The sequence below is a fragment of the Manis pentadactyla genome, chromosome Y (assembly GCF_030020395.1).
Source record: "Manis pentadactyla isolate mManPen7 chromosome Y, mManPen7.hap1, whole genome shotgun sequence".
In the NCBI taxonomy this organism is placed as follows: domain Eukaryota; kingdom Metazoa; phylum Chordata; class Mammalia; order Pholidota; family Manidae; genus Manis; species Manis pentadactyla.
In genome coordinates, this window is record NC_080039.1 from 32,414,087 (window position 1) to 32,878,790 (window position 464,704).

Here is a 464,704-nt window from a genome sequence, read left to right on the forward strand (position 1 = left end):
GTGGCCACGGGGGATGTGCCCACAGGCCGAGGAAGCCTTGGGCATGGAGGTGAGCATAGGATGGGCAAAAGCAGCCTCCTAGGAATCGGGAGCATCCCCTGGGGCCACGTGGAGTGCCTTTGTTTACCAACGGTGACATTTTTCTGCCCAGATTCACTGAAAACTTTGTATTCCTGTGTAATCGATTGGAAGCCGCTGCCCCTAGAGATGCCTGGCTGGCCAGCCCTCGGCCACCTCCCAGCAGTCCCAGTGGCAAATGCCAGCACAGGGCCGCAGGCCGGATGGCTGCACTGGTGCCAAGTATGCCAGAGGTGAGTCCCCAGGGACAGGAGCAAATGGGCTGTGGCCGGGGTGGAGCGGGATGTTTGGGGTCACCGTCCGCAGGTGACGAGAGCTTCTGACCTGGACGAGATGTGCCTGGCTCTGCGCTGGGCATGTGCTACATGCCCTGAACTCTGCATTTTAAAATGCCTCCTTTCATGTTACATGAACCTTACCTCCATACACAGAAAATATTAGCAATGCCACCTAATTCCCAAATACGAGCAGAGGCATACATCACATTCCATTGTAGGGAGGTACACCTGAATGGTTCTTGCCCGTGGCAGGAGGTTTCTGTCTTTATTTGCAGTGTAAATTATCCCTGTGATTTTCAAACAAAAAGTAAGCAAAATGATGGTGGCACTGAAGGAATGTACTGGTGTTGGTCTTGTGCAAGAAATACCAGAGAAGGTGGCTTAGTCTGGGCTCCCCGTGGGGATGGCCTAGCATGTCACAGGGGACACCAGGTCAAAGCTGGCCCCGAGCCTCTGTCCACTCCGTGGCCTGAGGCTGCGTGGCCACTGCTCCCCCATGTGGCCTTCCGTCTGCCCTCCACTGTGCACTCCAAGAGCAGGGATTGCGGGCTCTGGCCCCAGAGACCAGGCGTCAAGCGTACGAGAAAAACGGGATTTTGGCCATCAGCTCCGCTTGCGTGAGCAACACCATAGGGTGCACAGCTGTTCAGGGCCGGGGGGGACGCTGTGGCAGAGACTCAAAACCCAGCGACTATGTTTAGTATTGTTCCTCTGGGGAGATGTTTTCACACACATGTGTCTTGAGAACATGACTTTGTCCTAAATTGGAGAACTTTGATGCATTCCAGCCATTTATGGAACATGCCATTTCAGGGGAGAGATGGCTGTGGGTGACAGAAATTGAGCCTTCTCTGTGTGTTACGTGTGGGGTGCGCCCATCTTTCCCCTGCCTCAGCTTTCTGACTCAAAGTCACAACTGGGCCACTTTGTGGCTTTGGGGAAGATGGGGTTCGTTATATAGACGTGTTGTGAAAATTCCAAAGTGTGTGTGTGTGTGTGTGTGTGTGTGTATAAAAGCATCAGATAACTAAGGCAACTGTATTCCCTGAGATAATTCAGTGCAATTGATAGGAAAAAGCCCCTTACCATGTGTGTAGCAATCCCTGGAGTGACGGGAAGCATTCTAGAGTAGGATGAGGAAACGAACTGCTTCTGTAAGATGCGTGGTGGAAAGCTCTGATCTACAGATAATGCAGTAGAGGAATGTGGAAAAGCCAGGACTACGAATGAGAAAATGTAGCATTAAGAGATAAATGGTGAATGAGGAGAGTAAGTGGAGACAGTAGGCGGACGTTCATGAGGCCCGGGGAAGCGGGTGGAGAAAGAGTAAGGCGAGGGCATGAAGCCAGGACACAGGCGCTGTGCTAACTCAGACGCCACGCCAGGCCGTAAGCTGGGGCCGCTGGAGCAAAGGCAGTTACGAGCATGTGGCCGTCTGTGCAGTGACTTGGGCTGGAGAAGCAGACACGGAGCTAGAACTGCGTGCAATCCGGCCTCACTGCATAGGATTTCGCCTTACCGACCGCACATGCACGGCCGTGCCCTCCGTTTACCAGTCTTTTGGAAGGAGTCATTCTTACTTACTTTTTTATTTTGTGATTCCCATTGTAGAAATAATAAAGAGCAGTTACTACCCTGGACCTCCAGTTTCCCCCAGAAGGTAACATCTTCCCAAAGTCCAGTTTCATCACCAGGAAATTCACATTGAATATCATCCTGGAGCTTATTTAGATTCTACTGCTGTTACATGAATGTATGTGTGTATATGTAGTTCTGTGTGATTTTATCACACATGTACATGCCATTGTGTTTTAAGCAGAACATCTGAAAGGCACACAATTACTTAAATTACTTTTAAGGAAGTATTATTTATTTTTGCATGTTTCCTCTAAGGCTGAATGCCATTTGTTTTATGCTGATTTTAAGTTCAGTGATATAGAAATGACCACCTCAACCTGCATTTCATACTGTCCTGAATTCCAGTTAGTGAATTGTCTTCATAAAGCGGTGGCCTGTCTAGTAAGTCTGCACAGAAAAATCTGTCTTGTCCAATGTATTGAATTTATGTGTAAGTAAAATCTATGGATTTGAAAAGTCATTTCACAGTTACAAGAGTAATTCGTGTGCCTGTTTATGGTCCAGAAGTCGATGTGAGGGATTAAAAAAGAAGGTACCAGTAAAATTCATCATTATTTGGAAAGTAACACATTGCCCAAAGTAGGAAAGAGATTGAAATTTCAGATTCATGTAACACTTCAAGATTGAGTTTTGAAAAATCTCCTCTGATAATCAGCATGACCCTTGGTCAGCCGCTCTGACAACTGGCTGCCCATTAGCATCCCCGGGGGAGCTCTGAAGAACACCAGTGTCTTCTGGCACCTTGAGGTCTGCAGTGAAGTGTGCACGTCAGGCCTGTGTTAACGTGTCCCCAGGGAGTTCTGATACACGCTCAGTGCTGAGACCCACTCCGTAGCCTGGGAGGAGACACCAAATGGTACATGTGATAAACATTCCTGCCTGCAGAGCTGAAGAAGTAAAAAGTCCCAGGGAAGCATCACCTTTTGATTGCACTCAGTTGTTTTTTTTCCTTTTATGCTTTATGCTTGACTAAATTACACATAAAACTTTAGTTACAGATACAATACCCATGCAAAGACATTTATGTGTAGCTGGATGTAGGTCTACATATAAGTTGACATCTCCCATTTGGTCTTGTTTTGTCTGTCCCTGGGCATTTATCTTGGGAAATAGTAATAAAACACAGAGGTAATCAGTGGTGTTAGTAGAAATGACACTTTTGTGTGGCCTTGAGAAACAACTTTCAGACAGGCAGCTTCTAGGGACTGAGAGGTCATCAGACAGACAGTCAGAATCGATTGTGTTGTCCTTCCTTACAGCACCAGGTTCTGTGTGACCCGAAACTGATCTGACTGACCTTTTCATCTCAGGTATCTCTTCCGTCATCTCAATAGCCCATCAAGTGCAACTGGGTTCATTACGAATAACGGAGACCATCCCTCGTTCCTTTATGGGGCTGACTGCTGGGCCTCACCCCAGGTCGATCATAAGGCCCTCCTTGTAGTTTATGAGACGAACGGCATACAGTGCTAACCCCTAGCGCTAACACATCCTGAATCCCGGGTAATTGTCAGGCACCAGGCGAAGGGTGTTCTTTGCACCAGGTCATTCATTTCTCTCACCGTCCTATGGGGCTGGCAGCACCTTAAAGCTGAGAAGACTGAGGCACAAGTTGTTTAAGTCAGGGTCTGATGAAATAAGGCCACCAATATCCTTGCAGGACCACCACCCTGCCAGCCTGTCCGCCATCACCTGAGGTGACAAAACGTACTACAGAGTCGGTAAGTAAGCGCATGATTTTACCTGTGTGGGTGTAATACTAGGTACGCAGGTGTGAAATGCATATGCTGCTACATATATGTATGTGTACATGTCAATGTGACTTGATGTGTAGGAGGGATTGGTTTGTTCGTTTGCTCAATCCTGTTGTGTATTTGCTCTTGAGTCACACCTGACCGATCCCATCAGCATCTTGACAGCGGGAGGTTTTAGTGCCTCTGAATGGATCCTAGCCAGCAGCAGAGGGGGAACCACTGCCTTGCAGAGCCAGGCGAAGTCTCAGCACTGTTGGAAGGCTTCTGCACTTTGCCTTCCACCTAAGTTTCCTCAAAATGTGTCTCGAGTTGGCGACTGGCGTGGGTACTAATGAATATGGGTCATCTCGAAATTCTTTTGCAAAATCTCCTCATTCTCTTCTCCCTCCGCTACCCAAATTGTACAGGAGACATTCTAATTGTTTTATGACTTTGCACAGAAAATTATACTTTTCAGTTTCTGAGGAAATTTGGGACAGTTCAGGAGACATCCGTTTAAAGCCTTTGTCAGAGACTTGAGTGGGAGTGCCTGTATTCGTGCGGTCATCGGTTTTGTTCACGATGACTCACTGCCCTGGGGTTGGCAAATAGTTGCATTGTTTCCCTGGCCATTCGTTTCCTGTCCCATCGCCAGTCAGGTGGTACACTCAGTGTCTAGGTGGGAGGTTTTAAGAAAATTAAAAAGGCCCCTTGTGTAGGTTTGCTGCCTGTGGTTCTGGTTTGGACTCTCACACACATGGGAAGGTCACTGCATGTGGCTCAAGCCCACGTTTCTGAGTGCTCAATATCTGCCAGGTTAAATTAGACTGTGAAGTTGGAGACATAGTCCTCTGGGCATTTTACATGGGCAACTGTTGCTCAATATTTTAAAATTACATTTGTATGGATATAAGTGATTATTGAATCAAGTACGTCAAATGTTTCATGGAGATATCATTATTTTTTTTAATTTGAAAAAGGATTATTGACTGAGGACTGGATTGAAGACTCAGTATTTCGGTTTGTCCCCACGGGGACAATTATAGCTTTCTCCAAAGATGGTAAATCTTAAACCATACAGTGGTTTAAGGTTTACCAATGAGTGTATTTACTAGAATGCTGTTCGCAAATAAACGGCAGTGTTGACTAGACCTCTGTAGTCACGGTAGAGAGAACGGCTGATAAAAGATGCTCCAGTATCGCCCAGCCAGGAATGCAAAACATTTCGGTGCCTTATCACCAAATTCTCTTAACAGCACTTCCTTCCTCCAAAAGGGACACTGGCTCCAGGCTGGGAAGGACGTGCCAGCGAGGCGTCCTTCCCTCCCTCCCGGCTGCCCCCATCGGGCTGGCCCTTGCTGTTTCCCCAGACATCCCAGAGTGGTACCAAAGCAAAGCCTGGCCAAATTCTGGTCCCACAGCCTTGCAGGCAGAGGCTGGCCCTGCACCGCCTTCCAAGCACAGGCAGGAGTGCTGCACCTCCGTGTGGACAGAGGCGACTTTGTGCCTCCATCCCTGCGGCTTGCAGGCGCTGCTCTGTAGTTCGGGGGAGGCCTGAAGCCAAACATGGGTGATCATGCGGTCGCGGGCACCCCGGCCCCTGGAAAAAATGCGGAAGGAAACACTGCAGGGAGTCCCCTGGGAAGGCAGAATGCACTTCCTGCAGGGCTGGGCATGGCCAGGAGGCCAACAGCAAGCCGTTGCCCAGCACGAGGTCAGCTTAAGCGGACATGCGTGTCTGAGCCCCCGAAGGGGTGTCTTATGCAGGTGGATGGCCAACCCCACAACGTCTCTGGAGGGCTTTTAAAGAGACGAACCTCTTGCATGAATGTTGTACTGCCTTAAGAATTGGCCTTTTGTTGGGGGATTGTCCGCATGCCTCTCCCGGCACAGAACATGGAGGACTTGGCTGAGGGAGTCCTCCTGGTGTGTGTCCAGGTCCAGAAGCAAGGAGCTCGCCTTGCAGCTGGGAGGGAGCCTTCCAGTCAGATCTGGCATAAAGGACGAGTCTGTCTGCATCCATAAATAAGGTTTGGTCCACTGGGGTGCCCAGACGGGTCGGCCACGCTGCTCAGCGATGAGCCGTTAACTGGGGCTGGGAGTGGGACCCAGAAGAGGGATCATCTGGGGACCGCGGAGCCGGATTCCATCCTGAGGCCCTCGGCCCGCTCGGGAAGGCTGACCGGGATCTGCACGCAAAGCACCCAGCCCCCGGGCCACCTGGGCTGAGTCTGAACGTGCTGCTTGGAGTCCAATCCTGTAATTATTCCCCACGGACATTGTCTTCTTGAGAAAACCAAAGTGTGTGTCACCATTCATATCTACACTCATCTGACATTGGATGGACTCCCTGTTGCATAAAAATTGTTCTCAATATCACTCACTGTCTTCCAGAAATTTCTATATAGCAAATGGAACTGCAGAAGAACACTTGGAGTTATTTTTCTCTCTTTCTGTCTCTCTGTCACTCCAGGTAAACTGGTAGTGGACATGCCATAAACTATTCAAACACAGCCAGTGTCCTGGATGCAATTGGCTCAGAGAACCTCACAAAGGGAGGCCGATTCTGGGCCATCCCTTTTCTTGCTTTCTCCAGCTCCTCGGCCAACCCGCAGGCATGGCCCGAGGCTCCTCTTTCCAGCTTCAAAGCCTGCACAGAAGGCCTCCGCCCGCCGCATTATCCATCTTCTTTTCTGCCTTTTTGGAGCCTTGTGAATACATGGGGCCCATCCAAAGGACCCAGGGTAATTTCCCTGTTGGAAACTCAGCTGATGAGCAACTTTAATGCTCTCTGCAGTTTTAATTCCCCATCGCTATGTAAGATGTTCCCAGAATGAAACAGTCTCGCAGTAGACGTTCAATATGCAAAGTTCCCATTTCTGCTCCCTGCCCTCTCAGCTACCCAGAGGAACACGCCGCTGACATATTCATGAGTATCCTTGTATCTTTCCCTGTATGCATTTACAGAGTGGCCTTTTTCATACAAATCCAAATTGTATGTATTATTCCTCATCTACGAATATGTCTTACTGATCTTTTTATGTCCGTGCATATACACCCCCCCGTCCTTTCTGATTAGAACGCTGTAGGCTGAAACACCATCGATTGCATAACCATTTTAATGGGGATGGAGTTTGAGGGCTTATTTCGCCCACTGTCACTTTGTTCTTATCTGTGTATGTGTCCTTGTAACATACATCTGTGTGTGCCTACGCAGGCTGCCCCCTGTCATTTGTGTGTGTGTTTCTGTGATCTCCTTGTGTATAACATCTGTGCACACATGTAGGTAGTTTTAGGATGGATTTTTAGAACAGGTTCCAAAAATATGTGCAGCTTATTTTTCAGAAGCTGATAGAGTCAATTTTCTGGGACAGCCCATTTCCCCACCAGCCTGTCAACTCTATTACAAGTTTCTAAAGTTTTGTCAATCTGTTGGTTAAGAGATAATGTCAGATATGGTTTTCATCTTTACTTCCAACCTGACCAGAGAGGACTTCCCATCTGGATTGGTTCACTGGGCACTCTTGATCTGTTGATTGCCCCTTATGCCATTTGCTTACATTCTTTTCTTTTTAAATTCTTTGATGTAGACAAAAGGAACTATGATTCTGAACTTTGATTGTCTGACTCAAATATAGCCAGTCTCATTCTGGAGTTTGCTTGATGTGAATTCTTGTTGACGATGCACAGGAAAAGTTCAACTTTGGTGGGACTGGGCCCGTGAATCCTCTATGGCTGCTGGGTTTGTGTCTTTCTTCCTAAGAGCAGCTGCATTGTAAGAATATATAGATGGAGGCCTCTCAGACATCTGTCAACTTATCTATAGTTTCTATTTATCTCTTCAATGCATCTAGTAAGAGACAGAGGAGTCTTATGTGTTTACTTTTTTTAAAAAGTGGATTCGCACTGTTACCAACAACAGTTTGCCCCTATTGACGTGAAGTCCATCGTTATTATGTCTCCATGAAGACACTGAGTTGAGTCTAAAAAACGGCTATTTTCTTTGATTCATATGGATTCTTCAGGCAGAGAAAAAAGTGTCCCCTGGTGGTGCAGAATCCATGCCTGTGCCTAGTTTCTCGAAATTGCTCCAGGAAAACGCATTCAAGCTGCAAATTCTAAAAGTGCCTATGTGTGTGTCAGAAGCTTCTTTAGACAGCATACAGAGAGTATTACTAATAATAGTCATACCCCCCTGCCCAAACAGTAGTTAGTGTTTCTTGTCATTTTGTGTGTGTGCCAGACATTGTGCTCCAGTGATTTCTTTGAGTGCATCCTCCTTTAATCCTTGTACCAACTTGACACGGCCGGTCCCAGGACCAGTCCCACTTTATAGAGAGGAGAGAGGCACACGGAGGCGAGGAACATGCCTGGGTTCTCAGCCGGCAGCCCACAGAACTGCACATTGACTTCAGAGCGTGTTCTTAACAGGAAGCCATGTGGTCTCTGAGTGTAACTGTGGAACTTGGTGACTGTCACCTCCAGGACGTGAAAACTTTCTCTTTTGAGACTGATGTACCTGAGAATCAACGTGTGGAAGGCGTCCCCCCGCACCTGCTTTTCCACGTCACCTACTGAAACTGTTGCTCTTGTGCTTTACAGAAGACAGTCCCACCTCTCCGACATCCCAAGTCCCGCTGTGGCGCGTCATGATCCTGATGAGAAAGCGTTCCAACGGGCCAGCGTGAGAACGGAAAGGGTGGGGGGACAGCCAAGGATTTTCCAAGAACATCATGAGAACTCCCAGTAGAGGCTTCTGTTTTTGTAAGAAGGGAAGCATGGTGTTTGACACAAGGTATTTCGTTCAAGTGATGATGTGCTATTTCCACAGACCTTGTAGAGTCAATGGGAACAGCAGCACTGTCACTTTAGAACCCTGTGAAAATTCTTAGTAACATCTCCCAGCTAAAGGTGGAATAAAAACTTCTCCTGGGGAAGATGGGCAAGCTTCAGGACTCGTTACTTTATGATGCCGTAGAAATCAAAGTGGCCTGCATGATTGTGAACTCCAGGGGACACAGGGCAGTACCGATTCTCTGGGGCTACTCCCACTTGCATATTGTATTTATCGTCTAAGCTGTTTTAATGAAGTACTGTATATCACGAAAGTATTATCAATTGTGCAACATGTACAATATTTTAAAAAGCAATCCATATTTTCCCATATGCATTTCTAAAACTGAGCATCATTTAATGCATTTTAAATTACTGCCTGCCGAGAGAAAGCACACTTTTCCTCTGTAATTCCTCCCATTTAAAAAATCCTACGGTCCTATAATTAGATTGCAGATTAGAACAGGCCGGATAATGAGATCTCCAAGTTTGTTCACCCACAAACCAATCCAAGTTTATTTATTCAAGAAAATCACATGTATATTAACCAATGATTTTTTTTTTAAGTTGCAAATGAAGAATAAGGTATTGAAAATATTGAGACTGAGTTCTCGTATTATTAGTATGGCTGACCAGTTTCACACTCTCAAATGACAGCTCACCAGGAGTTGTCTGTGAGCTGGTTGTTGACCATCCTTGATGCCTATCAGTGGCCGAGAGCGCCGGCTGCCCTGTAGAGGTGGTGGCGTAAAGCCTGGGCGCAGGGTCCCAGAGCTCCTGACAGCACAGCCCCGCCTCTCACCTGCGCCTGGGGGCTGCTTCCCCCACGCACACCGGGGTGAAACCCAGCCGGCCACTCTCCCACTGGGAGTGTCTGATCCGTCTCCCTCCCCTGACCCAACGGTCAACTGAGCCCCATCCTCACACCTCCTCATCTTTCCAGTTTCTAAAGCTACAGTGACTTCCCACTGAACGTTTTTCAAAGATTCTTATTTCTAATAAGGAGAAAAGCTCCCCTTTCTGATTTTATTACTTAGGCTCTATAGCAAAGCGAAGCACTATTTAAAAAGCTGCCGGTCACTGCTGTTTGCCTCACCAAGGGACCCATCCTATCCCCCCAGGGATGGGGCTCAGGATAGAGGTCAGATTCAGGGGGTGCTGTGAAGGTAGAGGTAAGAATGATACAATAGGCTTGGGGATTTAGGGGGGCAGATCTATGTCACCAGAGTGGAGGGGCACTCTCAGTTCAGACAAAGGGAGTTCCTACGCTTTTTTGGGTTGAATATGATTAAACAGCTACAAAATAGAGGCTTTGTCTGAACTATTTCTTCAGCCCTTTCCCAGTTTCAAATGAGGCAAGATGGGTGAAGATTCTTAAGCACCTAAAGCCTACTTTTATAACGAGCGAGTGCGACTGTATCTGATTTCATTCCCTGATGCGGAATACCTTCAGGATCTGAAGTAGATAGGGCATCACTAGAGGAAATTCTTTTGGAGATTTTGGGAAGTCTTGGAGCAGGATACTAAGGACTGCTTTGGTTTGCCCACGGGAACTTTTTCTTATGCTTTTACAAAGAATACAGGAGGGCTTGCTGGACCATAATGTAGTAGCTTCATAAAGAGGGACTGACAGACAACAACGTCTCCTGAAATGTGGGGGGAGCCGGGCTTTCCCCTACCAGACCCCCTTTCCCAGCAAGCACATCCATGGGCTCTAATGACTTGTGTTCACTTTATTACAAGTAGAAATTTTTTAAGCATTCACACTCCATTTGTTGGTATTTCCTATTTTGCAAATTACAGGCATCCATTAGTGTGTTCGTAATACCAGTTCACAGAAACCAACGCAGGGTAGGTAAAGGATGGCGTTAACATTAAATTATAATGTAAAAATGTGTTCCCATGTATTTTAATGTATAAATGCTGCATATGTGCTTTTAGTCTCGTTAAAATTATATTAGCTTTAATAATGTCCAGGATGATTGACTTTTAATGGATGGTCATGCTAATTAATGATGGTTTAATAATACAATTAATGATTATTTCAATGCATTAGGTACCCTCAGGGGTGGTTTGTCGCTAATAATAGTGTTAAGTAAATGAACATTTCAAATGATGCTCTTGAAACTTCAGATCTCACAGGTGAGTACTTACGTGATCTCATGGGATGGTCATTGTGCTGCCCTCCTCACATGGTGAATGAAAAGCTCCTACCGGGAGCTCTTGGGTGCTGTCTTGGACTTGAGATATGGTTAAATATTTTCAATCCACAGTTGTTGTTTTTTTGCTGGAAAATTTTAAGCTCCATGTCTATTTGTGGGGGCTGGATGTAGTTAAACCTAGAAGAAATCACCTACAAACTCATGAAGTGTGCACAGGTCACATGACTGACAAAAGGCTGGGGATTAGGTGCAAGCCCTCCATGGCACAAACCCCCCCATTTGGCCCTTGGGATGTCCTGCAGGCCATGGACAAGACACATCCCATCTACCAGGGGGGAGTCCATAGGCAGCCACCTGTCAGGAGTCCATGTATCTTGATTACTCTTAATTATTTAGGTAGATGGAAATACACACAGATGTCTAGGACCGTCTTCCTACATCCAAACCGGTTGTCTTATGAATACAGACTTATATACATTTACACAGTCTGTGAAAAAAAAACTCAATTTGCCAAAGGATTGTTTTGGTCAACATTAGATAAAAAGGAGGAGGGAGATAAATATTTGTTCTTGGAACAATGAGGGCTTTCTCCACTAGTGGTGTATTTATTCAAGTGTTATCTGTGTAGTACAGAAAGTTATTTTGCATTTCATTGTTTAACATGAAAAGGAAGAACAGTAAACAATCTTGATGATGTGCTATTTGATTGAGGGGCTTCATGATCTTCATCTATCATTGTAAAACCAAGTCCAGTTTATTATAGCTTCTTTGGACATCGTTACATGTACAACAATTTGTCTAAAATGGAAATAAATCCTAGTTTCCCCTGCAACTATGCATGATACAGGCACAAGTTATCCAAAAAACCCCCGACAAATTTGGGAATTATGTGCCTGAAGAATGTATAGCATTTAAAAAGAAAACCTCTCTTTGCTAGCTTTTATGAAATGAGAATGCTGAACACTGTCTCTATTCTCCTGCAAAACGTACTTGACTTTCTCAGAACGGTATCACTGCCAAGGGAGGGCACTGCACAGACCCACGTTCATGTCGCCCTCAATTCTTAGGAGTTTCTCCACTGGGACAATGTTTACAGAACTTTGCAGTTAGCTGGTAGTGTCAGATTGCACAGCTGTGGCAGGACTGGTCAAACAATTGGTTCAGGAGACGTGCCCACATGGATGTCATCTGAGATGGACTGGAAGCTTGCCTTGGAAAAAACTGCTTATTGCAATGGCTCTCTTTTAAAGATTTTTTTTGCAGTGCAGCCACTCCTATTTGCCCTTCATTGAATGGGTGTACGCAACACCCAGAGATCCAGCCACCCAAACGCGCTGGGGATGAACGCCCCTTGATGTTCTGATGACTTGCCCTTGATGATTTTAGTGAATTTCACATTGACTTGAAATCCCTGGCCCACCCTAAGTCACAGGCCCATCAAGTCAATGAGACAGAACACGTCAAAGGCAAATGCTGGCCGCACACTAGCAAAGTGCCATGTCTTCCTGGACCGTCTTTCAAATCCTGATTTTGGCAGGTGTAAGTTTTAGGTCTGGTTTGTCTGTGAACAGATTTTTGTTTTCAGATTCAGAATATAAAATTTGTTTATGCATATCAACCCTGAGGCAACAGTGTTCTGAAGCACCCTGATGTGGATGCATGCTCAGCTGAAACTGGCTGCTATCAGCCAGGCATTCTTAGACTCTAAGAACATGTCTCCTAGCACACATTGTGTGGTTTCCATCCTAGATTAGCAACATGAAGCAATAATTAATCAAATGAGTATCTCTTGCCATATTTTCTGGGTGCAAAGGTTAAATGTGTGTATGGTCATTCAAAAATTTTCTTAGAGGAACAGGATTAGAAAGGTGATCCCTGTGTGCAGGAAAAAAATAGATTGCTTATTTGAAATCATTTGCACATGTAGGTTTTTCATACAAAACAAGGCATCTTGAAGTCTTGTATTATTGGGGAGATTTTATTCACATTTGTATTCTTTTCCATCTTGAACTATGCTAATTATTTATGTTAAAGCATATTGACAAAAGTCATAAAATACATTTACAGTCTTGGGGGTTACATTTTCGAGAAAACAAATATTATTGATTTACAAAAGGATGCCTAACACTTCTAACACATTTTAATTAGCCAATAGAAAAACATCCACGGGGAAGAAGGAAGGTAGCATCTGTCAGCTTCCCTAACCAACCCTCACTCCTACCCATGAGGCGGTGGGACACTCACAAAGCTTTGATTCATGTTTCAGTAGCTGTCACTGGAATTGTCACAGTAGTTGTCAGAGAGCTAGTATTTGCTCTGTACTATGTCCTTCAGTCTTTGTGGCTTCATCTGCACATCTTTAAACCACTGTATTAAAAAGTACACAGTTTCAGCAAGCACTTTGCACTGTACTTTTAAAGGTGTGGCATAGAACGCTGATCTTTTCATTGTTATAAATGCCGTCTTCTTCATGTGAAGCAATCAGGTATTGGGATGTTCTCTGCAGCCACAGAAAGGACAATATACCCCACTGGGCTTACATCATGTCCAGGAGCATTTCAGGAAGAAGGAATTATTCTTTAGTTATTTTTTTAAAATAATGGCTTCAAAAATTTTACCCATTCACTTCATATTAAGTTCAAGTTACCAAAATAACTGATCAGAACTTTGTATGTTCATATGTGTATTTTTTTATATATGTTTCATAATGGACTGGAAACATCTCGCTTTGCTGATATGCAAAATCCAGAGGTGTATTTTAAGAAAACTCTTGTGCATGGGAAAAAAAAATGGAATAAATCAAGGATTCAACTTGAAGTTATTTTCAGTAAAAAGGGAATAATATTCATTTCTGTGAGATGCATCATAAAGTGACGAATGAGGAAAAAACTCCACAATTTAGGATGCAGAGGACAGTGTATGCAGTTCCAGGGGGAAATATTATCAAGCTTTACTGAAACACACTGTCAAAGGTCCAGTGACAAATGATTATCAGATGTACTGTATTTTTCCTTAAATAATTATGTAGGCAGAAATGAATGTAAACAATGCATAAATTACAATTTGAAGAATAGCATTAACCCAAAAGCCCCCAAAGTACAAATCTTCCATCAGGATTGAGGAAAGAGTGAAAAGACAAGTCTACAACCTCAAAATAACCCTGCGGCATAATGTCCCTTGAGGTTCAAGGACAGATTCCGCCATCAGTTTATGGGTGTGACTTTGTTTTCTTCTACCAACCAGAAAAGGAAAACGTGAATCCACCTGGCGATTGCCAGTGCTGAGGCTATCAATGCAAAAACCCTAGTGAATAAAAGCAGTGAAGAGAAGGAGAACACCTTACTGGTGGTTTTCAGAAGTGTGCAGGGCCGCCCTCTGAATTAGGTAGGTGCGTGCCAGAGGGTTTTTGCAATTCCAGGCTCCTATTAACGGCCCAGAAGTATTTCAGATTAGAATGTTTGGTTTTGGATGAACCAATCTGGGGGAAGTAGATGACCTGAAGGGTCTCAGTGCAGTGCGCCCCCTCTGTCTTCCATCACGCCCTCTGCACCCCAACCTGGTCCTAGCCATGTGGGAAGAAAGGAAATCAGAGAGGGTCCCACCTTACTCAACATGGAAACCAGCTGAGCTGCCGTTCATCAAGGCTTTTTCTATTTTCTGTCAACTTTAGCAGGCCGGGGAGAGGAGAGAGCACCCATGCTGATTTCCTGTTGTGTGTTTTCTCTTTTGTTTTTCTAAAAAAAGATGCTCCTTGGAATTGTACCAAATTCATATGTGATTCTGAAGCACCATTTTCGTTCTCTCAATCAGGACTAATTACTAAGGAAATGGCTTTTTCTTTCAATATTAACACAAAGCTCCTGAATTTATATATATGTTTGTACTTATACTATAAAATACATATAATATATAAATATATTAGAAAATACTATATAGTTAAAAATACATACTATATGTGTGAAATACAGATTATAGACTTAAGAAAAGTATATGTGTGTGCATACTATATGTAAAAAATATATTTTTCTAAGTCAGTCTATAGTTTTGGTTACTGTAATGAATAAAATGCATTTATTCTAATTTCTTACTGGGTATGGCTAGAATAGGGAAAACATTTTTGTTGTACATGACATTTATTTATCTAATTTATCTTACAAATTCTTATTATTTTTTTCTGGTTTTTGTAGATGCATAGTGTTAGCATCTGCATACTAAACACTTTAGTAACTTTAAAAAACTGTATGTATAATGCTGATTAAATTTCTCTGGCCTTTGTGCAGGAGTGAAAACCTCCACAGCCAGATTGCAGCAGAGCATAATTGCTAATTTTTCCTTGGTTCAATAGAAACAGCGCTTGCTTCTTTGTTTCTTGTGATGATTGGTGGGAGGCGGTCCTTTTTATGATTCGGTCATTGTCTTCCTGTCTTATCTTACAGACTTTCCTTAGCAGCCTTCCCATCATCAGCCACGAGGAACAGAAAGAGAGGGTCTTCTCCTTTAGCTGGTTAGTAGGACAAAAGATCTCCAACCACCCTTGCGTCCTGGATTAAGTGTAACACCAGTCACCTTGAATATCTTAGATTCTATTGACAAATGCTTTATTTAGAATTTTTGTATGGAGTCATGCACGACAATCATATGCAGTTACTCTATGGTGTTTTCAATTATTTTGTATCTTGGCAAGCTTCAGCATTCAAATTACACTAACACCATGAAACTGGGCTGTTTCCCAGCTTTTTTGGTAGCCTAGGAAAGTTTACATTTCACAGCAATGATTTGTAGCTCCAAGCCCCAAAAGACCTCAGCTGGAAGGCCATGTGAGCCTCATGGATATTATTTTTTAAGCTAGCGTCTCTAAATCACCTTTTCAACACCCTCCTTCATTATTTGTAGATTCAGTTTTCTGCCTCTTTGGGAAGCAAGTCTGGCTATTTTTGCAGGAAAATTAACCATTTTCTTCAGAAATCTCCTACACATTGCAGTAGAATTGCCTAAAATATACTTTTATAGTTTAACCTATTATCTTGTAATGCTATTGCTGTCTTTATTCATAATCTCGTTCACTTTTTGCCTCCTCTTATTTTCTCTAATCTTTCTGGAAGTATATATATATGTATGTATCTTCCTATCAATTTACAATGATTGGTATAAATCAAGCTACAAATGATTTTATATATAGTTAATAATGAAAGAAATATATTTGGATATATTTATGACTGCCAGTATTTATACTATTTCAGTAATTTCTACTTTTATCTTTACTCTTTTGCTTTTTGGTAAATACTTATCAAAATGAGGATGTTTCCCTCCAGGCCTCCTTACTGAGAATTTTACTGTGGGTGTGTTGGATTTCACTGAATGCCCTTTCTGTGTTTATGGATATAGTCATGTGTTGTTTTTTTTTTTTTGGCCTGTTCATGTGATGAATTACACTCATTGAATTTTGAAATAGTTTTGCATACCTGGGAGAAATCCTACTTGGTCATGGAGTATGATTATTATTATACACTGTTGGATTTGATTTGCAATTATTTTGATGAGGATTTTTGAATCTATGTTCATGAGAGGTATTGGTCTGTGGATTTCTGATAATGTCCTTGATTCTGATATGAGGGTGAGGCTGTCTCATAGAAAGAGTGACAAATTATTCCTTCTGCTTCTGTTCTCTGAAAGAGATTGTAGAGAAATGTTGTAATTTTTTCTTTAAATGTTGGGTGGAATTACCACTGAATGCATCTGAACCCTCTGCTTTTTTGTTTTGGGAGGTTATTAATTATCGATTTAATTTCTGTAATAGCTATAGGCCTATTCAGAGTATCTCTTTTTTCTCATGTGAGTTTTGGCAGATTGTGTCTTTCAAGAAATTGTATTTCATTTGAATTATCAAATTTGTGGGCATGCTTAATAATCCTTTATTATCCTTTCAGAGTCCGTGGGATCTGTAGTGATTTCTCCTCTTTCATTTGTATCCTCTTTTTCTCTTAGCCTGGCTAGAGGTCTGTCACTTTTATTGATGTTTTCAAAGAATCAGCTTTGGCTTCATGGATTTTTCTCTATTGGTTTCCTGTTTTCAATTACATTGATTTGTGTGCTAATTCTTACTTTTCTTTTATTCTACTTACTTTGGCTTTAATTTGTTCTTGTTTTTATTCTGTTTTTCCAAGCTGGAAACTTAAGTCATTGATTTTAGATCTTTCTTTTACTATATACACTCAATGCTATAATTTCCCTCTTTGCATTGCTTTCTCTGTACCCCACAAATTTTGATAAAGTGTTTTCATTGTCATTTAGCTCAAAATAATTTTAAATTTCTCTTGAGATTTCTTATGATTTATGTGTTATTTCAAATTGTGTCTCCATGTGTTTGGGGGTATTCTAGTTATCTTTCTGTTACTGATTTCTAGCTAAATTCCACTGTGGCCTGACAGCAGACATTGCATGACTTCTATTCTTTGAAATTTGTAAAGGCATGTTCTGTGTCTCGGAATGTGGTCATTTGGGGGAGTGTTGTGTGTGGGCTGTGCTTGGATGAAGGCGCCTGGAGATGTCAGTTCATCCAGGGACTCTGAGGCTGACTTCCTTTTCTCCTCCTGCCAGAATCACGAAGGCATTTTCTTCCAGTATTTACTGTGAGAACCTACATGAGCTCCTGGAGGTAAAACTGACAAGTGTGAGCCCCCTGGAATTTTTAGCTCTGAGTTTTTGCTCTGGTTAGTTGTGAATCTGTCCAGCTGTCTGTCAGTCCAGTCCTGGGGGTGCAGCCTGTGTCCCCCTGTGTGTCCTTCCAGTCCTGGGGGTCAGGGATGGCCTGTGTTCACCTGTCTCTCGAGTCCTGGGGGCAGGGGTTTGCTGTGTACCCTCTCCTCTCTTATGGTTCTGAGAAGAGTTGATGATTTTTCTCCCTTATCATCTGTGGAACTGAAACTGGAAGTCTTATTTGCTTTTTTATTTTCCTAGTTTCTTACTCTGAGCATGTAAGTTCATTTACATCCCGTCCCTGTAATAACAGACGGTCAGGTGGCCCTAGGTCTGACATAGGCTTTGGGATATAGGATGAACATTTGCATTACTTGCTGTATAATTGACGGTTCTGATTTTTCCTTTTGGTCTAGGGGCGTTTCATACAGTGATTTTTTTTTTTTTGGTTCAATTTACACGTGAATCAATTTACAAATGATTAGGTTTGGGGGGGTCTGTCTTACCTGAAGGTTTCAGCCCCAGTCAAATTCACTATGGATTCAGTGAGACTGAGAGATGAGAACGGAACGTTCTGGGGTAAAAGGGTTTATACCTGGCTTTATTCTCCCAGTGGGAGGTCGAGCACTAGAATCCTGTCTGCGTCCAGTGGTCTGCAGGCCTGTCATCCACCTCCATCCCCACCTCCATTTCTGCCTCTGCCCAGAGCACAGGGCAGAGCTCTTTATATAGTGACTCAGTCATAGCTCATTGCCTACGGGCGTGGGAGCATTAGCCTAGCAGCAGGCTAATTACATCATCAAGTAGTTTAGGGTCAGGGGAGGGTCCTGGCCATAGGCACCTCCACTTCCCCCACAGGGTCACTTTGTTGATATGGAGCATTGTATATGAAAGTATTTTGTAAAATTTGGACATTTTGAATATTATTAGGATTTCGGTTTTGCAAAGTCACAATCAACATGTAAATGAACATATGCATACACACATGTATTTATAGATATAAATGTAAAGATACAGATACAATTACAGATGAGGATATAGACATAGATTTAGATAGACTGCCCATGTCTGTCTCCTTAGCCCGCACAACCCTCATGCACATGCTCGGGTGTGTCTTACAGCCTCCCAGCGCCCGGCACCTGGGCTCCTTGGCAAGGCGCCTTCTCCGGCCACCAGCGCCCGCTCCGGCAGGGCACACGGCACGCCTGAGGTGCCAGGGGATTAATGCCTCCCATGCAGGACTCAGGCAACAGCTGATGGGAGCCGACAACCCCTGTTCGTGTGGGAGTCCGAACTCTGAGGCTGCTCCCAGGGATCCTCGGTGGAATTTGGCTCCAGTCACAGTGATAACTAGCTGGACAAAAAACACCCTTCATTAGCTTCTCCTCTTGTCTTACTTCCCCTTTCTCTCACTGATGTTTCTTAAGACCACATCCCAAATAAATTGATTCAAATTTTTGCCTCAGCCATCTGTTCCCAGATGTTGGACAGACAGACACACACACACTCTCTCTCTCTCTCTCTCTCTGCATGTTATGGAAAGTAACACTTTTTTCTCCAGCAGTAATAATGTCTGAGGGCAGGTAATTCTATTACTTACTTTGACCAAAACAGAAAGGTCTGGAGTGTTCTCAAAACACTTTTTGGTGAGTAATATGTGTTTTACAGAGTCGAAAATCTGTATTCTCCGTTCAGATTGTGACCTGCAATTGAATGAGGTGCTGTGACCTAGGGCTTGGTGTGCTCCGAAGTAAAAGGCCTTCCCTGGTCTATGAAGCGCACACGGTGACAAATAGGGTCCCTTTCTGACTGACAATGTTCCCCAAAAGAAGAGCCGGCAGGTGTTAGGGATCTCACCTCCATGTGGAGTCTTCCTTAGGCCTGACAGAAGTGCTTGTTATCTCAGTCCAGGATCTTCTTAACGACAGTAACAGAAATCCAAGTTGGGGGGATTCAAATCAGTCCTGGAGCCCCCTCGGTTTTGAGGGAAGGAAATGAGTATTACAACTTTGGCATAGCCCACGACTGGTGGTATGACTCGGTCTGGTGTCTGTGCACTTGCTGGCTTGAGGGAAAATGCAAGCAAAACAAAATGAATAAATAGGGTACGTGTTGCTGCTGAGCTATAGCCCTGTAATCATTTCAAACTCGATGTGGCTGAAACTGGAAACCGTCTGCCAGTGGTTAATATCTCCATAGCTTTCAAACTGTTGTGAATTTGGGGATTCCGGGAAGGGACTCCTTTCTAAAGTTCTTAAATAATGGTGTAGGATTCCTGCTGTAATATGCCAGAGGCGGTTTAAGAGACGATGGGTGAATTATCTGCTCTCTCTCCTCCACACGGTCTACCCTACAGATCCTAAGTCCTGTAATGCAGGAAATGCTACCAGAGATTAAATGCTTAGAGAGAAAGTGGAGACAAATTGATATGAAACCCACATCATACTATCTGGTCTTTCTCAAATGGCATTTGGAAGAAAAACAAGAGCATTTCTGCTTAAATCCTCTGAGCCTCTTTCAGGCTTATCTAGTGTGTGTATGTGGTTTTTAGGAGCTCTTAATCAAGAATGATTTCACAGGTCACGAGCTCACCTGCACGTCACAATATGTATTCTGACAAAGTTCTGCCTTGCCTTTACTTGATTCCAGCTAAAACTAGTCAAAATCATGACTTAGTCTTACTCTTTGGGGTCATGCGGATGTAACATTTAAATATTTCAAGTATTTTGCTTGTTTGGCTAATGGTTCCCTTCTCCATTTGTGGCTCTGGAGACAAACATCAGCTCTCCCTGCCTTCAAATGCTGAACCACCCTGTTAACGCCACATTCTTTGTTAGCAAACACTTTGCAATACACACCCTGGATATGTATGGGTATAAGAAGTTATTATAATCGTGTATCTTATTTGCAACAAAAGCTCTGTCTAGAAAGCCAGAGAACAATCTTTTGATTATTCTCCAGTATAATTTAATCAAGGTATACACGTGCCTTATATATACTCTTACTTGGGGAGAACACAGCAAGAGGTAAACATACCCCAGACCATCTAAAGGCTCATGGAGAGCAGTGCTAATGGATCACGAGTGGAAGTTTGCACCCTTGTTTTCCATTCTTCAAGCAATCCTGGTCCTAAAATCATACACCTGTGCATTAGGAGAGTTTGGTGAGATCCCTGGAGTCGTGAGCTGTATATAGCCTGTCCTGCTGACACTGGGCTTGGCAACCTGGCTGGGCCAATGGGAAGGAACTGAGCGACAGGACCATGGTCCAGCCTGGTGCCAAGGCCTCCAGAACCTTTCCATGTCCCCTGCATTCCTGTGATGAGCCATCAGGAAAGCATGTCCCAAGCAGCCACTGATAAAGAGCACGGGGCACCACACAGCATCAGTGGACCCCCATCCTACATAGAAGCAGAGGGTCTGGCTCCACCGGCTGGGTTTGGATGAGATTTGTCTTTTTTCTTGCTCAACCTTATTGCGGTAATTACTCCATAAGCATGACATAACCATGGCTAGGCCGTATTACTCCAGCTTGCCTTAAGCAATTTGGCAAAAAGCATGACAGTTCAAACAAAATAACAATCTGGTCCCAACTCCAGACACTTGCACACAACCGCATCCCATCGGGAGGGTCGCTCCACCCCCCGCAGGACCACCCCCCCACCAGGGGCTTCTTCCTGTCAGTTCCTAACCTGGACTTTGGAAACCTTGGGCAGAAGGAGAGACAAATGAAAATGTAAGGGAGAGAAGAGGAAGCGAAGGAGTGAACACGAGTAACTTCTGAGGCCAGAAAGCAGCAGGGAAATGGTGAGAACTGCCTCGAGCCCTCTTCTCCCCAGTTCTGGCTGTGTTTGAGCCCCTGTTCTTCCAGGGAGGCCTCTGTGGGCGATCCCAGGGACACCTCGTCAGCGGGGTGACCTCCTGGTGGAGCTTCTGCAGGCCCCTTATTTTCATATGCATCCTTGTTGTTTCAGATAAATGGAGTCATTTTCTGGCTTCAAAGCTGGGAAAACCTAATCAGCACGCTTGTCAAGGGGAGGCTGCTTCATCATTCATGATGGCTCTCCCTGCATGAATATTATTAATAAAATATCTGCACTGCAAGTTCAGAACTGCCCCAGCGCCTCTGGAGATCTGCATGTCCCGTATACTATTGTTACCCTTTGTGGTTTGCTGATGTCCGAGCACGTGGTCCATGCCAGCATTGGATTAGGCACTGGGGTACAAAGATGCTGTCTTTTCCCCAGGAATCTGGCTGGACGGACAGGCAGATACAAAGATAATTCTGTGAAGTGTGTGTTAAATTCTAGGATACCCTGGGCATTCAGGAACTGCAGAGAAGGGGCATAGCAGCAACCTCTAGGAATTCGTGAGTTTTAAATCACCAGGTTGCAACTTCTCTTTATGAATTAAAGAAAACAAGAGTACCCAGGTTTACTCATTCATTCATCCACTGCAGGCATTTACACCTGCTTTCTTAGTGTGAGCATCCAGTGCAAAACACACAGAGGGCACTTAGAGCGCTTCTCCTGTGACAGACCCCGTCTCCATCTCCAAGGTGATGGAATCCTGACACCGATGGGGAGGTGGAAGAGAAGGCTGAGGGGTAGACCAGGAGGCTGGAAAATCTGCTGTGTGTGGTAACAGTCTCCACGTTCCCTGAGTTTTCACCATCATGAACTCCTCGCATTTCAGGGGTGCATGTTCAGATCAATCCCCAGATGCTTTCAAGTGAGACATAAATTAGTGTCTCGTCCTCTGATTTGTAGGCTGATCCATGCCATTAGCAGTGTTCTGCCCAAATAGTGCAGAAGTAAAAGTTAAGATTCAAATTGAAACTGAGAAGTTTTCCCTTTAGGAACTAGCAAGTCAACATTAGTATTGATAACATTTAAACTAGTGAGTTGAAATATTAACATGCTCCAGTTAAAATGAAATCCATAATGTACAGAAAACGTAATGCCTACACTGGCGGTTCAGAGTATGAACGATAAAGGAGAATGAGGAGCTTGTCTCTGTTGCAGGACAGAAAGTCAGAGTATTCTACCGTGGATCTCATACGCCTTCATGCTGTCGTTGCTAGTCTGGTATCCAGGCTGATCTCATCGAAAACCTCAGGGGAACAGACTTGAAAACTTTCTAGTCCAGTATCTTCTGTCACTCATGCAAAGTGAATTCCTCACGTAGTGGAAGATCAAGTTTGAATGGTGTAATGTTGCTAAAAAATGAAACGAGGTGGTTAATTTTCTCCTGTTATATACACACTTGCATACTTTTGCATCTTGACAGAGGTAAGCAAGAAAACAAACTACTCAGTCGATTTGCATAATGCCCAGGGCTCTGAAGACAGACAGGGAGGGAGTAATGTCAATGTCTAAAACAAAGCTCTTCAGTGGAAGATGCTTACATGTTATTTAAAAGTATTGGTATGATTCTGCTTAAGAGATGACTTTTGAATGGCACCTCCGAAAAGAGTCACTCAGCTCTTCCATGTGCGGTGAATTCTCACTGTGCTGTCCTGGATAGAATGTTCCAAACATTCCCTTCTTTTATGCACTGTGGCAAGCAGCCGTTTGAGAAGACCCCAGGCACCCTGGCTTCCCTACCTCATGCCATGTTCCGTGTCCTGTTGAGTGTGGGCTAGAAGTGGCGCTTTGATTCTCAGGAATGCAGTCCTGCCAAGTGTTAGCAAAACACGTTTGAGATGAAGTCAGAAAAGCTTGTGACTCCGATTTTGTCAGCCTTCTCTGGTTCTTCTTACCCATTTGTTTTCACAAAGTCATTTGTGAGGGGCCCTAGGGAAACCCCCAAACTTGATCTTCCACTACGTGAGGAATTCACTTTGCATGAGTGACAGAAGATACTGGACTAGAAAGTTTTCAAGTCTGTTCCCCTGAGGTTTTCGGTGAGATCAGCCTGGATACCAGACTAGCAACGACAGGATGAAGGCGTATGAGATCCACGGTAGAATACTCTAACTTTCTGTCCTGCAACAGAGACAAGCTCCTCATTCTCCTTTATCGTTCATACTCTGAACCGCCAGTGTAGGCATTACGTTTTCTGTACATTATGGATTTCATTTTAACTGGAGCATGTTAATATTTCAACTCACTAGTTTAAATGTTATCAATACTAATGTTGACTTGCTAGTTCCTAAAGGGAAAACTCCTTGTCATCAAGGAGCTGAGGGCCACTTCTTGCCAACAACTGGCACAGACCTGAGGCCTTCACTCCAGAAGCAGAGGAGGCTCAGAATCCTGCCGTCCTTCCAATAGCCGTGAGCCCGGCCTTGAATAAAGATGGCTCCAGGTTTGAGGGCCCAGTGACTGCAACCTCATAAACCCTAGGTCAGAGCACCCAGTGAGCTAGGTCAGAACTCCTGCCCCCCAGAAACGGCGAGGCAGTGAATCCTTCCAGCCATTACATTTTTGATACACTTCGTTACGCAGCCGTAGAAATGAATGCAGTCATTACACACCATCTCTGCAATTATAACTTCAGACAGAGTCCTTCACTAGATTACTTGTAACTAAACAGAGAGCACTGTATATCATCTTTTGGTGTGTGGAAAAAAACAAACTAGATAATTATGAAATATTTTCATTACCTGAATTGTAGGGTAAGCATGGGTCACTTCCTGGGATGAATACACGTGATCCATGGTGGTGGTTGAAATGTCTCCGACGGTGATTTTCGGCAGGATTCATTTCAAGTCCGAAATTGATTAACGATTTGTGGTGTCATCTTGAGCGGGTGGCTTGGTCTTTTGAACCTGTGTCTCCTTAAACAAATGGAAATGATAAAACCGATCACGTGGCATTTGGGTGAGGCTAAAGTCATGCAGCAGTGTATCTGACACTTAGAGCGATCTTAATCTACCACAAATATTATTTTTATGTCCCTAGTCCCTGAAGAGTTCTTGATTTAATAAGACAGGCAGAAATGATTATGGAAATATATGGTACATGTTTTAATAGAGGTAGAGTCAATGTACAAAGAGAATCCAGGCTAAGGAGTAATCATTCTTTCCTCTAAATATTAAGAACACCATTAGCTGGTTGCCTCTGAAGAGGGAAAGATGAAAAATGGACAGGACTCTGACTTTTTTTCCCCCAGCCAGACTTCATTTGCTAGCTCTGAAGGTGACATCAGCCTTATCAATTATATAGGACTTTTCCTAAGTCGGGTTAGAAGAAACACATGTGTTTGATCTGTAGTACCTACAAGCCAGGTAAAGAATTGATCTGAATATGATATATATATATAACACATATTTCAAATATACATATATATGTGGATATACATACACACAGATATTAATGATACATATAATTATATTAGTGATATATATGTAATTATTATATACTATTCCATAGATATATATACAGGCACAAACATAAATACGGACACATACACCCCTTACCTAATGAGTGGCTGTCCTTGATTCACTGTAGAGTGACAGTTTGACAATAAGTGCCAGCTCTGTGTAACATTCAAAGCTTCGTTCAATGTTTCTTCAGTTCGACCTTCAGGAGATGGGCACTGAGATAAGGCACAGCACCTCATAAAAATGCCATAGTGCAAATGCTTTGTTTATGTTCCATTAGCAGTCGGTGTGCAGCATTTCTACCACTTCAATGGGTCTGAGTTCCTCACCTTCCAGGTCCTGCCAAACATATAGATAACCAGATATTTACATATTCAGTGAATGCAAATATACGGTGGAAAAATGTACCTTTGTTCTTCTTTTCCGTCCGGCTGTCGTAGTGCAGTGCCTTAAGTGCACGCCACGTTACTTCGATGGATTGAGGAGCATCGAATGCTGCTCCTAAGAACTCATTTAGAGCCATGGGGGCTAATTTTGCAAGACGAGAGCTATGCCTCTGGCTCTTTCTGGAGTCTTCTAATGGAAAAGGAAGGTAGCCACCACTTCCTTAGGTTTAGAGCCCATGACACCGTCTTCAGGCCGCAGCTCCTGGGGGTGTGAAGTGCAGTCTGTGTACGTGGTGAAAGAGCCGCGGGCCGGCGTCCCTGGCACAGGAATGCAAAGTCCTGTGAGCAGGCGAACCCCTGCATGGAGCTGCGAGGAGGAGCTCCTCACTATCGGGTCCTCCTTCTTGTCCAGAGGGCCATCTTCTCTTCTTTTTTGGGCAGAATTCACATTTCTCCTGGTTCAGCAAAGAGAAGAAACAAAACCCGGGCAGACTACCCCCTGGAGACTTTTCTATAAAGAATATTGGAATTGTTATGATTTTTTTATCATCACGCATATTTCTAATATAAAACTAAACAGTGACCAAGTGTCAAAAGAACTCTTTTCCCAACAAAATGTGTCACGTTGAGGAGGACAGTGTTCCTGGGACCGACAGCGGGGTGTCCCAAGGGAGCGCTTTATGGAAATGGGACGTGTCTGCACGTGTGGAAATGAGGAGTTGCTTTGACACGTGGAAGGCAAAGCTATTTTGCTTTTTCCTTTGGTGATGTCTCCCTTTATTTTATAGTTTGCAACCATTTTCCTATTTTTAAAAGTTATCACTTTAGACTATAGGGCTGCTAAGTGTCTAGCTTACTGTTCTGTCTGAATCATTTCAAAAGGCTTTCTCACCGCTGTCACACCTGATTACTCACTGAATCAAAGAATAAGCCCCTGAAGGAGCTTTCCCGGTAGGTTAAGTGTTTACAGTTCCACGGCTTATGATTTCTCCCCTTAGAATGTGTGTTCATCCACAATATAGGCTGGAGAAGCACAAGAAATGAAAAATAAACACGGAGGTGTTTTAGGAGCGTGAAACATTATGAAAAATGTTAGCATAGTATAATTGTGTCATGTTTTCAGCTAGCAATAAGGTAAAGATTAAATAAGTAAATTACATTTTCTGTGGAAAATCTTGACATATTTATGTCTTGACACACTCAAAATAATTTTCATATGAACAACAGTGAAGTAAATTCTCACCTATTCAGCAGTTCTGCACGCTAATTTTATTAAAGCTGAAGAGAAAGGTGATACTTACTTTTTTTTAACCTCATGGCATTATATTTATTCTCAATATGCCCAACCAAGTGATTTCCCATTTTTGATAATAGTGAGATCATGTAATCAGCTACAACCCACGAAGCATGTTTTGGGGAAACAAAAGCCTTGATGTCTCAGTTGACTACATATTCATTCTACACCAATGGTGTGATAAAATCTAAGTGATTTTAGAGACTGGCATATTAGAATAATTCCGCTTCATACAGAATATGTAGTATGCTGCCCTGTTTAGAACACACTGAAATATTGTGTCCAAACCATCATCTCATTTGCAATATAGGCTGGCAAAGGAACATGACCGTCTCCCACACAAACCCGGCAGACATTAAACATCGATGGCAGCACCCTTTGAAAGAGCCCGAATGTGACAGCTTAAGTTTTTTTCCAGCACAATGGTCCTGCTAGTCACAATGCCTTCTCCTCATAAATTAGGAGGTGGAGCCTGTTGTTTGGGGTTTATCATCATCCTCATGTTGACATTCAAACAACTATGGTGATGTTAAATGAGGAAGGGCTTAGGAAGTGCTTACTGAACGTTGGTATCTTTTGTGGTAAGAGTTTGCATGGAGTGGAGGGAAGAGCAAATAGGGCAGGCAACGAGGTCTTTGGGACCAGAGGTGGGAACTGGGAATATTTAACCGAGAACAACAAGACCCAACAGTGCATGAACAGTCTTCGAATGGACACAAGGAACACGGTGGGGAGTTGCAGGAAGGATGCCTGCTCCTTTGAGCAGGAAATGCCAATCAGCGAATTTGGTGCAAGAGGCATTGTTAAAATGGGCGAGGTGCTCTCTGCCAGCCACTGGGACTCTTCAAAGTTGGCGGAGGCATTTATGGACGAGAGGAACTTGGGGGCAGAGAATTAAGCAGTCACTAAATTAACACTCAAAGGCTTATGACATGAAAACACTCAATTTTCATGAAAACAATTGTCACTACACTAGATGATGTCTCACTAAGTTCAATGATTTTAGCACTGCATGATTGCTGAGTTTGTTTTGTAGGCGTGACTTGTATATTCACAGAAGCCTGTGCACATCTCCTCCTGAAAGCTCTTTGGGTAAAACCCTAAAACAGCCTTAGACCCCACGTCTGCTATGAAGTTATCTGCATTGCGTCTGTTTGCTACAAACGCTTGGAAGCAGGAACTGGAGGTAAAAAGTACTTGTCATCGTGTAAGTCAATGCATTTTCTTAATGAATTAGTAAGTGGAGACTGTCACTTATTTTTATCTTGATTCTGACATGAGAACATGCTTCAGAATTGCTGAGCACGTGTGAGGAGTGTGTGCACGGGTGCTGATGGGGAAGGGCTGACTTCAGATAAAGGCATGGTGTTACCCATGAGTCCACACTGATGCCACATGGAGAAGGGAAAGCCCCTCTTTAGTCAACTAACATGGAACGAAGGGCATTAGAAAACCACCATTGTCTGCCATCACATTGGTATCAATGCCAACGAGATGCCAAAAGGAGTGTGATGAACAGGATGATACGTACGTAGCCTCAAAGTATCTCACGGCTTTCTTAGCAGTACCGCCAATGTCTTATGAATCGCCAAGGGCTGATTCGTGGATAGGAGGAAATCGGGGAGATGTTGCCTTGGCTGGGAGATGACCATCCCCAGGGACAGGACAAAGGGAGGGGCCTCACATGCTTCCTGGCACGAAGCACTGGGGAAAACAGACCATGGCTTAGGCGGGATTCTTGCCCCAAAGCAATCAATGGAATCCCGCTGTCGGGAATCAGCAAACTGATGAGCTACAGGAAGGAACTCACCTGTGACCTTCAGCACTGTGCTGTCACGAAACACGATGACAGACTGTTCCATACGGGACAGTGCAGCTACGGGACCAGGTAAGGCAGGTCACGGCGCTGTGGGGGGTCAGCCCGGGAAAGGAAAAACTAACCTAAAAGGGAAATTGCAGACAATGGGCGGTGCCGAAATGTGGCTGTGAATCAGGTCATAGAACCAGTCCCGATTTCCCTGACTTTGATGACTGCAGCAGACCCGGGCAGTCTTCAGCCTTAGGACACACACATCAAGACGTTTACTGCTCTGTAGGTGTGATATGTGTGCCTCGGCATCAAACGGTTCAGCAAGTTATGCATCTACTTTGTATGTAGGGGCGTGTGCACGTGTGTTACGTGAATGTGTGTGCATGAGAAACACAGGAAAGAGATTAGATGAAAGATGACAGATGATACAGATGACAGATCGATGGTATACAGTGAAGCAAATGTGGCATGATTTTAACATACTCTGAGTATGTTACATGTTTCCAGTCAATTTTGTATAAACTTAGACATTATCTGTATGCTTGAAAATATATCAAAATAAAAAGGGACAAATATGAACAGAAATAGGGATGAGAAAACTGGGTACTTTAAAAATAAATCAAAATAATGGTACCTTTCTGGGTAAGCCAGTAAGTTGCTTTTTAGTTCACTCTAATAAATTTCATGATGAATTGACTTTAGCAGTGGGTCTTGCTTTGTGACAGCTTTGTTCTCTCCAGTTAGTCCATCTTCCATACAAAGTGAGGCTCCAGGAAAGCTGAAATGAAGAACAGGAACTTTTAAGCCTTTAAGGAGAATACAGCAGGATACCTGGTAACACGGAGTGTAGTGGAACGTAACCTTAACCAGAGACAAGCCTGATACCACTGGGCTTCCTCAGGTGGTTTTGGGATCCCACCTGCCATGCCTGCATCATGTCTGGGATGCCTGGATTTCTGATCAGCAATTGCAAAATTGCTGCAAACCCCAGTGTCACATGGAAAAACAGGACATTGTCCTCTTTTTTTTTTGTTAACATTCAAATTTTAATAACATACATTTGACCATGTGCTTATTTGTATATGGTGAACTGTACTCTAGTACGGTGTAAGCTTCATTCTGTGGTTATTCCAAATTTTACACGAACTATTCTTAGAAGTAGTAGTATTAAATGAAATGTAAAAAAAACAATTCATTCAAACTCAGCTTCCGGTGATGGAATCCAAGTTTAATTACAGGAATGCAGTTTGCTCAAACTGCTCATGGGGTTCAATGTCACTACTGGTTTTTCAGAAATAGTATTGACATGACTTTGTATTTGAAGAATTTAGGCCAGAACTGCTCGGTGCCAATTATGTATGGGATAAATGCACCCTTTAGTCACCTTGTTTGCAGAAGGACTCGAGGCAGAAAATAGGCTGGCTGCAGTAAATGGCTGAGTCTGTTCTTTGTATTTTTGAGTGGACTTTAAGGATGTCACAAGTAGTTCTAGCCACTCATTGAAAAGAATGGATGTCAAAGCAGTGGTAAATGGCCACGCTATCTGAGGCTCGGTTTTGAATGATTTCTGTCCTCTGGCTTGGAAGACAGCACACAGTCTGTTATACACTAAGCCGGGAGTTGGAGAGGGTAAATGAGCAGAACACATTCGGCCAAGGGGCTTCCAGCTGGCCTTATTCTCCCCGGGCCCCTGCAATCCCAGCGCTTGAGTTTCCTTAAGATTGAAAGCGGCATCACGGCACGGTTCTCCTTGATGGCAGCTGCCCCGGGACCTGTGGGCTGCAGGGACGTAGGGGGACAACTACGTCATGTGCTTCCAAAGTTCGGTTTCAGTAACTAAGAGGGAACAAATATTTACTGGTCATCTCTTGACTCCAGATGACATCAGGGTGGAACCAGGTTCCTAGGAAATAAAACACGTGCTACTTAGTAAAAGGGTGTAGTGTTAGTGGGAAGATGACATGAGCCGTTGCTCCAAGAGAAAGCTGTTCCCCACGGCCACCTCCGCCACTTATTCTCTGAGGCTGACAGCTGCCTGTGTATATACAGATCAGTACCCTAAACCCCTGCTCCCTTCTGGGAGCTGCTGTCAGTTTTTGATAAGCAACAGGTCACAGAGTATAGGCGCACCTCCTCTTATTGTGCTTCACAACTACTGCGTTCTCTACAAACTGATAGTCTGCAGCCAGCAAGTCTATCGGCACCGTTTTTCCAAGTGTTTGCTCCCTTCCTGTGTCTGTGTCACATTGTGGCAATTCTTGCAATATTTCAAACTTCTGAAAATGACTACATTTTTTACGGTGATCGGCAATCACTGACTATGACTCGCAGCAAGCTCAGATGGCAGCTAGCAGTTTGTTTTTGGCAATCAGATATTTTTAAATTAAGGTCTGTATGTTTTCTGAGACCTAATGCTACTTGCACACTTAACAGGCAACAGTATAGTATAAACATAACTTTTCTATGTGCTGGGAAGCCAAAAAATTCACCTGAATTGCTTTATTGCAGTACTTCCTTTATTGTGGTGGTCTGAGCCAAGCTCACATATCTCCAAGGTGTGCCTGTAATTCTTTTCAGTTGTGAAACTCATTTGCCCACAGAGTCCTTTCCACATTCATGCCATGTGATCGTGAATTAAATTAGTTATCCCAGACATACAAGCCATTTAAGAGGGAGGAGAACCTTTAATACATGTGCTAAATTGCCATTGGATCTACTATTAACAGTATTTACATTCTGCATAAAGAAAAACAGGGACAGCAATAACCTATTTTGTATTTAGGTTCATTGAAAACATGAGAGAATATCTATGATATCTGCATCCTGGCTTTTTCTAATTTACTATGAACTTTTTCATTTAAAATATGAACAATGCTTACTGCGGAGATGGAGAACTGCATATCTGACTCTTCACTTGATTGTATGTATTTTGGTAAAGACAGAAGCTGAGACTGTTTTATTCCCAAGATAATAATCCATAAAGAGACACGCACCATTGTATTACAACAGCCCACACACGGCTCCTTCAGATGAACACAACCCATTTCCTGATGTCTAAAGAACTGAAAAATTCCAAGTGGAGATACCTGTTTCCCCAAGACTGCAAATTTTATTTGTGGTTCTGTTTCCTCACGCAGATCAGCTGGAGGCATCCCCAGGACACAACAGAGAATGGGGACTGTTAAGTGATTTTCCACACTTCCCTCAAATGCAAAATGGCAAGCACTTTAAACACTCAAAACCCAGCACCCTCCGGTGCCTGTGGACGCGATGGCTTATTTGCTATCGTCTTACATAAGTAACTGGGGCCATAAGATGTGTGTTCCTGTCTTTGGATTCAGGAGCCATAAATCTTGAGCAAGTTAAAAAGGCTTGTGTGGAGATTTCATGAGAGGCTGGTGTTGCCGGAGTCTGTTTGCTCCATCAGACATCTGTATGCAATAGTCACAAAGATATCCTAGGAGGGTTACAAGTCACACGATACCAGGTTCCCCCATGACCCTCACTGAAGCCCAAGTACTCTTCCTGTCCCCCACCCTGCTGCACGTGAAACTTTTGCAAACTCATCAGCATGGACTCAGGCGTACAAAATTTCTGTTTTCTATCACTCATAACTTTGGTAAGCCTTTTTGGGAAAAAAACACGGTCAATGTTTATGCTATTAATATAAATCATATCAGTTTACCTAGCTTGGGATGACAGGAATATCTAGAAAACACCTCAGTTTTGTCAAAATGGAAACTTTGCTTCAGCAGCGCTTCGAAAAGACAGAAAAAAAAAAAAAGGAGTGAGATTCATCCTAGATTTGGGAGATTATATCCAGGTAATAAAATCTTAATAAAAGGGAATGGAAAATAAAACCAAAGCAGACAACAGAATTTTCATTTCTTGTCGCATCACTTCCAAAGCATTTAAAGCGTATCATTCAGGATTTCTATAAAACTTGGGCCACATTTCTTCTCAGATAAACCCCTTCTCTTTTTGACTCTAGATGAAGTTTTAGAAACCAAAGTATTCCTAATAAGAGCAGCTCTCGATGCCACCTCTACAGTAGCACAGTGTACATGAAAGATATCAGTGTCAGCTGCTAAATTATTTTCTGGATGGCCAACCTTATTGTTTGGATTCGTATTCTTAGTCCCAACCATACAGATGTGCCCTATTTTAATTTTTTTGAAATAATATCTAGTGCATTTTTCTCCTTGGTATTTACGTATTTTCTGCAGATCTTCACCATTAACATCAGCCTTTGGAGCGAAGCTTACTGTCCCCACACAGGGGGAGCACAGAAGAACCTAGAAAGAGAAGCCAAATTCATGGTCTTTGCATAGCAAAGTGGTGCAGAAATGTTGGTCTTGAAAACTGAGCATTTCTCGCAAGAAAGTGGTGCTTGAAAACGTATTTCCTTAATTCCAAATTCGCATTTAAGAATCTAGAGGCAAATCCTGGAGAACTGGAAACATTGGGGTTGTGTCTTTAAACCTGAGTGTGAGAGAGATGCCCGATGATATAAACTCCGCCACCAGGCAGAGGGGCATGAGCGCTCTTGTGGGCAGAGCAGGGTGATTGCAGTGCTATGACCTGCTGGCCGTGTGTGAAGGGCTGCCTTTCACCAGGAAGCACAGGAAAGTTCAGGACGCCCTTACGCATCCCTTCCTCACCTGAAACTCTTGCAAGAGGCAATCTCTTCCTTGAAAAGGGAAAGCATAATGTGCAGGATGTTGCCTTAGGAGAGTAGAAATGGCCTTGAGTCAGAGAGATGGAGACTGTCTTCTGTTTTCCTGGGACCCCGGAGGCAGAGGGGGGCAGCCTTACAGCAAGAGAGGTATGGGGGGCCTCTGGGGGTAACAGGGCCCAGATAGCCCTCTCAATTTAGCTAAAATGAGCAAGGGTAACCTCCTGGAAATTGAGACTTCCACTAGAGAGAGGAAAAGGGCAGATGGAAAATGCACTGGTACATTTACTCCCAGGACACGATAACCTTTGGATTGGCACAATGGAGGTTTGTGAGCTAAGCTGCAAACAGATGCACAGAAAAAAGAACTGGAGTGTGCTTGAATCTTTGACTCCACTCCTAACTTGCTATAAACAATATAAAAATAAATGAATTAACTTCTCAAAGTAAGTTTGCTTGCAGTAAAACACGGATTAAATACCTAAATTTCAAGGTTGTCACTAGGATTGGATGTAATTACACATCAAGTAACACAGTAGGTCGTGGTTAATATTATGATTGCTATAACACTAACTGTTAGAAAAATACGCCTGTGATGGAGGCTACTCAGAGATCATTGTGTCTAAATTGAACTAGATGAGCATAATCTGTGCCCATCATCTTTCTGGTTGGCATTCAACCATCCACACTCTGAAATGAAACAAAAAACTAAACATTGCAACACATCTCCAGGAATGGTGACAACGGTAGACAGGTTATTTTGTCAAGGCACCTGTAAAGATCAGGACAACATGTGGTGAACCATTTCAAGCTGCCCAGGATTTCTCAAAGGAAGAAACCCCTTTAAGACAAACTTGATAAGGGGATGGGATTTGGGATGAAAGCCAGTTTAACACTGTGGGTCTCATGAGAGTGATCTTATCAAAGTGTGTAGCAAATGCCAAGGGACTTGGGGGAGGCCCTAGGCTTGAAGATTCCATGGGAGGCAACCAGCACCTGCTGCCCAGATTGTTTACAGAGAATGGATTGGACGTTCTGGGCTCCATCATTCGCTGCCAGTGTGGCCCACAGGCCAGCATATCAACTCACCTGGGAGACAGGAGAAATGCAGTCTCAGCCTCCCCTACTCCAAATGCTGCAGAATCGGGGTTTTTAACAAGACCCCTAGGTACCTTAGGGGCCATTAAACTTTGGGAGGAAGTGCTGGCACAGACCCATGTCCATGTGAAAAATCTAGGCCTTGCATTACACAAAGCCGGAGAAATAATAGTGCCTTTTAATAAGGCTTACTTTTATGCAATAGCACATGAATAAATCAAATAATAATCACAGTAGCAGAGATGGACAATTTTTGAGAAACGAATAAAGAAAACCTTGTGAGAGAAGTTGTGTTATGATCATGTAAAAGTGAAATTTATGCTCCGTAAGTGTTTGTTTTTGCTCAGAATGATGGCACTGCTTTCAGAAACTGGTAAAATTAAGACCATTGTTCTGGGAATAAAATATCTGTTCTTTTCTGCGGTGTCACTTTTTTGCATATTCATGTTCTGTACACAATGACCCTTTGTCACCAAACTGAGACACTTCTGAGTTACAACCTTTCCCAAAAAACTCTAGGCATAATTTCCAGTTTAGGGTAATTAAAATAGTCTGCAAATAAATAATTCCAGGACCCAAGATATAAATTTTTTAAAACTTATCTAACAAGAGTCAGTCTGTTTATTCAACCTGATCTACCTACAGGTGAGGATTATTCCCATCCAACACGTGCTAAGATGCGTAGAAAGGGATGCGTAGAGAACGTGTCCATGGCCAAATGGGCCAGCATCACTGATGCCTGCATCTGACCCCTCACCAGACAGGGAACCTGGTAATAAACCTTAGCTTTATTTATGCACAGCATTAATTGCATAGTGCATGCCCAGTCAGTGTTATTAAATTAGTAGTGAATGCTTGCAGCAAACTCTATGTGCTTTTCTGTCTTTGTGAATATTTTCGGTCCTGACTGGTAAAAACTAATAGGTCATTTCCAATCAGGTGCTTAAAAAGATGAAGCTTTCCAAGTATATCCAGTTTGCCATTCTTTGCTTTCAGTGTTACTATTTTTCTGCATTGTGTGTAGAGGTCAGTTAACCCTGACATTGGGTGTTGCCCCATCTTCCAGGGATTCTAACGCCTGTGGGCGCTATCAGCGGAGAGGTTGGCGATGGCTCTAAGCTTGGAGGAGGGTGAGCTGCGGTCCTTTCCCACCTTGGACCAGCCGGATGCTGCCGTGAACCTGAACTTAGGCATTTGCAAGTCCCTGCCTGCCTGCAGGCTGCACCACTGGCCATTCATAACCGGCTACTAACCAGCACTTTCCTTGCCACTTGCCCTTTAAATTTATGGCAAAGTCGATCTGCAGTGCACGGCATTTTGCATTCAAACACATTTCCGGACCATTAAGCACTGTAAGTGGCATTTTAAGTAGTAATGGGAGTTTTCAAACTCCCTCTCTCTTCCTGGGAGAAACATTCCTGTTTGTAAGGATTTTGTCATTGCTTCATAATCGACCAGCCTCTACTTTTTATAGTTCCTTTTTTTTTTTTTTAATCCCTTGCCTTTTAAGGTTTAATGTTTTATTATCTTATCTTTCATCCTTGCTGCTTTGGGAGCCTTTAAAAAGGCAATGACAGCAGAAATAGAGCCAAGACAATGACTTTCTGTTTAATCTGGAATTCACTGGTGGGAGTTCAAGTAAATTTTACCTGCAATGTCAGTGTTTGCTGTAAAATGAAAACTAAACGCAGCACTATTTTACCTTAAAGAGCAATGAACCGGGCAAGCAGGATACACGCACGTTTTCCTCTCGGACACAATACAGGTCAATACTGCTCGCCCAATTCTTTGCGCCTGAAGAGAGACAAGATTAAGACCCTGATGTATGCCTCTGTTGCACGTGACTCCCAGAAGTGAACACTACCATTAAAATGCAAAACTCTTCATTGCAAATATCGGCAACACAAAAAACAACTATTCTACTTAATGGGATTTTTCAGAGTGTATACATAGGGCACAAAAAAACAAATCAGCCGATTCTAGTTGAATTAGTGGGTTACACAGTTAAAAGAGGAAAATATATTAGGCAATTGTTCCACAAACGAATAGGTATTTCAAAGAAACTAGAGGATTCGTATGCCAAACTTTTGACCACTGAGTTCCAGAGAAATGGCACTTTGAAAACCCTTTGGTTACTGAGAAGAATTAGTCAAGTTATAAGCTATTTTCCGTATGCAAGAGAGCCACGCCCATTCTAGGTACACGGTGTCCATTGTCCCCCCAAATACACCCTGTGTATGAAAATGGGAGGTCTGGGTGGGGCGGAAGATGGCGGCGTGAGTAGAGCAGCGGAAATCTCCTCCCAAAACAACATATATCTATGAAAATATAACAAAGACAACCCTTCCTAGAATAAAGACCAGAGGACACAGGACAATATCCAGACCACATCCACACCTGAGAGAACCCAGCGCCTCGCGAAGGGGGTAAGATACAAGCCCCGGCCCCGCGGGAGCCGAGCGCCCCTCCCCCCAGCTCCCGGCGGGAGAAGAGCAGGCAGAGCGGGAGGGAGACGGAGCCCAGGACGGCCGAACACCCAGCCCCAGCCATCCGGGCCAGAGTGCAGGGCCCTCGATACTGGGAAAACAGGGCAGCAAGAACAGTGAGCAGGCACTGGAGGCTGGGCGACAGAGGACATAAGAAAAGCGCGCGACCATTTTTTTTTTTTGCTTTTTTGCTGCTTTGTTTTGGCGAGCGCTTTTTGGAAGTCTTAAAGGGACAGGGACCCCAATACTAGGGAAACAGGGCAGAAAGACCGGTGAGCAGAGGCCTGAGGCTGGCACCGGAGAATAAAGAAAAACGAACGACCAGCTTTTTTTTTTTAAATAAAAATTTTTTTTTTTTTTAATTAAAAAAAATTTTTTTCTTGTTTTTTTTTGTGGTCGTTGTTTTGTTTTGGCGGGTGCTTTTTGGAAGTCTTAAAGGGGCAGGGCGGGCCACTTAATCCAGAGGTAGGGAATCCGGGACCTCTGGGCACCCTAACCCCTGGGTTGCAGGGAGCAGGGAGGCCCCTTACGGAGATAAATAGCCTCCCAGCAGCTCCTGCTCCAACGCGACTCCACCATTTTGGAGTAGCTGCCCAGCCAGGCCACGCCCACAGCAACGGCGGAGATTAACTCCATAGCAGCCGGGCAGGAAGCAGAAACCCTGTCTGCGCGCAGCTGCGCAGCACAAGCCACTAGAGGCCGCTGTTCTCCCAGGAGAGGAGGGCCACAAACCAACAAGAAGGGAAGTCCTTCCAGCCGTCACTCGTCCCAGCTCTGCAGACTATTCCTATCACCATGAAAAGGCAAAGCTACAGGCAGACAAAGATTACAGAGACAACACCAGAGAAGGAGACAGACCTAACCAGTCTTCCTGACAAAGAATTCAAAATAAGAATCATAAACATGCTGACAGAGATGCAGAGAAATACGCAAGAAAAATGGGATGAAGTCCGGAAAGAGATCACAGATGCCAGAAAGGAGATCGCAGAAATGAAACAAACTCTGGAAGGGTTTATAAGCAGAATGGATAGAATGCAAGAGGCCATTGATGGAATTGAAATCAGAGAACAGGAACGCATGGAAGCTGACATAGAGAGAGACAAAAGGATCTCCAGGAATGAAACAATATTAAGAGAACTGTGTGACCAATCTAAAAGGAGCAATATCCGTATTATAGGGGTCCCAGAAGAAGAAGAGAGAGGCAAAGAGATGGAAAGTATCTTAGAAGAAATAATTGCTGAAAACTTCCCCACACTGGGGGAGGAAGTAATCAAACAGACCACGGAAATACACAGAACCCCCAACAGAAAGGATCCAAGAAGGGCAACACCAAGACACATAATAATTAAAATGGCAAAGATCAAGGACAAGGAAAGAGTGTTAAAGGCAGCTAGAGAGAAAAAGGTCACCTATAAAGGGAAACCCATCAGGCTAACGTCAGATTTCTCAACAGAAACCCTACAGGCCAGAAGAGAATGGCATGATATATTTAATACAATGAAACAGAAGGGCCTTGAACCAAGGATACTGTATCCAGCACGACTATCATTCAAATATGACGGTGGGATTAAACAATTCCCAGACAAACAAAAGCTGAGGGAATTTGCTTTCCACAAACCACCTCTACAGAACATCTTACAGGGACTGCTCTAGATGGGAGCACTCCTAGAAAGAGCACAGCACAAAACACCCAACATATGAAGAATCGAGGAGGAGGAACAAGAAGGGAGAGAAGAAAAGAATCTCCAGACAGTGTATATAACAGCTCAATAAGCGAGCTAAGTTAGGCAGTAAGATACTAAAGAGGCTAACCTTGAACCTTTGGTAACCACGAATTTAAAGCCTGCAATGGCAATAAGTACATATCTTTCAATAGTCACCCTAAATGTTAATGGGTTGAATGCACCAATCAAAAGACACAGAGTAACAGAATGGATAAAAAAGCAAGACCCATCTATATGCTGCTTACAAGAAACTCACCTCAAACCCAAAGACATGTACAGACTAAAAGTCAAGGGATGGAAAAACATATTTCAAGCAAACAACAGTGAGAAGAAAGCAGGGGTTGCAGTACTAATATCAGACAAAATAGACTTCAAAACAAAGAAAGTAACAAGAGATAAAGAAGGACACTACATAATGATAAAGGGCTCAGTCCAACAAGAGGATATAACCATTCTAAATATATATGCACCCAACACAGGAGCACCAGCATATGTGAAACAAATACTAACAGAACTAAAGGGGGAAATAGACAGCAATGCATTCATTCTAGGAGACTTCAACACACCACTCACCCCAAAGGATAGATCCACTGGGCAGAAAATAAGTAAGGACACGGAAGCACTGAACAACACAGTAGAGCAGATGGACCTAATAGACATCTATAGAACTCTACATCCAAAAGCAGCGGGATATACATTCTTCTCAAGTGCACATGGAACATTCTCCAGAATAGACCACATACTAGGCCACAAAAAGAGCCTCAGAAAATTCCAAAAGATTGAAATCCTACCAACCAACTTTTCAGACCACAAAGGCATAAAACTAGAAATAAACTGTACAAAGAAAGCAAAGAGGCTCACGAACACATGGAGGCTTAACAACACGCTCCTAAATAATCAATGGATCAATGACCAAATCAAAATGGAGATCCAGCAATATATGGAAACAAATGACAACAACAACACTAAGCCCCAACTTCTGTGGGACACAGCAAAAGCAGTCTTAAGAGGAAAGTATATAGCAATCCAAGCATATTTAAAAAAGGAAGAGCAATCCCAAATGAATGGTCTAATGTCACAATTATCGAAATTGGAAAAAGAAGAACAGATGAGGCCTAAGGTCAGCAGAAGGAGGGACATAATAAAGATCAGAGAAGAAATAAATAAAATTGAGAAGAATAAAACAATAGCAAAAATCAATGAAACCAAGAGCTGGTTCTTCGAGAAAATAAACAAAATAGATAAGCCTCTAGCCAGACTTATTAAGAAGAAAAGAGAGTCAACACAAATCAACAGTATCAGAAACGAGAAAGGAAAAATCACGACGGACCCCACGGAAATGCAAAGAATTATTGGAGAATACTATGAAAACCTATATGCTAACAAGCTGGGAAACCTAGGAGAAATGGACAACTTCCTAGAAGAATATAACCTTCCAAGATTGACCCAGGAAGAAACAGAAAATCTAAACAGACCAATTACCAGCAACGAAATTGAAGTGTAATCAAAAAACTACCAAAGAACAAAACCCCCGGGCCAGATGGATTTACCTCGGAATTTTATCAGACATACAGGGAAGACATAATACCCATTCTCCTTAAAGTCTTCCAAAAAATAGAGGAGGAGGGGATACTCCCAAACTCATTCTATGAAGCTAACATCACCCTAATACCAAAACCAGGCAAAGACCCCACCAAAAAAGAAAACTACAGACCAATATCCCTGATGAACGTAGATGCAAAAATACTCAACAAAATATTAGCAAACCGAATTCAAAAATACATCAAAATGATCATACACCATGACCAAGTGGGATTCATCCCAGGGATGCAAGGATGGTACAACATTCGAAAGCCCATCAACATCATCCACCACATCAACAAAAAGAAAGACAAAAACCACATGATCATCTCCATAGATGCTGAAAAAGCATTTGACAAAGTTCAACATCCATTCATGTTAAAAACTCTCAGCAAAATGGGAATAGAGGGCAAGTACCTCAACATAATAAAGGCCATCTATGATAAACCCACAGCCAACATTATATTGAACAGCGAGAAGCTGAAAGCATTTCCTCTGAGATCGGGAACTAGACAGGGATGCCCACTCTCTCCACTGTTATTTAACATAGTACTGGAGGTCCTAGCCACGGCAATCAGACAAAATAAAGAAATACAAGGAATCCAGATTGGTAAAGAAGAAGTTAAACTGTCACTATTTGCAGATGACATGATACTGTACATAAAAAACCCTAAAGACTCCACCCCAAAACTACTAGAACTGATATCGGAATACAGCAAAGTTGCAGGATACAAAATCAACACACAGAAATCTGTGGCTTTCCTATATACTAACAATGAACCAACAGAGAGAGAAATCAGGAAAACAACTGCATTCACAATTGCATCAAAAAAAATAAAATACCTAGGAATAAACCTAACCAAAGAAGTGAAAGACTTATACTCTGAAAACTACAAGTCACTCTTAAGAGAAATTAAAGGGGACACTAACAGATGGAAACTCATCCCATGCTCGTGGCTAGGAAGAATTAATATCGTTAAAATGGCCATCCTGCCCAAAGCAATATACAGATTTGATGCAATCCCTATGAAACTACCAGCAACATTCTTCAATGAACTGGAACAAATAATTCAAAAATTCATATGGAAACACCAAAGACCCCGAATAGCCAAAGCAATCCTGAGAAAGAAGAATAAAGTAGGGGGGATCTCACTCCCCAACTTCAAGCTCTACTATAAAGCCATAGTAATCAAGACAATTTGGTACTGGCACAAGAGCAGATCCACAGACCAATGGAACAGACTAGAGAATCCAGACATTAACCCAGACATATATGGTCAATTAATATATGATAAAGGAGCCATGGACATACAATGGCGAAATGACAGTCTCTTCAACAGGTGGTGCTGGCAAAACTGGACAGCTACATGTAGGAGAATGAAACTGGACCATTGTCTAACCCCATATACAAAAGTAAACTCAAAATGGATCAAAGACCTGAATGTAAGCCATGAAACCATTAAACTCCTGGAAGAAAACATAGGCGAAAACCTCTTAGACATAAACATGAGTGACCTCTTCTTGAACATATCTCCCCGGGCAAGGAAAACAACAGCAAAAATGAGTAAGTGGGACTATATTAAGCTGAAAAGCTTCTGTACAGCAAAAGACACCATCAATAGAACAAGAAGGATCCCTACAGTATGGGAGAATATATTTGAAAATGACACATCCGATAAAGGCTTGACGTCCAGAATATATAAGGAGCTCTCACGCCTCAACAAACAAAAAACAAATAACCCAATTAAAAAATGGGCAGAGGAACTGAACAGACAGTTCTCCAAAAAAGAAATACAGATGGCCAACAGACACATGAAAAGATGCTCCACATCGCTAATTATCAGAGAAATGCAAATTAAAACTACAATGAGGTATCACCTCACACCAGTAAGGATGGCTGCCATCCAAAAGACAAACAACAACAAATGTTGGCGAGGCTGTGGAGAAAGGGGAACCCTCCTACACTGCTGGTGGGAATGTAAGTTAGTTCAACCATTGTGGAAAGCAGTATGGAGGTACATCAAAATGCTCAAAACAGACTTACCATTTGACCCAGGAATTCCACTCCTAGGAATTTACCCTAAGAACGCAGCAAACAAGTTTGAGAAAGACAGATGCACCCCTATGTTTACTGCAGCACTATTTACAATAGCCAAGAATTGGAAGCAACCTAAATGTCCATCAATAGATGACTGGATAAAGAAGATGTGGTACATATACACAATGGAATACTACTCAGCCATAAGAAAAGGGCAAATCCAATCATTTGCAGCAACATGGATGGAGCTGGAGGGTATTATGCTCAGTGAAACAAGCCATGCGGAGAAAGACAAATACCAAATGATTTCACTTATCTGTGGAATATAAGAACAAAGGAAAAACTGAAGGAACAAAACAGCAGCAGAATCACAGAACTCAAGAATGGACTAACAGGTACCAAAGGGAAAGGGACTGGGGAGGATGGGTGGGTAGGGAGGGATAAGGGGAGGAGAAGTAGGGGGGTATTAAGATTAACATGCATGGGGGCGTAGGAGAAAAGGGAGGGCTGTACAACACAGAGAAGGCAAGTAGTGATTCTACAACATTTTGCTATGCTGATGGACAGTAACTGCAAAGCGGTTTATAGGGGAGACCTGGTATAGGGGAGAGCCTAGTAAACATAATATTCATCATGTAAGTGTAGATTAGTGATAGGAAAAAAAAAAAGGCAGTTCCTGTGTGGTAACCTCCAACGAGTTCTACACAAGGGTATAAAGGGCATATAAAAGTGTAGGCAAAGGGTCCGTTTGTGTTTATACAGAGGATCAAAGCCTAATTGGGCTACCCCAAAAATGAACTAAGATACGATATGAAAAAGAACTTCCAACATCTGCACCCTCTGGAAGACTCATGCCAGAAGATGATCATCAAAAAACCCCAACAAAGATCCACGCACTGCTACAGCTGTAGATGCACTCATCCCACCAGTTCCTGGACCTGCCATGGGAATGAGGAAGGAGATATCTAAGCTGGCCTGTGCATACAGTAAAACAACAAAATTGGACTGGATCTATACTGTTGGAACTCAACCAAGAATTTGGAGAAGTGCAAATTGTAGCGCTCCAAAGTCTTACAACTACAAACTATTTATTGTTAAAAGAACATATGGCATGTGAACAGTCCCCAGGAATGGGTTGTTTTAATTTGTCTGATTTCTCTCAGACTGTTCAAGTTCATTTGGACAATATCCACCATATCATAGATAAGTTTTCACAAATGCCTAAGGTGCCTAACTGGTTTTCTTGGTTTCACTGCAGATGGCTGGTAATTACAGATATGCTTTGGTTATGTAACTATACTCCTATTATGTTAATGTGTGTGTGCAATTTAAGTAGTAGCTTAAAACCTATACATGCTGAAGTTACTCTACAAGAAGATATGTCAAAGAAATAATCAATCTTCCCAGGTTTTCTTCCGCCTGCTACTTCTATAGCTTTTCTTCTTCCTTCCTAATTACAACCCTTAAATAGAATTCGTGCCTCATATCAAATTTACCGAGTATCATAATTCTTCCAAGTGGTAAAGCTACCTCAAGACAAATGCTGGGCATAGAAGCCACAGGGCATAAATATGCAAAGAAGTAAAAAGCTAACCTTTTCAAACAATAAGGCTTCTCTCTCACTTACCAACTTTACATCTCCCTGTATGGCCCCGGAAGATGACTGGTTAGCCAGAGACGGGTAAGATTCCTCAAGGGAGGAACAACCTAAGACAGGCACAGTCGCAGGGGGGCCATCAGGTGAAAAATTGGGGATCAACAGAGGTGAGGCTTAGAACCTCACCCCCCCGTTCTGAGAGAAATCTTCTGCATACGTGGATGTTTTATTGCCCTGGTCTAGCTTGGATTAACACACAGTCTACAGGCACACACCTGATCATCTACATTTGCTCTCTTACAACACTAAACTATGTTTTCTACCTTTATCTTGTATCTACCTACCACTTCAGCATTTTATTAAAAATAATAATAATAAAGAGAGAAATGTGGTATCCACATATAAATCAAGTATAAAAACCAAATGAGTATTCATATTTGAACTGACTGTTTAGAGTTCATAATGCATGAGCAAAACCGAAAGTTTCTGTGATGACTGCCCTTGTACTGTTCACTATGTAACTTATTCATTATGTAAGAATTTGTTCTACATGTAAGAACTTGTTTGTTGTGCCTCAGAAGATTGGAGACTGACAAAAATTAGGCTTGGGGTGGAATAATGATTGTGCATTGAGCATTGACTCCCCTATACAGAATTTTATTGTCGTTAACAACCATTTGATCAATAAATATGAGAGATGCCCTCACAAAAAAAAAAAAAAAAAAAAAAAAAAAAAGGACAGACTTCCAATGGTAAAATAAATTAGTAACCGGGATGTAAGGTATAGCATAAGGAATATAGTCAAGATATTGTAACAGCCTGGTAGGGTGATAGCTGGAACCTAGAATTATGTATATAAATGTTCTACCACTGTGTTGTACACTTGAAACTCATGTAATGTAATACTGTGCATCAACTACCCTTCAATAAAAAATAATTATTAAAAAAAAAAAAAAAAGAAAATGGGAGGTCTGTCTGCCGACGTTTCCTCACGCGGGAATCAGAGGAGCAAGATGCCAGTTTTGAGGAATGTGTAAATCAATTTGGCTCCATCTGTTCAAGGTTCTCCGGCTTTTTTCTTATTTTGTTCCTTAAGGCACTCACTCGTACCCCATGGAAACTGTGCCAGCCGTCAGGTATGGAACAGCGTCGACAAAGGGCTGAAAAAACCCTCCCAACTGTCCATCTGTAATGCTATGTAGAGTGAAAACATCATTTGAAAAGGAGGGAGAAAGAGAGGCTTTTTAAGAAACACACAAAAGCTGAGAAATTTGTCTCCAACAGACTTGCTCTTTAAGAAATGTTAAACCCAGTATTCTTGTGGGCAAATATAAGGGACTTTTTTTTTTTGTTTGAAATTTCTTTAAAAGGTAATCAACAGTTGAAAGCAAATTTTAATAAACTGTAGGTTTAATGTATATGTTGAAGTAAAACGTGACAAAAATAACACAACATCGCGTGGGTAGCAGACTGTTGTGAGCTTACTTTCTATAGGATGAGGCGCACTATTATTTGAAGATGTTACAGATACACTATAAACAGTACTGTAGAGTAAGCACTAAAAACTTCTTTTTAATTCTAAAGAGGCATATCTAATCCAGTGGAGATAAATGACATTATTTTGTACATATACACAAAAAACATTTACCTTTATTTTTCCTAAGTGCTACTTACAATTCAGTATAAATAAGAAGAAGCCTAGGCCAGATCAGGTATCAAAATCTTCCTAAGATTGCTATGGAGGCTAAAGGTGCATGCTGAAATTATGGAAGAGTTTAAAATTAATGCACTGGGACCTTTCAAGTTTGCTAAATTGGCTTCTTAAAAATGCCCAGTGTAATATTGTGCATCACGCGCCTCGGAGTGGCAGGGTCCTGCTCAGCCTATGCTTGTATGCTGGAATGAGGCAGGTGAAGGGCAGAAAAAAATAGGAGAATTTCACAGAACCAGACCCAGCGTCCGCATTAATGCCCCTGGGAGCCTAGGAAGAATTTATGTGACATGAGCCAGGGTTTTAGTATTTAAGAGAATGGGGATGGATCTTGTGTTACTTCTGGGTCCAGTCTGCAATGTGAATGCCTCAGAACAGTTTAATACAAAATGTGGAAGGGATATGTAATAACAACCAGGAACCATAGTATCCTAAATTAAATCGACGAATGAAAAATCTGCAGCCAAACGCTGATCTGAAACCGTGTACGAGGCTTGGCACCCAGTTTGATGGGGATTCTATGGAAGGGATGTAATCAGAGCTCTTAATTCAAGAACTAGCAGAAGATACAGAATACATCATACACAAGGAACATGCTTACGATCCAGGAGCCTCATTTACTATTGTCTGCTGCAATTTAAAAGGTAAGAAAATGAGGTCTCTACTGCACGGAGTATGAGGAAGGGGTGTCACTTCAGTTGGTCTTAAAATAATACAATTCAAAGGAAAAAGAGAAACTAAGCCTGGAATCGTGTGGACGTGCAGAAGGAAGCACATGTGTATCGAAGAGGGAGAAGGCCAGCCTTTTGGAATGCAGCATATCTGAATGATTTTATTTCTTTCATCACAGATTATTTTTTTAAATGGATCCTTTCTTCCCTCACCCTTTCTCCCATTTGCACTGAAATGCCATCTATGTCCCTTTGTTTTCCTCTTGGACTTCACATGAATGCAGTCAGAAATGAAATAGTTCCGTACATGAGGAAATCTTTACCATAAAAACATTCATTGTTAATTGTACATTTCGGCACTGAAAATTATTGACAGACCACTTTCGTGAAATAAGACCAAAGGATAGATGCTAGGACACGAGACAGGGTCCCTGCCCTTAAACAGCTTATTATGCATCTACAAGGGTAAAAATCCATGCATGTGTGTGGTGGTATTTGGTAGGAGATTATGAACACAGCAGTAAGATGGTAAACTCAGAGAAGGGGTTACCGCTTCCTGCTGTGGGGATTATTGTAATGGAGTTTGTATTCGTCACCAGCAGCCCTAGCAAAATGCCATAGAGTGGGCAGCAGAGACAACAGAACTTTCCTTCTCACCGTCTGCAGGTGGGAAGTCCAGGACCCAGGTGCCAGGCAGGTGGGTCTCCGTCTGAGGCCTCTTCCCTCGGCTTGGAGGTGGCTGCCGCCCACAATGTGCTCACACGTCCTCAGGGAGATCTGGGAGAACAGGAACCGGAGTGAAAGTACTGACCCCATCAAGGCCCGCCCCCTTCTTGATTTCATCTACCCTCATGGCCTCCCAAAGACCCCACCTCCAAAACCAATCACTCCACTGGAGTACGGGGGTGTGGCAGACACCCTAACAATGAGTTTCTGACTGAATTTGGGGGCACGTAGCTAGACATTTTGCAGTGGCCAGAGGCATGGCTGCTTGTCCCACTAACAAGCATGGCTTGATTTCAATTTCATTGCATTCTGCCACTCATTGGAAGCGTGTAGCTCACTGTCTATCCCTGGCAACCTCCCTGATTTTTGTCCTGAGCATCATGTTCTCAATGAGACAGGAGACATCCATTCCACCCCATCCACAGGCACCATCCTGGACTGGATTTACATGACCCAGAATATTGTCTCCACCATGCCTGTGCCATACCCTGGCCCTTGATGGATATCGTAACACTCAATTTGAAAAGAAAACAGCTTCTCTGGGAGCTCATGGTTTTAGACTGAGTCCTTGCATCAGCAAATAGCTAGTGTGACAAAGATGTACACCCACGGAGGAAGAAAACAGGACAGATGGAGCTGTGTCTGGGGAGGTGATAGTGTAGGGATAGCAGGAGATGTCAAGGAGAAAGAAGCCCTGGGAAAATCTGATGGGCGTCTCTTAGGTTTCACAGTTAGATGCCACCTCCACGCTGCTCATGAGGTAATATTTCTGAGCATGTGCTGTGGCCCAGGCCCTCTGGAGGTCTCATTTACTCCTCTGAGCTAACTGGTAAGGCAGAATCAATCATGCCTGTTTTATGCACAAGACACAGCCTAATGTAATGAGCTGGTTGGTACTCTGCAAATCTCAGGGCTATGCATTTTCTGTTGTGTGATGTGGGCAATTAGTGAAAGGGATTAGCCACAGTACCTGCTTTATGGGAACGTGTGAAGATTAAATGTGGTGCTGAGCATAAAGCATTCAGTCTCTCGCCTTTGGGAAAAGCTCAAAGGGTGCTAAATGTTGTTACTCTCTGCAGACAAGGACACCGAGGCCTAAGGAAGTGTACTGCTTTGTCCAATTTCATTTCTCTGACAAGCTTCCTGACTCCTGACCGTAAGCGCTTGGCCTCAGCAAAGTAATTCAGGGCAGCAAGTCCTCTCAGTCACATCTGTACACACAGCACAGAGCCGGAACTCGGAAAATAATCTCAATGGATTCCACCAAACCCATCTTCTCCACAATATTTCCTCTTTCTATGGCTATTCTCCTCTGAAGATCCACCACACTCCTATTAGGGCTTCCTCAGGGATGCGGTTCAGTCCATTTCCATGGCTAGAAAAAGGCCAGATCAAAGAATGCCTTTCAGTGGAGGCCAAAGGTCGGCCTGGCAGCCCTCTGCTCTCACCAAGGACCCAAGGGGCACCTGTTCTGTTCCAGACTGACACCAGGGATTGGCGCTGGCCCATCGACAGAACCAGAGGTACTCCTGGCTGTAGGGGCTCACCGTTCAGCGAGCCCATCCACCCTTTACTGGGGAGGTGGCGGGATGGGGAAACGCAGTTTGTACTTGGTGCTTCTGTGGGCCAGGCCAGTTCGTTGGTCCCTGGCTGGGAGTGACCCAACGGGAGCGGGAAAGGAATGCACGGCCCCTTTCCCCCAAGGAGGGGCCCGACCCTGCATGCTAAGGACTGCTTAATTCAAGAGCAAGAAAACAAATGCTAAGGGCTGTGGCTTCTTTGCGACAACTCCTTTCTAATGAGACAGCAAAGCCTTTTTATTGGTGCAAAACAACAAAAACAAAAACAAACAATGTTGATTTCTAATCAAGACAGCTCAGTGTGTGGAATGGCCTGTCTTTCAAAACACGCAGCAGTGCAGATAAACATTAAAAGAGAAGATTCAAACATCAGTAGATCAGGTCTCAAGTCCACAAATTGGGCTCAGAGTTCGACAGGAGCGTGTTTCCACCAACATATAAAGATCACCCCTGCCTGCCTCGCTGGGCACCCGAGCTGGTTCGCCTACAGGAAACCAGGACTCAGAAGAGAACGTGGTGGAAGCTCGGCTGTCTCGGGCACCCTGGTGCCTTTAGCATATTGCAAGGTGTGGTAGGGCCCCGGGTGAGGAAGACACATTGCCCAACTCAAGAGTAACCACAAAAGTAGCCGAATCAATGCCTCACCGGCTCAGGAATAGGATCAGCCAGATTCCACAGTGCCTGGGAGGAGTTCCCCAGGATGCACGGGGGCACTGAGCCCTCTGGGGTGAGTGGAGGTCCTTAATGAATCTGAAGATGGGGAGATGGGCAGCGGATAAGAATATCTCCTCTACATGAACTTACAAATACATATCCATACAAACACAGAGAAATAGGAGGGAAGCCAACGAATCCAGGGACTGCAAGATAAGTTTAGCCCACAGCAAACTACAAAAATGGAAATGGGACAAAGATAGAGGAATAACTATTTTGGATACTCAAAAGGATATGTGAGAGATGAATATTAAAAAAAGAAAAAAAAAGTCCTGAAGGGAGAAGATAAACACTAGATGGGGAAAATTCAAAGAGAGAATTTGTACCCAGGGAGGCAGTGTGTACAAACTGACCCAGGGTCAGCTCAGAGACAAAAAGAAAAAGAAAATCTGAAAGGGAAGTTACATAATATGAGGAAGAGATTGAGAAGACACTATATAAGTTTAAAGTTCCTGAAGAAAGTAAACATTTAAAAAAATGGTAAACTAAAGGAAAGAGAGTACTCCATTCAAAAGGGCAATCGAGTGACAAGCAGAGGCAATAAAAATCAACCAAATCGTAGACAATATAAAACAGCACAATTTCAAGGATAAAGAGACATGTATCAAATAAAAAAGTTTACCTGAAATGAGTTGCAATTATGGTGCCTGCAGATTTCAGACTTGCAAAAATGGCCCAGAAGGTAAGAGAAGGGGAGAAAAGGGAGAATGTATTAGGGGAAGAGTATATTACCTGTCAAATCAGTTCTCTCAGAAATTGCTAGAAAACCCCAAAAACAAAACCACAAAGGACATAGAGGATTTAACAATAGTCTTAGGCACCTTACCCTAATCGACACTGACAGAACGAACCCTCCACTCAACAGCTAAAGAATACACATTCTTGTCAAGAGACAAATGGAATATTTACCAAGAGAGGCGAGGTCATAAAATATCTCAATAAACATAAAAGGACTGAAAAGATACACAGTATAGTTGCCACTAAAACAATCAGAAGTCAGTAATGAAGTACTAGGAAACCCAATGTATTTGAAAATTAAGCAACATGTTTAGAGGACAAAAAGGAAATGAGATGGAAATTAGAAAACATTTTAAACTGAGAGATGAAACTAACCAAAATCTGGGGATGCAGTTAAGGCAGGCTTACAGGAAAATTCATAGCTCTAAAGGCTCATATTAGGAAAGAACAATGTTTCAAAACTGGCACACTGAGCTTGCACTTAAGCTAGAAAAAGAGATGCAACCGAATCCCAAAGTAAGTAAAATGAAGGAAATACCAAAGATAATATTTAAGGCATTGAAATAGAAAATGAAGAAATGACAGAAAATGTCAACCAAAACAAAATATGGTACATTGGAAGAGATTAATAAAATCGATAAACCTGATCCACAAGGGGTTGGGGGGTTGGGAGGCAGCAGAGAGAGGGAGTGATTTCCTGGGTTCATAAGGTAATAAGGGAAGTCACTGCCCTCCTTACAGGATATTAAGGGGAGGCTATAAATATTCATGCCGATAAAATTAAGCACTCAGATGAAATTGATATTTAAAAAAATGTTACCAGAATAAACATGAGGGATAAAAAGCAGAATGTCCTGAAATTGCATTTCTAACTAAAACCTTCCTCCAAAGGAAATTTGAAACCAAATAGCTCCATTGATGAATTTTAGGAAATTGAAGAAATAAAATGAAAACTGCACAAATTCCTTCAGTAAGCAGAGAGAACACACTATCTGTATGATTTAATAAAGCCAGAACAACCCTGATAACAAATCTAAGTAAGAACAGTATAAAAATGAAGCAACACAATAATCAACAAAATCAAGTTCAGCAAATAAAGAATAAAAAAATACTACCACCACCAAGTGAGAGTTATTCCACAAACGTAAGGTGGATTAACATTAAAAAAAAAACAATCAATGTAACCAGTATTAATAATATAAGAGAAAAAAATATGTGATTTTAGTAAATGTAGAAAAACCATGTGATAGAATTCAAGACCCAGTTATGATTGTGGGAGTGTGATGATTGAAAGACCACACACTTTCCCCTAAAGTGAGGTGAAAATAAGAGAATATTCACTCTCATTTTCACACCATATGTATTGCAGGTCACAGTGCAATAATACAGTAATTGTATTGTTTAAGGTGAGGGTATTAAGAAGGTAGAGAAGCTAAGAGTCTATAATTACAGAACCATGATTTTGAACGTAGATGATGCTAAGGCATATGAACAACTAATGACGCTAAGTAGTGAATCTAGCGCTGGTAGAGTTAAAAGGTCAGTATCCAAATGCTGGGTCTATGTTTATATATCAGTTACAAACGAGATTTTAAGTACCAAAATGCCATCTTCAACTACATCATAAAACACGGAATAGCAGGGATAAATATTCGCCAAAACAAAAGCTGAGCAGAACCTCTGTCCTGACATGATAAAGCAGTGCTGAGAGCAATCAGACTTAGATCCATGGAAAGAGAGACCACATGCAGGCATCAGGGAGCCAGTACTGTGAGGAGCGCAGCTCTCCGCAGGCTGTGGATAGACCGAATTCAGTCCTCATCGATGCCAGCGAGCTGTGTGGACAGGCACCTGCTAAAGGGCGGCAGGAGCTAGATGGTCAACCCACGCCCGACACGAATGCCAACATCCAGAGGGCTCGAGGTACCTGCTTTTCAGGTGTGACCTGGAGGGTAGTCAAGAGTGAGTCGACACTGCATGGACTTAGGGAGAGGATACGCGAATAGACGGACGAAGGAACGCTGAGGGCTCTGAAACGGACACAAGCCCACGCATAAGGTGGAGAGAGACGGTGCCCGGGGAAGCCCTTGGGGGAAGGAGGGATTTTCCACAGTGTAACAAAGGGGCTAAGCTGGAAAGAGGCAAGTGAGATCTCCTTTCACTGAGCATGTCTACGGTCTCTGGACAACACACAAAAACCAACACTGCGGGAGCTCTTAACAAACTAAACAGTAGGGGTCTGGGCGACTGAAATCAGAACCTGGCTAAGGTGCCATCACAGTGCTGGGGCTCCCAATCTGCCCCCCTCGGTGTCCCAGGTGCGAGCAGGGGGCTGCCGGGGTCCCAGAACTGGGCGCCGGGTGCTGACGCACAACTGGGAGAGGCGCCCTGCTTCCAGCCCAAGGACTAGGGACAGAGCCTCCTGGCCCGGACAGCGTGGAGAGGGTCCTTGTTTCTTCCCACTTTGTTCTTTATGAATCTCCCTCCTCTATCCCGGCTGATCCAGGATGAAGGGCTGCGCTGTCACCGTGGCAGCTTCGGGGCGGACCACTGAAACCCTAAAAGGAAGCGATCGCATCCACTTTTGCCAGAGATCGGAGGAAGGGGAACCTGGTGGCCTGTGGAGCGTGGGCCGGTCCCCGCTACCCCTTCCTCTCCTCTACCTCCTGCTGCTGCCCCTAAAGGGGGCCCCAGGTCGCACAGAACTGCACGACCTAATGGGGGTGCAGCTGAAACCCCAATAGAAACCTGTCTTTCCAGCGAGATGTGGCGTACGTGTGGCAGATTTAGTACAAAACAATATTAAGATGCTTAGTTAAATCAGAATTTCAGACAAATGACGAATGTCTTTAATATTTGTATCAAACTTGCTGTTTAGGACGTCTGTACTAAAAAATATTCACTCTGTATCTGAACTGGGCATCCTGGCCAGTTTTTCCTGTGGCCCCCCTCTGTGGGGCTGACTCCAGAGAGGGGTAAGCTGCAAAGAAGGCATGGGGGCCAAGGGAGGTCTCGGTCTCCGTCTCACTGCTGACTGGGCGATGCATGGAACAGACCCAAGGCAGCTGAGCAGGGGCTGTGAGATCTTCACTACCGCAGAACCCGCCTCCAAGTCCCAGGCTGACATGGAATGATGCGTGTGCCTGGCTGACTCACACAGCCCGGCAACGGCTTTGAAAACTGATCTGACCTTGGAAACGCCACCCACAGATAGTAGGAGAGAAGATGGGGGAGTGAACCTCACTGTGTACAATTTTTTTAAAAATGCACAAAGATGGTGATGGAACAGATGGATATCTACATGGACAAATAAACTTGAATGTATCAGAAACGAAAATGTAAAATCTTAAGTCAAGAAGTTCTAGAATAAACTTTCACATAAAGCTTATTATGATCTTAGGGCAGCCAGAAAACTTCTCAGATAGGAGAAAGATTGCATTAGTTAAAAGGAGTGAATCAATTAGGCATTGCAAACTAAAAAGAACCCTTCTACTCATCAAAAGATACCTTTAGGAAAATGAAGAGAACCCAATAGAAGATAACTGGATTCCCTGTGTCTGGCCTAGGTCTTGTCCTTACAATAACATATTTTTAAAAAGTCTCTGTATGTTAAGAAGAAAGAATTGAGGAAGTCTTCTCAGACTGTCCACAAAGAAAGGTATCTACATGGCCAAGAGAAAATACGTACCGTCACTGTTCACTAGAGAAGTGCGGATCTGAATCCCAAGGAGACATCCCTCGCTCACCAGCACGCCTAAAACCAAACACACGAAGGTGCAGAGCAGCAGAACCCGCCCGTGGGATGGGACCCCGGGATGTGCTACTGAGGCAGCCACCTCGGAGTCTCTAGTGCAGTCAGACCAACACTCTGACCCAGCAGTTCCATTCCCGAGTATGGACCTGGGAGAAATGAAGACAGGGGCCCGCACACACTTGTTCACACAAGCTTTATTCATGTGGCCAGGCACGGGAAGCAATCTACAGGTCCACTCGCAGGAGGACGTCTGGGTAATCCATGCCTGCTGAGCGGCCCAGAGGGATCAATGATGGACACACACCCTAAATGGGGGCGCCTCTCAGGAGTACTGTGCGCACGGAAGAACCAAGTGCAAAGGACAACTTCCTGCAGAGCCACGGGTGTGTGATGTTCTCCCACAGGCAGAGCTAATCTGGTGCAGGAGCTGAGAGCAGGGGCCTCGGGGACCGCTGTGCGGTGGGTGGAGCAGCCGGGCGGGGGCTTCAGGGACCCCCTGGGGAGAAGGGACGATGTTCTGTGGTTTGATGCGCTGTGTTTTGCACAGGTGTGCATGTTACAGAAGCAAGCTGTGACACCATGGAAATCATGAGAAAAGCTCATAAAAACATTGGAAAGTTGACATCACTCCCTTTTATTTGGCACGAGGAAAGTCACCATACATGAGGTAAAAAAAAAAAAAAGACATAGAAGAGAAGATAGCATGTGCCTCTTTAACTTACTGACATGGTTTATTTCTGGATATATCTTTTTGAAACCCAACAAATTAGTACATTAAAAGACCCTCATGACACTTAAAAATGGTCAAATTATATGCAATGCTGATTTATCGAAGAAGAGCCCCCAAAATGGACCAAAAAAGAAGACCTTGTGGTGAGTCAAGAATTTACAAAATATCACAAAGGTACACATTCCATCCATCTCAAAAGAGTGGTGTTACAATATGCTGATTGGAACGTACATAACTGAGACAATTGCATTGGTGGGCAATTGGCAATGTGGACAGAGGTAAGATGCCCTTAGTCCTACCCCTGGACCACCTGGGAACCGCAGGTGCCACGTGTGCGTGTTCCAGAGTGGAAGTTCTCACCCCTGGGTGATCAGTAGGATCACGGCTCTGGAATATGATCCATATGCTCTGGAATATGGCACCATAAATAAAGTCACTCCGGGAGGGACGTCATCCAGCAACCTGGGCTCTCAGGGAACTCCTGAAAATCTTGACACGCAGCTTGTAATCCAAAATCTCTGCATAACAGCACTGTTTGCCTAATAGTGGACACCTGGAAACTGCTTAGATGGTCATTGATAGGAGCATGCAGGAATGTATATTATTATCTATAACGAAATCGATCCTGCACTTAAAATTAATATATTATACCCTCACCTAACAATATGACTGAGACTCAAACACATAATTTTGTGTAGCAAAATAGCAAGTACAAAAGAATATGGATAATACAAAGCCATTGGCATTATCGAAGCACGCTGAACCATGCTATATATTGTTCACAGATGCGCAAGTGCATAATAAAAGTATAAAAGTTCATATGGGAATAATACAAACCAAGTAAGGGTTTAGTAATTATGTCTGGGATAAGAAGGAAGAAAAAGGGACAGGAAGTAATATATGTGGGGGATGATTCCACCGGTAATATTTTTTTAAATGTCTCAAGCAGATGAGGCCAAATATTAAAAAGGTACCACAGTGTTCACCCTAACATTCTTCATACTTTCCTGTGTGTTTAAACAATATTCTATGGAAATAAAATTTATAATTAACGCTAATAAGCATTCATAGTTTACACTAATAAGATCCTAACCCACAAGAATGTGGTAGAATTCAGACACATACCCAGGTGTAACACCCAAGCCATTGCTATTATTATGATGACTATTATGGATTCTCATCTTTCTTCAGGCATAACATCACATGGATTCGAACTTTTTAATGTCTTCCCTCTTACAATTCCTTCCTTTTCCAGATTCTCCTGTTTGTTATTAATACAATAAGCTTACTGAAGCCAAGAAGGAAACACACACACGTTTTAGTATATTGTGTTTTCAATATGGTTTATTCATCTTTAGAGAGAAATGCATATAGCAGGATCTGATTTCACTGCCCAAGCAGAACACGTCGGCTCGGTGTTGGACCCTGGTTGATTCTTCATTGCTTCCAGACCCTCAAACCCAGGCATGATGAAGTGTGAACGAAGGACACCTTTTAGAATATTTAACTGCGTGATCACTGGACATGTCCAATGAAAGGGCTCTCACGCAGGTTCTCACCTTACCAACAGGTTTAGAAAGGATCAGTCTTCACCATAAAAATGGAACTTTTTTTTTCTTGAATTCAACACACTATTTAAATAATTTATGAAGTCCTTGAATCGTTTTCTTTTCTCATTTGGAAATGTCGCTTGGTCGCTGTCAGACTGCTTACACCCTGAGAAATCCAGGCAGGTACAGAAAGGGATCTGGCACTGAAAACCTATTTCAAAACAGTTGCTACCTTTTAAAACTGAAAACCGGCTGTGATTTTGTCCTGGAACCTTGTGTTGGAATGGCGGCTGACACCATGCTCCACGGGGGCACATCTGCGACACACATGTCACTCCGGAGTTGAAATCCACCCACAGGGACCCAGTGGGATGACTTAGTGGCATGAACTGCACTGGCATGCCTCTCCATCAGCCGCTCCGTGCTCTTTCCACGCACAGTGCAACTTCTTCACAAAATGGTCCAGGCATACAACTACTCCTGGTGCATCAGGGATTCCTCAGAGGGGAAAGGAACTTACCTTGAATGCATCCCATCTGCCAGTCAGAAGACTAAAACATTCATATATATTATTTCCATGGAATCCCCAAATGGTATGAAATTGGCTGAGCCATTTATGTAAAAGGAACATGGAATTAGAGACAGTTTTCTCACCTTTACACGGATCGTGTGTGTTGAACACTAGATCCACATAGCCTGTGTCACTCCTGTTCTCCTTGGTGCCGCGCCCGGTGTTCCACAGCCCGTGCTTCTCGACCCCCCAGCTGCTCCCCATACTCCCCATTTCATGCCTGTCTACTTTAGCTGCTTCTAAACTGGGAGCCTGCTGGAAGTTCTCAAGATGGTCCTCAGTTCCTTCTTCTGTGTTCCATGTTCTTACAGGAAACCTGCGTTGGGTGGAAGGATTCCAAGATGGGAAACATGGGCTTTTAACTTGGATAGAGATGGAACTGAATTCACGTCTGTTACCTGCAGCTGTGTGGCGTTGGACAAGAGGTGCAAGCCCCGGGGGCTTATGTCTCTTCACCTGTAATGCCACTTCTTAGGTCAGATCGCCGCGAGAACAGGATGGGGTTCCATGCACGCAATGGCAGGCTTCCACTGCACCTGGCAAACATTGGCTTGGCTTCACTTGCACCTGCTTTGTGAGGTTGCCAACCAGGATGGCATCTTCTTGGCCTTGTTCTGGCAAATCACATTCAGCACTGGATGCATATAACAGTTGCCTAGTTAATGCTTTGTGAATGCAACATTTATACATTTCTAGTCTTTTTTAAGGAAGCAGTTTTCTTTAAATAAACTTCAGTTTTTAAAAATAATTCTGTATATTGAGAAGAGTTGTAAAAACAGCAGTAGAGAGGGTCCCCGTGTGCCCCTCATGGAGATCCCTGGTGTTGACGTGTTGTGTAACCAAAGGGCATTTATCACAACTAGATGATTAACATTGCTTCAGTGCCAGTAGCTACTCTCCAGACTTTACTCGGGTTTTCTCCATTTTTCCACTACTGCTCTTTCCTGTTCCAGGATCCATTTAGGATCCCACATGATGACAGTCACCATGTCTCCCTGGCCACCTCCAATGAATGGCAGGTTTCTTGTCTTTCCTGGTTTTTCCTGACCTGCACATGTGAGGGGTACTGGCCAGGTATTTCGCAGAACATCCCTCCATCTGGATTTGAGTGGCACTTTTGTGACCTTTAGATGGGGGTGTGTGGGCTTGGGGCGACCACCACAGAAGTGAAGTGGCCTGCTCATCACCCCATAGCAGGGGGCGTGATACGGGAGCTGTGTAGGGCGTTGGAGCAATCATTTGCTCACAGGGAGAGCCTCGTTCTGCAGGAGTCAGGAGACGGCTCTGCTTTAAGAATGCCTTTGCCCTCCGTGTCCTGTTGCACATGATCTTCTCAGCGGCATCCAGATCATGGGACATCCCTCATTCCCAGTAAGACATGTGAGCGAGAAAGAGACCTGTAAGAACTGAGCTATTTGGCACACAAGCAAACAGACAAAAAAGCACGTGGGCTCCAGTCAGTTGGGAAAAACCCCCTTTGCTCTGGGGGCTCTGAGAGCTGCCATCCTGATGTCCTCCAACATCTGTTATAAACAGCTGCACCCTTCTGCAAGCAGTGCCCCCTCACGTGCCTGTAGAATAAATGTTCCTGGGCATCTGTGGCTGTGTGTGTGGCCCAGCTCAGCCTGGGATTCAGGCCTGCAAAACCAGAACTGTGCTTCCCACAGTGAGAGGGAATTAATACGTGTGAGACTCTAGCTTGGTTGAAAGGACACACAGCATGGCCTGTCTACAGAGACACCTCCTGTCTACAAAACTCACCCAACAGATACCATGGGGGTGTTTCTATGTGTACGGATGCTGGTGGCTGGGTTGGAGATTCTTACAAAGCACACAGATACGGCTCCTTCCTCCTGGCACCCTCCCCCTTTCCCACTCTCCTTTTCTGTGGCTTACGAACTGAAATTCATCTCCCAATCGGTGGTTCTCAGCTGTGCCTCCGAGGGGACATGTAGCGGTGTCTGGAGACAGTGTAGATGGTCATGACTAGGGGGTGGTTGGAGGTCCCCATTTAGAGGGTAAGGGCCAGGGATGCTCTCTGCCCCGCAGTGCACAGGACAGAGATTCATCCGGCCCCGGGATGCAGGGAGGGTGGTGGTGGACGAATCCCAGCAGGCGTGGCTTCCCCATCTTCTCCCGTCCACCACAGGTCCGTGGGAGCATTAATTATCCCTCTCCTGAAGGCCTCCTGGCTTCATTGTAGTCTGAATCCACCTCCCCCTTACGGCAGTCACACTTCTCTTCTGTGCCTGTACTGAGCTCATTCACCGACGTGGCTGAAGCACAGAGCAGCAGGCGCCCTCACCACGGTGAGACATCTGGCTTCCCGGGACGGCCTCCTCCCTGGGGCTGTGCCTGGGGCCCTGCACAGCCCCAGCCATTCCCTGTGACCCTGGCCCTTTGTCTCCCGAGGATGCAGCCCCCGTGTGCTCCTAGCTCGCTGCCCCAGCCCCTTCTCCGTGCCCCGCCACACTATGTGAAGGGCTCTGGCTCAGTCCCGCCCTGTACCTCTGCACGCATGTTTCATGCCTTACATTATTTTGCCTTATTGCATCACACACCCCTTCAAAATGACTTAAGTGAGTAGAGTCACCTCTGCGTGGATGTCCTGTCCTTTCTCCAAGTCAGTATGGCCCAAACTGAGCCCTCCCTCGCCCGGCGCCCTTCCCCTCGCACGGCTTCATCTCTGTAAGGGATAGTGCCATTCCACCAGGCATCCGAGTTCAAAACTCGTTCGCCCTGGACGTGGGTCTCAGGGACTCCCTGTGAAATCAGCCACCTGCACGCAGATGCAGAATTGCCTTCTCTCCCTGAAGCTCCTTTCAGAGCTGGTCCTTCCTGCCACCTGAGCTTTCTGCTGCTTCTGTCTTCAGTTCACCGACCTCCTAACTCGGCTCTCGTTCCCAAACACCTCATCTGCGACGGCGGGCAGTTCTCCTGCTGTGACCAGCTTATGTCTCATCTGCCACCTGGCATCACTCATCTCACTTGTCTGTCACCTGCTGTTCCTTCTAGTTAAAAAAAATAACCCAGAAACTTTTCATTTTGAAACAGTTTTGCATTGGTCTGTGTTTCTCTGGAGAACCCTGACTTATACAACCTGGAAACTAAATCCTACCTGTACCCACAATATTTTGAGGATGTTTGCTTTCGTCCATGCCAGACACATCTCCGGGGATGGGTTTTACTGTCTTGCATTTCACTTAAGAGTTTTGTATCTCTGATCATTTCTTGCCTCTGCTCCAGGATTTATTGCTTTTCTCTAATAAAAGTCCTGCCTAGTGCAAAACTGTGTCCATCAGAAACACTCAAAAGATATTTACTAAGGGAAATGAATGAGTCATCCACTGACAGCTTATGTTTATATGCTCACTTGCAATATTGTATTTCTTACACCAAAGAGAAACCTAATGTGGATTTCATTAAGACAACATCGAAATACTTCTGGTTGCAAAGCTAGAAGCATGCAAGGGTTTTAAACATGTGGCAGATGCACAACAGAGAGAGAGAGGTATGTTTTCCCCTAAAAAAAAAATCAATTCCAGGAAAATGAATGCCTGGGACAGCAGCAGAGTAGTACAGAGCTGTTTACATACACCAATCGGGACTCAGTAAACACTAGAGGCAGCATGGCAGGAACCCAGACCTGCACCCCGCACAGCCGTGCTCAGCTTGGAATGCTTCAGAAGAATCTACAGAATATTTGCATCTATCCTAGTTGGGAACCATCTCTTCTTCCCCTGAAATAGGTATCTTTCCTCATGCTTCCTGTGATTCTGGTATCGGCTCACACTGTTATTGAGTGCTGCACATGCACATGATAACAATTTTTGTTCTTTTCTATAAAAGGCACTTCTCACGGTAAATCACACCCTCCATGGCTTCCTATCTCTCCTATGAATGACATAATAGAAGATGAGTCTGTATCAATAGATTTCTGTGAATCCTTATAGTGGCATATCTTTATTTTGCTTCCATCAGCATGAGATGCTGGTCCTGAATTTTTTGGGAAGAAATTCCAGCGACTGCTCCTCTTTTGGGGAAACAGACTTGAAAATTTAGATACGAGCCTTCTGCTTAAGCAAAGTAAGTTACTTTTTCAAAATAAAACCAATAGAGAGTCCTTAATATAAAACGTTTCTCTTCCTACTATATGTTATCTGGCTACAAAACATAATTTTTCTAAACTATGTTTGGGATAGAGTCTTAACCCTAAGCCTGTCCATCAATATGTATTTGCTGACCGATCAATCGATTTCTCACGGCCTCCGCATCGCCAGTGGTACTCCATGGCTAATGCCCATGCCATGAGGATGCTCCTGTTCTCAGGGCACTTTGCAGGGGCAATAGCAGAATTCAATAGGAGGTTGCATTCTGTGAAACCTCTTCTCCCAGGCTTCCATTGTGCATTTATTGCAAAAGCTCCATTCATCATTAAAACCACCAGAAATAGTTCCAATTCTGTTCCTTGCAATAAAACACAGAAAATATGCAAATAGTATTTTGAGCATGTTTCATAAAGTACGTTTTCTTGACACCCTGAAGTATACACTGGGCTTTCTGGAGGTGGAAGCCAAGTGCATTTTCACTCCAGATAGGCTCATTCATACTTAATGATGAAATGAACAATTTCATAGCTTACAAGGGCTACACATGTTAAATGCTGAGTGTATGTTAAGTCCCTCTTCTACTTTTTAACCTCATGCTTTTCCAGGCTTCCTCTACTCTCAATCCTCAATATGCATGTATCAGCTAAATGATTTTGGATAATACAGGTATGCCTGAGGTAAGACAGCAGCCCTCACCTAAATTCACATTGTCAGCTTTGGGAGAAAAATTCTGCCCGCTCGGCATATAAAATGTGGCGACTCTTTGGAGTCATCACACCACTTGCTGTCAGGAAACGGTCCTGCAGTTGTCCTAAGTTCACCTGCAAGGCTGAGATGACTCAGGGCGACTGCACAGGTGTCAGTGCCTGTCAAATCCCGTCCATGAAGGAAACATCCTAGAGCCGAGGACTCTGTTTTTAATTGTTGAAATCTGTGTGTTTCTCACATACCCACAAAGTACAGAATTGAGACAAAATCCAGAGCACTGAAAAGATGGCAGTTTTATCGGTTATTGGAGTATGTATGTCAAGGTCTAAGAAAAAGAAACAGGGACTTTAATCTTCTAAATGGACAGAAATAAGCAGTAATTTAGATCATTAAAACACAACTGATTTTCATGTATCTAAAATGTTAATATCTAATTTTTACATTTAAATACATTGGAGCCAAGACATGATGCAATACTCGGAGAAATTCTGTATTAACCTGAATATTAATCCTAGGGCAGCAAGGTATCATTTAATTAATATTTACACACACAAACATTTTTGAAGTAACTGAAGTGATCAGAAGCAAATATTGAATTTTTGGAAATGGATTCGTATTAGAGATAATATATAGTTAGTTACTTTAAATATGTTAATAATCTTCTAACCCACTGACTGAAATGAGCTTTCCGATAATGGTCTGTACTTAAATTAAGAGTAGAATCTAATATTTGAAAAAAAAACCCATAACCTGAATCTATTAGAAGGTGAGCAGCTGTGCCCTTTTGTTATCTGAAAACATATCCCCCACGTTAGGATGTGTGCTTCGCATACTTCCAATAAAAATTTAAGGTAGACAGACATAGTTCTCTGGTTTTCTTGCATGACGGTGTTTATTAGATGCTGTGTCATATGTTGAAAATCTCCAACAGGCATCTGCTTGACAGATGATTGAACGCTTTCATCATCCACGTCCAAATCAAATGGGTTTAAAGCTAAAAAGGACACGAAGACATCAGCCAGTTGGTCCTCCCATAGCTGACATGCTCTTGGAATTTCTGAAGGGCAACATTCCTCTGCCACTTCAAAAGAAACTTGACTGGTGGCAGATTACCATTTTGCCAATGGAAGATGTTGAGTTGTGAACGCTCCCCCATATATGAGGGGGCCCACGTGGAGGTGTGCTCAAACGGAGGAAGTGCTCTTTTACTTCCCCGAAGACTTGCTGTGCCCGTGGATGCCACCCTTTATTAGCTTTTAGGTTTACAGTTGGTGGACTGGACCTAGACAGGGTATGAGTGATTGGGCCAGGGGCCACGTGGGGGCAGCCGGACCCCCTTCCAGCTTTGTACACACACACAGCAGGCTCGGAGCATGGCAAGACTTGGACACTTGTGCTGCACTGTTCAGAGGGGACCTTAAAACTCCACAGCCAACCATCAGTGTCAAATTAGCAGAGCCATCAGTTCAAATCTGGGTGCATGTGCTCTGCAGCTGCACAGAGATGCCGGCCCAACTCCAGCACTGCTCCGTGTGCGCGCCTTTCCTGGACGGTCTCAGCATTGTAGGTACTGTTTTTCTTTGGAAACATCTTTAGCTTACGTATCTTTATTGTCCAGATACTGACAAAAGATGCTGACAGTGTCCTCTCTGTCTTTATGGGTTGAAGTACCCATTCTAGCGGTATTTATCAATTTGGAAATTTGCAAACATCTCAGGATATATCCTCTGCAAAAATCAAGGCTCAATTCTAATAACACATATTTGCATGGCTTTGTTAGTTTACTAAGCATTTCCACTTAAATTGTCTTGTTGAAGCATGATTATGCCTTGTTATGCTGTTTATAAGATTTTATTTCTCATCAAGTAGGACACATTAACATTTGCAGATTAACCGTTAATTTGTATGTATGTGCACATACAAACCTGCAGGTCTTAAAAGAATGGCATTTCATTTTAAAATACGAAAGTTGGATTTTTGAATTACAACTGAGAAGTAACAGTGACATGATGTTGCTGAACCTCAGGGACGCAGCAGAGCCCAGGAGTCAATTTTGGAGGACAGCAATTACTAAAAATGAGGAGCGATGCTGAAATGATTTCAGGTTAATGAAAACAGGGCTTGACCTAATCGCCCTGCAGCCCCCAGCGAGCTGATGTGACCTGGGTCAGAAATTCCCCTCGGTGGTCTGGCTTGTCAATAAATAAGCCAGAGCGATGGTATCTTTATTTTCAAAAGTAAAGCATGACACGGGCCTTCTATGCTTTAGAAATAGATGTCAAGTCAACGAGACTGTAATCAAATGAAAGGTCTGCAGTTGCATCATTCACGCCAGATTGTGTCATGGAAGTTCACGCAAATAATCATTCAATAACCCCTCAATTTCTAAAGTGCTCTCTTTCAGGCCAGGTCTTTATACTTCAGGAGCTAATTTTTAAAAATTAATACATACACCCAGTTAATAAATAACATTAAGTGGTCTATCCTTTGGAGAAGGATTTAGTATGTTTTGTAGCTGATTCTTCTCAAAAGGTGTGTCACATTGACACAGGTCCAACAGCATTTTCCTCACCTAATATGTGCTAGTTACTTACTACTAGAAACATTGAACAGTACAATATAGTGCTCCAACTTATAAAGCAAGATGCAACAAAGCTTAGGATTTTTGCAGGTACAGGATGTAAAATGCACACACAAAAGGGAGTAAAAAAGTGAAGTCCTGTAAAAAAAAAAAAGAGGTAACTGACTATTGATGTATTTTAAAACTAAATTAATCTATTTCCTCCCCCTCCAAAAACCAGTGTGAGGATACATTCAGGGCTCGATGCAAGAGGCCAGTGGGTGTCACTGCCTGGGACTCGAGGGGCAAGGGGACCGCTGAGGAATGAGGTGCGGTTTGCTCTGATGACTGAGGATGGCAAACAGGGAACTGCTGGACACAGAGGTGACTGTTGCTTGTGTGGGAAACTGGGTTGTAGCTTATACTCAGCTTTGGAAATATTTCTGGAACTTACATTTATATGTTGATCCTGAACCATTGTCCCACTGTTCTGTGACTGTCACTTCACAGTTCTTTCCAGTATTTGTTAATTCCCACTCAATGTTGCTTTTCAAAATGTTTTAACTTCATCCTACACTTATTCTGGGTATGTCTGTCATTTCATCATTTCTGTGCTCCGTGGTCCCCACCGCCTTCCAAATGTTTTGATTAGAGTTGTGGCAATTACATATATTATATATAATCATGTAAAGAAATTATAATTTAAATGAAAATTTCTCTCACTTGCATACACCTCCTTACAACTACTAAAATTTAGAAGTAATGTTAATGTAATTTAAAATGTCTTTTCTTCTAAATCAGATTGAGCAACTATATAATATATGATGTACCTTTCTGACTGCCCTGTATTCTTAAGTAGCTGTATAACTAACATGGATTAAATCTTGGAAAATTTGCTAATAATAGCTTTTCATTCATTAATAATGGTTTTTATGAGTCTTTTTTTAAGTCTTGACATTTTTATATAAGCAGGTTTTTACATAGATTTTCACTTAGGAAACTATATTATTAAATAAAATAATGCTAATTAAAAAAAACCCGCATTGATTTCTGTGCTCAGGGCACTGTCTTTAGAATAGCAAAGAATTCTGGGCAAGATGGGTAGTGGAATCTCAGACCTGACACATTCCTGATCATCATGTCACTATGTCTCATTCATTAGCCTTGTTTCCCACAATTGCTTAATTTTTAGTTTTAACAAAGCCATATTTTTGACATTATGGAGTTAAGTCATGAATGATAAGTTCTGCTTCTAACATTTGAGATCTTCACATACTTCCGATCCTTCTTCAAGTAGAAAACCAGTAGAAGGGCAGTAAAATGTGAATAATAGGTATTAATAAAATCAGATAAATGGAAAAAAAGTAATGAAATGGAAGAAGAGTCTTCTCTAGATTTAGGGCATTACCAAAGGCTGTATTCTTGCCTGTTAGCTAATCTGTCCAAATTAGAATAGTATCTGACTTTCATACATGTGTGGCTAGGACGGTTGGTTCATTCTTAAACAACAGGTGCTCAGGGGCACAGCGTTTTCAAATGCAAGCATGATAATATCTCTTGGTGTTAAAAGATCCTTAAACAAATGATCTACTTAGGAGATAGTTAGTACGTCCTTCTCCAAATGGACACATTTAAGAGATGGAAACTGCATTGAGCAGTGGTCCTACTGGTGTGTTGTAAATACATTTTGTGTTGTGTCTGCCAGGATTCCAGTCATCTTACACTCTATCTGATCAGATGCTTCCATTTCTTCATTTCCGAGGCAAGCTAATCAATGGAAGATTTCTAACAGGCTTCTGCCTGTAAACGTTTGTTAGCACTACCTGTGTAGACAGGTTGGGGAAGACCTAGCCGTGTCCCCACAGACACCTAGACCGAAGAATGCAGCTTTTCTCCTATGAATTCCATTAGTATAAACGAAGTGTCAGGAAAATGCATTCTGTTTGGGTTCTGCAGATGGTTTAAACAGGTGCACTGTTTGGGGGTGGGGTGGGCTTGGGCCTCTTGCTGTGGATTGCAAGGCCTTGGAGGTTATACGTCAAGGGCAGGGTCTTGGATGCCTGGCAAACCTCAGCAGCCTTTGGTGGGGAAGGAAAAAAGAAAAGGAATGTGTTTTCTGTGAAATTTATGGACTGTAAAAGATAACTTCACCTGCATCTGTTTTCTCTTATTGGAAACACATGAAAGCTGTTGCTGGGAAGGGACAATCAAGTGTCTAGTTTCTGAATGCGAATCACTGCAGGTACCCCAAGGCGATCTGGGATGTGTCGGAGCGTGCGAAGCAATCGGCTGACCGCCACGACGCTGCCACTGGGACCCTCCCCAGAACGACCCTCCAGCGCATCCTAAAAGTTCCCTTTTTGCTTATTTTGGCCAAAGGTGATTTTCCCAACTGGAGGTTATAGAATGTTGTACAGAAGTGGCTTTGACCGCACAGTTCATGCTGATATGCAGGACTTGACTGGGATTTAAAAGGAGTCCTGCTATTTCAAATACTCCAGCCGCACAGACAACATTTAAGCCTGGGCTGCCCGGTGCGGCTGGCGCCTACCTAACGCGAGCTCTCCATTCAATGAAGAATGACCAGGGTGCCCCTCAGCCCAGTCACTCACGAATGGTCTGCAAAGCTCTGAAGCCATTTTCCACAACAGTGCTGAGAACGTTCCGTGAGGCGGGTACTCAGCCTGGCACTTGAAATTCAGAGATCCACACAATAGAACCCCCTACCTCAAACTTCATGGTTCGGTAGAGTGTTTCTAAATTTTTTTCTTACACTGTCACATCTTTATTATTTTTAGTGTTTCTAAGTTTTAGTCTATTCTCGTCCACAACCATTTCTGAACTATGACTTTCCCATTAGCTGGACATCCCCCCAGTTGGAGACACTGGTACCAAATTATCCTTGGACTTCTGCATAGTTCCCAAAGGACTGGATTGGAGGAATGGAGATTGTAGCTCTTCCTCAGAGCTGCCACCTGGTTAATTCAGGCCTCTGTCAAGCCGTTTGCCTCTCTGCTGCCTCAGTTTCCTGGTGTAAAACAAGGGGCTTGGCGAGACCACCACTAAGGCTAGGCTCCTCCTAGTTCTAGCTTTCTAGGGTTCTGGGTGTCTCGGTGGGCTCTGCACACTCGGGAATTATCCTGCACTTCTGTTTTGCAGACTAACCATCAGTATGATTTATAGGCACCAGGATTTTACTGCTGCTGATGGCTCCTCATGATAATGTAAAAACAGCTCTATTCCTGGATATTAAAAGCTTATTTTTGATGGATATGATTTTTGATGGATCCCACTATTTTCCCCTAATAGAATAGTTTCCAGATATCGTGGGAGATTTTTTTCAGAATAGCAAACCCATCTTTATAAGAAAATTTGTATTTAAAATGTTTATTTTGTTTAAAGGAATACATCTTAATTATCAAAGAAAATTCTAAGACAAGATTCCCAAGACATTTTGGATCACCTGAGCATCACCAAAAAGATTACATAGCTTTAAACTAAACGTCCTGCTATTTACTGCTCAAGTCCAATTAACCGCCATTTTCTTGTATGTGCAATGTGCTGTATTATGTTTCATTGGCTTTTCATTTATTAGAGTAATGTAGTCATGTCTGATTGTGATCAGTTTCCTTATTCTTAAGTAACAGCTTTGCAAACTGTCTAGCATAGAGAACCAGATCCACTAAGTTCATCTTCAGAGAGACCAACCGTGAAGAAGACAACTGGTTCTATTTGTTTAGGTCTGTCACACAAACTGAGAAGTAGGTGTGTGTGGTTAAAAAATTCAGATGGCCAACAGACACATGAAAAGATGCTCCATATTGCTAGTCATCAGAGAAATGCAAATTAAAACCACAATGAGATATCACCTCACACCACTAAGGATCACCACCATCCAAAAGACAGACAACAACAAATGTTGGCGAGGATGTGGAGAAAGGGGAACCCTCCTACACTGCTGGGGGGAATGCAAATTAGTTCAACCTTTGTGGAAAGCAGTATGGAGGTTCCTCAAAAAGCTCAAAATAGACATACCATTTGACCCAGGAATTCCACTTCAAGGAATTTACCCTAAGAATGCAGCAGTCCAGTTTGAAAAAGACAGATGCACCCCTATGTTTATCGCTGCACTGTTTACAATAGCCAAGAAATGGAAGCAACCTAAGTGTCCATCAGTAGATGAATGGATAAAGAAGAGGTGGTACATATACACAATGGAATACTACTCAGCCATAAGAAGAAAACAGATCCTACCATTTGCAACAACATGGATGGAGCTAGAGAGTATTATGCTCAGTGAAATAAGCCAGGCGGAGAGAGACAAGTACCAAATGATTTCACTCATATGTGGAGTATAAGAACAAAGAAAAACTAAAGGAACAAAACAGCAGCAGAATCACAGAACCCAAGAATGGACTAACAGGTACCAAAGGGAAAGGGACTGGGGAGGATGGGTGGGAAGGGAGGGATAAGGGTGGGGAAAAAGAAAGGGGGCCTTACGATTAGCATGTATAGTGTGTAGGGGGGGCATGGGGAGGGCTGCGCAACACAGAGAAGATGAGTAGTGATTCTACAGCATCTTACTACACTGATGGACAGTGACTGTAATGGGGTTTGTGGGGGGGACTTGGTGAAGGGGGGAGCCTAGTAAACATAATGTTCTTCATGTAATTGTAGATTAATGATAACAACAACAAAAAAATACTGCATGGCCTCATTTACATGTGGAACCCAAAACAGCCAAACTTACAGAAGCAGAGAGTGGAGCAGTGGCTGCCAGGGGGTGGGGGGAAGGGGAAATGGGGAGCTGTTATTGGGAATAAAGTTTCAGTTATGCAAGATGAATAAGGTCTGGAGAGCCACTGTCCAGCACAGGCCCTGTAGCCGACCCCGTTGTGTTGCACACTAAAATGTGCTAAGAGGATAGGCCTCACGTGAAGTGTCACTGGTATTACTACCCTCACAGTAAAGAGCGTGGGAGGGGGCTCTGGGAGGTGGTGGCTGTGTCCATGGCCTTGGTGACAGTGATGGTTCCACAGGTGGATACTTCTCCTCAAATTCATCAAGCTGCACACATTAAACACGCCCAGCTTTTTACATATCTCATACCGCAGTAAAGTGGCTTGAACAATGTGTGGGAAAGGATTCAACCTCACTGTTGAAAGGAGCACGCATTGTAAAAAAAAAAATACCAGGATTGTACAGTTTTGTGCATGCTGATATATGATTTCTTGGACCACGGCTATAATACCGGTGCTTTAAAAGTTCACTGTTAGCCATGGACATACAATGGCGAAATGACAGTCTCTTCAACAGATGGTGCTGGCAAAACTGGACAGCTACATGTAGGAGAATGAAACTGGACCATCGTCTAACCCCATATACAAAAGTAAACTCAAAATGGATCAAAGACCTGAATGTAAGTCATGAAACCATTAAACTCTTGGAAGAAAACATAGGCACAAACCTCTTAGACATAAACATGAGTGACCTCTTCTTGAACATATCTCCCCGGGCAAGGAAAACAACAGCAAAAATGAACAAGTGGGACTATATTAAGCTGAAAAGCTTCTGTACAGCAAAAGACACCATCAATAGAACAAAAAGGAACCCTACAGTATGGGAGAATATCTTTGAAAATGACACATCCGATAAAGGCTTGACGTCCAGAATATATAAAGAGCTCACACGCCTCAACAAACAAAAAACAAATAACCCAATTAAAAAATGGGCAAAGGAACTGAACAGACGGTTCTCCAAAAAAGAAATACAGATGGCCAACAGACACATGAAAAGATGCTCCACATCGCTAATTATCAGAGAAATGCAAATTAAAACTACAATGAGGTATCACCTCACACCAGTAAGGATGGCTGCCATCCAAAAGACAAACAACAACAAATGTTGGTGAGGCTGTGGAGAAAGGGGAACCCTCCTACACTGCTGGTGGGAATGTAAACTTGTTCAACCATTGTGGAAAGCAGTATGGAGGTACATCAAAATGCTCAAAACAGACTTACCATTTGACCCAGGAATTGCACTCCTAGGAATTTACCCTAAGAATGCAGCAATCAAGTATGAGAAAGATCAGTGCACCCCTATGTTTATCGCAGCACTATTTACAATAGGCAAGAATTGGAAGCAACCTAAATGTCCATCGATAGATGAATGGATAAAGAAGATGTGGTACATATACACAATGGAATACTACTCAGCCATAAGAAAAGGGCAAATCCTTTTTTGCAGCAACATGGATGGAGCTGGAGGGTATTTTGCTCAGTGAAACAAGCCAAGCGGAGAAAGAGAAATACCAAATGATTTCACTTATCTGTGGAATATAAGAACAAAGGAAAAACTGAAGGAACAAAACAGCAGCAGAATCACAGAACTCAAGAATGGACTAACAGGTACCAAAGGGAAAGGGACTGGGGAGGATGGGTGGGTAGGGAGGGATAAGGGGGGGAGAAGTAGGGGGGTATTAAGATTAGCATCCATAGCGGGGTGGGAGAAAGGGGAGGGCTGTACAACACAGAGAAGACAAGTAGTGATTCTACAACAGGTTGCTACGCTGATGGACAGTGACTGTAAAGGAGTATATAGGGGGGACCTGGTATAGGGGAGAGCCTAGTAAACAAAGTATTCGTCATGTAAGTGTAGATTAATGATTAAAAAAAAAATGCAGTTCCTATGTGGTGACCTCTAATGAGTTCTACACAATGATATAAAGGACATATAAAAGTGTAGGCAAAGGGTCTGTTTGTGTTTATACAGAGGATCAAAGCCTAATTGGGCTACCCCGAAAATGAACTAAGATACGATATGAAAGAGAACTTCCAACATCAGCACTCTCGGGAAGACTCATGCCAGAAGATGATCATCAAAAAGCCCCAACAAAGATCCACGCACTGCTACAGCTGTAGATGCACTCATCCCACCAGTTCCTGGACTTGCCATGGAAATGAGGAAGGAGATATCTAAGCTGGCCTGTGCATACAGTAAAACAACAAATTTGACTGGATCTATACTGTTGGAACTCAACCAAGAATTAGGAGAAGTGCAAATTGTAGCGCTCCAAAATCTTACAACTACAGACTATTTACTGTTAAAAGAACATATGGGATGTGAACAGTGCCCAGGAATGGGTTGTTTTAATTTGTCTGATTTTTCTCAAACTATTCAAATTCAGTTAGATAATAACCATCATATCATTGATAAGTTTTCACAAATGCCTAGGGTGCCTAACTGGTTTTCTTGGTTTCACTGGAGATGGCTGGTAATTACAGGTATGCTTTGGTTATGTAACTATACTCCTATTATGTTAATGTGTGTGTGCAATTTAAGTAGTAGCTTAAAATCTATACATGCTGAAGTTACTCTACAAGAAGATATGTCAAAGAAATAATCAATCTTCCCTTGTTTTCTCCCGCCTGCTACTTCTATAGCTTTTCTTCTTCCTTCCTAATTACAACGAATTCTTAAATAGAATTCGTGCCTCATATCAAATTTACTGAGTATCATAACTCCTCCAAGTGGTAAAGATACCTCAAGACAAATGCTGGGCATAGAAGCCACAGGGCATAAATATGCAAAGAAGTAAAAAGCTAACCATTTCAAACAATAAGGCTTCTCTCTCACTTACCAACTTAACATTTCCCTGTATGGCCCCAGAAGATGACTGGTTAGCCAGAGACGGGTAAGATTCCTCAAGGGAGGAACAACCTAAGACAGGCACAGTCGCAGGGGGGCCATCAGGTGAGAAATTGGGGATCAACAGAGGTGAGGCTTAGAACCTCACCCTCCCTGTTCTGAGAGAAATCTTCTGCATCCGTGGATGTTTTATTGCCCTGGTCTAGCTTGGATTAACACATAGTCTACAGGCACACACCTGATCATCTACATTTGCTCTCTTACAACACTAAACTATGTTTTCTACCTTTATGTTGTATCTACCTACCACTTCAGCATTTTATTAAAAATAATAAAGAGAGAAATGTGGTATCCACATATAAATCAAGTATAAAAACCAAATGAGTATTCATATTTGAACTGACTGTTTATAGTTCATAATGCATGAGCAAAACCGAAAGTTTCTGTGATGACTGCCCTTGTACTGTTCACCATGTAACTTATTCACTATGTAAGAATTTGTTCTCCATGTAAGAACTTGTTCGTTATGCTTCAGAAGATTGGAGACTGACGAAAATTAGGCTTGGGGTGGATTAATGATTCTGCATTGAGCATTGACTCCCCTATACAGAATTTTATTGTTGTTAACAACCATTTGATCAATAAATATGAGAGATGCCCTAACAACAACAACCAAAAAAAAGTACACACTTCCAATTGTAAAATAAATAAGTAACCGGGATGTAATGTATAGCATAAGGAATATAGTCAAAATATTGTAACAACTTGGTATGGTGATAGCTGGTACTTAGAATTATCATGTATATAAATGTTGAATCACTGTGTTGTACACCTGAAACGAATGTAATGTAATACTGTGTGTCAACTACCCTTCAATAAAAAATAATTATCTAAAAAAAAATAATAATAAAATAAAAGTTCACTGTTATACTTTCACAAAATACTGGTAAAAGAATTTCTTGTATATTTATTTTGTATGGTTGGGGTTAAATTTCTGAAAAATACTACTAGAATGGTATAACCCCAGGTATGCAAATATAAAATGAGTATTCTCCCCCCACTGAACCCCACTAATGCTGGGCCACTTTGCACTCTGACTGAGAGTCTGTGAAAATACCAGCATCCTCACTATTTCCAATATTGTGCATTACCTTTCTATATTGGCTTTTTTCCATCTGATGGATTAAATGATTTCTCTTCTGTTAGTGTATTTTTAATTCTACTCTTTTTTGTGTTTGTGTAAGCATTCTATATGCAAATAATAATTTTGGAAACTGTTATATCCCTTCTTTTCCCACTAAGTTTACCATTTGTCTCTGGACCTTTAAAAGCATCTATATAACTGTATGTGCCAGAATGAAATTCAAAATTTGATACTCATCATTATCATGTACCTTGTATGTCCGTCATAGTCATGTCACTGTAAGAGGGTAGGGAAAGTGATGAATTTTTACATAGTTATACTCTAATAATTTGAATGCATAGAAAGATTGGAGAAAATTCCGAAGACTCTTACTTAAATATGGTTCTCAAAATCTTAGGTGGAGACATACAGTAATAGTGGGAGCTTTGCCTCATATTCTAAGGAATGAATACTCCTCAACTCATAAGGCTAAACAAGTTCATAATACAAATTTGTTAATTAATGAAAAAGAAGTAACCAAGTTATTTTTTGATAAGCAAAACTACTAGTTAATCTCCTGCTCCCACATTCTAAATGAACACAGTTGGTTGTCTAAGAAATTGATTTGTAAAAATTTATCCCCCAAAATACCTATCTGACCAAAAGATCTGTAAGCGATGAAATGAACACTGGAGTCTTAAATTCAACCCTCATTATTAATACCTAACCTTTGCATGACATAGTTTGCAAAATGCTTTAAAACTTCTTCAACTTGCATGACATCTAAAAACATCTGAATTGTTCTCATCCTCCAATGTTAATTAAGGAGAAATACTTTCCACGTCAGGAAAAAATGTTCACGTCATCTGGCATTTCTGTGGTTCCTTAGTTTACTGCTTGTAGGAAGCAACTTGCAAATACATATTTTTCATGGAAAATGGAGAAAAACTATTTTTGCTTTGATTATTGAAGCCACTGCTTATACACTGCCTGCTTTTCCCTGCATAGCATTCGGCTCATGGTTCCAAACATGCACTTGAACACCGTAGAGAGGAAGGGAGCCATCCACAGGCGTTTAAGACCTACAAGGCCATTCAACACAGTGTCAGCGTCTGTTTGCTTGACCCACAGTGAACTGGGTTAAATATGAAAGAGAAGATCCAAAAGCCTTTCCATTTTGCCAATTATGTTAACCGAACAACAGAAAACTCTAAGCAAACAAATATAGAGGGGCGGTTTAATGCCCGACGTTTGCTCCATGCTTTGCCAGACACACCACCACACAGGAAAACAATGAAACAGGTCACATGGAGGGATGGGCTTTGCCTTTTAATCATCTAGCTTGTTCTCCTTTAACCTAAAAATGCACTGCAGAATTTCCCTGAACAGGAAATCCCTGAATAGGGTAGAATCAGGTTGGAAAATATTCTCAGCCATTACAAATCACAACCCAGATTAAATGTGTTATTTAGTTACAAACCATAAAACCTAATCCTTATGCGACCATGTGTCCACCACTGCCCACTGTACCATTATACCCACCAGTGCCCAGTGTGCCATATGTCACAATGGCAGCACTTGGTTCCTTCCCACGGTGCTTACCACGCGTGGTCTGTGATAGAAATAGCCACGGACAGGAGAATAGCTCAATTTTTGCTCAGGTCATTTGCTAATGTCTGTTTTCCGCTGGTCCTAGAAAGGACCTCTTTCTGCCTTGCTGCAAATGTGTGAAAATGGGCACCAAGAATTCTTTCGATTATGAAGAATGGAAACTACATCTGTCTGACTCACCTAACAAAGGGCAAAAAGTAAAATCTTGCCAAAGTATTTTTTGGTAGGAGGGAAAGTAGTGAGTTTTGATTTTTATCTATTTACTGGGGAATTTCCTTCTCTTTCTCTGGAAATTGCCTGTGCCTGTATGTACTCAGTTTTGTTTTATTGGTTGTGAGCCTTTTTGAGCAGTAAATAACAGGTAACAGCTTTTTGCTCAGTGATATGTGACCAGTTGTTTCCAGGGAAATGTGTCATTTGAGTTTTTATGTGGTTACTTTGCATGCAAGATAAATAAAATATCAAGGTTCTCCTTTACACTTTTATTGCTACAGAACATTACAAAAGAGTCACCCATTTTTTTTCATACCATTATAATTTTGTTTACTACATGTAACTTAAAAAAAATCTACCTGTAATGTGTAGAGTGGGATAGGAAGGAAACTAGTTTTCATTAGCATCATCCATCTTGTCATGACAGAACTGGAGTGCTGGCTTTCAAGGGCTACTGCTTCTATTTATTATTACTCTATTCTTGTTTTTCTTTGTCTGCCTAGTCTAGCATGTGCTTACTATCACTTCAGTTTTATGGTCCTATAGGTTGCAAGTGCCCCATAATTTCCATTTTCAGTATTTCCCTGGCTCTTCTTTCACTCCAGATGAATCTTCAAAGTCAGCAAAAGGAATTTGGCTGGGGTCATTTTGCATTTTTATACATTAGTTTAAGGAGTATCATGTCTACAATACTGAGTAGGCTCAGTGACAACTATGCTTCCTTTCTGAAGCACTTCAGTTTTCTCTAGCTTATGGCTTTCTTCTTATTTTTCACTCATAGTTGCTAAGTTACATCCCGGGAATGTAATTTTGTTTGCTATGGTGAATGCAGTATTTCTTACACACAATTTTCTGAGTGTCATTTGGGGATAGAAACCTTTTCATAGAAGTATCTTCCCCAAGTGAACGCTTGTGTTTTTTCCTAATCCTTTTCACACTTTTGTGTAAGGTTTTTTCTAGCGACCAGCACCTTCCTGGGACTGTTTGAATGTGTCTGTGGTAACAGAACACTTCTCTTTACTCTATAAAGGTTCCTGCTGTTCTACTGCTCAGAATGAGGCTGAGATCTGCCTTCCGTCACCTCTCAGACTAGGACGTAGCAAGCCCTTCTGATTTAACTATGGAATTTTACTAAAATGAATGCTAACATTTTTCAGACGTCTGTGTGCAATAGGGAAAGAATCTTACTGTGCTGACTGCCATGAAGATCCATGCCCTCAATGCATTTACTGATGCTAACATAGCCCGACTCTTAGATTTCCGGAATGTGACATCATTTTGATATGCTCTGGTTAAAAAAAAAATTTGCAGGTAGGCCCATTCCTGCATTCATTCAGCCTATATTTGTCTGTCTGCTCCATGCCAATACGTGTCATGTAACGTAAGATAATGCAATGTGATGCAACATGATTCCAGATGAGCTGTGACTCCACAATAACACAATGGTGCCCACGGACGTGGGACTGGAGTGGGGTGTGACTACTCTAGACATGGCACTCAAGGACCCATCCCTCTGAACAGATGACAACCTCAGTGAATGAATGACGACAAGGATTCAGCTTTGAGCTCACAGGAGTGCCCTGAGTTGGGAACTGATTTAGTCTCTTCAGTGAACAAGGCTAGTCCGGCAGCGGGTCAACAACCAGTGTTGGATTTATTATCAAGTGTGTGAATCTTCGCAGGCTCCTTCTATTCTAAGACCCTGCACCTAAATTCAGGTTTTGTAGTTCTATATTCTTCTTAAACATAATTTTTTTAAGCTTCAGATCTCATAAAACCTGTATCTGCCTCTGCTAATGGCAGAAAGACAGAGATGCGGGTGAGGTCTGATCAGCTGTTGGGCAGGTCACACGGAAGACTGAACACTTTCCTTGAAGGACAATCCAAGTTTTATAAACAAGGGAGCGGCTTGACCATACGTTTGAGAATTTGGACACATATATGTAATCCCTTCCTCTCAACAGGCTTCTCTTTTAAAGCAGTTTCAGGTTCACAGCAAAATTGAGAGGCGGGTACAGAGATGTCCCATGTATCCCCCACCCTGCCTGCTACAAAGCCTCCCCCGAGATCAGCATCCCCACCAGGTGGGACAGTCCTTACAAATAGCGAACCTACAGGCACACGTCATTATCGCCCAGGTCCATAGGCAACACTAGGGTTGGTTCTTGGCATCGTGCATTCCACGGGTTTGAGCAAATGCATAGCGACACGTATCTGCCATTACAGCGTCAGACAGAGCGGGCTCGCTGCCCCAAACATCCCCTGTGCTCCACCGCATCACTCCCTCTATATAGCTTACATTTTATAAAAACAAAATTCTGCATCTTAGATTTCGGAAAAAAGAAACACATTTCCATGAGATGATATTTTGTTTTGCTCCTTGATTTAATATTTAAAAAAATGAAACTAATAAGATTTTTGTTCAATTTGGCACTTGAAATATTGTTCCCCAGCTGGAATTTTAAACCCTTTCCCCCAAACAAGATGACATGTGCGTAACTTCTCAGCAGGTAGAAGAGCCCAACTAGAGGCAGGCCACGGTCACCAAGAGAAGCGGGCAATGTTTAATAGCTGTGAGCTTATGGCCATGACACAGGGTTATACTGGGACCCTGCAGTGCCCCTCCGGTCCTAGGGGTGGCTTTTTGTATGTTCATGATGCTTATGCACACCTCCTACAGCGTAACAACATACATACACACACACTCTTATATGTACATGTATAGTGATAACACACTCCTATAAACACACATGCACACTATCAGTTCTTATTTGTGATGGTGATGTCCTCTGAAACACCACGAACACAGAATTAACACACACTGAACCTTGAGGCTTACAGGTGCCGGTGAGCCTCTGGTCACAGTACTTTTATCAACTGATCAGTACATAACCTTGTTGACGTGTGTTTCTGCTGAATGACACTTTATTTAATTGTTGTCTTGTTAACACTGGAGACACACCCATCAGCACGATCGCTACCACCCAAACGAGTCTTATGTACCAAGTATTTTCTCTGTAAGGTGCATCCCAGCCTTCCTGCCCTCAGGAACACCAGACGGCATCTCGGCGCTGTGCTTGGGGTCATTTTTAGCAGCAAAATCACCAACAAAATGTGAAACACGTTTTAGACCACATAAAGGATGCTTATGGACAGTAGGAGAACCGAACAAGGAAGGCAGAACACTGAGTGTTCAGCACCAGCGGGGAACGTGGATGTCGGGGGGCTACACACCTCCCTCCCTCTGCATGCCCACGGATGACTGTGTGTACATGCAAGCATTCATTTGTGGTCACAAACAGATTTCGGTGAGTGGGCATATTCGCGAATACGTAACCTACAGACAGTGAGGACCAACAGCGGCTACCTTGTGCAACAGACTGGGCTTTCTGAGGGCGGGACACATCCTGCACCTGCTCTAGTGAAAACGGTGTTGTGCTCAACCCTGGTAATCCACACACAAAACTATTTTCAAACATTTAAAAATTGTAGAGTTATTTTTGAAAAGCCCGAAATTCAAATAAAATTGATGAATTTTGGGAAGAGGGGGCTTTCTCTGCTTTTTGACCTGCCTTTTGCCCTTTGGGAGGGTAAACGGGAATCGTCCAAGGCGTTATTACGCACGGCACCAACACTCTAGAAATCATGCTTTTCAGAGTCTGGCATCTTAGTTCCATGCGCCGTTCCTTACCCAAAGACAGTATTTCTTCTGCCAGAAAACGAGTGCTAAACCAAGAACAATTCCTAACTATGTGTTATTCCTGAGTTGTTCGTAGTGTGAAGTGTCTAATATAGAACAGCCGGTACCCAAATTAATATTCCACCACAAATTGTAAGTTGTCCGGTCGGTATTTCCAATGCCCACTTTCCCATCAGGAATTCTTTGGTAAAATAGCCTCCTGGAAGTAATTCATCTCTGCTCTGGGGGAGGCCTGCTGGGGAGGCGGGAGCCCCCAGGATCCGTGGACACGCATGATTTAAAGGGGCCTGCACGAAAATCTGCCAGGGACAGAGCCGGCATCGTAGGAGGTCTTCTGGAGTGCTTTCAACACATTTTTGTCTTATAACTCACCCTTGTGTGAAGTTGCAGGGCGTCTGTGCTCCAAGACTTGAGGTTCGATCATGCAAAATGAAGCAAAATTAGACCTTCATCTGTGTCAACACCAAATCAATGAAGTTTTCAACATGCTTCATCCCTGTTTCTGGCAGAGAATTGGGGTGCTGGAGGCAACGGTGCACACACGTCTGCCAGCTCTGCGTTTCTTTGCCCGTAGGAGCTGCATTCCAAAGAGTTCCCGGATCCTGGGGCTTCAGAAACCAACAGCGGGCACAAGACCCTTTTGCAAACCCAGTGTTCTGGAAGATACGCCGATATCGACAACACGACTCCAAGACAGTGATCACCGAATCCTTCTGTCCTCCCATCTCCTAGAAACCCCCATGAGGTGGCATCTGGAGTTTCCTGGCTGGAAAATTCTAGGACTGCGAGGGCTCTTCAGAGTGAAGGCAGAGCGTGCACCCTGATGGGGAGCAATGGGGTCACCAGGCGATCCAGTGCCTGAAGGGATATGCCAGGCTGGGCTCTAAGCCATGACTCCTGGCTTCAGATCAGAGCCCCCATTACAAGCAGGGAACCTGGTGGGCATAGGAGCCTGGGGGTGAAGGCAGTCTGACGGACCACTGCTGACCTACCGTCAGCAGGACCAGCTGCAAACCCCAAGCACAGGTAGCACCGGGTCCCTAAAACGCCTCCAGGCTCCACCAGGACTGGCCGAGGGGCCACCAGGACTGGCTCATATGTGACCAGGTCACCAGGACTGGCTCAGGCATCAGCTGAGCTGCAAGGTATCTGCAGGTGGTCAGGACAGAGGTAATCAGAAGTGTACTGTGCCTATGGTTCATTCTGCCACTAGTCTTGCCCCAGGACGCCTTAATCGCCTTTCAGTGGAAATAAACCTGATTCCAAGAGCGCCCGAGAAGGACAGTTCCTCCCGGACCCCACACAAATGCTGTCTGATCTAGAAGGATTCTAGCTCTCATATAAGGAACTAATAAGTTACTATATTTTTGTCATGACTATAGAATGTTTGGACACAGACACAGCATTGCTAAAAATAAACACTGACAAGGCCCTTGTCTTCCAGGTCGGCCTGCTCTATACGGTCACTTAGCCGCCACCTGCACGTAACACCCAGGTTAGCGTGCTCTGTACCGTCTTATCAGCACCGCCTGCACTTAACACCCAGGTTAGTGTGCCCTGTACCGTCTTATCAGAGCTGCCTGCACGTAACACCCAGGTTAGTGTGCCCTGTACCTCATGTCAGCTCTACCTTGATAGAAAATCCAGGCTAAGCAAAGAACCATTACATACACTAAAAATGTTAGTCCAGAAACAGGAAAATTAGGCCCTTGCTTGCTCTACATTCTCCAGTCTTAAACAATTCACTGTTTCTGAAAAGTGTTCGAGATTAGCAAAAAGACCATTTTTTTACTTTTCAAATTCTTCCAAACTGACAATTTACTTGGCTAGAGGGATCAAAAGCAGAACTATAAATTTTGCTTTTAAGAATTCAGTGTTTACAATTCAAATTTGTTTTCATTTCTGAGGTAGACTTAAAAATCCTTTCGTTGAAGAACCCTAAATCATCTAATATTTAAATAGATGTCTAGGTTTCTAGTGTACAATTATTTTTAAAAAGTGCTCTGTCTTGTGAACGTTAGGTTAACTGGCAAGTTATTTGTCTTGTTTTGTTTTTTGAAAATCTTAAAGGTTAGTCTTGTGCTAATTTTGCCACAAAAGCATGTTACGCTAATAAATCACTAGATAAATCTGTCTTTGTTCTCGTGAGGGGAAAAAATAGCTATCACACATCCTTAAGTATTGTAAAATGTGTTTGGGGAGGTCAAAGTCATTCTGAGTCATGATTTTCATTGGATGGTACAGTTTTCCTTTCCTATTTTAAAGGATAGATTCTTTTTTTAAAAAAAATGTAAGATCATGTACAGCTATTTGATGGATTTGGTTAATTCATTTTGAGGAAATAATAATGTACTTCAATCAAGTGATAACTACACGTACATCAGAAGAACTTATGACAAAGAAGAAAACCTAGGGGAAATTCCCAAAACTTAAGTCAAAGAAATGACAATTTAGTAAACCTTTTTTCTTAAGTGGACTGGGAGAGAAAGTGTGATGTGACGGGTGGAAAGTTAGCCAGACTTGGTGCTGGAGGAGTTGAAATCTCAGTTCCCACGGCACAGACCTAGTTTAGCTGCCTGAGATCTTCCAATTCCTCATCTGTGATGGAAAAATCAATTTATGTGCCTTTGTCTTGACATAGAAACCTGCGGCAGACTCCCCCCTAATGTTTCTCCCATGGGACGCACGGGCCCGAGGGTGCACCGCAGGAGTTTCCTTCCGTCACCAACTAGATACGTAATTCACATTTAAAAAAAAATCACTTTCTTAACCAGGAGACTGTACCTTCCATGAGGCAGGACCCAGGAACTCTTTTTGGTTCTTGTTTTGGCCACTACTTCTTGCCCATCACTTAACCGGATCGGTGGCACACAGTAGATGCTTACCAAATATTCACTGTAAAATGAATAAGGAATTAATGAATACGAACTGTTTAAAGCCACTCCTCTTTCAAGTTGAGGAAATTTCCCCAGACAATTGACCACTTTTAAAAATCCCCTTTGGCCACTGCTGCATCTGTTATTTCGAGGTGCTGATGATTGCCAACATTCAGCTTCTTACCTAGGGCATTCACATACTTTTTAAAAATGAACATCTCACCACTGTGCTAACATTTGAAATACCAAAAGGAGGGAGCCAATTTCTTCTGTCATGGGCTTTTGATTTTGTCCTGGTTGAAACTCCTGCACTGCCTCTGTTGGGATGATTAACATCATTTGTGCTACGTCTCATTGTCCAAACTGCTAATATTTGTGTTTCCATGGACGGTCCAGTCTGTCTGTGTCTGCCAGAATGACAATGTGATGACGTGTCGGAACTTTTTCTCAAAGCACCGTATGTAACTGCTATTGACCAAATGTGTGTGCCCCGCCCCCCCGATCATTCATATGTTGAAATCCTAACCCTTAGTGTGATGGTGTCAGAAGCTGGGGTCCTTCAGGAACGGGGCAGATCACGAGGTGGCACCCTTGTAGACGGGAGTAGTGCCCTTGGAAGAAAGCCCAGCGCACTCCCACGTACCTTCCTCCAAATCAGTGAGAAGACGCCTTCTGTGAACCAGGACGGGGGGATCTCCTTAGACACTGAGTCTGTGGACGCCCTGATCTTGGACTTCCAGCCTCCAGGGCTGTAGGGAACGGATTCTGTCGTATATAAGCCACCAGCCTATGGTATTGTGGCCCAGCAGCCTGCATGAACAAGATCATCACGTACGCTTATTACTCAGAAAAGCCCGTGCATATAATCATCAGACAGGTGCAAGAGATGACAAATAACCTCCTAAAACATACAATATTATAAGGCTTAGGGACGATGAAAACACTGGCAGGAGGTTTCCATTCCTATCGTGGTTATTCGTCAAACTTTATCCTACCTAAACAAGTTTTCTCTCTGACAGCATTCTGTAATTTCAAGACCAGGTGACTATATGAAAAAAAGCCGCTAGGCAATTTTTTACAACTACTTTCCTCAACAATACTCTCAGATATCCAATGGTGATTTAGACCCGGTATTTAAAAGAACTGAAATAAGTAGTTCTTGGTCAATGACCATTTTAGTGTTTTCTAGTGACAGAAGTGATTCAAACCTTTGAAGCTGTCATTCACCTTTCTGGATATCTTTGGAGGTCAGAATTTTAACGATTACTGTTACAACGCTTCTTTCTCTACCTTTATACAAAGTCCTGACATTGGTTTGGAACCGTGAGAACCTGCTTTCTTACCTTTTTATTCCTTGCTAACTTATCCTGGATGTGAGAGGATCTGACAGGCAAACCGCACCCTATAAAGCATATTATCATGTCCATGGCATGTGATGTGGCCTAGAACTTGCTGAGCTGTACCACGGACTCCAGAATCCCAGAAAATCGAACCTTATACCTGTGCTGACTGTCATTACAAACGCTGGGCTTACTGATATTTTAGCAAGGTGTTAGAGATAAAAATGCAGCAGGCTTTTACTAACCATCTGTTTGCGTTGAGTAATCACTGATCATCTGTTTTGTCTATTTCACTGGTCACCAGAAATAAAATTTATATGCATATGACAATATATAGTGATGATAAATGTTATATATAAATAAAATACCTATGTAAAAATCGTATTTCATACACACACACATACATACATACATGTTTGCCTGTAATATACTTTTATTGGCATCTTTTATGTTTAACATTATTCATGCATGAATACAAACATTTCCCAGATCTTGTTTCTTGTATACTTGGCTCTTAATTATTATATTTTGGAGCAACAAACAAAACCACATTCAAATGAAATCATGGTGATTAAGTCCCCTGGGATGCCCTGAACTTTCCAGCAATTGCCAGAGTCTAACAGAGAAAATTTTCCATGGGATAAGTGTTTAGTATTTATTTTATAGTAACTAAAATAAGGTTGGGCATTCAATACAAATCTACAAAATAATACATTTTTTATTATGAATACTTACTGAAGCCCTAGCTAATCTTACATGAATAATCTTCTGAGGTGGCAAAATATCCATATAAGATAATGCTTGTAGGAACCTGTGTTTACATACTTAATAATAGCGCTTACATCTAAACAGCTGGGAAAATAATATTTTTAAATGGGACAATTAAAAAAATGCATCTTTAGATCTTCGTATTATAGCAGTGTCAAATGTCAACCATATTGGATTTGCTAAAGTCGTATGTCATTTTTAAATATTCTGCAAAAGATGAAATACTCAGATTAGTTCTTGAAACCATGGGGTTTGGAAGGAGAGGTGTATTATCTGATAAGAATGAATGCTTTATATTCCAAATCAGTTTAGAATTTTTCAATGTTCCCAATCAAGTCATGAATACATAAACTGGGAGCAATACTAAAGATAAAATCTCATTCAATCCTTCTAGTTTTAAGGATCTGAGACCCTTGGAAATGAATGAGTCACAATGTGTACACAAAATCCCCAGCAAATAGATATAAAAGGAGACACAGAGGGAGCTTTCTGATCACTGTAGACATGTGTGTTCTTAGCTTTGCCTTTGAAGTGTTCCCCAGACGTAAAACTGCAGAGTCCTCCAAAGCTCACTGTATTCAAACTATCCTTTGCTACAAATCTGGTTTGGGCGGGAATCTTAGGAACTTAAAGCATGCTGCAAATACTGATTACACATGAGTATGTGGAGCATGTCAGAGAGCATAACTTGAAGAAGATAAATATTAGCCCCACTTGACTGTGATATCAAATGAGGTATAGAGGCTCCCCAAACTCATGCCAGGGCTGTGGACTTTGAAGAGGGTCCACAGATTCCTTTTGTAATGAGAACCGCTCCCTCCCTGGGCTCCCTTCTCATCCTGTGGAAGGGATTATGACAGAGCTTTACTGGCATACTGTATCTGGCCTTAGCATTCCCATGAAGAGTTACTTAGAACTGAGATGTCAAATCATCAGATGATACTTCGAGTCTAGGTAAACAGGCGCCCAAGTAACCCACGTGTATTTTGAGAAACGAGTAACAGGGACCTACCTGGCCGTGTGTTGACATATTGGTTGTGAACTGAATATCAATGTAGGAAGTCTCGCGTTTTCTTAATTTCATTGAAGAAGGGGCCCATGTCCCGCCAACCATGAAACCTAAATAAGAAAAAAACCCAGAAACCTATGAATGTGGCTAAGGCAGGTCTGTCTGGACTAGGCATTGGGGAGCGCAAGGAATACACCATGACCCCTTTAGGGGTCTGCATCTAAGGAAGGATGGGGCTCATTAAAGATGCTTTAATAAGCTGATGTGACACAAAGCGCAGACAGACGTGAGTCAATCTGCACGGGGCTTGGGCATAGGGAAAGGGATTTGGAGTGTCTAGACCTTCCTTTTCTGGAGACTAACTTAGTCTTTGGGTAAGTGGTGGGACTGGCCCAGCCGATCTTCATTCATTACAGAGGCAGCTGGCGGCACATTGCCAAGAAGAGGCGACTGTCTCCCCCGGAAGTTCCCTTTGAATACGTCTGCGTCTGCACAACTGAATTTCGGAACGCCAAAAGGGGGACGGGATCCTGGTCTTGTATGTCCCTGTCGAGTCTTCCCTTTGGAAGTAACCGTTCATTCTGGGACACACTTGGCTGGACTGCAGTAATCAAACACTTGCATTTTATATTCACCATGTATTTTATATTCACATTGAGAAAAGCAACATCCTCTTGAAAAAAAAAATATCCATATTGCAGAATGACATAGCTGTGACTCAGCCAGTTCCTGCAATTTACTCTGCCAGACTACATCCTACCTTTTGGGCTTGTCTGTCTCCACGACTGAGCGTTAGCCTGGAAATATTCATAGAACAGGTGTAATTCAAATAACATTGCAAAGGTGGGATTGTCAAATGAGGGCAGAGTTGGGAAATGCTCTGATGGCCTCAGATGAAAGTGGGGCCCTCATGGTGTGGGGTGAGCTGGCTTCAAAGAGGAGGCCCTTACCCTGTGTGGTGAGGAGGCCCTGGGCTTGGGCCTGGTGTAGGGGTGTGGGAGTCACGCTGCGTACATGGGATGCGACGCTAACAGCCTCGGAGGCCAGAAAGCCGGCTCCAGGGAGCTGACCACGCTGGTGGAAGAGCCTGTTCATGGGAAAGAGCGGTGGAAGATGAGAATCGATACCAGGTGTGACCGACCTGTCTTACGGGGCCCCCAGCGGCCCCTCAGAGGCCACGGCCTCCACTTCCTTCCTGCGTCCCACGTTACCACCTTTTCCCGCCACATTTCCTCCTGACACGCAGCAGATCAGAGGTCATCAATCTACTGCCACTTCCTACAAGTTTGAAAGAAAGCCTGACGGATGGCTTTCCAGAGCAAGGACGTTCTGACAGCCCCTTTACTGGAAGGGCATTTTTTCCCCTGGGGAAACCTGGAGAAAAAAATAGAGAATGTTGGGTTGACGCTGATATCCAGATATGAAGTAGAAAAAAAATCATGGGTGACAAATTTTGCACACACAGAAATAGTCACAGACGATTTTTCTTCACTCTGTTTGACAACGTGTTATGTAAGAATGTTGTAGCTTTCTTTAATAAACCTTATTTTCATCTGTCTGTCCCAAGAGAGACCACTCACAATTCAAAGGCCATGTGGAGAATTTTCAAAGCAAGAAATGTCCCTGGAAACCTGACCACATTTTGTGGAGAGATGGGACCTACATGGATGAGGTGACAGCCTTTCTGTAGTTGGCCAGTACTCAAGTCAGGTGCAAATCATTTTCCCTAAATGTATTCTTCTCTAGGAGTGAATATTTGTGCACACAGACAGACAGACAGACAGACACGTTTATAAAGACACATAATGGGACAATATCTTTTTTAGGCTAAGCTTTATTCACCAAGAGCTCCCGTTCAGACAGTCAGCAAATGGGTCTGTCTGCTACTCTATTTTAACACAGACACCACCATGTCTAGTAGTGGAGGGAAACATAAGAATTTTGCTTTAGATATTTTAGGAAAATATATGCACAAGTTTTACTAGGTGCTGTGAGCTGTTCCAACTGCTGCCTACAGAAAAGTCATCTGCAGACTTGGTGGGAGCCAGCCTTTGAAATCTCCCGGGTGAGGTCTTGTCATGGGGGTCTCTAGGAAGGAGAGATTTACAGACTTCGAAGGGCCTGGGCCCACAAGCTGAGGGTTGCTTTCTTAGCTGTATATTTAAAAGTATATCAGTTATCTGAATGCTTGGGACCTGCTGATGGGTGACTCTGTGGAGAACCTGGAATCATCACGGAGTATCTGTCATAAAACAAAAACAGAGCTTTTGAATTGCAAATGTGCAGGCAGAATCCCGGCTCAAGAGAGCATTAAGCCAAACTATCAGCAACCTTGGATGTAAAAATATGCAGCAAAGTCTAGACCTGTTCTATTTACTTTCTTTTTTTTTTGCTACTGCAAAAGTTTTTTTTCTCTCTTTCTTTCTTCTCTCCCTGTTAAAAGAAAGTGGCTGGCCCGGCATGTTCATCAAAGCACTTCACTGAGAATGCGCTTGGATAGACTGCATTCAGAATGCTGACTTGTGAAAACAAAGGGTTGTTTTGTAATGCACATAAATTATGTGCTTTAGAAAAAAACAGAAGGTTCAGAATTCTTTAGTGTACTCTAGCCAGGGCAGGAGGGAGTTTGGCCTATTTTTCATTTCAGCACTGCTAAATAATGTTTGTTAAGGACTCCATGGCTGACAAAACTCAAACAGAAAAGCACAACACATTATGGCTTTCTACTTAAATTTATTAAAATTAAACTTAAATCAACATATATATTTATTGGGTATCAACCATGAGCCCAAACACACTGAATACTATTAGGAATGCAAAGATGGACTAAAAATGTCAGAAGTTTGGGCGAAAGTATCTCCTCTATGTATCTAGTGGTCTATGGATTCTAAGGACTTGGGGTACATGATTTCAAAAAGTATTGCCTCATTTCAAAGAAGCTCTTGGTTTTATCTGGTTGAGGGTTCTTAAAATATCTTATTTGAAACCAAACTGTGACCTTGACGGATGGATGCTAGAGGGCACAGGCATGGAGATTCCATAAGCATAAGACCTCAGGAGTAAGGTCCCACCTAAGGTGTGTTAAGGTGGACGGTTTGATTTGTTGTCTGAAGTAATATACAGAGGAAGCAACAGTGATAAAGCTCGTAAAAGGCAGCACTGACAGTTAATTAAAACATTATGATACTATGAAGACTTGGTAAGAAAATGCTGTGATCAATCATTCAAGGAGCTCTCCTTCATAGCGACTAATTCGCAAGTGGTGCATGTGGTTGGGCTGGCGGGAGGTACGACAGAAGAGCCATCAGCCTTGGAAACAAGTGAACAGGTAAGAGAGAAAATAAAATGGATGTAGAATGTTGTCCGTAGATCTTGGTACATATTTGTGTAGTGAAGAGTTTAAAATTACTTAAATTACTATAGGCTTGACCAAAGGTTAAGGTCAAAGAGTTCTTCCATCATTTAGTAAAACCCAAACTGATACAGACAATGAGGAATTTGACAGTTAAATGTAAGGAAACAGGTAAATAAGTGAATAAACAAATACAGCCGACAGCGACATCAAAGATACCAAATAGCAAGAAATAAATCTAATTATGTGAATCTTGTACACAGGGAACACAGCAACTGCAGTGAGAATTTAAAGACCCAAGTAGAGAAATCTATCCCTTTTATACAAAGGACTCCGTATATTTAAGTATTTCGAGATTTATTCTCCCCAGCTTCATTTATAGGTTCAACGCAATTCCTATTAATAGTTCACCAGGTTTTTGGTGACAGCCGAGCAGTTGACACCTGAAATTTATATGGAAAGCCAAGAGCCTAAATTAGCCAAGCTTTTCTTAGAGAAGATCAAATATCAAGGGCTTAGTTTACCAGATATCAACACATACAATGAATAACCAAGACACCAGCACAGCGTTTCTAGAACACACACAACAAGAAAAAACAAAAAAGACAGAGGCACCAGTTTCAACAAAAAGAAATCTGTGGAAAACAGTCTAGAATCTGGGGAATGACCCATTTATAAAGTCTACATATTTGTGAAAAGATGCTACAATCAGTTCCCTGGGGAAAAGGACTGCCAATTAAACAAGTCATTTTGACATCAGTGTTTTAAAAAAGGAATCTTTAGCTCTACCTCCAATAAATACATATGAAATAGATCATAGACCCCCTGCAAAATGTATATAGTACAACTGTAGAAAAAAAACAGGGGAATATGCTTATGAACTTGGGTTATGCAACATTTTTAAAACAGGGCACAAAAATCACAAGCATAAAAGGGAAAAAAACAAGACACATTGTTTCTCATTGAAATTAAGGACTTTTGTTTATCAGCAAGAAAGTTAAAGGAAAACCTAGATATAATTGTCCCCAAAGGACCACTATTCAGAATACATAAAGAGCTCCTACAAATCCATACAGAAAAGAGAACTGAATTAAACATTTTCAAAAGACATGAACACCTTCCAGATGAGGATGCCAGAAGGTCAATAAGCTTATAAAGTCACTCCACATCATTACTCGTCAGGAAAATACAAATGAAAGCCAGAATATATGCCACTATCCAGCCACTTAGAATGGACAAAACTGTAAAAGAAAGATTGACCACCTTAAGGATTTACATGGCGAGGAAGTGACAGCACCTAACTATATGGCTGTGGGTGTGCAAACTGGTGCAACCAATCTGGAGAACCATTTGGCCGTGTCAACCGACTGAGAAGGAGTAGATGGTAACACACGTGTATCCATATGTAAAATATCACTGAATTTCACACTTAACAACATGTACAGCATATGTACATTATGCCTGAAACATGATGGTAAGTTTACAAACTCTGATTTTCCCCCTCACCTGCAATGCTGTAAAATGTTCAGTTTTAACAAAACATGATGGTGAAGGCGTTTTTTCAGAAAGGAGGCAAAACTGATTTCTGGTTCATTTTTTTCCCCCCAGAATCCCATTCACATACACCATTTCACAAATTATGCATTTCAGCAAAACAGTGGGAGAAGAAATACATTTTCTTCACTTTAGTAGGCAAAAAGGATCCCCGAGGCTCTAAGAAGCATAGCACTGATCAGAAGCGTAAAAACGAAACTGTCTTCTTTTATAAAATGATTGTCCTGATCATACTATGTGTCAGTATTTCAAAAGAAGTGTTACCCAATAGAATTACATTGTATCTGGCCATTTCCTTCTCTTACTTCATTTCTAATATATCATACAATTATCTCTAAAAGAAATAACTTGGTAATACAGATGAGACTCGGTGCTGAACTTGCAAAGGGGTAGTTTTGACTAGAATAAATTCACAATAGCAGCCGTAAGTTTCCAATACATAGGTCGACATGCATTTTAATAGATACACTTTTTCTCCATTCTGGTGTATAATGACATTTATGGAAAGCTTCAGGCTGACCTAAAGGCTCATATGTGACCATGATTCAGCTTACACCAACCTAAGGCATGTAAGTCAGGCTGTAAAAAAATGCAATCACATCCTTGGAAAATTCCCACTGGTCAGGAGTTCTTGGTTCCAAGTGATCTTGGGTCAGTGCATTCCATAAGGCTTTCGCCATGTAGAAACATCGCCTCAACATTGTAACCAAAAAATAATTTGATACTCAAAGAAGCAGATGGTGTGCAGGGCTTCCTGCGTGCAGGCGCTTCAGACAAGCGGACCGTGGGCCAACATGTGTATTAGGAGCAGAGCTGAGGCTCGAACACATGTCTCTCTCGGTCATTTTTCTATTTGGTTTTTGTTCTTTTCCTCCCTGAAATAACATCCAGAGTCAGCTTGGCATGGCAGTCAAGCTCCAAGGCCGTGGAAGGAGAATAACCCGGGTGTCGTTCCCAGGTCCGCCGCTCACCACCTCTGGGGCCTCAGGCAGACTTCAGCCTGGGCCCCTCGTGCAAATGGGGCGAGCAACAGAGGCAGCCTGACTGGGTCATCACGAGATCCTGGGGCCCAGGCGCGTGGCTGGTCTGTGGCACAGGGGCCTGTGTCCAGCGAGCACTCCATAAATGAAAGCCGTATTTATTACGCCATCCTGCTGGGGGGTGTGTGGACAGGTTCTTTCTTGCTGTGTTCCCACATGGTCTTTCTCTGTGGGCACACATCCCTGGCATCTTTCCATGTGCCCCCTAATCTCTTCTGATAAGGACACTGGTCATACTGGATTACAGCCTACCCTCATGACCTCATTTTGACTTAATTACCCCTTCACAGGCCATTCTGAGCTACTGGAGGGTAGGGCTTCAACATATGAATTTTAGGGGACACCAGTAAGCCTGTAACAGTATATATATTAGGATGATAGATTCAGGCTGTCATGATAGAAATGCCGCCCTTTCATTAACCTCAACAGTATTTTCTTTGTCTCCAACAGATATTCCCAGCCAACCCTTACGGTTATATCCATTAATTTCGTGAGCACCCATCCCTCCAGGGCCTCGGCGGCTGTGGGAAGGACTGTCTCTCACTGCAGGAGAGGCACGAAGTGAATGGCTGAGTCTGAATGGAGAGCGGCGGGCTCGGACCTCACCTTACTCCGCGCACGCCAGGAGGGGCATCTCTGGGTGCTGTGTGAAGGAAACGGTGGGGACAGAGTCAGGGACCAGTTATGGAGCCACTTCAGTAACCCAGTGAGGCAGGTGGTGGAAAAGGTCCCACTGAGGCTCTGTCTATATGTGGAGCAGAGCTGAGCCTCCTGGGAGTCGGAGGGGGTCCACGTCAGCTCAGGTGCACAGACACCCGTCTGTCTCTCATCAGCGCAGGGAATGGGGCTGCTTTAGACCATAGTAGGGACAGCTGCCCTGTGGGCACTCACCGGCCCCCACATGTCAGGAGGAGGACAGTGCAGGGATCTCTCTGACGTTCAGGGACACACAGGGGAAGCCTAGCCTTTGACTGGAGGCCACCAACTCATTTCCTTTCCACCATTGCTGCAGATTCCCTCATTTTAACCACAAGCTCTGGGAGCTTCCAATCACGTGCCCACCAGTCTGTTTTCTGGTCAGTCATGTGTGTGGCTTTGGCAAGCTCATCACTTCACTCTGGCTGGCAGATGCAGAAGCATGGCATTTCCACAGTCTAGGGTGAGTCCCAGGGCAGAGTTTATGCATAATTGGCAAGACAATGCCTGAATGGCCATGCCATAAATTGTTATTCCTCTGTGAGGTTTAAAAGCGACTTCAATTGTAGGATTGCATTATTGGAACCCTGATAAATTTCCATTTAATCTATTCCCCCACCGACCCAATAAGACTGATCGGCAATATACTGGCTACTATATCGAGAGTTATATTTTACTTGACCAAACAGGATGACCTGTTAAGCTTCCTGGGTGATTTTGCTGCTGAGGTTCATCATTTCCTTTTTCTTATAGTAGCTTGGTCGCCGGTTCTTGTGTACAGCTCTAGAATTAGTATGGGGTGCTTTACCTAAATTAGTGGACATTGGCCTAAGCTGTTTGAAACAATGAGAATAAGTGAGATCCTGCAGAAGAGACAAAAAATCAAGGTTCACCACCAAAAAAATGTGCAGCATAACACAATTCTCTCATAAGGTTTTTCTCTAGAACTCTTTGGGGAAGAAACCACCTTTTCTGTTTCAGTGATCAGTTCCAAGATTTTTCTCTGCTCTTGCCGACATAGCCTATTAGCAACCGTGATTATGTTGTACAGACTTATGGAAATTCAGGGTTTTATCGTGTTTGCAAAATGTTACTCTAGAGCAAATTGCCTGCTGAGCCAGCAGCCCGCTGAACCAATATATAATGTTACTCTGATTAAGCTGATTAAAAGCTGTATGTTTTGACACACACTGATAAGGCTAACCTACTGGAATCGTAAACAATAATGAAACAGCTAGTTTCACGTCACATGATATCATGAGCCCTCCTCATGAAGATTACAAGCACATTTTAAGATTCTTTTCTCATCTGTGTCTGCATTTTGCAAGACAACGTCCACACACATCTCAAAAAGCACGGCTCACAGTGGAGTGGTTGAGAAGCTCGTTCACGCACACAACTTTTAATAAAATATGTTCTGTGACGTTGACTCCCACCTCGTAAGTTCAGAAATGGGAAGGCCACAGATCAAGAAACTGGTGACTCCCTAGAACTCTTTTCCACCTATTTCCAAAGTGTCCCCTGGGTGAGTAACAGTCCTGGCCACGGGATTGTTTGCGTTCCTGATGTTCCCGGACATGAGCACCAGCGTCACATGATCATGCACTTTCTATTTGAAAAGCAAACATTTCCTTTTGATTATGACAACAGGAGAAAAACTACCAAAATGCTTTATCTGCTGGCTTTAAGCACAGTAAGAAATGAAAAAACTTAATTACCTAAGTACTAGGTAAATAGTTAACCCAACAAACCTACATTTTTTGTAAGTATTTATTTTTATAAATAAATACTTTTATAATAAATAGTCATTTTGGAACTTTAGTCTGCTGTCTTTTTTGGTCATATATGAAAGGCACACATTTTAATGAGACATAGATACAGATATAGTTCGTGTATATATGGTGTCTACATATATAGTTAAGTGTGGTAGTAGAATAATGGCCCCCAAGTAGGTCTACATCCTGATTCCCAGAACATGTGGTTGTGTCACCTTGGAAGGCAAAAGGGAGTGTGTAAGTATGATTCAGTTAAGGACCCTGAGACGGAGGGATGGCCCCGGATGTCCAGGCGTGTCCAGTGTCATCACAAGGTCCTCCAAAGGGGGAGGCAGGAGGGTCAGAGTCAGAACAGGGATGCAAAAAGGAAAGCAGAGCTTGAGTGACAGGAGGAGGGCCCACAAGCCAAGGAATGCAGGCATGCAAGCAGCCTCCAGAAGCAGAAAAACTAAGAAATTAGATTTTCTGTGAGATCAACCTTGCCAAGGTCTCCATTTTAACCCAGTGAGATTGCTTTGGATTTAACCCCTCGAAATCACAAGAACATAAGTTCAAACAAAGAAATGTCTAGTAAGCTGTGACAGCAGCAGTAAGAAAATGATACATTATTCTAGAAGGAAACTCTAGGAGAAGTATTAAAATAAAATATGAAACATTAAACTGAATTCAGAACTGGCTTCCAAGGTTTGGGGATCAGCCACCGTGAAGCTTTGTCGACAATGAGGCATCTACGTGTCTTCAATGATAACTTAAAAAAAAAAAAAGATTTTTAAACCCTGAAGGCATGTTCCTATGTTCCTTTAGAAAGAGAAAAAAATTTAAACCTTTAATGATCTGTTTTTAATTTTGCTAATATCAGAAGAAAATATTGCCACATGTGTTTACACATTCTGAAGCAAAAAGCAGACCGGTAGGAGAAAAAATCAAGAGAACCTGCACTTTTCACTGGCATGCCTGAGGTATCTAATATTGCTTCCTCAGTCACAAAAACAGCCTATATCCTGTTGCTTTGTGCAATTAAAGAGAGAAAGACGCATCTTCATATTTATTTTGGATATTTAGCACACAGGGGACTCATAATTAAAATGAGTCTGTTCCTCTGCGGCTATTTAAAAGTCAGCAGGAGGGTGTTTGAAAGGAAGCCCTGCATTTTTAACATCTCAGGTAATTTTTCCAGCCTTGGGAGATTCACGCTGCTAAAATAAATGCCTTTGGAGAAAGACTAGAGAGCTAGTTATGTTGTCATGGGTAACAGATCGAAAGGAAACAGGCCTTGGAAAAAGAAGGTCAGAGCTCACCGCCTTTCAGTCCCGAAGTCTGCACCCCTCCCTTCTGGGGGCACGGGAGGTCCCGGAGCCCACAGGTGCTCCACATGCCTACACTGTCAATCAATGGCCTCCACCACAGGTCAGCCCTGTGTATCAGTCATGCGACTGAGGGCACCATGTTGTGGTGAGTAGTTCTGAGCCCTGTCCCCCACGTTGATATGAGTCTGATCATCTAGAAACTTTTTTCCATTTTTCTCTATTGCAAGTGTGTGCACATGTTTGGCATACAGTAGGAACTCAATACTGTTGGCCAATGTCTCCTTGCTCCTGCAGCCTGCAGGCTGCTGTGGGCCCTGGCACCGCTCATTCAGGGAGCCCGTCTCCCCAACCCTGCTCCTGGGAACCTGTCTGCCCCTCAGAGGGACCCCATCCTGGCCCTGCTGCCGCTCTGTTCTGCAACTCTGAACAACTCAATGATATCTACCTTCCCTTCAGTCTGTTGCTTCAAATTCCCAGCTTCTCACTCTTGCACCTTCCAATGAGATCATCCTACTGAACCTAAAAATAGTACAAAACCAAACAAAGGGGGAGAAGGGTGATGTTTTGGTTGATGGGCAAGTCAGACATTCTGGGAAGACAGCAGGTTCAGCACCATCCCTTCCTTTCCAAGGTGTACATTTGTAAAGTATAGATTGTTCATGAATTTCAATCCCAGTGAGAGTAGAAGGTAGGATTTGGGGAAACTTGGTGACAGGGATTTGAACATGGACAAAGGTTCATGGTCCCTTGTGACCACAGCAGTCAGGCCTGGACCTCTGAGAGACAGGGATGGACGTGGCCCCTGTAAGCCAGCAGCATGGCGTTCCTCCTGCCAAGAACATCCCAGACGGGAAGAAAAATGGCAGTGATTTTATGAGTTCAAGTTTAGGAATTCAAAAACAAGCTTTACCAACAGTACTCCTTAGAAAAGCCCCCCTCGCGCCACTAGCCCGGGCCTTTCGAGGTGTAGAGGCAGAAGCCAGCACATGTACAGTCATCTATTTCTCAAGGGCCCTCCTTCTGCAGATCTATGTCGTGTAGGATTTCAGGTCAATCCCAAACCACCTTGGCAGTTTTCCACACTGGCACTGTACGCGTACGGCAATGCACGTCCACCTGTCATTGTGCAAGGAATAGGATGTTTCAGGGTCTAAACTTTTGAGAGAAGTGACCATTTCTATTTAATATACTTCACAACATGAAGCTTCACTTTTTAAACATTGAAGTATCATTGATAAACAATTTTATGTTGGTTTCAAATATACAACACAGGGGTTCAACAGTTACCCGCGTTATTAAATCCTCACCCCCTCTAATGCAGTTACTATCTGTCAACATAGGAAGATGTTACAGAATCACTGACTGTTCTCTCCCTGCTGTATTACCATCCTGTGACCAACTTATACTATGATTGAGAAATTTTGCATCCCTTTATCCCCTTCACCCTCGCCACCCATCCCAACTCCTCCCCCATAGTAACCACCAGTCACTCACTTCGCAGTGTCTATGAGTCCACTGCTATTTTGTTCCTTCTGTTTTGCTTTGTTCTTATACTCCACAATAAGTGAACCATATGTTATTTGTCTTTCTCTGCCTGTCTTACTTCACTGAGCATAATATTCTCTAGACCCATCTGTGTTGTTGCAAATGGCAGGATTTATTTTCTTGTTATGGCTGAATAATATTCCTTTATGTATATGTACCACCTCTTTTTTATCCATCCATCTATTGATAGATAAGTAGGTTGCCTCCCCACCTTGGCTAATGTAAACAGTGTGGCGATAAACATAGGGGTGCATATGTCTTTTCAAATCAGGGATTTTGTTTTCTTCAGGTAAATTCCTAGAAGTGTAATTACTGGCTCGAATGGCATTTCTATTTTTAGTTTTTTGAGGAACCTTCATACATACTGCTTTCCACAGTGGCTGCACCAATTTGCTTTCCCACCAACAGTGTAGGAGGGCTCCCTTTTGTCCACATCCTCGCCAACACTTGTTATTTCTTGTCTTTTGGACAGTGGCCATTCTAACTGGTGTGAGCTGTTATCTCACTCTGATTTTATTTTGCATCTCCCTGATGATTAATTGTCCCACTTACTGAACTTCATAAATGCATTTGAAAATATTGAGAAATTGCTAATTTGGAAATGCATCTTATCATTCATGTTAAAACATGATAGAAGTAAGCCTTTATCTTGAGAAAGGAGGTTTTTATTGCAATCCTAGTAATTTACTACATTTGTCTGTAATTACATTTTTTTTATTGACAAAGAAATTTATAAATATATTTTCAATTGGTATAAAGTCTTCATTTATTATATTTTCTCAGCAGGTTGATTACTGTCTTTCTTTGAAATATTGTAAAGATAAGTAAAAATTGTGCCAAAAATGGATCTGAAGTTCCTTGCAAATATAATAATAATAAATATAACAACATAGTATCTATCTCTCCTGGGAATCCTGCTTCTCTGCTTGAATGATCATTTATGCAGATATGATATTGTATAGGTGAGCTTAACAATATTGAAGCTGTAAATGTGCATAAAATGTCTTCAGGGAAGTAAAGATTTTACCACTGAATCATTGAACACTCACCCTAAACACCCAGCAAGTGGCCTTCAGCACTTCATTTCCTCTGTGTAACTGCAGTTGCCAAGCATCCGATGAGGTCAGATGTTAGCAGCCCACCTTTTGCTTTGACTCATGGAAAGAGAATCAGGCCGTCTCCTTGAGTCTTTCCTTACAAACACACACTGAGAAGAGCTGGTACACGTGTGATGAAACCGACCACTTGGTTCAGTGGTACGTATGCCATCCTGAAAAGGTTAATCAATCAGCCCTGGGGATGGCCTTCCAGAGACAGCAGGACAAACAGTGAAATAAAACGATATGAAAGCACTGATGTATGCAATGAGAACTTCAAATACTTTGCAGGGTTTTGGGAGCTGAAAGAACCTTAAGGCCGTATAATCCAATGCCATTATTTTGTAGTGAGAACTGCTATAAGGAGGCAAAGGGTTTTTTTCAAGGTGTTGTAGCTGACACTAGGGATGCTGCCTGCTACCCTGGCATCATCATCTCTATCAGCTGCACTGCTTCTAGTAATCTGCCTACCACTGGATGCCCCCTGCCATCAGTACTTTGGAAGTGGGGGCCAGGAATGTGTTCTTTATCGACAGAGAATTTAGAATAGGCTGTAATTTAACTCTATAAACTAGAGTCAGCCAGTTTAACTCAGCCACATGCATGCACTGATACAAGCAACTGCTCTTAACACCAGGAATACTGGTGTTTCATACACAATCTTAGCAGGGAGGAGAAGGAGTTGAGGAGGGAAGGACGTTTCACTGCACGGGAACAGAGCCTGCCTCGTACAAAATACTTCCTCGCACTGACAGCCCCTCTCGCGCCTCTGCTCCGAAGTGTCTGCCTCATCCTCCCACAATTCCTCCCTCACTCTTCTCCAGGGATGCTTCTTTTATGAACCCTCATGCATCCTCTGATTATTTTATCATACATATATGAAGATAGCTTGTGTGGACATTCTTACACAAGTTGTCCGGATACACACACTCTCATTTCTCTTGAGCGTATACCTAAGAATTGAAATGCAATGTTAAGTGTCCATGCAGAGGAAAATGTCTGAACCAAACGTGCTCCCTGCTCCTGCCACGGAGGGCAACAGTACACACGGACAGCTGACAGAAGCAGCGCAGGGAGCGAGCCTCGAAACCGTCCTGTTAGAACGAGCGCCTGTTCTTGCAGCGCCGCTCGGGGAGGGAGCAGGTGGACACTGCCCAGAAAACCTCAGTTCTCTAGCGCTCAGATTTTGTCAACAAAGGGAAGCTCGATAGAAAAAGGAGATCCAAGATGTCAAACTCCACAAGACTCCCGCCGGGCTGTGAAATATCACTGAACATAAATTAGTCAGCTCGGCTATGGTGACTGTCTGTTTTTTGCCCCATGTTTTTCACGATTTGAAATAAAGCCTGATGAGCATTTCAACCCAAGGGTCGGTTCTTCCTACTATACGGCAAACTGCAAGCTCGAACATTGCTTCGATCAGTTCACAAGCCTGATTTCAGCTTCCACGGTGGTAAAAGAAAGCAGGGCGGGGGCTATACTTCCACATTCGTGCTGGTGCTAACGGCCAGGACAGCTGCTGGTGGCTTCTAGGCAGTCCGGGTGCCGCCATGGTGTGTCTGTGTGTTCGTGTCAAGGGGGGAGCCGGCTGATATCCTTTAAGTCATCATCAAACCCTGCTATTTGCTCTCTCTCTTCAGCAACACACAAAATTCCCCAGCCTCCCTTCAGTCCTCTATGATTTATTCTTTGGACCCTAAAGATCACAGCCACCTTGTGCACCTCCCTCCCCTTGTGCAAAATTACAAATGGTTTTAGAAACATGCATCTTCTACTGTCTTTCTGCCTTCCTCCATATTGCTTCTTTAATTACATTTTTTATTTACGTTTTTAAGATCATGGCAGATTCGTAGGAACTGAATGAGCACCCTGGAACACTGCTCGGTTTGGGCTTTGTTCAAGACGTGTAAGAAATAATGCAGAGATCCCAGGTACCTTTCACCATTTCCCTGTGGGGTAACACCCTGCAGAACTCACTCTATGGACACGGTTGTCCACCAACCTCATTCAGATCTCCCCAGCTCCACACGCTCTCATTCTTGTCTGTGTCGCTAGTTCAATGCACACACATAGAATTATTCCTCCATAAAATTTGGCTTTTACTTTGCTCAGCACTTTGATAAGTCTCTAAACATTCAATGCCTCAGGGAGCTTAATTCCTGTTGGGAACCCTATGGAGATGATTGTGAATATTTTTGGATCTTGAAATTCCTTTCAATGAACTGGTAGTCAGTTCTTTGATGAGAAGAGTTATCTGAGAAGGTGCAGACAGTCACTGAAACTTGGTGTCATGTCTCTTAATAGCGAATCCTCACATCTGCATTTCTCAACCATCTTTCCTTGGGGACACATTATTCTCCTTTTAAATGCTGCCATGGTCTGATTTTGGACCTTGATGTAACAAAAATATAAACGTAAATAAATCTGTTGATAACCGAGGACATTTAGAAGGTGTTGGAGCAGATTTCTTGCTATTGGATTTTATTGTATTTCAAAGCCCCAAATGATGACAGGGCAAGCTCTGTAATGAAAATGCTTTAAAGAGACAATTTTTATTCTGCAGCTCTTGACATGGGGAAAAGCTCTCCATTTCTCCACGTCTGTTTTTTCCATCTGTGAGAGATAAATCTCCTACCAAACTCATAGGTACATTGTGAGTTCCTGGTCAGATAATGGGGCCAAAGTGCCAACCTAGAAAGCTCCATCCAAACAGAGAGGGATGATTCCTATTTTTATTGGTGTGACCCTTGGAACTTGTAGGAGATGGTTAATAAAAATTCAAAAAGCTGTGGCCCATAACTTGAGAATGTCAACACCCGCCAGCATTTTTGTCACTGGGATCCAAGTGGCAGCCGGCAACAGTGAGCAAGTCTGTTGTGTGGCCTGCTGTGTGGCCGCCCCATTCTCAGCTTACAGGCTCTACAGTGCCAGCCTCCACCCCCTGTTATCAGGAGACTCGAGAAACTTGGACACATTCTTCTGTGTCTTCTTGGCACGGAGGTCTGGAATAGTTTCGCCTCTTAATCTCCATTCCCTTTCCGTTCAGCAAACACAGCCAGCTGCTTTAATTGAGAGTTTTCCTGGCTGTAAGGCTCCACCACGCTGGGCAGATGGGAATCACTTGGTGGCAATAAAGTTAAATCAAGATATGCATTTTTGTACACTTTGGGCTTGGCAGAGTGCGAAGGAGAGGGTTTTGAAACAAGAGCCTACATCTTTTTTTTTTTTTTTGTCAAAATATTATTTGTTTCAGAGGCTGTCTCTTTGGGTTATGTTCAAGGAAAGGATTCCTGAATAGAAAGATGCTACTTCTAAATATTTCCTAGGAGACAGTGGCCCACAGACTTGCAATTTTGAGAAGAATGTCTTTGGGGTGGTTGGTCCGTATTTGAGGACTTTTCTGGCAAAATGCCAGCCGCCTAGTTTCTTAGAGAATGGAGCCTCTTTTGGGGCAGCGGAAAGAGTGGGTAGAAGGTGGTTTTCTATTATGCCAGAAAAAAAGAGGGTGTTTTAAGGATAACTTTAAAAGGTTTAAGGAAATGAAAGAGGCCTGTGTGCTGAGCTTAAAGTAAATCCCCCTTACACCTTAACAAATGTGCACAGTGTCCCATTCCAGGAAGATGGCCCCAGAACATGGAAATGTTCAGTGGTAGGCAGAAGACAGTGTGTAAAAATTAAGTTAAAGAGAAAAGAAAAGCATGGTCTGGATAGGTTAATCGTCTGCCAGCAAACTTAAGCATTGAATATGACCACTTCGGGGTTGGGGGTGCATCTCTGTGCCTGAACCCTGGAACACATCTCTTCCTGGAAGCCAATCTCAAGACCAATGAAGGTCTATGTGGGGTCTTCTGACTTCATCCATGCCACGAGCTACCCTGAGCTGACAGGCAAAACCATCACACGTTGCAGCTCATGTCAAGACTATGCTTGGCCCAGAAAAGGTGTGAATGTCACAACGCCCCAACACCCGGGCCGAACAGGCTGAAGAGATCTAATTATTTTAATATGGTGCAATGTTTTTCAATGTAGCCTGTAGTCTCAGTTTTGGCTATTTCCAATAGCTTCACTTTTAAATAACTTAAGTCATTTATTTTTCCTTTGCTTTTTTGAACTAGTCTCATAAAGGGTCTCTGCTTACATTTGTTCAGCTCAGACTTTTAAGTTAAGATCTTTATTCATACCTTAGTCCAAGGGTTTTTCTGCAGAACGTTCCTGTGAAGTGCTAGATGGTGAACAGTTTAGGTCCTGCAGGACATGGGGTCTCTGTCACAACTACCCATCTCTGCCACTGTAGCATGAAAACAGCCATAAACAATACATAATCAAATGAATCTGACTGTGTCCCGATACAGCTTTCTTTAGAAAGCAAGTGGTGGGCCAGTTCTGGCCCAAAGACTGTGATTTGTTGACCCCTGCTCTAGAAGCTGATGCTGTCCAGGTATCTAGAGTCTGGGGTCCTAAGCAATTGAATAATAGATCAAAGCAGGGACTAGCCACCAAAACCCTTGGGCCAATTCTCATCAGTTCACCCACTGAACTGTTACACAAGGAGAAAAAGCGAACTAGAGTGAACAAAAGCAACATGTAGCAATATTTTAGAAATGATACTAAATGAAAAAAATTAAATCATTAAATACTGCATCTTGAGCATCTCTTTTATTTTTTATAAAGCACAGAAGCACATAAAACTGATGTGCTTTGGTGTTACCATACATTAGTCTTTCCTATTGTAGAATTAAACACAAATGGAATCATGTAGTAGGTGCTCTTGTTTTTTATCTGGTGTCTTCCACTCTGCATTCTAATTTTGAGATTCATGCATATCATTGCATTGTAATAACAGTTTCTTCATTTTTATTCTGAGTATCCATCAATGTTTGTTAGTTTCTTTCTTTTCTCTTGTTGCTACATTGTCACTTCCAGTTTGGGTCTAGCTGCCCCATAACTTTGCCAACACTTGCTATGGTCCGGCTTCTAAATTTTGATCATTTTGATCAGAGTGCACTGATATCTGACTATGGTTTTTAATTTGCATTGTCTACTGACTCATGAGAATGAGATTTTTCAGTCAACAGTTTCCTGGAGGTAAGAGGGGAATCCTGGCAACTAATTCCAAAAGGGGGGTGAAATAATATTTTGGGGTAATATGCTCCATCTCATTATGGTGGTTGTTATATGAGTGTATAACCACCAAACTTAACAACAAATGGATTCAGCCAAGTTGTAGTATACAAAATTAACACACAGCAATCTGTTGCATTCCTATATACCACTAGCAGAAAGAGAAATCAGGAAAACAATTCCACTTACAATTGCATCAAAAAGAATTAAATATCTAGGAATAATCCTAGCCAAGGAGGTGAAAGACTTATACCCTGAAAACTAAAGACACCAAGAGAGAAATTAAAGAAGACACCAGTAAATGGAAACACATCCCATGCTCATGAATAGGAAGAATTAATATTGTCAAAACGGCCATCCTGCCTAAAGCAATAGATTCAATGCAATCCCTATCAAAATACCAATGACATTTTTCAATGGACTAGAACAAACAGTTCTAACATTCATATGGAACCACAAAGGACCCCAAATAGCCAAAGAAATCCTGAGAAAGAAGAAAAAGCTAGGAGATTATGCTCCCTAACTTCAAGCTCTATTACAAAGCCACAGTAATCAAAATAGTTTGGTGCTGGCACAAGAACAGACCCACAGATCAATGGAACAGAATAGAGAGCCCAGATATAAACTCAAGCATATATGGTCAATTAACATACAATAAAGAAGCCGTGGATATAAAAAGGGGAAAAGGCAGCCTCTTCAACAACTCATGTTTGCAAAACTGGATAGTTATATGTAAGAGAATGAAACTGAATTATTGTCTAACCCCATACACAAAGTAAACTTGAAATGGATCAAAGACCTGAATGTAAGTCATGAAACCATGACTCTTAGAAGAAAATATAGGCAAAAATCTCATCAACAAAAATATGAGCAATTTTTTCCTGGACACATCTTTTCGATCAAGGGAAACAAATTAAAAAATGAACACATGGGACTATATCAAACTAAAAAGCTTCTGTACAGCAAAGGACACCATCAGCAGAACAAAAAGGCAACCTACAGTGTGGTAGAATATATGCATAAATGATTTATCTGATAAGAGGTTAACATCTAAAATATATAAAGAGCTCACACGCAAAGGCAAATAACCCAGTTAGAAACTGGGCAGAGGACCTGAACAGACATTTCTACAAAGAAGTACAAATGGCCAGTAGGCACATGAAAAGATGCTCCACATCGCTAATCAGCAGGGAAATGCAAATAAGAGCCACAATGAAATATCACCTCACACCAGTCAGAATGGCCACCATCCAAAAGACAAGAAATAACAAGTGTTGGTGAGGATGCGGAGAAATGGGAGCCCTCCTACACTGTTGGTGGGAATGTCCATTGAGGTAGCCACTTTGGAAAGCAGTATGGTGGTTCCTCAAAAAACTAGAAATAGAAAACCATTTGACCCAATAATTCCACTCCTAGGAATTTACCTGAAGAAAACAAATCCCGATTTGAAAAGATACATGGCCCCCTATGTTTATCACCACATTATTTACAATAGCCATGGTATGGAAGCAACATAAGTGTCTATCAGTAGACGAATGGATGAAGAAGATGTGGTACATATACACAATGGAATATTACTCAGCCATAAAAAAAAAGAAATCCTGCCATTTGCCACAATATGGATGGACCTAGAGCGTATTATTCTCAGTGAAATAAGGCAGATGGAGAAAGACAAATACCACTGGCTCATTAAGTGACTTAACTTATTTGTGGAATATAAATACAAAGCAAAACAGAATGAACAAAACAGCAATAAACTCACAGACACTGAGAAGTGACTGGTGGTTATTATGGGGGAGGAGTTGGGGGGATGGGTGGTGAGGGTGAAGGGGTTAAAGGGACACAAAATTTCTCAACGATAGTATAAGTTGGTCACAGGACAGTAACACAGCAGGGAGAGAATGAATAGTCAGTGATTCTGTAACATCTTCCTATGTTGACAGACGGTAACCGCCCTAGTGGTGGTGATGATTTAACAATATGGGTAACGGTTAAACCCTTGTTGTATATTTGAAACCAATACAAGATTGCTTATCAGTGATACCTCAAAAAAACTTAAAACTAGATGCATTTCATTGTACAAGAAATCGCCTCAACAAACTCAAAAAAAACCCCACAAATACATGGAATTGATTTGAAAAACCCATGAAATAAAATCTATTTAGGGACAAATACACATGTAATAAAATTCCTTTTTTTTTTTAAGATATAAAGCACAGAAATTCAATAGAGTGGCTGTTGCCAGAAAGAGAAAACATGATAAAAGAGGAATATGGAGATAAGTTTAGCTTCACAGGCATTTGAAGGGTCTACAAGGGGTCCATGTGTTGTGTGGACATATAAACACTACATAATAAATTCTACACATAAAAACAAGATCTTCATGTTTGGGTTAGAATCTTACAAGTGTTTGAGTTCCAAGCAATTTTTTTTAAATCCCACATCTTTCTAATGTGGGATACACTGTGGTGACCAGTAATGCTAGGGTCTGGTCTGACAGGACAAGATTGTCTGGGAAAGAAACTGCAAGATTCTGAGGACATACTACCAAGTTTTCAATGGCATTTAATAGCTAATTTAAAATGGCAGGGGTCATATATTCTGATGAACGCTTTTAGAAGATCACTAGGGACATGGGGGAACTTTAAATGACTATTCCTAAGTGAAAGAGGCGAATCTGAAAAGGCTACACACTACATGACTGAAGTTATATGACGTTCTGGAAAAGACTAAACCGAGGGAACAGTAAAAAACTCCTAGTTTCAGGAGTTGTCCAGAGAAAGAGACATGAATACAGAGGAATACAGAGGATTTTAGGGCAATGAAAATACTCTCTGTGATAAAGTAATGATGGATATATGTCATTGCACATTTGTCCACACCGATCAATCATACCACACCAATAGTGAGCCCTAATGTAAACTATGAACTCTGGGCGGTAAGGACATGTCACATAGGTTATCCTTGGTGAAAAAATGGGTCATCTGCTGGGGATGCTGATAATGGGGGAGGCTGTGCATGTGTGGGGGCAGGGGAATCTCTAGACTTTCTTCTCAGTCTTATTATAAACCTAAAACTGCTCTAAAAATAGCTCTGTTTAAAAAATCATTAGGACTGCAAAATGCGGTGGAATGGGATCCAAGAAATTATTTGCCAAGTGGTGGTAGACAGGAAGTTGGATAGGAGTTGCATTTGAATGATAATTTAGAGTTAAAGTTGACAGGGTTAGCTGATGGTAGAATATAATTTTTAAATGCCTCCCCTATGATACACAACGTCTTCCCCTATCGAGCTCGTACATAATGCGTGACTTTTGTTAGAACCCACACGTCTGATCTCTGTCTTAAACTGATTGGAGATTTGGAGTATTGGTTGGACAGCTGAGAGGCAGAAATAATAACCAAGTGCCAGTCAGTATTTTCTTCTGGACATGAATTTTGTATCTGTCCTAGAGCAGGGGCAGGCACCCAAAGGCACTTTGGAAAATCCGTACACTCAGAGGCCCCTTCGGCACTCTACTCTGACGGCATGCTGCAGTGATGAGAGATTCCCGTCACTCAAAAAACAATTAATTCACACTTTCCTCTATAGAGGCCACAGCACTGGGCTCAACGGGAAAAGAATAATATCAAAATCTGAGCTTCGCATATCACGGAACTTTGTGCAGCTATGAAAAGTATATTGTTTAAACTTTCATTTGTCAACAAAATTGTTCTAAAATAAGGGCCAAATTGTTACATGAGAAATGAGAACACAGAGCAGCCCCCGCCATAACATTTTTAGTACCCCCACTGCCCCGTCTGTGCAGAAATACCGCCAGTCATTTCCATCCCTAGAGTTTGGAATTCTGCATTTTCTCGTCACCAGGCAAGGTTGTCCTTCACTGAGGTATACACTGAACCCTCTCTTCCATACTTTTCTTTCCAACTCTGTTGTTCAGTTCCCCCCAAGCTTCAGTCTATTCTCTCAGGCCTCGGCTCATGGTTCTGTGTTTGAAGAATTTTGACATGAAATTTGGAACCTTTTAACCTTTGGAACACTTTGTATTTTTCAAGTGAGGACCTTTTGCTGTTTTGTTTTCTCTTCTTACAAGGGCACTTCAGTTTTAGACCAAAGCATGGAGGCTATAGAGGGAACATCTGAGAACACATCTGTGCATAAGCTGAGGGCAAATTACCTGGGGCCTGGCCGTTACGCTGTTTGTGAACAAAAGCCAGGTGTGCAACCTGAAATAAATTCAACCTCCTGTCCTCCTCCACACATGGGCTTTACTGTCAGGGTTACCACTCAGAGAGCTTAGTTTGAATTTCAATGCACACAATTCAAGAATAAACTAAATGATAGGAATAACTTTTCCTGATTGTAGCAACAGTGAAAGGCACAACTCTGCTAGGATTTATTCTTCACCCATCACTAGTGGTGAATGGAAGTCAGGCAGGGGATGTAGAGTGCAGCCCCAGCACATGATTATAGGTAAACGAAGCCCCAAATCCCAGCAAGGAAAGGTAGAAGCACAATTTTTTACATCCATGTTTGCCTTTTACGTGTTGAGGGCTAACTGAAACATCACCCAGTAAAAGAAAGCATTTCTCAAATCACATTTTTTCTAGGCAGCTCAGGAGGGTGAGAAGAAGATGATTTGGCTCAATCCCTGCCTCACACCATAAATGATCAAGGATGCAAGGAGCCTTTAAGATCTGCTAAGAATTCTACACTTCAGACAATGTTCCACACGCTATGAAATCAGATATTCTTTCTGCAGTTTGAAATGACTTAATCATCTTTTTAAAAATAGAGGCAGAAATTCACTTAAACTGTACAGATCTTACATGTACAGCTCTAGGATCTTTACCCATGTATACCCCTGTGTGAACGTCACCTACGTCACAATAGATCATTTTCTTCACCTCAGTGAGGTCCTTTCTTCACCTATTTCCAGCACCAAAGACATCCTCTATTTTGACTTGTAGCATTACAGATTAGTTTAGTTCAAATCTAAATTTTATATAAATGTTTCTGAAGCATTGTAACCGATGAATAGATACCTAGAATTACTTGCACATGTAAATGTCTGGATCTGCATTAACCCGTACATGAGTTTATCCATTTACAGTAAACCATCCATTAACAGTCAACCATCCACTTACTGGGTTGCTCAATTCTAGTCTACGTGTATAGCAATACCACAACAGTTAATCAGTAAATCCACTCCTGACACATGGCTTCCCCAGCCGGAGCACGGTGCCCTCAGGAAAGTCCACCACAGTGGCTACCATCACCTCCCAACCGCTGTATTACAAGGTCAACCTCACCTAAGAAAGCAGGAAGTCTACCAATTTTTCTTTCAGCTCGATATTAACTAGCAGCTTTTTGACTCACTGACACCTCATGCATCCTTTCATTCATTATGGAAATAACTAGATCCCTGGAGAAGGGCAGTGAGTGTCGCACTGAACATTCGCCTGCTGAAATCCACAAGGCAGCTGCTTTTCAAAAGTGAGACAGAATAATTCTCACGCTTTCTAACGTGGCCTTCTTACCTGGTTTTAGATACAGACTCGCTTTTCTCCAGGAGCAGGGGCAGAAGGTCACATGTTGTATGACCCCCTTAACGAGGAAGGTCTGGGACACACCCACAGAGCAGCAGCCGGGGGTGGGGGGCTGTGGGGGGACATCAGCTAAAAAGGGCAGGTTTCTTTTTGGGGTAATGCAAACGTGCCGGCATTGGATAGGGTGACGGACACGCGGCTTTCTGAATAGACCTAAAAACATTGCTCTGTAGGCTTTAAAAGGGTGAATTACATGTTATGCATAGCATTTCTCAATTTGATTAAAACATCAATAAGCTATGTGCTCTTTCTTTAAAACAAAGTGCTTAAATCAGTCTAAACCCTGAGTTTAAAAAAACATTAAATTGTCTGCTAAATGGGATTCCGGATGTGTTTTCCTTATTATAAACGTAGTACTGCATCTGAGTACAAGAAAAGGACAAGAGAAGTATCACCAATATTTATTCCACTTAATTCTCGGTAGTCTCTTCTGCTCATTAGCTTTTTGGTTATAAATTTGCCATCGTTCTTCAATTTCCTATTCTGGAAAAGTGAGACGTCTCAAATACAACAGATGATTTCAGAGAGGCTTCCCCAAACTATGGTTCCACAGGGTCTTTTGGGTCTGTCAAGTCACGTACAGACCTCCCCACAAATGCCCCTTTCCCAGCATCGCCATATTCAAACGCCTGCAGCTCTTCCTCCCGAAACGCAAGGCCTAAACCTTCATGATGAAGTGACCAGGTGTGTGCATTTACACTAAGGGAGAGAAGCTGGAATCACACGGCACGACGGAGAGACCCCACGGGGCAGTCTAACGAACGTGGGGGCAGCTGCACTACAGAAGAGTTTCTTGATGAAACGGTACAAATATCAGTACAGATCTGATGAGAATGTCCTTGGGGCCACAGGGATACCGTCCAACAGAAGCATGTAAACACCCTCAGGTGGGTGTGTCTAACCTGCCGCGTGCCACTTCAGAGGCTGAAATACAGTCTATGACATTTCTGCCCCGCTTCAGTCTCGAGCTGAAGGAGCAGAGCACAGTCAGCCGAGAAACAAACAGAACCTTCCACGTATTTCTGCGTAAGCCATGCATCAAGGGGGCAGAAGGAAAGTACTTCTAATGATGTAAACTAACAAACACAAAGACCGGTGAGTGACAGAAATATATATTCAAAATATAATTGCGTGTCTGAAAAAAAGAAGCTTTAAAAATATTCCTCCAATATGCGATTGGGAAATAACTATTGAAAGAAATTTCAGTATCTACCTTGCCAGACCATTTCTGTATTTTCAGGAGAAATTCCTCTGCCTGGAGACTGACAAATGTCAAAAACAGTGGTGTTATTAAGTTTGGCTCAATGGCCAAAAATTGACAAATTAGGATAATGTCTGAAGAACAACATAATTTATTTCCAGATTATCATGTTGGTGGGTTTCCAGCAGGGTAAGTTTTAAAATCTTCACTGGGACCTTTATGTAAAAATCATGCGAATACCTATTAGTTAAATTACCTCATATACATATTTTATAGTGATGGGATATAAGCCATTTGTTTGATGATGAAAATAAAGTACCTGAATATGTACAGTTGAGAAGATTTCACCTGCTGGGAAGGACATTATTAGTGTTGAAAATCTGGTATCATGCGGAGCCTGCAAGCGTCCTCTTAGCCTAAAAGATAATAAAATTGTGTAGGACAGAGTTTCAAGTATTCACCTAATAAGCAAATAAAGCAGGCACTTAAAATTTAGTATCCTTGAAATACTGATACTTCATTCTGTGTTTAATTCTTCCTGCCACCTCTTAAAATGTATATAACCTTTTACTGTCTTAAATGAGATTTTCTTTGATGCAAGTTTTATGATGAGCAAGTTAGGTGAATGAGTTTTGCCAGAGTAAAAGTGAAATACTTGGGTGTCATTAATGAAGGGCGTCAACAGAATGTCCTATCAAATGAGAACGCAGACGGCGGCAAGAGACCACACTTCCTAAGAGCTAACAGCATCTCGGACACACGGGAAGAACACTGTTGGGAAACGAGAGATGCGGGTCCTCACAATCTTTTCCTGAAGGAGGCCGTGGGAGCGTAGTTTCGAGAAAATCGGGTCTGCTGAAAACCATGATTTCAAATATTATAGTTGTGTCTATAGGACCTTGAAAACTTTTCCAGTGGCTACGTTGTAAATTAAATGGTGCCAAAAATTAGTCTGACTTCAAAGGCAGAGAAAAACTATGCCATGTGTTTGAAGTCTAGAAGACAATGGCTATATTCACTTCTACAAAGAGTCGTTTAAGTTAAAATGCTACCTTTTCATCTTGCTGCCAGCCAGTAACTTGAAAATGATCGACTGCACAGCAAAAAATATGATCCCCATTATCCAGAAGTGGATTAAGACTGTTACACTATTTGTTCAAGTTCTACCAAATAAAATATTTCCATAGAAGATTGTTTCAGATGGGGTGATTATGAGATACTAGGCAGTATTTATAAACAGAAACCTCGGACTTCCCTCTTGTTTCTTCTGATGAAACACTGTTTTGCTACGTATGTGTCTTTACATCTTTCCCAACTTAACAAGCATAAAGGATGCAGAAAGGAATATCCACTTTAAGGAGCGGTGTTCTCTAACATTTGTACAAGAGGAGCAACAGATTTAGGCAGACTGCATTTTTCAAATGTTGAAATTTCATGTGCTATGCATGAGTCTGTGCAAGAATAAGGTTGTCAAACTCTTTTTGTTTTAGTCAAACGGCTGGTTTCTGTTTGTCTTTCTTCTCTACATGCAGTCTCTGGCATTTCGACTGTAGAGCAGGAATCCGGTACTGTGAGCTTGGATGTGGAAACGTTTCCCCACAACATGGACATGAGCTCCCCTCCAGAACAGAACAGGGAAACATGAAAAAAGAGACCGTTCCTCCAGTCACATGGACCAACCCTGAGACAAGGAGGGAGAGAAGCACAGGAGGGGGGTGCTCTGGAGACAGGCCCTTCAGGGTCCTCCCAGTGCTGACCCCCATGGTCCCTGAACACCTGGCACTGGACACGTCGTGCCTGTGCCATGTGCATCCAAATGCACATTTTCCCTCAGGATGTAAGGAACCGACATTTCTGGATACAATAAGACATGGTTTTAGGGCTTGTGGAAAAAGACATGTTTGAGGCTCAAATGAGAGCTCAAACTGTCTCAGAAATATGTTTGTTTCAGCCAACTCTGAGCTGTATGGTGCCAAACTCAGAATTCCTTTTACTTTACACTCCAGAGGATCTCCAGGAAATTCGAATCGTATGGCTGTTTTACTCAACGCTTCAAATATTTTCCTCTATAAGCTACTTAGCGTCCAAAAATTGTTCATGTCTGATTTTACAGACACAAGACCATGTTTGCCAGGAATATGTCAAATTATACAAAGTCTACCTGCTTGGCAAATTTGATGTTGTCCCGACATTATTTCTTTATCAATTCTGCTTCTCTTCAAAACCTTTTCTAGGTAGCTAGCAGTCTGTCCATGTGATCTGTAACTTCAGTGAACAACACAAGCAAAATAAAAATATGAGCAGAATAGCAAACCAGTCCAGAAACAAACATTCCTGTAAGAATACAAGGTAAGGAACAAAAGAACACATCTAATAACTTTGGGACCCCCTCTGAGGGATCTCCTTGGATGTCCAATTTCCTTGTCTCAAGGACCTAAATTTGGTCAATGTTTCCATCATATGTTTGCATCTGTATACTGAGGACTTTTAACTTAAAACTGGGAAGTCATAATACCACGGAACCCTTTCTAGCCCTCTGCAATTTTTAACTGCTTGTAGATTGTCCCATTTCGTCCTAACTCTGAGGGGCTTAGGGATTCTATCAGGGAAGTCCTGTGATCCACAGGTGTGGAAATCCAGTCTAAGAGGACCACGCGTGAGTCAGCTCATGAAGAGCAGGCTCGACAGAGTAGGAACAAGAACCCAGAGCATCGCACTTCACCCCTCAGCAAAGCTGTCCTTGGGGGGAGGAATCCGGAACCTGACCTGCATTTAAGCCACATCCTGCGGTTGTGGACCCAGGGACACTAATTAGAATCTTAGACTATTGTTCTCATCTGTAACATAGGAGTAGGTAACCCTCTATAGCTTTGACTATATGCTGTGGACTGTCCCAGTAACCTCTCATTTTACGCGTTTATTTCTCTCCACAATCCTATGCCAATCCCATGCATAGGAGTGTTGTCATCAGCCCCATTTTGCAAATGAGACAACTGAGGCACAGACAGGTTAAGAAACTTGCCTGAGGTAACACAGTGAATACGAAGCAAATACAATTTTGTCCCATAGTTTGTGCTCGTAACTGGTGCACTTATGTCCCCTCCTTTAAATCCAGGACAGAGTTGTTTCAGGGCAAAAACAGGTAAGGAATTCCAGGAGTTAAGCTAAGTCCGTGGACATGGTCTCCCTTCCTTATGTTAAAGCACTGAAAAGTGAGTGCTTTGACATAAGTACATCTACACCTACATCTACATCAACTCTTCCAGTTAAATGGCATCTTATATTCCAGAATCCCATGCCCGTGTGAAAGAGGAAGCCTAATATCCTGCTGCTTTAGATCATGTAAATTCAGAATGGTTCAGGCGAGTTGCCTTTTCTTGGGGAAGGAATCAAACTTCTGCAGCAAACCAATAAACAAGTTGTTTCAATAAAAGAAAACCAAAGACTAGACAAGCCCAAGCATTTAAAGTAACGAATGTGGAAGCATCGTCTGCCTTCTGCCCTATAAACACCCATGAGGAAGGTACCAGAAGCCTAATTCCCTTTGCTTCTTCTGCACCACAGTACATAGAAAATAAATAGGCGGTTTCGAATTAATTCATTGCATTTGTTTCCCAGGATATGGAGAGTCTCCTTAGTGCCTCAGGCCAATTTAAACTAAAAGAACACTTTTCTTGTTTCGGTTACCAGGTAATCCTATACATCACACTGCATGTTGGAGGCTTGATATTTTCTTTCTTTTTTTCTTTTTTTTTCCTGGATAATTATTTTTTATTGAAGGGTAGTTGACACACAATATTACATTAGTTTCAGGTGTACAACAGTGATTCAACATTTATATACATGATAATTCTAGGTACCAGCTATCACCCTACCAAGTTGTTACAATATTTTGACTATATTCCTTATGCTATACATTACATCCCGGTTACTTATTTATTTTACAATTGGAAGTGTGTTTATATATATATATATATATATATTTTTTTTTTTGTGAGGGCATCTCTCATATTTATTGATCAAATGGTTGTTAACAACAACAAAATTCTGTATAGGGGAGTCAATGCTCAATGCACAATCATTAATCCACCCCAAGCCTAATTTTCATCAGTCTCCAATCTTCTGATGCATAACGAACAAGTTCTTACACGGAGAACAAATTCTTACATAGTGAATAAGTTACATGGTGAACAGTACAAGGGCAGTCATCACAGAAACTTTCGGTTTTGCTCATGCATTATGAACTATAAACAGTCAGTTCAAATATGAATACTCATTTTTAATTTTTATACTTGATTTATATGTGGATACCACATTTCTCTCTTTATTATTTTTAATAAAATGCTGAAGTGGTAGGTAGATACAAGATAAAGGTAGAAAACATAGTTTAGTGTTGTAAGAGAGCAAATGTAGATGATCAGGTGTGTGCCTGTAGACTATGTGTTAATCCAAGCTAGACCAGGGCAATAAAACATCCACGTATGCAGAAGATTTCTCTCAGAACGGGGGGGTGAGGTTCTAAGCCTCACCTCTGTTGATCCCCAATTTCTCACCTGATGGCCCCCCTGCGACTGTGCCTGTCTTAGGTTGTTCCTCCCTTGAGGAATCTTACCCGTCTCTGGCTAACCAGTCATCTTCCGGGGCCATACAGGGAAATGTTAAGTTGGTAAGTGAGAGAGAAGCCTTATTGTTTGAAAAGGTTAGCTTTTTACTTCTTTGCATATTTATGCCCTGTGGCTTCTATGCCCAGCATTTGTCTTGAGGTGTCTTTACCACTTGGAAGAATTATGATACTCGGTAAATTCGACATGTGGCATGAATTCTATTTAAGGGTTGTAATTAGGTAGGAAGAAGAAAAGCTATAGAAGTAGCAGGCGGAAGAAAACCTGGGAAGATTGATTATTTCTTTGACATATCTTCTTGTAGAGTAACTTCAGCATGTATAGGTTTTAAGCTACTAATTAAATTGTGCACATACATTAACATAATAGGAGTATAAGTACATAACCAAAGCATATCTGTAATTACCATCTATCTCCAGTGAAACCAAGAAAACCAGTTAGGCACCTTAGGCATTTGTGAAAACTTATCTATGATATGGTGGATATTGTCCAACTGAACTTGAACAGTCTGAGAGAAATCAGACAAATTAAAACAACCCATTCCTGGGGAATGTTCACATGCCATATGTTCTTTTAACAGTAAATAGTCTGTAGTTGTAAGACTTTGGAGCGCTACAATTTGCACTTCTAATTCTTGGTTGAGTTCCAACAGTATAGATCCAGTCAAATTTGTTGTTTCACTGTATGCACAGGCCAGCTTAGATATCTCCTTCCTCATTCCCATGGCAAGTCCAGGAACTGGTGGGATGAGGGCATCTACAGCTGTAGCAGTGCGTGGATCTTTGTTGGGGTTTTTGATGATCATCTTCTGGCATGAGTCTTCCAGAGAGTGCTGATGTTGGAAGTTCTTTTTCATATCGTATCTTAGTTCATTTTCGGGGTAGCCCAATTAGGCTTTGATCCTCTGTATAAACACAAACAGACCCTTTGAGGCTTGATATTTCCAAGGGAAGTTTGGGTCTTTCCCACCCGAGTCACTCTTCCTGCCCCTAAGGCTCAGGGATGTCAGTTTTGTCCGCCCATCTGTCCCCCATCTCTTTGGGTCACTCCTGCACCAGAATATCACTGCCTCTGCAGGCGGTCCAAACTCCTCACCAGGGAGACGCTAGGAGGCAGTGCTGCCCGGCCTCAGGAAATGCGTGTACTCCGAAACGCACTGCACACCACGAACCCCAGTGGTTCGGCTTCCACCGCTTGGTGCACATCAGAGACGGCGCTCAGCATGCATAGGAGTGACAGTCCCCAGCCGAACCCGGGCATGGATGTGAAAATACATCTTAAGGGCAGAGACTCTGTTATTGTCACTGGCCAGGAACCACCATGGGGTTTTAGGTTTTGAAAAAGCATCTGTTAGGAAGTAGGAACACAGAGAGGAAGACAATACTTTGGAACCCACTTCTGGTTCATGCAGGAACATTCTCTGTTTGACAGCGGATCTTTACTTGTATTTCAAGCAGTGAGCTCGTACCCATTTCCCAGAGTTGTGGAAGGGCTATCAGCCATGTGGAGATTGCACAGTATTTTACATACTTTGAATGGCATTTTTATTTGAGAGCTCATTTGTTCGGATGTGACACTTCATGCTAACCGTGCTAGAGGCCACACGTAAACCTGATCAGGGGAGAATATCGACATACTGTCTCTGCAGCTTGTATGATCTGCATGTTCGTGGTTTAGTCATTGGGTAATTAACACAAAAAGAAAAACCTCTGAGCATTCCAGGAAATAATACCCTGGAACACATTTTTAAGGAATAATATTCAATGCCCTGAGGCTATAAAATATAATCCTTTAACATTTTCCTTGTGTGTTTTCTATAACTTAATGATAGTTTTTTTTTTTCCTTGATGAATGCTCTCTAGTCTGACAAAATTAAGTCAGGGAGGTTGTGCAGTCATCCTGATGGCCCTTTATCCTCGCTGCACCAGGAAGCACAGAAATGACATTTAAGTGAATATGACTGAAGTTCTATTTTAGGGATAGACAAAGAGACTAACTCTTGATGTCCATATTAAGTCCTTGCTCATGTTTTTCAGTGTCTGGGATTCAGTCTTAGACCAAACAAATTTGGTTGAAGAAGGAGCCCTAAAAAAAAAAAGTTTCGCTTGTGTTACAACCTGCGGCACTAAAACAGGACAGTGCTGGGCTGAAAGCAGGAGAGACGGTCATTAGCCCAGTCGAGTCAGTTCCCCGCCCCGGGACGGGAAGGCGTGATGCTCAAAGGCAGCATTTGCTGCTCCAGCGAGACCCCAGGCAGAGGATGATCAGAACAAGTTATGTCGTTCGGTTTGAAATTTTGGCCAAATGCCATGCTTTCTTGTGCTTGCAGACCGATTCGTATTTTTAGTGTCTGCAATGTATCATTCGGATTCATTTGGAAGAACTCACATAGCAGACAATGTCACTCTACTGTTGTCGTGCTTCGTACTGTATAACCTACATTTTCTATTTAAATCCACTTTGCTTCCATTCATGCATAAGAATGGAATATATTTTCAAAAATCACTCCCTAAGTCTTCTTAGAAACATCGTATTGAAAATGATGTTCTTCAGAGGCCTCCAAACAAATGTGCTTCTTTACGCATGACCCACTGTAAAGGTGTGTGAGGTCCCAGCTATTCTGAAGAGGTGCTGTGGAAGCTGGTGGCACCAAAGAGTGACGATGCTGAGAACTGTGCGTCCAGCGATGACTGGTTCAAGCAGAGAGAAACCCCGTGAGGTGGTCCAGCTTCCCCCGATCACGTGTGAAGGCTGGGGTTCCCGCACGGGATCACAGCGTGGGCTCTGACACCGGCTTTTCAATTCTTCCACTGTGAAAGGACGACCCTGGGAACGAAGCCAGCGATCCCCAAGGAAGTCAGCTGCAGTGGCTCCCCAGCTGCCCGCCTGACTGCCCTCCCCCAGGGCCTCCGGCATCGCACACGCCTCTCTCGGCCCTGCGTGACCGCTCTGCCCGCCAGAAAAACCTACGGGGCCTCCTGAGGGTGCGATTTAGGCAGGACACGGTGCACAAGGGCGGGCTCCGCTGCACACGCTGTCATCGGCTGGAGTGCGCTGACTGAGGGCACGTCTCTCACAACGACTCAGGGGAGCAGGTTGTGTGTTGGCTAAGCTGAGGGGACACCTGGGAACTGGCTCTTCTCCACGTGGCCCTGTTCACGCGCCCTGGGCTTCCTCGCGACACGGGGCATGGCTTCCAAAGCAAGAGTCCTGAAGGGGCCTCCAGGCTGATGCTCTGAAGGGGCACCCTGACAAGGACGGAAAACTATGCTGTGTGCATGCATGTGATATATAGAGAGCTATCTAGGTACTCATCTAGATACATATCAATACTGTGAGAGATGTGTGTGTATATATATATTTTTTTTTTAATCTGTGTGCATATATATATATATATATTTTTTTGAGAAACGCAGCTCACCACCTCCAGTTTAAAGGGAGCTCTACCTGTGTTTATCCCACCTTGCATGAATTGCTACGAGCGAGTTTTTATTAAATTGGACCCTGGGGCAATGGAATGGTTCCCTTCCACAGAGAGCATGGATTGCTAAAAAAGGCTTTGTCTGGAGTAGCGAACCCAGCACCTGCTGAGTGAGATCCACCAGCAGAGAAGAAAGACTTTCAATGTGATGGAGAGCTAATGCATAAACTAAATAAACAGCTCAGAGGATCAGACCACGAAGCTTGACTTTCGGTAATTATTGCCAGCAAAATCTGCACATTTGGATGACTTGCTCACAAACATAACAACAATAAATAATTGTTAAAAATCCGCTCCTTGCACCCATGTGTGTATGCTATTACTTTATATACTGTGTCTGGATTCAACTCCCAGACCGATGACATCAGTGTTAATGTATCATCCTAATTTGCCAATGAAATACCACCATGTGTTGCTGAAGAGCAAAAATGTTTATGATGAAAGCTGAACCCATGGTGCAGATCTGTAACTGTTATCTCGATCTTAAGAAATACAGAAGCTGTCAGAGAAACGGTATTTACTGACTGTCCACTGGGTTGCTGGGTACAAAAATTCAATAGGTATCTACCTGCTCATGCTGGAGACAAAATCAGAGGCAATTGCATGACACTCGGGGTTTCTTTCTGAATGTGACCTCACATCTCTCTCTGGTATTTTTCTTTCTACAAGACCCACATGTCTGTATTTTAAACCTACCAGTATGTGGTAAATATAAATGAATGACTCCATTCAAATAGTATAATATTGGAGAGCAATGGCCTGATTCCCTGAACCAAGGTTAGGAGATAAACTGGGCCAGAAGTCTGAGTTCTGAACAGTGTCGGTGTCGTCCTTTTCATCAAATGCCCCTACAAATACACATTTTATACCCCTGGCTCCTCTAGCCTGAAGCTGCCAATCCTAAACCCAGACCCTCCCTGATGTGTCTGGACCTGAGCCTAAACACATCCAGAGGATGGGCAATGGAGTTGGAGATCTGCCCGTGGGCAGGGTCAGCGCACTCAGAGGGTTGGAGTGGCAGTGATGTGCATGGGGCTGGGGCGCGGGAGGAGGGGTACTAGGGGCAGAGGGGCAACATCACGATGATCCCTCAGGACGGGAATGTCTGGGAGGTCCTGGCAGGCCCACCCGCGTGAGGGCGTGGTGGGGAGGACAGCTGACAGCCAGCCTGTGCCCCAGGCATCTCCTTAACTGGCACCCTTATAAAGCTTTAGCCTGTGCTCTGCCCTCACACATCCACCATCTGGCCGGATTCTCCTCAGTCTGCAGGGCCAGTGGGGCTGGAACCACCTCCCTAAGACTCTATACACATCGCCCCTCATTACAGCCGGGAGCACCCCGTCCTCCTCCTCCACTGCCCACCCCGTCTGCCCAGCACTCGGTGGAAAATGTGGTATCAGGAAAATTGCATGGACCACCACTTTTCTTCCTCTGCCTGGGACAGAACAGGTGCTGTCAGCCTACTTAGGAAAAGGAACGGGCCGTTCAACTGACCCATTTATACAAAGTGGCAAAGCCAACTCTCAGACTTGCCACCCTATGCTCCTCTTGGAATAGGGACTGCGACCCAGGACCCAGGATCCTTCTATGTGACTGTAGAACCAGAGGATGAACTGGAGCAGCAGGGAGCAACTCAGGAGAGGGGCCAGGACGGGGCACTGGTGCACGGACCTGGTGGCAAGGGTCTTGCGTCCGGCTGCCAGCCCCGTCGGTCACAAAGCTGGACCCGTAGCCACCCCATCATTTGCTTCGGTTTGCCTCGTTCAACTCGCCTGCCCCACTCACTCCACAGGCTGTTTTGAAACTGTTCTCCTCTCTTTAAACTTTCTATCCCTAAGCCTGTCCCTCAGTCTCAGCTTAAAAGGAATGAGCTAACATGTGTTGAGTTCTCAGCAAATGCCAAGGGCCGTTCTAAACATTCTAAATCTATTTCCATATTCAATCATTATTCCAACCATATGAGTTATTCGCATTCTGCTGTGTGGCTAAAGAAAGGGAGGTAGAGACAGGGTGAGCTCCTGAGGCGGAGGGGGGGACAGACGGGAGGGGGTGGGGCTGGGATGGAAGGCTGAGGGCCTCCTCGCCTCCTCGTCCCCACGCTTCCACTGCACGCAGCCTCTAACTCCCTCTGGCCTCAGCAGAGAAGATGCTCCACTCTGGTCTAAGACGCATTCGTCTGTTGCGGCTGGGATCCTTTCCCATCCAAGCCGAACGGGGACAGAGTCACTGCTCCTGCACCTTCAACCTCACACCCACTCTGCTCCCTTTCTAGGACTATCCACAAAGAAAGTATTTCCATTAAAAAAGAAAATCTCTCCATCCTGACTTCTCTGAGATGCACCCAACCGTGTCTCTCCCATCCTGCAGGATCACATTTCTAACAAGACTTCTCTCCTTTTCCATCTCTCCATCCTCATGTGACGTCCTAAGTCCACTGTCACACGGCTGTGTCACCACTAGGCCAGCCCAACTGTTCCTACGAAGGCCTCCCGGACCCCTACTGACCTTCCAACTGTGTGATTCAATGAGCACTTCCTTGGTCTTTTTATACTTGATCTCTCTGTGGCATCGGGGCCCGTTGTCTGTCTGTCTTTCCCTGGCTTCTATGACATCACAATGTCCTGACTCTCTGTGTTCCTGGCTGTGTCCCTACACTGTCCTTTGTGGGGTCCTATCCCGGTTCTGTCCGTTTCCACGTCAGAGCACACAGCACGCTGCACTCGACCATCTGCCCCTCCCACGGCTGTGCACGGGGCGCCTCAGCTTCCGAGGGGCTGCCTGACCCTTTGGGCTGCATGCCTCTGTGTTGGGGGCACCTGGCCACCGTAGGGTGTCTGAAGCTCCCCTGCTCTCTCCCTTTAGGCCCTGGAACTCCCCTCCCTCTGACTGAGACTTCAGGTGTCTCCAGGCATTGCCAGGTGTCCCCTGGGAGTAAAATCACCCCTGGTTGAGCGCCACCATTTCACACAGTGTCCACCCCTTTAACCAGTATCTACATTATAATCCATAAATAAACGTTTTTGCATTTATCTTCACAGCCCAGACCTTTCTCTCGAGTGTCAGATTCTCCAGCCCTCCTTGATCATTCCACATGGACACCCCAAAACCACAGGAATGTGAGCTCACCATTCATTCCCTGTGCTGAGCTCACCTTCCCCCCCCAGCTGTCTGTCTGAGCTCCTGCAGGATCCCGACCTCGCAGAGGGCATACCACCCACTCAGGTCCCCCAGGCAGGACCCCGGGGCGTCTCTCACCCTCATCAAGCCCAGCACCAAGCCACTCAGAGACTCCTTGTTGGTGCACAGCCTCCTCTCCTGCCACGTCTGCCCGTCTTCTGGCTGCCTCCACCTCTCCTCCAGCGAGCACACAGCTTCCAGGGGACATCCTGACTGACTTCCAACCAGTTTTGAACAGTCATTAGTCCAAAAGTGACTCAAGCGCCCCTGTTGGAGTTCCCGCCTGCCCACGCCTCGCAGACACCTTTACAGCTCAACGCATTTCCATATCGTCACGATGATGTTCAAACTCCAGAGACCTATGATGTGACCCCTGCTTGATTCTGGCCCCTAACTGCTTACATCATCTCCCCCTTTTCCTAACCTCTCATCACCTAGCCACCCGTTTCCTTACAGCTGCAAAAAAAGGGCCATCTGTGCGTCCCCCTGAGGCTCTGCCCTGGGTGGTCCTTCCGCCTGGGTGCCCTCCTCCTCACCCTACCTCTCCACTCCTTCCTCCTGCCCAGCGCACCCCTGCACCTCGCCCCTTACCGAGGAAGCTTTCCCAAGCCACTTCGGCCCCGTGAAAGGCTTCCCCGTTGGGCCACCTGTCTGACGCCCACCCCGTTCCACCAGGCTGTGTACTCGCCCAGTGCCCTTCCCAGACTGAGCTCCGTGACCGCATGCTGGGCATGTGATTATTGTTCGCTTTTCAAATCCCATTATAGATACAGTCCAGAAAAGTAATCGATCAATAATGTAATAAAAAAATGAATAAAAAATGCAAGAATGCTCTATCTGGGCAACTGAATTACAGTTTAGCATCCAGGAAAATTTTATTACACCTTAATGCACAATGTTGCAATTCAGAATTTTGAGACAGAGCTTTCCTGTCACATTGTTACTATCATCCCCCTGCCCCCCTGGAAGGACACAGTATTAACGGGAACTGTGGTCGGGGGAGACAGCAAGGGGCTAGCAGGTACTGAGTGGCCACGCGATGCCGCGCTCTCATGCACCGTCTCCCTCGATGCTCACAGAAACCTTTGGGGGCAGGCATCACCGGGCGGCGGAGGCTCAACAGATTGCCAGAATCATTTAGTGGCTTAGAAGAACCTACACTTCCTACCTCTCAGTTTCCTCAGGAAGTGTCATCTTCTCACATGCCACGCCCTGACCCTACTCAAGACAATGGGATTTCCCAGGGCATCTGCAAGAGGGCCTGGGGATTCTGCCTACTATATGGACCATGTGAAGAGACAGATTTCCTCTCTGAAGAGCGAGCTTCAAATTCCAAATCCTTAGTGGGTTACTTAATCACCTATGAGGTTCAGTAATTCCTAGTAATTTGTGGTGATTAGTCACACAGCTATAATCTAACAAACCATGCTGTGTGTTCGCACAGAAACACCATTGGGATCCTGCAGAGGACTGCAAGAAATTTAGGGTGTGTTTTACCCTCGTTCCCAACACCCATGTCACTTTGGGAGAGACCTTTAACTATCCCCATTAAAAAAAAAAAATCCTCAAATCTGGCCTGCCAAGAAAACTTGTTTAGCTAGCAGCAATATCTCTATAAAAATTATATGGTAACAGTAGACATGGTTGCATTTCTATCCACGTAAGTAGTTTACCATCTTTTGGCAGGACTGCACAAACGGCCAATGCTTTAAAACAAAGGCCTAAGTGAAAACACAGGCCCACAACCCAGGAATAGGCCAGTGTGCAGAAAGGAGGCCCACAGAGGTGGCTTCCCGGCATGGATTTATGGGGCTGGTTGGCGCGACATCAGTCACAGGTTACAGTGAAGCATGCTAGGCATTTTTTGTGATGATTAAAATGAATAGCAGGTAGGTCTGGACTCAGATAAGATTTTTTCCTGGGAAGATGAGAGATCAAGCCCCAGCCGGAGTACTGCCTTGTCAATAAAAATTCAAAGCTTTAGAAGGTAAAGCACCAGCCTATCTCATGTCTAGAGTTTCTGGTCCTTGGCACCGATGACATTTGAGGTTGGCTTATTCCTTGATGTGGGGGCCTGTCCTGTGTCCTGCATGGTGTTTACAGCAGTGCTGGCCTCCACCCAGTAGATGCCAGGAAAACCCCCCGCTCCTCAAAAGCAGAAATGTCTCCAGACATTGTCCATGAGGAAGGGGTGCCAAATTACCCCCCACCGAGAACCCCAGCTTTCTTTAAGCAAATAGATTAATTCTGTTCTCCGAGCCTGGTTACAATGCACTGACCCAGCATGCCTGGGATCAGATGAGCTGATACAGGTGAGAGTTTGACATGCGCTTCTAGGATTCCCAAAGACAAGCATTTCCTACATGTATCTCACCTCAAGAAGCCTTCTAAATTGCTTAGGTAACTTGGAAGGAACAGAGCCAGAACTGAGCACACTGATCCCATCAGTTGCCTTCTTGGTGTGTTTACATTTTAAAGGGGTGCTTCAGCTGTGTATCCATATGGGGAACAGCCTGCTATAACCGGGAATGGACAGACTACTGAAAAGGTTCATTTCTCTGGAGCGTCCTTCAGGGGAATTCCACTTTGTTTTTAAGACAGATGAACTAATTGTTTTCAGGAATAGCATATTGTGCTCCTTGTAAAGAGGCTTATTCTCTTCAATCCCATAATCAGCCACTCACTGGGCCGCTGAAGTTCAGGTTTCTCTGTGCTCTGATTCTGTAAGAAGCCTGCACCTTGATAAAGATGGACTGTTACTACGTTCATGTCTATATAACACGGGAATCTTTACAGGTCCTTTGCGGATTGATGAAAGTTCCTTGTTAATTCTCAACTATTCCTGTGAACATCTTTAACACCAGAAAAATGTTAAGGGATTTGGTTTATCTTGAGTTATATTCAAAAACTTTCAAAGCAGGAAATAAAAGCAACATCGAAAAGAGTTGTTGTCTTCTGAACGATTTGGTTTAGATAAACTAGCCATTCTCTCTTCACTTACTATTCTGGAATGGAACTAATTTTCTGTTCCTTAATGGACATATTCTTAAGTGAGTACATTTCTTTTTAATTTTATTCTCACATCAATAAGTGTAAATCACATGTACGACAAGATGTGTGAAAATATTTAATTACATTTGAAGTCTTTACTTAAAATGTGAGAATACGAATCCCAGAAATGTGGTTTTTTATTTTAATAGAAATTGCCTCCTAATCTACTGTAGATTGATATTATTTCTGGATTAAGGATTAAAACGATAGAGAGTGGAATATTGTATGTCCACTATAATTCATTAAAAAGAAAGATATTTTAAAAAAGAAGATAGAGTGGGAAATATATTACACAGTCATAATACTCGTGGACAGGAACTCACGAATGAATGAGTTTTCTAACATTAAGTTACATGTGGCAGAATTTTCCCGGGGTTTAGGGGGGGAAAAAAAGAGAACAGAGGTGAATCTAGTCAGCATCCCTTTATTTTAAATAAAGTAGCTTGTTCATTGGCCGCCACATATACCTAGGTACTAGAACTTTCAGAATAACCACATGCCCTGCATGAATTCAGTAATTTCAACCCTTTTCATTTTTAGTAAGTGATCTTAGCAATTTGACAATTGTGCAGTCGTTCACCTCTTACAGTCATGGGGGAGAAAGAAGCTGTGTGTCTCCTCATAACTTCACTCCTTCCGGATATGGCGAGACAAAAAGAGCTTTAGACCAATGTGTGCCACACATACGCATGTTTTCTAGTGAGCAGACACGAAATCCACCAAGCTGTTCTCGTAGCCTGGGGGAGGCACCACTTCCTGCTTTTAGGAACTCTAAGCAACATGTTGCCTCAAAGATTCACCGTGACACCATTCCGCCAGGCACCACCATCCCCGCCCCCGTCATGCCGGATGCTATTTAACAACCCGACTGGTGTAATTTGAAATGATTTACAATACCAACATCTAGGTGCTGAGTAACCACCTCCAGACTGGGGATTCTTAACTGGTGGCTTTCACCGCCAATCACCCTGAATTCAGAATTCCTGATAAAGGCCCTTCAAATGTTAATGAACCTTCCTTAAGGTGTACAGCAGGGATTACTTGCATATCCACACATGTATCAGTCTGACTGTAATTTCTGTACAGAAAAATCAGGCAACGTACCATGTCCACTGGAATACAGACATCGCCCTAGGAGTCAAGTGGGAATTCTGTTTCCACAGATGGGTGATGTAAAACTAGCAATCAGAAATTGAAATGTGTGAAACACTTGGAATACGCTAGCCCACCTCTTTAACTTGATTTTACAGAATTAATTTGCTGTCTGAGTACATTCTGGTATTCCCACATCCATGCTGGTGGTAAGAACTGAACATTGGAAATAACAGAAACGCTGTGACTAAATCACATTTAGAGCGTTCATAAAACAGAGTGGTTTTCAGCGCTGAAACAGAAGGTATCGCTAAATACAGAGACTAAAAGAGGAAGAACAAAACAGTTTCAGTGAAAAGCTTCTCAAAATGGCACATATTGAAGGGGAACAGGCAGGAGAGACAAAGAGATACAGAAGGGAGAAAAAGGTCTTTCCTTTCCTATAGCTACTTTTTACCTTTTGAATGTTTTTGCAATGTGTTTGTTACAGTAGTTAAGCTTCTTTGTAATCTAAAACAGGTTACAATGTCTCATTCCATGTGAACAGTATGAGGAGATTAGTAGAGGAAAATGGAGATGTTTTCCCCAAGACAAGTACAACTTCATTAAGCGCATTTAATGTAACATTTAATTCTTTCAGACCCAAAGTTCTCAGGTCCATGAATTCATTCACTGCTCTTTACTCCAGTAGAATTACAATAGCTCACAGAAGCAGCAGATGCTACAAAACAGGGGGAAGAAAAACAAATTAGGTCACAAAGCAGTTGAAATGAACACGGTTTCCTCATCATCCGCTCTCACGTGGGCCTTGGCTATGTGTGAAACTGTGAAAATGAAGAACTCAGGATAAAAATGTCCCGGCCTCAGCTCAGCCTGTTTGCTGTCTATTATTTTCCAATTTCTGGACTTTTAGCAAATTAGGTAACATTTCCCTTTCTGTCAGTAGAGGACTCTTCTTGCCTCCAAGGTAAACTGTCACCAAGAAGGTTATCTACAGACGAAGGATCCTTAACTTAGAGCAGATGTGTTTAAATCTTTCTCGGTTTGGCCAATACCTCCCGGAATCGTAAAGCCCTGTCTTTAATAAAGAACATCAAATACATCAACAGGCAGTTGAGATCCCCTCTCCCACCCCAACACTTATTGAGGAAAATAAATCACCTCGAAAGGGATAGTACTCAGTTATCTCATGATTTCTAATGTCTGCTTAGAGGGATAAAGCATGGCCCTCAAAACAGACATTCATCCACTTCTGCGCAAGACGGAAACTTCATAACTTAGAGACCTGCCCACATCTTGAGGCTTCAGGGTGCCGCTGACGTCGGCCTACGTGTTCGCTTGGAGACTGATGGGGGTGGTGGTACTGGCTGGACTTCCTGGATATCAGGGGCATTATTTTTTTTTCTGATGCTCCCAACGTCTCTCTGGCTTTTTAATTTTTTCTTCTTGCAGTTTAGGAAATGCAGACAACTGAATTAGTGAAGAAGTACAGTTCAAACAACACCATTTTTGTACTTGATGAAGTTTAGTTTTTAACCACTGCAAATACTGATACTGTAGTAATAAGAGTGAACTATTTCCTTAGATGAATGATTCTGAACATGTGGCCCTGGAGACCTTTGAAAAAGGAAGATGATTGTGCTCCATGTAGTCAGGAGCCCTGGGGTGGGGCTGGTGCTGTGCCATGAACACACCCCTCAACGTGTCCAATGTGCCAGCATTTGAGGGACCGCTGATCTAGACACTATTCAGGAATGTCAACATGCCTCACAAAAGAACCCTCCGCTGTCATAGAGTATTTCCAGTGAGAGACTGGACCGTTTCACATACAGGCACACCTCCGAAATATTGTGGGTTCGGTTCCAGACCATTGCAATATCACAATAAAGTGAGTCAAATAAGTGTTTCGGTTTCCTGGTGCATACAGTCGTTGCGTTCACACTCTCTCATCATCTGTGAAGAGTGCAACAGCACAGTGTCTAAATAAACAATGTGCATACCTTAATTAAAAAGTATTTTATGGCTAAAATATGCTAACCGTCCTTGGGGTTTTCAGTGAGTCCTAATCACTGATCACAGATCCCTACAATAAATGCAATAGCGAAAACATTTCAAATATTGCAGAATTACCAAAATGTGACACAGACACGAAGGCAGCAAATGCTATTGGAAATACAATGCTGAGAGACTTGTTGGATGTGGGGCTGCCACCAACCTTCGTTTGTAAAAAATGTAGCATCTGCGACAGGAAATAAAGTGATGCGCAATAAAGCAGGGGACGCCAGTGTTTGTATTTCATAGTTGAAACTTACTTCCCATTAAAAAGATGATATTTTGCTAAATATTAGAAAATGGTTCACAGATTAATACTTCGGTAGAAGTAGTGATACGTTTGTGGCTTCCTACTATGAACACATGATGGTCTGTACAGCTTTCTCTTCTTGGAAGGTTTATCCTAAAAACTCGCAAATGAGCACACAACTGGAAGGGTGGGCACTGCCTCAGGCAAACAAAGTGTGATGTTGTTTAATAGGTGCCCACAGGATCCGGGTCGTGCTAAATGCTGGGCACAGACTATTTCCATTAAGCCTCACAAAGAGCCTGTGATGTGGGTATTCGTGTTATCTGCACCTGACACACAAGAATAGAGCTTCCCAGTGGTTGAACAGCTGGTGGGAGGCCCTGTGGCTAGGGAAGCAGGCTTCGTCTCCAGGCTGTAAAGCCCGTGTTTTCCCATCCCCAGCAGCCTCAGCACGAACACAACCACACTCAGGTTCTTCTTGGTTAATGGGGGCAGTTCTTGTTTGCCTCCTCTTACCTGTCCTGCAAAAATCAGCTTCACTGTCTATGTTCTGCTTTAAGTGTATGAAGACAAACCACTACGGCCAGGATCACGAGCTGTACCGTTAAGATTTGTAGGTGGGAAGGGGTCACTGTCAGCCAGGGCACAGGGCTTGGGGAGGACGGGAAGAATGGCCTCCCTCAGGTCTGACTGCAACCACATTTCTATGCCCACCCGGCTCACATTATGCTCTTCTAGGCAGATCAGCTAGAGGAATGTGGCTCTGGTTGGAGGTGGCATTTGTTCTAAAAATATGTCACTTCCCGTAAGTGGTGTTCCAGCACCTTTATCTCCAGTATCTCCTAATACAAAGAGATAAATTAAGTGTATTCTGGAAGCATAGAAGCCACCCAGATAGTGGCAAGCATAGCTGCCTTTCAGAGCCACCCAGAGAATGTATGACAGTTAATAAAGAGTTAAATGGATTAAAATGATGCAACTCAAGACATTTGTACGCATGCTGCATTCCGTAATTTATATTTAAGCTATTGGATAGTTTATATTTAAGCTATATATAAAGTAATATAGTTTACGTTTAAACTGTGTGTGTGTGTGACTGTATTTGTATAAGAGGAGATACAGCCAAAATATACAACACTAGGAATAACTAAGCTTTCTGTCTCAGTGTTTGCAATATGCTCAAGAGAGCTTAATCCAGATTGATGTGATTTTTCTGGCTCTCATAGTAATTCCTGTGGCACTGGGAGGGCTTCCCAGCGAGGTGGGTCCAGGCCATCCCTACCTTTCCATTGGAGTGAGACAGAGGTCTTTTGACTGGTCGATTATTCTTGCCTCACTCAGCCATCCCCGGCCTGAAGTCAGAGCAAACCTGTTAAAATGTAAGCCAAGTCGTTTTCTTTCTGTGCTCCACACCTCCCACCTTCTCAACCAGCTTAGTGTGAAGGCCGAAGCCCTTACAGCGGCCTCACCCTGCCCTGGCCAAGCCGTGCATCCATCTCTCAGTGGTCTCTTTCCTGCCTGGACCTCCTCTACCCTGGTGCACCTTTGCTATTCCTGGAAAACTGTAAATTCCTCAGTGCCTGCACCCCTATCCCCACCACTCTCTAGCCAGCCCGCCTTCGCCTGTGCGGTTCTCCTCACCACCAGACACATCACAGTTTTGCATGTTTCTGCCCCAGCCGTGGAATTTCTAGGGCCAAGGACCTGCTGGGGACCGCCGAGAGCTGCACCAGGCCCAGAAGAGGCTCTCAGGACACATTTGTGGCATGCATGATCCACGGCGAGAAGTACCTAGGAAATCTTGATACAAATGAAACACAGATCCCACCAGAATTTTAAGTTCCGGGCTAAGCATTGCCGCTGCAGAAGGGCGGGCCCTAACCCTCCAGCGTCTCACTCGAGGTGGCTCCATCGTAGACAGTAAGCGCCTCCCGCTCACCCGCCCGCTGTAAGCTGGGCTCAACATGCCTCACCCATCTTGTGGCTCTGCGACCCACGCTCAACAGCAGGCGCCCCGCGATTGTGACTTGCTGCCCGTTTCACCTTCTGCACAGTCCGCCTCCTGTCTTCCCTGCCGACCCTCAGAACCCCATCATTCCCATCTCGAGGACTGAGACGAAGCTCAGGAAAGGTGCCTCCACAGATGTCCTGTTTCACTTCTGCAAGGCCTTCATCTCGTCTCCCACCCCACCCACGTATTTCTTTCTGTTATCCTGCACTCACTGAAAAAGGGAGAAACACAGAATTTTGATCAAAAATGTATTGAGAAAGAAATACCTTTTCCATGTTTTCTGTAGCTTTGGTTACAGCAGAGTCTCAAGCATTTTTTTAAAAACAAAATTGTGTGAATTATTCCAGTTTGCAATTCTAAGAGGCCATCAGATTATTGAAAGACCAGCGTGCACAGCACGAGTGACTGACTGCTCAGGGCACTGAACGCGTGGCTGGGGTAAGTGACGGAAAGAACATTGCACGTCTTCATCTTTGGACACAGTCATATGGTCAGAATTTGGTCCTCTTCCTAGTGGATTTTTTAATTTCTGGCTTCCCATTAGATGGATGAACTGATTTGATTTGCAGTTCTTGGAGCACAGTTTTTCCTGGAACTATCTGGTTAATTGGTTGAACAGTTGCAACACAGGAATGATTTCAGAAGAATGTAAAGACGTTTCTGCCTAATTGAATTATCTTGGGAGCGTCCTCCCACCTCCCAGCACCTCAGCTAGACGAGGAACCCTGTGGAACACATTTGTTTCCGATCCCCAGAGATCTACATCCACTTTATGGCCTCCCAGTCTCTCCACCTCACTCCCTCCGTTATGTCAATTCAATACACGTTTCAGAAGGCCCACAGTGACCACGGGACTGTATAGATCCTTCCATTGTGGTGGTCCTGAGCGTGAGATGCAGAATCTCCTAAAGCAAACAAAAACAGCGGCAGATCCATGATGTCAAATGTAAGAATACATGGGAAAACGGGTCAGACGACTATACTTTCATTCACAGGATATTGACCATTGGCGATTTTTGACTCCAGCACTTCCAAAAATAAAATAGATGGGTGTTCCTCCTCTGTTCTCCCTCCCCAAATCCGTGATGGTCCTGTAGTCACAACTAACTCAGCAAGGCTGCCAGAAATACCCTGCTTACCTTTGCAAGACTTGTCCACTTCACAGCCAGTGACGGAACCTTTCCAAAGCGAGCATTTATTTGTATTTTTTAAATGGGGTATAGATGCTCTCCTTTCGAAAACAGGGATTTCATTTCACTTCTTTCTCGTAGTGGGAGTTTCCGTCTGCTAATACAGCCTCTATATACAGTATAAGCCTATAAAGAGTATATACTCCATGTGACACAGATTGCCAAGGTAAGTCACGTCCCCCAGCAGACTTCAGGCGACTGTTCTCCACGACGGAGGGTGCCACTTGCACATAGGCAGAGCTTCCTTTATTGGGAATCTCGCTCACACCTTCCTTCATGAGACTTCATTTTTTGTTAACATTACAGAAATTACACTTACTTCCGTGACCCTTATGAAGTTGATGGCTAAGGCAGAATCCTCTGTTGGAAGTTGCCTCGTATGGACACGAGGTAAAATATGATGTGTTTGGGGGATAGTTTCTGCTATAAAATACACCTCCACTCCTTTAAATGCCTGGGCTGGGGGAGATTTGCCTCCTCTGTCACCCCGGGGACATTCGGCAGTGCTGGAGAAAGTCCTGCTGTCACAGCTACAGGGTGGAGATGCTAATGGCGTCTAGTGGGCAGAGGTCAGGACGGGGACCAGCACTTACACTCCACGGGACACCCCCACAATAGAGAACGATCGGGCTCCCAAATACCGACAGTGCCGAGGCTGTGAATTCCTAACCAAAGAAAGGAAAAAAAATCAACACAACATGAAAATCTTTATCTTTCAAACCAAATTTTCTTGGCTTATTTTACCATGCCTTTTTTTTTTTTTTTTTTTTTTAGCATTCTGAGTGTGTCAAATTATTTTAGAATTCCCTATTTTCCGTGCATTTCCCCTCCAGCTTGGTCTGCACATCACCCCACTCCTAGAAGCCTTACGCACACCCTGCCAGTGCTCCAAGCATGGATCTAGGAGACAACTGGTCAACACAGCGACACCGAAGGGGAGCCCGGTGCATGTGTTAACGGTCCCCTTCCAGAAACACAAACACCTCTTGCTACAACACTCATGTCCTTGTCTGCCCTACTGTGCGGCTGTCTCCTGGCTGAGTGGCCATCCAGTCACGACCAACAGGCCCAGCAAAGCTCACTCACTCTTTATGTTTTCACTCACGACTTTCTGACAGCTGTCATAAGTCGCTTGGCTTGGACCAGAGCCTGACTGTCTAACTTAAGTCTCTGTTCCTCTCAAAACACAAGGGTAAGACAAGGTTAGTTTTCCTTGATGAGCAAAGAAAGTCACAGTCCCTCTGATGCACTTACAGGCATGGCCTCCTCTGTTACCTGCCTCAGGTCACAATCCCGAGGGAATGCGGGAAGATAAGCTAGGACAACCGCTTTTCATGGAACATATGCCACACTTTCTGAGAATAGTAAACTCTACCGCAGGTTTCTTCATGCTTTGACAACAGTTCCTGCTCGCAGACTAGTTCTCACAGAGACTGCAAAGCACCAAACATTCCCATCTGACCACAAACAGAAAAACAGATTTTTTCACCTCTTATTAACCCCATAATTTTTTTTATAAGTCTACATATTTTCTTCTACATTTGACATATATTCACGGTACTCAATTTTTATTAGACATTTAGTATGCATACTACTCAAGAGGCTCTGTTACCACTTAATACAATATCATTATTGCTAAAAAACCAAGAGAGGAAGGAAAATGTCTTTTTTTTGGTTTTTTATACTTGAGGTTTTTTTGTTTTAGTTTATTCTACTTTAATGTGTTTCCAATGCCACTGGGCAACAGTTAAGGCTTTGTCTTTGCTTGATCAAAATATTTTCCTCTAACAGAATCATTATAAACTGAAAGAAATGCCTAACTCTCAGGAATTCTGCTCTGACTAGAAGTGAAGAGTAACGGCTTACAAGGAACGCTTGCGTAGTTTTGAGAATGTACATGGTACCTTCTCAAGGGGAGGGAGGTTACCGCCAGTTAGGACACGGTTTTCTCTTCCTGAATGTGGATCTAGATTGCATTATCTTTAACAACTGCAGACCCCTGGAAAGTGTGTGTGTGTGTGTATCTGTGTGTGTGCCTGATCTTTCTTGTATTTTCTAGCAATCATCCTCTTGAAGACTACGAGGACTGAGGAGATAAACCCTCCTCTGATGGCAACAGAGAGACTCTGAAGGGGCTTAGCTGTGGGATATCCCAGCACCCACTGGCACTCTGGTCCATTTCCCTGTGAGTACCCATGCCAGCAACCATTACCTTCAAATTAATTAGAATGAAAGACAATGAGCAGGTCATTCCCCTGTCACACTGGCCACATTTGCAAGGCTCAGAAGCCATGTGAGGCTAGTGGCCACCGTAGTGGACAGAGCAGGATAACAGAGCATCACCACCATTGCAGAAAGGTCTGTCGGACAGTGTGGTCCTGGACGGTTCTCAGCCCCTCCTGCTGACGCTGGCATCATGAAATACGGCTCTGGAAAAGGTCACCCACTGAGGGACAGTCCTCTCAGTTTCAAGGTGGGAGCAAGGCTGACATTTGGGGTAGTGCTGTATTGATGCTGAATTGAGGGTTGTGTCCACAGCACAGGGGGGCCCCTTCTTTATCATTTTTATCCTTCATCTTTCTTTTTCTCTCTCACCAGTTTCTACCTTTTGTTTTCACATTAACTCTCCCACTTTGTCTCTCTCTACTGAAGGAAAAATTCATCGTCTCTGGAATTACTGCCCAAAGTTAGAATTGGAATACACCAAGCGACGGCGCCATGTGGAATATATTTTTGCATTTCCTTAGAACAGCCCGTTACTTGGTGATGCAATAGTGGGGAAGGTTTACTGAGTTTGTTCTGTCATTGAAACGAGCTCCACTGAAGTCTCATTAACAAAAGTTAGTAGGGAAATACAGCCCATCACATCTCCGCTGGGACCACAGGTGGCCGGCGAACGGCGACGGCAGTAACAGAGCCGAAACAGAGTCCTGGCATCTGGGCATTTAGCTGCACAAATGTTATTTGGAGGGGAGCAGTTGGGAGGGCAGCTTCCTACTGTAACGAAGTTGTAAATTTTATTTCAAAACAAATGGATCAGCGCAGCTTTTTTCTCTACAGTTTCATTACATAGAACAGAAGGAGACTGACCCAGCGACCTTCATTTCTCTTTCTATCCCACTTGCTTGGAAAACTTTTAATGAAGTTACTTTTGGAATAAGATCCTCACTGTACCTTGCTTCTTTTTATCCTAAAGAATTTCAAAGTATACGAAAAATGCTCCCAATCTTTTTATTGCAGGATACAACTTTCTTGGTAAAGAAGAGTTTATTCACCAATGTTTTTGTGATGAATTATTCGTTATGAATGGACACTGAACTCATCAAGGAAGATGAATAAACACAAATGAATGTCCAGAATTAACGATCAGTTATCGATCTTAACTTCAGGACCCCACGAATCATATGGAAGGCTCGTTCTTTTTTGCTTGTCTTAATACCATACATTTCACTTCTTGGACTTTGGCCTTTTGTCTCTCTGGCTGATGGGCAGGCAACCCCTGCCATCTGCTGCTCCCTTTACCTAATCGGGAAAGTCAGTCCTGTGTGGTCTGGTCCTCCCACCTCGGAACGAGCGCTGACAACGGTCGATCATTCCATCTTCCCGGATAGTTTTCAAGGTAAGGAGAGGATGAGTTGAGGGGACAGGATAGTTAGATACCTAGGACTTGGGATACCAGAAGGGGAATGGATATAGACAGAAGGACAGCAAAGTTTCTACTTTAACTGAAGTTCATACTGCATTTGGTGAGCGTCTGTTTGTTTCATAAAATACTGTGTTACCAATGATACGTATGTGGATTGATGACATGCAAAATCCATGCAATTGACCCCATCTCACCTTTAAGGATCCATGCCCCCACTGTGTTCCCAGACATTTCACCTCAAAGATTTGAAAATCACCAATCCTTGGGTATCATTTCCATTTCTTTTTGTAGAGCTCCATTCAGGAAAAATGCATTTACTAACGGTTATTTCCTTAAAAAACATTTCTACCTGCACCTCTGTCTAGCTGCATACTCTGGTATCCGTGTTGAAACAAGTCTGGAGTGATGGCCTCTACACACCAACATGAATTCTGTCCTGGCAATGTTTTATTTCCCTAGTACTTAAAAGTTCATAGCATTGTGTAAACTTATTTCCACGATTTACTTAATTAACTGAATAATATTAAGTAATTCTCTTGATGTAAGTTTTAGAAACCTAAGTCGTTATGTAGAGGGTGTCTTTGCATTGCATCTTTGATGGTGCAGTAGGGCCCGGCTCCTAGATATGGGGTCAGTAAGCCAAACATGAGAATACCTCTAAGGCCCCTGATGAGTGGCAGGCCGCTTCCCAGAAGCCAAGCCTTCCTCACTACACCCTTGTTTTGTTTACGTTAGAGCTTTAGATCTAAACCTTCCTCCTACAATAATAATATTGCTTGCCCCAAAGGACAAAACATGTGAAATTTGAGCATCTTTCATTTTCTGCTTTCATAAAGAGGAGATGATACAAATTGGCCACGACATATGTAAAACCATGGAAATGGGTAAAAGCATGCTGCCCGACGTACTCCTCCCTGCTTAGAAACTGGTCTCTGAAATGGGGTCCTTGCATTCCTCTCTCTATGACGTCGCAACTTTCCCAAAGACCATTCTGCCTAGAAAAATACATGAAAACATACAGAGGCCATAATGTTTTGAAACAGAACTATTTAAAATACACACGCACGTGCCAGACCAGCCAATTATACATCAAATGTCTCCTTTTTATGGGCCACAGAACCAAAGTCCTGTATTCAAACAGCGGTGTACCCTCTGCCCCAACACCTGAGGTGTTTAATGTAAAAACTAATCAAAAATACTCAAGATAATACTTTTTTACTGAACATCAGTGATACCTACACAGAGTTTTTCAGGTACATTATGTACATGTAATTAATCTGAATGAAGCACGCCGTTTTCAGATCAGCACACTATTTCCACTAAAATCCACATTTCATATTTAACATTTTCTTTTGTTTATAGGCATATGTCAAATAAACCGTATGTCTTACAAGACCCTCTTCAAGGGACTTACTTTAAGTGACAAGTTGGTGACGTAAATGCCATTCCTTTTTGGAATCTGATGGTTCTACCTCTAGATGTAGTTATAATAACTCACTAGGTACTCTGTTAAGAATTATAATATTGTAAACGACCTTAAATACTATTGGCATATGTACAAGCTAAAGTCCAAACAGCCCAATGAATGCGTATAGTGGTGCCCTGAGCACTTCCCACCATCACAAAACTTCATGTCTTGGTATCTAGACTTGGCGTCTAATATTCAGACCACCTAGAAATCCAGTGGGCTGGAAGGAACAGCTTCCAGAGTATGTACATGTGCGTTTCTTTAGTCTACAACCTCTCCTAATTGATCACAGTCAACTGGTAGATGCACATTTTACTCAGGGGAAGCTCATGCAGGAGAGGCGAGGAGATGGCGTGTGACCTGAACATCTGAGGAAAATCTAACTGAAACAGGAAAATTTCCATGTTTCTCTCTCTCAACCCGACCTTCCCTTCATCTTAGTCTTGTTGAAAAGATTTAAATCTCTTCAGGCTGATGAGGATGGAGGTTCAAGCCAAGAAGGAGTAGGTGCGAATGCAAAGCCTGAAGTTGCTTCTGGAATACAAACGCTATTCAAACATAATTTCATAATTTGGACCTTGTTGAACTGCCCACATTTCAACCATCCTTGAGCAAAAACAAGAAATCTGTCCCACCGCCAGAGAGATTCCCTGAATTCCAAATGGAAACAACATTTCTCCATTCCTTGAATTTGTCCTGGGCCTAAATGTGCAGCCTCGAAAATAATGATTAAATGCTGTTTTTGGACCAACTGGCGAGTTAGTTTTAAAGCTCCCACCATAAAAAAAAGAAAGAAAAAAATTCCTCTCACATAACAAGACACAAAAATCAAATTGTCTTTTGGCTCAAATTTTTCTTCACATTCTTTTTATTCAAGCTTATGTTAAGCCATTCTTACAGTAAAATGTTCTGTTTGGCTCCAAAAAAAAATGAATTTACTCTCATCTGCTCTGCTGCAGCCTAGAAGGAACTGGGCCCTGAACTTTTGGTAAGCACGTGAACAAAATAACAGGTAAGACCTCACTACTTTCTGAATGCTGGACACAATTCTGATTGTTTGAGTCCATTTTCACTTTTGTCTTTAATACCTTGATTTTCTAATGTAAAAGACACTAGAATAGCCATAATCAAAAAGGATTGGTGAGAAGAAACGCTGCTGAGGAGGATGTAGAGAAACCGGAGCCCTCACACATTGCTGGTGGGAAGGAAATTGTGCAGCCACTGTGGACAGCATTTTGACAGTTCCTGAAAAAAGTCAAAGGTCAGTGTGCCATGCGATCCTAGGTGCTACTCAGGAGGCATGGAAACGTGTCCGCGCGAAGTCCAGCACACGCATGTTCACGGTGGCATTCACGAACGGAAACCGCTCAAATGCCCATCTGTTGATGAACCGGCAAAACAACACGTGGCACATGCATTCCGTGAAACACTGCAGCAGTCTGGGCCCATCAGAGACGGACACCGTGCAGCAGGTGCAACGGGAAGTTCAATGTAAAGAAGTAGAAACTGTGCTGAATGCGGAACCGTAAAGGTGTATGGAAATGCCGCATGTTACCTTTGGCCTCAGGAAGAGGGCCCAGGTGGACAAACTAAAAAAGGGTTTTAGAACTTCCTGGAGGGCGTGTGGACCTGTGACTGGAGCGTGGAGGTGTCTGCGGGTTAGAGCAGACTAGAGCCGCGGGGCCACCTGCAGGCCGTCCCGGGGAACGCAGGTGGCGAGCAGGTGGTCAGCACGCTGCCGCAAGGCCGCGTGGGAACTGCAGCAGATCACCCCTTGGTGTGTGGCCCTCTGTGGGGACCGGCTTCCGAGCTGCTAGTGCTGGGAGAGTGCTCCCAGACCCCCATGTCAGGGCAGCTCAGAACCCTGCACGGAGGGCTGGGGCCGGCTTCCTGGAAGGCCTCACATCCACCCTTCCTATCCCCCACCCCCAACCTGCACTGGAAATCATGGGCCATTCTTCCTCTTGCAATGTTCCCCCAGCACCCTGCACTGAGCAAACTCTCCAGTGGGGTGCACGCTCAGTGGGATTCCACATTCCTCACAGAACACCTCCGGAGGGCCGCCTCGGCGGTGCAGAGTGGGAATAAACTGACGGCTGGCAAAAACTCTACCCTGCAATAAAAAATAAAAAATTGTGCTGCCGCTGCCTTCCACAGTTTGGATGAAACGCAAAGGTAGGCGGGGTGGAAATGGCTGTCACGAAAAAGCACACAGAGTGTAGGACCCCATTTTCATAAAATACCCAGAAAAGCAAATGCATAGAGACAGAGAGTCCTGGGGGAGGGGGATGGGGACTGTGTGCTCACAGGGAAGGCCTTCTTTTGGGGTGATGAAAACACCCTAAAATGACATGATGATGAAGGGTGCACAACCCTGTGGACTGAAATGCACCCTTGAAAGAGGTGAATTTTATGGTGTGTCTACATCTCTGTCGAGCTGTTCAAGAAATACTATTGCACATTGGGGCAAAAATAAACCTTTGATGAGACCTAGCTTCATTTTTGGGTTCACCACATGGTGCTGTTCTTAACCCAAGCAAGGGAGCGTGGGTAGCAACGTGGTTAATGAGTGTCTGGAATCCTGCATAAGCTGGTCCTGAATAATTGGAGTGATTTTAAGTATCACAATGACCCTACATTTGATCACACACTCTCGGCGGGCCTAAGTTCCCATTCTAACCCTGCTTGCTCTGTTTTCTCTTTCTTGATGTTACTGCCTTTTTTTTTTAGTGGGTAGGTATTTACATTACACAAGTTTTTAGACCCAACATATTAATTTATACCAAATCATCTTCATCTGTGTGAATATTTTCTCTATTAGCTAATAATACATACTGAAAATAGACTCCTCAATGTCTAGCTTGCTTTGAGGGTGCTTGTGAAGTCAGAGGGCTTGGCGCACGGGGAGATGACGGGCATCGGTCCATCTCCTGCCTCCTGTCTGTCCTGGAACCCTGACCTGTGAGTCTAGTCTTGGCACAGTGTCCAGCTGACAGAAGCAGAGCTTCATGCTTACTGACAAGCACCTGGGATCCCTCCTGGGGACAGGGAGGTCGGCTGTGGCTACCAGAAACTGAGCCCAGCAGTGGCGGCTGGGTCCAGCACCATTCTTCAATGCATCCAACTCCAGCCAGACTCACCCCCCCCCCGGTGTGTGTGGTCTCAACACTATAACAGTGTGGTCGGACACCCAGGGAGCGACGACAGGGACAGACAGACAGTAAATCACCCCTGCTCAGCATTACTGGATTCTTATACTTAATTACTGATATCAAAACTCTGTAGTGTACTGCTAATTTTTCCCATAATGGATTTCTTCATTTTGCTAAAGTAACTTATTAGAGCTAGCCAAGCTGTCAATTACCATTTGAAGTAATGCTATTCAGTCTTCTGAACACTATACAGATACAGGCTGCTGATTTTCTGACTGAAGAGCACATGACGAATGGAGGTGAGACCCCAAATGTGTCCCAAAGCCAATCGCCTATTATGAATCAGGAAGTGCAGAGGATGATTAGTCTCCCCGTGCTCACGAGGCGGTCTCCTGTGGGGTGTGCGGGGACAGGTGCATGCTGTTGGCGTGACCAGCTCTGTCCAGGTCAGCACTCTGCCGTGTCCACAGGAGGTCTACCTCTCCTGGGCCGCAGTAGAGTCACTTTATTTCTACTCACCCTTCTGCCTCTAGAGCCAAAGAAAGATCTTAATCACCGAAGGTTCCGAGAAGAAGAAAAACAGTGAGGAAATGTGGATCTACATCTCTCCATTCCTCAGTCGAGGAAGAATGGGGAGACTCTTCTTTAAGGCAATTTGAATAGTGGTGTTGCAATGTGAACATGGAATCCTTGTCTGGAGTGCCAAGAATTAGGTTCAGAGTAAGAAAAGACTGGAGAAAGACGTATTACTGGCCCTACACAGAGATGTGATCTCACTAGGCTTTACTGCAATGGAGGATGACTCCTTATTGATTCAGGAGGTACCCTGGGTATGTGGAGAAGGAAGCAGAGACGGAATGTAGCTGATATTCCGCCCCAGAAAATGGACGCTTTGACAGTGGAGAAGGCTTTCTCTTCCCTCCTCCCCAGGTCTACCTACTGCCCTAAACACCAACCTCTCGGCACACCCTGGCCAGCCAATAAGGCACTGCCTATGGATGGAGTACGGGGGCATCTTGGGGTGACGGTCAGAGCTACTCGACAGGCACATTTACCATTTCACAAAGGACTTGGAAACAGTCAATTCCCTAACCAGGCCGCGTGACATCGGATGGAAACTTCATGCCCTGCAGGGCAGTGGGAAAGATATTGTGAAGCAGATGGGCATCCTAAAAAGACTAATTATAAATAGAATTAGAAAAATGCAAATATATCATCTCACTTGACCAAAGTAATAGCAGCGGATTGAACATTTTCAGTCCAGACCATCTGGGCTTGATTCTCATCTGTTGAAATTCTACAGGAGCTATTTTGGTTCTGCTTGGGAAAGTTTTGGTTGAGTGACAAGCAAGATGAGAATCTGGTCCTGTTCCTGAAATAGAGAGATCTCTTTTTTTTTCCCCCCCTCACTCTAAGTTTGAGAAAAGTTGCTTTAGGAAGAAGAATTTGATACCTGAGGATACATTTAAGAGATGAACAATACATGCCACCATGTATTAATTTGGAGCTCAAGCAAAGGACAATCGTTTATATATATGAAGAAGACAGCTTGTTTCCTCCACATTGGAAGGAACCCAATTTTCCCACACTGCTGACATGTCTATGCTATTCCTCACTGCATATACACCTTTGGATGAGTTTTCTCTGTTTCCTAAGGAAGTTCTGGAAGCGGATGCGCTATATGGTGACAGACGCAGAGTGGAGGAAAGATTTCTCCTTTCTGTGCCTTGATGTCACTACGTCCCTCCTTGTCTCAAACTCTGTGGATGCTGCTAAACTAGGTGTGAGCCACTGATTTCAGAAACACATTTTCTTTTAAAATTTGCCAAAATGTCATTCTAACAACAACATAAGACTTCTGGAGAGAAAAAATCTACCCACAGTCTTTCCACCGTAACATATTCCTTTTTTAAATTAAAAAAAAATGCCCATCTTGTCTTTGCTCATATGAGTACACACTTTTTACAAATGGTCCAACTGAAGTACAGCACGTAGTACAACCTGTTTTTTACCGTTTGTTCATTTCAAGGAATTCTTATTACTTGATTTGGTCTCTCACAGAACTAGAATTTTTAGTGCGATAATTTTGTAAGTGTCACCAAATCCAATGAATATTACCAAATCCAGTAATATTCATTTAATACTCCCTAGGAAGATTCATTCACTCAAACATCAGGAAAGAATAGAATTTTGGATTCTGTCTTCTAAAGAAACTTAAAGTTTTATGATGATACTAATCATTTCAATGTTAATACAAAAGTCCCCAATAATGCTTTAATGATCAACTATACATTCCATTTAAAATCATTTCCTTGCCACCCAAGACTGTATCTTTTTAGTTACAGGCCAGTCGTTCTGCGAATTAGATGCTGATTCTGTCTGCAGCAATCAGGTGGCCATGGGCTTGGCATTACGGGACTACAAATGGGTCACAGGTCTTTTAAACCACAAATAGTTGGATCAATCCCAGCCAAGAGCCTTGTAGATGGTCCTGGCTGCTGATGCATGGCGGTGGTGGTCTCCGATTGCGTCTTTGATGGCTAGGACATCAAGTGACAGAATCCAGGACATCTGCCTGCACACCTCACCTTAGGCTAGTGGGTTGTGGACACACATTCATTCTTGCCCTGTTTCCATGTTGGCCCTTCCTCAGGTCTTCCTAAAAGTGCTCTGATTTTCCCTTGGGCAATGAACTCCTTCCCCAATGTAAACAAGGTGGTGTGGGAGGCTTGCTAAAACATGGTATAGGAGATACCGCCTCTCACATTAGCCCTGCTCCTCTGCAGGCTGCTCTAAATGGTAGAGATGGGTATTGGGCCTGGTCCCTGGATCATGCTGAAATATACAGGTGGACTGCCAGGGTCTCTGAGCCCCCTCAGGTGGTGTACTCCTGCTGTGAGCTTGTGGTCCTGCGATTCCTTTACATGAAAAGTTATTATAGCCTTACCGCTTGAGGAGATTAGTATTTTAAGAGCCAATATATAAGAAAGCGATTGTGTATGTTGAGTTAATATTGACTTCTGCCAGTTTGACCCATGAGGTTTATGTCTTCTTTATAGAACACATCCAACACGGAAAGTCCATGTGGCCCTGCCAGCTGCCCACACTCTTCTCTCCTCCAGTTTGAAGCCCGGCCAGCTCTCTGCACGTCCACTGCCCTGGGGCATAGTACTAATCCAGACTTCACACCTGGGGGATTCAAGACGCCCCAGTCCAAATCCCTGAGGTCTCCACCAGGTTGCTGTTTGGCTACACTGGCCACACGTGCCTTTACCAGACTGCCTGCCACCAGGGTCTCCTGTCTTGGTATTTTATTCTAAATGAACTGGCCTAGGGGGCCTGAGAGCTTGTCTTAGGAGATCCGTGACACCTCACTGCTGTCAATACCTCATCAGCCTTCTCTGGTCAGTCAGCACGCATGGCCCCGTGGTCCACGGCCCTGCCCCAGAGTCCTCCATGGGAAGTGGAACCTACTTACTGCCACCACGTTTTGCTCATTAATTTCTGCCTGCATTAGTCAACTGCATTAACTAATCAGTTATTCAGTGATAACCTCTCAAGGTGTCCAGTATCACAGATGAGAATTTTTCCTATAGGAATACAAGACCATCTTGTCCATGGAAGACTACACTGGACCCCTTTCCTTGATTCCCCAAATCCTCTAATCTGTTAAAAAAAAAAAAAGGCTGTTAATAGATAATTTTTGAGAACTCTTGAGCTCTAAGCCTCTAGGTTTTTCCCCAATTTTTCAATCTTCCTCTTCTCCTGTTATTCTTTCAATCCTACTGACTCTCCACTCTTTTAGGGTTGCATTGAATAGCCAAAACTAAAAAAAGCATGCTGAATTAATATTCTAGTCACTGTATCTTTGAAACCATTGAATACTCTTCCATTTAGAACCAGATCCCCTTGCTATAATTATCAATTATAAGAAAAGGCTCCTTCCAATTTTTTTTGAATGCGAAAAGTAGTGCAAAACCTTTGTTTATTCCCTTAAGGCTGAGGATTTCTTCACATTTTAAGGAAATAGGACTGGGCCAGCCTTAGAGAATTGTTTACAATTCCAAGAGTGGGTAATGGTTGAGAAAACTTGTTTCTTTCTGGTTCTGAAGCCCTTTGTCTATTTGCATAAATTTTGAGTGCACTTTAATGCTTATGCAAAGGGTGATCAGACTCACAAATCTTGCATTTATGATAAATGTGAAACATCTGTAAAGATAAGGTCTTAAATAAAAAAGGGTTTATCCTAGAACTCCAACCCAAATCACAATAAACGGTTTTATTTAGGTGAATGTTGTCTGCAGACGGCCTTCACCCAACTCTAGCCCTGAAATGATCCATAAAGTAGGCCCAGAGAGACAACAGGTGGGGGAACACAGTCCATTAACCTAGACAATCAACCTGAACTCTGCAGGGAGATGGGACTTAGAGTCACTTAGTCAAGGCTGAAACGTATGAAGTCACTCTACAAACAAGCAAACACCTGTTTGACTACTTCGGGGTCATTCTGGCTCTTAAAATAGTTAAGTATGAATGTAGAATTAAAACAAATGCAGGTGCAAAGAAATAGAACACAGACTGAGTCACGCAAATCACCACCCAGGGAGCCCACAGCTCTCTGCAGAACTGGTTTTTCAGCCTGCAACATAGCACCCCACTGCCCTGGCAGCCACTACGAGTCCATGTGACCAGCATCCCCGGGGTAGAAGACTTCCTATCCAGGCTTCAGAACTCTTCTCACTGGGGGTCCCTGCTTGCAGACCGTGCACCCAGGCCCCAGGGGGAGGCCCCGGGCAGTGCATAAGCCCTGTATGCACACTTAAGGCCTAGCACCATGGGTTTAGGTAACTTCACGACCATTTTACACATGCGGACACTGAATTTACAGGATGGTCCCCCAAATTCAGCAAGTAAATAAGGGGGGTAGGTGGGACACGAGGCCTGCTTTTACTGATCCATAAAGCTTGTGCTCATTTGATGGCACTGTGAGGTGAAGCAGGAGGCATTTAGGAATTGTTTTACAAACAAGTCCTGCTGGAAAACATGATGTTATTATTTTAATAATTTAATTAGTGGTTCTTAGTCTTTCTCCTTAAGACTAGTGGTCAATACACACCAAACAAAGTGGGTCATGAGGATAAATTACAGTGCTAAGTGGGCTCTATTTTATATCAGAATGCAGCCCTGCAGTGTGGCAGGTTCACTGGCTAATCACTTACTTTTATGCTGTATTTATTTTCATAGCGCATGTGCTTATCACAGATTCTTAGTTATGACTCAAGTAAAACTGACTTACCATTCATTTTATGTCACTTTGTCTGGAGTTTGTATGGTCTAACTGAAACCAAAACAAGTACAACTAACTATATTCATTTTGACAGATGAGCCAGGCAGTATGGAAATGTACATTTGAGATGGTATTTTGTTAACAGTAATACCAGATAAGATGAAAATATTCTTGGATCATACCAGTTCATACTGGATTAATTATATCCCTTCATTCAAAAGAACTATCATTCGTGATCCTTCTGCGGCCTTCTTTTATGTTCCTTATTTGATTGTTCACTTAATGCAAGGAGCATCTTGTCATTTCAACTGCGCATTATTAGGTGAAACCTAAGCTCTAGTGTGAAACGGGATGGAGCTACGGAAGGGGGCAATGAACACCATATGCACCGTCAGGACTTGGAGAGGCCTGAACAACGGCCCCCAAAGCCTTCACGTCCTAACCCCGGAGCACTGAATGTTCCAGCACATGACAAAGACTTTGCAGATGTGCTTCGGGATCCTGGGGTCGGGGAGGTTGTGGGGGGTTATCCCGGTGGGCCCTTCAGGCAGTCACTGCTATCTTTATAAGAGAGAGGCAGAGATCTGGCACACGTACAGGGAGGAGAAGGCAATGACGGCAGAGGGATGGAGGAACAGGGCCACAAGCAGAGGGTCAGCAGCAGCCGCAGGAATCTGGAGGGGCCACACGGGCTGTACCCCAGAGCCTGCGGAGGGAGCGCAGCCGTGCCGACCCACACCTTCATTTCAACTCAGTGTACTGATTTTGTACTTGACATCTCTGAAACTGTGACAAAATAAGTGCGCCCTGTTCTACACCACCAAGTGCGTGGGGATTCATTACAGCGGCCACCGGAAACTGACACAAGGTCACAGAACCTATAATGACTGCCACCTAGGAAGGAGGGACTTGAAACGGACCACTTCATTCTTGTCTTTCTCAAGAGAAAACTATAAACAAATAGCTGTTTGCAATCTTGAGCGGCTCTGTGAGGACTCCCGGACCCTGGGAGGGTCGCAGAGACCCTCAGCAGGCCAGGCCCTGTGGCCTCAGGGCACCCAGTACCCTGGAGGGGCGGCTTTGCCAAGGGCATTCGAATCGGCAGGGACGATGGTACCATCCGGGGAGAGTATGGGGTCTCCTTTAGGAAACCTCACCACCGCGGCCTCGAGCAGGAGGGTCAGAGCAGCTCAAAGTGCTCCAGACAGCAGGACTAATTTACCGACACTGCACACACACTCGGGGTCACCAGACCATTGGCTGATATTTGAGAGGAACTAGACTTCCTGCAGAGAGGGATGTGAAGCAACCAGAAAAAGAAGACTCTGTAATTGTTCTTGGGTTCCTGAACTCATTTACAGGCTGTTCTGGTCTTGCATCAGTTACGTCCTGCCAGGATATCACTGTGTCACGACAACCACAACCCCAGAAGTGGGTAAGGACACACGTTTATGACACACGTCTGACGTCAGCGGGGCTCAGCCAGGTGGGCATTGCCTGGTCTTCCCTTCGCTTCAAGTCTGATTACATCACATGGATCAAAGCAAGTCACGTGGGTGAGACCAGCGTCTGGGGTGGGGAGGAACCCCCTGACCACAGAAGAAGGTGCCAGGCAGTGACACGATCAACACGGGAAGCAGGGTGAGGAATGGGGGACGATGATGCAATCCACAAAACGTGGCTTGAATAAGAAATAATTACACACGATCGGATGTTTGCCTTTCTGTTTTTTTTTTTAAACTTTTATTCTATCTCAGCTTTCCCTCCTTTTAAGCCTAACTTTCCTGGGCTCACCAAAGGAACAGGTACATATGGAATTGGTGTCTCTGTTATTGCCACTGAACGATTTCGTTGTCACCTAAGCAGCCAGCGACTACTTCCCGAGCTAATCTGTGCTCCATCTGGTACTGGCACGTCCCTGCAGTCCGGTGCACGGATGAGCACAGAGCCACAGTCAGCAGCCCGGGGGCGACGCTCCCCTTCCTCCCTGAAACACCCGCCTTTATGCTCCCCTTGAAAAGCCACTCCTGAGGGTGGCCCACTTGGTTAACCAAGCTGGGTTCTGCCTACTCATGGCCCAACGCTCTTTTCCACTCATCTGCATATTCAGTTCTCTGCCTCGTTAGGTGAATGTTCAAAATTTACTGAACATATGATCTGCACTGGGTCCTAACTGGAGGGCTAAGGTCCAGACAGGGTGACCATAAAATGCAAGATGCTGAGTTAGATGTCCAGGTCAGAGATAATAAGTGTTTTGTTTTTTTTTAATATAAGCATGATTTCAATGTTGCATGGTATATACATCTACTGAAGTCAGATCAAATCATTGGTTTTCTGACCTTTTGATTTACGGGACTCCTGTGCTTTTTATTTGCTAAATCTGGCAATGCGACACGTGGAACGAGAAGCAGACATGATCGCTGCCTTTCCAGACTTCATCGTCTAGTAGACAAAACAGGAACATAAAAAGATAACTACGAGATTTTTTTAATATGGAAGAAAGATGAAATTAAAAGTAGGCACTTGGTATTTGTGTGCATATTTAACAGGGACCTATATCCTTTTTGCGGGTATCAGAAAAGGCTTCCTCTTGTCTCTAAATACTCGGTTATTAAAATAGTTCACATAGGTTCATATGGTAGCACCCTGTAAGCGCTTTTACTGTGACTGAGCAAGGCGTTCCTGAGCACAAGTATGCGGAAGGCAGCGGGTTTTCCTGCACAGAAGCCCCAAGGAAAATGGGGCCCCCGGTAGTGTATGTATTACTTGCCTGGTGCTGCGCGGGCACTGTGACCCCGCAGGTCTGCCAGCCAGCCCGCCTGCACGTGGGAGCTGGGCTCCCTGCCGTGTCTGCTGAAGGGGGGGGGCAAGCCAGCGTCTTTGCAAACGGACCCTAAACCTAAAGCTGTCCGGCTCCTGTGAGAACCAATTACTTCCCCCAACCTCTCTGGTTCCAACTGCACGCCCACACCCACCCACACACACGATCGCCCTTCCCACACAGTTACTCTTCTCCAGACAAAGCAGAAGGGAGAGCTGGCCTGAGAAATTTCTGAAAGTTGATCCTCAAACAATTAAAATCACAAAAATCGATCGCAGGCTTGGCAGGAAGCCAGGCACTGACCCTACGTTTCCGGCAGCAGCTGGTGTAAAATGGAACCTGCCAGGCAGGAGGCGCTGAGAAGCTCCCGGGGGGGATGATGCTGCTGGTCTAGGGACCACACTTTGAGGAGCAAGGCCCTGATATAGGGGTTTCGCCTAGAAGTTTCCACGGTGCCCTCTGCACCCGTCAAGGTTTATGGTACCAACAGTGGGCGGAAGGTGGAGGTGGCTGCTTGGAAGGCAGCTGCCGCCTTGATCACAGAGACCGTGCTGTTGGTGCAGGAAAGCCCTCACTTTACGTGCTGGCCAGGTGCTTGTGGGGAGGCCTCTGGTCACTTCCTAGGCAGGAGAGTCCGCATAATGCCGCCCCGCATCAGGACCGGGTCTGCTGTGCAGAGAGGCGGGCCTCCGTACGGTCACGGCACATTTTCTCAGCTCCTTTTCCGTGGTGGCCGTTGCCAGGCAGGCGGGACGGGCAGCCCGCAGGTACGTACCGACTCAAGCAGAGGACAACCGGCCGGTGAGCAAGGGACAACATCACGACGATGAGCCTGCAACGGAAGATGAGCCGAAGTCCGGGACAGGGAAGGCTCCCAGGCTCGGAGACGCCTGCTCTGGAGAGGGGAAGGGCACAGAAACCTGAGACTTGTACGACTAAACGGGACTTTGCAGAGCACCTAAGTGGACTTCTCATTTCATGGGCATTGCCCCTGACTTCCAGGTAACGGAGAGTCTCCTACTTTCACCCAATCAGGGTCGTGGCCAGGATGGGTACCCTGATTTCCAGGCCGCCCATCCAGCGCTCCTCTCCTCACGATGCTGCAGAAGCTGACACAAAGCCAGGGACGCAGGGGCGACTCTTGTGGCTGGAGTCTGGCCCTGTGTAAACTCTCCCGGCTGGTACCCTCACCGTCAATCCTCAGGATTTAGTTCGGTTTCACCCTTGTGTTTATGCTCCCATTACACAGTAATAATCACAGAAATATTTCCTGTGATGAAAGACTCTTAAATTTCCAGCGCTGCTTTTTTTCTCTATTGAACTAAACTGATTTCAGACTTTGGAGTTCACCAGCAGCTTTACTATTTCCCCAAGTTGGAGGCTTAGATGTTGAAGGCACAAATAAACACACTGCAGCCTGGAGAGCCCGGGGGATGATTCCGGTTCTCTGAAAAATAAACTGTGACTTAACAACCTTGTCTGATCTTGTGTGAGCAGGTTGCCGTGCCCCGATGTGCCCGGGCAGGCCGCGCCTTCTCACGATGAACTAGGGATGAGAACCACACGTTTGCTCCTAAGTCTGTGCAGCACAAATGCCCCCTTCAAAGCTTGGAGTTTCCCTTGCGTGCGTCCACACTGACGGATAAAACAGATGACTGAGGGATGAATTAATTATTCAGCCAACATGCAAATCGGTACTAGTAGTCACCATACATCACGGAGTTTGTCTGAAGCGCTTGAAGAGGACGACTATATGGGAAGAACTGGTTGAAACAGAGAATTACCACTTCCCAGATTCTTAATTGTTCAAATGCCAGAGGTAATTAAAAAAAAAAAACTTTTAATGAATGTACTCACATGACACTCATACAGAAAAGTGTAATATCAAATTTGGTGATACGTCTAAGCTCGAGGTATTCTGAGGGATGGACTGGATGGCTTTGAGAATTCAGAATATAGTCCTCTCCCACGGGTGACACAGTCCTAATTCCCGGGGACCTTAATTTACGGTGGATTGAAACATTATGTGAGTTCACTATTACAGCAAACAAGACCCTGTCAAATCAAACTATTATTCATGCACAGGGACATAAACAAGAGAAGAATGAATCTCCTGCCTTCTTTAGAATTTTGCATGTATAGTTTACACACACACACACACACACACACATCAGGACAAACTATTTCTGGGTTTAAGAAACAGTTTGTCCAAAGTTTGAACAATGATTTCTGAGGTTAGTTTGATAAAGCCCACAGAAATCATTCATGTCTGTGCCTGACACAGGGGAGTTTTATAAAAATATTCACTGTCTTTTCTTGGCCAATAGCAAGGCAGAAATCCTTGTCATATACAATTTTATGGGTGGTAGGAAAATTGAAAATTTCTTCATCTCTCTAGTGAAAAAAAATTAGGACACAAGAGAGAAGCCTTTTAAGCAGATGTGTTTGTATCAGACTCTTTCAAGGATATGTCATTGTAGATGAAGCCAAATGAACGTACGAGTGGTGAAGGAAGGAGTGTGCACTCATTGAGTATTTTAAGGACGTCCAGTAGGGCTCCTTCGCCCGGCCCTCCTCCTGCAACCCAACAGGCAGCCAGAGTTGGCTTGAAATGAAATGGATAGAATGAAGTGAAATACCTGAAAGCTGTCTCCTTAAGGGCCCGCGCATGTGCCCCAGGGACACTGTTCACCTCTCCTCCGACTGCTTTCCCTCCAACTCTTCTCATGGCTGCATCTGCTTATCCTTCAGCTACTATCTTTATCCCATTTTGTACCCATGTACATGTTTAAATAATTACTTTTTGAGCCCCAGTGAGCACCAAGCACAGGAGGTAGGCATGGGTGTTCTGGGGTCACCATGGTAACCCAGGGCGCAGCCCACAGCAGGGCAGAGCAGGTGAGGCCCCTGCCTGCGAGGAAAGTGCAGCCCCAGGTCTCAGTTACCTGCGCAGGCCCCACAGACAGAGTGCAACCGTCTGCCCCGTCTCCAGGTCTCTGTTACCTGCGCAGGCCCCACAGAACGGAGGTCACCTCTGTCCCATCCCTCGGGTCTCGGTTACCGGTGCAGGCCTCATGCAACAGAGCACACCTGTCTGTTGTGTCCACGGCAGGGCACGGGCTGAGATCCAGACGCCCTAGTCTCTGGCCAGGAACTGGTCCCGGTGCTGGGTGGCAGGGAGCAGCGGCCAGGCCGGCTGGGGGTGCCCAGAGGCCCGAGGAGCAGCCGCACGCGGTGCAGGGGCAGCATAAGGTGCGCAGGGCATGGGTGCGGCCTGGGGATGCCCTGCGAGAGCATGCAGAGGCTGCAGGAGAACCTCACCACCCCGTAGGGCACCCCAGGGCACCAGCCAATGGGGCTGTAAGAAACCAGGCACGCCGAGGTGGCAGCCACAGCGACTGACTAGCAGGAGGCCGTGGCGGGGACTGAAGGCCATTTATGCAAGGCAGCTGCTCACGTCTAGCAAAGCCTTTGGCGCGCTAAGCCGCAGACCAGCCATGCACCGGCTCCCACCACTGGGTGGGTGTCTTGACGTGAGGAAGATGGGCAGTCACAGCCCTCAACCTGTGTGGCACGCTGAATCACTAGCACCATTTTCAGCCTGGATATTTCTTTATGCAGAGAGAGCTCTGGATGCTGCTGCCCAACTGGTAAGCACCAAGGAGCAGCATGACTTGGAAGCTGTACTTCACACTCATAATCTTGGCACGTTAGGGTGACGCGGGCAGTCAAAACTGAGACCTTCGTCTGTGTTCCATTGATTCACTCCACAAGGACATACACATTCCTATTCACTCCACAAGGACGTACACATTCCTGCGCAGAGTCCTATATTCATGTTTAGCATTTTATATAGTTAGAGAATGCAATATGTGATACCTTCTTGGGTATATGCATGCATGAATATATATCGTTCTCTGTTCCGTATGCTGCCAGATGCTGCAGGCTAACAAAAACACATAAACCTTGTCTTTGAAAAGCCATCAAAGGTTTCCAACTTCAAGCTCGACTACAAAGCCACAGTAATCAAGACAATTTGGTACTGGCACAAGAACAGACCCATAGACCAGTGGAACAGAATAGAGAGCCCAGATATTACCCCAAGCATATATGGTTGGTTAATATATGATAAAGGGGCCATGGACATACAATGGGGAAACGACAGCCTCTTCAACAGCTGCTGTTAGCAAAACTGGACAGCTACATGTAGGAGAATGAAACTGGATCACTGTCTAACTTCATACACAAAAGTAAACTCGAAATGGATCAAAGCCCTGAATGTAAGTCATGAAACCATAAAACTTAGAAGAGAACATAGGACAAACTCTCTTGGACATAAACATGAGCAACTTCTTCATGAACATATCTCCCCAGGCAAGGGAAACAAAAGCAAAAATGAACGAGTGGGACTATATTAAACTAAAAGGCTTCTGTACAGCAAAGGACACCATCAATAGAACAAAAAGGCATCCTACAGTATGGGAGAATATATTCATAAATGACAGATCCAATAAGGGGTTGACATCCAAAATATATAAAGAGCTCACACACCTCAACAAACAAAAAGCAAATAATCCAATTAAAAAATGAGCAGAGGACCTGCACAGACACTTCTCCAAAGAAGGAGTTCAGATGGCCAACAGGCACATGAAAAGATGCTCCACATCATTAATCATCAGGGAAATGCAAATTAAAATGACAGTGAGATATCACCTCACGCTAGTTAGGATGGCCAACATCCAAAAGACAAACAACAGCAAATGTTGGCGAAGTTGTGGAGAAAGGGGAACCCTCCTACACTGCTGGTGGGAATGTAAATTAGTTCAACCATTGTGGAAAGCAGTAAGGAGATTCCTCAGAAAACTCAAAATAGGAATACCATTTGACCCAGGAATTCCACTCCTAGGAATTTACTCCAAGAATGCAGGAGCCCAATCTCAAAAAGACATATGCACCCCTATATTTATTGCAGCACTATTTATAATAGCCAAGAAATGGAAGCAACCTAAGTGCCCATCAGTAGATGAATGGATAAAGAAGATGTGGTACATATACACAATGGAATATTATTTAGCCATAAGAAGAAGAAAACAAATCCTACCATTTGCAACAACATGGATGGAGCTAGAGGAGATTATGCTCAGTGAAATAAGCCAGGCGGAGAAAGACAAGTACCAAATCATTTCACTCATATGTAGAATATAAGAACAGAGGAAAAACTGGAGGAATAAAACAGCAGCAGACTCACAGAACCCAAGAATGGACTAACAGTTGCCAAAGGGAAAGGGACTGGGGAGGAGGGGTAGGAAGGGAGGGAGAAGGGGAATAAGGGGCATTATGATTAGACACATAATGGGGGGGGCACGGGGAAGGTACAAAGCACAGAGAAGACAAGTAATGACTCTATAGCATCTTACTATGCTGACGGACAGTGACTGTAATGGGGTATGTGGGGGGGACTTGATAATGGGGGGAATCCAGTAACCACAATGTTGTTCATGTAAGTGTACATTAATGGTAGCAAAAGAAGAGAAGAAAAAAAAAGTCAAGCCATCACAGGAATTGCCAAGAATGACAGCAGGGTGTGCTGCAGGGGTGGAGAGAGGGGCACAGAGAGGAGAGGCATAGTGACCAGTCTGGGCACTCAGGGGCTGGTTTGGTTTTACCATTGAAAAAAAGGAATTAGCAGGAAATGAAGCCAGACTCCGTGGGCTAATAGGGGTCAGCAATTCACCCTGAGACAGTGTGACCTTTAGACAGGGAAACAGTGTTGTAGGAGGAAGGGATGGGGCAGGTGGGAGCAGCCCTGTGGTCTGGGGGCCGGCTCCCCATGTGTGTCCGTTTACAGGCTTCAGCAGGCCGTGTGCTCATGTGTGCTCTTCATTACAGGAAGCTGTTCAGGAAGGAGAGGATGCACACCTGGGTTCTGACCTCTGGCTCCATGGAGGATGGACTGCAGGCTGCCTGGAGAACTCAACTTTGCCTCCGTACCAGGATGGGAAAGATCAACGATGGGAGGCTGGAACGACAGTGGCTTGCCTCTTCCAGATTCTGCTGTTCCTGGCAATGCTCCGTGGTCCTCAGCGGGCACAGGCACTCCTCCGGTCTCTGTCTCTGGTGTCACCTGGCCGCCTCTCTGGGTGTCTGTCCACGTTTCCCTCTTCTTACAAACACACCCGGCACTGGATTGGGGCCCACCACAGCCCACCAAGCCCTCACCTGAACTTGACTACGTCCGTGGAGATCTTGTTTCCAAATAAGATCACACTCATAGGTCCCAGCAGCCATGCATTTTGGGGTGATATTATCCAATCCAGCATGATGCAGTATTTTTAAAGCACTAAGTCTACATTTGCTTGCATTATATTCACTTTTTAAATGACCTCCTACTTTCAACAATGTTAGAAGAAAATGGCAGTTTCCCATCAAAAATCTCTTTTAGATTCCTTTAAGACAGAAACCCAGGTGCGGACGTGGGGTTTGCTCTGTCCCTGCCTGGAGGGCTGATGCTCGCTAAGGAAGGGCGACGCCTTCCCACATGTCCGCCCCCTATTCCCTGCCCTCCCTCCTCACCGCTGCTGGGGTTCAGTCCAAACTGCACTTCCTTCAGATCCAGAGGATCTCCAGCATCGCCTGACTATCTGATAAAACCAGGGGGAATTAGGTCAGTGATAGTGAGTCTCTTCTGTTAAACATTCCTATCCACACAGAATGAATCTAATGCACGTTTCATGCGGGTCCACACCTAACGGTTATAAATTCGTAGCTAATAGGACTGAAGACTGTACATATTAACCTTGGTTTATATTTTTAATTCCTCTTATTTACCCTCCTTATAGTCAGAGAAGAGTCTGTTTGAAATTAGAAATTTTCTTAAGAGTCACATTTCCAGGGTAGCAACTCTTTTTTGAAGTGATGTACCCCATGGGGGATAGAGGTTAATGGTTTAACCATTAAAGACTGTACGTCACACACCAGAAAGCTTTGAAATTGTACCCAACCAAGTACAACAGCCACCACCTCACAAAGTGCAGAGCATGAATGGGATTTCTTATGGGACTTTTGTTTTTTCTCCTTTTAGACAGAAGCTCAAAGAACTGTTCCTCCTCCTGTGTGTGAATTGCTTTGCTGATCATGCGTCTGTCTGGAACAGGAGCTGCATACATACGAGTGGGAAAATGAGAAGCTTCAAGTTCATCAGACTGTCTTCTGAAATAACCAGATGAAGAAAAAGCCATTAATGTTTCTGAAGTATTTCTCAATGTGGTCAGCATAAAGCAAAGCATTCAGCGTAAAACCTTCACAAGGTGTGGCATTCTCTTCAATCCTCAGAATTACAGGGAAGGCTGAACTATTTGATCAGTGTAATAAACACTTTCTTAACAGAGGAGGCGTTTTTTGCCTTGGAAGGGGGGATGTCATAAGAAAAAAGGCAAATATTTGAGTTAGTAATATGCAACATCAATTAATTAGGTGATATTTCCATCAATTTTGTTTTCAAAAAAAGGCATCAACATAACTTCAAACTCTACTGTGTTAGGATGCTAAGAGGGTACAGCGCATGAGATCATGAACAAAACTGTTGATGGGATACAGAGAGTAAGTCCCACGTTTCATCAGCCCCCGAGAAGCACACCCAAACGCACAAAACGCTGAGAAATAGTGTCTGGTGAGAAAGGATGTCTTCAAGCTCTGATTCCTGCAGAGGATTCTGTTCCCTTGCTTGCATTTCTGTGATATCTGCACTGCCTGCTTCCTAAGGTGACCCAAGTCACACACACCCTTAGCTCACCCAGGCGGCAAAGGGAAGTGGACAGGGAGGGTGGGGGACCACTGAGAATGGCAGGACGTTTCAGAGAGGGCATGTCTGTCTTCCCTTTGGAATACTCTCAAGAATTATGTGGTAGAAAACGGAGGGAAGATTTCTCCCAAATCCACATTCGTCCCAGTTGACAGGACAGAAAGAATTAACCAGATTTCAATGACTGAGAGCACCAAAGTCCACCTTTAAAAAAGCAGTCCTGGTTCTGGTTAAAGGTATTTAGACCATCTCTATAAAAATGATTATAAAACAGTAGGAGATACTTAAATAACTAGGCTGCATGCAAATACAATGTTTTGAAATGATTTTAAATGGAAAATCGCAAACCTTGTAAGCAGAAACAGATGATGGTCAGTGAACGTTACCCGGCAGGAGGGTGATGACTCATTACGTGCTGTCATGCAAATGTTTTCATTTTCGGCCAACTTACTGAATCCTACAGGGCCCGTGAGTACTTCATACTGTAATGGGGAAGAGCCTGGCTGCCGGAGAGAGTCCCTGATCTCAAATTTCCACTCAAAATGATGGCCTGGGTAACGCAAAGTAAATTCGTTAAATCACCTAAGCCTCAGTTTCCTTATTTTTAAAACTGGGAAAATAAAAATTGGCATTTCCCTCATAGAGTTGTTAGGATTAGATGAGGTTACTCGTGCAAACTACTCCGTCTGTTACATAATAAATGCTTGATGAGCACAGAATACTGTACTCTTAGGATCTTTCCAAAATGCTAATAGGTAAGTTTTGCTCTTACTTAAGAATGAAATGGATTTGCATATATATTTGTAGCAATTTTGTCAGATAAATGATACTGTTTAAATCAAAATTCTTGAGGAAAAATACGTGCGTATATTTCCCTCAACATTCCCCTGTCACAAAATAACTTTCCTCATCATTGTCAATTACTCAGCCCCTGTGGGTGTTTCAGGGGAGTTCAGCCCTCTAGACTTGCTCAGCATGCTGCCTAGGGAGGGTCAAGCTCCAGCACGTCCAGGAAGAAGTTCGGCATAGCAGAAAGGTATCCCAGGTGTAGGCAGAGGGTCAGCGCTCTAGACCTGAGCTACTGGTGAACTCACTGTCAAAAGCTTCGTTAGAAACATCAGTGGAAGTCAACCTGATGCTTTTTTTGAAAACCTATCATTGGCAATATTATCTTGCAAGATTTATATAAAAGTATGTGCCTTGATCACCACTCAGGCCCAGGGAAACATCTGGGTCTTGTATTGATACAGAGAGCATGTACCTGATGATACAGAAAGCATCATCTCTTTAGGAAACGAGCACTTTCAACTCCTTGTGTTTCTCTCCTTGCCAAAAGGTACCCAGGTACTCAAAGGCAATGTTTCACCTGCTCTGTCACATAAATTTTCCCTTACATTTTTTTTTTGTAATTATCACTCATCTTCACATTAACGAGGAGGCTTTCTCCTAAATTCTGTAGGTTTTGCGTACTAGCATGTGTCTTATAGGTTGCCTCAAACATACTTTGAAAATAAACCCAGATTAGAAATAATTAAGGGCAACAGGAAAAGAAATAATTCACTATGTATGTTGTGGTAGTCAAGAGAGTTGAGTTAATATAGAAAATACTTGTGTCGAGTCTGCACTGGGTTCAGGGCATGATGCATTATGCTTATCTTAAACTTCACATGCCTTCACTGTGCAGATGAAGTACTTAAGGTTTAGGGGACCACACTTCCTGCCTGAAGTCCATCCTCTAGTGAACAGGAGCTCTGAGACCTGCAGGCAAGTCTCTGTGGCTCCATCCTCTTCACACATGACCTACAAATTCTGAAGACAGTGACAGATGTTAGATAATTCATAATGATGGAGAGACTCAATATATATACACATTGCATACTGTTATTTCTGTTTTCCTTCAATTTTGGAACTCTTCCTAAAATCATAGAGATAGTGCAGAATGACAGATTCCGTCTGCAGCCAACATTTCCACAGCTCCTGAAATGGATCTAGGACTCACTTAGAACTGTAAGACGGCATACCATGTCGTTTGTCATGTGATTAAAAGCTCTGGAAGTTAGTCGAATTTCTGTACTTACTGGATATAAACATTTGGGCAATAACAAATGAATTAGAATATCAATGATTTCAATAGGATATTATTAATTTTGAAAAGTAGATTCATGATGGTGGAGTGAGGATAAACTTCTATGAAGTTTGCTTGTTTTGGAGAATTTGGCCTCCACCACAGGGCTGTCGGAGGAGATGCAGTTCCTAAGGAACAATGCTTCCCACCCTCTGGAATGAAGCACATGGTGGGCTGCCTTCTTTCTCGACACTGAATATTCCTAAATCCAATGATATCCCACTCTGGGCTCGACAATGAGAATGAATGGATTTTTCTGGCTTGACAATGAGAATGAATGGATTTTTCTAGCTCATGCATAATTCTGGGAGGCCCCACGTCACAATCTTCAGATGGTGAAGTTCCTCAGTTTGGTGGAAATGGGTATGACTGTGTAAACAGTGGTCCTCTCTATGAGTCAGTTCAAAAAGACTTCTCTGTCTCAGTTGCTCGGGGTACGTGCACCACCAAATCTTAATTTATTCTGGACTCAAGGGCATACCCGGCGTAGTTCAGGAAGTTTACATGAGGAGAGTCAATTAATATATGACATGGAGACAAGACTATACAGTGTGGAAAAGACAGTCTCTTCAACAAATGGTGTTGGCGAAACTGGACGGCTACCCATGCAGCAGAAAGAAACTGCGTTACTGTCTAATACCACACACAAAAGCAAGCTCTAAATAGATTCAAGACCTAAATATAAGACATGAAACCGTAAAATTCTCAGAAGAAAACATAGGGACAAAAATCCCTTGAACATTAGCATGAGTCATTTTTTTTCTGGCTGTCTCCCCAGACAAGGGCATCAAAAACAAAAATAAACAAGTGGGACTACATCAAACTAAAAAGGTTCTGTACAACAAAGGAAACCATCACCAAAACAAAAACACAACCTACAGTGTGGGAGAATATATCTGCAAATGATTTATCTGATCAGGGGCTAATATCCAAAATATACAAAGAACTCATACAGCTCAACATCAAAAAAACCCAAATAATGCAATTAAAAAATGGGCAGAGGACCTGAATAGACATTTTCCCAAAGAAGAAATACAGATGGCCAATGGGCACGTGAAAAGATGCTCCACATCTCTAATCATCAGAGAAATGCAAATCAAAACCACAATGGGATATCAACTCACACCGGTCAGAATGGCCACCATCCAAAAGACAAGAAATAATAAGTGTCGGCAAGGACGTGGAGAAAGAGGAACCCTCCTACACTGCTGGTGGGGATGTCAATCGGTGCAGCCACTGTGGAAAGCGGCGTGGAAGTTCCTCAAAAAACTAAAAACAGAAACATCGTTTGATCCAGTAATTCCACTTCAAGAAATTTATCTGAAGAAAAGAAAATGCTCAATTCAATGCATTTTTTTTACTGATGCATTATTTACAGTAGCCAAGATATGGAAGCAACGAAAGTGTACATTGATAGATGGATAAAGAAGATGTGGTACAAATTCACAATGGAATATATTCAGCCATAAAAAAGAAATAAATCTTGTTATTTGTGACAACAGGATAGAGCTAGAGGGTATTATGCTAAGTGAAATAAGCCAGGTGTAGAAAGACAAATACCATATGATTTCACATGTATGAGGAATCTAAAAACAAAACAACACCAAAAACAAAACAGCAGTGGACTCTCAGACACTGAGAAATGACTGGTGGTTACCATGGGGGAGGGGCAGGGGTTGGTGGGTGAAATAGGTGAATGGGATAAAGAGGCACAAGATCTCAATCATAACATAAATTAGTCAAGGGGATGAAAGTACAGCATAGAGAACACAGTCAATAGTTCTGTACATCTTTCTATGTCGACAGTAACTGAGGTGAGGATTTAATAATGCAGATAACAACAAAAAAGGAATGTTTATGTAAGACCATTGGCATGAAAATGAGCACCAGTAGTCTGGGGTGAGTTCAGATATTGAATTAACTAACAGAATAAAAATGCACAGCGAATGACATCCATTACAGGCAACAGGTACATACAGCCTGAAGTATTCAGGTGGGTTAGACTCAGAGTTAAGGATATCTAAGGATTCATCTTAGCCCAGATGTTGCAAAATCCATAGACGCCTTTGGGTTCAAATAAATAATTAAAGATTTCAATAGAAACTATGGACTGGAGATGTTTCCTGTTTCCAAACTGGATTGAGATGGGTCTAAATCTGGTTACTTCAATTTATCTATTATATAGAGTCAATATAATTTGCTTAAATATATTCATATCTAAAAATAACAGTGGGAGAAATATACACATCATCAATAAAATTCAGTTTGCTCGGGAACTGAAACAGCCTTACGCACCTCAGGTCCTCAATGATTTCTAAGCAGCAGGCAAGGATTTAAAAATCCTCAAAGGTATTTATTAATAACAAACTCATTGTCAAACTTGATGGATTAGAATAGCTTTATTTGTGTTTCCGTTTTCGGCCATTTCTGTGGTTGGAGAATCAATACATGCTGCAGAATCATAGCAAGTTCAGCAGAGATAATCATGAATGGGAGAAATAAAAGTTCAAACCTAAGTTCAAAACATTACGTAACTGATAGGTAGAGAAAGCTTCTCTTGTACCTTTAACTAGAGACCCAGGGAAACTGCACAGTACTTTTCCTGGTACCCATCACCAGTGTTTGCTCGTATTTGATCATCTGTCCCGATCCAGGCAATATTTGGAATTTGCAAATGATCTAAAAGATGTCCATTTTCCTCCTTGTAGTTAGCTGTCTTTCTTGCAGGTGTGTGTGTGTGTGTGTGTGTGTGTGTGTGTGTGTGTGTGTGTGTGTGTGTGTGTGTGTGTGTGACTGTTTCTTTGATATTTCTCCTCTCCCGCTAGGCCCTGAGCCCCTCAAGAACAGAGCCGTGGTGTCTGCTTTTCCTAATCGCTGAACCTTCGTGTCTGACACCGTGTTTGGCTCGGAGTGGCTTTCGATACCTACCTCCCCACTGAGTAAATGGCACTAGGTTTACATCAATGAACTAATGTGTACATACATTGTCATTCACTTGCTATATTTGCTTCTTTTAGCCCATTTTATTTAGAAAATACAGATTGTATTGAGAGCTACAGGAGAAACTCTTCAGAAACAGATATTCACCACCGTCCTTTCATGTCAAAAATTCTATCAAAATATTTCTGCATATGTACTTTGCGTTTCAAAAATTATCTGTTCTTATAGTCATCAGATTTATTGCCATAGAGTAAAATAATTCCTTCTATCATTTTCCATTTGCTATTTCTTTAATTTTACTTCCCAAACTTTGAAATTATATTATCTATTGACTTAATCATTTTACTCATACATTTTCCCATAACCAACACTTGGATGTATTTATGTTTATGTACTTTGCGTTTAGAAAATTAACTGTTCTTATACAGTCATCAAATTTATTTCTACAAAGTAATTCCTTCTATCATTTTCCCTGTTTGCTATTTCATTAACCTTCAAATTTTTCAAATTTCAAACTTTGAAATTACATTATCTACTGACTTACTCATTTTACTCATCATTTTCCCAGAACCAACACTTGGATCTATTTATGTTTTATCATTTGTCTGTTTTCAAATGCTTGATTTCATTTTTCTTTGTTTTACATATTTTTCTTTTTTTTTAAATCCAGACTTTTTTTTAGAGCAATTCAAGGTTCACAGCAAAATTGAGGGGCAGAATTTTCATTTTCAACTGCTTTTTCTAACAACTTTGGTTGACTACTCTTCACATATTTTTCTTTCTTATTCACTAATATAACTTTGAAAGTTATAAAATTTCTCCTGAGCATGAATTGGCTACTCACAAAAAGAAACATTATTTTCTATAAATTCTGCATTTTCAGTTTTTTTCTCTTTTACTCAACAGTTAAGACTAGAGACACAGAATGGTAACTGACTACAAGACAGATTGTAATTGATTTCATTTTATTTTACTTTAAATTTTCTAGGTGCTTTTTAAAAAAACTTTCATTTTGTTATTGATTCTTCTTTTATTGTTTGTTGTGGAATAAACTGGTAGTGATTATTTCTACTCTGGATTCTGGTAAGATGTGCATGTGTATTTAAGTGTGAGATCTTTTGTTTTTAATAGGTGGATAAACTGACCTCACATTTACTGCTTTGATAGAAATACTGGCTATTTTTTTCTATATCGTTGACCCTTGAACAACATAGGTTTGAACCGTATGGCTCCACATACACGTGGATTTTTTTTTCCAGTAAGTATATTGGGAAATATTTTGGAGATTTGCAACAATTTGAAAAAACATTTTCTTTTCTCTAGCTAATTCTATTGCAGGAGTAGAATTATAATACATATAACATAGAAAATAGGTGTTCATCACCTGGTTATGTTACCAGGTAGGCTTCTGGTTAACAGCAGGCTATATTAGTTAAGTTTTTGGGGTGTTAAAAGTTATACATGGATTTCAACTTCATGGGGAGTTGGTGCCCCTAACTCCCACATTATTCAAGGGTCAACTGTATTTTCTTTAATATTTTAGTTTTTGTTCTTTAAAAATATTTTCATTTTTTATAGAGTTTTGATAGAAAACTCTATCAAAATAAAACTATCAAAATAAAAAGGAAGGTTCTGGAGGCATGTTCAGTGATAAAAAGCTGATATTCTACCTTTCTACTAAACAAAGAGCTAGAAACTATACTCAAAAGGGTTGCAAGAAAACCTCACCAACTATTTGAAAAGAAGGCAAATTTGTTTTTCTCTTTTGTTCTTTATATTCTATTTTTTTAATGCAGACTTCAAAAATGGTGAACCTCAAAGAAGAGAGGAGAAAAATAGCCATACTGACTTTTTCTCTTGGTAATAATTCACACAGATTTTAGGAAGAAATCATATTTAAGGAAGAATCTCCAAGTTCTTAAAAATAAGCTTCATGTGTAAGGGAAAAACAATTTTAAGTTTTTTTTAAAAAATTGCTTATCTTTATCTCAAGCGGGGCACATAACTGATTTTTTTCAAGGGAAAGATCTTTCTTTCCCAAGATAATTTGAGATGTGCTACATATGAAATTCTGTACCGACACTGATGATCTCTGACAGATTTCAAATTGTTTATTCTATCACCACGGCTCATCAACTGCTTTTGCTTTATCAGAGTTGAAGTGTTTTACCATCAAAATTTCTGCCTAAATTTGTCTTTTAGACTAGAATTTCCTAGACTTGAATACATGTAGCATGATTTTATGCTTTGTTGAATCTTTTTTTGTTTGCTTGTTTGCTGAGGGAGGTAAAGGAAAAATGGAGAAGTAAATGAATCGTAAGGATCATCCTTAGTTATAGAGAATCACGCTTAAAGGCTCACAGTTTTAGAGTCTTTCATCTCACAGAAAACTTTTTAAATGATTTCATCTTAATAGCTAACATATTAAAATTTTTAAACTATGATCTTTGATGTTGACTATGAGTTTTAAAACGTTACTGTAAGAGTTACAGCCCGTGTTATGAAATCAGCTTGCACGAGGTGCCCCGCACCAATGCGAATAATTCATGGCATTTCAGGGCCAAGTTGCCTGGTTTCTCTGGAAACCATCTTTACAAGCAAGAGTTTTGGGCAATGATTTCTGAAGTCTCTAACAGGCTGAAGGGGAGCAGAATAAGACACCCTAAAGTATGCCTATTTGGCACAAGGATTACATTGAGGCTGGTTCTTTTTCAAATAGCAGATACAGGAGAAGGTCTGAAAACCCAGGAGAAGTTGCCCTTTCGAGTGAGAAATGCACATTTATAAGGGAAATCTGCATTTCCCTTGTAAGAGCGTCTTCCTCTCTGTACCAGGAAGAGAAGGATAACTCGACATCTTTAGAGCTCCGTCAACGGGGAAGGCACCAACTTAAGTCTGCTGAAGACCCCGCTTACTGTGTCTTTCAGGTCGCCTCCCTTAACCGGCTCCCTCCACCCCCAAAATCTTCTTTCATCTCTAGCTGGAGATGGTATATTTAAGGTAATGACTTGGGCCATTTCAGGGAGTTCTAGTTTTCCTGGGTCTCTCCACAGGTATGGGAGATAAGTGTATTATTAAACTTGCTTCTTTTTTCTCTTGCTCATCTGTCTTTTGTTACAGTGTGTGTGGGTCTCAGCCAAGAAACCGGAAGGGGGTCTACATTGTGAAAGCAAAACGGGTTCCATTTCTACAACACAGCAGAGCCTCAAATGTTTAAAATGTAATTCACTGTGGACTGTGGTCAAAGTAAGGCTGACTTCCGGTAACGGGGCAGTTCTTAAAGAAAGTTTAAAGAAGATACATGGTCATCTCCACAGTTCCGTGTTTGGGGAAAGTTGCGACTTGGGGCTGTTGGGGTCATCAGGGAATGAATGTCCAGGTGGGAAACAAAGACGGCTCTGCTCTGTTGCCAGGCGGTGGAGCGGTGGCCCCAGGCTTTCTTATCAGAGACGAGAGGAGAGTGGAGAGGGGCCTGCAGGCAGCCCCGAGAGCTCCTGCACGGGGGCCAAGGCCTCTGCAGCATGCAAGCAATTTGCCTTTTACCTCAAGGGGGCTAACAGATGTCTTATCTTTAACTGAAGAGCATTGGGAAAACTTTAGTATTTTAAGATTAAAACTGGTCAGACTGGCTCTGATTGGGTTTGCACCTGCCCTCATCTTTTGTTTTGGGTTAACTTTCGCAACTAATTATGATATTGATGACAGCGATTGCTTCAGTGATCATTTTGCACTATTTTAATAACCGTACATATCACAGATAGAAAAACAAATCAAGCACATGACAGACTTTTTTTCCCTGGAGACCCCAGCGGCTCCGGCTTAAATTTGCTCATAATTCTAAATGACAGCACTATCAGTGTGCAAAGAGGAAAGATAATCAGCCCCAAATGGGGAGAACTGTCCAGACCCTAGCATCCTAACTCATACTGGACCAAACCAGATACCAGCACATACAGGGTCATCAGTCTTGGTGAAAACCTGAATAACCGTTTCCCAGCCTGGCATGGAGGAGAGTAAATACACTGGCAAGAAGAATTTCTGCAGACGGTGAAACCTGCTGATCACAGCCCTGTTCGGCCCGCACGCTTAGCACCCACAGCGGCATCGGTGCTGCCATTTTAGAGCACCAAGAGCATTTCCACAACCACCGGGCACAGAGGACGCAGGTCCTCCCAAAGCATCTCCTTTCCAGTTTCTCAGGGCAACAGAGAATACACAGCAAATGGACAGAAATACAGTTTCACAGGTGACCTCAAGTTTAAAAAGCCATTTCCCATTAGTGCCCTTTTACCATTTGTATTAAAATAACAGTGATTTCCATCAAAATGGCTAATTTAGGAGGCTCCTATAGTTCTACAGGCTTGTTAACGTTCAATTTGAGGTCACAGTTAAAATTCACCCTGTTATATGGTGCCAACGTACGGTCAAGAAAATGGGGGGAAATGAACCTCACAGTTGAAAAAAATCACCTATTTTCTTGTAAGTCACTGGAGACAAGAGGTCAAGCCAAAAGCATGTAGCCTTCCCCCAAGTCCAGAGATGAGAGGGGCTTCAATCCCCTCAGAAATTATTAAAATGTATTTGCTGGAATCGTACCACGGTGTATAAGGAATGACAGAGTTTTGGAACGTGAACACAGGACTTTCTTTTCTATGAAGATGGTCAAGACCTGGCAGGAGGGCGTGTGTTGGGCATGCCGGTGCCTCTGAGCTCGCGGGGCCTCGCTGGACCCTACGGGACACGCCACAAGGCAAGATCAGCTGGGAAATCGGAAAAAGAAGGTGCACACGAAGGAGGGACAAGAATCACTACACGAAGTTGAAGGAAGTCTCTAATAAAAGCACCTTTTCCTTCTCATCTCTGGTAAAAATAACATTTTCCCTCTATAGGCTTTTTGATCAACCTTAGATAAAAATATTGTTTATTTTCTCAGGCTTGTTTATGTAGGTGATCAAAAGGAAGATGTTTCCCGTCATGCAATGTGTTTTTCAAACCAACACACACACATTAATGATTTAAGACCATTTCTAGACAATGCATCATTTAAAAATTAATTGAGAAGCAATGTGAATCTTGTTATGGGTAGAGGGCACACTTTGGACTTTAACAACATTGCTCTTTCAGGCATGTTCTAAGCGTGCAAGTCGTTTTTAACTTGTTAGAGCACACCTGTCTCTAAACTAGTTTTCTATGGTATTAATTCCACTGCATATATTGAAGAACTGCAAAAAGGCAACATTAGATTGATATTAAAAAATCAACTGTGTGAGTAAGTGGAATCATGTTACACCTCTTGGATAATATGAAACATGGAAAATTACAGCATTGGGATGGCAGCTTATGCATTACGTTGGAAAAGAATAATCTTGATAAATGTCTTAATTCCTTCGAGTAGTTACAGGCACAATGATGTGGATTGCACAAACCAAACATTATGACATTCTTGGAGCCTCCTGCATCTAGGGAAGGAAATCTTCAGCCTGGTTAAACGTAGAAGGAAATGATTTGTTTACATACTGCATTTGACAGATGGAGAAATTAATGGTCTTTAATCTAACGCAACTGCCGCACCAGGAACCAGGATACAGCTAAAAAATCACTTAGCAAACGAGGCCGGCTCATGATAAAAAACATCTCCTTGACCTACACCTCCTACTATATATGCCAACTCCAAAGGTCAAATACTGTTACAAATTAGATTTTTAAATTAATTTAAGATTCTGTTTCACTAGCTCTGAATATGTGTACATGGCTATTTCTTGATTTATTAACTTGAGATAGAGGCTATTAACTTCCAGCATTTCTAGAGTCCTTACATCATTCCCTGTTCCCTCCTATAATCCTCACAATTTCTGAAATTCATAATTATAGTAAGTTACTGGTTGTAGTTCACATTTTGGCCGGTACGCAAGTCCACATGGAGACCCCCACTTCAGCATATATGGATGTGTATAACCCCACTCCCATCCTTTCTTCCCACACTCGCAGAGAAAGCCCTGTCACCTCTCTATCAATGTTGAATACCGGCAATCACCTGGAACCATTATTTATATTTCTGTGCCTAATATGTAGGTGGGCCTATACACCGAAAAATCAGTAAGCAGGATTAACATTAATGTTACAAATACTACTTTTTAGGTTTACTTTATAAATTTCATACTGTTATAAACTTAATAGTATATTATAAACTTATAGTATTTATAGTGTCCCACAACATATTTGATTGCGTTTTTATTTTAGAAACAGGTTTTATATTCTTGAGTTCGTAATTGTCTTTCTTTTCTTCTTCATATCTCTGCATTTATCTTATTTTAAACTTCTTCCTGGTTTCCCAATCATATACAAAAGGAAATGGGATTTTTTTTATTATTATTTAATAAACTAAATCTCTCCCTGCAACCATCCTTTCTCCAACTCTATCTGCTCTAATCAGAATTTTTTATCAGGAGCGTTCCTGTTCTAAAACTTCTCCATTACTTTTTTATGTTTAAGGTTTCCTGAATAACAGGCTCTTCCCCCCAATTCACTCATTTCTCTGAAGCACCCATGTAGAAAGCATTAATGCCAGGAGGTTGAATTATCCACCATTGCATCAGAAACGACCCTCACCTTTTAGCAGCTTGAAGCAACCAAGAGTGATCTCACACGGTTTCCGAGGGTCAAGAATGTGAAAGTGGCTTAGCCGATGGCTCTGGGCCAGGCTGTCTGATGAAGTTGCGCTCAGCCGTCGGCCAGGACTGCGGTCATCTGCATGCGGCTGGACTTAGTGCCCAGCTCAGTGACGCCTTGACCGTGCCGAGGCCCTGGTCCTAGGACGGCACCCTCACGTGGCGGATACCAGGAGCCCTCGGGGCCTTGCTGGCTGGTGGCAGAAAGCCTCAGTTCCAGCCCCACAAGCAGGGCCCCCCTCAGGGTGGCTTCCCGATGGGCAGCAGCTCCAACCAGTGACCCAGGAGCACCATGAAGATCAGGATGAGAGAGACAATGCTTTCATACAAGTTGGGTTCCGAACTCACACCCCATCCCTTCTGCTTTATGTAGTTAACGTGAACCAACTCACCAAGTCCAGCACACGTTCCAGGGCCGGGGGACTGGTGCCATGTTTGCAGTGGAGAAGCATCAGTGAATTTCTGAGCGTACTTTTAAAACCACCACATGATGCGTTATCCTGTCCTTGGACTGGGCGAAGCTCCCGCAGGTGTTCCATGATCACCTGAACACCAGTTTCATGCCTAACGTTGCAGGTACTGCCCGGCTGTGTTTGGCAACAAAGTCTTGCCTGTGAAAAGTTTGGCTTTTATTCTGTTGTAAGTTTTTGTTTTGTTTTGCTTTGTTTTCTTCCTGTCTGGATTTAAGGTATATATGCATTCGATTCTTGTCACTCGTGGTAGTAATGTTCTGTAAACTCTTCATGAACACTGAAGAACAAATACCAATCTGCAGCCTGTGTGGGAAGAGAGAGGGTCAGGTTCCTGGGAGCCTCTGGTCACATTTTCGTCAACTGATCAATACATACTCTTGTTTTATGAGTGTTTCTGTTCAAAGCCACCTTATTTACTACGCATGGTTGAGTCATTAACACGGACCTCACAGGCATTAGCACTCTAACTCCTGCCTAATGAAGGCTGTGGGACGCACGGTGGTCTCCATCAGGCACCACACAGCCTCCTGTACTCAGCAATGTTAGACAGCTCTTCAGCACTATGTCTGAGAGTCATTTTCATTGGTGAATGCTGAAACAAGGCACCCAGATTGCAGTCCATGGCACTAAAGAGACCCCAGAAAGGCCACCTGTTCATAGTATGGAAGCAAGACATGAGCACAGACTGTCACCTGATTCGACCTCAGATGGGAAGGTGAGTATGAGGTCACTCAAATTGCTCGCCGCTCCTTTGAGGTCACCTGTCAAATCAGTTATTATCGAACCACCACCCTTCATGTGGGCTCTGCTGTTGAGAAAATCCACATGAGTCAGTGCTATTCTTGGAACCCCCAAGTTTCTATGAGGTAGGAACCATCGACCTTGCTCATGGATGTGAACCTGCTGGCTAGTCCAAAGTCTGACTGGCTGCATGGACGTCTCGAGAAGCATTTCTGAATCAATTATTTCCAACAAGTAAAAATGCAGCTTAGAATTTAATTTGGTGAGAGGTCAAACGAATGCGTGCTGTCCAGGAGCCCACTGATGATCTGGTGGAATTTTAAAATATAGCTGAAACAGCAGTTTGAAACCAAATTAGAATTCTTCTGAATTCTGTGAATTTACAAAATTGTGTTTATTCACATAAGAAGGAGTTGCATATTCACACTTTGCACCATAATGACTGTGGGAAAGAATGATCATCTTTTCCCTCAACTCCTGGAGGCATGCATGCATCATCTCTCCGAGTCTCTGCCCCAAAAGCAGCCTGTTCCCATCATTCTGATTTCCAGGTATGGCGAGCTCAGTCTGTGTTTGCAACACATGCACATTTCTGTGAGCTCCTGTTCTCTACTCCTTCCAGTAATCATGCCTGAAGGCCTCCTTCCCCAGATGAGACCCCAAGTCAATCTCTTTAACAGGGCAATAAATGTCTGGCTAACCTTGTCACGAAGTATGATGATGGCAGAAACTTGGGAAGGTGGTTGTATATTTCAGAATGTATCAGGAACAGCAAGGGGGGAGAAAGTCATTCTGCGCAGGGCAGCGTGCTGCAAAGTGCAAACTGTGGACAGATCGCGGGAAAAAGAGAAGTGTGTTCTTTTAAAAGAAATAATCGTATCATGCAGGGGACAGATACCTATGCTATGCACCCCCATCTAGTTTTGTAAATAAAGTTTTAGTGGAACATAGGCGCACCTATTTGTTTACGTATCTCTGCATGCTTACCCGCTATGACAACAGCTTAAGGAGTTGACACAGAGACTGTATGGCTCACAAAAACCTAAGATATTTACTATCTGACCCTCTATAGGAAAAGTATACTGACTCCTGCATAGCAGGAAGAGCACGTGGCTTGTGGAAACAGTGGAAGATCCCAATTATAACTAATAATTCCATCTTGAGTTTTTCGTACTGTTGATTGCACTCAAATAGGCAGAATAAGATTCAGCCTATCGCATTAAGTTGCTCACCAAATAGCAATTATTTTCCCGTCCTTTACGTAGGAAATTCAAGAAAAAGCAATCACTGTGCTTCCGCACTGCTCCTCATGGATGTTATTTCAGAGAAAAATTAACATGGCAAAAGATGACATTATCAGTGAGCTTCCGTATTGATCAACTACTTATTTTCCATATAATACTCACTAAATGAAGGTCCAGCTGATAATTTCCCAATTAGTATTTTAATATACTGTGCCATCAGGATAGGTATACATTACCTTTTATGACAATTTTTGGAGAAAAAAAAATTATTTCAAATTGAATCCCCAAAGTGGGTAAAGATATAATGGGATATCAAGTTGGATAACCTACTATTTATATTTTTAGGTGAAGGACAGATTCTGAGAATAATATCATGGCCAGAATGTCCTATGACTTTTATCTTTGACACTGAATAATAAAGTTCAATTTAAGTAGAATAAAGGTGACATGGTTCTTGGAACAAAGGAAGTTGCAAAATAAAAGCTAGCAAGTCGTCATAAAATGAATCGGAAAGGGGAAGATGCACTCAGTGTGTGCCAGGTGTCGGATCCGACTTCTGCTTTTGGCTATACTGAGCAACAGAAGCCGGGGTGAGTGACCAGTTCTTTTAAGAACAGTCCTGCATGAAATCCTTCAGCTGTTCTCACCCACTCGTGCTCTTTTTCATTTCTCTTGAGCCCTGGGTCTCAGCAGAACCTCCAGAAGAGGGCCCCGGGTGGCCCGCTCCCTGCCCATCTCATGAAACCACCTCTAGCCTCGTGGAAAGACCCGTGTTCGTCCCTCACTCACTCACATTTGGTCTCCCGCCCTTCATATCTGCAGAGGCTTCAGGTTCCACCTGTACACCCCGAGTGACACTCATTTGCATAACCAACATCTTCCCAGCCAACGAAAGGGACACTTCTCTAGCATCTCTATTCAAAGTCTCTATAAAAAATGCCAGCACTGAGGACATAGAGTCTATTCAAAATACCTGGCCGCTGAGAGCAGAGAGTTCTAGAGTTTTTCCAAAGGGACGCTGGCCAGGGAGTCTGGGAGACAGTGTGAGGGATTCTGTCAAGCGTGGCTGTGGCTTTGCTCCAGGAGGACCCCCCCGGGCAGGTGACGCCATCTCTGGCCCTCGGGAAGAACTCCAGTTGGATGGAATGAATGTCATTCCGTTAAGCATCCATTTGGATGACTGAGTTACAACAAAGAGGCAGCTCTGTGGGCCAAAGCACACGCACCGATCCGGGAGCATGTGTCCGACGCCTACTCCTCATTTTAACCATCTCAGGGTCTGAACTCACTAGAGCGCATTTGAATGAGCATGCCCGGGATGGAGGCATCAGTCTTCGCCGTGGTCTGGCGTGTGTAACGTGGGCTCTAGGAAGGACTCGGCCAGGTTCTTTGCATGCCAGCCTCTTCAACCGGATGAAGACACAAAACGTCACTGTTGGGTACAGACAGGAAAGGCCCGGAATGTCAGACTTTGGAAGAACAGGGAAGGAGCACCCTCTGGGTGCCAGAATACCTGGAAAAGAGGAAAATGAAAAAGACTGAGTAGCAGTTTACCTTTATTCCTTTTAGGACAGTGACCAAGATTTGTGGAGAAGCTTTTTCCTTCAAATGGAAATTTACCTCTTTATAGAGTCCCTTGGGAGAAGACTCCTCAAATTAGCACAGAATCTGATGGGGACCATTTGCAATTTGGAGGCAACACCCTTCCCCATAAATGCTGAAGAATAAAAAAATAAAATAACAGTAAGCATCCCCCGCCCAACCACTCATTTAAAAAAACAAAGAGAAACTTCAATGAAACTTAGATAAACTGATTTATCTCATCCACAATCAAGCGTGGCGGGTTGGTAATTAGAGAGATTTAAAGCAGCTTCTGTCTAATTCAACTTTACCTTTAAAGAATCTGTTCAAGCTGCCGTGATTGAATTCTATAAAAACACTCCCAGTTCGGGCTGTCTGAGCAGGGCCTCTCCCATGCCACAGTCGTAGACAAATCTGCTGTGATTTATGGGAACTCAGAAGAGGCCACGTTCAGGGTCTGGCACATTGCTTGTTGCTGTGTGGCGACCTCAGTCACAGTCACACCCTGGGGTGACAGCACTCGGGCTGTTCTGCCTGCCCCTTTCTTTCCCTTTCTCATCAGAAAAAGGAGAATCACTGTTTACTTGGAAGTAAAATGCTTTTTTTTCTCTAAGAAAAAGTCGGTTTTCCTTTTGCCCATCTGTAACAATTAGTTCACATCTCCTTAAAACCAGGCTTTTCGGGGGCCTGAAATGTAACTTATATTCTACTTTACTTCTGTAAATACAAAACGCATGGCATTTAACTTGAAGTACAAAACAGAAAAGGAGGAGGAACCCGTTTGCGTCCTGGCCCAGTGCTTCCTGCTCCTCCACGAGCCCGTCTCCAAGGCGAGTCACGGGCCCCCTCTGAGAATGGGTCTCCTTTAGGCAAGACCCACACGTCCACCCTCTGAAAAAGCACCCTGCCAATCCACCAAGTGATTCCCCAGAAAAATGTTTTGGGCTAGATTTTTCACTGGAATAAGTTAACGCGACTTCTCAGCTGGTGCACACATAGTGTTGCAACCAGGAGATCACGACACAAACGAGAGAGAGTGATTTCCACACCTTGACAACGGAATGGATGACGCGGTGGATGATAATTACTCAGATAGTGATAAGGACACTGTAGCAGTGACACACACATGCTCCATTTTGCAAACCAGAATAAAAAAAGAAACGTACGCTTACTGGGTCTCGGATAGCCTCCTGTACTCATGGAAGAGAAGAAGAACTCCTGTCTGAGAGAACCATTTCAAACCTCTGTAAAGGAACAGTTTGGTTTTAGGAAGCACATCTAGGGTGCGAGCTCTGCCTGAAGTTATAGTGTCTTTAGCTGCATTCTTGAGCTCATCTTTCCCTTATTTTGCAGCAGAGAGACCTCAGCCATGTAACCAAGTCAATCCATTATTTTCCCTGGAGTCTTTCAGGTTACCAAAAAAAAAAACCTTCTTGCTATCATAATAAACAAGTAATCCTACTATGCACAGAAGAAAACTGCACCCTGCTGGATCATCAACAAACTCAGTAATAAGAGTCAGATAATGAAAAAAAACAAAACTAAACAAAATGCCTAAGGCTATAGAGAAGAAAAAGACTCAAATGGTGCCTCTGGGACCAGGTGACCACAAAGAAAGAGTCAGCTTCCATTCTGCCCTGGGATGTGAGGGCCTCCGAGGAACGCTCTCCCCAAATATCTCCGTAACTGTTGCCTAAAATTTCACACTCAGGTACCCTTCCTCCCAGAATTGGAGTCTTAACGGTTCCCAGGTCTCTCAGAAGCCTGGAACACAGAGGCCTTCTGGAATAAACAGTTCAGTACATATGAACACTCACTGGGTCGAAGGTGAAAGGTTGCTTTGCACATGACAGATAAACGGCGGCCCTGCGAGGACGGGCTGTGTTCAGGCAAGCTGTGTTTCTGGTCCTGGCAGAGGTAGGCTGGTACTGCCAGAGGCAGCCGGCTGGAAAGAGAGCAGAGCGTGGCCGCGAGGAGCTCGGGCTCCAGGAGGCGCTGGCCTGGGGGAAACATGTTTGAAGCCAGAGCTCCAAGACTGGAGTTAACGTGGTGCAGCGGTAGAACCCCCCCGCCCCCCGAGCTCCAGCAGTGGGAACTGGCACATGGGGGACGAGCTGGAGAACGCTGTGCCCTCACCAGGCAGCTGTGCAGCGCTGCGGACCCCGGGGGACCTCTGCAGGAACTCACACTGGCAACTCACGAGACCAGCATTCCACACGCAGACACCTGCCACAAAGTCAGCACAGACCACAGCCAACGGGAGCACAGAGAGCCTTCAAGGAGCAATAGTTCAGTCACTCAATGTCTCCCCCCTTTTTAAAATTCCTTTCTGCTTGCTCCAAATCTGTAAGGGGCAAAGTGGGGAAAGTAGAAGGCAGAGAGAAGTGCCAGACCCCATATCCTTCTCTCCAGCACTCCCTGAGCTACAGGGTGGGGGAAGAGAGAAAGCTGAGTTTTGGACCCAAACTCGACACTGGGTGGGACTTTTTCATACCAGGAAGTGAGACTTGACGATAAAAGCGAGAGTTTTCTCATAATTGGAAATGTCTGGAAAGCAACAGGATACAGTCAAGATGTCTTCGGGGCTTAGGAAATGGTCCCTAAGATGCAGCAGGTTGAGGGCAATGTGACAGAGAAGTGAAGCTTTTTGCAGGGTTGCTCACTTATTTCACAACCGCACGGCCCCCTCGCTGCATTTTTATCCCAGGAGACCCCTGGGCACATGTCTTCTCCCTGGGGTCTCCACTAACCCAATTTCTCCAAGCCGTTAGCATTTCAATGCACTTTGCCTTCTGTGCACTGCAACTCTTCGACATCTGCTGTGATATCGAGCAAACAAACTTTTGTGTTTCATTATCATTCTCCAAGGAGACTTGGGAACACTTTCCCCCACAGAACTAAAATCCCAAACAAGAACAGTGACCTACGGAATGCAGAACAACTTCAGGCAGAGTCCCACAGAGATTTCAAAACTGCAGAATTAAGGAAAAAAAGATCAGCAAGCAACATATCCCAGATCTGACAACCATCAGATGCATCATCTACTGAGTCAGATAGTAGACCGAATCTTTGGCTGACAGAGAGAGATTTTGCTCTAAATAGAGTTTGTTCCCATTGGCCAATTCACAGTCCTCTTCTCCTCTTTTGATTTTAAAAACAAAGTACGTGAGTTCTGCACACCCATGTTGGTAACCAGTGGACAGTGGCTGTGTATCACATACTGTTTCACAGCACATTATCTCAACACTTCCACAAACCTAATTCCAACACGGACATTACACTTGGTGTTGAAAAGTCCTTGACCATTGGAGATCTTTGCCAAGAACTACATATTTATTTTATATTTTCATAGATATGTTCCAGTTACAATATAAGCAAGTCCATGTGCACATGTGGGGTTGAGACACAATGCCTCTTAGGCTAGGAGTCCTGCAGGCTCCATCACTGGGATGACCGATCAAATACCATTGATTGAAGTATCCTAAAAGTCATTCTTTCATTACAAAGGTAGACACATTTATTCCCTTGAGTAATGCAGGTGTGATTCTTCCAATGGGAAAAGCTATTTTGAGCTTTTAAAAATCAACTTTTTTATGTGGCTCTTCCTTAAGAAAATTAAACATGGGAATAAACCAAATTTACTGAAAAAGAGACTGATAACTTACTTAAAAGAATGGCTTTTTATTTTATGGGAAGATTCACAGAAAGATGACTTAGAATATAGAACTTACCTTGTGCCCACACATATGGAAAGACTTAACACTCATGAACTGGGAATCCTCCATCACATTATATAATCCAGGAAATAAATTACACATGAACACAAAATGTATTTATGTTTAAACTCTGACATCCTCCAGGATTTAGTCTCAGCGTTTGTCCGCACTGAGGGAGAAAATTATGAATGTTGCCCATAGCTACATACGAACTTCTGATCACCTGCCACTCTAGAGAATCTAGCTCAGAGATCAGCAGGTTGAATAAATGCTCTGAAGAAACAGCGTGTAGAGTGGAGCCAGTTCCAAATGTAAAGTCCTTTCCGTACATCTCCTTCCCCAGAGGTTTGCTGGCTTGTGTCTGGACAGGACTTAGGCTAAATGACCTCATGGGCCAGCGCTGTCTCTCCAATCACTGTTACGTGGAGGTGACAGGCTCCACCAGACGTCTAAGCCTGCAATGTGTGCTCCTCAAAGGGAACTGGGTGCTATTCTTTATGACCTACCAGATGTCACATTTCACAGAGGGAGATGCCAGGGCTGGGCTCATTTGACTGGGACTCGCCTGATGTTCCCTGTCTATATTGGAGCTGTTATGCAGCTCATCATCTGGAGAAAAATCAAAGAAAAAATACCTCGTGTGTACTGATCAGTGAAAAAAAACACGCACGAAGGAAAGGCACACCGCCCTTGTGAAGACACACTACAGGACGGTGTCTCTGATGAGGGCATCTAGAAGACCTTGCTCACGGCTCCCTCGTGCCAGGGAGTGGACTCCAGGGCCGAGGATATTCTCTGCCACCCTTCTTTGTGTTGTTTCTTCAAATAAAAGGCTTTTGGGTAAATTATTTACCATCAAACTTATATTGTAAAGAGGCTCGGTCATGAGCTTTCTGCTCCTGATTCTTACTCAGATTTTCCAATCACAACAAATATGTCAAATCTCTTCAAACAGAACAGATTTTGGTGTCTTAGTCCATTGGTGCTGCTGTAACAGAATACCACAGACTGGAGAAAAATCAAATAAAAAATATTTATATCTGGGGACTTATAATGAACGACACTGATTTCCCACAGTTCTGCCGGCTGGAAGCGTGCGGTCAGGTGCCAGCATGGTTGGCTTTGGGTGGCCTTCTCCCTGCTGCACTCACAGCTGTCTTTTGGTGCATTCTAACATGGCAGAAGGGGAACAGCTCTCTGGGGTCTCTTTCCTAAGGGCACTCACCCCATTCATGGGGCTCCACCCCCATGACCTAAGCACCTCCCAAGACCCCACCTCCAAATACCATCATGTTGGTGGATAGGCTTCAACATATGAACTTAGGGGGACATAAACATTTAGGCCATAACATTTGGCACTTAATAAACTTCAATAACTACAGATGAATCATCGGTTGGTTTTCAAAAGGTATTTTTCCTGTGCATAGTGGTGGCATTACGAAGGGTGCACGATTCAGTTCATCCATGCACAGTCACGGTTCACAGAAGGCGCATCCCCCCTGCACTTGGAGAGGAACACAGGATATATTCTTTGGGTATATATTCTTTGGAATATATCCTGTGCTATTACTAGTAAGCCATGTCTGTCGGCATTAAGAAAACCAGCATGAAAAATATACTTTCTTAGCCACTAAAAAGGATAGATGGGTCTGCACAGTGTAAACTGGTCTGAATCGTAAGTATATTCCTCTCATTACTGATAATCTATACCATCTTCATGGATGACATATATTTATCATGTCATTTTTAAGACAATGAAAAGAAATCACACATCTGTTTTTTAAATTGAGTCTTCAAACAGAAATGCAAACATACACTATTTATTCTAAACTCCACAAACAACGAGGCGGACCAGCAGAACTTTGCGTAGTGTCAGAATATAGGAACATTGCTAATATTTTTCCAAAATGTGGAAATTTGTCATTAGGTCCTTTTGGTCCTTATTAACATTCTGTCTCCACGGGATGCCTGGGTACTAGCATTAGTCAAGACATCATGGAAAATGTGCAGGAGGGATGAAATTAATAAGAAACAGATTAATGCTCTTATTTCATCTAGATTTTAAAAAGACTGGCATGATATAAAATGATCTTGTGTATTTATATGCATTTAACATAAAATCTGAACATCCGTTCTTCACTGAAATTCAAAAACAAATTACAACGTTGCTGTTGGAAGCTCTTGCCTGCAAATCTTCAAGAATTTGAGGGGTATCCATTTGTCTTGTAAGAGTTAAATAGCTCTTCCTCATAGCAAAGAAATACAGAAAATGACTTTTAAAGGTCCCCTTTGGTTTCTGGAATGTATAAATATTGTTGAAAATTATTTTAGGAGCCCGTATAACCATTGCATTTTCTATTTGTAATGAATAGGTCATCTTAACTATGGTTTCTGCACCATCAAATCAATGAGTAGGGTGCTGGCATTCGGACTGACATTGCTCCAGAGGCTTGGCTGGCCAGATGGGGCATTGTTGAAACACCTCCGTGGACTGAGTTCACTTCAGGGACCAAGTGTTTCCACGTGTAGATAACATGTAAAGGAGTTCTACACAACTCAGTCCATTGGTGCACACTTCCTACACACAGTGTAGCAGCTTTCTGTTGTCTGTCTGTTTTCTGATGGTAGCAGATTAGCCTAGAGTCAAGCACCCTGAAGGATCAGTATCTAAGATGTGACTATCTTTTTTTAACTCCTGAGCTTGTTCTCCAATCACGTTGGCCGCGTGATAAGGTGTTGCAGGTACCAACAGACACCGAACAAGAAGCACCTCTGGTTTCAGAGGCAAGAGGGAAGAGCTAAATAGGATGGATTGTTCAATGTCATTTACCAACACATCTGAACACTACTTGCCAATTCTCTGTGGGTTAGAAAAACGTTTTGCAATGGTCTTATCTGGGCTTTTGCCCCAAAGCAGATGTTGAAATAAATATGTGCGGCAAGGAGTTCATGCAGGAGGCAGTCGTGAGGATCATGCTGAAGCACGGATGCGATACAGGAAGGGAGAGACTGTAATGACCGGTCTCCTGGTGAGGGGTACACGGCCACACCCAACAGGCCTCCGTCCCTATCTTTGCAAGACTGTGGAGCACGCCTCGCAACCGGCCTCCAGGAGGGACGAGGAACGCTCCTGCCCAGAGCCTGCCCTCTGTCACTGAGCAGTACTTCCAGACTGGGGTTCACCAGGGGCCAGAGATACATCTGGCAGCCAGCCAGAGACGGCCCCCGGCTGAGGGGACTTAGGTCTGAACATGAGGTTTGCAGCTGTGGACGGGTGGAGAAATTGTGCACCACGATGCCGGGGGCCTCTGAGATGGCTGGAAAGAATATCCGGGCCAGTACCAGTGTGCATTACACTAACACACTCACCTCCTATCCCACAACATGCCCCTGACGGCAGATGCTGATACGGACGGCTTCCATCTCCCCTTCCTCTCCTCCTGGCAACTTTCAGGGGCTCTGGATAAACAATTACCCTCCAGTCTTTTCCAAGATGCAGATTCAGGGCGCTCTATTTTCTGTACCCCACAGCATTTCGGTCACATTTCCATTTTAACGCCTACTATGTTGCATAATTAAGTAAGTACCGCGGCTCATTGATCCAACACTCAAAAACGCTTTTTGCACCAATGAACGAGATGCCCAGTGTGCTAGTGTGATCACTCCTGCATGAATTAGCACAAATGTCGTGGCAGAAAAACCACAGAGCTTTGATCTTACAGTTCTGGAGGTCGGAGAGGCAACACGGCTCTACAGGGTGAACGTCAGCTGTCAGCAAGGCTGCGCGCCTCCTGGAGACCAGGGGGTTCTGTGTGGCACCATCCCCTGCCTCAAGATGCTGCTGCATTTCCTTGGCTCGTGGACCCAGCCCGCCGCCCTCAGAGCCAGCAGCGCCTCCTGTCCCTGATGATGTCAGTTCTACCGAGTTCAAGATTCCACGCTTTGCGCAAAACTTGGAGAGCAGGGCATGTGTTTCTCTCCTCGGTGTAAGGGGAGGGATCGCAACGCTCGGCTTCTCAGTTTAATTCCTACACCTTTTAACCTCCTCTTCCTTTGCGCTATTTTGGTGAAAAAGGAATGTGCAAAACAATTCTTTACCTGTACTTTATAATTCCGTATTTTACACCCATTGGACGGTTTCCTACCTCCTCCTCATCTGTCCTGCTCTGATGTGACACTGCATTGCTGGCTGAGAGGCAGGAGCAGGGACACAGCATCTCTGAGGCCATTTGGCTGTGACCCTGGCTAATGGAGGGGCAGTGTTCTCAGTTCTGAGGGGCCCTCTGGGCGTAGAGGGGATCACAGCTGCATTGGCAAAGTGACCAAAGGACCCCCGGCCGTGCGGATGATCACACTACAGCCTTCTCACCCCAACCCCACCAGGCAGCAGAGGAGGTACTATTAGCACACCAGCATGCTGTTAGCACTACTATCACAAACAAAGTTCGACACAGAGTTCATCATTAAACATACAACACATACAGCCTATGGCAAAGGGACGCTTTTACCGTAACATTCTTCATTCTGCGTTAAGTGATCATGTATTCTGATATTAAAAAATATAAATGACATAGGTTGCAGCCTCAGTATGAACTATCAAATGATTAGGTAACAATACTAGTTTGCATTAGCATAAAAGTTTCATATTAAGTATTTTATAAGTAGAATTATAAATTATGATAATTATAGGGATGTTAGTAATGGGTGTCTTAGAATAACCATTTAAATCCAAAAGGGCAATAACTATAGCCACTACCACTCACTCAAAGATGCCTTCCGTTCTGTACCTCCAGAATGACTTTATGTGTATTATTTACTATTTATATAATGCTAGATTCCCATTGTATGGATGGGAAAATGTAGGCCCAGAGAAGTTAAGAAGCTTACTAACAGTCGCACAACCACCAGCCCCTTCAGCTGTATTTAAAAGGACCCAAGGAGATGGAGTAATTTAATTATATTTTAACAGAAGCTAATGCTGGAAAAGACTGAGTCATAATAGGAATTATTTCCTCTTTAAAAACAGGCTGTATATTTTAGAGTTTTATTGGGTTCACTGCAAAATTGAGCAGCAAACACAGAGAGTTCGCAGACGCCTCTGCCCCACACTCACTCGCCATCTCCCCCTTTAATAACATCCTCCACCAGCAAGTACACTTGTCATGACTGCTGAACTTGCTCTGACACGATGATCCCTCAAGCCCATACCTCCAAGCTGAGGTCACTCCTGGCGGTGTACACTCTGTGGGCTTTGACAGACGTGTAGACACGTTCCTCTTATTACAGGATCGTGCAGAATGGTCCCACCGCCCCAAAAATCCTCTGTGCTGCACCTGTTTATAATCATTTCCTTCTGAATCATATGTCCTATATTATTTTTTTTAAACTTTGCTGGACCATAGTTTCCTCAACTGCAAAATAAGGAATCAAATTAAATTTTCCCTTTGCTTCCTGTAAGGATGGTATCAATGTATTTGCAAAAGTGAAAATCTAATCTATAGAGTTTTGGAAAAAATATGGGTAAGGTTTCTCAAGTCTCATCTGAGTTACTTGGTATTATCTGTAGCTCTGAGGACTCAGAGTTATAGGCCCTCTTCTCCCATGACGGCCCCAGAAGGAAGCTGAACCCATCTCTAGAAAGGGTGTCCAGTCAACTCAATCTAATTTAAAGACGGCAGATATTAAACACACCATATTCCCTCAAGGTCTCAAATTATATATTGGGCTCAGGATGGTTTCTGCTTAGAAGGTGGAATTAGTTACATGAAAACACATAATTTTAGTCCAAGCAAGGATTTAATAACAGGGTTCGATGTAGTTGGGGCTAATTAGTCATGCATACTCAAGTCAACTAAAATTTACTGAGTGAGCTGTCTGCAAGGAAAATGGAAAAATAGTAAAATGGGAAATTGGAGACTTTTAATAAAATACAGTCCTTGCTTTTAGAGAACAAAATTGACAAACAAATATGTATTTGGTGAAAGTATGCCAACCATTAAATAAAACATGTTGTTTAGGGTTAATGGTTATAATAAAGAATTCTTTTAGTGTGTATATGTAGCATGATTTGAAGGTTGGGAACTTCCAAATAACATGACTAATGTCAGCTACTAAACTAATTGAATAAACACCCAAATGAAGCCATAAAAGTCTCTCTTGTTTCTGTTCCACAGTTATGCAGTTCTGACTCGCTTCCAGGGGTCATGTCTTTGAGCACGGCAATTATGTTTTTGGGGAGGATCAACTCATTAGACCATCATTAATCATCAAAAGCAGTGTGCTGCTCAACTGTTTATGCCATTACCCAGCCAAAGAAAATTATTAAAGGGAATGATATGTGGCGGAATTACGGTGGTTGCCCCTGATGATTCATAGAGATCGTTTTGAGTGAGCTTTTTGATCCTAGGCAATGTGCAGAAACTGGTGTTTCTCAACCTTTTTAAAATTATCATTTCCCGAAGGAGCCTTTTGGGACTTATTTTCCCTAATTGCCCTTCCCAGTGAAATTTTAATCCCCACAGAGAGTCTGGATATCTTTTAATGCATTTAATGACTTTTTCACCCCCAAGAACCAATTCCCACACCCTTGGGGACAATACTGCCGCCACTGACAGTGTATCACAGCAATGAACCATTTAGTAGCCAGGAGGAAAGCAAATAATATATAAAACACTTCTCCAAATGCCTACGGCTCTTGTGCTTACTTATTATTAATACGAATTACTAAACCACGGAGGGTCTACTTCTGGTGAGATACAATAGAGTGTGACTATTTATTTATCTAAATATTATATATCTCCTGTCAGAACAAGCATGTCTTAAGGAAAGAATCACCTTATATTCATTTTTGTAATCTTCATCAAAGATAGAAATAGGAATGGTACATGTCAGGCTTTGCTGAATGTGTGGATGGGTGGATGGATGGGTGGATGGGTGGGTGGGTGGATGGATGGATGAGTGGGTGGATGGATGGATGGATGGATGGATGGATGGATGGATGGGTGGATGGGTGGGTGGGTGGATGGATGGATGAGTGGGTGGATGGATGGGTGGGTGGATGGATGGATGGACGGATGGATGGGTGGATGGATGGGTGGGTGGGTGATTATTAGATAACAGGACGCAGACAGGTTTTTAGAAAAATTCACTGAAGAGATGGGATGGTCGATTTGCACCAACAAATGTTATATATGGAATATATGAATATATATCCAGTCCTTAGTCACAAGGAATTCCACACAGAGGGTGTGTAGCTCAGCTGGACTGGACAAGACCTCAAGACCCTCTGGAGGTTGGATGGGTGCACCTGATTTAGAACTGCCCTTCTCTGGTGTCCATCACAGGGAGTAACTGCCTAGCACCAACTCTGCCTTCACCCTCTGTATGGTTATGTGGAGAACTCACCTTTGAAAGGAGTAAAGTATTCATCTGCTTCCCAGCGATGCTAACCCTTCAAAGTATTCACCTCCCCCTTATAGAAAAGAAAAAGTTATAATCGGGACAGGAGTCTCAAAAAGTGAAAACACTTGGGTGAGTGTTTCTGATACATGAACTTTGCCCACGAATTCTATAGCTGAATGCCAAGAAATTTGTCCAAGAAAAGAGCTAGATGATGTTTCATCCACAGCATTTAAAAAATCAATACATTTGTTGAAATGGTGCAAAATATGCTATGCCCAGGGGCTTTAAATCATTCACAGGGTGAAGGTGTGTGGCCCTTCATATTCCTTGAATCTCAATCAAGGGCTAAAGATTTGTTTGATCTTCTCATTTCACTGCGATGGCACATGTCATTCTCATTCTGTCTCCATTTGACAAATGGATAGAATTCTCCATTGTGAGATGATATAATCTCATATATCCATAAATGCTATAAATGTACATACACATTATAGGCTTTATTTTTTAGAGCAGTTTTAGGGCTCCAACAAAACTGAGCACAAGGTGCAGAGATTTCCCATATACCCCTGCTCTCCCACATGCACAACCTCCTGCCCTATCGACATGTCCCACCAAAGTGTATTTTCTATGATTGATGAACCATCATAACACATCCTAGTTACCCGAAGCCCACAGTTTATATTAGGGTCACTTTTGGTGCTGACAAATGTGTAGTGACATATTTCTTTCACTCGGGTATCATACAGAGTGGATTCACTGCCTTAAAAAAATCCTTTTGTGCTTCATCTATTCACCCCTCTCGCCCCCTAATCCCTGGCAACCACTGATCTTTTTACTGTCTCCATTGCATGCCTTTTCCAGAATGTCACAGAGCTGGAATCCTTTGCAGACTGGCTTCTTCCATTTAACAACATGATTTAAGGTTCCTTCCTGTCTTTGCTTGGCTTGACAGCTCATTTCTTTCTAGCCCTGAATAATATTCTACTGACCAGAAGCACCGCAGTTTATTTACCTATTCACCTACTGAAGGACATCTTGGTTGCTTCTAATTTTGGCAATGATTAATAAAGCTGCTATTGATATCCATTTGGTTGTTTCTGAAGAGTTTTGAAGGTTCTTGCCAACATACACACACACACACACACACACACACACACACACACACACACACAAATCACAGAGTACATACACTCGGCCTTCCCCGTGAGCCTGCACACATCAGTTTATCAGTCAGTCACCAGATCATCACGAGGTATGTGTTTTCCCCCTTCTTTGGAACGTAAAGGACAGCATGTCAAACGAACAAGATTCCCCTTTGGGAGTGTGTGTGTTTGAATTGATATTAGATGTTGAGGTAAAGTAGGTCACTAGGCAAAAATTAGATTGATGAATTATTTTGAAATGCCTGGTATTTCTAGAGCAAATTATTAAGCAAATGGTCCAAAACTGAAATTATACATTGTTGTTGAAGTCAGGTGACCTGATAATTCACGGCGTCATTTTGGGGCACTGGCATGTTATTTTTCAAAGCCAGACAGGGTCAGTATCACTTTCCTTAGCACAGGAGGTAAGAAGAACCTTCTCTTCTCTCATCAGTATGATTAAAAATGATGTCTTACACATGGAAAAGAGTAATAGGTGGGATAATTTAAAAGTGTAAACAAATGTTCTCATATCCATTGATCCAAAAATTAAAATTATTTTTGAATATTCATGACTTTTCCTTGATCTCCTTGGAAGAGTTGTGAAATATAACTTTTCATGTACTCCTTTTCAAAAGTACGGAAGACAAGGAGCTTCAGATCTTTATAAGTATCTTCTGTGGAGCAGCATTAGTAATAAAAGAGAGAACAGCATATTATGCCTTTGATTTAATCTTAAAGCTCTCTGGAATTAAGTACATATAACTTAAAATGGAACATAAAATAATCATGTCCCAAAAGCAAATTTAGGATTTAATGATGAAAACTAATATAAACTCAGATTGAATAAATCATCCCAGATGGTGTCCTTTTAAGTAAATTGAAACCTTTTTCTTTTTGTTTCTCATTTCCTCCCACTCTCTCTCTCTCTCTGTCTTTGCAAATGAGAAATTTCATTTTTACTATTTTTGGAATCATGGTAATGATCTGAATGGTATGTGCTGGTACTCAAACTTCCTCAGAAGATGACACAATTAGGAAAATAATTGAAAGTAAAGGCTTTTGGAGTGGCCATTTTATGGGGAAAAATACAGTACAGCCCTTCTATATTCTGTTACTATTTCTAAATCTTCAAGTCAGTGATTACAGAATCATGTAAACTTAATCTGGGAAGCAACCTTTCTAATCCTTTCCCTTCACAGCGCAGAACCAGTGAAATTTTTGAAAATCCATTTTTAAAATAAAACGTACTTTTCCTAAAGAAAAATCAATAAGAAAATAAAATAGGCTTAATTATCTGGAAAGAATTTGACTGGAGAAGACCTTCTTCACCTCCATTTCTGTTTTTTCTTTTTTTCTCCCTCCATTCTTCTCGGAATTTAACAGTTGTTTTAAGTTATGAAACAGAATGTCTTCCAAAATGCAATAAATGAAAATATTTTTTTTAGGGAACTTTTGAGACTTTGGGTTAGGATAAGACAGTGCGGCAGCTATGCTTCCAAGATAATTATGACTAAGAGGAGACAGGCTTCTGAATATGTCTTGGGTCTGAATATGTGTCCTGCTGAGGACAGACGGGGTTAGATGGGGAAAGCAGATGTTTATACAGATGGAAACCTGAGGAAGCACGGAAAATTGAGCTTGTTGAAGAGGGCACTGGTGATGCGAAACCCACCACACCCAGCCCCACCACCGACCACATTCCTGAACCTCTCCTTTATCACTGACTTTCCCTGGTAGGAAGCGTTGGCCACATCCCCTCCGATAATGGGTGAAAAAAACCCTCCACCTTTGGTGCCAAAAAAATAGGATATAAATTTCAGCCCTATCACTTAGGATTTGCGTAGCATGATCCAAACCAGCCCCCAAATATCTTTGAAGATGAAAGAAATCTTAACATAAGAAAGTGCCTGAAATGCTGTTTGCGAAATGTTGGTTGAATCTCTTCTCTGAACACGGTACATTCCGTCCGGACAGGTTTACGCTTCTATTACATGTTGCTGCTATTATTGCATGACAGGGTTGGTGGAGATAATTTCCATTACATAAAAACACGACTTATTATTTTATGATTAAAGAGGTGGTTTCTTAGAACATAGCAATGCCATGCTAATTAGCATTAAGGCAGTGTGGCTCCTGGGAGTGGGACGGCAGGACCTTTGCAAGAGCATCTTCCAACATTCCCAGAAGATTAGATGACGCTCAGTTTTTCCCTAGGATATGAAAACCACGGCACAATCATTGACTTTTATTGACTCCTGCATCAAGTATGTATTGGGGCAAATACCAGAAGCCCTCCGAATGGCCAGTTAGCGCATTCCAAAAGGGGTTTTCACCCACGAACACAGAAAACTACCCCAAAAGGTATGACTGGATTTCCTGCATGCATGTCCTGATCATTTTTAAATGCAGCCACTTGAGTTCCCTGTAAAACTGTAACAGTGATTTCTCTCCATCACTAAGATGTACAATTGTTGGAGGTGAATTTTTTAGATAAGAAAGAATAAATAGTCCCTCCAGGATCACCCAGAACCCTTAGAGTTTTCTGACTTTATCCTCACTCATTTTTCTGCTTTTGGTGAGTGTAATTCATTTTTAAATAAATAATTATGTGCTTATTGGAGATATTACTATTGAAATTAGTGGGGCATGGTCTTTCGACTGTCACAGCTGTGGAAGTCTTCACCACTGAGGCCAGCTTGGATCTGCAAAGAGCTGTATGGCTAATCTGGCATCCGGCTGGATCCGTGAACGACGAAAGTGATTTCATTTGATGATAATAATTTTGTTAACAGAAAAGGAGTGAAATATTTTAATTTTATTTTTTCACGACTTAATGCCTCAGGCCTCATTGCCTCCTTTATAGAGAACAGAAAATAATATTTACTTCATCTGGGATTTCTGATGTGACAGTATTTCAACAGTGTCTGAGGCATATTTTTCCAATGAATATCACTTTTCTTTCCCTTCTTGAGACTCATAAGATAGTTCTGATACCAATGAAAAAAAAAACAAACAAAAAAGGTCTCAGCATTGTTTAGGGCCCTGATGGCATTTTTAGAATACTTGTGCAGCCACGGCAGGGGCCCCCCTGGGAAGGAAAATACCCATTTCCTTGGGTAAGTTTCCATGTTACTTTTTTCAAAGTCAGCCCATCAGGTAGATGGCACTCCAGAAACCTTGTCTGTAGACCTGGACCTGATGAGTGGCTGGTATTCAGGGCGTGCACAGGGAAGGTCTGGTGAGGTCAAGGCTTTCTGCTGTCTCTGATTCTTACTCATCTGAAACACCTTAGGAATGGAGTGGCTGCACGGCCTACCGGGGCCAGGGAAGCCCTTCCTTCCTGGAAGGGCCCCAGGGTTTTAAAGCGGAGGCACGTTCTAGCAAGAAGGGGATGACAGTGCAGTGCTTCTCTGGGCTCTCTGCCTGCTGGGGACTTGCTGCCCACAACGTGAGCTTCCACATTCCTCATGAACGCCACCCCAGGCCGCGGAGGGAACCCCAGGCCTGGGAGGCAGGCTCACCAGGCCCCGTCTGTGTGTGCACACGATCCTCCTCTGCAGGGAACGTCTGAAGACTGCCTCTAATCCTTGCAAGTGGTTAGAATTCTTCCAGCCCCGAGGGGCAGAAGTGTCTCTGCCCTCCAACAGGGTCACAGCACCGCCAATGCTCAGTCAACAAGGGGACACGTCCCACAGAGAGTTCACAACCCACTCCTGGTCGCATGTTCTCTTTCTTCTTTACTCTATTTTGTGGAAAGAGATGCAAATCTCGGCAGTACCTTGTGCAGGGAATTCTTGTCTGTTGGATGAAGGGCAGGCAAACGTTACAGGATATCCTGGGGGGTCTGCCCTGATGGAGGGTTTGTAGCAGAAAATTGCTGAGAACACGGACCCTCAGGGGGAATTTAGAGGTCTGAGTAAATGGCAGGACTGTTCTGATTTAAATGTCCCCATGGTATCCAAGGTCAGAAGTGAGACGGTCCCTCTGCATTGTTCTGTGGGATGGTTCTATTTATGTGGGCTGCTTTTTGACATTTATTTATTTTTCCTTAGAACAAGGTATATACAAAGATACACCACAGGGACTATGTTTTTCTTAACTCTGGCCCTGGCATTGTGTGGGAGAGAGATCCTCATTTAACCTGTGCTTCTTTTACTAGTTCCAGATTTACTCGGTTAATCGACTGCTCCTTCAATCAAATTTGAAACCATTTAATCAATCCATTTCCTTGGTTTTTATAATGTTTTGAGTGGGGGTTTGCTTCATCTGTCTGTCTCCTTTCTGTCTGTTTGCCTGATGTGGCCTGGGCCACGCCTTCCTATGTAACCTTTCTTCATTGCTTGGTTAGGTGTGGGGTTCTCTTTTGACAGAAGCATTGCTCGAACGAGTATCTTAACCTAATCAGACTGCCTTTGCCTTTGGAGGGGCCGTTTCAACATATTTGCATTCAGAACCACAGCTGAGATATTTGCCTTATTCCTTCCATCTTACTTTCTACTTATTAAATGTGTGCATTTTTACTGAGTGGCAGTTTCTATACAGTACAACACACAAGTCTTGAGTGGGATGGTTATTAACTTTTTGGCCAGGAACACGCATGTGCACCTATCACCCAGACCAACAGGCAGACCCTTCCCTGTCACAAAAAGGGGACTCACAGCCGCACCCAACCTCCCGGTGTCTGGGGTAATACTTACTCACAATGTCATCTCCAGGAATACAGAGTATGATTGGTATTGCTAATTAAGAATTTGTTCATTCACTAGAGACAAATTTGAACTGTTAAAGGGAAGTTGGGTCTGGACTTTAATTAAGGTTTTTTTTTTTTAAAAAAGAATGTCATTCATTTCACAGATAGAATAATACTCAGAGTTCCTTTTTTTGTTCCCTTAATTTTAGTCCATTGTGGTTTTTTTTGAGTATTTTGTCTATATCATCTAAGATGTAAATCTTATTAGCATAATGTTTTAAAAAGTAATATTTCTTTAACAGCTACAGAATCTCTGCTAATGTCTTCCACATATTATTTGTATCTGTTTTTCTCGTGTGTGTGCGCATATGCATGCTTATTCATATGTGGGGAGTGTGCTTTAATTTCCAAATAAATGGTTTTTTTCTTGATGTATCTCTGTTACTGACTTCTAAATAAGTTGCATGTGAAGTGGGCTCTGGAAAATCACAGCCTTTCTCTCTTTAAACGTTGCTTCTCTTTCACTGACCCTCCATTTTTATGAATGTTAGAGTTTCTCATTTAATACCTGAATCTTTTACCTCATGTTTTCTTCCTTCCATTCCCTTTTGCCCTTGTGGTGCATTCTGCGGAAATGTCCCTAAATAACTGTGATGGTTAATTTTCTGGGTCACCTTGACTGGCGCAGGAGCCACAGAGAGCGGGTAAAACATGACTTCTGGGTGTGTCTGTGGCGGTGTTTCCAGAGCGACCGGCATTTGCATCACGGAGCAGACCCGCTGTCCCCCAGGGTGGGTGGGCCTCACCCAGGCCAACGCCCCGAGGGCGAGTGGAAGGAACAGGGCAGGAGGGTGGATTTGCTCTCTGGTCCGGCTGAGGCATGCCCCTTCCGCGTGGGTCTCAGTACCCCTGGTACCCTGGCCTGGGATTTGGACGGGGACAACAGCACCAGCTTTCACAGGCCCCCAGCAGGCAGACAGCCAACAATGGGACTCCTCAGCACTGGCAACCCCGTGAGCCAGTCCCTCCCGATACACCCCTTTGTGTCCATCCACAGACTGTTGGTTCTGTTCCTCGGGGGAACACCAACTCACACAGTGCCTTCTCTGGTGCACAAGTTTTCTCTTCACATGTGTCACGTCACCTGCTACATAAACTGTCACCTGAGCTTCTCTGAACCTCAGCAGAGTGTATGTTTCTATCAGTACCTTTTTACATATCCAAATGGTTATCTTTCTTCCTAATAAGCGCTAGTTGCATCCATATTTGTGTGAACGGTGTTCCTCATTTCTTTAAGCTGTTCTATGTTCTGTACCTGAACATTCTAGAATCTATCAGACACCTACTCTTTGCTGTACCTCTCATCTCCCACAGGAGTGGTTTTCTTCAAGTGCCCCCAGGAATCACCAGCGAGCTCTCTCTTGAGGCCAGTCCTTGGCATTTCTGCAGGCCTCACTAGAGATACGCTTTGTTTCTGCTGGTAGACAAGGAGTAACACACACCTGGCAAGCTTTCCGGATCCTCTCTAGGGGTGTGGCAAGGAATGGGGTCACCGGTTCGGCTTCCTATCTCTCCTCCGGCCTAAGGTTTGCTACCTTCTCCTGCATTACCTCCTCCAGTAACTTCTTGGTCAGCCCTAGGCTCCCTGGACCAGCCGTAGTTCAGGTTTGTTTTCGCACGCAAAGGAGTAGACCTTGAAAAATTCCATTGTCACTGGTGAGACCAGGTGTATTTTTAATTTAATTTACCATTTAAGTTTTAGTCTGAATTGAATATATATATATGTGTGTGTGTGTATGTGTGTGTGTGTGTATATGTGTGTATATTCATATGTAACATTATATATATGTCATATTGCATATGACACTCTATGTATATCCCATTATAGTATCACATGTAAGATTATATATGTGTCACATTGTGTATGATACATATTAGATAACAGCTGTGTTAGATCTGAATCCGTTTAAATTTTACTTTCTTGTATAATATTGCTTTTCATGCACTTGTTAATATTTTCTTAGAGGCCAAACCACCCGATCAATTTCCTTCTTTAGTTCACAGATTCAAGCATAATGCTATGTAATATCACAGCCAAAAATGTGTGTTTTAAAATAAGATATTTGAACTTGTGATTAATTTAAATTCTAAAAATTATACTTTGTGAAATACTTGTAAACATTGAAAAGGTAGTGGTGTCCAATTTTCCCACACTTGTTCTTTGAGGACAAACTTTGGTGATGGGTCAATTGGAGGGACTGAATAATGAAACTGTATGCTGGGGTAAAAGTTAAAAGTAAAAGTAGAATTTTTATCCCTTTTTTTAGGCACATTATGCAGTGCCATGAACCTGTACTGATCTGCAATGATTTACAAAGGACACTTACTGAATCAAGCCAGGAGTTTTAACTATCAGACTCCAAGCAGCTGGGACAGCCTTTTGCCTCTGTCACCCTTATCTAAGTAACAATCTGAAAATAAGTACTATGTATCACCTTTAAGCACTTCAAAACTTTAACCTTCTAAAGATGGAACCTGGGCAAAAGTTACTACAAATAACCCTATGTATCAGAATAAACTACTTATGGACAATTTTCATTTTAATGCCTTCATCCATATCATCATAAATATTTCGATATTTCAGAACTGTTTCACCCATGTGAGGATTTTAGTGGAATTATATTTTTCCAGTAAACAAATTTTTACAGTCTATCATTCAAGAGTACTTTCAGATAATGTTACACAGAAAGTGAGAATTATAAAAAGTATGTGAGAAAATCGAATCTGGGTCTTCTAATTTTGCATCATGCTCATTATCTTCATAACACTGTTACCTTTTTAAAAATCCAAGTACTAGCTTTATGAAGAAAAGGGTACTTTGACACTATCTAAGTGAGTGCAAAAATTCAATGGATATAGGAACTGAGCTTCATAAGTCTTTACGTTCATTCAATTTTTGTAATATATTCATTCGCAAAAAGAAGACCTATCAAATTTTCCCATGAAATATAGTGGTAAGTTGTAAATACAGTCTTTAGTGATTATGCTTTTCTTCTTAAAATTTTCAACTGTAAAATTACAACAACTAAGTTGTAAATACAGTCTTTTTAGTGATTATGCTTTTCTTCTTAAAATTTTCAACTGTAGCTGTTCAAGGGGCGAACACTGAGCTATCCTGTCTTTCTGTTTCAGGCTGTGATATGACCTCTCCAATCCACTGCATGGATTCTCAGGACCTGGCTGGATTAACTGCTCACCCTCCCAATTTCTTCACGATAGCTAAGTTTGAGACCATCTCTTTGATTTCTAGAAAGATCCCAGAACACTTCCAAGGTTCATCTGCTTTTGCTCCTGTTCTCGTAAATTTGTGCATAGTACAAACATCCTGAGGCTATGGTTTAAATATTGGTGTCTCTGTATGAATGTGTAATTAATACCCATTAATTAGTTCACCAAGAAAGCTGGTTTCTCTGGCCGTTTGGCCATTGACTGCAAAAACAAAACAAAACAAAAAGAAACAAAAAATACCCAAACAGCAAAATGTATACACAGCCTTTCAAAAGTCTCTCTTCACATCTGTGAAAATGTCATCAGATTATTTTGTGTGAGATTGTGAATTTTCCAGGTTGAAACTTAACATCTTTCCTCTAACGCACTTCTGATGACTGATGTCATTAATCTCTGGAGCACAAGGGGGTTCATCAGCCGGGACGTCTCCCGCCCCACCCCATGACGCAGGACACGGAACTCCGTGCGGCTGTTCCTATTACAATCACAGTGGCCGCCAGCCTTCCAGACTGCTCCATTTTCTTCTCTTGTCCTCCACCCTAAATTACTCAGCAGAGATGGTCCAGGCATGCAGCCCTATCTCCTCCCTTCCACCACCTGCTTCGGTGTGACTCACCTTGCCTCACCTTGCCTATTTCCTGAGCAGGAACCACCACTGTGGGCCACTATCTCTCCTTCGAAAATTATCCTTCCCCCTCGTGTTGGCATGGAACCTTCATGGATAATTTGGAAACATTAAGGTTTCTTGTGGGTGTGTAGATACCACCCTTGCACTCGCAGATCTGTAGAACTGATTGAAGGCTGCCAGCCTTACTCTAGTTCCCTCTATCGAATGCCTCTCAGGATTTATTCAATCACCTCTACAGAGTAATGTGATGTGATCCTCAACCTCAGAACCTAATTTTAAACCAAAGAAATTAATCACTGTTTTCATCTAAGCATTCACTGAAAACTATGTTAAGAACGGCACCTAGGACATAATAGCTTCTGACCCTTATTATGTCCCTTTCCCAATCCTACTTGAAAGGCATTGTTTTGAAAGACATTGTGCTTGGGGAGTGAAAGATGAATCAGAGATGAAAGTGAGTCATAAAGCATGTTGTCTGATAAAGACATTACAATATGTATGATAATAAAAGATTCCTTACTATAGGCATCCCCACCCCCCATGCTTCATAAAGATAAGTAGCTCCTATCACATGGCGGACACTACCCTAAAATCAGACATGCCTCCGTGGACCCTATACTGGAAACTGACATTAATGAAACCATCCTACAAATGTGAAGTCGTACCTCTGATGAATTCCCTGCACTGGCAGGTCCAGGGTGCTTTGACCGCATGTACTAAGGCAAATACCCCACCCAGGGGCTCTGAGGAGCATTTCATTAAAGAGGACATGTACCTGCACTCTCGCATAAGACTAGGAGTTAACGATGGGCGGACGGGAGAGAGGACAGGAGGGGATTCAGAATATAAGATGTGACATGAGAGGCACAGGAAAAAAAAATGTGAGATGTTTATTAGAGTTTGCCAGGAATACAGAATCAATGGAATGTGTGTGTGTAATACACTGGGAGAGAGAGAGAGAGATGTAGGGGTTCTGCTCACGTGACTGTCAGGGCTGGAAAAGCAGAGATGTGCCGAGCAGACCAGATGCTGGGGACCCAGAGGAGAGCCTGATGTTACCGGCTCCAGTCCCAGGGCTGTTTGCAGGCTGACTTCCTTCTTGCTTAGGGACCTCAGGCTTTTCTCATAAGGCCTCAACTAATTGGATGAGACCTCCCCCTCCCCGTTATGGAGCACAATCTGCTTCCCTCAAAATCTATTGATTTACATCTTAATCTCAACTAAAAAATACCTTCCCAGCAACATCTGGCCTGCTATTCAACCAACACTTGGGAACCATGGGCTAGGCAAGTTGACACATGAAATTAATCATCCCAACAGCTATTTTTGGGTCACATTTTGTAATATGGGCACTGAATGTATATTCCAAAGGAAGAGCAATATCTATTAAATCAATATAAACTGGCCCCACTTGTGAAGTTCAGGACTACAGTTTATAACTTCCAGGGGCTTACAAATTTTCATTTTAAATAATCAAAATTATTTGCTGTGCTTCTCATTTTAAGAATTGATTTAGGACATGCACATACACACACGCACACATACCCATGTACGGGCTCCTACTTACATAGCCAAAAACTTACGTAGAAGATAACAATCATATCATTACTCTTCCTGCCCCTGACAGGTAATCATTCAACTGCCACTTTTCCATTTATGATCCTCGTTCCCAAATTTAAAAAATGTTTTACCACTACATTATGCATCACTAGATACACTGTATTCATTTTTGCATGGTTTTGAAGTTTATGTGAATGTGATCCTATTCAATGTAAGCATCCAGCTTGCTTTAAACTCACTTTTATGCTTTTGATATTCATCCATGCTGGTAACTGCAGCTGCATAATATTCATTATATGAAAACACCCCCATTTATCCACTCTGTCAGTGGACACAGGTCATTTCCTATTCTTACTTATAGAAGTAATGCTATAAAATGTGAGCAAATGCCTTTTGTGCCACTATACAGTAACTACCTAAGGAGTGGAATGAAATTTGTTGTACATTATCTGCTGTGCCTACTAGGTAACTCCACGCTTTTTCCAAAATGCTGAGAGTATTTTATTCCCCCCCATGGCGTGTCTCATCCCTCCACACCCTCTCTCATACTTATCGGACATTTAAATCTTGGCTCATCAGACAATGCAAAATGTTATCTCATCATAGCTTGAATTTGTATCCCCCAGGATTAATGCAAATGAGCATCTTTTCTTATTTTTGCTGGCATTTTGTGTCTCCTCTTCTACTAAATGCCTTCTCATGTATTTTCCTCTTTTTTCCCTTGGTTTGTTTGAATTTTCCTTCTTGATGTGTGGAAGTTATTTATCCACTTTGAAGAAACATCCATTCATTGGCAATATGTATTGCAAATATTTCCTCTCATCTCGTGGCTTATTTTTTCTTTTGTGGTTTCATTTTCCAAACTGAGTCATATATTATATACAATAAAATTCACTCATCTCAAATGCAGTGTTCAAAGATTCTGACAAATACCTCCAGCCGAGAAACCACTCCTACATAATGTGAGGTGTACGGCTACTTGCTATTTGTCTGCGTATTCTCTTTCCCTCTTTATCTTCTTTATTTTGGCTTATTTTTATGATTCCATTTTACCTCCTTTTTAGAGCATGGGCTATAACTTTTTTTTTATTTTAGTAGTTGCTGTGGGATTCGTATTATGCATCATTAACTTATTATCCTCTGCCATTAATGATATTATACCTGCTTGCATTCAGCTGTAAGAACCTTAAAGCAGTTTATTGCCATTTCCCTTCCTGGACTTTACGCTTTGTTGTGTATTTCTTTCTTTTTTCACAGGGGTTAAAAATGCCGCAATACCTTCTTACTGTTTTAGTTAACAGAGTCAACTCTATTTTAAAGATACTGACAGACTAGCATATTATATATTGAGTTCCGTTATTACTATTTGAAGAGCTGTTCATTCCTCTATGTAGATGCATACATTTATTCTGATAATTGACTTAAAACCATACTGTTTGGGGCCTGAAACCATACCGTTGCTTGTGGTTTCTTTGTGTCTCACTTCCAATCTTTCTCTTTTCTTGCCTCTTGATTTTTCATTATATTTTACTTATATTATTTCAGTGGTTATATTATGGGACTTACCTTTCAAGTTTGTAAAGTCTGGAGTTAATGACTATCTTCACTTTTCTTGCACCTGAGCTATTCTAATCTCATCCATTTTTATCTTTCAAGGTAGTTAAAATCTAACAAACTAAAAGAATGTCATAGAAAGAAGACGGGCTATGAAATCAAACAGTCCTTTTTAATGTTAGTTTTACCTTTTCTTGGTTAGAAACTTTGGTAAATAACTCACCTTTGAGATTTGGTCTTCTCATCTGTAAAACTGGGCCACAATATTTAATTGCACAATTTAAAGAACAGGATTAAAAGGCACATGGTAGGTGCTCATATTTATTAGTGACTTTTTCCCTACAAAACTTAATGAAGCAGACCTTGGCAAGGGAATCATATCCACTTGATTTGAAATTCGCAAGCTAATACTGAAGCACATTTCTATCTGCCCATGATATAATGTGAACCTGACATCATGTTTAGACAGAGAAGGAAATATAAAAACAATGCTTCAGTGATGTAAAGAATGAACAAATGCACCAAGAACCACCAATAAACTGCTAGCCTTCAAAACCAGAGACCAAGTCGTGCAAAGGAGTCTGTTCTCTTTTGTTGAATTACCACATTGGGCAAGTCTCCTTATTTTGATGGGTCTCAGTTTCTTCATCTATAAAGTGAAGACACTGAATTGTAATGTCTTTCAGATAATGTAGCTTTCTAAATGTGTAGGATTCTCTAATTTGATTTCATAATTTGGGAAAGTGAACTGCATGTCTCATTGTTCATGAGTGAAAGCATCGACATGTCTAACATTTTAATTTGTAGTATAATCCCACGAATATAATTTTGGAAATGCAGTTAACTATGAGGAGACTATCTTGGATGAATAAAACTATCCATGTGTTTGAAATATATATATATATATATTTTTAGAATTCAGGAGCTTCCTGCTTGGATCAATAAGGACCCTACTTGTCATCCTCCAATCTCTTATAGAAATATATTTCAGGGTTGCATGTGAATAAACAATGCTGTTTACTTGTGATTTGCAAACTCTAAACTCTATACTTTGATGTAATTTTGTTATTCTTCTTCACAAGGCTGGTGCATAGAGCACTTTTATATCTGACAGTACTCTGGGCTGTGGTATTAACTGCTTTTCTACATTAGCCTTACCAGATGTAGGACATTATTGGTTTCCTTTCTAATAAGGGATCAGATCTCATTACTGTCCTAACTCATGATTACTCCTGAAAACTGCAATAAGGAATCAAAATGCCAGTTGACTGAATGCCTATGAAGATGACACTTTTTTTTTAACATCAAAGTCAAATCACTTTGTCCAGTTCTGCTTTTTTCCAAAAAATGCCATACTCTTTGAGCATCTCCTTATTAAAGAAATTGTGCTAAGTTCCTCCTGCTCTTGCTTGCTCTTGTCATATTAAGTGGAATACATTAATAATGTGCTTGAAGAAATTTAATATTCACACAGTATTTCTTTGTTCCACTAAACTCATTTTTCTGGTGAATTCATCTCAAATGAACATCAATTTATTAAATGTAAGGGGGAGACAGAGGTGTAGGCAAGACCTGGGGTTTGACCCATTAGGGGGGGGTGGTGCTTTTACTGGAGGAGAGGGATGTGGAAGAAGGCACAGATTTGAGAGAAATGATACATTGGATTTTAAGAATCCTTAGTTTAAGGGACCCTTGGTAGACCCAGAGAAGACGTCCATAGGCTACAAGGGTGAGTAAGTTAAGACTGTCGTGACAGAGTGAGCTATTGGGGAGTTAAGTCGTCGGTGTGTATGTGCTACTGGGAACTATGAGAACTGGGGAGAAAGTTTCCATTGCTGGGAAAGGATGGGAAATTTTTCTCTCTTCAGAGTGAAAGTGTAGCTGAGAACGCCACTCTACTGAAAGCACTATTTATAGGACTTTGTAAAGTACATTCTGAAAAGCAAATTGAGATGGAAGAACTAAAGACGTAAAAGGAAAAAAAAGTCACCATAGAAAATATGGGTGGGGTCATGGGAAGAGGTTAAGTGGGAAGATGTAAATATAGATAACTGGACCTCTTGCACCCGGGACCGCCAATGGGTCTGCACCCCACGGCGCCGATGGAATCATCCCACCCCACTCGGCCCCAAGTCAGCCTGAACGGTTCCGCTGAGATCCTCTTCCTGACGCACGGGGCTGTGCATCAGCCTAAGTCCATCGCGTGAGCCAGGCTGTGGTTCTCATCAAGTTATGGGGATGGACTGAAGCTCGAACTCCTTAGGTCAACTTTCAAAGCTTCTCACCACTTGGCTTCAACCCATTTGCACCTCTTCCAAAGAGCAATCAGAGTCTCCACAGTCTGAATCAATCTCCCCTTTTCCTCCGCCTCAACATCACTGTCTGGGGGCCTCCTGCACGGCAGCTACAGTTTTATAATCTACTTATAATCAGGAAGCATGCATTTGTCTTCTCTCTGCCCCCCTGGTGCTCTGGAAGGTCTGCATTAGTGCAGCATTGCACTTAATAAATGGGATTATTTTTTATTTTATAAAGTCCTAATGGCAACTGTTTTAAACATGGAATTCCATCTATCATTGAGAATTGTAGAAATTTTAACAAAGGACCTTGGAGAGCCTTTAGCTTAAACAGCTCGTTTTCCAGGCAAAACCGAGGCCAAGAGTCATTTGCTCAAATACAGGAAGCGATCAGTGGCAAAGCAAACATAAACACTGGCTTTGCTGTGCTACAAAATGGAAGTGAAAATTATTTCGGCTCATATGATTCATGTAATTTTGATGAAATCCATACTGAAAGATGTGATAAAATGTCATCAAGTGCTTATGAAAGTATTTTGACCAGAAACTTACTAACAGTTGTTTGTTCTGCAAGCTAAAATGTGTTAGTTATACATATAAAATTTATGATGATTAACTCGGATACCATACCTTACAGGTTAAAAAAAAATACAAGTGTTTAATTTTTTTTAAATATTAGGGCTTTGTAATTGCATTTACAAAGTTCCTGGTTTCACCTGGCATCTTAAAAACATATTCCTTTAAATTACATGAATTTAGGTTCTCAAGAGACTGACTATGGTTAACCAGGTCTGTGCAACACTGACCCAGAAATTGTTCCCAGAACTGGAAAATGTGCCTTCAAGAGAAATAAACTGTTTCTACCAAAGTGGAAAAAAGATATTGTTGGATTAAACTACAATTTTATTTTTAAATATCACCATCCCTTGGGAAACATCATTACAGCTTAAAAGTCATATTCACTTACAACTTCCATTCTTGATCCTTGAAATGTCATTTTGTAACCCCAGTACAGAGTGGTGTGCCCCTCTCTGAGTCCCTGGTTTTATCATGGATACCCTTTCAAGCAGCGTTCCTGAATGTTAAAATGATGGATGACTTTTCATTACACTTACCAGCCAATTTGCTGAAACATATTATCGAAAGCAATGTAGCCCTTTCCTAAGAAGAGATCCCTAGTTTTAATTTACATGTTTTAGAAATGTTATATGCTTGAAGATTTAAATCATGTGGCTTTATAATTCACGTTAGCAAGTTAGACATAATCTTGTGAGGAACAAAAAGTTGTATTTTAATGTAAATTTAACTTCATGGGCCCGCTGTTGCTTTGAAACAGCAAACCGAGCTCCTGTTTTTCATTTACCCCAGAGCTGACTTCTGCCTGCACTCATGTTGGTGATCTCTAGACAGAAGGCGGGGAATCTCACTGAGGTTGTCTGTAACCTATTAGTTCTAGAGTTTAGCATCTATACTTGGCTGCTTACTTATAACAGAGAAGAAGGTCATTATCTAGTTACCAGGAAAAATAAAATCTGATCCAAATTATCAAAGGGATTACTTTGTTTGAAAGAGAAGCCCTGACTGGTGTGTAAATGACACTGAGAGAGAAGTTATATAAGGAGATCCGGTAACCCCTGAATCTTCCGGCTGCTGCTGGTTAGGTAGGTCAGTGGTAACACGGTGCTGAGGAGGTCGAGGTTATGTAAAACCCGTTGCTCTGGTTCATGGCCATAAAATGCACCTTGAATTTCACCTGTTTCAGAATATACTTATTAGGGACAAGTCTTAAATATAGGAAAACAATTATATTTACATATGAATGCACATATATGTCATTGGAGAAAAGTGTACGTTAATTTATGAGTTTAGGTACTTTAGATACAAATTATAAGCATCTCACGTGAATCCCTTCTGGAGATGATCCTTCATCCCATTCTCTGATGGCTGCCCACAGAGCAGCACCTACTTACGGTTGTATGTTTTCATAAACAGGCTCTTAAATTTTCTAAGAATGTGCCAGCTTGGCAGTCTGTGTCCAAGTCAGGGAAGTCACAGTGACTGGCCTTTTACTGCTGACATAAAACCCTCCAAACTAGTTCCTTAGCAGTGGGTACCATCCTACTTTTTGCTGCCCAATTCTAACCAAAATCAGGCTGTGAATCTTCTTGTTCAGGGAGAATTGCTGGAAGGATATGCACATGGTCTGTGCATCCGAGTAATTCTTGGATCCTGCTTTTAGAAGCGGAATTCAACAGTATAGCTTCCATTGTAACAAGCGCTTCGCTCACACTTGGATTCATTATGCTAACCTTACTTTCCTTGACTCTAATTACATCCATTTTCCTTAGACCGTAGTCCATGTTTCTGCAAGTTCCCACTAACTGTTTTAGAGTGGGCTGAGCCAAGTAAACCTAACTGAATAAATGAGTTAAAAACAATGGGTGGAGTTGCTGCAGACACAGTGCCCTCTGGGAAATGGTAAGGTTTGTTTATCTGCTCTGTTCTTTCCTTCTCAATCTCTGAAATCATGGAGAAATGTGAATACGAGTTATGTAGAATGCACTGCGATAACACCTGGGAAAGAACCTTGCAAATGCACTGAGATCGAGAGTGGAAACCGGTCAGAGGCTGTGTTGTGGCTCTCGTCTCCAGCTTCCGGCCTCTTAGAGGACATCCACGCAACTCTGAATGCTGGGAAACACATCATTTATCCCACGGGTATATCGACGCATTTCGCAAATGATATAATTTAGTCCAGTTCATATTACTGGATCAAGAAAATAATGGAAATTGCCCTTAGAAGAACTCCTGGTGGAGGGAATGGGCTTCACAGGAGTCAAGTCATCACTCCTTTGAACAATCTTAGTTCCAAATGCCTTCGTTATTAGAGTTGGACGGTGAAGACATCTCCCAGGGGCTGTCCATTAGACATATTTACAGTGATGGAATACTTGATAACTGTACTTTCCAAGATGCAATCACTTTTGGAAATGTGGCTTGTGTAGCTGAGGAATGCATTTTTGAATTTTCCTCAGTCTGACATGATGCAAAGGTAGTCCCGGGTGCCTAGCGGCTCCCACGGGGGACAGCACAGCTGCAGACTGTGAAAGAAGGGGCATAGGCAGGTGGCCAGTCTGACATCTCACCATCTGTGTCTGATACTCCTCCTTGCTACCTTTTCTAACTGTTTAACAGACAATTATATTAATAAAGCTCTCTGGTTCTGCACTCTTAATGCCTAAAGGCATCACATCACATTTACAAGACTAAAGTCTGTCAAGCCTACCTAGTGCCCTCAAGAGAACATTAGGGGCTGAGACCCTAACTCCTCTCAAGTTACTGATGTGATTTAAACTCCAAGCGTTACTCTTCCACATTAATCTGGTTGGCTCACAGAGATTTTTGAAAACAGGAAATATCTGAAGATTGTGCCTTTTAGTTCACAAATATAAAATGTATATAAATAGATGATTCCAATACTGTGAATCTGTACACCGTATGCTCTAAATGAAGCCACTCCCCTTAGACTAGTGAAATGTTCTAGTAAAATTAATTGCACGGTAATGACATATTGGTCTTGAGCATTTGGTGTGTTTTTTAATTGAATGAGAAGCAATGGATGATATTGGTGAGCATGGTCCGTCTCTTTAGCAATGATCATGAAAGAAAATTGGAATTGCCGGCCTGGGGGCTCCTTATGACCCCCCGATACAGGTTGCAGTCACTTCCTTGTCTGTATGTCCAGCCTCAACAGTGAAAAGTCAGACTGATTCATGTTTCATCTTTTGCCTCACCCCAGGGATCCAGAGAGTCACTAAGTCCTGTCCACTGAACCTCATCATGTCACTGAAATCTGTCCTCTCTTTCCCCTCGGCCTTTTTTGGGCTTTAACCTTCTATCAGCTTCTGTTTAGAGTTTTTGACACCTACCATCCTCTTCTACATCCTGCACAACAGATTGTTACCAGTTCTCTTGCTCAAGTTCACAACAAACCATGATCTACTGTGCTAAAAAAACAAGACACACCAAATACCTTTACTTCTAGAATAAAATACAAACTCTTCGGCTTAATATCTAATATTCTCCAACATGCTGATTTGTTTAATCACTTCATGAATTCCTTCCAATAAAATCTTTGACTGGCAACAGACACAATTCCTACCGTCATGGGGGAATAATAATCAGGACAGATGCTGAGGAAAAAATTAATGAAATACAAAAACAGATGTGATACGTTGTACAAAAGAAATAAAGAATGCTGACAAGAAGCATGGAGGCCAGTGGCCAAATCTAGGAGTTCGGGACGTGGTCTTACGGGAACCTGACCTTCAAACCGAGATCTGATGAGTGCACGTAATAAACTTAGAGAAGGAAGGGGGAGGGAAGAAAACTGCAGGATGGGTTTGGCCAAAGGAAGCCCCGGTGGGCTCAAGAAACTCAGGTCTGTGTTGTTGCCCAGGGAGAAATACATTAGTGGCACTTAGATTTGTCAGTGCCCTGAAGTCCCACGAGGGGAGGGGTGTGGTGTTTCTTAAACTAGAGATGGCTGGCATCTAGCTCAGGGTCTCCAAACCAGATCGACCAGGCTCACGTCTTGGGAATCTGCCTTTTCAAACAGCCCTCCCTACTGTTTTCATGTGGGTGGCTGGTGGTATTCTTGATCCTTACTAAAAATCCTTAGGGTTTTCCTTGCATAATTTAAAAATTATTCATCTGTTCACACTCTATCCTCTTTATGTTCTGTGATTTTTTTTTTTTAAAAGACAGACAGGGATAATGAGAGGCAAATGATAGCGGCTCTTTCTCCTTTGATGAATAAAAGTTATATATTCACTCCCGTGTGTATGACCAAACAAATAGTGGTGAAGATTTTAAATTTAATAGCTTTTTTCTCTTCCCAACAGATTCAGAAAGATAGACCATCTCCTTTTAACTAGTAAAACAGCAATATTTGCAGGCCTTGACAGAAAAAAATCCTATATGAAGATTGTAAGATAAAGATTTCTATATGAATAATTCCAGTTTCAAGGAATATTCATCATATGGAAATGGTGGGCTAGTTTAATGTTAAATACTGATATGAATTCTGTTTCTTTAATTTAAAAAGTATGTAAGTCAAAGTCTGATCTTATTCCTGGCTACTGCCTTTTTTAGATTGGGCCAATTTGAGCTAGTAAAGGAACAATTGAGAAATATTCCCTTAGCTAAAAATTAAAACATGCACACGTATTTTTTTCTCAGAGTGTTTTGCCCATGGAAAATACATCTGAGACTTCTCTAGAATTCTGTACAATCTGGAGCACGATGCTTCCAAGCCACCCTCTTAGTCCTTGGTTGCGCTAGAATTTTGAGTCTTTTTCTCAGGTTTCCCAGGAGTCTCCAGTGAACTGGATTGAGTTTTATGTCTGTTCCCATGGTTGAAGCCTGATTTGATTGACAAGTGTTTGCAGAGAGCCTGCCGGATGCCCAGGAATTTGGGATAAGGACCAAGACATGACAGACAGCCTCTCTCCACAAGGAGATTCCTGGACTCATGCAATGACTACGGCACAAGGCAACTTGTGACTCGGACTACCTAACGCTAAAATGCTCTAACTGAACTACTGAGTTCAAGGCACACGGAAATGATGAGGAAAATGGACAGAAAGCTGACTGCCTGCGGACACAGCTGCCGCCCTCACGGCTCTCTCTCTCTCTCTGAATGCATCGTTTTCTGATGGCTCGCACCCCTGAGAGACGGTTTCCTTTGGCTTTATCACCACTTACTTTATTTTCAAAATTAAAAGAAAATTTTAGGAAGGAAAAGAAAACTAAAACACAAAGCAGGTAAAAAAAAAAACTATAAAATCAGAGTAATAAAAATCAGCCTGGGATTCATAAATATGAGACTGAAAGTGGATATAAATCCACAAAAAGGAGAGGATTCTCTCTACAAATAAGAGACCGTGCTGGCCCCACATTTTTCTTGGGATTTCACCAGCTCTGGCTTTCCTGCTGGCCCTGGAAACGGTGATGAGGTTTCCGCGTGGCTCGCTGCAGCCCGGACGCCCTGGAGGCCTTCGGTCACAACTCTGTGTCTTCGCATCCTTTTACACACGCCTATTGGACTGTCCTCCCTTAGAGTTTTGTGTTTATGTGATTTTTCTGCCCCTACTTGGAGGTTGTCTGCATTGGAGACCAAGCCTCACTCATTTTTTACTTGGCTGCCTGCCTCTGGGGCTCCTGGTTCGCTGCACATCACTATTAAAAAGCGTCCAAAGTTCCCCAGGGGCTGAAAGACCAGCTCTGGTCTGGCCACCTCGTCCCTCCCCATTCCTGCTGGGTCTCCTCATCCTAGCTGCCTTCCTCTCCAAAAAGCCAGGAACTGCAGCAAGTCCCCCTGCTTCGCTGCACCCTGCCACCCCTGTGTCACCGGGCAGGCACTGACGCCTCCTCCACGTCCCCAGTCATGCCGTCCTGGGTACCTTCTTATCACAACGCTCAGCTCAACACAGAGCTGAATGTCAAGTCGCATCTGTTTCTCCTGACTGTAGGGTCCGTGTAAGTGGGCATGCTTCCTTGTACGTGTTTTTTCTTTATTTTGAATCCTCAAGCAGAGTGACTGGGTCAGGGTAGGTGTTCAGGCTATTTTTCGCATTGAACATTAATATCTGTAATACCACTTTATAAGTCAAATGATCACCGATCCACTCCTTCTCACTGAATGAATTTTCAGACTTGAATTTGAAAGTCCCTTGGACAAGGGCAAATCCATTCATAACTCTTAGGGATGGACCAGCGTTCAGCTCGGTGGTTCTCCACACTTCCTTGGTAGTATCAACAATAACATGAGAAAACGTGACTTCTCAACATGGTTGGCTGTGTCCCTTAGTATTATAGAGTCTTTAAAAAAACAGGTAAATTATCCAGCATTTCAGGAAATACTTGTCCTAAATTAATTTGTGCTGAAGATGAAGTATGAAAATCATACCAGTTGGGCATAAAATACCCTCTACTCTTCTATGTGACAAAAAAGAAAATAATTTTAAAAATAACTTCATTTTACATAAGTACAAATGAAGAATTACATACCCCAAATTATTCTGGCATTTTTGTTTCTATCACTGGTTGTTACGACAATCACTGGGATGGACAAACACTTCTCCCTCCTGGCTGCACGTCAGAGTCCTGGGGAGCACTTGGCCCAGGCATGCCGTAGACATGATAAAGTGTAAAGCCCTGGGAGATGGACTCAGGCACCTGTGCCTTTCAAATTTGTCCGGCAAGTCCAATGTGCAGCCAGGTTGAGAAGCACCAAGCTAGACCAACGCCTCCAAACCTCCATGCGCACACCGGTCCCCTGGGGAACTGGCTAAAATGCTGGTTCTGGCTTTGGAGAGAAACTTGAGGTTCTGCACCTTCACAAGCTCCCAGGTGATACAGAGCACACGCTATGAGGGGCACGGGCCAGGGGATCCTACATGGGGAGAGACACCCTCATTTTAGGAACATGCAAGGGTATTTGGAATTGAGTTTTCCGTTTGTGTGTGGCATCTGTTATTTACGGCCAATCTACTTGAAGGAAGCAGTCCGTTCACTTCTCTTGAAAGAGATGTCCACCGTAAAAGCAGAACCTGAAAATTGAGAGGGCATAGTGCACGCGTGGCCAATCTACTTGAAGGAAGCAGTCCGTTCACTTCTCTTGAAAGAGATGTCCACCGTAAAAGCAGAACCTGAAAATTGAGAGGGCATAGTGCACGCGTGGCGAGACAAGGGCAAGAGAGCCCCCGTGAGCCTCACCGTCTGGCGTTTGTGTCCTAACCTGATCCTGATCCCCTCCTTCAGAGTGGGCAGGCCCCATGACTGGACTCTAAGGAGGTCACTTCTGTGACCAGGCTAAAAGCCCTCTGACTTCCATTTTGCTGCAATGGGTGCTCTATATTATGTGGTGGCATGCAGGCTTTGATGAGCAAGTTGCCGTGTCGGAGAGCCCAGTGAGGCCAGGCTTCTGCAACATCCACAGAGAACTAAGGCTTGCAGCCCGACAGCCCGTGAGAAGCCGGAAGCTGGCCAGCAACCAGCTGTGTCTGGAAGCAGTTCCCTCCTGGTTGAGGTGCTGTATTGCAGCCTGTGAGGGACCCCAAAACAGAAGACCCAGTTACGTCCTTCCCAGACAACGGGAGATAGGAAATGGGGGCTGTTTTAGGAACTAAGACATTGGGGTGACGTTTTATACAGCCATAGGTGACTAATGCGATGGGTGACACAGGCGAGGGATGTGGGCCACTTCAGCACAAACAGAAAGGCGGGAAAAAGCTACAAGGGTCTGTTTCAAGGCTGCATAAACTCCATAAAAAAAAACACATGCATCATCCACCCTTTTGCCAGAAGAACAACAACAAAAATTGGTGGAACAGTTAATTTTTTATGAAAATATATAACAGGTTTGAATAGACAGTGGGGAACCCTGCCCAATTAGGCATTTTAACAGATTTCTAATAGGTAGGGAGGAATCCTTATCATTGGGTCAGATATGTGAAGAAATCAAGTGGAAGAAAGGATATAAAACATACACTGCTTAGGCTAGAGTTCTTCAGGGGAGTGATAAGCTCACAGGCACACTCAGGGGCTGACAGGAGAACCATCATTTGCTCAATTAGCCCTCAGCTTAACTTTAAGCCCATAAAGAATGATGCTACATAATCCCAGGTGTATACTACTCACCATGCAGGCTGTAGAGTGTCTTTCAAAGACTGTATTTCAGACATTTCTTATTTACAGACACTGTTGTCTCTCTTATAATGCCCACCTTCTAAGACCTTTAAACATCTTTTATGAGAAATGTGTCACCCTCACTGACTCCCTCTTGAATGGGTGATGCTTTGAAACTTTCAGTCGTCTAAAAATTATGCCCAAGAACGTCTAAGCTGATGCTCTCCCGTTTACACAGCAGACGGGTTTGGTTGTGACCGGGCTCTGCATGCCTGAATCTTCCAGATTATATGCTTTACAATCTTTCAGGAGTAAGTGAATCCTGGGCTCTGTCCAGTCTCCTGGGGTGCTGGTCATGCCCAAGAGGGCCACACTTCCTTACACCTCTCTGGTTTCCAATGTGGCTTGTCTTCTCTGCCCATAGGTCAACTATGGGCACCCCTCAGCCAGGGTAAAAACATAACTGAGGTTCATCTCTATCAAGACACATTTCATGTTACTTTAAGAAAAAAAGTTGTCTCTCAAATTGGGTTATGAAGCACAGGACCTTGCTCTTCTATGACTTGTGGAAAAGGGAGAGGTTTAATTATTCTCTGGGATAAAATAATTTCTTGAGAAATATTTGACTGTAATTTGTCATTCACACTGGTTGTTTCATGGGCTGGAATTTCCCCTCTCCATTTTCACTTCTCTGTTCTTTCTACTGACCAGAAGCATCCACGCATGTATTCCAGAGCATTCCCAAGCTTTGAGCCAGTTCTTCTCTGGGCATGAAAATATACCTCTTGGATTCACAATTTATCTCTGCTTCAGTTCTAGAAAACCAAGATAGCCACTAGCTGGAGGCTACATTTGAGGTTTAAAGTTTACTTTGGGAAAATACAGGCAAATACTATCACACACATCTTTCCCATTCCCACAAATAAAAAACTAACTGCATTTCAAGCAAATTTCTCTCGGGCCAAGAACAAATTGTGGAACACAGCATGGGAATTAATTTAACTTTAATGTTACAATTTTATCCCAAATCCAAACTCACAACAACTAAGAAATACTGTATAGTAGTATGTTTACAAAATCTAACAATGCCACCTTTGTGGCATCATGTATGAATTATTTAGAGATTATACAGAAAGTATCTACATTTAAATACTTTGCTTCTTCACTCATTCAATTAAATATCTAATGCTTAAAGCAAGATTTCAGACAAGCAGAAACAATGTGATCTAAATTTAAAATGTGATGTAATTCTGTTACTCTACCACATTCTATATTAAAGAGGGATAACTGTAAACCTACGTTCTATTTTTAAAATATTTGATTGTATGTATCTGTGAAATTTGTTCTCCCATGATGGAAAATTCACACCTCTCAAATGTCTCTCATGTTAACATGACTGCTTTAGTCTAACAGTCTTCACACATCCTTAGTTTCCAGGAAGCTAAGTTTGAACACGTCAATAATGGACATGTAGTTATGTTTGGGACTATTACTAATATCATAACTGGAATTTTGTAAGGCTTTGGACTGAGCTGAAACAAGCTAGTTGTATCGTGGCTGAAATTATGATAACCAGTTGTCATAAAAGCCATAGCTTGCTATGAAATAGCTGAGCCCCAGAAGGAACATGTTAAGAATAAATATAGCCATGTTGATCAAAAGAAAAACTATGAGAGATTTCATGTCAATGTGTGACAAAGAAAAGCTGAAGAAACTATGAGTTTTTAAACTCTAAGAAAATCTAAACAATTAAACGATGAAGATTTTTTTTTTAAAAATAGCAAAACATGTAAAGAGAAAGAAGTAAATTATAATCAAGGAATATGTGTTTTCTGATTTATCTTGACATCCCTGGGGAACACCCTTTTGATCGTTGCATCACACAGTTGTTTTTATAGCATTGGCTCCAATATCATGACTTGCCATTGCAATGTGGCATTATGTTCTTAGAATTAAAAAAAAGTAGTCTTAAATTCCCATTAAAATTATATTTCTATTCAATATCAACTCCATTTTTTGACTCTCCACTCCTTCCGCTTTTCTAAATATGGAGCCATGTTGATTCCCCATCATAGAATTTACTCAGCAATTTCCGTTGATGTGAGCAGCAACCTAGTAGAAGACAAAAGGAAGATTCAAGGAAAGGCCATGATTTTGCAGCGTCATCAGCCCAGATACAGACAGACGGAAGCAGAGAGTCTGTGGATTTTAATCTATCTCTAGGAGACAGGAGACTGTCTACACACTCCACCAGCCAGAATTTCAAACTTGCAACTATTACAAATTTCAAAAGACTGTCTTTTTTTAAATCTTTCAGCCATAACACAAGCACTATAACTCTCAGACTGTAGAGCTAGCCAGTTTGGAAATCTACATTTATAATTCTCTATTTTTATCACATGACTGCCACCCGATTCATACACTCACTGCTGATGTGCTCTGAAGTTTTTGTTGGCATGAGGTGCGTGGTGACAGATTTCTTCTTTTCTGAATATGTTCCCAGTGCCTGGCGAGCTCGATTCTGTATCGACTCACAGCACATGCGCTCACCCCACCCTCCTCAAAGAGAGCGCTATTTTAAGACACTCCTGTGCCTTAGTGCAGCTTTCTCTCTATCTCCTCACCTGTGCATTTCCTCATTTCCTTTGCCTTTGTTTCTTGAATTAAAATGCAGAGGGCACTGATTACAGATGGTGGCCTGAAGGAGAAAGTACAGAGATGCCACCCTGCTCCCGAGCTGGAGCGATCCCTTGAGAGATGCTTCAGTAGGCAGAGTCCTAAGATGCCCCCGCCCCAACCGCACGGAAGAACTCAACCCTGTACAAGGCAAAAGGGCTTCTGGAAGATGGAAATGAGATGACTCATCACTTGACTTTGAGTTGATTAGAAGGAGGACTATGCTAGTGGGACTAATCCTGTCTCCTGAGTCCTTTGTGAGCAGAACATTTTCTCTGACCATTGGCAGAAGGGGACGTCAGAGACATGCCACCCACGAGGGGGAGTTGATGCATTATTGTTGGCTTTGAAGACAGGGGGGTTACATGGAGGGACAGGTGAGGGTCTCCAGGAACTGAGAGTGGCCTCTGCCTACCATCCGGCAACAAAGCAAGGACCTCCATCCTATAACGGCAAGAAACCGGATTCTTCCAACGGGAGATGAGCCGAGAGGCGGAGCCTTCTCCAGAGCCCACAGAGAAGAGCCCACCTGCACGCCTTTGACTTGGGCCTTGTGACACTCTAGGCACGGAAGCCAGCAACATCTTGCTGCATTTCTGACCTACAGAACTGGGAGCTAATAAACAGTGTTTTAAGTCCCCCACTTTTTCTTTACTTTTCTTTTTTTGGTTACACAGCAGTGGAAAACTAATACTAGCTTCCTGTGTTAAAACTTAGCATCTGCTATTTTGAGATCAGCTTGAGCTGTAAATGTCCATTTTGCAGTTAATTCTCTATCCTCTCTCTTACAGTTAGCAAGTAATAATGCTCTTGCTGTCCACGTATTTCTCAGGTCCATCTCTTTCTGTTCTTCAGCCTTTTGGCTTTTATCTAAAGTTTTGCAAGAACCTCAACGTCGGTCTCTGCTCTGAGCTCCCTCTGACACGCCACTGCTAGATTCTTCTTCCAGAGGCACAGAGGTCACCGTGCTACGCTGCTCATCACAACCCATTGGTGAGTGACCATTATGTACTTTATGAAGGATAAAACCCTCCTTGGGAACTCAAGTTCTTCAAGACCTGTCTGCAGCCTACCTTCCTGCTGTTATTTCCCTCCTCTTGACATCACACACTATTTGCTCCCATCAAACTATGCATTTGTTCATTTGCTAGAGTGTTCTAATTTGCAGGTACATTGCTGGTATACATGCCAAGATGTTGCCCATTCATTATGCTTAGTTCACATGTGACTTAACCACATGAGGATGTCTTGCAAGGTATGAGTGTCTTTTCTCCTTTCAGTTTCCGTGGCACACGAGAGTGGCCCTTGGAAGTCGATGCCTCACCATTTGCCACATCCTTAGGCCTTACCAGCTTGTAGATGTATTTCAATCTGCATGAAAGGCGCTGTGTTCCTCTAAGTGGTCAAGTGGTAAAGAATATCAAAGGATGAGGGCAGCTCCTAAAAATACTTGTACAATATGCATTTAATTTAAAAAATGCCAGGTTGCAGAACATGACACATAAGATGATGTGAGTTTCTGCTGTGCTTGCTCTTGGTCCATTCACTTTTGGAAGAAAAGAAGAACAGGAACGAACAAAGAAAGAATGGACTCAAGTGATACAAAAATGCCCAATGTTGACTGGTTACTTCCCATTAGTGAGATTAAATCAAATGCAAAATATCCTATCTTTACATTGCACAGATTTCACAAATTAAGTCTTTAGTGTTATTTCACATATTATGCCCATTTCGATTAGCAGTTGTTCCCAGGCTGATTTAAGGAGCCCAAGGCTGAAATGCTCAGCTAATGATTTTTCTGCTATTTTTCTAAAATTTCCAAAAGTGTGCTCTTCATAGCCTTAGGCACCCTTGCTGTCTAATTTCCACTCTAATTTAGGCAAACAGTAGGGGTCAGCCGTGAAATACATCTGATGAAAACAGAGTGGATGCAAAGTCCAAAGTCTAAGAGTCCCTACTTGGGAAGCACTTTCTTTGCTTTTTCTCTGAAAAGACATGCTTATGTAATTCTGTGCCCTCAAATTCATTAGGCAGGATCTAAGCATCATTTCAGAAGAGACAGACAACAAAACAATTGACATTCAAAAGAAAAAACTGTTGCAGAAGTAGGTGTTTGAGATGTGCTTTCAAACTTACAAAATCAAAATATTTTAAAGTCTCTCCAAAAATATTTTTACATTCTGTCCTTTTAGAAATAGGGCTCTGTTTTTATTTCTGAAACTTATTTCCAATAAAATAAGGTCAATTTTTAAGTGAGTGGTATAAATGCCATATCCAATGGAAATATTTCAGGAGAATAGGCTATTGTTAGTATTATATGTTTTTGTGCATCAAATTTCAAAAATGGCCTATTTTATTTAACGTTTTCAGTGTTTTCTTATATTGTACTATGTTGGAGTGGAAGGGCATAGGGTATTAATGAAGAAGGAATATTGCTGACCATTTATGCAACCTCTTCATTTTACAGAGAAGAAAAACCCAGTGACATGCGGGGTTCTTGTGCAAAATGTGTTCTCTGTATCTCAGGTTTGAATTATCAGACTGCTTTGCTGGTATGAAAATGTGTCGATAGAATCACTAGTCTTTACAAATCAAATTATTTAAAAATAAAATAAAATAAACTTTCAACATCTTCTGGTTCCACGTTATGGATGGAGAACAACAATAGGTCTTCCCTTCCCCCCAGATGCCCATTTAAAAAGGAGAAAAAACAGGAAGGAACCCATAACTGGAGAGAAAAGTAGGTCAAAGCCTGGAAAGCAGAGAGGTTTCTGGATGGACTATTCATGTAAGAAGCCAACCCGTGCAACCCGCCTTGGAGAACATGTGTTTCACTATCTAATGATAATCAGACTCAGAGGGTAAAGGTGGAGGGAGGCTAGAGGGTGGTAGTGGAGGGGATAGTGAAGCCTGGCCACAGGGACATTTCAACCTGCCTCCCTTGTACCTGCAGAAAGGCAAAAAGGGTTCCACTCTTTGTAAATTAAAAGACTACCTGGAGCATATCAAAGTGTGGGCAAAGGGTCTGTTTGTGTTTATACAGAGGATCAAAGCCTAATTTGGCTACCCAGAAAATGAATTAATATACGATATGAAGAAGAACTTCCAATATCAACATCCTCTGGAAGAGTCATTCCAGAAGATGATCATCAAAAAACTTCAACAAAGATCCTGGCGCTGTTGCAGTTGTAGCTGCATTCATCCCACCGGTTCCTGGACTTGCCATGGGAATGAAGAAGGAGATATCTAAGCTGGCCTGTACATACAGTAAAACAACAAATTTGACTGGATCTATACTGTCAGAACTCAACCAAGAATTAGGAGAAGTGCAAGTTGCAGTGCTCCAAAATCTTGCGACTACAGACTATCTACTGTTAAAGAACATACGGGATGTGAACAGTTCCCAGGAATGGGTTGTTTTAATTTGTCTGATTTTTCTCAAACTATTCAAATTCAGTTAGACAATATCCATCATATCATTGATAAGTTTTCACAAATGCCTAGGGTGCCTAACTGGTTTTCTTGGTTTCACTGGAGATGGCTGGTAATTGTAGGTCTGCTTTGGTTATGTAACTGTACTCCTATTATGTTAATGTGTGTGCACAACTTAAGTAGTAGCTTAAAACCTATACATGCTGAAGTTACTCTACAAGAAGATATGCCAAAGAAATAATCAATCTTCCCATGTTTTCTTCCGTCTGCTACTTCTATAGCTTTTCTTCTTCCTTCCTAATTACAACCCTTAAGTAGAATTCGTGCCTCATATCAAATTTACCGAGTATCATAATTCTTCCAAGTGGTAAAGATACCTCAAGACAAATGCTGGGCATAGAAGCCACAGGGCATAAATATGCAAAGAAGTAAAAAGCTAACCTTTTCAAACAATATGGCTTCTCTCTCACTTACCAACTTTACATTTCCCTGTATGGCCCCGGAAGATGACTGGTTAGCCAGAGACGGGTAAGATTCCTCAAGGGAGGAACAACCTAAGACAGGCACAGTCGCAGGGGGGCCATCAGGTGAGAAATTGGGGATCAGCAGAGGTGAGGCTTAGAACCTCACCCCCCCTGTTCTGAGAGAAATCTTCTGCATCCGTGGATGTTTTATTGCCCTTGTCTAGCTTGGATTAACACATAGTCTACAGGCACACACCTGATCATCTACATTTGCTCTCTTACAGCACTAAACTATGTTTTCTACCTTTATCTTGTATCTACCTACCACTTAGCATTTTATTAAACATAATTATAATAATAAGGGAGAAATATGGGATTCACATATAAATCAAGTATAAAAATCAAACCAATATTCATATCTGACCTGATTGTTTATAGTTCATAATGCGTGATCAAAATCGAAAGTTTCTGTGATATGACTGCCCTTGCACTGTTCACCATGTAAGAACTTATTCACTATGTAAGAATTTGTTCACCATGTACGAACTTGTTAATTATGCTTCAGAAGATTGGAGACTGTTGAGAATTAGGCTTGGGGTTGACTAATGACTATGCATTGAGTCCCCTATACAGAGTTTTATTGTTGTTAACAACCATTTGATCAATAAATATGAGAGATGCCCTCTCAAAAAAAAACAAAAACAAAGAAACAAACAAAAAAATACTGAGTCTTCTGAGACACACACACACACACACACACACACACACACACACACACACACACACACACACACACACACACACACACACACACACACACACACACACACACACACACACACACACACACACACACACACACAAGACTACCTGGAGAAAATGAATAGCCAGGGTGAATTTTTATATCCCAGAGTAAAGGATAACCTTACTGAATCATTGAGGAAGTCTGTGGCATTCTACGGAGGACACTGATGGGAAGACAGAATCGTGGAAGCACAGTGAGAGAAAATCACAGCCAGCCCCTTGTATCTCCTGAAATCCTGAAGTCATTAGTTACAAAAAGAAATCAGGCAGAAGGCAAGGTCAAAGACTGTGTAAATGAAAGCTAAAACTGATCTCAAAGAAAAGAGAAAGGATTTAGGGAAGAGAATGTAAAACACACACACACACACACACACACACAGGCACAACCGACCATGTTCAATCAAGAGCTTAGATCACACCGATATGGCTTACAGAAAGAGAAACCAAAAAGGAATAAATTATTTGTAAAAAATATAAAATTAGAAAAGTGGTTTTAGGTCAAAGGTAACAGGAATGCAAAAGAAGCCAGGTCCTTGTGACACTTCAGAACACCAGGTGAAATAAACCCCACAAACGGTAGACCACAGAGTCAGGACAGATTATCTACAAGTGAATGAGATTAAGATTTGCCTTAGACATTTCACATGCCCACCGTGGTTGCAGAAAACCAACAGCTCTACCTCAAGTTCTTGGAAAAAATAATATGAACCCAGTCAAACTATTAACCAAGCTTGAGGCCAAGCACAAACATATTCGGGCTTCATAAAATTTATGTCCTAGATAGTCTTCCCGATGATGTAACTTCAAGATATACATAATATAAAGACAAACTTCAGGAAAACAAGTGACAAATATAAACAGAAGAACCTATGGGTTCCAAGGAATGGTTGATCTAACCCAGGAGTCCATTTAAGCAAAATGACTTCTCAGAAAGCTCCCTGGAAGCACCGAGTCCAAATTAGGACTAAAAATTCACAGACAGTTAAGAAAAAAAAACTAAAAGAAAAAACGGGATGGATGCCATAAAATACACATAATGAATAAAAATGATAAATAATGTAGTGTATGCTTTAGAAAGCATGTGCTTATTCTCACAAAAAACAAAGACCATGAGACATTGCAGAGGGAGACCCAGTGCTATCCAAGAACTGTACATCAGGACGGTTTTAAGCTCAAACCTCATGTGAACCAAATAGCGGCCCACTGATGAAGATGAGCAGGAGGTGTCCGTGCAGCAGACCTCAGCCCTGACAGCACACTTCTGACTGGTGGCAGGCTCAGTGCCCGGGACCCCAGAGAAGGCCATCGCTGCTTTCTGAGGCTACAGTAGTAGGAACAGTTAAGCTACTGGTGGGCACCGTGCCTGCGGGATCTCCACGTGTTCAGGGGCCCACGGGAATGTACTGATTTCCTCTAAAATCACAAGGAAAAACTGCATATGTAGGGTCCAAGGGCATGTTTTCATTGAATGTGTTCCTCAAATCACAAAAAATGAAATTGTGAGGGTGCATGAAAATCTATCACAGTGGGAGGGGCCCAGCAAGCTGGAGTGTGTGGGTCCTGCCGTGTCCTGCTGCGGCCCGATGAATGCTTCCTTCGGGTTTTCCACATTCCAGAATCGGCTTGTAGACTAAGCACAATCGACCCAACTGTATTTCCAGAGCAAGATCTAGATGTTATAAACCCTTGCCAATGGCCAATTCAAACAGTTAGATGTCTCCATCTCCAAGAGGTGGAAGGTCAGATAAGAACTGGTTGGAAAGCAGGGGTGCTAACATTCTCACCTTAATGAAGAATCAAAAGAATGTGTCAATGGAAAAACATGTATTTTTTTAACTTGACAAGTTAACCAGTAGAAATGACTATACTTGTCAGATAGAAACTGCTCAGAAGTGCCTACAGAATATTGTGGTGGACAGGATAACCCCCTGCCACACACACACACATTCAAGATACCCATGTTCTAATCCCAGTAACCTGAGGACATGGGGGCCTATGGCAAAAGGGACTTTGCAGAGGTGATCAAGTTAAGGGTCTTGAGATGGGAAGCTTATCTTTAATTATCTGGGTAGGCCCAATGGTATCAGAAAGCTCCTTACGAGAGGGGAGCGGGAGGGCCAAAGGCAGAAAAATGATGTGAGGAAGGGATGCAAATGCTGAACTGATGTGCTTGAACACAGAGGAAGCGGCCACGGGCTTAGGACTGCAGGCGTCTCTGGAATCTGGAAAAGGCAAGGGAAGGGATTCTCCCCTAGAGCTTCTAGAAGAACACAGCCCTGCAAATACCTGGGACCTTAGCCCAGTGAGACCACTTCAGACTTCTGACCAACAAGACTGTAAGTTAGTGGATCTGTGTTGTACTTATTTGTTAGAGCAGCAACAGGAAACAAGTGCAAATACATAGATGGCTGAATAAATGAACAGATGAACACATACATGGATAGGGTGTCTCCCTGCATGCAGACTAGTCTAACCTGGTTGCAGGGTAGTTGTGACTAGTGTTTTATATATCTATCAATTCTGGATACATTGTCCATGTTCAGTTGGTAGCCTGCTTCCTTCCTGTGCTCCATTTCTGCCTGAACGTTCATTTACTTTAATTGTCACTGTGTACAGTCATTTACACTAGTTGGAGGCAACAGAGAGAAGATGCTCCTCTTGGTATTATTTTAAGATGTTTTGTTAAACTGTGTTTGGCTTTTGAGTATTTATAGATTCCTGGCTTGTTACGAGCATCAAGATGGTTACTTAGTATCAACAAAATTTCCCAACATCACAGCTCCTGAAGCCTACGACTGTGACCCAGAGGCAGGAGAACTGCCCCAGACTCTCCGCTTCCAAAGGGCAGGGGGCCGCCAAGCCCTGGATCATCGGTGGGGAGCCTCACATGTGTACTGCTGAGTGAAAGAATCTGACATGAAAGGCTTCATGCTGCACGGTTCCAACTCTATGACACTCTGGAGAAGGCAAGGCTATGCAGCAGTAAGGAGCTGTGGTTGCGAGGGGTTAGGGAGAGGGAAGGGACGAGCAGGTGGGGCACAGAGGGTTCTCAGGTTGCTGGAAGCTACTCTGTGTGACACTGTGATGATGGATACATGTCATTGCACATTTATCCAAACCCAGAGAATGTACAGCATCCATCTATCTGTCTGTCTGTCTATCTATCTATCTACCCATCCACCCACCTATCTATCTATCTATCTATCTATCTATCTATCTATCTATCTAATCCATCTAATCTACCCATCCATCCACCCATCCACCCATCTTTCCATCAATCATCTCTTTATCTATCTATCTATCTATCTATCTATCTATCTATCTATCTATCTATCTATCTATCTAATCCATCTAATCTACCCATCCATCCACCCATCTTTCCATCAATCATCTCTTTATCTATCTATCTCTTTATCTATCTATCTATCTATCTAATCCATCTAATCTACCCATCCATCCACCCATCCACCCATCTTTCCATCAGTCATCTCTTTATCTATCTATCTCTTTATCTATCTATCTGTCTATCTATCTATCTATCTATCTATCTATCTATCTATCTGTCTGTCTGTCTGTCTGTCTGTCTGTCTGTCTGTCTATCTATCTATCTATCTATCTATCTATCTATCTATCTATCTATCTAATCCATCTAATCTACCCATCCATCCACCCATCCACCCATCTTTCCATCAGTCATCTCTTTATCTATCTATCTCTTTATCTATCTATCTATCTATCTATCTATCTATCTATCTATCTATCTATCTATCTAATCCATCTAATCTACCCATCCATCCACCCATCCACCCATCTTTCCATCAATCATCTCTTTATCTACCTATCTATCTCTTTATCTATCTATCTATCTATCTATCTATCTATCTATCTATCTATCTATCTATCTATCTATCTATCTATCTATCTATCTATCTATCTATCTATCTATCTATCTATCTATCTATTCTTTCTATCTATCTACCCATCCACCCACACATCCATCTATCTATCTATCTATCTATCTATCTATCTATCTATCTATCTATCTATCTATCTGTCTGTCTGTCTGTCTGTCTGTCTGTCTGTCTGTCTGTCTGTCTGTCTATCTATCTATCTATCTATCTATCTATCTAATCCATCTAATCTACCCATCCATCCACCCATCCACCCATCTTTCCATCAGTCATCTCTTTATCTATCTATCTCTTTATCTATCTATCTATCTATCTATCTGTCTATCTATCTATCTATCTATCTATCTATCTATCTATCTATCTATCTATCTATCTATCTATCTATCTATCTATCTATCTATCTATCTATCTATCTATCTATTCTTTCTATCTATCTACCCATCCACCCACCCATCCATCTATCTATCTATCTATCTATCTATCTATCTATCTATCTATCTATCTATCATCCATCTATCTATCTATCTATCTATCTATCTATCTATCTATCTATCTATCTATCTATCTATCTATCTATCTATGTATCTGTCTGTCTGTCTGTCTGTCTGTCTGTCTGTCTGTCTATCTATCTATCTATCTATCTATCTATCTATCTATCTATCCATCCATCTGTCCATCCATCCATCCACCCACCCACCCACCCACTCACCCACCTACCTACCTACCATATGAAGCTAAAATAAACAAGTCTTTAAGTTTGCACAGGTTTCCAGATCCCAACGCATATCTTGTACAATCACCCCACTTCAGGTATTATTTCCGTTATTTGTTATTGAGTATCACACTGTCCCAGAACTTGGTGGCTTCAAACAACAAACACCTTATTGTGTAATACTATTCAGTGGGTCGGCTGAGCTCAGCTGAGTATTTCTGCCCCGCACGGTGTTGGCTAGGAGTGCTGTCATCTGGCGCATCAGTTAGAGCATCTGAGATGATGGCGCACTCATATGTCACATGCCTTGGTAGGGATACCTGGGCCCAGCTGGGGCACTGGCAGGGCTAGACCTGTCTGTCTGTCTGTCTCACCATGTAGTTTTAGAGTCTCTGTGTCTGCTGGCCTCTCCACATGGTACCCCCAAGCCCTGTCCAGTGCTGTAGCTAAACTCCTTATATGGCAACTCAGAGCTGTCAAAGGCACATAGGTGGAAGATACGCAGTCCTTTTAACTCACACCTACATTTGGCCCAGCATTGTTTCCACTGTCAATGGCCTCACAGAAATCACGGAGCCTGCCCCGATTCAGTGCAGGAGGGAGTAGTGCGGGGAGGCACGGTTCTCTGGAGGCCATCCTGGAAAACGAACTAAAACAAAAGGGCACAAGGAAAGGGGCAGGAAAAATTCTGGAAATGTAGGCGGTTGCCATCTCAGTGAAGTATTATTTACCATGGTGTCCTCTGTAGTTGTAGTGCAACAGCAAATTACTTTATCCCATATGACTTGGGAAGATCCTACTGGTAAGAACGTAAGGTGTACATTTCACTGGCGTGAGACTTGAGGAAGCGAGACTGATTTGAAGGTCAGAACAATTATCCAGTATTGTGGAAGAAAAGGAACTACTGAAGAAATACTAGCAGATATTGAAGAAGTGAATGCATACAATTGTTAGGATCAACATGACATGTAGAATAAAGCAAATGATAATAGTGATATCTACTATTTGGTATCTAACACTCATTTAGTGTTTATCTCAGGAACTGTTCTTGGTAAATTAGAGGCACCGCCTTTAAATCTCCACAAACCTGTGAGATAAATACAGGTATTATTCTCATTTTACCAGACAGAGATGTTGCTCAACACAGTTACTGAGCAATCTGCCTATGAGGGCAATTCGCCATAGTGATAGTCAGATAGTCAGAAAAAACTCTTGGGAAAATACATAAATACTGGAAAATGCAAATGTAGGTTCCTGAGAAAAAAAAATGTTTTTTTTCCACATGGTCTTCATAAGATGTAATGGTGCCTAAGGAGCGTCAGAAAAGTAGGGGCTTTAAATGGAAAGTGAGAGTTGGGTGTAGATTTGAAAAGCATCATCTTTCGGACAATGAGCAATGCTTGATTTTCATTTGTCAAATTAACATGTGAATTATTCCATTTTATAATCCCTTTAATATTTACTGGTTTCTACCAACAGGCAGAGCTCAGGATTGAAAATAAATTTCATTAGATTTGTTTTACCTTTGTGGAATACTTCTAATACTATGACATATTTTATTTGATGTATTTTTTATGTGTAATTAAGTAAAAAATGTATATAAGAACTTGAAATAAGAGTCCCCATTTGTTTCTACATGGTTTTGTAGCAAAATTAAAAAATGCATATATGCAAAAACAAAAGCCAAAATATGTAAGTAATCTGTTTCTTCCTTGCTGGAAGAGCCACTTTTAAGATCTTGGACATTCTTCTGTGCACTCAGACTACTGACTGGGTGGTTATGTATATAATAAATATGTACATCTCAAAAACTGGATCACCATATGACAAAAGATCATCTTTTTTTAAGCCACTGCATGTGATATTAGAAACATAAGCTCATGATAATAAAATGTATCTAGATCATTTTAATGGCTAAAGAGTATTTTGTGTCTATATCCTCTAAAAAAAAAATGCCATCCCTCAACTTTGGGGCTATAAAGGGATTCATTTTTTATCTCAAATAAGCAATGTTACGATGGTAGCTATTTTTCATATAATTTGCATATCTGTCTGAAGTGTTTCAACAGAAGATCCTAGAATTAGAATTTTTCATTAGTTATGCTCTTTAAAATAACATGGATTTGTTTTTTGGTACCCTTAAGTACAATAAAGAGAAGAGGCAATGATTTTCTAACATCACCATCCAGATACCACCATAATACTTCTAAAAAAGTAGGCATATGTTTTAAAAAAATTCATACAGCAGTGAAAAATTCAGTATGACAAATGCTCCCTCTTTGTCCTTTTCATGAAACTTACAGATTGGAGGACTGTCCATGTGAGCATAAGCAACTCATTATTTAAGGGGCCATAGCTACTGAAGGGCCCCTCTCTACGGGTGGGGAACAGCCCTAAACTAAGTCAACTTCCTGGATGTTTTCCTGGCCAGTCCAAACCGCCCCACCACACACCCTTGCAGGAAATGAAAATGTGAGTGTGCCCTGGAATCCGGTCTCAGCTTTCAGTCTCCAAGGATGGGGAGGCACACTTTCCGGGGGGGCTCCTGGGAAGCCCCAACTCTCTTGGAATGTCTTGGATGACTTGAAGTCTCTTTTGGCTTGCTTTTCCCTAAGTTTCTGTTATTTAGAAAAGCCAGGGAAGGTAAAGAAACAGAGTTGTATTCCTTTTGCATTTTTCTCATCTCACCGTGTACCCTCCTGGTCTTGTCTTTGATGGCACATGGATCTTTAGAAAGGGGCTTCTTTTCTTGGAAAATTGCCTCCACCCCATCCCGGGCCAAAGCCTTTGTCTATCCCAAAGCCACTCGTGAAAGATGAGGGCAATTGCTGATCACGTAACAGGTTTAGACTCACTAACCGCTCCCCTGGCCGAGACTCTAAGGAAGAAGGAATGAGAAGCTCCAGGGAACAGCACCAATCTAGGCTTTGCTGATGTCTGGAAACATCAGGCCAGAGAACATGCTGATTATAACTCCTTCCCTTTGTTTGCATGCTGCGGGGTCAGGCAGTAGGCTGGTTAGTGTTTGGTTTGTATGTTTTAAAATTACTCATGCTAATTATATCTTTTTTTTTTACATTACATTTTATCTGTTGAAAAACCCAGGTTGTTTGAATTGTAGTGTTTTCCACAGTCTGAGTACTATTTATTGCATATTTATGGTACAGTTATACAGGTTGCTCTGTTCTCTGCATTTCCTGATAATTGTCAGCTAAATTCAGAGGCTTGATCAAAATCAGATTTGATCCATTTGGCAAGCCCATAGTTGCAACTGAATTCTTTCATCAAGAGGTACATATTTTCTGACTTTCACTTTTTTTTTTTTTATGTTATCAGCATTTGGCATTCAAAGCCTGCATCCATGAATTCAACAAGGGCTGAAAAATGGCCTGGCTCTAATTTGATGGCTTGATGTATTTATTTATTTAACTGTAGTCACTGTATAGCTCTCAGCTAACATTCTGTTGCTTATACATGTTAGATTTTCAAGGTAATAAACTGGCTACCTCTCATCTTCATAATGCAACCAATTGGTTTTATTTTTTAAATATCTTTATACATTCATGAATCTAAATATACTGGATGGGTTTTCATGCATTACAAGTCTTACCCTTCCTGAAGCTCAAATGGGCTCAGCTCCAGCCAGCGTGAGCTCCATCAAGCTGGGCACTGAGCCCTTCCGACCTAATGCCACAAAGTCTTAAGTATCGCCCTTGCGCTGAGGTGTCCAGGGTTTAATTCTCATCCCCTGCTCCTGAACAAGAGGCAGCCATTTCTTCAAGAAACTCAAGCTTCTTGAATTAGGAGATGGCTTATCCAAAGCCAGATCTGGGTACCAGGAATGCCATTGCCAGTGGCTTGGTCGCCGTTTCCGACAATTTTCAATGCAGTTGAAAACTGTATCTGAAACTTGAGACTTTATACCCATATTTCCAATGCAAATTTGGGGGTGCAGTGTTTGTACTTAATCCCTTCCATTACCCATCTTTGCTCCACATTGAGAATCTTCATTCTCAGGAACATGGGATGATAAAATTAAGGTATCTCATTATTACTCACACATTCTATCTAACATTACAAACACCTCAAACAGTATCAGGACTAAGAGCAATTATCATTGCTAAAAACACTTCCATTTTTTTTTTTGCACATGCTGTTGCCATTGTCTCTCATTCTCAGTCATTATAGCACCTGTGCTGTCAGGTCACATGACAATCGCACTAATTCTCCCCACTTTGATCCATGTTTTTTCTTAGTTTTACAAATTAATGGTAAACACTACTCTTGATATGATGTCTCTAGTACCTTCTGTTGTCTGAAGATTATTCACTAGCTTTTAATTGTTCCCTAAGAAAGATGTATGGGGACCCTGGTCCTTGAGTTCTTGAAGGTTAATAACAGTTTGTGCTGTTATAAGTGGAATTTTTAATTCCTCTATACATTTAGGATGGTTTAACTATAGGGAAGCTATTGAAATATGTATGCCAATTTTGTAACTGACTCTATTATTTAACATGTTGTTTTCTTCTATTATTATTATTATTATTACGAATTCTTTTGACTTTCCCATCATCAAACAATGCTAATTCTGATTTTCAAAATTTTAAGTAATTGTAGTGGCTGAGCGTTCACCCTGATATTAATAAAAATAAATACTGGCAGAGGCACCTTGTTTCTTACTGACTCCGATGGAATGTCTTTTTCACCATTAAGACATATTTCGGCATTTGTTTAAAGTTATTTTTATTACTTTCATTTCTAGTTCACTTAGAATTTTTGTACAAAATAATGGTTGGATTTTATCAAATTCTTTTTTCCCGCTTACTGAAACAGTGAAGTTATTTTTTTCATTTCACTTAATAATGTCATGAATTACATTAATACATTTCCTCATATTGAATCATTCTGGTATTCCTAAAATAGATATTATTTCATCACAGGATATTACTTCCTAATATACTGCTGGTCTAAATGTTCAATTTAAGAAATAGTTTGCATTAATATTTATGTAACTGAGATGACATATATATATGCAAATACTTTCTTACTTTCTGATCTCTGTCACATTTTAATAACAGAGCTAATCTACCTTTGTAATATTTAATACAACTATTCCTTCTTTTTATATGGCCTTGGTCAGTTTTAGTACCACAGGGATTAATTGTTCCTTTAAAGTTCAATAGCACAGAAATTTCACTTTCCTTATATTACAGGGAAAAATTACCTATGAAATAGGCTTCACCTGTCACTGCGTAGGTGGGTAGGGAAAGTGGACGGAGTCTTTGACAACTTTTTTCAATTGAAAGCATGGCTATTCATGCTTTAAGAGTTGCCTAAAATTTCACCTGGAAGAAGATGCGCCTCATCCTCACGAACATTCTATTGTTTTCTCTGTACACAGCAATTTTATATTCTTATTCATCCTTCACATTTACTCCCCCCTCTTGCTTTTCCCCCTTCCCTGGCTTACACTCAAGTACACCAGATTTTCTCTACAGAGCTGTACTGTGCCCCAGGGCTGAGGGCATTAGGCCCTACGGGTAACTAACAAGTTTGTTTCTAGAATACAAGGCCCAGATCTAAGACAGCACATGTGCACCTTGTCCTCATGTGCAGCTGCCTGCAGATCCTTGGCCTGTCATCAAGTGCACGGAGAAATTTCTCAGAACCAAGGGGAAGCTATCCCTAAGGCTCATAGGCCTTCTCGCTGCAGAGTAAGACTTGGGGATGCAAGCGCCTGCACCTAATGACCAGAACTGAGAAAACAGACAGACACTGAACTCCTTGCAAGAAGCAAGGATGCTGTCGTGAGCTTTTCGGTCTCTTGTCTGGAGGTGCCCGAGACCTGACTCTGCCCTCCACGTTCCCAGACATGGCTCTGCAGCGGGTTCCCGGCTGCAGCCAAGCCAGGAGGATGCTCACTTGCATCCCTCGTCAGCTCCCTGCATCCCAGCAGAGCCCCAGTGTGAGCGTGCCCTGCACTGGGAACAAGAGAGGAGGACTGAGCCTCGGGTTCACCAGCTCCTCCTCCTGCCTCTGCACCTGAACAGGTACATCTGGGCAAAGAGTCCGCATTCCTTAAAATACTTATTTTAACTTGCTTAGCTCATAGGAGTGGGGGTGGGGACCTGAACAAGCCAGAGTGGCCTGAACTGGTCGTCCTGCAGGTGCAGTCAGGTCTTCCTACGTCCTAGGAACGAGGCTGGGAACTTATCCTCTGGTGAGATGCCCCGTGGGCCACACGAAGCCGTACTGAGCGTCGTGGAAAGCTGAGAGCATCGTGGAATTGTAGACGGAATACTGGGCGCTGACACCGACTTTTGTCCCAGAGCAGGTGGACAGCAGGTAACCTCTGAGAGTCCCCCGCACCCTCCCCATGACCCTCTGCGAGCACTTTGCTCTGGGATCTGGCTTTCTGTGTTCTGTGCTCCAAGCCACGGACCTCCTCTCTTTGGGGGAACTGACGCCAACTTCCACAAGTGTAGTCCTGAGAGATTTTGGTTGTATACACCACAAATTTGTTTAAAGAAATCGGTATAGTGTTTATATATAAATTCTACCCTGTTTTCCTATCTTCCAAGTAATATTTTTGTTTTTAACTTTATTAATTTCTTTGTTCTCCTATTTTTCAGGTTGTCTAGGTACATTATTGTAAGGGTTTCAACTTTATTTCATGAGGTTAGAAATGAAAACACTACATTTTTCGGAACTTATTTTCTAGGGACACTTTGGGCTGGACTGTCTGCCAGGATGTGCTGGATGGAGCTGGTTCATCCTGACTTCTTAAAAATCTCAGGAATTTGGGGAGCCTGTTGTTCAATGCTGTCATTATTAAAAATTAAAGTATATAAACTTACAGTCAACTTGCATTAAGATCCCCAGGAATAAATAATCACCTAAAATTCTCTGTTGCCTCCGTGCATGTTATCTCTGCTTCTGAGTTCGTATCTGTGGTGGAAAGGCTATCAAGTGGTGGCGACCGCTCATCTTTTCCCATTTCTGTGTCCATGACCACACTGCTGGTTTGAGGTTGGCTATGGCGGGAGTATTTCTGTTGCAGAAATCAGCAAGTGCTACAGATCTGGACTTAATTTATAGTTAGTGATTTTCTCAAGCTAAGAAAATGTTACAGACAATGGTAACAGTACAGATTAACTGTAAAAGAACGTTGGGTCTGTAGCCATTACATTGTGAATAGTGCGCTCACGTGCGTGCGCGCGCACACACACACACACACACACACACACACACACACACACACACACACACACGAAATACCTTCCAGTATTCCGAATCGATTAACTACCCAATATAGTAGACAAATGGCGGCTCCTGAGGCAGAAATGAAGTTCTGAGGACATCTTCACTGTTCTGTCTTATGTATTAACATAAACAAACACACAACACTCATGCAGGAAATACACTTCAAGAACCAATTGTCTGAAGTTTGTTAAATCACCAGAAACGATCTTCATTGTGTTTTGATTTGTACACCCCATTAGCATTATTTTTCTGAAAAAAAAAAGCAATTGCATTCTAAACCCCCTCTTGAATTCTTGTTATTTAAAGAGTGCTGTTGTTAAAAGAACACACCCACTTAGGATTTTATTAGTGGTTTTGTTATTAAGTTCTAATTTTATGGTTTCCTAGTCATAAAACGTAGCGACTACTACTGCCCCCCTTTATTGATTTATTAGGGGCTTTCTTTGTAGCCAAATATAAAGCCAAATTTTGCAAATGTTTTGTGCCTCCTGAGAAGGCAGGCATTGGCTGTGTATACCTAGGTATTAAATAAAGAGACTTATATCTATATATCAAATCCTGATTTCTTCCTCAAACTTCATGAATTTTATTTACTAATCTCTGAGATCTGAAAAGTGTGTCCCAGCCTCCCTTTCTCCTATTTCTGACAATCTCACTCAATGATGTGTGAGCACAGTCATAGCTTATTAACACCTGATACTTTTCCTACCGTTGCCCACTCTTGGCTTTTATCTTGTTCTTCATTTTAAATATTCTTCTTTGACATATGTTGCATTCTTTTTTAATAAAAATGTTTGGATTGATTTGTTTTAGTGGTGTCTCTGGTAGACAATAACTCATCACTGGATTTTAATCTGGTTTGAGTGCCTTTTCTACTAACAGAGATCCTATTTACATTTACGTCTAAAGGCAGTTTGAGTACGTTGTGTCATTTTCTATGCTGTGTTAGGCAGAGGGTGGTGTCTGTGCTTCTCTTTCTGGGTTTGGTCTCTCGAGTCATGTGGGAAGCATGTGGTCTGGTTTTCCACAGTGCCCATTTGGGACACCTCTTTGCCTGTCTTACAGGACAACGGCATCTACATTCTCTACTGTGAAATGGTCTAATCTCTGCGCAGGGGACTGAAGGTGGGCTGTTTTTTCCCTTTCGGTCTCTGAACTTCAGTTGGTCTTTCTAGCAGATATGGAGTGTGGCTAGGTCGGATCTCACAAATCCCATTACCTCCGTGCTGGAGGTGCCATGGCAAGTGCCATGTCCTACCCGTTCTGGGGGTGTCACTCCTCTGTATGACGAACTCTGCCATGGTGACAGACAAAGGCCACAGGAACCTTGGCCAAGTCAGTCTTTTTGTTTACTGGAGCCAAGCTTTCCCCTCCCTGGCAGAGCCTCCCCCTTGTGCCACTGTCCCCAGGAAACAGCACTGTGATTTTACACCTGCTAAAAAGTACCTCTGCATAGATAACACCCAACAGTAAAATGCTGTTCTAAAAGATTAAACTATGTTGGATACATTTCTGCATGTTTTGCTCCAGAATAACCTGTTTGACCTGGGCTCTCATCACCATTCCAGAACCCATATGGATTGTGTTAAGCAGCCAGGCTGTAACTGGGGTTTCAATTTGCTGTTCATTACGTTTGTAAACATCTATCACAGTTCACGCTGTTCCCTTAAAAATGTAGAAACCTGATCTAAAATTAAATTCAATCTAAGCATGAAGAAGCTAGAAATAAATCAGCAAAAAACTCAGAAGGAAAAACTAGTAAGTGAACAAGCTAACAAATAATCCAGTACTTTCACTCTTTTTTTATTGTCTCTATGTTATTCCAATATCCATACTTATAAGGCTTGGAAATAAATATGTGTGTGTGTGTGTGTGTGTGTGTGTGTGTGTGTGTGTGTGTGTATGTATATGAGATCCTGTGTATGCATATATAGGATTGTGCATACCTATATGTCTTTTTTCTATATCACATATTTAATCACTACCCATTCACCTTAGGTTTATTCCCTAACTTACTGCTGAGACCATATGTTCCTGCGCACAGGATCCCAGCAACCTCTGTTCAGGTGACTCACATCAGAGTAGCAGAAAACCAAGCATACAGAGAAAAACCCACACGTATACTAATGATGTACAACGAGTCAGGACAGGGCAGATATGACATGGTGACCAACGCGTCCCCTCATGTCAGGGACCCAACACAGATGCATGTATCGCTGACATCACCCTCGGGTAGTCCCACTCCACCGGCCGGCTGCCATCTCGGGCACACGTGGGCCTCCCAAGTCCCCAGAGAGGGACAGCTGAGCGTTCTGCGGGACATGGTTCTACAGAGGCCTGGGTGTGGCTTCTGCCCCTATGAACCACTGCACTTATGCAAATGGTCACATGCTCACCTCTAAGTGCAAAGGGAGGACGCAGGGCTCGTGTGCAGGAATCCGAGCTGGTCACAGCCTAAGCCTTTTCCAGAGTAGACGGGCTTATGATGTGGTGGGCGCCAGCCCTGGGCTCCTCCCCGGGGATGGGGAAGGGACGATGTCTGAGCCACACGCTGACACTGTTGGGGACCTTCACAAATCAAACACACAAGAAAAGGCCGATTCCCATGATAGGTGACATATGATACATGCTTCTGAAGCACGGAAAAGGCGGAAGGTGGGCGAGCAATTTGTGCCCCATCCCCATGATCCAATAGGTGGGGGTCAAGGGCAGACCGCCGCTGAGCCAGGGATATTCTTTCTGCTGCTGATGGGAGACTTGAACGGAGGGACGCCAGGAGAGAGAGAGACCCTGGAGCCCCACTAACGGCTCTTGTGTCATCTCCACTGGTCACCCTGGCCCTCCACAGACTGTCCTGGTCCCACCAGCTGCCCCGCAGCAGGTAAGGGTGCTGAACGTGCGGCCTCCCCTCGTGGGAACCGTGAATAACAAACCGTCTGCAAATGGATGTCATCTTCTTCTAATCTGGTGGTCTGGCTGTACCTGAATAACAATCAGTGTACCCACTCCCTGCAGCCCAGACCCTGGACGTGCACAGCGGTGTCCCTATGAAGTGGGGAGGGGGAAGACCAAGCTGCAGGAAACCTTCCATGCAGGCGGGATTTGAAGCCATACACGTCGTTGTCCCCTTCGTGTTGAGAGAACCATGGCCCGGGGTTTGGACTTCAAGTCATGCACGGGACAGAGCCGACGGGTCTGGCTGGCAGCTCAGGCCCTGGGAAGAATGCAATGGGCAGACTGTGATCAGGTGGCCTGGGAGGCGTGTGCAGGTGGGCATGGGGGGCCGGGCACACACAAGTGCTCCCGGGGGAACTGACTTTAGAGGGGGAGCTGCACAAGCAGGTGCCTGTAGGCCTGTCTTCCCCAGCACAGATTAGCCACAGACGACAGCATCGGGGGGAGCTCCTCCTGAGGGCTAACCTGGCTACTGCCGCGGCACACAGCGAGGACAGTGGAGCAGAAGGGGCTTCCTGCGCACCCCCACAAACCCCTGCCATACATGCACCACACTGGGCTGACTCAACGGAGTTGTCAAGGCAAGATGCAGACGCACAGGCAAGGTGGCCACACTCCCAGCCTGCCTGTTCTGACACACTCACCCTCTGCAGCCCAGACGCATGGCCTCGGGAAAAGGCAGGGATGCAAACGCAGGTTTTAAGATCATCACACAGTGTGTGTGTGTCATCCTCATTCAATTATAACTGCCTGAATATAACTTTTTCTCTCACTTCAGGTGAACTGGCATTATGTTTTTTCTAAACCCTAAACAGCCCCAGAAAAATTCATACACATACTTTTTTTAGCCGTATTTCTTCTAAGCCCTTCAAAATATATTTCTTTGAATTAAAATCACAAATAACCTTCTGAGTTAAATTTTCTTTCTACTTCACTCTTTATGTAATTTCTTTTACCATTTTTGTCTAGGTATATTTAATAATTTTGAAGACTATTAAAGGACCAAATGAGTCCATTAACATTGGATGAAAGCGGGTTTTTTAAAAAAATATGTTAAATATGACAACCAAATATATTTTTTGAAGCTAAAAGTATCATCCTGATCTCTTAGTGTTGGTCAATTTCAGGAAAATGAATATAACTTTGATAAAAGAATGTAGTCAGATGGCAAAATGTACAGATTTAAAAACTAAAACAAGTCTGGGGATAGTAAAAAGATAGTCAGTTGCCAAGGGAAGGTGGGGAGTGATAAATAGGTGGATCTTGGAAAATTTTTAGGGGAGTGAAACACTTCTGTAAGTTACTATAACGTATACACATGACACTATGCTTTTGTTGAAACCTACAGAATTGAAAAGCGCAAAAAGTGAACCCTAACATAAACCAGGGACTTCAGTAAATAATTAATGCATCAATATGGGTTCGTCATTTGTAACAAATGGGCCATAGTAATGTAAGCTGTTAATATCCAAGGAAACTGACTGGAGGATATAAGGAGAGAATATAGGAACTCTGGGCTTTCCGCTACATTTTTCTCTAAATGTGAGACTGCTCTGAGAAATGCAGTTTATTCATTTTTAAAGAATTGCACCCACAGAAGTCAGAAAATAACGTTTATGACGGTAGAACCTCTAAGTGATGCCTGAATCAGTTATTTGCTCAGGTATTTAAAGTACATGGCATAGTATATCAAATATAATTTTGAACTTAACCACCAGAAACTTCAAAGGAGCGGTTTTCCCAAGTATGAAGAGAGGGTGTTACTCATGGTCTGCACACAAACCTACCTGGGGTGCTTACAGGACTGTTTAGAAGGGCTTCCTATCCTCAACTGCTGCCTTGTGTAAAGAGGCATCGTCCTCATAATCTCTTGGTTTGCAAAGAGCACATGAATTGCAAATAACTTGGACTTCATAAATTCATTAAACAGCTTTGTTCCATAGCAGGGGGAAAATCCGGCCAGTGTGACCTCGGCTTCAGCCGCAGACACACAGTCGCTGGCGTTACTGTCACGGTGAATCCCCGCATTTGCTGGGAAGCCTTCACAATGGTCCACACCACGGTCCTGAGAACGTTTCCAAGCCCGTGGAGCTGTGCCCACGGCAGTGCACCACCCAGCCTCCTGGCTGCACCATCAGCTGCCTGCAAGTGAGCAGCCGGGGCCCCAGCTCGCACGCAGCCCGGAGGGCCCCCAGATGCTCCTTCAAGCCCATTCATTACCTTTGAATGTGCTTCCCCATCAGCAAGGCCGCCCATTGTTAACCTCACCTGAATTCCGGGACATGCTGGTTCTGAGTGTTCTGAGTCAAAATTCTTCCCAAGCCATGAAAAGTTGGCGAGAGCCTGTTTAGTGGGCCTGGAGCTGAGACAACGCGCCGTGTGGCAAGGTGACTGGGGAAGCTCGGAAAATGAAGAGGAGCTTGCAACCCAGACAGGCCTTGGCCGGGGGTGAGGATGCCACACAACCCAGCAAACGATGTTAGCACCCGGGGAAAGAAATACACGGATTGGCTGCAAAGCTCTCTGAACTGAAGACCCACCTCCTTCTTCAACGGGAAATATGGAGCCATCAGCCTCGGACTCACTCGTGTGCCCACTCTAAGAATCCATATAACATCATCTATATCCAGACCCTTTTCTGCATTCATGAAAATTTCTTGAATCTAGAAAGTAGGTAAAAAACTTCTCTCCATCATTTGCTCTCTGTGTGTCGCCGGGCCTGTGGCTCAGCCTTCCCAAGCCTTGAGGGTTCACGGTGGTACCCACTTTACGGGGCTGTTCTGATAACGGAAGTCTACCCTACGTGAGATGCAGCCCTGCCATCTGATAGAGGGTATTCCTCCACAAGCGCTCAGTAAAGTCAGCTCTAACGAGCACCCCTGGATATTCACACGGCCACAGAAGAAAGCCAGATGCCAACCGTATCATTTTCTCATTTCCTTTCTGCATCTACTGCTTCATACCCTGTGCCCTGTACATGAGAAGCCACAGAACACCCTAGATGTCTCATCGGCAATACGCTCCCATTTTCCCCACCTGATCCGACATGCTCATCATGTCAGGATTACTACCTACCACACTTAAAATAACTACTTACCGGGTATCTGCTGTGTGTCACGGGTTATATACAAAATACCAGTCCAGGAAAATGGATACATAAATGCGGTGGAACTCATTCATCCAGGAACGGCTTACCCAGCCTCTCTACACAAGCTCGGTGATACGGCAATGACGAAACAGATCCGTCTGTTCTGAGGACGGATGTCCAGCGTAAGAGACAAATAATACACAAAAATGCATACGGTCTGTCAGGGGGTGACAACTTCTCTGAAGAACAGATCGGATGAGGGGCCAGAGGCTCTTGGGAGTGTGAAGTGACAATGACCTCTGTGAGGTCACACAGGAAAGGTGGTAGGAGAAATGGAGGTGGGGTCCGGTGTGAGAGCATTCACATTTTCCTATACATTTTTGTAATGCTTCATGCCTGCAGAATGGACTAGAGTTTGATTAGAAACTATAATAAAATAGTGGGACAAAGAAAATGACATTTCTGCACTCTCACAAAATACACCGTGAAATGTATTTGACTATCGTTAGCTGCATGGATTGCCCGTGTATTAGTCACATTTCGGATACTCCCCGGCTCATGGAGCAGTGGCCATGTCTCTTATACTTATGATTTCCCACCCCTGATGTGCTGCCCTGTAGGACTATGAATTAAGGTGAATAATGAAAACAGGGCACGTGTGAATTCTTTCTCCCTGAGCCCACGACGCCCTCTCCCCAAAATACCAAGCCCCCACTCCTTCCAACACCCGCTACTTGGGACCTGTAGGTAGAGCGCTGCCATTGCCCAAATGGGAGACTGTTGGTCTGGAGAGCGAAACAGAAGGAATGGGGGCGAGCACGAGAACGGGGGGCCGATTCCGCTCACTGCTGCCTCCTCACTGCCTTCATCGGGGGAAAGGGGGACAGATGCTTGAACCCCCAAGTGAACTCAGGCACCCCGGGGCAGAGGGGAAGCAAAGGCCTGAAGGTCCCCAGGTGTCTCCGGTATGCTCGCTCCGGGGCAGTGGAGAAACAGCACACACAGGCAAAGACAAGCCCGGGCCGTCCACCAGGGTCCCCGGGTGCCGAGAGAAAAGCGACAGCCGTGGGAATCCTAGCTCCCCAGGAGGCGGCACGCTTTGGCTGAGATGGAGCTGGCGCGGCAGCCAGGCGTGACGCGGGTGAGGCGGCAGGGGCATGCCATCGCATTTCAGCGCCGACCAACCAACGGTCAGGAACTGGAGACATCCGAGGGTCCAGCCGGGGACCGGGGTGCTGCCCGGCCCCAGCGCAGGGACTACGAATAGCCTGCGATTTCAGACGCCATCGCAGAGAAGAGGAGAAAGAGCCAGAAATGATTTATTCGACCAAATAGAATTTGGCTGCAACCTGATTGTCTGCCATCTGGCAGAATGAGGACTCAAAGTTTAGCTTACATGGAGTTACAAAAAGAAAACTATTTTTTATATGAATGAGCATTTGATCTAAAATACCAGACCCACTCACTCTTTTCAGGCCTTGGCAATACCACTGTTACTAATGGTAATAACACCAATATTAGGGAGAACAGAAAAACTAGAGAATACTTGAGTCCCGGCTTAGGTTTTAAAAAAAATAAAAGCTATGAAGGTACTGAGCGGGCCAAGCATTTACTTCAGTTTGCAGAGCACGTAGGAACTGCCCATCAGGGCTTCCAGAAGGGGAAGGCCGCCTGTAGGCAGCTCAGTGTTCCTGCCCTCAGGCTGACTTCCCCGCAAACGTTCCCCCAACGGGCAGCTCTGTTGACCTGCAAAGGAGCCCAGGAGGACAGGGAGCTAGTGGGAGGGGAGGGGTGCTGTCAGAGGGCGCGGAGGGAGGCCCTGCACCATCCCTTATCCTTTATACTCACTCTGTGACCACACAGGCCACCAGAGGAACACAGAACACAAGGCTATCCAGGGTCAGGCACCATTAGACTCGAGCTTCTCTGACTCCCAGAAACGCAAGGAAACTTGAGTTGACTTTTTCTCTTTTAATTTCTTTTTCACTCTGTGTTTTCTGCTTCCCTCTCTATACAGAACCAGAAAGACTTATTCTAGGTTAGGATTCTCGCCTCCGTATCAGAACTTGGCAAGCAGCTCAGGGACCAGTTCAGCCCACTGCTTATTTTTGTAAATAAAGTTTTATTAGAACACACCCTTGCCCATTCATTTGCATATTCTCTTTGGCTGTTTTCATACTAGATGGCACACCGTAGCCTTGGAAACAGAGACCATAGAGTGATCCCACAGCTGAAAATATTTACAATATGCCTTTTACAGAAAAAGTTTGCAGACCCTGGCTCTACACTGTTTTATGGACCGAGCTGAATCGAGGGGTACCCCTCGAAACTGTCAAGGTCATGCGAAATAAGGAAAGTCTGAGAAACTGTCACAGACTAGAGGACTATAAGGTGACAGGTCACCTAAATGGGGTCGTCATCCTGGAACAGAAAAGGACATTAAGCAAAAAAGGAAGGAAATATGTGAAAGCTGGGACTTCAGTTAGTAATGTTTCGACATTGGTTTATTAACACTTGACATTATAATGTACTGTGTTATGGTAAAATACCAAGGGTAATGGAAATGGGGTGTGGGATAGGTAGGAACTCTACTCTCTTTGCAGTTTTTCTGGAATCTAAGACTCTTTTAAAAAAGCTTCCTTAACGTAAGAGTCATGTATGCATGTATGTGTAAGTTTATTAAAAGAGAAGTAAGTTATATGCCAAACTATTAATATTTACCTTTGGGAAAGGGATTGAAACTGGGATGAACGGAAGGTTAGAGTAGCTTCCTCCATTTTACTCTGTGTAACTCTGTAGCATTCAGGTATGTTAGAGTGACAAAATGAATACATATCCATGATCAGCCTGTTTATAGTCATGAAATGAAAAACTCAGAATTAATTTTTCAATGTCACTACAAATCTAAAGAGATTTTAAGAGTGAATGGGAAAAACATGGTAGCTATACATTTTGAGGTATTTATTAGTTTATGCATTTTTTATTAGTCTTTTAACAATAACTATCTTGAATGGTGGGAAGTTCTTGTTCTGTTTAAAAATATTTTTCAAAGAGGAGAATGTTAAGTACTCTATGAGGTCCCTGCCACGTGTTTCCGTGGGGCTGACACGGAAGGTCAGATGAGTGGTTCCATCTTGCCCTGTCCTTCCGTGACTTGGAGCGTCCCCTGATCAGCGCCTGCTCAATCAGAGCGACTTCGTCGGCAATCCTGAGCCACAGGACCTGTCTGAGGCTAAACTCATTCAGTGTACATGTTTGTTTCTTAAGACCTTTGACTCCCTAAGTAGCTCTGAGAACCGCCTAATGTGACTGAAAGAACTTTGGGTGCAGATTTTGTGATCTCTTTGAATAGCAGGGAAGTGCCTACTATTCTACACCAGCGTTAAGTCTGCGGCATAAAATCCAAAAAGGATGTTTTCTAGAGAATCAATCCTGTTAATGGTGGTATAGGATGAATGAGGAGGCTGAGAAAAGAGTCCAGACAGCCCACACTGCCTAACCAGGTCCACTGTGATCAGAGCCATATGCCCCGTACAGTAGCGGTTCACCACAGGTGGCCATTTGGCACCTGAAGTGAGATGCTTCCAAATTGAGAGGTACTGTGAGTGTAAACACACAAAAAACTTGGAATATAAAATATCCCCTTAAACACCTCATATTGATTGATTATAATGTTTGGGATACACTGTGTTAAATAAGACATAATGTTAATTGCACTGATTTCTTCTTGCCTTTTTAATGTGGCCACTAGAAATTTTACAATTACAGAGTCATCTTAAATTCTGGTTTCTGTTAAAATTCTATCAGGCAGAGATGATTTAGAAGCACAAGAGAAAACTTTTATGTATCATTCATAATACAATATGTATAACACAAGTCTGGTTTCATAGTTTCATAGAAACTTCCAAAAATAATGTAGGAAATTTATCAGGGTCCTAAGTATTACTACATAAATGTTAGAATGATATAGATAATCTTTACATGATATTCTAAAGTGACTCAACCGTTCAATATGGAAAAAAACAAAACAAGCATAAACGATGGTTTACTTAAAGAGAAGGCAGCAGAGTTTGAACCTCAGGTTTTCTGGGACTGTCCATCTTTATACATGGCTGTAAGGAGTACATATTCATTCTGTGTATTAAGTACATATCCATATTCATATGTACTTTTTATGGACCACAGCATGGGTCCCTGAAGCTGAGAACGCACACAGACTCAAGGTCTGACCGTGACAGGAAACTGCCATTTCTGCACTAAGTGTAGGGAGCTTCTCTTATGCTCCACTGCATGTAATGAGCTCTCAGGTCAGTGAGAGAGAGAGAGGGGGAACGGGCATCTGTTCACACATATGCAGTTTCCACGTGAAAACTCGCAGAGCCACAGCCAGTACCAGACACTCTATAAAATTATTATTATTTTTACCTAAGGGCGAAGTTGAGCTTTCTACCTCTTCAGTTAAACTCATGATGTAGAATTTCCACCTCAGTTCCTTATCGTAAGACTTACTAGTTGGGGGAGCTGGCCAATTTACTAATTTTAAAGAACTTAGTTATTCTTGGCTTCCGTATTTATTTGCTCCAAGAAATAATGGGACAAATGCTGCAATGGAAGCAAGCGGCCTTCGCAGAACTTATAACGCATCGTCTTCTGTGTTTTTATAATATGTTCTCACTTACAGAATGGCTCCAATTAGCTGGTAAGGGCCAAGGTCACACTAAGCTCATATTTTGGCAGTACCTGTATAAACAGAGTGCCGGGAAATGACTTGTTTCTTGGAGGGGTGGGGATGTGTGGCCCAGCGGGGCCGACTCAGGCCCTCACTGCACCATGCCAGCCCATGAACTAGGGCATCAGCTTCAGCTGGCTGACTTTAAGCTATGCTTCAGCATCTGAGTTCCTGGGAGAGATGAATACCCGATAAAAGATGGGCTGGAAGACTCATCCTAAAGAGACCAAAGAATTCTGAGCACAATACGCCTCATTCTGAACGTGGCCACTGACATCACTTGGACATGTGCTGTAGACCAGGGGCGCGTTTCATTTTGGCATCATGCGCACGTGTAAGCAGCCCCATGTCCCAGCCTTGCCGTTTTCCTCTGCGGCATGAAGGTGCCCCTACCACGGAGAGCAAATCCACGAACCAAAGCCTCATCATGATTGCGTGGGTCCGATGGTCAACCATCTGGGCCCCGCAGTTCTGAAGCCCCAATGCTCTTTTTAATTGATAATCTGAAAAAGCAGCATCTTCAACTGAAAATCTAGCTTTTATATATATATATTTACTTTTATTTACTTTTTATATTTATTGTTAAATACACTTGCTTCTCGGTCATCCCTATCACAGCCCCTGCGTTGTCTGGAAGCCCTGGAGATACCATCAATTTAAGAAACCACTGTTCTGAGAAGGGAAGCTTCCACAGAGCTACTTCTTGAGTGTCCAAGGGTGAATTAAAATGCAAAACACCACAGAAAAGACTGTTATTCCAAGAGGGTACAATGCCACTAAAAACACCAGTGGAATCCTTAACTTTACCCCTCCATTTATTTAGAAGTCAGTTCTCAGAGAAGAACGAGGGTAGGAAACCTCCTTGGGTACAATCCCTGTTTGACTATCATGGGACATGGGGGGCTCACGGGAAGAAATGGGGTGATGATTCCTCCTCCGTGCTCTGTAATATGCAGAATATATTGTGAATATAGTATTTCTGGATTGTACATGTGAAAGTTGTAAGACACCAGATGTCAAAGTTCTCACCACAAAATAGGAATGGGATCATGTGACACGATGGAGGTGTGAGCTAACACGACAGGCATCCTATTGCGTCACAGGAGTGTATCGAGCTAGCACGTTGCACACCTTAAACTTATGCAACACTGTCTATCAATTACACATCAACAAAGCTGGGGGGAAAATCACTAATTGTCCTCACCCGCAGACCCTGATCCCTTAGCTCCCTGTCTGCACTGGCTCTTTCGGATCCTGTGAAGGCTCCATTGTCCCCGTCCATATGGGCTTCTTTGCTCTGAATTATGTGGTATTTGGGACACCACTGATCTGGCATGTAGTGCATGCAGCCTGTACTGCCATTTCTTTTCTAACATGGACGTCATGCCTCTGTTCCCACTTGCATTCTCCTGAAGACCATAAAATGTGTTCATCACTCCGTCCAGGAACATGCAAACAAGAGCTCTCATTCAACTCAACTGGAAAAATAACACGGGGGCAGGGGTGTAACACAAATGGGCTTTTAGGGTTTGGTGAGAAGAGTGTGCTTTTAGACTCCTTCAGAACACTTGCAGATGAGCCCCTAGACTCTTGTCTGCTACATTCTTCTCTTGCACCTTTAGTCATTGCTTTCAATGATGCTGGTCATGCTTCCTCAGTTATTTATTACGTGTGCCTACTTTTCACTGTGGCTCTTCCTAGCCATGCCTACAGCATGCATTGCAAGGGAGACACCTGATAGGTCAGCCTTACTATTATGGGACTTGTAAATTGTAGACTCTCGTCTGAAGAAGCAGTCATCAGTCTAAACTTCAGCTATCTCACTGTCTATCCCTAAATATCTGGCTGCAGGATGAACAGACCCCCCCCCCCCAGCATATTCCTCTCACAAAAATACACGAGGAATTTTCAGGGAACACGAAGGAAGGATTAAAACTTTACTCTCAAGAAAACTAAACATAAACATGGTAATCATGTTTTGAGAAAGATCTAAAAAATGCAACTACATGACATTTTACAATTAAGTTAAATTGTTTCCCCTAAGATCACATCCAGAAGAAATAACTCTTTAAGCACATGAATAGACATTTTCACTTGATTTCAAGAATTTTAAGGAAGGCAGTTTTGGCCTCCAGTGATTGGAGAAGGGGCACTGAAATTCATCCCTGCTATTTTTGTGTTTCTAGAAAATGAGCTGTTTAAAACATGTGCTGACAGAGACCTGTAACTAGGTAAAACAATTATGTGGTTATTGAGTGTTGATTAAGAAAACATTGTTTGTTTTCATATAATTGTTAATAACTATATTACTTATGGATGGTGGAGATATTACATTACCTTATGAAGTAAAAATAATTCTGTAAGACTTCAGGCAAAACTGGGTATCAGGCTCCTTAAAGAAGTAAAGATTCTTAATTCCAAGTTATATGGGTCACTGGGCACTTCTGTAGTCTAACAATAATGCACCTTTATAAAGCAGAAATCCTCAAAGGTTTCATGGTGTAATGCATGATTCAAATGATCTGAAAATGTCCTACATGATGGCAACATGTATATATTTAAAAAAATGATCCTTTCCAAAATGTCCTTAAACAAATATCTTATATTTTAAGTACAACAGCAGTGAATGTTTTATCAAGTAAATCCCCAAAGGTAGCACATTTCCACTACCTGCCGTCTAGCGCCCTCTCTTTTCTCACTCTGGTTTTTATGCGAGTGCCAACATGTGATTCATACACAAAGCAATGTTGCTTCTGGATCTACGCATCCTAATTAGAGAGTTAGCAAATTATATTGCAAAAGAAATGTTATTACTACAGTCATATTTTGTGGGGAAGAGAAGACAGTAGTCTGACTAGGGAAGAAGAAAATAAGCAAGCAGGTCGGTGTGTTGCTAAGGAAAGACATCCACCTGGTCTGTCTGTCTGCCCACCCTGACTTCCCTGTGAACTTCACCCTGCCCCATTTCTTCTGGGGGCCCTTCTCCCCCCTTGCTACACTCAGCCTGGACTTCAGGAGTGAGCACATCTCCAGCCTCAGTCACGAGCCTGACTGAATGCGGCCTGGGGCGGGCAGGATTTCTCCTGGGAGGGCAACGCAGGGCCACACGCCCCAGGGTATGCCAGACATGGAAAAGCCTCGGCCAAACGACACAAGTTGGAAGTGACTGCCTCAGGACTGCCACGTGATCCGTCCAGGCTCACGAGAGTCAGAGATTTCCCAGCATCCTGAGCAAAGCCGCTTTGCTCTTTAAGCAGAAGGGCAGGACCAGACAGCCCTTCTCCTTTCCGAAGGCGGGTGCACGGAGACCCGAAATGCTCTCCATGCTGTCGCTCCACCAGGCACGCAAAAGATGACCATGTGAGCAGCATTTCAGAAACGTAAGTCAACATGTTAAAACACTTTCCGAAGAAAGGTTATCTTTCTGAGTACCACACAACATCTAGACAGAATGAGTAGAAATGACAACATTTTCAAATGAGTGTTCCTTTCATTGTTAAAATGCTTCTAGGAGAGAAAACTGCTACAAAACTGCCTGGAGCTGTAGGATGAGAATCGAATTCAGAATTGGTGCCCTGTGTGGGCCTCCCACAGACCAGGGTCACATCCCATGGCGGGTATGCAGAGGGATCACCTGGCATGAGAAATGGGGAGGGTTCTTCTTTGTTTTCTTGGCCGTGTTCTTGGTCATTTTATCTGTAAGATCTTGATGCTTTTGCTGTTTTTTCATTTGGAAATGCAGTACACGTACATGGCTAGTTTTCCTATCAAATGCTAATTTAAAACCTAAGTATCTTAAAGGGCAATTACAAACTTTTGGATCTTCATCCACAAACTGAGAGCTGTCTTCTTTGGCCACACCATCTTTGAAATGCCCTCGGAACTACCTTCTCTATTTGAGTTGGTGAGAACAGGACATTTTGCTTCATTCCAACCCAGGATGGAGGCCATTTCTTCTAGCTTAAAACACAGTTATTTTGTTCTCTCCAACACTGGGCTCCCTGAAAATACCTAAAAGGCCACTACGGAGCGGGACTGGGGACAAATGTGTGTCTCCTGATCCATCAGTCACCAAGTTAACGTTAAAGAAGAAGAACCACCTCAAAGATGATTAATAAGGTAAGAGCCATTTCCCCGGGCACCAAGGTGAGCATCTTCACTTTGCTGTCTGGACTATCCCTGCGATTGACAGGACTTTTCTTCAAAAGGAGCTCCCTGTTATTCGTCTCCTTACCTATGGCTCTTTGGTGCGTGCTTTCTTCTCACCTGCTAACCTTCCATGGGCAGGTGCTTTCTCACCTGGACTGTCTTGCCCGGTGCCTACACCCTTTACAGCAGCACGAACCTCCGAGCACAAAATGACTTTTTGGAGCTGCCGTCCTCTCAGCCACCAGGAGAAATCTATGCTCAGAAATGAGCTGCCTCGAACCAAAACATTTTAAAAGGTTGAGGGTTTGATAAACCACCGCACGAACACATTCAATTAAAATTGGCCAAGTGACTGTAACAGACGAAAAAATAAACACTGTGGATTGCCAAATTAGATTAGGCCATAGACTCCTGGTCCATTACCCTCTCTGGGGTGTCCTTGACAATGCCCTCAACATCAGGTTTCACAATAAGGCAGAAATGTCCCTATGATGAACTTGATAGGACATCAGAAATGGAAATGGGAGAAACTCCTTGACCTCAAAGAGCCACAGGCTGTCGTATATTATTTAACGGGCTTCGTAAGCTTCTTTTTAAACCCTACATCCTTATACAGCTTGGTTGTCCAAAACGGCAGGCAGTAGCTACCTATGGCTGTTCTGTTCACATTTACATGAACTGAAATTAGATAAAGCTAAAAATTATTTTCCAAGCACCCCGGCCACAGGTCAGGCCGTCTAAAGCTGCGTGGGGCTGGTGGGCACCACCCTGGACTGCCCGGGTAGGGGACTGCCGGAAAGTTGCCCTGGCCTGAGATGCTCCCTGGGGTAGACGCCTATCTGAGGACTGCTCTCGGGGCCGGGTTTCTGTTCTGCGGGGGGGCCTTTGGTTTCTCCTGGAAAGTCAGCAATGCTTGTGGAACGAACGTGCCAGCTCCCAGTGCTGTGGCAGTGCCAGGCGAGATTCCTCAGGTCTGAACCATTCGGCGGGCCCCCCTCCCACTGCATACCCGCTCGCCCCTCCAGTGGCGGTCCACGTCCCCCACCTCCCACGTCCGCCTCCCGTCCTCACCTTGCGCTCACCGTGGCCCAGCTGCACGGACAGCCTGTGCTTTCCCTCGTGCTAAACCCTTGCTCCCACTCCATTAAGAGCGGCTCTGCTTCCTTCACCAGTAAGGCTGCACTTCCCTCACAGGTCAAAGCTCTTCTTACTCCCAACAGAATATTTATGTGTTTCCCTGGAGTCAGGTACAGTTTTCCCCTCATGGGGACGCCTGAATCATTACATGCTCTCACTTCAGCACATACGTCTTATTCTCCTTGGCACCGCGGTGGTGAGCAGACCTGCCTTACGGATCCAACTGCCTCACGGGTTAGGATATCCGGGGGGCTCGTGCTTGAGCACCTCGCGGTGACTGACACACATTAGGCATTCAACCAGCGAGTCTGGAACTCAATTTAAGTGACACGCTAGGATAACTCTGCGGAAACTTGGAGGGGTCTGCACAGAGTCGGCCTAGTACTGGACCCTGGCTGATTCTCCCTCCCTCCCCAGCTCGCGCCCCTGCACCCCTGTCCTCTGGATCATCCCCCTGCCTTCAGGAAGCTCCTGCGTTCTCACTGTGTTCTGCTCAAGCTGCCTGCTGTGTTCGACCTCTCTTCATTTACTGCCCTGACCCCGAGGTTCCTGGATGTCCATCCAGCTCTGTTCCTTGGACCTACTGCTCTGACCCTGAGGTCCCTCAACGCCCGTCCAGCTCTGTTCCTCGGACCTACTGCTCTGACCCCGAGGTCCCTCAATGCCCGTCCAGCTCTGTTCCTCGGACCTACTGCCCTGACCCCGAGGTCCCTCAACACCCGTCCAGCTCTGTTCCTTGGACCTACTGCCCTGAACCCGAGGTCCCTCAATGCCCGCCCAGCTCTCTGTTCCTCGGACCTACTGCTCTGACCCCGAGGTCCCTCAACGCCCGTCCAGCTCTGTTCCTCGGACCTACTGCTCTGCCCCCGAGGTCCCTCAATGCCCGCCCAGCTCTCTGTTCCTCGGACCTACTGCTCTGACCCCGAGGTCCCTGAATGCCTGTCCAGCTCTCTGTTCCTCGGACCTACTGCTCTGACCCTGAGGTCCCTCAACACCCGTCCAGCTCTGTTCCTCGGACCTACTGCTCTGACCCTGAGGTCTCTGAATACCAGTCCAGCTCTGTTCCTCGGATTTACAGCTCTGACCCCAAGAAAGGGGCTAGATGACCCATGGACGGAAGCGCGGGCTGATGAGTGCCGCTCTCCTGTGAGGCACTTCACAATCTCAGGTGTCGGCAGCTGTTCACACTTCTGGTGTGCCTGGGCATCTCATCATTATTACCCATATTTAGATCAAAATAGTGATGATGATATAAAATTGAAATGATACTTCTCAAACTTACAGTAGTGTGAATTCATACGTATGACAGTAAATTACACAGCTCATCCCCACTCGATACATAATCAAATACAATGCTGAGCAGGTGGCACGTCACCTAAACAGCTCTGCGCCTCTGACTTCCAAAGCGATGTGTGATGGAAGTCACGGTAATTCACTACTATGATGCCGCTTGATAAGAAACATCCTTCCTATGTGCCAAAGAATTTTTATTTCAGTCTAACCTGAGACACTCTTGTAAGTGAGCGCATGAATTAATGAGTCACTAGAATTATTTCTGGGCTCTATAACGGCCTCGCCCTCCCACAGCAGACACAGACCCTGAGACCTGAGACAACACGGTCGCTGTCTGAAATGTTACAGTCGCCCCTGTGGAGTTATGACCTAAGAGAAGAGAGCAACTGTCTGGGGCGCTGCTTTTGATGCATCACGTAGTAATGAAATGTAGGAGACGAGCTACAGAAGCTGTCTGATCAGGTTACATCTCTGCTGGAAGCCCCAAGTTCATTTCTAATGACCAGTGGGATGACACGCTTTCAGTCCTCAGAGGACGCCCCACTGTGTTTGGGTGCCTGGAGCTTCAAAAGAGGAAGAGAACTCACATATGATGCTTTCAAGACCCTTGGCAGAGACAATAGTTTTCAGCACATAAAGACAAGACTTTAAGATAACATATTTTGAAAATAACCTTTATGTGACAAATTGCTATTAAGGCCCTATTTTGGGGGGTGGGGGACACACAGCCAGGAAGTTTGGTAAGTAAAGATGATGATTTCTCTATAAACATTCTCACACATACCCACCTCTGTATGTTGACCGTGACCCACACCCCCTCACCCTGCAGGTGAGAATGGCTGAAATGTGACATGTATGAACACGCAGCAGCCAGGAAGGCAACAGTCACTTATCTTTGAGGAACAGGAGACCCTCCTACAATTCCAGATTTGTGCAAAGTCAATTATTTACCCGGTTTTCCTCAATGAGACAGATGATTACTTCAGTCTGGGATGGAATGGAGCACCCTTGCTGCGCTGACATGAGACATTTTATTTCCTCTAGATGCCCTCAGCACCAGGCTGTAGATAATTTTTGTTGTCTATTTCACCTACACAGATACTAGAAAAGAAACAAACAAAAAAATCTGTCGAATTGCACACCAGAGTCAAGGCTGGTGACACCCTTCCCCAGCATTTTCCATACCTTTTTGGCTGCCGTGATGGTGAAGGATACAATTTGGACGTGTCAGTGTAGTTCAAGGTACAGTTCCCTAAAGACAAAGTCATCACCTGCTTTGCTAAACGCTGAAACCACTCAGCGCTGGTCTGCTCACTGCCAGCCTGCAAAAACTGAGCCCCCCGCTGCGATGACTTCCCCTCCGGCACCTTTGAGGGAGGTCCTAATTGATCATAAGGTCGCTCCCCCAGTGACAAACAGCCTGTGTGGAACACACTGATGGGTGAAGGGCCCTCCGCGCTGGCTGGGAGTCTCACAGCCGAGCTCGGCCCCCTGCGTTAGGAAACCACGAGCCTGCTCATGTCCATGTCTCTGACCCACCCTCCTCGCATCTCCTACCGCGGCCTTGTCCTGGATGGTATTCGTGGTTATCTGCGCTCTACTTTTATTTTCCATTATTACTCCCTCTCCAGAACAGCAAGCGAAGCATCTCACCTTCAGACTGCCTTCCATCCCTGCTGATTGACTGACTACTTCCACTAACGAATAGTTCAATCTCATCCAGCTGAAGTATCCACTGGCACCTGCCCTCCTTTGGACGTTCATACTCCTGTTACCTTCTTTCAACTGCATCTCCACTTATGGCCCCATTGAGGGTAACCTTTTTAATAACTTCCTTGCCAAGAAGCTAAGCTCTCTTCGCTCCGCATTTTATGTTATTCAATGAGCAAAACGTTCACACACCAGATCTGTCTGCTGTTGTTCCTTTCACTCACAGAGGAGAGCCTTACTGGGAAAAACCATCTGAAAATGCCAGATGGATAACAATGCATTATTGATCACCACAATCAACCAGGATTTTAAAATATCCAGAAAAATGTAATGCATTTCTCGGTTCAACTCAATGTCCACTTTTCACAATTATTCGTTTAAAGGTTCACCACGCTCCAAATCCAATCCTGCCTCACTCCGTGTTTGCAGTAGAGGACACAATACCTCCACCATGGAGAGACATCAGCCCCCAAACAGCAGCCCCCAGCCTCCCACCCCCAGGCACACAGCATCTGACCGGGGAGCAACCTGCTCACTGCCTGTTCCCTCCCCGGAGCAGCCCCTGTGCTGGTTCTGCGGGTCCAACTCCTGCTTCCCAGGAACATGATGCTTCTTGCTACACATTTTTATCTTTTAGTCTTTCCTTTCCTAGAGGAGTATTCATGAAAACATTTAAAACCCTTTTACTTTCTCATCAAGAAAAAGAGGAAGAGGGAAGGGGAAGGAGAGAGTGAGGGAGAAAAGAAGAAAAAAACAGAAAGAGAAAAGGAAAATAATAAGGAAAAAGAAAGTTCTCCTTTACTCTGGCTTCCTTCTCCAGTTACACTTTATCAGTTCTTCATACAATTGCGGTAATAATTGTTTCCACTTTTGCATTTTGAGCTTACTTCTCACATGAATCTGTCACTCCAAAAAACAGCCCCTGCTCAGGTTACCATGATCTTCATCCTCCAAACGCCATGAATAGTTTCTGGTCTCCTTCCTTTCTGACTTCTCAAGAGCATTATTATCAGTCTGAAATATCCTGTTTCCTTGAAATCCCGGACATCCGGAAAGCTTTTTGCGTTCTCCCTCCAAACTCAAATGTTCTTTTCCATTTTGCTGTCATTCTCTCCACTTCACAAGGACAGGGGTTTCTGCTTCTCTCCACACATAGCCTTTATTCTCTCGATGAAATACGAGAGAGAATAGTTGGAAATACGGTCGCCCAGAAGGGTGTTACCTTCAAGTTCCCAGGCCCCGTATCTCCAAATCTACACATGGGAACACAAGTGCGGGTCCTTCCTGAGCTCCTGTCTGCGCCTTCCCGCAGAGAACACTCAGCTAGTGTCATCCAGATCGGACCCCTGGGCCAATCGGCAGTTGTCAGGATGGTGGAATCACAAGACTACAAGGAAATTGCATGCATAAATCCACTTTCACAAAGAGATGCGTGCAAATACTTTTCTGTAATGAAGGGAGCAATGTGGGAGTTGCTGAGCAAACACACACTAGACCTTTGCTATGTGAGCAAAGAGTGGGATTTCGCACTCTGTACTTTCTACCTAAGGAGCTTCACTACATCGGTGACATCAGAATCGCCACCTGGGTTAGTCAGGGTTGGTCCAGAGAAACAGAACCAATAGGAAGTGTGTATATGTAGAAAGAGATTTATTTTGAGGAATCAGCTCAGTGTGACTATGGAGGCTGGTGGGTCCAACAGCTGCATGGTGGGCCCACAGGCTGCAGACCCAGAAAGAGTGGACGTTGTAGTTTAATTGTGAAGCCCACCTGCTAGGAAAATTTTCTCTTGTTCAGAAGAAGCCTGTCTCATTCCACCAGGCATTCATTTGATTGGATGAGGCCCAGCCATATCACAGACGGCAGTCGCTTTCCTCAAAGCCCCCCGATCTACATGTTAATTTCAGCCAAAAACACGCTCACAAGACACATCCCGAGTGACGTCTGACTACCTCCCCGGGTGCCCTGGCCCAGCCGAGTGGACACGGAAAATGAACCATTGCACCATCCCCAGCTCGTATCACTGAGGTTCAGACCAGACAACAGTATCTACTCACTGTTCATCTCCACTAAAGCTCCAGTCACCCCCACTTAGTTCACCATGTCCAGACGGAGCTCACGACCATTTTCTGGAGACTCGACTCCTTGTACTGTCCACTCCTTCTTGACCAGGTTATGCAAACCAGACACCGGAGACGATTCTTGAGGGATGCCCCCCACTGACTTCCTCCGACCACCGAGTCACACATCACAACCGTGTCTTGTCAATGTCAACTCCGAAGTGTCGCTCGGCCCCGTGTGATTTGTTCCATCTCCACCCAACATGACCCAAGCAGGCCACCGTCCCCTCTCCCCTAAATGACTGAGAGAGTCTCCTAAGTGCCCTTCTCATTCGCTCTCTCTTGTCCTTAAGGCATGGCTAAGATTCTCAGGATTGCCTCCTCCATTATATAATTACACATAAACGTCTTCCAAATTCCAATAATGAAAAAACATGTTTTAAATTGGCACTCAGGAAAAGACATATATTTTGAATAAAGAGAAGCATTAAATATATATATATTTGTATGGATAAATGCTTTCAAATCAACTCACCAAAAACAAGCCCAACTGGTCTAAAACTAGGAAGATAGGTTTTCACTGGGGGTTAGCAGACTATATCCTGCTGACCAGACCCAGCTACCTTCTTCTATAAATAAAGTTTCATTGGAACACAGCCACATCTACTCACTTTTCATTGTTTCTGGACACTTTCAGGGTAAAACAGCAGTTGAGTAGCTGAGATGCAGACCACATTGTCTGCAAGCCTATCATATTTCCTATCTGGCCCTGTACAGAAGCTTGCTGACCTCTGGTCTAGAGCTTTGCATCTCAAGCTAGAACTTGCGTCAGAATCCCTGGGGGTTTAGTAATGGATTCATAGCTGGGCTTCACCTGTAGAGGTGCCAATTCAGTAGGTCTGGGGAGAGGACTGAGTATATGTATTTCTAACGACTTCCCTTAGCCATGCTGATGCGGCTTGTCCCAAGATCACATGCTGAGAACCCCTAGTGAAGCCAAAACTACTCTTCAGCTCAGCTGTATCAATTTCCTCTGCTTAAATAATAGCACCATAAAGTGGCTGAATATACGTCGCTGAATTAGCAACTTCCTTTGCATCTTATAATCTAAGTGTTATCCATCACAAATTACTGTATCAATGGCTCTGAAGTATCACTAATCATTACCCACCTCCCTCACCGACCAGTGAGGGGCTTATGCCCTCACACAGGCTTAACAGCTTGTCCCAGAATAGCCCCAAAGTCAATAGTAGCCGACGACTGGAAGTCAGATTTCTTCAGCAAGTACTGGGGTATCCAGGTCACATGGCCTTTTTATAGAAATTCTAGACTCACATGATGGACAAAGAACCAGAGGTCAGCTTGTCAACTGCCTTGCCTCTAAGCCCCTGGCAGATGTCAGATTTCCCAGCTACTCTGGGGTCCTCGGTCCCATTCTCTCACTGGAGAAACAAAAGCAACTTCCACACACTTTGAAAGTTGGAGCCCCCAGCAAAATCCAGGCGCCATTTGCTTAGAATTTTAAGATAATTCAATAAAGGTTATTAAATGACCTTGAAAAATAAACTAACTCTCTGATTCTGTTTTCTGTGGTTATATTCCATTATTTGGAAAAGGATTTTCAATGCCAGTGTTATCAACATTATCTATTATATTAGTAGTAAGGAGTTAAGTTTCTAAAGACATGATCTTGAGTCAATTATATTGTGTAAAAGCTCCGTAAACTGTGGCAACATAGGTTTTTCCTTGAATTCCACGTCCAGTCAAAATACACGCTCAATTTGAATTCCAGAGCAGCTAGATTAGTTACACCGGTGTCCTTCAAAACTCCTGACATAAATGTCCCTTAAAGGAGAGCCACATTTGGTGAAAGTCTTTAAAAAGATGAAGAAAAGGAAAAAAAATGGTCGTGCTGAGGCCAAGTTCACAGTTACCTCAAAGAAACAACCGAGAATATGATAAAAGATTAAAAATGTCAAATGACATGTGAATGTTGAAGCCACAACTTAGTGCAGGATTCAGATTTTATCACATTGTACCTGCAATATGGTAACTCAACTCACAAAAGAGCCACAATTCAATTATAACCATTTAGCTTTCCTACATCTAATCCATAGAAAATAAGTCCTTTTCCTGATGGTTGGCATCTTCCACAGCCGGGAATTCAGTGCCGAGGACAAAGAGCATGAAGCCTCTCTGAGTTAGGACACTATTCACAGGCATAATCAAGCATTTAACGGATAACGAGTACCCTGACTTTCAAATCCAATACACCAATTATCAGAAATCCTCAACCACTGTTCACGGTTCTTGCCAGACAAAATACATCTCATACCGTACAGTAAGTCATACATTACACCTTCCGAGGAGTAAGCAGGTTTGTGTTTTAGTTTGACGGCAATCTGGAACCAGACCAGTTCCAAAATAAACGAATTTACTTTGCCGTGGTGCTACAGTGCGTTTCATTTCTTTTAAGCTCTGTTAAGACCTGTGAGCGCTCTTACTGGAGACAGTTCCAGAAGCTCGGTGGTGTGATCTGTCCTCGCTGGCTACCAGCTGCTGACCTCCCAGCCCTCCCTACCCTCCTGTTGTTCGCCAGTCCGGGGCCCTTTCGTGATGCCCAAAGCACTGTTCCTTTTTCCACCTTTCCGCCTTTTATTAACCCTTATCTTTACAGACTAATACCCCGCAATGACTTTGCTGTTTGATCATCTGTCCCATGGATGCCCCCAAACACAGACTGCTCCCGAGACCCCCATCTTTCCTACCGTTCTCGTCGTCCATGGGGATTCCTTCGCCACAGCCGAGTCCCCTCCCTCTGGCCACAGGCACGGTGCCACACTAGCTCGCGGCCTCTCAAACTTCCTCCATGCGCAGCGCCTCACCCCTCACCTTCTCCCTGGCTGCTGTTTCTTCGGGGACCCAGCAAGGGCTTCAATGCCCGAGGTCCCATGTTTGACATACACCCTCGCACCGAAATCCCCGTTCTGCATTGATCCGTGTGTCAGTACTGGCCTATGTGTTCTGTGTTTAATATTCACAGTTCTTGGGGATGTGTCCCATCTTCAGCTGACAGAGGAGAAAACTGGGAAACAGAGTTCCTGCCTACAATTACATCGAAGACTCAGACTGGACAGGCTGGCCGCAGAGCTGTCGCTTCTTCGCCAGTGTTCTGTGTCCCCACTTCAGTAAGGGCACCGCCACCTCTCTCCCAGGAATCCACGAAGGGGTGCGGGAACCTGCTGGCCGTGTTTCCTGAGACGTGGGAGAGGCCGATGTGCCAAATTAAAGCAACACTGAGAGAGAAAAATATAACATATGCAGAAATAAAAAGTGGGGAGAGTACCCTGTGGTATCCCAGCCTTTGGTTCTTGTTTCTTGGAGACTTACTAGATCCTTACATTTCTTGCATTTTTCTCATCTTTCTATAGATATTTTTTTTATGCCTGAACCTTAGATCCTATGGCTGTTTCCCTCACTCTCTGCCAAACTATGTACTTTTCCGTACAGAGAGAAAATACAAGTGCTCAGATTGGCACTTAACACGGGACTAGCATTTTTACCTGTGACATAGACAATCTTCCCTTCCCCTCCTCCTGTGGTGACCGCAGAGATGCTCTTCTTACTTGTCTACCTGTCTCCTGGTTCCCACTGACCAGTGACTTCCCAGGATACGAAGTCTGTTATCTACTCTCCTCCCAGAATTTTTCTCCTCTCTGTCCCATGCCTTCTTTCTACCCATATTTACACATGCTCATTTTAAAAATAAAGAAAAACAAAACCTCTCCCACAACTGGCAGCCACTACTCCCCTTTACAGCTAGGATGCTCCACATTCACTTTCTTACCTCCTGCCGAACTTCACGGTTACATTGAAAGAAATCACCTCTACGCAAGACAGGGAAAATACTGAAGGGCATTTTTTAAACACTTAGTAAACCTTATTATAGGATAGTTTTATAGGTTATTATAGGATAGTTTCAGGTTTATAGCAAAGTGGTAAGAAGATTGGAGAGTTCTTATATATCCACACCCAGTTCCCCTCTTGTTAACACCTTACATTCGGGTGCCTCATGGATAACAACTGGTGAACTAATATTGATATATTATTATTAGCTAAAGTCTGCTCTTCATCTGGCTTTCCTTAGTTTTCCTAATGTCTGTTTTTTGCTCCAGGATCCCATCCAGGATCTCACATTATATTTAGTAGTTATATATTCGTTTATATCTTCTTGGTGTCCTTTATACTGTCACGGTTTCTCAGACTTTCCATTTTTGATGACTTTGACAGCTTTGCAGGAAGTTGGTCTGGCATTTTATACAATATCCTTCAATTCTGTTTTTTCTAATGGTTTTCTCATGGTTTGATCGGTGTTACAGGTATTTGTGGGGAAGACCACGGAAGCGAAGGGCCCGTCTCATCATGTCATGCAGAGGTTGTCACATGCCCTCACCAGGGCTTATCACGGTTGATGCTGACCCTTGATCAGTAGGCTGATGAACTGTTTGTCAGGTTTCTCCCTGGGAAAATTGCTCACCTTCCTTTCTGAAGAACATTCTTAACAGTAAGACATTCACATGTCAAATTTGAGAGTATCTAAATAATCAGGGAATTGTGTTGCACGCACACACACGTACATGAGAGCTGTCCTCTCGGGAGGGAGGGCACTGGGTTTGCACTGAGATGGGGAGGACACAGAGAGACCCAAGTGGGCAAGAGAATACCAGCCTGTGGGGTCGGACAGATATCCTAAACTCAGTGCAGAGCAGGAAAGGTAAGTGAACAGAGAGGGTTACATTCTGTACCACTTGGGAATCAAAGTAAGTTACTGTGAAACAAAGACGAGAAGTACAATGGTTCAAACAGGATGGATGCTCGTGTCTCTCTCGTGCCACTGCTGAGAGATGGGTGCATGTGGACGAGGGCCGGAAGCACAGCTCTGCCATCCTCAACACCTGCCTTAACATCTCTGGGCTGAGGTCTTCTGCTCCGTGTGCCAACTCCGCTAAGCCGAGGAAGGAACAGTGGACGGCATCTGTGTGCCCCTCTCAGCGACGAGAGGCACAAACTGTTTGTGTCACCACCATTCATACTCCACTGCCCTCAAGTTAGTACCACCACGCATCCAGCCGCAAAGGGGTGGCCACAATGCGGGGTCTCACTGGATGCCCGTGTGCTTGCTAAAACTTGGCTAGGTTTATAGGAAAAAGTAGCCAGAAGAGAATGGATACTGGGAGAATAAATACAGGTCAAGAATGGGCAGATTTTTAACCGCGTATCTGCAGCCAGGCTGTTTGGTATTTGTCCAAATAATAAGATGACACGTGAATAAAAGCTGCAGATGGAACCAGCGCCCTGTTGAGTTTACGGGCCCACATGATTCTCCAAGTCCCATCCACCCACTACACACCTCAGACAGGTGAGTCAGCCGGGCTGCGACAGAGAACAATGAAACTCCTGAGCTCTGAGGCTGGCACTCACCTCTGCTGTTCTCCCCAGGAATGCAATCTGAAGCTTGTTTCCGTGTTTTAGTGGGAAAGCCGGTTCTAGAAGCTTCCAGGTGAGTCTTCCTGTCAGATGCATCTTCCCTCCATGGCTCAGGGACCCACAGGTGGGGAATTCTCCCACTTGCCAATTGCTTTTGTTTCAGCTGTGCACTCAGGTCTTGGGGAAACGACGACAGGATGGGTTTTCAGATATGCTGGGCTCCCTGCCCACCAAATTCTATTTTTACCTGACTCCCAGAATCCCCCATCCTGACGAGAATCATTTGCATTCTGGGACTCACAGGTTAGACTCAGCCCAGAGGTAGCGTTTGTAAATCCTAAGATGCAAGATAGTCTCCTTTTTGCAGTTTCCAGACACCCAGGTAAAGGGCTACCAGCCCTCTGGAGGAAGACCAAAAGGAGGATTCGTCACTCACCCTCGTGGCCTCATCTCACATACCTGGTCTGGGTTAGAGATCAGTAACTCACCCACGTGGCCTCATCTCACATACCTGGTCTGGGTTGCACGTGAAGGTCTTGGGATTGACTGAGAGGCTAGGACTACCTTTGTGCTGACCTGCTTCTGTTAGCAAACCTACCTGCTTCGTGAGCACAGGTCAGCAGGATGGTAGTAAGATGCCTAAACTCTTCAACATAAAGAATATGGAGAGCAAATGAGATGAAGGTAAGTAATGAGTTGACCACAGAGGGGACCTGCCAGCAAGTAGTCACACAGACAACTGACCTTGTCCTTACATCATGCTTAAGGTCGCACCATTTTACCTAACCATGCCAATTCTTTATAATGTACCGAGAAAGAGCAACCCTCTGATAGCATGCTGAAATGGCTGAACTCAATAAGAGTACCCTTATAAAATTTTCCATTCATAAGACATAGATAAGCCTGAGCCTCCTGCATTGAATAGGAATGTGAAGAATATGAATTATCAATAATTTTTCATCCTCTGAGCATTTTGGAATGTTTTCTTATAGGGATTATATTTAAAACCATACACTTAATTAGTGTGTTTTATCATTTACCCATCTAAATGATAAGTAGGTAAAAATATATAGGAAAACATACTCATAATTTTCTGACTTAAGGGCAAAATGTAATTCATGATGACATTTCAGTGCCCAAAATTAACTTCTTAATTCTAAAAGTAAAATTACAACTAAAATACTTTGTATAGTATAAATCAGAAGCCTTAAATTACAGAGGAATCTGAAATTAATACATGTATCTTGATAAGTCGCTGAATTTACTGGAACAATGTTCTGGCTATCTTGAAAAAACTTCACCGTACTTTCAGCCTAATTAGAAATAAACAACTTGATTTACTTTCTTCTTTGGGAAAAGAAATGGGAACAGCTTTTGTTCTTTTATATGGGAAACAGTAATTTTTATTAAATATCAAATTCATGTTTCCTTTATGCATATAAGGCAAAATGTTTAAATGCCATCTGTACCTCAGTACTGATTCATATAAAGTCAATTGGTTTAGCAATTGCTAAGTATTTCCTTTGTAATTGAGTTTATCAGTAAATTTGAATCTGTAGCCCCAGGATAGCATTGGAAATAGTAGGAAAATTCACTGACTTTCTCATTTCTGTCTAACTAAGTGCCCCTCGGGCAGCTAGGTGCCCGGCCTCTTTCCACAGTACTGATACGCCAGTCCTCTCAGGGTCAGTAATTAGTGTTACTCTGAACACGAGCATTTTTCTTTGTCTCTTCCTCCCCAAGCCTATTTATTAGACATGACCTATATAGCTATTTTTCCCTCTTTCTCTTCTCCCATTACTTCCTATAATTACATCACTGTACAGTATTGCCTGCCTCTCCTGGTGACTGTTGCGGGTTAAACGGTTTGCCCGGAAAGAGCCCTAAACCTTGGGAGCTCAGAAGGCAGCTGTATTTGCAGCCTGACTCTTTACAGAAATCATCGACCTGAACTGCAGTCATCAGGGTAAGCCCTCACCCAGTAGGGATGCAGTCCTTGCTAAAAGGGGAGACTTGGGCATGACACAGATACCCACGGCGGAAGACGGTGTGAGGGGACACAGGCACAATGCTATGTGCAGATGGAAACACAGATGGCAGTGATGTTTCCACGAGGCAAGGAGTGTCGCAGACTGCCAGCCAGCCAGCAGGGCTAGAGGGGCCCCGTGGAGCAGATTCTCCCTCCCGGCCTCAGAAGGAATGGACCCTACCAACGCCTGCACCTTGGGCTTCTAGCCTTGAGAATTGTGAGACAGTACATCTTTTGTCTAAGCCGCCCCAGTCGGTGGTACTTTGTGAAGGTGGCCTAGCAAAATAATAGGTTGCCTTTATACCTGAAATAGTGTATACTGCAAATGTCTTGCTTTCCTGTATCAGAGAAGAAAAGGGCACAGGTGTCTGGGAACAGGAGAAGACGGGACTTTTCCTATTATCCACTGTCTTATCTATTAGGCTGGAGCACGGAAGTGGGTGCCATTTGGCCAAGACAGACGCCGACGAAGACTCTCATCCTGCCCCAGAGCGGCCTCGCCCACTTTGTTCACTGTGCAAAGACATGAAAAATCCAAGCCCAGAGCAGGAAGACAGGAAGAAAGACTGAGAGGCCAGCTGCCTTCCGGCTGCCCACTCACCCGCCGTCCTCCCCACCCACACCCCTCTGTGCTCCAACACCTCCCTTGGTGCATGTGAGGACGTTCTCAGCGCCCCATTTCCACACCAGGGTCCTCCCCTGGGGCGGGTTGTCCCCCAGAAGACACAGGGCAACTTCCAGAGGCCTTCCTGGCTGTCACAGGAGGGAGTGCGGCCGGCATCCAGGGGTGCTCTGGAACCCTACAATGCTCGGCACAGCCATCCAGCACATACCAGCTGTCCCCCAATGTCCTCAGGGCCCTGGATAAGAAGTGTGACCACGGAGGGAGCGGTGGGCAGACTGTCCCTGGAGAGAAGATTCCCAGGCTGGCTGCCCTACCGTCACTGTGACCTCCCCTCATCAGCATCTCCACCTGGGCAGGAGGGGCCTGGCAAAGAGGGCAGAGGAGCGTCTGCACTGGGGCATCCTGGAGAGGTGCGGCCGGTTCCCGCCCTACAAGGCTGAACGTGAGTGATCCCCGACAACGGACGGTACCCCCGTCCCAGCACAGATCCAAGCACACAGCGGACACTTCATCAGCACGGCCTAAACGAATGGAAAGTGATTCTTTTCCTTTCACCAGTTACTAGAATAAATATGAGGGGCATTTTTTACAGTTGAGCATATAACAGGTACAGCGGCTTTCCATCATGCCCATTCCCACTTTTCCATTGGTTAAAACTGGTAGCGCCTCTTAATCCATGGTTTTTTATTTGCTACATTCCCTATGGGATATTGGTAGAGTAAATTGAGGGCCCCTCTGAAGTCCATCACCCTTTATTCAATTTTTCCTTATGGCCCTTCAGAAATAATTTTTATTTGAATGACATATCAAATATATTATTAATTTAAAGAGTCATCATGCTAACTATTTTACATGCATGATTTATTCAGGCCCACCGCATTAAGGACATTGACCTCCCCCTTTTTTACATGGACTTCCAGAGCAGAGAAGTCATGAGACAGCCAGCCAGGCTCAGGGCAAACCCACACCCTTTGTAAAGCCCCAACCTTGTGCACGAACGAATGCCTTTAGCTTATGAGGTCGTTAGGATTGTCCTGGTTCCCCAGGGAGGGCATGGAAATGCAGTGTGCTTACGCACGTTGGCCCAGAACCCAAGCAGCAAATGCTAGACCCACGAATCAGGTTCTCCCAGACGACATAGCTCATGGCCGTAGCGTCGGGACATGCTCCTGTCGCCCTTTCTCTGCGGGGCCTGAGCAGGGCTCTTCCCTCCTGCCCCTGTGCCTGCTGGAGGCAGATCTTGTACCTTCTCCATCTCATTTTTCTGCTTTGTGCCACCCACCCAAAGACGGACCCCAAGAGCTGAAGTGTGAGCAGAAGGGAGAATGGGGCCAGCACCAGGCATCTGCTTCACGTGCACCAATTTGCAACTCGTGCAGCCATGAATGACTATGGTTCAAGGCAATTTCTTCTGGGGACATTGCGTTGTCGTGGACAAGGCCACCATGCCAGGTGAAGCAATTACTGTAACTGTTTAGTACTCTCTAGTAACAGGGCAATGAGGCCCAAAGACACCTGGAAACACCTCAAAAGATAATCCGTTGCCACACATGTTTTCACCCAGAGCAGGAGCAACCTTTATTTGTTGAATTAAGTTGAATATTGTCAAAAACACAGTTTAGTCACCTCCCCAGTCAGGTTTCCAGAAAGGACAGAGGAACACCTTTGAAAAGTATCTGCGATGGCTAATTTGCAAACAGGAGATTCATCAGAAGAGATGGCCTTTTCTTTTTCTAACATCTAAGATGCTAGTACCTGAGAGAGTTCCACTAAGCGTTTTGTTTCAACATTGCATTTGCATTGCCTGGCCGATCCCATTTGATGCTTTGTACTCAGCAGTGAGCCACGTTAGACTTCAAGCGCACTTCACAACCAGTTGGCTGGAGTTGGAAATCTTTTGCATTCACACGGCGCGAGGCGGCAGCCCCGGAAGGTTGGCTGGGACCTTTCTCCATCCAGGACAGCTCTCCTCTTGAAGCCCTTCAGAAGCTTGCTGAGGTTGTAAAAACAGCTTTGAATATTTGGTTTGCTATTAAGAACCAAATCCTCTCTGTAATGGTGAGAAATAGCTATTTTCTTAACCTACCCATAGTTGAGCTAACCTTCAAAAAACAAAACATTACACTAAGTTGTGTTTCACTCCGATTTGACTAAAAGAAAACTCAAGGATATTGTCCTGTAATTTTAGAGAGGGCCAGAATTATTAAATTCTAATGGATTTGGGGGTTCACTCTTACTGTTCTAAACATAATAGGAAAATTGTTAAGTTTGTATTTTGAGTCAGATTTAAAATTCTGTCAATCACGTTCAAGGACACATATGCGAGTCTACAACACATGATGAGTGTTTACGAATTAAAATGTGATTTAGAGGTTGGCAGCCTATCACAGAGGTAAGATTCATTAAATTTTAGATTCCATGGGCTGTGCTGTTTAATGACTAATGAGCTGGCCTCATCTCTCGCCAGGTTTAATTGGTTGGAGTGGATTGAAACGGATTAGGAATAAAGTATGGTTCTGCTTGGAAAAAGCTAGACCTCCTTTGATGGCACTTTCAACTGGTATTAAAATTAATTTAAAAAAATATGAGGCTCAAACACCAGTCCCCTTTCTGCAACGTTTCATCAAGCAGAAAACCAAATAATTAACGTATATGTGTTTTTTTTAAATGTGAATTTCATTTTGTTTCAACAAGTTGTTTCCACTGAAGGCAGTCTGCCTCCAGCACCGGGCCCAAAGCTTTTTCTCTTTAATCATGACAACAGAGCCAGCTACAGAGAATTTTCTGTGTTTACAGCAACTTTAATGAAGAATTGGAAAATGTGGCAAATATTCTCACATAAATTGTTTTGTTACTGCCTATGGTAGCACTCAGTGTTTACCATTCTTATTCATATGTGGCAAAACAAAAAAAAACAAAAAAAAAACCCAAAAACTAAACTTCCAAACACCAAACACAACTTAGCAAACCTCCAAGCGTAGGATGCGTGTCCCTGACAATATAAAGCAATTCCTATTGTTTCCCCTCGGGCCATGAGTAATTTGACGACATATGCACTGGGTCTTTAGAATATTCTAAAGAGAAGTAAGACCAGAAGTGATTTCAGCTTAGAGTCTCCAACAGGAGGACTGGAAACGCCACTGTTTTCCTGGGACGGACAGTGAGTCATGAAACTGCAGCCTGTGTTGCCAGGGCACTAGCTGGGGGTCTGAGGTGCCTATTGGGCGAGCTTGGCCTGTTGCACCGAACACCACGGACTGGGCGGCTTCCACAACAGACGTTTCTCTCAGCTCTGGGGGCAGGAAGTCCAAAGCAAAGGTGCTGGTGGGTCTGATGATCTTTCATTCTCATTCATTCTCCCCCTTTCCCTCTCTCTCTCTCTCTCTCTCTCCCCCTCAGGAGTAGGGGAAGGATGCCTGTGCTTGTTTGGAGTGTCTGAGGATTCTGTATAAGAAAATACAGTAGCCCTGGTGCTTGGCCCCAGACACAAGAGTCCCAGGCATGGGCAAACAGACCTGCTGCTTTCAGGCGGGGATCCTAGCACGGAGAAGGGCTGGATCAAGAGTGTGCAAAGGGCTCCTCACCTGGGAGGATGGGGAACGTGCCAAGAAGACAGGCCCCCTTTATGATGTAAAGCATGGAGAAGATGGGGGGGCCCCAGCTGAGGAGGCGTCGAGGGGACGGTTCATCGGGAAACGGGAAGCAGAGTGAAACTGATGGCAGAAACGAGAAGCACTGTGGAGAACACGCCGCCAAGAGGAAAGGATGAAGGTGGAAGGGAGAAGGCCTGAGGCTCAGAGGCAGGGAGCCAGGGAGATGGGCTTCTGAAAACGCAGCGTGGAAAGTGGGATGCGCAGGGAGAGAAAGCCCACGGAGAAGCAGCCAGACAGCAGGCGGCCAGAACCGGGGCAAACTGCTGGGAAGGGAAGGGACTGAATGGAAGAGTGGAATGAAAGGCTCACAAAACAGGATGGCGTTCCTAGGAAGTTTAGCATTTGAGAGAGTCAAGACCCGGTCCGAATTCTTGGGAGACCATTGATATCGTCAGTGGTATCATCCCCACTTGGAGAGAGTCGGTTTCCCAAAGTCCGAAGGATCAGATACCTGGTGTTTGCCATTGATGGTCCTGCTGGTCTTACTGATGGGCCGGAGCCCATCTCAAAAACAGTTTAGTTCATTAAAATCTGACAAGCAATGCATGTTTGTAGCATCACCTGGCCTCATTTGCATTTCTCATTTTCTCCTTTCCTGCCTCTTTCTTCTGGTTTAAGAGGCACTGCGTGCCTGTTACACCCACTAACTCTCAAGGGCACCTTTTATTTTTCAGAGAAAAGGAGCTAAATTAAGCTAATGAATATAAACAACGAGGCTTCTTACATTCTGAAATGAAGAGCATCTCCCAGAGCCACACAGTTGATCCATTAAAGATCACGTTACAGTCTTTTTACACCTGTACAATGTTTAACCATCATAATAGAGGGAATCTGTTGAGACAGGAAATGAAGTTGCAGTTTTATGATCTGAGTAACAACAAGCTCATGGGGCAGGGTAATGTGCGCTTCGGCTTCCGCAGCATTTCTGCACACACGGCCTCGCCTGCCTGCCGGCTCACTGACAGACATTTCATGTTGCTCTGGAGGAGCGTTCTTTGAATTGCATTATGCATGATCCTCGATGTCTTTAACGTCTCAGCCTTTTAATAATTCAAAAAAGAGAAAAATGATTTCAACCTCTTTCAGAGTTGAGTTTTATTCCTGTTTTCCCCAGTGTGGTCTACTTAAATCAGCCACCCCTTCACTCATCAATACCGAGACCTGAGCCGGCGTGGCCGTGACATGCTAGAGAAGCGCGTTAGTCCATGGGTCCCAGCAGCGAGGCCTCCCGTAGACCCGGAGCTGCAAACTTAGTGAAGACACGTCACCAAACACAAAGGGACCTGAGGCTAGAAGGGCTCTCATCTTCTTACTTTAGAAATAACACTGCCACAAAGAACCACCTTTTTGTCCCTGTTTCTTACTTAAAAATAATCATTTCCTTAATTGCTAGAACTTGATAAACTCAGTTAAACATTTATCAATCAGCACTGGGGAAAAATAGGACAATTGGAGTTTTGTGTCCCCCTCTCTGAATTGTAATGATTCCTTTAGCACAAGGAGTCCTTACAGAGATGACATGACAGATGTGGCCAGGATACCACTTTCAGCAGCACACTGTATAGGGTGACACATTTTTCCTAGTGATACCTAAAGTGTTCACGGATCTGATTTATTCCTAAAGGAACATCTGCAGGAATCTGAGGACCAACAGGTGGGACGATACTCTAGGAATGAAATCTTATTTGCATACAGGCTAAGTTTTCTCTCAAATTGTTAAAATGCACACAGCACTAATGTACACATTACGATGCTTCCATATGGTAGAGTGGGGAAGGGGGGTTCATTGTGTCCCCTTCGTGACTTCCTTGACCTTCCTCACATTAAAACATGAAATATTTGTGCAGCAGATAACAAGCAAAAGATTCCCCAAGGATTTAGTTAGGACAACAGGTTGACAGAAAAACCTGTTCCATTTATCACTTTAGATTAAGTTGAAATTGTCAGAAACCATGTGGGCTGAATTTTTTTTCTAAATCAATCTTAATACTTTCATGGTACAAAGTTTATTTTTGAGGAAAACTAAAATTTAACTGATGAAAATGAAGAGAAAGTGGCTGAGAGCAATTGTGCTCTGACATGAATTTGGAAGGATGTTCTGTACCCTAAACATTTGGCCTCCAACTGGGTGACTATGTACATGCACATGGAGATATGCAGGAGACGTCTAAGTAGCAAGTTAGTATTTTTAAAAATACACTTGCCACATGTGTGCATCACTTACAGGAAAAGGTCAGATACACCCCTCGAGCTATTTGCAGATCTATGTGCTCAAAAAAATCTCTGAGCCCGTCAGCTGAGAGATGCAAATGCCCTGTGCTTTCCCACATCATGAAGACGCAGGACTGACTGGCTCCGCATTGCACCCCAACACTTTCCCAGCGTCCGGTCAGCATGTGTGCCTCCTAGCTGGCTCTCCGCACCTCCTAACTGACTCTGTGTTGTACCGCCCTCTTCCTTCTGCCCCTGGTCCTGCTTGCCGCGCCCACAGCTTCAGTCACAAGGATCTCTCCCTGAGATGCCTGTCTCCTCTGCCAACATCCACTTCTCCTTCACGGCTTAGCTTAAATATTCTCTCTAAGCCCTCCTCAAATTGCTCCCCATGGTGGGTCACTTAGATCTGCCTCTGTGTCCAACAGAACGATTTGTTTACTTCTTTCAGAGCTTGCGGAGTCTGAGAGGTGAGCCACCGGTAGGCTCCGCTGTGCCCTCTGAGAACAGAAACCCTTTCTCATTTGGTTTCAGGACTCCCCACAGAGCCAGGATCCGGGAAAGCAGAGTGTAGAAGTGTGGGTGGGGAGCCGGTTCCTTCCCCTGCAAGCAGAGGTTCGAGACAGGGCCCCGTATGGTACACACTGCAGCTGCTGTGCCTCGGGGGGAGGCTGTCCTCATCCCCTCCCGCCCAGTCACCTGCTGCAGAAGGAGGGATCCCTCGGCAGCCTCAACAGTGCCGGATGGATGAACACAGGACACTCGGCCCTGGACACACGAGACGGGCAGCAGCTGACCAGCCACGTGGAGTCACATTCTGGGGAGGAGGAGGCCCGGCACGCAGGGCCGCCCTGGGGCACGTGGGGGCAGAGTGAAGCGGCAGGGGCCCTGGAGGCTGGCTTTGCAGTAATGAGAGGGAGAGGGCATTCCCACGGGAGGGTGCGACTGGCCCTGAATCGTCTGACTGATGTTGCAGGCTGGCAGGGAGGCGAAGGCCGTGACGCTGAGCACCATGAGATGAGGCCGGTCTGTTAGGAGAACCACCTGGGTGGGGAGCCCTTCCTGCTGGGTGGGGGCCAGATCTGGTGAGCGTGGGGCACAGTTAGGACCCTGGGATCCCAACAGGCTAGAGGATGTAGGTGCAGTACGTACAGAGTCTGGCATGTTCTCTTTGCTCTTATGCTAAAATGGTTTCAGGTTCTAGGCGGGCGGCCCTGTCTGGAACAATCCTTGCAGACATTGTCTAATTCAAGTTTTGGAATTGGTCACAATAAAGGGGCCCCTTTGGTAGCCCCGTCACGGCAATAGGGGCTGCGGTGTGTTTCATGGTTCGGTAATGACGGCGATTTGGACAGGAGTCTGCCGTCCTCTCAGCCCCAAGTCACCACTCTTTCAAGCATTTTTTGAGCTCTGGGAACTTAAAGGAAAACATACGTAAATGAAAAACCAGGGGTCTCTGTGTGCAGTAGAGGCTTGCCGTGAGGATGAAAGGTAAACCAGTCCACAGCAGCTGCTGGTAAGGAGCTCTCCTAGCAGTGAAATAAACAGCAGTCAGGGTGAGCAGGATGAGGAGTTGGCAGGTGTGCAGGGAGCAGACAGACATGGGCTGGGGGGCCAGTGAGGACTGCAAGCGTGGCCGGCAGCTCTTAGCACAGTGTTCTGTTTAACTGCGTCAAGCAAGTCCGGATCTTTGTCACCAGTGAGAAGCAGCAAGGTGGTTCTTACAGTGTGCTTTGATGTTGTGTGTGGGATACATGTCGGACGTAACCTCATACAGTGGTTTCCCCTGTGCAGTCACCTTGTATGCAGTGCAACAAATCATCACCATCTTAGTGTATTAAAACACCTGCTCACGACACCCTCTAATCTGTGAGATGTGCAGGCACAGGTTCCCTGGGTCCTTTGCTGGGGGTCTCCCCGGGATAAAGTCAAGGTGCCGGCTGGGTAGCATTCTAAGGCTGGACTAGGGAACAATCCATTCTCAAGTTCATTCGGGTTCCTGACACAATTCAGTTGCTTGCAACTGCAGGAACTGACTGAAGCCCCATTTCTTTGCTGGCTGTCAGCAACCGGCAGCCACCCCCAGGTCCTTGCCACGTGGTCCCCTTCAGGGGTACATCCAAGTGCTTTGTTCCTTCAAGGCCGGCATGAGAGTTTCTTCAAGAGAGTCCTGGACCGTCTTGATAGGGCTCACCTGTTAGGTCAGTCAGGCCCACCTCCCTTCCATGAACTCAAATCCACTCAGTGTCTGGGGACTGTGATCACATCTGCCAAATCCCTAACCCTTCCCCACATCCTTAGTGGTACCACAGGAGCACCCTCACCATGGTCACACTCAACGCGTGGGGAGTACACAGGGCGTGCACACCAGAGGGCAGGCATCCTGGGGCCAGTTCACAATCCCGCCTGCCACACCCTGCCCTTCAAACACTGATCTGTTTGCAAAACCACAGCCACACGCAAAATTCAGAGACCAGTATTAGTCGCTGAAAGCTATCAAATTTTACCGCCTCTAAAAACCAAGTCCCACACAAACAGCGCACTTTGTACCAGTTTCCTGCAAATGCTCATCACTTCTAGCTTTCATGACAGGCTGCATAGGGTAACAGGACAGACAAGCATTTCATCTCAGCACAATCATATTCTGAGAACCTCCAACCTCCCATAGGTCCTGCTTCTGGTGTGCAAAGGTGAGAACCCCGCCAGGTGGTAGCCCGTCCTTCCCGAACCCATCCCAAACCAAAAATCAGTAAATATGTTCTTAATACCTCATTCCTGCATTCACTCATTCATTCATCATTCAACAGATAATCACTGAGACCAGGGGTCCCTGAGCCTGGGGTCACTATACCGGCGATAGACAGGGTTAGGGTTAGGGACAGGTGAGATCTGACTCTCAGCTCAGCTCCTAAGCCCTGAACAAAACCGGGGAATTTTCACGTGAATAAAAATACCTAGCGTGCAGGACTGTCAATAAATTAGAAATTCTGTGCATAAAATCCTTAGCAACTTTCCGGGCACACGATAGGTGCCAAATAAGGAGTAGACATTGTAGGTATTGGCACACTTTCCCTGATTCTCAAAAAGTTGATGGCAGCTGTGACTAGAGGACTGAAGGCAGCTTTGGCTCGTGGGCCGAGCCCCTTATACCCGAAGAACCCACCCGCTTTGGGGATTCTAGGCAAGGACAGTCTGGACAGCAGTCCAGAGCAGAACGGCAGCGCTGGGATAAGGGGCTCAAAGCAGGTGCTCTATGCAACCTTAGGACAGAGAGGCCCCTTCTGGCTGGTGCGGTGAAGGAGTGAAGGCTTCGCAGAGGACTCAGTGTGTGGGCAGGGCCATGAGGATGAAGGTGGTGGGGAGGAAACTTCACTCAGAGAGGCAGCAGTCACCAAGACTCCGATGTGGGAAATGGCAAATGTGGAGAACAACACGAGGCCCTGATTGGCTGGGGACACCAGCTGATGGGAGACCACAGCTGAGAGAGGGTGCGTGGGGCGGTGCTGCCTCCGCAGAGACTGGCTGAGCATGGAAGACATTAGTCGGGAGATAATGGGGAGACATTTAAGGCTCACAGGACACAACTTACCCAACTGAAGAAGAAAGGGCACCCCAGCAACATCTTGTTGCCAGGGTTGTGTGCGTGTGTGTGTGTGTGTTCATTTCACACTCCTTGAACAGAGAGACGAAGGTGTTAGAATTCCATCAACATCAACATTCTCTGCAGAATTTTGGAGATAAGCCATTTTATCATAGATGGATTTATCATGAGATAATATAATGATGGGAAGATGACAAATTCCACTCTTTGGGGGAAAAAGCATAGTATTCAGTACATAGCCTTGGTAAGAAGTATGACAGTTTAACTGACTTAGTTGAGATTAATTATATAGATGTTATTTCTCAGTTGTTCTGTTTCAGCAACATGGAAGCCACTATGAAATAAAAGTAAATGTACTTAATTCTCAGTGGGAGAAGAACAAGAGCACGACACTCCCACCGAAGCAGGCGGCAGGAACCCAGGACACCCGGCTCTAGGCCAGGTGTGCACTACTGCGCACCTGGCCCTTCACCTGAGAGTCCGCACTTCTCTCGCCCACGAAATGCGCATAATATCTGTTCTGACTGCCAGGTAAAATATCAACCAGGAACAGCACACTTCAACTGTAATCGTTAGTGTCTGAGATACAGCCGTCTTATTAATTGCTTTTTTATCTTCCTCTTGGCCAGTTACGAATTGATGCTCAATTAACATTCCGTGTGACAAGATTGGCACATCCCACAGCATTTAAAAGATCACTTTAGGGAACATCTTTCCTATTGTTTTATTTACGCAGACCCTTCCAAGTCCCATATTCTGTCTCCCTATTTCCATGTATCTTGACGCTCAGGGGTACTGTGCACACGAGATGGTTTTCATGTGCATGTCTTGCAAGTGCATGTATGAATGTTAAGGCATTCCTGCCTTTTAAGGCAAGCTTGACATTTGCAGTTTCTATACGCACAAAAGTCAAGCTGGCCCTGAAAGAGAGTCATAGCTTTATATAAATCTAAGGAATCATTAAGATTTTTAAAATCATCTTTACCATACATTTGTACACAGATGCTGAGTGACTCTGTGAATTAACGTTGAACAAGTGTTTTGAAAGCAGAAGTCAATCTCCCTAACTTCCTCCACATCACACGTAGCAGAGTTCCACAGCATCGTACAAAAGGACCCCATCTACAGTCCATGTGGAATTTCACTTCTGCCTTCATAAATAAATTATGCCTGTCACTGCCATTAGACGTGATTCTTACTCGGAACCATCACAACACACCTTCAAGAACTCTGCGGCGTTTCCTGTGTCCCTCTTTGGATACAGACATAATGCAAAGCTGTTAGAAGAGGTGATCAATACAGCTGACAAAATGTTTCAGCGTCTGGAAATGCCAAAATGCCTTAATGTAAAAATGCCCGGGGAAACTGGTCACTAAGGTGCATTTAACTCCGAGTCACGTTCGTTCCTGCTTAGGGAACTTCCTTAAACATAAGACAGTGAATGTGGGAATGTTGAGAGTCACAATAAGGGGTCTTGGAGTTCCCCTCAGTCATCCGGCGTCCCTGTGCCTTCCTAGGCTTTGTCCCAGCTTCAGGACGGGCTGGGAGGTGAAGGGCATGAAAGCGATTATGGGATGTTTGATAGGAATTAAGCTAGATTTGGCTTACTATTCTGCCAGCATCGGATGGGAAGACCCAGCACTGCAGGCATTCAGAGGGACTATTCCGAAAATGAGTTGCTTGCAGAGGGCTAGGGGGCAAGCAAGAAGCTAAGGGAGGCGGGAGGCTGCCCAGAGGTCCACAGCGACGGCCCGTCCTGCCACTCGGTGCTGCACGAGGAAAGGAGCCCTTGACCTTGGTGATGCAGGGCCGACCCTGACCCCACACCCATGTCAGAGGGGGTGACGGGAACGGTAGTTTCCATGCTGAGAAGGGAAAGGGTGACAACCCATCGCCTGGCACCTTTGGTCTGCCTTGTCCCGGTGGTGCAGTGACGACAGGAGGGGGAGGCGCAGGAGCGGGAGCAGCAGTAACTTCTCCTTCCCTTCAAGAAAGTCACGGTTTTGAGATTCTCTGGGTGTCGTGCACTTGACAGTACGAGACGAGGCACAAAGATACGTCGCAGAGGAAGAGGGAGAAGGGCTGGCCGTCGCGGTGCAGGGAGCACTGGAGAAGCAGCCTCCCAAAGCAGTCCGCCTGCCCGGGACGACGGGGAGGGCGGCGCAGGCACAGGCGATGGGAAGCCGAGCTCCCGTGGACGCTCACCCCCGCCCTCTCCAGCCCACTGAACGCAGTCAGCACCCAGTGACACCAGCGCCGTGGCCCGGTACCACCCACGGCTGTCTGTGCTGGCCTCCAGCTGGTGCCCCTAACTTGTGGCAGGGGGCATTTTACGTTTGTCTGTTTCCTAGAAGCTGAGGTGTCACCCAGGAGATGGTGGCAGTGGAATTTCAGAGGCGCCTAGGCAGGAGTGGGCTGGGAATTTCAGCTGGTTGGAAGTCTGATTCCTGCCTGGAAGCAACAGGATGGCCTGCTGGCCACCCATACGCCCTCCTTGCTAAAAACGCCTGAAGATCTTGGCCAGGGTAATGCGGCCGAAAGACGTGAGAAACCGAGATGAAAATAGCCTCACTCATTTGTCAGAGTAACAATGAACACATAAGAATCTTAGAGTCCTTCTCAATATTTGGATGTTATACTTTCTCCAAGAAAGCCCGGTGTCACTGAGATGACGCACAGCCTGCTTAACGTTTCTGGACGTTCTGAAGCGGAGCGCCTTTCTTTAGGATTCTGAAGGCTTACGTGATGTCGAGCTGGGAATCATAAACACATGCCAGATAAGATCCTTTCCAACGGTTTGTGGACTGGCTCTGCATGGATGGAAGCACTGCAAGGGAATGCCTCACAAAAGAGAATGCTTTAAGGTAGGAAGGAGAAATGCATTAATGAAAAACACTTGGGTCTTAGTTCCAATTTTAGCCATGGATGCCAGGTTAAAACTATTGACCTGGACGTAGAGAGCTACAGATTCCTTATGTTGATTGAACTGGGCAGTGTGAAGGGATTTCTGGTTTTCAACATGTCTGATATCCTGACCAATTAACATGCACGCCGCTTGACAGACAACGGCTCCACGTCTGGAAAATCTGGCAGAATCTAAAACCGATCAGTGGGGACCTGTCTGCTTCAATCACTGCTGGTTGTGAGTTTGTGTCCAAATGAGGTATGTGTTTCAAGCTATTTGATTTTCACAATGCTTTCGGTTTTCTTTCTTTGGAAACCTTATTTTTCACCCTGAATTTAAAACACATCAAATTCAAATCAAAGCAAATAAAGTTCATGCTAAAAGCCCTTAATTACACACACACACACACACACACACACACATACATTATGGCTTTCCCTCCTACCAAAACACACACACACACACACACACACACTACAAGGGATGCATAAAAAATTATTATAGTTCTTAAGAAAAGGGACAGGATGTATAAGTGGTTTTACTGTATACACCAAAAAATAAAATTCATCAAATTTGGATGTAAAAAGCCCACATGATTAGTAATATACACACACATACATGTATTAGTAATGTGTGTTTATATATATACTTTTTTTCTACCCTGTGGTAATCATGCTTTCTTGAAACCATCCAAATGCATAAAATCGAAGCCAATCATAAAAACCAGGCAGCTTATTTATTCAGCAAAGATTTACTGATCATCCACTCTTGGGGATTCGGGGGACCTACTAGATTCACATCAGCTTTGTCTTACCTGACTTTGGAAACAGTCAAGAACTAGATAGAAAAGGCAGGCAATTGGAAACAAAAATACAGTTCGTGTCTGATAAAAGCTGGATTGAAAGATACAGGTTAGGAATGTAGAAAAGTGGATTTCCTCCTAGTGAACCTCCCAAATTAGACCCTGTCCCCCAGCGTCCGTAGCCGGGACATAGCAGCAGAGCGCCTGCTCTCCTTGGGTGAGGCTGCCGCCAACGGTGGACGGGGATGAGGAGGGGAGAACGCTAAACAGACTGGCTTCTTCATTCCAAATGCACCACGTCACTAGTATATATTTGCACATGACTCACATGTGCTTTTTGCACACACTGCTCCTCTGCTGCACAGACTGGTGGGTGGCTCCTTGGGTGTAGATGCGGCTGCTCCCAGCTGGGCAGACAGCATTTGAAGGATGGAGACAGTCGGTCTGGTTTCGGTCTCACCGGGAGCCGTCCTCAATGTGCTCACTCCAGGGGGGTGACAGCTGTCAGGAATGTAATTTGGGCACTAAGGATCCGCCACGTGGGCTGTGTGTGCGCTGTGACACTGATGTGTCTGTGCAGCAACAGTTTTCACACCCTTGTCTTTACTATGCTCCTCAGTCGGCGATGCACTTAATATACTGAGGAACACAACATCTCCTAATCATGTGCAAAATCTTGATAAAGTGCTGCGCCTCTCAGGGTGCAGCATTTGACACACCCCCTTGTAAATCTGCAAATGAACAGGCATGCCAGATAGTCGCTACCCCTTCCCTGCCAATGCACTCAGCACCTTCCCCATCCCTCTGAGCCCTGTGTTCCAGGAACCAAATGCTGTCTTCCAGGGAGGCGACCCGAGGAATCATTTGCCCCCAGAGCTGCTGACACTGCCTCTTGCCCTGGAAACATGCAGGCCTATCAGTTACGGGGCATTCCTCCATGCCCACAGCTTTCCCTGATGCTCGGGAGTTTCCAGTAAGGCTCGTACATCTAATGCTCTGACTTCACTTCCACAGTGGAGCAAGTGAGCTATTCTTGAGCATAAAATTTAAGGGAGAGAGAAAAACAGGAAGTCATCAGGATGAATACTGTATTAATGTGCTTTAAAAACATCTACATTAATGCAAAACAACCACACAATGAATAAAATATCAACATTTTAAGTAAGAACAGGATCGGACCTTGGACTTGAGTGGCTCACCCAACTCTTGGCCCAGAGCCCTAATAATATATTCAGTTCACACGTATTTTATTATTGCAACGTTTGCAAAAACGAGATACCTACTCTGCGATCGGTTACAATCTCTCCATGTCTTTACTCCCAATGTCTTTCTCCAATTACCTTTCATATCAGACAGGGTTGGATGATCCAAGCACATTTTGAGCATCATTTTAACAGACAGACTGGTTGGAGTAAGGTTGGGGTAACCCTAGGTTTCAGATTAGTGGGATGTTTCTTTACGATCCCAGCACTTTTTCTGTACTTAAGTTATAATTCCACTGCTTTCCTATTACTGCTGCAACAAATCAGCACAAATGTAGTGACTTGACATAATGCAAACTCACTGCCTGACAGTTCTGGAGGTCGGTCGTCCTAAAAGGGCTGCAGCCACGTTCCTTCCGGAGGCTCGAGGGGAGACTCCATGCCGTGCCTTTCCCAGCTTCTGCAGGACTCGCCCTCGGCTCACAGCTCCATGTCATTCCAGCCCCTGCTTCCGTCCTCACATCCCCTCCTCTGGTTCTGACCCTCCTGCCCGCCTCCTGTGATGACCCTGGGACCCCGTGCATCATCCAGGCTCATCCCCCATCTCAAGGTCCATCACTGAATCACCCTGTGATGCCTCTTTTGCCATGTAGGTAACATATTCACGAAGCTGGGCACTAGGGCGGGGACATCTCTGGGGGCCACGCAACATCCTAGTGTGCGAATGGCCCCCAGAAATGCCCTTGCCACCTACTGTGCTGATCCCCTGGGTGACCTGCCACCAAGGTGCCAGACCAGCAGGCTTCTCCCTGTAGGAAGACGTGGCATGGGGTCCCCCACCCCGTACGGGGATGTCTGAAGTGCAGGAGCAGTGAGGTTGGAAATGATAGAAGCTGGTCTGTGGAAATGTCTTCCAGTCTTACAGAACATATGTGAAAGAAATCTGCTAGATGTTTTCCTAAATTTCACACAATCCCAGAAATCTATATCATATCCCACCGAGTTCTCACACCTAGGGGCCAGTGTATGAGCTTAAACGATATTGAAATCCAGAGTCAACTTAGTCCACATGTTTCTGAAGACTCTTCATAGCCTCTAGACAAGAAACTAAGAAACCTGCCGTCTGCACTTCCGTCAGGAGTCCGCAGTGAAGAACAACCTTAACTGTCACAGAATTGGCTGCAGCCATTTTTTTTTCTTTCTGCCAATGTCAGCTCAGTATTGACAGTTTTCTAAAGCTCAAACTTCCCATGCTTATGTTCCCCCACGTGGAGCTGAGATGCAATTTAAAGTCCTGGCATGACACCATGACAAGCCTGGCTATAAAACACCACATTTAAGAAAAGAAAGAGGAAGGTGATTGCCAGTTCCTGCCTCTGTTACATCTGAAAATCCTGAATATGAAAATGAAAAGAACCTATTTTCCTAGAACCAATTCCTGTTCTCCTGTGTGACATCTTAGAAGGTTTCAGCTGCCTGGCAGCTGTGACACTCTTTGATGTCCAGGGCCCGTGTGATCCCAGGTCAAGCCACCTCTGCCTGGACCCTATACATCTGCTGACTCGCACACAAGCACACATGGAAGGCATTCTTTCTCAGGCTGGTTTTTGCCTAAGATAATTTATCCCTCAGGGAATATTTTCTCACCTATGGAGTGACTCAGCAAAGGGACAATTAAGCTCTAGCGAAGCCACTTGGTAACCCCAAGGCCAGACGCCTGGATCCCAGCCCCTACTTGAAGCTTCCATAACTTCCTGGGGATGTCATTTGCAAATTTCAATCCACGCCCACTTCTCAAGGTTCCTCAATAAACAGTGAGAGTTTGGTATTGGGGCATCCCCCATTGTGCCACTTTCTCTCCTACAAAGCAGCCAGGCAGTGGAACAGCTAAATTTCACCTTTACTACTGATAAAAGATCATCAGAAGATAATGTATTGGATGTTAGCAACAATGGGATAAACCCACATCCCAGAAGACTGCATTCTCCCACTCAGGAAAGAGTAATGGTAAAATGACCCAGGCCCCCCCACGTCCTGTGGGGGTGATATCACAGAGGACTGGACCCGAACACACGTTCTCACGAAGCAGTCAGCCTCCCAGAAGGGAAGGAGCAGCTATGTGCTCCGATCCCGAGTCCTCAAGCCACAGAAGGTGCATGACCCCTCCTCCAGAGGAGGGAGTGAAGGACAGAGAGGCCGGGACTTTGCAGTAATATATGCTCTTGCTTGCAGAAATGCAGAGAGAATAGTATGGAAATTCCATTCTCCCATCAACACCTCCTTTGTGCCTGGAATTATTCTAGGTAGTCACACATGGGTTATATTTTTTACTGTTTACACACTTAAGTTATTTAAAATCCATCTCTAAATGTCAAGATAGGATGGAAAATTTCCAAAATCAAGAGGCACAGTTAAAAATACGCCTGCTCTCCCGTTGTTATAAAATGGTGTCCAAAACAAACTAAAGAACCCATAAATTCACATCATAGGGTCAACTGGGAACATACAAAAAAGAAGACAAACCAAACTGGCTGGATGGCCACAAAGATGACGTTTGAAATAAATATTATGGTCTGTTCTTAAGAACCTGAGACAGGAAAAAGAAAGAAATAAGTAGGAGCCCAATATTAGAACAACAACAACAAAAATCACCAAAAACAGAGCCCTTTCTTATAAATACATTATGTCCTTTGGAAATCCTGAAGGGATGCATTTTTCATTTAGAAAATATTGGCCTGTTTTTAGACAATGTCAGGAACCGCAAAGTAATATCATAATGGTAAATTCCTCTCATGACTCATCTTTAAAATGATTTGAAATTCAGATGGGAAATCATACGTTCAGGACTCCTTTCTAGTTCAATAACTGGGGGTGAAAAATCACCAGCAGCACCTCAAAAGGAAAAGATTTAACACACGGGAAACCCACACAGGGCACTTGTTCCCACACTTACTGATAGAGGAATTACCCACTTTTCCTCAAAGTAATCCAAGAATCTCAGTACCATTCAGTGGGAGCAGGGTATTTTTTCATAGAAACTGTCTAGATGTGCTCTCTCTGCTCAGCAAGCTGCCTGTGCCCTCACGTGTCAACCACACCACCGCTCCGGGCCCCAACTTTACACTCTGCTTATTATCGTACATCGTCTGCCATTGGGGCAGCACAGCTGTGGACCATTTGGAACTAACGCCTTCCGTTCCTTTCTGCTCCTCGAGCACCCTCTATTTCTTTGGGTAAAAGGATTGGCTTGTTTCAACAAATGTCAAAAGCTGCCCCGGCAGGGTATCTCAACTATAAAGGAGTCTAGCTACTTACCAAAGGTTGATAGCACTTGAAACAAGATTTTTCCCAACTTTTTCCTATAACCAGTTCAGTATTATTTAAAAACTTAAAAAAAAATTCTTAGATTTCACAGTATTTTTTGAGCAAAGGACCTAGTTACTCTATGAGAAGTCTCCAAAGCAGTCCCATCTGGAGATGGGCACCACAGTAGGGTGCTACATAACAAAAATGGAATTGGCTCATTGTTTTGGTGACAGGGCAGCAAAGGAACTCGTATTTTAGGGTACCAAGCTGAGATCCTTGGTACAAACCTGGAAAATATTTGGTTCATTTGTCATATACGGTAAATTAAAAGGTGGACTGTGTAATTTTTGCAGGATGTGAATGGAAAAAGCTGGAAGGTCTTTGTGTTCACTGTCTCCAACTACTTTTACTAAGACATTACAAAAAGGGAGATTAACTTAGGCAATAATTGGCTAATTTGCAAGCAGAGATGTAAGGAAACAGGGAGGTCAGAAATTGGGGTCATTAAGAAAAAAAGAACTGTTTCTGCCCCCCATCACCAGGAGGTATAAATGTTGTTCGAAGCCTTCCTCAGAGGCCAAATTAAGTCATTTTGGGCAAATAATGAGATCAAGCCCTGGGCAATGATCTGATTCATGATGTCGCTTGATATATTAGATGATCTCATGGGAGTAAGAAATAAGATGAGAAAGTCTAAGGTTAAACTAAGAAGCCAAATACGTGGCGCCGAGTTGAGAACTTTATCCAGAGAAGAATGTTGGGGATGACAGACACATGAACCTACTAGGCAGTAAATAAACTGGAAACCTACTAAGTGTTCTGAGGAATTTATACTTTTACTGACCTACAAGCCTGCCCTGGAAAGGCATCATACTACAGGAGCCTTCCATGGACGTCGGAAGGAAGAGCTGGTAGACGCGCAGTAACGGAAGCGCTGTGCAATGCCCAGCACCCACTTTCTACTTGGCCAAGGAGAATGAACGTGGAACTGCCTGCCAGAGAGAGACAGCCGAGCCAGTGCCAGAAGCATCCCTGCTTAGACAGATTTCATGACCGCTCTGTATCTGTTCTTCTAGAAAATGTCAGTCACTGATGGCGTGGCTGGCCTTATTGTCGCCTGTGATAAAGGGCCAGTGGATGTGAGTGGAGTCCCCCGGGAAGGTGTCTGCTGGACCTGTCCCTGCTCACTAGCAGCAATGAATTCCTTGGTAGCGTGCGGCACCAGGGTCTAACAAGCATCGGCTCAGCACAGGACGTCTGCCCATCTTTGGCAACCGGAGGAGGCAGTCTGCCTGCAACTGATAATCAGGTGCAAGCCAGCTGACAGCTGCTACGACAACGGCACTCAGCAGTGTGCCACATGCACGTGCCCCCAGCCTTCTGAGAGCCCGGCCTGATGGGTGGTGGAGTGTCAGAACCCCTCATGCTACAGTCGGTAAATAAGCAGGGTGGCAGCCTCGCCTAGGGGCTCCCCCCAGGCACTGTGCAAATCAAACACACCAGCCGGCCTCAGGTGCAATGCTCTGACTCCAGCAGCCACCTTCCTGTAAGCGTCTGATGCAAGGCAGGGCCGAGAGGGAGAGGAAATGCCTCCTGGGACAGCAGACGTCCGACTGCGAGGCTGCCCCCATGTGAGGAGTCGAATTCACGGACAGACACCGACGCTGGGCGGTGGGAACCAGGGGCTGAGGGCGGAGGGAATGGGAATGAGGGCTTAATGGGGACAGGGTTTCTCTCCGGGATGATGACACAGTTCTGGGGATGGACGGTGGCGACGGTCGCACAACAATGGGATGTACTTAACGCGACTGAATGCACGCTTGAGAATCGTAAAAATGGCAGATTTTATGTTGTGTATATACTACCTCAATTAAAAAAAAATATATATATATATATTATATGTATGTATATAAACAAATGCACTACCCAGCCTTGAAGAGACATGGAGGAACCAGAAACACACATTAGTAAGTACAAGAAGCTAATCTGAAAAGCGTACAATGTGGCTCCAACTCTATGACATTCTGGCAAAACCACAGGGACTGTCCAACGACCAGTGTTGCCAGAGGTTGGGAGGTAGGGGGCGGAATGGGAGGAACGCGGAGGACTTTCAGGGCAGGGGACAGACTGTGCATGAGACTGCAGTGACAGAGGCGTGTCATCATACGTTTGTCCAAATGCACAGAACGGGCCACGCCAAGGGTGACCCCAGTGTGACCGGGGCACGCTGGGGGATGACATCAGTGCAGTTGTAAGGAACGTCCCGTGTGGTGGGGGTGTGGAGAGCGGGGGGCTGTGCACGTGTGTGGGCAGGGGTATATGGGCCCTGTCTGTACCTTCCTCTTGATTTTGCTGTGAACCTACACCTGTTCTAAAAAAAAAGTCTCGATGAAGAAAAATAACAAGGAAAAAACAAAGTCCTCCTTGATCTGCAGCACCGACTTCCATTATCATCTTCATGTTACGTGAATGTATGCAAACATAAACCAATTATGAACTCCTTGATCTTTAGCGCTGCACAAGAGGAAGATGAAACTAAGCTGGCAGATTAAAAGCCAACAGCCCACAAAACAAGAAAATCCAAATCGTCGCTAATGTGATGTGCCAGAAGCCTGTGTTGGGGAAACGAAGCGCCTGTTTAGAACGTGCCCGTGGTAGGTTGTGGCAAGCGTGGCCTGCCCGGCTGCGGACTGACACGCTCACCCATAGCGCCCAGGCTCACCCCGAGGGCAGGCTCCTCTCTCCGGAAGGGCAGCTCGCCCCGACCACCTGGGCTGAGGGCATCCAGTATTCAGCAGGACAGACACAGGATCGGTGGCCTGGCCTCTCTTTCCTCTCTCGGTACTCAGATAAGCAGCCCCCACTCCTGGGTGTCAAGGCAGTGGACACACAAAGGGACAGAGACCTCCTGCTGACTCCCCGGTAATGGCAGCCACCTTGACGATGCAGGGACAACCTCACTAGTCTTCAGATGGCCACCAAAACAAAGGCAGAAAAATAATACAGAACAGGATGGTAGAAAATCAGCCAAATACCAAACATTCGTCTGTAGACACTCAGCTTGGATTCAGTACCAGTTAGATCAACCTGAACTATTTTCATATTTCTTCCTGGAATATGTTCAGGTGGATTCAGAGGCAAAGAAGTGGGACTGGTACTTGACACAGGACTTAAAGTCTGATCTGTTATTTAATCAGTGTGATAGTGAGAAAAAATGTTAATTTCTTCAGCATGTTTTCTTCTCTTAAAAAAGGATCAAGTTTGTGCCTATGATCCGTTCTATCTTTAAAATTGTATTTTTGATACAATAGTGTTTTGGCTAGCATACCTATATATAAAGTATAGTAGAATTTTAATTGCGATAAAATGGTTTTTCGAAAACAGCATTACCACTACTCGCTAGAGCACTGTCACTGCGTAAAATCAAACATCTTGAGATGAATATTGCATATATGGTGTACAAATGTTTTAAGTCTTCTCACAGGCAACCACGAATATCCTTTTTTGTACTCTCTTTAGCAGAGCTCAACACAAAGTTACAGCACCCCCGTTAGTGCAGTCATGAGCTCAATAAATTATCTGTACTTCCCCCATACATTTCCTGTGTGTGCTAAAGGTCCTATAAAAATGACATGAATTGATACATACCAGGGATCTACAAGTATTTTCAGTAGAGGGTGAGAAAGTGAGATATGCCTATCTTTTCAGGGCCACACGAGCAGTTATGCATCACTTGCCACTGCAGCAAAAAGCAGGTACAGACAATATGTAAATGAATGACCTTGATTGTGTTCCGATAAAACTTTATTTACAAAAATGGGCACTGTACTGAATCGGACAAAGGGTTGTCATTTGCTGATTCGTGGTATATGAAGGCCCCGATATGATAATGTGAATGCAGAAAATGAAGAATCATTTTCCTTACTCCTGTAATTATTTAGATGTTGAAACACTGGAACGTCAAAGTTAAAAGAATCAGACTCTAAAAGGAAATTGTATACACTTCCTTAAGTGTTTTAATGTACAGTGTCATATGTATGAAAAGTAACTCGATGCAGTGCAAATGTAGGTTTGTTTTTCTCATTTGGACCATGCTTATACTTTGTATGAAGAAAGCATGCCCACAGTGTAAGGTGATTTCCTTTCGACATCTTGAAATGTCCACTTGATGTCAAGGTGATGAGAGACTCAAAGAATAATTTGGTGTCAATGTCTAAGTTAACCTTCCAGAGAATTTTCCTTTCTGTAACAAACAATCTTAAAGGATGAAGAGATGATAGCTTTTTGGCAAGGCAAATTTACATTTTTTTAGAATTTTAATAGTAAAAAGTTCTTCCTTCTCTTCAGTAAGAGCATTATCTGTTTTAATGTAGGTTATTTTTCCTCAAAGGTGTTTCTCTACTTGGAAATCATGTAACATCTCCATCCCACTGAAAAAACTTGGGCTTTCCGTCCTTTTAGAACAGGCGTCAATGCGGAGACAGTCCTTGTACCAAAAGAAAAGCTTAAGTAAGCATCATGTCCTAGGACACTGCTTACTGTATTTTTGTAAAATTATTTTTAAAACTGACATTGATATATAGCAAATAAAATGTGTATGCCATGTCAAATTGAGACAAGATTCAAGGCTAAGTCAGCATGACAGCTGTGAATGTAATTAAATTTTATTTATGGGTTAAAAGTATTTTTTGGTCAATGTTTTTAGTGACTACAACTTCAATTGTATGGTCAATCTAAAATTGCTTAACCAAGGCACACTGAAAATAAGAGTATCTTAAAAATGAACTGATCCAGAATGAGATAATACATGCCAGTATTCCTAGTTCAGAAAGAATGGCAGATAAAAACATTGCTAGCTATTAAATTAACCTTGAAGGCAAGTTAAATTTGGGTACAATAATCATACTCCTACTCAAGAAATTCAAGGGAAATCCCTGTGCTGAATACTGTGCATTATTTTAAATCTCCCTGAGAATATGTAATATGCGCTTATTCTCTTAGGAGTTCATACAGTTTTAAGCAGCCTGGAATAAGATAAGGAAAGAATTAAACATTCACATTTTAGGGTCACTGAGAAATGTAAACCCATCTATTCACTTTACTAACATAATCTTGTTCAAAGCTTCAGGTTTGGATTTAAATAATCTATTTTTATGATGAGTCAACAATCCAAATAAACTATTTTATGCCTGGTAGAGGCTGAGAAGATAAGGAATGACGGGCAGAGCATCACCGAACTCTGGTGAGAAGTAGAAAAAAAAATAGATGAAGTTACTAAACTAGGTCCTGTTCGGTGATATCCTAGGATCTCAGTGTGAAAACAATTTTCAGATCCTGCAGGTGCCAAGACAAATGAGATTCACACAGAGACACCAATGAGTGTCAGAAAAATGTGAGGCAAAATTAAAAAAGAAAAGTCACCAGAAGAAATAGATGGAGAATGTAGGATTTCTGCATAGTCAGTTAGTAAACGACAAAGAAGTTTTTACCCTCTTGCCAAATCATACAATGATGGGTTTTAAAAAATTCACATGTAACTAGTGAGGATGTGTTTGAAGTCTGTGAAAGACCAAGCTTTTTGGAACTTGAATAACTATGTTGTGGGGTAAAGTAACTACAGATTATGCGCGTCTCAGAAACTGCTTTGGGTTTGCGAGCGGTCATCCCCTAACTGTGCACCGCTCAGTTTCATTCCTCCCCCACTTCTGACCCCATCTCATGTTTCTGCGTGTACATCCTACAGTCTACTTTGGACTATGGTAATTCCTATATTCAAGATACCTTTGGTCTGTCTCTATACATCTCTCCTGGAGTTTATACATTCTTCATTGCATCTCATACCGATTTCATCGAAGAGACTGTACACAAATTAAGATTCCAAATAAAGCAAAATGAGATCACTAATTTCAAAATAAATCAATGTCACAGAATGAGAAATGGATTCAGGGTTGGGAGATTGGGGTTAAACACATCAAACTCTACCAGCAGCCAGGCACTACAGTAACTCTGACGTGCTTGGACTCTTTCTCTCCGTCTCTCTCGTGTGTATATTTATCTGTTCCAACTCCCTGGATGAAGCTTTATTTTGTAAAATACGAGCTGTGAAAGTACTGAGCCAACTGAGAAAGCCATACATAGCAACAGTCAAGGGAACGGGACGCCAAGGCTCCAGAATGGGAGGCAGAAGACCAGGTTCCAGGACTTCGCTGGCATTGACCCTGCTGTGCAACCACTGACTGATGGCTCTCAGGAAGGTGACTGTGTGACACAGTTACGCCAATATTGTAGATTTCGAGGCAGGCATGACTGTCTTCAAATCCCTATGAACTGTGTGCCGTTGAACATACTTGTTATCTTTTCTCTCAGTGCCCAAATCTGTAAAGAGTAATGGATAAATGGAGCCTCAGAGGGTTTTGGTGGGAATTAAACTATGCAAAACTTGCAAAGCATGGGCCCCAGTGATTGGCATGGAGTAGCTTCTCAGTGAGCCAATGTTCACCTGAGGTCCAGGTGAAGATGTACGCACCACTCTGTGCGTGCAGGGGAGACCACAGCACACCTCGCATGTGGCAGTTGCTCACTTCTTTCCCCTGAGACTGTCCATCTCCCCGTCCTCTGAAGTCATAAACTGTACTCTTCCCTCAAGACCGGAGTCAAACTCCCCCTCCCAGGCAGAGCCTCAGTGTGGTTCCCCAACCTCAGGCAGCTCCCCTCTGAATTCCCACAGCAGCCACTGGCGGTCCTTCCTCCGCGATGGACCCTGCTGTGTTACCAGTGCATCCCTGCTCCTGGTTTTCTGAATTCTGATCGAACGCCCTGCTTGTTATCTCTTTAAGCTTTTATTCTATTTACCTCTATATCTTGCTCCTCAGAGTGTCTCTGTTGGTGCAGGGCTGAATGAGTGATGTTTTTATCTCTTTTGTTATGAATTTTCTATGTGTGCTCTTAAATGCATCATCTTTAGGTTGCAACAGGCGTACAAAACAGAAATCAGTAAAAAATACATATTCTACTTGTTTTCTCATGTTTTATTTTCAAAATGCCTTTGCATGTGCTGTGTCCTTTCATCCGTCTACCATCCCGGCAGTGAAAGATACGTCATCTGGACTTAATTCTGTCTTTTAAGGCGGGAAATTCATCAAGAGGTGCTGATCTGGTTTGATCAACATTTCACAGAAAGGCTGCCTCTTGTATCAGTCTTCATTTTGATTCAGTTCTTGATCCAAAAAATCACATTAAAGTTGATATTTCTCATAATAAAAAAATTGAAATACAGTTTAATAAGTCTTAAACCAAGACTCTACGATTATATATACCTTCATATTTCAAGAGAAAAATAGAAACATTTAATTTGCACATCCAGGCACCTGTTAACAATGATGTATTTACTTGGAAGATCTTGCTTTGCTCTCTATGTACAGACCAAACATTATATATTCACTGGACTCGAAAACTGGGGGCAAGGTGATTGTAGTCATACACCGGCAGATGAAGCCAATTTCTGTGTGTGTGTGTGTGTGTATGTGTGTGTGTGTGTATTTTCCATTAAGGACATTTCAACCCTTGACAGAGGAGACAGTGTTCTTGCTACAATGTATCACTGAATTTGGCTGCAGCAAATCCCCTGCCGGGGAACTCTTGGGAAGATTCTTTGTCTTGCTGAATCTTGTATCTAGTTGCTCCTTCAGTACAGGCAGAAAAAAAAGATGCTGACGTTAAAAAAGAATAAATCTAACAGCTGCAGAAATAATAAGGCTCACAATACCAGTCCCATAGCTGTGCTCACAGTAACCGCAAGAAGATGTGTGGGGAAAGACCTAGCTCAAGGCACGCTTCGAGGTGGAGAAAAGAGTTAACATCATTGGAGTTACCCCCCTGGGCTGACCGTGCTGGATACAGGCTCACGGCGACTCACAGCAATGCCATTTCAATGTTCTTAAAAGTAACATAAGCTTGGGGTGGGGGGAGGGCATTAATTTAGCTAATGCAATAAAATTCCTTATTTTGCATTTTACTATCTCTTGACATCAGAGTGCAGTGAGATCAGTCTCAAAACGTCCCCAAATTAGTGTGTTGACACGTATGACGCCACCGAGTTACAACAGGGGGTGCAGTGAGACTACAGAGCATTAAGGTGGAACAGCCCTTACGAAAAAAATCATCAATGGCTCACTTGAAAAGAGGGGGGAAATGGTTCTCTTCCCTGTAAGTGATTAGAACACTGCATCTGGCCACCTTGTGCACTGGTGGATGAGCATATTTTTACTTCAACTTGAGAAGAAACGTAAAACACTTCAACAAAGACGTTACATTAGGCCTCACTTCTCCCAGTGAGGCCAGTACTTCTTGCATCTGCAAACACAAGGGCCTGGGTACAACACGTTCAAACACCCTGATAAAGATGGAAGGGACAACTTGGTATGTTTTAGAGGACAGCATCACATCTAAAATGGTTTAAAACAGAACAGTAGTTTCCACTTGCAGTGTAGGCACCATTTACTCAAAAGAATGCCCATACTGAGAATACAGTTTGCTTAATGCAGCTTCATGAAATGCACTAGGCCTATACCATTAGCACAGCTACAGATGGATGTAGTAGTTAGTTTTTTATGTGCTAGCTTGGGAATTTTTCTAGGATTTATAATAGAATTTATATGAGGAAATGTGTTTTGAGTTGCAAACAACCTCTTACAAATGGACATTTGGGACTTTCTTAATGTATTAAGTACACTTACATGACAATAAGCAATGTTGCTTATTAATATGTGGGAAGCATTTTATAGTCCACTGAAATTTTACTATAACTTGTGATAATATAACTTGCATAGCCATGTGTGTGAACAATGGGAGTATGATTATCTTGGATGAAATCCTTATGCAGTGGGGAAAGTTTGCCTGATGTGTTTAGACTCTTAAGGAGTTATTAGAGAAAACAAGAAAAATGGCTTAATAGATGTTCCCACATAAATGTCTGGAATATTGTAGCACCAGAAAGTGACAAAGACAGGCACTGATTTTGAAGGAGCCACAAAAGACCTATTGAAGCAAAAGTCATAATCAAATTGCACCTTGGAACCCCAGGCCCTTCTCAGCTTGAAACAGACATAACTTCATTGCAGGTGGGATCAGCCAGGGTGGTGTGACATGCTCTTCCGTGGTACGTGAGATGGATGGCACCTGATTGGGAGGCGACTGGGAGGTCCACCTGCCCGTTTGGAGAACATGAGCTGCTCAGATGCCCAGACACTTAGAAGCCCAATCCAACAAAGAAAAGATGGATCCATGGATAGGACAGGAGCCAAGCAGATGCACAGGAACACAAGTTATCCGGAAGGAGGGCAGACAAGCAGCACGGTTAAGACTGAGGCTTTAGGATGGGTCCGCTGCGAGGGTGCACCCAGGCTCTGCCAATGAACAGCTATGCACCTCATACCAGCTTTTAAATGTCCAATGCTGACTTTCCTTTCACGTAAAGTGGGGATAATCCTTAAACCTGATAAACTTGTGCTGGAGGCCAAGGGGATAAGGTGTGCCAAGGGTCTGCTGCACGCCAGGGCCTCCTACTTCTGCACCAAGTAGTATTCCTTGACGGACAGGCACCCAGTCTCATGGACGGACAGACCAGTGCAAACCAGGGAGGCTATCACACAGGCAAGGGGCATCAGGGAGCCCTAAAAGCAGACAGCACAGCCTCAAAGCAGTAGGCTTGGAATTCCCACCAGCTGCACTGCCACTATGAAGGTTGCCTCCAAGATCACTCTGAGGAGACATATTCAGAGACCAAGGTGTGCGAGCTATGCAGGTGCGCCTCTCAGGGGGGCCCACTGCTCCCTCCTCGTACCCAGATGCCCTGTCACGGATACAGACATCTGGAAGATGCTTACTCCTAGGTGTTTATACTACAGGCAAGGTCTGGCAGACTTCCATGTCTGGGGAGTTTAGGGTTCAAGGCAGGATAGTGAGGTCACAGATCACGGATGTGGCCACCAGAGCCAGGAAAGGCAGGGAGCATGTCTCAAGAGAGGAACCAAACAGAATCTGGTTGTTATATCATTTGCTCAAAACCAGAGTTACACCAGCCAATGGGACTTTGATATTACAAACCACGACGGTCCTAGAGGGGATTAAACTTAACACACAGGAGAGGGGCGGAAGATGGCGGCGTGAGTAGAGCAGCGGAAATCTCCTCCAAAAACCACATATATCTATGAAAATATAACAAAGACAACCCTTCCTAGAATAAAGACCAGAGGACACAGGAAAATATCCAGACCACATCCGCACCTGAGAGGACCCAGCGCCTCACGAAGGGGGAGAGGAAGGCCACAAATCAACAAGAAAGGAAGTTCTTCCAGCCGTCACTCGTCCCAGCTCTGCAAACTATTCCTATCACCATGAAAAGGCAAAGCTACAGGCAGACAAAGATCACAGAGACAACACCAGAGAAGGAGACAGACCTAACCAGTCTTCCTGACAAAGAATTCAAAATGAGAATCAAAAACATGCTGACAGAGATGCAGAGAAATACGCAAGAGAAATGGGATGAAGTCCGGAAGGAGATCACAGATGCCAGAAAGGAGATCGCAGAAATGAAACAAACTCTGGAAGGGTTTATAAGCAGAATGGATAGAATGCAAGAGGCCATTGATGGAATTGAAATCAGAGAACAGGAACGCATAGAAGCTGACATAGAGAGAGACAAAAGGATCTCCAGGAATGAAACAATATTGAGAACTGTGTGACCAATCCAAAAGGAACAATATCCGTATTATAGGGGTACTAGAAGAAGAAGAGAGAGGAAAAGAGATGGAAAGTATCTTAGAAGAAATAATTGCTGAAAACTTCCCCACACTGGGGGAGGAAGTAATCGAACAGACCACGGAAATACACAGAACCCCCAACAGAAAGGATCCAAGAAGGGCAACACCAAGACACATAATAATTAAAATGGCAAAGATCAAGGACAAGGAAAGAGTGTTAAAGGCAGCTAGAGAGAAAAAGGTCACCTATAAAGGAAAACCCATCAGGCTAACATCAGACTTCTCGACAGAAACCCTACAGGCCAGAAGAGAATGGCATGATATATTTAATACAATGAAACAGAATGGCCTTGAACCAAGGACACTGTATCCAGCACGACTATCATTCAAATATGACGGTGGGATTAAACAATTCCCAGACAAACAAAAGCTGAGGGAATTTGCTTCCCACAAACCACCTCTACAGGACATCCTACAGGGACTGCTCTAGATGGGAGCACTCCTAGAAAGAGCACAGCACAAAACACCCAACATATGAAGAATCGAGGAGGAGGAACAAGAAGGGAGAGAAGAAAAGAATCTCCAGACAGAGTATATAACAGCTCAATAAGCGAGCTAAGTTAGGCAGTAAGATACTATAGAGGCTAACCTTGAACCTTTGGTAACCACGAATTTAAAGCCTGCAATGGTAATAAGTACATATCTTTCAGTAGTCACCCTAAATGTTAATGGGCTGAATGCACCAATCAAAAGACACAGAGTAATAGAACGGATAAAAAAGCAAGACCCATCCATATGCTGCTTACAAGAAACTCACCTCAAAACCAAGGACATGCACAGACTAAAAGTCAAGGTATGGAAAAACATATTTCAAGCAAACAACAGCGAGAAGAAAGCAGGGGTTGCAGTACTAATATCAGACAAAATAGACTTCAAAACAAAGAAAGTAACAAGAGATAAAGAAGGACACTACATAATGATAAAGGGCTCAGTCCAACAAGAGGATATAACCATTCTAAATATATATGCACCCAACACAGGAGCACCAGCATATGTGAAACAAGTACTAACAGAACTAAAGGGGGAAATAGACTGCAAGGCATTCATTCTAGGAGACTTCAACACACCACTCACCCCAAAGGATGGCTCCACCGGGCAGAAAATAAGTAAGGACACGGAAGCACTGAACAACACAGTAGAACAGATGGACCTAATAGACATCTATAGAACTCTACATCCAAAAGCAACAGGATATACATTCTTCTCAAGTGCACATGGAACATTCTCCAGAATAGACCACATACTAGGCCACAAAAAGAGCCTCAGAAAATTCCAAAAGATTTGAAATCCTACCAACCAACTTTTCAGACCACAAAGGCATAAAACTAGAAATAAAGTGTACAAAGAAAGCAAAGAGGCTCACAAACACATGGAGGCTTAACAACACGCTCCTAAATAATCAATGGATCAATGACCAAATCAAAATGGAGATCCAGCAATATATGGAAACAAACAACAACAACAACACTAAGCCTCAACTGCTGTGGGACACAGCAAAAGCAGTCTTAAGAGGAAAGTATATAACAATCCAAGCATATTTTAAAAATTAAGAGCAATCCCAAATGAATGGTCTAATGTCACAATTATCGAAATTGGAAAAACAAGAACAGATGAGGCCTAAGGTCAGCAGAAGGAGGGACATAATAAAGATCAGAGAAGAAATAAACAAAATTGAGAAGAATAAAACAATAGCAAAAATCAATGAAACCAAGAGCTGGTTCTTCGAGAAAATAAACAAAATAGATAAGCCTCTAGCCAGACTTAGTCAACACAAATCAACAGTATCAGAAACGAGAAAGGAAAAATCACGACGGACCCCACAGAAATACAAAGAATTATTATAGAATACTATGAAAACCTATATGCTAACAAGCTGAGAAACCTAGGAGAAATGGACAACTTCCTAGAAAAATACAACCTTCCAAGATTGACCCAGAAAGAAACAGAAAATCTAAACAGACCAATTACCAGCAACGAAATTGAAGCGGTAATAAAAAAACTACCAAAAAACAAAACCCCTGGGCCAGATGCATTTACTTTGGAATTTTATCAGACATACAGGGAAGACATAATACCCATTCTCCTTAAAGTTTTCCAAAAAATAGAGGAGGAGGGGATACTCCCAAACTCATTCTATGAAGCTAACATCACCCTAATACCAAAACCAGGCAAAGACCCCACCAAAAAGAAAACTACAGACCAATATCCCTGATGAACGAAGATGCAAAAATACTCAACAAAATATTAGCAAACCGAATTCAAAAATACATCAAAAGGATCATACACCATGACCAAGTGGGATTCATCCCAGGGATGCAAGGATGGTACAACATTCAAAAGTCCATCAACATCATCCACCACATCAACAAAAAGAAAGACAAAAACCACATGATCATCTCCATAGATGCTGAAAAAGCATTTGACAAAATTCAACATCCATTCATGATAAAAACTCTCAGCAAAATGGGAATAGAAGGCAAGTACCTCAACATAATAAAGGCCATCTATGATAAACCCACAGCCAACATTATATTGAACAGCGAGAAGCTGAAAGCATTTCCTCTGAGATCAGGAACTAGACAGGGATGCCCACTCTCTCCACTGTTATTTAACATAGTACTGGAGGTCCTAGCCACGGCAATCAGACAAAACAAAGAAATACAAGGAATCCAGATTGGTAAAGAAGAAGTCAAACTGTCACAATTTGCAGATGACATGATACTGTACATAAAAAACCCTAAAGACTCCACCCCAAAACTACTAGAACTGATATCGGAATACAGCAAAGTTGCAGGATACAATATCAACACACAGAAATCTGTGGCTTTCCTATACACTAACAATGAACCAACAGAAAGAGAAATCAGGAAAACAACTCCATTCACAATTGCATCCAAAAAAATAAAATACCTAGGAATAAACCTAACCAAGGAAGTGAAAGACTTATACTCTGAAAACTACAAGTCACTCTTAAGAGAAATTAAAGGGGACACTAACAGATGGAAACTCATCCCATGCTCGTGGCTAGGAAGAATTAATATCGTCAAAATGGCCATCCTGCCCAAAGTAATATACAGATTTGATGCAATCCCTATGAAACTACCAGCAACATTCTTCAATGAACTGGAACAAATAATTCAAAAATTCATATGGAAACAGCAAAGACCCCGAATAGCCAAAGCAATCCTGAGAAAGAAGAATAAAGTAGGGGGGATCTCACTCCCCAACTTCAAGCTCTACTATAAAGCCATAGTAATCAAGACAGTTTGGTACTGGCACAAGAGCAGAGCCACAGACCAATGGAACAGACTAGAGAATCCAGACATTAACCCAGACATATATGGTCAATTGATATTTGATAAAGGAGCCATGGACATACAATGGCGAAATGACAGTCTCTTCAACAGGTGGTGCTGGCAAAACTGGACAGCTACATGTAGGAGAATGAAACTGGACCATTGTCTAATCCCATATACAAAAGTAAACTCAAAATGGATCAAAGACCTGAATGTAAGTCATGAAACCATTAAACTCTTGGAAGAAAACATAGGCAAAAACCTCTTAGACATAAACATGAGTGACCTCTTCTTGAACATATATCCCCGGGCAAGGAAAACAATAGCAAAAATGAGTAAGTGGGACTATATTAAGCTGAAAAGCTTCTGTACAGCAAAAGACACCATCAATAGAACAAAAAGGAACCCGAAAGTATGGGAGAATATATTTGAAAATGACACATCCGATAAAGGGTTGACATCCAGAATATATAAAGAGCTCACACGCCTCAACAAACAAAACACAAATAACCCAATTAAAAACTGGGCAGAGGAACTGAGCAGACAGTTCTCCAAAAAAGAAATACAGATGGCCAACAGAGACATGAAAAGATGCTCCACATCGCTAATTATCAGAGAAATGCAAATTAAAACTACAATGAGGTATCACCTCACACCAGTAAGGATGGCTGCCATCCAAAAGACAGACAACAACAAATGTTGGCGAGGCTGTGGAGAAAGGGGAACCCGCCTACACTGCTGGTGGGAATGTAAGTTAGTTCAACCACTGTGGAAAGCAGTATGGAGGTACATCAAAATGCTCAAAACAGACTTACCATTTGACCCAGGAATTGCACTCCTAGGAATTTACCCTAAGAATGCAGCAATCAAGTATGAGAAAGATCAGTGCACCCCTATGTTTATCGCAGCACTATTTACAATAGCCAAGAATTGGAAGCAACCTAAATGTCCATCAATAGATGAATGGATAAAGAAGATGTGGTACATATACACAATGGAATACTACTCAGCCATAAGAAAAGGGCAAATCCGACCATTTGCAGCAACATGGATGGAGCTGGAGGGTATTATGCTCAGTGAAACAAGCCAAGCGGAGAAAGAGAAATACCAAATGATTTCACTTATCTGTGGAATATAAGAACAAAGGAAAAACTGAAGGAACAAAACAGCAGCAGAATCACAGAACTCAAGAATGGACGAACAGGTACCAAAGGGAAAGGGACTGGGGAGGATGGGTGGGTAGGGAGGGATAAGGGGGGGGGAGAAGTAAGGGGGTATTAAGATTAGCATGCATGGGGGGGTAGGAGAAAAGGGAGGGCTGTACAACACAGAGAAGGCAAGTAGTGATTCTACAACATTTTGCTATGCTGATGGACAGTGACTGTAAAGGGGTTTATGGGGGAGACCTAGTATAGGGGAGAGCCTAGTAAACATAATATTCGTCATGTAAGTGTAGATTAGTGATACCAAAAACAAAACAAACAAAGAAACAAAAACAAAAAAAAACAAAAAAAAAAGGGCAGTTCCTGTGTGGTAACCTCCAATGAGTTCTACACAAGGGTATAAAGGGCATATAAAAGTGTAGGCAAAGGGTCTGTTTGTGTTTATACAGAGGATCAAAGCCTAATTGGGCTACCCCGAAAATGAACTAAGATACGATATGAAAAAGAACTTGCAACATCAGCACTCTCTGGAAGACTCATGCCAGAAGATGATCATCAAAAAACCCCAACAAAGATCCACGCACTGCTACAAGTGTAGATGCACTCATCCCACCAGCTCCTGGACTTGCCATGGGAATGAAGAAGGAGATATCTAAGCTGGCCTGTGCATACAGTAAAACAACAAATTTGACTGGATCTATACTGTTGGAACTCAACCAAGAATTAGGAGAAGTGCAAATTGTAGCGCTCCAAAATCTTACAACTACAGACTATTTACTGTTAAAAGAACATAAGGGATGTGAACATTCCCCAGGAATGGGTTGTTTTAATTTGTCTGATTTCTCTCAGACTGTTCAAGTTCAGTTGGACAATATCCACCATGTCATAGATAAGTTTTCACAAATGCCTAAGGTGCCTAACTGGTTTTCTTGGTTTCACTGGAGATGGCTGGTAATTACAGGTATGCTTTGGTTATGTAACTATACTCCTATTATGTTAATGTGTGTGCACAATTTAAGTAGTAGTTTAAAACCTATACATGCTGAAGTTACTCTACAAGAAGATATGTCAAAGAAATAATCAATCTTTGCATGTTTTCTTCCGTCTGCTACTTCTATAGCTTTTCTTCTTCCTTCCTAATTACAACCCTTAAATAGAATTCGTGCCTCATATCAAATTTACCGAGTATCATAACTCCTCCAAGTGGTAAAGATACCTCAAGACAAATGCTGGGCATAGAAGCCACAGGGCATAAATATGCAAAGAAATAAAAAGCTAACCATTTAAACAATAAGGCTTCTCTCTCACTTACCAACTTCACATTTCCCTGTATGGCCCCGGAAGATGACTGGTTAGCCAGAGACGGGTAAGATTCCTCAAGGGAGGAACAACCTAAGACAGGCACAGTCGCAGGGGGGCCATCAGGTGAGAAATTGGGGATCAACAGAGGTGAGGCTTTGAACCTCACCCCCCTGTTCTGAGAGAAATCTTCTGCATACGTGGATGTTTTATTGCCCTGGTCTAGCTTGGATTAACACATAGTCTACAGGCACACACCTGATCATCTACATTTGCCCCCTTACAACACTAAACTATGTTTTCTACCTTTATCTTGTATCTATCTACCACTTCAGCATTTTATTAAAAATAATAATAATAAAGAGAGAAATGTGGTATCCACACATAAATCAAGTATGAAAATCAAATGAGTATTCATATTTGAACTGACTGTTTAGAGTTCATAATGCATGAGCAAAACCGAAGGTTTCTGTGATGGCTGCCCTTGTACTGTTCACCATGTAAGAACTTATTCATTATGTAAGAATTTGTTCTCCATGAAAGAACTTGTTTGTTATGCCTCAGAAGATTGGAGAGTGACAAAAATTAGGCTTGGGGTGGATTAATGATTGTGCATTGAGCATTGACTCCCCTATACAGAATTTTATTGTTGTTAACAACCATTTGATCAATAAATATTGAGATACCCTCACAAAAAAAAAAAAAAAGTACACACTTCCAATGGTAAAATAATAAGTAACCGGGATGTAATGAATATAGTCAAGATATTGTAACAGCTTGGTATGGTGATAGCTGGTACCTAGAATTGTCATGTTTATAAATGTTGAATCACTGTGTTGTACACCTGAAACTAATGTAATGTAGTACCGTGTGTCAACTACCCTTCAATAACAAATAATTATCTACAAAAAAAAAAACAAAAACAAAAAAACTTAACACACAGGGTTAACTGAAAAGGAAAGATGCAGACACCAAGACACTAGCTCTACCAACAAATCAGATGCCCAAGGGGAGAGGGCATGTCACCAGTCACCGGAAATAACCCTATGAGTTCCTGCCTACGTACCAGATGTTTACACCCTTCAATGCCATTAACGTGTTTGGCTCAATCTTACTTCCCCAAATCAAGACAAGATGTAAAAATTATTTCTGTTCTTTTTCAATGGCTGTTTTAGCATCTGAAATGACAAGGTGAAGGTAAATTTCTGTTTGTCCAACACAGGGAAGCTTCAAAACCTTTGGTGTTCCAATTACTGATTCAATGGCTAACGCAGACGTGTTGAGTTTTAATGACCTGACCCCTCCCCTGTCCGCCCTCTTTTTACATTTCCTGTATTCATACACTTTCTCAACTTCTCAGTGTACCTGGCTTGATGACTAATCCATGAATATGAAGTGTGGAGTGCCTGTTTGGCCATTTAAGATGGTGGCACCTGCACAGGGGCTTCATTGGATTCATGATTTAATCCTTAGCCAGCAGTTGGCTTTACGCCCAAAACTTTCTTTCACACTCACAAGAAATGTACAATTTAGGGTGATAACAAGAACCTGGTGTGGACTCAGTTCTTTTCAGATAACCTGCTGCATTGTTACTCCATCTGAGAAGTAGTGGGACTTACGTCACCTCATAAAGGACAGGATAAAGCAGACCAGAATTCCAGAGACTTCATTCTTTTCACCTCATCCATAAAGTTGGAAGAGCATTTCCTCAGATAAATCAAACCACTGCCGGAATTAGGCATGACAAGATTTCAGCCGTGTACTGTTTCGTGTAATGAATTCCCCAATGGTGCAGCGTTCATGTGAGTTTTAATTGCCAAACCACACAGAGTCACCCAACCACACTGATCTATGTTGTCCATTGGAAATCATCTATCTTTTCATTTAAAATAAGTATCCTTTCACACACGCACAGCAAGACTCAGTCTAGACTTTTATTTTTAAAGCATGACACATCAAGATGAATAGTGACTTCAGTAAGGAGCCCCACATGGGCAGTGATCTGTTGTTCTTTTGTTAGTGGATCAGGTTAATGCTCTTTCTCTATATGGGATGCGGGGAAAATACTCATCAAGTTCAGGGTAATTCCCAAAAACCAGCAGCAGGAAAGAAACGCAAAGCCAACTGTCCCACAGATGTTTATCTGCGCACCTACACGTGTGGGTGCAGAATTCCATGCTGCTGTGTGTGAAGCGTCTCAGTGAGTTTACTAGCTATCATATCATCAATCATGGCTCAACGCAGGAAAATGCTTCTGCTTTTTAATTAGTCATGTTCTGAGCACCTATTTTAGCCATAAAATTGGCTAATGGGTAAAACTGCTGTACTTAGTAGTGGTTTAGCAATCAAAGAGAAGCCATGAAAAGCCCAGGAGGGTGAATTTACCTCAGTTGTACTGCAGGCCTAAATAAGTAAATCCTGTATTCAGTCTTCTGCTCACAAGGATACCTGACAGCACCCCGAAGCACCCAAACACCCTCTCTACAAGAACCGGGTCCCTGCCTGGATCAGTACTTGGGATCGACAGGCCTTACTGCAGCTGTGCTGGGTCTGGCTCTCACAGAAAACAAATGCCAGATCACTCTGGTCCCTTCACTGACATGGGTGATCCTTGTAAGAGTTTCTCTGTTTTGAGCAAAACTAGGTGTCCATGGTTTGCCCAGATGCACAACTTGGGTCGATCGGTGGTAAGTCATCCACGGGCTGCTGAAACCAGATGACTGTGTCCACCTGCTGGTCTGTGTGGCTCCAAGCCTGCATATTCCCAATCAATTAGTTATGAATTCAATCAATAGCTATTAATTTATGTATTTGTTCATTCGCTGAACATGTTCCCTGCACCAAGCAGTATGCAAAGTACAGGTGATGTATCAGGGAACGGGGCATGTGCACTCAGAAGGCTTGCAGTCTACAGGGAGGGGAAGGCAGATGGATGTGGACACCCGGCGCTGCCACCATGGAAGGGTCAGGCTCGCCTATGAGGTGCCCATCTCCAAGGCACTCACGGGAGCCACCGAGGGCTCTCCAACTGCAGATGCTAAAGACTGGCCTGACCCGCATCCTAGAAGCCACTGATGGTCTCTGCTTGCATGGGGGTTGGGAGAGAGACCCCTCTGGGGTCCCAGCACAGTCAGGCCATAATGATACCCCGGGGAACGGGGAAGGGGATGGAGGTGAGGGAAAACTGACCCTGAGAGATGCTGTGGGACAAGGGAGGATAATGGGAGGGTGTATGCTGGGGTGGGGGTCGCTGACGGGAAGAAAGAATCAAGCAGGAACAGGGCTTCCTGTCTGGTGTTTGCATGGCTAGATGATGACCTTTGATAACCTTGGAGGGAAAAAACGGTCTGAATGGGGACCATTGATGTGAACATGATGTTTCAGGGTCAGCTTTCTCTGGACAAAACCAACTCAAACAGTATTCTCCACATTTACAAAAACGATATTGGAATCAAATGACTATGACATTTGAACAAGTCTCTAAATAGTTAGATAGTTTTCTATAAATGAAATAAACTTATAAACCTAGGAAATCTCAGGTTTGCAATTATTCCAATATTTTCTGTGAATTTGATAAAATACTTCTTATGCCTTTCATCTTCAATCCATGGCTCAGTCGCGTATTTTACACTGGAGTCACCGAGCTGATTGGTCTGACGTTCTGTTGGGCACCGTCCTCTTCTCTCTGCTCTCCCCAGATGCGTGGACTGGAGGCTCTGTTCTCTCTGATGAGAACCTCCTACCCATCCAGGTGTGGCCCTGCACCCCTCCCTGCCTGCACCTGCTTGTTCCCATCACTTCCCCACTTTCCCAGGTAGTTGTTTCTCTCCAGCTTTCCACACAAAGTCCTGCTCTCTCTCTTCCAAATGAACTCGTTTTTTTTTTTCCCTTGTGTAGTACTTTTTCAGTTTGTAGCATAGCTCTTGATAAATTTGGAAGGTAGTTGATTTTCACCTTTCTTTTTTGGCATTTATCATTAGAATACTGAATGAAAGGAAGGCAGAGAGAGGCATAAACTCATTCTGGAAGAAAATATAAAAGAAATTACAAATTCCCGAATAGGTTTGTATTAGCTCTTTAGAAAAACTTGAGAACATTACGTCCATTGTTAAAAAGACTTTATGGGAAAGATAATGAAAGCACTGAATTGAGACAAAACCAAAAGATTGCTGAGCCACGGGAACAGAGTGAGGAAAAGGCATCATTATTCACAGAACCAATGAATAAAGGAACCATAAAAAGTTAGGTATGCAGACCTGTAAGTTGAACACCTGCTTTAAAGGACAGCCGTCAGAGAATTCCAGCATGTGAGGTGAGAGGCACTATGACTGAAGTCAAATTGGGAAGAAAGATGACAGTAATTAAGAAGGATTATAATGATTCAACAAAAACATGAAGGACTGCTCCAAAAAAAGCAGGGTTTTGAAACACATGGATTTATGGTTATGCACATATTGTAGTAAAAGGAGTTTCCAAATGTTTCCAGAGAGGATCACGAGAAAGGATTGTACTGCATATCAGTAGCCCAACAAAAGATGGAAATTCAAAACCAAAGCAAGCTTCCTTTGTCCTGCAGGTGTCCTGTCTTCACAGCAATGTGACCTCGAAATATCCTGAGAACCTTTATAAGTCGGGAACCTTCTGTGACAGACACCCTGAGATGCCAAAGAACTCAGGTATGCAGTCTGCCTAAACCCAGGGAATAATGAAGCCACTTAGGAGATTATGCAAATATTTAAAATGCAATTAGAGAACCTAAGGTTGCAAAGCAGAGAGAGAGAGGGCAGGGTGGCTACAGTCTGGTACAAAGTGACTGAGCCCCTGTGGGAAAGAAGCAAATGACATCCATAAAAATGATGTAAAAATAACACACACTAACAAAGATGAGCCCATGGCAAGGGTGGGGGCTCTACTAAAGGTTGATAGAAAGTGCCCATTTGTTTATGAATGGCAGGAAGGTGCACATGTTGGATTCCCCCACTCACGTGACATGGACGTGCTCAGAGCAGACCCTCTACATGCTCCTGTGTTCATCACGTTTGTCTCCGACAAAGCCTCATGAAAGAAGAGCAGCAATATTGTAATGTACTTTCTCATTAATAATTTGAATGCCTAATAATGATGGTTATCCTTGTTTTGAAAAGCTTGAGCTCTTCAATGTGATGGGGCTCAGGGCAGGCCCCTTGGCAGGTTGGCACTGAGAACTGGCAGGTGCAGGAAGGACTCTCTGGCCTTGCCCTGAAGTGGGTCAGAATGCCCTCCTGGGAGGCGCCCTCCCCACACCCAGAGGAAAGGAGGCCTTCCCCGGGGAAGGCGAGGGGCTGGGGAGGGATGTGCCGCTCACTCCTGGCGATGTCCCCACCCACCACGCTGTGCTTCCCCAGTCCTGGCACATGTGCCCACGGCTTTGTACCAGTCCATGCACCAGCGTAGACCCACTCGGGCTGACCCGTGTCCTCAGGTCTGCTTTCCTGAGGCTCCCGGGTCATGTAGAACATGGCACGAAATAAATGGGTTTGCTTCTCTCTGTTCCTCTGTCTTTTGCCACGGGGTCCCAGCTGAGACTCACAAGGGCAAGAGGACAAAGGCAGGTACCCCCCACAATAAATGCAACCCCCTCTCGCCCCACCTGTGCATCTACCTCACGCACAGCCGCCTGAGCAACATCGTCCTAGCAGGTGAGCAGCCATATCATAAAGGCAATCTTGTTTCATTCCTGGAAAGGCAAGAAGCCTGCAGATAGAAAGCAACACAAACAAACAAAATACCAGCATTTCATTTTGAGCATATTAGTCAGGGGGTCAGACAGAAGTCCCACATAAGCACACACACACTTCATGTAGAAATCATGAAGTAAGGCCACCTACCCTCCACAGTGAGTGTGAACCAAAAAGGCTCTCTGAAAGAGTGGGTGGGAATAAAAAACCCCAGCTGTGCATTTTGAAAGATACTTTCCGAAAGAGAGACAGGTGAGTTTTAGCTTAAGTGCTGACCATGCATTTCCCCCTTTTTAAGGGTCACGTGTGACTCCTGAACTAAAGTATTAAATGTGTTCCTCTAAGACCGGGGGTACTGCAACATCTTAGATGTGCTAGCCTTGGCTGACGGTGCCTCTGCGTTCAGCTACACAGAACCACAGAAGACGTCTCTTCCATCACACTATAATACAGACCATAGAATGACATGCCACGTAAACAGGTATGGACGACCACACAGAGAGGCTCAAGGCTGAGCTGAGTCTTCTCAAAGTTGACACTTTCTTACTATTTTGAAGCACTTTTACTGTTCACCATATTCTCATTAGGAGCTATTCTCAATGTAGATATTGCACATCGTCGTCAGTACAGGTTTTCACCAGGGCTTATGAGTCCCAAGAATGACTCAAAATGCAGACAACAACATTTTCTCTCCTCTCAGGAACACCTAATGCCAAGATTTCAGGAGACACACGGTAATACAGAAATTACAGGCACTACGTATTTTCCAGCGTTGTACTGGAGTAAACTGCGGAAATCATCATCTTAAAATTCATAGTCATTCCGATTTCCTAATGGTTCCCGGAGGCATGCTATGCAACTGGCTAGGGTTGCCAGACAGAGCACATAAGAATACAGGAATCACATTAAAGATTCAGATAAACAGTGGGTAACTGTTGAGTGCATGTATCTCCTGTGCTTAAAATGAAGAATGCGTTAAGCTGAAATTCAGATTTCACTAGCTTGTTGCATTTACACGGCAAGTCCTAAGCCCTTGAGAAGGAAAAAAAATGCAAGTGCTCTGGCATTCAGGGGAGAGCGGAAACTTACACTACCTTGAGTTGCTTGGTGCAGGCAGATCGCTCAAAGCCACGTTTTGACACCACTCTGAAAACTTAAACTACCTCTTTTTGGCCCCGGAACACTTATTCCACTGTGCTCCCTATGTGTTACTTTACAACATAATTTTTCCAGTTATTTTTTCTTTTTATTAATTCCTCACTGGGTCATATCCCCACATGATAAGGAATCAACCGTAATAGGAACATACCTGCTAATAGGGAACTTTGTACCCAAAAAAAGGTTTTTTCCACTGCAAACTCATACCTCAGAGGGACAAGAAAGAGCTGATAAAGAGCCCCCCAGATTCGTCCCTGGATGTCCTTAGGTGTATGTGGTGGTATTACACTTTACTCATTAGCATTTTCTTGGAGTTTTCTTTCTTCTTAACGACAAGCACATCATTATTTTCCTTAAGTAATGAGAAGCTGGGAACCTGGCCAAAAGTCATCTTAACAGATGCTCTTTCATCATTTCAATGACTTCCATCATTTTGCAGATCCTGGTAATTCTATTTCAGAGGTGGAATTCGTGCTGAGTCTGGTGGGCTGCTGTTATGAAAACGGACACCGGAAATAAATTAACCTGGTGACCCCCACCCAACAAGCCTGGGGACGCAGGCTGCCCTGGTGTGTGTGCCTCGCCTGCGGCTTGGTTTTGCGGAATCCACTGTTTCCCATTTTGTGCTTCATTTCCACTCACCGTTTTACTCACGCCCCACACATGGCATTACCTGTAGGGAATCAGGACACTCTAGGTTTACTTTTGGCAAGATGAACTCATTGCAAATATTCTGGAGTCTGGAGGAAGAGAAACTACAAGCTCTATGTCACTAGGTGCTGAATTCAAAGCGCGGGAACAGTCCCACAGAACAGCAGGTGCATATGCGGGCGTGCTTATTCTGGAATGCGTGCTGAGGATGAAGACAGCGTTGGTCTCAGGTTCCTTCCCATAAACTGGACCCGAACTCAACCAGTCTGGATAGATAATGATGTCTTCGGTTATATCACTGTCTTTCTTTGACATACTAGCGAATGCCCGAAAGGGGAAGCTTGGCTGTCTGAGGTTCATCGGGGCAGATGGATTATCTGTCCCGTAGCAGGAGTCGGAGCACAGGCAACTCAGCCCCACGCTGGCCTGGGCCCTGGAAGTCATCTTCCTTCGGGGCCCAGTGACTCGTGTACACTCAGCGCTGCTGCCCACCGGGAGGCAGGAAGGAGTGCCCCTCGTCACCCGGAGCCCCAGGTCAGCGCCCCTGCACTGCAGGGGACAGCGCTTCCACGCCGTTTCATTCCCAACCGAGGGCGGCCCCGCCTGCTCACAACGGAGTCACCTTTGGTGGAAGCTTTGCCTTCCCGCCCTTTCGGCATCAAAGGCCTCCTGTGGGGACGCGCCCCACTGGCCCCCCACAAGGGGTCCTTGTGTGTGCAGGGCACTGGAGCTCGTTAACGGGAGAAAAAAACAGAAACAAACGTCCAGCTGACAAAGACAGAAAGGCCTAGAGGCACAGGAGCCTCCGGAACCACTTGATTAGAAAGGGGACTGGGTATTCATTCCCTTTTTGTTCTGAGAATTAGTAGGAAGTTTTCACTAGCTGTCCTTTCAAACTGGCCAGTTTGAGAGAATTCTCATCGGGAAGCACTTCTCAGTGTGGGTGTGTTCGAATACACTTAGGGCCTGCAGAATAAATTTTTCATTGTTTAAAAATTTTATTTTAAAGGACCAATATTTGACTTATGTGGCCTTACATGATCATGTTTCCAAAAGTGAGGTGTACAGGCTGAGTGTTTATTCTGAAAGCAAAGACAAAAACTTCTAATTTTAGAACAGGTAAAGAGAAAATTCCACGGAATTAGAAATTAGATCTGAGATTGGTCATAGGAACAGCAACTACCAAGATCTTTACGTGGCTGGAGGAGGAAGAAGAGGCCTCCCACTTACGGGGCTCAGGAGGCCGGCAAAGCTGATATTTTTGCCAAAGTGGGTGTTTTTTGATCCTTGAGAAGCAGAAAGAAGTTATTCATGCTAATAAGTAAGTAATCTCTTATGTATTTTGAACGTCCTGTTTCCCATAAACCTAGAAATTAAAAAGTTTTCTCTCCTCCCTTCTCCTCTTTCAGTTGTTTTTTTTTTCAAAGCCTGAAGTCCAAAGTTTACAGTCTGTCCTAAGACAGATGGTTATCTTGCATTAGAGTTGATTTGGTTACACTGAATAAATATTCATCTGCAAATGTGATGCCTTATAAGCTTTGAAATAAAGTACACACAAGTTATGGTAATGCTGAAGACTAGAATAAACAAAGGCTGTTTGGGCCTGAACATAAACCGTTTCCAAATTAGATGTTATGTGTAAAAATGAAAGACTAATTCAGCATCTATGAAAACCACAGGAAAATACACTGTCAGCTACGGCTATATATATATGATGGTTCAATCTCTCTCCGTGACAGCTATAAACATAACAAGATCAACATTAAAGTATGTCTCACTTTCCAGTAATATTTCATTTTTTAAAAATCTTATTTTAAAGGGCCAATATTTGACTTACGTTTATTTCATGTCAAACATTTAGTTCTTCTCAGATTTAGAAGTTTGGACCATAAAGTCATTTATAGATCTGGCAAATAATTTTATGGGGCTTACATATTAGATACATGGATACTGCTTTATAATCTTCAATCTGTGATTCTGGGGTAAAAGTTCGCCACTGGTTAAAACCAGAAGGTTTTACTGTGACAAACAGCAGTAGAGGGAAGCTGGGATGAGCCCGGTGGGGAGCCAGGTGCAGCACCGGAACAGCCCCTTTTTGCGACCAGCAGTGGAAAGAGGTGACCTGTGTCCACACCACCAAGCCTAGCTTCTGCAAAACCCTTCCCATCCATGCAGATTCCAGTCCACATCGTCGGCTTGTACATCTCACTCAGCAACACCAAAGCTGGGATTGGGAGTGACCCCTGCAGATCCTGACGGAGCCTGGGCTTCTGAGACCACCAGAGCCTTCCTTCATCCCCCTTGATTTCCACCAAGTGCCCTAACTATTTCCAATCCCCGGTTTTCCCCACTGAGAATCGTATCCTTTATTTGAATCCTTGTGCATTCAAAAGACAGTCTGCATTCTTACATCTCTAATGCATTTCCATAACCATTAAAACATATTCCTCAGAGTGTCACAGTATGTTATTTTCCCCCTGTGGCAAGGTTGTTTTTGAAAAATGGCATATTTTTTCCCCCCAAATCAGAAACTACACGCTAAACTACAGTCCACAAAAATATACTAGGTCTCCCCACAGGGCACCACGGGGCTATCTATATCTCCCCTTTCCCCAGACAAGCTGTTCTGAATGCTGACTACTTCCCAAGGATGTGAAAGGCCAGCATTAGAACAGAGAGGTCCCTGCCCCCTGACAGCTTCCCTGCCTGTGGGACAAATCCACAATGAACAGGTCCACAGGTTGGTGAAGTACCTCATTGAAGCACTTCAAGATGGGTCTGAATGTCTCGGCAGGGCTAGAATGTACGGCGTCGTGCAGAAGTGTTAAACAAAGCCATCAATGCCTGTAAGGAGAGGTGGGCTTTCATCCAGTTTTTCTTTGGAGTGGGGATTGCTTTGCCTGCTTATGGAAAAGGGATTGCAGGGAAGCAGTAGAGAATCGGGGGCAGGTCAGGAGCTCTCAGTAGGCAGGAGTTGACAGAGGTTTGAACTAGATGTGGCAAAGGTGACAAAAAGGGTGTGCTGGGATGCGTAGGAGAGACCCGGCAGAGGGGACCTGGGGATGGAGGGAAGGGGTTAAAGGGTGCCAGGGATGTCTGGCTTGAATAACTGGGTAGATAGAAGAACCATGTGCTGAGATCTGGAAGACTGAGAAAGAAATAGATATTTTTAGGCAAAATTAAATGCTCAGTTTGGGACACGCATCTGGGATACATCCAAGCAGAAATCTCAAGACAAAACAAAACCCCGAATCCACCAGTTGGGCATAAGCCTGGCACACACAGGAGAGTCCTCAGCAGCCACACACGTTCAGGGGTTAGTAGCTAGTTGCTTGCACTTCAAGTGAGGAGGATGGATGGGAGGACTTCCAGCAAGACAGGGATGAAGAGAGGACCACTCAGAAGCACGGAGAACGCTCAGGAAGGAGGGAGACAATGTGGCTGTCACACTCAGCCCGTTTATATTGTGAGTGTCAGGCTCAGTTCCGCGGCGATTCCGTGCATCCTTTAGCACGTCATGGGCCTTTCTCTGCTGCAGCGGTTCTAAACTCTGGCTGCGTTTTACATTCACCTATGCACTTTGGAGTAATCCTAATGCCTGGGTCCCACCCCAGCTGGTCTTAAGAACTGGTCCACCCAGACGGTTCTAATGTTCACCCAGGGTTGAGAATCACTGTTGTTGGCTGTGGATATAAGCGGTACTTGTCAGATACACATAAGGGCAACCGGCTTACAGCGCATAAAGACCTTTGCTATTTTTCCAATACGCAAGTGTCACTGAACAGTCCCTTCATCTCTCCCCAAAAATGTCAAACTTTTATTAACAGAAGAATTTCACTTAACTATTTCATGTCTTGACCTATAAAAGCAACATATATACCTGTATAGATACATTTTAATTTCCGCAGAGTTAATAATGCTGATCTGAGATGGCGAATGTGATCATGTGGGGACACGGAGAATGCCAGCAGCATCGAAGATAGGGACACTAGCCCCACCCAAAGGGAGAAGTTAGAAAGATTCCCCGAGGGTGATGGCGCCTATGTGACCTGAAAGACAGTGGGATATCCAGATGAAGAAGAATAGGGGAATTTCAGACAGCGCAACCATCTGGAAAAATGCAGGGAGACCCAAACCAGCATGGCGTGGAAAGGGGACTAACAACTCCTTTTAGCTGCAGCTTGAAAGACGTGGAGAATGGCAGGGATGCGGATGGTCCCTGCACAGCATGTCTATGCACGGCGAGCTTGCACTTACTCTCTAGGTGGTGTGACCAATGAAAGGCTTTCCGACGGGCAGCGACGAGCCCTCTTTCTGTCTGTAGGACAATCCTAATCACTGTTCAGGACATACGTTTAAGGCAGAAGTGTACTCAGGGACGCTGGTGAGTACAATAATTGCCTCTTTGGGTAAGAGCTGAGAAAGCAGAAGGGACCCAGGCAGATGCAGGTCTGGGAACCAGTCAAGAGGTAAAATGCACTGAGTAAAGGACAAAGGGCTGGACATGTAGGACAAGGGGAGAAAGGACGGGGCTGTTTCCTAGATTCGGCACAGAGGGGATGTGGTGCCTGCAGTGTAGGGAACAGGACGATTCAGGCGGATGCCTGACACGCGACCAAGTGAGTGTGTCCCTTGGAGAGTGCACATCCGCATCAGTTTTCCGGAGCAGTTGCAACGAGGTGTCACAAATCCTGTTTTCCCTGCTGACACCTCTGAAGTGACTTAAAACAACACAAATCTGTCAACTTCTAGTTCTGGAAGTTACAAGTCCAAAACAGGATTCACAGGCTAAAATCAGGATGTCGGCAGAGTGCGCTCCGTGCGGAGGCCGTAGGGAGAAGCCGTTTCCTTGTCCTTTCTGGCTTCCTGAGTCTGCCCACATCCCTTGGCTCCTGGCCCCTTCCTCCCTCTGAGGCCGGCCGGGCCGGGTAAGTTCTTCTCACACTGGGCTCTCTCCTGCACTTCCGCCTGCCTCCTCCACCGTGGGGATCCTGCATGGTCACACCGGACCCACCTGGATAATCTCCCTATTTTGTGTCCAGCTGATGGGCAACCTTAGTCCCATCTGCAACTTGAACTCCCACCCGCTATGAAAAGTTAACAAATCCATGGATTGCAGGAATTAGGATGTGGATACCTTGGGGTGGTGGTGGTGGGGCTGTCATTATCCTGTGTACCACCATATCTTAGCATCAAACATGGCACAGCTGTGAGAGGTTCGGCATCAAATTTGACACTCAACAGCACAGAGTGTTTAACAAAAACCATGAAAGAAGCTGAGGTTTCCCAGCAGAATGAGAATAAAGGGAACAGTGTTTGGGGATGAATGTTTAGGGTGGATAAGAATGAGGCATCCATGAAGAAAATACGAGCAACTAGAGAGCGAATGGAACCAGGGGAACGTAGTAGGCATGAGGAAGATGGGGTTTGGAGGGGTGGGAGCAGTGGTTGTAAGCTGGGTCAAAGTCTGCACCTTAGAAATCCTTGATGTGTTGAAAATGGTGAGGAAGAGGTCCACAGGCAGTGGATGTTAATTTTGAGTCAAGGCTAGGACATGTAAAATATTCCAACGTCTTTTCTACATGTACATTGTACAAAACATGTTATCCTCCACGGCAAACACAGATGCACCCCTTCACGTTCTCATCCTGTCTGAATCTCCTCTAAATTTCCTGAGCACATAAATGGAGTGCCTGGCTGAGCAGCGCTCTTACACGTCAGGACTTCCCACGGGTTTGTTACGGCTGCACACAGTGTGGCGGAAACAAAAAATCTCCTCTGCGGTTTCATTTAGATTATTGCCGCCCATTCTGGTGGAATGTCTACACCTAAGGAGAATAATCAATCCCACTGGATGCTAACAAAAATTGTATCATGGAAAGGATGTGTTAGCTGTGGTCTGAATTAGCAACTCTTTGCAGGGTGATTTTATTGTTGCGTACGTTCTCATTTCTCTCCCCTTCATTAAGTCACTACAACCTCTAGTAATGGGATAGGGCTCTTTTAATACACAGTCCATATACAAAATACAAAAATACACATTGCTGATGCAGGGCTCAGGGCATGGAAAGGCAAACATGAAGAAAACGAATGGGATTAAATCTGGTATTAAGAGAGGTGACCAGGGAAACATATTTACGATGCTGAAAAACTCAAGATACAAAGTTTGTATTAGATTTTTCTTCCCTTTATAGAAAGGGTGACATAGACATTAAGCAAAAAAAGACAAATTTTTAAAAAGTACCAAAAAAAAAGGTTGCACCCTGGGAGAAAGTCACTGAAGCGGGAACATGCATGCTGTAGGTAGAGGTGGACTGGTGTGACCTGCATGGGCAAGGGAGGATGTAAAATGAGGCTGAAGGTTGGACTCAGGCTTGTCTGGGGAAGCTGTGTGCCAAGCTGTGAGCTTTGGAACAATAGCCAGAAGCTTAATGTGACTATTCTGGAGAGAAGTTTTAAGTCTAAGCACAGATACAGAAAAACAGGAGCAGACACTAAGCATCCAAGACATATAATTAGCAGACTTTTACCACTGAAAGGCATAAGGAATAAAGGACAGTAGAACTCAGATAATTCTGAGGCTTTCAGAAGGAGCCGATGGCAGAATAACTGATTCACACTTGAAAAAGAGAAAGGAAAATTGTGGAGAGACTCTGACCGGCCAGGTGGCTATTTAAGCCTCCTAGAGCTGAGGGAGAGTGCAGGAGAGGCAGCTCTGAATCAGAGGTCAGCTGCCCAGGTGGAAGGGGTAGTGGTAGATGCACATGTTTTTAATTTATAGGAGACCTGGCTTTGATCTGTCCAAGTCCCAACTGCTAGAGGGCAGCTGGTCCGATTTGACAGTTACATCAAGGGGAATGGACTGAACACGAAGTATCACTGAAGTTGGTCTCAATATAAAGTGTTAAGGCTTTTCTTTGCTCATAACCAAATGTGCTTTTAGATGAAGCTAATGATACTTCAAAACCACGGGACAGTTAGGGAGTGTTTATATTTTAATCTGAAGCAATACACTGGCAAGAGATGGTAACAATGACATATCCCTATAAATCGCCCTGCAGTTGGCCAGCGAATGTAAATATGTCATCCGGGGTGATAGTAAGTGAGGCTCACTTGGCTGAATGGTAGCTTAGTGAATCTCCTGATACTCTTTTATGATTACATTCTGTTATTTTTGTTTGCCTCAGCCACACTTAAAACTTTCTTCTTCGAGTATCATTTGTGCTGATAAAGTCATTTAGTCATTGTTTATCCAGTATTTTCTCCTATTTTTTTCAGTCATAAATAAATCTTTCCTCTTAACTGTTTAAGAAGAAATTGTTTAAAAACTGTTCAAAACATTTTTACATTGTCTAAAAATGTTTTATGTCATCTTTATGTGATTTCTTCCATGCTACATTGTGAAAAAGTTAAGATATGTTTGCCTCTTCAAATTCTATAAATAACAGAGGCTATAAATAAACTCTAGGTTCATTGTTAAAATGAAAGATATTTCACCCGTCATGAAAATCATAGGGTCGCACAGTGGGCAGTCATATTTGTGTTTACCTTCTGTGAAATAAATATACTGACAGAGATAATGCCTGAGTGTCCACAGGGACTGGCAAGTAGGGAATCAGTAAAGAGTTCTCTTCTTGACCTGCTTTTGGACCACGCAATTTCTAATGTTTCGGACCACGCAACGACTGGTCTAGGCGTCACCAGGCGGTACTGCAGCCGTCTGAGCGCGAGGGGACACGTAGCTTCTTTTGTGGCACTGTTTTCATACAGGCCGAGTAGTGCGTCAGCTCCACGTCCTGTGACTTGGCATCTATCCGATCATTTGATTCTTTCACGTCCTCTTTGTTTGTCCTCTACTCCTCTGTTTTTTTTTTTTCCTGAAACAGAATTTTCCTTCTCTTCTGAAAAAGTCTATCTTTAAAGTCAAGTCCATAATGATTATTGTTCACTAAAGGAATAAAGCCATTCATGCATTTAATTCACCACTGGCTAAATGCCACATAGCAAGAGGCACAGATGCAGATGCTGGGAATACAGCAACGAGCGAAACAGAGAAAGCCCGGCTCTCCTGGGGTTTACACTCTTAACACAGCGAGACAGAAAACCACCAGACGGGTCCAAATGCCATAGTGCAGGTGACAAAGAGAGCTAGGATGAAAAATACGCCAAGGTACTGAGAAGAGAGGGGCGGGGTCGGTAGAATTTTAAATAGAGCAGTCAGAGAGAAAAATGTCTGCGAGAATAGTTGGGCTAAAGGAGAAAGCAGGGCAGGTTTCTGCAGGGAGGCCGTTCTAGGTAGAAGAAACGAAGCAGAAACACCTCCCCAGAAGGGCAGTGTGATTGTCCCCACCTCCTAACAACAGGAAAGAAGAGGTGAAATGAGATCTGATGGCCGAGCACGAGATTCCGTAATACACGGCGGTCTAGACTTTGCATTTTATGCTGACTGAGAAGGCAGGCAATACGGCGCGAGTCCACTGTTTGGACGTCCACTATAATACGCAAGTGTCATGACGTACAAGTGACCATGTGAGTATCACGACTTATTTTAACAGAATCACTGTGGCTGCCCAGGAAGATGAGCATAGGAACAGGTGGGCCGGCTGGTCAGACGGCAGGGCTCAGAAGCGGCTGTACTCCGGATGCAGCTGGAAGACGCAGTGGACGGAATACGCCAGTGACTTCCAGCCGCACAGAGCTCAAAAGTGATCCAGGCTATCCCGGTGCAACAGCTGGAAAAAGGCTGCCATTTGCTGAGCCGGGCAGTTTTGTGGGAGCACCAAGATTCTTTGGTGAGGCCAGGGGTCAGGGGGTGGAAGTCAAAAGTCCTCACCCTTGGCCAGCTTCTCTGTGTAAAGAAACAAAAATGAAAATATAAATCCAAATAGGTCTAATATCGAAGCCCCAGGGTTAAGGGCTTGGGACTTTCTTGGCTGTTGGATTTGTATCCAAGGTGCCTGCAAGAAGAGGCCGTTTCTAAACTCCTCTCACTCCAGGTGCTGAGAGACTCAACACAGAAAAGGACATCACAGAGGTCATTCCCCAAATACGCGAGGGGCACGTGTCCCATGCCTGCCTTGCTCCCCGACCTCAGATTACGGTAATGAGGGCGCAGACCAGGGCCCTGACCGCACGGCGCTGATGTGCAGGGCTTCTGGGACATGACCGCCTGGAAGACTCTTCCCGTGTCCTTGCTGGCCTGACTACCCAAAGCCGCTGTGGCCTGGGCCCCTCATCACTGCACCTGAAGGGGCTGTCAGGGCAGTGCCATCACACACCCCTGGGGACCCCGGCGGGCTGCCCCTTGGCAAACCGCTCGGACACCCCACACCTGATGCTCCCCCCAGCCCTCCCTGGTGCCGCGGCACTGAGCTGGTCCTCAGCAGGCTCCTCCCCGCCTCAGACCTTCTCTCAGCACTCGGCACCTTCTCTCCTTGACCCAAGCAGGCTTTTCCACAGACAGGGTTTCAGGCACAGCCTTCCCTGCACTCCTGAGCTTACAGGCCCAGCCAGGCGGGCAGATGCCCTTCGCCTCCGCTCAGTCCTGTCGTCCAAACGGCGTGTCCTGCTTCCCTCTGCCGTGGGGCCCACCTTCCCTGATGCAGTCCCGTCTCCACTAGCGTTGTTTGCTACAGCACAACTCACTAGGGCATTTGACTTAGTCTGTCTATTTTTTCTAGCTGCTGATAAAGGTCTCACCTACCCCTAGAAAATGATGAATTTTCCTCTGCCGCCTATTACAAGCTTAGCAGCTCCCTCTGCTCAGGGTCCACCTGGGCAAAATTAAGGTGTTGGCAGGACGGGCTCTAACCTGGGGGTCCCGGGGAACCGCTTTCAAGCCCGTCCAGGTTGTTGGCAGAACAGTGACTGGCCGGGTGGCCGTGGGCCGTAGGACAGAGGCTCCTGCCTTGTTTCTGGCTGTCACCTGGGGTCCCTCTCAATTCCTGGGGGCTGTCCTCAGGTCCTCCCACTTCCCCTAGTATCAGGGGGCCTCCCTTGCACGCACCCCCTCCCCTTCGAAGCTCTCTGACATTCGCTTCTCTTACCAGCTGAGGAAACTCCACTTTCCTGTGGCTCGTGCGATGACCCCACCTTAAGGCAAGTGATGAGGAACCCGACTCCCATCTGCAGAACTCCTTGTGCCATGGACGAGACGGGACATCACCACGACAGTAACACGTGGGGGCAGAAGTCACAGGAGCCATCTGGAAGGCCGCCTGCCGTCCCTCCCCACAGAGATTTCCAAGCTCATGTTTTGTCTTACGAGTAAGTGTGTGACCTAAAGGGCCTCACACGAAAATGGGAAAAAAACAGTGTATATGACAAGAGATTGCTGACTGCTGAGAGGCACTCGCAGACAGTGTTTTCGTCTCACCGCGGCTGGGAGTGACTGCCAGCGGCGGACCCGACCTTCAGACAGTGCGATGAAGTCCTGCTGTGAAGACGAGAGTAGGTGAGCAACACGGGTAACGGGGTGCAGAACGGGGCGAGGGAGACACCTCGCATCCCCAAAGATTTCATTTCTGTAAACACTGGTGAGAAGAGATCAACCGTCAAACACTGGTTCATGTACATTTTCAACTGATCTCAACTCATTACGCTGAAGAGCCAGATGTTTAAAGGGATCATTACGTTCAGCTGAGCGGGATGAATCCTACCCTTGGTTACGGTGGCTCGGACGAGATGCGCAGGGAGGGTGGATATGCTCAACATAATACTCTTTTTTTCACATATACTTTACATAAACTTGAATGTTTAAAAGCTGTAGAGGAAAAACTAAACAAAGACTAGACGAATGTTTCTTCTATTCCTTTGATGTAACAATTATAAAATTATAAAAAGAAAAAGATGAGTCAAGTGTGGTATATAGAATATTCACTGGAATCTGGGAAAAAGGGGTTTTTGCAGGAACTGATGACAGCCCCTTGGACAAGCATTCTATATCCTCCCTGCAGTGTGACCCTCCTCTATTTAAAATAAGGATGTGTCAACATCATGGGTCACTTTCCCCTTGATGTCACGGTCAAAGAGTGTACCCTTGGCGTAATGAAACACTGCAGACGCACTCAGAGGTTTTACTGTTTTGAAGTACTTTCCCCAAAAAGCTCCAGGGATTCTTTGGTATCACCTGGTCTCACTGAATGGATTGTAAACAAGCTGCCTGCTCCGGTGCCCTGGCCTTACAAAGTCCCTTTCCTGATTGAAGAAGGCTCAGGACCTTTGCCTGACCTCAATCAGGTCCTGGGGTTCTCGGTGTAACAGACCCGCACGGAGCTAACTGAATGACTCTCTGGCCTAATTTCATCACGGTACTGCCGCTGTAGATGACCACAGGGTGACTGAGCAGGTCGTCCTCAGGATCCCACGGTCTCTTTCTATCTTGAATTCTTACATATTCAATCTGCCCTGCTCCATACTGGAGGCCAATCTAAGAGGAAGAAGACTCTCATTTTATGACTTTCTGTTAAAAGACTGCATACAAATGATTTTCCAGATTTTTCTGATTCTTTTGGGGAATTCACATATACACATGTTGTTTTATTAAACAGAAAATTCATCAAAATCGTCCAATCTATTAGCCGTTGTCTTGTTAGTCCTTACTCAAAAAGGAAACACAAATCTAGGCCCAAGACAGTGTGAACACAGAGTAGGTTATCAGAATGCACATGGTACAGAAGAATAAAAACACAGCCTTACTGGGTAACAGACGGTTTTCACTACAGTTTCCATATGAGTGGAACTTTGTTCTCATTATTTTATCTTTTCAGATGAGTGCTGGTAGAGGAAGAGGGGCAGAAAATATGTGGCTGGTGGTTTGAAATGTTTTCTTTTTCTGTGCTCGCACTTCAGAGGCTGACACTTTCTCCTTTCTATGTACGCTCCTGAAAGCAGATTGTGCACCTTTGTGTCAGTTTGTGCGTAACTAAAATTACATATATACATAAACACACACACACACGGAATGTGTATGTGAGCTATAAATATGTCAAATATGTATAAAGTGTCTATATGTATGAGATACAAATATCTGAAATATACATGAACTACACACATCTCATTGCATATACATATACGTAATAAATCTAAATACATAAACATACAACCTTCTGAACAAAACCATAAATTGATGTGACCAACTCTTAACTCATCAGAAGAAAATGAAAACACTTAAGTTATGAGTCCCTCATAAGGTTAAGTGACTCTTTCATCTACAAATATCTACTGAGCATCTATTAAATACCTGTTTCTTAAACTGGGGCAGTGACAGATGAAGGAATAGGAAAATAAAAGTCTCCTGCTTTCGTTTGGATTGCTTCTGCATGAAATCATCGTACTTTTAAAAGAGCTGCTGAAAACAATTACAGAAAAGGGCTGGGTAGGCTTCCACAACATTGTGTTAAAGCTGGCCCATTTGGTACAGGAAGGGAAAAAAAAATCCCTCTTTGATTAAGCCACTTCAGTCTTGTTTCCTCAGGGCCTTATCCGTTCCACTGCAGTCAAAGCAATCTTCCTGCAAAACCTCCTTCATTATTCACCGCTTGCTGCTAGAGATCACGGGGACATATTCTTCTCCATCTGTGTCCTTTTCCCACCTTCTCCATCCTTGTGGTGACACACACCCAATTCATCTTGTCCTTTTCAATTTTCTTGTCCCTTGAAGCAAATCTACGGACAGTGGCTACCAATCATACCTCTATAACATTTTTATAATTCACTCTTTCTATCAGATACACTCTCCTCCTTTTTCGCCTTTATTATTTTGAGCAATGACTAGCACGAGCATCTCTAGTCTCTCCTTGTCTCTAGCACTACAATACTGTACATAAATGTTACCTATTATATGGCTCAGTATTCCACCACGAAACAGCGCTCCCTTTGGGCTTTTACTGTTACTTTTCGTTGTTGTTGTTTCTTTGGATTTAACTGAAGTATAACCGACACACAAAAAAAACTGCTGATGCCTACAATTTGACGACTTTGCATCTGTATGTACATAGTTAGGAAGCCATCACTGTCACTTGAGCTCTGCTGTCAAGGAGATTATAATTTCATTGGAAAAATAAGTCCTGTGTATGTGAGCACCGTCAACATGCTAGAAGTTGGACTCCAGACAGAGCCCGCCATGCCTAGGTGTAAATCATCAGTCTTGGCCCCCATGGGAGACTCACCCAGACCCCGGCATGTAGTAACAGCTTATTTCTGCCTCCTGTAGCAGGACACAAGAATGAGGGAAGCACCACGTGTCTTCAAGGCTGACATGAGAGATCCCCAACCTCAGCAACATCTGTGGATGCCCCTGCCCACCTGTGTGTGCTCCTCAAAGAGTTCTGACCAACAGCTTCTCTGCAAATCCCGTCTCCTCGTGCTGACCGGCCTCTGCATTTCCATCTGAGGCAAGAGCCCTCTTTCACTGTCAGCCTCCAACCAAGTTTCAGACAGGCTGTCGATGGTTATCACGTCCCAGATGATTCAAGTCTGGACATTTTTTGAGCAGAAAGGATTTATCCTCAGGCATTACTCTGGGACAAAGGGCAAAAGTGGAGGCCGTCATGAACACCCAGGGTTCCTGGGCCACCTTCTCCCTTATCCTGTTCTGATCCACTCAAGACGTCTGTTACCAATAGAAAATGACAAAATAAGGTCTTGTCAAATGCAGTTGTGGTATGTGCAAAATACTGTCTGGATAAATAGGACACAGCAATAAGCTCAGGCCGGAGTCAGAAGGGGGAAAGGTGTCTCACGGAGGGAAAAGGCTTTCAAAGGGAGTGCGGACAAAGCAAGGGACCCTGTGCCCCTGATTAACATGCTGTCCCCTAATTAACTGCTTTCATCTTCCCAGCAGAGACTCATGTGTCTATTGTCTGTTGATCATGTCAAACTGTGTCCCTCCCAGAACAGGCTCAAGGCCCTTAGCTGGCTCTCCAAAGTCACATTCACGTGACTCTTAATAAGGGATTCCTACATTCTGGAGATAAACACTAAACTGTTTACCAAAGAACTGGAATGACTATGGAATTGCCTTCAGAATAATCTAAAAAGGATGGGAGGAGGTGCAGGTGAAGACAAGACTGGCCATGAGGGGGTGTTTGATGCTGAGTGAAGGGAAGGTTATTATGCTATGATTCTATTTTCCTAACTTTATTATGGGTTTAAAGTTCTTCATACTGAAATTTAAATATTTAAAAACCATGCTTTTTACTAGCCCTTTATATCTCCTATACCCAAATTCAATCACATTTCTTTCTCTTGTGTCAGCCTATTGGAACTTGGCTGGCTTGGTGATTTCCACTGTCAAGCTCTTTATAAAATGTTAATGTGCTATTCGATCACTTCACGTTTGCACACATTATCCATCAGGGGTTAGTTACTGTCCTCAGTACTGTGACTAGAATAACTAATACAACATGACTCCTGTCCTAAAGCACCTAATGGGGGAGCAGGTACTCACAGGCATGTGGGGGTGTATACTAGCAGGTGTGTGTGACCAAGTATTAAACGTGTTTGACACACAGTCAGTGACAAGAGTGGGTGTTGTGTTGTAGCTGGGGTGGAGTGGGGTGTCAGAATTCAGCAGAGAAGAGGTAACGTGTAAGTAAAGTATGTGTCTTGTTAAACCATTCTAGGCAGATGGAGTTTCAAGGAGCAAGGCTCCAAGAAATGAAATAGCCTCGGACACTGAATGCCAACTACAGTTGAAAGAAGTATAAGTGACCACAGAAATGTCATTTATTTGGTACTTTGTTTTGTACTGACAGTGATCATTCTACCTAATAAGAGGATTAAGAAAACAAGAATTATCCTAGATGTAATGCAGTCATCATAGGACAATTTGCAGTATCTCATAACACAGCTCATATTAAAGACTTCTTTTTTTGCTTAAATTTTTTACTATACTAATTTTGTGAAAGGCCTTTCTTAATATTCAAGGCTTACTGCTCTGAATAACTTGGAGAAAGAGATGATTTTGTGTTAGAATAATACCGCCTACCTCTCCATGAAAATCCCGAATGAATATTGACTGTGAACAGTGATGGCAAGTTTTATTCCAAGATGCTCCACGGTGCTCTGACTGCACCCGAATCATGGTGCACCATAATGCACAAAGAACATGAGACTCATGCTGACACCCTGCGCAGTGGCTGGCAGCTGACGGAGTCAAGCATGACTCTTAGGGCCCCACACAGAAATCCACATGCTATGAAAGTTCGGATTGTTCGAGTCCTTTAACAACAACAACAACAAAAATCACCCATGGGTTAGCCAGAGACGGGTAAGATTCCTCAAGGGAGGAACAACCTAAGACAGGCACAGTCGCAGGGGGGCCATCAGGTGAGAAATTGGGGATCAACAGAGGTGAGGCTTAGAACCTCACCCCCCCTGTTCTGAGAGAAATCTTCTGCATCCGTGGATGTTTTATTGCCCTGGTCTAGCTTGGATTAACACATAGTCTACAGGCACACACCTGATCATCTACATTTGCTCTCTTACAACACTAAACTATGTTTTCTACCTTTATCTTGTATCTACCTACCACTTCAGCATTTTATTAAAAATAATAATAATAATAAAGGGAGAAATGTGGTATCCACATATAAATCAAGTATAAAAATCAAATGATTATTCATATTTGAACTGACTGTTTATAGTTCATAATGCATGAGCAAAACCGGAAGTTTCTGTGATGGCTGCCCTTGTACTGTTCACCATGTAAGAACTTATTCACTATGTAAGAATTTGTTCTCCATGTAAGAACTTGTTTGTTATGCCTCAGAAGATTGGAGACTGATGAAAATTAGGCTTGGGGTGGATTAATGATTGTGCATTGAGCATTGACTCCCCTATACAGAATTTTATTGTTGTTAACAACCATTTGATCAATAAATATGAGAGATGCCCTAAAAAAAAAAAAAAAATCACCCATGGGAGTTAATTATATGTGATTTGATCATGTTTACATAGCCTAGGAATGAAAAGATACGCATTTCCCCTAGATTATTAAAAGAAAAAGGCTGATTTTCCAAACACACTGGGAACATTTTTTCTCATAACACAATGGTGCTTTCCTACAAATAACACAATCTTTGGGTAGACCACTTTTAATTTATTGAAGGCTTCCTTTATTATTTCTAATAAAAGAAAACAGAGAAGTAGAATGCCTATTAAAACAAATGTCCATGTACATGCCACCCAGAATTAACAGCAGTCACTTTTGTTTCAAACACGACAAAAGAGCATGAAACATTCACAGAAAGAGTGAATCACTTGAAACTACCATCAACTTAACACATAACGTGTCTCTTAAGTAAAGTCTCTCAAATAAGTAACTTCATAAACTTGACAATGTTCTATGGATCTTCAAGAAACATAAATGGTAGAAAGTATGTATTCTACAACTTTCATTTTACCTCTTTATACTTTGAAAACTTTTCACAGATACACTGAATTCCTTTTAAATGTTATACTGATTGTATCACACATTATAGGTATATCCCAAATTTACCATTTATCCATTAACAGATTTGGGTCTTTCCCTATTAAAAAAAGTGAAAAATTCAACAATGAATTTCTTTGTACAGATCACTGAGTTCACTTAAATATTCCAATTTTTGTCCAAGAAAATATAATGATGTGTGTGCATTTGATTTTTATACATGTGCATACACAAATTATTTTTGTCATTTGTTTACATTTGACATTATTTTATTAGTTTAGTGACTCTGATGTTTTACTATCTGCTACATAGAAAATTAGGATTGTGGCATTTTTCCATGAATTTTAAGATAGGAATCTTACCATACATAATCACTCACTCCATCAATTCATCCTGTTCTTTTTTTCATGTTATTATGTCATTACCTTTTTATCTCTCTTTTAAATAAAAAGCTCATTAACTAGATTGACCAACAACATTTCTATATTATCTGACACATATCTAAACTGCGTTAGAACAAATGTTTCTCCTGGGAGGACTTAAGATGTTTAAAGGGCCCCCAGGTCAGAAATTTGTCCTTCTGCGGTCTATCCCCATAGGATATACAAAACGTTCATGTAATATGCTGTTCAATTCTATTTATCATTTTATATATGACTCTCCATTGTGTCATCTTCATAGACAATCGCCACATCTTCTAACAACAACAGTAATCATTAACATAAAAATTACGCCCATGTTCGCCATAACATGAAGAGATACTATCATTTCTTAAATACTTAATACCATGAAAGCACTTTTTGTAAATTATCTTATTTTACTATCACCGCACTATGATCAGGGTTATTACGTCCTTTATTTCATATTAGAAGGAAATAGACTCCCAAGAACTTACACAAGTTGACCCAAGTTACTCATCCACTAAGTGACTCAGGTAACACTGAGCCAAAGAACCGACAGTCTGAACCAGAGCTATTACGTCCTCCCCACTGTGTACCCGCGATGTCTAGGTCTTCAACACAGCAAATAAACATTTTTAAGGCAATAAATAACAAGCTTTGTGAGGATAACAAAATTCTAATCAGTAAAGTATTTTTTCTTGTCCCTTGTGGGTAACAGCTAAAGAACAAGTGACGGAGAATCAATACAAAACAAATTAAGTTTCAACATTTATCCAAGTATATATCTGCAAATGAACATGTATAGAAAATGAGATTACTTATGAATTCATATTCTGTAAGAATACTGTAAATTTCCAAGGGCCAAATATATTTATATCTTGATTTTGGTACTTAATATGAAAAAATTATTTCCACAAGTACTGGGGTCAATTTGTAAATGAGTGTGTGGTTAATGGAGGGTGAATTCCCTAAAGTAGTGTTTTCATGACTTGCCTGATGGTAAGATGCACTTGGGGAACGTGTTGAAAGGACTGATTCTTCAGAATCAAACCTGGGAACACTAAAGCAAAGTACCTAAGGGACTCAGTGTCCAGCCTTCCTTAGTGTATCAGTCAAAGAATGGTGTTAGCTCAGGACAAACAGAGAGAGAAACATGCTAAAACAAAACAATATTTTTTTAAGTGCAAAAGAGGTGATATTAATAAAATAGTTGGGAACTTTGCAGAGTTGAAAGACACACGTTTTCAGACTCAGAAAGATCAGCCAATCTTAAGCAGACTAATTAAAAAGAAAGCTGAGTTACACGCTAGTCAAACCAATAATATGAAATTCTGAGCCTAAAATGCATGTATTAGGAAAACAATTTTTAAAGATTCTTTTACTAAGAACTCAAACCAAGCAGTTAGATACATAGAAAAAAAGCAAGGAAATAACTCGTAAAACTGCAAGCATAGTAGTAGTAAAGATTGCACGAATTAATGAAACAGAACAAAGCAATGACACAGGATGCAACAGAGCTAACTGCTGAAACTTTTAAAACAAAGGTATGACTGATGACCTTCTGGAAAGCTGAGAAATAAAGCACAGAATTGATGCTAGACATGATTTGGATAACTACATTCAGCCAAAAACTCCAAAATTAATATTACACACATTCTTTTTAAAACATTAAAACGAACTCAAAAAGAAATTGAGATCTTGAGTAATCTGACATGCATTAAATAACGACGGTATAATTATGTTTCTGCACATTGTGTGTATTATAGTTCACAGTAAAAAATTTTAGAAAGGACCATCACAGTGCAACCAGAGATTGCCGGACGTCTCTGCTCCTTGGCTGTGATGCAAGCAAACAGCTATTTTGTACACCCACATAATGGCCAACAGCCATATATAACTATTTAAATTATTTAAAACTAAGTAACACTTGAAAATCAGTCCTTCAGTTTTGGTGACCACATTGCAAGTACTCTACAGCCACATGAGCCTAATAAAGAATATTTTGGTAAAGACATGCCAGATGAGATTCTGCAAAGGAGAATTTACAGAAGAGACAGTGACCTGCATAGAACAAGGCCCTTCAGATGATCGGCAAGCTATTCTGTGAAGAACTCAACTATGCTATTGTATCACAAATGCAGTCAGACACTGCTTGTCCCTGACTGGCCATGGCTGTCTTCCAATAAAACTTTATTTATAAAGCAGACAGTGGTGGGCCAGATTTGGCCCAGAGGTGGTAGTCTACCAACCCCAGGTACAGTTGGAGGCGCCTAGAATGAGAATGATGGTTTTACTTTTCCTGAGGATGCTTTTCTGCCAATAGGAGGAAATCACTGCATCACAATGGACTAAGGTTTTCATTTTAATACTTCAGTCCATCGTACTTTCTGCAACACAACAAACTCCCTAAAAAAAAAACAGCAGACCAAGCCGGTTTTTCTTTGTTCACGCCCCATGAAGGGAGTCAGCACTGAAAAGTGAGTGAGGCCAGCTCTGATTTTCACCACCTTTCCTGCACGCCATGCTTCCCAGGCTCTACGCAAGAGCGCACAGCGGTCATGGATCAACCTGACTCTAGCTGTTAGCTACCTGGGGAATGGCATGTCCCTTTCAAATCAAAGTGTTTTAGACCTAAAAGGCATTTCCTTGGAAGCCGAGCAGCAATGAGCCCTGTGGGGAACATGGCATCAGCCTGTTATGCACACGCAGCCGACCTGTGCCTTCCACACCTTGTAAAACGCTTCCTCGCATCTCTGACCCATCTTTTTACATTCGTGTTTTACTCTGATGAGGAATGAAAGGTTTGCCCCCTCTTGACAGTCAAAAAGAAGCTGTCTGGAAGGCTTAACCCAGAGTTCAGGGCATAAAGATTAAAAAGGCTCCCCCAACTACCGCAAACCAGCCTTGAAGAGATTAATTTAGCAGAAATCTTGGCCCTCTACAGACAGAAACACTCAATGTCATGTTGATCTCTTGGATACCTTTTACCAACAGCAGGGGTATCAGGCACATGAGGAAAAACACAGCTCACTGCTCAACAAATGTGAAATGTAACCCTTACACAAGATAAACACAGCTCATATTTATTGAGGGAAAAAAAATTTTTCTGAAACTACAGTGATTTCATTCATGTTTAGGGTTGGGTCCTGGGCACGGATTTTCTTGCAAAAACAGGTATGATGCCATCTTTTACATAACAAGTATACTTGCCTCTGCTTGGTTTAATTTTTCCAATTGCTCATTAACAAAGAAGACACATTTAGGTAAAGAAAACCCAGGGAAAACAATGAGAAAACCCCGACTGCTTTCTGGATGGGTATATTTAGGAAATGTTCACTCATTCTTTGACCACTGAGGATAATATCTAGTAACCTCTCGCGTGAGCTTTGCACTACGTTGATACTCTTAATTCCCGAATCCATGAACAAGTGTCTGCTAACACTAATAGATGACTGGACCTCTGTTGCTCAGGGTGTACCACACATCTCATCTTCAGAAATGCCAGACAGACAGATAAACACCTATATGCATATACACACACACAGATGGTAAGTGCTAGCTAGCCAGCTAGATAGCTTGATAGACGCAGACAGACAGACAGATAGGAATAAAGCCAATGTATTTGCTTAATACTGCTAAGTCTCAAAGCCTCTGTGTATAATGTTTTCCAGTTGTCCGGATGAAGCTCACTGAAGTTAAAATGGGATCACACAGCTAGAAAGGAGACGACTCATGTCCCTAACCTTCGTCCCTGCTTGACTCACACCCTGTTTCTTCTGTTTCCCACAAGAGTAGGGTAACAATAACCAGATTTTTATAGGATATACTTAGTTGAGACAGTTTAGGACTATGCATTCCTTCTATATTAAAACTGCTACCATGATACATATGTGTGTGTATCATATATGTGTGTGAATGTGTATATATATACATATGTATACACATACATACATACATGTATTTTTTGCAAAGACTTCATTCCACAGAAAGTTAACATCAGATGTTGTCAAAAGTCATACGTTAATCAGGAAAACAAAGGCTCTTTCCAAAAAGAACTTTCTTCTAAAACGTTAATAGATTGTAGAATGACATTTCAGATTTATTTAGAACAATCAACTTGAATTGGTTGTATGTGGACATTGGGCTTTCAACATCAAACATACTGCAAAATTGAGGCAAAGCTTTTGTTAGAAAATATGCTTTTGAACATAAGTTTTTTACCATAGAGAGAAAAAAAGTACATTTGCTTCTTAAACGATCTAATGCGTGGCATGTGGTTAGTTTCCTTTGTCGCTTCTCAGATGTCCAGTAGTGGTGGACAGGTAAAACCTCCAATGAATGTGACCCAGACCCTTGACCCTAAGGGATGGCCTCTGCACATTCACGAGGAATATAAACTTCTATGGGACTGGGAGAAAAATAATAGCAGTAACTATAATAATTAGGCTTAGAATGTCTTAGAGAGTTGCCCTTTGGCTAAGAGGTGCTTGCTCTTGTGGTAGCAACTGAAATGAAACTGAGAACTAATTACAAATGCTCATAAAAGACATCTCCCCAAATGCAAGGCTGAGGGAAAGGTCAAATTAGGTGACTTTCTATGTAGCTGCTTCAGGGGGTGGCTGAGAGCAATGTATGCAGACCGCACACACTCAGGGGACAGTAGGCTGCATTTGTTCTGACTGGAGTTGTTGACCACATGCATATACAGAAGTACAGCGAACTCCCTAAAAGTCTGGGCGAGTGGCCAAGGCACATTCCTATCTCGGCACAGAAAGGTGACTGCTTGAGAAAACATCAGGAAGAGTCACGTCCAGCACGAGCCAGAGGCAGGAGCTGGGCTTTGAGGTGTCACAGCAAGTGGAAGAGGTGGGATCTGACAAGGATGGGTGCGAACAGATGCACGTTTCGACAGTGCCAGGATGCTCCTCCCAATCTGGGAATCACGTAATTTAAATGCATCAGGAATAAAGTAAGGCAAGTCCCCGGTTGCCCAGAACTCCAAACCACACACTTCCCGTTGCTTTCCTTCACAATATGCGTGCACCGGAGCTTCTTTTGAGCCTGCCATGACAGTATAAACTCATACAAGAGGACTGTGTTTTTGCTGTATGCAAGCAGGTGCAGACATGCACACATATGCTTATTAGAAAACTGTGCATTTTACTGCGTTCCCCTGATACCTATTTAATAATCCTAACTATCAGGACAATTTCTAAGCTCGCAGAGGAGAGATTCCATACAAGAGGCATCCAACTGCCACTGCTTCTGAGATGCGACTATCACGGTGATTTAGATAAAGGCACCTACTTGTTTCTCTTGGAAGCAGCAAATGTGAAGTCAGCGTCTCATGATCCAAAAAGAGGGTGTTTTCTCCCCATGTCCTGGTGCTCCCCATGCAACTTTCCTTTTTCTGGGTTTATGGAAACTTGCCTTGTTACCGGACAAGGGCCTTTCATAAATGTATGCTATCAAATAGCACAACCTTTTGGCACAGAAGAGAGAGAGTCAATAAGTATGAATTGCAGGTGATTTAAATATTTAGATCTATGTATGTCCAACTTAAATTGTTAAGATTGTGATCAAATCAGAACAATTTAAAGGCCCAGTGGAGCCAATTGCAACAGCTTATGAAGCCTACTGGAAAAGAGGCTGCTCTAGATTCTCAATGCGCTGCGTCCAGTGCGCCGCGGACTGGTGATAAGAGGAGGCCAGGATCGATGCTCTCAGCTGTCCACAGGTGCTCACTCGCCTAGTGGAGGTCCAAGCTACACTCTGATCAGTCTTGTCACCGTGATTCTCTTCTGTCCATACAGCTTGGTGCAGCCAGCACTCAAGTGATGGCCTTCTTTCCACAGCATCCTATCATTTTAGTGCTCGGACTGACTTTGGGGCCCATCTTCTCAAGTTTATTTTTTTACAGGTGACAAGACTGTGGACCCCAGAAGATAAAGGAAAACTGTGTATTCCTTTTGTGGGGAAGCAAAAACTAAAGTGCATGGCTGCACAATTCTTTTTCTGCTAAGTTTTGATCCTCCTTAGCTCTTGTTTCCCGTGATTTGTAAAAGATTTTTAGTCGATGGCCTGGGTACATCTTACGTTCCCACCTAGGCTTGAAGCGAGCTGACAGTAAAGTTTATGATTTACTGTGAAATAAACCTGCTACTTGAAAAGTCAGCATGAAGGTCGCCTCAGTAACAAAAATAAGCCACGATGTGACTTGGCTCCAATTAAACAAAACAAGTACGTGATGCAGTCATTCTGTTCCCTTTAACTAGTGTTACTGAAGCATGATATGTGTACTTAAGAGCTAAAAATATCTGAACACATGAGCTCAGCTAATCTTGGTACATCTTCCCTCTTTCCTCATAAAGTTTCTGAAATGATGAAGCACTTGCTTTGATCTCTAAGGAGGAACACACCACAGAAATACACCCTCCTTAAGATCCCAAACACCCGCAAATCCTGCCTTTTCCTGACCTAACTCCATAGCTTTAGACAGTATCTATTAAGAATTGCAACTTTCAGTGGGAAAACTAATTGCATCGCAATACTCATGCACGTCACTGGGAAGAAACGAGGCCTTGCACGCTGAGTTTTGCCTACTTTACGCATTCACACATGTTATGTTTTGAAATGATGCTGTAATTGCAGATCATGCTGGTATGTATACTGCTGAAGAATGCTAAGTTCTGCACACAGGGATACCTTGAAAGCTCCCAGGAGGAGGAACTTTTGTCTTTCCTATAAAGCAAAAACAGGTTTCTGCAAAACAGAAGACAATTTCCTGTCTTCAGGGAAAAACTTCTTCATTTTTTCAAAATAATGCAGTAAGAATAGACCATTCCATACAGCTGGTGTTAGGTCAGTATATGTGTACATCACCCTCCACCACGCTGTCAGAAAACAAAGTCTATTCCTCTAGAAGTGTATTCAGTTTCCCTGTCTGGCCTTTTCCTCTGTCGTCGCCCATGCTCTAATCGCCTGCACTTTAAGGGAAAAGCAAATACCCAGGACTGACACCTCACTGCTTCAAGCGGGATGGGACTGCTGTGCACTCACGTGTCTCTTTCCACACCTCCTCTCTTCAAACGCCTGCATGATGATGTCTGTCTCTCGTCTGCTGACGTGCATTTCCTGCAGCTACGGCCTGCCTCCTTTGCTGGGATCCGGCGGCCTGTGGCTGCCCTCTCGCTGGCCCCCGTGACGGCACAGAACTCTGTGGCCATCCGCTCCCCGCACCTTCGCTGTCTCCCGGCTCTGATCCTATCCCTTCATTGCTGACCCACCACCACGCCCCTCGCTGTCTTTCCCTTTAAGCAGCCTATTCCTGAATGCTGATTATTTGGGGTTCTCTTTCAGTCTTCTCTCTAGTTCTCCAGGATTCATCCAGCTCCAAAATAAATCCCCTCTTCCCTCCCATTGCAACCTCTGTGATATTAAATCCCAAGTAACCACCTGCAGACTCCATGCCTGTGTTCTGCTTTTAGATTCTCGGTACCTGTGGCCTGTTTGATTACTTCTTTATCAGCTGGAGCACACGGATTATAAAAATGAACTATGCTTTTTACCCAAAATGTGTTTCTTCTTTCCAACCTTCTTCTGGTCACACCACTGTTCTGCTAGTTGAGTAGAGAACTTGAGACGGTTTATTTTCTTTTCCATCTGTCAGCCCAAGTTTGAGGCACACCCATTACTCTCAGGCAACAGGAAGGACTCCGTGGACCACACTTCTGTTCTTCCTTTGTCCATCTCCCTCAACAATCGTCCTTTCCTCCCAGCTCTGCGTGCTGTCGCTGCAGGCCTCCCCGACAGAAAGCTCCCAACACACGTGCTTCCTGTCCTCTGACGCTGAGCCCCAAGCCCCTGCCTGTCCCTAAGCCCGTGGGTGACTGTCCCCTGATGTACCCTCCACTCCAGTTACAGCTTCCTCCCAGCACTACACAAATCCTTCATTTTTCTTACAAGCAGGAGCTTCATTTGTTACCATTGTTCTTTGGATTCTGGTATAAAGTCATTTTTCTGACATATTTGTCCCCATAACGTCTGCCCTTAAAAGTCTCTCTGCCTCTGGAAGTGATGTCAATAGTTCAACACCCTTTTCAGGTTCCGCCCATCACGGGGGCAGCTCCTTGGATCACAGTGCTCCCCTGGGCCCCCAGGGCCTTCCTCGGGGGCCCCCCCTTTGGCACTGCATGCCTTCCCCATGTCCTCCTGCTCCTCTGCCTATCAGAGCCACAGCATGGAGGCTGGCAGTGCACCCAGTGAGAACAGTGACCATCCCAGGCCCCGTCACGTGGAGGTACTGGGCAGGAAGGCACGCTCACAGGTGTGTGCTCCCTCCCTCTGACACCCTCACCCCGAGCTCGGAGCTCCAGAAGCCAGCAGGCGAGGCCTCCCCAGTCGGAGCAGGAAAACCCCAAGTCTACGTCCCCAAGCCACTGCCCCCTAGAGCAGTCTGGGCCACCTACGGCCTGAGTTCTCACGCAAGAGGAAACGAAGCCCTGCTCCTCCGGGCCTCCCTGCATCTTCGTCTCTGGTCCAGCTGAGACGCTGCATCGCTTGGTGCTGCACGACCATCCTGCGCCGGTACCAGCTCACGTGTTTCATACATAGCCTCCCCAGCTAAATTTTAAGATCTCATCAAAATCAACAATAAAACAGAAAACTGTTTTAAAACTGGCTATTTTCTTTAGGCTCAATTTCATCCCTCGACTCTAGGGCTTATTTTTCAAATTGTGTTAGTTCTCCAACACCTAAGAGTTCAGAAGCTAATCAATGGCTTCTGTGAAAAGTGGGAGTCATGAGTTTAAGCATCTCCCTCAGCCAGACTATGAAATGGCAAAGTTTTGCCACAATATGTGGACAAACTGCGAAATCAAACATTATGCTTCATCATCAAATACGGAAGCTTTAATATTCTGCACATGTTTGGCAATATAGTCAAGCTTCTTTGTTTCAGTCCATTTGTATCCTGTTCTTTTACTGTAGGACACGGGTCTGCACCCTCTCCTTGGACAGGGAGCCATGCTCACTGTGTGTCCAACGAGGGCAGGTACCATACTATGTGCAGGGTCCCATACAGTTGCTTGTGGGTGGGCTTGTTACTCCTTAGACGGGCTGTGGCGTAACCCCTTTCCTGTCCACACAGCGTCCCAAGGAGAATATCCCGTGGGTGAGGGACTGACAGTCATTCTTAGGAGGGGCCCACTGGCAAGGTAGGTCAGAACACTAGGTCAGCCTCGGGGTTCTGGGCTCCCATTACCTTCCATGGTTTCCTCCCAGCAGGCAGGAATCAGGGACTGTCACATGTCACGTGGCAGGGTGTGTGCCTGGGAGGGATGAAAGACAACCCTCCCAGGCTCCGGGCCCGGCAATGTGACCCTTGTGTCACCTTTCTAAGGAGAGCTCTTGGAGGATGACGGTCATCAGTCCTCTGCAAAGGGAACCTTTAATCTGTCCACCTCAGCCCGGGCAGCCTTCCCTGTTTACTGACTCCTCCATGATAAGGGCCATCAGTGAAGGACTGTTCATGCAGGACCTTGGAAGGAAGCCCGGCTCAGGCACACACCTGTCATGAGGGGTCTCTGCCGGGTGGTACCTGCCAAGCGGCTGCAACTGGCGCAATGGGCGGTGGCCCATGTCAGGCCTCAGTCAGTGGCTTCACAGCCATCCAGGCAACCCCCCCCCCCCCCCCCCCCACACACACACACCACACACTCTATGGGAAACATTCTGATCTCCGCCTCCAAATACCATCAACCTAGTTTTAAATGACACAGTCAGAATTATCATAAGCCACAGAGTCTGTATAGTTTAAATAACTTCAATAGCATCCTACATATTTACCTTATTCAAATAATGTGAAACGTGATTAAAAATGTTCAGGATAATGTAAAAAATGAAGAAAGATACATGTTTAAATCATGAGGTTCTATGTGAGGGGTTAAAAGTTAAAACCCAAGTTATAGGCTGAAACTTAAAACCCAAGTTATTACAACTATAAATGTAAAACAAAATGAAACAAATGCAGAGTTCCTAATGAACTCTGGATCAGTTAGCTAGGTAGTAATCGTCCTTCCAAATAATTTAGCAGCCCCCCAGGTCCCCAGCATTCCAGTGGGTTTTAACAAGTCAAACCATGTACGTGTGCGCTGTGCGTTACAAAGATACATCCCAAAGAGTAGCAGGAAGTTCCCTTTTCTGCTCACGGAGAGCTCCCACCTGGCAACATCTGAGCCACAGTTTGCTTTGTTCTTCAAAGGTTAGGCACTCAAACTCCGATTAACAGAAGTTCTTTCTGCTTCTACAGTGCTTCCTCTTAGTCTTCGGTCCCTCGATGTGTCTGAGACGCGGCCTTTCATCTTCAGCAATGGGCTTCCAGGGTGCTTACGGGGCTAATGTCAAAAGCCATTTTCAAAGTAGATAATCAAATATTATTAGGTCACAAAACTCCTCTACTATGCACACGCAATGCACAAACCTAAGGCCATTTTTAAAAATTGAGTATATTTACAAAATTTCTAAGTAAATGTGGGGCCCATACATTTAAGCAGGAGATTATAAAGTTCTACGTTGTCTCAGACCCCATCAGCGACATCAGTCCGCTTTAGTTAAGTCAAGTTTGGTTTCCAGCGGTTCTGTCGCTCTTCTCTAAGCATTTGCTGGTCACCGTCACAGTCTTGGTAGGCAGCCTCCGTGTGGACACCCTGTGTAAACATCTGCGGCAGCTGTACCTCAGTACTCAGGGAACACAGGAAAGCATCAAAGCTTGACATAAAACATCTTGGCTAGCGTTTGGATTGTTCTGTTCTCTACAGAATGCAAACTAAAACCCCACACCTCCAAAGAGAACACCCCAGACTTTCACCAGCATTGAGCACCGGGAAGCCTTTCTCTTCCAGGATGTAATAGAACGGGGAGCAGGAACGCGGAGGAGGGGAGACGAAAGCAGCGAGAGTGACTATGTCCCATCTTCCTCATTAACTGCCGAGAGCTGATTCATTCAGGAAATACAGAAACTGAAGGACTAGATTCCATTCTCCGTCGGCAGTGAAATTCAACAAGCATCATTTTCAAAACTTCATGTAAACCTTGAAAAGCTTTAAGTGATTACTTATAATTGTCCAAGTTTCATCAAGTTAGTCTTAATCTTCCAAATAATTCTTTAAGAGATTTTACTTTTTCCCCAACCCATTATTTTGCTTTGAACATAAATTTTCATTTTTTTAAACTCTGTCATTAAATTGGCCATTTATGTACCTCTAACATTTTTTTCTGCATGAAATAGAATTTAAAAATATTACAAATCCCATTATTTCTTTCTGAAGTATACTTTTATAAAATAACCTTTACCTGCCCAATTCCAGGACGAACAAAGCTGTCTGGGAACAGTCATTACAAGGTCTTCTCAAGGTCTCAGATGCTAAAACATACCTTCTAATGGGAGATCTATTTAAATTTTGCCCCAAATTTTAGGGACAGAATGTCTATATGTCCCGTAGATAAAACCCATCAAATACTTCATTTCCTAGCTTTCTGTAAAATGGATGTGGCTGTGTGGTTAGGTTCTGGCCAATGAGCAGGAGCAAAGGTTTCCTTCTGCGTAGTACCTTTTGGGAGTTGGGAGGGATGGCATCCTAGCTGATGTGACAGGGAGAGCAGCAGCAGCCACCTTAGTGCCTGAGGCATGGTGGAGCAGAGAGCTGCAAGATGCCCAGGTGCTTAGTGACGTGTGAGGGCATCATGTCCTCTCTGCATGGCACCCTCCAGACTTGATGTGAGTTAAGATGAACTTTCATTTTTTCAAGCTGCTACGACTCTGTGTCTAATATGAGACAACCCCAAGTGACACAGATACCTTACGATCCAGACGTGCCTCCAACCCAGGTTAGTAGGAGAAGTCTAGCACTGTTCTCTTGAGCCCATCAGGCTCGGAGGTGCCCCTCCGCCCGCTGCTCCTAGTGCGGAGAACACAAGAGCCCGTGCCTTTTCTATGCTGAGCACAGGAATCTGCAGCGGGATTCTCTAAGGTCGTAGGCGGCCTGCTATCTCCCCTGGGATTTGGAGAGGAAGCATGTTGCCACGTAAATGCCAGGACTCCCAGTTAAATCTGAATTTCAGATAAACAATGATAAGAAAAAAGTTGGAATGTTACATGGGCTTGCAGCTTCCATCAGCTGCAAAAACATAGTGGTTGCTGAAGTGAAAAAGCAGCAGGAAGCAGGCAAACTATAAAATGAGACCAGTAACTGAGCAAACAAGGCATCTGGGGGCTATTGAATGCAAAGCCAGATAGTCCTGTGCAGCCCAGTCTACCTGGAGGACGGCCTCTGAGTTACGGTTTTCAACACAACCCAAGGTTCACGGTGGTGACACTGGATCATTGGCCACATAAATTAAAGTCTCCAGGTTCTACTGCAGGGCAAAGTGATGGGCAATATACTTTATGTGTATTTATTTCTGCAAAAATGGAAGCATACACTTTAAAAATACACGTCTTAAAAGGCTTCTGTTTTCGATACAATTCACACATAGGGGAAGCCTCGGTCATTCTCCTACACGCTGAATCAACTAGGACGGTCAGAGGGTTTGTGTTTTGTTTGGGCTTTTTAAAAACTGCAGCATAAACCATTTTCTAATGATCCAAACTTTTAATATGCCTTCTCAGGTGTCTAGTGTGAATATAAAGAAAAACATGGTATTTCCATGTATGTCTCCATTTGTACACTCTGGGGCTATTTTCTGAGATGTCATTTAAAAAACTTGAAGGGATTTCAACTGGAAAAAAAATCTAGGCATTTACCTCAGTGCAACAGAACAGAAAGGTTTCTGAGCTGCAGCTCAGGAGGGGGGACGGAGGCGCCAGCGAGGTCTCCATCATGTATTAAGGCTGAGCGTGTGTGCGATGGAGCCGTCTCCCTCCAGCACTCTGCCTTTCCCGGGATGAGGATCTAGAGGTGTTTCTGAAACCAGTCCTAGGTTTCTTATGTTAACTAAACATTAGGCAGCCAAGACTTGACTTACAGACTCATCTGCATTGGACTCCAAAGTCCCAGATGCTATCATCTTGTTCTCATTTGGATCACCTCATGCACAACAGTCCTTATGTGAACGCACGTTAGGAAATGCAGCCCCCCAGGACTCCTCAGATTGGAATTATCTGCCACCTGCTGCACTCTTAACTGAGTAAAACCTTCCCACATATGCAGCAGTTCTTTCTGTTGGTGGTGAAATTGAAGCACTGGAGAGTGCATAAACATATGCAGTGTGCTACTGTCAGAAAGAGAAAGGTGGATGGTCAGGAGTATGCAGAACCACTGGTGTCTAAGACATGCTTCCAAAGGGGGTGGCCTCTTGACTGCAATTGGTATCACCTAATTAACACAATGCTTCATTACTCACCTAAAACCAAACACAAATTCGAAAGCAAAACAACACAAAATCCATAGAACACACTTCTGATGATCTATAAAAGCTTGTGTCCAAACCAAGATCAATCAAACGCTTAATTCTCTACTTGAAACATTTTCTGGCAAAATGTCTTGGGAGTGTTCATAAAAATGAAGAGTAACACTTTTCAAGATTGTGGAATCCCAGGAACACATGTGATTGAGTGTGACTATGCTGCCTTATTAGATAGAGGCTGGCTTATATTACCGACATGTGGGCCCTTTGGTGCTGAAGCAAATTCTTCCAGTATTACTGACTTGTCCATGTGAAAAAGGTTCATTTTTTATCATTTTTCACCAATTCCAGTAGCTCATCTCAGTATGACATAGTAAACTGCCTGTGTGCTGATGCCTTCGATCAACGCTGACAGTGTTAAACATTATATTCTGAGATGACTGCTTACACCCAAGGTACATCTCTAAAGGATGGTGCAAGAGAGGCATTCTTTTTTCCAAAATCTGCTCCGTGCCTGGGTTCAGATATTCAGTGTGTGTTTACCTGAGGGAAAATATATTTGAAAGTCTTAATGACCATATCTCAAAAATTGTCTGAATCCATTCTGTTCATGAACTGGACTAGCAAGAATCAGGTACAAAAACTTTGGTAGTGCAGGATGATTCATGTAGTCTGTTCAGTTCATATATATTTGTTCCACTTATTGCCATGTCCCCCAATTTTCCCACTAAACTCTGCGTGTGTGATGACAACATATCAATCAGGGCAGATATCAAATGTGGAGCCCATGAACAGCGCGAAGGAGATAACGTCACAGTTCATTCTATTTCAACAAGTGTTCACCTCTGGTTATTTATAATGAGTCTAGCCAGCATTCTTTCATTCAGTTCCATGCAGATATACCCAGCTTAGAAGGAAAGATTTAAGTTTTACGTAGGAATTCCAGTTCACCCTCCAAAATAATCCTAAATGAGTCATAAAGATTTAAATCAGAGTTCGGAGGTTGAAGGAAAACCTGAATGGTAAGGAAGTAGTGGTGGGCACAGGAGGCTCTTATGGCACAGGCTTCGGAGGAGTGGGACCCTGGGCACCTGCTCCAGCCAACACCTGCTGGTGCTGAGCCTGCTTGGTGCCGCTGACTCGCTCAAGGCCAACACTCACACCTGCCCCACTGGGCTGTCTACCCACTGGCTCTGACCCGTTTGCAGAGAAGCCGTTGCCCTGTACTTCATGTCCCCTGGCCAGGGTCCTGACCTCTTGCTCTCCTGCAGTCACTCACACCAGGCTCGGTGTTCCACAGTTTCTCATGTCCACTGATCCCAGGGTGTGCCAAGGAACATACATCATGAAGAAGGACACTGACACGGAAAGGAGGCAAGGAGAGAGAGAGAGAGAAGCACAGGAAGAGACAGGGCGGGAGGGCAGGACAGGCAGGCGTCCCAGGATGTGGGAAGTTTTATGTGCGCTCCTACTATCTGGGGGCAAAGAGAATGGGCTCAAAGCTTACCAGCAAAGAAAGCAAACGCCCACCATCCAGGGTCTTGAAATCCCACACCCACCTCCTTAGCACATCAAAATTCTGAGACTTAAAAGATAAATAGATGTACATATGTAAGATTCACACCACCAGGACACAAAACTTCCAGAAATTTCTTTGGGATCCATAGAAAAGTCCTAGACCTCACAAAAGGGTATGGCACTTGGAAACAAGATCTAAGCCCGGGAGAGGAGGTGATGCAATGAGCTCTCTCCATTCCTCCTCTGCACCTTTACTTCTTCCCCTGTACAGCCAGCGGCTGGTACCTGGACTTCCTTGTACGAAGGCGGGCTCTCCCAGGAGAGCCCACGTCACCAGCCCGGATCTGCTAAGGAATTAGGACCTCCAGAAGCAGCTCTCGGTCAGCGACTAACCAGAGTTGGGTCTGGGTATAAATGCCCCATCTTCCTGTGCCTAATCTCGGGTGGGATAATTCCATGCGGGGGTCCCACTTGCCCTTCCTGAATCCCCAGGGGGGGCCAGCTGCGGTCACCACAGGGGCCACGCACCTGATGACGAACACCCTAGGGCTGCCCCCTGGCCCCGTCTCAGCCCGCAGCCCCTCCGCTGTTCCTCTGGACCCCTCCCAAATACTTCTTGCACGGCAATCCTTGTGCCAGGGCCTGCTTCCGGGTGTGGAACAGGATGTCACTCTGAGGAAGGCCAAGCATGCATCTGACAAGGAATGACATTCCTTCAAGACAAAAGGGATGTGCCGTCGCAGATCCGTGGAACACAAGAATAAAGATTCCTTAGCTAACTTTTTAAATAGAATATGACAAAGTTCTGATCACAATGGAGGGAGCGATTTCATCATTACCAATGTATTTACGTGTTTGTTTCTTCAACAAGAGCCACAGAGATCAGCAGAGAAAGCCTGAATTAGTGAATGAGCAGGAGAAGTCACACAGCCAGGGGAGAGTAGGAAGTTCCACAGAGATCACAGAATGTCAGGTCCTTGGAGGTATGGGGGCAATAATACCTCTTCTTCCCACGGAACTCTGGAAATTGGAAAAAAGGAAGGAAGAGGAAAGAAACATGCCAAGTGCTTCCTAGTTTTTTAGGATGTGACGGAGAACAAAGACTTGTGTTTGTTTAGGGACTGAATGAATCGCATGGAGACGGAGAAGTGTGTTTACTACAAAGAGCACCCGTGCTGCTTGTTGGAAAGAGAAGGTGGAGAAAATGCATCATGAACAAAATGCACCAGACATGAAGGTGTCTGTATTCAGGCTGCGGCCAAGGCGGAGCGCCCCGCAAGGGACCTCAGTGTGTCCTCAGGGCGGTTCTGGCTCAGATGCTCCATTCACAGGGAGGGTAAACAACTGGCAGAGGGGCTGACATGCAGGGCTGTTTGCGAGCAGGCATCCCAGCCCAGCAGCTGAGCTGGAAGTGTTTTTCTCTGTGGTTGGCTAATTTCAGGAGCTAGCTGCTCTCATCTCAGCTCATCGGTCATGAGATAAAGGACAGAAACACAGAGGATCTTTGCCTCTACTCGTCAACAGGTTCAGGCCAGAATGACACATTGGGGTGTGTCCTTGTGATGGGCAAAGAAGGTCACACCCACACCCACAGGTCCTAGGGTGTCACGAGAAAGCCTGGACAGCGTGTCTCACCTACGGTGAGTCATACAGTGGGGGTCAGCCAGGTTCCGGAAGGCAGAGGGCGGAGACACTCAGGAAACACAAGGGCGGGGATCTCTTAGATGCAGCTGTGTTCCGGGGAGACAGGACTCAGGCAAAGCCCCCCCTGTCAGGGTCCCCTTCCGTCCTAGACAAATGAGTATCATTCATCACTGAATGATTTGGAAGAATGCTTGTTAGTAGGGCAAAGCGGGTCGAAGAAGGAGTCTCTAGAGGGCTGCTGGCAGAGTGTTCATGCAACATCGACCAGACCTTCTCCTGAGAGGTGGCTGCAAGGGCCAGTTGGTCAGGGCTCTACAGACCAGGCATCTTCAAAGAAGGATGCCCCAAAGGAAGAAGAGAAACACCCATATAAAAGGTTGTATGAAAATAAAGAACCACGAGTTGAAGTCTGAGAGTATCTAGTCCAAAGGATTCCAAGGGATCAGTGCCGGAGTCCAACTCCAGTGGGGGTGGGGTGGGGGGGGTGAAGCTTGAAAGGATGAGACAGAGTCGGTGTGTGGAGAGACAGGACACGGAGTCAGATGGAGGTGGTCTCTCGACAAAGTGCCGATGACAGCTTTATTTATACCATTTTGCACAAGGATATGATTATTTTTTATTATTCTGATGATTAATTTGTATAGGCAGTTGGTTAATAAGTATAGGCAAGCTTTTTTCTTTTTTTCTCCTTTCTAATCTATTCATGGTTGGTCAAGCATTAGACAGGTGATTGTTTTTCTGTTCCTTGACCGAAACTTTTGCTAGCAACATGTACTTTATTGTGTTTTACGTTTCTATGCAAAACAGTTTCTAAGTAGTGCACGTGACCGTAGGAGCGTGCAGTATGTAGCAGCGACTATGGAGTCTATCAGCTCAGGGTGGAATACAGGTCACCTAGTGCCACAGTTAGCTAGGATTCTTTCCCACAAAAGTATTCTTAGAGGCTTTAATAAATTTATAAGCAATCTAAAATCATAAACTCATATCTTCACCTTATACCCCTTTATAGGGCACAGTAGGCAGCTAACTAAATTTCCCCTTCTTATCTACATTTCTCTTTCTTCTGTGTGGATACTAAAATCTCCCTGACATATGCTACCCAGGTCTCCATGACTCCACTACTGCAGGGACTGAACAAGTTCTTACATGGTGAACAATGCAAGGGCATTCATATCATAGAAACTGTTTCTGTTTTAACTACAAACTTTAAACTATAAATGATCAAGTCAAATATGATGTATGAATATTCATTTGATGTTTATACTTTATATGTGAATCTAATAAAATGTTAATGTAGTAGGTAAATGCAAGATGTAGATAGAAAGCATGATTTAGAACTGTAAGAAGGCAGGTGCAGATGATCAGGTCTGTGCCTACAGACCAGGTCTTAATCCAAGCTGAACAAGGGCAACAAAACATCCACAGCTGTAGAAGATTTCTCTCAAAACCGCGTACAGGCAGGAGAGAGCTGAGGCCACTGACACGGGTGGATGAGCCTGTCTGAAGAGCTCGCCTCGTGTGAGAACAAGAGCTCAGGGGAGCCAGACGTGGAAGGTGCCAACTTAGGGAACAGACCGAGCTGGGGAACAGAGGAGGGTGGACGGAGGATCGGAAGAACGTAGGATCCGATCAAGACTCACTGGGGTGAGGTTCTAAGCCTCACCTCTGTTGGCCCCCTTTTTCTCACCTGATGGCCCCCCTGCCACTGTGCCTGTCTTAGGTTGTTCCTCCCTTGAGGAATCTTACCCGTCTCCGGCTAAGCAGCCATCTTACGGGGCCATACAGGGAGATGTAAAGCTGGTACGTGAGAAAGAAGTAATATTCTTTGAAAAGGTTAGTTTTTCACTTCTTTGAAGATTTATGCTCCGTGGCTTCTATGCCCAGCACTTGTTTTGAGGTATCTTTACTTCGTGAAAAATTATGGTGCTTGGCAATTTCACGTATGACGCACAAATTCTAGGAAAGGGCCATGATTAGGAAAGAAGAAAAACAAACTATAGAAGTAGTAGAGGGAAGAAAACATGAGATGATTAATTAAGTGTCAACAGGGTTATTCTATTCAATATTTTCTCATGACTTTATTTCTATAAAACTTTCCATCACTAGTTTCACTAGCATTGTAAACAAGGGGGGCATTCTCAGTGGAAATGGGGTGGTCAATGTTTGACTAACAGCAGGTTTCGGTACTTTATGCCAAGATCGCCATTTGGCCCCTGCCCGTTCCATTCTTCAGGAGCACCGTCCTGAAAAGCTTTGGGAAGTTTATGTTCTCATCTTTTCCACGCTGCTCAGCAAAGGTTAGTTAACCCTTGGCAACAGTGCAAGCAAAAAACAAAGCCAATAGTATAATGGAGAAAAACAAACTCAAGGTGGGTGACAGAGGGAGCCGGCTGCGAAGGCCCCTGCTTTGCGGGCGTCTTCCTCCAGCCTGAGATTCGCTGCACGGCTGGAGTAGCATGGCTCCCGGCAGATCAGGTGATGACAGGTTTTCAATGAAGCGACAGCTTGGAAACCGCGTACTTCTTGAGAGCCCACGCGTCAACGCTCTCGGAACGCTGTGCGGTCCTGGTGAAGGGCCCTCGTGACCTGAGCACCCCTTAGTACTGCATCTCCTTAGTGGCCCAGAGAATGAATGGCTGTCAAGAGAAATTGAAGCCCATGCATGGTGTGCTCAGGGTGAATCCCTGAAAGCTTCGATCAGGGTCCTGGCGTTAGCTCCCAGAGCTTTCTTAGAACCCGGGAGAAACGGTCAGCCACAATGCAATCTAGAGGCCCAGTTGAGACCTGCGCCTTCAGATCTTAGTTTTCAGCGACGCAGAGTCAGGCAGAGAGGAGAAAAACGTGGGCGGCTTAGTCTGGAGGGTTGTAGCCAGATCCTGAAGGGAAATGGTAGGAGTGGAGACTTGACTTGGGTGGGCGGTTTGTCTCCGGGAACAGGACTGGAACGAAGGAAGCCTGGGCCTCAGCTGCTGTTTCTGACTTAGGAAATCCGGTAAAAAGCTATCAGTTTGTGGAGAAAGGGAACAGAGGAAGGGGTAGTGGGTGGGAGACGAGGTCACTAATTCACAGGGAGGGGACACACAGCCGTCACGTGAAGCAGACCAGCTGAAGTTTCAGGCCAGGACCCCTCCGTGGGGCACGGTCCCACCCGCCTACAGGCAGGAAGGAGCTGAGGCCACTCACGCGGGTGGATGAGCCCGTCTGAAGAGCTCGCCTCGTGTGAGAGCACGAGCTCAGGGGAGCCAGACGTGGAAGGTGCCAACTTAGGGAACAGACCGAGCGGGGGAACAGAGGAGGGTGGACGGAGGATCGGAAGAACGTAGGACCCGATCAAGACTCACTGGACAGGACCTAAGGAGCCACTGGCAAGGGCAGAGCATTTGCAGATCCAGTGTGAATGATGAAAGCATAATATACATTCATTGAGCCAAAACATAACTTAAGCGCTTCACACAGATCAACTCGCTCAATTGCGAGATATTCTCCCTATATTAAACAAAGACAGTGGAGGACAGCTGTTCTTTCCAGGACCACACACCAAATAAGTACAGAGCCAACCGGTCTGACTGACATTGAAAAATGCACATTTAAGCACTACCACACACTGTCTTCTGCAGGAAATGAAAAACGGAGGTAGCAAACGCCCACTGCACTTTCTAGATGTCTGGCTGAGGAAGGAATGATTAATAGCAGCTAGAACTTCACTGAATGAGCATATGGGTTCTACCTGCTTCCAACTGTCCACTAAGGTAATCCTCGCAACTACCCACAGAGCCACACACTACAATCTTCCCAGATGGGGAGCTGGGCAGAAGAGGAGCTATGAGGTGAAGAACGGGTGCTGGCTTTTTGTGAAGTTGCTAGTTGATTTGGGGATGTTGGTAGAGAAAAGAGCAGAGACAGGATGTGTGACCAGTAGAGGGAGAGCTGGCAGATGTGATACAATGGCTCTCCTAACAAGCCGGACAGTCAAGGATGTCAGCCCGGAAGCCAACATGGGAGGAAAGATTCAGGGGGAAACACAGAATTCTAACTGGTTTAGGAGCTGTGTCTCTACTGACAATACCCATCTGGAGAAGGGAAAGAGGCAGCCCGGGCAGGCAGAGCAGACTTGATCAGAATGAAGAACTAGACATAAATAAAACAAGGCAACCTGGAGACTGTGGGTCAGATAGAAGTTAGCCTGCTCCCTAAATCCCTGGGAACCTGCAGCCCCCAGGAGAGGCCCACATTATCTCGAATTAGGGCGATCACCCAGGATGACCCAGCCGGGCCCATGTAACCACTAGGGTCCTCCTAAGACAGAGGTGGAGGGTCAGAGCCAAAGAAGGAGACGTGAGGAACGCAGAGGCCAGAACGATGGGGGCCATGAGCCAGGGAGCCCTTTAGAAGCTGGAAAAGACAAGAAAAGACTGTCTCCTGGAGCCTCCGAAGGAACCAGTCCTGCTGACACAGGGATTTTAGCCAGAATATTGGGGGTCCCGGAATCTGGGGGTGGGGAGGGGGAGAATGTCAGTCTTCCTCATCAGTACAGCCCTGGAAACCACACAGCCTTGGCGGAGGTCTGCCATCTTTGCCCCAAATGAGTCGGGCTGGAACTGTTATGTCAGCATTTTTTCAGTTTATGTATTTTAAGAAATAATGTCTTTCAGAGTAACCCTATTATGGACATGGAAAAATTTGCTCCTGAGCAGTGTCAGTCCTTGACACCTGCGTTCGTGGTTATGAAATTCTACTACTTTCTTTTGATAGATATTTAACTGACCCCCAAAAAGGGCAACTGGTTAAGAGTCCAGTGTTACAGTCGATGCCAAGTAGTGGGGAAGGGCAGCTCAGTGGGCCACGGGTTCTCTCCTCGTCCTTTCTGACAGTAATTTTGGTTACCTGGAGGACAGTATGGATGTCCCAAAGGACATGATTTGGAAAAAAGAGTCGATGGGTTAGAAAAGAAAATCTGTATCTGAGCAGTTCAGAATAAGCTCTCAAGAGGAACATGACTTATTTTTAATGTGACAGGACAAGCATTGTACCAATGATAAAAAGGATAAAGAAGTTCACTCCTAATCCTGTAACCATGTAATATTTTTTTATATTTTTGACTTGACTTTATCATAAACATTTTTTGTTCATAGATACTATTTTAACATAATGTTGAAATACATAAAGTCTTGAATTTATATATTTTTAAAAATCCATAAATATCTGATAAGGGTGAGTGGTATATAAAATTACTTTAAAAAGTTGTTTCACTGTAAGTTTAGTAGAAATCTGCAGCGTACTTTACTGTCTCAAAAGCTAATGCAATTCAGACTTCTTTAATGGAACTATGAATATCAAGAAGAGTACTAGGTCCAATCCACTCCACCTCTTCACAGTACCCTGAGCATGTTTTTCTCCAGGCTGAGCAACTGCACATGAATATGGGCAGTTTGGACAGATGTTCCAAAGGGGGACTGGAACTGTGTGAGCCCAGCAGCCCGTCCCCTGGAAAAGAGAGTTGGGAAAACGAAGCAAGGACTGACCCGGAGTGGAGACACAATAGCAATTCTCAAATATCAGAAGTTGTTTCATTTAGAGAAACTTTAAATGTCTTCAGAGATGGAAGTGGTTGTCTCAAAAGGCAGTGGGTTCCTTATTCTTCAATGAAGGTCTTTGCAAGGTTTTTGGTGAAAGTATCTATGAACTGAGTAGATGGGTTGGAGTGGAAAAACTGTCCTTTTCAAATATAATATTCTGTGATTTTACTCCTGTGAGATCCAAATTTTCAAAACATTACAAATTCAATTTTTATGTGGTTATCCTCCTTCCCTCTTTTGCCCAACTCCCCATGTTAGTCTGTGCAAAATGACCATCAAGGACCAGAAGAATCCACGACTTTTCATATGGTTGAAGTTTCATAACGTATCCCCATAGCTCTCTAAAGTGTAGAAACTGGAGTAGCCAACTACTCTCATAATGTAAACTTCTCCCTCTTCTCCAAGGCACATGAGCAATGTTTAACATTTAATCAGGTGATAAAAAAGAAATGTAACAAAGGACAATAGAATTTTGTTCCAGATTTTGGCAAAACACAAGAGTATTTCCCACCTGAATGAAGGGGGAAAGCATTTGGCAAATCCAATATTTTCTGATTTTTATTTATGACTTACTTTTCTACTCTACTTGGCTCTGCCGTAACCTATTGAAGCCAAGAACAATTAGAACACAAAGAGCGTTTTGAAAATATCTGAACTTAAGTCACCAAGTTCAAGGTAAGTGCACGTTACTTAGAAGCCAATCTCTGAGTAAGAGGTAAAATATATACCATAAAATGATTCCCTTGACATTTCCTCCTGTAGCAACAACTGTAAAAATTCCAAATTTCATGAAGCCAAATGCAATCCTAAACATCTGACTGAAAGGCAGCCTATTTCACACTCCATAATTTTTATTTTTGTAATGCTGACGTCAGCCCTGAATATTGAGAATATTCCCCAATGAATTTACTTCAAAATTATTTACATGGACATTTATCCAGTCGGAAAAATATTCGTCTTTTTCCCGTAATCATTAACTGCAGATCTTCCCACCTGACTATGGCCTAGGACAGCGTGGAGGCACACGGGCACTATTCCAGAGGGCTGGCGGGGCGTGCAGGGAATGAGGGAGGCTCCTTATCATCTAGGTAAATGCGCAATAGCCCTGTTGCCTTCTGAACAGCTGTTCCTTATGCCCCAGGATTATTCGATGACAATCTAGGACATTAAGCCATTGACAGGGCGTGTCTCTAAGGTAGAGATGGAGATTGCTCGAGGACACACTGGCCCTGTCTCTAAGGTAGAGATGGAGATTGCTCGAGGACACACTGAATATCTGCATCCTTCTAACCAGGCATCTGAAGGCTTGCCATTCTGAATAATGCCGCCCTTCCCTCCTTTTGGGGTTCTCTCCACCTTAAAGTGTTCTTATATCTTAATGACATTCTCTTAGAGTATGATCACTGGTGCCTCTTTCTTCTTTTACGGTGGGTTTACTTTCTAATGCAGCAAACAATCATTCTGGGACAAGAAAGGCTGACAGATACAGCAAACAAAATGTGACAGGTAATTCAGTTTTCAGTAGAAAAAATATTATGAAGTGTTTTCTTGAAATACCACTGGAGAGCAATCACAACAGAGCTTCCAAAATCACAACGGGAACAAATTCATCAATGCACGCTGGGCACACCTGCAAATAACGATCAAAATCAGGAAGCGGTGTTTCCTAACCCAGCAGTCTAGGCACTGACACTGCTGAATGAGAAACAGTGACAAATCTGTAAAAGCTTCACTCAGAAAACCTAATTTTTTGGATGGAATCAACTAATTTAGTGACTACTTTAGGATTGATTTGCTATTGTATTTGGGAGAATCCCTGCATCTCTCTCAAAGGCTCTAAATGAAGAAATATATTTATACGCATTTATTTTTAATCTTAAAAGGATGATTTTAAACCTGTTAAAGTAATGAACTATCCATGTAACGCGTTTCAATCATTTTCCTAGAGAGAATCTCACTTCCGGTGTGGAATGGGCTTTGATCTCCTATAATTTCTCTGCAGCTCTCAGCATTTTCCTCCACCCTGTACCACTGCACCCTTTCCCTCCCTAACCTGCTGCTGTGCCTTCAAAGCTCAACTTTGAAAAACAAGCTTCCCTCCCAGGTGCCTGGGGACAGGGCGGGATCTGTCCTCTTCAAACGCTAAACAGCTCATCACCCTGTCACAGGTCTGGCCCAGTGGGTCGTGTCCCGCCTGCCCTTTCTGGGGGTCTCCCGCTTGTCAGCCTCGGACTGTTACCCTGTCATTCTGACAGTTACTGAGGGGCCTTGCTACGGGCTCAGACTCCTCTAGGGTGCTCGGCCCAGCAGTGAGAGTGGTTAGGGAAGGACATAAAAAAGGCTCATTTGATGCCCTCCCCAGTTTTACCAGCACCGCCCGTTGGCCACGGTTCAGCCAGTGAGCGGACTCATCCTCTCAATCCCATTGTTTCAGGTAGATTCCGTGAATGCCTCTTTGTGGAGGCGACAGGGAGTCTCAAAGGTCTACTGAGGAAATCTTTAGGACCTGCACAAACTCCTCCAAGCGACCACCTTTACCACAAGCCATCTAAAAACAGCATGTCTTCCCTTTCTTTCTATGTTCAGAGTTGAACACAATTGCTGGCCCTGTGCCGTAAGCATGTGCTCTCTCCACTGAAAGTCTTATTTAAGGAAAGAACGGTGGATGGCAGGATGGCTGGACCAATCGGTAAAGACATGGTTGGCCGTAGTTCGGGCTTTGCCACTGGCCACGAAAATCCTTACTTCATTTCCCTCATTTGTTCTTGGGCCTTGACATAGAAAACTGAGATTCTCTATTTTATTTGGAAGGTACTTTTAAACTCAACTTTACTGAAAATATATGTTGACCCCAAAAAAATTGCTTAGCTTGAGTTGAACTAGATTTAGTGAGGTTATCAAAAATTATCAGGAGGGGGCGGAAGATGGCGGCGTGAGTAGAGCAGCGGAAATCTCCTCCCAAAACAACATATATCTATGAAAATATAACAAAGACAACCCTTCCTAGAATACAGACCAGAGGACACAGGACAATATCCAGACCACATCCGCACCTGAGAGAACCCAGCGCCTCGCGAAGGGGGTAAGATACAAGCCCCGGCCCCGCGGGAGCCGAGCGCCCCTCCCCCCAGCTCCCGGCGGGAGAAGAGCAGGCAGAGCGGGAGGGAGACGGAGCCCAGGACTGCCGAGCACCCAGCCCCCACCATCCGGGCCAGAGCGCAGACACAGTGCGTGCCCAGGGGGCCCTGGATACTAGGGAAACAGGGCAGCAAGAACAGTGAGCGGGCACTGGAGGCTGGGCGACAGAGGGCATAAGAAAAGCGCGCGACCATTTTTTTTTTTTTTTTTGCTTTTTTGCTGCTTTGTTTTGGCGAGCGCTTTTTGGAAGTCTTAAAGGGACAGGGACCCCAATATTAGGGAAACAGGGCAGAAAGACCGGTGAGCAGAGGCCTGAGGCTGGCACCGGAGAATAAAGAAAAACGAACGACCACCTTTTTTTTTTTTTAAATTAAAAAAATTTTTTTTTCTTGTTTTTTTTTGTGGTCGTTGTTTTGTTTTGGCGGGTGCTTTTTGGAAGTCTTAAAGGGGCAGGGCGGGTCACTTAATCCAGAGGTACGGAATCCGGGATCTCTGGGCACCCTAACCCCTGGGCTGCAGGGAGCAGGGAGGCCCCTTACGGAGATAAATAGCCTCCCAGCCGCTCCTGCTCCAACGCGACTCCACCACTTTGGAGCAGCTGCCCGAGCCAGGCCACGCCCACAGCAACAGCGGAGATTAACTCCATAGCAGCCGGGCAGGAAGCAGAAGCCCTGTCTGCGCGCAGCTGCGCGACACAAGCCACTAGAGGCCGCTGTTCTCCCAGGAGAGGAGGGCCACAAACCAACAAGAAAGGAAGTCCTTCCAGCCGTCACTCGTCCCAGCTCTGCAAACTCTTCCTATCACCATGAAAAGACAAAGCTACAGGCAGACAAAGATCACAGAGACAACACCAGAGAAGGAGACAGACCTAACCAGTCTTCCTGAAAAAGAATTCAAAATAAGAACCATAAACATGCTGACAGAGATGCAGAGAAATACGCAAGAGAAATGGGATGAAGTCCGGAAGGAGATCACAGATGCCAGAAAGGAGATCGCAGAAATGAAACAAACTCTGGAAGGGTTTATAAGCAGAATGGATAGAATGCAAGAGGCCATTGATGGAATTGAAATCAGAGAACGGGAACGCATAGAAGCTGACATAGAGAGAGACAAAAGGATCTCCAGGAATGAAACAATATTAAGAGAACTGTGTGACCAATCTAAAAGGAGCAATATCCGTATTATAGGGGTCCCAGAAGAAGAAGAGAGAGGCAAAGAGATAGAAAGTATCTTAGAAGAAATAATTGCTGAAAACTTCCCCACACTGGGGGAGGAAGTAATCAAACAGACCACGGAAATACACAGAACCCCCAACAGAAAGGATCCAAGAAGGGCAACACCAAGACACATAATAATTAAAATGGCAAAGATCAAGGACAAGGAAAGAGTGTTAAAGGCAGCTAGAGAGAAAAAGGTCACCTATAAAGGGAAACCCATCAGGCTAACGTCAGATTTCTCAACAGAAACCCTACAGGCCAGAAGAGAATGGCATGATATATTTAATACAATGAAACAGAAGGGCCTTGAACCAAGGATACTGTATCCAGCACGACTATCATTCAAATATGACGGTGGGATTAAACAATTCCCAGACAAACAAAAGCTGAGGGAATTTGCTTTCCACAAACCACCTCTACAGAACATCTTACAGGGACTGCTCTAGATGGGAGCACTCCTAGAAAGAGCACAGCACAAAACACCCAACATATGAAGAATCGAGGAGGAGGAACAAGAAGGGAGAGAAGAAAAGAATCTCCAGACAGTGTATATAACAGCTCAATAAGCGAGCTAAGTTAGGCAGTAAGATACTAAAGAGGCTAACCTTGAACCTTTGGTAACCACGAATTTAAAGCCTGCAATGGCAATAAGTACATATCTTTCAATAGTCACCCTAAATGTTAATGGGTTGAATGCACCAATCAAAAGACACAGAGTAACAGAATGGATAAAAAAGCAAGACCCATCTATATGCTGCTTACAAGAAACTCACCTCAAACCCAAAGACATGTACAGACTAAAAGTCAAGGGATGGAAAAACATATTTCAAGCAAACAACAGCGAGAAGAAAGCAGGGGTTGCAGTACTAATATCAGACAAAATAGACTTCAAAACAAAGAAAGTAACAAGAGATAAAGAAGGACACTACATAATGATAAAGGGCTCAGTCCAGCAAGAGGATATAACCATTCTAAATATATATGCACCCAACACAGGAGCACCAGCATATGTGAAACAAGTACTAACAGAACTAAAGGGGGAAATAGACTGCAAGGCATTCATTCTAGGAGACTTCAACACACCACTCACCCCAAAGGATGGCTCCACCGGGCAGAAAATAAGTAAGGACACGGAATCACTGAACAACACAGTAGAGCAGATGGACCTAATAGACATCTATAGAACTCTACATCCAAAAGCAGCGGGATATACATTCTTCTCAAGTGCACATGGAACATTCTCCAGAATAGACCACATACTAGGCCACAAAAAGAGCCTCAGAAAATTCCAAAAGATTGAAATCCTACCAACCAACTTTTCAGACCACAAAGGCATAAAACTAGAAATAAACTGTACAAAGAAAGCAAAGAGGCTCACAAACACATGGAGGCTTAACAACACGCTCCTAAATAATCAATGGATCAATGACCAAATCAAAATGGAGATCCAGCAATATATGGAAACAAATGACAACAACAACACTAAGCCCCAACTTCTGTGGGACACAGCAAAAGCAGTCTTAAGAGGAAAGTATATAGCAATCCAAGCATATTTTAAAAAGGAAGAGCAATCCCAAATGAATGGTCTAATGTCACAATTATCGAAATTGGAAAAACAAGAACAGATGAGGCCTAAGGTCAGCAGAAGGAGGGACATAATAAAGATCAGAGAAGAAATAAATAAAATTGAGAAGAATAAAACAATAGCAAAAATCAATGAAACCAAGAGCTGGTTCTTCGAGAAAATAAACAAAATAGATAAGCCTCTAGCCAGACTTATTAAGAAGAAAAGAGAATCAACACAAATCAACAGTATCAGAAACGAGAAAGGAAAAATCACGACGGACCCCACGGAAATGCAAAGAATTATTGGAGAATACTATGAAAACCTATATGCTAACAAGCTGGGAAACCTAGGAGAAATGGACAACTTCCTAGAAAAATATAACCTTCCAAGATTGACCCAGGAAGAAACAGAAAATCTAAACAGACCAATTACCAGCAACGAAATTGAAGAGGTAATCAAAAAACTACCAAAGAACAAAACCCCCGGGCCAGATGGATTTACCTCGGAATTTTATCAGACATACAGGGAAGACATAATACCCATTCTCCTTAAAGTTTTCCAAAAAATAGAGGAGGAGGGGATACTCCCAAACTCATTCTATGAAGCTAACATCACCCTAATACCAAAACCAGGCAAAGACCCCACCAAAAAAGAAAACTACAGACCAATATCCCTGATGAACGTAGATGCAAAAATACTCAACAAAATATTAGCAAACCGAATTCAAAAATACATCAAAAGGATCATACACCATGACCAAGTGGGATTCATTCCAGGGATGCAAGGATGGTACAACATTCAAAAGTCCATCAACATCATCCACCACATCAACAAAAAGAAAGACAAAAACCACATGATCATCTCCATAGATGCTGAAAAAGCATTTGACAAAGTTCAACATCCATTCATGTTAAAAACTCTCAGCAAAATGGGAATAGAGGGCAAGTACCTCAACATAATAAAGGCCATCTATGATAAACCCACAGCCAACATTATATTGAACAGCGAGAAGCTGAAAGCATTTCCTCTGAGATCGGGAACTAGACAGGGATGCCCACTCTCTCCACTGTTATTTAACATAGTACTGGAGGTCCTAGCCACGGCAATCAGACAAAATAAAGAAATACAAGGAATCCAGATTGGTAAAGAAGAAGTTAAACTGTCACTATTTGCAGATGACATGATACTGTACATAAAAAACCCTAAAGACTCCACCCCAAAACTACTAGAACTGATATCGGAATACAGCAAAGTTGCAGGATGCAAAATCAACACACAGAAATCTGTGGCTTTCCTATATACTAACAACGAACCAACAGAAAGAGAAATCAGGAAAACAACTCCATTCACAATTGCATCAAAAAAAATAAAATACCTAGGAATAAACCTAACCAAAGAAGTGAAAGACTTATACTCTGAAAACTACAAGTCACTCTTAAGAGAAATTAAAGGGGACACTAACAGATGGAAACTCATCCCATGCTCGTGGCTAGGAAGAATTAATATCGTTAAAATGGCCATCCTGCCCAAAGCAATATACAGATTTGATGCAATCCCTATGAAACTACCAGCAACATTCTTCAATGAACTGGAACAAATAATTCAAAAATTCATATGGAAACACCAAAGACCCCGAATAGCCAAAGCAATCCTGAGAAAGAAGAATAAAGTAGGGGGGATCTCACTCCCCAACTTCAAGCTCTACTATAAAGCCATAGTAATCAAGACAATTTGGTACTGGCACAAGAGCAGAGCCACAGACCAATGGAACAGACTAGAGAATCCAGACATTAACCCAGACATATATGGTCAATTAATATTTGATAAAGGAGCCATGGACATACAATGGCGAAATGACAGTCTCTTCAACAGGTGGTGCTGGCAAAACTGGACAGCTACATGTAGGAGAATGAAACTGGACCATTGTCTAACCCCATATACAAAAGTAAACTCAAAATGGATCAAAGACCTGAATGTAAGCCATGAAACCATTAAACTCTTGGAAGAAAACATAGGCGAAAACCTCTTAGACATAAACATGAGTGACCTCTTCTTGAACATATCTCCCCGGGCAAGGAAAACAACAGCAAAAATGAGTAAGTGGGACTATATTAAGCTGAAAAGCTTCTGTACAGCAAAAGACACCATCAATAGAACAAGAAGGATCCCTACAGTATGGGAGAATATATTTGAAAATGACACATCCGATAAAGGCTTGACGTCCAGAATATATAAGGAGCTCTCACGCCTCAACAAACAAAGAACAAATAACCCAATTAAAAAATGGGCAGAGGAACTGAACAGACAGTTCTCCAAAAAAGAAATACAGATGGCCAACAGACACATGAAAAGATGCTCCACATCGCTAATTATCAGAGAAATGCAAATTAAAACTACAATGAGGTATCACCTCACACCAGTAAGGATGGCTGCCATCCAAAAGACAAACAACAACAAATGTTGGCGAGGCTGTGGAGAAAGGGGAACCCTCCTACACTGCTGGTGGGAATGTAAGTTAGTTCAACCATTGTGGAAAGCAGTATGGAGGTACATCAAAATGCTCAAAACAGACTTACCATTTGACCCAGGAATTCCACTCCTAGGAATTTACCCTAAGAATGCAGCAATCAAGTTTGAGAAAGACAGATGCACCCCTATGTTTATTGCAGCACTATTTACAATAGCCAAGAATTGGAAGCAACCTAAATGTCCATCAATAGATGAATGGATAAAGAAGATGTGGTACATATACACAATGGAATACTACTCAGCTATAAGAAAAGGGAAAATCCAATCATTTGCAGCAACATGGATGGAGCTGGAGGGTATTATGCTCAGTGAAACAAGCCAAGCGGAGAAAGAGAAATACCAAATGATTTCACTCATCTGTGAAATATAAGAACAAAGGAAAAACTGAAGGAACAAAACAGCAGCAGAATCACAGAACTCAAGAATGGACTAACAGGTACCAAAGGGAAAGGGACTGGGGAGGATGGGTGGGTAGGGAGGGATAAGGGGGGGAGAAGTAGGGGGGTATTAAGATTAACATGCATGGGGGGGTAGGAGAAAAGGGAGGGCTGTACAACACAGAGAAGGCAAGTAGTGATTCTACAACATTTTGCTATGCTGATGGACAGTGACTGTAAAGGGGTTTATAGGGGAGACCTGGTATAGGGGAGAGCCTAGTAAACATAATATTCGTCATGTAAGTGTAGATTAGTGATAGCAAAAAAAAAAAAAAAAAAAAAGGGCAGTTCCTGTGTGGTAACCTCCAACGAGTTCTACACAAGGGTATAAAGGGCATATAAAAGTGTAGGCAAAGGGTCTGTTTGTGTTTATACAGAGGATCAAAGCCTAATTGGGCTACCCCGAAAATGAACTAAGATACGATATGAAAAAGAACTTCCAACATCTGCACTCTCTGGAAGACTCATGCCAGAAGATGATCATCAAAAAACCCCAACAAAGATCCACACACTGCTACAGCTGTAGATGCACTCATCCCACCAGTTCCTGGACTTACCATGGGAATGAGGAAGGAGATATCTAAGCTGGCCTGTGCATACAGTAAAACAACAAAATTGGACTGGATCTATACTGTTGGAACTCAACCAAGAATTTGGAGAAGTGCAAATTGTAGCGCTCCAAAGTCTTACAACTACAAACTATTTATTGTTAAAAGAACATATGGCATGTGAACAGTCCCCAGGAATGGGTTGTTTTAATTTGTCTGATTTCTCTCAGACTGTTCAAGTTCATTTGGACAATATCCACCATGTCATAGATAAGTTTTCACAAATGCCTAAGGTGCTTAACTGGTTTTCTTGGTTTCACTGCAGATGGCTAGTAATTACAGATATGCTTTGGTTATGTAACTATACTCCTATTATGTTAAGGTGTGTGTGCAATTTAAGTAGTAGCTTAAAACCTATACATGCTGAAGTTACTCTACAAGAAGATATGTCAAAGAAATAATCAATCTTTCCAGGTTTTCTTCCGCCTGCTACTTCTATAGCTTTTCTTCTTCCTTCCTAATTACAACCCTTAAATAGAATTCGTGCCTCATATCAAATTTACCGAGTATCATAATTCTTCCAAGTGGTAAAGATACCTCAAGACAAATGCTGGGCATAGAAGCCACAGGGCATAAATATGCAAAGAAGTAAAAAGCTAACTTTTTCAAACAATAAGGCTTCTCTCTCACTTACCAACTTCACATTTTCCTGTATGGCCCCGGAAGATGACTGGTTAGCCAGAGACGGGTAAGATTCCTCAAGGGAGGAACAACCTAAGACAGGCACAGTCGCAGGGGGGCCATCAGGTGAGAAATTGGGGATCAACAGAGGTGAGGCTTAGAACCTCACCCCCCCTGTTCTGAGAGAAATCTTCTGCATATGTGGATGTTTTATTGCCCTTGTCTAGCTTGGATTAACACATAGTCTACAGGCACACACCTGATCATCTACATTTGCTCTCTTACAACACTAAACTATGTTTTCTACCTTTATCTTGTATCTACCTACCACTTCAGCATTTTATTAAAAATAATAATAATAAAGAGAGAAATGTGGTATCCACATATAAATCAAGTATAAAAACCAAATCAGTATTCATATTTGAACTGACTGTTTATAGTTCATAATGCATGAGCAAAACCGAAAGTTTCTGTGATGACTGCCCTTGTACTGTTCACTATGTAACTTATTCATTATGTAAGAATTTGTTCTACATGTAAAAACTTGTTTGTTATGCCTCAGAAGATTGGAGACTGACAAAAATTAGGCTTGGGGTGGAATAATGATTTTGCATTGAGCATTGACTCCCCTATACAGAATTTTATTGTCGTTAACAACCATTTGATCAATAAATATGAGAGATGCCCTCACACAAAAAAAAAAAAAAAGGACAGACTTCCAATGGTAAAATAAATAAGTAACCGGGATGTAAGGTATAGCATAAGGAATATAGTCAAGATATTGTAACAGCCTGGTAGGGTGATAGCTGGAACCTAGAATTATGTATATAAATGTTCTACCACTGTGTTGTACACTTGAAACTCATGTAATGTAATACTGTGTGTCAACTACCCTTCAATAAAAAATAATAATTAAAAAAAAAAAAAAAAAAATTATCACCAAGCCTAGTGTTCAACTCAACCTCCTTATTGCAAACCTGTTTTAACATCTTAAGTGAACAGAAAAGGTTTCCTGAAGCAAATATTCTAACAATTGTCTGTCAACGACACACATTCTAGTCTCCCAGGTTACAGGTCAATGCTCTTCAGAAGGAAAGGATTACAAACCTTTCAGTGTTACAGAAAAGCTCACTGCTAGTGTAGTCAGACTTTCAACTTCCATGCAAATGAAGCCACAATAAAGACACATTTATTCTAAATTGTGTCAGTATTTGTTGACCTTCACCGGGGCAGTCTGATGAAAGGTAAGTCACCATCGCAAAGCAAGAGTATCTCTTCTACTTTCGGGTTTTCTAATCATTGCTGCATGAAGCCCAGAGTTACTGCTTTGAAGGCAATTTTAAACCAAGGATGAATCTAAATTTGTTTTTGACTTAAAAAAACTTTAGAAAGAGAACAGAAAGAATGCTTATCATCCTGTAGGACCACTCCTAACCCTAACAGCGAGTGGGTCTGGCCTCTAAGTTTCTTTAAAGCTGGGCCCCTGTGTGACCAAGGTTTGGACGTTCCACGGGACCCAGAGCCCCCCTTACATGTATCAGGAGCTGAAAAGTACCTGATTAATTAATACAGTAGTGAATCTCGTTCCTGCCGCTGTTTTCAGACAGGACTATACACAAGGCATCCTGCCACCAGCTTCTGCATCAGCCCCACATTAACCAGCAAATACCATATTGGCAAATATGCAGAGACAGAAATAGATACAGTTACAGACATACGCTGTGGCAGAGATAGTTTCAGTTACAATGCAAAGAGATACATATAGTTACAATGCACAGTCTCTAACTTCGGTTTTCAGTTAACATGAGCATTCTTTAAGAAACATACAACACAATGTGGTAGGTGAAAAATACCAAGAAGCTATGCAGATGAGTGATGGACTGAAGAATAAGGAGGCATGGGTCCAACGTCAGCAACAAAGGCTTGAGGGTGGCAGGACAAACCCCGCCCCCCATGGAGGCCCTGACAGAGGGGCTCCCCTAAAGACTAGAGCGGATGTCTAGGAAGGTGGGCAGCACCAGGGACGTCACCTGGAAGCTGTCTAATCAATAAGCACCTGCGAGCGGACAGAGGCTGGCTTCCTGATGGTGCGCGGCAGCTCTGATGGGGAAACCGGGTACATTCATGGGGTCAGTGTCCAGCCAGTCCTTACTCCCTCAGGGATGAAGATCCCACTGCTAGGCCGGACGCATGGACACACAGCGGGGCCTTGGTGGAGGGCGGCCAGCTCAGCCCAGCTCTGGGTCAGAGCTGTGACCTCCAGCCAGGAGATCTTGTCTCAGACCCCGAACCTTCCTCAACAGGTCCCCGACATTTCCACCACCTCCTGCTCATCTCCAAGTATATTTGCTTAGCTGGAGAGCAGGGATTTGGGTCCAGAAACTACTGTCTTAGAGGCTTTTTCCTGAGAGCTTGACAGTGCTCTTCACCCCCATGAGAACAAAACACATCGCCGGTCCTTTTATGAGCTGTTAAAGTCAGTCTCCCTTCTGCTCGCCCCATTCTGCCCGACTCCCCAGCCCTCTGTGCCTGGTGCCCTTTCCGTCCTCACTGATAAAGCTGGGTGGTGCCACCACAGCTCCAACAATGGATTGAAGAGCCAGGAGTCTGCACGTCGTGCCCAACCCGGGAAAGCTACTGCCTGTAGGTGGTAGATTTTCTCCGAAGCAACATCGCACCAGGCCCCAGGCGGAGCAGACCCCTCATTGGCAACCACTGACTGGCCCTGTGAGCTCCTTCTCTCCGCCTTGTCCTGACCACTGCCGTGAAATCTCGGACATCTCTCTCCCCTTCCCCGGGACCCTGCTAGGCCCTGTATGCGTGCGTCCCTTAATGCGGGCTTCCTCGTCCCTTCCTTCCCCTCCTGCTGTTATGACAGCCCTGAAATGGCCGGAAAACCTCCTTCTTGGACGATGGCAGGACTGTCCTTAAAGCCTCACGCCCTGCGCTTCCCCACACTTTCCTAGAGGGGTTTTCCAGACCACAGCCTGACCCAAGAGCCCTCCAACACGAGTCTTCAGTAGCTCCCAGGGGCCCCTGGTGGCTCAGAGCCTCTGCTGTCTGCCCCTCCCGTGCCCAGTCTCCTCTCCTGCCACGGACCCTTACTCACAGATGCATGTGAGAAATGGATGGCTTCCCCTTGCCCAAAGTCACACCTGTGTCCTGTACCTGTGCCAATTTTCCTATCTGTACCAAGAATACCTTGTCCTTGTTGCCTGGAATACCCTTATCCTGTTCAAACACCACCTATTAGGACAGTTCATTACCTCTGTTGGAAAGCTTCTACTCAGCATTTGCACAGCACCACCATGCAGAGGTGACCTTTGCATCGTGTGCCACCCCTGGAGGTCAGAGGGCACCCCTAGCTCATCTGAAGTACCAAGAGACTTGTGCTGTGTCAGGCCCTCAGCGGCCAATCAAGAAGTCTGGATACATAATATAAGCAAAATTTTGAATTTGAGTCACATGGTAAGACACATACATTTGCTCTTCATAATTAAACACTAGACAAAGACTTAAATTATTATGTGGCACTTCAAATATAAAGCCAATTGAACAGAACTGCCAAAATGGATCATCAGTATTCCCAAGAAAGTGGCAAGTGGTACCTTATGCCAAGCAAGGCCATTAACCGTACACTGTTCATCCTGGAGTCTTTAAATAAAGAAGGACTATTTCTAATTTTGCTGACAGTAACTGTTCCATAGCCTTGTGATATTTTTAAGTAAATATCTGAGTTACTGTAAACAGGAACAAGATTTATAACCCCAATTCAAAATTATTTTACCTTTCAATAACTTAAGGCTTTGTTCTGTTCACTTAAATTGAAAACCCTAGACATTTATACAAGAAAATGATCCTACGCAGTATCTATTCATGTTCCCTCCCCCAGATTGTTTTCCCAAAAAATAAGGAAAGTGTGTACCAAAGAAGTTAAGAGAATTTCTGACAGATGTAATCTTAATGACAGAATTGGGATTTAAATCTGTTTTGAAACCTAGTTTATTACCACTTGTGTACTTGTCCACACCATAAACAAAACAACTAGTGTTAAAAAAAATGCAGTGTTTCTTGCTTCTAAGCACAAACAGGCATTCAGTCAAGACAGAGTTATTAACTGCATCCCATATGTCAGGCCACATTCGGGGATGGAGGAGGCGAGAGGTAGGGAAAGCGCTGAGTTGGTGCTGGAGAACGTTGGGTTGTGGAGCTCAAAGGGCTACTTCCCAATTATTTGACCTATCTTGTCTCCACTATGTCTTACCCCCGTTCGGAATGACTGCAATACCCTGTGGTTGTCTGCAAGAATAAAATGAGATTATGCAGCACAGTAGATAAAATGCAGAAGTATGTACACAAACGCAAATTGTTAGGAAAAACTAGGGGTTAACGGGCATCTTGGTCTTCATAGTCTAGTGCTGGAATCTCAAACGTCTTCAAACATCAACCAGGACCAACACGTGAGAGTTGGTGAGTGACTCGGACTCAGCAAAGCTGGCTGCAACTGGCAAATGTTTCACACTGATTTTTGTTCTAAATGTGTGAAGGAAGGAATTCTAACATCTTTACATCTTCAAGACCAACTCATGGTATCTGTTTAAAAGAACAAGAGACAAAATTGCTGAAGTCAATAGTTTAGGAAGGACCTCTGCTGCCAGAGGTAAGTTAGAAATTACTGACGGGTGCGCTTGGGAAGCCAGAACACAAGGAACGGCCATTCTGCAATGCTGTGCTGTCTAAATCAGGCCAAATCCAAGGATCTGGACAAGTGTACTAAGACCTGAATGCAGATGTTTCAAACTGGCTCCCTTTTTTCTTAAATCCTTGTGTGTGGTTTATTTGGAAAAGTTCCCGAGCGCCTATAGTTAGGAACGACCATATGAATATTTTAGAAAACAATCCAGTCACAGTGTGGATAAAACACTGCCCCGAAGCATACCATATCTTGACAATTAAGTAGAAAGAATAAAGTAATAACGCACTTTAAGGGGGACAGGAGTCATAAAGGACACTCATGGTACAATCATCTCTACGCGTACTGCACTGACAGGATTGGTAGAGGAGGAGGTATTCTGCGATGCAACTTTTCTTCTTACCAAGTTTGGATTTGACGTCTCTTCAGAGGACAGCTCTTCATATCTCATTACTAAGTTCAACTGTTCACAAAGTGCAGAATATGGAAAGCTCAAACCTCAACTTATAGTGGCATTTTTATTAAGTAAAAGAAAATAGTTCTATGATGCACATTGACTACATACTACTTGCACATTCAAAAATAAACTAATAAATACAGCTCCTGTCAATACAGGAGCGATTTCTACACCATAAGTTCCTAAGTTGATAGTGACTAGGCCCAGGCCTCCATCTCAGCCCTCAGTGAGGGAAAATACGTTTTGAATTGTACCCCAGTTTCCCCAACTTCAATTTGCGGGTAAATGGTGAATGTCAGAAAAGAGGAACAATGAGACAGAGGAGGCTAAATTAAGTCTGAAACAATCAGGATCCTGAAAGCATCGTAAGTAGTCAATTAAGGAAATCAGATTTTGAAAGGCTTTGGGAAACAAGAAAAGGACTATGAAATGTAAAATGATCGCAAGATAATACTGTTTACGTTAAACAGCATTTCTGAAACTTGATACTGTTAACAGTTGGATGGATACATCTTTAGTGTGAGGAAATGTTTAGCAGCATCTCTGGCCTCTAATCACCAGATGCTATTAGCATCCCTGCCTTGACGGGGGAAAATCGCCTCCAGTTTAGAATCACTACACATTGACAGACAGCATTCCAGCAGCCATTAAAAGGTCTCTCCAGTCAAACAAAGCTTTAAGACGTGAATTTACCCATTAGAATTTATGCTCAAGCACGGTGCATTTGTGTTCATTTTCTGTTGAGCGCTCACTGCCAAGGACAGTCATCAACAGCACTCTGGCCAATAACTAAATCCGCAGATCCCATATGCCCGTCAGTCTCACACCTGACAGGTGGGGTGGGAAGGGCAGGACAATGCGAGGACACTGAGGGACCCCTGCCCGGGAGGTGGTCCTGAGGGAATGAGCAACACAGAGGGAGAGCCCCGTGCACCTGGTCAGGGCTACAGAAACGCTTTTGGGACAGGGCAGAGGAATGAGGTCTGTGGTTGTCGCGCCAACATTCATTTCCTAAGTCACGAGAATGGCAGCCTGACCAAGCTCACCGTTGACGTAACAGTGAGCAGAACCATAGGTCAGCCTGGCTGGGCGAGTGTGCGTTTCCGAGAATGCGGGATTCCCCGTGGCAGCGACCGTCCGGCCGCCGGAGGGGGGCTGAAGACCAAAGGGCTGGAGAATCAGGACATGGCAAAGCGAGACGCGGCACATTGTTGCCTTGGGACTCCCAGGAGACGCTGAGGCTGTGGATCCCCAGGGCACGAGACAGTTCCAAAGGCAATGCCACGTTGCTCCGGGAGAACCAGGTGGAGTGTGGGTCGTCTGCTCACCCACGTTAAAACAGGAAAGGCTGCTGGCATCTGAAGGGATTCGTTGCATTAACCTTGCAGAACATCCCTTGTAAAAAGTAGAAAAGACAAGTATGGACTAAAACGTAAGAGGAAACATGAGGCAATGCGTAAAACGAGGTTAGTGTCTCAAGGAATGGACGGATGCACTGCACCATCAGATCCACTGAGAAGCATGTGTCAATAAATACTGGCACAAATAGGTCACACTTCACCAAAGAAAGGAGCAATCCGAGTCCATGTGGAGATAAACAGGAAAGGAGAAAGCTTTTCTTTACGGCATCATGTCAACTGAGGACAGGAGAAGAAATGGCAGAATTAGGGTATCACTGGAGGATGAAGCAAGTGGGTACCACTCGGATGAGAAACAGAGTACTTTCATGACCTCAAGAGTATTTGTGCACAAAATATTGATTCATTACAGTGCAAAAAACCTGGAAGCCTCCTCCTTGATCAAGTGATCAAGGCGACAGATTGCAAATGAGGAGACAAATCTACCCCCAGAGAGGATACCAAGGAGAACACAGGCTCATATTTGTGACAGTCCTGCTAAAACTGTATACCCAAATGTAGTCACAAGGAAACAGAAGACAAAGTCCAACTGAGGATGTAAATTTCAAAACAAAAGTCATGACAATTAGAGCCACTGCAGGTAAAAAGACGCCAAAGAAATACAGAAGCTAACTGCAGCGTATACATCTGTACCGACTCTTCCTGCTATACAGAACACCATCAGGATAACTGGCACAACTGGGCTGGCATCTGCGGCTGGCATATGCCGACCCAAATTTCCTGATTTTGATGGCTGTATTGTGGTTTTGTTGGAGAATGTCTTTCTTTGCAGGAAATACCCACATAATTATCACGTCGACAGCTGGCTTCAAATGGTTTAGGAAAAATAAAAGCTCTTGGAATTTTTTTGCAACTATGTTAAAGTTTAAGAGGATCTCAAAATGAAAAGTATTACATATGGATTATATTTCTTTCACAACAATGGGAACATTAAAGGATGCCAGAAAAGTTAATTTTGAATAATCAGAAACATTATACTAAGGTGTTGGAGAAAATACCCCTCTCAGACTATTTAGCCATCTTAAAGAGAACCATTCATGAGGTTAACAATATTGGTGATAACTTGGTAAACCTTTAGTTCTGCAGAATGGAACTACTTAGTATTCAAAGACACCGGATTTGTTAAGGTGTAGGAATTAAGAAATATTGTCTTAGAGGAAAAATACCCTTGTTTTTTTTTAAAGCCAAGAATAGATAGCTATATTGCAAGTAGAGTTTCCTTTAAAAATTTTCAGAGCTAGACTTTAATCAGATGAAGTGGATTTTCCAAATTGAAGTGATTATGTGTGTGTATAGAACACATAATATTCAAGCTCAATAATTTTGTTGAGGATCATTGCATACTTTGCTTTGTCTGGAAACTCCCAAGGCACGTGAGTTTTGAGTGCCTAGTCAGGTGGAATTCAAATAGTCCAGATAACTATCTGTAGCAACATCAGGAGCAATAAGTTTTGTTAGTGAGGCTGATCTTCCATTGCATCTACACATTGTTCTGATATAACTTACTCGCCTCCCACCCCAGGGCCTCTTCACAAGCCTTGGAATGAGGAGGACATTAATCCAGCTTAGTGGTTTTCCACTGGGGCTGATATCTGTCCCTCAGGGGACACTGGCAATATCTGGAGACATCGCTGGTTGTCACAGCTGGGGGATGAGTGCTACTGCCATCTAGTGGGTGGAGGCTGGGATGCTGCTTAACATGGTACAGTGTGTAGGAATGCCCCCACCCCACCCCAGGCACCCAGCCCCAAATGTCAGGAGACAGAAGCTATGAACCACAGACCTACATTCTTGTGCAAACCACCGCCTTGGGGCAAAGGGACTTTGTAGGCTTTGGTCCCTCTGGGATACCCATGAAGTGATGGATCAGAAGTAGATTCCAACTGACTCTAGGAAAACAGGGACTGATTTTAAGATGTCAAAATACTGCAGAGGTATTCTAAAAGGACATTTTTGATAATGCTTGCAAAAATCACATGTCTTTATATTGACTGAAAATGAGATTTCTAGAGAGTACACAGTAACTGACACCATGACTTTCAGCCTCTGAGTGCAAATGATGCCACAGTCTCACCAGCATCAACCTACAAACAGAGTGATATGTATCTCAAGCCAGATTTTTAAAAATTCCTCAAGTTGTGACAATATCATGCATTTCAAGAACCAGAGGCCATGGGCTATGGAGCAAGAATTACTCCGGATGTGAAGGGAGAGAAATTTGAAGAGAAATCACAGTGAAGCTAGCTGGGAGATACTGACGGGTGTTTTCCAAAGAGCTGTGGAGGTGTGAAGCGGGTGAGCGAGCCATGAGAATGAGACTGCGCCCCACCTGCCCATCAGCCAGGGTTTCAGGGTACAACAATAATTTTTTGGATGTTGTTGTTATTGCAAGGTGGCTCCCTTTTGACAATTTTTAAGTAAAGCACATGGGCTGCCAATTCTGATTTAGGGGTGGGACAATAAGTAAAATAAATTCATTATTTATTTATCGACAAATGGGATTTTACTATAATAATTTCCCCATTTTCAGGCAACCCCAGCTTTTTTTCCTTGATCCAAAATAATGAATTATACTGACTTTTTAAAATTTCTATCTTAAACTTGTGTGAAATAATAAGATATATATTTAACCTACAGCTACTTTTTAAATTCATTCATTTCTTATAATACCACTGCATTAAATATCATGACCTACATATCAAAATTCAAGGTCCCCAACTTGGAAATACTGTTCCCCTGAAACAGATTAAATTTCAGACATCTCAACGGAATGACTGATTGTATTTCAGGTCATGGAGACCCAAGAGGTTAAAGCCAGCTGAGGACTTAGGGGAAAGCCAAAGTTAGAACACAGGTACTGGGATGTAAAAAACTCTAAACCTGGAAACCCTGTGTAGGTCCAAAGCAGAACACTTTGGACCAGAGAGTCAATACGTGGTTGAGGAGGGATGAGAGGCAAAGAAGCGCAGAGGAGGAGTCATGCATGGTGACTGACTTTAAGAAGACCCCACATCTGACACGCACCTTAACGGACGGGAAGCTGCAAGGCACGTGGAAGAGTTGAGGGGCCAGAGGGAAGGCAGACGGTTGCAGGCCAACCAGGACTACACTGTGTGTGTGTACTAAGGTGTCCATGCATTCACCCATTTTCATTCATGCAACAGTTATTTATTGAAGCCACCTACGGGAGACTTCTTGCAGCAAAGAAGAGCTGGCTTTAGGCTCTGATAAACATCCCTGCTTTGCAAATAGTAACAAGAGTTACTATGCACTGACCATTTACAGGTGCTAGCATCTGTGCTAATAACTGCATGATGTAGATATGACTACTTCCTATTCAGATATGTGGAACACCAGGCTGAGAAAGGAACATGCCTGAGTCACAGAGCTATTAGAGAAAGAAGCCAGGCTTGCAGAGGTGATTGCTGTGTGATTTCTAACTTCCCACTGAAATACCTTTGAGAATAAGAAAAAACTCTCACAGTGTCACTGAAAGCTGTCTGACCACTCCTGTTCTCAAAAGAGGCAAGAAGAGTTTCCACTCACAAAAAGGATGCTGAAAGTAAGTAAGCAAAAGCACCAAGTAGTTAACTTAAAGCCAGCTCAAGCCATGTGGCTATCATAGGCAATCAAGCAACTTGGTATATTTCCAAGATATATGTTCTATATCTCTGCACCAATTTTTAAATCAAGGAGGGAAAAATATTTTTAATGCAAATAACCATATGCATATTATTCTGTGTTGATATAAGAAATCTATTTCATGCAAGAACACCACATTCTAACTTACTTGGTAGAGTCCAACTCTGTTAAATCAAACATTCACCCTCATTAAGGATAGAGTTTAGACTCAGGATAGAATCACAAAGTATCCGATTTATCACACTGTAGCCTGCACTATTAATCTGCAGAACTTCAGATGATTGAAACAGAGTATTTCAGGTGACTGTCAATTGTCTCAGACTTTGATGGTCAGCCAGAGTTTTTCCATTTAACATAAGGGGTGTTTTCTTTCTTAGTATTTGCACTTGAAGACACGGTATTGATGGCATGGGGGGTAACCAAGTCCACTCTCCAGTCACTTAAGAAGTTACATGTAAAAACAGAAATTAACAGTAATTTAGACCAATGGCATTTTTTTGCTTAGTGGCTGGTATTCTGGAGTTTGCTGGCTTAATTCAATTCTGTGCATTCCTATACATTAGGACCCCATTGGACCATTATTACTGTCATTCATACAGTCAACTCCAATTACCCAGCTCGGCAGACATACTGTGAGGAAGCCAGCTGTGTGGGCCGCGTGTGTGGTCCCACCCCTCTCCTGGCCTGCAGTCTTCCTACTTCCACCAGGGATTGGAACACTCAGACGCAGAGCAGAAAGAACATGGGAAAGACTCCTGGGATAGAGGGCACCCTTCCAGAAGAGAGAGGGATGCGACGGTATGGAAAATCTCTCTGAAAAGAAGAAAGATAGAAGAGAGCACTGCTGCGGGAATATTTAGTAATAGTAGAAAAAATAAGATACATGAAAAACAATCTCAAGAATACAATGAACATGTAAGAAGAATTGTAAATTGTAACAAAATGTTATCTCGAAAACATAAGAGTCGGAAATAACTACAAAATTTTCAACAATGAAAACATGAAACATAGGACATGTTCCATCATATATTGAGAGTACTATAAAGATTCAAAAAGTATAATAAATGTATTTATGTCAATTCATTAGAACAGTTTCAATATCAATTTTATTGATAGGGTCAATAGATAAATAACGCTGTTATAGAGAATCTAGGTTAAAGCATCCCACTTAAGATGATGAGCTAAGGAAGACACATCATTCATTGATATTTCTTGGAAAATAACATTTTCAGCTCGTGGTTTATAACACATTTCTTTTGAAATGATAAAGAAATTAAGTATAGAAATCTTTTGAGAACTAGATGAAAATATGATTGAATATTTATCTGATCCTGCAATACACCCTAATCTTTACAAACATCCAAAGACATACAAAATAATTAAAAATTTTGACTACATATAAATTTTTTTTGTTTTAACAAAAACATGGAAAAGGACAATTACTCATTAAATATTTGGGGAAATAACTGCCATCTCTGTAGGGTGAAGGGCATTGTTATGGAGTGTTTGTGTGCCCCCAGATCCACATGCCGAAGCGCTCGACTCCCCCGTGTCACGGGGGCCGGAGGGACAGCCTTTGGGAAGCAGGTGTAGGTGAGGTCATGAGGCTGGGCCCCCGCGACGGGATTCGTGTCCTGGGAAAATGATGACACGGGGAGAGAGTGGCCATCTGAGAGCTGGGGAAGTCTTCATCGAGAACCTGACCGTGCTTCCACCACGATCTCGGACTTTCAGTCTCCAGATCTGTGAGGGATAAATGTCTGTTCTTTAGGCCACCCTTTCTGGATACTGCGCTAAGGTAGTACAAACTAAGACGGATGTTAAAATATCTCTAATAAGCAACGAATATTCAAAAATCACTAGAAAAATATTGACTTTATATTCCCAAAAAGGTGCTAGAATCTATCTAAAATCATTCAACCTCAATATGAATATTGAAATTGAATAATATTGAATAATGAGATATTTGTCATCTATCAAAATCAATAGGAAATGACCAGTGTGTGCAAGAGATCATGGAAATAAACCCATTCATATTCTGTTGTTAGAGGAGTTTAGCTAATGTAATGTTCTTGGGTTCAAACTGGCAATGTGTATGAAACACAGGTCGAATGGTAGGGGACTCCATTACCTAGGACTAGTCTAGGCAAGAGAGAAAGAATTCTGTGATAATGGTTAGCAATTTGGGTAAAATAAAAAGGTTAAGAGTTTAATATAATTTCAAATGCTAATGTAATCCTGAGTGTTTTCGAGGATTTAACTAAACTATGAAACTTTACAATGAAAACATAGCTGAGTATCTGATCTGAGCAGGGTGAATGATATTTAAACTTCGAAGTAGTAGATAAAAAGATCTATTTTCTATTATAACTATACATATATATCATTGTAAATATACATAAAATACATAAAAAGTATTTTTAGAAACTTAGAGGTTATTTTGATCTTTCAAGAATCAGCAACTTTAGCAACATTACCGCCTTACCGCCATTATTTCTTACAAACTTGAATTCTATTCCTAAACTTTTGAAACAACTGTCTTCTCCTATGTTACTGTTTGTATATTTTCACTCAAACTAGGCATAAATTTCTCCTAAGTAGGCAGGACTTGGGTATCTTTGTCTATTCCACAGGACACAGCTTTGTAACTAATGAGGATTTTTATTTAGGTCTAGAAAAACTCGTGTGTATATTTTAAAATTCATGCTCAACACCTTGAGAACAGTCCATCTCAGAGTGAGTCCAGTCCGATGCTGGCCTGGAACCTGCCTGGCCTTCAGAAGTACAGCCTTCCTGCCGCACACATACTGATATTGTTTAAAGCCGAACAACTCCACCACAGTGACAACAGAACATAGAATGAGGTTGTTACATGTTTGTTCCCATGTATAAAGTGCCTTAGATACAAGAGAAGATGTTGTTCAACTGAATAATGATACTTAAAAAGACCCCAAACACATGATGCTTTGGGAACAGGTAAATTTATGCATAGTTGTAAATCTACCATAAATACATAACTATGGCAGGTGGCCTGATACATGGATCTCTATCAACAAGCCAGCCAGCAAGGGGCATGTCAAAAAGGAGGTGCCTTTCTAAAGCAGTGAACAACTCTTAGTGGTATTCTCCATGAAACAAAGTAAATTATTTTTCTTGAAGCTACGTCTGGTTACCTTCTGAGAATACTCAATGTGTATTAAACGTATAAAGAGAGTGCCTTGAGTTCCTATGTGTAAAGAAGTTAGTTTTTTAGCTTTAGAGAATCATAGACCATGTTCTCCTACAGGTTAGTCAAAAGTTGTGTGTACTCTGGGGAGCTTCTCCTTTGTGCAAAATCCTTCCATGCATTACAATGCCTGTGGAATCCCTGTAATTGTGACAACTGAAACATGCCCCTCTCCAAATTCCAAAAATACCACACAGGAAGCAGTGACATCCCATTTGAAAAGCACCAGTTCTGTTCTTTTCCCGGTCTCCTTGCATCAGCTTCGAAGAGTATTTCACAATTTTGCTACTTCTTCTGACCTTTCTTTTTATTTGTACCATTTGAAACACACCTTGTTCACATTCTCAGCTTTTCTTTTCCCTTCTCAAATAAGTCCTTCACCTACACCTGTGTTTACCTTTGCACGGAATGATATTTGCAAATGAACGTTTAGTAACACACACAGCTCCATTTCTTCAGCAAGGAATATAGATGATATTTTTATCAGCCAATTTAACATGAATTTAGTTAGAAGGATTTCAGTAAAAAGAATTAAAGGAAATTCAGCTGGTGAAAACTTAATAAAGAAATATAAAAAGTTAAGCTCATATATTTGTTTACTTAATGTGAAAGGACAGCAATAAGGTACGTCTTAAAAATCCTAAGTGCCATAATACAACATTTAATACATCTCAATATCAGAATCGCCACAATATGCAATCAAATTAGCCAATTTAAATTTATTTTAAGGCATTAGCTATTTATGTTCTACTTTCATAAAGCGTTTAGCTATTCGTATGAATGGATTTGTTTTCATTCACCCAAGAAGTAGAAGCCCGTTTCATTACCTGCTTGGGGTGACCGTGCTGCCAGGACAGGAATCCTGTAATAAACCTCTGATGGTATCAATGCTGCATGGGCTCTCTAAGCACGGGTCTCAGAGACCCCTCGGTAGCCCTAGCCATGGGTAACATTGCAGAGTCAGGAGAATTTATCTGTGGCCCCACGGCTGTGGTGTTGACAGGGCTTCTCAACTTCTCCCAACGTATGAATGGGTCCTCACAGAAGGTGTAGAGTAAAGGCAAATTCCTCAAGAGTCTAAACTTATTAAAAATACTGAATCTGCACGAAGACAGCCACGACCCATTCTGTCACCACCCCCACCAAACTGCGGCTATCCCGTGAACTCTGTGGAGAGCAATTTAATCCGTAGCTCATTTCGGTAACTGTTTATGGAGCATTATCCATGCACAACACACTGTACAAAGCCTCAGGAGATGCAGAAACAGATGTACAATGATCACGCACACGGCTCTTCATGAGCAGTCGCCCTGGTTATCAGCCATCCAAGCATTTTCACTCCTTGGGCAGAAAGAAATGAGAGCCCCTTCAAACATACACTGGCAGCTCCTCTGCTGATTTGCATAAGAAAGAAGGAGTCACTTTTCTCTAGTCATAGTCACAGCCCCCTCTCAGGGGCCACCTTCCCCAGGCATCTAATGCTACCTCTGAAAAACACAAGACTGTGGTAAAGACTGTAACATCTCCAGTTTTCCAGGTCCTACAGAGGAGGCAGTGGGTTAATGGGGCAAAGGACAAAAAGGAGGTAAAGAAAAGCATCTGTCTGTACTTCTAGGGCCCCAGGCATAGCGCCCACGGAAAAGCAAGTCAGTTATACCAGCTGGAAGTCTCGAAATGTGTGGTTCAGCGTGTGGCTGTTCAGACACCGTCTGCAGCCCAGCGGTGCTGCTCGCAGCTCAGCTAAGGGGCAGTGGTTCTGGGACTGGAAACAGAGCACCTGAGCCAAGGTCCACAATCCAATTTGCAGCACCAAGGAGCATCGGGGCCTCAGACATCACCTGACGTAACCATCCAGCCCCATTACTTTTCCCACAATGAATGGAAGCATCACTGCTCTCTTACGCATCTCCCTTTAGATGCAGTCACGCACTCGACATGGTCAGAGGGAACAAGGTTCACCAACGGTACCTCACAAGAAGAGTTAAAAGAACAAAGATCCAGGAGCCAACATGGCGGCGTGAGTAGGACAGTGGGAATCTCCTCCCAAAAACATATACATTATTGAAAATACAACAAATACAACTAATCCTAAAAGAGAGACCAGAAGACACAGGATAACAGCCTGACTACATCCACACGTGCGAGAGCCCAGCGCCTGGTGAAAGGGGTGAGATACAAGCCCCGGCCCCGCGGGACCCGAGCGCCCCTCCCCCCAGCTCCCGGCGGGAGAAGAGCAGGCAGAGCGGGAGGGAGACGGAGCCCAGGACTGCCGAGCACCCAGCCCCCGCCATCCGGGCCAGAGCGCAGACACAGTGCGTGCGTGGAGGGATGGAAACTAGGGAAACAGGGCAGCAAGACCTCTGAGCAGGTGCCGAAGCTGATGCCCCTGTGACAAAGAAAAGCGGGGGCTTTTTGAAAGTCTTAAAGGGACAGGGATTTAACAGCTTGACGGAAACAACACAGGCCACAGCCCAGTGGCTGGAAATTACAGGGAAAACCGGGCGCACTAACCCCCTGGGCAACAGCTCTGAGACCCCTCACGGAGGTAAACAGTCAAGCAGCCCCCCCATCCATCACCCCACCGGGCGCTGCGAAAGCAGAGAAACAGCCTAAGGCAAACCCCGCCCAGGGAAACGAAAATTCCTACACTTCGGCCAGGCAAGACACAAAGACCCAGTCTACACGCAATTACCCAACACAAGCCACTAGGGGTCGCAGTTGCCCCAGTAAAGAAAGGCCAGTAGCAAGTGAAAAGTTTGGCCCTCCCAGCTGACAGTCAATAGCACCTGTCAACATGAAAAGGCAAAAAAATATGATCCAGACAAGACTAACCCAGACAGCTTCGGCATCTGCTACATCTTCCCCTGAGAAGGAACCTGGGGAGATAGATTTAACCAATCTTCCTGAAAAAGAATTCAAAACAAAAGTCATAAACATGCTGATGGACTTGCAGAGAAATATGCAAGAACTAAGGAAGGAGAATTCAGAAATAAAACAAGCTCTGGAAGGACGTCAAAACAGAATGGACGAGATGCAAGAGACCATTAATGGACTAGAAAACAGAGAACAGGAACGCAGAGAAGCTGATGCAGAGAGAGATAAAAGGATCTCCAGAAATGAAAGAATTTTAAGAGAACTGTGTGACCAACGAAATGGAATAATGTCCGCATTATAGGTATACCAGAAGAAGTAGAGAGAGAAAAAGGGATAGAAAATGTCTTTGAAGAAATAATTGCCGAAAACTTCCCCAAACTAGGGGAAGAAATGGCCTCTCAGACCACAGAGGTACACAGAACTCCCATGACAAGGGATCCAAGGAGGGCAACACCAACACACATAATAATTAAAATGGCAAAGATCAAAGACAAGAACAAAGTATTAAAGGCAGCCAGAGAGAAAAAAAAGGTTACCTACAAAGGAAAACCCATCAGGCTATCATCAGACTTCTCAACAGAAACCCTACAGGCCAGAAGAGAATGGCATGATATATTCAATACAATGAAACAGAAGGGCCTCGAACCAAGACTACTGTATCCAGCACGAATACCATTTAAATATGAAGGAGGGATTAAACAATTCCCAGACAAGCAAAAGTTGAGGGAATTTGCCTCCCACAAACCACCTCTACAGGGCATCCTACAGGGACTGCTCTAGATGGGAGCACTCCTAAAAAGAGCACACAACAAAACACCCAACATATGAAGAAGGGAGGAGGAGGAATAAGAAGGGAGAGAAATAAAGAATCATCAGATTGTGTTTATAATAGCTCAACAAGCGAGTTAAGTTAGACAGTAAGATAGTAAAGAAGCTAACCCTGAACCTTTGGTAACCACAAACTTAAAGCCTGCAATGGCAATAAATTCATACCTTTCAATAATCACCCTAAATGTAAATGGACTGAATACACCAATCAAAAGACACAGAGTAATAGAATGGATAAAAAAGCAAGATCCATCCATATGCTGCTTACAAGAGACTCACCTCAAACCCAAAGACACGCACAGACTTAAAGTCAAGGGATGGAAAAAGATATTTCAAGCAAACAACAGAGAGAAGAAAGCAGGTGTTACAATTCTGGTAGCAGACAAAACAGACTTCAAAATAAAGAAGAAAGTAACAAAAGACAAAGAAGGATATTACATAATGATAAAGGGCTCAGTCCATCAAGAGGATATAACCATTATAAATATATATGCACCCAATACAGGAGCACCAACATACCTGAAACAAATATTAACAGCACTAATGGAGGAAATAGAATGCAATGCATTCATTCTAGGAGACTTCAACACACCACTCACTCCAAAGGACAGATCCACCAGACAGAAAATAAGTAAGGACACAGAGGCACTGAACAACACACTAGAACAGATGGACCTAATAGACATCTACAGAACTCTACATCCAAAAGCAACAGGATACACATTCTTCTCAAGTGCACATGGAACATTCTCCAGAATAGACCACATACTAGGCCACAAAAAGAGCCTCAGTAAATTCCAAAAGATTGAAATCCTACCAACCAACTTTTCAGACCACAAAGGCATTAAACTAGAAATAAACTGTTCAAAGAAAGCAAAAAGGCTCACAAACACATGGAGGCTAAACAACACACTCCTAAATAATCAATGGATCAATGACCAAATCAAAATGGAGATCCAGCAATATATGGAAACAATCGACAACAACAACACTAAGCCCCAACTTCTGTGCGACACAGCAAAAGCAGTCTTAAGAGGAAAGTATATAGCAATCCAAGCATATTTAAAAAAGAAAGAACAAGCCCAAATGAGCAGTCTAATGTCACAATTATCGAAATTGGAAAAAGAAGAACAGATGAGGCCTAAGGTCAGCAGAAGGAGGGACATAATAAAGATCAGAGAAGAAATAAATAAAATTGAGAGGAATAAAACAATAGCAAAAATCAATGAAACCAAGAGCTGGTTCTTCGAGAAAATAAACAAAATAGATAAGCCTCTAGCCAGACTTAGTCAACACAAATCAACAGTATCAGAAACGAGAAAGGAAAAATCACGACGGACCCCACAGAAATACAAAGAATTATTATAGAATACTATGAAAACCTATATGCTAACAAGCTGAGAAACCTAGGAGAAATGGACAACTTCCTAGAAAAATACAACCTTCCAAGATTGACCCAGAAAGAAACAGAAAATCTAAACAGACCAATTACCAGCAACGAAATTGAAGCGGTAATAAAAAAACTACCAAAAAACAAAACCCCTGGGCCAGATGCATTTACTTTGGAATTTTATCAGACATACAGAGAAGACATAATACCCATTCTCCTTAAAGTTTCCCAAAAAATAGAAGAGGAGGGAATACTCTCAAACTCATTCTATGAAGCTAACATCACCCTAATACCAAAACCAGGCAAAGACCCCACCAAAAAAAGAAAACTACAGACCAATATCCCTGATGAACGTAGATGCAAAAATACTCAACAAAATATTAGCAAACCGAATTCAAAAATACATCAAAAGGATCATACACCATGACCAAGTGGGATTCATTCCAGGGATGCAAGGATGGTACAACATTCGAAAGTCCATCAACATCACCCACCACATCAACAAAAAGAAAGACAAAAACCACATGATCATCTCCATAGATGCTGAAAAAGCATTTGACAAAGTTCAACATCCATTCATGATAAAAACTCTCAGCAAAATGGGAATAGAGGGCAAGTACCTCAACATAATAAAGGCCATATATGATAAACCCACAGCTAACATCATACTGAACAGCAAGAGGCTGAAAGCTTTTCCTCTGAGATCGGGAACAAGACAGGGATGCCCACTCTCCCCACTGTTATTCAACATAGTACTGGAGGTCCTAGCCATGGCAATCAGACAAAACAAAGAAATACAAGGAATCCAGATTGGTAAAGAAGAAGTTAAACTGTCACTATTTGCAGATGACATGATACTGTACATAAAAAACCCTAAAGACTCCACACCAAAACTACGGAACACAGCAAAGTTGCAGGATACAAAATCAACACACAGAAATCTGTGGCTTTCCTATACACTAACAATGAAGCAACAGAAAGAGAAATCAGGAAAACAACTCCATTCACAATTGCATCAAAAAAAATAAAATACCTAGGAATAAACCTAACCAAAGAAGTGAAAGACTTATATTCTGGAAACTACAAGTCACTCTTGAGAGAAATTAAAGGGGACACTAACAGATGGAAATGCATCCCATGCTCGTGGCTAGGAAGAATTGATATCGTCAAAATGGCCATCCTGCCCAAAGCAATATACAGATTTGATGCAATCCCTATGAAACTACCAGCAACATTCTTCAATGAACTGGAACAAATAATTCAAAAATTCATATGGAAACAGCAAAGACCCCAAATAGCCAAAGCAATCCTGAGAAAGAAGAATAAAGTAGGGGGGATCTCACTCCCCAACTTCAAGCTCTACTATAAAGCCATAGTAATCAAGACAGTTTGGTACTGGCACAAGAACAGAGCCACAGACCAATGGAAGAGACTAGAGAATCCAGACATTAACCCAGACATATATGGTCAATTAAAATTTGATAAAGGAGCCATGGACATACAATGGCGAAATGACAGTCTCTTCAACAGATGGTGCTGGCAAAACTGGACAGCTACATGTAGGAGAATGAAACTGGACCATTGTCTAACCCCATATACAAAAGTAAACTCAAAATGGATCAAAGACCTGAATGTAAGTCATGAAACCATTAAACTCTTGGAAAAAAACATAGGTAAAAACCTCTTAGACCTCTTCTTGAACATATCTTCCCGGGTAAGGAAAACAACAGCAAAAATGAACAAGTGGGACTATATTAAACTGAAAAGCTTCTGTACAGCAAAAGACACCATCAATAGAACAAAAAGGATCCCTACAGTATGGGAGAATATATTTGAAAATGACACATCCAATAAAGGCTTGACGTCCACAATATATAAAGAGCTCACACGCCTCAACAATCAAAAAACAAATAACCCAATTAATAAATGGACAGAGGAACTGAACAGACGGCATTCCAAAAAAGAAATACAGATTGCCAACAGACACATGAAAAGATGCTCCAGATCGCTAATTATCAGAGAAATGCAAATTAAAACTACAATGAGGTATCACCTCACACCAGTAAGGATGGCTGCCATCCAAAAGACAAACAACAACAAATGTTGGCGAGGCTGTGGAGAAAGGGGAACCCTCCTACACTGCTGGTGGGAATGTAAATTAGTTCAACCATTGTGGAAAGCAGTATGGAGGTACATCAAAATGCTCAAAACAGACTTACCATTTGACCCAGGAATTGCACTCCTAGGAATTTACCCTAATGCAGCAATCAAGTATGAGAAAGATCAGTGCACCCCTATGTTTATCGCAGCACTATTTACAATAGCCAAGAATTGGAAGCAACCTAAATGTCCATCGATAGATGAATGGATAAAGAATATGTGGTACATATACACAATGGAATACTACTCAGCCATAAGAAAAGGGCAAATCCTACCATTTGCAACAACATGGATGGAGCTGGAGGGTATTATGCTCAGTGAAACAAGCCAAGCAGAGAAAGAGAAATACCAAGTGATTTCACTCATCTGTGGAATATAAGAACAAAGGAAAAACTGAAGGAAAAAAACAGCAGCAGAATCACAGAACTCAAGAATCGACTAACAGGTACCAAAGGGAAAGGGACTGGGGAGGATGGGTGGGTAGGGAGGGATAAGGGGGGGAAGAAGAAGGGAGGTATTAAGATTAGCATGCATGTGGGGGTGGGAGAAAGGGGAGGGCTGTACAACACAGAGAAGGCAAGTAGTGATTCTACAGCATTTTGCTATGCTGATGGACAGTGACTGTAAAGGGGTATATAGGGGGGACCTGGTATAGGGGAGAGCCTAGTAAACAAAATATTCGTCATATAAGTGTAGATTAATGATAAAAAAAAAAGCAGTTCCTGTGTGGTGACCTCCAATGAGTTCTACACAATGATATAAAGGGCATATAAAAGGGTAGGCAAAGGGTCTGTTTGTGTTTATACAGAGGATCAAAGCCTAATTTGGCTACCCCTAAATGAACTAAGATACGATATGAAAAAGAACTTCCAACATCAGCACTCTCAGGAAGACTCATGCCAGAAGATGATCATCAAAAATTCCCAACAAAGATCCACGCACTGCTACAGCTGTAGATGCACTCATCCCACCAGTTTCTGGACTTGCCATGGGAATGAGTAAGGAGATATCTAAGCTGGCCTGTGCATATAGTGAAACAACAAATTTGACTGGATCTATACTGTTGGAACTCAACCAAGAATTAGGAGAACTGCAAATTGTAGAGCTCCAAAATCTTACAACTACAGACTATCTACTGTTAAAAGAACATATGGGATGTGAATAGTCCCCAGGAATAGACTGTTTTAATTTGTCTGATTTCTCTCAGACTGTTCAAGTTCAGTTGGACAATATCCACCATATCATAGATAAATTTTCACAAATGCCTAAGGTGCCTAACTGGCTTTCTTGGTTTCACTGGAGATGGCTGGTAATTACAGATATGCTTTGGTTATGTAACTATACTCCTATTATGTTAATGTGGGTGCGCAATTTAAGTAGTAGCTTAAAACCTATTCATGCTGAAGTTACTCTACAAGAAGATATGTCAAAGAAATAATCAATCTTCCCAGGTTTTCTTCCGCCTGCTACTTCTATAGCTTTTCTTCTTCCTTCCTAACTACAATCGTTAAATAGAATTCATGCCTCATATCGAATTTACTGAGTATCATAATTCTTCCAAGTGGTAAAGACACCTCAAGACAAATGCTGGGCATAGAAGCCACAGGGCATAAATATGCAAAGAAGTAAAAAGCTAACCTTTTCAAACAATAAGGCTTCTCTCTCACTTACCAACTTAACATTTCCCTGTATGGCCCCGGAAGATGACTGGTTAGCCAGAGACGGGTAAGATTCCTCAAGGGAGGAACAACCTAAGACAGGCACAGTCGCAGGGGGGCCATCAGGTGAGAAATTGGGGATCAACAGAGGTGAGGCTTAGAACCTCTCCCCCCCACCATTCTGAGAGAAATCTTCTGCATATGTGGATGTTTTATTGTCCTTGTCTAGCTTGGATTAACACATAGTCTACAGGCACACACCTGATCATCTACATTTGCTCTCTTACAACACTAAACTACGTTTTCTACCTTTATCTTGCATCTACCTACCACTTCAGCATTTTAGTAAAAATAATAATAATAAAGAGAGAAATGTGGTATTCACATATAAATCAAGTATAAAAATCAAATGAGTATTCATATTTGAACTGACTGTTTATAGTTCATAATGCATGAGCAAAACCGAAAGCTTCTGTGATGACTGCCCTTGTACTGTTCACTATGTAACTTATTCACTATGTAAGAATTTGTTCTCCATGTAAGAACTTGTTTGTTATGCCTCAGAAGATTGGAGACTGATGAAAATTAGGCTTGGGGTGGATTAATGATTGTGCATTGAGCATTGAACCCCCTATACAAAATTTTATTTTTGTTAACAACCATTTGATCAATAAATATGAGAGATGCCCTCACAAAAAAAAAAATATATATATATATACACAATTCCAATGGTAAAATAAGTAAGTAACCGGGATGTGATGTATAGCATAAGGAATATAGTCAAGATATTGTAACAGCTTGGTATGGTGATAGCTGGTACCTAGAATTATCATGTATATAAATGTTGAATCAGTGTGTTGTACACCTGAAACTAATGTAATACTGTGTGTCAACTACCCTTCAATAAAAAATAGTTATCTAAAAAAAAAAAAAAAAGAACAAAGATCCTAGACACAGGCAGACAGGGCCACCCAGCTGGTTGTGGGCTAAACGTCAGAACCACCAGGAGGCCATGAAACGGAGACCTGAACTGGGCATCGAGGTAATCAGAAGGGAAGATGCATGAGCCTGCATGCGGGGACTTGAGGAGAAGAGGCGGGGGTCACAGTGGCACAGAGCAGAGGAGCAAGAGGAGGGGTAAGCAGACAACTCCCGCAGGGCAACAGCTCTGCCTTGGAAACAAGTCACCTGATTACATTTATGTCTCTCCAGTTAGAGGAGGGAAGCTTCCAGATGTGGAAGGGTCATTTGTTAGCCTTCTGAATAAAGCTCATAAAATCCATGGGTACCAGACTCCCAGCTTGCATAGAACACGGGTTTCTCTGTCATACTCTAAAAGCTGACGCTGAGCATCCGTGGCTGGGAGGTGATCCGGTTTTTTTTTTTTTTTCCTGAGGCAATTGCATTAGAAATGTCAAGTATTAATACAATAAAACTATTCTTTTCCCCACCTCTCTGCAATCTAGATGAAATCTCTCTCTCACGCTCCTTGTTGTACTGAGATTTGTCACTCCATACGCCTCGATTATATCACGGGGGAAATTGTGGAGATTATGTAGCAGCGGAAATAAAAGTCAACCCACAAAACGGAAATGCTCCCTAGCCTGTGTCAGTGAGCACGCCTGACTCTGCTTCTGTGCCCACTGGGGGCGGCCGACGCTGTCTGCTGACGGGGGGTTCGGGCTGCTGGCCCTTCCTTGGCCACCACCGCCTGATGGAGAGCAACTGCTGAATCATGTCTTCTCTGTCCTCACCCAAGACACACCCCAAGGAATCTCATTATGAAACTGATTTTGCTGTTGTCTTTAGGACAGAGTCTCCTTTGTCCATAAATCAGTGTAGCAGAAACTCACACTGACGCTCAACCAAAGCGTGTGTCATACTCTTATCTACTAACTTTCCAGGACAGCTGCTGATGGAAGGACAGGCCAGAAAAAGGAAACGTATGACAAACTGAAATGTTTTGTTTGCTCAGAGCCCCTTCTGTGGCTCGCTTCTAATAGTCTCCTATCTGCCTGGACTTTTTCTGCAGTTCTTACCTTCAGATTTCTTGTGTTTTCATCTCTAAAATTCTTAACCCTCTGCCAAGAGTTAACCATCTTCATGTAACAATCAGATTGGCTTACTCCGATTGCTTTTGGCATTTCTTTAATTCCTGAACCATTTTAACACTCACATAGCCCCAAGTATTTCTACCTGAAGCAAATAAAAGGGCCAATAGGTGACAACTAACTTGAAAAACATTTCTCAAACATTTTTTTCCTCAATTGAATAAGCCAAGTCAATGTTTCCAAAATAAAGGCTTGCTTTGCCAGAAAATATTTGTGAAGGTATTTCGATAGCTGCAATAGAACAAATACTTGGATGGTGGGCAAACAACACATGAAAACGATCTTTGCATTCCTGCTGAGCCCCTGTGGCAGCTCGTGCTCGTTTCTGCCCTAGCCAAGAACCCGTGAGATACTGGGTGACATCGTTTGTTCCCCAGTTCCTCCCCGCCACACACAGCAAATACGGTACAAATGCTTCATTTGCCAAAATGAGGATTTTCGTCGTTAATACACACCCATCTCAACCTGCCTGCAGTTCCTTGTCACTCAGAGTAGCCATCTGACAGGAAAGGATAGAAAAAAGCTGGGACTTGGCAGGACTGAAAAGCAGCCACAGTAGTAGGCCGTGCTTTGGCTGTAAACCACCTGTCAAGAATATCCCCACCTGAATTCTTAGCAGGAACTGGTGCTCTGTGACCAGTCACAAACAACCATAGTGTCATTTTGGTGATTACAGCTCCACAATTCATCCTCACATTTGGCAAAAAAAAAAAAATTCCAGCAAAGTGTATTCCCAGATACCTTGCTTATGTGGCCACACGAATGAAATCTAATAAAAAATCAATGTCATCCCTATAGCACTTACTTTAATATGTACTGTACTGCAAAAATATATCTCCAGAAATACTTAAAATTTAACCGTCTCTGGTCTACTTTTCTCTTGAAATTTATATTTAAAATGCAGACATTTAATAATGTAAATGTCAGAAATTCTACTCACATAGAAAACTCAGTTATGATCTGTAGTTATGCCTACAGTTTCTAAATGCAAAATCTTTAAAACTCTATGAAAATTATATCATTTGCCTCAGTAGTTTTCAGGCGAGGGCAGCTTTGTTTCTGGACCCTTCAGTTTCCTAGGAAGGGACGTGTATGATGCTTGGGATGTGCTTGTTATCAGGACTGGGAAGTGCCCTGGTGCCACTGGGCAGCGCCCAGGACGGCTGCTCAGCCTCCTGTAGAGCCCAGGACGCCCCACCACAATTCTCCAGCCTAAGTGGAAATAGTGCTAAAGATGAGAAATGATGGTTTTCTCTGACTATGTATCTTCTTTTGATAAAAACAAGGTAGAAACATGAGAAAATACCTTATGGAATGTATTCTTTAAATTAAATAATACTTACTCTGCAATTTTCTACCATGAATAAACTAAATATGGACTATGAAACAGTCTTTTGGAAAGTAAAGTTCTTTGTATCCTTTTCCAAAATGCGGCTTCCTGTTTTCCTAAAGGAACACTTAAGAAATTCCTACTCCAAAGGCATCCCAGTTTGATGAGTTTTCCAGAAAAAAGACTGAAGAGTTAAGTGAAATTTAATCAGAAACATTCCAATCTCATTCAATTTCTTTTAAAATGTCACATGGATTTTAAAATTAAAGATGAAATCTATCTGAAACATGATAAGTGGTCATCCTACACTCTTGATATAAGGGGTATCTGTCAAATATTATAAGTATAATTCATGTTCCTCATCTCTAAATGTTTGAACTATTTTATTACCAACTCTAATCTTGGCTGCTTATTGAGCTAGCATCAAGGAAAAGACCTGATCTTATTTAAAGTGTTAATATTGGGGACCACCTTAATCTAATTATCATCAGTAATGGCACTTGATCAAAACAGTAACCTCACGTGATAAAACGCAACAGAGACAGCACAGGGACGGGGCTACTCCTGGTGAGGATGTGCGGTCCGAACAGAATCGTGAGGACACACCAGATAAACCCAGACTGCGGAGCGTTCTATGAAATAAATGGCTTGTAAATATCTGTTGTGCCAAGATCAGGAAAGTCAAAGAAAGATGAGAAACCAGACTAAAGGACACGTCAAGTCCGAGCAATGCAGAATTCTGACTGGCTCCTTTGGCTATAAAGGACATTAGGGCTATTGGTGAAAGCTGAATGGGGTCTGATCATTAACTGTACTCTTTAAAAACGGGTGAGTTTGAGAGCATGTGAAAAACATCTCAACAAACCTGTTTAAAAATAGTCAGGTACTATTTTTCTTCTGTCTTATATCTAAAAATTTTATCAATCACCTTGTACTTTATTCATTTGTTCATTTATTCGGCCAATATCTTGCCCTCTGAACATTACTGAACTCAACCATAGTAAAAACAGACATGGCCAATCAGTGAAATATTCCTTCCTCCGTCATCAGTCATGTATTTAGAAGTTGCACACACCACGTCTCCCTAATATGAGTAAAAATAAAGGGAATTCCATATACAGATCATGCCTACAATCTCCGATATTCACATAAGCATTTAGATCTTTAGTTATTGAAGAGGGACGGCTGAGTGTCTGCAGTTAAACCAACCTAGGCCTTTCAATGGTGGTCTTGAAACACTGACACATTCTCAGGGGATGAAATATTTGGAAATCTACTAAATACACTTGGTTATTTTTTTAGGCTCCTTGTACACAAAAATATTCAGTTGTAATGACTACACTATCAAATTGCCACATTCCCCCCAAAATCTATGTTATTCTTTCATTTTCTCCATCTTTGTCTCTCTTCCCCTTTTGCAGATATGCAGATGAGGATACCATAGGTACCCTTCTTTGCAATTTGGTTTTTACTCTTTCTCTTATTTTAGGCACATAGCCTGCAGAGGAATTCCTTTTAGCTTCCCCAAAGCCTGCCATGACTGAGTTAAGTGTCATTTCTCTCTTAGAGTCTACGATTTAAACTACTGGCTCTCTAAATCTGGTCTTCAGATCAGCAGGAAGAGCATCCGCCTGAAGCTTGGCAGAAACGAAAATCATCCAGCCCCTATCCACTGAATCGGAAAGTCGGAGAGAGGGGCCACGCAGTCCGTGCTTGCATAAGACCTCCAGGGCATCTGATGAACTCTAAGTTTTGAGAAACAGTGTCTTGATGCATTAGTTCTCAAAGTCAAGGGCATACAGAAACCACCTGGGAACTTGTTTAAAACGCAGCTCATTTGAGTTTTTTGAAGAGCTCCAGTTGCTTCTGCTTCTGGGCCCTGGGGCAGGGTGAGCAAGTCCATGCTCATTCTCTCTGATGCATCCGCATTTATAAGAGGTCCCACATCATCACTGCATGGATTAAGGAACAGGATTCCCTGGGAATGGGGAGAACCCCAAAGCCAAGAGCAGCGAGAGGACGTCCAGAAGTCCTTGCTTCCACCCAGCCGCGATCCTACAGAGAGGTCTGCAAGGGCGAGCGGGGCTGGTCACACAATGTGGGTGTGAGCTACACATGCTGTCACCTGATGGCTCTTCTCTGTTTGTAGGACAAGCACAGGAACAAGCTTATCAATGAGGTGACACAGACTTCTGGGCTCTTGACAGTCAGAACTGGGCACGAGCCACTTACAGCTGCTGGGAACCCGGGCGCTGTGGAACTCACTGGGTGCCGACAACCCCTCCTGTCATGAGGAGCTGCGTCTGCATGCAGCCCTGCACTGGAGAAACAGGCAAGAAGCCCTCTGGCCCCAAACGGCTCACTGTCCATGCAATTCAGAGAGCGCACTTAGGGACCCAGGAAAGCCCAGCCCATCACACGGCTGGTGTTTAGAGACCCTGCTGGGAGAAGGGCCTTCCTAGACTACTACGCAATCTCTGATTTTTCGCCTTTCTGTATTATATGGTGCTTCCCACATACTATCCCAGAGGAAAATAATTACATAAGCACCCTATTTGTGAGATTCCATTTCCTCTCTAACCCTGAACACAGACTCCCCACTGTGATAGACTATGGATGGTTCTGTCAGAGTCTGAATGGAAGCATCTCACACATGACTATTGAATATTTTTCATTTCTGGGTAATTGAAAGTCATTTTGTGGTTCCATGAGGAAGTGGTCAGGAAGAGGGATGATGAAGTACACTTGCCTCTTGTATGTGACAAATGAGGGTGGGCTGCTCTGCTCCACAGCCTCGAGGTGGGAATCATTTAACATGTCACAGGTATGACCAGATGTTTATTATACTCGGAGGATACGAAGCAAATGGAAAAACCAAAGATTAATTAAAATACAGTTGCTACCGCTAGAGAAATTTTAAAGGTTTTGGGAAGAAGTCTTGATATGGTGCAAACAGGGGCACCAATGTTAACTCATACCAACAGCAAGTCGGCTTGGCACAGCTTGTCTCCATCTCCACCGCGAGCAGAACCTGAAGTCTTATACCGAAGCCCCCCGCATGCCTTATGGAATCCAGTGGATGCACAGAAAATACATACATGAATGTCTGAATATTCACGTAACAGCTATGGAGTCTGATACAGAACGCAGCTTATCTTCAAAATATTTTTCCATTGTATTTGTCAATCAGGATTTTTAAAATATTCCACTTTACACTGTCATATACGGATTTGCTTTTTAAAAAAATGAACCTCTCTAACAACTGGACGCAAGATTCTTACACTCAGAGGAATGAGTCAAGCAGAGCTATGTGTAACAAATTGGACAACCCTGAAGAAACATAAATTCCCAGACATGTACACCCTAGTGAGACTAAGTTATTTCTGAGAAAATTCTTTAAACAGAAATATTATTCAGCCGTCAAAAGAGAAGGACCTCCTGTCATTTGTAGTAACATGGGCAGACCCTCAGGGTGCTGTGCTAAGTGAAATAACCCAGAGAAAGACAAATACCGCATTTGGTATCACTTATACATATCTTATGATTCTGTTTCTCAATCATACCTCAAAAATGCTGGAAAAAAAGAAACACAAACCATGTTCCAAGCACCCTTAAAGATCTGGTCTTGGCAAGACTCCTGTGGGTGAGCTGTGTACTAAGTCCGGAGCCCCAAAGATCAAGGGGATCTACGGCAGACGGTTGGACAGTAAGTGAAACGCAAAACCAGCCTGGACACATGGAATATTTGGGTGATGCCTCCTGACTGACGACTCCTATGGCCAGGGAGACTTGCAGAACAGAGAAAGCTCCCTACACGAAGGCCTGGGTGCTCGGGGTGGACACTGAGACGTGCACTGAGGGTCTCCTGTGGAGCCTCGGTGGGTGGACACAGACGTGAAAGGCCACAGCACCAGCAGAACCAAGCCAGCAGACCTGACCCTGGGGCTGTCCTGTGGAGGGTGTACACTAAGCATCGTCGCAGAGATGGAGTGACTTTTACACTGAGGAAGGGCTGACAAGCATGAATAAAAGAAAGGCCTCCATCCAGCTCTTGGCACTGCAGGATTCTGAGCACATTTCCTCTACTGGGACGGGGCCTGGCAGAGCCCTATTTGCATTTGAATCCCCACAGAGCCGACTGAACAGGGCGAGCATTCTTCTTCGCTTCCCCTGGAAATTCAAGTGGACCGCGAGAGTCCAACCTCAGGTCTTCCCAAGGGGACTGGCTCCAAGGCTCCAGGCGCAGGATTCAGTCCTGTAGGGGCTACGGCACGAGCCACTTGCCGGCGCATTTCCCCTTTCAGCCGCCCCCAGGAAAGTCCTCAGGCTTCTCAGAGGAGGACCGGTGTGCGTGCCTGGGCCAGAACCACGTACAATGAAGGATATGTTTTCAGGCAGCGCTCCCCCCATCCTGCCCAAGGGACTCACCGTTCAGCTGCATTTGGGAGGATGCAACAAAATTTCTGGCTCACCGGTTTGGTGAAAAATAATAATTATATTATTAAGACCAGTACCACTACATAATGAACTCCAGAAAGCTAAGGCATTATTTTCTAGTTCGATGTCTTCTCAGAAAATGTTCTCAGAGTAAGAATCTGATGAGCAACGGGAGAAGTTCAGACTATACATTTTTTCAAATAAAGGATTTGGTGCTTATAAGCATTGCCACAAACGAGCATGTCTGCTGTCACACTATGGAAAATACATTTTTTTCAGACTTGGTAGGTTCATAGTAAACAGAGCAAGACGGCAGGGCAAAATCAAGAGCGCCAGGGAGCAGACGGCCCTTTTTTCCATTGTAGGGCAGCGCCCCCTGCAGGAACAACTGATGTTCTTCATTTCAGAGTAAAGGTTTTCAACAATCTACTTTCTTGTTATGTTCGGTTACTCAGTAAAGTGATAGACTGGTGAGAAGTCTGCTAGGGTGCTTCATATGGAAATCACAGTGTGTCTGCGGCACTGATTCAATGACGCAGTGTGTAAAAATAAATCGTTACTTTCTTCTTGAAAAGAAGATGTTAAAGCACATTAGGAAGATTTTCACAAAGGGAGACTATTTGACAAATATAATTAACAGACACAAATCACCTGTAAAGCACTAAAAAAATACAAACCAAAGGTCACCAGTATCTTCATTGTGCAATGAGGAAATAAATCCCATTTAAGTAGAGAATTAAAATATAGCATAGTATATATTTTTGCATATTTCTTCTTGGTTTACAAGTTTAGTTATATTTTATCCATGCACTATCCATACAGTCTACTTATTTTAGATTAAGTGCACAAATCTAGTCTATTCTGGGTTAGTTAGATTCTGAAAAGCAGGGTTAAGAAAACAAATGGTCAATAAAATGTAGACAGTTTTTTTAAGAAGAAACATTTTGGTTATTTTGAGAGAACGTTTGTGCCGAAGGGAAGGTTGGGTTCTCTGCAAGCGGCGAGCAGGTGGACCCTGGAGGAGGGCGTTTGCTGTGGACAGCACCCCTGGGAAGGAGGAGGGGCAGCGTTTGGAGGGGGGAGCTGAACGCCACTGTGCCGCGCAGCAAAGCTCGGGGCAGGCCCGCAGGTGCCGGGGAGCCGACGGCCTGCAGGAGCTGCCCGGGCTGGGTCAGAGCGGCACGGCTTCCAACCCCTGCCTCACACATTCCCTGGACGTGGGTCACCCTGACCGAGACATGCCCTTGCGCGGACACTGGGCAGCTGAGGCCCCCCGGAGGGAGCTGTCTCCCACCCACACTCCCCGACGGGGCTGCCAGACTGGGCTTCTAGGGGATCAGCCATGAGGCCACCGAGTCCACCCGCTTTACCCATCTCCTTTCGGGGGTCATGTCCTCCTAGGATGCCAGCTTCTCCTCCTGGGAGTTGAACATGTAGCACAGGAAGGTGGATGGGACACACTGCAGCCCCCAGGGCCGCCTCTCATTCTTAGACAGCCCCAGCCCTGGCTACCATCTCTGCTGGCTTGTTGGCTTCAGGACTGGAGTGACATAAGTCCTCACCCCTAAGGGGCTGGGCCCACGCACTCAGCTCTTGCACATGCGGGGTTGATGCCCCTCTTGTTTTGGTGAAAATAATATAAACCACCGGGGTGACACACCTCGTCCTGGCCCTCATTATGTCATCACATCCCACTTTTGGGACAGATGAAGGTCAAAACGCGGACACCTCCCTTTCTTGCCCTCTGCAAACACAGAGCCTGAAGTGCCCAGGTGGCAGATGCAGCCTACAGTCCTGGGATTCTGGCTTGTGCCCCGGCAAATGTGGACTGCCCTGGGACCAGCGTGTCAGTGCCAGGCTGAGAGCTGCAGGCCCAGGGAGTGTGAAGTCCCCCAGCGGGTCCATAGGAGCAAAGAGTGGGGGCCTTCCTGCTCTCCCCCCTGGTATCAGGGCCCACAGAGCCTCATGCCCCGTTCAATCTCTGGCACCACATCCAGTCTCCTGAATGCACACCCCACCATCTGAGGACAGGACCCCATCTTACAGGCAGCCCGACTTGTCAGTCATTGATTTCTCCCATCCTGTGACATCTGAGCACTGTCTAGTTCCTGTCGGATCTGCGGCCAGTGTTTCGCTTCTTATTCCTGGACTGATCTAGTCTCAGATGCCTGCCCCACACTGTGGTCCATTGTCACTCTCAGAATCCGGGCCTCTGCAGGAAGTTTGGCGATTCTGCACTGCCCACTGCCAGGGGCGCGCTTTATAAAGGCCTGCTCTGTGGGGTCAGCCCCCTTTGGGAGGGGCGCCCTGTTTTTACAGGACACAGCACCACCCTCCCGAACAAAAGAACACCTCTAGGTCCACAACACTGTTCTGTCTCAGAGATGCCTTTTTATCTCAAGAGGCTGGAGTCTGGAGAGAAAGAAATAAGCATTATCAGGGACTTTCATCAAAACAAAATGTTATCTACTATTTGACTACTGGAAATGCTATACAATTTATGAACCATTTATACATAACTAAGGAAACTCCATCACCTTCCATTGTCATGTCCATTGCCAGCATAAAAAAATCAATATGCCATTAGTGTGAAAAAAAAAAAAAGTTTTTCTGAAGATCCCCTTGGTGGGAATACTGAACATTTTTTAAACAGTGAAGATGGGAAACTGCCTCTCTTTACGTTCTATAGTTTCCATTTCCTATACTTTTTTCTCTCTGATGGTTTGTAAGGTTGTGAGGCCTTTTGAGAAACTTGACATATTGAGGCGCTTTCCCTCAGAAAAATGTCAGTTATGGACATGCACATACAGTTTGCAGTTGTTTACGACCTCCCTAAAAGCCCACCCATAGATTTTGGAAGATTCCGTGCGTTTTAGAATTTGGTAGCAAGGGAAAAATAGATCATGCACTCGATCTGGATTCTAAAGACTGGGTGATGACTGGCTTCCACCATTTACTAATCACATGGCCTCATGCAAGGCAACTGTCGAGTGGCATTTTGCCAGCTACATCGCAAATATCTTTGCATATAATTTTATCTGACATAGTTGAGAGCGTCAGATGGGATGACAAAGGGGGAAACACATCTGAGTGCGGTGCTCACTTTTTTTTAAAGTTAGATTAACAAATCATGTCATTCACCTTATACTCATCACTACGAATTTCTGCCAATAGTTGCCTTTCTCTGATCTCTTCTATGCTTATTGACCAGACCAATCAATTCACAAAACAGTTAACCCTTTTCTCATGGCACGAGTGAAGTGCTTGCCTCTAGGATTTTTTGGCCATTGTATTTAGTTACAAAATCCTAATCATATCCACATGGTATTTAGGTACCTGCATGTCTAAAAATAGGGCAAGTTTGACTGAGGAGGCCTTGGTGGGTTGTTACAGGGGCCACATGTGGCTACACGCATGCAGTAGGAATGTGAAAAGGCCAGAGCTGCACGTGAAAACCCAAGGAGCTCTCCATGATGAGAGAGTCTTTGGTAGGACAGAGATGCTGATCAGTATTTGATGAAACGATGAAGTTTCCTCTGGTATCCACAGCTTAGTTACACTGATCCACTGAGCCAATTAATTAATACATAGTCTTTGAACTTCCACTAGATTCAAAGGATCATAATGGAAAAGCTAATGAGCATACATCAAAGTTTGCGATGTACCTAGCCCTTAAATAACTTTATTTTGCAACAAGCTCTCTCCAGAGATGCACCACGCACACCAACTCACAACAGCGTGTGGGACGAAGAGCCCCACCCTCCTCAGCCCACCTACACTCTCTGTCTATCTCTGGCATGCCCAGAGGAAGCTGCACCCAGGAGGTGGGCCACCAGCGGGACTGAGATGAAGAAAGGAATGAGTTGCAGGGAGCGGATGATTTCTGGCACAGAGAAGCACATGAGGAATGAAGAAAGAACGCCAGAAAGGTGGGGCAATTGTCTATTTCACTGCTTTATAATTACTAATATGGCCCTACACTGATGGCGGAGAAAGGTGGCTATGTTTCTGATAGTGAAAAAGGCTCTATTTTTCTGCAGGCCCTGGGCTAAATCAGCCCCTCGTTTCCAACAGCACCATCACGAATTTTCTCTAATGGAACTCTGAACCCTCTCTGGACCTTCTTTCTCCCGTTATTACTGGAGTGAGATGCTTCTGCCTTGATCTACTGAGCAAGGCAATCCGTATGTGTCTCAAAGCTGCATCTGAATTTACCTGAGATACAGTTTTAGAATCTAGGCTCATCATCCTAAACTATCAGACTCTAAAGTTATTCTTCTGACACACAAATGAGATTTCAGACATAATAAGGAAAGTGACTGATGTCCTACAAAAAAGTTTCAAGTTCCAGATGACTGTCACTATTAGATAGGTGTCTCTGCCAACGACCGCTTTCAGTGAGAGTCACAACTGAAGGTCAGGGTCAGCAGACCATTCTTTCCTGAAAACTCCAGGGCACCAGAGCTTTCAGAGGGTGAGGTGCAGAGAGTGTCCTATTATGGCAAAGAAGAAGATGGCTTATCAGACTTGGAATCTTTTTTCTAGTCTACAACAGAAAGGCTTGAACATAACAAAAGAGGTTGAGAAGAATTGAGAAAAGAACATTTTGTCTGTTAAGTCGATGCCACAGTCAATTTCACATGTTAAATTATCTCACTTCACTGAAATGTGAGCCTGTCTGTCACATCACCAATCAAGCATCTACATTCACTATAGTTGAAAGGATGTTTTCAAAAGCCCTTGTATTTACTCCTCTCTTTATCTAGTTTCTAGCTGATGGTTCATATACTGCAGTCCCTAAAGACGGAGGCAATTGAGGTTCCCTCCTTCTCAGTTACAAACAGATGGTTTTCACTAGCACATAGCTTTGTATCTCCAGAATGTTTTTTGAAAAGTACAAATACGTTATTTACAGGGAAGACACCCAGGAATGACTTCAATATCCATACCACGTGTGCTTAAAAGGGAATGAAAAACTGAACACAGATTTCCTGATTCCCCTTTCTGTAAACAATCAGCAAGCCCAGAATATTTTTCTATAAAAGCACACATTTTATTTAAGAGACAGTATCATGAATCCCATGCTATTACCCATAAAATATTTCTTCCAATCGTGGTTTTGAGGAAGATGATATTATTTAATAATTTGTATTCAATTTAGTCCCACACTGTAAAGTGTAAATAAATCATCATTTAGGAAACGGCACCTCAAAGGCAAGATGACAGTGGTGGGTTTCTTAAAATCTGTGTAAATCCTTTTGCAAAAATAAAAGATAACTGAAAATAAAATAGAAATTTTTATTTTCATTGGCTGCTATACCAACCGAGCCCATCTTTCCAACTCAGTGGCTTAAAACAACACAAGATTATTATGTTATAGTTCTGGGGATCAGAAGTCCAAAACGATGTTATGGTCCTAAAATCAAAGAGAGCTGTCTATATTCCTTTATGGAGGCTCTAGAGGAGGATTTTTTTTTTTTCCAGTTTCCTCAAAGTCTGATAATTTTCTTAAAATATTCTCTTGAGAGAATATTTATCATTTTGGATTGAGTGTGCCTTTTCAATGTGGAGAATCAAATCATGTTTTACTGCAAGGAAATATTCTTGAATTATTAGTATCGCTCTGTTCTGTGTCTTTATTCCTTGAAGGTTATATTAAGTTCATGCAATGACATCAGCAATGGTTTCACCTCTTGAAGATAAAGCACCTCAATAGAATGAATACAAAAAATCATTAAAAGAATGCACTAAAAGAAAAATGGATTAATTAACAATAGTAATAATAGTACTACAAGCAGCTAAAGAGGGTTACAATCCAAGCAGGCCCTCCTTACCTGGGCTGATTGGGTGGCCCTCGTGCCAGGCACAGGAAGCCCTGAGTGCCAGGTGCCCTATGGTAGAGGCCCAATGAGGAAACCTTTGGCATTGACGTCCGTCTCCTGTGTGCAGACCTCACTTTTACCTTAAGCACATGTACATCATTATTCCAGGGCATACCCAACGTATTTTATCATTACTATTGATCCAAGAAGGTAATCAGGCCAAAACTTCCCAAAATAAGAACCCACAACCCAGGACGTCTTGTACGCATGGACGTAAAGCTTGAACTGAACCCAAGAAAATCAATGAGAATGATCAGAACATCTGCAGCAAGTGTCCTGCTGCAGTTTCCTGGCTCCATATGAGCTCATCACCTACCCCAGACGGTCAACGCATGCAGACTCTTCAGGGGCTGAGCCAGATGGCAGTGAGATGCTCTCTCCCTTTCTTATTCACTGGTCAAGTTGAAGCCTTTTGCACACTGGTCCCCACGTCCCCACGTACCTGAGCGTAGGGAAGACACTCGATGCGGGCGATCCCCTCTCATGCCTCCCAAGTAACGTGGTGGGATGCTTTGGGGGTGTCTGCCCCACCTCGTAGGGCAGGGGGTTGCTACACGTCTGCGAGAGACAGACAGCTGTGAAGAGTAAGTGGACCCCCAAATCTCTTTGTTTGCTCTCTGGCCACTGGATGTACACCACTTCCTCACGCTCCCCAGAGGAGGCCGGGTCACAGGAACGCTCGGCCACACCAGCGTCTGCAGGAGTCTCTCCCTGAAACTCGGAGGGGAGACTCTCTCCCTCTCGGCGGCGGCTTCTCCATTTAGGATGAGGTGACGGTACCCCGGGCTGGAGAGCAGGTCGCCGCGGTCCGTGCTTGTGCCGGCTCACCGTCTGCACTCCCCACACAGGCGTGCCAGGACCGAGGCTTCCTGCTGGCGGTCAGCCCTGCTGCTTTCGCCTCCCGTCCCTCCCTCCACCTAAGGGTGCGTGAGTCTGTCGCCAGAGTCTATACACGCCTGTGCCGCCTCTTTAGTGACTGCAGAATAATTCTACTGCAAGACACGAAGAAGCAACTGCTCCTCTCCTCTCCAGCTTTCTACTGTGGAAACCGCAGCCCTCGCTTAAGAATAATCCTCAATGTGACTGCGGGAGATGAAATATGGAATTGTCAGGGCCCATATGATATTTTGTTAAAAGTCGAAGCACAAAAACACACCATACATCGGGGGCTTAAACAACAGACGTGAACTTCTCATGGTCCTGGAGGCTGGACCCCGAGGTCCAGGCGCGGGCAGGGCTGGTCCTTCTGAGCCTCCCTCCTGGGCGTGTGCACGCCCTGTGTCCTCACTTAGGTGGTCGTCCATCTGTGCAAATCTGTCCAGATCTCCTCGTCTTATAAGGACACAGTCCTATTGGACGCCCACCCTAATGACCTCATTTTACCTTAACTGCCTCTTTAAAACTCCCATCTCCCAATATGTACCAGCAAATTCTGAAGGCCCGGGTGTTAGGACCCCAATGTAAGAGTGGGGCAGGGGACACAATTCAGGTCATAACATCCCAGGAAAAAAAGAAAAAAAATATATATATATATATATATACACACACACACACATACATTCACACACGCATACATATATATTTCAAAAACCTATAGTCATAAGCAATGCTGTAGTCCTTTATTTACCACTTTTTAAAATGAAGGAAATTAACAAAGCTCACCTCCACCTACTCATCAGAGTAGAGAATATTCCTAATGAGCATTCACATATTTCAAGGAATGGAACACCAAGATCCCTGTCTGATTTTTTCTTATACCTCATTCATTCAATGCAGATTTGCATTGGGCTTTAAGAAAATAATTCCATTTCCCCAACATTTCCTAAACTGCAAACTTCAACAATATGAAGTCCTGTCCCAAATATGTTATTTTTGGAAAAACATAATTAGGTAAGTGTTGCCTTTCAAGACCTGTCCTAGGAAAGTTCCAGAAAGCTCTTGCCATAAACACTGTTCTTGACAAATCCATTTACCACTCATGCTAAGTGTCAGGTCATTTCAAGAACAAAAGAAAGAATGTGAGAAAGATGAGCATGTCAGCTGATACATAATATACCGACAAAAACACTGATACTTGAAGATTTATAGGAAAGTTAGAAAAGAAGTAAACGATCTTGTTAAGGTTTGTTATACTAGAAGGCAAATTTTACCAATATGTATTATCAAATATTCCTGCTGAGGAATTTATAAACATTAATGACAATGATGATTAGACAAACAATTGTAAGATAATTCCGCAGGAGAGGCTCAATAGAAAACATGCGAGTTTGGGTCTTTAGCTCCCTTATAATATATTAGTGGTGTACGTAATATACCAGAATGTCTTAATTTAACAAATGATACTCTGACTGAGAAAGGGGGTTAAGAGATGGACCATATTCTCAAAGAACTCCCAGTTTGGAAAGGAGATAACTAATGCGTATCGATGGTGAGGTAGTTTAGGGGAAAGACATGACATACGCTCCTGTGTCTACAAGTCAGCTCCTTTCAGTTACGTCCCCTCCTCTTTTTCCTGCCCGTGTACCCTGTCGGGTCACCTGGCCCCTTACCACAACAGCCTACCCATTCCCCACCACTTGCCAATTTCTGCATCCCGCAGGGGGCCTCTAGGACCAACTGGGTGCCCTCGCGCCAACACAGGGCAGAGGCAGGCTTGTAGGCGGGAGGCGTGGCCCCCCTCTCACCGACAAGTCGTGCCTTTGCTCCGGCGGAGAAGCCCTGCCCCCAGGTCAGGACGGGCGATGATGGATCTGGAAACAGGGCAGTGCCCCTCTGTGTTTCATATCCCCTCCCAATGTGTCCATGCGTGGCCCTTCCCAGTGTGTCCCCACCGCAGGGGACACCCAGGGAGGACCAAGATTAGCTATTGCTCCACTGCAACAGCTGTTCTCTGGCCTCCTATGCCTACCTAAAGGGTTTAGGGAGAGAGGATCTTCCTATAAATCAGGGGTCTGCAAACCATAGTCCCATCCTATTCTTTTATAGCCCAAGAGATAGTTAAAAAAAAAATCTTTTTCAATAGTTGAAAAAAAAATAAAAAAGACTTTGCGGCACATGAAAATTATTTGGGCTGCCATTTCAGTATCCTAAATAATGTTTTACGGGAACACTAGCACACTCGTTTGCTTAGGTATTGTCTGTGAGCACGAGAGTGTAGTGCTTCCGCCACGCAATTGTAGCACTGCACAGCTGCAAAGCCTAAAATATTTATTATCAAAGCATTACAGAAAGAGTTTGCTGGTCCCGGTCTCACGTCTCACCCTCTACTCTCTCTATTCTAGGACTCCAGTAAGGCTTGACTTCGAGGCCGCCCTGCGTTCCTTTCAATATGTAAAGCTAGCTATAAATCCCCGTTTCCCCTGAAAAGCCTGACTTTCAAGATTGGCTGCTTCACCTGAGATTCTCAGCTCTGGGAGCAGAGGTGAACAATGACCTCATTATTTCCTCCTTCCTTGCCTGCTTTAGAAATCTTTACCGGCATTTTAGATAACGGATGATTCTGGTTCACTGGGTGGGGGGGGGACATTATACCCAAGGGCAAGCAACAGAACGCAGGAGTGGGTTTCGAAAAATATTACCTTCAGGACAAATGACATCAACAAGGGTAGGAGTGACACACACCGTAAATAGATGAAGGGATGTGGGGAGACTTGAAGGATCTGAGAGACTTTTAGGGGTGAACAGGAGGGTGATGAGTGAGGGTGGGAGGGAAGGTGACACAGAAAATAAAATGAGCAGAAGCCTCAAACCCCAGGTGCTCAGGCAGTTCCTCTAAGAGCGTGATGTTTGCAGCAATGAGACACTGGGAAGGGGGGTAACACAGGGACACCTGAAAAGGTCAATGATTACACCAGTACACGCTCTGAAGTGGATTCATCAGTGTTCCCATTAATCAAGATACAGTCTGTCAGTGTGTGACTGACGGGCATATATCTTGCAACCAAGATGCTCAGATTGAATTTCCTGCAGGCAGAATGTGCGTGAAACCAAGAAAACAGTCAAATTAGTTATACCCTGGCTCATGGAAACAAGGAAAAAGAAAATAAGGGACGAGGACTAGACAGCTCAGGAAAGGGGGACTCGGAGCATTTTACGTAGCCTCTTCCTATTTCCTTCTCCCCACCGAGCTTATATTTTGCTCTTCCCAGGTTAGAGGCATTGTGATTCCTCGTATCTGTAACAGCCTCGCTTATTTCGGCAGCCTCCTCTAAAACCTGCTCAATCATACGAAATATTCAACAACTGTCACTGAAATTCACATTCGGAAATACGTGATGCCTAGTAAGAAATGTCAAAGAATTAAAAAGAAGTCCATACATTGTAATGACTGTCATGTGACCAAATAAAAGAAAACTTGGTGGGTCTTAATTTATAGAAGAGCTGACTTCCTGAGCCACTGAGCTACAATAATATGCTAAGTGATGTAATTGACACACCTTTGCAGAACTGCCTTACAAAAGGAAGTGCAGACTCGGGCAGAATACAGTTGAGGGCCATAGCGGAAGACAGGACTTAGGTTTAAGAAAATATCACTTTTCTTATTAAATATTTTAACATGAAACTTTGGTTTTTCTAAGTGAACATGGATAATAGTCAACCCAAGTCACAGGGTGTAAATAATGTACTATGGGGACCGGTGTCTAGTAATAGAGTTAAGGGTACTGCATTGAGGGGAAGAATGGGATTCTAGTCATTGACCTGTTGGGGTTTCAGATCATGCGGCTGAGGGCAGGCCCCTTGGCATGTTGGCATTGAGAACTGGCAGGTGCAGGAAGGACCCTCTGGCCTTGCCCTGAAGTGGGTCAGAATGCCCTCCTGGGAGACACCTTCCCCATACCCGGAGGAAAGGAGACCTTCCCCTGGGAAGACGTGGGGGGGGGTGGTATGTGCCGCCCAGGCCTGGCAATGTCCCTGCCCACCACTCTGTGCTTCCCCTGTCCTGGCTTGATGTTCACATCAGCCCACAGCTTTGCACCAGTCCACGCATGAGTGCAGACCCACTCAGGCTGACCTGTGTCCTCAGGTCTTCCTTTCCTGAGGCTCCCAGGTCACACAGAACTTACACTAAATAAACGTGTCTGCCTCTCTCTTGTTCGTCTGTCTTGCCACAGGGGTCCCGGCCGAGAACTCACAAGGACAGAGGACAGTTTCTTCCCTTCTATGGTACCTGTCTGTTGAGTACGTTTGAGATGGTTGACAGCTGAGATACCTTCTAGGTTTAAAATCTATGAAATTCTTTTATCTGGTTCTTCAATATTCAGTCCAACTTGTTGAATGCTCACTATGTGCCAATCATTCTGCCAAGAAATGCCAACTGGATTCAAGGAGGAAAGGGTAGAAAGAATTGAAGAGAGGGAGAGGTCCCAGTCTGAGATGTCCTTCATCACTGGGCAACCATTCATGTGTTGAGAAAATGGCAGTTTAAATTCTCTAGACAGTTTCCCTACATTTTGATCTAACTTAAATGAATCATGCCCATTACATGCTTTCTTCAGCTTTTGTCTCCATGATTCTGTCCTTCCTAGTTTATATTCCTAGTTTTTGTGGTTTAATGAAGAAACACAAACACAGCCATACAGAAAGCATCACGAAAAAACCGTTCCCCTAATTTTCATTTCCATAAGCTCTGCTCCTCTGTCTTGTGTTGGTATAGCTCTCTGGTGTCTCCAGTGAAGCCAGCCTCCGGCACTGGCCACGCCTGTCTCCCAGTAGGTCTCTTCCACCTCCCTGGTGTCACAGAGCTTTTAAATCAGATACCAGGTGAGGCTACATAATGCTGCTCCAACTTGGTCTTACCGATGTGCAGTGTCTTCTCATTGTCATTTCATTTCACTGCTTCTTTCTCTCCACCTCAGTCTGCATTTTATGAGGGACTGGGACGAGGAGAAGGACAGAGGGCAGCCCCTGCTCTTGCACTCTGTATCATATCCCTATTTTCCATACATAAAGCAGCACTGCTTACTTGATGGTCCTGTCACAGACCTTAGTTAATTAATAACACAAATGCACAGAGAATCCCCTGCATGTGGTGCAAAGCTCTAGGTTGCTGGGGGACCACAAATCAATGAGTAGATGTGGCACCTTTGACCAAAAAGCTTCAAGGAAAAATAAAACTGAAATACCATTTGGGTGAGAATGTTCTTTGTAAACCCTTCAGTATTCTCAACGGGTTTTCAGAAAAGGGTTTCATGTGCCCGCTTTGACTGGGCATGGCATCTTTCTTGGCAGCCACTTGGCAAAATCTCGGAATTACTTGTTCTTAAGAGCAGCTTGACAAGTAATTTTCCAATCATGGATGAATGACCCACTTTCCTCTGAACCTAACTTGCAGGAGACCTAGCGATGTTCCTGAGTGGGCAAGTTAACTGATGATGGAAAGGTTAAACTTCCTGGGTGTCTCTCAACTTTTATCATGCACCCAGTAAAAATAGTTCTAACTCACTGTGAATTGCAAAATCAAAGAATTTTGGATCCAGAAGTAGCACAACACAGATGGAGTATACAAAGCATCAGCCCTAAATCCTGCTGTTTTCTTAAGACATCCTTCTCTCATGTATCAAATTATCAGGAAAAAGAAGTGCCAGTAAACTCAAGTCTCGCTAAAACTACATAACTGTTTCCCATATGTACTGTCAGCCCTATGCATTTGTCATGCATTGTATTTAGCTTATACAACTTACTTATTTAATTCTTCCTCAATGCTCTCAATAGGGTCTGTTCCTACATCCCAAATAAGATCTGGGAAAACCTCCGGTGAAAGGAAGTGAAGCATGGTGGAGCTGGCGGAGTTGAATTCTAAAACCCAGGGATTCGTGGTGGTGGAGTTTTGATGTCCAAGACGTTCTTCTTTTTCCTATTTGCTCCTCATACAGTTTGTAGGTCCCTAAGGTATTTCTTAAATTATATTTGAAACAGAGGTTACCGGATTTCAACGTACTATTCGCGCGAGCAGTGAGTCATACTTTAATCAACAAAGCATATTACGTTCTTATAATTAGAATGCTACAGTGGTTCTGTGCAGCTCAGCATGGCATCTATGAAGAGTGCCATCCGACCCCGACTTTACCCTCCATCTGTCTTCACACACAGAGATGTGTGCCATTTTCAAGATGACCTTTTCAGAAGCTTCCCTGAGTTAACCACCTCTAACAAGTTGTTTCTCCTTTTGGGCATTTAATATACATCATCTGTCATTAGCTCACATTTATGGTTCAACACGCAAGAGTCAACGAAAAATAAATCACATAGATTCTACATAATAAAATGGGATTCCTGAGGGGAACATGCTTTATCTACTGAAATTGGCAGCTCAGCTCTGTTCCAGAGATGGGCTCCGGTTGTGCTTGGTAGGATTTACGCTTTCTGGCTGATTGACAAACTTGGAGATGGGCCGAGCGACGAATCTGAAACCCAACCAGGAGTGGGTGTTTGCCAGGGACTTCCTCAAAGGCAGACATCCCAGCCCTGAGCTTAATTCCAACACCACAGGCTTAAGGAAAAGTTGTGCCACAACTGGAGTCCAGCAGAAAACCACGGCACTGGATCGAAGCTCCCAGGAATCGTTTCCAGCAAGTGCGGACGCTGAGGTGGCCCAGGTTGCCTGGTGAGGCTTGACGCTCTGTTGTCTTTATTTTTAACGTGATGGGTGAGCACACCTGGCCAGTGGAATTAGCCTGATGCTGAAGTGATCCCGTCCTCTCTCAGGATTCTGCTTCTCCCCCCACGTCTCTGAGCAGGATCAGTGGTAGACAAGCTCCCCTTAACCATCCTTTTCTTGAAAACCCGCTGAGAATACTGAAGGGTGTACGAAGGACATTGTCATCCAAATGACATTTTGATTTTATTTTTCCTTGAAGCTTTTTGGTCAAAGATACCACATCTACTCATTGATTTATAGTTCCTCAGCAACCTAGAGCTTTACACTGCATGCAATGGATTCTCCCTCCTATGTATGATTAATTAGCTAAGATCTGTGATAGGACAACATGTCATCAAGTAATCAATCCTGCTTATGTATGGAAAATGGGGATATGATGCCGGATGGAAGAGCTGACCTCGCTCCTCTCTCTCCTCTCTCCAGTCCCTCAGAAAATACGGACAGTGGTGGAGAGAAAGAAGCAATGCCTGCTCATATTTATCTTTGTTACTTCTCTGTGGGTTTTCTAATAACCTATTCTTTTGCCAGGAAAAAAGACTTACATCATTCAGGATGATTTCAGCAGTAAGTCAAGAAGTCTTAACTCCAAAGGGCCTTGGTAATAAGGGAAAACCACTATTTTGAATAAAGGGAAATGAACTGCCACATCTCCTGGTCCTGCAGGCTTAAGAGAGCTGCTGCAGTCCCATGAGCCCCAGGAGGGTTGGTTTATATCTACAAGAAGAGATTCTATTGCTTTCTAGAAGCTCCTTTCCCCAGGAAGAGCTGCTTTATCTCTCAGGAGTTTTTCTTCTGAAAGTGCACACGCGTCCCCAGGGTGGTGGCGGGGGGAACTGGAACACATCTGCACTCCGACCTGCCGTCCGTGCTGCCCCATGCTTCCTCCCTGTCTGAGGAGACCTCACTGGCTACATGTCCATTTCTGGGATTTGGCTCTTGAAGGTTCTCAATCCTTCTTTCCCACCCTCTCCCTCCCCTACTGCCTGGCAACCCACCAGACATGTATCTGTTTGTTGCAACTCTTGACACTTTTTGAAGCTTTCTGTCCCATCCTGGGTTATTCTTAGATTCCCAAACAAACTGACTCATACAAGTGAAATCTTGGTGGGTTGAGAAGGCAGAACTTTATTTACTAAGCTTCCCGCAAGAAGTCCCACTGTATTGTCACTTTGAGGCCCATGAGAATGCGTTATATAATGTTTTCTAGATAGGGACTCATTCAGAGTTGCTAACCTTTTAAAATGGAATGTTTCCCTAAATATCTTTTTGTGAATTGTAAAAGGTGGGGTGGGAAATATTGAATGAATCTTTAGAAAACAGCTCAGAAAGTTGGAATAAAACAAGCTACTTAATACAGATCTGACTGCAATGCCTTTTCACTCAAGGACAAATTTGATCATCTTTTTTTAAAAAGAGTTCTACTCTCCATTATCCATTAAACCTATGAAAGTCATAAGCATTACTGTCTTGCTATCAAATGGCACATTACAGGCAAAGAAATTACACCTAGGTTTACTACTTAAGGAGTTAGAATTACTATTTGAGGACTACTTAATTTATTATGAAGAAAGTTCTGGAAGAAAAGCGTACATATATTGCTATGTAAAGCAAGGACTATATATTTTTATGACATCTCCAAATTTGCATTGAACTCTGCCACTGACGAGGTTCTTTCATGCACATCAGCTGTCTGTGAGGCTCTCTAAGACACCCAAATGGAAGCACTGTTATTAGCAGCACCTCTTTACAGGTGATTTGTGACAAGGTCCTGCACAAAAACGATTTGCTTGGAAGGAAGCATTACAGGGTCAACCCACAACTGAAACCCAACACTCTGAATTCAAAATCGTATGCCCTTTCATACAGCATTTTAGGACTCATTTATAAAGAATTTCTCTTGTCGAAAATATGGGAGGCTGAATTATCTGTCATTAAAAATACTGTTCTATACTTTTCAGGCTCATAAAATGTTTGTGTGAATTAATATAAAACACGATGGCTGGCTCACTTACACCCTAAAGTTAAAAGTACAGTGATTTGACATAATGATTTTGTATTTGGTTATGTTTGCAAGCTATGTTACACCCACTTACTAATTTTTCCATCCTTGCTACCCACTGGTCTTTAGAAATCCAGGCTGATACTGCTGTACTTGCCTAACTAAAGAGAGACACATAATGCTCAAGGGAGAACACGGAAGTGGGTGTATGGTCAGGATAATGCCGTGTGGCCTCTGAGAATAAAATATCCAAGTGATGGAGCAATTGCTGTTGCTAGGATCTACCACACTTTCCATATTGCCCAGTGGGGTTGGTTGATGCATCATGTTGTCACATGGCTTCAATAGGAGAGCAAGTTAGATTAAGAGGTTACTTTGAACTCATCTCAAAGGTATGGCCAGGAGATAAAGGCAAAGGGTAAGAAATGGAGGAGCTTCTTTTAAATTCCACCCTAGCATCATGCTTGATGGCAGAGATTATGATCCATCATAACATAACAGAACTTCCATTCGGTGACCGCTACTTCTGAAGCATCGTGCAGAACGTATCTTAATGACCTTAACGTGTTTAAGCACATGGATCTGTGCCTCTTGACATTTTCAGGCTCTCTTATAAAGAACTTCTGATAGCCCATCCACCTCGGCCTCAAGTGTCACTGTAATGCCCACCAGAGCTGGGGCACTGGGATCCCCATATTACACTTTTGGATAACTAAGAATCTTGAACCCCCCAAAGATGGCAAAATCCCCAAAAAGTCATGAAAATAGAGATTTCAGTCATTCATCGGATCTTACTTTGACACATGCCCTGATCTCACATGATCATAAAGAACACTTGGAAAGCAAGCAGTGGTACCTGCACGACCAACAGGAATTTAGGCTACAGGGCACCCTGGAGGCCACGTCCAAAATGAAGTCAGTTCCTTAACCTGGCCGTGTTTTATTCCCATTTCTCCCTCTTTCCCCCAAACGCCAGACACGGGCATCTATGACTGCCTCTCTGCCAAATCCACGTGGACGGTGTCAGCTTCCACTAGCTGTGGTCCCTGGGACAAGGACCGCTGCTCTCCACATATGAGCATCTTCTCCCCACCAGCCTCATCACGGGCCACGTGGGTCGACGCGGCATCCTGAGAGTTCAGAGCTTTCTTCTCTCGTCATTTCCGTCTTCATCTGCTTCTGCAGCTGCTCCTTGCAACCCCCATCCCAGAACTATCTACAGGCAGGTCAGCTGTTGGCACCTGACTTCTCCTTCACGCCTGCACACGGTGCTGTTAAAGTCCAGCTCTCCCCGCGCCCACCTTCCTCACCCACGTTCCGTGTCTCCCGCTGACCACAGGCACAGTCCAATCGCTCTAACCTGCTGTTCTGTTCTGGTTATGGGCCGCATTCCACCCCACAACCTGCAGACCAGTGAGCTCTGCCTTGACGCCACAGAGCCCTGATTTTGTGATACAGCACAAAGCTAATCCACAATTACTCCAAAGAGATCTGCCAGCTCGTCCTAATCAGTAGAACATGAAACCTCACTGTGGGTCATGGCCATTATTTTCTCTTTTGTCACCTACATTTTAAAAAATGCCTTTCTCAGTCAATACGCATTTTTTTTTTTTGGTAACAAGACTCATTTAAAAACTGCTGGGCTGTGGGCCCTCTTACAATTAAGCCTTCCCTAGACTCCTGCTTTCATTTCTGCTTTCCAGCTCAGTTCTTTATTGGGAATAGGACACGAACCCCAATTCCAGGCTGGTTGGTTGGACAATGACCCCCTGGGGGTCTCTTCCTGCTAGAGTTTCTGTCTGCATCCCAAATGGAGTCCATTTCTACATTCTGCTGCCTGAACCTGTGTGGACTGCCCGAATCTTCAATGGCAACTTGACCTGAGGCTACAGAAAAGCCACCGATACACACGGCCCCACGTCTTTGGTTTACAAGGACGGGACATCCCTGTCCTGTTGTAGAATTAATCACAAATGGGTACAATGGCAGGGACTTCTCCTCTGGCCTTCTACCCTTCAGGCCTTCTTTACCTCTACACAGATCCTACTGTCACCTACATTAGTTAAGTCACAGCCCAACTGTGCATTACTAGCATATACATGCATGTACACACACACACAGGTATGAGGAATAGGTACTGTGTGTATATATACATACTGATGTAACTACTCATATGTTTGTGTGTGTGTGCATGCCTGTATACATGAGGTGTGTAATCCAACTCCTTTCTGGGGAGCTGAACTTTTTTAGTTTTCTCCAAGTTTTCTACTTGATTGGCTGCCCTCAGAGAAGGATCAGATAAGCAGACACAGTTAGAATTCAGAGAAAAAAAAAATGTTCCCAGTGAACAGGTAAAGTTCAGAATCGTTGCTCTTTGCAGCCAGCTACCAAAGTGTCAAATGCTCATATGTTCACAATAACTCTGTTAAGTGAAGTCCTTTATTTTCCAACCATTTATAAAATTCTGTCAATTTTACTTTTGAAACATGTTAACCCAAATCCGAGAAATGGACTCACAAGGACTTGTATGCTATCAAACTGGCAAGAAAATCTTTTTAAGGAGAAAAATATAGATGATGTTATGTGTGTGCTTCTCCTTTACTAGTTTTTGGAAACACTCGGGAAAAAACTGGAAACCAGTGTTGAGGCGTCTGCCAACCGTGTCGTGTTGGAAAACCCAGAGGATTCCCCACGGGTGAGCACGTATGCGATGTGCGAAGCACCCTCAGAACGCTCCCCTCACGACGGTGCTCAGTGTACGCGTGTCATGGCTTGTAAAGTGCCACTGGGTAAGGACGAGATGCGCGTGAAAAGGCGTGGGGCACGCTGGTCACGGGGAAACTCAGCGAAGGGGGCACAAGCCACCTGCCAGGGAGGCAGCCTCGGAAACATGTGGTGAGGCAGTGCTCCCAACACAGAGCTGAACTGCACATACGTCGCAGAGCGGCAGCAGCGTGAGGAGCAGGAATGAGGCCCCACAAAGAGCAGCTTTTTGTTGTGAAGAGCTCATTACCCTGGAGGACATTAAACAGAGGTACTTCTCTGTAGACAGAAGAGTATTTCATATGAAAATGTCACTGTCCAGACAGACACATTAAAAAATAGAAAACGTGAATCTGCGTGCCCACTGTCAGCAATACTTTCCCCTGTGAATGATTTTTGTACTATTTATGTTAAGTACTAAGTACTAAGCTTGCCAACAGTATTAAGATGGGGGCACCGGAATCAATTCCTTGGACCCAACAATCCAGAACAGAGCCCAGAATGCACTTGGTCACATACTGGTATGAACCCCATGCAAAGAACTGGGGGACGTGTCATCCTTAAAGACTGAGTTTTATTCTTATTTGTTTGACCAGGGGCCCCCAACTAGTCTCCAAGTAGCACTATATCAGCGCATCAAAGGCACACGTTAAAGTGAGTCTCTTGCACAGCCTTGGGTGTGAGAGGCTTTGGGAGGCTTGCCGGCTACGTTTCTCCAGGTCAGCGGGCTGGCTACAGCCCCAGGACGGGCTGCCCAGGGGGCCAAGTGAGCCGCTGTACACGAAGCACCAGGAACCCCTTGTGAGGTACAGAGTTGCCCCATGAACCTTATTTGCTTTCATTTCATCTTTTGTGTTTCCTTTCTTTTTTCACCTCTTTGAACAAAAACTCCTAAAGCTTCCTATTGTAGGGGACACGTTAATGAGCCATAGAACAAAATCTCCTATCGAGGGGAGCACAGATCATTAGAAGGCATCCTGTGGAAGAGGTAAGAAAAGGAGGCATTGGAGAGTAGGGGGCGAGGAGGAGGCAGAGGAGATGGGGAGAAGGAGAAGAAGAAATAAAAATACAGTATGAATAATAATAAGCTGATGAAGTATGTATATTTCAAAATGCAGCAAAATAAACCTAAGTAACTGGTTATTACTAAACCATTATGTGTTTATACTTCCTTATGTTTATGAAGCATCTTCAAATTATTTCTTGTAAAATTATGACAAAAGACACTACATTTTACAAATCAGGGGACTGTCCCTTTGAGGGACAGGCCCAGTCTTACATTGGGTAGAAAACAAAATGCACACATGAACTTCCATCTCCAGAAAACCCGCCCAGCGTGTTCCCACTAAATCACGGCACTCACAGACTGCTCGAGTCAGAACCCTGCACAGAACCCTAAAATACTTGCTTTTTAAAGAACCACATATCCCCACTCTACTGAAACCCTCCCAACGCTTACAACTCTCTCATTACAGCCTGGAGAAAGTCACTAACTCATTTACACATTATCGCAAACTCATAAAAATAGGAAGATTTTTTTTAGAAATAAGTAATTCAGTTCTTGAAATGCACACTACTGGTGTTACTGTTCGTGCTTACTGGTCATGAAAGAAAGTCACTTCATTTCCATCAGAAGGCACCCCAAGGCTGAAGAAGGAAGGGGTCAGTCTTCAAGGCTGCTCTACTGCCGGAAAGACATTTTCAGTAACTATTTCCCAGTTGGGATCTGCTAGGCACACAGCATGGTACCAGGATACAAGAGGAATGGGATGAAATCCAAATAAACAAATAGCAATACACATAAATATATTTGTGCAAACAGTGATGAACCAGCAGATCAGGAAGACAGGAAGGAGGAACCCTCTATTTCTGCCTCCATGAGGAAGGACACAAGTCGAGATGCCGACACAAAGGAAGAGAGACTTTAGCTGGTCCCAAGCGCCAGTGGGGACATTGCAGACTAACACACGAGACAGAGGGAAGGAGGGCGTGCTCAGTGAGGGGACCAGCAGCCCGAGGAACCTCCGGATCCTTGCGGAGTGAGAGGGTAAGTTTAGGCACTGACTCAAGGGAGGGTGGCGGCTAAAGCCAGGTGGCAGTGACAGTCACAGAGAGGCTTAAAGCCAGGGCCTCTTCTTCTAAGTGTCCACCGGTGCCTATTCTTTAATTGTGATTGTTATTAGTTAGTATTATTACTATCTTTTAATTATTTATATTTATTTGTATCTTTTAATTTGAAGATGAAAGATCAATATTTTAAAAGAGAGAAAAAGGAAGGGGGAGGGATGGAGAAAGGGGCAGAGAGAGACGGAGGCGAAGACCGAGCGACCATGATCATGACTGAGTCTGCAGGTGCTGAACGCGTGGTCGCTGCAGCTCGCAGAGGGGGACACGGGCACGTGGGCACCGCTGATAAAGGCTACCCCAAGGTGTGAAAGACGCACCGGTGCCTGTGCCCGCACGGCTCTCTCACATGTCTGGGAACACAAACCGCACTGAGGGGGGCCCGACGGCCAGCCGGTGGAATCATTCCGAGGGTAGGAGCATCGTGGGGAAACGGCCCCGGGGAAGCACAAGGCCAGGAGGGTGTGAAATGGACACTGACAGACAAGGTGGGAGGCAAGGGTGTCCATCCAAGGAACACGCCAAGAGCGAGAGCTGAGGGCACCCTGCCACAGGGTGCCCAAGGCCTGCAGCGGGCGGGATGAAAGGCCGAGTCGCTCCACCCTGATGAAGACGAGGACTGCCTGGTGGTGGTGTGACAGTAAAAACAAGAGTCCCACAGGGCTGGGGGGCTAGCAAAGTGAAGGAAATGCTAGCTGCCACCACCGGAGCCATATTTACGGCAGCATTATCAAGGTCTTAGCACCGCGGGAGATCTCGGGGATCCAAAAGTGAACAAGACGTGATCCTGTCCGTAAGGCGCTCTTCGCGTAGCAGAAAGCAAACACGATTACACCGTGGAGTGACATCACAGAGCCTGGAACCACACAGCTGGGCAGGAGATGGCAGAGGGAGTGGGTACCTGCAGCAGGTAATGCCTGCAGTGGGCACCAGAGGGGGGACGCTGAATGAGCAGAGGACGGGGGCACCGGCGGTCCGACCAGCAGAAACACACATGGACACGAGGAAGGCCCGAGGGACCACACGTCTGTCTGCCTGAGCGTCAGTGCAGCCAGGTTCTCACCAGGAGGCATCTCAGGGCCACACATGGGCTCGTGGGCCACGCAGCTCTGATTCTGGCGGCCCGGTCACTAGCTCCAGCACCTTGGGGAAGTGTCCTCAGCTCCACACAGGCTCCTGATCTCAAAAAAGGGATAAAATGACTGCCAGCTCGTTGGGCAGAAAAAAAGATACAATCATGTCTCATGTTTAGTGCAATAGCTGGCTCAGACTGTTCCTCAAATTATTAAAACATCACGTGTTCCCACAAAAAGAGAGAAAAACGGTTCCAAAACTGATTTATACTGATTTCCTCATCATTTTAAAGTCTGGGATTGATCATACCAAGGCTGTCATAGTACAGATTTTGTTGAAAGAAACTTTTATTCCTGGTACGTGTAACTCAGTTGCTTGTGCAAAAGCCAAAATGTGACTTTTTTTTATCATCTCAGAAACATCTGTTTGGAAAGTTAGCACCAGCCAATGGCAGAGCTACCTACTTCTAAAATACATCATGTTTTGAGATTAAAAAATAGGAACTGAAATAAAGAAATAATAGAACAAACAATACTCAGATGAAATGCATTTGACAATTAACTATTCTTCATTACTGCAGCTTATGTATAATACAGTCTTGTTAAAAAGTAATGCTGCTGTCAAAGGCTACTACATTTTAAAGGCTCTTCTGCTTTTTGAAAAACACATAGAATCACCATTATTCAAGTCACATAATTGGATTGTGCAGTGAATTATTTGCAAGCTTTTCTTTAACGGGCATAGTGGAGAGCCACAGACATCAAATCCCCTTCTTCAAGCACAAAGGCAAAAGATCTCTGCAGGAAGATCTTTGTAGAAAGATTTTCCAGGTGGAAAATCAACACTGCCACCTGGCCCAGGACTAATTTCAGGGAAAATTTTCTCAAAAATCTGATTATGGGACGGCAACACAGTTCCAAATTCCTGTTAGAGAAAAAAAAAAAAAGACAGCTTAGGGCGTCAGACAGCTAGGAGTGCAGTGGGTTCCCAGGACTGAGGCTGCCAGGTGCTCCTTGCCTCATATGCTGGTTTGAGATCCAAAGGAAGACTTTCGTTCACCTTGTAAACAGGTAAAAAGCACAGAAGACCTCAGTGATGTATAGATGATAACAAGATTAAAGGGATTGATTGATCCTTGGAGAAAAATCCCTAAAGTGGTCCATAAACATTAGGAATTATAAAACACAGAAGCTGGTCTGGTTATAAAACTCCCCCAGTCCCAGGGTAACTGTGTAGCTTTGTCAATCTGCACACTGTGCTGATATACAGGCAACATCACTTTTGATTAGTAAGCAAAGCTGGTGTCTCGGGGCCATCTGGGGCTTTGTGGATAGGCACAACGGGACTCAGCCAGCTGGTTTATACTCCTTTGAACACACACAGGGAAATCGGTAACTGCTTGATGTTACAAAAAGCACCTTCCCGCTCACAAAGCCAACTCTCTATCCTGCTCTTTTTCTTTACCTTGTACGTGATGCAGTGGTGCAGAAATGGATCCCTTTCTAGAAGAAAGACAAGTTGAAAGTCTAACAGACTCGGGAAGGATCAGAGTTCTTATATTATGCGGGTGACAACAGAGCTGCCTCTTTGGAAAGGGGCTGTCACACATGAGACATTCTAAGCAGGTGACTGTGTGTCAGCAATTCTTCTTTTTTTTTAAGCATGTATTTATCTTCACCTAGATAGAGAACCACCATTTTCTAGGATGTCTTAACATTGCATTAGGTCATCCTTGGTCGATCTCATCATCACCTTATTCCAGAAAGTACATCAACGATGCACTGGCCATTTCCACGTTGAAGGCATGCCACACTGATGGAATTAATTCAGAGTGAGCTTGGATGAGCAGGATGGTCCCAGCATCCTCAGTGGAGCCATGAAAACATGCTGATCAACCCAAGCAAAACCAAATTGTGATATGCTCGCCCTAGTCCACTGACTGTTTCAAGTAATAGAGCAAAAGGAGTGATTCCCTCCAAGTACTTGAGTTTAGATGCCTTATTCGTAGGAAAATATCTCATTTTCATTTTATGCTTTCGTTTCTGCCTGGATACCCCACCTCCCTGAAGACGTGTCATCTTCAGTAACACAATTCTTGATGAGACACTCAAGTGCCACTTTATTCTGTGGTCAGTTATCAATTCCCTCAAGGTTTTCATATATCCAAAATGTGTTCATTTCCTTGCTAAGTGCTGGGGATGCAAATATAAGTATGACGTGGTTTCTGCTCTCAGTCTAGTACTTGAGAAAGACTTGCAAATAATTACAGTACACTGTGCTGTGTATCGTGACAAAGGAATACGCATGGCCTGGTAAGAACACAGAGCAGGGACCCAGAGCATGTTTTGGAAGAATCTGGAAAAACACCTAGATTAAATGTCTCTTTTAATTGTTCCCTTTCCTCAGATAATGTGTAAGGAAATATCATATTATTTTATGGTTGTCTAAGAGTTGATCTTTCTTTTTTTAAATTAGGTACTTATAGGAGTATATATTTCTTGGTCTCCAAATCCTAATAATAGGAGTAATACTTTTCTTTGAAAAATAGAGCTGTTTGTTGAGGAGCCGCTTTATACAACCATAGAACACATTTCTAACATGAAGAGTGTGACCACTGGAATTCTGAAGTCAAGAAGTGTCAGTATATTTTGCAAAGGGTCTTTCTGAGACTCATGAATGAAGGAACCTCTGAAACATCAAAATCAGTCTCTTGAGTTTTCCCCATGAACGTATATGAACAAAATCTCCTACGAGGCATTGCATCAGGCATCATTCAACCCCTGTGTCCCACAAGGAGGTAAAGTCACTAATGCTGGCTCATAGGGACTTGTACTGTACTCGGTTTCACTCTCACAGGTTTCAACCGGAACATTTCCTTTTCCTAGGTCTGCAGTTCTCGTCAAATCATCCCAGAACAATATGCACAGTGAGGACAAGAAATCCTTATTACCATAGCAATATGCCCACATCCATGGGTTTATATGTGTACTGAATACAGATAGACTTTAAAAACCAGACTACAGGCTATAAAGTATCTTAGTTATTCTGGGGTACACATATTCTAGGTTAATGCTGACCTTAATACCAAAATCGAATTTGACATTGGCTGAGAAAATCTCAACTGAGAAGGACTGTATCATTGCCTGTCAGAGAAACTACAGGTCAAATGTCTTGATCAACATCAGACCTTACACAAACACTGCCATTAGGCCTGTCATGTCTCACAGGCTCCCCATTACCAAGCACGATGTCCTGAAAACCATCACCAAAATGGTTGATAAAGCTGTTGATTCGTTTTCTAAATTTAATTTCCTCAGTAACAACTGCTGGCATTCACAAGCAGCCACTCTCAGCATCATAAACAACGATCAGATATTCTCCATGTAAACGAATCAGGTGGGATGAAAGACCTCCATACAGCAAAACTTAGTTGGGTTACGTGGAAACATAGCACATTCCTATTTCCAAAACATTATCACAGAAAAACTAATAAGTTCTCTCAGCTTCAGAATCTGAAGAAGCATCCCACTTACTCAGAGACTGTTCCGCAGGCCCCCAAAGTGGTCTCAGAGAGCCCAGGGCAGACAATACAAGCAATTCGTTTCAGAAGGAAAACTTGCTTCCTGAAGCCTGGTTCCCTATCAGCAGTGGAGTGTATAATTGATCGCCCAAATTGCAACCCTGGAGAGTGAAAGGGGGAAGGCTCATCAGATGGGATATAAGGCAACAGGTGTCAAGGGGAGCTGGCTTAGGTAAACATGCGGAGCCCCCAGTTATTACAAAGAAACTTGCTGGTTAAACTCAGTTATTTTTGCCTCCTGACTACATACAAGGTCATCTGGGGAGAACACACTCAAAAGTTGGTATTGTACACATATTCCTACATACACATATACACATTTACAGGTACAAATTCATACATATGCACACATCCATGAACTCAGATGCCTGAGCCCTCTTCCAGATTTCTGGAAATGGAGTGAATCTTGGACATTTTTTTTTTTTAAAAGCTTCCCCAAGTGATATAAAGGTGCAGCTGGGTCGAGAGGTACCGAAATGGACGATCTCCAAAGCCGTTCTCAGCTCTCAAATTCTGGGATCATAATTTCTGACCATGAATTTGCAGCACTTGGTATTGTCAAAGTTTTATAACTGCACAGTACTCATTTCTACAACACAAAGTATTTAATGCCAGTGACATCATAACCGGCATTTATTTGTGAAGCGTTTATAGTTTACAGAACAATCAGCATTATCTTTTTCCTCCCCTTACATTAAGCCCATGAGAAATTCAGTTTGGTTATTAGTATTATTTACTTTTTATACGTGGGGAAATTGAGGTTTACAAAATTAAATACATAGTTACAAGTTGTATTATACAATGAACATACAGAATAATTGAGCTTGGATTGTAAATGGAGATAGGATTCCTACTACACAGCTTTGAATCCCACTTCGATCATTTATTAGCTTGATAAGCTGGAAAAAATTAGTTTACGTCTCTGTATATTATCACTAAAATTAGAGTAGTAGTGATACATGCCGTATAATGTTGTTTGAGTGTTGCCTAGGATTTTACATGGCAGAGCTCAGCACTAAGCCCAATAAATATTAACATTTACTATTATTGGGCATAGTGATAGTAAATATTAACATTTATTATTATGATCAGTATTACTGCCATTCCTCCTCCTCTACTTCCTTCTTTTACTATAATTGCTACAACTGCTAAAACTGATGCTAATGCTATAGGCAGAGTAAACGGCCCTTCAGACAGACAAGCTTCATTACAGTAAAACCCTTTGAGGTAATCTCTTCCCACACACTGTCCCCAAATCTCTTCCCACACTCTCCCCAAAAAGCCAAAATGAAACATGCACAATCTCCACACAGGACACTATGTGAAGTCAGACACCCCAGAGATGTACCCGTACTGAACGGTGGTAATCTTTGGCCCAGAGACCAAACATTCAGAGTCTAGGCAGCTGCTAAGCTGGACTCAGAAGCCTGGGTGACCAGCAGCCCCAGCGATGCCCTGCTGGCACGTGCCTCCTAGAGAGCACTTTATTGATCAGCTGCAAGGAGTGCAGGTAGTCGGCACCTGCAGCCGCAGCACCCGGGACTGGCTGCCGTGTTTAAATCGAGGCCACCTCTTCCTGGGGACACGGCTGGCCAGGGCTGGAGGATGGTCCCTGGCACGAGGGTCTGGCCGTTTCTGCCCAAGGAGTTGCTATTGTACAGGCAATCTTTGTTTCGACACTCCTGGGGACGGCTGACCCCTCCTGGGAGGTGCGATGCAATGTGGCCCCCACCACCCCGCCCTCCTCCCCTCCCAGCCTCTCACAGGAATGACACTGTGGAGTGAAGGCTGCCCTTCACAGCAGAAGATAACAGCCAAGGGCACCCCACGCGGGTCAGGCAGTCCCGTCAAGGCAATGGGGTTGTGCCATACATGACTGAGAAGCAATGGAAAATAAATTCTGAGGATATGTTTGCCTCCAAAATGCTATTATTTTATGATTGTCTAAGAGTTTATTTATTTGGAAAGTTCTGTGGGGCTGTAAAATATGACTAACTTGTCTGTCTTCCTAATGGGGTGCCTACAACATGAAGCTCAAGGAAAAAAGTGATGATGTCTCAAGTTCTATCCATGTCATTTTTGTGTTGCAAATTAAATTTGTTATGCCACATTAGCTCAAAGATATGAATATTTTAATAATGCCAGAACCATACAATGCAATAAAAATGACTTCAAATTTTAAAATGTATTCAGTTCCAAGGAATTAAATTTCGTGAGGATATTTCTATTTAAATAGAGAAAAGGTATTCTAAATTACTGTTTTCAGTTTTAATTGTTTAATTTCATCCTTATTTCAGCACTACAGTTTCAACGCTTAAAACATTAAAAATAATCAAATGCTTCATGCTAAATAGTAAACTATTTAAAAATACTATCTGATTTAGTAATTTAAAAATTTTAATATCAACATTATTATGGTTAAAGAAAATAGTAACAGTTACTATGTGACAAGCAGTATTCCATATTTTTTAAAAATATATTGACTCATTTGGCTCCAGAAACATTTTAAATTCTAAATGTTATCATTACCTTCTTGTACATATTTACAAAACTTCATAGATTATTTTGTTCTTGTCAATTAAATGTTTTTGAACATTAACATTGCTCTGGTTTAGGAAGACAGTCATATAATAAATAGTTCTTACTGTGTCACAAATGGTATTCTATGCTCCTTACATGTACAGACTCATTTAGCCTCCTACACATTCTATAATTGAGAAGCAGTCAGTATCTCTACTGTATAATTTATGGAATGAAGGAACAGAGAGGTTAAGTAACCTTCCCAAGGGCACACAGCTGTAAGTTGTAGAGCCTGGATTTGACCCAGACAGTGTTCATGAATCAGGAGAAACAAATGCTGACTTAACTTAAGCCATACCCATTAAACTTTCAGTGTCTGAGGGTATTTGTAAATGTATCAATGACCATGCAAATTGAGTAATTTTAAATAGAATGGATTTGACTTAAACAAATGCATCTTGTTTAAAATCCAAACACGTAAGGCTCTTGTCAAGCACTCACCCTGAATACGCAAGGCACGTTCACAGGGCCCCAGCAGCCTGGCCTGTCTCGTTCAAAGGAGTCTCATATTGCTGACACGCTCCTGGAAGGGAGATAACTGAATTAGCAAGCTACGTAGAAAATGAGTCTTAGCCCTCAGACTTAACGTGGTTTCAGCCCTGAAACAGAATTTCCCAGCTTTGCATCAATTATTTTGTCAGACCTCTTGCAGTCATTTATCGGAAAGCATTCAGTGCGTGCGTACTGCACGCCATTCCCTCTGCTAAATCCTGGGCCTTTGAAACAGTAAGTACACTTCCTTATACCTCTAACACTGTATTGAATGAGCAGGTATTTGGTCTTCCCTGTAGCCGAGAAAGAATCCAGTTTACAGCAAATGTTGATTCTTTGCCTCTCTATGGGATATTCAGCAACATACCTTTGAAGGCAACTCCGTAAGAGCTCTCTCCTTTCTCTGTAAAATAGTCCCGATTCATGCGCTGTCTAAACTCTTCCCCCATGCCATTCCACGCTGGAATTCCACTGGCCGGCATTCAGTAGAAGTTGTGTTGTTTTCACTGTGATCTGAACCCAAGGACTGGGTTGGGCAGGATCCCCTACCACCCTGTGCCTCCTTCCACTGGAGGCGGAAACTCCTGTCTTAGGATGGCTGGGTGTCATCTTTCTCCTTCATTAGACTGCACCCTACCTGTCTCGTTCATTATACCCACAGGGCCCAAGACAATGCCCACACACAGAACTCTCACTGATACCGCTGAATGAATATATTCATGGAAACAGGTACATTCATAGAAATATAGTCATAGGTTATGGAGACAGCTCATAAGCTCTTAACGTGACTGTGCTGAATGAAATGCTTGGAAGTCTGAATGCTGATACATGTGTTAAAAAAAATCTATCATATTACTTCATAGACATCCTTGCGCTTAGTGCATTTAATAATTTGAGCACAGAAGGCCACTGCATGTCATAATTTATCAGTTTACTGAGATACAAATTTCAATAGCTTGGTTGTTAAAACTGGTAGAAAAATGTCATTTAGGTGGTGAAAAAGACTAGTAAATAATTAAACATCAATATCTAATATAATCTTTGCTCTCTTTTCACAGGTGGGCACTGTTATGTGCCAAAATGATATTTATGAGTCTGGGCCACTGGATAAGATGTCTGGAAGCAAGATTTGCAAAAAGGAGTTTAACATACACTTAACAGTATTAGGTCATTGACTATAATCAAGTAATTGGCACTTATTTGGCTAGGTTATTTTTTATTGATGGCTTTTTGGTTAACGCTTTGTGTTCAATTTGACATAGAAATCTCTAGAAGGCAAATTACATGTTACATTCACCTCCACATGTGATATACATACATATGTTTCATGAATATTTATTTTACATGGGTAGTCAATATTTTGTTTCTCTAAGTTTGTATTTGTAACCTCTGAATTTTCTAGGATGATATGTGCTTCTTTGGAAATAAGAAAAATATTTTATTTGTTCAAAAACTAAATTCTAACAAGAATAGAAAGAACTTAAATTTGTTCGCAAACAATTCCCCCTTGAATGTGAGTGTATTCACACAGAAAAATGGTTTTAAAGCTTGTTTTCTTGTCCTAGAGGTTGAATTAGCAGTAGCTGTAATTATGAGAGTTTTTGAATAAATAATTACATTAGTTAATACAGTGGATTATATTTTTATTTTTATGCTTTTTAAAATATAGTTTTCTTCACTAAAAAAACAGACTTGATATATTAAGTAATGGCTATTTGGTACCTCAGTGAACATTTTAAATAAACATCAGAAACAATCTAAACAAATGACTCTACAACCATTTGATAATTTTACTCAGGACAGCCTTCTACCTTTGAAATCAGTATCATATTCATCTATCTTTGAAATCAGTAAGTACTGTACAGAGTAAAGGTGGAGGCAAACAGTGAGACAAAAATGACCTTCATTAATCCAAGTCATTCTCTTTTAGATGTTTATTTAGTTTTATATAGTTTTAAATAGAGATTTCAGTCATGACTCAAGCAAGCAACACAGAGCGGCCCTTTCCATGCAGCATGTGCAGACTAAAGTAGATGATGAAAATGTGATCTGAAAACTTTCTGACCTGTCTCTGGAGGTGATTTGGAGAAAGCTGGAATGCACCTAGTGGAGAGCCCGCTCGTCGCTACCTGGACTGGGGCCCCGTAGCCCTTGGTTCTCTCTCGACCCTGGGAATGACGGCCTTTTGCTGGCATTTACCGCCTTCCGTGATGTGCAGTGTGCCGTTCTCACCGGCCAGCGGGGGTCGGACTGGAAACAGTTACAGGAGACCGTAAACGTCCTGCGGATGCCAGGACACCCATTTTCCCATGCGGGTCCGACCCATCTGGCATCAGTTCTTACGGGATTACGCGCGTCATCTTGGAGGCCAGCCCACCACTCTTGTGAAAGTCACTCATTAACGAAGGGCAAACATTCCCGAGAATCTGCTGTGCTTAACTGCTGCTGTCCTTTTAATTGGGCTCCTTGAGCAAAATCAAGGATCACAGTTTTCTCAACAATTTGAGGGCAGCCAGTGGGGAAATGAGAACGATAACACAGTGACTCCGGTCTCTCAATGGAGTCTACAGAAAGCCAGCCTCTGTTCATTCCGCCAGGGAACGGTTGGGGGGGTCAGCTCCGAGCTCCGAAGAACCCGGGTTTCTCTCCCTCAATACCCATGCCACCCAGAAGTGTCTTAGCTTGTGTGAGGCCACTCTCTCCACCCACTGCAGAGAACTGGCTGTGCAGGCTGAGACGAGGAATGTAACATGACTAGCAAAGAGTATGGGCTCAAAACTGTTGCCTGGCTAGTCTTGATTGTACTATTCTTTATGCACAGGACATGTAATCAAGCACCGAATACAGCAGGAAACTCCAGGAGTATTTGTCCAGCCCAAGAGCTTCCAGGCCTTGGCCCACCCCTCATCCTTCACCCTTGGCTGGACCGAGGATGGATCCTGATACACATCTGACCGATAACATATTCTCTCTACAAGAAATCTGGCCTCTGGGAAAAGGGATGCTATTCTCTGTGCTCTCTGGTTGAACTGAGGCTGGGTAAACTTCAGGACTCAGGGACCCCACGTTAGGTTATGAGTGCCTTGGGAAGGAGAGAGCAGATCCCCTGAGAGGAAGGGAAATCAGAGATGCTAGAGCGAATCTCCAAGACCCCAGAAATCAAAGGGGAAGCCTGGTTCTTGAAGGCTTTCCACTTCTTAATGCCAGTCCTCCATGCCTGCGTTCTTCCTTGGGTTCTACATTCTAATGATAATTCTCTTTGTCCACAAACAGTGATTTTCACTTTTTTCTCTCAGCAACAAAAGGGGTCCCAAATAATTTGGGCAAAGACTCTCAAGAATAGACAGTTAAAAAAAAAAAAAGAGAGCTCATTATTTTACTTTCTCATTTTATAAGTAGAAGCCACCAGTCAAACAGTCTCATTTTAGGCATAGCAGGAAATTTCTTTTCTCCCCTTTTCCTCCACGCTGAGTACACAGGACAGTATTTTCTGAGCAGAGCTACCTGACGGGCCCCTTGCTCCGGGCTGCCCGAGGTACCTACCTCACAGAGAGCAGTTCTCAGGAATGTCAAACGGATTGCTATCGGCAGGGTGGTCACAAGAGGCATAGAGTAAACACCATACAAATGTATGTTAGATAAACAAAAACAAATGCAAATTTGACATCATTTCTTTCCTCTAACATGAAGTGCATAGAGTTTCTGTGCTGAAAAGGTATCACAGTGATTTGCCATTCTAGCACAGAAAAACAAAATAGGCATGAATTAAATGAAAGATGAATAATGACCGAAACCACCCGAGACTCCCACCATTATATACGAACATCTAATGACAGAACCTGGGAGGATGGTAACTTTGGGCATAAGTGGGGTCATTGAACCAGTGAGCTTGTCTACCTGGTTATGAAAGTTTCCTTTGTTAATAACTGCATATCAAAAGCATGCCAAGAGTGGGATAATCTCCCACAGGTGAGGAGAGAGAATAAAATACTGGAAAGAAGGCTTGGTGCTTACAATGAGAACATCAACAGGGCTAAGTGGCTTCAGTGCAGCAATTTGGAAATAACAAAACTCCTATGACGCAGGTGACCTGAAGAGAGGCTTCCCCAGGCTACAGATGCTGTTGGAATGACGTCAGTCTTGACATTTCTTTGATTGACAGAGAATGACTTGTACGTCTTCATTATTTTTTAATATATCTGCCTAGGGATCTAGAGCAGTTCACCAGAACTTGGGAATTTTTTGTCCTAGTAAGAAGTGAATGAGTACATACAATTCAACAAATATTGCCCATAGAACTATGATAGTCTTATAGTCCCTACTCTGCCACTTATTTCCTAAGAAGGCAAGCTTCTGACCCATATTACCAATTCCAAATAGGAAATGTATCTGATTAGCTTGAGATATTACACCATTTCTGTCTGAGAAAGTCAGTGAGCATCTTGTAAAGAATGCTTTTGAAGGTGTGTATTAATGGTATATGTATGTACGGTTTCAAAATAAACTGTGAGATACGTTAGTGGGCACTTATTAAGTAGTGTTTATACTTTCTTCCAAAATGCTTTAAAATGAGAGGTGCTACAAAGACATTTGGCACCCCTTCTTACTTTGCAAAACGTTTTGGTGAAAGGCCACTGCCATTACGGTCATTCCTGTCATAAACAGACATTTACTAGCATGTATTTCTCTGAGCCTAGGTGTAAGGTAAGATCCTTGCTGCGACTGTGAGTCCTGCAGGGAAATGCATCACAGGGCAACATTCACATCACTTACTCTGGGGAGCAAGAGCGTTGCACCATCTGTAACATTCCAAATATCCCGGGATACGAGAAAGCTGGACAAAACTAATTCACCGCTGAACAACATTTATGCCGAATAATATCCATTGTTCATCTAAACCTACCTAACATAGCAACCACGTTCTCAGTGCAGCAAACATCACAGTCCTGTTCTTATTTCTGGGGGGGTGCATTATGCAGTTTTATCTAGCTAAAAGACCAAATAAAATGTTTTACACAGGGATGACAGCTGAATTTCTGCTTGGGTTTAATCCAACGCTTATTTATGGAATTCTGCAGTGATTACTGACCGCGACGGCCAGGCCTCTTCCTAGGGAGCCTTGCCCAGCCAGCTCCATGGCGACCTGCTGATGCTTCCTTTCCTGGGTGCCCACTGCCTGTGGGGCACATGCTCATCCCGTCGTGGTCTCACACCCACGTAGCACGATTCACTGTTCACACGGACTCTTCCGGGGCCATACATGTCATAAAAACAAACGCAGCAGCAGTGCTTTTCCAAGTTTGAGAAGTGGACAGGCAAAGAAATTTTCCACTAATACCATAAGAAAAGCCTCCTGGGAATGTTCTCCCGTGGGACAAAATTTTTAAAAAGAGAGAGAAATTGACAGGAAACGGTACAATGGTGGCCCTGTAACACCCACTGAGTGCCTGGTCCAGCCATACCTGCGGTAAGCCCTACCTCTACACTTCTCGATTCTTTGGACTAGCAGTTTTCTCTTTGCTGAAGCCAGTAAGATACCTGAAACACACAGACCACACAATTCCCAACTCACAAAAATTTACTATGCTTGAGCTGCCTTCCAGATGCTGGCAAGAACCGAAAAGTACGACACACTCCCTGCCCCAAATGAATCCTGAACACGGAGAGTGGAACACCTCAACCGAAATTAAAGGTCTCAAATGCTATCTCAGTGCCTCCTGCAGGGTAACAGAGAGGAGCATACGGTGAAAGTGGACAGAAGGTAGCTGCATGTAATCCGAAAGGACACTCTGATTTAGGCCCTGAAGAACACACAGGACTTGACAGAACAGAAAGGTGTGCAAGGGTGCTCCAACAAGAGACAACAGCCAACTAAGGGCAGAGAGTTTCTCTTAAGATGTTTTTTAAATTTTCTATTACCTAGCCCAGTCCTTGTCATATATTAGATGCTAAATAAAGTTCATTTAAAGAGAGACCAAAGGCATGAAGATACAAGATTAGATTAGATTAGATAATATGATTTATTTGGAGTGAGGACTTTGGTACCTTGGTCAATGACATGATCCCTTTTTATAACATTGCTCATAATGGGACTTACGTTCTTTTTATCATAACCTACTTTATGACATAGCTTCCAGGAAAAGCAGTGATCAAAAAGAGTTACTGCTGTTATGGAAATGAAATGGAGAAAGGGTAGCTTTAATTAATTGTGAGGCAGGTGCTTTTCCAGATGTGAACAAGTCCTCTAAATAAATACACAAATTAATATGTCACATTTATTAAGGACTTTTGAATTTTTCAACTAAAATTATAAATATCTAACTATGAATACAAATTTACAAATTTGCACCAGAGAAAGAACTGGAAGAAGTAATGGGAGGCTCTGAAACTCACAGTGACTGAGGAGCACAGTAATCAACACGTACTAAGAGCTTTTTGTGTCATTCATTCATTTTTGAAACAGTGTAGGAAAGATAGATTTTGTACAGGCCTTAGAATTAGGGGGACTTGGACTGATAATGTCACCTCTGTGTGGGTGTGGGAAAATTATTTTAATTCTAAATTCTCATCTATTATATATCCCTTCCTTTTATTACTGCTGTAAAAGTTAATACAAGGCAATGTGCAATGAAGGGTCAGCATGTAATGGGCAGTCAGTAAGTGTGGTAATTATTAATAAAGAGAGTCTAATAAAGAGGAGCAGATGCTCAGGAAAGCAAAGCATTTTGCAAAAGCAAGATAGACCAGAATTTTATTTTGTCTCTTTGAAATGAGATGACAAGGTAATTGGATACATTAGCAGTTAGTGTGTTTCTTTTAATAACAGCATTATTGATTAGATCCTGTACTCCAAATTAGAGAATTTTGGCTAACTTTGATGAGCCCTAAGGTACCAAAGGGGACACTCTGTTTATCACTTGGTAATATCACTTCTCTGACACCAGTATTCTTTCCCCAGTAATAACCTCTACTGTAAGGAAGTTATTTGCAGGATAACAAGAACTATTTCTCTCCACCTGTACAAACTGTGAACCATGCATGTGGCCAGGTTGAGGTAAAAGCTGCACCGCAACAAATTACACAGGGCAGAGAATACAGATTTTCTTCCACTGGACCTTTGGAAATATTTAAGACTCTGTAATACATTGGGATCCCACGTCCACCACGTGGCTACCAAAGATCTGAACCCCTCTTCTAAAAAATACAAAAATCATGAAAGATTATCTTACACTTATATGGAATAGCAACTGTGGAAACAGAAACACTCAAAAAATCTTAACTATCTCTTTTCTCCAGCTCAATGTGTAATATTATATTTGGACCCTTTCCTATGTTAAATCAAAATGAGGCTTATAAATCAATGTTATATTTTTTAAATGTTGCTCTTTAATAGAAATAACCTGGTATTTAGATTCTGTGCCACGTTAGGATGACCTCTAATTATATTCTCAGATGTATCCGATCACAAATAAATTACTCTTCTTTAGCATGTCTATTTTGAATTGCTTTCAGATGTTATCAAAGAAAAGTTGCTATCTACATGCACATATAAGAGATATACTACACATTTAATTCATATATTTTTAGAAAAATTCACTAGTGCTCCTTTAAATAGTTGGTTTTTCTAGGCATACTTCTAATGGAAAAAGCAGGCGCAATGGGAAAAAAAAAGGAACTTACATTAGTGAGAACTGTTTGGCTTGCAAGATTTAGAAACTCATTTCTATCTAGCTGAAGAAAACAGAAAAGGGTGAGTGCGCTGAGGGGGTGAGTCAGGGATGGGCACAGCTGCACCCCACAGGCTCAAGAAATGCCGTCACACCCAGGCCTGCTTCCCTCTCTCTTTCTGAGCCCCGATTCCCTCTAAGCTGCTTTATTTTCCGGACCGGGTCCCTCCACGGGGCGGAGCTCACTGATGACTGACTGCTTGTGCTCCATCCCTACGGAGAGTGAACTGCGGGAAGGGACGCATCCTTTTCCTCCGTGGTTTAGACGGGAAAGTGCCTTTCTCTGAATTCGATGGTGCCCTCAGAACAAGGGAATGCTTCCGCATGCGATGTCACCGGAGGCCTCTGCAGCAAGGGTACTGTTGTGTGCCCCAACGGTGTGGCCACATTCCCCTGAGACTACAGCGTGTGCACGTAGCCTTTACAGTTCACTGGCATCAGCACAGGAAAATCTGGGGGGTGATGTGATGGGGTGAGGACTTGGCAAATGAGAGGGGGCTGAGGGTGCAGCATGGCCAATGATGGCACGCCCCACAAAGGTTATTAACAAGTCTTAAGATGCCAAAAATGGCAAATAAAATAACTACATGGAGAACAGACAGGAAAAAGAGATTAGACTCAGGGAGTCTGGGGCAGAAGTGTGGCCAGCACCCCTTATCCTACCCACCTCTCTCCCTCTTCATTGACTACACGATAAACGCCTGTGGGCGGGAGCTGGGACGGGGAAAAGGAGCACGCAGGTGCGCACACTTTATTCTTGGGCCAGGTACTCCAGCAGGTACCTTCCAGAACTAAGGGTTTCTCTAGCGCTTACACCCGGAGCACCTGTGTGAGGCTTAGTACTAGCACATGATCATGCCTCTCTCTCACTAGACTCTACATCCCTGATGGGGAACTGAATTCTCAGCAACTTTCTTTGCCCGATACCAGCAGTGTTTACTACACAGTGGATGCTTAACAAATGTTTAATGGTAAATAAGCCAGTTCAAAACTAAATTACTAAGGAAAATAACGAAAAACAAGTCAATTACTGAAAAACGTTCTTAGAGAGCAATTAAATTACTACATACATCATGAGTGATTTACTCAAATCCAACATTAAAAACATAATACTTATGGATCATCTGCTACGTACCACGTGTTCCATTTGGCGCTGAGATTACGGAGACAGATGTAAATTTCTTCCCTACTTTAGAGAGCTGAACTATTTAATTAGTTGCATTGGAGAAAAAGAGAGACTTCAAGAGACAGTTTAAATTGGTTCAAAAGCATTAAATTATGGAATTTTTGGAACATTTTTCGCATGAGACTTACATTTGGTGGGATCTCTCTCACCAGCAGCTGCAGTCAAACAGGTGATCTCATCTGTGCTTTAAGAAGTGGGTCACGTAGTCGCGTTCATCCAGGCTGCCCAGTGACGAACTTTTCATCTGTCTTCCGCATCAACCTGCTGGCGGTGCCCAAACGCAGAAAAGCACGGCTTTGCCACCCCCTTCCCGGATTCTGGCTCTGTGCCGCTTGTCTCTCCTTAAATTTTCCATGCCACCACATAGTTTCGATCACCAGATTACCCCACAAGTTAGTGCAGGGCTTCACAGATTTTAGTGCACACAGCAGTCAGCTTCAGGATATCTGAGGCCTGGGATTCTTCCTAATGAGCGTCCTGGACGCTGCTCACGTGGGAAGACGCCACTCTAACGCAGAGTTAAGAGGGCAGTGCACAAGCTGATGTGCATTTGGCCTTCCCCTCGTTAAATTCAACAGGAGTGAAGAATGCAGAGTAATGTAGTTGCGCTATGCTCAGGCATTAGGGTGTCTACAGCATCAGCTGTTTCAAAAGGCTGCTTATGAGAAGTAGACACAAAGTATCTTCCTTAATCACTGCATCCTGGGTTCTCGCTTCTGATAAGTGTTGTGTGCCAGAGCCCAGGCCGCTGGCCTCCCAAACAGGGGACAAAGCAGCAGCCCGGGGTAAAGGCCATTTGGGAAGCTCCCCCCTCCTCTTAAGGCAGAGACACTCTTGCACTGGGCAGATTATCTCGTTAGCTTCCTTCAGTGAGAGCAGAGCACATCTATCCTTCAACAGCGGAGCCTGGAGAACCTTCCATCAGGAAATCTGAGGCTCCTCTACCCTTGGTTCTGATGAGACAGGGAAGACGCTGTTAAGGCAAACAGTTGTCAGAGTCCTCTGAATCTGGGTGGCGATGTCAGCCAACATCCTAGTCACCATTTAAAGCTACTTCTCAATCTATCCAGAGTCAACAGTGCCATGAGCGGAAACAGATGGTGTTTGTTGACAGCCTGCTCTGTGGCACGAGCCTTACAGCTTGGCGCCAATTTGGATTTTACCATCCCATTTTGCATTTGAGCCACCTGGGAAGGTAAGATTATGCAACCTGCCCAAGGTCACACGGCGCCAGCGGACTGAGGACGCGAACGCGGTGCAGAGCGTTCGTCCGGACTTTGCACTAATGCTTACGGGCAAAGGAAAGCACCAGGCAGCAGCGCTTGAAGAACTGAGCGGAACCGAACCCAACCGGTCCCTGCAGCCCGCCCTTTAGGGAGCGCAGCACCGCCCCGAAGGTGGGACAAGAGGGGAAGCCACTTCCTGGAGGCACACGTGACGAGTCCAAGCACTTCCGGAGCGCGGCGCATGAGGGTCGCTCAGGGTCACTTGGACTCTCAGATGAGGGCGGGCCCGCAGGTGTCGCTACAAGGCGCACAGGAACTGAAACTTATCCCTAAGTGTCGGAAGACAACGTGACTCCGGACGAGAAAGAGCTTGTCCCTTATCCGCGCTCGGGGACACCCAGGTCACGCGGCCCAGTGCGCGCCACCATGTTGCGTCCGGGTGTTTATATAGTACAGGCGGGCCTTAGCGGATGCCGTCGTGACGGGATGACGTCACATCCCGCGCCAGTCGGTTTGCGCCAACTCTTTGCGTGTGACCTTCCTGGGCGGGCTCACGGCGAGCGCAGTACAGCCCTGATAGGCGGAGCCGTTTTGAGTGGCGGGCAGGCTGCGTTCGGGTAAGGGAGTGAAGGGGGCCGCGTGGGCATTCAACACGGAAGTGCCTCAGGCCGCATTGGTAGGGCGGTGGGCAGTGGGCGTGGCGTGGCGGTGGGCGTGGCGTGGTGGTGTCTGGCCCCTGGGCAGGGGAGGGGCGGGCCCGAGCCGACCCCCAGGCCGCGCGCTGAGCTCTAGGCCGCGCGCGGACCCCGTGTCTGCGCTGCCCAGTCCCTGCAGCGCCCCCCTCACCCCAACAATCGGCAGAAATTAAACCCAAACCGGGCCCGGAGGCAATGGCTGAGCCTCCTCCCGCACAGGCATCTGCAGGGTGCATCGAACAAGGGCCTTAGGTTCCTACATTTGAGGGCCGGCCCTGGTGCTTAAATCCAAGGGCTTCCAAGTGAGCAACCTTCTGGGGGCATGTGGTGAAATCGTGCCCGTTGAGGCTTCGGAAAACACTTTTATATAAAATTTATTACAAGGATCCGATGGTGCGGTTGACATTTCCTGGAGCCTTTACTTGCCCTTGACGGTTGTGACCTCGGTTTGCTTTGAAAACTTGGCCACGAAATACATTGTATTGGTCAGTAATTGTGGGCGACAGATTAAATAAAAAATACGGGAGCTCATAATAATAATTTTAAAAATGGGGCTGAGGGAGTGGAGCAGGGACCTCTTTTTGAAATGGACTGATGCCGTTGCAAAGAGCAAATGTGCCTTTTATTTGGAATTTGCTACAGTGTCACTTAACCACAATATAGCCCTCCGCCCAAAGTTTCAAAAGATGGAGAAAAAAGGCCGAATGCCTTGCCAACTGGAACTTATCCATCTGTTTCTCGCCAAGTAATTAAATAGGTTGCCTAATCTGTGTACAAATGTGGAATGTTGTAACTTTTTAATTAATAATAACTATATTGGGTCAAGGTGAAAAAGGGGGGGGAGAAAGTTTTCTTTAATAAAAGATTTCGGTGTTTAGTTAGACTCTAATTGAAAATACTGGGCTTAGAACAGAAAATTACAGACCAAAAGAAAGGGTTGGGGAGATGAGGAGCAAAAGACGACACAGTACCTGGAATAAACGATACCAATTTACAGCATTTGTGTTTTTTTGTGTCACCATTTTCTCCGATAGAACGAAGCCCATCAACTTGTCGTTTGCAGGGTGTGGGTTTTTGGGCATTTACCACTTGGGGGCAGCATCGGCGCTTCGCAGACACGGCAAAAAGCTGCTGAAGGATGTCAGGGCCTTTGCCGGGGCTTCTGCGGGATCCCTGGTTGCTTCTGTGCTGCTAACGGCACCAGGAAAAATAGAGGTAATTAACTAGTAACTAGGCTGTGTTTGTCGTCAAGAAATTAAGACCGAACAAAGGAAATGAATGTTGCCTCTACAAAGTTAACTGGAGAAATAATCCTTTGCCTGGAAAACAGAAAGGTTAAGAGTTTTCTTTTAAAATTGAATCATTAGGGATCTGTGCTCTGGATTTGGAAAAGATTATTTGTGGTGACAATGAGACAAGGAAATGAAATGCCTTATTTTACTCTTCAGTGTTTATTTAGTCTGAAGAGCCCAGCTGTTCTTTCTCTTAAGCAAAGGATATTTTTTCATCTGATCATGCTAAGAGCACAGGGCCTGTTTTCAAGGAATTGAGCATGTGGCCAATATCTCTTTGCTTGCTCCTATTTACAAACAAGTATATAAGTTAAACTGTGGGCCTATGATTTATTTAACTGGAATGATACAGGAATTGTTTGCTTTTCATTTTTATAGTAAGAAGCAGCCCTGAGTTGAAAGCAGACGGCATAAAAATAAGCCTTCATTATTTCATTGAACGCAATCCATTTTAAAAATCTGTTTTCTGCTTCCAGACAGCATCCTGTACTTGCCCTCTTATGTGGGTGGAAAACATTGTATTTGTTTATTACTTACATACTCTACTGGCTTCTAACAATGAATAACGATTAATACATTCATGCTCAAGAATGAACTTCAGTCACACTTAAAATTACAAAAGTACAAAATTCTAAGCATCCAAAATCTTGTGATAACATCAGTGATGCGCTGCTTATGGAAGAGAAACTGGAGTTGACAGCAGTTGCGGGGGAAATCCACTTATCTTTTCTTCCTGCCTTTATCTGGTTGCTTTATTGGGAACTAGAAAAGGGATTAAAAGCTGTAGAGACCGCACAGGATGAGAACCTGAAGGCGGTGAACATGTAAATCAGGTGTGAACACCCCCTCACACACACTGGCAGCATCTTACCCTTTGCACTGCAAACCAGCTCCTTTCCATAACTGTCTCCTTTTTGAGGCAGGGGGCCTCCTCAGGGGTCCTTCCCTTGTGTTTACTGATGCAGTCTTGCCTTTAAGTAGGGCAAGTCCTGAGCTTTGGAGTTGGGTAGACTTGGTTTCAAATCCTCGGCAGATTTAGAAACATACTAAATGTGACTTAGAGTTAATGTGATTTGGAAACACTGCAATAATATATATAGCCTCTTAACTGAAATTCTGTGATGTTCAGACATTGAATGGTTTACCTGCATTTGAGACTAGATATCACCCTATTTTCAAGTCAGCTGACCAGTCCTTACTTATTTTCTCATAAGCTGGAGACCCAGTGGTGTTGTCTGATTGTGTTTGGGTGACATAAAGTGTCAGTATTTACTGGGCGCTCACATTGCAAGGTGGATAATGATTCTCAGGGGATCCTCACTTCTCCTTTTTCAAAATAAATCTTCAGCCATTTGATGAAAGGTTATTTTATTTATCTTTCTAGCATTTGTACTGTACCACTTTTAGGATTGCCTTGAGTTTAGGTAAACTGTCTCCAACTTACTCAAATCTGTGTTAGCTCAGCTCTCACTCACGGTTCCTCGAGCTCTGCAGTGTTGTGACAAATACATGCACAATTAGTCTAGTTCTGAGCTTCTGCAGGTATAATTAAGAGGAGCACCTGATGCCAGGTGTATTTGAGGTGGTAGACAAATTTAGACGTCGATATGTGAGGAGCTCAGCTCTGTCAGACTTGGCTCAGCCCTCATGATTGGCCAGGCATGGCGTTAGACACAGTGCAAAGCTGAGGAATGTTCCGAAGTACGTTTCCAGCGTGCTCACATGTGTGTGTGTAACTAAAATGAATATAAAACAAGCTAAGTGGGCAGTCTAGCTCAGAGGGAAGAGCACACATTTGGGGGACCACCCCCATTTCTCCTATAAGCGTACAGCGCCTTCCTGACAGGTGGGCCTGCATCTACTCCCTGTTACCTACAAGCCTCCTTTCTCACAACATTTAGAGTGATTTTATCCAAACACAACTCTGATTCTCCATCACCTTCCTTCCCCTTCCACAACCCAGGGCTCACGTTGCCTTTGCACGAGGTCTGAATTTCTCAGCATGCCTCTCAAGGCCCTGTGTGACTCGGCCGCTCCGGCTCACTAATGAGGCCATTCAGGTGTGCACCCCTCTCTGGGAAGTTCTCATGTTGTCCTTCCCTGTGTTCCTCTTCCGCCCGCACCTCCTAGTGAGCCCTGTTCATATTTCAGGTCTCATCCTGGATGTCACATCCTGGGGAAGCCTTTGGTGACCCCTGACGTCAGAGGTTGACGCCCGCTGTGTCCTCTTTAGTTGCTGTGCAATGCACGACCATAGCCTTGTGGCTTATGACAACCCACATGCATTCTGTCACAGTTCTGGGGTCTCCTGAGTCTGAAAGGCCTCACTGAGGTCAAAGTGTGAGCAGCGCCCTGCTCCGTCCGGAGGACCTCAGGAGGAGTCTCTTCCCTGGCCTGTCCCAGTTCCAGGAGGCCGACTGCATTCCCGGGCTCAGGGCCCCAGCCCCATCCTGAAGGCCATTTGCAGAGCATCTTCACATCTCTGACTCTGTGACGTCTGCCTCCCTCTTTCACTTTCAGGGACCCTTGTGATGACGTTAGAGTCACCCAGGTAATACAGGGTAGTCTCCCATTGCAAAATCCTTAACCACTTCTGCAAAGTCCCTTTTGTCACGTCAGGGAATGTATTCACAGGCTCCGCACTTTGGAAGGTGGGTGTGAGGGGGCTGGATTCTGCCCACCCGCCCCTGTCACGGGCGCTCTGTGATCTGCTCACTGGGGCACCCCTGAGTCTCCTGAGGGCAGGAGCTCTTGTATTTGGTTCCTGTGGAAGCCCAGTTTTTTGGCTGGGTGAACAAATGAATCAATAAAAGACAGACGGGTTCAAATCCTAACTCTGAGGAAATGGGAAAGACACCTCATCTCCCCAAGCCTCCATTCTTTTGGCCATCAAGGTGGGTGATCTTACCCACTTGCAGGGTTATGTGAAGGTAAGCTCGCAGAGGCCAAATCAGTGCAGCCCAGCCCAGGAACTATACCCCCTCCACCCATACGTATGAAACCCCAGCGCCCGAGATGGACCTCCGAAGCCTGCGAGCATCGGTCCTCTCTGCTCCTGTCTCTCTTGTCCGTATTGTCATTAATCATCAGCACTGTCGCACAGCTGTTCTCAGATGTGTTCCAGGCTGCAGAAATGAGATGGGAGAGAAGGTTCATTGTGCTGGAGAAATACATAGAAGAATCAGGCTTCAGACCTCAAAGATTTTTCTGTATATGGGCAAAGCTGTTTGAGGTGGCTCAAAAAGGAAAGAAAGGGAAATGAGGTTGGATCTGGGAAAACACATAGCTTGCCTGGGGACCAAAAATGGTGGATGAGGAGCAGGCCAGGTGGCCAATCACACACGTGTGAAGGAAAGTGACCCCCAAGGTCTGGGGCTGGCTTAGGGATCCAGGCACCTGCTGTAATCAGCACAGAGTTCTGAAACCAGGATGAATTTCTTTCTTTCTTTCTTTTATTTTTTGACAAAATGTAGCATGTCCTATTTGTGTTTTTTTTTTCAGGAATGTAATGAATTTACTTACAAGCTTGCAGAAGAAACCCGAAGGCAGCCCTTTGGGGCAGCAACACCAGGCTACGATTTCATGGCCCGATTGAGGTATATTCCTATGTACACATTTGACCCTTGAACATGGGTTTGAACTGTGTGGGTCCACTTATATGCTCATCATTTGTCAATAGCATATTGGAAAATATTTTGGAGATTTGCAGCAATCTGAAAAATTGTTCTTTTTGCTCTAGTTTACTGTATGTAAGATTCCAACCTATAGTACATGTAGAAAATACTGTTAACCACTGTTTATGTTATGGGTAAGGCTTCTGGTCAATGGTAGAATATTAGCAGTTAAGTTTGGGGGGAGTCAAAAGTTACCCTTAGCTTTTCGAATGTGCAGGGGGTCGGCACCCCAACCTCTGCATTGTGCAAGGGTCAACGTATCTATGTCGTACATTTCCCCCAGTAGCATCTGAAGACAAAATGTTGAAGATGTTCTGTATCCACCGTAGCAAGCTCAGCTCAGCTCAGCATTTTCCCTTCTGAAATATTTATAAGGTGTTCACTAATTCAAGGTGAATAATGCAGGTCATTCCTTCTTTAGAAGTGGAATGGAGTTGATCCTCCCTCCCAACGCCCATGAGCTGGCCCACAACCGACTGCACGTGTCCATCTCTAACACCAAGACCAGAGAAAATTACTTAGTCTCAAGTTTTTCCTCCAGAGAGGATCTCATTAAGGTAACACAGCAGTATTTCCCATTTGAGGAAATCAGCAAGTTCTGATTTAAACTTCCCTCAAGCAGTGAGCATCACGACGTTCTTTAGATCCAGCGTTTCGTGTCAGGCCTGACAGAGGATGAGCTCTCCATGAATTGTGTGTTTGATGCATGGATTAACTTGTATCCCAGCTCAGAACATGGAACTCCACAGGCCTCCTGTCCTGGCTGAGTGATTTTCTGGTGATGTTCATTATGCTCACATCCATTGTGCGAAGCAGGTCGTGAGGCCATTTCATAGCAGTAATCGTTTCTTAAATTCACATTACTAATAAAATACTTTGCAGTTCATGTAAGACTTCCTACATGCACCATCTTATTTGGTCCTTTGACAGTCCTTTCAAAAGTGGGGTGGAACAGGTATGATTACCGCCCTCGTATTGCTTTTCTAAACAAAGAAAAAATGGGTAGAAAGATCTTTTAAATGACATACCCAAGCATATACTGATGGCCAGTGGGAACAGATTCTAGAGCCCCAGTCTCTTGGTTTTTCAACCCGATGTTCCATTTTGCACTAATTTACAAATAACCAGGCACTTACTAAGGTAATACATTAATACCTGTAAATTAGAAAGGAGGTACTTTCCGTAGCAGAGATGGGCAATTTTTTCTCTTTCACTGCAAGCTTGAGGTAATACAGAAGATGCATGTTGGGACACAGCTGAAGCTGATGGATTGAGAGTGAGCTGTAAACGTTCTGCCAGAATTACATGATTAATGCGTTGATTTTTACTATCGAATCTTATGGTTCCTGTCTTACCATCTGCATGATATAATTTGAAATACCTAATGAGGTGTTGAATTGACAGGTAAAATGACTTTGTGCCTTAACAGATCAGACTGTTTTTCTCAGTGCACCAACTACACAGGTCTCTCACTTACAGATTAATAGTCTTTCTACCTTAGGGAAAGATTGTATCTTTCTGTAATCTTATGTAGACTTACTAAATGTAAAGGGAGAGGCTGGTTAGGCCATGCCTGAATCGATGCCTGTTTTCCATGCCAGTACAGACCCAGAAGGCTTTCGGTGGGGTGGAGTACGTCTTCCGGTTTGTATGGAAGCACCACTGAGTGTCATCACGTCATAAAAAGGGAGGGATTCATTCCCAGCCTTACCTTCTCCAAGTCTGTCTTGGCTGGTCTATATACAGCAGCTGGGTCCCTGTGTTTGCTATATCCCTTCCTGATTGACTTATGTGTGTTCAGCATGCTGCTTTATTTAGTTAGTTTTTATCATTTTCCTTCCTGCATTAGAATGGAAGCTCTGAGGGGGCAGGGATGGCTCTGTTTTGCCCACTTCTCTATCGCCAGTGCCTGGCACTGTGCCGGCTCCATCAATACATGTTTGAGGAATGAATACAAGTAAATACATAAATAAGCTAAGGTGGCATCTGTTACAATGACGTAATTGTAAACAAAAGAACAAAGAATGTAGATCCTACGTGTTCAGTGAGGTGGACAAAATAATTCCACTGGTTAGTGGCCCAGCTGGGACTGCAGTCCAGGTGTCTGACATGGTGCTGGTTACGCCACAGGCTGGTGCACCTGCACACCTGTGAAGAGGTCCCCAGAACCTGTGACTACGTCACCTTACGTGGCAAAAGGTATTTTATAGGTGTGATTAAGGTAGAGGTCCTGACATGATGATCCTGAGATGTCCTGGATTATCTGTGTGGCTCCAACGTAAGTACAGGAGTCTTTAAAACCAGAGATCTTGCCTGGATTCAGGGTCCCATGGCAGGTTCTGAGGTGCAGGACCCTTACACAAGAGGGCACAGAGGCTCTGGGCACTGTGGGCGACGCCACTCCAACAGTCAGCAAGGCAGGGGCATTCAATCCAAATGCCATGGAATTCAATTTTGCCAGAATCTGAATGAGCAGAACACAGACCCTCCCCACAGCCTCCCAGAGGGTACACGGCCCTCCCCACCTCTTGATTTTAGCCTGGTGAGATGCACGACCGATTCTGACCCCAAGACTGCATGATAATAAATTTGTGTTACTTTGAGCCCATACATTGGTGGAAATGTGTTATAGCAGCACTAGGAAACTACTGTATTAAGTAAACATGATTTTTTTCTTTTGTATAATAACTATTCAGAGAACTAGTATCATTACTTGAGTTCATGGAACAGAAGAGAAATAGTTGACACATGTGTAGTACCTTGTAAGGACAATACCTCAATAATCAACATTTCCTGGGGTTATACAAGGAGCATTTTAAATGTTTAATAGAAAGCTCTAACCTTCTTCAGAACTATGAAAAGGAAGCAGGGGTCGTTCCTGGATAGCAGATGGTGGCGACAGAACTGTATAAAATATTTGTCTGGGTTACACATGAAACACTGAGTTCCAGAGACAGAGTCAGAGAGGGGGCGGGGAGCAGCAGGACGTGGGGAGAAGATAACACCCTTGTGGACGGTGACGGCTCAGGCTGAGGGTTCTGACGACAGGAGGGGCAGTGGAGGAACGCGGTCCTGGGGGCACTGGGTGAGGGTGCCTGTTCTGCGTGTGTGCGTTGGGGGGTGGGGGCAAGAGAGCCACCCGCCAGCCCCACCGCTTCCCTTAGGTGGAGGCCGGAGGGTTCCCAAAGCATGAGTAAGAACAGCCCCCGGTGTGGATAACTTTGAGTCCTGGGAGCTTTGCATCCCTGGCTCTGAACACACAGCCTTGGGTTCATTTTCCAGTATTTGGAACCTCTATAGATGAGAGACAGACGTGTAGAGACAGAGATAGACAGGCAGAGAAAGAGAAAGATTAAGACCAAAACCTTAGGTACAGGAGATCAGGCATCAGTTGGTAGCCAGTAAAGGAATGTGGGAGAGGACTAAATCCCGGGGATTTTTTTTTTTTTTTGAGAGGGCATCTCTCATATTTATTGATCAAACGGTGGTTAACAACAATAAAATTCTGTATAGGGGACTCAGTGCACAATCATTAATCCACCCCAAGCCTAATTCTCAACAGTCTCCAATCTTCTGAAGCATAACGAACAAGTTCTTACATGGTGAACAAGTTCTTACATAGTGAATAAGTTCTTACATGGTGAACAGTACAAGGGCAGTCATATCACAGAAACTTTCGGTTTTGATCACGCATCATGAACTATAAACAGTCAGGTCAGATATGATTATTCGTTTGATTTTTATACTTGATTTATATGTGAATCCCACATTTCTCCCTTATTATTATTATTATTATTTTTAATAAAATGCTGGAGTGGTAGGTAGACACAAGATAAAGGTAGAAAACATAGTTTAGTGTTGTAAGAGAGCAAATGTAGATGATCAGGTGTGTGCCTGTAGACTGTGTGTTAATCCAAGCTAGACAAGGGCAACAAAACATCCACGTATGCAGAATATTTCTCTCAAAACAGGGGGGGTGAGGTTCTAAGCCTCACCTCTGTTGATCCCCAGTTTCTCACCTGATGGCCCCCCTGCGACTGTGCCTGTCTTAGGTTGTTCCTCCCTTGAGGAATCTTACCCGTCTCTGGCTAACCAGTCATCTTCCGGGGCCATACAGGGAAATGTGAAGTTGGTAAGTGAGAGAGAAGCCATATTGTTCGAAAAGGTTAGCTTTTTACTTCTTTGCAGATTTATGCCCTGTGGCTTCTATGCCCAGCATTTGTCTTGAGGTATCTTTACCACTTGGAAGAATTATGATACTCGTAAATACCGGTGATTTTTAACCACCGTGTTGCATTTTATGTCTGTATTTATCATTAACTAATTTATTCTCTTACTAACTAGTTGGATTTTTCCAACATGCTAGCTAGGTTCTCCATTATCTACCAGCTGACCGCTACCTTTTATTACAGACAGGGTGCTTCTGTATTTGAACATCTAACTGGAAACCTCTGTGTGTGTGTGTGTGTGTCCATGCATGCACGCATGCATGCACACATTTTAAGTCCATGCATGCACGCATGCATGCACACACTTTAAGTCCTTTTTCTTATGCTTTATTGGAGTATTCCGCGTTTGATGTGCATGTCCAGGAGTTCCTAGCCAGGTCTGTCATTTCCCAGCAGTGTCCCCTGGGCCTAATTATGTTTGACCCTCAGTTTTCTCAACTGTGAAATGGAGATAAAAAGCTAATTAGTGTTACCCTGGAGAGCAAATTGAATGAAGCGCATAAAACTGTGCTTTAAACAGTGAAGCCCTATATGCCTGCTGATCACAGCCAATGTTTAGTAAAAAAACAAGATACTAAGCCAGTCACATGACTGGTCAGCACCGCTGTATGAGTCTGTCATGAAGTTTTAAATGATCAACTGCACACTGAGTAGAACTGACTTCCGCACATTTTGATCCTTTACTTTTTACTCGCCATCCTGTTCATGTGCCGCTCTGTACCTCTCATGCCGTGGGAAGTGGATTGCCACCTAATTTTACCACCTTTTGGCATTTGACTTTACACCTCTTTACTAACCGGCCTTCTTTTCTTAAATGTGCTTGTGTGATGATTCATACTTAAATTGTATTAATGAAGTTCACTTTCAGAGCCATGAAAAAAGTATTATTTCATTTGATATCTGTAGTGATACTTTGTTTTCTGAGAACCTCTCTTTCTCAGATTTTTCTGCTTATTTTCTGAGAACCTCTCTATTTTCTGAGATTCCTTTTATTTAGGATGGGTTTCCATAGTATTCTGAATCTTATGTCCAAGTGATTTAACTCCACGCTATGTTCTGGGTGTTTGCATAGCCCCCAAATCCGTATGTTCAATTCCTAATCTCCTATGGGGTGGTGTTAAGTGATGTGGGATCTGTGGGATGAGGTCATGACGGTGGGGCCCTCCTGAATGAGACCAGTGCCTTTATAAAAGAGACCACAGAGAGGTAACTCAGCCCTCCCAGTATGTGAGGACAGTGGGAAGGGGGTTCTCTGCCGGCACTGAATATGCCAGCACCTTGATCTTAGACTTCCCAGCCTCCAGAACTGGGAGAAAAGCAATTATTTGTATTGTTTATAAGCCACCTAGTATTTGGTGTTTTGGTAAGGCCGCCCAAATGGACTAAGATAGGAAATTGGTACCAAGGAGTGGGGGCTTCTGTAACAAACACATGGAAGTGGCTTAGGAACTGGGTGTAACGAGCAGAGGCCAGAAGGGTTTGGAGGTGCACAGTGCAGGAGCCCACACTGCCGTGAATGGACCTTTAAAGGAAGATCTATGAGGACCCAGAAAGGAGAGAAGAGCTGGAGAGGGAGCCTCCACTGTCTTAGCAAATACCTAGGGGGTTATGAGCAGAACGGCGGTACCAGTCTGGCTGTCAAAGGCCATGCAGAGGAGACCTGAGAGGGAAACGAGGACGTGTTATTGGAACAGTGGGAAGGCCATCCTTGTTAGTGGGTGACAAAGAACTCGGCTGAACTGCGTCTGTGTACTAGTGTTTCCCGGGAGGTGGACTTGCGAGCAATGAAATGAACCATTTGATGAGGCAGTTTCCAAGCAAATCATGGGGGGAACAGCCTAGTTCCTCTTGACTGTTTATGTAAAATGCACACAGAGAGAAATGACTTAAAAGCATAGCAGAACTTACACTATCTGGTACATTCTTCACCTCTTCTTGTTGAAAAGGGTGAGAGCCTCTTCAAGACAGACGGGACGGGTGTGGCCAAGGGATGTCTGACAAGGAGACTAGTTAGCCACCTACACAGAAGCCAGCGCTGTGATCCCACACAGTGGAACCCGTCAGGGACCCAGGGTCCAGCACAGGGCTGCTGCACAGATCCCCCCACCGGGCGACATCCAACAGGGCCTTGGGAGTGGGGCCGCCATGGTCCCCCCGGGCAAAGGCTGCCTGCACGCCAAGCTGTCTGTGAACCAGGAAACAGGACCTCACCAGATGCCCAGATGCTGGCCCCTTGATCTTGCATGTCCCCCCAGCCCTCAGAACTGTAAGAGATCGGTGTCTGTTGTTTCTAAACCACCCAGTTCATGGTACTTTGTAACAGCAGCCTGAGCACACTAAGGCCCTTGGGTTTGTTTCCATTTTTCATAAGACAGGTGTTCTAAGACAGACGTGAAGTCTTGGGGTGTTGATTCGTCCAGAATGTGTTTATGCCGGCCGTTCCCCTCCTCCCCAGTAGTGAGCACACTGAGACAGCGAAATGATTTTAAAATTAGCCATGCCACAGAGTGGTGGTGCTTGGCCACCTGCCTGAAGTAGTCCAAATCACTGGGTTCTTCATGCTTAAAACTGATGCACATATGTGGTCGGAGGCAATCTTTGGACCCGCGTGCATACTCTGTGATAGAGGTACTCAGGAAGGCTTTCGTGCAGAACCATGATCCTCTCGGGGAGAACCACCCTGCCTCCTCCGCTACGATGCCCTACATTTCCTTGCACAGAGAGAACGCTCTTCCAGCAAGATCTTCTCACATTTAGCCTTGTGAAGGTGAAATAAAGCCTGAATTTAAGATTGGTCATTATCTTGGGAAGACGGGTGAAGATAAATTTGAATCTGTCTTTGAATTTCAACTCCACCAGCAGGTGCTGAATAAACAGCCAGATTCTCATTAAACTCTACAGTAAACTTAAGGCATAAATGAAACTTGTTGAGACTTTATTCTCCAAGGAAGGCAAGCTACATAATTTTCTAAACACTCCTTTTCTATAAAATATAAAATGAAAAGAGCTGGTCAGAACGTGTATTGAATATGCCCTTGGCAATGTTTTATACAGTTGCTATAGGAAGTCACTAACTTTTATTTTTATCATTGTATATTCAGTAAGAATGAAACAAAACCCAGACCAATGGTTTAACTATATATAGTGCTTAAAGTACTAGGCCAACTTGGGGGGTGGGGGGTCTGCACACAGGTGCCTGACTCCTGCATCCCTGCTCCCAGCCCTGTGCTAGTGATATTTGGGGCCCACACTTCTGTGGGGTGGGAGCCGTCCTGGCCACTGTAGGTTATTTAAAAACATTCCTGGTCCCTTCCCACTAGACGCCAGTAGTACCCAGGACCCCCTCCCTGCCACCATAGTTGTGACACATGAAACTGTCTCCAGACATTGCTAAATGTCTCCGGGGAGCTAAGACCCACCCCCCGGGTGAGAACCCCTTCTCTAGATGGACTGGGATTTCCTGGTGAGAAGAATTTCACTGGGAAAACTGAGGTGAGACACAGTAAAAGCACATGTTCAAGCATCATACTTTATCAAGTGGCCTTAGAATGTCCATCTTTAGCTCCTTCTTTAGAAAAAATCCCTTTTTGCTTGCAATAAAATGCACGCTGACTATGTGTAAGAAAAGCCACTCAATTCTCAACTCTCAAAAGCTAATTTTCCCACTAAGGTGTGACAGAGCAAATACATTGATGGGGAGGAGTGATGGGCATTTTGTACTTCACTGCACTCTTCCTATCATTTAGAAGGATTCTTGCTGCTATTATCTGTAGGGAAGTAATTGGATAGCATTTTTCATCCAAACACCTCCAAAGAGTTCCAGGCATTAACTTGTGAACTTCACATGACACTTTGCCACGGTGGGAAAACCCACATAATTCTGGTTCTAAGGGTTGTGATTTTTTTTTTTTTTTTGCAGAGCACATACCTCCAATGCAGCATAGTGAAACAGATCATTGTATTTATAGAGCGTCCTCCATCCAGTCAGAAGGATCTGAGAACTGTGCTTTCACAATGCGTGCGCTATCCGCAAAGTGTTCCATGTACTACTGCCGGGCAATGTTGCATTTTGCCAAGTAACTTCATTAAGTAGCTGCTGTGTGCTTGCAAAACGTTATCTAGGGTCTGTAGTTGGTTTTTTAAAGGAGTAACCAGTTGATGACAGGGTCAAACCGAGTAACGGTGCATGCAGTGTCCACAAGTGTAAACAGCCCCTCTCTGAAAACCACTAGATGTCGTCAACGCTACCAGTGGGCTGGTAACGTCGGGACCCAATATGCTCAGTTTCTATCCTGTCTCCCCCCTGACCTCCCACAAAACGCCTGCGATGATCCTCATTCCTGCTCCACCTCGTGGTGGAAGAAAAGTGTGGTTAATGTAGTGCCGCTCTATCACAGCTGCCTGTTGGAAGCCGAGATTTGGAGACGGATGCCTAAGTACAGGAGTATCTGCCTTGACCCTTCTTCGTAGAAGGTTGGAAAATCTTGTGCAAGGTTGTCATTGTGCCTTGGGTTAACGCTGCACTGTCCACATCTTGCGCTTCCTCATGCCTGCATTTTCATTTTCTTCCAGAGGCACAGATCACATAGCTTGTTCTGCACTAACACCAACCTGGCACAGCACGGCTGTGTAACACATGTCACATACTTCCTTCTTCCCTGCCTAAGTCCTTGTGTTGGGCTGTTACACCACTGAACATGCTATTGCCCAAACCTGATGCCCCAGATGCTTCTGGGCCACGTGGCAGGAGTTTGTGGCTGTGGGAGCCGTTACAACCTGGCCCTCTGCCCTCTGTGGGGCGTGTGCCGCCAGCCCCTCACTGATCCCACTGTTGAGAGTGGAGGCAGAGCAGCAGGGCTGTTCCTACCATGGAGAAGGGGATGCACCACTGGGTAGCTATGGAGCACTGGCTGACCTCACAAGGAGCCGTAGACCCTGTCCCTTTCGGTGGGGAGGGCCTGGGTGTGTTCTAGGAGGAGCCACTGCATGAGAGAGGAAGCCTGTGCAGAGCCCCAGGCACAGGAGGCCAACATCAGTGGGTGCCCGCAGTGCCGGCGTGCTACCCAGGCAGGGTCTGTCCCTAAGATTCACGTTACCCCGGCCACTGGCCTGTCACTCAGCTGCGGTTCAGAATGAATCTGCCTCTGAGAGCCAACCTTAGCAATCAAACCTGTAAAATTGTTTCTTTGGAGAAAATGCCCTCTGAGTTCTCATGAGTTCCCAATAGTTCTAAACTGATGATTCACAAATCAGTTTGGGGGCCATAATCCATCTGATTAATATATACCAAAACAAAATCTCATGAAATCTTGGATGACAAACAGCCACACAGTATTTGCTTATCGGTTGAAAGATTATAGCTTAAATATTCAGTATCTACTGCTGTGTCTTTCCAAATGAAACAATAGTGATTCAGAACCTACACTGCAAAATAAATTGTATACATGTCAGAAAAGCTCCCAGAACCCAACTTGTGTTGGAGGAAATGGTAATATGTTAAACGGCCATCTTTTCAACTTTTTTAATGGAAACTAAACCATAACTGCTGTCCACACCTGCCACTGTCTCATTATCATCCGTCCCATGCCACCAGCACATAAGATGTGTTTGTCCCTCAGCGACATCCTGGTGACATACATGAGAACATCCCTGAGCTGCAGCCTCTGCCCCCCTGTAATGACCCGAGGGGTTTGTTCCTGTGCAAAATGAGAGTGCAACTGTAAGATGATCTTCACAGTATACGACAGAACATTGTGAATAGTTTATTTGCAACTCGTACACACTCAAGAACTTCGACGCATATGGACCTAGTTTTGTAATGACTTGGCTGCCCAATTTCACATGCCAGTTTTACTCAGGCAAAGTTGACTGAATCAGAGAACACTGAATTGCACTTAGCTCTTTAGGGTCTTCCCAGGGATTAAAACACTGTCTTCTCTTTAAGTGTGTCCCGTTGTGCACTTGAAATACAGGGAACTTATTTAAGGTTTTACAGTATTTTTTAATTTAAAATTAAAAAAAAATTTTTAATTTAAAATTTCACCAGAATACCATGTCTGATCTGTTGGATAAGTGTCGGTGCCTATATCCTGAGCTGTGTCTTCATTTTCTCCTTCTAGGTTCTCCTGGCGAGCAGCTTCCTGCCCATTTATGCAGGACTGAAGCCAGTGGAATACAAGGGGCAGGTAGGTCCTCATAACTGACCTGTACCAGTAATTTCTGTATTAATACCTTTCCTCTGAAGGAGCTGATGTTACAGTTGTTCTGGCGGCTCCAAATCAGTTCATGTAATTTTTTTCCCCACAAATAGCTTTGTTTCTTGCTTGATGTATCCAGCCACAGAAGGCCGATGTGCCGACGTCCTTCAATGTTGATCGCTGAGTACCAGCCTGATGTCCTCCCACAGTTTAAGAGGGTTTCGAGGCCAAGGTATTCTCGAGCATCTTCCCATCTCTAGGGAAACGCGAACTTTTGCTTTAAACATCGTTTTGCTGTGGGTCTGAGCTTTGCGTATGGTTTGGACGACATAAAAATTTCCACCGTGCTGAAGACACCTCTCCTGTACTAGATTTTAATGTCTTTAGGGAGCTCAGGTCTTGATTTGATTGATGGCTTCAGTCATTTCCCTGAAGGGACAGAGTTTGTGGCAGCGGGCGGGGCTGAGAAGACTCGGCACCACTTCCGTTCGCACAGCGGAGCCCTGGCAGCAGAGAGCCTGCGGCTCTGGCCAAGATGAGCTAAGCCCACCCTCTGCTCCTGTGGTTTTTATTAAACACACGAACTTCCTGGATTCCACATCTGGTACTACCTAGGTAGGTATTGAACATACTGGATTTTTAAAATATTTCTTTGTGAACCTAATATTTTTATTTAAAGAAATCTTTTATTAGTGACTTAGAAGTATCACACTTTCATAAGGCTGATGATTACAACAAATAGTAAACAGTATGGTTCCTTCCTAAACTGTGTACCAGTTGTTTGAAGTGCTAAGATGTCTTTGAAAACTGCTTCCTTTTCCTAATTTTAAAAGATTTCATTAGCTCTTGCTGGCTGCAGCCTCTAAGACCATATTTAGCCCCCTATTTATAGTAAATACTCATTAACAGTTGAATAAATGAATGAATGGAAATAACCTGAACTTCAGTCAAATATTTTTTCTAGTGAATCTTCCTTTAATACACATGGCCTCTTTCTAGTGATCAAATAAGCTACGGGAATATGCATACTCTCAGAGCACATTTTCATAGGTTCTCGTCATCATTTCGAATAAGAATGAGGATTTTCAAGAGGAATTCTTAATAACTCACTTTTTGAGAGATTAGCATTAACATTGACAAGTGACTGAAGTATCAAAATAACAGACAGAATAAGATAATCTCTGGAATTGATATACACAGATCACAAGAAAACCTGTGGGTTTCTTTTCTTTTTGTCTAAGTTAGAATTCAAGTAATATTTTGACTGTATTATATAGAGAAAACATATCATTGAGTTATTCTAGTCCATTGAGCCTTTTGCATGGTTATTATTCCTTTTGTTATTGACATATCTGGGAAAAAGAATTGTGGATTACTCTATTACTATGCATTTGTATAAAATGACTACTATAGTCCTCAGGGTTCTATTTCTTCATGTTTTACACATTCTACATGGATATGTGGCTCAATCCCCAACACAGCAAACAGTGGTAGTTGGCCTGGCAACCAGCTAGATTTGGTTTAATGGAAACCTGGTTCTCAATTTGCAGAATGGAAGATCTTCTTTTTCAGCAACTATCTAAACATTTTTGCATTGTCTATTTGACTTTTAAAAAAACATATTAGTTTTCCAGGGAATGTTTTCTATATAGCATTTAAAAGAATGTTAACTGCTCAGTAACTCCAGCATTTTCTCCAAAATTGGATATACAAGAATCACTGGGTAACTTTCAGAACTTAAGGCAGCCATGTACAAGTTATTATTTAGCAGAAGTCAGTACCGCAGGGATCCTCAACCTTTGCTTAAAAATTGTATATATTTTAACCTGTCTCCCTTTCATTGAAAAATCTCACCTGTCTCTTCTCTCCTCCTGTATTTCTTCCAAATTCTCCCAAATGGGAGATTGTGACCTGTACCCTAGGGGGTGCATATCTCCTGGTCTCTCTCTCTCTCCCTCTCCCCTATTTTAAGAATCACTAACCAAGACTGTTCTGTTGGTAAGACTGTGTGTTCTCTTTGTCGTGAAGGCAAAGAAGATACGTTTGCAAAAACAAAGTAATTTTTAAAACCACCTTTACTTCCTCTGGGCTCTTGTTCCTCACCTTGCAGAAAGCCATTCTGAGGCCGCCCTGCCTCCATGACACATACTGTAATTTACAGGGGGTGAAAAAGAACAGTGAATTGCGGTGAGAAGATAGCTGCACCCATTTTTGAGGCATACTCTACAGCAGGGGTCCGAAAATTATTTTCTATAAAGCATGAGGCAGCACATATTTCTGGCATTGTGCAACATACAGTCTCCATCGACACAATCATTCAACATTGCTTTTTTAGTGGATAAGCAGCTCTAGACAGTATATAAGCAAAAGGGCATGGTTGTGTGCCAGTAAAACTTTATTTACAAAAAGCGCTGTAGTTTTCCAACCACTGACCCAGAGAAAGGAACCCTGCAAGCCTGAATTTCCTTTTCTGTAAAATGAGGAAACTGAATTTACTAGCATGACCTTCCTACCCAATGGCGCTCTAGTAAAGATTATATTAAGTGGTATGTGAGAAACTGTTTTATAAACCCTTAGGCCCTGTGCCATGGTATTTATAATAATTACAGATGTCAACATCTCATTCATTCTTCTAACAAAGTATTTTTTTTATTCACTTGGTTTTTGAGCAAAATGCACCCAAAGGAAACGCAGCCCTGCATGGGCTTGTTACGGGGAAGGATCCCAGCATCCAACACCCATCAGGCGCGCATTGTATGCTCTACAACTAGTTGCAGAGAGAATAAATAGACCATTTCAGTAGACACTGCCTCCCTGTCAAGTTTCCCCCTTCTGTTATATAATAAGAGTTGCTTGGATTCCTAAACCTTGGGTCATGTTTTCACATGTGCCCATAACACGTCAGTGTGGAAGGCAAAGTTTGACATGTGCTGGCAGATGTACGACCTCACCCACTGGGAGTCACAGGTACTCTGTTATCGCTTCAAAGTGACTCCGTTCATTCAGGTTTCAAGGCTGCAACCTTTTGGGAGCAGTCACAGCAGACCCCCACCCCACAAGCAGGGGTGAGTTTTTATTTTCTATTGCACAGTTGTTTTTTCAAAACTGGTTGGACTCAAGCAGTCGACTGGAATGTGGAGCACTTTTGGAATGCGCTCAGAGATGGAAATAAAGTATAGTAGGACAAGTGACCGCCACCCTGGGGCCAGCAGGAAGTGTGATTGTGAAACACACTGTGCCGGAGATTCCTGCACATGTTTGCACTTCACTTTCCTCTGGATGACCCTGCTGTGCACTGAAAGCTTACCCATGCGGGACGAAGCTGTCGTGGCGTGAACCAGCGCAGTTTTTGAGCTTTTATATTTTGTTGAGGAAGATTCTGGAATCATAGAAGCTCATGGCAGTAGCTACCAATGTATGGAAGGCTGCCTGCAATGTGGAAATGTGAGAATGACTTGCAGGAATAGGTAGCAAACAGCCAGAGAATGTATGGACAGAAGTATGTAAATACAGCATGGTAAACTATCAGGCATGAGATATAAAATATTTCCACTGTTCATTTCCAGGTCGAGGAATGTTTGCTGCTGTTCTGTTGTTTCCAGATATGTTGCTGGAATCAGCATGCCTGGGCAAACGTGTGGTGGTCAGGAGTGGCACAGCTCAGGAGAGCATAAATCAGGAGTAAGGTTCACTGCAGTTTAGACTCTCTGAGCTGCTGGGGGTTATGGCTTTCGGAAGAGCTAGTAACATTGCAAATTTAATCAAGTCATTTGATAAGCTGTATGTTTTCCACAGTCATTTATCCAATCAGAATAAGCTAACAAGAGCGAACAAAATTTGGAAAAAGGATTTTCAATTCCCTGAAACAGCAGTCATTAACCCCATGGTAAATTAGAACATTTTGCAATTCAATGAGCCAGATTGCCCTTCTTTTCCCTTAAGTTGAATAAGTCAAATAAGCTCTTACTTAAGTTACATGACACATGGTACATATTTTGAATTTCCCTTGATGAATCCTGTACACATTTCCACATCACTGCTGAGATATTCTATTGAGAATATGAAAGGTAATTTTGGACGGTGTCTTTGTTTCTTTTGTAGGTATTAACTTATTCTAGAAGTTGGTACCCATGCCTGTAGCTATCAGGAAAAAAAAGAAAGCTGTGGGACAATAGGGCGCAGACCTGGATACTCGGGGTCTTCTTACCACAAACCTCCATTTCTTAAACTGTTTACAGATCTATATATACATATGCCTAAACATATATGCACATACATGTGTTAAATATACCCAAACACATATGAATATGTGTCTACATGATATGGATAAAATAATAACACATGAACTTTAAAAAAGAATGTTAATATGCAAATTATCCAGGTGAGTTTCATTTAAATCTAATCTACTTATGTTTTCTCCTCCACCAAATGCAAGTTCCCTTAAAAGAAATTTTCAACACTGTCCCTTTTTATTTAGTTACTTTTAGAATAAATGTTTACGTTTAGGGGTGTTGGTAGTTGGTCAGTGCCATGACAGACAGTGAAGCACCCATCATTTAGACACCAGCTTTAGAAATAAAAACGAGAAAGACATTAAAAAAAAAAAGACACCTTAGAGAAAATGGATGTTTTCACTGAGATGAGGATGTTTTATTCTCACCTCTTTCTCCTTCCCTGCTCCACCTTTGTGCTGAACAAAACAGCTTTGTTTTTTTTCTCCATGACATTTTAAATGTTCCAGCGAAATAGAGTATGCAAACTTCTCCACTCGAGTCCTTTGTGAGGGGCTCTCAGCCACTACCAGATGTCTTTGTTTGTTCCCTTTTGCACATCAACTGAAGGATATTTCCAGTGGCAAATATACCTTGGAGATTATTTTATGTTTGTTTACTGTTAGAGTTGATTATGTTAGTACATCAGTTCAAGGATGGATGGAGACTCTTGCCTTGAAGTTGACAGCATAAGGAATCTCATCTGTGTTTCTTTGCTTGTACTTATCAGCATACACTTCTGCAGAAGCCTCTAGAAGCTTTTCTCACCTGCTGTATCCATCCCCCCACTTTGGGCATGAGTCTGAAAGCCTACAATTTCTTATAAGTCATGTTTCTTTTTTTATGCAGCTCTTCCCATTCTTTATGGCTTTAGACCTCAGGTACTCAGGAGCCACTTTGGAAATAGAGGAATTTCTGGTTGTTCTATTAATTTTTAAGTATATAGAGAAAATGCTGGTTTCCGGTTCTTATAATAAAAATGGAACGTTGTATGGTTGTGCATGGTTTGATCTGTTTGTCAGCAGTAAACTTGGCTTCCACTTGTGTTCAATAATAAATCCTCTCCTCATTACACACGTCTTACGCCTGCACCGTCATCCATAAAATCTAAAGTACATCTTAGGTTAAATAATCGAGTTAAGAGGTTTCCTGATTCTATTGAGTTCTTAACATGTAGTAGATTGTATGTGTTCAAAGGAAAGCAAAACAAATCTCCAAGTGGGTTAGTCCTCGTAAGCAGTAATTTGAGAACATATTCAAGGCATGGATTGTATTAGATGGAGAAGCCGACTGAGGGGTCTGTTCTCCTTTCCTGCACATGGGCTGTGTGTTGCTGACGTCTTCCCATGAGTGCTGTTTCCTTCCACAGAAGTGGATGGATGGAGGCCTCACCAACAGCCTTCCCATCCTGCCTGTAGGCCGGACAGTGACTATCTCCCCCTTCAGTGGACGATTAGACATCTGCCCGCAAGACAAAGGGCTGCTGCACCTGTACATTAACATCACCAATCAGCACATAAAGGTGAGTAATACATTGAGTGCTACTTCAAGGGAACCTAGTCCCCTGAAAGTTTACACATGCTTGCAAAACTTTGGATTGTGTTGATAATTTTATGTATAAATTGTACCTTCTCAGTATTGTTTTTACTACTTTCCAATATGTATCATGCATGTGGACCTTGGTGTGTCTAGACTGTGTGTGTGCAATCCCTTCACAGTTTATTAACTGTCTGTCTGTGAAATGTTTTCTGTTCCTTCACTTCTTTTTCTGGTCAATAGATTTGGTGGGATTTCCGTGCAATGTTAAATAGATTGTGTAAAAAGATGGAGATAATTAAGTATGCAAAAATACTGGAGAAAAATTAAGGACTCACTGAATAATTTACATAACAATCTAACTCCCTTAATCTAGTCTCATAGTTCTCAACCAGGGCGAGATCCCTAGGAGGCATTTGGATCTGTCTGGAAACAGTTTTGCTTGTCACATCCAGGAAGTCCTTCTGGCATCTGGGGGGAGCCCAGGCTTGCTGCTCAACACCCTTTTGTAAAACACAGGACACCCCACAACGAAGAAATATCTGGCCCAAAACGGCAATAGTAGAAGACTAGTCTATACATGGAGTTAACCTTTTAAGGTTAATTCTTTTCCTAATTTTTTAAAATCACTAATTGCATCTATAATATGAAAGCTTAGGTTTGAAATAATGCACATTTACCTATACTTTAATATCCTATGGCTTCAATTTGTCTTTCTATTCTAGCTGTCCGTGGCAAACTTGGTGAGGTTTAGCCAAGCCCTCTTCCCACCAAGCAAGAGGAAAATGGAATCACTGTATCAACATGGGTTTGATGACACCATTGAGTTTTTACTTAAAGAAAATTGGTTTGAACAGAATGCTTAAACGTCGATGACACAAAACAGATATCACACAGTTTTTGATGGAGACTTGTAATCAAATCGTTTTTTTAAAAAAAAATTCAGGATTCCCCATTACCAGTTTCTGTAACATTCATAATTATTTTTATTATTTGAATTATTACTTGGTACAAGGAAATAAGAAGCATTTTGCTACAATTCGGCTGTTTCATTAGGACACAGTCAGGTGATAAGGAAACCTTTCCAGAGAACAATCGCATCCTTTGAAAGGTCCATTTAACATTTAGGAGGGCAGGCTGTCTGCGTAAACCATGGAATGCTGGAAATGGAGGGCCGCCGCCTGCACGCTATCTTTACAGGGAAGGAGGCAGCATCTTAGACACGAAACAGTATTTCCGTGAGACACCAGTGCCCTGTAGTTCCAGAACAGAAGGAGCAACTTTCTCAGGCTGAACTTTTCTCCGGGCCGAACCCCAGTGTCCGAGGCAGGGAGGGGAAGGACTGGAGCAACGGGCAGCACCACTAAGGCTTTGAGGAGGGGTGGAGGAGCAACGGCTTGCTGTTCACAGCTGCTGTGCCTGGTAGGCTGGTGGACTGGTAGGCCAGGAGCCCACGAGGTTTTGACACTAGGTCTGTTTTCCTTATTCTTCAGTAGTTTCCCCTTCCCACCTTACTCCTTCCAAATCCACCCTCCAGCTAAGGTGGTTATCAGGCTATTTTGATGCGTCCTTGTTCTAAAGCCTAGGCTGCCGTTCGTGTTCTCTGTACATCTCTCTCTGTCTCTCTCTTTCTCCTGTGTCTTGGGCTCTCTGTCTCTCCATCTCTTTATTTGCTCCCACAAGGCCACACCTCAACAAATACTTAGCCTTTAGTTTACATACTCTATCTATTTATGCTAGGAACTCAAAACAGGTAATACACTACTAAACACAAGGGACCAGGTCAACCAAACAGCCTGGTAAATAAGGATCATATCCACAATAATCATTCACGTATTGTTTTTATATCATGTTCTACTGATCCCAGGTCTTACATTTTTTGAGCAGTTGTCCTATCATTTTGAGGACCGCATATGAGTTTATACTAATTCATATACACTGTCTTAAAATCGTTTCCTTGGGGCTTTGCCAAGCATGAACTCTTAATTACTTAAGAAGCAGTTAGAAACAAACCAGTTTAATTGCTTGTCTTTAACTGCTTTGCATTTCTCTTTCTGCCATTTGAAGCCATTGTTTAAATCAATTTTATGGTTCTTAAAAGCCCCCAATACACAATGTTTAGCACATAAACACTGACAATTGCCTCCTTTCTGCCAAGTCCTGCAGAGGCTCAAGGTAGAGTCGTCAAGGTAGAGTCGTCGCACCTCTTGGACTGTGTATGTTTTTCTGACTCTAGCAAACGCAGTTAAATCTTCACATTGTTCTAGTGAGTGACATGATGGGGATAGATACTCAGTTCATTCCTGCATCTGCTTATTCACTGGATTCTCCTCTTTTACCACTTTCTGGGACCATTCTATTTGTAGAAAGTTTAGTAAATTGTTTATCTGATGCTTCCTCTGAGCAAAAACAAGCCTAATTGTGTTAGACTTTTAAAAAGTATTTTGTCCCTAGTTTATATGTCTTTGACCTTGTTGGTAGATGGTACTTGCCTTGAAAACCACTGTAAGTTCATGGACACGGCAGTGCACTGGCTTTCTAACGCGAGACACAGGTGGCATTGCGACGCAGCCCGCAGTTTGTCTGCTCCAGGGGACACTGTACCAACTTCTCACGAGAGGCAAGTCACAGAGCGTGCTCTGGGGTGCGAAGGCTGTGTCCGCATGCATCTGTGCTAATGGGAAACACGCATCAACAACAGGCTCTGCCCTATTATTGGGATCAGCATTTTGAGGCGCTGTAGAACTGGTGTGTGGAAAGTCTGAAGAGACTTTCTGACCCAGATCCTGATATGTTTGCAGGGTAATTACTGTGACTGGCGGCTTGATAAGTTCCCAGTTCCCTACTGGGGTAATTTCCTAATATCTTTACATTGTCATTTAAAATTTCCCTGGTCTTTCCTTTCTTCTTTTCAGTAACACTCTTTACATTGTAACTATGGTAACCCGCAGCTTGCACTGCCAATGAGAGAACATAGATTTGGTTTCTAAGTTCAATAATGCTCTAAAGGAGCGAGCGGTGGATTAAACACAAAACGAAACAAAACAAAAAACTGTTAGTTCTAGTTTCACAATATTGGACGTGGCGCGTGTATAGCAGAAGTTTGCAAAGAAGCCGTTGAACGGCTCTGGGCATTTAATTATGAATCTAAACAGACAAGGGCACTTGAAATGGACAGAGTTTGGTTATGCTGCTTTTAAATTTTTTCTGATGATTAAAACAGACGCATATAATTACTTCCCTTTTTGTAAGTGTTAATCATAGAAAGTTTTCGGATCTAGTCTGTTCTTTTCATAGTTGAGGAACCAATAATTAGCAAAGTTCAGGGTTTTGAGGTTATTCTCGCTCAAGCTCTATCTATACTATAGCAAAATAAAATTGAAAGGTGAAGTAATTATCCACATAACTCAAAGCAGGAGAAAAGGCGATGATTGCAGATTAGGAAAAGATGATTTAAAAAAAAAAATAATCAGAGCAACTACTAATTACTAGTACTTATAGTACTGTATACTTATGTATTATATATAAGTACTTATACTAATAAGTACTAGTAATTATTAGTTTAGTTAGGCTGAAATTACCATGTAATTGCTCAACTCTGCACTTAACCTTGGTTACGTTGATGTCTGCCAGGCTTCTCTCCTAGAATGTTACTCTGTCCTCCTTTGTCATTAATAAGTATCTTATGGGGAAGTATTTCCAACATTATATAACGATCTCATTCTTCATCAGGTTTTCAATTTTATCTACACGGACTCACGGTTTCCTGCTTTTTCCCAGGAAATAGTATCTGCTACGCTCCTCATTTCTTTTGATGTGCGAGTGGCCCTCAGCTTGCTCAGTAGGACCTGTTCTGGTGGACGGCTGTGCCCTTTGATGGCTCCTCATCATTCTCTGACCAGTGCTTTGCTTTCTGGAACAACATTCTCCAGGCTTATCTTGTACTTTTGCTTCCCCCATTCTGGAATCAGTCGTGTCTCTAAGGGCTGTAATTCTTTTAATAGAAAATGGCATTTATATTTACGGTGTGTATAAACCAAATTTACTACCCAAATGACAATATTATTGGTGTAATGCTGCTCCCAGGTCCTCTCAGTGAATAGAGTTAGGAAATTTGCAGGCATATGGATGTGTGCGTGCATGTACCGACATTTACATCTATATTTATCTATGTATCTGTCAATGAATCTACCCACCCATCACTTATCTATGTATCTACCTATTTCACATATATGTAGAAGCTGTCCTTGCTTGCCTACCTGATGGTGATGTCTGTCTGTCCATTGTTCAATAATTGCATTCTGATAGGGCAACAATAAAATTCTAAATTAAGCCACTATGCGAATTGCCTAAAAGAAGGAAGAAAATTCTTGTCATATGCATTAAAATAAATAAATTTTAGTATGCATGTTAGATTAATAAAATAGCGGCACTCAGTTAAGAATAAAAAGTTTCAATAGAAAATGATTCAAAAAAATCGTTCATGGTTAAATGACAAGCCTGTGCCTTATAATAAACTGTGAAAGATATTACAATTAAATAAGGAATAAGAGAAGATGCCTGACATCTCTGCTATTAAGAAAAGGGTTCTAGAAACTCTAGAAAATACAGAAAGATAAATAAAAGCTGGGAAATGTAAAAAATAACAAAACCGTTATCATCTGTAAGTTGTGCAAGCGCTGTGCACATGACCTAATGCACCATAAATCCTCAACAGTTAGGGATAAAAATGAGTCAGTGCCTAAGAATGCAAGATAATCAACTAGAAAAGTGTTATGAGAAGTTAAAAACTATCCATGCAAAAAATCTATAGTAATAGATGAAAATTGATACTACTTTTATACCAGCAGAATGTAAAACATGAAACAATGCATCCACAATAGCCAAAAAGTCACATAACTTCTAAAAACTGTGCCAGACACATGTGAAAGTTCTGCACATTTACCTGCTTCTGCAACGATGACATCTAATGTTCCAGAATGGGGAATGAGGTTCTGGGTGGTGTCTGGTCTCACATCACATCACAAATTTCACACATTCCATCACACTGTCAGTATTTTTGTTTTCAAAATGTGACAAATGGATGTTAAAGTTCACCTGGCAGCATAAATGCTCAATGACAGCCCAGAGAGATGAAGTAATTTTGTAGCCTTAGCCTTAATATCTTCAGTGAATTTTCTCTTAGTGTCTTTTTTCCATTTTTTCTAAGGAGGCATTAGAGATGTTTCTTATTTAAGAGAAGTCAAATAAAGAGATCACTTTTAGGACAGTTAACTGTCAAAAGTTTTTAGTGCATGTGACAGAAGCCCAGTTCGAATTACATTTAGCCAAAGAAGAATAAAGGAATAAAGGAATGACTTGTTCATTTGGCAATACAATCTAGGGTGTATCTGGCACATCTCGACACAGCTGCTCAGACATAGTCATCAGATAGCATCAGTCTTTAGAACAGGGTCTTTCCAGATGGTGAAGTAAGATGCTCTCCAAGCAAAGCTCATGCTTTACCATATAAATGGACAAAGTGCATAGGGAGGATTTTTCTTAATAGGCCTAATAGAAAAGTCCAAGAGAAAATTCTGGTTGGGTATGACTGGGTCTTGTGCCAGCCATGATCTCCTGTGGGCTTGGAGGCTGGATACTCTTGACAGTTCAGGCTAGGAGCCCACATTCTCCTCTTTGACCTGAGGCCCAAATAATATGGAAAGAGGTAAATAATGAAGTACTTTTATTTCTGGCTTTTCTAAAGAATAAAACAGTACTCACACAGTAGAGCTATTTAAAAAATCTCTTGCTCCAAAGAAGCCCAAGTTGGAGAGTTTCATCATATGAGTAGCCAACTGTGTGGCATTCAGCAGGGAAGGCCAGTAAGATGGGGCTGGAAAAGCCATCGATGGACTGTCAGAGTTGGGTTTTGTGGAGGGATAGACTCAGGAACCAGAGGGGAAGCCCATAAAAGTATGTAGACAAGAGACCAGTCTTTAGCTTTCAAATGACAGCTTGCCAAAAAATTAAGTTTTTGAGCGATAATCCTTTGGGGTCTTGCTTTAACGGAGCGTCCCTTGGCAACTTGTGAGAAGTGCAGGGCCTCAGGCTTCATCCCCCACCTAACAGACAGAATCTGCATTTTAACCACTGTCCCAAGTGATCCATTGAGTTTTGAGAAATGCTGCTTAGAGGGTGGTTTCCACGGTGAAGGGAGTAAGAGATCGTTCTAGGAGGGTAATACATGGCAGAGGATACAGACAGTATTGCCATGATTTTATAGACAGACTTTTTTTCCTAAGATGTTTGATCTTAAAGGGATGGAGAGAGGACAGCAGACTTGGAAGTTAGATGTATGGTAGATGTTGTATTTGGTTGGTGAACATAGGGAGACAGGGAAGGAAGAGTTGGGTGTGTTTGCCAGCAAACAAGGAAGGCCCCGTGTGGAGGAAAGGAAGAGAGAACAAAGGGAACCCATTTGGGGGCAAATTTCTGATGAAAGTTGGCACCGGCCAGATCACAAACTGGATGGAAGACAGAACGCTTTGAGAGAGGCATGATCTCAGGAAGAGGAGACATTGGTGATAACAAACATTTTTGTGTGGTAAAGTGAACAGGGTGCTGGGCTTTCATCTCAAAATAAAACGCAGATCATCTAAGTTTAGAACAGCTGTGCGAAAAAATGTGAGTCTGCCAGGCCAGCTGAGACTATTTTGATTGTTAGTGAAACCAACACACTGCCTTTATGGCTTTTCCACCACGGTTAGGTAGCTGCCACCTAGACAAAGAATCAGGGCTGCAATGGTAAGGACTGGGCAAACAGCAAGTGGAAGGTTCTGGAGGGAAGGGACCTAGGAAGTAACAAAGCTCTCCAGTGTCAACCACCCCAGGGTCAGCTGCTCTGGGTTTTGTTTGGACAGAATAATGGATTGGAAGAAGTGACGGTTGAGTCTGGGAGAGAAACATGGAAATACCACAGTTGCAAGGTGTTTTCTTTGTAATGCAAAATTCCAAAAAAACGTTCTATACCTAGAACTGTGCTGGTAAGCAAGTTTCTAAATGCATTAGAGACAGTCGCTTTACCTTTGACATTAAAAGTAAATGAAAATACAAATTCCATTATCATTTGAGGGAAAAGTCTATTAATAAGTGATTGGGGATTCTGCAGTAACATATTTTAATGATTAGTAGTGATAACATTTGTCTTTCTACCTCCAGTGGTAGAATCTCCTCTGCAGTTTACTTAATCATGTGAAATATTCATAAAATAGTTTACATGTTATTTTTATTACACTCAACTTTTACAAAACTCTTAGTTTTCAAGTTCTATTAAATTAACTTTAATATTTAAAAAGAGCCCTTAGCAAATGTTTGCTAGTAAAGTCACCTTCCTGCCACCACGTTGCGATAAAAGTTTTGCTCCTTGCTTCTGCTCAAATACCACAGTTCCCCGGACCCTTCTCAGAACCATCCAGTCACCTCCCCGTCCACATGGAGGAAGGGAAGTGCATCCAGTGGGGGGTACCACCAGCTTCTCATAACCAGTTCGTTAAGTCATCCTGTGCTTATCCCAGCCCCCTTCCCTCCCTCTTGCTAAAGTGGAGAGAAGGTCTCTGCCCCTCTCCCAGCCAGCGTTTGTGCATTTCTCGCAGCCTGCCGCTCATCTTCTATCTATTCCCCTTCATCAAGGACCTCTCCCTTTTTCTCCTTAGTACGTTCCATCACTAACAGGCGTCACCGTCTCCCACGCCACACGTACAAAGTTCACCTGCACCTCCCCGCCTTGAGACACCACCATGTCTCTCTACTCACCTTCAGAACAAAACTCCTCAACTTGTACCACCGCCACCTCCATTTAACCACTTCCTATCGACCCCCTTCCTTCCTGGTCTGCCTTTTGCCCCCATCCCTGTATCCCAACTGCTCCTGCTAGGATCACACAGAGGGGTCCCAGAGACAAACTCCGGGGGCATTTCCCTTTCCTTATCCTACTTGATGTCCTGGCAGTATTTGACCTACTGTCCGCATAGTAGTCTCTCTCCTGTGTCACTGGCTGCCGTCCCCCGACACCCTGCTGAAACTTCTCCCTTCCACGCGCCTCTCATATTGGGGCGTCTCAGTCACCTTGCCAGCCCGCACCCTTTCCCAGTCATTCTCAGCACTGTGAACGGGTCTTCAAATGCAGGCTGTCGGCTGGCAGTGCCCGAGAGCTAGTTCTGCTCCAGACCTTCTGCCACACGGCCGCCAGACCATCCATCCAACGGCCTGCTGATGCTCGGCTCCATCCCAGAAACACCTTCAAACTTGACATGTCTTCAGCTGAACTCTAATCTCATCCTCGCTGTCTGTCCAAAACCCTCAATAAGTTCTTTTTCAAGTGCCCCCAGAAGTTTAAGTAAATATGGATTGCAATTTTATGTACGATCTTTTGGCTTTATCCATGCATTTTATGCTTTCAATTGCTGAATTACATCACATACTTTTCTTTCAATGGTGAACATCTCCATTAAGGATTAATTCCATTAATAGCCCAAAGATAATTCCATGGGATGATCTTCTTTGCTTCTTACTACTTGATTTAAATATTTTAAAGTCACATGTTGTCCATTAGTGTTGTTTGGATCTTATTGACCAAATTCCAGAGGGAATTGTTTCCATCGTCTTACCTCTCAGCTCTCCTTTACCAGTAGGTATTTCTGGAGTTTAATTTCGATAAGATCCATCCTACTAGCTATAATCAATCACTGAGAGATTTTGATGCATCTGCCCTTTCTAATGTTAATAGATTCCTTAATATCCAAAAAGCTTATGTGTGTGCAGAATAAAAATAAAAAGTTTTTACTTTGATATCCAATTTATTTATATGGCATTCTTCTAAATATCCATGTTTCATTTATGTAACCAATAAAGCAAAAGATTATTGATTAAACAAACTATATTTCCATAGACATTTAGACATTGAAACATCTAATGAAATATTCTAATTGTTTTATTCAAATCACAATCTGATATATCTGTGCTTCTTAGATTCTTGAAGCATTGTATAAAAGCAGGTACCACAAGCACACAGAATATTGAGCTTGTTGAAAATGGGCTTGGCTCACATAGGCTAATTCGGTCAAAAGTGCTAGCAACTTAAACCTAATGGGGTCTTTTGATTCTTCATTCGGGTTGGCTTCCCTGCATTTCATCAATTTTGCTAACTTACACATGTCCAGGGTTTTAGTAATCTCGCACACCCTAAGATAAAGAAAGAGCAGACTGCACACACTTGGAGGGTCTGTTTATCAACCAGTTTATTCCTGGTTTAGGTCATCATAATTTTTTGCACCTTCGAAGTAGATTTTACGCAACTGAAGAGGTCCTGCTTTTGAACTTCGGTTTTGTCTTTTATGTAAGGAATCGCGTCACTTTCACCTAAGGAATTAGCCCAGTGATGCTTCCAACAGTCAATCAGTTTCGTTGTTCGGTAACCCTCACTGTTATCGCAAAACATTACCTGATCTGGACACCCCAGCTTCTTACTACACGTCATTGTAAGGTTATTTTTGTGCCGCTGCCACCTTCATTGTGCAAGTGAGCCACGTTTCTCTGCCACTGCTGCTTCTGAAGTGGCCAGACCGGCTACACTGGGAGTTCAGGTCGGTGCGGCTCTTGGCAATTCCTGCCCTGTTGCCCGCCCACCATGTGGTCCCAGGTCCTGGCATCGGTTCCCAGTTCTACTCCGACACTCGCGCGCTCCAGGTGTAGACTGCTCTTCCATGCTCAGGGCTGTCCCTCCTGCGTACGTACTGAACACGGTGTCCCGTCCTTACTGTTCAACTTGAGGTACTGTCACTTCTGTCCCCATGAGTTTGTCCAGATTTGGGGATGGAGATAAAAACTAAAATCGTGAAGTCGCTTTTGATAGCCATCTGCCTTGCTCAAGAAATAGTATCTGAACACCCTCACAGGCGATCACCAGCTGTGACTTTAGAACCAGACTGGTCCCTTGGATATAAAAACAGGTGTTTTACATACCACAATTAGAGTTAGACAGATGGAATGTTTAGAATAAAGAAAAATACTCCGCACTTATTTTAGTTCCTATTATCTTGGTCTTCCTGAATAATCTACGACTATCAGTAGAATGGTATTTAGGAGAGAACATGTCTGAGAAAGTGAAAGAAACAAACTTTTATTTACAGTGCACAACAAAATGTAGTAAATTGATGAATGCAAAGACCCCCCAGTGCACAGTACTGAGTTACCATCCACAGCTAACGTTTATATGACCCTCCATTTTCTACCTGCTCATGCTTTTTGATTGGGATGGCATTCGTGTAAATGACACATCTTCATGTTCTTGATGAATACTCTCATTTAAATCGCTGTTCAAGTTCAGCAGATTTTTCTTACTCTTTCACCCATCATGACACCAGATAATCTGCAACAATATTCACAGAAGTATTATATGCTTGAAATTTTGCAGAGGAAAAAGTCACATTGTTACAATCCCCTTCTGCATGGAAAGAAAATCTTTTCAAATGGCTATGGTTTGCTCTGCTGTATTTTCCCCTCAGGGTGATTTCTTTGCACACTGCAGATATTCCCATTAGGAGAAACCCTTATAGGTAGAATTGCTGGCTCCAAGGGAAAACAGAGGTAAAATCCTGACAGGTGCTCGGCAAATCGCCCTTCAAAAGAGGAGGTTGTAAGGAGATACATTCTCCCAACAGTTTCTGAGAACGATTTTTTTTTTCTCCCCCTTCTCAGCACTAACTGTAGGTGATTTCAGTCTTTTTAAATTTTGCTGATCAGGTAGACAACAATAAACAAAAAGGGAGTATAGTTTGTTTTAATTTAGAGATACCTTATTAACCTTCAGTTGGGTGGGTTTGATCGTGGTAAGGATTGGTGTTGCCCATACTGAGAAACTCATGCCTAAGCTTAAGTCACTCTGAATTCCTTTTTAATATGCTTCTTGGTCGTGATGGATATGGTGGACGGTGTGGTGGTGGGGGGTAGGAGGATCGTATCTTTCCCTATCTCCATTGAGGGGAAAACTTCTGCTCCGTGGTTAAAAAGGAATGGGTCTGGGGAGAAGACTTGCATGACCTCTTTCTTATTCCTTCGTTCACATCTATCTAATACTCCAGGTGGATGGCATTGCTTGGCATGGTGCTGGGTCCAGACTCATTCTTGCTGTCTCTTGGAAGCTTACTCTGTCTTCAGACAGAGCCGTTCTTTCAGCTTTCTTCCAAATTCAGGCAAAGGAGCCCCCCTGAATGTCAGAGGAGGTCTGTTTTTCTCTTTCTCGCATGAGACATGTGAAAGAAGGTTATGAATTTTAATTCATCCAGGTTGGTAACTACATTTGGAACCTGCTCTGCTGCCCCAACAGAGATGGATTCTGAAGTTCACAGTGGGGAGGGGTCACGAGATGAGGAGCCTCTTCAAGGCGAACTCATTTTCAGATACATAACATCCTGCAGGTGGAAGACACGGATCTTTACACAGACCTTCTCATGAGTTCTTCTGTCTGAGCTTGAGTTATTTAAGAGAGTAGGAGAGATATGCTAATACCCCATGTCTTCAAAATACCTGAGCCAAATATTTGCTGTGATTGTACATGATTAATCTAATCTGACTTGTGAAATTCTCCTTTGTTGAATTTCTTTGGTCATACCGAAGGGTGTCCAATGGGAGGGAAGGGAACATTGCTTCACAGATTATGTGTATAAAACCTAGAATTGTACAAACGATGTGATTTTTGAATTAATATTTCTAATTTGAGATATAGTCCTAGACTGGAGCACGTAAAAAAGAATCGTTTTTACAAGACAAAGAAAAGGGAATTGTCGAAAGTTTCCCAAATTGTTATGAAATTTAAAGACAAACATTTGATAAGTAGATTAAATGTCCATGTAAACTGATGTTTCTCCTGGAACTGGCTAATCTCACAGTCGGTTTGGTAAGCATTCTGCATACTACTAAAACATGTAGTTCTAAAGGAGGGCAATGTGTGCATGTTAGAGTCACACACGCATAAACTCTATCAATATGTGTTTTACTTCTATACTACTCACAAAGGGAATTACAAACAGAATTGGGAAGCCATGTTAATCCAAGAAGTTATGAAGGCCAGTTTTTCTGCTAAGTTACTCATACTCTGAATGTAGGTAAGATCTGAAGAGGAAGAAATGCAAAGGAGGGATGTTCATGCAACTTTCCAGTCATCATTCATTCATTCGCTGTCCTTGAGTAAATGCCAGCTCAGCAATATATCCCCCAAGTACAACATAGAAACAAGTAGAGGACTTAATTGGGTACAAAATTTAAGAGGTGATGTGAAGACAGAGAGCCCAACGTGAAAAGTACATCATTGAAATCTCAGATAACTATAATTTTTCGTTAAAATGAACCAGCTTACTGCCTTCAGAACATGTTAATGATAGTAACATAGAAATGGAAAATTCTACAATTGATTAGTGTTTGCTGGCTATTGCTTGTGAGATCTGTTTCAAGGTTTTCCTTCCCTGGAGCTTTAAGCTAATGCTTGGAAGTTAGCATCCTTTATGGTGAATGATGTTCATTCTGAGGGACATATTTTCTTCTGCTTTTCCTTGAGCCAGATGTTCCTTGTCTGGCTGAGTTTATGACGTGCAGTTGTTCAGCATTCTCTGCTAGTTCTTGCTGCTGTCCCAGGAGGACAGAGCTCTGTGGGTGCTTTAAAAGCACAAGCAAACATGTGCAAACTTTTTAACCTTCTCAGCCTGCAATCCCACTTTATGTTAGAGCCTTACCTCCCCCTAGGCTGAGTGTGCAGAAGCACACGTTCGCAGTCCCTCTGACTGGGGTTTGAGTATTCTCCATCCTGGCAGATATAAGAAGACAGCTCTAAGACCTGGATTTATTTTTCCTGTGCCTCTGATACCTTTCCCGAGGTCTAGGCTAAAACTCCACTCTTCTCTTTATCTCTTACACCCCCGTGTGATTCTTAAGCACCTGGTTTGGTTGCCCTTAATTAGGTTAATGTTAATAAGCCCTAGTAAGAGTGACACTCAATTGCACTGAAATTCTCCTTATTGCTAAAAAGACAGGCATCCATAATTAGTCCATATCTATGAAAATGGGTAAAAAAAAGAAACCTGAAGATGTACTATGCACGAAAAGGGGGTTACCCAAATGGTGATACACAGCTCCAATACCCAAGGAGATGAGTATTACATTTAAAAGAACCATAGGTTACAAATTGGCATGTCAAAATGTCATGGAAGATTTTTTTTTTTAAGGCTTAGGAAAAGATGAGTTGTTTTCCTGAATGGGGGTGGCTGACAAGAAGTGCTCTGTGGAACAGTGAAGAACTAGGGGAGGTCACTCTAGGCAGAAGAAAGAGGGTGCACAAGATATCTGGAAGCAGGAGACATGCTAGTGTGTAAGTCATTCACTTGAAGCATCTTGTACATGCAGGATGGCAGATCGCGGCACGTTGGACAGGGGCACAGCCTGGAAGCAGACTTGTGTTGGCCTGCCTGAGGAATGTGTAGAGAGTCCTTTAGCGGGAAAAAGACACTGATTTCTGGGTGTAGAAGGAGGAAGGCATCATCATTATATTTCAGGAAGAGAAATTTGAAATCACTGAATGGGAACCAGGAAAGACTTCAGTTACCAGTATGAGAGATGACTGTAATTCTGTAAAGGGGTTAATGGGAGTCTGAATCAAGTAATGGAGGTGAAAAGAGAAATCACTGCATCTCCTTTTCCAATAAGGTTAGTTGGATCATTCAAATCAGTCCTGACGGAAAATGTTTTTTTTTTAATCTGGATAAAATAACCTTTTAAAGAATTCTTAAAAGCATTGAAGAGCTGCAAAGGACCCTACAGAATTGCCTGACCATTAGTTCCCGGGAAGGACCTAAAGCCAGAGGGCGCAGGTGACTGTGGGACGTTGCCAGCTGGTGGCTCAGAGAGAACTGGGTAACACCACAACTCTGGGCTTGGCCTTGTGTGAAGCCAAGTCTTGTCCTGCAGGGGGACAGATGTCTAGGGGCAAGGCTCCCCAAGGTCTGGAGTCTCGCAGGAGATGCTCCCATCTGAAGCTGGAGCCTCCCATAAATGCAAATCAGAAGGAAACCAGTTGAGTCCCATCCAACCTCCGTGTAGCAGACAGGGCTGCCTCGGCCCTGAGCGGAGGAAAAAGAAAATGGTTCAAAAACAGCGACTAAAAGCCCTCGAGGAGGTGTGGTCTAGAAGGGCTAGATTTGCTTTGCACTTAGGAACTATGGGACCCACAGACACCTGTTGAAATAGGCCAGACCCCAAGGCAGGACAATGGGTGTGGACGTGGAGGTGGGGAGATGGGGGTATCCGGTTCCAGAACCATCCCAAGCTGAGGATTTGCCAGCAAGGCACGTATTCAGGAAGCGTCCCCAGGAGAAGCCATTAAGGGACAGAGGGAAACAGCAGCTGCCATTCAAGGCTCCTAGGAGTCAGCTACACCATGGGAAGGGGGGCAGGAGAATCATTCAGGCACCTGTGATCCCAAAGGGAAGGGGACAGAGTGGCTGCAGTGTCCTCGGGAAGCAGGACATGAGCACGGGAGGTCCCTAAGCGGCCCCAGAGACAGAGGAGCCAGGAAAGCTATGCTGGGGAGGAAGGGGACTTAAAGGGGGAAAACACGAGTGGCAAGAATTATACAGATGCAGCAGGGGAGATTCTCAGGGTGGGCTGGTCAGCGGTGAAATGTGGCGGCAGCACGTTCTCTCTTGAGGGGATATTTTGGGAAGAATTGTTCTCCACCAAGTGCACCTGAGTATGTTGATAATAAGACACTGACAGTCACTTCTATTTGTAGACAATGTCCCTAACAGCACATTCTGCCTGGAAATAACTCTTAGTAAGTGGCAGTGCCCAAGAGCTATGGCTCATCACACCGCTGTGTTCCGGGAACTGGGGTATTGATGACGGCAGGCGGATGAAGTGTGCTCAGTCTGTTCCAGGGAATTCGGTCAGAAAGATTCCAGGAAGAGCCCTGACGCTCAGGGCATCATTGCAAGGAATCCACAAAAACCCTGCAAGGGAGAGAGTCTGTACACACTGTGGGGTTTGCAACCGTGCAGTCTTTCGGTTTAAGCATAATATCCATGAATGATCTCATGCCTTTACGTAACTCTACAGCTTTATGAATAAACACATTAGATTGTGGATATTGTTGAGGTTTCTGCTTCTGGCCTGAGTCTTGCCCATGTCTGGCTTCTCACTGAGCTTTGAACTCTCTCGTCTCTCCCCAGCCCGTGGTCCTCCTTCACTGACAGGAGATCCTTCCTTTTGTTTCCATCCACGGCTCTCCAGCTTTCTTGAGTGACTCGTCCTGCCGCTGTCCCAGGGATTCCATCTCCTCTTGAGGTCCATGAGCTCCTTCACCACCAACCTCTCCCCACAAGCTATAATGCACCATTTCAATCCCCAGAACACCCCCCTAAAAAGCCAGCAAAGCCTAGCAGCTTCACTATGTGGACTGCTGTTCCCTTTTTGGACAACAAGACGTTGTGAGAAGCTGGACACCTTTTTTCCCAGTTTATACATTACTAAGCACTCGCAATATTGAACGTGTTTCCTACTTATCTGCCTACAACCTCGCATACGGCACTATTAGTTGAGGCTCTGACCCAATTAATAGAGAGGAGACTGGGGAAAAATGGAAAGATTCGTATTAGTTACAAAATTCATTCATCCAAGATCAGTAAAATTGCACCGAATACAAAGTGTAAGAAGAACTCACACAGATTTAAGTATATCATTACTGAAATCACATCTTCTTTTTTCCATTCTTACTAAAGCACGAGTAGATGTATTTTGATTATATTTCTGTTCATTTATTCAAGAAGTATTTATTAGAACTGCTAGGCTCTGAGTGTGCTAAGCTAGACAGACAAGTCCCTGTTGTCCCAGAGCTTACGTGTTCTGGGAGGGGAGGGGAGGAAGGCTTCAGGTGGCAAACAGAGAGAAGGAGAATGGATGTCCCTAACAGCAGAATCATGAAAACAGCTTCATGTCTCTGACTCAGCGGTTCTCATGGGGGGGCTCTTTTGCCCCCAGGGGGGACACTGCCCATGTCTGGAGTCATTTTTGGTGTGACACCTGGCAGGATCGGTGGGTTGCCACTTTGTCAAGGTAGGAGGTCAGGAAGGCTGCTTGACATCCTAAAATGCACAGGACTCCCCACAAGGAGAAGGGTCCAGACACGAAGTGGGCAGTGCCACTAGATTTATAATGTGCATCACATCCATGTACACTGATACACAAACATAAAAGCCATAATCATGAAATTCCAACAGGGTTTTCAAGATTAAAAATTGCACATTTTTTTCCTCCAAAGATGAGGGGTACGCTGTTCACAATTTTTTTTCTTACCATATACAACAATCTGGTTTCCTTTCACAAAATGCTTTCTTGAGGGAGGAATGTGACTTTCAAAACCTCACAGCACTGGCCACCACCACCACTTCACTGAAGCTTCACCAATGCCAAGACTTTTTTTTTTTTTTTCCAGAAATGTTCTATGATTGTATTTGTGACTTTTGGAAACAGGAGGGAGTCTAGGAAGGTCACAGGCTCTTGGCTGCTTTGGACTCTGACCCCGTGTCACTAGGACCTCCTATCAGTTAACACTCACTTGTGTAGTCAGGAGAGCAAATTACCAGAGATGTATCAAGTGGTATGTTGCTTTCTTTAGGGTACTGCCAAACATTAAGTCCAGATTCATGACTCTGTGCAAATAGAATTAAATACACTAAATCTTAAGGATATAGACTGCAATTGAATCGTATTAAATCCTGTTAAATTGCCAGGGAAATCGTGAAATTTACCCAGCACCCTAGACAATGCTTTTACCAACTGGAGGATCTTCTTAGAAGCTGTTTCTTCCTTCACCGGCTCCATTTAGATCGTCTTTGTCTTCCTAAACTGCCTTCTCTCCGTTGCTTTTTTTTTTTTAGTGGACAAGACTCTGTAACTAGTGCTGTCTCAAGAAAGCAACTAATTACAGTGCTGTATATGCATAACATTTTTACATTTCCCTCTACCCTTTTTATATCTTTAATTACATTTAAGCATTTCAGGAATCTATTATGTATCGCAATCAAACCTCATCTTGCCTTATGCGTCTCTTCCTCTCTTAAATCTAGATTTCTGAAACGACTGTGCTATTTTTATGTTTAACCTCATCTTTTCTAGTTTTTTTGGGCAAACGAGAAGAGGGGTTTCAGTGGTTTTTCTGTGAATTTCGGTGCCATCCAGTGACATGAACTGCCTGGCTAACCCCATCTATTATTCTCTGACAGAAAATAAGAAAGAGGGCAGTCACACAAGCCTGGGCATTTTGGATGGACAGAACCAAATTCTAATCCTCCCTCCGCCTCTTATAAATCACTTGATCTCCTGAACTAAAATGTGTTCATGTATCAAATGACTGTAGGACTTCCTTTGAAGTTGGTGTGGGGATTACATACGTGGGGAATGATGGCAACTTGTACCTTTCTTATAAAAATAACGTGTGTGGGTTCCTCTTTAAGCAGGAACAGCAACCACAGCAGATCCAGTTTCCTTTTCTCTCATCCTAAAATATGTATCAGTGTTTTCATAGATTTTTCAGTGGAAAATACCATCTGGACCTTTGGGGACCAAAATGCCAATCAACTTTCCTCGACAGCAGAAACTAATTATCTGTATACACCTCATCTTGAAGTCACCTTGATATGAGATTGGACAATAACTGAAATGAAAAAGAAGTTTAAAATTCCTTGAAGGACAAGAGGATTTGTAACAGAGGTGTTTCTGTGAGCTTGCAGAACTCTGAAGCCTTCCTTTGTTTTTAGAAAGACACATATAGACGGGAAGTAGGAGGTGCTGTCCCAGAGAGAAAGCACACGTAACTCTCCCAGAGAAGGAAACATCTTCCACGGCGACTTCCAGAGGGAAAAGGAGCTGCTGGTCAATGAGTTACAGTCACTCAGGATAAATACAAGGCATGTTTCAAGGAGTAAAACTGAGGGTCAAGTTTAGTTAGGTGGAAAGTTTCCTAACAAAAGCCAGAAACACTAAAAGCACTTTGTTTTCCCTAAAAAAAAAAATTCTTCTGTTTCACAAGTGTAGATTCCACCTGTCTGTGGATTTCCTTTCATTACATTGGGGTGGGTATTGGCAGTAAGTATTGAGGAAGACGTCCCTGTATCATCTCTCTCGTTTCTGCTTCTGGTCTGTAGCCCTGCACAGCTGCACCCAGTATGTATTACTCCCTCACTGAGTGCTCAAACGGAGGCAGAGGAGAGGCCAGCACTTGTATTTACGGAAGAGAACACTGTTGTAAACCGGAGCAGCATTGCACTAATAAAGACCTTTTCTATAATGGAATTGAACAAATCAATAGATTTGTTTGGGTCATCTGTCTGTCAAAATTTCAGACCCAAATAATGATATTCCGTAATATAATCAAGACAGCGTGCCGACAGGGAATAAACATGGAGATTTATACTACTTTTAAATTATATAAATAGGTTTGACAGGAACTAATGTCTTACAACAAAACTGGTTGCGTGTGTATACACACACACAGAATGAAGAGTTTGACAGAGACCCATATAAGATAATGAAATTATTGATGAAATGAGAAAACTCAGTGATGCCTAAAGGAAGTCATTGTGAAGGAGGCTTTCTGCTAACCTCAGGTGTGTGCCTCATCTCATCACTATAAACTCAAAGAAAATAATAAAAGGCAAAATAATTAGGATGGTATCCTACTTCAACCTAGCCGTGGGATGGATGTGAGCCGGCAATGGAAATAAATAATGAGTAGAACTGAGACCGTCTGCAGTTAAGCTCTAAAACCTTGAGCTTGCAAAACTGGAATAATTGTTACCTTTTAAAAACTGGACTGTCTGAGCTCAGCATGGTGAGTTTGCAAGAAGTTCTAATACAGCTGCATGGTACAAATGGCGACCCCTCCCAATGAACCACTTTTTGGCTTGACCACCCATCACAATGTTGCTATGTGGATGGTTTATCAGCACTTCACAAGCAAGACACCTTTTGGCTGTTAGGCAAATATTTGAACTGTGAGTGAGTGGATCTACTAAGTGCAAATTAATAAACAATAGAAACAATAGAAACTCAACAGATAATCTTTGTTAGGCTGGAGGAAGGAAAAAGAAGGACATGCAAACAGAACAGAGAGATGCCACAGGGGAGAACAGACCAGACCCCAAGGTCCGTGCCTTATACGGAAAGGGGACAGCTCTTCCTGAATTCCACCCTTCTGATGTGCCAACTAAGACCCGGATGTCAGCCTCCTCCCTCTTGGAAGGAAAAAAAAGTTTCTAGTTGTCTATTATGTCACCTTTAGCCAATCATACCTCTCCACGCCCCCTAGGATAGCTTGCCCACGCCTCCCCTTCCTAACCCCTTATAAGCCACCACTTCCCTGACCCAGTGTGACTTCCCCGGCCTGTAGTACCCACACCACGGAACATCACCCGGGAGTGGCATTCAAATAAACTACCTGGCCCTTTGTTGCCTCTCTTCGTCTGCTTATTTCAGCTAAAATGTATCTTACAATCTTATGGTTCTGGGGTTCAGGAGTCCATAAGGGGTTTGTTTCACAGGGCTAAAACGAGTATGTGAGCAAGGTGGGGGAGAACACATTTCCTTGTCTTTTCCAGCGTGCAGAAGTTGGTCACATTGTCAGGTATGTGGCCCCTTTTCCTCTTCCAAGCCAGCAAAGGCCCACCCACTATGTCCCACTGCTGTCGCCTCACCGTAACAGGGGCTTGGCCACTCATTTCCACATCTATGGACCCTTACGATTATATTGGTCCACCTGGATAACCTAGGATAATCCTCTTATTTTAAGGTCTGATAATTAGCAGCCTTAATTCTATCTGAAACTTTGATTCTCCTTTGCCATCTATGGTAACATTTTAAGAGGTTTTGGGAATTAGGACATGGACATCTTTGTGGGAAGGGCCATTATTTTCCCTACAACAACAAGCACGTAAGGCCTTGTATCTCACGAATTTGAAACTGAAGTACATAGAATTTATGCGACTGATAGTTAAGGAATAAAATTTAGATTTTATGTGACAGTGATTTTTAAAACTGTGCTCTTGTCTTCTGTATATAGATCTATAAATTTGATATATATTTCCAATATAACGGTTGTTAAATCTGTGTGCCTTTTGCACATTCTAAACTTTAAAACATTGAAATTGCATGCATTTATTTTTAAATCTTTAGAACATAAATATTAACACTTACCAATTTGCCAAGTGGAATACATAAATACACAAAATAGGACATGTCATGTTATAACAATCTAAGGACATCAGGTAGTAAAATGGAAACCATCATTTGATCAGATGCTTGAACATCCTTTGAATAAAAATTAAGTATCAAGGTCTTAACTAAGGAATAAGTATGTCATTGTGTTTTCCTGTTTAGTTCTTTTGTTTGTTTTTTTAGTTTGGGCCCGACTACCTATCCAATTCCTTTAAAGATTAGTATATATTGAATGATGACTGCATTTGGCATTTTGGTTGATGTTTTAGTTGTTTTGATCACCCTCAGAAAGGTTCTTGAGAAGTATTGTTCTCTACTTTTTATTTTTCTCTATTTTTGATAGTCTAAAATTGATTTGAAGTAATTCCTAGTTTCATCTTTTCAGAAATCCATTTAAAAAAATGAATGCTCTATGTCTTTACCAAATTCATCTGCACAAAAACAAGTTTAACAAAAAAACTGTAAGAAGGAACAGAGTTTGACTTGCTCAAACATTGGATACTGAGATATGCCAAGGACAAAATTTGAAAGCATTCATCAATTAAGATAAAATGTCAATGGAGGTGTTATAGTCATGAATATTTATGAGGCGAATGACAAAGCATCCTAATATATTTGAAATGTACTTAACAAAAGGTAGGTTAAAATGCAAAGGTACTAAATTGTTAGGGAAGACTTTGATGCTCTTCCCTGTCTTTGACAGCATAGGTCAATAGAAATAAGTAAATGAAAATGCAGACAATATTTACAATCCAATCAATAATGTTGAATAATAGATACAAATTAAACTGAGTCCTGGAAGCAGAGAATCCTTCTGTTTTTGCAAGTGTACATATGTTGATTCTCCAAAAGAGTCATATGTTAGGTGACAAAGAATATACTAAAGTTTTAAAAAGAAAGTTGATTCTGAAAATATCCTTTGCCCTGAACACACACAGTTTGATAACCATATGGTAATAACAATAATCTCCTAACCACAACAGGAGCAAGAAAACCCAGGAACTCAGCCTCCCTCACCCCAAAAAAGAGAGGAGTTCATCTCTCAGGCAGGACACGCACAGCCCATCGAAATTGGCCCCTCCACCTATTTTCTCTCATATTATCTTCACACATTTCCTTCAAAACACTGACTTGAAATATCTTTTTTTTTAAATAGATTATTTTTTAGGGCAGTTTTAAGTCCATAGTCAAGGTGAACAGAAAATACAGACTTCCCCTACATACTCTGCCCCACACGTGCATGGCCTCCTACCCCTCTAGCAACATACTGCACGAGAGTGAGACGGGGACTATGGGCTTAGACAGAGCAGGGTGAGGGCCTCCGGAGAAAGCAAGGCAGGATATTTGCAGTCAGAGCAGTGTAACTACATGCAAAGAAACCCCCTACCAAAACTCTGTGTTAAACATTGAGCTCTAGAGTCATTCTTCAGTGAGATCAGTTAATGTTCCCCAGATAAAGAAGAGTAGCACATGTTTTTATTGTGCTAATCATTTGTAATCATGTGTAAGATTCACTGTAGCATGCTAAAAGGCCCAGGCCTATGTGCTATCTTTCCTCCTTCAGACCTGATGAGGTGATTTGCAAACTGAGCAACTAATTTAGCTGCAGGCCCAGCTGTAAATAACATAGTAAAAGGCAGGAAGGATTCCACCTTAAAGATAAGATTGCCTTTTAACACCCAGGAAGTTTAAGAAGTAAGATTCTTAACTTAGTCTTTAGCAAACAGACAATGGCTCAACCCACCTTGGGGGCTGGGCAGGCGGCATTGTTTGATATGCTCCCAGACTAAGAAGCTGGTATCCCGGGGAGAAAAATCAAAGCAGGAAATTCCTTATGTTAAGTTAATTCTAACTATTCAGGGACCACTTAACGAGTCCAAACCCCTAAGCCTTTATCCGGTTCCCAAAAATCCTCAACTGCCTATAAAACCCCTAGAACACGCACCACCCTGGGCTCTCTTGTCCCCTCCTGGTGTGAGCCGGGAGCTCTGTCCTCTCACTGTATCTCTCAATAAAAGTCTCCGTGGCTCTCCTACCTTGAGTGTTTGCTAAGTTCATTCATTGACTCCGCAAACAAGAACCCCGGCATCAAGAGGGGCACATTTGTTTTGACCCCCAAACCTACAAGGACATGTCATCATCCCCAAAGTCCGTATTTTACATTAGGGTTCACTCTGGGTGTTGTATAGTCTATGGGTTTGCACAAATCCAATGCCATGTATCCATTACAGTATGATAGAGATTGTTTTCCCTGCCCTAAAAATCCTCTGTGCTCCACCTGTTCATCACCCCCACCCTCTGCAACCACTGATTCTTTTACTGTCTCCCTAGTTTGGCCTTGTCCACAATGTCACAGAGTTGCAATCGTGCCATACGGAGCCTTCTCAGATTGGCTTCTCTCACTCAGTAGAGTGCCTTCCAGGTCCCTCCATATATTCTGATGGCTTGATTGCTGATTCCTTTTTAGCCCCAAACAATATCCCATTGTCTGGATGCCCAACAGTTTCTTTATCCATTCACCTACCAAAGGGCATCTCGGTTGCTTCCAAGTTTTGGCACATGGAATAAAACTGCTGTAAACATCTCTGTGCGGGTGTCTGTGTGGACATAACTTTTCACCTCCTTTGGGTAAACAAGTGCTGAATCAGACTGTGAAAGTATGTTTAGTTTTCTAAGAGTCTGTCAGACCGTCTTCCCAAGTGGCCAGCACTGTTTTGCATTCTCATCAGCAATGAATGAGAGCTCCTGGGCCTCTGCTTGTCTGCAGCTGCTGGCGTCAGTGTTCGGAATCCACCATTCTGACAGTTGCGTAGCAGAATCTCACATTTTAATCTGAATTTCCCTAGTGACGTGACAGGGAGCATCTTTTCAGTACACACATTTACCAATGGTACGTCTTCTTTGGTGAGGTGTCCAGAATTTTTACCCATTTTCAAATTGGGTTGTTTGTTTTCTTATTGTTGAGTTGTAAGACTTCTTGGTATATTTTGGACATCAGCCCTCTATCAGACATGTCCTTTGCAAATATTTCTTCCAGTCTGTGGCTTATCTTCTCATTCTCTTGACAGTATCTTCTGCAAAACAGAAGTTTTTAACTTTAATGAAGTCCAGGTTATCAATTATTTTCTTTCATAGATTGGTGTTATATCTAAAATGTCATCAGCAAAACTCAGATCGTCTAGATTTTTCTCCTATCTTATCATCTAGGAAGTTTATCGTTTTTCATTTTCCATTTATGTCTGTGATGCATTTGAGTTAATTTTTAAAGGGTATAAGATCTGTGTCTAGATTCATTTTTTTTTTACATGGGGACATCCAGTTAGTTATTCTATCACCGTTGTTGAAAAGACAGTTTTTTTCCCCATTGTATTTCCTTTGCTCTTTGGTCAAAGACCAGTTGACTACCTGTGTGGCTCTGTTTCTCAGCATCCAATTCCATTCTGTTCATCCCTTTGTCTGTTATTTTCCCAATACCACAGTATTTTGATGATGAATTATCATTCTTTGTATTCACATACTTCCTTATATTTTGGCTATTTCCTCAATCTTCCCTGTCTTGTTCAGCAATGCATTAATAAGTAAAGACATTTAAACAAATGAATTGGTTAAGTGGGGTTAAAGAGGAAAACAAAATATCGGTGACACTCATTCATCCCATTTAGAAGCATATGTGACTGGAACATGACAGGCAAGCAGCACGGTGGCAGTTGCTGGTGCTGTGATCACAAATGCCTAAATAGTGAAGCATACAGGACGTGCTCAAAGGTGTCCTTCAAGGCAAGTTCATACTCGGCAAAGTTTCCACATTAAGCAAACAAATACAAGACCAGAAATATATTCACTCGTTCGATGGAATTAGTCCCCAAAAAGAAAAGTAAACAAAACTGAGAAACAGCGCAGTGGGTTAAATCCAGATGCAAATGGGAACCAATGAGTTACGAAAAAAGTGAAGCTACATAAGGAAAAAATAATTGGCAAATTAACAGAAACATGGTAGTTGAAGATGTGACCTATTTTTTCTGCTCGACAGATTAAAAGGCAAAACAGACAAGGAAAATAGGAATAATTAAATAATAAGGTAAATAGTTGCTATATGTGAAACTGGCTCCGGGTCTAGTTCTTAAATAACTAGTTTTTCACAGTTTAATTTATCTAATAACAAATTATTGAAAACCAGGTCTTCTAAGGCAGTTTACTGCTTTTGACTATAGTCAATTTATGAAATTTACCAAAATCACTTTAAAGGAACAGTCATCTTAAATATAGTATATGAATTTGAGTTAATTTGAATTAGAAATCTAAATTAATTTCCTCTTAATTCTTTCTCAACCAGTGTTGTTTAGATGAACCACAGAATATAAAGAAATGATTTTACTGACCATTTTCTTGGAATTAATAGTTGCAGATGCACAGAAGTCGTTACTTTAGAGCCTAATTCTCTCAAAGAATCTGGTTGCAAAAGGCCATATCTGCAGAACACTCAGTCATCAGAATTGGTTTCCCACGAGAATCATAAGGGTAGTTTTAAAGAATGCTGATGTTTGCATCTCACCCCCAAAATATTCTGATGGAATTGATCTTGAGCGAGGCCTGGGCATCCAGAGTTTTTTAAATCTTCCTGCTTGACTCCACTGTGCAAATTCACAAACAACTGGCTTAAAAATCAGGTAGAGATCTTGGTCAAGTGCAGACTCTGCTCCCCTCAGTGCGGGAGAGGTTGGTGATGACTCAGTAACCCCCACGTCATTTGATGTCAGTGGCCCACAGCCCCCACTGCATGGCGGGGGTCTGAGCATCCTACCTTCTCTCTCCTCACATGTCCAGCACTCAGTGCCTTCTCTCCATCCTTGATCTCCGTCATGACTGTTGTCCTGTTTCCCTGGGAAGGTGCAAAGCATCAGTAGAGATCCCACAAGCTTGCCTTCCAGTCTACCCACCTGCCTGCCTTCAGGCATCACCTTCCAGCCTTCCCTCTGTGACATCCACCCGTCCACGCAGCCATCTAGTGAGAACAGCCCACTTGACTATGAGTGGACTTCTCCAAGACCTCCACAGCTCTCCCTCCCTCTTCATCACTCCCAGGTAGTCCCGAGGACCCAGGTCACTCCGATCAGCAGTTAGGCTAGGACTCTCCCATCAAAACCAAAACACAAAAACAAAGAAAAAAAAAAAAGGATGGAAAAAATGTCTTCTGATCTTCATTTCCTCTTTCGGGTACTGCCCCAGGGTTTTCTGCTAACAGCAAAACATCTTGGAAAAAGCTGGTTTATTTTGACATCTTCCAATTTCTGCCTCCCATTTTTCTTTTAAACAAGGCATTCTTGGCTCCTTGCCTGTAAAAATGGGCTTTGGGGAGGTCACCAGGAATGTCCACGCTGCTGCCTGCAATGCCTCGCTCGGTCCTTGGCTCGGCATACCTGCTGGCATCCTGGGACACGATCCCTAAGCCCCCTCTGGGGAAGCTTCTGTACCTGGGCCCCTCGCTCTCCTGTCCTTACCTCCCTCCCTCACCAGCTGTTTCTCCCAGGCTCCTTGGTGTTTCCCATGTCTATGCAGCTTTTCAGTCTCTCTGTGGTCCAGCGTTAGTCTGTGCATGCTTCTCTTATCTACACGTCTACATGCCCTCCGCCTGGGGTCTCCTCTAGTCCAGTGGTTTGAAAGCCCACCTCTCTGCTGATAACGTTTCTAATCCCTAGTTTGTATCTCCCCCAGGCCCTGAAAGCTGGATTGATGCATTCAAGTATGGCTTGATAGTTCTCCGTGGATGCCTTGGGCTTATCTCATTTTTTTACCCCCAGCTTTACTGAGATGTAATTGACACATAACTTTGAGTAAAATTTAAGGTGTATAATGTGATGATGGGACACACTTAGGTATTGTGAGATGATTGCCACAGTAGGGTGAGTTCACACCTACACCACCTCACATGATTATCTTCTCATTTCCATGGTGAGAACATTCAAGATCTCCTCTCCTAGCGACTTCCAGGTGTATAACACAGTACTGTCGGTCACAGCCCCTGCGCTGTGCATCGGGTCCCCAGGACTTTCTAATCTGATAACTGGCAGTTTGTACCCTTTGACCCACTTGTGCCCATTTCCCCCACCCCCAGCCCCTAGCAGCTGCGTTTCCATTCTGTCTCTGGGAGTGTGGCTTCTTTGGATTCCGTGTACAAGTGAGATCCTGAGGGATTCGTCTTCCTGTGTCTGACTTGTGTCACTTAGCGTGATGCCCCCCAGGGTCCATCCGTGTTGTCACACGTGGCTTATTCAGCCGTGAGAGAGAAGGAAGTCCTCATCTCGGCTTTAGCATGCCACATTCTGCAGTCCCCACAAATCTCCTGCAGTGCCCCACCCACCGCCCCCCAAAAAAAACAGGACAAGGGAAGGATCTCTGCTTCTTTGACCTCTTCTTTCCTTCAAAGCCTGCATCCACCATTTCAGGCAGTTTCCCAGGTCAGCCGAGCCTGCCACTACTTCTAGTCCTCTGCTACTCCGTCTTGGCCCCCGTCATTGTTCTCCTGGGGATGTAGAAGCCACGTGCCAGCCGGATCCAAGTGCAGACTTTTCCTCGGGTACAGCTACCAACACGGCAGGGAGACGGACACAGGACAGACGATGCCAGCCCCGGCTCCAACCTTCCAGGAGGCCACCGCCTCTCTGCCAGGAAACATCAATGTCCTTACAATTCTGCAAGGCCCGACATGACCCTCTTCTATGATTTCTTATGACTCTCCCCCACCTCTCATTCCGTCATTCCCAGGGGCCACATAAGCCCCTTTCTGGTCCTGCACACATCACTCCCCCTTCGAAGGCCTGGACAGTGCCTGCTCCTTCCCAGAAAGCTCTTCCTCGGGTAGCCACATGGCTTGCTTCTCCCCTGTCTTCCAGGTGGTCTGTAGTGTGACCTCCATCGGCCGGCAAAGTAGGCAATAATATTTTCCACCAAGTATTTCTCAATACTTTTAATTTATATTAAGGAAACAGAAAACTATGATTGGCAATATCAAGTACCTATTTTTTAAATGAGGCGACATGTATTTTGCTAGACAGTAAGACAAAAATCTTTCCAAATAGTGCTCACATCTGGGGATTTTGTTAAAATGCAAATTCAGATTCAGTCCCTCTGGAGAAAGCACCAAGTATTTGCATTTCTAAGAGGCTCCCAGGTGATGGTCCTGGCAGCTGGTCTGCGGACCACAATTTGAATAGAGTGTCTTCAAAGGTTTTTTTTTTTAGCCTTTAGAACTATAAATATTGAAATGTAAAAAGAAGAAAAATAAATCATGTGTTCTTTCTACTCCTGATTTATCACCAGTAACTTGTCGGTATATTTGTATTTTCTTCATCTTCATGGAGACTGCACTTTTCTTCCCTGATATAAAAAAATTATGAAGCATATTGTATACAGTATACAAGCAGTGTGATGGCTGCTAGTATATAAAAGTAAGTATAAAGACTCAGCCCCTCTGGGCAGTGAGTTTACACGGATGTAAATGAAAGAGAGGTAATAGAAGGTTAATGATTCAGTTTCGATTGCTGATATGGCGACAAGCACAAAACTCTGCATAAACATGTAGCCTTTGTTTAGCAAACACTATATGCTCAACATTCCCTTCCACACATTAAAAATCAGGAGGAGTTTAACATTAGCTCAAGATCAACTCAAAGAACTTTGCACACAGTTTCTCTGCAATATCCAGAAACGACTTCTATCGTTGATATTTCATCTGCATAATGTGTAATTATATGTTGAAGACAGTTAAAGTGTAAAACATCAATGCTATCTAAAGAAAAGTGTTTCAGGAATTCAATCTGAGTGAACACACACACACATCTTGTAGTATGCTGTTTCATTTCTATTATAGAAACAATTTTATTCTGCTGATAGACACAATTACTTCAGCTATGACAACCATCTCATTAAAATGGTATTAAATTTTACCATAAAACTGGATGTTCTGAGAATTGATAAAAGAGCCCGTTCATTGCTGTTTTCATAAAAACAGACTTTTTTTTATGAACAGTGACTTACTTGTGGTGCTGTAGGTTTGTGTCTTATATTTTGTGCAGAAGTAGTGACCGGGCTGATCTCTCATACAGAAGAGGACTTACACTCTCCTTACACTATGTGTGCGCTGGTCATCCATCCATTAACGTCTTCACTATATACCCGTCCTGGGTATGTTCACTGACTGCTCTTCTGCTAAGTGGCTGCCACTGCGCTAGGCCGACCTTGGGAACAGAACAATGGTTAAGACTGTCTCTACCTTTGACAATCTTGGTTCACAAAGGACACGGAGATAGGTAAGCATTAATTTCTCAGCAGAAGGGCGAAAGGAAATACAGTTTGGTGGGCAGAGGAGGCCGTGCAGATGCACCAGACTAATGTGCAGGGCATCTTGGTTTTAACAGGTCTCGAAGAATTAAAACTTAAAAAATGCATTCTTAAGCCACAGGGCATAAATATGCAAAGAAGTAAAAAGCTAACCTTTTCAAACAATAAGGCTTCTCTCTCTTACCAACTTTACATTTCCCTGTATGGCCCCGGAAGATGACTGGTTAGCCAGAGACGGGTAAGATTCCTCAAGGGAGGAACAACCTAAGACAGGCACAGTCGCAGGGGGGCCATCAGGTGAGAAATTGGGGATCAGCAGAGGTGAGGCTTAGAACCTCACCCCCCCGTTCTGAGAGAAATCTTCTGCATACGTGGATGTTTTATTGCCCTGGTCTAGCTCGGATTAACACATAGTCTACAGGCACACACCTGATCATCTACATTTGCTCTCTTACAACACTAAACTATGTTTTCTACCTTTATGTTGTATCTACCTACCACTTCAGCATCTTATTAAAAATAATAAAGAGAGAAATGTGGTATCCACATATAAATCAAGTATAAAAATCAAATGTGTATTCATATTTGAACTGACTGTTTATAGTTCATAATGCATGAGCAAAACCAAAAGTTTCTGTGATGACTGCCCTTGTACTGTTCACCATGTAACTTATTCACTATGTAAGAATTTGTTCTCCATGTAAGAATTTGTTCGTTATGCTTCAGAAGATTGGAGACTGACGAAAATTAGGCTTGGGGTGGATTAATGATTGTGCATTGAGCATTGAGTCCCCTATACAGAATTTTATTGTTGTTAACAACCATTTGATCAATAAATATGAGAGATGCCCTCACACACACACAAAAAAAAGTACACACTTCCAATGGTAAAATAAATAAGTAACCGGGATGTAATGTATAGCATAAGGAATATAGTCAAGATATTGTAACAGCTTGGTATGGTAATAGCTGGTACCTAGAATTGTCATGTATATAAATGTTGAATCACTGTGTTGTACACCTAAAACTAATGGAATGTAATACTGTGTGTTAACTACCCTTCAATAAAAAATAATTATCTACAAAAAAAAAAAACAAAAAACACAGGGCATAAAAAAAAAAGCATTCTTAGCTTCTCATGCTTTTGCAGTGAGTAAAGGAATTTAATATTAGAAGGTGCATAGTATGAAAAAGTCTGGAGGCAATTTCAACATGGCCAAGGTGGAGAGAGTGAGAGAGGATGGAAAAAATGGGAACGTGAGAAAGACTAAGGCCATATTTGGAGAGATTTTGTTCTCCAAAAGGAGGACTTTAGATAGAACAAGGGGACACAGCTTTGCCCGTGGCACCGACATGATACAAATTAAACCATGACATTTACATAAAACACTGCATGCGTTCCTTCAGCAGTCTAAAACAAACTGGAGTTTGGAGCCTATTTCACAGAAAGAGCCAGAGAAAAACACCATTAGATGTTGCCCCAAAGTGATCACACCCATCTGTGAGCCATTTATAAAATGTGGTTGGTTTGGGTGTTTGTGGCAAAAAAAAAACCAGGAGCTGGAAATTGAGGGGTTTCCGGAAAGCAAAATTTCTCAACCTTTTTATTTTGTAAAATTATTTAACTTAAGCATGTATTTAATTAAATTATCTTGCACTACAATGAAAACCAGCAGCCCTTGGAGTCACTCTTCCCTATCTCTACAGCTCCAGAGCTATGCATTTTTAACAACTTTAGCTGTGTCTTCAGGTATTTACTGCCTATTTTCTATGTAGCAAGGATGTGCTGTTTTTGAATTTTTTAGTTTTGCAGATAATCCAGCCATAATTTATTGATTTATGTCTCTTACCACTTCTCATTAAACACTTTTCTTCTCCTACTCCCCAGCTCCATATAAGAGTCACAAGTTTTGGCTAAATCAGTATACTTTATGTTATTTAAGCTGCATACCTTATTCACGGCCGAACCGCATAATGCACAATGATTACATTCTCATTTTGTACAGCTCTTTGGTTTTCCCTGGAGTTAGTCATTGCCTTTTATTTGCTTTCCTAATTTTTATTTAGCTATTATTGACTTATCACTAACCTCTACCGCAGAAACATACATCTGTTCTCAAAAATATTCGAACAAATCTGTGTTGCTTGGACAGGCTGCCTCCAGGCATGCTATGTAGCTTCTCTATACCATTTCTCTTCCCCCTTTCTCTTGGTATTTCTTTGGCTTCTCTTGGCATTCCTATGTCTTTACCCTCATTTTTCTTTCTCTTTTAGCAAAACTT

General features: G+C 43.4%; 1 protein-coding gene and 4 long non-coding RNA genes across 15 annotated transcripts; 2 read left to right on the plus strand and 3 right to left on the minus strand.

Annotated features, from left to right (window-relative positions):
• Nucleotides 1-18,639: 18,639 nt before the first annotated feature.
• On the minus strand, nt 18,640-24,858 carry LOC130682140 (uncharacterized). The gene is made up of 4 exons (XR_008995416.1): nt 24,841-24,858; nt 24,025-24,198; nt 19,276-19,483; nt 18,640-18,772 (listed from the first exon to the last, which is right to left on the minus strand). It is a non-coding gene; the product is annotated as an uncharacterized LOC130682140 (long non-coding RNA).
• A 24-nt stretch (nt 24,859-24,882) lies between these two features.
• Nucleotides 24,883-85,860, minus strand: LOC118935937 (uncharacterized). 5 transcript variants are annotated; one of them, XR_008995418.1, is made up of 6 exons: nt 84,793-85,860; nt 83,846-83,952; nt 81,369-81,535; nt 80,634-80,744; nt 28,869-29,001; nt 24,883-25,083 (listed from the first exon to the last, which is right to left on the minus strand). It is a non-coding gene; the product is annotated as an uncharacterized LOC118935937 (long non-coding RNA). The 5 variants fall into 5 exon arrangements; XR_008995417.1 differs by having other exon boundaries at nt 28,235-29,001; XR_008995419.1 differs by lacking the exons at nt 24,883-25,083; nt 28,869-29,001 and adding an exon at nt 52,259-53,327.
• Nucleotides 85,861-168,883: 83,023 nt separating this feature from the next.
• On the minus strand, nt 168,884-412,035 carry LOC130682141 (uncharacterized). Of its 2 annotated transcripts, none has more exons than XR_008995422.1 (3): nt 410,799-412,035; nt 401,707-401,788; nt 168,884-168,944 (listed from the first exon to the last, which is right to left on the minus strand). It is a non-coding gene; the product is annotated as an uncharacterized LOC130682141 (long non-coding RNA). The 2 variants fall into 2 exon arrangements; XR_008995423.1 differs by lacking the exon at nt 168,884-168,944 and adding an exon at nt 173,457-173,736.
• LOC130682142 (uncharacterized) lies at nt 264,572-291,842 on the plus strand. Its single transcript, XR_008995424.1, has 3 exons — nt 264,572-265,134; nt 291,341-291,440; nt 291,719-291,842. It is a non-coding gene; the product is annotated as an uncharacterized LOC130682142 (long non-coding RNA).
• A 126-nt stretch (nt 412,036-412,161) lies between the features above and the next one.
• On the plus strand, nt 412,162-441,418 carry LOC130678813 (patatin-like phospholipase domain-containing protein 4). Of its 6 annotated transcripts, XM_057496288.1 has the most exons (8): nt 412,724-413,076; nt 413,626-413,806; nt 416,180-416,434; nt 417,385-417,479; nt 417,979-418,114; nt 427,906-427,971; nt 433,624-433,776; nt 434,516-441,418. In XM_057496288.1, exons 4-8 carry the CDS (start codon nt 417,466-417,468, stop codon nt 434,654-434,656), a joined length of 510 nt encoding a protein of 169 aa, XP_057352271.1. In that variant the 5' UTR covers nt 412,724-413,076; nt 413,626-413,806; nt 416,180-416,434; nt 417,385-417,465; the 3' UTR covers nt 434,657-441,418. The 6 variants fall into 6 exon arrangements, with proteins under 6 accessions (XP_057352268.1, XP_057352270.1, XP_057352271.1 ...); XM_057496285.1 differs by lacking the exons at nt 412,724-413,076; nt 416,180-416,434 and adding an exon at nt 412,162-412,513 and having other exon boundaries at nt 434,516-441,417; XM_057496287.1 differs by lacking the exons at nt 412,724-413,076; nt 416,180-416,434 and adding an exon at nt 412,558-412,572.
• The last annotated feature ends 23,286 nt before the right edge of the window (nt 441,419-464,704 follow it).

Excerpts from the sequence above, each read along its gene's own strand:
- LOC130678813 (XM_057496285.1), top strand. The coding sequence starts at position 412,323 with ATGTTGCGTCCGGGTGTTTATATAGTACAGGCGGGCCTTAGCGGATGC. Across the intron at positions 413,807-417,384 it reads CGGCACCAGGAAAAATAGAG|GAATGTAATGAATTTACTTA; the intron begins GTAATTAACTAG and ends TTTTTTTTTCAG. Across the intron at positions 427,972-433,623 it reads CAGTGGAATACAAGGGGCAG|AAGTGGATGGATGGAGGCCT; the intron begins GTAGGTCCTCAT and ends TTCCTTCCACAG.